This window comes from Cupressus sempervirens, chromosome 6, assembly GCF_028749045.1.
Source record: "Cupressus sempervirens isolate cs-2001-9-10 chromosome 6, ASM2874904v1, whole genome shotgun sequence".
NCBI lineage: Eukaryota > Viridiplantae > Streptophyta > Pinopsida > Cupressales > Cupressaceae > Cupressus > Cupressus sempervirens.
Window position 1 is genome coordinate 202,466,086 of NC_143123.1, and position 546,784 is coordinate 203,012,869.

The window sequence follows — 546,784 nt, forward strand, 5'->3', positions numbered from 1 at the left end:
TAACCATCAAAAAACCATGTACATAATTCATATCTATCCCTTAATTATATTCCAATCTCCAAGTAATTTGGATTCCAAGCATAAGGTCTATAAATCAAGGAATTCACATGTAGTCCAGGATCAATATGTTGAGTGTAATCGACAAGTGAATACAAAGAAAAATATGATCCAAAAAGAAAAACAAGTATGAAAAAGGCCTTAAAAGTTCATCAGTAAAAAATAAAATTCAAAAGAAAAATGTGTTCCCAAATCTCTTTTGTACAATATGCTATCAAAGGATCCACAAAAGAATGAAAGTCAAAATACATGTCAATTCCCAAGAAGCTTCTTGAAGCACAAATTCCTAAACAAAGATCAAAGTTGGCATCCAAAATTGCTATTCCTCCTTTAAAAAGTCTTCCACCTTCCAAATCCATTTTGGGTCCTTTTGTCCCAAAATCCTTATGCTTTCCTCTACCAAATGCAAAATCTTATTTTCCTCCATCATTCAATCACCTTTCAAAGTGTGTGCCAATGTTTTTCTTGCATCCTTTTCCATCCACTAAACATTAAGCCTTTTTTCATTCCCCCCATCCCCATATTTTCCTATCCTTTCATTGAGCCTATTCAATCTCTAGATAAATCCCTTTCATCCCCAATTTTCATACCCCTACCAACCTCTTGAGCATAATATCATAGTCATGGTCCATTATTGCATAAATTTCAAGAGAATTGTTCAAAGAATAATATGTGCAAGTCCTTCATCCATGTCATGTCATATATTTATTATCTTCTAAAGAGTGTTAAAAGTCCAAAAAGTCAAAAATAGATGGAGTAAAAAAATGGGTGCCTTGATGAAAACTTGGAAAATAGTCATCTTGGCAAAAAAAATAAAAATAAAGAGAAATAGTTTTTTCTAATAGTGAAAACTTGGCAAATAAACACTTTGGGAAAGTACCATGATGAAAACTTGGCACATATGCATCATGCGTAGTCTATGAACATCTTGCATTCTATACTTGGGGGAGAATTATACTCATTTTATCCCCTACCATGTGTACCAAAAGACCAATCTATCAATGTTTGATACAACCACTCATCTTATAGTACACAAGAGGCAGTTAAGCCCTTTTCATGAATAATAAGGGGAGTGTTGAACAAATTTCCAACAATCTCCCCCTCTGCGTTATCTGAGGATTTGAGGATTCAAACCTATAATCAAGCTTTCATACCAATTGTTAGAAAGGCTAGAGTGGACAGATCAATCTTTTGGTGTAATGACAACCCCACTCTAACAAGTGATATTAGAGCTTGGTCACAGGTTTGAATCTTGCAAGCCATGGCGAGTGACATTGGGAGGGTCATTGTTGGCAGTGGGGCATTGTCCCTCATAGGATTTGTGACATGGCTTAACCACCTCATATGGTTCTATAAGACTATCAGCTGTATCAAGCATTGATAGATAAATCTCTCGGTGCAATGAAAACTCTGGCCTTTGTAACATATTCCACATTATCTATTTTCCCAACTATAATATTGACAAGGATATAGATCCCCTAGAATCACCTCATGTCCTATTCACCTTCCATTATCCTAGTCCCTTTGGTTCATTTTTTCTATCCTATTGTAACCTCTAGGCCATACTCACTTTCCATTATTGATCTTTCTTATCCTATTCACATCATATCATTTTCCTATCACAATCCCTATCTTGGTATTAATAAAAATAAGGACATTAAATGCACAACGTATTTTCAAACACTTGGCATGCCCATCCCCATGCATCACATGTCATCCATTGCCCACACTTTTAATAGCCTAAAATTTTCATGTCTATTTCTTGAGCTTGCATAATCATGTCCTTCCATTCTGTGGATAGTATTTTATCCTTTGTCCTTTCCACTCATCCATCCATAGTTCCCTTGTCTTGCTAGACACTAGGGGAAATCTTACTTTCTACATAATCTAAAGACCTAAAAAAATACCTAAACACTCAAATACAATCTTGGAAAAACACCTACAACTCAAAAATGTCTTGAAAAAAAATCAATAAAAATCAAATACGAACCTGAGAAAAAAACCTTGAAATCAAAAAATGTCTTGAAAAACTACACCATAAAAAATCAAATATCTTTGGAAACTTTAAAAATTTGTAAAATTCACCAAAATTTTCCATAAGCCTTGTACATAATCACTGTAAATAATCACTTCTTTTGTTAAACACTAGCACATGCAGATGTAGACTTAAATGTTGCACTACAATAAAATCATGCTTTAACAGATAGACTATCCAATCACATCAATAATCAATTAGATCAAACTTGTCATATCAATTAAAAAAATATGAACATGTCCTTTATCAACATGTTGCGTTTCTTAAGATGGGATGTGTCCTTCTTGAAACCAGATACACTGATCATTATCAAAAACATAAACACAAACTATCAACTTTGACAATAAGATTAGAATGGTTGTGGGCTTACTTGGTTTAGTGAGTCTTACCTTTTATTGATTTATTTTTCTTTTGTCCTCTCCTTATGGAGTATTTTACAAAATATTATGGGGCACGTATATCATTTGCTTCAAGATGGATGAAAATATTCCTTGTTTGCAAAGTTTTTTTTTTATGCAAAGGGATTGCATTATTCCTCTAGCTCTTTATGCCATGATGCATTGCATCTATTTTCCATGTTATATAAAGCTCTCATGACATAAAGTGTACTTATGAAAGCAAGATTTGTCATTTACTAACTCTTCTTAGTCTCAGTTCCTCTTTCTACTAATGTATTTTCTATCATATCTTCCTCGTCATTTCCTCTCTTTTCAAAAAATTATCCTCAAGTCAATTTCTTGCTCAATTTTTTGAGGGGTATCCTACCTCCCTTCTATCGATTCACTGGGGCATGATCCTTTATCTTTTATTTTTCCTATGAAATAATGCTCATAATCACATTGTTTCAAGGAGGTGAAAAATGCAAACACTAAAAAATGGTTCATTTCTATGCCTCCCTTTTTAACATGTCTTCTATATTGCAATACTGTATCATTCTTTTATGTTATCAATCACTAAATTTTATTCCTAATTTACATTATTTTTCTAATCAATTTAACATTTTCATCATTGTCCAATCATGTCACTTTTCATCATTGATAATCACTCAACTCATCCTTTTAGGCGTGAATAACCATTAATTTATCCCCTATTCCTAAGTCCCAAGTTTTGATAAATAAATATTATTTATTTATCCCATTTGCCACACTTTTGCAATTAATAAATTGGCTAATTATCAATTTATGAAATTTTTATAATTCCTAAATTCTAATTTTCCATTTTGTGGGAATAAAAGAATTTCCAAATTCAAAAATTCCCTCATATTTCTAAATGAATTTTTCTTCCTTAATTTGTACTTCGCTTCCTTTTTTCTAGCCACCACTTCCTCTATTTTAGCCTTCACTTTCCCTTTCTTTGTCATAGTTTATTACAAATTTATTTTTCGCTTTTTTCATAATTTGTCATAGTTCATTGAAATTTCTTTTTTCCTTTTGTCATAATTGCCATAGTTCATGACAATTTTCCTCATTTTCTTTTTGACATATTTGTCATAGTTTATGACATATTTCCTTTTTTAACACTTTAATTTCCAATTGTGCATTATTTTATCATAGTTTATGACAAATTTCCTTTTTCAATTTTCTAAATATCCATACTTTAGTACATTTTCCTTTTTTGTGCGCTTAATTGCCAATTTGCAATTTCTCTAACAAATTCTAAAAATTGTGATCATTTCTCTCCTTTTTGATTAACCAAAAATTTTCAGATACTCTTGCTATCATTTTTCTTTCATGAATTAGGTGCATATTGTCACATAAGAGCAACATCTCAAATTAAAGAAGACATAAAAGCATTGGAGCATCTTGATGGAGTGTTTGTTGATTTATTTCATATTTTATGCACATTCCTTCATAGATTTAATGTTAGGATAGGAATCTATATTGTACACTTTTAGAATTAGTTGTTCGTCTAGAATGCATTTTTCTTATTTGTCCTCCCTACAAGACTCAATGCTTATCTTTATATATTGCTATTGTTTTGCGTGTTTGTTAATCTTTGGAAGTGTTTTGTTTTGGTTATCTCTTTGAATATCTTTATGGGTTAATTATGCAAAGGGTTATAGGTCCCTTCAAAATTATTATTTTTTAAATAATTTTTTTAATAAATAAATAAGAAATTATTTATTTATTTTTCTTTCATGTGTGCAAATAAATAACTTTTTTTTATTAAATCATTTTTATTCTTCCCAAGCTAAATTCATATTAACTTCTACTCTTTCATCAATTATAATTTCTATCCATTCAATCAACCTTGTAAATTCCTCCACCATACTTTTTTTAACTAATTATTCTAATCAATTATCCATTCTTTTAAAATATTTATCCTCTACTTAATCATATGCAATTAGTTCTAAATTTTACGCATTTAGTTAAGTCTCCAGTCAATTCTAGTTCACTCTATTAATATAATCTTCAACTTGGTTAACTTTGCTAGCAATATAGTCAATAAGATGTCTTGAGTGTTGTCATTTATGACAACATATATTCAACATTTCATTTATGTATTTAGAGTTAGAAAATTGTATGTGTTAGACAATTTGCAGTAGCACAGAGACATACATGATGTGTATGGATGACACACTTCAAATTAGCTTATGCACAATCGAGGATAGCTTTATAAAAATGTCATGATGATGTGGTTAAGTGCGTACATTTGTATAGATAGTATGAAACAAGTAACAATTGAAATACCAATATGATTATTTGACAGAGCAGAACATAAGATATCAGAGAATTGAGTTGTACCACTTAAGGAAATATTTTGGTAAGAAAATAATTACTAAGTAATGATGAGCTGACTTTGTAGACATTAATCCATGAGTTATTTATATTATATCAAGTGTGTGCAGACATGAAGGCCGACTAAGCAATTTTTTTACTAATGTGTGAGGTATAAGTAAAGATCTTATCTTGCGCAGATAACATATGTGATGTACGATATATGTGTGAGATATATGACATGCAAACTATTGTACATAAAGCTTGAAAGATATATGAGCCTAATGTGATGCAAGATCTCATGTATGATTAGAGAAAGTGCAAATTATAGTAGTGAGAAACTATTGTATGTATATCCATTCTTGTAAAGAACTTTATTGTATAATTGCATATTAGGGAAGTGGGCTCTTCTTGTATACATTGTATTTGATCTACCAATTCTTAACAGAGGTGAAGCAACTCCTAACAAGGTTGAAGTAACTCCTAACAGGGTTGAGGCTTCTAACAAGGCCTAGTCTTCTAACAAAGACTCAAGACACTATATGTACTTCATAGACTCCTAACTGGGTCAATATCCTTAATAAGATCTTTTTGTTTAGTGAATCATCTTGTGGGTATCAACCCCACCAGGGTTTTCTAGTGGCCATGATTTCCCCAGTTAACAAATAATGGTGTTATGAGCTCTCTGTGTATGGTTATATTTATTGTTCAACATTGTTGGTTTACTTTCATATGCAAGTTATAAAGTAATTAACAATATTCAGTTGTGGGCAAAAGTTTGTAGAATACTTATTCACCCCCCTCTTAGTATTATTTATTTCTAACAAACTCAAAAAAAACTCTTAGTTGAACTCTCACTCACTCTAATTTTAACTCTTCATTCACTACAAATTCACCCAAGTTAACTCTTCAATCACATAATCTTGATTGAAATCCTAAAATAATTATAAACAAAGAACTAGTTCTCTCATTTTGGTAACCACAATTGCTTTGGATTTTTATGTTCATACACTTTGAGATCAATATTGAGATCCAACATTTCATTGAGAAGGCAAACAATGAAGGAGGACTTTTAGGTTTTGCATATTCATGTGTTTTGGATTAATTTCATTTTTATGGATTGACTATGATTGTTGTTTTGTTTGCTTCTTCTTTCAATATTGCAAATATTTATTTCATTAACAACCTCTGTATGGTTGAGATAGTGATGTTATTGCATATTTATATAGAACTTATTACACTTGATTACACATAATTTATGCAAAAAGAGATTTTAGAGCTATATGAGCCTAACTTTAGACAAATAAAAAAAACGTTTAGAAATGTGAAAGAAATACAAAAAAATGTAACTTAACTACAATATACTAAATTAAACTCAACTAAAACTCATTCTAAAATATTAACTTCTCTAACTTAATGAGGATAACTACTCTTCTCTACCTAGGATACGTGAACAGTCACAAAGTTATTATTTTGTGGCTTAAGGATAAATCTTTCTAAAACTATCAAAAAACATAATATACATAACTAAAGATTAATCTATAGAAAGAAAATAGATAGAATCATCACTAAGGGGGAACCCTTGGATGAGCCTTCTTAATAGGTAACAAGAATCCTAGATAACAAACATTTAGAGTAGCATTATCCAGTCATGTTGGTAACAAAAAAAAGAGAGTTAAACTTAATCATGATTTATAAATGCTTGAACAATAACATGCAAATGCACTTTATCATCTTGACTAACCACTCTCTAGGAAAAGCTATGATAATTTAGAGAAGAATTTATTGAAAGTATGAAATCTAGGGATAAGAAGGTTGAAATGGATTAGGACTCTACTCCAAGATTTACTTCACATTAAAACTTTCCTATATTTTTTCTATCCCTGGAAATGAAAAAATAAAATAAAAGGATACATATTCTTCTAACCCATCCAAGGAATTATTATTTAGTTTCAATAACTAGTTTTCTATTCATTAATTTTTTGACAACTTTATTCTCTATTGTAGTTGAATTCTTCAAACTATCAAACACATATTAGTGATGTTATTTCTTCATCTCAATTTAACATCTTGATATAGCTTCATCCATTGAGCTTAACATAAAAATATCCTACATATTCATCATTATTTAAAATACATGATCAATAATTATTTATACATGAAACCTACATATAATGTATTCTTCTGGTTTCCATGGTTATTTTCAAAAATGACACAAGTAATAGAAAGATAATTCAACAATATGACCTAAAAATTAATATTCAACCACAAGGTTCATGAAATTAAAAGGTAAAATGTCTGCAAACATAAGTTTGAAGTAAAAGAACATAAATGGGGCTCATCATCTATTGCCAACTTAAGTTCTTGATGGTCCCCTTACGAGAACATTTTGATTATCCTTCCATACTAGCCATCTAAAGTTTCCCATATTAGTGTACTCCTTAGTCTTTGCAAATGCACTCACATAGAGTCCCTGATCATTCTTCAAGATCTCTCACTAGGGATATTCCTAGTTAACATCATAAAAAGTGTGGCCTTTCCAATGTGGTTTAAGCCACCATAATTGTGGTGTCTAGAAGATCAAAGCTATCCATTTTTTCCATTTCCCACCTAGTTGTGTGTATGTTACCAATGAAAAGTCTTGCATGGTATCTCTACAAATAATGAGGCTCAAATATTTTTAAATTATCTAGTAGCCTATTATAATTATGATCTAGATGTCTAAAACCTATTTTAATTGAAATGTCTATCATCTCCCAAGTTCTTTATGAAACACTTCCCTTAATGTCATATCTCTTGCCATCTAATAAAAATTGGAGGTCAACTTACTCCACTAATAGAAATTCATGTTATGACCATCTACTTTAGCACATTGGGGTTAAGGAACAATCTAGTCCATATCCTAGAATTCTTTATATTTTTCACCTCTTCTTTTTTCATTCCATACATATGACATATAGAAATGGATTCTATTATGAATAAATGAGAATGACATAATTATGTAGATAAAATTCACAAAGAAAATTATTGTGTTGATAAGTTTCTATTTGGTAAGAAAATATGAAATCCCCATGGCTAACAAGAGATAAGGATAGTCTGGAGATCTCCCTAGAGAGTTTGTAAGAAAGTAATAACTATTTTGACAATACAAAATATGCCCTAGGTGGTGGTCTATATTCAATAAGCTGTGGTACTAGGGTAACTACAATTTATATCCTTTCTTTCAATTTTTTGATTTCCTCATCCTTTTCCCTAAGCTCTTCTTATAATTGTTATTTTTGTCTCTTCCATTCTCTTTTTTTTTCTTACATCAACATCTACAATTCAAATGCAATTGAATCACATGAATATGGAGATGATGTGAGTATACTTACCCTAGCCACATTTTTTTTTTTTTAACTAATCTCCTCTTCCTTCTTTATTTTCTACTACACTCTCTCATGTTTTTACTACAAGGCTTTCTAAACCAATGAAAGTTTTATCTTCAACCAATGGCTATTCTTTATTTAAATTTGTCTTCCATTGATCAACTTTAGTATCAGGCTCTACATTTATTTCGACTTGTAAACTACCAAATTGTATTGAAACTTCTCCTATCTCCTTAGATGGGCTAGCCTCCTAAACTTAATTATTATTTGATTCATTTTAAGATTTTGAAGGGGTTCTTAATATTGGAGAATGTTGGATTTTTATTTTTTCTTCTACTTTCTCTTCTCCTTCACTAAATGAAGTACCAATAGGGATTGCAATATAGGTTTTCTTGGTTTTTTAATTTCTCATATTCTAGTGAAAATGGGTGATAATCATACAAAGCTTGCTAGGTATTACAGTAATGTGCTAGAAAAGTGTTTCTTTAACAAAAAACATCATGAACATATTGATAAGGTTGGAATGAAGGGAATGAACAACACCTTCATGGAATGGAGAATGATATGCCACGTTCCCACGATATTATGACATTTTTGAAATAATCTATAAGGTGGAAATCATAACCACCTATTAAACAAAACATCTCTTGCAATTTGTACTTGTCCACTAGAAACCAAATGATTTTAACTACCAAAATTTGCACCCACTACTTGATGCAGTACAAGGTAGGAGAAACCCCAAAGGAAATATCCCAACCCCCAAAAAATAACCACACAAACAAATATAAACAATAACATAGAGATTTAGATCCAAAATAAAACTAATTCTCATAATAGAATCATAACATTTTCATCCAACATGTCTGGTTGTAAGGCCTTCTGAGTTACTACTAAATACATAATAAATTACAATAATAGTTCTACAAGATCTCACAAGATCCATACTCCAACTAGCCCATCTCTACATTCTAGTAGAAAATCCCAAGAAGAATCTAAACTTGTGCCCACAAGCCACCAAGCAACCTTCTTATTTTCCAAGCCCACACTTAGCAACTAGCTCTGATGAAATTTTCTCCTCTAAGCTACTCTATGTTAAAATCCATGCTAAATAAATGACTCAAGACATCACAAGTCCCCCTACTTATACTAAACCAAGCCACAAGTTAACCTAGCAAGTTACATTTAATAAACCCTCAAGCCACAAGTTGGCTCCGCAATTGACATTAAATGCATGAAATAACTACATATTTAGGACAAGACCCAAGTTTACAATCATAACTAACTCATATGACAACATAAGAGTATGCACTCTTAGGCATAGGTCCACATGCCATCCAACTATCCAAATCCAAGAGTGCACATGCCAACTCCGTCAGATTAAAGAACACAAATACAATCTCCAAAGTTTATCCAAGAAATTAGGGACATGCTACCAACAACCACCAAAATGGCTCTAACTCCAACACGATTTATCCAATCATTGTGCTAACTTAGGAGAAGGATCCCCAATACATTTCAAACATATTCCTAACTACACAAAGCATAACTCCACAAATATGAGCTTGATGCTCCTACATATAGGATTGATGACTACCTTAGGGTGCTCCTGCATCAAACACCTTAGGTACAAAGAAAGATATTCTTAACAATTGTAATAACATCTTTTAGGGTTCACACATAAACCCCAAAATGGTTCTTCACATACATGTCCTCCAAAATAAAAATTTGTACACTCTTTCCTTTGTTCCACTTCTACAAATCTTTTCTAGAAAATGTCATCTTTACATTTGTCCTTGGTGTGCAAGAGGTCTATTTTCTATGCTGGTCTCTAACCCTTCAAGAATCCTTCAACTCAACTCACCTACCAAAAATCAAGCTCCTCCTTCCAAGTTCTACATTCTACAAGCGAATCAGGGAATTCTTCCTACCACCCTTCTCAATAGTAAAACCATTGTTGACGCAATCATGCATTGCCCTAAAATCATATTGTCAAGGTCTACCAAGTAATATGTGACAACTACTCATGTCCACAATATCACATAACACTTGATCCTTATAATGCCCAATCATAAAATTAACAAGGCATTGCTCCATTACTTCCAAAGCATTTTCATCTTGCAACCAACTAATCCTATAAGGAAAAGGATGTCTCATTCTCTTCAATCCAAGTTTCTGAACCATCTCTTTAGTAACTAGTTTATCAGTACTATCACCATCCACAATTATATTCCAACATTTACCTATAGACTTACAACGAGTCATGAACCAATTGCTTCTTTGACAAGATTCAAAAATCTTCTTACCAAGAAATACTTGCTGAACCAAAAACTTCTCCTCCACATCAGGTTCATTCACTAAATCCAAATTCTCATTCACCACATGAACTCTTTTATCACCAACCTTTCTATTAGTATAAGGACATGAAAAATCTCTATGTCCTTCTTCACCACATTTGAAACAAGTACCCTTAAATACACCTCTACCTATTCTCTTCCTTTGTTTAATGGGTTTTGGTTCATTCTCAATCAATGGCTTATACTTCGTAGAGTGTTCCTTCTTTTCCTTTCCTTGAGAAGTACCTTGATGTCTTCTCTTCAACTTATCTACTACTCTTAAAGCACACTAATAAGAATCCTCAATTGAATCAATCTTCAACATAAAAATCTCATACTAAATATTGAATCTCAAACCATTAATATATCTAGCCACATTTTCCTTGGGAATTTCTCTATGTCTAGACTAAATGGTTAACTTGAAGAATTGCTTGGTGTAATCCTTCACATCATATCCTTCTACTTAAAATTCTGCAATCTCTTTAACAAGTCAAGTTCATAATCAACATGAATGAACTTAGCCTTAAATTTTCTAACCAACAATCTCCACCTAGTGATCTTCATTTCACCTTCCTCTTCTCTATCTCTTTGCAATTATTTCCACCATAAAGCACCATGTCCTTTCAACTTAGCTTTTGCTAACCTTACTCTGAGAGGATCTCCAATATCCTCTAACTCAATGTAGTCTTCTAGCTCACCAATCTAATCAATTAAGCCTATAGGATTAAAAGTACCTAAGAAATTAGAAACATCCATCTTATGCTTCAATTCCAACTTAGCTCCACATATATCCAATTGACTAGTTTTTCCTTCCATAGGTCTCTCCATGCAATTAGTTATGTATTCACCACTAGATCCAACAACCTCAAAGTCTTCGATAACTTCCACAAAACCATCCTCTATACCCACATTCCTTGGTACACTAGTTGTAGCCCTCATGATCTTAGTGATCATATCATTCTATATCAACTCCATCTTAGATCTGAAATTTAATTTGATATTCTTTATAATCCTCGACTCCATAGCATCACAAAGATCTACAATTTTCCTAGAGTCCAATTTTCTAAGAGGTATGTTCCAAGAAATTTGCAAACCAAAAGAAAAAAATTCACAAGATGAACTTGATGTTAGGAGAATCCCACTCAAGATCAACAAGATCAATCAAATCCACAAGATCAACCTACTCTAATACCACTTGATGCAGTACAAGGTAGGAGAATTCCCAAAGGAGATGTCCTAGCCACTAGAAAATAGCCATGCAATGAAATATAAATAATAACACAAAGGTTTAGATCCAAAATAAAACCAATTCTCATAATAGAATCATAATATTTTCCATCCAACATGCCCGACTATAAGGCCTTCCAAGTTAGGGCCAAATACATAAGCTATTACAATAATAGTTCTGCAAGATCTCGCAAGATCCAACTCTAGCTAGCCTAGCTCCACAATTTTCCAAGAAAAATCTAAACTTTCACTCACAAGCCACCAAGAAACCTTCTTGTTTCCCAAGCCCACACTTAGCTACTAGCTTTGTTGAACTTTACTCCTCTTAGCTACTCCATGTTGAGCTCCATGCTAAATGAATGACACAAGACATCCCAAGACCCCCTAATTATACTAAACCAAGCCCTAGGTTGGCCTAGAAAGTTACATTAAATAGACACTCACATTAGATACACTATCAAGAAACAAATCGGCTTAGCAACAGACGTGAAATACATAAAATAACTAAATATTTATGACAAGCACCAAGTTTATAATGCATAACTAACTCATATGAAAACATAAGAGTTTGAGCTCTTAGGCATATGTCCACATGCCATCCGACTATCCAAATCTAAGAGCACACATGCCAACTACCTCAGATTGAAGCTCGTGAATACAATCTCTAAAGTTTGTCTAGGAAATCAAGAACACACTACTAGTAACCACCAAAATGACACTTACTCCAACACAATTGCTCCAATCATTATGAGCACTTAGGAAAAGGTTCCCCAATATGTCTCAAACACATCCACAACTGCGCAAAGCATAACTCTACAAATATGAGCTTTATGCTCTTGCATATAGGACTGTTGGCCACCCTAGAATGCTCATACACCAGTATTAAACTAAATAAGTTTAAAGAATTTTGGCATAACATGAGAATCACCTTGATGTGGGACATGCAACTGAAGTGAGATATTTGGTTTCTAGGGTGGTCTGTATAAGATTTTTCGTATAAATTTTTAGAGGGAAAGGGATATAAAGATGATGGAAAACAAATTTAAAACTATAGTGATGCACCTAAATTTTGAAGTACCTATGATCTTCAAAGAAACTTTCATGCTTGAAAACCATGAAACAATGTTTAAATGTGCACAACTTTCCTTTCACATGCATACACACAAGTATTTTGTAGAATGGTTGAAATGCTTATGTGCTCAGTAAAGGAAAATGAGTCTTTCACAATAGAGAACATATTACATCTTCTATACGCAACTTGCAACTTGTGCATTACTTTTATCACATAATAGGTACAAAAGTGAGACAAAGTTGAAAGGAAAATAAAGTTTTCACTAACACTTTGATCAAATCACACTAAAAAACTCTACAAATGGCAAGAAGATTATTAAAATTATGCCAAATAGTCTCCATGGTAGCTTTTGAATATATCATCAACTGAGTTATAGAATCATGCAGAAAATATGCCCAAAGGATTTTAAAAAGGTCACTGAGAGCCTAAATACATAAGAGAGAATTCCTAATTGAGTTGCAAGAGCTCATTAAGTAAAAACTCCATTCAATCAACTGGGTCAAATTCAAAAAAATAGCCTATAAAAAAGGGTTTAGAGCCTCCAAAAATGAAGTGCAACCACTCTCCAAGCTCTGCTACGTCATAAACACACCTATGCCTCATCAAAAATTGCCCACAAGATGCTCCAATTAGCAATGAAGACCACTCAACTACCAAGGAAAAGTCAAATTTGACCCACAAGCTCCTAAAAATACTCTTCATGTTCCCAAACTACTTCAAGAACTTGACTAAGAATAAGTACCTCTACACATTAATGCCCTTTTATCTCTCCACAAGGCTTGGTCCTATATGAAACCAAAGACTACACTAACTTCAAAATTAATTAATTTTACATTTAAAGTAAACATAATGAATAAAAATTTACAAGAACACTCTCATTCATTTTTTACCAATGAATAATATGCAAAAAGCAATCTCACCTGTCATTTAAAATATGTTAAAGAAATGATAAAAGAAAATAAACAAATAATATTAGTTTAATAAATATTAATAAACGTAATCTATTAATATTAACTATTAAATTAATACTATTTATCCTTAAAATCATACCACATTCTATTTACTAACCAACCTAAATAAAAATCCAATCCAAGGCAAATAATAAAATATCATAACATCTACATTTCTTTGACATTTTAAAATGAAAACAAAACACCTATGGCAAACTTCGATGTTTTTAGAAAATGTTCTAAAAGGGCATATTGAGCATGACAACCCTAAAATTATTTCATTTTGCATTTGACGTAGTTGGAGAAATACTAGAGAGATCTAAAAACCCTTTCATGCTGCCATTTGCTCAATGTTTTTGTGTTATGGGTATTTCTCTAGATGCCATGGAGGAAAAAAAAAGTTTTGCTTAAGCGTTTCTACATATGGGAACTTCCATGGATATCTTTTCTCAGGCCCACCATTATACATTTGCTTTGAATGTTTTTTTCTCCCTCTTAGCCTTGAGACACCATGGAAGAGAGAAAGGTTTGGAGAGAAGATGAACTTTGAATAGTTGCATTTTCCTTTTATTTGTATATGCACTTCATGAGCTCTTGCCTGGAGATCTTCAATGGCTGAAATATAGATTTTCATGTGCCTTTGTCTTGATATTTCCTTCAGATTTAGAGCTAGTAAGATCTCCTTGATATTTCATGTATTTATCCTATCACTTCACTTTGATTCTAGAAGAATTTTCATAGAATATTTATAAAAAAAATCAATCCATCAAGTTGTTTGTTGTGTTTTTAATTACAATAACATTTTCTTCATTTATTTCAAGTTTTGCCATTTCTCTCTTTCATGTCTATTGTTGCTATCTTTTCCATTTCTTGACAAAATATGAAGGTTTCAAATCATTATCTGTGTTAGTCCATACATTTTTTTTGCATTGATTGCATCATTTTATATATGCTCACTCATCCTACTTGCATTCTTTTGTCACAATGAATGGATCCAATACATATTCCCCTATCTAAATAGATCATATGCTTGAATTTATTTCTGACATTACACTTCTTTCTCTGGTATTTGCATTCACAGGAACTAATGGATAGATTTACATTTTCTAGTTCTTCAAAATAAAAACTTGCTTCATTAAAACTAGAATGTGTATACCAGTACTAGATCTTTTGGTAGTTATTTTTCAAAGAAAAGTTATGTCCTTTTGATACTTGACCAGTTGACATTATTTACATACTTCATTACTAATACATTTTTGTGTTCAGTGCAAGTACTTTATGAATGGAGTGTTTGAATGTGTGAGGTTAGGAGAACATCATTTCTTAGATCAATTTGATCTAACCTTTTTCCTCTTTCCATTGTAGGATTTTGACCATGAAAACCTAAAGCTCAAGACATCATGGAAGATTTGGACTCAAAAACAATTGACGAGGACAAGTATAGCAAACAATCTAGCTAGTCATTACCAGGCAATGACTGGTCCCTTTGACCCTAATGCATTTCATTTCATTATGTTTTTGTAGCTTCACTTGTACAGAATATAAAATGTTTTTGTAGTGAGGGCTACCCTAATAGAATTTTTCTATGAGAGGTGCCTTTGAAATTCAAATATTTCTTTTCTTCATTTCATCAATTGTAATTTTAATAATATTAAATAATAAATAAATGGTATTTTTTTGGTTCAATAGATGCTTCCATCTCAAGTCGCCTCCTCAAAAGCTAAGTGGTTGTCCCTAGTTGACCGAATCACAATGGTTAAAGTTAAGTACTTCATGCTGGATACCATAACATAGCAATCCCACTGGAGGTATTGGTGGTGGAAGAAAGAAGCAAGAAAGCATTTATCGAATCCATATAAGAAGACAATATAACATTAAGAGACAAAAATTGTCTAGTGTGTTGCTAAATTTGGAAATTATACGGTGAAAATTGGATATCAAGTTCAAAGCAGAACTAGGGAATCTTAACTGATTTGGGACGAGTAGTAAAAGATTATCAGACTTTCTTAATGTGCGATATTTGAGGATGGCCTTCACAATTATTGATTTAATCAACCACAAAATGCAACATCTATAATGACTATAAACTAGTTTAAGAACTTATAATGTGAAAAAGCTTGATTTATTTGAAATATCTATTGTTATACCTTGCATTAAAGTTCCCTTCCATTAGCCACACCACTAAAGAGTAAGGTGCAAGAATCAAAAGAGAGGAAATCAAGTTATTTAGACCTTGAGGTAATCTTATCACTTTTTCCAAGTACCGATTATGTAATGGCCATGACAGTTTCATCACATCTTTTTATAAAAGGATTAGTCAAGGTATATTTGAATGTTCATATAAGAATTCTAGTTATTGTGAGTTTTGCATTCGTTTTATACATGTTTTCTAAGATAATGTAAATGTTGAAGAGATAAAAATAATAATCGATCATCTTTCTTTTTCATATATTTTATTGCATTCTGATTATAGATCACAGGGAGTGATTTAAAACATTAATGGTAAAAAAATTAACACAATTGTACCCAGAAATTAATTTTCATTCATATAAATTGTGGAAATTTAATAGCATTGAGATAAAAATAGTTACTATATATGGATTTCGAGAGGATTCATGGATTCCAAAATAGATTGCATTGGCCAAACCAAAATGAAGAACATGTAATGAAGCTGAGTATTTAATCTTTGAGATTGAAATTAGGTTCTTTCTGACTAGTTTTGCCCATGGTTGTACCTTTTATTAAAAATAGTAGACAAGGGTGTCTTGTTTCATATTTGGTTTAAGTTTCCTTTCAAAACTTAGGTTTTCCAAAGTAAATCCTTAAAAATGATCATGGATGATTGTTGTGTTTGATTCCATTTCAATGTCATGATTAAATTGCTTGTTAAAAACCCACAATTCATAGATTTCCCTTTAAACCATGTATACTTAATGCATGTCTAGATTATGCATAAAGATTAGCATCAAATCAAGTTATTTTCTTTATAGTAAATTTTCCTTCATGATTTTATACATTGGATGTCTATAGAATGATCAAGTGGAAAATATTTGCTTCTTTTTTGAAGAGATGTTGAGTCCCATATTGAAAGGATAAAACAAATGATGCAACAAGATTAGGAGTCCTTATCATGTTACCCAACCTCATAATCTACACAACATACAACCAATGAAACATAATACAAAACTTAGGGAATATGTTTTATTTAAAAAAATTCCTTGTTTGATTTTAAAAAAAAATCTTTAGACATTACATTCTTCATGGTTACATTGCAAATTGGCCTCTTTATTTGGACCATATTATGTTCTCACCCTATTAATCATACTAGTCAATCACCTATTATATTCATCACCGCCTTAGACAACCTTCCTTTCACCCCTAAAACACCTCTCCCAATGTTATATATTCACAAAATCTCACAATCCTTTTCATTCTCAATATATACATCTATCTTCTTAATCAACCAAAGTCTCATTTTGAAAATTCTTAGCCTTCTTCAAAACTTATTTTAGAGAAAGTTGAATTGTCTATATATCAATTAGAAAATGCAACAAGCCATGTGGTGTCCTTAAATGGATCTCTAAATATTTTTCAAATGTCCCAATCTTGAAGAGGCTATTAATGCCCATTCAACAACGGTTTTGTTAGTTTACAGATTAATGCCTATATCTCTGCCAATACTAAATGAAAATGATTGCTTCAAATGTCAAAATGGTCTTGATTCATAGTCATAACATGCCTAATTAATGCGATTTCAAAATAATAGCATTCTGAGTATGAAATGTCGTTGGAAACAACTATCAAAAACTATCACGACAAGGAAACATGTAAGAAACTCATATTTTCATTGAAATGTCCCTCTTCAAAAAAATTAAATTTTCTTTTAATTGAAATATATTATTAACCAACATAATAAATAAAGAAAAATATTGTTATAACATATTAAACATTAAAAATTCTAATTACTTTATAAAAATATGCATAAATAGTAGTTGAATATGCTTCATGACTTAGATCTCTAACTAGCTATCATGTATTGCAATCATTAGACCTCTAATTAGCTATCATATATTGCAATCATCAATAAGTTAGAAAACGCTTCAAATGTAAATATTTGTGACAAATTTTTGACATAATATATGCTTTATTATGTCATGTGAAACTGTTTTATCTAAGGGCAATTCATTTTTTGCAAATGATCTTTGTTGGATAGGTGCAATTGTATAACATAAATTCCTTTGTTCATTTTTGAAATTTGAAATGATATAACAACTATTTAAGGTTGACATAGGTTTGTTCGATGTACTATCTCCACTAGGCGCCACTAGCACAACTCATTATATATTCTCTATTCTCTGAAACCATTTTGTTATTATTTAGATTGACATAGATGATACTGACATGTTCATCAGGGCCAAGACAAACTAATTTGCGCTATAACAATAGTAGAAGTTATACCAGTGATTTGTATTTTGCTTTGTTGGTTAACTTTTCATCATGTCATCTATGGGGCTCCATTTATTTCATTTCATCAATACGACTTTAGGCGATCACTTTCTTTATTCATATCAATACTAGATACACCACTAGTTCCATTGGGGGTTGGGAAGACTCTAAATCATATTTGTCAATAGTATAAGCTATGTTGATGAACTCCATATTGCCATAATACATTCCAATGAGCTTATCAGGTATCAGGATGTACCAAAATGAGTTTCACCAATAGTCTTAGCTATGTCAATGGATTCATCAATGTGACATTTCTCGATGCTTCATTTTGCCTTCTCAGTATATGCTTTCCAATCATTACTTTACAACAGCCTTAGGTACATCATATCACTATAAGCCTCTCTCATAATTTCATCTGATATCAAGAAGAACCAAAATAACGTTTGTCAATAGTTCAGTTGATGAATTACGTCAACACAGCTTTACATATAATCCATTCTTCATTGGATAGTGTCTTCTCGATAACCTCAGTGGAGATTGGTAAGACAATTTTTCACTTCCACTGATAGTGGAAGTCTTGTTGATGTTACTTTTTTTTAAAAATGCATTGTTCGTTGGAATGCCTACAACATGTATGTCGCAGTTTCGACGAACATTGCCATTTTTACGACGACAATATAGTTTCTTTGGGTCAATCATTTTCGATGTGTTCATTGAAACTTTAACATTTGCGTATTTGTCAAAACTTTCGATGAAAAAATAGCAATGTGGGTCTTGGCCCTAGCTCGTCGAAAGTTTGACAATTGTTTTGTCACAAATCCAATGAACTCTCATCGAAAATAGGCTTGTATTGTACTAGTATACGTATTGTGAAGGCTCTTACTATAAATTATACGTATTGGAAGACAAATCGAGCAATTGAAAAACTCACTTCATTAGTTCATACATATGGAGATACATTTCTTCATGGATTCTCTTCAATTAGAGCAAGAAAAAACCCTTTGTTAGATTGAAAATTGAAAGATACATGCATATCTAGGTTTGAAAATTACATTCCAGAAATAACAAAAGAAAGTTTATGCTAGCTTTTCATATCAAAATTCATTAAGAAACAAATATAACCGAACTACAACCACAAATCTAAAAACTACTTGTTGAAACCGTTCTAGAGAACCTAGGTTAGTTTTGTTACAATGCTCTGAGAACATGTCCATCATCCTATAAAGTGTCCATACACTTTTCCACCAAGTCGACTAAAGAAACCTGTAATATTGAGTAAAAATATATGGACCGTGATTTTTGAAACAAATAAGGGTAAAAAGTGTACAAGAACACATGTGAATTTTTAATGGTTGTCTAAATGGACAAACAAGAGAACGAGTTTTTGACAAAAAAGTTAGAGACCATTCGTGATGTAATGAGGCTTAAATTGTTGTGTAAGCAATCATATATTGAATAAGCTTGAATCCAAACTAGTCAATGAAAGGAAGTATTGGTATTGACATTTTATTCCTTCAATATTTAGAATCTATTGCTATGATAAGAAAAAGAAAAAGAAAAAGAAAACACTTGATTAAGTACTCGGACGCTAGATTGGTCAAATGTTTCAATTGTAAATTTAGTGTTGGAAACTTATTTCACTAGTCATAAAGTGTACAAGCCATTGACATAATAAGATGAATGCTATAAAACCCTCTCTTATGTTTTGCACTCCATATTAAAATATCAAATAGGAAGTTTAAAGCTATAACAATCTTTTGTTGTGAGAATCATTTATTTAAGAAACCATCTTTTTATATTTCCAAGAATCATTGAATTTAAGAGACCATCTCTTTATATTTCCACATTTGCAAAAGTTTATTTCAATTGTGTGATAATGATTCTTATTATGATGTAGATATTGTAAAATATTAAAAAAATGCCTAACTTGAGATAGAATTGTAAAAGTAAATCCCACATTAGTTTTATTTTAAAAAACTACAATTAAGGATCATTGAATATGTAGTGTAAACAAATTATTAATGTTTGTCTACACTACTTATAGCAACAATCAATAAGCAATATTGTTAATAATGAGAATAATATTAGGGAAGTAATGTATATTTCTATATTATTTAAATGTTGATTAAGGAAATTAGTCAAATTGTACATTGCCCTAGAAATATTAAGAAAAACATAATTAATTTCTTTATACAACACATGAGATGTAGTTAGCCTCATGCAAGACATCATATAATTAAATTGCATTCCCACATTACCTTAATAGGTCTTTATTTAGCTTTGATTTGTGTGTTTGTAAACAATATCTCAAATACAAAGTTTGAATGTTAAATTTTATTAATTTGAATGTTAAAATTTATTAGACAACTTTAAAATGATTAATATATACTATTATATTTACAAACATTCTACCACTAGGTTATGAAATTTGAATCTCAATTCTCTATTCAATGCATTAATAATAGACAATATCAACTTCGCATAAGGAGGGATTATTACAAAGAATCATTAAACTAATGAGCGATTGAAAAAATGCTATAATCCACAAATATACTAGTTTGTAGTTTTATTTAAAATTTGCAAGTTATGATTATTACCTTTCTATAAAGAACCAAACAAAACAAGAAAAGCAAAGTCAAGTGATAACGTATTAGACGCATCTTAAACAATCTATTAACAAATTTGAGTTTCATAACAAAATGTTTCTGCACATATGGAAATAAAGGAATAACAGGATATTCAAGGAGGAAAATAGGGCGGTTGAAGTGGTTTTTGGAGTGATGAACAAACTATTGAAGGAAAATCTAAGGGTAGCTAAATACAAGATGCTAAAGGAGGAACCTAGAAGACTTGAAGGCATTGTGGCTGAGAATTGGGGTTGTCAAGAGGATTTCTTCCTATTTGATAACTTTGCTAGGAGGAGGAGACAACAGACAATATGGAGACCACCCATCATCACACAATATAAATTGAATTTCGACGGAGCTACGAAAGGAGGACAAGGAGCGGCTGGAGGTGTGCTGAGAGACAATAATGGTGATGCGATATTGGTTTATGCAAGCCAGGTGGGGATTGGTAGCAATAATGTGGCAAAAGCTACAACATTATTATGGGGTCTTCAACTCTTTAGAGAAAGAAACATTTTAGAGTTAACAATAGAAGGGGACTCTAAACTAGTAATCAATTGGGTAAAGGGGGAGGCAAAATTGAGATGGAAGATTAGAAATATCATCCTAGATATTAAAAATATATTGGAGGAAATGAGAATGGTCCACCTGCAGCATATCTACCAGGAGGGTAATCAAGTGGCAGATGTTGCAGCTACCATGGGGTTTAACGCTAGGGCAATCACGTGCTGGGAAAACTTAGTTGATATGAACAAAAATCTAAGGATGTTGATATCCAAGGAAAAAGGTGGCAAAATTCAAAATGGTGATCACTAAATTTAAAAGTAAGGCCAAATTTGGCAAGATGGAGAACTTTGCCGCTAAATTAAACTTTAGCATTTTGGAAGTAAGAGACAGACGTGGCCATACAAATGACAAGTGGAGTGATTACGAATTAAGGGAATTGTTTTTTCGTAATTATGGAAACTCGTTGCAAGCTTTGAATCGCTCTCCAAAAGGAAGTACGATAGATATTATGAATTGGGATGTCAGAAATCGACAGGGAGAGAAAAGTAGGTTTTTTAATACCCACGAATCCCATAATAAGATGTTATGGAATTCTGGAGCACATCAAACACGGGTTTGTAATTTTGATCCCTATTCCCTCAAAGGATTTAAGCAAGAGAGTAGCCACAAAGAATTTGAAAGTGATAAAGATCTGATGCGTATTTCTGAGGAAGAGAGGCCGGATAGTGGAGGAATTGAAATGGGAGGTGATCTGAATAGGTTGGAACCAATAAGATTAGAGAACTTCAAGGACAAGATGGTGACCTAGTATCTTCTGAAAGAAGGAGGTTTTTTGCCCTATATAATGTCCATGGCTGGGTACGCTGAAAATTGTGCGTTACAATTTGTGAATAATTGGAGCGATAGGAAGGTTACAATCAACGACATTACATTTCAAGTCACGGAGGAGGTAATTGCCATGGCAACTGGACTCACAGTGAAGGGCAAAAAATGGAAGAAAGTCACTAAAGTCTCGGATGAGACTAGCATGAAAAATTTCTTTGCGGAGAATGAGGAGCCAATTCGCTACAAAGGAGGGTTTAAAAGGGATAAGTTACCTGAGCCCTGGGATAATGTGTGTCTGGTCTTGATGAAGTATCTCACACTGGAAGGCAGGTTTGGAGTGTGCTATTACTATCATTTTCCTTTGTTGAATCACTTTAGAAATAGGGATTTCATTTCCATTCCATTTTTCCTTCTGCATTCGCTTGAGGATATGATTAATGATATTAGGGAAAAGAAGAGTAAGGCTTAAACTTCACCATTATTCATCAGGGGTTAATTTTCCGTCTATATCATTTCCACTTAGCATTGTGTCCCCCCAGAGAGGTTGTAGTGGAAAACCCCAGCCATAGTCGAATTTCCCCCCCGAGCTCCAATACGGGGACAAAAATCCATACTCCTAGGCCATTTCCTAGTAAGGATACTAAGAAAAAGAAAAAACCTGACATAGCCCTAGAACAAAAGGGAAACAAGAAAATTAAAGTTGATAAGGTGGTTGAGTTTGTTGGAGAGGATTCTGGTGAGGATATTGGGGGAAATGCAAGAAGAAGGTCTGGTAGGTTAGCTCAGTCCCAAGCTAGGGTTAAGCAGAAGTTCATTAGATGCACTGTTGAGGAAGTTGAAGAAGATAGCTCAGGCAATAATAGTGACAGAAGGGAGGACGAAAATATTTCCAACTCTAAAAAGGATGAAGGTAATGAGGAGGGGGAAAAAAGTTTTAATTTTGGGAACATTTTGATGGATAATACTCAAACTCAAGTGTCGGACGACAAAGAAAGGAATACTGAGACAACCCATGTTTCAGCGAGCTTCTCACTTAAACCTATTACTTTTTGTGATGAGATAAGCAAAAAGGATAATTCCCCAATTACCATTTCTTCCCCTGTTAAGGAAAATTTGAAGATTTCCTCTAACCCACAGGTGTTGCAGGATAAACCACAGGGACAGAAAATGAAAGAGGTTGCTGCAAAGAAGGCCAAGGAGCATAAAGAGGAGACTGAGGCGATGGAGGAGCATTACATGAACCTGGAGGAAAGGGTCAAAGCTTTGGAGGAGGGGTTTTTCACCTTCTCCAAGTTTGGACTTAAAGTTACTCATGCTGTTGCAACTACCCTCCAATTGCTGGCGCAGGAGAAGGAGGAAGCTGGCTTGGACATGGAGGACAACAAATTACTCTTCAAGTTTCTTGCCGATGACTCGGCCCAGATTCTACTTCATGCAAGGGGAAAAGGGAAAAAAGAAATCTAAGTCTTTTTTAGTTCTGTTCAGTTATGGGGATCTAAGGATCCAAGGACTTTATATACTTTTATGGCAGTTATGGCTTTGCTGGTAATCAGCTGTATTTAGATTTTTATTAGGCCTGGGTGCCTTTTTGGACTTTGTGGTTAGTCGCTAGGTTGTTTCCTTTTTGGTTCTAGCTTTCTGGTTTGGTTTAAGTCTCTACTTGCTAGTACTCCTGTTCTATTTGGCTGTTTTTGTTACTGGCTGGTAATGTGCTGGTTACCAGCCTTTTGACTGTTAAGGGTCGACCCCCTTGTTTTTGGTCACTTTTAATTTCAAAAACAAAATGTTTCTTTACTAAAATCTGAAGTTCTTTCACTAATATAGAACGCAAACCAAAATTAATCTCTTGTTTATAGTAATCTATTCAAAATTTTGTAGATTTAGCATGTAGCTAACTTCTAGGTTTCAATTGCATCAAGTTCTTAATATTTTTTATGACTACATGTTTAAGAAGCATGCTTATAATTTTTAATTTATGATTGATTAGAAAAGTAGTTGTTGAATATACTAATGATTTTAACGTTGTATCAAATGATATTATTGATTCACAAACTAAAAAATTAATAAAATAACTATTGGTGAAAACTTAAATGGACATTTTGCGATATATATAGTGTTGCATGAGAGAGAAAATATACATTCAGTCAAATATCCATTTAAAAAAAATTAAATTTGTTGCCTATGAATCATGATGTAGACAATGAATGGTAAGCTCCTCATGGTAAGAGCAAACTTGTAAGTGATGAAATATTAAGATTACATAAATGATATTTATGTCAAGCAACACTATGTTGCCATCTAGTGGATAACTTGTAATAAACTAGAGAAATTGAATGGTTGTACAAGGAAAACCTAAAATTGTAAGGAAATCGAGTTATTTCAAATAGATTTATTTTGTTCTTATATGTGAATGCTACTTAAATGAATATTCTTAATAAGCATTAACACAAGTGACATGACTTGGAAAAAAACTAGTTGTCTTAGCTGATTTTATGTTTTTTTCGTGAAGGTGACAAGTGTCACTTATATTTGGTTCTTGTACAAAGGATAGATAGGGCCTACAAAGAGAATTGGATGCATATCAACTTAAAACGATGTTGTCGGGCTATTAACTATTATATGCAAGAGAAAAAAACTAGTTTTTCTAGTTGACTTTATGTTTTTTACATGAACGTGACAAGTGCCGCTCATCTTTGGTTTTTAATTAAAGGATAGAGAGGGTTTACAAAGAGGCCTACATACAATATTTGTTAATCATTGTTTCATTTGTGGGGGTAATGTATATGAACTTAAAAGGATGTTGACAGACTGCTAACTATTAAATGCAATAGTTTGGTAAACTTTGGAGAAACAAATAAAGGCACTGAATCTTTTGGAAATTGCTTTCAATAGTGTATATGATTGTATAAAATCTGTGTGTTGAAACACAAGGGTGGAACCAAGAGTTTGAAAAGAACAAGTTCATATTTTCAAAATCATACTAACCAAAAACAAGTGTTTTTAAAATAAGAGTTTGTTACAAGATATCTTGTAGTGGCTAACATTTGCCAATTAGCTAATTTTTAGAAAATTTTGGCTAATTATTTAGTTCTTAAGAAAATTTGCCACATTTTTATTAAAATTTAGTTTTAAAAATATTTAAATAACGTCAAATTCATCAATTAAATAATAGAAACTATTTTATTTTCCAAATAATGTAAGATTCGCCAATATTTTTATATCTTTTTCTAGAGAGGGTTGCTTGAAGTTTACCTTGGTTTGGTAAAACAAACCTCATATTTTGCATCTTAAAGTCATTATTTCTAATCATCAACCAAATAAAAGAGGAAAAAATGGTTCAAAAAATAAATAAGTTCAAAATATTGAAACATGCTCAGAGATTTCAAGTTTCCATAAGTCATAATCTAAAGGAAACAAAGTATTTATAGATCAAATCTATTTTTTAAAAATATTTCATTTATGTTCTCTTACTATAAAATGAAGGATTGATGCAATAAAATACTTCTTTAGTCCAAAGTCTTGGGAAGAAGGTTAGCAAATTTGCCAAATTAGTTTATCTATGTTACTCAAATTGGGTTTATCAAAGGTTGATCATTTAGGAGAGTCTTATTACCAGTTGCTAGGGCATGCATTGGGCTAAGGTTGATGGTCAAAATGTGGCAGTGGTGCTTCTGGATTTTGTGAAAGCATATGACAAAATAGAATGGTTGTTCATTATTGGAATGTTACAAGGTTTTGGGTTTCCTAAATATTTCTACAAATGGATTCAAATTCTTTTTAAAGATGCTTCAACTATCATAAATATTAATGATGATTTTACTAAGCCCATAGCTTTGCAAATTTATTAGACAAGGGTGTCCTATTGCCCTTGCTTTCTTTGTCATAGTTGTTGATGCCCTCATTTATATCCTTAGATTATTTGATGTGGGCCCCCCTCCAAAAGGCCTAAGTCTCCCTAATGGTGATGAACTCATTATTTCTCAATTTACTAATCATACTTCCCTGTTCTTAGATCTAACAAAGGCCAACTTTGCCAATGATCTTGAAAGGCTTCGCTTCTTTTGTCTTTCTTTTGGTGCAAAACCCCCCTGACACAAAATAATTGAAAAAAGTTTGATATAATCACAATACATCTAGCTAAACATCTCATATGCTTAATAAGTTATCTAAATTATCATTCTAATGTTCTCCACCAAACATAGTTTGGATCATACTATGACATTCATAAAGAATACCCTCCATGGAGTACAACTTGGATCAAACCATGCCATTCACAATGAATGCCCTCCACCAAGCATTCGGTTGGTTCAAACCATGACATTCACAATGAATGCCCTCCACCAAATATGCATTTGGATCAAACCATGACATTTGCAATGAATGCTCTCCACCAAGTATGCAGTTAGATCAAATCGTGACATTCACAATGAATGTCCTCTACCAATGTACACTTGGATAATACAATTAATGATTAAATCCATCTACCTTATCTTTATTTATAAGACTTTTATGATTTATAATCATAAATAATTTTTTATTGGATTATTATTAATTTCATCAAAATAAAAAAGAAGTAAAAGGATTCATACCTTTGCATATGACTTGTCACCTTCTTCTTGTATATCCCTTATTTTATATTTCCCACTCTTAATATATCATGCAACTTATCCCCTCTTCTTTTCCAAGGTAATAATTTTCAATTTAGTTCTTTTTCCTTATATAATATTAATAAACTACCTTATTTTGAGATGAGTGCACTTATTATTCTACACCTCTTCTTTGGGGCATGTTTTTTATAGTTTCCCTCCTTTATAAATATTTCAACCACTCCCACTTTTATATTTATTGCTTTTATTACTTTCTTATGCCTTTGTCTTTTTATAATATATCCTTCCTTATTCCCTATTTCTATTCGATGGTTTCCTATTCCATCAGTGACATGGATTATATACTACCTCATCGATCAAGTGGGTGGTAGCTTATGCCTTTCCATCATACCGATTCTTAGATAATTTATATTTGTTTAGGTATTAATTAGTATTACATATTTATTTATTATTATTTATTTGTTTGATATTGTTTGTTTATTTAGATACTAATAACTAATTTAATGTTTCATATTTATTTATATTCCTAATTATTCAATTAATTATCTAATCAAGATATGTTAATTATAAGATTTATTGTTTTGATTAGTTACATAATTTGATTAATTTATTGCAAAGAGGGATATCAAATCATTGTGATTTAATTACCAAATTTTATTTTTAGAGGGGTTATCACAAGTGATCTAAGATGGCCCCGAAATGGCTTCTATCCCATGGTTGGCAATGGTATGGTCCTAAAGTCATTGTCAGATATCTAAGTATATTGTTTGCTATTGACTCTTCTACTAAGGACATGTGGTTGTGGCTCTTTGAAAAAATTAAAAAGAAACATGTTAAATGGCAGACGCATCAGCAAACTTTAGATGGTAGAATCCAAGTGGTTCAAAAGGTCTTAGCTTCTCATCACATCTATTTTGCCTCAGCTTGGTTATTTGCTAATTATCAGATACTGAGAGACTTCCTATGGTCAGATGGGGTGGGTATAAAAGGAGGCATTGTGTTAACTGGAATTGGTATTGCAGGCCTAAACATCTTGGAGGCTTGGGGTTGAAAGATATTAAGATCCATGGCATTGCCCTTGCAGCTAAGTGGATTCTGAAAACTCTAGATGGGGAAGAGCCTTGGAAGGTGTTAGGAATAATATTGAGAGATCCACCATCTATAGGTGTAAGCAATTGAAAGGTATACCATTTTATGATTTATTGTTAGGTGATTTTAAAGTTAGGAATAATATTGAGAGATCCACCATCTATAGGTGTAAGCAATTGAAAGGTATACCATTTTATGATTTATTGTTAGGTGATTTTAAAGTAAGTGTTTGGTTCTGATGTATTTGCTACATTATGGAGAGCATGGTTTCATGCAAGAAGACTTATCTCAGATAGAGTTGCTATAGGATCCTCTCCCTCTTATGCAGTGACCGATAGATCTATATCGTGGGGATTATACCTAAATGAAAAACCCTTAGCATTGACTCAGTCGTTCAGAAAAATATTGGAATGTGTGATATCTCAGTGATTGGGGATTTGTTCAGTGATAATTGAATGAGGTCTTGGAAGAGATTAGATACAGATTTGGTATTCCACATTTCTGAACAAAGACTTACGCATTGATATCTAAGCAGTGGGCAAGTATAATTTGAATAACATGATAGACTCGGCTACCTATGTGATGCAGCTTAAAATGGTTGATGTATCTTCTTTGTAGGATATCATGATCAATAAGTTACATAATATGCTCATATCAAATTCAGCTATTGCTCAACGAGTGATCCAGGGGTGGGATTTCAAATGCCCTTTTTCTGATTGGTCTTTTCTTTTAATACTTCTTTTGGCAACCTCATATTGAACCCAAAATATTGTGATTTAAATGGATGTTACTGCTTAAAAACTTGCCTTGGGCTCTAATCTTGAATCCTTAGGTGTGGATAATGTCAAATGTGGATTTTGTTCTGCCTCTGAATCTTTTGAGATTTTTAAGAGTGAATTTGCCCATAGAGTTCGGTCCATATTTTTTGTTTATCCTATTGTGTGGAACAGGTTATCTGGTCTATCTTGGAGTGAAATTTAACTGGTTAGCTAAATGTTTTTTGTTCTAAACTTAATACATTTTTGTCTACTTTGACATGTGAAGTTTTCTGTGGTTTTTATGAAGGCAAGGAATGAGGAGGTGTTTCAAAAGAAGACTAGAAGGTTTACTAAGTTTAATCTTAAACTCATATTTTCTATTATGGCACAGGTGTCCTTATCTCTGGAGATTCCGATAAGTCAATTCGTGATGCTAGTTCAGGAAGGCTCTGTCCTTATTCACAAAGAGAATGTTAAAGCTGTGTAGTACTTGGAACAATGTAAATCCCTATTGGATCCTGAGGAGCTGAAATAATTAGAGACAATGATGAAAGAGTTTTCTATTTCTAAGGATGGTGGAGATAAACATGCCCATTCGAGTTATGACTGTCAGTATGTGGATCCATGTGAGACAATTAATGACTACAGAATATGAAGTTGTTGGCTGGAACAGTGAGCTTTATTCTGCTGACATGCTGAAGGCTCTTCAAGCTAATAATGGTTGGGGTACCTAGGCCTGTGACGTTATTCTAAGTTAATGAATGCCCTGCTGACTCTGTTGGTTAGTGTAATGGAGATGGCTATACAATGTCTTAGGATATGTTTTGAAGTGATATGTAATCAATCCTAAAAACAGCATGTTATGCCTCCATTTTGTTTTTTTGTATTAAATTGGGGGTAGTTCTAGTATTCATGTCGATACTCTTAAGGTCTGTTTCTAGTGTCTAGTGTTTTTAGTTTGCAATTGGACATGCTTCAATACTGAAGGTGATGTATTTAAATATTTAAACTATTCTAATATCCAAATATCTTCTTTAGACAAGTTTCATCTAAAACAAGAATTATTTTATTAATCTTGAAATGTTATTATAATATTTTTGAATTAAGAAATTCAATTATTTTGTGCCTTGAAACAAAATTGGTCCTATACATAAAGACCTATCAACATTTTCTGTCACTGAAGGCAACTCGGTTAATATGTAGCTTGATAACACATGCATGTCTGTTTCTTTATGCATCTCTCTTATTTCTGTGCACTGCCAAAAAAGTTATTAATTACACAGTATTTTTGGGCGCTACGAATTATCATATTAATTAAACAACATTTTGTGCCAGATAATTTCTATTGGATAATGCTTTAACAAGATAATGATCACCATAAACCATTTGCTTTAACATTATAGTTTAATAAATCCGTCATAAAGAGCCTAGAAGCGAATTTGGTATAACAAGGCCTCAAACGGAAGTGTTCACTCTGCTATATCTTGAGCACGTTTCCCAAAATATGTTTAGAGCTCGTAGTTTGCAATTTTTTATAACTATCAATAAAACTTGTGATCAAAAAGTAATTGCATATGTTAGCTCATCCTTTTCATAGTAACTCTTGTGAGTTACTGAATGTGAAGCATATGATACGACTCCCGTTCCTTAAGATATACATAGGCTATCTTTAGCCTCATGGACATTAAAATCTCTTTCTTTCTTACAATCTCAAGAGACAAAAACAAGACATCTCTACATCCCTGAATGATCAAATAAGGTAATCAAGACTCATAAAAGTACACATTAGAAAATAGGAGTGCAAAGGTGACTCCAAGAAGAAACGAAAAATAGATGTTCACTTTGAATCCTCAGTTAAAGAAGTGGAAACTGGTACTAATGAGGGTGGGTGAAAAGATTAGTCCTGGGTAAAAGAACACAAACAAAATGAAGAATAAACCTTACACAAATCAGTGTGTACACAGTCAGTACAAAGTAGAAGTAACCCCCTGCTGAAAAAGAATCATCAATAGACGCAAAGAAAGCAGGCTGATGATGAACAAGAATTTAATCCATATTTGAATTGGAACAAGAGCCAGCATCTACCTCAAATCATCACACATAGGGTCAACATGAAGAGAATAACCTGCAGTCAGAAATCAAATGATGCCAATTGTGAAATACAATACCTTCTAGCCATTCATTGTGCCACATTATTCATTTATGGAATGTTCAGTATGAATTATCTATCATTGTGCCACAGCATTCATTTATGGAATGTTCAGTATGACATATCTATGTACAAAATTATAAATGCTTATGTATTGTGCCCATTTTGACAGAAAACAGATCAAAGATCATAGTTGAGTAAATATGTTTTGTCACTCACTAAAAAGTGGGAACAATTCTGTAAATGGGAGAACAAGTTGCACACATAAGGATAGAGAAAATCCTAAGAAACCGAATCAGTCATTATGATACACCACAATTTATTCTTCAACAAATAACAACACTCTAATCAACAAAATGGCAGACCATTGTGCTCGCAAGAAAAATCCAAATAGAACACAATTTTATCAAAGAAGGTTTTTTTGACATAATGTGTTTCTATAGATAACTTGAAACGGAATCATATCAAACCAGGCAGAGCTTTTCTAATTTCTTTAGTAAAACACTTGATCAATGTGTTGGCATTTGTCAAAGATCTAGCCAGAATATGTTAGAACCACAGGAGAATTTCTCTAGTTAGCATCGCAAGAAAAGTACAAAGAAAGGCAAGTATTGTTCAATAGAGTTTGTAAAGAATAATAAAACAATAAATGTAATTAGAGATTGTTAGCAGTGGGCTTGTGTAGTTAGGTAATGAGGGGATGTGTTGGTTGGTCTCCCTAACCAACCATGCACTTATTTACAAACATTTGAACATGAATGATGTACTTGTTGTTTTGGGTAATAATTAAAGAATATTATTTTCGTACACACATATTTGGTATGATTGTCACTAGTAATAATTCCATATTTGATAATGGTAATATTGAATTCATGTTCTGGTATACGGAACTATAACCATTCTACATTTTTGGCTCCATTGACTAAGTTCGAATCTGGAGGTCTTATCACAAATGGGATGAGTAATGGACTGACTGTTCCTGCCACAAGTACAAGTCACAAACCATGATGGGGAATAATAAGAAATCACAAGGGAAGATCAAGTAACATGAGATTTTGTGGAGGTGTGGGAAGTTCCTATGGACCAGTATGTGCAAAAAGAAGCCTGAGAGAGAGCGGTTCTTGAAAGCACGGTAAGGGACAAACTTTCAGTTCCACCAGCAGTGTATGATCTCCTTGGGAAGATACCTCAGTTGTTGGCAAGGAACTTGGTACAAGTGGGAAGAATGAGCTGAAGTGCAATGGGATCAACGAAGGCAACGAGTACTCCAGCAGTTTGCAACAAGAAGCACATAGGAACTCTAGGAGAGGGAGAATTCAAGGACATCTAGACAACAAAAAAATTAATGCCCCTTACTCTAAACAAGGACCCAAGGCAAGTACAAGGAGAAGAAACTAAGGGGGAAGAAACAGTCATATGGAGGGCCTTAAGGATTATGGAGCAGGAGGAAATGCATTGTTGTTTCAAAGGGTTGGGAGATCTATCAAAGTTACCGAACCAAGTAGAAGAAAACTTGATAAGAGGAATAGCAAACTTAGTAATTTTAGAAGAACCTGAAATGAGGGGTGGGTGAACAGATCCAGAAACACCAACACACAAATTACCACCCAACCCAAGAAGGGAACTCTAGTCAAATAGAAGAAGCACAAGGAGGAGAAATAACGAGACCTGGGGCAAGCACTCAAGGAGTAATCCAATTAGGTGCAAATACTCAAGGGACGAGGGGGAGAGCCAAGATGGTTGGAACGACAGACAAACAAAAACTTCCAAGATTCACAAGAGAAGGATCAAATGATTCGACACGACATTGCAAAACTTGTATAACAATATGGAAAGCAGGTGGGGAGAATTATGAGGACAAGTGGTTAAAGGCATTTCCGGCTACCCTAAGGGGGATCACCACTGATTGGTATACCGAATTGGAGGCTGGAAAGAAAACAACATGGAAGGATCTCTGAGCAACTTTTGAAGGAGAGTTTAAACTCTTACGAGTTTAAGAAAATAAACTGGCAAACGAGTTAAAGAAAAGATGGTTCACCGAAGGGTTAACTCTGTCCCTATGTGGAAAGATAAAAGAGGTACCACCATCATCCTTTGTGGATGCCTGCACTCGTGCCATGGATATTAAAAGTGAAAGCAAAACCTCAACAAGGAGGAGGCATGGAAGCGAGAGCAAGAGTTCAAAGGAAATGAAGATGAATCTGAAAGGACATGATGAGGATGGTGAAACAAATGGCGCCCAAAAAGGAAGGACAAAAAGAGGGGAAGGAACTATGGTGTACTGACCGTGAGAAAGGACATAGCACAACCAGCTGCCCAAGGAGAGCATTATGTGATATATGTTCAATGATAGGATATTCTATTTAGGAATGTCCTTATAACTTAAAGGCATAGAACACAGGTATTTTTTACACAAGGTGAACAATCTACACCATCTTCCACACCCCCACGGACCACAAACATGGAAGCATCATCGTGTAGGTACCAGAATAACAGGAGGGGAAGTAATAACAATAGTAATAACAATACAGCTCAGAGTCAAATCCAATATGACGCTAGGAGTCATCCCATGATACAATGCATAAGATGCAATGAATGGGGACATTTTGCTCGCGATTGTTAAAGTGGACCTGGTAACCATGAGGATGCCATTATCTGAGACAAAAAAGTGTTTCAGAGCCATGAGGGGAAGTCTTAGCCATTACCACAATGTAAGCCATAAAACTCACATACCCGGATGCAGGTACAAAGAAAGAAAGATTTGAAGAGGCCAGGAGAGATATTCAAGATACCATGGCAAAGGAAGGAGAAGTGAGTACCTCTAATCCTTCCTCCATTAGGTCAGTATCTGAAACTAAAATCATGCAACAAGTACTAGAGGCCATTGTACCAGTGAAGGTTGTCAACCTATTGGAAACACTGCCTTAGCTAAATGTGGCGATAACACAAAGGGGAAGTTGGAAGGAAGAAAAACCAAAGGAAGGGAAGATGGAAGCAAATGTAGGGAAGGACACTAACACTTTACTTACCATAGGGGTGGGAAGGACACCCGTTGTGGTGGAAATGGAGATAATGGGATGAAAGTTGATAGATACCATTGTGGATGGCCGCTCAGGTGTTAATGTCCTCCCCAAACAAACTTGGAAGGTCCTTGGGAATCAAACTCTTTTAGCCACCTACATTCCAATTGGTAGATGTAATGTTCCCGTTATAAAATAAATAATAAATCAACTTTTGTAACAGGCCAATTGATTTAATATATCTCGGACCCATTTTATTTTTGTTTCCGTAATTTGTGTCGCCGTCGGCTATCTTTGTACACCCTCGAAAAGTTTCCCGATGGGTATTTAAGCACAGCTTTTAGATTGTAGTAGGCATGCTTTGGATTATATTTTCTCTGTACTGCGAATTCCTGTTGGAGTTCGGGATTGTTCGCCAATTCAGAAGTGAAAGATCTTCCCTATTTGGCTTAGGCGGTTTCGGTGGGATCCAACCCTCACCCTACTCCGTTGTTGCATGTATCTCTTCGCTCGGATCAGGCAAATTGGAGCACCATCTTTTGGCAATTATCACTCGCATTCAAATCTCTATTATTGTGTGGTTTTTTAATTAGGATCTATTGTGTTTGTGTATGAACAAGAGCGTATTTTGTTTGGATTCCGATACCTATCCGTGTGGCTTCTTGACATTTCTGTACTGCTCATACCTTGACTGTATGGCCCCATCCTTCCAAATCATTGTACGGCTTATGCCTTTCCTGCCACTATACGGCTTACTACCGTACAAACTCCAGTTCATCTGTACGGTCTTCAAACATCACCGTACGGTTGCTTACTTCCTTGTACGATCGGCATAGTCCTTTGACCTGACTTCTTGTTCCTGTACGGCATCTAATTCCACCGTACGACTACTCCTCTTCCACGTATAGCCTGGCAAATCTCCTCCATACATCAATCCCTCACCGTATGGCCTAGTTAATTTCATTGTTCGGGCCATCCAATTCCTATCGTACAGCTTAGTGATACTTACCATACAATCTTTGTGGTCTTTGTATGGACTCCTGTGCATCATTTCCTCACACCTGCACCATACAAGCTCCATACGACATCTCCCTGTTAGGCATACACACCATTATCCGATTGATTCGTTTACCAGAGGAGGTTGGAAACATTATAGTGGTATCAAAGCGCTTCGATTCTGCTAGCTTGTGAATAGTGAATGAGAGTTTATAGCCGAAAGAGAAGGATGCATTCCGTTGAACGAATGGCTGACAAACAGGAACTGACCATAGCCGAACTTGTGGCTCTACTGAGGGAACTTGCCAGGAATCAAGCACAGATCACTGATATGTAGCGACTCATGGAAGAAACTCTCAAGAAGTTGGAGGAGAACAAAATATCTGGGGAACAAAATGGTCACAGTGCGGACTCGATGTCGAGTAAATCAAACCCTCAACTAGCACGCTCTCAACCTTCCATGCCAACTTTTCCACCATGGATGGAGGCACAACACGAAGGAAGACAACCAACTGTCGAAGAGATGAGAGAAGACTAGAAGAATGCAAACCTTGAAGAAGAAATATCCTACAAAGATTATGCAGATTTGAGAATGAGATATTGGGGAGGCGGAAACAGAGGATATTTTAATGATGACCTTCGAAGATAGTTGAGTCAAGTAAATCTGTCTCCATTTGACGGATCCGGTTCCATATCTGCGCAAGTATGGGTCATGAAAGCCGATACCTACTTCCAGCTAAATCCTATGGCGGAGGAAGAAGCAATCATATTTGCCACGCTGCACTTGGAGGGAGTTGCCCATGAATGGTGGCACCATGGCACCATCACATCAGGGCATGATCAAATAAATACTTATGCAAAATTCACGGAGAAATTGATAGAATGATTTGATGGTAAAGATCCGGAGCTCAACTTCAAAGATTTGGCACAATTGACACAAACTGGATCGATCGATCAGTTCATTGCGGAATTTCAAAAACTCTTTGTTCTGGTCATGGACATTTCCAAAAAGAGGCGGGTAGTGCTCTTCATGGATGAACTGTCAGAACGTCTGAAAGGTTGGATAAAGGGGTTCAATCCTGCCACCCTATCAGAAGCAATCAATAAAGCACGGCGTATGACATCGTCATCGGCATCATCATCATCCTCTCAAAGTTACTCACATTCGAGACCGCCGACGTTTCCGAGGGACAAACCTCCGCCCAAGAAGCCATCGTTGGATGAAGCTACCAGACAAGAACTTTGAAGGAAGAAACTGTGTTTCAATTGCAAGGGACCTTGGGAGCCTAGCCACCAATGCCTCGGAAAGGGGAAGATCCATTACATTGAGGTCATGTCTGATGATGAGGATGATCAAGAAGAAATGCTGGCCGAAGATAACCAACCCCACAATGACACCAACATCAGTTTGAACTGTATGGAGAGAATTGCTGCTTTGGTACAACGCGAAGGAACCATTGCATTGGCTAGCAGCCCGAGGTGCACAATTTTTCGTGTACGAGGTATCCTTCAAGGACAAAGGGTTACGGTGATGTTGGATAGCGGAGCTACTCTAAATTTCATAAACTCATCCCTGGTAAAACAAAGAAGTCTACCTATGGAGGCACATGCAAGCTTTCAGGTCAAGGTCACCGGAGGGACTTTTCTGCCCTGCACACACTTTGTACCTCAACTGAGTATCACAATGACGAATCACACAGTGACTGAGGACTTCTTCATAGTGGACCTGGCTGACATGGAAGTTATTCTTGGAATACAGTGGATGGAGACCCTTGATGAATACACTCAGAGTTTGGACTTCACTTTTGTGGTTGACAGAAAGAAGGTTGTCCTCCGAGGAATGGCGAATGAAGGTCCAAAGGAAGTTTCTGTGCATCGGATGGAGACAATCTTTTGACACAATGACGTTGCGTGGGTTGTGCATTGTCTTATCTCGGCGGAACCTATAAAGTGGCGTCGAACACCTCCGCAAGATGATGAACTTCAGGATATTTTAAGTAGACATGATAAAGTTTTCATGGATATTCCTCCTAGCATACCACCTCAACAAGGGTTCAAACACACCATCGAATTGGAATTTGGGGCAAAGCCGATCATAACCACACCATACCGCCATCCCAAGAAATTCAAAGATGAAATCGAAAGGACGATTTAGGAATTGCTAGAGAAAGGATGGATCCATCCTAGTTCTAGCCCATTCGTGTCATCTGTGGTCTTGGTCAAAAAGGACGGGACGATGCACATGTGTGTGGACTACCGCGCGTTGAACAAAAAAAAGTAAAGAACAGATATCCCATTCCAAGGATAGATGAGTTGTTAGATGAACTGCATGGCGTAGTCTATTTTTCAAAAATAGATATCCATTGTGGATACCATCAGATCTGCATGAGGGAAGATGTGGAGAAAACGGCTTTCTGTTGTCACTATGGACATTATGAGTTTCGAGTCATGCTATTCGAATTGATCAATGCACCTACTACGTTTCAATCATGCATGAACCGCATCTTCAACAAATAGTTGTGTAAGTATTTATTGGTATTCTTTGATGATCTTCTTATTTATAGGACATAGGAGGAGCACCTTAAGCATCTAAATGAAGTTTTAAGTATCGTGGAGGAACAGTCCTTGTTCACCAAGCAATCCAAATATGAATTTGGTATGATAGAAATATTGTACTTGGGGCATGTTGTCAGTAAATACGGAGTTCAAGTGCATCAGGAGAAGATTCAGGCTATCCTCAACTGGCCTCCCCCAAAATCACTCATGGATTTGTGAGGATTCTTTGGACTGTGCTATTACTACAGGAGGTTCCTTCAAGGATTCTCCTAGCTCAGTGCACCTTTAACAGATCTAATGGAGAAGGGGTCATTCTAGTGGAAAAAAAAGGCACAACTCACCTTTGATAAGCTGAAAGAGGCCATGAGCACTTGTCCCGTGCTGGCACTACCTGACTTCACTCAACCGTTCATTTTGGAGTGTGACGCATCCAGGGAAGGCATTGGAGCGGTACCAATGCAAGATAGACATCCCATCGCTTATGGGAGCAGGAAGCTTACGCGAACAAAACGCCTATATTCCATCTATGACAAAGAAATGTTGGCCATATACATGCACTAACCAAGTTCTGGTAGTATCTGGTAGGTGTCAAGTTTGTCGTCCATACGGATCACAAGTCTGAGGTATTTTCTAGAGCAACGAGACTTGAACGAATGACAACAAAAATGGGTAAGCAAAGTTCAAGCTTTTGATTTTGACATTGAATATGTGAAAGGGAAAAACAATGTGGTTGCAGATGCATTGTCCTGGAAACCCACCATCTGCTCAATAGACCAGATTTCCGCTGACTAGAAGGCACATCTATTAGTGGAATATTCCAAAAATACATTTGCCTATGAAATAATGGATGGCCACACCCACGATGATCGGTACAAAGTGGTGGATGACATCATCTACTATAAAAAACGGATATATTTGGTGCCAAAATCCAAACTAAAGCAGAAAATCTTTAAGGAAGTACACAACTCACCCCTAGCTGGACACCCGAATTTTCTCAAAACTTATAGAAGTCTTCGGGAGAGGTTTTCATGGAAAGGACTTAAAGGGGACGTGTTGCAGTATGTAAGAGAGTGTACGATTTGCTAGCAGAACAAGTCCGAACACACTCTACCTGTCGAACTACTACAACCTTTGCCAATTCCCAAACATAAGTGGGAAAGTATATCGATGGATTTCATAACAAGGCTTTCCAAGGTGAACAGAAAGGATTGTAATTTCGTGGTGGTTGACAAATTGACAAAGTACGCACATTTCTTTGCCATTCCCTTTGACCTTCAGGCCGCACTAGGTGCCGATCTATTCTTTAGAGAAGTTATTCGCCTACACGAGTTACCCCGAAACATTGTCAGTGATCGGGATGGACGATTCGTTAGTATCTTTTGGACAAAACTATTTCGGATGGCAGGAACAAAGTTATCACCAAGTACAAGTTATCACCTGCAGACAGACAGACAAATAGAGATTGTGAACAAATGGCTCAAAGGCTACCTTTGGAACTATGTTTCGGCACAACGAGCGTGGGTAAAATGGATCCATTTGGGAGAATACTGCTACAATACCACGTACCACATGTCTATTGGAATGGCACCCTTCAAAGTTCTGTATGGGTACGAACCCCTTTCCTTCATCGACATAGTGTTGGGCGATAGTCGTGCTCCAAGGGCGAGGGATTGGCTTCAAGAGGGACAAGACATACTGAGATGCTTGAAAGAAAACCTACAGTGGGCACAAAATCAACAAAAGATGTACGACGACAGACAGAACAGAGAGGAGTTTCGAAGTAGGGGATTTGGTCTATCGTTGGCTCTAGCCATACCGACAATCTTCATTAAGGGAACAGGAAAGGAAAAATTGAAGCCACGATTTTATGGCCCCTATCACATGGCTCATCGCATTGGTGAAGTGGTGTACGAACTGGAACTTCCAGAGGGAAGCCGCATTCACAATGTCTTCCATGTTTCATGTCTGAAAGCCATAGGGAAAAACGTCACAATTGCTACCGACCTTTTGCCACTCAATGAAAAAGGAAAACTCATTTTGGAACCTGCTGAGATCCTCGAAGTACGTGAGAGAGCCCTACAAAACTGCATTGTGAAGGAATATTTGGTACATTGGTGACACCTACCGTTGGATGATGCAACGTGGGAGGGCAAACACATTCTCCAACACCCGGTGTTGCATTTTCTTCAGGACGAGCAAAATTTGGGATGGGAGGACTATAATGTTCCCGTTATAAAATAAATAATAAATCAACTTTTGTAACGAGCTGATTGATTTAATATATCTCGAACCCATTTTATTTTTGTTTCCGTAGTTTGTGTCACCGTCGGCTATCTTTGTACACCCTTGGTAAGTTTCCTGATGGGTATTTAAGCACAGCTTTTAGATTGTAGTAGGCATGCTTTGGATTATATTTTCTTTGTACTGCGAATTCTTGTTGGAGTTCGGGATTGTTTGCCATTTCGGAAGTGAAAGATCTTCCGTATTTGGCTCAGGCGGTTTTGGTGGGATCCAACCCTCACCCTATTCCGTTGTTGCATGTATCTCTTCGCTTGGATCGGGAAAATCAGAGCACCATCTTTTGGCAATTATCACTCACATTCAAATCTCTATTATTGTGTGGTTTTTTTTATCAAGATCTATTGTGTTTATGTATGAACAAGAGCATATTCTATTTGGATTCTTATACCTATCTGTGTGGCTTCCTGACATTTCTGTATTGCTCATACCTTGACTGTATGGCCCCCATCCTTCCAAATCATTGTACGGCTTATGCCCTTCTTGCCACTATACAGCTTACTACCGTACGGCCTCCAGTTCATCCGTACAGTCTTCAAACATCACTATAAGCCTACTTACTTCCTTGTACGGTTGGCATAGTCCTTTGACCTTTCTTCTTGTTCTCGTACAACATCTAATTCCACCATACAGTTGCTCCTCTTCCACATACAACCTGGCAAATCTCCTCCATACAGCAATCCCTCACCGTACGACCTAGTTAATTTCACTGTTCGGGCCATCCAATTCCTACCATGCGGCTTAGTGATACTTACCATACGATCTCTGTGGCCCTTGTACGGACTCCTATGCGTCATTTCCTCACACCTGCACTGTACACCATCCGTATGACATCTCCCTGTAGGGCATACACACCATTATCCGATTGATTCGTTTACCAGAGGAGGTTGGAAACATTACAGAAGACCAATACAAAATCGAGCCTTTAGGGACTGCTAGGACTCAAAAATCCATAAGAGTTTTGAGTACCATATTTGAAAACTTTGCAAGTAGAACCTCTATAAATGCTTTTCATGCACATGTACCCAGTGGTTGTTTTGAGGCCTATGATGTGTTTCAAGTGTTCCACACTTTTTTTTTAGTATATTCGTGCATCTCAAGTTGTTAGTTTTCAATTCCGAATCATTTCATGAGATGTCATTTGGAAGCCTACTTTGCATTTGAATATCTTGTACCCGGTTTAGCGTCACCACCCACCACTTTGGGAATGTTTAGTATGCATATCAAAGAGCCTATGTTTCATATTTCAATTCGTTTCAATATATTTGGATAGGGTTTTGAATTCCTCAAAGTCGGTTGTTCATCTTTGTCATGATTTTCCACTTTTGCATTAATTTCGGAAGCCATGTTTGACAGTGAATATTTAATTACACGTTGAGTGTTTTGAAGAAATGGTCATGTCACTACATTTTGAAGCCCTGATGAATCCATTTGATAAGTTTTCCAAGCCAATTCCATTTGCAAAAGTTAAAATTGCCCAGTTGTCTTTTATGACAATTACCCAATGGCCCACTTTGACTGATCATAACTTTGACCCAATTGACCCTATTAAAGAAATTCCTTTTTTGTTGCATTCCTGAGGTCAAAGATATGCTCCAAATTTGAGTTCTTGATAAATCTGTTTGATTAGTTTTCAAATGTGATTCCATTAGCAATTCCTAACATGTTGATGTAGACCAGATTTGCAGATTGATTGGAAGGTCTGTTTGTGAGATTATAACTTTGAATCCATGATAGATGAAGCTAAACCAACTGCACCCTTCTATTCTATACTGAAAATACTCCAAGCATGCCAGTTTGCAAGCTTTTATGAATCCATCTGCACACCTTCCTAAAGCCTTTTCATTTGCAAAAATCACTGTTTTAGCAGTATACCCAATTTTGCAAGTTTTGGAAGCCGACTTCAAACGCTTGCCAAATTCACCTAGTAATGTGTCATGTGCTGAAAATGCACCTGCATATTCTCCATATAGAAGTGTACTTTGCCCTAGATCTCAAGTTTACAAGTGGTCGTTTAACCGATTTTTGAAGTCAATTTCAGATGTACTTTCTTGTTTTTGACAAGTAGCTTGCATGACACATTTTAAAGGAGTAACTTTAACAATCAATATCTCTTGACCCGAATATCATAAGCTGAAATTCTGAAGGAAGGGTCTTTGTGGCACATAGGACACAAATTCAAAATGCCAATTACTAAGCAGTTTGAAATTGTTAGTATCTAAAGGCAACAAGGGGAGTACCTTACCACATTTTATCACAACTCAATGTTATTGGTTTGAAGTCAAAATGATAAACTCATTTTTGAGTTTGATCTATTTCGCAAGATTAACATGGGTACTAAGAACAAGAATTTAAGGAGAAGATATAAGAAGATTTCTTAAGTAGCAGGAGCTTGATGTGTGTGGTCTGGAGCCCATGGTGGTTAAAGAGGGGTATGATAATTTATTTCAGTATGCACATATCATCAATCCAGATCAAATGAGTATGTGGAAGTATAATACACAATGAACTATATACGATGGAATTGATCATACCAAGGAGGTCCCAAGGGTTAAACTTCTTGAGGTGTGGTTTAGTGATGGCCCTTTGTGTGAGACTGGTGTCTAAAATCTTCATCTTGAGATAATGTGTTATGAGCTCTTAATTGATGGAATGGAATTTGAAACTGCAAGGCATTTGTGCATCACCCTTATCAATAAGAGCTTCCATTACTCAATTATCTTCCCAATCTACTCACAAAAACACACGAGGCTCAGTTACATACACAAAGAATGATTAGAAGAGGGAGTTGAACTCTTGGGAGGTCCACCTCAATGTTAATATGTGAGCGTTTGATGCAAATCGTTTCAAGTTGTGCATTCAACACAGATAGGAGCCTCTCTAGCTCTAGCATAACGGAAATATGCACCTTGGCTCAAAACAGGTGCCAATAACAGCGGGAGATGCACATTGACTTCCAAATGGGTGCACAGAAAACATAGAGTGAAATCCTCCATCAAGCTACTGCCTAAAACAATTCGCATGAGATAATCTGTTATGAGCTCTTAACTGGTGAGACGGAGCCATGTAACGAAGACACTAACCGTGCCCAAAGTCAAGAACCATCATTATTGAATTCTCTTTCAAACCTATTTGCAAAGGCAAAAAGAAAAAAATGTCTACTATATTTGTGGCAGATGGAATACTAATCCCAATGCATATTGTCTGGGCACCATATTAAACACATGGAGTTAATTGAATTATCTTGGCAATGCATGTAAAAAAAAAACATTTGTAGGGGATCAATTAATGCAGAAGACACCTACAATTTGAGGAGGGTTCTATAGATTTTTCCTTATTTCCGGATGAGATGAATGGGGAGGGCCTATTTAAATGCACTTGGGATGGTTTTCTACAAAAATCAAAGGCTATCTCTTCAAGCGGGAATGAAGTCGTTTCGAGACAAGGCTGGCATGCGCAATTGGATGTCATTTTTCTCTGCCACCTAAGAACTTGGATGCAATTCTATTTTTTCCATGGGACACCATTTTGTATCAGCACACAGATGTGTACTTGTAAGGATCCACTTAATTTGCTGCATTGGCTAGAGTTTGGTGTGGAGCGATGAAAACATAAAAATGCCCTGTTTTAGCGCACATTTGGAGCGATGTATGCTGATGTTGCAAGTTGATTCCAGTTCATTGTTGTCATTTTCGTGCGGGGGAACTGCATTAAAATCAGAGGCAGATGTAATAATGTAAGGAAGGTGTCACAAGATTGCAGGCAACACTTGTTCAAGCATGTGTGTTGTTTTGAAATGTTGAAGGGATTAATCCCATATTGATTGGGCAATAGGTTTTAGATTTGTTTTCATAATGAACTGCACAAGCAATAATTGTCTTAAACGCTTGCTTAAGAACACAAGGCCCATCGTGTGTGGTGGCCCACCAGACTAGTGTCTGACGCTAGAGTAAATTTTGATGAAGCACGCGATTAGAGAGATGATTGGAGACGACATACTAGATGATGAATGAAAAGGTGCCACGTGGCATGCAGAACAAGGTCCACATCACATTGCAAGGAAGATGACAAGGCCCACAAGAGTGGCTGCAAAGCTACGATCAAGGCTAGCACGACTTCGCAAGGTTGGTGATGTGGTCAGTGAAATAAGTTGCGAAGCTGCAATGAGCGCAACATCATGAGGGTCTCCAACAATTCACAGTTAGAGGTTCCGAGGTTGCGACTAACTGGCAGGGTTAGTCGCAACTTCTCAGAGGTTAGTGGTGATCTAAGGCTGGAGGTTGCGAAGCAACGAGAAGTTAACATGTGGCACGTGGGTCCTGCTCGATGCTAAGGTGGTGAGAGTGACTAGGTGATGAAGTATCAAATTTGGCCAATCAAAGATTGCCATGTGGCACCCAGGTATAGTGAAACCAGATCTGACTACAATTGGAGGGAATTTAATTTTCAAAATAAATATTTTCAATTCTTCCTCATTTGAGCACTCATGCACGTGGAATATTAAAGGGAGTTTTAAAATGGAGTGGGACCATAAAAAAATCTGGCCAATCAGGTTCAAGATGCACTTGTATATGCATTTTTAAATGAACCTGCACTTTATTGTATAGTTTTGACTATATGATAAAATGAAATATTTTGCATATTTCAGGGTCCACAATGCAAGCCTGTAGATTCAAATGGATGCTTAAGGTATGTTTCTGATCCGAAGATACAAGTATTATATACCGTCGGAAAGGTCTTGCAATGAGGATTCCAATTTTACAGTCAAAATATGTACAGGTATTACTGTGTGCAAGATATTCTCAGTTTTGTAGAACAAGGGCATTCTTAACAAACTATTTGGTTTTTTCCATGAAGCTTCAGATTCAGTTTATGAGCAAACAGTTATTTGGGTACTACATTATATATAAAGAACAAAGTAAAGATTGAGACAACTGATGGTGTTTTTGATAAAAGTGGCTTTTGGCAATAGGTCAAGGAGGTTAGGCAGCTAAATTTTCTTTTTGTCATCATTTCTATTTCATTTCATCCTTTTTGTTTAGAATTGTTTATGTTCATAGCCTCATTGTTCATTTATAATAGTAAAACTTAAAACTCACAGCTTAATGTTTCAACTTTCACAGTGATTGCAGCTCATAGTCTCTTATTGTTCTCCTACAAGTTGTTGATGGAGAGAAGCCCACCATGGGACACATTTATGAGCACATGGACAAGGTGAAAGGGCCATTAGATCTTTCTATATAGGGAATCGGGCCAAATATGGTGCCATAAGGCATGTCATTGATTATGACACAACCTTCTTCGCAGACCTATACATGCAGCTACCCACTACCTTAAATTGGCATTCTAATTTAGCCCAACACTCAAGCCTAATGATGAGATGTGGAGCGGGCTCTATGATGTTGTAGAGGAAATGTTGTTATGGTAAATCGATGTTGTACTTGTATTAAACAAAGGAGATGAAAGCTCCATATATAGATTTACAAAGACAATGTTTCTAAAAGAAACAATCGTGAACTAAAAACAGAAATAGAAACTACCTAATAAACTAAAGACTAACAAAGATGACGATTAAAAAAAATACTAAGATTCTAATACCCTCCCTTAATGGTCATTGTCTAATTGTTGTCTTTTGGTCACAAATTCTACAAAACATTTTGCTGCTATTTAGACCCTCCTTGGATCTGCAAAATGTTAATGACCAAGAAGCCAAAATTTACCCATAAAAGAACAAAGAAGGGTGGCCCCTTCTTCAGAATGCTTTGCAACAAGAGACAAGAGCCTGTCATGGACTTTGCCACTAAGATGAGTCTGTCACTAACCCTCCAAAAATCCACTAAACATTTGACCAGAAATCATCATAAAATATCCAACCTGATGTTGGATAACAAGGCTGCTCTTCCTTGGAGACAGAGACAAACACTAGGAACAACTAGCACAATTTTGAGGAAAAATCGACAAACACTCCAAACTTTGTAGATAAGCATGATGCCCAAAAATAGTGTAAGGAGGCGCAATTTTTTAGGAAAAAATTGAAAAAACCGAACATGGTTTTTGAGGTAAAAAATGATCAAAACCCAACATGGTTTTTGAGGTGAAAAATCAACCAAAACTAGAGTATACAAAGCTCCAATTTTTTTGGAAACAGTAAAGCCCACCTAATAATTTTTAAGTAAAAAATTATAAACCACCAAGGAATCCCACACAACTGTGTGAATTATAGAATTAGAATTTTTTAAGGGAAAAATTTATGAAAACCCATAAAAAAAAAAAATTAGGGAAAAAATTATAAAAACCCACCAAAATTTTTGAGGCAAAACATGAGACTTTGCATGGTAAACCAGCACATGCAAGTACATACAACCCTAAAAGATCAGAGACTTTCTACAACCAACAAATTGCGTGATCAAAACCCTTAACCAAGCTTGCAATTTCCAGTAAAAATCCTCGAACATTAACCACAAAAGTTTCATAAAATACCACTAATAATTTTTATTTCTAAAAGTCGAAAAATAAATTTCTAGAAAAAATTCCAGTTTAGGAGGCTCGAAATTCCCTTAAAATATCAGCCAAATTTTATGAAATCCTGTTGACCTATTCTGATGCCATGTTATGGTAAATCAATGATGTTGTAATTGTATTAAACAAAGGATATGAAAGCTCCTTATATAGATTTACTAAGAAGATGTTTCTAAAAGAAACAATTGTGAACTAAAGTCAGAAATAGAAACTACCTAATAAACTAAAGACTAACTAAGATGACCATTAAAGAAACATAATAGTATTCTAATAAATGTCACCTAATAATATAATCGGAGTAAATATAGTCTATGAAATAGATATGTATAAAGAATTTAGGAGACTTTTTCTCACGAGACATGCAAGAAAAATCAAACCTTAATAAAACCAAATGAAACATATGATTTTAATTTCTAATTCTATTACCACTTTACATTGATAAAATCAAAGTTACAGAATTAATTTTTAATTTCTCTTGTTTCAGATGCATGGTGGGAGATGTTTGGTACTTTGGTGCAAAATCTATTGAGGATTGCAATCCATATTTTGAGCCAGCCATGTAATACTTCAAGATACAAATGCATCAAGAGCATGTTCGAGCATATACACTCGAAGAAGTGCAACAAGTTGGCTATGAAAAGGGTGATTGATCTTGTTTCTGTTCATTACAACTTTTGTTTTTTTTATAGACATATCTTGGGCAGTGACACATCTCCTATCATTTAAGAAGAGGTTGATCCAAGAGCAGAGTGGAACACTAAGATTGATGACCCTATCTTCATTGACGAAGACATGGAAAGGGTTGAACAGGTGGATCGAGAGGCAGAAGAGGAAGCTAAAGCAAGAAGAGGTCAAACCCCTGAGGTTGAGAGCGAGGGATCTAAGGATGCTGAGGAGACACAAGAAGAGAAGATGGTTACAAAAACTTTTCTGACCTATCTTACGCATAGACATAGGAAGGTTGCAGGGTCGCTTGATTAGTGATATAGCTACTTTGAGCCTTGCCTTCCAAGCTCTAGCTTTTATTTTTAAATATGTTTAGAACTTTTCATTCCTTGGATTTCATATTCCATGAACATTATAGGTACTTATATTTTTTAATGTGTTATTTGGTTTACTTTATTTCCTTTAGAAAGTAACCTTTATACTTAAGTAATCAATTTAAAATTGTCTATGTATGCAAAATAGCTTCTAGTAATCTAAATTATTTTGTTTAACTTTGACTAAAAGATGCATGAAAGAAGATTTAAATTCTTAAAAATCTTTGAATTTCTTGGAATCTTCAATTTGTCAAGTCATTGCCGAGTTTTTGCCAAGTCTGAATACAGGTAAAAAATTAGGAGTACGAGGCAACTCCAAACAGTGTTACACCAGTACTAGGGTACTTCGGGATGGCAGGACGTTGGGGTAAGTTTCTGGGCCACGAAGAAAATGGGCCTCATTTTCGGGACGGCAGGCGGACAGCCAAGGGATGGCGGCAAGGGGAGGATGGGCTAGAGAGGGTTGTTGTATAGTATACATATAGAACTTGAAATGCTAGTTATGAAATGATATTTCAGTAGTTCACTAGAACATACCAAATTAAAATACTTGAACATAGCAAAATTGCAACATGAATTAGAACCATTGACATTCAACATAGTAACTTATTACATTACCCAATAGTAACATTCAAAAATCAAAATTCAAATAGAAATTCAAGTACACATCCCAGCGGCGGCATGGTTGTGGAATGGCGGAGGTGGGGGTGCTTGGGTACTCAAGTACCCGGTGCGGGGACGTCTCAGGGATGGGTACTTCAAGGTTTGGGAGGGGGGTGCGAGTCTCCGGGTTACACTAACTCCAAGTCTTGTAACTATGGTCTAGACTCTAGAGGAATTAGAATTAGTTTATCATTATTTGATTTTTTTTTAGGTGATTTGAGTTGTCAAATTTTGTCCTTCCTATAGTTAATGGGGAAAAGGCTAGCAATGACATACATTTGCGAGAGAATGATTTAGCCAGAAAGCATATTAAATTTTTTTGTGATAGTGTGATGGACAAGTATGGGCCTATTTGGAATATTAGAGATGAACATTAGATAAGGGAACTGCATAAGACACTTTATACTTCAGCATAGTTCATCAAAACAACCTTGGAATTTCCTAAGTTTTGAGGTTAGAGGAGGTTATGAGAGGCCATTACACAGTCTTTGAGAATAAAAACCAAGTCCACAATTGAGAACAAAGATCATGTTCAAGATCAGATATGAAACAACGCACTAGTAATCCCTCTCCCTTGAGATATGAAATCAACCACATCAACTCAGAGTCTAAATAAAAGTTGCCTGCTTTGTTAAAACAGATTCAAATATGTGATATTGAATCTTGTCATTTTAGTTCGCAAATCTTAAAATGTCTTATTTTAATGTTATAGATGTATAGTGAAATTTTTTTCCTCTAAAATACTCAAGTTTCAAAGAGCTATCATTTGAGGGTTGAAATAACAATAAGACACTTCAGATTGTGATAACCATTAGAAAATGTTTGAGTGCATGCACTTGGAAAAATGCAGTAGGTTATCAATACAAACTTGCAAAAAGAAAATGACCTTGCATTTGGATATAACAATGTACGACTCTAGCAAAAGAAGATTATAAGAGAGTCCATGTTGGATTAGGGTATGGTCTTGCATTTAAGTGGGGATATCATCCATTTTACAAAAGAGGGACATTTATAGAACGGCTAGGCTGGTTACGAGGTGGGGCTTGTAGTGAAGAAATAGGCAAAACAAACTTGCACAACTACAGAAAAAAAAAAAAATGTATTGGATGATCTTGCTATCTTTTGTGCAAATAGAAAGGTTATGTTTATTTTTTTGACATGCACCTCACAACATCCAATAATATTTATCTAGTTCTTGGAGAAATGGCTCTTCCAACCTCGGGGTGATTTATCTATACTTCTGTTTTTGCTACTGCCATTTTGTGTACAAGAAACTAATTCTAAGCATATCATGATGACTTTTCTTTTGTATTACCTTTCGATTTTGAAATTCACAATTCAATATGGCATTGTTTTTAGTATGCATGTATAACATATCTGATTGATTTGTTTTTGTGAATATTTGAAGTTAAACTTGATATGAAAAGTTTTTAAATTTATTTTTGTGAATATTTCCCATTAGACCTAAGTCCATTGAGACAAATATCAGCTTTTCAATTTCAAGTCCTAATGCCATCAGATATTGCTGATTTCTAATGGGTGATAGCCCATACTCTAGAGAAGATCTAAAAGATCAGAAGTCAATCTACAAAATAAATCTATCTTTTATTGCATACTTACTAAAATGTGAGAACAATCTTGAAAGAAAATTGTGATGAGCAAAACTTCTCGAGTGGCATTTCTATCCACAAATGATCCTTCATCACCAATTGTTTGTATGTTTGTTGCTACCATTCATGCATGACCACTTAGCATATGAATCATCTTTTTAGTGCCTCCCTCATAATGTGTAGCTTAAGCCATATATATATATATATAAAGGTCGACCTACATTGTCATGTGAGGAACTCGATATCTAGTTTGGGGAGGAAAAGTGACTCATATCGATTCTCAAAAGCTTCCTCATTTCACAAAGGTGGTCTAGATGCCTCCATAGATCATCTTCTCATTAATATTGCACTGCCCATATCCATTGATTTTAATTAGTACATTCACCGCCATCAGTAATAATTGTGCTTTCAATTTGTTATTATTCCATGTAAGCTTATGGTAAGAAAATCCATACATTTATATATCCCCTTAAAGATAATGTACAGATTATTTGAACTGATCATTCAATACTTCTTGTCTCACTTGTCATTGTAATGTCCCCTCTTTAGTACGACATGGCATTGTTCGTGGATTTGCCTATTACAGACTCTCGTAGGTAGATGGGATTGATGAGAGAGTCATTTTGGCATTTATTTGGTGATTGGATGGCTCATTATGCTCTTGGAGATATTATTTTATTTATATTTTATCATCATTTTTATATGGGGCCTACATGTTATAATTCTAAGTTGAGTTGCACTTTTTTATAAATTTATTTATTATAAAAGTGCATTATAATGGGATTTTATAATGGATGTTTCTAGAAGTTCTTAGTAACTTCTTAGAAAAGGATGCTTCTAGAAGTTCTTAGTAACTTCTTAGAAAAGGATGCTTCTAGAAGTCCTTAGTAACTTCTTAGAAAAGTAAATAAATAGAGGGCTTGGCCTCTCATTTGGACAGACAAGAATTGATGATTCTACTACCATTCTCTTTGAGCATTTGTGGCACCATCCAGGTCTGCAAATATTCAGCATAATCCTTGAGAACGATACCTCTCAAGAGATTGCATAACTAAAGAAGTGAGAGACCTTCTGAAGGGTTGCACTTTGGAAGTGGTATTCAACCATTTCAAGTTGAGCTTAATTTGTATACTCAGACTACCTGAGGGTTTGAGTTTTTGGAAGTAGTCTGAAAAAGTAGATCTGAAAAAAAAGTCTGAAAAAGCAGATCCGAAAAAGCAGTTCGAAAAAGCAGATCCGAAAAAGCAGTCCGAAAAGCATATCCGAAAAAGTAGATCTGAAAAAGCAATCCATAAAAGCAGATCCGAAAAAGCAATTCGAAAAAGCAAAGCGAAAAAGAAGATCTCAAAAAAGCAAGTGAAAAAGAAAATCGGAAAAAGCAAAGTAGAAAGGCAGCATTGGAGAAAATTATTACAGCCATCTACAATCAGGTTCCTTGGATATTACATGCATTGTTCTTATCATTCTTCAGATGCATATTAGAAGGTAAGTGTAAAGTGCCTTGACAATTTTTGAAGTTTTATTCCTATTTTTCTGCCTTAGGAATTTTGTCAAACACTTCCCTTGCAACCTCAGTTTGCTGATGTTTGTTGTTTTGCTATGATTTTTGAATGCCAATGGTACTGATGAATACAAATGATTGCAAAATAACTAATTGGAAATCAAAGTGATATGCAACATCTTTTTATTATTTTCCAAATGCAAGTACATGAAATTCTAATGTAAAATGCACACCTACAGCCAAGAGGTATTTTCACAAACACTTGGCATGCATCCTATGAATGACTATGCAATGAGACGTTTTTACAAACATTTGGCATACAAACTGAACAACTGAATTAAGTTGATTTCCCTTCAATACTTCAATGTTTACAATGACTGAATACTTTGGTAACAAAAAGACATATTACTTGTCAAATGTATCCATCTACAATTGCCAAATGTAAATACCAAAAGAACCTGTAATAAGTAGTTGAGATGACATGCTTTTTGGCTTTTCTTTTTTTCGGATTTTCTTTTTCAGACTGCTTTTTCAGATTGCTTTTTCACTTTGCTTTTTCGGACTACTTTTTTGGATCTGCTTTTTTGGCTCTGCTTTTTCGCTTTGCTTTTTTGGATCCGCTACGAAAACTGAAACCTTTCTCCTTGCCAACTGATGTAAAAGTTTAGATGCACGGGCTGAACAAAAATCACTGAATATTATCTCCCAATTAGTCACAAATGAATTGGCTGAATACCAATTCCTCCACTCCCAACTACGGTTGATATCTCACAACCGAAATTGGCACCTTAGAGTCTTCAAACCCTAAGACAAGTATGCAAGCACTAAGGCTCTCAGCACAATAGATGAATATGCAACTCAAGATGTGTAAAATGACCCCCCAAAGGCTCGTTATAAAGATTTCACAAGCAACTCCAAGAAGCTTCTAGAGGAATCCAACACTTTATTCTTTTAAGTGACTTTTTGATATTTTATTATAGTAGTCGCTTTAATATTAAATCAATTAAATATAAAGTTACTTTTTAATATTTCATTGTTTAGTAACCTTATAAGTAATTAATTTAATATATCTTTTCCCCCTTATTTCTTCTTTTTTAGCCTCCGGGGAAAATAAAGGCTAAAATAAAATAAGCAGCTGGTGCCTGTCAAAAAGGGGACATTACAGGAACGTTGTAGGTGAAAGTTGTAATAGATTTAAGCATTATTCTTGCGGATGTAAGCCAAGAGTCTTGGCCATTTCATACTAGCATTGTAGTTAACATTTTATGTGCAATAAAGGAGACATAATTTGCTGGTATGATATAGTGTAATTGAATATGTATTTATCATTCATGATCAGCTTATTAGTTTGCATGCCAATCGTTTGACAAAATGTCAATTGGTTGTAAGTTCTCTTTTTGGCATAAATAATGTTATAATTCTGCATACCAAGTGTTTGTCAAAATTACTAGTTGCTGTAGCTGCATATTGCAAGTAGTTTCAGCCACATATATGCATTGAATATTGTCAAAATAAGTTGCACATTCATGTTAGGTCATTGTTTAGTCAACTCAGAGTCTTCTTGCAAGCATTTTTATTGATGCTAAGTGAAGGAAAGAGCCATAAAAGCAAACTGAAATTTTATCAGTCATATGAACTTTGTATGCAAAGTGTTTTCTTGAACCTTTATCAGCATTTTGGGATCAGATTTGAGCAGGGTCATTACAGTGATATCAGAGTGGTTTCTTGCCAGCCTAACTGGATTATTTCGGAATGAATTTAATCATCAGTATGGTGTTAACAGGAGATAGGGATTTGGAAGAAAGAATGCACAATGCAAAGAAGAAATTAGATTGCCCATTTCAGCGAATAGAGGACCTAAAAACTTTGGAGGAGTTGGAAAATTATTTAGGCAAGATTGATCAGTCAAAACCCAATGCTATGCAAACAGCTTTATCTCCAGCATTTGGTTCGTTGGTTAAGCCCCGCTTATTGAGACATCATGATGAGGTGATAAGACTTGCAGCTCTCTCTTGCATTAGTGAAATCATGAGGATAATAGCTGGCCTTAATTCTTATGACGATCAGATTATGAGAGAGATACTTCACGCCATGGTAAAAGGCTTCGAAAAGTTGGACAACATTCGGGACCCTTATTTCACAAAAAGGGCAAGATTACTTGAAGTATTTGCAAGGTGTAGATTTGAAAACATTATGTTGGTAATAGGTTGTATCAGTGACATTCGCAGGATGTTTAACACATTTTGGAATATTATGGATGAGTTTCATCCCAGCAGCGTATTAGCATCGATGCACTCCATCATGTTCACAATCTTGTTTGAGGAGGAGGATGAAATTTCTAAACTTTTCATAGAAGATTTGTGGTGGGTTTGGACAAAAAAAAGGAATGTGTCACCTATGGCATGTACGTGGTTAAAGAGCTTGATTGATAGGCCTAAGGATCGAAGTACTTTTCCTATTACGAGCAAAAACTTGTATGAGGAGTTTACCAGACATGCTGATTCGATACAGGGAGACATTAGCACATTTTCAGGTAATGGTTTATCTGCATCATCTTCACAGGCAGAAGTGGTTATAGATGTTGTGCAAGTTGAGCCAGTTGCATCAAAAGGTGATATCACAGGCACACTGGACTGCGTGATTGACACAGATAGTGATTCCAGTACAGTTGGGTTGGATGAAGTTATAGCAGTTGAGGATACCGTCATGTTTGAGGATAGTACGGTTGATCAGAAAGTGAGCATTCAGAACTTTGCAGAAAATGAGTATTAGGCACAGTTGAATGCTTCTTCGCATGAGATAGAGGCTAGTAGTTATTCACGTGTTTTGGCAAGCCAGCTGAAGACAAAGAAAAAGGATATTGTCGCGGCTTTATCTCATCATCACAGGATGCGTGAGTTGATCGAGAATCACATTTGGATAATTCAACTGCAGGAGAGACAGAAAGGAGTCACGGCAGGTTCTTCTTGTGACGACTTACAGCAAATCAAGGCATGGAAGCAATGAAGGTAAGTTACATACACCTACTTTCAGATCAGGATCATCTCCTTAATCTTGTGGGGATCTATTCAGATGCATTGAAGAAGAAGGAAGAGGAGGTCGACTGATTTTCTCATGAGCTGGAGGATACTCAGAATTCCTTGATGTAAACTCAGTTGGCTCTCCAGGATTCTGAGAGACATGTGGAAGAGCTTCGTCTCGAGGTGAGTTCAATTCAGGAGTTAGTGCATATGGCAGGGACTCAGTTTTCTTTTACAGTCAGGTCACATGTTGATGATGATATGAGTATGTCTAGCATTCACACTCTGGATTCAAAGATTGTAGTGGGTACAATAGACAAGTGCATGAAGTCAATTGGTATTGTTCACATTCCTCAGGTGAGAAGTTTACTTGAGTTGCCAGTTGATTTCCGTTCATGGATTAGTTGTTGGGATCCTTATCTTAGTACTTGGGAATGTTTTGATCGGAGATGTCTATCATTTGGTAATAGTATCTATTGCACCATCATGGACTTGATTAGTAGTTTACCAAGTGTAGTTCTCATCCATGCCAGCAGCTTGTCTGATGCTGGAATTAGTTTTTATACACCTGTGTTGGGCATTGTTCATGTCTCCAGTAGACCATTCTTGTTGGAATGGGTTGATCTCTCAGATATGATAGAGTTTACAGAAGAGTCCCAAGATCTGATTATTACAAATGACACCCAGGGGGATGTTGTGGACAGTGTCGAGGACTTAGTCTCTTCAGCGGGTTCCTTTGATACAGAGGTTTATGTTGATGCTTCAGTCACTCCGTTTGATGATACGAGTTCAGCAGTTAGACTACAGAATTTGGATGGTAGTATTACAGACGATAGCTATTTTGAGGTTACTCCCTTGGATAGTGTACCAGGGGTAGAGTATAAGAGTTTGACCAGCCAGCACAATCATGTGTCTAGTCAGCTGAGAGTTAGTGAGCGAGACATTGCTATCGTTTGCGAGCATTTCGATGCTGCTCGTCAGTTGTTAGCAGTTTATGGATGGGGTTCTCCTACTAGTGATGAGCGGGGAGGCAATTATCTTTCCTTGATAGAGATCCACTCTTTATGGGAGGCTATCTGAATTCTGAGACAGAATTATATGCAGTAGGTAGCCGACAAAGATTATCTTATGGAGTGGGGCAGTACAGCATATGACACATTATTGGTCAAGGAAAATGAGGTGAGTGAGCTTACTCAACAGCTCGAGGTGACTTCTGAGTTCCTTGAGAGTACACAGTTGGCTTTCGAAGAGTCACATTTTCATTTGGCTGAGGTGACCATGGAGTTAGAGCGACTTCAGTCTTTACCAGATTCTGTACAGCCCCAGACCACGGTGTTTGGTGATCCGAAGATGTCCATGGTCAAGGTTGATAGAGGCAGTGGAGATGAGGATATATCTGTCCTCGATACCAATATTGGCATGTTTGGTTCGTTTCCACTGGAGGCAAGTTCAGTTGAGTAGGGTGTTGTAGCTGAGCATGGTGGTATGTTTGACTTTGTGGTGGTCTCTACTACGGATGGCAAGGAGACTAGTGATGTATCAGAGATCATGTGTGATGTTGGTGAGCCGGCAGTTGGCATGGTTCCTGCTAGTGACACTACTCCCTTGGCAATATCTTCAAAAGTAGTAGTTAGTTCCGGCTTGGTTAGTGATCAGTTGCAGTGGGTTGCATCACCTGTGTATGGCGAACTGTCGACTGAGGCTGGTTCTTTTAACCAGCATTATATTGCAGGGTATGTTCATCAGTTTGCATTAGATCCAGGTGTTGAGGACTTGATGGCCGTCAGATTTGGTTTGTGTTCTAGTTCTTGCTATCTATCATGTGATGACTATTTGCCATCAGCGATGCATGGGAGTTATGGTTATGAGACAGTGGCCGGTGATTTGCAGAGTTGTGCTGATTGCAGTAGGTGTACAGTGTGTGGATTCTTTGTATTTGGTGCAGTTTCATGCAGAAGTGGTCACCATTGTAGTAGAGTTAGAGTGTGCATTCCGCATAACACGATGGGTTGTGTGGATGGTGTTGGCAGTTTGGGTTGCTCACTCTACTTGGGTTTGGATGTTTTGAGAGTTTGTGTGTCGTGGGTTTTTGACTATGGCAGTAGTGGATTTGGAGTTTAGTTGTGCAGTGGTTCAGGATCCATTCATGGATTCCTCTTGGTTATATTTCAGAGGTTGTCATTGGAGCCTATGTTGACTGACAATAATATGGTTCATGACTACATTTGGGATCCAAGTGGATTGACTGGGTTGTTGTTCGGCCATTGCTTGGGGACAATCAATTTCAGGAAGGGCGGACTGTAATGTCCCCTCTTTAATACGACATGGCATTGTTCGTGGATTTGCCTATTACAGACTCTCGTAGGCAGATGGGATTGATGAGAGTCATTTTGGCATTTATTTGGTGATTGGATGGCTCATTATGCTCTTGGAGATATTATTTAATTTATATTTTATCATCATTTTTATACGGGGCCTACATGTTATAATTCTAAGTCGAGTTGCACTTTTTTATAAAGTTATTTATTATAAAAGTGCATTATAATGGGATTTTATAATGGATGTTTCTAGAAGTTCTTAGTAACTTCTTAGAAAAGGATGCTTCTAGAAGTCCTTAGTAACTTCTTAGAAAAGTAAATAAATAGAGGGCTTGGCCTCTCATTTGGACAGACGGGAATTGATGATTCTATTACCATTCTCTTTGAGCATTTGTGGCACCATCCAGGTCTGCAAATATTCAGCATAATCCTTGAGAACGATACCTCTCAAGAGATTGCATAACTGAGGAAGTGAAAGACCTTCTGAAGGGTTGCACTTTGGAAGTGGTATTCAACCATTTCAAGTTGAGCTTAATTTGTATACTCAAACTACCTAAGGGTTTGAGTTTTTGGAAGCAGTCCGAAAAAGAAAATCCAAAAAAGCAATCCGAAAAAGCAGATCGGAAAAAGCAATCTAAAAAAGCAGATCCAAAAAATATCCAAAAAAGCAGTCCGAAAAAGCAAAGCGAAAAAGCAGATCCCAAAAAAGCAAGTGAAAAAGCAAATCGGAAAAAGCAAAGCAGAAAAGCAGCGTTGGAGAAAATTATTACAGCCATCTACAATCAGGTTCCTTGGATATTACATGCATTGTTCTTATCATTCAGATGCATATTAGAAGGTAAGGCTGTAGGTGAAAGTTGTAACAGATTTAAGCATTATTCTTGCGGATGTAAGCCAAGAGTCTTGGCCATTTCATACTAGCATTGTAGTTAACATTTTCTGTGCAATAAAGGAGACATAATTTGCTGGTCTGATATAGTGTAATTGAATATGTATTTATCATTCATGATCAACTTATTAGTTTGCATGCCAATCGATTGACAAAATGTCAATTGGCTGTAGGTTCTCTTTTTGGCATAAATAATGTTATAATTCTGCATACCAAGTGTTTGTCAAAATTACTAGTTGTTGTAGCTGCATATTGCAAGTAGTTTCAGCCACATATATGCACTGAATATTGTCAAAATAAGTTGCACATTCATGTTAGGTCATTGTTTAGTCAATTCAGAGTATTCTTGCAAGCATTCTTATTGACGCTAAGTGAAGGAAAGAGCCCTAAAAGCAAACTGAAATTTTATATCAGTGATATGATCCTTGTATGCAAAGTGTTTTCTTGAACCTTTATCAGCATTTTGGGATCAAATTTGAGCAGGGTCATTACACTCATGGATGACTAGAAAGTTGTAATGTATACGAGGATATGAAAAATCCAACAATGCATTTTTGCTACAATGAAATGGGTGCACAAGTAATCACCTCTTTTAGGATAGATCTATGTTTAAGGGATTTTTGTATTGTCCAGTTCACTTGAGGGACTATCCCAACCTCATCTCTTACGAGTTTTAAGACCTTTGCACTTGACAAGAACTGAACCCTGGTGGGCTCTTTGCAGGCCATTCAACTTGAGCAATAGGCAATAGACCAAGGGCCACTTCACAATTAAGTTTAGATTTGAAGAAGCCAATGGTTACTTAAAAATTAAGTTTAGATTTGAAGAAGCCAATGGTTCAAAGTAAACTGCTTAGTTATTTGTTGCCATTGATTGAAGAGGAATATAATCCAATTCAAATGCAACTACAAAGGGAGAATAAGGGAGTGGTGGATATAACAATGTCAACATGGAAGCAACACTAGCGAGAGCTCTCAATTGTTCCTTTGACATAATAAGTGACCATTAGAAGGTCAGGATTCATATTTTTGTGCTTAATAATCCTATCTACTAAACAATAACTTTCATTGAGAATCAAATCTTAGAGTTCAAATTTTCAATATTTAACTTGTCTTGCTACTCTAGAATTAATACAACTTTTAAAAGTTACTTATTGAGAGTACAACGCTCTTGCTGAAATCAAAATAATCTGCAAATTTCACATGCAGCTCGAAAAGCATTTTAGTCTACTTCACTCAAACAATGTGTTTTCAATTGTTTGAAAACTGAGTGTTACAAGCTTTTTAGCATTCATAATTTACACATTGAAAAATGGTACAACAATGCCAAAAGTATTCGAAACAAGCACACATATCAAATATAATATTTATTCAACCAAAATTTTCTCTTCCTAATTTGCATGTCAAAATGCGTCAAAATAAATGCAGAAAAAGAACATACCTGCAATGAATCCAGGATAGGTATGTGACAGCAAGTCAATATAAACATCTGAACTTTCTCTAACGTGGATGTAATCAATCTGTACTGGGCTTGTAAACTGTGTGAAACAGCCCTTCAATAACGAGAATGAACCGTCTCCTCCAATAAAACTATTTTGATACAAGAGCAGACCTGCGGCCATAAATGACAAGATAATATAATGTATTCAGAAGCTACAGTAGCTATTTTTGTGGAACTAACTCACAATACACATACCAGTTTGCAATGTCCCTTTTGGATATAAGAAATTAATTAAACAGTTAAAATTTAAATTGTCAAAAAATAATAAATTTATTGAGAGCTTATTTTCATTATCTCAGTTACTTCATGTTGAGTTAAGTGGAAAATTTATTAAAGTCGCAGCTTCATTGTTTCACCTAAGTTCAAAATAAAATTAAACGAGGGGAAATTAGAATACACAGGGAAAGGAATATCAAGAGGCAAGCAGAGGCATTGCAATGGGATAAAAAAGAACAATGAGAGGTTTATTCAGATATGCTTGCCTTGATATTTCTCTTGAAGACTGGAGAGCCTGTGGCTTTCAGTTCAGAAAGGTGAGGACAAAAACCCTTAGGATTTCTCAGGAATTCAACAGAGACCCAATTTCAGTTCTAAGTTAGACTTGGGAATCACACTCTGAATATTCAAAGATAAATTTACTGAATTTCTGAAGTCTCATTCTGAGACAAATTTGCAAATTAAAAAGATTTAATGGTATCTATAATTTATTCTGAATTTTTATTTTGGCTTACACCTGGGTCCCATTTATTTAGCTATGTGCTGAGTATTTGGTGCGATTTCCATTGAAAAGTTATATTTTAATTAAGGCTGTGACAATTGAATATTGACTTCCGAGCTGCATTAATATTTCATCTGCTCAAAAGCATTAGCCTGTGTCAAGTCAAATTATTCTCCTAGCTGTGGAAGAACCTTGGAGGAACCTTTTAAAATAAATAAATTTCTTTAACCGACATTCCTGACTGTGTAGCTTCATAGCATAAGAAATGAATACAACAATATGCTTCTATAAGCTGCCAGTGAGAAACTTGTTGTGTGTCTTTCCATCAGCAACTGTTATTTTTATCTCTGGGTCCAAGTTGGCATTAACATTTCTGCATTGAACCCTTGGTAGAAAAAACTAGATTCTTCCTTTTACCTAGCCGACACTTTCTCATGGATATCATGTAATGTCCTTGTTTTTGGCGAGCTCTTGCAGTTGATTGAGTCAGTTCATCATAGCAGCCCTGGTGAGCTGACAATGAGATTTGAGGGTCTCAGTTGTGGATTTACTATTTTTAGTAAGTCTAATTCAAGCAATTGTCATATTTGGCAGTGCAGATGGTGGCACTAGCAGTTGGTCATCACTTGTGTTGGATGGGGGTATTTATTGCGTGGGCTCATATTTATTAATTAAATATTAAGGTTTCATTATTATAATGACACTTTATTATTATTGTATGTTACAAAATACAAAGTGATGTTGTGTTGGTGAAGCTTCTTTAAGTGGAGTTATGTTTGGGAAACTGTCATTCCGGGATTATAAATACGAGCTCATTCTGAAGGAAAAAGCATTCGATTGTCTATTTTACTTTTGTTGTCTTTGTGAAGGTTTCTGAGGTTGATGATTTCTATGCCCCTGCTGAAGTAAAAAGGTTTGAGACTGAGAAGGGGTTTGTAATTCACAGCTGAGGTATTGTGAATCAGTTCTGAGAATTTGTTCCAATTGAATTCCCTTCTGTTTTTACTGTATTTGGGAAGAGTACTGGGGCTGGAGATTTGAAATTAAGTTGGTGTTTAGAAATCACTGATGAGGTATAGTGATTTATCATATTTTAAAATATTGGTTGAATCTCCTTTACTTTAAATGTTTGTGCCTGGGAGATGCTGTTGTTGCTGAGAAATTTAAAATCTGCATTTTCAAGAATTCTGAAGTGTTCTCCTATGTATTACTGTGCTTTAGAAGACAGTGTTTCTTGGAGTTAGCATTTAAATTTTAGCTGCCATTGAGAAGTTCAATCAATTGGAAATTCAATGTGACCTGCAATTTGCCTTTTCTTGTAGCAGCGTTTGGTCTTCCCTTACACCTATGAATTCTCTTTAAGGTCCCACGATCACCCTTTTAGGGCCTGTGTTTATCATTTACAGGCCTGCATATTACTGTTAGAGGCCTGCATTGGGAAATCTAAGGCCTGCTGTTAGTTTTCTAGGGGCTGCATTGCATTCTGGGAGCCCACGTTGTACTCAGGAAGAACTGTGATCAGACTTAAGGGTAGCTCATACACCGTTTCTGCCTATTGTGACTATCTATGACATTAACAGTGACTGCAGTCAAGAACTTTGGAGGTTAGAGCAACTGCCAGGCAGCCTGTGTGAGCAGTTGGGTATAAGCAGATACAGGTGCATTCTGAAGTAAGGTTTCATGCACTGAACTGTAGTCAATTCATCTTCTGTAGCAATTATATAGCCTATCATAGCTGCTAACGAACTCCAGGTTATCTCAGTGAACATCACACTCTATAGAAGTCTATGGTATTAAATCATTAGCTGAAAGATGCAATTGTTCCATAGTTCTCTTACTGGATTATACAAACATAGTTGAGTGCTTAAGGAAATAAATTAAATTAAAATGACTAGCTGATGGATTTATATATAATTTGGTGACCATTGACATGACTGACTATGAGCAGTACATGTATTTGTATGGTATTTGGAGTTCAGTATTGTAATATAAATTAGGTAGTATGAGATAGTCAGGCTCTCACATATTTGGCTGCTGGCATTCATCTATGCAAAATTCTTAGAACCAGTTGTAAGCACTTCATTGCATTCTCTAGTTGGTGTTGAAATTTCAAATATCATTTATACAGTGATAACAGTGAAGCCTGCCAAGTGTTTGATGAAATACCAAACCACTGTTTAGTAAGGAAATTAGTGATTGATTAGCCATAACCAGTTGAGGGTTATTTCAGTCGTATCAGAGCAGTTTCTTGCCAGCCTGCAGGAATTGGGCTCAGTTATCAGATTGATTCAGTGATATAGATGGTGACAAGAGATTCATTCTGGGTAGAGATTATACCAACAAAGGACGTACTTCACCACCTAAGGATGGAGAACTGGAGATACAGTTTGGTATTCTGAAACAGTTGAAAGTGTTAGTAAATGAGTTGAATCAAAATCACAAACGGATGACCAAACTGATTTCAAATCCAAAATTTGAGAAGAGCATGATGCTTCTTTTTCAAAGGGAGAAACATGATGGCATAGTGGCTATGGGGTGTGATTGGAATTCATGTTAGGTTGAGTTAGATGATGCAATTGCTGGCATGAGTTCCCAGGATTGTGCATCTAATGGCAATATTGTGATAATGGGAGTGAGAGTGTGTGATGATACTGTCATATCAGCAGGTACTTAGCAGCAATACCTTCATTGTTCAGGTGTGTGTTGCTGATAGTACACATGTTATTAATTATGAGGTGAGTGATGTAGAGACATCATCATGTTATAGTACATATCAGCACCGTGTTGAGGTTCACTTTGGGGACAATCTTATGTTCGACATGGATGTAGCATGGTCTTATGACAATCCACTTTTTGAGGTTGATCATTCACCTGAGTGGGGTTGGATACAGATTACACAATCTGCAGGCACAGTTCAATTTCCTATAGCACCAGTTGATGATGTTCCTGCAACAACAAATTATGATGAGGATGTGGCTACATCTATTGCAGTTACAGGTATTGATGGGATGAGTGCATTTGTTGAAAGTAGCAAAGAACCCTATGTTGCACCCGGTTCCCCTATAGCTACATCTTTTGTAGGGGTTGGCGGTGAAGTTCAGTTTAGTATTTGGGATCTTTCTAGTGCATTGGGATTTCAAATAGGGCTCGTAGCAGAGTTTTGGGATGTGTACATAAGATTTTTCTTTTGACTCTTATGTGCATGATTCTTTTCAAGGGCACAGTTCAATTGTGCATGTGTTAGATAGTACGTTTGGTAGCTCACTTTATGTAGCTTGAAAAAGCAAGCTTTGTCAACTTACCGAGTTGCTTCCCTATGAGATGTTCACTCTTGCAACATTTGCAGTCAGGTTTGATACAGTTTGGCATGTTCAATCAGTTGTATTGGTGATAATGTTACAAGAGCTAGTTAGTGATGATAGCGATGTCATGTGCTTCTTCATATGGGATCCCAATGGAGGTTTCAATGCATTGCCAGATTGCTCGAGGAGAAGCAATCTTGGGGAGGGAGGACTGTAATGCCCCCATTTTTAGTGAACTCCTGCATTTGATTGTCAGTTCATCATAGCAATCCTCATAAGCTACGGTGAGATTTGAGGGACTTAGTTGTGGATTTACTATTTTTAGTAAGTCTAATATGAGCAATTGCCATATTTGGTAGTGCAGATGGTGGTGCTAACAATTGGTCATTACTTGCGTTGGATGGGGGTATTTATTGCATGGGCTCATATTTATTAATTAAAAATTAAGGTTTTATTATTATAATGGCACTTTATTATTATTATATATTATAAAATGTTGTGTTGGTGAAGCTTCTTATGTGGAGTTACGTTTGGGAAACTATGTTCATTTGGGGATTATAAATATGAGCTCATCATGAAGGAAAAATCATTCTGATTGTCTATCATGCTTTTGTTGTCTTTGTGAGGGTTTTTGGGGTTGATGATTTCTATGCCCTTGCTGACGTAAAAAGGTTTGAGACTGAGAAGTGAATTGTAATTCACAGCTGAGGTATTGTGTATTAATTCTCATAATTTGTTCCAATTGAAATCCCTTCTATTTTAACTGTATTTGGGAAGATTATTGAGGCTGGAATTGAGATTGAGCTAGTGTTTAGATATCACTGCTGAGGTATAGTGATTTATTTGTATTTGGAATACTGGTTGTCTCCTTTACAGTGATTTTCTGTGGTTTGGAGGATATTGGGAGCTAGAAAAATTTGGTAATTGAGCTCTGATATTTGACTGAAAACCATAGCTGCAGTTAGTGGTACCTTGTCTTTGTCATTTTGAGCAGTTCTGTTTCCTGGTTATGAATGCCATTTACTGTCCAAGGCATTTGGGATAGTTGTGACTGAAATTATGAGTCTTCACATTCAAATGCCACCGTACCCTTGTTTGGAGTGTGAATGTATTTTGGCCCTTCAATCGACTATGTCAGGTCTTCAGACACCACTGTTTCTAGCTATGGCGATTACAATCTTCTGCTATTAGAATCTGCATTTTGGGTGACTGCTGGTGGCCAATTAGGCAGAGTGTGACTGAGAATTAGCCTGCGATCAAGCTTAAGGCCTGAGATTTAATTTGGAAGACCTACAAATCATTCTGGGAGACCTTCGATTATTTTTTAGAGCCTGCGATTGAATTCAGAGTTCCTACAAATTGGTCAGTGTACTGGCGTCAGACATATGGAGGCTGTGAGGGACACTACAGGTCCTTTGTCAGCTATATAGAGGCCCACATTGCTTTAATCTGCAAGACGCCAAAATACTGGGGGCTGCAAATACAAATCCCTGCTCATTCATTGGTGAATCTGGCAGCAGCAGTGAACATGTTGGACTGGGAATTGGAGCCAAGGCTAATTCTTGCAACTTTCGAGCTACAGAATTTGCAAATCAGCCAGGTTCTAACTGTTAATAAATTCAGTTCATTCCATTTCCTTTTAATTATTGTAATTCTGCAAACAGTTATAAATTACAATTATCAGTGGGTTATATTTGTTCAAAATCGTATATACTGAAAATTCCAAAACTTGCAAAGACAAGAAACAACAAATGTGAACTATCAAAGTATAACTGCCAAGTGTTCAACAAAATGCCAAACCATTGATCAATTCATCAATAGAGGAAACTGATGTTTGTTAATGCTATAACCAGTTAAGGGTTATTACCATAGTTACACTACCCGAGGGGACGGGGGCACAGGTGGACAAGTTTCCGAGAGGGGGAGACAAAGGGGCCTAAATTTGGGGACAGTGGGGTGGGGGGGGTGGTGTTGGGTGGTTGCATATACTATATACTATACATGTGGTACTTAAAATGCTAGTAACGAAAATATGTATAACAATATAAGACATTAAGCATTAAGATGCAAAATAATAATTTACTACAATTTTAACATGTGAGTCTTGAACGTTGCATTAAACATTCAACATGAAAGTGGAACATCAAACATTAAACAATAAATATTAAAATTTTAAATACTTGAATGGCGAATGAAAGAGTTCTAACTTCTATAATAATAGTCATAGATATCAAAAGTATAAGTATCTCATCACAGCGATGATTACATTGAGTAACATGATATGATATTCAATACACCCAATAAAATATTTTTTTAAAACAAACTATTTTTTTGGTTGGATAGGGTACACCCAGCCGTCCCCTATAAGGGTTAGGGGACTTGTTCTCGTCCCCCCATCTCCTCAAGGAACTTGTTCTCGTTCCCGTATCCCGATAGGGGACACAAGGACATCCTCCCATCCCCGGCGAGACCGCAGCCCAATGGTGGCGCCGCTTGAGACATAGGAACGTCGTCCTCCCGTCCCAGGTGCATCCCCATCTCGGGCGCATCATAGAAAAAGGGCGGGGACTCATCTCTATGTTACCAAGGTTATTACATATCAATACTCATTTCTATGCATTGAATTGTAGAAGAATGTCAATGGAATTAAGTAATTTTGTCCAATCCAAGGCTGCCATCAAGTTCTTGAATTGGATTCAATTTCTTGATGATACTGATTGAATTTGGTTAATCCAATGTCTATGGCAGGAAAAGACTACAAAGCAACATCTAGTGTTAGTTTTTAAAAGTTTTAAGTTAGTCTAGAAAACTTGAAGTTGATAGCTTAAATTGAGTTTTGATTTTTAGAAAGTAGAATAAATTATTGTTCTATTTTATTTATGATAATTAGTTATTTTTGTCGAATGTAAGATATTTTCTCAAATCTAAATTGTGTACTTTACATTAATTTTACTTCATACTTACAGGTTGCTCAACAATGTAGTTTCTAGGGCAAATCAGGTAGTGGAAGAAAAATATATATAATAGAAACAATGTGGCTGCACCATTCTTTTAGATGAACGGATGGATGGCAAAAAAGAATACCATGATTTTCTTTTGGTTTCTTGCAAGGTTGATGTGGTGTTTTTCAACTCCGTGGATGCCTCTGACAAGGTTTAGATTGTTGAAACATTGGATATTATAGCAAGGTGTAATCGAGGTGGGAATTGATAATGTGGTGCAAATCATAACCAATAATGCAGCAGCATGTGGCAGTGTCCTCTAAGACAAATATAGTACACATTTTTGGACTCCTTGTGTAGCGCATGTTCTTGAACTTATTTTCAAGAACATAGGAACTAGATTGGGTGAGACCGGTTGTAGAGGATGCAAGAACAATAAAATACATCTACAATCACCCTTGGGTTCTTCTCTTGATAAGAGAACACACCCAAGGGAAGGAGTTAGTAAGGGTGGGAGTCACAAGGTTTGCAACGATTTTCTCAATGTTGCAAAGTATTCTTACTTCTTTACAAGCAAATCAAACATAGATAGACTCAAGTTATTCAAAGAAGCCTAATGGAGATAGTGTTGCATTCATTGTCTTCAACAATCAATTTGCACAAAGAACTATAGAGATTGTGAAGGTAACTTGGAAACTTCAAAACTTCAATATTTAATTATTTTGTATTCAAGTCTTTTGTTATTAAATTGTAACTTTAATGATTAATATATTTGTATTTTTCAATTGTAAATGTTAGAGACCTTGGTTAGAGTTCTCCGCTTGGTAGAAGGTATCAAACCCCAATGGGGTATCTTTATGAGGCCATGGATAGGGTCAAGGAGGCTATCAATTACTACAAAAGAGGCAAACTCAAATTTGACCTCTTATGGAAAATTATTGATAGATGTAACAATCAGCTCCACCAACCCATTTATCCAACAAGATACCTCCTCAGCCCTTAGTTTTGCTTCTTGCCATCCTACTTGGATCCTAATGGAAAGGTCATGGAGGGCCTCACTAAATGCACGCAGAGCATGATACCCAAGGTTGAGGTGAGAGATCTCATATTTTGAATTGGACATATACACAAATGCAAGGGGCAAGCTATTCTCTTCTGACATAGCCAACAGATGAAGAAACACTCAAACCTCAGGTATAATATTTGGAATTTTGGAGTCTTTCACATCCATGATCAAGAGACAAATTAAACATGGTTTCATCTTGCTTTCTAACTCTTCAATATTTTATTTTGCAAATGCTTGGTGCGAAATGGCAATGCCCCAAACTTGCAAATACTTGCCCTCCAAATCTTATACCAGCCTTGTAGTTCATCTAGTTGTGAGCAAAATTGGAGCTTGTTTGAGGCTATCCATGCAAAGAAGAGGAACAAGTTAATGCAAAAATGCCTCAATAAACTTATCTTTGTACAATAAAAAATAAAACTTTAAGTCGTGCGCAAGGAAAATAGAGAAAACACCAGTTATCCCACTTAATTTGAATTGCATAGATCCTTACTGTGATTTGACATTACAGGAGCAACCTCCATTGTTTAGAGAGAATAAGATCTACGATTTGGAGAGGCGGCCTATGTAGGAGAGTTGGGGATTGGATGACATTGAGGAGGATGGGAGGTTGAGGATGATGACAAGTTGTCACTGTCAGTGCCAGCACCATCTACATCCAGGATGAAGGTTGACTCACAGCCAGTTGTGCAGAGGGAGAACTAGACCCTCTGCCCTCCCATAGTTTTTACTTGAGCTTCTAGGAATGGGAAGAGGGGCATATAGACTATTTTAACGTTGTACTTGTATTTACTTATAGTTTTACAACGACAATTTTCTATTTTAATTTTTCTTTAGACTATCATGTTACTAGCCATCAGCATTCCACACGAGGATATCATTTTGTAACCCCATTTGCATTTAAATATATCCAGAGTCACCTTGTTTCTTTTGTTTACTCATTTGCTAACTCATTAGATGCATCTTCTCATTGAATTTAGAAAAAAAATGCATCTCTTATTAAATTTAAGTGATTTTTAAGTCGCCAATTTTTTGCTGAGAAATTGCCATTTTTGGGGGGCCCTTGGCAATAAGTTGCCAAGTACGAGTTTTTGAACTATGGGCCAAAAGACTAAGAACCTATTCTTTGCCACTAGTATAGATATCTTAAATAAATCTATTTAAACAAATGCCGATAGATATCCATTATAAAATATTTAAAATTTAATTTATTACACCCAAAAATATTTCTATTTCATTGTATCTATATTTTTTTTTTGGGTCTAACCTAAGTTTTTTATCTTAAATTCTAAAAAAAGATTATTTATATCTTCCAAACTTATAATTTTAGAAAACCATATCTTTATTTTTTATGTGGCATTTATTAAATTATTTTTAAAAATATATTATGTTTATAATAAATATTTAAATTTTGACATGCAAATGGTTGTCAAATTTAAGTTCAAAAGGTAATTGTTAACATTAACACGCTCACACCATCATAATCCACCCTTTCTGCCATTGTAGAATGCCTATTGACATTAATTAGAGGGTGTTTCTGCAGCTATTAAGTTGTGGTCTTTAAAAGACCTGGGTGTTTCTGCAGCATTGTGACAATTAAACCTGGTACCAGAGCATGACAACTGATTCTGAACATTAAATTTACTGATTTCTGGTATTTTGGGAGTTTCTATGAACGGGAAGAGTTGTGAAAGTTATGATGTTCGGTCTCAGATCTGTGCTACCAAATAAGCAATAAAGGTCAGAACTCATTTGTAATCATTTACTCACACTGTTTATTTTTTATGAAGTTGTGAGTTATGAACTATTTCTGTTGATTAGATGCATAATACTCCAATGAGATATCTATGTTTAAATACTCCAGACCAGGCATCATCAGTAAACATGTAAACCTGCAAATGGAGAATTAATAACTTCCTATGAAAACTGTTTGTCATTATGCCTAGACACTAAACGTTTGAAAAGAGCAAGGGGAAGGGGAAAAATACATTGTCTAGAGAACAAGGCAGGTTATTACACAGCTAGCCTAATATGGGTTAAAACATAGTTGCTTACCAAACTTGATGGCACCGCACAGCTTCTTTGCGTATGGCTCTTTTCCTATCATCCAAGGCCTTTGACACTGCCTTCAAGACCTACAAATTTTCATTGGGTCCTTCAAATCTTCAAGGCATTGCAACCTTGCTGGAAACATGTTAAAATAGAAATAGTGTACTTCAGATATCTAAGTACAACATAGATCACCTGTGTTCTCATTGGGAAAATCCGGGCATAAGGCAATGCTACCATAGCTCCAAGGCACTCCAGTGTTGTCTCTCGAACCATCTGAGGAAAATACAGCTCATTCTCTTAGGAAGAAAATATATCAAAAACATCTGGAACTATCTTATATTTATTACTAGTAAACTAATTGCATCCAAAATTATCACCTTGAATATTGTAATTGGGCATTTAAAATTGAAGCTTTCACGATCATTAGTTTAATTTTACTTTAGTATTAGTCTCAACTCAGCCCAAAATGGGCAAAAGGAACATAAAATGTACTATGAGTGGGGCATACAATGGGATTGCCTAGTGAATCTCCCCCAAAATATACTTGTGTAAGTAGGATACAGTAATCCAAACAATGAAATATGATTACAAAAGCCATAAAATGCAAGTAAGAGGATGAGTATCAAAAAGTGCTACCAAGAAGGAAACCTATTACAATAAATGCCAAGTAAGACAATCTTTATGACACTTTCCTAGAATTTGAGACAAAGAAAACATTACTAAGTGAGAGCTATGCTGATATCACAAAGGCCTCTAAGATATGAAAATGTGAGGAACAAAATTGCAAAAATCCTAGGGCAGGTCGCTACACATCCCAAGGTCAAATCAGAGATAGCCTCTAAATTTGTCACCAATATCCTCAACATCAGACAGGACAAGGCATTAATGAGATATTTGGGCAGGCTTTCCATTTGGGAGAAGTTTCATTTAGGCCTGGTGGACACAATTAATAAGGAAAGTCCGAAAAAAACATTCTGCAATGTCATGCTCTTGGTTCAAAATCCTTGGCCTTGCTTCTATACTAATGGTGAGGGACATTGAAGCTCACATAGAAGTAGTTACTAAAGAGTTAGCTTTCATCTGATATTTGGTGAATGATGGGCAATGGCCGGAAGCGTACCAAATTATGGTGGAAATTATAAATCTTCTTCATGGGAAAAATTCATGGTCACCATGGTAGAGAAAGCATTAGATTCCTCATTCAGTGAGTTGCTTTGTTGAAATCAGATGACTATTTTGGCCTGGAAGAGTACACTAACATTAGTTGGCTCAGTCTTGCATATTGAAATATATGGTCATATATCCTGATTTTGTTTTTTTGTTGTAGATGTTTTCAATATGATCTGCTCTGTGTGGTCAGGTTTTTCTCTAGATCTTTGCTTTTGTTTAATACGCCTACAGCTGTCCATTATATTGAATCAATTGACAGATCTAATAGTCTGGAGATAGTCTTTTGTTGCCTACAGAATATTATTTAATAGATGGGTATGGCAAGATGTAGTCTACAGAGGTAGCCAGATAGTGAATTATTGTCTGAAGAAGATTATATAATAGATAAGTATGGCAAGATCTATGTTCTCTGTTTTGTCATGTTTGCTCATAGATAATATGTATCTTTTTATTTTGCAAGTTAATATTATGCAAGAGGATCCATATCCTTACTTTATCTATCAAAAAATAATAATGAAAATGATTTCAAACAATGCATGAGGGAAACAAATGGAACCAAGAAAGTAATAGTTATTAAAGATTTATATTGACATTCATTTCTTAGTGGCAAATTCAATCAATATACCAAATTACCATTGAGTGAGGATAGTTGACCAGTTTAATTAAACAACTTATAATCATTGATATATGCTCTTCAGCAAGCGTTCTTCCTGCGGAAAAGAAAACAGAGCTTGATTAGAATTCACATAATGCCCATAAGATGCAAAAGTCAAAATGAACATAAAAAAATATTACATGATTGATGCAAGCCAGAATCAAACATATACATAATGCAGTTAGATTAATGGCAGCAAAAAATATAATAAATGAGAATTACAGGCTTCAAAATCAAGCATTGCCTCACATGAAATTGGCTAAGAAAGGAAGGAATAGATTGGTACATTGTAACGTATGTTTTACACATTCAAATGTTAAGCCTGGAAAAAGTAAAATCATTTTGTTACAAAATAAGTTATAGTTCATATGTGTTTTGAAATTATTTACTCCACACTACACTAGGAGAATGTAAAATCCCTGGGTATCTCTTAAAAATCTTGGTCTTGGCTAGACAAAATGACTAACAGAATGAAATAATTCATTTGAATTGCAATCTGGTCAGATAGAATAGATTGATTTACTAACTGGAAACAATAGTCTGAATAGATACGATGCAAAATAGAATAACTGATTTATTAACTGGAAACAATAGTATGCCTGGAAACAATATTTCATATTCCTTCACAAATTTATACAATCAGTGAGAGATCAAAGATATACTCTAAGCACCTAGGAAGTTTTAAAAATATCTTTGGTCAATGCTCTGCTCTACACAATCTTGTACATTGAGATTTTCCCAATCAACAGTTCTACATCCCACCTATAAGATGGAAACATTTCCAGTTGAAGCCACGTTCAAACCTTTATGTAAATACAACTTGAGAAGTCACCCCGATGTCTATTCTGATGCCACACGATAATTATTAAAGTAATTTATAGTCTTCAATACCACTTCGAACACTTCTTTGCTCTTGACGGAAAATTGTCTCCTTCTGCAGTCCCTAATAGATGACACCCAAATACTTTTGTCTTCTTCAAGCCTGAAGACTTCTGGTCTCACCATAGATTGATTAATTCACAATTGTTTTTGTCTTACACCTGCCCAACGATTTCCTTAATGCTCTGTAGATAACCCTTCAACGGCTAGACAAGAATGGTATTCATTCATGAGATTTCACCGCCGTAAATTAATTCCTCCACTAGGCCAAGCACGCTCTGTACCGACGAAAGGAGATAAAATATATTTACCTTCAACAACTTATGAAAATATTTTCTCAAAATCAAGTCTGTATTTTTCCAAGCCCTGAGTTGGCAATTTATTTAGAATTCTCTTCTTTCTGTGGTAACTGAATACAGGACTTATTTAATCAATAATAGTTTTCTTAGAAACTATTTATTTAATAATAGTAACTTATTATTTTCATTTAATTTAGTATTTGATTAATATAAGCTTCTGAAAATAATAAGCGAATATTAAATAATTAACATTAAATTAATTTTCTATTGTCTTTAGAGAGACAATCCTAGAGGAGGATCACAAGTTGAAACATTACAAATCTCCCCTTCCCCGAGTTGTTTGCCTACAAGCAACACCTGTTCACCTTCCCAAATATTATCAACTATCGGCAGATTCTTCCACTAAATGGCCATTTCTATCTTTATTTCCAAACTTGATAGGTTATGCACCTTCTTCAAAGGTATGTTCAATCTTTTATCCAAGGGTACTCCTTGAAGTATACCACATGCAACATCACCATGACGAAAGATAGCTTCCATTTTGTTAGCAGTAACGATCTTGGGACCATCATTTGAGACTCTCAGAAACACCTTTAGCAAGTCAACTTTGAAAGAAAACTCCCTGCGTTTGAAACTTTGAGAATACTTATCCAAATTTTCCATCCATTAAATTCCCAAAATAATATTAGTATTAACCAAATCAGCCACATAAAAATCACATGTCATTGTTACCAAGAGCAATCCTTAATTGTGGAAATGTATGTGTGCTTACTAAATTAGTACCACCAGCAACTTGAAAATCAAATCCTTTGCGTTTCGCTGTATGTAAACCACGTTTCTTTACAAGTGCAGTATCAATGAAATTATGTGTAGATCCACTATCCAGCATAACAATAACCCCTTGATCCTGTAATAATCCTTTTGTTCTAAAAAATATTATAATGTGGAGTTCGTATCATAGATTCTATTACAACCTTTCCTTGTTTCTTTTCCTGAACCGGTTATGCAGCCTTTTGGATTCGGGTCTATATTTACCCCATCTTCATTATCGGATACTACCTCAATATAATGACATCTCCCTTTTCCCAAATATCTATGGCCCGAATCCCATGCTTCTTTACAACTGAAACATAATTTTTTCCTTCTAAGTTAGTCACACTCCTCTTTTTCCAACTTGATTCTAGGAGGTGTGTCTTCCACTAAAGGTCTTTTGTCATTATCCGGTTTTGTTTGTGTTCCTTTATTAACAGTTTTCCCTTTTGAAGAAGGTTCCAATTCTCTTGCCTTTTTTATAGCCGTCTGCAATGGAGGAGGATTTAAAGACTTAACCCATCCTTTGAGTGCATCAGATAACCCATCTATGAATATGACAATTTTTTGTCTCTCTGAAATCTCTGTTACCAAGACTGCTAATCTTTCAAATTCAGAAATATATTGTTCCACTGCTCTTGTTTATTTAAGTGAGTTAAATCCTAAAGATGAAGTTCAGGATCTTTAGAATCAAACTTGTCTATGAGGTTGTGACCCAAAGTTATTTGCCCATGGTGCCACCATTCATGTACCACCCTTCTAAATGTAAAGTTGCATATTTGATTGTTTCATCTTCCATCATAGGATTTAATTGGAAATATGTGTAAAGTTTTTGCACCCAAGCTCTGGCAGTTGTTTTCGCTAACACTTCAAAATAAGAAATAGACATCTTACCAATCTTTCTTTGTAATTCATTGTTGTAACCCCATTGTCCTTTAGACCTATGTTTCATTCTAACATCCAAGTATTCTCTAAAGGTCATTAATGACCTAAATTCATCCCCTGACTATAACCAATCCTGGTATATTTCTTCTTGTAATACTATAACAGTGAGCTCTTTTTCGGGTTGTGGATTCCTAAGGCTAAAAATAGGCATGGAAGGCCTTGAGGTTGTAGAACCCTCAGGCTGGTTATTGTTTACCGTACTGGATAAAGAAATTAATGCATACAGGCAGTAGATAAGAACAGCAGAACTCCTTGTATTATTCGCATATGCCAAAGACATTACATTATGCTCGATAAGATAATTACAATGATTACCCAGAGGGTGTATATATACATCCTGAGGAACCTTCTTGAAGGGGTCTATCGGCTACCTGACAATTACCGAAGGGCCCATCGGCTGCAAGAAGAACCTCCCCGAAGGAGCATACATTGACGGGATACATCCTAACACACACCCTATTGGCTACACCATATTTAGCGACGACATCATCTCCCCCAAAAGAAAAGTCGTCTTTGGACAACAACACAACAAAAATCAAAACAACTAATTACATTTATTCATAAAAACAACATAGACATCATGAGCCTAAAGGCTGTGTTTCAGATTGTGAAGACCAGCTGCATCGAAGCTGATACACTTGATCCGTCCGGACCTTCAAATCAGCTCTGATCTAAGAGTTTTCCTCCACTACTTCTTTCAACATCAAGGTGACCTCTTGGCACTCAACTTCTTTCTGATCATAAGCCTTCTTCGCTGAGTCCTTCTCCTGTAGTACTGCTATCAAATGTTGTTCCGCCGCTGCTAGTTGTTGTTCTGTCTGTTGCTTCCCTCATGTACTTTCCTCGAGTTGTACTAATAGGGCTGTCCGCTCTGCTTCCCATGCAATCTGCGAGGTGGCAAGTCGGTCGGCCATCTCCTCCAGAGCCTTCTCCACCGTCTCTCGAGCTTCCTGCCCAGCCTCTGCTCGTCTTCTCTCTGTAAGCACCAACTCTGCCAGGGACTTGCTTCGCTCTATGATGTCAGCAAGGCATGAACAAGCATCCTTATCCTTCTTTTCCGCTAGTGGTAGAGGGTCTGTCATCTGCACCCCTCCATCTACTTTCTCTACTGCTACTGCTGCACTCTGATCCTCCACCCCCGGTGATGCCAGTACCTCGACTACCTCGTTGTTCGACCAAATGGCCTCTAACTGTAGGTCCTCTCTCATGGGAGATAGGATGGAAGGACCTCTGGCAACCGGGGCAAGTAGTCGTCGCCTCAGGTACTCACTCGCCCAACTCGCTAAGCTCATCTGTTCCACTGCTGGCACCTAGGGTTCCATTTCCGAGATGCTCAACTCAACATCTTGATCCGTCGTCTCATCCAACAGAGTAACGGCTATCGTGACTACTGCATCTGTCCCAATCACCTCTAGATAGACCTGTTCCTTTATGCCTCCCTAACTGACTCTTCCCTTCGTGGCTGTTAGCTTCACTATAGGAAATGGCTAAGGCAAACTCGTGGCTACAAGTACGGGGACGGTTCCTGAACCGCTGACTGAGGCTATGATCCTGTAGGTTGCGTACTCGTAGGCATACCTGCTGGTGATGATGTCCTTCGGCTTACTGAAGGTTGGACAAGCATTGAATGTGGAACTAATCCTGCTACTGTTGTTCGTGATCTGGGATTAAGAGTGATTGGGGTCATCACCACTGGATGCCAAAACTGTTTGAACACTGGAATATGAACATCTGCCATGGTGTGCATATGCAGAGCTGAAAATGACGGAATGGATGGTGTGGCAGTTATTGGCGCAACTAGCAAATGTTGCAGAGAGCAAAGTGGGGTCGCTGAAATCACCCCAACTTCCTCATCATCTTCCTCCTCATCCTGCTCCACCTCCTCCATATCCTCTGACTCATCCTCCTCACAAGATGTATCTTGGCGGCCACTCTCTGTGTTGCTTGATTCCTCCATCTCCTGTCACACCCTCTTCTGACCAACGCCCTTCTGCCCTACAGGTGAGTCTAAATGCTTCCATTGCATTATCGGAGGCTCACCAGGTACTGTCGAACTTGGCTGTATTTCCAACTTGTCTTGGGGTATCGTCCTCACAGTTGCCTCCAGAAAGAGTCCGATGGCATAATGCGGCATATAAAATGTTTTATGCTGCAATGTCATGAACTCATCCATGCGTGTGGCCAAAAGAGAAGCCCAATCGTACACCTTCCTGTTCATGAGTCCGTTCATCATACTGACCAATGGAAAGGAAATGTTTGACGCCTTGCTTGATCCTGTCAGTCTACTCTTTACCACGTCCATGAGGCACTTCCAATGGCCTTCTCTAATGTCAAATTTCCGCAACCCTCTTCGCCTCGAAGTGCCAATAAGGGCATCTTTTTGCTATTGTACCTAGTCGTTGCACACTAATTGTACCAGTTGCAACTTCCTCTCCTTGTCCATCTTTTTGGGCTTACTGTCAATTTTCTTTCCTCCTTGTGCCGCTCTTGGTATGCCGAATACTCTGCTCAAGTCAGCTGGCCAGAATGAAATGACCACGTTGTACCCCAAATATGGAACTGAACTCTTCCGAGAGTGCCTGTCATAAGCCTCAATCATGGGACACAATACACCCTTGAAGTCTTAGATATAGAAAATTGGCATCTGGATTGCCCACTCCACTTGTGCCTTTCGGATGCTTGCTCTGACAAGGTGGGTATTTGAATTTTCAATCCAACATTTCCTGCAGTCCAACCCATTCAACCCTTCGAATGCTACGTTCTATGGCATTGTCTACACCTTCGACTGGTTCTGTACTTTGGCCCTTTGCTTGCCCTGGGTAAAGAAATTAATGCATACAGGCAGTGGATAAGAACAGTATAACTCCTTGTATTATTCGCATATGCCAAAGACATTACATTATGCTCAATAAGATGATTACAATGATTACCCAAAGGGTGTATATATACATCTCGAGGAACCTTCCCGAAGGGGTCCGTCGACTACTTGAGAATTACCAAAGGGCCCGTCGACTGCAACAAGAACCTTCCCGAAGGAGCATACACCGACGGGATACATCTTGACACACACCCTATCGGCTACACCATATTTACCAACAACAATTATTTACTGAATGATCCTCCCGACCACCATTTCTCCCTGCATTATTCTAAATTTGATTAAGATTGTGGGCCATAAACTGAGTCATCAAAGTAGTCATACGATTAACATTATTCTGCATATCTTGTTGGCTCCTAAAAAATGCTGCTATAACATCCCTAGTAGCATCTAGTCCCCATGTTATTATTTTGTTAAAAAATTATTTCTTCGTCTGGTTTTGTGTGGCTATCTTCGATATCAACCTGTATGAATGAATTACATGACTCTACTGGAGTGTTAGGGTCCCTATTTTGTCCAACTTGGGTTTTATAGATATTATAATGCCCTATTTGCATATATCTGATCTATTTAATTTTCCCAATGGGCTGACAGGAGCTAGGCTTTGATACCAATGTAAGATCCCTAGGTATGTCTCTTTAAAATCTTGGTCTTGGCTAGACAAAATGATTAACAGAATGAAATAATTCATTTGAATTGCAATCTAGTCAGAAAGAATAGATTGGTCTACTAACTAGAAACAAAAGTCGGAATATATATGATGCAAAATAGAATAATTTATTTATTAACTGGAAACGGCAGTATGCCTAGAAACAATATTTTATATCCCTTCACAAATTTATAGAAACAATGAGAGATCAAAGATATAGTCAAAGCATCTAGAAAGTTTTAAAAATATCTTTGGTCAATGCTCTGCTCTACGCACTCCTGTCCATTGAGATTTTCCAAGTCGACAACTCTTTGTCCCATGTATAAGATGGAAACATTTCCAGTTGAAGCCACGTTCAAACCTTTATGTAAATACAACTCGAGACGTCACCAGATGTCTATTCTGGTGCCACATGATAATTATTAAACTATTTTATATTCTTTAATACCACTTCAAACACTTCTTTGCTCTCAACAGAAGCTTGTCTCCTTCTGTAGTCCCTAACAGATGACACCCAAATATTTTTGTCTTCTTTTGGCCTGAAGACTTTTGTTCTCAGCATAGGCCAATTAATTCACAATTGTTTTCTTCTTACACCTGCCCAACAATTTCCTTAATGCTCTGTAGATAACCCTTTGATAGCTTGACAAGAACAATATTCATTCATGAGATTTCACCGTCGTAATCTAATATCTCCACTAGGCCAAGCACGCTCCATACTAACGAAAGGAGATAAAATATATTTACCTTCAACAACTTATGAAAATATTTTCTCAAAGCCAAGTTTGTCTTTTCCAAGCCCTGAGTTGGCAATTTATTATGAATTCTCTTGTTCCCGTGGTAATTGAATATGGGACTTACAAAATTAATAATAGTTTCGTGGAAAACATTGTTTAATAATAGTAACTTATAATTTTCAGTTAATTTAGTATTTATTTAATATAATCTTCTGAAAATAATAAGCAAATATTAAATAATTACCATTATATAATTTTATATTGTCTTTAGAAGGACAATCCTGGAGGAGGATCACAAGTCGGAACATTACATAGAATAATTTTTGTGTAATCTATCAGAATCAAGGCCATCTTGTATATTGCAAGCACGTACAAAAGGCATGACCTATATTAAAAATTAGAACGTAATCAAATTATATAAGTGTTCCATTACGAATTAGATTTTACCTTTCTGTGTTAAGTTAGTATTTATGGTGTCTAGCCAACATTATTCCAGTGAAAATTTGAGGGATTAGTCAATCTAGGAAAATAGCTATGAATAAGCTAGGAAATTACCAAAGAACATTATGAGCTATCTAGTATAAATAGGCATACATGACATGACTTTAACATTAATGAAAACTAATCGAACTTTTTTGTTGACAAAAGATAGGTAGAACACATAGTGCCTAGCAGATACGATGACATAACATGGATGATCAAAATCAAAATATTTTTGTAGTTTCATATGTTCCCCACAAAAAAGACCAAACTAGTTGCCCTAGCCCAAAAACAGTGTGATGGCCAAAATTTGAATTCTACACACTAAATCACATATTTGACCTTGTATTCCTTGGAATAATTGTCAATTGGAGGTTTGGGTTTTCCTTTCTTTTCCACTTGGTATGCCTCTAGGCACAACCCTATTCCTTGACCTTAAAGGGCTCCTTAGCATTGTTTGAGTGGTATATCTGATTCCTCGCAAAACTTTTTGGCTTGGGTTTAGTAGTATGCTCTACCATCAACCTCTCCCAACCCTTGGCATGTATCAAGCAATAGCTTTGAACTCTCCATAATGCACCAAGAAACAGCTCTGATCCTTGATCTCCAACATCTCTGTATCATGCGTCAGGCTACAACCTTGACCCTCAAACTTTGGCACCACTCTGAACAAGCGGCCTTTTAGGCACATTTCAAAAAGGAGCATGACAAGCCCTCCCTTTTCAAGATTGCTTGACCCAAGGAAATGCAAATTAGTGTTCTAGTCAATCTCAAGCCCTTACCATGAGGCGTCTTCAACTAGAAGGTTTTTCCACTTGCTAGATACTTTGTGATGCTCATATTCCACAAGCGTTTGATCTAGGTGTCTATCAATTCTTCTAGGATCAAAATCAATTTTCACCCATCATCTAAGTGTGAACTCTTTTGATGGCATATTGTGTTGACCAAGGGCTTTCTTCAAGCAAGACACATGAAAGATACTATGAATTGTGATGCTCCGTGGAAGCTCAAAATCATAGGCCACTTCAATGTTATGCTTCACAATTCTGTACAGCTCATAGCATCAAAGTTTTAGCTTTACAATTCTCTTCTTCCCAATAGAAATTCGATTATATGGTTACAATCTGAGTAGAAATATAATAACCCAGCTGGCTCCTTACTACCAAATTCACAAATTCACTAAGAAGATATGTAATCCAGTGCGTTCTAAATTTGCAACTTTGTAATTTGAAATTTAAGCTCAAATTTTTGCAGACTAAATTTGATCATTCCTACTACTGATATTGCCATCATCAAAAGAAAAACTTGCACTTTAATTTTGCCATTTATTGCATGCAAAACGAAATGTCACAATTCAACAAGGGATGAGACTGTGACACAAATCCTCCCTGACTCCTAATAATGTTCTATAATCAGAGAGTTACATTATGATCCGGCCATCAATATTAATCAAAATGTAAATGTTGCACAGTCCTAATGGTCTAAGATAGTACCTGGTAATTCATTGTTCAGGGACAATTCACAGCAGATAACTATACCAGTCCTGACGCCTGTATTCACACATGTAAACTTTCCCAACACCTAAGAGTCGAGCCTCCAACTAGCAATTTTAACGCTCAGACTGTAACTTGAATCTTATGCCAGACGCGATCAGAATGGCTGCCCCAAACCAGGTGTAAATGCTGCCAGGTCGGATCAATTCCCAATGCTCATATCCGCTGATTGTGCCATGCAAATTGCAGGAAACAGTGACGCTGCAACCACGAGATATAGGCCCAACTGGCAGGAGACATTCAACCCCAATCGCAGATCTTCCTGGTTGGAATGTATAAATTAACAGTCACTCCAATGCAGAAACATGGGTGCGAAATCATGCCAACAGCCTAACAGACCCAGCCATTTCATTCAAATAAACTAACATGCACTTCAAGTGCTTATTTCGCAGATATGGATAGCCCCAAAATAAGGATTGCTTAACATCTAGGGCACACAAATATCAACGCCCTTCGACACATGTAACATGAAATAAAAACAAAGATTAATCCATGAAATCGATCACCCTGAAGAAAATCTGGAAGAATGTCCACCAAATGCACAATAGAAGACACCCAAAATGCTGGAAGAATTTTCCCCAGCAATACTGTAAATTGCTCCAATTACCAGAATGATAATCATGCCCAGGAATCACTGGTTATACGTGTTTGAAGGCAGAATTGAAACACCCTATTTGCAACAGATTTGCAATAGACACTCTCCCAAATAAGTCTTCCAAGCAACAGTGATAACAGTAATGGAAGACAACAAACCAATTCGCAGAAAGTCACATAGACACTAAAGCAAATAATATTTTGATCGATGCTTTTTCCAATGAAATGAACTCATATTTATAATCCCTTGCTGGCAAAGTTTTGCAAAAGAATTCAGCTCCTGAAACTTTCCAACACAGCTCTTTTAGTAATATCGCTTAATGACATTATTATAATAAAATATTATTATTATTATAATATTGCGACTTTAATAATTAATTAATAAATAGGAGCTCATGCAATTAATAACTACATCCACTGCAGGTGACAACCAACTACCAGAGCCACCCACTGCACCGCCAAAAATGGCAACTGCCAAAAATAGACTTACTAGAAATAGTAAGTCCGCAACTAAGACCCCCTAATCACCTTGTCAGCTCACAAGGGTCACTATAATGAATCAACTCAACCATCCGCGAAAGCTCGCCAAAAAATGGGGGCATTACAAGAAAGAAGTATCCTACTTGAAAAGCCTCTTTCTTCTTTCCCAATCTGCATAAGCCATTTATTGGTTGTTTGCTCACTGCAAGTTATCCTTTAGTCCTTTGAATATCTCTTAATAGTGATCCATCAGGTTACCTACCACACGTATTGTACTTGTTATCTAAAAAAATAGATTAGTGAAAGGTAGTGTATCATACCCATATAAAGCCCTATAAGATGTCATCTGAATGGACACTTGCAAGGTATTGTAGCAATATTCACCCAAGTGCAACCACTTGACCTAGTCTGCTATGTACCCCTCAATCCACTTAATTTTACCCATGAAACATAGTTTCTTAAGTACCCCTCAATCCACTTAATTTTACCCATGAATTTGTGGATGGTAGACGGTAATAGTTGTGAGTTTTCTACCGATCAAGTGAAATAACTCTAGCCAAAAAGAGCTGAGAAATTTGTTGTCTCTACCACTAACAATGTCTTGGTCGAAGCCATGTAATCTAAAAATCTTGTTAAAGAATATGTCTTCTACATGAGGTGCTTTAACATTTGTAACAATGGCAAAACAAATTATCCAATCTTTAACAAACTATGCATTGAAACATAAATGTAATCCCCACCTTGTACTCTAGGTAAACCTGTGATGAGATCCATGGATAAGCTGTCCCAATTTATCTAGAAATTAGTAATGGTTAAAGCAGGCTTGGTGGAAAAAATTGCCCTCCTTTGTTCCATTGACAAGTCATATACTCAAATATGATTATGGACATCAACCTCAAACCATTCCATGATAACCTCTCACGGATCTACCAATATGTCTTATAATACCCTTGATGTCCTAGAATTGGAGTATCATGAAAGACTTTGAAGATCTTTAATCGGATCTTAGATCCATGCACCATAAGGATTTAGTCTTTGCACACCCTGCAACATGTGTGTCATCTTTCACAACTTAATTAAGGATGTCAGTAGAAAATCTATTCTTATGTGCTCAGCAATAATGGAAACCCTCTAATAAGAAAAAGAGTAGATAATGAGCATAGAGTAGGCCTCCTATAAAGTGAATTAGCTACCACATTCCTCTTGTATTTCATTACTGTAATCGAAAATCATATTCTCACAGCTTGACAATCCATTTTTGTTATCGATCATTCAAAAAAACTGATCCAACAACTTCAAATTATTATGATCAGGCTTCAAAACAAATTCTCCACAAACTAAATATTGTCTGAACTTCTCTAATGCATGCATGATGGCCAACATCTCTTAACATAAAAGGAATATCCGTTCTCTAATTTTTTATGTTTTTTGCTCTCAAAAGCTAATGGATGTCCTCTTTGACTTAGGACAGCAACAATATCTTCTACAAAAGCATCATGTTGAATCATAAATCTCCTATAACTAGCAATCAGACCTTGGTGTGCAATGGGTAAATGGAAGAGGTGTGCAAGGTTAATTACGGTTCTTTTTGGTCCTCTTTTTGTCAAAGCAATTTTAGATCTATTTACAAGGATCCGAATGTATATAATTAGAAAGAGCAAGAGATAGATATAACAAATAAAGTAGATAGGAAGATAGAGAGAAACATGGAGATGGAAACACAAATAGAGATGGTGTTGACAAAGGATAAACAATGATAAATACTATAAACTAACTTAAATTAGATAGTATTTAATTTCAGGCAAGTTGTATCTGACCCACCCAAGATGATCTACAATTAGTGGTAGCGAGTCCTAACAATATTATTGACAATAAATATTTAATTCGAGGTGAGGTGTATCTGTAACAAACACATAACAAGTATATATAGTGAGAAAGATAGAGAGAGACATGGAGATGGAAACACCAATACAAATGGGGTTGGAGAAGCAAAAACAATGATAAATGATAAAAACAAACTTAAATTAGACAGTGTTTAATTTGAGGTAAGTTGTCTTTGTAACAAACACTGCATTGACGATGGCTTTTACAACTATCCAGACCCACCCAAGATACTTGGTCTATAATTAGTGGTAGCAAGTCATAACAAAATTATTGAAAATAAATATTTAATTTTAAGCAGGAAAAATACTATATTCAGATTACTTAAATATATTAATACATAGTTTGTTATTAGTTCCAATTATTTAAAAATATATCTATATATATAATGCTACATTAAGATTGTTCAAAATTGTCCATTAGCTCTTTAATTCACCAAACTCTAAATAGCTGAATAGAAAAAGTATTATTTCTAGATGATATAAGAACCAAACCAATCAATCTATAATGTCAATTTACTCAAGATTCTATAATTGGCATCCGAAGGTTGATTTGTCATCATCTTTGTCTCTTGTTGATTTGTTGGTATCCTAATCTAAAATCAATCTTGAAGAAGTGCACAACTCCATGCAACACATCTATGAGCTCATATAACCTTGGAATAGGAAATATATTCTTGATGGCCTTCTTATTCAAGGTCTCGCAAAACAATACAAATTCTAATAGTTTCATCCTTCTTCAAAGGAAGCATTAAATATGCAAATAGACTGAAAAAGAGATGCTATGTCAAGAAGTCCTCTGCTATCCTTCTTGGTTTCCTCTTTGTACCCCCTTGAATGATGATACAATGTAGCGGTACGAGGCTTAGCCCCTTCTGAAAAGTTTCTGCAAATTTATGTGATCAGACTTTGATAGTAACTTCTATATTGTTTTCTGTTCTTGATCTTCCTTCTATCTGACTTGAAAAGAGATGTCAATATCAATTGTTATTCTGAAATGTATTTGTCTCAGAAAGTATTTGAGTATAGGCAGAATTGCTTAAAGAAGCAGACTTATTCTTCTTGTGTCTCCTTTAACTACAACCACACCTTGTATAAATATCTTAACCAAAGGGCATGTCCCTTGAAGGGACATGACCCTATCTAGGTCGGTCCAATCACTGCATTCTCATAATCAGCACCCAAGGAGATATTGTTTTTGCAAACAAGTATAACTAAAATTAGTTAAGGTAAATGCTAACACACAATCATCTGGGAAATCGCCAATCATAACTAGTCAAGGAGCAATGTATTTATAAGCCATCATAAGGTAATATATGAAAGATAAGGTCTATGCGATCTACACAGTCAGATCTATATGATGATTGAAGTTATAGCTTTAACACTCCCTCTTAACTTGATAATCATATTGAGAGATAACATATCTAGCATCATCAATTTCGATGAATAGGAATAGAATGATACTCAATATCTATCTAAATCTTCTTAGCTTGTGGTATCATTGAACACATGATATTATGTCATATTACTATACCTATGATATGACTTATCACCGATACTAGTGGTAACAGTATTGCATGGAATGCAACACCCAGGATAAAATCAGAAGAATGATTAATTCTTCATGTATCCAGGTTGTAACTCGTAGGTACTGGCAATCCTATATCACAACATGATCCAAAGTTAAGATCTACCAGAACACAGGATAAAGTTTGAAGAATAAATTCTTCCTTTATCCAAGTTGTGACTTATTGGAGAATCCTAAGCTGGTGAGATACTTATCAATTCTTTCATACCATGCCCTTGGAGTGTAATGTCCCCGCCATAAAATAAATGTATTTAATTAAACCTTGTTGATGGGCCAATTGATCTAATATATCTCGGACCCATTTTTATTTTGTTTCCATAGTTTGCATCGCCATCTACTATCTTTGTACACCCTCGAAAAGTTTCCCAACAGGTACTTAAGCGGCGTGTAGGCAGTCTTTAGGTATGTAATTTGGATTATTTTCTTTGTACTGCGTATTCCTGTTGGAGTTCTCTGTTGTTCACCATTTTGGAAGTGAAAGACCTTCCCTATTTGGTTAGCCGGTTTTGGTGGGATTCATCCCTCACCCTATTCCGTTACTATGATTCTTCGCTCGAATCTAACAAGTCAGACCTCATTATTGTTTGCAAAGCTGCATATTATCAAATATATTCTCTGTGCTCTAGTTACTTTCAATCTAGCATTGTCTATATATGAGTTTCGTGCGCGTCGATTTCATCTCCCTTGGATACCACTACCATCTTCGTACTCCATTGCCATACTCCCTTCTGCGTCAATTCCACATTGCTTTCACTTCACATCTCTAGCATCTTATCTCGCCATCATTAGCCCCATATACCATCCACGCACATTTTCGTACGGCTCTCTTAGCATTGGCACATTTCCTACATACGGACACCCAGTCGTACGACCATCACCCCCAATTCATCGTATGGACAACAATCCTCGACATACAGTTATCAGATATTCCCCCCCATATGGCCATGAGGCCCTCACCACCCCATACGGCCATCCAATTCTGTCTCCATACCACCCCTCCTTGCCTACCATACAGCCAAACTATACTTGAAGGAGAAGGCGAAATAACCCTATTGATAAAATGGTAGATCATCATGATACTAGGATAGAACTCATGAATCTTTTAAGAGAGCTAAACAGAAATCAAATACAAATCAATGAAACCCAAAAGCTTATGTAGGAAACTCTACAAAAATTGGCTAAGGAAAAGACAACAGGAGAACAAAATGGGCATAGCAATGATTCTGTTCCGGGAAGGACAAACTTTCGACCCTCTCGCTCTTGACCCTTGATACCCATCTTCCTTCCAAGGATGAAAGCACCACGCAAAAGAAGAGAGCCCAATTTTGAGGAAATGCAAGAAAAACTTCGGGAAAATTGGCAAAACGTGAATATGGAAGGTGATATATCTTAAAGAGATTATGTTGATCTAAGAATGAGATATTCTGGCAGGGGTAATCACGGTTATTTTAATGATGATCTCAGGAGAAAGATCGGAAAGGTAAACTTATCACCATCTGATGCATCTGGAGTCATTACCGCACAGTCATGAGTCCTAAAGGCAGATAACTATTTCCAACTCAATCCAATACCCGAAGAGGAAGCAATCAAGTTCGTAGCACTTCATCTGGAAGGAGTGGTGCATGAGAGGTAGCATCATGGATTGGTCACTCTCGGTCACGACCAAGTGACCTCTTATGTTGAGTTCACTAAGAGACTCATTGACCGTTTCAATGGGAAGGATCTTGAGCTAAACTTCAAAGATCTAGCTCAGCTAAAGCAAACGGGAACCGTAGACAACTACATCACTGAGTTCCTAAGGCTGTCAGTACTAGTCACAGACATCGTTGAAAGACGCTGAATTGTGTTATTTATGGTTGGGCTGAGAGAGCCTTTGAGAGGTTGGATCAAAGGGTTCAACCCGAGTGCACTCAACGAAGCTATTAAGAAAGTGCATGACATGGCCGCATCTTCCTCCAAAACTCACGCAACTACACCAACACCATCCCCACAAGAAGACAAGGACAAGGAGACAGTTCAAAAGAAACCTCAAATTGATGAAGATTATCAGCAAGAACTCTGGAGGGAAAAACTCTATTTCACATGCAAAGAACCATGGGGACTTGGTCATTGCTGCCTTGGGAAGGGAAAGATTCATTACATTGAGGTGATGCCTAATGACGATGAAGGACAAATACCTACAACAACTAATGAAGAAATTACCCAGCAGGAGAAAATAAATGCCTTGATACAAAAAGGGGGTTCCATTGCTACCCTCACTACATTGACTGGAAGTGGTATCTTTAGGGTTCGCAGCACACTTCACGGAAAACGAGTCCCAATCATGATTGATAGTGGCACCACACCCAATTTCGTCAATTCATCTTTGGTCACTAGTAAAGGCCTGTGCGCAGTTGAGCATGGAGGATTTGAGGCTAAGGTTGCAAGAGGAACCTTGTTACCTTGCACTCATGTGATCCCACAGCTACAAATTTCCATGGGAAACTATACCATGGCAGATGATTTCTTTTTCATAGATTTAGTTGATATTGATATCATTTTGGGCATTCAATGGTTGGAAACTCTTGACTAGTACACCCAAATTTTCAAAAGGATGGACTTTTCATTCAAGATAGATGGCAAGAAGGTGCTGCTTAGAGGAATGTCAAATAAAGGATCGAGGGAAGTCATAATCAAGATGATGGAAGCAATTTTTAAACAGGATTTGGTCCCAGATGCTGCAAGTAAAAACAAGTTAGTCAACAACTTGCCATATTCCTTGGATAATTGGCAGGCCCATCTATTGGTCGAGTATTCCAATAACACTTTTGCATGTGAGTTGATGGATGGCTATGTAAGATACAAAGTTATTGATGACATCATTTACTTCGGCGAGAAGATCTACTTAGTGCCTGACTCGGAACTAAAGGAGCTGATTACGGGAGGTTTCCTAGAACTAGATGTGCATTTGCTTGAGGACAAGCAAATTCTGAGATGAGAGGACTGTAATGTCCCTATCATTAAATAAATGTATTTAATTAAACCTTGTTAATGGGCCGATTGATTTAATATATCTCGGACCCATTTTTATTTTGTTTCCGTAGTTTGTGTCGCTGTCGACTATTTATGTACACCCTCAGAAAGTTTTCTGACAGGTATTTAAGCGATGTGTAGGCAGTCCTTAGGTATGCGATTTGGATTATTTTTTTTGTACTACGAATTCTTATTGGAGTTCTCTGTTGTTCGCCATTTCGAAAGTGAAAGACCTTCCCTATTTGGCTAGCCGGTTTCAGTGGGATTCATCCCTCACCCTATTCGGTTATTGTGATTCTTCGCTTGGATCTAACAAGTCGGAGCTCATTATTGTTTGCAAAGTTGCATATTATCTGATATATTCTCTGTGCTCTAGTTACTTTCAATCTAGCATTGTCTGTATGTGAGTTTCGTGTGTGTGTCAATTTCGTCTCCCTTGGATACCACGACCATCTTCGTACTCCATTGCCGTACTCCCTTCTGCCTAAATTCCGCACTGCTTTCACTTCACATCTCTAGCATCTTATCTCGCCATCATTAGCCCCATATACCATCCACGCACATTTCTGTACAGCCCTCTTACCATTGGCACACTTCCTACTTACGGACACCCAGCCATACGGCCATCACCCCCAGTTCATCATATGGACAACAATCCTCCCCATACAGTTATCAAACATTCCCCCCCGTACAGCCATTAGGCCCTCACCACCCTGTACATCCATTTTTGTCTCTGTACCACCCCTCCCTATCTACCGTACGGCCAAACTATTCTCCCCTACTGTGGACCGTACGGCCTCCTTAGCAAACAGTGACTGTACGGCCTGTCTAGGGCTTCTTGTCGCCTGAGGTATTTGAAGAGTCTTCAATCACCACACATACAAGATCTATTACTAGGGGTTAGAAGGGCATTGGAACATCACATGGAGCTTGTTTAAGCCCATAGAGAGCTTTCTTGAGTGCCCAAACAAATATTTTAGGGTTAAGAGTTTCAAATCCTTCAGGTTGCTCCAAATATACATCTTTTGTAATCTTTCTTTTCAAAAATGTTGTTTTTACATCGATGTGATGTACTTTCCATCCCTTCGATGCTACAATAGCTAGGATTGCTCTTACAGAGGTGTATCTGAAAACAAGAGCAAATGTCTCTCCATAATCAATCCCCCCTTTATGAGAGAATCCCCTAGCTATGAATCTGGCTTTATATTTTTCAATGCTACCAATAGCAGCATGCTTGATTTTAAATATCCACTTGGAAGAAACAACAGATTTTCCTTCAAATCTGGGAACAATTTCCCGAACATCATTCTTCATAATGGATTGGTATTCTTCCGTCATGGCATCCTTCCAAGCTGTATGTTTAATAGCATTTGAAACATTGGTTGGTTCTAATTTAGACAAATCATTCATGTTTGTTGCATAACTAGAAAGTCTTTTGGGTCTTTTGCTTTCTCTGAAGGTTCTAGATGGTGTAGAAAAGTCTTGTGCTTCCTCTACTGTCTTAATGGCCCAAAGTAGTCTTCTCTTAGAATTTTGAGTTTCTTCAAGATTGAGATTTTGAATTTCATCTTCAATTTCTTCAATGTTCTCCCTCTGAGACTCAGATTCAGTATTTCCTTTAGAACTAGGTAAGGGAGAGGGATCTCCAGAACTTAGGGCTCTTTTGAATGCTAAATCTTCTTCAAAAATTACATCCCTACTAAGTTCAATATTTTTATGACTAGGTATGAAAATCCTATATGGTTTAGATGTTTCACTATAACCTACGAAAATACCTTTCCTCCCGACGGGTTCTAACTTAGTTCTCTTTTCTTTTGGAACATGTATATATACTGAGCACCTAAGAATCCTAAGATGACTTATATTAGGTTTAACCTCAATAAAGACTTCTTTAGGAGTTTAATTTCTAAGGTAGGAGTGAGGACTTCTGTTTTGAATATAGACAGCAGTACAAGAGGCTTCTACCCAAAGATAATAATCTACATTTTGATCAAATATCATAGCTCTTGCATCTGCTATTATTGTCCTATTCTTCCTTTATGCTACCCTGTTTTGTTGTGGGTTATAAGGAACAGTATACTCCCTCTTAATTCATGTTTCTTTACAAAACTCTTTAAACAAATATGAGGTATATTCCAATCCATTATCAGTCCTAAGAGTTTTAATTTTATGTCCTAATAAGTTTTCAGTTAAGGTTTTAAATTATTTAAATCTCTTAAGGATTTCTTCTGATTCTTTACATTTTAAGAAGTAAATCCAAGTTTTTCTAGAGAAGTCATCTATAAAAAGTATATAATACCAAAATACTTCAATAGAAGGAATAGACATAGGTCCACATAAATCTGAGTGGATTAATTCCAAAACATTGTTAGTTTTTCTGGTGCTATCATGAAATGGATTTTTGGTGTTCTTACCCAGAGCGCATCCTTTGCATATGCTTGAGTGATCTTTATTCAGTTTAGGTAAACCAGTAACCATCTTCTCCATAGTTGATAAGGTTTTGAAATTTAGATGTCCTAACCTTCTGTGTCATATTTCATTTATATTAGCAGCTTCATGAATTAAGGCTTGAATAGGTCGACTAGGTTCTGAATTTAATACATACAAATACCCCTTTCTTTGACTAATCAATTTTTCTTTCTTAATTGAGGAGCTCTTAGCCCAGATTATTACTTTACCGTCCATGAATGCAGCATTATGTCCATCATCTTCAAGTGTTGTAACCGAGATTAGATTCCTTTTTATTCTTGGTACATAGAGTACTCCTTTGAGATGAAGAGAACTACCCAACTTTAGTTTCAAGGTGCAATTTCCAATTCTTTTGATGGATGACCCAAATTATCACCGATGGTGACTTCACCATTAACTTTGTCTAATATTGAGTCTAGTGCTTCTTTGTATCCTGTAATATGTCAAGATGATCCACTATCAATCATCCATCCCTTACTTGAGACTTCATTTGATAGTGTCGAATACAATACACGATTCTAAGGATCATGGTTATCTTCTTTCCTAGTTATGTTTGTACAATTTACTTGTTGTTTAGAATTCTCAAGGCAGTTAGATCTGTAGTGTCCAAACTTTTTGCATTTGAAGCATTTTATTTTGGATAGATCTTTCTTAGGTTTGTCATTCTTTTGATTACCCTTATTCTTCTTGAAGTGCTTCTTCTTACCTTTAGAAGAATTTGTAATGAGAACATGAAGTTCTTCATCTTCAGTTTTCAAGTTTCCCCCTTTCTTAAGTTTTCTAGATTCTTCCTAAAGACAATCTCCCTTAATTCTATTCAAGTCAGGAAGATTGTCTCTAGCACTTACTCCTTGTGCAAATGTTTCCCATGAATCCGCTAATCCATCTATAGCCATCAGCGTTAATTCTTCGTCATCAATTATGGTTCCTAAACTTGCAAGTTTAGAAGCTAATCCATCTATAGCCATCAGCATTAATTCTTTGTCATCAATTATGGTTCCTAAACTTGCAAATTCATCTCTTAGACTGGCAACCCTTAGGAAGTAAGAATTCATCAATTCTCCCTTCTTTCTCTGTATATGATTTAGTTGCCTTTTTAGTGCAAGGACTCTAGTTGCATTGTTAACCTCAGATGCATTCAATAATGCATCTATCATTTTAAATGTCATTTGATGTTTCATTAGCATGGGTACTATTTCATTTTTTACTCCATCTAATATAATCTAAATGGCTTTCCTGTTTCCTTTACTCGATATAGTTTTATTAGATTTAGTATCAGGTAGCTTGGATGCTTTATCAACAAACTGCTTCACATTATTTTCTTCGAGAATCATCATGATTCTGAATTTCCAAGCATCAAAGTGTTCTTTCCCATCAAACCTGTCCTCGAGTCTGATTGTGTATGCCATTGAAGATAGGAGAATGATGTTAGATATACTAAGTCTGATTATTTAATTTGCAGAGCCTAGATTCGACTACCAGACCTCTGATACCATGAAAAGTTTCTGCAAATTTATGTGATCAGACTTTGATATTAATTTCTATATTGTTTGCTGTTCTTGATCTTCCTTCTATCTGACTTGAAAAGAGATTTCAATATCAATTGTTATTCTGAAATGTATCTGTCTCAGCAAGTATTCGAGTATAGGCAAAATTGCTTAAAGAAGTAGACTTATTCTTCTTGTGTCTCCTTTAACTACAACCACACCTTGTATAAATATCTTAACCAAAGGGCATGTCACTTGAAGGGACATGACCCTATCTAGGTCAGCCCAATCACAACATTCTCATAATCGACGCCCAAGGAGATATTGTTTTAGCAAACAAGTATAACTAAAATTAGTTAAGGTAAATGCTAACACACAATCATCTAGGAAATCACCAAACATGTCTAGTCAAGGAGCAATGTATTTATTGGCCATCATAAGGTAATATATGAAAGATAAGGTTTGTGCAGTATCCACAGTCAGATTTGTATGATAATCGAAGTTATAGTTCTAACACCTTCTTCTCACACTATGGTATGTTGAAACCCTCATCTAATGATAGTCCTAGAAACATTGCACTAAAATCTACCGAATCTTGTCTAAAATTTTATGAATATCAACATGATTAGTACCTTTCTTACCTAATGGAGATTTTACCAGGCATATCAAGCAATTTCCTCCCCATACTACTTGGCTAATGGAGATGAGTTGCGATGGTGATGAGCTATGATGACGAGCTGCAACAATGAATCAATCATGACGGAGAGTGACAACCATTTACCACCGACCTTCAACCACCAATAGATTCTTCTTATGTTTGTTGTTTGCAACCTATGATCTTTAGTTGGCTTATCTTTGTTGGGGTATTGTCTTTGTCTACTCTATCTATCTGCTCTCTTCCCTTTTTTATAGCTTCAGTTTCAGCTTCAACTTCCATATTTGTTTGCGTCTTGACACTGGTCGAGCTCCATTTTCCATATTTGTTTGAATTGTGTGATGCTTGTTTCTACAACCTTCTCAAGGAGATTCTCTATCATCAATCTTGGCTGCCGTAGGATTGTGCCTTGTTTTTTATTTTGGTTGTTCATTTTTTTATTAGATCTTTGCTTCTTTTCTTGTCGGGTTTCTTCAATCTCTGATATCTACCACAACAAACTCATATTTGGTTTCGTTATTTTGGGTTTGACTTTGGTCATTTTTCCATCCATTCATATAGGTTATAAACTCTAGTTTTTGGCTTATGTAGAGTGATACATTGTTCTTGACATTTATACACTACCTCCATACTTTGCATGGTTTCCGTAGCTCTCAACTCGTGAGGTTTTTTGTGTTTTGTTACTGGCATAGCTTGAGCTAGTTGTTTTATGAGTTTCGATCTCCTCACTCTATTACACTATTTCCACCTACTGTGTTCTAGTCGGCTCAGCCTGGTTTTGTCACCTAACTGCCATGGATCATTTGAAAGCTCTTACTCCTCTACATACATATCAAAGTAAAACAACAACAAATACAATTCATACAGAACTTCTTAAATGGGTTAATAAGTTGTGGTAGAGATTCTATTGTTGAAATTGTGGTATGACATTAACAAAGTTGTTGGAGAGGAGCTACCATTTGGAGACAAAATAAACTACTAAAAGTTTTAGTGTACACGATGTCTCCAACAAGCTCTCCACTATCACAGCAGAAAATATTGAGCTTCATCACCTTCTCACAGAGCATTGGGTTGTTAAACCTATCATTATTGAGTTGTACGCCAAGAAATCCAAACTTGACAACAAGCAAGACTTAGTTAAATTGAAAACAAAGTAATAGCTATGATCGTGGGCACCAATCTATAATTGCAAGGATACTCCTCTTAGTGGGGTTGAGGCATTAGTTCACTCCAACCTAACAGAAGAAAGAGTACGGAGAACAAGGAGCTCAATTTGAAGGTTTATGGCCTTCAGCCGATCACTATAAACCCTGTGGATGTTGTATACACATTTATTTGTGACCAACTTGAGCTTTTGCACATTTCTCTTGATAGGGCCTAGGCTGGATATGATTCCACCCTATTCCAAAGATTCCACAATTCCTCGTACGCATTAGAGGTGCTCAAAGCACTGAGGAAACTCTTCCCTCTACCATCGAAGATTTTTCTCAATGAGGATCTTACTAAATCCCAAATCACAAACTTTAAATAGACTAGAGCTCTTATAGCTCTTCTAGTTGTTGCATGACAGGATCAAAAATTGCTCATGATCATGAATCTTAGGGCGATGATTTGATATTGTTTTCCCCTTGGCTAGGAGACCAGACCCACAAATGCAACCACTAAATGATGCTCTAAGCATCGAGATGCTAAGGGTGTTCGAGCAATTCAGACTTTACAAGTTGGTTGTTGGAATTGCAATGGTTTGCTTTGGTCCTCTAATCTTCTTGAAGATGCTTTGGATTCCTTAGATTTGTTATTCCTCACTAACACTCATAAGAGCCTAGTTCGACATATTCTGACATTTGTCGGTTTTTACTAGATGTTAGCTTTCAAGAATAAGACTAGGATTTTGGTGCAGCCCACGTCTTAGGGGAGGTTACTTGCCTTGTTAGTCATTGGCTTTGTAGCTTGGTTTCTATTATCCTATTGGATGCCTTTACCAAATTCTTGTGGGCTTGGTTATGTCGCTTTGTTGCACATGTTAAAGACATTATTTTTGGGGTTTGCTACTTTACTCCACTGTCATCCCTTAAAGCTATCCATAATGTCATGATAGAGACCCCTTCTCTGACCTTTATGATAGCATCATCTTGTTCTCTATGGCTGGGAAATTTCTCTTTGAGGACTTCAATGCCAGGACTTAGATTGCATATGCTCCAACTCACAACAAGGCAGTTGACTCTATGCATTAAGGATTTGGCTATGGCTTCTATGGGGCTCTACATGTTTTTTGAGGATGCGGATGAGTGTTTAGACTTGATGGTACTCAATGGGTTGTCTTGATTTCCTAAATAACACTTGTTAGCATGTAGGCCTCGTGATGGCAATTCTAGCAAGGTAGTTTACACTCTTTCTTGATAGTCATTGAACTTCTCTATTACCCCCTCCCTCGGTGCTTTGCTTCATCTCTCCATCTCTTGCACCCCTTCACTCACCACCCTCTCTCCCTAACCCCCACCTTGCCATGCGCCCCCGGAACTCCCTCCTAGCACCAATACTCATCATGATGATGGTGATTCCAACATCTATACCCACCATTTCAAACAACTTCCCCCTGATCCACTCTTCTCCACTTTGAGGTGCATTTCCACCAAGTTCTCATGTTTGTCCTCATCCATCTAAGAAGCTACCATGTCCTTCCCTCGTATCTCCACCCCCACTCCTCACTACCCAAGCCCAAGAACACATGCACTATGAACAAATCGTGTGATGAAGATCATAAGGCCTCTCATCAGACCCAACAGATGGCTTTCATGGTCCAGCACCGTTCTTACACCTCCTTTATGACCTACCACCATCTCCTTCACTATAAAAAGCATCTTTACATATTCTAGTGCAAACATAACCTTATTGCCTACCTCCACTATTCCCCCAAATCTTATTAGTGTACCCTTTTCCCCCTCCATATCCTCTTCCCCCAAAGCTTGACTATGATTTATTGGTTACATATACCTCTATGCTCTATGACATTCCCAATAAACACCCTTTCCAAGTTACACACCCCCCATTGTCACATTTTCTCCTATTCCACTATAGGAGAGCCAATCAAGACTATGAACTCTAGCACGGTTGTTAACGAGAAGAACTTTCTAGTCAAGTTCTTTAAACAAAGCCTTGCAGGTTAAGAGTTCTATTTAGTTCATAGCTTCAAACATGTTGTTTACATAGGTTTACCCCCTTCTTGGTTGCACCATATCATCCATCTTATCAACAAGAAGTGTCCTACCTTGGATCTCAATAATCACAAAATCATTATGGTAGGGCACACCTTCTCCAAGTTATGTGACACACCTTGTCATATTCTTCTGTCGAGAGAGATAGATCATTGTCACGTGCACATCAAGGGCCAAAACCGATTTCAAGCTAGATTATCAGACTATGAACCACATCTTGACTCTTTGAGGCATTATTAAGGAGGTGATCCATTGCGCCTCAAACATATACTGTTACTTTTTGGACTTTTGCAAAGCCTTCGACTATATCCCTAGAGTGATCCTTTTTTAGAGGCTTCGAGATATAAATGTTTGAGAGACTCATTTACTAGCTATCATGAGACTCTATGAGACAATTTTAGTTCGTCTCAAGACCACTTATGGGTTTTCAAGCTTGATCAAGAGCACAATTGGGATTAAGTAGCCCATTATTGTCTACTCTTTTCAGTATCTACATTGACACGCTTGAGAGATAACTTAAGGATCATACTCTCCATGGGGACAGTTGCCTTCTTCACTAGGTTTTGATCTCTATTATGCTCTTTGTGGATAATGATGTTCTGTTTGCCTCCTCTTGGGAGGATTTGTAGAGATAGTTGGACAATCTTGCATCCTTTTTTTGAGTCGCGACATTTGACAATTAATTTTGGGAAGACCAAGGTGGTGGTCTTTAATGCACTTAAGCCCTCTTAGTCTATTTCTTCTTTAAGGGTTTGGAGGTGGAGATCTCTTCCTTATACACATACTTGGATGTCAATTTCTTTGGGCCATGTTTTACCATGAGACCCATCATTCAACCACAAGTAAATAAGAGGCATGGTTTATTGGCTCTTGTGATGTCCCCATTTTGATATTTAATAAAAATCATCAAATTATAATGTTCATATATAAATAATAGTGGAATATAAAAATAGATTGTGACTGAGTGCCACTGATCGGTTTGGTTCCTTCTACTACTGGGTTGCCAAGCTCACCAGTCTTAGTTGCCATTTATGACCTCTCACATATTTGGCTTCATCAACCAATCAAACTTGTCTTGTTTATGTCAAATACCAACAATCTCCCTCTTTGGCAATGGCAAAACCTGTCATTAAAACCTTTCTTGATTTACTATTCCCCTCCTTTCTCTTTGCATTCTATAAAGATAGATTATTAAATAAAATATATGCTAGTAATATTTTAATAAATGAACAACATTATGAATAGATTATAGTATAAGATACTATTATATTCTCTATAATATTGATAATAAAATAATAATATAATTTAATATGGCTTGGAGGTATAGTCACAATTAAATTAAATTAAATTCAAATGAGATATTAATCGTTACAAATAATTAACACATCGACTATGAGGAATAGTCAATGGTCAAAAGGCTCGGCATATTGATGTGAAGAAGTTAAACAAAATTAATTGACAGTGAGAATTCCGAAGGGAGGAGTTAAATAAGGAAGAAGACACCATATACGACAACAGTATGGCTATAAATAATACAGCAATGTGTTCAGTCTCAGTAGGAATGGTTTATATTATTCACCAAGTAAGCATGTGCCATGTCATTTACTAAGAAATCATTCAAGTTATTACCCATTTGCCTAAGGTTAATATCAATGAAGAGGCATGCAAGAGATTAATGTGGCTAACAGATTATTATCCTCTAAAGTCATCACAAAGCACAGAAATAAGCACTAATAATAAATTTTCCAATAACAGCGATTAGGAAGTCAAATCAGTATACGAAGATGTAATTATCCACAAAGAGATGTTGATGAACAGTCATGTCATTGGAAGCCTAGCATACACATCTACATGCTGGCAGGATATCTATATTGGAAAGAAATAACCATCACAAGGGGAGAGGAAGGAACGGCATATGGAAGAGAAAGAAGACACTTTCAAATGCATCACACGTTTTCACATTATATGGAGCGACTATAATGCATAGAGATTATATTATTCAAACCATTACATTTGAGATGCACCTTATACCATCCAATCAGTAGTTAGGGAAAGATATCCATATACGTCTCTGAGTATTGAGCAGTGGGATTGAAATCAAGAGAATAGACAAGCAGGACGTCTATACCAATTATTTAGGAAGCAGTCAAATAGAGATTATAGGATGATTCATTGAAGTTAATAATGGAGGAATCATTGACATCGATATGGATTTCTAATTCAACGAATCTACTTAGCAGTTGAGCATCGATTTAAAACAAAGCTTATTAGTTAGAGAAGAGAAAGGAAAATCACATGGTGCTACTTTGGATTGCTGAGATCAAAAGGGACAGACCAAATACTATCTCAGTTTGTTGTTGGTGTCTTGTAATCAGAACAACATATATCCATATAATCAGTAAACAGACTTGATAATGGTAGGTCTAGGGAATTTCTAAAGAGTGTATCTCTCTCTTCAGACACACGCAAGCATCAGGAAATGTCACAATCAGATCATGTCCTATGAAAGAGAAGTTATAATAATGAATGTAATAGTAATACTGTTCGGGATTTTTGGAGTTTGTATACGTAATACTACTCCCCAAATATTTTACACGATGTCTTACAGTTAGGGAGGCATTCAAAACATAATATTTCAAACACAATATCATTTGATGTTGAGTGCCAAATAGTGTGGTGACAATAGCATTTATCAGTCTTTCTCATTGTAATCTTAGGAACGTGAAGAACAGTGCCATGAGGCATCAAGAGTTAAAAGGATAGGGAGAGTAAGCATATAAGAATCCATGAACATCAGAGATGTCTGATTAAATAAAAATGATCTCGAGTTGGTATCAAGGGACCCCCAAATGCTGATATTAACCCATTGAGAATTAAACAGAGCATGATTATTTGACCTGTTATTTGTACAACCTACAACAATACTTCAATGACTAAGCAATCGCTTTGATCATAATACATAATAATATTAAGAGAGTTTAAGTAATATTCTATTGGGATTATTGCAATAATAAGGTCAGATATGAAAGGATAAAAAGATTTATGCAGAAATATTAATGATTGAGTCCAAAATAGCAAGGGGATATTATCCATGATCTCCATTATATAGTCAATTGCAAAGATTAATCTAAGAAATAAGAATAATTGTATTGACATCAAAAGCTATTCTGAATGTGGACATTACAGTGGTATCAGAGCATGATCCTGCCATCTTGCACAGTAAAATATAAGCAGAGAATAAAACAAAAACGAAGACAATAAAAGCCTAGCGTTAATAACTTAATGTGACAGAAATGGAGGAAGACAGCGATAACAAATACAAAGGAACCATTAATAGTTAACACCAATCAAACTCAATAGATGGCAGAGACTCTACGTATTAAGGAAAACAGAATGTAAGGAGCAATCTAGATCTTCAGTGATAATATCACAAAGACAATAAGCACTGCAGCAGCAATAAGGATGAAAACATTGATGATAATTAATTAAAACAACAGAGATACAGAGAGTACAAAGACATATCAATCTACTGAGTTATCAAACCCCCACTAAATGCAAAGACAGTGAGAGATAACAAATTTAAAGACGAAAGGAATAATGATCAGTGAAGTTGATCCCAATTGTAGGAATTTCTTTTCCTTGCTGTAAAGTTTGTTTTTCAGGTAATCAGTTAGACTTTTTCTTAAGTCTGTACTCATGAGCTTTATGTCCATACTTTTGACAATTGTAGCAATGACCTTGAAATTTAAGTATCTTTCTAGTTGAGTTATTGTTCTTTGATCTACATTCATGCGCTTAATGTCCTTGTAGTCAGCAATTGGTTTGTAGTCGGTATTCGGTAATTTAAGTATTTAATACTTGTGTTAGTAGGTAGTTAGGAAGCGGGGAGTGCATTGGTTGCTTTCTAACCAACAGACCCCTTTATAAGCAGATTGATACTTGGACATTGTACATTCATGTTTTGGTGTTATTAATAAAATAAAACTGTTCCTCGCCTCTAATAGGATAATATTGTGGTATGGTATATTGGTGAATCGGACAGTAATAGTTGTATGATATTCTGTAACTTCTAGTAGTAATTGCTCTTTACATTTTTGGCGCCGTTACCTAAGTTCGGATATGGAGGTATTGTGCTAGACAAGATGGACTAATGGGAAGACCATTTATACCTTACATCCAAATTACTAATAGTGACGGAGATGAGGAGGAAATAACTAGAGAGGATCAGTTGACACGCGACCTGGTGATAGCGTGGGAGGTTGCAGTCAAGCACTACGTGCAAAGTGAAGCCTGTGAGAGGACGGTTCCTAAGAGCACGATACACGACGAACTCTCCATGCCACCGGCGGTGCATGATCTCCTAGGATCGTTTTCCTCGGCTTTTGGCAAGGAACCTCATACATATTGAGGACGAAAGAGCACAAATCGAGAGGGAAAGAAGGCAACAAGTTCTTCAACGGTTTACTGAGAGGGCGCAAAATCCCAAATGAGAGAAACCCAATAAGCCAAGATAGGTAGATAGGCACTGAATTACTTCATGCCCCTAATTCCAAATAAATACCGGAGGACAGCACCTGAGGAGGAAGTCGCCCTAAGAACCTTACATCTCTAGCAGCAAAAAGAGAGACGTCGTAACTGGAGAACACAAGGGGATTCCCATCAAAGTCAGGAAGGGTGGATTGAACATGCTATTGAGGAACTAGCCAATTTGGTTATTTCGGACACACCGGAAAGGCAGTTCAGGTGCCAAAAACCAAAAACCCCTGAATAGCAAGAACTCCCTCAAGAGGAGATATGGAGTCAAGAGTCTAGCCCATCAGGAAGTGGTGTTCCATCGGGAGGTAAACTTCCATCAAGAAGTGGTGTTCCATTGGGAGGTAAACTTCCATCAGGAAGTGGAGTTCCATAGGGAAGTGGTGTTCCCTCTAGAGGGGGTGTTCCAGCGGGAAGTAGGGTTCCATCTGGCGAGCGTGTTCCATTAGGAAGTAGTGTCTCATCTAGAAGTGGGGTTCCACCGAGTGGTGGTGTTCCCTCAAGAGGAGGGGTTCTATTGGGAAGGCAACAACAAGGAAAGAAAATGGCAGTCGATAAACAAAAATTGCCTAAATTTATGGGGGACGGATCAAAGGACCCTGCTCGCCATTGCAAAACCTATATAACTATATGGCAAGTGAACGGGGAGAATGATAGTAATAAATGGTTGAAGGCATTTCCTGCCACATTAGGAGGGATCGCCATACATTAGTATGCAGAACTGGATGCTGGCAAGAAGAACACTTGGGATAACTTGCATGGAGCATTTCAAGAGGAATTCAAATTGTTAAGAGATGATGATGAAATTGTCACAGAAATCTATAACACCAGGCAAGACAAGAAGGAACCGGTGAAGGCTTATACCAGGCGACTGAAGGAGCTCATCAACAAATTGGACAATAAGCCTGCGAACAAGTTAAAGAAAAGATGGTTTAATAAAGGCCTCACCCCGTTCTTAAGAAAAAAAATGAAGATAGTCCCACCATCCACTTTTGGAGATGCTTGTACATGTGCCATGGACATTGAAAGTGAAAATAAAACCTCCAAGAGGAGACAGCATGGAAGCTCTAGTGAGAGTTCGGAGGAGTGAGGAAGAGTCAAAAATGATCCAAGCCTTGAGAAAGGACCTCAAACGGAAAATGAAGGAAGTAGCCCGAACTAAGGATGAGAAGAAGGTAAAGACCTATGGTGTACAGACTGTAAAAAAGAGGGTCATACCAAAGGAGCATGCCGAGAAATATGTTTTTCGAGATTTGCCAGATAGGGGGTCATGCAATCAAAGACTGCCCTTATAACCTGAAAACAAGGAAAGCCCAAATACTGTTTACTGGAGAATAGTCTACACCACCAGCAACTCCCCCAAAGAACAATAATACAAAAGCTTCACCAGGGGGGTACAGGAATAATCGAAGAGGTAGTGCCAATAGTAGCAATAGCAATAGCAACACAAACACACCCCGATGGGCAATCCAATATGATTCTCGAGGACGGCCCATGATCCAATGCCGAAGAAGCAACGAATGGAGCCATTTTGCTCAAGAATGTCAAAACGGAGGGGTATAGAATGGAGGAATGCTCTACAAATGGTGTGGGTCGGGCAACCATGAGGATGCCAATTGCCCAAGGCAAAAAGGTGTGAACAAACTGGATATTAAAGGATCAGAAAAGGAGGTACTTGCAATAACAAGGATGCAAGCCAAGAAAGCCATATACCCGGAGGTGAGTGGATACCAAGACCCCTAGGAGCAAGTGGATACCTAACATCATAAGGAAAGTATTAGAAACTACCATTCCGGTCTCCATTGGGGAATTACTGGATACACTACCACAATTACAAGTCGCATTGACACAAGGAACACGGCCAACTGAGCAGCATCCCCAAGGAGAACCAGAAACAGTAGAACAAGTGGAACCAGAAGCAGTAGAGGGGTAGAAAAAGAAGAAACTTCAGGGGAAAAAGAAGAAAATACTTTATGTACAACAGGTCTAGGGAGAGCGCCAACAGTGGTAGAGATGGAAATTATGGGGTACAAACTCTCAAACACGATAATAGATGGAGGCTCCGGGGTGAATGTTCTATCGGAAGATACTTGGAAGGCAATCGAGAAACCTACCTTGTGGCTGCCCAAATTTCAACTCGTAGGAAGAGATCAGCATGGCATCAAACCTATTGGCACCTTGATAGGGCAAAAGGTAATAATAGGAACCCAACAATTTGTTTTAGATTTTGTGGTTATTACCTTGGTGAAGAAAGGATATGATGCTTTATTAGGGAGGGGACAACTAGTAGTAGCAAAGGCCAATCACAACTGGAAACGAAACACCCTCTCTATTGAATCGAAGGGTAGGAAGTACACTATAGACCTCAAAAACTAGTCAGTAAGTCTGGACTTGGCATCTGACTCCTAAGAAGAAGAATATGAAGGGATGGAACCTAATGAGGAAGTACTCAGGTTAGGAGAATACCTAGAGGATGACATAGACTCCCTTAAGGGTTTATTTCATTGGCAGATGAGTGATTATGAAGCAAATTGCAACATGTTACAAATACAAGAATCGGAGGAATGATACTCGGAAGGGTATACAGAGTACAAAGAAGGTGTAACTGCCTTGAACATGACCCCTGCCCCCATTTTTTACCACAAAGTGGAATACAAAGAGGCTAGTCTCCAAGCCTTAAACCTAGGAGAAGGACAAACCAAAGAAATATTTATAGGTGATGATTGGGATCCCGTGCTGGTGGTAGCCTTCAGAATCTTTATAGAATACAGAGACGTTTTTGCATGGACATACAAGCACTTGAAAGGAGTACCAACTGAGGTGTGTGTCCACCGGATTCCACTCATACCTGGAGCAAGACCGGTGCAGAAACTACCTAATAGAATGAAGAGAAACTATGCGGAGAGGGTAGGAGAGGAAATCACAAAGATGTTGGACGCAGGGATAATATTTAAAGTTCAGACAAGCGAATGGGTTTCTCCTATTGTAATATCACTCAAGAAGGATGGTACTCAAATTCGGATGTGTAGATTTCAGAAGTTTAAATACGATGACCATAAAAGACCCATTTCCCATTCCATTTACAGATAGCATTTTGGAAGAAGTAGCTGGCCATGAGATGTACTCTTTCATGGACGGATTTTCTAGGTATAACCAGATTAGCATTGTCAAGGACGATAAGCTGAAAACTACATTTGTAGTGGAAGATGGGGTATATGCTTATAATAGGATGCCCTTTGCAATATGCAATGCACCATCTACCTTCCAACGGATTATACTACACATTTTTCATGGTATGTCAGTAGGAAATTTTAAAGCATTCCTTCATGATTGGTCAGTTTACAGCGAAAAGGAACACCACCTTAAAATTATTGGAGAATGCCTGGAGAAATGTCGAAGAGCGAGACTGGTGCTCAATCCTAAGAAATGTCGGTTCATGTTCCCACGCGGCTGACTTCTGGGACATATAGTATGTAAAGAAGGCTTGAAGACAGATCCAGACAAAATAAAGGTAATTTTGGAAATGGAGGCCCCCGAGAATGTGACAGGTATCAAATCTTTTCTAGGGCATGTTGGGTATTATCGGCGATTCATCAAAGGATTCACTAAAGTATCACTTCTGCTTGAAAAGTTAACTAGGAAAGGGGAATAGTTTGAATGGAAGGAGAAACAAGAAGACGCCTTTCAAGAACTTAAAAAAAGACTTGTGGAAGCACCTATCCTTATTTATCCTAATTGGAACAAGGAATTTCAGGTTCATGTAGATGCATCCAACTATGCTATAGGTGCCACCTTGGCCCAAACAGGGAAGGAAGGGTTGGATCACCCTGTATATTTCGCTAGCAGGCTTTCGTCAAAAAGCGAAACGGAACAACAACACCACGAAGAGGGAAACACTTGGTATGGTCTATGCAGTTCAAAAATTCAGACACTATCTACTTGCTACACCTTTTACATTTTTTGTTGACCACCAAGCATTAATGTATTTAGTGAACAAACCAGTAATTCAAGGGAGAGTAAGTCGGTGGCTAATTTTGTTACAAGAATCTACATTCAAAATTATAGTACAGCCTAGAAAAAATCATGTAATTCCTGATCAATTGTCTCGCATCAAGTCAGGAGAAGCCACTGGTGGAGGGATAAATGAGGATTTTCCAGATACTCACCTTTTTCAAATTGCAGTGTTATCGGCATGGTACGAACAGATTGGCCAGTACTTGTCCACAACTACATTTCCTCATGACATGCCCCTAGCAAAACAAAGAAAAATTGCCTTAAAAAGCCTTACATTTCAGTTAATTGAAGGGTTGTTGTACAAACTTGGACCAGAAGGAATCCTCAGACGATGTGTAATGGAGGAAGAGATCCCAAGGGTTCTCAAAGAATCCCATGAAGGAGTGGTAAGAGGCCATATGGGACCAGATACCACTACACGAGAAGTACTCTTGGCAGGACTATGGTGGCCCACATTGTATGTTAATGCCAAGAAATGGGCAGTGAGTTGTGCCACATGCTAGCGAGCAGGCAAGCCGCTCAAATGGAACTTACACACCATTGTTTCCATCTCAACTACAAGAATTATTTGAAAGGTGGGGACTGGACATTGTGGGTCCTCTACCGACCAGTAAAACTCATCGGTGCAAATACATAGTGGTGGCCACGAAATACCTGACTAAATGGATAGAGGTACGTGCCTTACCAGACAATACCGCCCTTAGTACTACCAGATTCCTCTATGAACAGATAGTCACCCGATTCAGGATCCCGCCGCAGCTCACCAGGGATTGAGGATTGCATTTTGTGAATCACATTATCCGAATGATGACCATTGAATATAAAATATTTCATTCTTTCTCGAGTCCCTACTATCCAAGGGTGAATGGTCAAGCAGAAGCCATGAACAAAATATTGGTTGCTATTCTCTACAAAACTTGTGGTGTTGAAGGCCAGGATTAGGAAGAGCAAATTCCAGCAATAGTATGGACCTATAGGACAACTTATAAAGGTACTACGGGACATACCCCATTTCAACTCATGTACGGGCAAGAAGCAGTGATGCCAGTAGAGTATGTGGTTTCGAGCTTAAGGATAGCCATTCAGAACAGATTAAGTGATGAGGAAAGTCTCAAGGAGCGCCTATATCACTTAACTCCAGTTGGAAGAAAGAAGAATATTTGCCCAATGGTGTACAGAGGTGGCCCAGAAGTGACGGAAATTTTGGCAGGATAAACATCTGAAAATGATGAATTTTCACCTAGGGCAACTTATACTTTGGTGCAACGGGGAGAATGAAATTAAGCCGAGTAAGTTTAAAATTTGTTGGCTAGGGCCTTACAAAATAACGGAACTAAAAGCAAATGGAGCGATAAAGTTAGCTACTCTTGATAACCAGCCAATTAAAGATCTAGTGAATGGGTCCAAACTGAAAATATATAAAGAGTGAAAAGTTCCTGCCTACTTTATAAACCCCCAACACTTCAACCAAAGTCATTTCTTCTTGACCAGGCAAGCAGAGGAAGGTGAGTTGCCCGCCCGCGGCCCACTCAGCATGTGCCCGCGGGGCTTCTCCCGCGGAGAGTTGCCCGTGACCCGCTCAGCTTGCTTCTTTTTTTGTTTACCGTACTGGTAAAGAAATCAACACATACAGACAATGGAACAGAATAGCAGAATTATACTCGCATATGCCAGACATACATTATGCTTCATAATATCAGTAATAGTAGATGATTTACAATAATCCCAGACGGGATATAAATACTATCCGCCGAACCTTCTCGGAGGAGTCCGTCAGCTACAAAATACAAAACACCGACGACAATCATTTCGTCGGCTACAGAAACACCGCCGGGACCATCTAGTCGGCTAACACCATCCCCTCCAAAAAAAAGTCATCTCCAGACGACAATTACAAAATATCTGAAACAAATTAACAAACAAAATACATTAACAGAGTGACTACAACAAGAGAAATCCGCTTCTGTCACATCACTTCCACATTCATCCCGTGCCTACAGCCTCTGCTAATACAACACTGTCTCCTCAAGCTAACCTTGATAGCCACCTGTGCTGCTTTCTCTGCTTCCAACAGTGGGTCCACTAAGCTAAGTGTCCCTGTACTACCTTCTGGATGACCCACTCCTCCGGAGCTCTCTATGCATCCACCAAGACAGCCTCTCGGCCAACACCTACTCGCAGTGCCTCTGGTACACAGACACTCCATGCCTGCAGCAACTCTAAGTCTTTATCAACTGGTCAGACTCCCACGACTGATATCCGCAATGACTGGGGGTCCAGGGGGCAACGCCCCCGGCGGGTTTGAGGGGCAGCGCCCCTGCAGGGTCCTAGGGCAGCGCCCCAAGTGCGCTCCCTGTCACACTCCGGAACCCACACAAAACTGCATGGAATACACTGTTTCTGCCATTTTCTGCCAATTTTACACTCTTTCTGGCAACCATCGATGCGTCCCCTTACCTCTCGCATTATCTATCACTCATTCTGAACAACTTGAATCTGTCATTTTTTTTTTTTTCAGCAACCCCTCTGCTTCTGTTTGTCTGCTACCGTGCTTCTTACATCTGTTCCGACTCTCTACAAGTTCTCGATTGTCCGCAATGAACAATACCCAGATCCTCTCAATTGTTAATCGATGTTCCCAACTCGACTTCAAATGCCAAGCTTCGAAATCCCCAAACCGGTAGAAGACACACAACAATGCCCAAAAGAAGATTTACGATGCTCAAGAGATTTCTGCAATGACCGATTACGTCATAATCATCCAGGCAGAGAGTTGTAGAATCCTTTAGTTGCTGGTGACAGCAAAAAGCGCTCTGTTCCTCCCACGGCAACTCAGCTAGCAGGCAGATTGCATAATATGATGGCCCTTGATCCTTCTCTGTGCCCATTACTTCATCACAAATTGCCGGATACGCACCTTAGATCACGAATGCACGAAAGGTCTATGGGCGCTAAAAGAAATTGTGAAATTCGTGGTTTTAAAACAACCCCGCAGGTTGCTTCCGCAAACAAGACAGGCGGGAGGGAGTCGACCTTTGCCCCGTGGAGAAGTGCTCGCGGGCTATCTCCCGCCGAGAGTTGTCCGCCCACGAGACTCTCCCGCGGAGAGTCTCACGGAGAGTTGTCCGCCCACGGCCTACTCAGCTTGCCCACGGCACTCTCCCGCGAAGAGTTGCCCACCCGCGGCCCACTCAGCATGTGCCCGCGGAGCTTCTCCCACGGAGAGTTGCTCGCGCGGTCTCTCCCGCGGAGAGTTGCCCACGGCCCGCTCAACTTGCTTCTTTTTAATCTTTTTTTTTCTTTTTTTTTTTTCTTTTTTTTCTTTCTTTTTTCTCTTTTTTTTTTTCTTTTTTTCCTTTTTTTTTTTTTTTTTAGCCAAAAAATTAAAATTAAAATTAAAATTAAAAATTAAAAAAATAAACCGCACCTCAATTTTGCCTCCAGGCGTCGCCATTTTGCAACGACGACGAAGTCAGCTGGCCATTCTGTGACAGCGACGGAGCCTTCCTGGCACCATATATTTGCAATTTAAATCCGTTGACTACCGAAGGCACCTCTTGCTCGTCCAATGTCTCCAATTTTATCACCCGATTGTCGCCGACCTCCCGAGTCTGATATGGTCCAACCCATCTTGCCTTAAACCTTTCTTGTTTGATTTCATCCCAACCGTCATACTTGAGTACCAACTGCCCCGGCGAAAACTTGTTGAGTTTGAAATGTTTCTCATGCCAGGCCTTATGTCTGTTCTGTATCACCTCCGTTGCCCATTGTGCTTGCGCTCGTCGCACATCTAACTTATTTCCTTGCTGTCGGCACCCTTCAACCAATTTTATGATACGATGCATTCTTTTCTTCTTGTGCGGTCCGTTCACTGTGTACTGGACGATGGAATTTTTCTTTTTTTTTGGGTCTGTATTCTATGTCCCTCCCTTCTTCAGCCGTAACCTCCTTTGCGTCATCTACTTCTTTGTATTCCTCCGGACACTCATTTTCCTCCTTTTTCTCACCTTCGTCGACCCTTAGCATATTACAACTTGGAAAGAGTTCGTAATCTTCTATTTGCCAATGGTAAAGGCCATTCACCGACTCTAAGTTGTCGTCATTCGATCCTCCGTCTAGTCTCAATATTCCTTCTTCGTCCAGTTCCATTCTCCTCTTTCCTTCATTGTCGTTTCTTTCGTCGTCACTGTCGCCTTCACCTTCTGAGTCTGACGATGCTGCCTCCTCACCTACCATTTGTGTGTGCATGTCAATTATGAATCTTTTGGCTTCGCGCTCCATTGATAGGGTATTTCGTTTCCAATCATGTTTTACTTTTGCTTGCACCAACCAATCCCATCCCAAAATGGCATCATATCCTCTTCTTTTCAATGGAATGACTACGAAATCCAATAAAAATGGTTGTGTACCAATGGTTACCGGTTGCGCTTTCAAGATTCCCAATGGTTTGATTCCATGTTGGTCTATCGTGAGCAACTGAAATGTAGGTGGCCATAGCGTCGGCTTTCCCAACTTCTTCCAAGTATCCTCCGGCAACACATTCACGCCGGACCCTTCGTCGACAATTGTGTCTGTCAGAACATTTTCCAAAATCCCCATCTAGACAACCGCCAGATGCCGTTCGGAGGTGAGTGCCAGCAACATTGGGTCTGTTGTCATCACTTCCCTATTGTCCCTTCCTGTGTCCTCCGTTGCTTTCGAAAACGGTGTATGATTTAGAATGGTCGTCTGTAACTGGGGCATTGTGAGAAGGAGGTCACTAATCTTGACCGGTATCTCCGTTTGTAAGATCTGTTGTACAATGTTTTGTTCTGCGAAGTTCTTTGCCAAGGTGCCGGTGATGTCCTTCAACTGAGATGTCCGTGCCGACGATGCCTTTCCAATTTCCGCCTGCATTTCCCCCAATTTTCTTTTTTCCTCCGCTTGCCTCCATGTAATTGCCAGAACCTCCTCTACATCCGTGCCGACAGTGATCAAGTTTACTCCAAACTTTGGACACTTGGAATCTTCGTGATCGTCGGGTCCGCACCATCTGCATAATAATTTCGGTGTGTTTGCCGCTGTACAATCTCGCGCAAAATGACCCCACAAATTACATGATCGGCATTGAACAATCGGCCGTCCGTTTGCATCATACTGGGTTCGACTTCGGCTCCCATTATTATTGTTATTGTTCGCATTGTTGTTATTTTGCCCTCTGTTATTATTCCTGTACCCTCCGGATGTGGCACCTGCACTATTCGTATTTCCGCTACTGCCCGACGAGGAAGCCTCCTGTGTAAGAAGCACCTGTGGAGATCCTTTTGTCTTCATGTTAAAGGGGCACTCTTTTGTGGAATGGCCTATGATCTAACAAATGTCACAAAATTGGTTCTTTGGACACGATCCTTTAGTATGACCGTCGGTCTTACACTCCGTGCACCACAGTTCATTGCCTTTTGGCACCTTCTACATGTTTTTAAACTCCATCATGCGAACCATATCCTTCTGTAGGGCACGAACCTTCTTGCTGCTGCCTTCGTCATCACTGCTATCATCTTCGGCAGGCTCGTCGTCATCCAAATCAGAGGAGCTAGTTTTCTTCTTCTTTGTCTTCTGCTTACTTTCAAGGTCCAGTGCTCTGTTATATGCATCCGCATATGATGACGATGGCACAATTTTCATTTTCCTCCGCAACTTCGAGCATAGGCCATCCACGAACCATCTTTTCTGCAATCCGTCCACCAGCTTGCTTTCCATTTTGTTTATTAAGTCTTTTAATCTCTTGGCGTAGACGCGGTCAGTTTCGTGCTTCCCCTGTTTGGTATTGAAAATCTCTGCTATGATTTCATTATCATCCAGTAAGAGTTTAAATTCCGCCAGGAACTCCTTTTTAATGTTATCCCAGCTATTTAGCTTTGTGGATCTGTATCCAAAAACCAATCAATCGCCACACCCCGTAGGGTTGCCGAAAATTGCCTGACCCATTCGTTGGCACCTGTGATTTCATTTGCCCGCCAGATCGTCTCACATGTCTTACAATGTCAGATGGGGTTGGCTGTACCATCGCCTTCAAACTTCAGCAGCTTTTCTTTGGGTCCCGCCATCACAACTAAATTTGGTAGAGAGGCGTTACTGGGTCCTGCGACACTGGCGTTGTTTACTCCAACACCGGAGGTCTGCACTCCCGCACCGACGATCTGCACTCCCACCCCGGAGGTCTGAACTCCCACACCAGAGGTTTGCACTCCCACACCGGCGGTCTGCACTCCCACACCGGAGGTCTAAACTCCCACACCGGAGGTCTGCACTCCCACACCGGCAGTCTGAACTCCTACACCGGAGGTCTGCACTCCCACACCGGTGGTCTGAACTCCCACACTGGAGGTCTCAACAGCTGCGAACCTTGGTGAAGAAGAAGGATCTTCTGAAGTTGTCTCCCATGGAAGTGTATCCCGGACGAAGAGGTCACTCCACACTCGTGCTCCCTCGGCACTGCGAGTCGTGTGAGTTGATGCTCTTCCATCTAAATTCTCTTCCCTCGGCAAACACAATTTCAAGAACGCCTTCTGTGCTTCTTCCACCAACTCCACCCGCTGTCGAGTCTCCTCCAGCAATTCCTCCGCGCTTCGATTTCTGTCGGCAATCTTCTGGAATCTCCTCCGGCGCTCTGCCTGCTGTGCCAGAATTAAATTAGCTTGAGTTGCGCGAATCTGATCTTTATCCTTCACCATGTTCTTATTTTTATTCAACAGATTCGGCATTTAATTTCCATCCACCTGCCTGCGTACCAGGTCCATCGGGCAACGGCGCCAAATGTTTACCGTACTGGTAAAGAAATCAACACATACAGACAATGGAACAAAATAGCAGAATTATATTCACATATGCCAAACATACATTATGCTTCATAATATCAGTAATAGTAGATGATTTACAATGATCCCAGATGGGATATAAATACTATCTGTCGAACCTTCCCGCAGGAGTCCGTTGGCCACAAACATTATGTCTGCTACAAACTATTTACCCGTCGGCTACAAAATACAAAACACCGCCGACAATCATTCCGTCGGCTATAGAAACACCGTCGGGACCATCCAGTCGGCTGACATTCCTGCCTGCTTTATAAACCCCAAACACTTCAGCCAAAGTCATTTCTTCTTGACCAGGCAAGCAGAGGAAGGTGAGTGCAAGTACAGTGCAAAGGATTGTGGACATACGGCGTGTTTGGACAGTGGAGCAAGGCGATGTACGACCTATTAGATCGTACGGAAGAGGCAAGGTTATAGCCGTACAAGGGATCAGTCGTATGGAGGGCAGTGTACGGAATCCTCACTCAACTTATCCTCGTATGGACAAATTTCGGATATACCCGTACGAATCAAGGACAAGGTTTTGGCAACGTACAGCACCCAGCGTACGAAGGGAGGACTTGGTGGATTTGGTGTGCCGTACGGAACCCAGTATACGAAGGCTTGGCATCGAGGAAGGATTGGTCATACGAGGGGCAGTGTACGAGGGACAACATTGGATGGAGGAGTGGCTGTACAGGAGATTTCTGTACGAACTTGCACAGGGTTAAGCTATATACAGCTGTCGTACGACAACATATCAATGTATATCAAACATATTCCTTACAAATCAACATTCTATTTGAATTATATGGTTACTATTTCAGCACATGGCCAACAGTTCTTTTGGGTGGTCATTGGAGATATCACAACACACGCTGGCAGATTGTAGATTGGACATATTCCTCTGACATGGTGAAGTTAAGTATGGGGAATCTCGAGCGGGGCCACATTGTTGATTCCAAAGGTACTAAAGCTACTCCCTTACAGGCAAGAACTCAGAAGTCAGTCAAGGCATAGGGTAAAACTAAACTATCACAGAAGACCACTACTTCCAGTACTAGTTTTGAAAGTGTGCTCAGCAGTGAGTGTAGGGCATGGTGGGAAAAATCAGACACAAATCATCCCCTTGGGAAGGCATTGATCACAGCAAAGGTGGACAAGATTGTCTTTATGCCGATCTTTGATTTACATGAATTTGAACCTTTCCTCCGAGATTTGATTACGGGGTACGATGGAGCAAGTCATCAATCTGTCATACAATATGCTCAACACCAGGTGGTAGTTTCTTATTCTTCTGAAGTACTTAGTAGGGTTTTTGGAATCCCTAATCGGGGACAGCAGTTGAGCAAAGGCCCTATGACAGGAGAAGACAAGTTGAAATGGCTAAAACTCTTGTGCCGCCAGGATATTACCAATGAGGAATGGGAAGGTATTTTGAAGAATAGTCGAGGGCTGAGAAAGGTTTTCATTGCGAATGAGGAATGGCGTTGCGTGGTCGATTTGGTGAAAAGTAAGCTCAAGGCTAGCAATTGCACCTCTGATATTGCTCTTTGGCTGTTGCCAGTGGCGGATGGCCTATCCCAAGGACAAATTTATAACTGGGCTCAACTTCTTTCTGGTAGACTGCGAGAATTTTTGGAATTGCGGCATAAGGCTTTCTACATGCCCCATCATCCAGTGGCTTTGTTCTTGGAGGTAGTTCGGCTTCAAGTTAGTAGTGCACATCGTGGGACATTGGTACCAACAAGTAGAGTGGAATCGTACCAACCAGCGATGACTTATTGGCTACATCTAGACACCTTGGGTGTGGGCTCTCAGGGTTGTGGTGAACCTACCAAAAAAAAGCACGACAGGCCGTAGTGGTGGAAGAGGATGAGGACCAAGTCAGTTCTGAGGACACGGCGGGTGATACAGATTCCTAATCTTCTGATTCCCAAGTAGCCAAGATTCACCTAAGTCACTTATAGAGCACCCGAAGTGAAGTAGTGTTTCTACCACCTACAATAGGGCCCCTTCCTACGGGGGTCACTGAGGTTCCTCAACCGGCTTCTTCACCTAGTGATGTTCTGGTACCACCAATTTCTTCTATCGAAGACACTAGCTTAAAAGCAGCAAGTGGCTCAGGACACTTTCCGAATGGGGGGCTTCTAAGCTATCTACCCTAGGAATCAAACCCCTTCTCTCGCCAGACCAGCATACTCGCACCAAGGTGATTGATTTAAGAGGACAAGTTCACTATGGACACAAGGTACAACTACAGACACCTCTCGGGTCGGAAGTGGTCCAGCCTGTGGCTCTTGTTGTTAAGTTGGCTGTAGGGGAGCAATCGAAGGACCCTTCCTCTCCGAGTACTCAGCTGACAATGGTAGAAGCAGATACTGCTTTAGAAGAGGCTAACAAGTTGCTGGAAGAAGAAAGGTTGCTGTCATCCCCTATGCCCTCGTGGCTTGAGGAACTAGTGGAGATACAAAGTGGGTATGAGGAACCTTTGGTTCCAGCTTCTTTTGCAACTCAGGCAAAAGGATTTCTTACGGAGTTATGGGCTATGGAGCATTCTACCCGAGAACTCCTTCGGCATGCGCAGTCCTATAACTTGGAGGGTGTACTCGCTGCGGCTGCACCATTAGCCTAGTTCATGCGAGCTAACTGCTACACAGATTGGGGTCTCTTGGAATAGAGTAAATATAGTCAGGAAGATATTGCCAGTACTTGGACTAGCCGTTCTATCATTTCTCAAACCCAAGTTGCTTCCTCTCCTCTCATGGCCTCTCTATCTACTATAGAGACTGCTTTCCAGGGTGTTTTTTTTGGAAGCCCAGCGGGACAAACATCTTCATAAGAAAGTATAGGTAGGAAAGGCTACTCTGTTAGTAGGTTGGCAGTTGGAACAAGCTGAGTTGGAAGGCAAGGTGGCAACGGCCGAAGCTAAAAACATGGATACATTGCAGGTACTTCAGGGCATTCGTACTAAACAGAGGATGGTGGAGCAAGAGTTGCAATGCTTACGAGGCACTCTGAGTCCAACGATGTCCTCCAATCCTCCTTCTTGAAACATTTCTCAATTGTTTTAGTCATCATCTAGAAGACGACTCTTTTTTTTGTGGGGGATGTACGTAGTCGGCAATTGGTTTGTAGTCGGCATTCGGTAATTTAAGTATTTAATATTTGTGTTAGTAGGTAGTTAGGAAGCGGGGAGTGTGTTGGTTGGTTTCTAACCAATCGACCCCTTTATAAGCAGATTGATACTTGGACATTGTACATTCATGTTTTGGTGTTATTAATAAAATAAAACTATTCCTCGTCTCTAGTAGGATAATATTGTGGTATGGTATATTGGTGAGTCTAACAGTAATAGTAGTATGATATTCTGTAACTTCTGGTAGTAATTGCTCTCTACGGTCCTGCTTTCTTGCGATTAAACAATTTTCACTTGATTTAGGTTTAAGAATTTGCTTACCATTTATGCTCCTACAAATGTTGGTTGTGTGACCAATCTTTTCACAATAATGACATGTAGAGTTTCTTTTGGATTTTGCATTCCTTTGTTCTCCGCTTTTGGATGATTCTCCTTCTTCAGTAGATGAAGATTGCTTTTTGTATCCAAGTCTAGAGGTGTCCTTTGTTCTAGGTGACTTCATCATGTCTTCAAAGTGATTGATTGCTTCATTTGGTTTGTTCAATCTCTCCATGAGTTCCTTTTCATACTGTAACCTTAGATTTGTGATCTTCAAATCTTTTCTATATGCTTCCTGATTTGCAATTACTAATTGATTTATCATTTCTAGCTGGTTATTTTTAAGCTCCTATACCTCAACTGATATTTCTTCGAGTCTGATAACCATCTGTCTTTTGTCTTCTTTAGCTGTTATTACCACAAGGCTGTATAGCAGACTTACATTGCAGAACCATTCTTATTAACTTACATTGCAGATCCATTCCTATTAAGAAAAAGAAGAGAACAAAGAAAATTATTGAGAGAAGAGAATACAGTTCTAGATCAAAGGATACCAGAGATATATCTTTTTTGCTTATATTTCAGAAATAATAGTAAATTATACAGTAGAGAAAAATATCAATCTAGGATTGATAATCACATATGAGTTGAGAGATTTATAGTTCTCATAGTGACCAAGTAAGATCTTGGTAGAGAACAATTCATTAAGAATGTTGAGTTTTTCTTAGGAGAACTCATAGAGTTCAGAGCGCATTCTTGAATGTTGGCCACAATGGGTGTTCTTCGTTCGTGTCAGCCACCGAGGGCATTCATGTTAATGTCAGTCACAAAGGGCATTCTTGAATGTCAGTCACAGAGGGCATCCATGTGAATATCAACCACTGAGTTCATTCTTAGTGAATGTTGGCCATAGAGGGTGTTCTTAGTGAACATTGCCATACTTGATAGAGGGCGATCTTGGTGAGTGTCACCATTCTTGACAAAGAGTGTGTAATGTTCCCTTTAGGGACATTAGAAATGTTGAAGTCTTATTCTATATAATATTAAAATTGACTCTGACACATAAACTCAAAATATTAAAAAGGTCGATTTAATGTTATACAAAGGACAAAGGGTTAAGGAGGAACAAGACAAACTACCTTAGGAAAGTTAAAGAGCCACAGGGGAATATTACGAAAACCAGAGAGAAGCCGAAGAGTCTTGGTTTGCGTATTAAAAGAGGAAAGAGGCTCATTGTTGGCCATGCTTGATTTTATTATTCAGTTCAGTTTTCTCTCTTGTGAGAGTCTTAGAAAGCTTCAACCTTTTAGCTAGTTGGAGGACGCAGCCCCGCATGCTAGCAAACAGTGGTCACAAACCCATTGTTCCGGAAAACATCAGTTCAAGTGTTTTATTCGCGCTTACAGGTTCTTATTCTAGCATTACAATCTGACTGTTAAATTTGTATTTAGGATTGGGTTTTTGTACTAGTTATTGTATTGCTATTGTATGAAAGTTTCTAGTTTTAACATTATAAGTCTGTAATGCATTTCTATATGCCTGAAATCTTGAATATTATTCTAAAAGGAACTGGTTTTTAATTTGTGAAGAATCTTCTAGTGTAATCATCGTATTGTATTCCATTTGCCTATGTCTAAGTTTGAACATTATAATTAAGAAGAACTTGGCTAAACATCTGTCGGCTATTGTACTAGATTCGTTTGTGCTGGAATACATTTGCAAGGTTTTAGTTATGCTTATTTTGTTTCTAAGAGAAATAAGCAAATATCTAGTTAGGGATATTACAGTGGTATCAAAGCTTTGAGCCTATCATCCTGTCGAGTACAATCGGAATGTTAGTCAATAACAAGGTTTCAGATTTTCAAAGAGTATTTTTAAACAGGTTAGAAAAATCTTCAGGCACAAGCAATAGTTCATAGGATTGGCTAGAAACGTGATATTCTAGTAGTGTGTTGGAAACGGGTCAAACTGTAGAGGAAACTTTGTTATAGTGACTCTACACTCAGAAGTAAGACTATGGAGTATGAGTGGGCTTCTGTGATTTTTAATACAGTGGTACCCTCTTACTATTTGCACTTCAAAGTTGCGATTTCCATAACGGGTTCATTGCATATTTCAGTATTGTGAGTTTTGTAGCGGCAAGAAGAAATTGATATTGGATACTATCCAAGATAACAACTTATAGGTTATTGATGGGGATGGTCTACAAGCGGCTTCTTTTCTTAATGCAGTTGTGAAGGTTTATTGCACTCATTTTGAACATGACTATTCTCTTCCTTGGCAAAAGCAAAGGCAATATACAAGCACTAGCAATGCTTTCATGATAGGAGGACGAAGACTATTGACAAATCTGCATTGTGTTGAGCATCATACACAAGTCAAAGTGAAGTGGGAATCCAGGTCGCATCTTCTAGAGGGAAGATAGGGTAATGTAGATTGGAGAATACAGAGGCATAGTAAACACAGACGACACGATAAAGGTCAAAAATTCCATTATCGAGGGTTAATGTGTGAATGTTGTTACAGACGGATTGAACAAATAGTTCGAAATTTTATGGTATCACCAAACAAGTCCATAGTTGTTACTACCAAGGAACTATACATTAGCAAAGACAAAATATTTCCATCTCCGGGTCAACTTCACTACTGACGGTCCTCGAGAAACAAAGATATAAGTCAAAGTAACCTTATCTTAAGCATCAACTTAATGAAGACGGTAGGTACCAAGAATAGGGAGTTGCAAAAAGGTCATAAAGGTTCAAGCTCAGTTAATGACATTCACTTATAAAATCATAGCCGTGTTTTGAGGAATTGAGGATTAGGTGACGAGAGAGAAGGGTGGGATATTTCCTGCTTGGTGGGATTGAAACTCACAGTCGGGAGTTTTTGAGCAAGAATCATTAGCGCAATCATTCTGGGTGTTACCACCGTGTGCAGAGATGATTACAAAGCAAGCTACGTTGCAAGGCAAAGGTATACATTTTGAATTTTGGTCCAACGAAAGGTTATGCCTTTGTTAGAAGGGTATGAGAATGGACAACGTGAATGTTAACAAAAGCGTTACAACTCGAAAATCTACCATCGATGATACACATCACTTCTCTAGAGGATTTGTTATAGTAGGGAGTTATCTCAGTTGGATTTCATGCACAACTTGTAATGCCAAAATTAACTATAACCATCACCGTGGGATTTGCTAGCTGTTACAGGAGATGTAGATAACTGGAGTAACGATTTTCCAAAGGTATAACAATTCGCCTGACATTTGGGAGCATACTGGCAAAATCGTCAAAGCTGGAGCATAAAATTCTGAAAGCAGGGAAGATGGATGAACACTCAAAGATTCAAGCTCATTTAGGACCTTGCGGGAATAAAGGGAATCTATTGGAAGGTGCGGAAAATTTTGGAAGAGGCAACTAACAAGGTTGAAGGGAGTGATAGGTAGACGGCTTAATCTTGGACAAGAAATTAATAGAATCAGAAACATTTGTTGGGTTTAATCTTTTGAGAAAGTGGTTGTAAAAGGTTAAAACAGTTCTTCAAAAGGCCACATTAAATGATAGTTAGTGGCGACTACGAGTTGCAGACAACTTAATATTTCTGTCTGTATAAAATGGGGAGTATTTTCCGATAGGGCATGAGAAGTACGATTGGATAAAAATAAAAAATAAGGAAAGACGGATGATATAATGGTTCCATTCACCTATGCAGGCATCTTGAGTGGGTGATTATCACATGGTTTTCAAATGTCTTCACCACCGATTACTAAGATTAGACTACTTGTTTGACATATCTGGTTGGTGTCATGCATGGGACAAAAATTTTCTGTAATAAGTTCGTGATGTTACAGGGTTGGGAGATGGCTTCTGAATGGCTGAGAGTATGTTAGAAAAATGATAATTGACTCTTCCTTTTTTGCATAACTATTGTCAAGGACTTATAGTTTTGGATTCAAAAGGGCAAGGTTCATAGTTTTATGATTCTAGGAACTCTGACTTGGCCTTGCTTTTAAGTTGCACAAATTGCCCAAGTATCAACACTTATACGTTTTCAACCTACAACCAATTTGGGAGCTCTTCTTGACAAAGATCTTTTAAGCAAACTGAACCTACAAATCCTTGGAGAAGAAAGAATGAAACCGAGGCAAGGAATCTAAATTTGGCTTCCAAAATTCTATGAATTTGCAGGAGAGCATTCGGCTTTATGAGACTGGCAGCAAATTTCGGCAATGGGAAAAATCTTGGATAAAGTTAGAAGGGGGATTGTGAAGCCACAAGAGCAGTTCCCTCAGAATTTAAGCTCCGTTATAAGAGGAGAAATACTCGACATTTATGAAGAGTACAAAGGACTTCCTACCCAAATCCAGAATGATTTATCATTCAATGACTACTTGGATTTTTAACTAGGGCAGCGAAATATGACTGATATGGCAAAAGGAATGTATCTAGAGTTGGTCCAGGATCTCTTTGCAAACGAACAACACACAGTGGTGTACAAAGGAATTTCGATAGACAAGAATTATCATTTGGATGATCTTGAAATAGAAGAGCAGACAACTACCAAAGATGGGCAGCCTTCTTGCGATCACATAGAAGATGCTACATGAGGTACAGGTTTCTTCATTGGTGACTTAGAGGTGAGCTTCGTCAAGTAGAATAATGAAGTAGATTGCACACAAGGTAATTGTTGATGTGAGTTTTGGTACCACTACATAACATATTAGCAATTGAATATCTGATACAGAGTATCAAACACACAATTCCTCTCTTGAAAAGTTAATACTCATGGGACATGAGAATAACTCCAATGTTCCTTACACCTGTGCATACTAACACAGTATATCGATGTGATTTGTTGGTAATCACGTAGGCGGCCTTACGCTGTTCATTCAAGGATGACTTGGGTTTTTGGCGAGATGGTGATGATTTTGTATGAGTGTCAGATGATGTTGATGGTGACAATGATGGTGGAGGATGTAGCGCCAGATAATGTTGATTACGCGAGGAGGAAATAATGCTTCTAACGACTTCTACCTTCCTAACTTTCTTAGAGTGAAATTCAACTACTCAGCTACTCACTATTCTACTCCTACTCCTATGAATGGAAAGATTAGCAAGTGGACGGGGATCGAATCTAATGAAAGTTAACCAACGGCTCCACCTCCATAGATGCAACAATTCAAAGGAAAAGAGAACTAGTTTACCACACAAGGCTCCCTAACCAGGGGCTAAGATGCTACTGGCCTAATTGTAGATCCCTATCAAACATTCACTAACATCACCATACAATTAGCCATCTACTTCTACTCTAACAACATGAAATGAAATCCTACTTTAATTTGAGAGATGAGAAGAACCATGCAATACACCAAAATGATCATGTATATCCACCATGCAAGCCACAACAATGAATGGAGAACAATTTTGATAGTATTTTGGCAACAATTCTCCAACATAAATCCCTCACAATGAGAGCAAAATGGCCTTATATAGAGGCCAAAATTACAACCGACGGTAGAGATAAATAGGCAAAACCAACAATCCAGATTGAATCCTAGAAACCCTAATTAGGGTCGCCACCTCGTCAATGGACCAACGAAAAAAATGGATAAGTGGCAACCAATGAGAAGGCACCAAAATGGTGGCCAATCAGAATTAGACACTTGTCCTATTCTAGAAGAAAGAGAAATTGCCACTTGGGGTTTACATCAAATGATCTAATATAAAATCTCCCTTTTTCTCTCATTCTTTTAGCTAAGGCAATGAACCTAGCTAGCCTTTTGTTGTTAGCTCCATGGGAGAACAAGGTGTATGCTTTATCTTGAACTCAGCCGATTTCATCCTGCTGCTCACTACCTATAGTGTCTTCTCATAGTCCTTCTCATACTCTTTTGCAAATTCGATGAAGGCATTGAGGGACGAAAGGGTGCCCAAATGTTTCTTCTTGATAGTAACCTTTCCCAACTCATCCAATCTTGAACCAAGCATAGTCTCATTGATGTCCTCTTCTCTAATGTCTTCAAAATCAAGTGCCACCCCAACGTCGCTCATCATGGTTGAAATGGAAGTGTCGACGCTTGGTCTATGATGTGCAACCACCTTTTGTATCTTCTTTGCCAAAGGGGATTGTCCTTCCTTTAGTTTGTCCTTTATCTATAGCATATTTACTGTACCGACATTGGTATCGGTTATTCGCCTCATTTTCGAGAAGAAAGTTGTTTTGGGCATCATATCCTCTTTGTCTTTCTTAGTGTTTGTTCCCTTAGGGTTCTTGCTTGCACTAACATCTACCATCTTGTCAACCTATGATGGGATGGTGAAGTGGTGGATGATGAATGCAAGAAGAATCAAGGGAGACAATATCTAGACAAGAACGAAAGAGAGAAATCAGCTTAAGGACCCATTTCAACTCTAAATGATTTGAAGTTACCTTTACCAATAGCCAGATCTTCTTTTTGGAATTTAGGATCAGACTTCAAGAATTTCAAACCCCTTGCAAATCTTCGAAGCTCTAGCTGGAAAAATCAGAATTTAGTGCTCTCGAAATTGTCCACCATTTCCCCAAAAAATCAGACCTTTGATCACAATAATCTCCTCCAAATAAAATTAGCCAAATTACGGCAGAAATCGCAGTTTCAAAGCAAAAATCGGACCTTGCAAAAATCGCCTAGCAATAGATAGTTTTAGATCTGCCCTCCAAAAGCCACCTAGGGCATAAATTGCAGCTTTAATAGGAGAAAATCACCCAACAATGCAAAATCTGCCTCCACAAAAAAATCACCAAAGTCTGAAAATGTTTACAATTGCAAGCAAAATTGCCAAACAATGAAAATCTGCTTTCCCAGGAGAAATTGCCAAAGGATATAGAGTTGCTCCAAGTCAAACTCCCTAACATCATGAAGAGGAAGAGTGAGAAGTGAGGAGAAACGGGGAAAGAGCTTCCTCTTATACCCAACTTGCCTCTCCTCCCGAGCTGGCCGACTGGGACCCTGGGACCAAGAAAATATTAATTAGAACACCAAAACTGACCCCCAATTAAATGCTTAGCCAAATATTTACTTTGCCAAGATGAAATTTACTTTTTTTAAATTGCCAATTAAACTAAAATTGCAAAAATAAAGTAAATAATGCTTTGGAGATGCTAAATGTTTCTATTTAATGATGATTTAGCAATCAATATGCCATTAAAATCGGATTTTGGTTAGCCAAAAGCCATTTTTCAATATTAAATTACCAATTTCATTAAAGGCTTAAAAAATTTCAAGACAGTTTTTAATCCATTTAAAGCCAATTTTTTGCAATTCAATTCAAATCGATCTTGCCAAGTAATTTTAGTTTTTGACAAAAATAAAATCATTTCTAAAGTCTAAAATCGATTTTGCAATTTGATTTTATCGTCACAAAAGAAAAAATTTTCTCACCAAAAAAATTCAACATTTTTCAAAAAAACTCGAATCTAGCAAAATTATCACTTTTTGAAAATAATCCAAATTTACACGATTATATCCAAATTTTCAAAAGAAATCGTCTAAGTACAAATTTTACAATTTTATCCTGCCAAGTGTTGTTCTTTGAAAATTTGTCCGGCCTAAGGCTGAAATTGGTCATTCTAGAAAAATCAAGTTGAAATCGGGTGAAAACAAATCTAACCTTCTCCCCTATGGCCTGAAGGCGTCCAAGACTTAAAGTTTTCAAAAATATCAAATCAAAAAAATTTGGACAACTTCGAAAAATTTGCCAAGGTGACCCAAAAAGGGGGTCCCCAAAATTTTGGGGCGATGGTATGAGAACCACACAACAGTAATAACAGTTTGGGATCTGGGCATCATGAACCATATATTCATGATACTCAGAATGTGAACTTAAAGGAACAACCTAGGATGACACTGGAAGACAATGAACAACTTCAGCAAGGAGATAATGAAATACATGCCTTACAGTATCAACTGAAGGTTAGTAAAGACATGGTCACGGCATCCTTGGTGCAATATGATAGTACCCATGAGTTGGTTGAGGAGCTCTATAGGAAGATCCCAAGGGAAGGGGGAGGTGACTAGCATGTGACTGATTTACAAAAGGTTAAAACAACGCTCGAGACTATGAAATCAAATTACTTATATTTGTTGTCTGACAGGAATTATATTCTCAAGGTTGCTGAGATTTATGCAGCACAGTCAAACAGGGAAAAAGATGAGATTGAGGATCTCAATAGGATGCTTAAGTTCGTTCAAGAGGCACTGAGTGAAACTAAATTATCTCTACAAGGAGCAAAAAATCAAATCAAGCTCATGGAACACTCTCGGGCACATGAGAATAGAATAAGGCAAGAGCTCTTCCAGGAAGTCATTAACAAACTTGAGAGCAGTCAGCAGATGTATGACTTGGATAGCTGCCCCAAACGGTTAAGTAGCAAAACTTCAGAACACTTTCAGCTTGTTGACAACCCTTTGTTTGAAGTTGTTGTTGATTGGACGTCCAACAATCCTCCTTTTGTGTTAACTAAGGGATCATCTCTTATTTGCCACGAAGAGGAAGAGTTTGATTGCAGAGTTTGGGATCTTGGCTCAAATTCTAGCAATGAATCCAGATCTCAGCATGAGAATGATGAATCAACTTCTATTGCTTATCATTTGATCAGCCCCAACATATTTTCTGATTTCACCCCATTCAGGAGTTGGGTGAGTTTTCCTCATCAGCCTCTGAACAGTTCTTGGTGGAGTATTTATTTGAGGTTTGTGGTTAGATTCTCAGCATCTTTCATACTCATAGCACCTATGTGTTTGGGAATCCTCCAAGTCTATGCCAATAGTATGAATTTTGATGTCCATGGGAAGGTGGTTTCAGCTTTTGAGCAACTCATTTCTTACATCATCCATTTAGGTCAGGTCTTCACATTCTACTGGATTATACATGGACCCTGGATATATTTCTATCTCATCACAGCAGCGAGGCGGTGTAACAGAATTTGGGACCCAGGTGTTGGCAAATTGTATTTTCGATTGGACGAGGATTTTATTGTGGTCTTATTTAGTCTGAGGTTGAATATGGTGATGATTAGTGTTGATCAGTTTACAAGTGTTGAGTTTTTTCAAAAAAATATATGGGATCCAGGGATCCGGTTGATAGATGGATTGCAGAGAGTCATCTGGCTTCGCAGTGTGGTCGGACTTGTTTTCAGTTTGGACTACAGGGCTGCCCATAGACTCATATGGGATCCTAGTACTAATTACTTTGGGGCAAGCAATTTTAAGGAGGGGAGATTTATAATGTTCCCTTTGGGTGCATTAGAAATATTGAAGTCTTATTCTATATAATATTAAAATTGACTCTGAGACATAGACTCAAAATATTAAAAAGGTCGATTTAATGTTATACAAAGGACAAAGGGTTAAAAAGGAACAAGACGAAATGCCTTAGGGAAGTTGAAGAGTCATAGGGGAATAAGACGAAAACAAGATAGAAGCCGAAAAATCTTGGTTTGCGTATTAAAAGGGGAAAGAGGCTCATTGTTGGTAATGCTTGATTTTATTATTCAGTTCAATTTTCTCTCTTGTGAGAGTCTCAGAAAGCTTTAGCTTTCAGCTAGTTGGAGGACGTAGCCCCTCATGCTAGCAAATAGTGGCCGCAAACCCATTGTCCTAGGAAACATCAGTTCAGGTGTTCATTCACGCTTACAAGTTCTTATTCTAATATTCCAATCTGACTGTTAAATATGTATTTAGGATTGGGTTTTTGTACTGGTTTTTGTTTTGTTGTTCTATAATGTAATAACATATTTGCAGAGTTGTATGGAAGTTTCTAGTTTTAACATTACAAGTTTGTAATGCATTTCTATATGCCTGAAATCTTGAATATTATTCTGAAAGGAATTCATTATAAATTTGTGAAGAATCTTCTGGTTTAAACAACGTATTGCATTCCATTTGCCTATAACTGAGTTTGAACATTATAATTAAGAAGAAGCTGGTTAAACATCTGTCAGCTATTGTAACGGATTCGTTTGTTCTAGAATACATTTGCAAGGTTTTAGTTCTAATTAGTTTTCTTATAAGAGGAATCAACAAATATCCGGTTAGGGATATTACATAGTGTTCTTAGTGAGCGTTCCCATTCTTGGCGAAGGGCATTTTTAGTGTGCCCCGCCATGCTTGGAAGAGGATGGTTTTAGATGGGCAATGCCATTCTTGGCAGAAAGTGTTCTTAGTGAGTGTTGCCATTCTTAACAAAGGGTGTTCTTGGAGAATGATCAGCGGAAGGCATTCTTGGAGAATGTTGCAATTATTGGCAGAGAGCATTCTTGGAGATTGTCACCATTATTGGCAAAGGGCATTCGTGAGATTCTATATCTCAGAGGCTTACTTTTTTAAGAGTCGAGCATCACCAAGCAAGGGAGAAATGCTACAACAAATCACATAAGTTTATATTTTTCAATTATTTTTAAATTGAATTATTTGATGAAATATTTTCAAGATGATAGTTTTGTTTATCATATGGGGTAAATAGTTTAATGCATACAAACAATACACAAGAATATGTAGCACAGTAGTACTCCTTTTATTATTTACATATATGCCAAAGAGATTACATAGTGCTTCTAATGATGATTATTTTTAAATTGAATTATTTGATGAAATATTTTCAAGATGATAGTTTTGTTTATCATATGGGGTAAATAGTTTAATGCATACAAACAATACACAAGAATATGTAGCACAGTAGTACTCCTTTTATTATTTGCATATATGCCAAAGAGATTACATAGTGCTTCTAATGATGATTACAACAATGATCCAAAGTCCATTTCGGATGGTGTACATAAACCATTCCGAAGGGGTGACTCAACTGTCATGCCCATTCAGAAATAATTAATTCTACTTGTTGGCTACATAATAATTACCGACTACATGCTAATCTTCCTGTCGGCTATTTTATAACCTTACCGACAACATCATCCCCCCCAAAATGAAAAATAGTCTCCGGATGACAATTACAAAATATCCACCCATGCCGCTTTCTCTGCTTCAAACTCGGAGCCAAGTGTCGTTGTACTACTTTCAACTAGATGATCAACTCCTCCCGATCTCTCTATGCATCTACCAAGACAGCTTCACATCCAACACCTACTCCAACTGCCTCAAAGCATATCACCCCTCACGAAAGGCTTGCTCTGTTGTTCCCTTCACCTCTGGTACACAGACACTCCGTGCCTACAGCAGCTCCAGGTCTCATCAACTGGTCATACTTCCCTCGCCGCCAAGACCAAATTAGCACTCTCAAACCCACACAAAAGTCCATGGAACACACAAATTTTGTGATTTTCTTCTGATCCCATACTCTTTCAGCCAACCACTTGCGTTTTCTACTTGTTTATGTCTTTCCCTTCCCTTCGACATCATATGTTATTCATTCTGAACATTTTTATTTGTCGGTGGTTTTTTTTTTCTTTTTGCTCCTTCCTCTATTTCTTTCTGCTGTACGGCTACATCTTTCTCCTTTTCTCTTTGATCACTCAGAAAATGTCTGCAAAACCCAACCCAAAATCGACCTCTACCTCATGCTCATACAACGGCAATGTAGATGCGGTATGGCAAAATAAATCATAAACTTCCCCTTTCTTCTATATCATACGGTGTTTGAAGCAGTACTAAATTGTATAAACTCCTCTCTATTCTGCACCGTACCACTTGTATTGATGCTTGTACAATGTCTTATGTGTCCGTACAGTAGCAGTGTATATCATCCCTTGTGTTTTGCGTGATCATACAGTTGAGATCTCCAGCTATCTGATGCCCGTACGGTATAAATTCTCTACGCTCTTCTTAAAATTCCGTTCGTTGTCTTATTACTCCTGGCTTTTCAAATGCTTCATACAGTTTGCCTCAATGGTGACTGTCTCCTATCGTACAGTGCTTGGAAGGGACCGTACGAAGAGTACTTAAAGAGCCATATGGTTTCCACAAAAGGGTATGTTAAATTTCCGTACGATGATGGGGGCACTAACAGAACCGTACAGTGGCTGAAGATGTCATACAGTGTTGGGAAGAACCGTAAGGTGCCTTGAAAATGTCGTACGGTCACTGTACGGTGTTTTCATCACTTCTTTTTTTCCCCTTTTTTTTTCTTTTCTTTTTTTCAATTTTTTTCATCTTTTGTACTACTGCTCCTCATTGTTTGTCAACGGGGGAACAACTCTAGTATGGTATACTTTTTACTTGGAACAGTTCACTGTTTGTGGAATTTCCTACCCGTCCAATGTCCATAGCTTTATTGCTCCTTTATCGCCCACTTCCAGGATTTGGTATGGTCCGGCCATTTGACTTTAAACTTCCCCAATTTGATTTCGTTCCGTCCGCTATACTTCAATACCAACTGTCCTAGTTAGAACTTGTTCAGTATTAGGTGGTTATCATGCCATACTTTGTGCCTGTTTTGTGTCACCTTCGTGGCCCATTGTGACTGCAATCGTCACTCATCAAGTTTATTTAAGTTACATGATCTCTCCCTTAGGTTTTCCATATCACCCAGTTTGTTCTCGAAACTTGGTACCATGAATTTCGTCGGCTGTCACTCCTTGCTGTCAATACCTGTATTCTTGATTTTAGAACCTTCACTCTATACTACTAAAGCTTCTATTAAACCCTTCCTCGTTGTTTCCTATGCAGACCGTATTATGTGTTTTCCTTGCTGCCAACACCCTTCTACTATATCTGTGGTTTGATGTAACATTTTCTTTCTGTGCGGTCCGTTTATTGTGTACTGTACAATGGAATATTTCCTTTTTCTGGGTTCGTATTGTATGTTCTTCCCTTCAGCTTTTGTCGTAACTGCCTTCCCTTCTTTCGCTTCTCTATATTCCTTCAGACATTCATTTCTCTCTTCTTTTTCACCTTCGTTGACCCTTAACATATTACAGCTTGGAAAGAGCTTGTAATCCTTCATCTGCCAGTGGAAAAGGTCATTCACCGAATCCAAATCATCGTCCATCAATCCACCTTCCAACCGTAGGACTCCTTCCTCATTCGATTCTAATCGCTGCTTTCCTTCATCCTCTTCCTCGGAATCAGATGATACGGCTTCTTCGCCCACCATTTATGTGTAAATCAATAATGAATCATTGTCCCCTGCTTTCCATTGATAGTGTATTCTTCTTCTAGTCATGCTTAACCCTTGCTTGTACAAACCATCCTCAGCCCAAAATGGCATCATATCCTCTCCTCTTCAACAAGCTGACAACGAAGTCGAGTAGGAATGGTTGTGTTCCAATAGTCACTAGTTGTGCCATCAGAATCCTGAGAGGTTTAATACCGTGTTGGTTCATCATTAGTAATTGGAACGTAGGTGGCCACAACGTCGGCTGTCCCAACTTTTTCCAAGTATCTTCTGGTAGGACGTTTACCCCTGAACCTCCGTCCACAATTGTCTCTGAGAGGACCGTTCCTAATATACCCATCTCTACGACCGCTAGATGTCATCCGAATGTGAGGGCTAGCAGCATTGGGTCTGCTACACTTGCTCCACTTTCCTTGTCCCTTCCATGTTCTCCTGGTAATTTAGTAGTTGGAGCGATGTTTGTGAGTGCCGATTGAAGTTGAGGCATTGTGAGCAGCAGATCGTTTAACTTGACTGGTATTTCAGTTTGTAATATTTGCCTTATGATGTTTTGTTTTGCGCAGTTCCTCGTTGAGGTACCGGTAGTGTCCTTCAATTGTGATTTCTCTGCCTGCGTTGCTTTCTCAATTTCCACCCACGCTCCTTCCAATCTCTTATTTTCTTCTGTCGGGTCGAGGTACAATTTTGCTTGTTTACGGGTGATTGCCAAGACTTCTTCTTCATCTACGCCGATGCTAATCAAATTCACTCCCAATTTCAAGCACTTGGCATCTTCATGATCTCCAAGACGACACCATCTGCATAACAACTTTGGTGCGTTTTTTGATGTACAGTTCCGTGCAAAGTGGCTCTACAAATTGCATGCTCAACATTGGACCATCGGGCAGCGATTTGCATCGTACTGAATTCAATTGCGGCCACCATTATTATTATTGGTATTGTTGTTTTGCCCTCTTCTATTATTTTTGTACCCACCCGAAGTGGCACCATCATTGCTGGTGTTTCCGCTCCCTCCCGACGTGGAAGTCTCCTGTGTCAGGAGCACTTGTTGATGTCCTCTTGTTTTCATATTGAAGGGGCATTCTTTTGTGGAATGTCTCATAATTTGACAGATATCACAGAATTGGTTTTTTGGGCAAGATCCCTTCGTGTGACCTTCTGTCTTGCAATCTGTGCACCATAGCTCATTTCCCTTCGTCTCTTTCTGCATATTCTTAAATTCCTTCATCACTCTAATCATATCTTTCTGGAGAGCTTGGATCTTCTTACTGTCCTTTTCGTCACCTCTGCTATCTTCTTCCAAAGACGAGTCATCAGAGTCAGATGAGCTACTTTTCTTCTGTTTTTTCGTTTTCTGTTCACTCTCTAAGGCCATCACTCGATTGTACACTTCAATGTATGATGATGGCGGCACAATCTTCATTTTCTTCCTCAACTCCGGGTGTAGTCCTTCAATGAACCATTGCTTTTTCAGCCCACTGCCGGGTTACTTTCCATTTTATTTATTAATTTTTTTAGTTTTCTAGCATATACACGAACTATTTCATTTTTCCTGTGCTTTGTGGTGTAGATTTCTACTACGATCTCATTGTCGTCTCGTAGCAATTGAAACTCAGTGATAAACTCCTTTTTAACTATTGCCCAAGAAGTTAATTTTTGGGGATCCGTGTCAATAAACCAATCAATTGTTACACCCCTTAGGGTTGCTGGAAATTGTCGGACCCATTCATCTGTGTCAGTTACACCATTCACTATCCAAATTGTTTTGCATGTCTTACAGTATCTAATTGGATTGGTCGTTCCATCACCATCAAACTTTGGCAATTTTTCCTTTGGTCCAGCTATTACTATTCGAGTTGGAGGTACTTGTTGTGTACCCGCGATGTTTTGCACACTCGCACTGTTCTACACACCCGCGCTGTTTTGGATAGTCGTCTTATTTCCAACAGTCACGTTACTTGGTGAAAAACGGTTTTACTCAATCGAAGTCATCCGTTCCGGAAGTGTATCGCAGATGAAGAGTTCACTCCGCGCTCATGCTCCCTCGGCACTCTGAGTCGTGCGAGTTAATTCCCTTCCGTCTGGATTCTCTTCCCCCGGCATATACAAGTTAAGAAATTTCTCCCTTGAACCACTGTCAAGTCTCTTCCAACAATTCCTCGACGCTTCGATGTCTGTCGGCAATCTGTTGAAACCTCTATCTGTGTTCAGCGTGTTGTGCCAAAATTAAATTCCCTTGTGTGGTGCATATTTCGTCTTTTTCCTTTAGCTTATTCTTATTTTTGTTCAGCTGATTCGGCATTAATCTTCATTCCTCTGCCTTCGTTCCACGTCCATGGGGCAACGGCGCCAAATGTTTACCATATGGGGTAAATAGTTTAATGCATACAGACAATAGACAAGAACATGTAACACAACAGTACTCCTTTTATTATTCGCATATATGCCGAAGAGATTACATAGTGCTTCCAATGATGATTACAACAATGATCCAAAGTCCATTTTGGACGGTGTACATATATCATTCCAAAGGGGTGACTCAACCGTCGCACCCATTCGGAAATAATTAATTCTACTCGTTAGCTACATAATAATTACCAACTACATGCTAATCTACCCGTCGGCTATTTTATAACCTTATCGACAACAAGTTTATATTTATGAATGAATTGCAGTTCTAACCTCAAGTTGGCATAATCATTTCAGAATCGTCCAATTACATATCGACATTGCAAGTCAGCACTCGCATTGGAAGGTTTGAATTGCTTAAGGACAAGCAATTTTGGGAAAGACGAACTGTCATGTCCCATTTTGAAATAGGATTTAATAACAAATAATATAATCATAATATTAATAAATAACCACTAAGTTGGCAGTTCGGATTCTGGTACAGATGCGGGTTTGAGATTCGGGTTCGAAATTCATCAAAAAAAATTTGGGGTTGGGTTCAAATTCGTTTTGGGTTCGAATTTTTTGGGGATCCGTGTCAATAAACCAATCAATTCTTACACCCCTTAGGGTTGCTGGAAATTGTCGAACCCATTCATCTGTGTCAGTTACACCATTCATTGTCCAAATTGTTTTGCATGTCTTACAGTGTCTAATTGGATTGGTCGTTCCATCACCATCAAACTTTGGCAATTTTTCCTTTGGTCCAGCCATTACTATTCGAGTTGGAGGTACTTGTTGTGTACCCGCGATGTTTTGCACACTCACACTGTTCTACACACCCACGTTGCTTTGAACAGTCGTCTTATTTCCAACAATCATGTTACTTGGTGAAAAACGGTTTTACTCAAGCGAAGTTGTCTGTTCCGGAAGTGTATCGCGGACGAAGAGTTCACTCCACGCTTGTGCTCCCTCGGCACTCTGAGTCGTGCGAGTTAATTCCCTTCCGTCTGGATTCTCTTCCCTCGGCATATACAAGTTAAGAAATTTCTCCCTTGTTTCTTCAACCAAATTCAACCGCTGTAAAGTCTCTTCCAACAATTCCTCGGTGCTTCGGTGTCTGTCGGCAATCTGCTGAAACCTCTATCTGTGTTCAGCGTGTTGTGCCAAAATTAAATTCCCTTGTGTGGTGCATATTTCGTCTTTTCCTTTAGCTTATTCTTATTTTTGTTCAGCTAATTCGGCATTAATCTTCATTCCTCTGCCTTCGTTCCATGTCCATGGGGCAACGGCACCAAATGTTTACCATATGGGATAAATAGTTTAATGCATATAGACAATAGACAAGAACATGTAACACAGCAATACTCCTTTTATTATTCGCATATATGCCGAAGAGATTACATTGTGCTTCCAATGATGATTACAACAATGATCCAAAGTCCATTTTGGATGGTGTACATATATCATTCCAAAGGGGTGACTCAACCGTCGCGCCCATTCGGAAATAATTAATTCTACTCGTCGGCTACATAATAATTACCAACTACATGCTAATCTACCCGTCGGCTATTTTATAACCATACCAACAACAAGTTTATATTATGAATGAATTGCAATTCTAACCTCAAGTTGGCATAATCATTTCAGAATCGTCCAATTACATATCGACATTGCAAGTCACCACTCGCATTGGAAGGTTTGAATTGCTTAAGGACAAGCAATTTTGGGAAGGACGAACTGTCATGTCCCATTTTGAAATAGGATTTAATAACAAATAATATAATTATAATATTAATAAATAACCACTACGTTGGCAGTTCGGATTCTGGTACAGATGCGGGTTTGAGATTCGGGATAGAAATTCATCAGAAAAATTTGGGGTTGGGTTCGAATTCGTTTTGGGTTCATCTGCACAAAAACGTATGTTTATTTAAAATAAATGTGTGTATATAGATGCAAGAACAAGTAAGTCCATAAATCACTATGCTAATAGTAAAGCAACATAGCAAAATACACCACCATATCTATGTTTTAGTTGAATAGGATATTAATTGCATCATTTAGCCATACATACAACATTATACACTTGCTTGGTCACATGCATGGAACATATTTCCATATCAAGGGTACAGTTTGAGAATGAAAGGAATTGTCACAAGCTAAGTGCAGTTATCTAAATTTTTATTTTATATTACTTTGAGGATTTCTAGCCAGGCTAGATCAAAGTTGAGATTCAAACTTTAACCATGGGATTCGAAGATATCATATCGTTTTTAAAGAAACTCCTCTATGATAGTCAATTTGGATGTCACCTCTAGTCAATTTGGATTCCCTTTATAAGAAAGTTTTCATTTTCATTGATCGATGCATAAACGACATATAAACCATCTTTTTTGGTCTTCTTAGTGGTCACTTTAGGGTTGGAAGGATCAAATAGGCCAAATCATTCAAAAAAAACACATTAAAAGAGTCTAAAAAAATGTTTCGAGATCACATTCAGCCCCTAGGCAGAAAATTTTCAAACTTCCGTGCAAATCCAGGTTCCTCTGACAGAATTTGCAGCAAATTTGTCACTTTGCAGGTGAATTTCAAGATAATTTGACAAGGACCAGACTTTGTACAGAATTGAACAAGACATCAATGGTTGTTGGAGAGAATTTGGTAACGTAGAATAAATAATAATAATGAAATATAAAGATGGATTATAAATAAACTATATAGTTCTAACATTTTAATAAGATATTATTACATTACCTATAATATTGAAAATAAAATAATAATATAATGATAAATAATATAATCTAATATTGCTTTGAGCTATAGTCACAATTAAATTAAATTCAAATGAGATATTAATCATTACAAATAATTAACACATCTTTTACGAGGAATAGTCAGCAGTCAAAGGACTCAACAAATTGATGTGAAGAAGTAAAACAAAACTAAAAGTAATCGAGCATGATATTACCAAAGGGAGAAGTTAAATAAGGAGGAAGACACCAAGTACAACAACAATGTGGCTATGATTGTAACAGCAATGCATTGATTGTAACAGCAATGCATTCAGTGCCAATAGGAATGATTTATATTATTAATCTAAGTTACTGGTTCGACTTTGGTTCCAAGTTTGAAGTTCGAGAACTGGTTCACAAGTTCATCCAAATTTTGGAAAGGAGTTTGTATTCATTTGGGTTTGTTAGTACAAAAACATGTAAAAATTATATATATATATATATATATATGAAACATGAGTCAAAATTAGAATGTAGCATAGTAGCATAAACACATTTAAACAACAAAAACATGCCAACTGGAATACTCCAGAACCCTTTCTTCAGCTGCGAACAAGCAATACCAACTTAAAGATGTTTCAAATTTTGACAGCACAAATAGTTGCAGAAAAGAGAGAAAGCAAACAATGTGGCCTTCACCAGCGATTGGACTCTTAGAAACTCAAACTTGCCAACTGATATCCCAGAAATTAGCCTGTGTATCAAACCCCATTGACTTTGACAACTAAACCCTAACAAGCAGTATCTACAAATCGTGTCTGTATTTTCTTTTAAATGATTTTTTAAACTAGTTCGTATCAATCCCAAGGACTGTCAAGTAATACCCAGAGAAGGTCAAATATACTTTCCTGGTAGAGAAGCTATACTGCAATTATCTAAAACAATCCTTAATCCTAAACGTTACCATCCAAATGCATGCAACAACAAATATGGAACTTGTAACATAATTGCATACCTTTAAAATTTGTAAACGTTGCAACCAGAAATTACTTTCATTTGATAGAAGGAACAGAACTTATTCCAATCTTCATAATTCTTGTCACTGATTTTAACTTCCAGCTATACGGAAAATCAGACTTAAGATACCCTCTGAAATTTCTTCTTCATGGCCAGATTTTCTATTGCTTATGAAGTTGCTCAGCTTAAAAAACTCATTTCCACCATCCACAGGGCCCTACAAACAGGTGGGGTCGAACTTGATTTGATTTTACTGGCTTGGTCTGCCGGGGTTCAAACTTGTTTCAAACCCAATCAAACCCACACTCAAAAATAGCACCCTCCCTGAACCAGAACTCGAACCGGACCCAAACTTTGAACCAGTTAGAACTTCTGCTGGTCCAGGGGGAGGGATGAACCATGGTAACCTAGTTATTATCAAATAAGCACGTGTCATGTAATTAACTAAGAAATGATTGAAGTTACTACCCGTCTGCCCAAGGTTAATGTGGATGAAGAGGCAAGAAAGAGGTTAATGTAGCTAACAGATTATTATCCTCTAAAGTTGTCACAAAGCACTAGAATAAGCACTAATAATGGACATTCCAATAACAGCAATTAGGAAGTCAAATCAGTATAGGAAGTTACAATTAATGTATGAAGAGATGCTGATGAACAATCATGTCATTGGACGCCTAGGGGACACATCTGCATGCTCGCAAGACGTTTATATTGGAAAGAAATAACCATCGCAAGGGGAGAGGAAGGAACGGCGTATGGGACAGGAACAAGACACTTTCTAATGTATCGCACGTTTTTAAATTATATGCAGCAACTAAAATGCATACAGATTATATTACTCAAACCATTACATTTCAGATGCACCTGAAACTATCCAATCAGTAGTTAAGGAAAGATATCCATATATGTCTCTGAGTATTGAGCAGTGGGATTGCAATCAAGACAATAGATAAGAATCAGGCTAAACCAGTTATTTAGGAAGTGGTCACTTAGAGATTAATGGATGATTCATTGATGTTAATAAAGAAGGAATCGTTGACATCAATATAAATTTTTAATTGAACGAATCTATGTACCAGTTAAGCAATGATAGAAAACAGAGTTTATTAAGTAGATAAGAGAAGGGAACATCACATGGTGCTGTTTTGGATCGCTGAAGTTAACAGGGACAGACCAAATACTATCTCGACTTGTCATTGGTGTCTTGTAATCAGACCAATGTATAACCTTACAATCACTAAACAGTAGTCCTAGGGAATTTCTAATCAGTGTATATCTCCCTTCAGGTACACACAGACAGCAGGAAACGTCACAATAAAATCATATTCTATGAAAGAGAAGTTATAATAATGAATGTAATGGTAATACTGTTCGGGACTCTTGGAGTTTATATACATAATACTACTCTCCAAATATTTTACATTATGTCTTACAGTTTAGGCATACAAAACATAATATTGCAAACACAATATCATTTGATGTTGAGTGTCAAATAGTGTGGGAACACTAGTATTTATTATTCTTTCTCATTGGAAACTTAGAAGCGTGAAGAACAGTGCCATGAGGCATCAAGAATTAAAAGGATAGGGAGAAAAAGCATATAAGAATCCATGAACATCGGACATGACCCATTAAATAAATAAAATCTCGAGTTGGTATCAAGCGACCCCCAAATGCTGATATTAACCCATTGATAATTAAACAGAGCATGATTATTAGACCTGTTATTTCTACAACCTACAACAATACTTCAATAACTAAGCAATCGATTTGATCATAATACATAATAATATTAAGAGAGTTTGGGTAATGTTCTATTGGGATTATTACAATACTAAGGTCAGATATGAAAGGGTAAAAGATTTATGCAGAAATATGAATGATTGAATCCAAAGTTGTAAGGGAATATTGTTCTAATCTTCATTTTATAGTCAATTGCAAAGATTAATCTAAGGTATAGGAGTAATTGTCCTAACATCAAAGGCCATTCTGAAAGGGGGCATTACAGCTCTCATTCAGCAATAATGTTTTCTACACCATTTCCAACAGACTTTGTCCAAGATGATACTTACGGATACACTTATCAAACCTATTGTTACCATTGGTTTGGTGGTGTGGGGTTCCACTTTGCTGGATGCTGATTAGCCTCTACCTAACAGGTTCATATTCTCCCCCGGTTAGTACAAGAAATTCATCCTACACAACATCATTCTTGCAAAGTTTGGGGCTTGTCCGTTCAGGGTTGAGGCCATCTTTGATCTGGTCTTTTACCTTTACCTCCTTCATACCTTTGTTGACTCGGGTAAGGGGCGTCACAAAGACCCCTACCTTTCATATTGCTCTTCAGAGACTTTCACTGCTTCTATTGTCTCCTTCGGTCAGGCTTGTGGATGCTTTGTTGAGACTTTGATTCTTCTTGGATCTATCTTGATTAAGATGAATAGCCTCCCTCCCTTCTAGTATTCTATTGATGCACCACCCCGTCTTCTTCTTCCTTGCAAAGAGCTAAATAGGTGCATCAAAGATGACGTTAACAAGTAGTTGATTCACACTATTTGAGTTAACCCCCATGGGGTCTTTGTCCTAAGTTTACCTTTAATGTGGAGAAATTTATGGGGTTGAAGGACGGACTCACTGTCGTCCTTCCTACTTATCCCACCACTAGCCTTATTCCCTCAAGATCCCCCTTGGCTCCTTCAAAGTGAGTTCAGATAAGCTCCATTACGAGACCAAACATCATATTGATAGTGAGAACAAGATTTGTCAGCTTTGCAGCATTGGGCAGGTTGACTCTAAGGAGCACTTCATTTTCTCATTGTACTTTATACTACCAAGGCAAAAGGATGTTCTACTACCTTTTCAGCGTTGCATAGTCACTCTCTACCTTTTTTCTGATTTACAGACCAAAGGTTCCTTGCTCTTTATTTCGAAGAAGCCATTACACTTTGGGACCATACACTCCAACATTGACATCCTATGACACCTCCACTTTGTTAGCTCATTACATATTTTTAGGGCTTCACTCAATACAGAGTACCAAGCATCATCTTGGGCCCACCCCTTGTTCTAGATCTGTGAAGCCCAAGATGGGCTCCTGTCTGTAACAACCTCCTCTTGTAGGATTGTCATAAGCAACCCAAGGTTCTGACTGGTCTTATTGCTTATCCTTCAATTCAAAAGTTCTTCATGGTTGTTCAAAACCCTTAATTGCATTCCTTCAAGGGTTCAAGAGGGTTTTCTTTTCTTTTGGACCGCCCTCTTTCTTTTTATTTATGTTTTTTATTCTTAGGGCATCATTTGTTGTCCTTGTTGCAGGTTAGCCCCATATTGTTGTTCTTGACAATTCCTTTGACCCTTGGTCATCTTCTATTGGAAATTAATAAAGTTATCGTATACCTTCATCCTCTTGGTTGTAACTTGTGACCACTCGTGCAGCTCTAGTTGAGATCCCTCAAGGTGTTGTAATGTCTCCATTTTTGGCGAGCCTCTATGGTTGATTTAATCATTTCATCATAGCGACCCTTGTGAAGATTTGAGGGTCTTAGTTGTGAACCTACTTTTTTAGTAAGTCTAAATTGGGCAGCTGCCATATTTGGTAGTGCAGTGGGTGGCATTGATTGTTGGTCGTCGCCTACAGTGGATGGAGCTATTTATTGTGCAGGTTCATATTTATTGATTAATTATTAAGTTTACATTACTATATGGCACTTTAGTATATTTAAATGTTATAACTATAAAATGATGTTGTGTTGAGGTAGGTTCTTAAGTGGACTTACGTTTGGGAAACTTGTGCCATTTGGAGATTATAAATATGAGCCCACTTGATGAGAAAAGCATCCGATTACCCATTTGCCTTTTCTTTCTTGTGTGATTTATTTATCTAAGTCTGGCTTTCATTTTCCTTGCTGATGTATAAGGGTTTGAGTTTGAGTTGTTTAGTATTCCATTTTCTGTGCTACTGTGGCTTTGGAAGAAGTCTTATCCTAAGAGTTAATGTGAGGATTATAAACCTAACATTATTGTAGTCTCCCTATAGTTTGACCTGTTGCTGGGAGATATCAGGCGTAGAAGTTAATTACATTACCTGTCCACATCGAGGGATTAGTCTGGATATGTAACAACTGCAATAATCGTCTTCCATACAGTCATTACTGTTTCTTGCAAGACAACTATTCTGAGGATTAGGAGGATAGATCAAATTCTGCAAATTATCTGTGAGAAAAAATATATATATTTGCAGTTGCAAGCAGCTGTGACTACAAATAGAGAATCACCCTGCTCTTTTGAAGCTGCCATTTACTCAAAATTGGGTGAAGATTGGTGTCTCTAAGAATTTGCAATTACATCTGCTAATTGGCGTTCACATGCTGAGGCTGCGTGAGTTTCTACAGGCCCGTACTGAGAGGTTGGAGGCCCTAGATTGTCAAATCTGCGAGTGAGGATCAGACAGAACAACTGCCTTTGTGTTTCTGGCGCTCTGGTTCAATACTGGGCCTATGTTTTCAATAGCAGGGCCTGTGTTTGTTTAAACAGACTGGCAGCTGCTTGGGAGGGACCTGCATTTCATTTTCTCAGGCCTGCATTTGGAGCACTGGCAGCCACGTTCACTGTGGTGGCTTGGGCAACACATTTTGGTGACTGCAATCTGTTACATAGACCACGTTTTGAGAAGTTTGGAGGTTGGTGGACATTTCCAGCTACAATCAGAGACTGCTATCAACCATATAGAGCAATTGGGTCTGTGGCAAGCAAGCGAAATTCCAGGTTACTTGTGTTTGGAAATTGGAATTGTCAGTATATTAATTAGGTGAATTGCCAAATGGATTAATGCTGATGTCATTATACTGATAAATAAATAACTGCAAAGTCGTGTTTGTATTCTGTTTGGAGGTGGCATTGTCATGACATAACTCTTGGCTTGGTTTGGTTTGTTAAATAAAATTAAGTAAGTTTCATTTCCAAATCATCCAATATGTATTCCCTCAATTGGTTCACTGCAATCTGTTACATAGACCACGTTTTGAGAAGTTTGGAGGTTGGTGGACATTTCCAGCTACAATCAGAGACTGCTATCAACCATATAGAGCAATTGGGTCTGTGGCAAGCAAGCGAAATTCCAGGTTACTTGTGTTTGGAAATTGGAATTGTCAGTATATTAATTAGGTGAATTGCCAAATGGATTAATGCTGATGTCATTATACTGATAAATAAATAACTGCAAAGTGGTGTTTGTATTCTGTTTGGAGGTGGCATTGTTATGACATAACTCTTGGCTTGGTTTGGTTTGTTAAATAAAATTAAGCAAGTTTCATTTCCAAATCATCCAATATGTATTCCCTCAATTGGTTACCACTTCTTATCGATTCAAAGTTTCATTGTCAAACTGAAAATACCAAATGCATGCCAAGTGTGACAAAACGTCAAACAACTAATTAGTGAAGAAATCTGGAGCTTTTTGAGTTATAGCCAGCTGGGGTTATTACAGGAGCAATCTTCTTTCCATTTTCTATGACTTGAGTTCCATAATTTGGTAGTTTTACAAAGATTCTCCTAGTGAATGCAGCCATTGTATTCCAAATTTTTTATCAATATTTCCTAAACTAAGCACATAAAAGTCATTACATGCCTTATGCTCTCCATGAATGATATTGAGTTGATTACAAAGGTAAATAGAATGGTAAGTCCATCAACCCTTGCAACATTGGAACCTTTAGTTTCTTTTGCTTTCAATCCTCTCTTCACTATTGCACCTTCATCGATAAAGTTGTAGAATGCGTGTTCAACAAACTGATCGACACAATTTTCAAATACCTTTGGTTTATTCTTATTCTAAATCTTTTTGAGACCACTTCTATGCAATTTATTTGGCATTTACCCAAGCATCTATGTCTAGGAGTCTACAACTCTCTACAAGAGAACGATGGTTTCTTCCTCCTAAGTTCATTCTTCATCTCATTACTGTTTACCGTACGGGTAAATTAAAACAATGCATACAGACAATGAACACAAACACAAACAGCAGAATTATATTCGCATATGCCAGACATACATTATGCTTCATAAGATTAATGATAGAAGATGATGATTTACAATGATCCCAGACGGGATATAAATACTATCCGCCGAACCTTCCCGAAGGAGTCCGTCGGCCACAAACATTATGTCCGCTACAAACTATTTACCCATCGGCTACAAAATATAAAACACCGACGACAGTCATTCCGTCAGCTACAGAAACACCGCCGGCACCATCCAGTCGGCTGACAATTACTCTCATCCATTTCACTCAATTTTGGGGATAATGCCTTAGGTTGAGGGATGCTCTTATGAGCATACTTCTCTCGCAACATCGATGATGTACCCCAAGAGTAGCATTTTCTTTTGGCCATCGAGTTCTTCAAACTCAGATCTCTTCTCCTAGCATCTCGCAAGGAATTTGGGTCAAGCATCCTTACCAAACCCTTGAGAATTTCTAGAGGCCTTCTACAAAAATAACTGAGTCTCCTTTTTGTCACATGAAAAACCACCACGTAGTACTCAATCGTACCCTCTTCCCTCAATTGTGCTAGCTCATTGAAGTAATCTCCAAATTCTTCCTATCAAACCTATAATGACCCTGCTCAAATCTGACCTTAAAATGCTGATCGAAGGCTCAAAGAATTTCGTCAAACACTTCACATACAAGGGTCATATGACTGATATAACATTTCAGTTTGCTGTAATGACTATTTTCTTCAATTAGCATCAATGAGAATGTTTACAAATGATTCTAAATTGACTAAACAATGACCTATCATGAATATGCAACTTATTTTGACAATATTCAATGCATATATGTGACTGAAACTACTTGCAATATGCAGCTACAGCAACTAGTAATTATGACAAACACTTTGAATGCAACCCAAAATGACATTTATGCACTTACAGCCAAGTGGTATTTTAACAAACATTTGGTATGCATAATTATAACATTATTTATGCCAAAAAAAGAGAACCTACAGCCAATTGACATTTTGACAAACAATTGGCATGCAAACTAATAAGTTGATCATGAATGGCAATAACATATTCAATTACAATAGTAGTTGACCAACAACTTATATCTCCTTCTTTGCAATAAAATGTCTACTACAATGATGCTATGAATTGGTCAAGACTCTTAGCTTACAATTGTTTGACAATAGTGCCAAATTTGATTTTCTAAGTATTCAGTTATAGCAGCAATTAAAATGTCTATGATGACAATGCAAACTACTTAATGAATGCAAGAAGAACCTAGTAATGATGACGCCCAATGTTGTTGATGAAGAAACAATAAAAATCCAATGTGATAGGCACCTTCCAAGCTCAAATTGAAATACTCAAGCTGCTGCCCCTGTTCTTGCCTGGCAAAAGTTTAGATAATTAATTGCAGCACCAAACGCCTTCCAATTTGCCCCTAAAATGATTGTCTCGACGATAGGAATTGAATGCAACAATACCCAAAATGATTGGCCTCCTCAATCGAAAGGTATGAGCAAAAACATGAGACTCACATAGGCTGATCAACCTCCATGACAGCAGATTATGAAGGTCTGTAATGATCCTGCTCAATAACATAATCAATCTCAGCAATACATCAGCTACTGAAGTAACTTCTCCATCAAATGCAACAATACATCAGCTATTGCAAGTACAATACTACATCAACTATTTTACTCAAATAATCTCCACCGTGAAGCACAAGATTAGACTTCTGAAGTAAAGCCCACAATCAGCAATAATTCAGCTGGTATCTCACAGCCTCAAAATTGCGTAACCAATGAGAGTTTTCATCCTCAAAGGGTCCTCCAATGGCTGAAACCCTAGCTGGCTTCTCCACCACCAAAGAATCATCAATTCAAACAACAATTCTTGGATGGTGAGAATGAGGCCCATGATATCTATTTATACTTTTTCCTCAAGAGGTTGGCCCAAATCTAGAAGCTTCCAGAAATTATTTTATTTTTATTAAGTGACTTTATGATATATTATTTTATTTAAGTCACTTTATTAAATTAATTAAATATAAAGTTACCTTTTAATATTTATTTATTTGATAACTTTATAAATAATTAACTTAATACCACTTATTTATTTAATTAAAATAATTAATTAGTCATCCTCATAAAATATTCATTATTTTGGACAACTTAATTAATTAAATCAAATTACTTCCAAAATGGGGACATTACAAAACCTCTCCATCAATGTTCGATTAAACCCTTCAAGAATAGTGATTGAGCAATGTTCTTGGGTTACCATGACATGGTACACCACTCATGGACCACAGTCTCTACGTGTAAAGTCACAAATTTCATACTTTTTACTTCAAACATTGGATTCAAAGAAATATAAGTATTCAACATTTGCAACCAGGTCCTTTCTGATCAGCCTCCCAACCCATCATATGTGGGTATAATGATCTTTCCCAAGTGATGTTAAGAGTCCTTACAAGATTTCTCCTCATACCTTCTTCTTCTATGCCTTTTTTTCCTTTTCATCATTTCATAACACTCAACAAAAGACATGTATTGATGGATGATAAGATTCAAAGCATTATATTCAGCATGATACATCATTGCTCTGCTCGTCTTTAAAGCTGGCTTAGTTGAATTTTCAGAATTGCTTTCTTCTACCCAAATTGGAATATATTTCCCAAAAACCCGCTGCTGATTGATTTCCTTCGAAGTCCTTAGCATCTCGACCATATAATTCCTCATGATAGATTTCAATTATATAAACCTCTATTTTTAATCCTACTCACCTCCATGTAATGTGCTTCTCATTTCTGTCTCTTAATGCTGCCTCTTTGCTTATTTCCTTTCACAAGTACCTGATTTCCCTATCACTTTCTTGTATAAACCTCCATTATCACACTCACAGGCTGACTATAAAGGATATCTAATACCAATATAATGTCCCTTTCCAGATCCTCGAGAAAAGAAAATTTTGAAAATTGAAACACAAACAGAGCTATTCACCAAATAACATAAACACAATCTTTACCAAATAATATAACTGCAGTAACTAATTTAAACTCAACAACACAAATAAGCTTGCACAAATGATTCGAACTCCAGTAGTAACTATATTGATTATGACCTGATCTCTGCAACAAAGGAAGCATTATGATAGTCAATACAACAGCAATATCCAGCATTGACAAACAATCCTCACAATGACATGCTAAATTCTTGCAAATTTTTGAAGCTCCACATTCCTTGAGTGAGAATGATATCAAACCAAAGGATTTTCGTCTACTGATTATAGAAACCAATGTGTTTTCTTCCACTGATCACAGAATCCAATGGATTTCCACCCACAACAGATAGTTTGAGCACAGTGTCCAGAAAATATGATAAGATAAAATGAATGATGATGATCACAACTGAACTGTCTCTCTAGTTTAATGTGTTCTCCACAGGAAAGACCAAACTAATTGATCTAGACCCAAAATAGCACCCAATCCCAGATTTTGAATACTATACACTTCATCACAGGTCAGCCTTATAGGCCTTATAGTCTTTAAGACATCAACCCGTTAAAGGTTCAAGTTTTACCCTTCCTTCCAACATGGCATGTCTTAGGCTGTAACCCCAATCCTTGAACTCTGATGGTTCTTGGCTTGGGTCGGGCAATATCTCCAATCCCTAACACACAGCTTTCTAGCTGAAGTCAAGTGCTTAATGAATCTTAACCACTAATAGCTCTTGACATGCATCAGGCAGCAACTTCAAACTCTCTAGCATGCACCATGCAGCAACTTTGATCCCTGATCTCCAACAACACTCAACTTGCATCAAGCACCGAACTCGATCCCCAAACTCTGACATCACTCTAAGTGAGCAGTCTATTATCTAGATTTTGAAAAAGCGGCAGGACAAACATCCTCAAAATTGAGGCTATTCTACAGAAACATATTTACCACCTTCATAATCGAACCATCATAGATATTTTCATCTTGTGGCAACACTTGCAACTAGAAGACACTTGGGAACTTTTCCAGTAGCTTTGACATTAAATTCCATGAGTCTGGCCTTAAGGACAAAGTTTGCGAGAAGGGCATATTAGAACTTGAAAGTCCTAACCTTATAATATTATGATTATTTTCTAAGCCTTTAGTAATCATTGTTTAGTTATTCAGCTTAGGGAACTATTCTGTATGTGGGTCTGACCTTGAAATATTAGGGTCTTTAGAATGTGCTAATATTGCATTGTGTGGGATTTTCACACAAGCATCACATGAAGATGTAATCATGTAAGTAGCTCATATTAAGGGTGTACATTTAACCCAAGTGGCTTCTACCTCAGAGGTAAATTTCTGTGATGCTTAAATATTGGAGTTATAGTGAACAGAGGATTGTCTAGAATCATGGTTTGGAATAAATCTTTGTTGTTGAGGCGGTTGCCACTTCAAAGAGTACCATGACTCTTTGTATTTAATTCAAGAATATAAGCAAATTTGAAACAATTATCTTATCTATGATCATTGACTGTCCTAAGTTTTTTGCATATTTTTTCATCTCTTTTGAGATATTTTGCAAGATCATACCATGTTTTTAATCTTTTGTGTAGAACTGTACAAAAAGGAATATTAAAACCAAAAAACACTGAACAAATTCATCTCAATTGTCAACTAGAATGCAAGATGTGCATCAAGAATGACACAATCAAAATTATTATTCAGGCCAATAGCATAAATGAGATACGTCAAAACATTTATCTTTCTTTTATTGTTTCTAGCACAAGGGTTGTTTATAACAGAAAATAGCAAATGGGCTATTTAAACAGAAGCTACCACATGCCCAAACCAGAGAACCTACCATGAAAATGAAGTGAACATCTTAGTAGGTCATTAAGAATTGGTCTATATTTATAATGACAATAAACAAAGAAAACATTAAGGATATTTGAGCATACCTTTATTTTCATCAATGATAATTCCAGATAAAGACAAAAGAAGTGCTTGAAGATGAATTTTGTTCTCAACTCCGTTGCTTAAAACCAATATCCCATCCAAGATAAATGGAAGAAGCTGAAAAACATAATGTTACCAAAGTATCGAAGTCAGTGGCTTTATCAAGAAAATGAAAGTAAGAAACATTGAAATCCATTGCCAAATCTAATTAAAAATTTTACATCAGAATTATTTTATTATGTTCCCACTAATGTAATGAAACATATTTCACAACTTACTTTTTCAGATTCGGCCAGAAGTGCAATATGTGGAGCTTCAGAAATGACATGCCCCAACGCATGATACAACATAGTTCTACAAAGAAAATATCGAAGGATTAGCAACTTGTTTTGACAAACGAACAATGTAAAATTTATAAAAGAGTACATGAAGACATTTATTTAAGAGTTTATAACCCCATACTCACTACACACCATTATACAATTTTATACACCACCATAAGCATTGAATTTTATTCATATTATTGTTGCATCCGAACAAAACTTCGAAGGTCTAGTTGTTGTGTTTGGAGTTAGTTTCTTTTGCTCCTAAAATATATGAACTCCCTCTTGTGAAACAGAAATGTTCCTAGTCTCAAAATCATACCCAGGGCAAAAAGAAGGGCCCATACTTCAGTATGCAGGACCCACTTAAGAAATGTCATATGATGTTAATAACTATATATTTTTTATATAGCTCATTGTCTAGGATTCATTTATTATGTACGAGCTTCCGCCTAGAATTTGAAGACAGGATTTAACTAACATTATGTTCTAGTTTGATTTTTCTCAAAGGAGAAATAAGAACACTACCAGGACTCATTTTAAACCGACAAATGTGAACAATTATTTTCTGAGAACCATTAGAATCAGAAACATCAATGTATGTAATTAGAGTTTAAAAAATTTATGTTATCAGGGAAAGAAACACACAACCTCTGTGTTTTACATTATTCAAGACCAGTAATACAATGGTGGAGTTCGTTAATAGGAAATTGGTCATGGTGCAATAAATCATACTCATAGTAAATTTGATATGTAAAGAATGCACTCAAGATAATCAACAAACACAAAATCGGGTACAATGTACATGAAAATTCTTTATACACAGAAAGTTAATATGGTAGAGAATCTATACTACAGAATTAAAATTTATTGTACCATAAAATAAATCAATGTTCCAGATTTGTGATACAGAATCTATCAAATTTTGAATATTCTAGCATGTAATGAAGAAGAAGAACTAAATACCAGAGGATGGAAGTGAAAATAAAATGAAACTATCAAGGAAAATTTTAATTTTTTGTGTGTTTGAGCCGAGAGAGAAAAAATGTGACCAGAATAACATCAGGTGGAATAAAATGCATATGATAGAATTTAAAAGCTAAAGGGTCAAAGATTATGTGGCTCGACTAGCTAGAAGTAGCAACTAAGTGGTAAGTTAATAGCATGGAGTCAAAGAGAACAAAAAAGCCATGCTTTTTCATGGGTAATGGCATTTCAAAACAATGATTAAATATGCAGAATCTGAGTAAAGTTGTTACTCGTGACCAATCAAGTGGTAAGATGACGTGAGAATGATGATGCAGGGTAGGCTTAGAAAACATAACATGGCCAGTACAATTCAGTGCCAAATATGGTAAACACTTCTAAGACTCACATCAAACTTTTCAACACAATAAAATGGTTATTGTAAAAGGGCAAAAAAATTTCAAGAAATCACAACTACCAACAATGGAGGGTTAGAATATAAAGAATTCATGGTTTTCACTTAGTGGTAACATCCACATGTCACGACTCAGCCAGCATATTTGCAATAGAGCATACTCAATTAGCAAGTTTCAAGATAAAACGCGAGCAAAGAGTGAATTTTTATCTAGCAATGCCACCCTATAAGTGTAACAAAAAATAAGCCAACCGGAGAGTAAAGCCAAATATCTATCTTAAAGCTCTAATGCAAAAAGCATTCAAAGGGGGCAAGATATTATCGTGTCAAGTAATATTTTAAATAGGAAGTAAAAGTTATAGTGGAAAAGAGGCTCTTTTAGGCTATTTTGAGTTCTTCATTCCCCTTTTCCATGGATAAGGATTAAGGTTGTTTGAAAGCAGCATAAAAGGCATTATTTTATTATCATATTACCTTTGAAGGTTTCTCTATGATCTTATAAATAAAGGCTTAGAGCATATATTGTAAAGATGGAGAAGAGCCAACTGAAGCGACAAAAATAGTCCTTCAAAGATTAATTCAAGTCATGTATACACCTAGTGAAAGATAGTGAATGTAATGCTTATCCTACGAGAACCATATAACTAGTATTGGTATTCAATTATTGTTAAAGATATGTTTGTAAATTCATGAGTTAAATTGATTTCAGTAACCGTGTTAAGCTTTGAATTGATGCTCATTATTCATTATAGTGATAAGTTTGAATATTTCTCCTCCAAATTACCTTCTAGAACCATGTGATGATTAGCCCTCTAATAATATTTTGTTGAAATGGAATAGCAGTCTTTAATTTAGCCTTTATTCAACATATTTTGATGTTATTCAACTAATTCTTTTGTTTATAACTAAAATACTGGTCTCTATCTTAATCAATGGAAGGTTGTACTTGTTTGTGATTAAATAGGTCCTAAATCTGAAAATCTCATTCCAAACCTTCATTATTGATATGCCAATGCACATCTCAGGTGTTTACCGTATGGGGTAAATAGTTCATTAATGCGTACAGACAATAGACAAGAACAGCAGTACTCCTTTTATTATTCGCATATATACCGAAGAGATTACATAGTGCTTACAATGATTACACTAATGATTAAAGTCCATTTCGGACAGTGTACATATACCTCCCCGAAGGGCTCATCGGCTACATGTCAGCTACATAATAATTACCGATGACAACAACTCGTCGGCTACACAATAATTACAGACGACATCAACCCATCAGCTACACAATATTTACCGATGACATCAACCCGTCGACTACACAATATTTACCGACAACATCAACCCGTCGGCTACACAATATTTACCGACGACATCAAGAAAACATATAGTCAAATATTTTTATGTAATGCAAAACCCCAATTGCAATCTTGTAGAGCGCGCTTATTTGTAAGTTTTGTTCATTTGAAGTATAGTTAGATCCTGGTTACTTATCTTTATAATTTAAATAAAGTTCTACCATTAACAATTTCATTTAATATAGTCATGAAAATGAAAAATAAAAATACTAACATGAGGATATTCTATTTTAGAGTTGTGCTTTGCCTTTTAGATGCCATCTTCAGTGTTTGTACAAATTTGACAAGGGAACAATTTATAATTTGATTATGAAATAAAATGTGATTAATGTATTGAGTAATCACTTCATCCTAAATATTTAGGATGTTGAGGATATGATTGATTATTGTACTCCATTGAAGGACTTCGTTCTTTGAGCAATACCTATGTTCCCCTAAGTTTTTGGGGCGGGGATGGTAAGGAAAGCAGGATGGATTTTCAGGATGGCAAAAAAATTTGTCGATCCCAGGGACACGGGGGGATGGCAAATGAGGACGGCTATAAATATATATATATATATATATATATATATATATATATATATATATATATATAAGAATCCGAAAATATAAAATATATAAGGGATTTGCATATATACATTACATTCATATGAAGACATGGATAAACCATGTCATTCAAACATCATATAACCTCAACATAAAACATTTCAATAATCAAACTCGATGCTCAATATGGTATAATGCATTCATTATTTCGAATTATTGTCAATGTGCGTGTATATTAATATTAACATAAAATTTTGAAATACCCAAGAACATAATTTACAATTCATTTTTAATAGCAACAAGAAAAATAACCCACCTTTCAAATTGAAACACAATACTACCATTTAATTTTGAAACTACACTTCCAATTCATTGTAAGTGGACTGATATTAATATAGAAAGGTCTTCTAGACAGTTCTGATCATGATATAGATTTCTTACAATAATACGGTATCTTGATGCAACTTCCAATATTCACCGTATCTTCCACAAAAAACCCAGATCAACCCAAGACCAACCTAGCACTAATGTCCCTACAAAAATTTCCTGAAGTACCCAAGTTTTCGAGACATTTCTTGGGAATCTTCAAAAAAGGGGGCCAAGGGGGATGTCTCATACCTGTCCCCCTATCCTCGAGACGTCCCTGTTTCCGAAACATGGTCTTTTTGCGCATGGACGCGTCCCTAGGGAATGTTGAGCTCCAATACCCTTTAAAATGTTATAATTTAATTTACATGTATGAACATTTAAAACAACATGCATTGGTCTGATCTATTGCATCAACTATGATCTCCACTAAATATTTGATGTATTCATTAAGCGTGTTGGTTCCCAAAACCATAGATTGGAAATCCAAGAGCTTTGCCAATTCTCTAATAGGACTACTAAATCAGCAATGGCCAACAAATGGGAATAATCTTTTGATTAAATTATCCTGCACTTTAGGCTTCACAAAAACTAGGTGGGTAAACCTTCTGTAAACCCTGATTACTTCATTCAAGGCTTTTCTATAGCGAACTTTAACTTTGTGGGTTCTTAAGTTAGCAAAATTCTTAAACTCGATCAAAATAAATTTATATGAATAATTTAAGATATTTACTTGTGAAATGGATTTTATTTAAATAAAAGGAATAGTGTTTTATGAATTATGATACTTTGGAATAATGAACTTCAATACCTCAGATTTTAACCCACTTTTACAACATAAACTGCAGGCCAGTCCCTTATCCAACCTTGGGAAAATAGAGTCAAACTTTCTCCAGACCCTTATATACAACCCTGAGAGAGTGCTTATACCATCTACTACATTATAGACTGATGCTTCAACTAGCAACACAAACCTTAGTCTAGTTGATTTTAATTTCTTTGGGAAGCCAACTAGACAACACTTCATATGCAAATTCTGATAATCAAAGACTTGTATTGAAATCAATCTCTTCACTGTTAGTAGCAATTAATTTAATAAGTAATAACACAAGGGGTAAATCTGAACAAAATATCTGAACTACAATTTTCAACATGAATAGGGAAAACAGGGCTCTTCCATTAAATTTTAACAAAAAAGTACAAATAACTAGTGCTTAATTTACAATATTGCATATATCAAAACTGAAATAAAAACCATCTATTCGTCCTTCTTATTTCTCTTTGACTATTGTCTGTTTTTTTGTTATCTGCCCCTACGTAGACTTTGGCGTTAATATTTATAAGTGCGCGATGGGTTTATTTCAAGCCATCATACCTATTCACAATTAATGATCAAACATTGATAATATAAATTAATATGTTTATGATTTAAATAAGATGGTGATCAAATTGATAACATGCTCCAAACTCTTAGATGCAGTAAAGCATAGACTGAAAGCATCACTCGATCCTCTTTGAAGGCAATAAGCCCTTGAGGAAATAAGACCATTCCACTTGCTCATGCTAGTCATCGAGCAGAGCATAGCATATGTTTTTTGACATTATGGTTGAAGGAGACAAGAAACATTCTCGCCAATCTTATGGAGACCTTTGTTTCATCCCTAGAATGCCACAATCCTTTCTACAATGTCCCTACGCTTCGCAGAAATAATCATATTGCAATTCTTTTCAAATCCAAATTGTATGCAATCCATGCAAATGACAAAAGCCATCCAATAGCAATAATTGAGAACTCATTAACATTTTATCTCCTTGTCTCTGTCTGTGCATCTGGATTATTGATGTGAAAACTCCAAGCCTTCCAACAGCTCTCCATTATCAAGTTTCTAAAACAAGGCAACTAGCCCTAATCTATCTAGGCTGATTGTTCTGCAGTGACCAAGAAATCTACGGTGTCCTTCCACAGCTCTTGCCATGTTTCTCGAATAGGAAGGAATAAAAACATTAATTTCTACTGAAACTATATAATCTAAGGTTGTTGTTTGAGAGGCGTGAATAAAAAATGGTTTAAGTCCATTTGAAGTTACAAATGTCTCCTTGAAAACTAAATTTGGAAAATGATATTCAGGTTCTCTGAGATACTTGATACCACCATATTTATTGATAGTATTGTTCTACAACAGACCGAAATTTCTCAGTTCCGCATTCATTTATTAAGTATCACATGCGACTGTACTTCCTATCATGTCGTTTATCTTATTGATAACTTCCATAGAACATTATGAGTTGTGTTGCATCCTTACTAATATTTTTCTGTCTGTAATTCTTCATTCGAAGGATATCATAAATAATAACTATTTACTTTGATGATTGCAACCTTGCTATGCTTGGTTGGCTGGCTGTAGAAAAATCTTGCCAATATGTGACCCGACCAAGGCAGATATTCCAATAGATGATGAATTCAGTGCAGCCACTATATCAACATGTTCAGTCTGTCACATTGAAGCAAACGATCCTAGGCGTATTAATGTTGCAAAAGGCTATATGCTTGTGTAACCTTGAAAGGAAGACCACATTCTCTTTGAGCACTATGATTCCTCACAACATCTACATAAGCTGAAGCCATCTTTTCTAGAAAAGGTTTCTCAGTTGTAGGCACTATCTCCATTCTTTGTGCGCTCTATGAGAGATAAAGAATTGTTAAGATTCAGACACTTTGACCTATACCAAAAGAAGTCGTACCACCATTTTCTTTAGAATTGGTTGGAAGGTGACTCTAATTGAGCTAAAGATCAGGCTTTCCTTTTCCCAATTTTCCTCAAGAACTTGCAACATATAATCATCAAAATTCTGCAAATTGTCCCGTTGGGCTGCTTCCATTGCAAAAAGCATTTCCATTTCATGAACATTTGAAATGAGCATTTACAGACTCATAAATGAAGATTCTTGCTTTGGCATGACATTTAGGACTACATTTTGTAAAAGTTTAGGGTTCCATCAAAGCGTGCAAGACAAAATAAACTATTGGCCAATGGGAGGCATATTAAAGAAATTCATGGATCAGTGACCCATCCCACTTCACCGTGTTGCATAATGACACATACATATATGTGACATTGTAATGATTTCCACACTCCTTGGAATGATATGAAATTTTGAGTTAGTATGTTAAATCACTTTATTTGATATAAAGAATTTAAGTTACCTTTATTAATTATTCATTTCAACTTACTGGATATCAATATTCTATTTACTTTTATTAAATCCTTGGAACTTTATATTTAGCCCATGTGGATTTTAAATATTTATTGCACATTGGAGGTAAGCGTAATTGATGCTCATCTTGGTTAATATGTCTATGTTCAAATGGCTTGTACATCTCTTTTTTCTTAAGAAAAGTTTTTTAAAAAAAAAAATACAAAGACACGGAAACACTCAAAAAGGAGGATATTGAAAATTTAAGAAAACTAGCACAGCGCTGATCACACAAGGAGGGGCTAACACAAACAAGAAGTAGATACAAGAAATATCAAAGAAAAAGATGAAGAAAATATCCAAAAAAGACAAAAAGTGATGTAGTAGTATAATTAAATCAACAAAACTAATCAGAAACAAGCAAAAGAGAGAGAGTAACAAGCAGTATTCTTCAAAGAGTTGAAAAAACATACAAAGATTGAAAGAATTAACCAACTTGGTGTCAACCGACTGGATGGTTCTGGCGGTGTTTCTGTAGCCGACGAAATGATTGTCGTCGGTGTTTTGTGTTCTGTAGTCGACGGAATGATTGTCGTCGGTGTTTTGTATTTTGTAGCCGACGGGTAAATAGTTTGTAGCAGACATAATGTTTATGGCCGACAGACTCCTCCAAGAAGGTTCGGCGGATAGTATTTATATCCCGTCTGGGATCATTGTAAATTATCAATCATCTACTATTGCGAATCTTATCAAGCATAATGTATGTTTTGGGATATGCGAATATAATTCTGCCATTCTGTTCCATTGTCTGTATGCGTTGATTTCTTTACCTGTATGGTAAACATTTGGGGCCGTTGCCTTATGAATCTGGAAGGTGGGAGGAATGAAGATTAATGCCAAATCAGCTTAACAAGGATCAAAATAAGGCGAAGGGAAAAGATGGAATCCGTACTGCGCAAGAGAATTTAATTCTGGCACAGCAAGCCGAACGCCGACGGAAACCGAAGCGTGGAGGAATTGTTGGAGGAGACTCGGCAACGGGTGGAATTGGTGGAAGAAGCATGGGAGGAGTTCTTGAATTTTTGTTCGCTGAGGGAAGAAAATTCGGACGGAACAGCATCAACTCGCACGGTTCGCAGTGTCGAGGGAGCACGAGCGTGGAGTGACCTCTTCGTCCGGGATAGACTTTCGCGGGAAACAACTTCAGAAGATCCTTCCTCTTCACCAAGGTTCGTAGCTGTCAACACCTCCGGTGTGGGAGAACAGTCCGCCGGTGTGGGAGTGCAGACCGCTAGTGCGGGAGTGCAGACCTCCGGTGTGGGAGTGCAGACCGCTGGTGTGGGCGTGCAGACCTCCGATGTGACAATGCAGACCTCCAGTGTTGTGATGGCGGGACCCAAAGAAAAGCCGCCGAAGTTTGAGGGCGATGGTACAGCCGATCCCATCCGACATTGTAAGACATGTGAGACGATCTGGCGGGCAAACGGAATCACAGATGCCAACGAATGGGTTAGGCAATTTCCGGCAACCCTACGGGGTGTGGCGATTGATTGGTTTTCGGATACGGATCCACAAAAGCTGAATACCTCGGATAACATTAAAAAGGAGTTCCTGGCGGAATTTAAACTCTGGCGGGATGATAATGAAATCGTAGCAGAGATTTTCAATACCAAACAGGGGAAGCACGAAACTGTCTGTGTCTATGCCAAGAGATTAAAAGACTTAATAAACAAAATGGAAAGCAAGCCGGCCGATGGATTGCAGAAAAGATGGTTCCTGGATGGCCTACGATCGAAGTTGCGGAGGAAAATGAAAATTGTGCCACCGTCGTCATATGTGGACGCGTATAACAGAGCACTGGATCTTGAAAGTGAACAGAAGACAAAGAAGAAGAAAACTAGCTCCTCTGATTTGGATGACGACGAGTCTAACGGAGATGATAGTAGCGACGATGAAGGCAGCAAAAAGAAGGTTCATGCCCTACAGAAGGATATGGTTCGCATGATGAAGGAGTTTAAAAACATGCAGAAGCAGCCAAAAGGCAGTGAGCTGTGGTGCACGAAGTGTAAGACAGATGGGCATACTAAAGGATCGTGTCCAAAGAACCAATTCTGTGACATTTGTCAGATCATGGGCCATTCGACAAAAGAGTGCCCCTTTAATATGAAGACAAGAGGATCTCTGTAGGTGTTTCTCACACAGGAGGCTTCCCCGTCGGGTAGTAGCGAAAACACGAATACCGCCGGTGCTAAATTCGAAGGATACAGGAATAATAACAAAGGGAAAAATAACAACAATGCAAATAATAACAATAATAATGGGAGCCGCAGTCGAACTCGGTATGATGCAAACGGACGGCCGATTGTTCAATGCCGAGCATGTAATTTGTGGGGTCATTTTGCGCAGGATTGTACAATGGCAAACGCACCAAAATTATTATGCAGATGGTGCAGACCCGGCGATCACAAAGATTCCAAGTGTCCAAAGTCTGGAGTAAACTTGATCACTGTCGGCACGGATGTAGAGGAGGTTCTGGCAATTACACGGAGGCAAGCGGAGAAAAAAGAGAAAATTGGGGGAAGCGCAAGTGGAAATTGCAAAGGCATCGTCGGCGGGGACATCTCAGTTGAAGGACATCACCGGCACCTTAGCAAGGAACTTCGCAGAACAAAACATTGTATGACAGATCTTACAAACGGAGATACCAGTCAAGATAAGTGACCTCCTTCTCACAATGCCCCAATTACGAACGGCCATTCTGAATCATACACCATTTCAGCAAGCAACGGAGGACACAGGAAGCGACAGTAGTCCGACGACGACAACCGACCCAATGCTTCTGGCACTCACAACGGGAAGGCATCCGCTAGTCGTCGAGATGGGGATTTTGGGAAATGTTTTGACAGAGACAATTGTTGACAGAAGGTCCGGCGTGAATGTGTTATCGGAGGAAACCTGGAAGAAATTGGGAAAGCCGACTTATGGCCACCTGCATTCCAGTTGCTCACGACAAACCAACACAAAATCAAACAGTTGGGAATCTTGAAGGCACAACCGGTAACTATTGGAACACAACCATTTTTATTGGATTTTGTGGTTATTCCATTGAAAAGAAAAGGATATGATGCTATTCTGGGACGGGATTGGTTGGTGCAAGCCAAAGTAAAACATGATTGGAAACGAAATACCCTATCAATGGAGCGCAGAGGCAAAAGATTCACAATTGACCTGCATACACAAATGGTCGGTGAGGAGGCAGCATCGTCAGATTCAGAAAGTGACGGCGAAAGTGACAACAAAGGAAAGAGGAGAATGGAACTAGACGAAGGAATATTGAGACTTGACGGAGGATCGAATGACGACGACCTGGACTCGGTGAATGGCCTGTTCCACTGGCAAATAGAAGACTACGAACTGTTTCCGAGTTGCAATATGTTAACGGTCGACAAACGTGACAAAACACAGGAAAATGAATGTCCGAAGGAATGCAGGGAAGCGGAAGAAGGAAAAGCTGCCATGGCTGAAGCTGAGGGGAAGAACATAAAGTTTGAAGACAGAAAAACGAAAGATCCCACTGTCCGATACATGGTGAATGGACCGCGCGGAAAGAAAAGGTTACACCGCAGCAAAAAATTAGTCGAAGGGCACCCACAACAAAGAAATAATCCAGTTGCACGACGACCGCAGGCACAGTGGGCGACGGAGGTGGCACAGAACAAATGTAAGGCGTACAACGGTCGGAATGAAATCAAAGTGGAAAAGTTTAAGGCCAGATGGGTTGGACCATATCAGATTCGGAAGGTCAGCGACAATGGAGCGATCAGATTATCAACTTTGGAAGGGCAAAAGGTACCTCCGGCAGTCAACGGATCCAAATTCAAAATATATGGTACCAGGAAGACTCTGTCGTTGTCACAGAATGGCCAGCTGACTCTGTCATCATTGCAGAATGGCGACGCCTGGAGGCAAAATTGCAGTGTTGTCTTTCTATTTTACTTTATTTCTGTCACAAAAAAAAAAAAAAACAGAGCAAGTACAGGGCTGTCCGCGTGTAATAACCCCAACAGGTTATAACTTCTTCAAACACCAAAAAATTTTATACTTCAGTTGTTTGACATTTCATCAAACACTTTGCAACCAAGCTCTGATACCACTATAATGACCCTGCTCAAATCCGACCTTAAAATGCTGATTGAAGGCTCGAAGAATTTTGTCAAACACTTTGCATACAAGGGGTCAAATGACTAATATAACTTTTCAGATTGCTGCAGTGATTCCTGTTTGGATTTGCCTCAAAGAGAATGCTTACAAAAGACTCCAAATTGTCTAAACAATAACCTAACATAAATATGCAACTAAATTTGGCAATAGTGAATGCATATATGAGTTCTAATCATGAAAATGATCACCTACAGCCAACTGGTATTTTAACAAACAGTTGGTATGCAAGCTAACTGGCTGATAAGAAATGATATATTAACGCTCAAAGACAACTATTAATGACCAGCAATTGTATCTCCTTGATTGAGAATGACTATCCAATACAATATTCATACTAAGTTAGCCAAGACTCTTGGCATTTACAAAGATATCGAAATATGATGATTGCTGATAAAGTAATATGCACCTACAGCTGCCAATGAAAACTAATGCACTACTAAATATCTAACTTCAGTACTCCCCTACAGCAGTACGCTAATCACATGCATGATTAAATACAACTAAAGCCATGGATTGCTGATACCATTGTGAGAAATGTAAAAATGAATGATATATCTATTAATGAATGATAGGTCTGATACGAAATGACAGTTACAACAGCACTCTATAGTGAAAGGCAACTATGAAAATACACATCGAACCTGGCATATGAAGTCGCCTTAGAGAATCAATGTATTGCAATACCACTGAACAGAAAATAACGTCCTCAAGTGCCCAAGTTGTGCCTCTCTAGTTGCCGCCCCTCATTGTAGATGGTTGTAATAATTTTCTTTACTTTTTCGAATTTGCTTTTTCGGATTGCTTTTTTTAGACTGCTTTTTCGGAATGCTTTTTGCGCCTGCTTTTTTCGGGTCTATTTTTTCAGCCTACTTTTTCCTTTTTTCGGGTCTGCTTTTTCGGCCTGCTTTTTTTCGGACTGCTTTTTCAGCCTGCGGACCTGCTAAAAATGACCTTTTAATATTTATTTATTTGATAACTTTATAAATAATTAACTTAATACCACTTATTTATTTAATTAAAATAATTAATTAGTCATCCTCATAAAATATTCATTATTTTGGACAACCTAATTAATTAAATTAATTCAATCAAATTGCCTCCAAAATGGGGACATGACACCGCGGGCTCTCCCCGCGGACTGTGCTCTGTGGGCAGGATGTTCCGCGGACACCTGTTCCGCGGGCATTGTCTCAACGGACTGTGCTTCGCAGGCAGGATGTCCCGCGGACACCTGTCCCACAGGCATTGTCCCTACAAACTATGCTCCGCGGGCAGGATGTCCCACGGACACCTATCCCACGGGCATTGTCCCGCAGACTCCTGCGTGTCTTTTCCGCGGATCTTCTTTTTTCTCTCTCCCGCGGACTCTCTCTTCTCCGCGTGGTTCTAATTCTCTTCCGCGGGCTTGTTTCATTCCGCACGTGGTGCTCGTCTTTCGCAGAGTCTGCTGCTTGCTTCCCGCGAGTTGCTTCCATGGCTGTCTGTCCTACCCGCGGATGAAGAGGTGCAGGCAGAGTTTTTGGTGCAGCATATGCGGTTCACGTCACAACTTCGCAGCGTATATTCAAACAAAGTGCGCAAGTTTATGATCATCCGTGGTTGCCAGAAAGAGTGCAGAATCAGCAGATAATGACAGAAATGGTGTGTTCTGTGCATTTCTGTGTGGGTTGCGAAGTGCTAATTTGGTCTTGGCGGCGAGGGGCGCTGCCCCTCGACCCCGCCCTGTACTACGACAGGGAGCGCACCCGGGGCACTGCCCCGGGACCCTGCGGGGGCGCTGCCCCTTGACCCCGTCGGGGGCGTTGCCCCCTAGACCCCCAGTCATTGTGGATATCAGTCGTGGGAGTCTAACCAGTTGAGAAGAGTTGAAGTTGCTGCAGGCATGGACTTTCTGTGTACCAGAGGCACTGGGAGTAGGTGTTGGCCGTGAGGCTCTCTTGGTGGATGCGTACAGAGCTCGGGAGGAGCTGATCGTCTAGCTGGAGGCAGTGCAGCGACACTTGGCTTGGGGTACCCAGGAGTTGGAAACAGAGAAAGTAGCGTGGGTGGCTATCAAGGTCAGCTTGAGAAGACAGTATTGTGTTAGCAGAGGCTACAGATGCAACGGGATGAAGCTGAAAGTGATGTGACAGGAGCAGACAAATATTTTGTAATTGTTGTCCAGAGACGATTTTTTCTTTTTGGGGGGGATGGTGTCAGCCGATTGGATGGTTTTGTCGGTGTTTCTGTAGCCAACGGAATGATTGTCGTCGATGTTTTGTATTCTGTAGCCGACGGAATGATTTTCATCGGTGTTTTGTATTTTGTAGCCAACGGGTAAATAGTTTGTAGCGGACATAATGTTTGTGGCCGACGAACTCCTCTGGGAAGGTTCGGCGGATAGTATTTATATCCCGTCTGGGATCATTGTAAATTATCAATCATCTACTATTGCGAATCTTATCAAGCATAATGTATGTTCTGGGATATGTGAATATAATTCTGCCATTTTGTTCCATTGTCTGTATGCGTTGATTTCTTTACCTGTACGGTGAACACTTGGTAGAAGAAGATAAATTAGAATAATTTAGAAAAAAATTCAAGCGTTTGAATAAATTGATCTAGAGAGAAGTGAAAAATCTCAAGTTAGCAATAATATTAAAGTATCAATCAATAAAAATGCATTACTAGATTTGGCTATCATGACTAATATTAGATTTGAAGGCAATAGGTGAGCTGAAACTACATTAAACACATTATGACATTACAATGGCAAATGGGGCTCCCAAACGTCTCCTAGAAGCATATTTTATAAAGATTAAAACAAAAGTTTGATTTTAAGTCAATGAAATGCATAAGGGAACCCATAACCCATTTGTCATTCTCTTAAATTGGGAAATGTTTGTGGATAATAGAAGCATATAAGAAGCCCCAAAAAAGGAGCTAACACTACAATTGCTAGAAAAATGTGGGAATGAAGGCAGTATATAGAAAAGAAGTCCACACTACAAATGATAAGGACAAAGAAATAGTCAAAAGAATCTATGCGATTAGTAGAGACCCAAGAAATGAATAGGATGGTGAACCCACCCCAAAGGAAGAAATAATTGAGCATCACATTGAAATATCAGCCAACACTTAAGATGTAGTAAAAGCCTGGAAATTGGATTTAAGGAGTAATTGAACAAAATCCGACATATTAGGAGGGTATCTAGAAGGGTGTCAAAACTTGGTACATAGATGAGAAAAACATATTGTAATTAAGAAGAGGGTAGCACATAAAGAGTGGGATACAAAGTATGAGCAAGCTTATGAAAGCAAAAGAGAAAAATACCACAAAGATGTTTGTAGCTAAAATAGAGATAAAAGAGAGTACTGCAAATAAAGAACACCAACTATAGGAAGGATTGACAAATGAGAGTAGAAAGGGGAGAAATTAGCAAAAGTCACAATGAAGAAAGGCAAGCGATTTCAAAAGGTTGTCTCGAGGACGAGACAATATTATAGGCATTGAGAGCAAAGAACCAAAAATCAGAATCGGATCGGAATTGGCAAGGCCTACCAGAATCGTGAATCACCTATGAATTGCCTATAAATTGCCTACAAATCAGCAAGGTGAAAAAAGACTTGAAATCCAAATATTTTAAAATTGGTGATTTTTTGCGATTTTTTACCAACTTGCTGATTTTTCCAATTCGCCAATTCAGGCAATTTCTGGCACAAAAATCAGCAAGCCGATTCACCGACTCACCATGAATCGCACGCCTTAAGTCAGATCGCGAAATCGCATGAATCGCCTAAATCGCGGCAATTCACGTTACTCTGATTGAGAGAATGATGACACATACTATCAGTACTAGAAATGGCATAATAATACCATGTATGTAATCATGTTATCCTACAATAATTTACAATACTACACAACTTAGTTCAATAGTTGGCAAAGAAAAATAAGAAATTTGTTTGATACCGCACAAAATTAGAAACCACATTTTAATAGAGTCCGTATGGTACTACTCATCAGCATTAACCACTTAGTAGAGATATATGGGAGGTTGTGCAGCATGGTATATGTCATTTGAATTGATTCTACCCATATTGGGGTCATATACCACTTAAATAGCATTAAGTAGTTTGGCTCACACAAATGATGACAGACTTACAAGTTTAAGAGACAACCTACAATACCTTTCTACTAAGTTGTCGGTTCAGATTTTGGTATGGATGTGGGTTCGACATTCTGGTTTGAAATTCGTCCAAATATTTTTTGGGTTGGATTCGGATTCGCTTTGGATTCATCCATACCAATACATATCTTTAAAAATATATGTGTGTGTGTGTGTGTATGCAAGAACAAATAAGTCCATAAACCACTCTGCTAATAGTAAAGCAACATAGGAAAATACACCACCATATCTATGTTTCAATATAATAGGATACTAATTGCGTCATTTAGCCATACAACATCATACACCTGCTTGGTCACATGCATGGGACATATTTCTATATCAAGGGACAGTTTGAGAATGAAAGGAATCATCAAAAGCTAAGTGCAATTATCTAAAAAAAAATTATATTGGTTAGAGGATTTCTAACCAAGCTAGAGCAAAAGTTGAGATTCAGATTTGAAGCCCTGGATTCAAAGAATATATCATTGTTTTTTAAAGAAATTCCTCTATAATTGTCAATTTGAACTTCACCAATTGTCAATTTGGATTTTCTCTATAAGCAAGTTTTCATTTTCACCCACAACTGCATAAATGACATATAAACCATATTTTTTGGCCTTTTTAGTGGTCACTTTTAGGGTTGGGAGGATCAAGTGAAACAACTTAGAGAGAAAAACACTTTAAAAAAGTAAAATCAATTTTTTTTGACACCAAATTCAGCTCGGGTTCGGCTGCTGGGCAGAAATTCTTCAAAATTCGCTGTGAGTTCTGCCCAAATTCCTCTAACAGAATTTGCAGCGAATCTGTGGCTCTCTAGGAGAATTCGATGAGAATTTGACAAGGACTGGACTTTGGACAGAATTGAACCAGACTTTGAGGGTTGATGGAGAGAATCTGGTAGCTTAGCCTTTCTAGAATAGCCAAGGAATTCCCAATGTGGAAAAAGAATCTCCTATTTCATGACAGAGCAAAATAAGTTGATGTGCACTATGAGTTGAGCTGCAATATTGTCCAAACCAACATTAGACTACAATCAATCTCAACAATACTCTAGGCCTACGAAAAATTCGTCGAAACTAAAGATTGACTATTTTCTATTAAAATAATATTGTAATATTTCTCTAATGGTAATCTTCCTTGGTTTGGGATGTTTCTTGTTTTGCATTCTAATAAAAAGTGTTTTTTTTAGAGACATTGTCTTGCAATCTATTATAGATAGAGCCTTTCGTCTTTATTGCAACTATTGATTTGTAATAGCATGGCATCAGAGCATCAATAGGGTTTTGAGTTTTGGAAAAATTTTAATAAAAGAAAATTATGGCTTCCTCCCTGGAACCTTTTCCAGAAAATTCCAATCAATTTCTTTTATGAAATATATTCTTGGATTTTTTTGGTGAAATATTTATAACAAATTCCTGGGTGTTTTTATAATGAAAATTGTGCAAGGGCTTTTCAACCCATTTTCTATTTGCTTAAGGTTTGTGGGAGTCCAAAGGAATTTGAAAGAGATTTTGCAAGGTTGTGGGTTTTCTTAATAAAAATTTCCATGTAGAATTGTTATCGAATTGCACAAAATTTTTGCGACTTTTTCCTTAGCGAAAGGTTAAGCCATTTTTTAAGCGCCATTTTGTTCAACAACACATTCTAAGTTTTGTGTCCCTCATGAAGTCCGTGTGACCTACATTTTGCAACCTTAACTTATGTGTGGCCTCCATTCTGCATCATCGACTCGTGTACAACCTCCATTCTACGTCATCAACCTGCACACAACCCCATTTTCAATCTCTATGACTGCATCTAAGAGAAATCTTTGTTTAGCTCATCGTTCTCTTCAGACTTGTATCAAATCTTCCTCATAGACCACATTTCTCTGCATGTTTTTTTTAAAAGCTTTTGCTCTTTATTTTCTCTACAAACTTTTTGTTTTTCTTATAACTCCAAGCCAAGGGTTTCCTTATGTCTCAATTTTCTGCAAACAACTGTTTTCTTTGGACCACCTCTACATTTTCCATGATCACCTATCACTTAATGTTTTATAATTTTCCATTAAAATCCAAGGATTTTGGCAAGGACATCTGGGTTTTGTTAAATTTTTTCCCAAATATGTAATGTCTCCATTTTTGAGTCGAGGCAAATTTGATGGATTCATTCTATCATTGGGTCCTTGTAGGCTGATAATAGTGTTTAGAGGACCTTCTTGTAGAGTTATTAGGCTCTCCAGTGGCTTATGGTAACTTTTGGTTGTATGTTGAGGGAGTTACTATTTATAGTAAGTCAACAGTTGGTTCTGATGAGGTCACAACAGTTAGAGGACTTGAGTAATGCTCACATTTTTCATTTCAGGCTTGTGGTTTGGGTTCCAAGAATCTTGGAGGGAGCATATGTTTTTAGTAAGTCACCCCGTCAAGTTTATTCATTGTCTTTCTTAATTAGAAATCAGGATTACTCATATGTTGTCAGATTTCGAATCTAATGTTTTTTCAGTCATTTTTGCTAGATGGCTGAATTATAATTATTATTTAAATAAATATGCTAAGGTTGTTATTTTTGTTGGTATTGTATATTGTGTAATGTCTCGTTTCTGAGGTGTTCACGGAAGTATTTTCCCTGTGTGAAATGTACTATTAAAACACCATTCCTGTTAGTCCCTATGTCTGTATGGTGAGGGAGGAGAAGTGGTTGTACGGCTCAAGGAAGCAAGTCGTACGGTAGGATGGGCATGTGATGGTTGTAGAGTTATAAGGAGGGATGTCATATGGTGTGCTGTACGGTGAAGTTGAGGGATGGTGTACGGAGGTGGTGGAGTCAGTAACCATGCAAGAGGAATAAGGTCGTACAATAGGCAGGGCTAACTAGGTCGTACGGTGTTCAAAAGGTCGTACAGTATACTAATGATGACCGTATGTGGAGTGAAAGTCTAAGGCCGTACGGTATGTTTGGAAAGGAATCCCTGAAGAGAGGGGCCGTATGGGTGATGCACTAAGTTGAAGGCAAATGGAGAAGGGTGGACAGATGGTGTAACAGCAAAGAGTTTAAATGTAGATAAACAAAGAGATTGAATTACCCAATACATATATAATCTTCAAACAAGATTTGCCACTGGATGGTGCTCCAATTTGCCAGATCCGAGCAAAGTGTTACAGGCGATGGAATAGGGTGAGGGTTGAATCCCACCGAAACTGGACAAACCAAATATGGAAGGTCTTTCACTTCCAAAACGGCGAACAACAGAGAACTCCAACAGGAATTTGCAGTAGAAAGAAAATAATCCAAATTGCATACCTACGTCTACCTACAAGCCGTGCTCAAATACCTGTCAGGAAAACTTTCTGAGGGTGTACAAAGATAGTCGACGACTACACACAACTAAGGAAACAAAAAAAAAATGGGTCTGAGATATATTAAATCAATCGGCCCATTAACAAGAGTTTGATTAATAATTTATTTTATAACAGGAACATCACATATTGGCCACCTTAGTGTCATAGCTTGTTGGAACCCGGTTGGAATGTTTTAATTCTTGAGCATAGGAAACAATGACCTTCTTCTTAAAATATCATGATATTGATGAAAAGGTCATTTTCGGAGCCAAAGGGAGTTAATAAATTATATTATTCAAATATGCGCCTAAGTATAAAGCAAAGGAGATTTACGTGAAAAGTATATTCATAAAATCTTGGGCATTTGGTGTGTACATGAAGCCACACTTCATTTAATGTTATAAAAAGACTTCCTTATCAAAATTGATCATTCATTTGCCATTTGATTCTATCTCATTTTGTGAATTGCTGAGGGTTTCTATATTAGATTTTTGTGAGGACTGATTACTCCATCTGCTTTTACATTTTGAGCCATTGAAATACATGGTGAATTGTATCTGAAATTCTGAAGATCATTTCTAAATTTTGGTTTGGTATATTGGTGCTGAAGTTTTTGGTGTTTAATTGATGCAAATTCTATTAGAGGGGTTATTGATTCAAACCCCACACATTCAGCCTTCAAATTCTGTTACATACTGTTGCTATGAGGATGATTGGTAGATGCAAATGGGCGTTTATGGTCTGCAATTATTTATCTATCTTAGGTGGCCAGATTCAGGGAAGACAGTGTGGGTTTCTAGGAGCCGTGTCTACACATACAAAGCTGCGATTTGCCTCTACTAAGCAGCATTTTGCATAGGGCTGCTGCAAACAAGTTTGGCCTGGAGTTTTCTGAGACTTAGCTGAAATATATATTGGATAATTCATCCTGGCACTGTTAGCAGTTTCAATTTGTGTTATTTTTTATGAGTATTTATTTATACTGGAAATCAAAAGAGTATCATATCTCAAAACACAATAAAAAATAAAAACTTGTTAAGTAAAAGAACCATTAAAGAGGAGACATAAATAACCCATCAAACTATCGGACCATCATGATTAACCCCCTCTTGGGGAAGCTCTTTGGTAGCATGGTTGAACACAAAATCAGTAAATGGACAGAATCATAAGGTAAAAGAGCTAAGGGGAAAGTGAATTTCAGACCAAAGCACTCCACGGTTGATCATGGTACTACACTCAGACTCTTGGTTGGAAAAACATGGAACACACTAGGTGCGGGGCTTTTTTCTGCTTTGTTGACTTTAAAAAAGCTTTTGACATAGTGCCATGAGACAAAGTCTGGCTTAGAATGGAAGAGTTGAAAATTCCTATTGAACTTAGAGGTGCAACACATAGACATTATGAGCAGGTCATGGTGAAATTCAGAACTATGGAGGGGGTGTCTGAGAGCTTTGGCAGCCATATAGGAGTTAAACAAGGATGCCCCCTCTCACCTACTTTGTTTGGGCTATATATGGATAAGTTAGAAGAATGTCTAGACAAGAATAATGGCAATGGGGTTCAACTAGCTTACTATGTGATAAAGCTGCTCCTATACGCAGATGATCTCATTTTGATCGCTAAAACCATTGATGGACTGAGAGACTAGAAGCCGCTCGATGCTTTCTGTCATATGGTCAGGATGCAAGTGAACACTACCAAAACAAAAGTAATGATTCTTCCTTTCAAAAGAAACAAGAAGTAGCAAAACACCTTCCTTTTCGATGGTAGTCCTTTAAAGATTGTTCAAGAGTACAAGTATCTTGGAATCGATTTTCACAACAAGCTTAGTTGCGAAACATGTAGAGCAAAAAGAATTAGCAAAGGCTGGAAAGCATTATATTCTTTACAAAATAGCTGCAAGAATGCAGAATTATGGGACTACAAAACTAAAAAGATGCTCTTTCGTTTGTTGGTCACCCCGGTGACCCTTTATGGATGTGAGATTTGGGGCAGCAGCATGTCAGATCAGAAATCGAGAAAGGTAGAGAGAATCGTAAAGCACCTAATCACCACCAGTCACAAAATTAAAACAGCAGTTCCCTATGAGATCTTATTGGCGTAAACAGGTATGCTCCCTCTAGAGGCTTCAGCTATGGTCCGATTGTTATGCTATTTAAAGAAAACTCAAAGTATGGAAAAACATCATTAGCCTGAATTGATCATAGAGGAAAGACTTGACAGAAGAAAGAACACGTGGATGAAGCAAAATGTCAAATGGATGGAAAGATGGAGTGTTAGTATGCATGAATGCTCAGATAACATTGATGAAATAAAAAAATTTGTTAGAGAAAAATACAAGTCTCATATGCTCAAAACAAAATGAACCCAAACGAGACTATTATATCAAAGAATTTAATTCAAAGGGAGACCATACGGAGAAAGCATATATAAGAGCAAATATCCGCTGGAAAGCCAAAATGATTATAGCGCATCTTAGAAAGAGTTCACAACAACTGATGTGTGAAACTGGTAGATGGATGATACCAAAAGAGGAGTGGGAATAGAGAATATGTTTATTTCGTAATATAGGAGTGGTGGAGACGGAGCGACATTTCATCATGGAATGCCCAGCATACAATGGCATCTGCTTCAGCTATGCAGATATTCTAGAAACAGACAGCTTAGGTAATCTTTTTGAGAAAACACAGCTGGACAGGTTAGCAAACTTAGTGGTCAACATTCATTGTCAAAAAGCAGTATTAAAGAAGCAATTTCAAAAGGCCTCATGTTTTGCCCCTTTCCCAAGGGTTTGTTCTTTTTTGGGTGGTCCCATAGGCTGCTTTGGCCTCATGGAGGTTATTAAAATCTTTTATTGATTCATTCTTCAGCATAATTTGGGAGTGAAACAGCACGGTTGATTAAGTGGCATCAAAGCTTGCTTGCAAAGACACTGACAAAATGTCAAACAACAAAATAGTAAAGAAAAATGATTTTAATTAATGTTAGAACCATCAAGGGTTCTTACACTGGTATCAGAGATAGTATGATAAGTGCTCGACAAAATGTAAAACCACTAGAATTGGAATTAGAACCAGCAGGGGTCCTTTACCAAAGAATCATTATTTTTTTGATTGGGTTTATTTTTATTAAAAATATGTTTGGGTTTTTGAAAAAATTCCTTAAAAATTATGTCAGGATTTTTTTACAATTTCCTCCAAAATAAATTGTTCCTAGGTTTATTTATTTTTTGCCTCAAAAAACATGTCTAGTGTTTTTCAATTTTCTCCCATAAAAATTGTCTGGATTTTACATTTTTTTTCCAGAAAAAAATGTGATGCTACTATTCTCAAGGTTTTTTTAGTTTATATGTAAATATCATTAGAGGAATTGACAATTTTTTCCATAAAAATCATGGTTTCCAGTACTGAATTTTTAGCTCATAGTGCTCATCTGCTAAAAAAACTTCATGGTTTTTTAAAAAATATTGTGGTTTGGCAATTTTTCCAAAAAACCATCACTTCAACTTTTTGCTAATTTTTCATCAACAAAAATTCGTGCTTTTTGAAAACCTGATTTTGGAGGGATAGCTTTGTTTCCCAACATCAAGTTGGAAGGATTGCGGTTTATCTTGCTCATATCGAGAAGTGCGGTTTATCTTGCTCTCATCGAGAATTTTTATACAATTTAAAGCAGCCTCAATAGCAAGCACATGTGGCGGAGCATTCTTAAGTAGAGGGGCAGCTTTGGATTCATTTATAAGTTTATAACCAGAAGACCTGCAAATTATGTCTTTTGTAGGGTACGTAGCATGATGACTACTGAGGGTATTAAAATAACTTTGTAATGTCTCTATAATTGTCACTTGGTTGGTGTAGGAATTTTCCTTTTCTGCATTCTGTTCACAAGTGTTTTGTTTACAAACATCGCCTTGTATCTCTTATAAATGGAGCCTACCAACACTATTGTATATATCGATTTATAATAATATTTTTTAGATTAACCACAAATTGGAGGATGTTCGTGTTTGTAACATAATGGTAGAACCTAAGTTACCTGGCTTTCTGTGATGAAGGGATGGGTGGAACGGGGAAACAACTTCCAAGACTGATTTCCTTTTCTGCAACGATGGGATGGCAAGGGACAACAATGGAGATGACTTTATAAATCATTAGGGAAATTTTAAATATTCATATGAAAACATGGATAAAGCATTCTTATATATATTGTAGAACCTTAATATATAAGATTTTTGATGAATAATTTACATTGAGAGTTCACACGAGAATGGGAGTCATTTAATTGGTTCTCTCAAAGTGTGCACAAAACTAAATAAGAATTGACATGGGTGCATGTGAATCTCGCTATTATATTTTTCCACACTTCATGATGTACATGTAATCTCTAACATAAAAGTAAACAAATAATCAAAAGTCAAACATTATCTAAATTAATTTTATGGGACAGCCAATGGATGGGTTTCTGAATGTATACAAGTTTTTAGGGCGTTAAATTATGTCAAAAACATGTCCCCAAATAACATTGCAACTCATGAAACTATAACAGTCATACTAATCTCATTGACAGGCATGGTAATAAAGTAACTTTATGACATTGTTTTACTTTATCAAATAAGAATTATTTCTCACCTAGTTCAATGGATGTTTAAGTTGTTTTATTAAGTTACCATTGTTTATCAATATGTAAGAATTATCTCTCTCCTAGTTCGATCTTGCATTCTTGCATAGTCCTTCGGATGTAAGGTTTTCCATAATAGCTAAATCATTATCTTCCAGCCAAAAGCATCTTTGAGCAATTAGCAATATGAATGGCGATGGCTCGAGAGAAGAATGGAAGCTACCCAGCTAATTAACTGAGGCTATAGTAAACTAGCTATTGCAAATGGCATCTTTTTAGCTGAAGGCTAATAAATGGAAAACTAACTACCTAAAGGAGCAATGGGTATGTTTCTTTACACAATGGGAAAACCAATTAGTGCCAGAAAATCTCAGTAATATAGTGAGAAGACTAGCTATGTTAATAGGAATATTGAGCTGACAAAAGACAAGTAAATGAATGATCTGGTCACCTATTATACTAGGTAAACTAAAAATATATAGGCAGTGCAAAATATTAAAAAAGTAATGTGCAAATGACGGGCATTAAATAGGTATAGAATGGGAGAAATGAGCACATATGGAACAGCGTCTAACAAGTTGCCCTAAAGCTGATTATGAAACACTTCTGACTTAAAATTCATTTTCAAACCTCCCTAAGAGTGGAAGACGCAGGAGAGAAGTGGTAGAAATGGAATACAGATTCTGAGGGACAAGAAATTATAAATGACTTCCGACAAAAGCCTCTACAGTTGCAACTATCAAAATAGGACCTGCAGTTCAAATACGCCTAATGTTAATAGAACAAAAAATCAAACACCACCTCCAAAATCAAATTCTATTGGAAAACAATTAATGAGATCTACCAATTCTACAGGTAGACAAGCAATGGCCCAAAAGCTTCTTCATAGAAAATCAAAATGATGGCCTAATTCCAAATATAGAATATACATGTCAATACAAAACCATAGAGACTATTGAGTAAAAGTGTATTGCCAAAAAGTCAGAAATAAATCATATAAAGTGAATGAGCTAATGTGTGCAGATATCAAATAAGACTTGTTATCAAATAGGCTACAAGTATAAATAACACATAAGAAAAATGGATCAAAGTCTGTGGGAAGCATATTTTAAATAAAGAAGCTACAGTGCAAATAAGCTTACAACTGAGACAATTCTTGTTAATTAATAATGTTCATCATGGGGAGCTAGCTACAAGTACTAACCTAGTGTGTTATAATTCTAATCCTCTAGTTTAAATTTCAAATTGAATGATCTCTTCCCAGGTGCCTGTAATTTTCTAATGTGCACAAGTATACTTGAGAGAAAGCACTGCAATATCAGCAACTAACATTGGGATCATGTCATAAATGTTGTGTCTAATGTTTATATAATTAGGTCAGATGACATGGCACAGTGATACATAGGTATACTTCTTTTTTCCACCCCAGCACCTATGTTTAGTCAAAATGTTACTTGACCCGAAGAATTCCAAATACATATATACAATATATTAATATGTAACTTCAGTCAATAAAATCTTGAAAATAAAAAACCAAGCTTTAGACAATTGTTTCATGGATGCACCTTGAAGGAGAACTGACAGCATCTTTTATAGCCAACACCAACACTGGAATCATGCTTGTGAAAAAGCGCTGCTTATAAAGAGGCCGCATGATTGCATGACATTCTTTATTGAGAGAATTTCTGGAATCTTTCATGATGATGCCTAACCCATCGGCTGCTGCTTCTGCCAATTTAATTTGTTTACCCGTGCTCTTGCAAAACTCTGATTTATTAGTGTCATTTTGTGGAAATGGTATACAAATCCTACTATTTGTTCGCAAGACATTCAAAAGTAGCATTGCAACATCTGAAATCCGGTTGTGTCCTCGCATCGCTAAGCCTTTTCCTATCCATCCCAGTGCTACAACTGCTTGGATCTGCAATCCAATATTATCATCAGTATCAATATCTGTAAAATTCTGATTCTGTGTTATATTTTGAGCAGAAACCGATTCACTATCCAATGTGCTGTTTTGCACAATCCTCAGCAACCCCTCATCTAGAACATAGTAAATAGCCTCATCCAGAGTAAAAAGATCTGGGCTGCTGCCATTAGCTACAACTGGAAATTTGTTGATCATAGAACCTAGAGCCTGAGCTGCTACATCATTGACCATACTATTTCCCTTTCTAAGTACAGCATTCATGAACATTTTCAGTGTTTTCTTATGATTATGGAGGACAACTTTTGGGTCAAGTGCAACAACTACTGATGCAAAAAGAGCAATTTTCCATTCTTCTTGGTCAGGTTCATCAATTAAAATAAAGGCATCTTGCATGCCATCCCAATCTTTTAAAGGCGCAACTGTTGACACAGCGGCCACGCTTTGACGTCTTTGAGAGACTACGCCAAGAGACTTCAATAAAATCCCCTTCTGCATGTCCTCTCCACAGTACTGAACCGATACTCGTATAACTTCCATGGTTGCCACTAGAAGCTTCATACAAATTACAGTCATGTTTGTCAGTAGAAAACACTTATACATTAGCTGCATTCCCATTATCAAAATGATAAAACTAAATACATTAGTACTAGCTTAAGGCAAGATGATAATCTGCCATATCAAAACATAAGGAGGTCCCTGAAATATTTAATCCAAAATATACAGTTGATTACACATATCCAGTTTAATTTGTCCCTTTCAACTTTCAAACAAATTTGTCTAAAAGAAAGAAACAATGATATAATATTCAGGTTGCTAAAAACCTTACCTGCAAAGGTGGCAGAATGTTCTGTGCTGATATTTCTTCTATAGAATTCAGGATATCAAGAGCTAACTGCATTATATAATCCTCAGTGACACCCATCTTTTTGCACCTAATTTCATTACAAATATTAGCATTCATCAGGACCAAAATATACTGACTTCACATATTTTCCTGCTGCATGAAAACAGTTTTAAATTTGCAATGGCATGTTTTATTATTAAAAATGGTATAAACATCAAATTTAAATGCTAGTATATGATATTCCCATCCTTATAATAATAGAATAAAAACAATAAAGTACTTTTGTGGTCAAGGAGTGGCTGTTCTTGAGCATCTACATCTACTTAGTAGGAAGTTAGATGTAGATGTGCATAGCAAGTTGTTAGTTGAAGACTAAGATATTCGGAAAATCATAGACTTATGAATAAGACGGTTGTCCTAGTTACATTAAGAGGAATAAGGATTAGTCCAAAATGATTATTTTTCCCAAAAGAACGGTGAGAAACATGATGATCACACCAAGTATGGAGAGCGCCTCCATTGGATAAGACGATCAATATTAAATGTGAAAGCTACGAGGAACAACAATATCATTAGCACCTTCATGAAGATTACTCCATTCAAGGCATCTTCATGAATTCTGTTGATCACCATTGTGTAGGTCGATGAGACAACATTTGCAAAGACAATCATAGAGGAAGCATATATGGGGACAATCAAAATGGCCTCCCAGAATTAGTCATCAAAGAAGCGTTGACATTATAGTGTTGGCATTCACATCATGATAAGGATCAACTAAACCAATGGGATAATGATACTCAAGATTGTTTACCGTACGGGTAAAATAAATGAACGCATACAAAAAATGGAACACAAATAGCAAAACTCCTTAGATTATTCGCATATGCCAGAACATTACATTATGCTTCGTCAGATAAGATAATTTACAATGATCCCAAACGGGGTATAAATACTATCCGCTGAACCTTCCCGAAGGAGTCTGTCGGCCACAAACATTGTCTGCTACAAACTAGTTACCCGTCGGCTACAAAATCTTTACCGACGACGCCGGCTACAGAATACAAGAACACCGAAGACAATCAAGTCGGCTGACACAGTTTCTACCGACATCATCCCCCCCAAAAGAAAAAGTCGTCTCTAGACGACAATTACAAAATATCTAAGACAAAATATATTAACGGACTGATTACAACAAGATAAATCTGCTTCTGACACATCACTTTCACCTTCGTCCCGTGCCTGTAGCCTCTGCTAACCCAATACTGCCTCCTTAATGAAGTTGACCTTGATAGCCACCTGTGCTGCTTTTTCTGTTTTCAACTCCTCGGTAACCTGAGCCAAGTGTCGCTGCACTGCCTCCAACTGGATGATCAGCTCCTCCCGAGCTCTCTATGCATCCACCAAGACAACCTCTCGGCCAACACCTACCACCAGTGCCTCTAGTACACAAACACTCCATACCTACAAGAGCCCCAAGTTTTCTCACTGGTCAAACTCCCACGACTGATATCCACAACGACTGGGGGTCCTGGGGCAGTGCCAAATTAACACTTCGAAACCCACACAAAACTACATGGAATACATCATTTCTATCATTTTCTGCCGATTCCACACTCTTTCTGGCAATCACTGATACTTCCCCTTCCCTGTGACAACATCAAATACCCATTCCAAACTGCTCGAATCTCTCAACATTTTTTTTTTTAGTAAAACCCCTCACACCCATCCTCTACACGCTTTTCCGCCAGAAAAGAGATACAAAACTCAAACAATTTCTCCTCCGCCAATGAGAAACCGAACTCCAACAATCTTTCGCTGAAACATCTCCTCCGGTAATGAGAAACAATACACAACAAACAAGCCTTTTTCCACCGGAAATATCAAACCGAATTGAAACAATCAAAGAAATTTCTCCTATGGAAACGAGAACCACAGCTCCCAGAGTGATCAAAATAATCTCCTTCAATGGTGTCGTCCACAGGAATCTGCACACGCCAAGGAAATACGCTGAAATACTGCCTGGGTCCGTAGTAAGAACAAAAGCGGAGAAGAAATCCGGCTTGAAAAGCCACTGCCAAAACCACACTCGAAGAAGGACAGATGTTTTTCGTGCGGGAAGAGGGTCGGCTTGGTGGGGTTCAAGTGTCGCTGCAGCGATTTGTTTTGAGGCAAAGGATAAGCCTTCGCAATATGAAAAAACTCTGCGGGAATGGGTCTGGCGATGAAAGGATGCCAGTGGTCTTCCAAAAGTCTTCCACGAGGAAAAAATTTCAAAGGCTCCGCGGGAGACCTCCCACGGATAACTGTCCGCGAGACAGTTTACCCGCGGGACACAGTCTGCGGACAGATGCCCGCGAAACACAGTCCGCAAAACTTTTTCTCTTGTGTCTTCTTCTTCTTCTTTTTTCTTTTTTTTTTTCTTTTTTTTTCTTTTTTTTTTTCCTTTTCTATTTTTATTTTTTCTAACAATTAAAAAAAATGCAGCACCTTAATTTTGCCTTGAGGCGTTGCCGTTCTGCAACAACAACGACGAGGGAATCATCTGATCATTCTGCGACGGTGACGGCGACGGCATCTTCCTGGCACGGTAGGATCCATTGACTGTGTGAGGTACATCTTGCCCGTCCAACATCCCCAACTTTATCACTCGATTGTCGCCGACCTCCCGGATCTAATATGGTCCAACCCATCTTGCCTTAAACCTTTCCTGTTTGATTTCATTCCAACTGTCGTACTTGAGTACCAACTGCCCCGGCTGAACCTATTGAGTTTGCATGCCACGCCTTATGTCTGTTCGGTGTCACCTCTGTCGCCCACTGTGCTTGCAATCATCACGCATCTAGCTTATTTCCTTGCTGTCAGCACTCTTCAAGCAATTTTATGGTGCGATGCATTCTTTTCTTCTTGTGCGGTCCGTTCACTATGTACCGGATGGTGGGATTCCTTTTTCTAAGTTTGGACTGTATGTTTTTTCCCTCAGCTTCAGGCGTAACCGCCTTTCCTTCTTCGGCTGCTCTGTATTCCTTCAGACATTTATTTTCCTCTGTTTTCTCACCTTCATCAACCCTTAACATATTACAACTTGGAAACAATTCGTAGTTTTCTATTTGCTAGTGGTAAAGGCCATTCACCGAGTCTAGTTCGTCGTCATTCGATCCTCCTAGTGTCAATACTCCTTCGTTCGGTTCCATTCTCTTTCCTTCATCGTCACTTTCGCCTTCACCTTCTAAATCTGACGATACTCCCTCCTCACCTACCATTTGTGTGTGCAGGTTAATTATGAATTTTTTGCCTCCGCGCTCCATTGATAGGGTATTTTGTTTCCAATCATGTTTTACTTTTGCTTGCACCAACCAAGTCCGTCCCAGAATAGCATCATATCTTTTTCTTTTCAATGGAATGACCACGAAGTCCAATAAAAATAGTTGCGTTCCAATAGTTACCAGTTGCGCCCTCAAGGTTCCCAACGGCTTGATCCTATGCTGGTCTACCGTGAGCATCTGGAATGTAGGTGGTCACAACGTCAGTTTTCCCAACTTCTTCCAAGTATCCTCTGGTAACACATTCACACCGGACCCTCCGTCAACAATTGTGTCTGTCAGAACATGTCCCAAAATCCCCATCTCGACAACCGCCGGATGCCTGCCAGTTGTGAGTCCCAGCAGCATTGGGTCTGTTGTCATCACTTCCCTACTATCCCTTCCTATGTCCTCCGTTGCTTTCGAAAACGGTGTATGATTTAGAATGGTCGTCCGTAACTGGGGCATTGTGAAAAGGTCACTTATCTTGATAGGCACCTCCATTTGTAAGATCTGTCATACGATGTTTTGTTCCGCGGAGTTCCTTGCCAAGGTGTCAGTGATGTCTTTCAGCTACAAGGTCTCTGCCTGCGATGCCTTTACAATCTCTGCCCGTGCTTGCCCAATTTCCTCTTTTCTTCTGCCTGGTCGAGTACTCTTTTGCTTGCCTCCGCGTAATTGCCAGAACTTCTTCTTCATCCGTCCGGACAGTGATCAGATTCACTCCAGACTTCGAGCACTTGGCATCTTCATGATGGCCGGGTCCGCACCATCTACATAATAATTTGTGTGTTCGCCGTTGTACAATCCCGCGCAAAATGACCCCACAAATTACATGCTCGGCATTGAACAATCAGCCGTCCATTTGCATCATACTGGATTCGACTTCGGCTGCCATTATTATTGTTATTATTTGCATTGTTGTTATTTTGCCCTCTGCTATAATTCCTGTACCCACCAGGAGTGGCACCATCAATGTTTGCATTTTCGTTCCCTCTTGACGTGGAAGCTGCATGTGTAAGAAGCACCTGCAGAGATCCTCTTGTTTTCATGTTAGAGGGGCATTCCTTTGTCGAATGGCCCATGATCTGACAAATGTCGCAGAATTAGTTCTTTGGACAGGATCCTTTAGTATGACCGTCGGTTTTACACTCTGTGCACCACAGCTCACTGCTCTTTGTCTCCTTCTGCATATTTTTAAACTCCATCATGCGGATCATGTCCTTCTATAGGGCACGAACCTTCTTGCTACTGCCTTCATCGTCGCTGCTATCTTCTCCGGCAGTCTCGTCGTCATCAGAATCAGATGAGCTAGTGTTGTTCTTCTTTGTTTTCTGCTCACTTTCGAGGTCCAATGCTCTATTATAAGCTTTTGTGTATGACGACGACAGCACAATTTTCATTTTCTTTCACAACTTCGAGCTAGGCCTTCCACGAACCATCTTTTCTGAAGTCCGTCTGTTGGCTTACTTTCCATCTTATTTATCAAATCTTTTAATTTCCTGGCGTAAACGTGAACGGTTTCATTCTTCCCCTACTTAGTATTGAAGATCTCTGCTACAATTTCATTCTCATCCCGCAACAGTTTAAATTCTACCAAAAACTCCTTTTTAATGTTATCCCAACTGTTTAGCTTTTGTGGATCTGTATTAGTAAACCAATCAATTGTTACACCCCGCAAGGTGGCCGAAAATTGCCTCATCCAGTCGTCTTCATCAGTTATCCCATTTTCCTTCCAGATCGTTTCACATGTTTTGCAATGTCGAATGGGATCGGCTATACCATTGCCATTGAACTTGGCAGTTTCTCTTTTGGTCCCACCATCATGATTGGTTTTTGTAAACAGGTGTTGCTCGGTCCTGCAACACTGGCGTTGTTCACTCCCACACCGTGGCTTTGCACTCCCGCACCGGCGATTTGCACTCCCGCACCGGCGGACTAGTCTCCCACACCGACGGTCTGCACTCCCACACCGGCAGTTTGCAATCCCACACCGGCAGACTGTTCTCCCACATCGGCAGTCTGCACTCCCGCACCAACGGTCTACAATCCCCCACCAGCGGACTGTTCTCCCACACCGGCGGTCTGCACTCCCACACCGGCAGACTGTTCTCCCACACCGACGAACTGCACTCCCACAGCGACGGTCTACACTCCCACACTGGCGGTCTGCTCTCCCACGTCAGTGGACTGTTCTCCCGCGGTCTCAACAACTGCGAACCTTGGTGAAGAAGGATCTTCTGAGGTTGTCTCACACGGAAGTGTATCCCGGACAAAGAGTTCACTCCACGCTCGTGCTCCCTCGGCACTCCGATCCGTGCAAGTTGATGCTCTCCTGTCTGGATTCTCTTCCCTCAACGAACACAAATTCAAAAACTCCTCCCGTGCTTCTTCCACCAATTCCACCCGCTGCTGAGTTTCCTCCAACAATTCTTCTGTGCTCCAGTTTCCGTCGACAATTTTCTGGAATCTCCTTCGGCATTCAGCTTGCTGTACCAGAATTAAATGTTCTTGCGCAGTACGGATTCCATCTTTTCCCTTGGCCTTATTTCGATCCTTGTTAAACTAATTTGGCATTAATCTTCATTCCTCCCACCTTCCAGGTGCATAAGGCAACGATGCCAAATGTTTACCATACGGGTAAAATAAATGAACGCATACAGACAATGGAACACAAATGGCAAAACTCCTTAGATTATTCGCATATGCCAGAACATTATATTATGCTTCGTCAACTAAGATGATTTACAATGATCCTAGACAGGGTATAAATACTATCCGCCGAACCTTCCCGAAGGAGTCCATCGGCCACAAACATTGTCCGCTATAAACTATTTAACCGTCGGCTACAAAATCTTTACCGATGACGCCAGCTACAGAATACAAAAACACCGACGACAATCAAGTCGGCTGACACAGTTTCTACCAACGACAAAGATATCGCTTTGAAGTTAGCAAGTTGTAGGTTGATTTGTGGAGGTTCCTCATCTCTTGAGACACACACCTTATGAGATGGTTACCCTTCAAGTATAGGGGCACAATGACAACAGCAAGATCTGTTGTATTGCTGGTCCAGCAATACGTGGTAGACTCATGGGTCGAACTCCAAGCATTTTCACAGTTTGTGTTTTTGTTCAGTTGTTTGATCCAAGATGATAGGTTGTTTGAAATCCATTACTCCTCCCAGGATCGTGTTGATAGGATAGTTCGGGATCCAGGTGTTAAACTGGATGTATAAATGGCATTTTGAGGATTTGTCATAGTAATACTACACAATGTATACGTGGCATTTTGAGGATTTGTCGTAGTAATACTACCCAATTTGAAATCTGATGCAGTTGTGATCAGAGTCACGCAGCCTACAAACACAGAGGTGCTTCACTAATTGACATGGGATCCAGGGATCTGGTTGATGGATGAGTTCCATTTTGACACTTTTCTTCACGGTGTGGCGGGATGTGTTTACAAATTGGGCTATAGAGCTACTTCCAGATTTACATGGGATCCCGGAACTAATTGTTTGAGGACAAGCAATCTCAAGAAGGGAGGACTAAAATGTTCTGTTCTGGGGGACAATAAAAAATTACAAGTCAAACTTATAAAATAATTAAAAGTGACTTTGGGCTCATGGAGTAAAATTAAAACTATTTAAAATGTTTACTTCAAGTAAAAGGGGAAAGTGACAAAGGGAAGATAAGACGAAAGACGGAATTGGAATCTAAAGAGTCATTGTGGAATATTAAAAGTGGAAGTCTCATTCATTTTTCAGCATAATTGGACATTGATTTAGTTTGAGATTTCCCTTGGAGAAATTAGGGAAGCTTTCGCTTCTATTTAGGATCCGAGGACGTAAACCCTCAAGTCTTATTTGGTGGATTGGATGTAGCCCCAATTCATCAACTATGGTGAATTTGCGACGGAGCTCACAATTGCAGTTCAAGTTCTCTTCTAATTATCCAATCTAGCTGTTACCATTGTTTTTACGATTGGACTGTTTATAGTATTGTTGTTTATGCAATAATGAATTCTAGAGTATTTGTCAGTTATTTACTAGTTAATGTTGTTGGTCTTCATTGCATAATTTATCTATTTATATTCTGAAAAACTATTGTGGTAAACTTTGGGGAGAATATCCTACTGGGATATTACATTACACATCTTCAATGGGTGCAAAGAGTTGCAAGCTACTTATATAACATTTTCCAAGAAGTATGTTCATTAAAAAATAAACAGCTCTCTGTACAATGAAAAAGTAATAAGCATTTGACAACTTCAAAAGCAGGATTGTTATGAGTGCAACGGATCCCATTCACATTGGCAATGTTTGTGAATCGCCTTTGATCAAGAAGAAGAAGATGAAGATGAAGATTTAGATAATCCATTAATTGATTGACACTTAGTATAAGGTTCTAGTTGTTGAAAGTCAAAACAATGATACTTGAACTCAATATTATTTTAATATTTTCATGTTGATAATAGATATGATGCTATGATTACAAGTTTATAGTACTTTTGTTGTTTTATGATACTATGTGGCATTCTAATCTTAATTCATTCTTCTAGGCTACATACATATGTACATACATACATATACAAATACGATTTTGTACCAACAAACCCAAACAAATCCAGACCCCAATTCAAAATTTTGCCTTACCAACGAATCAGTTCTTCGAACCCAAACTCAAATCGGTAAGAAAGGTAATTCCTTTAAATGGAGCTTTCCTTCTGCATCTTTAAATCAATCAATGATCATTTCACTGTATCAAAGCCATTAAACCTTTTTAGGCAGATTTTTTTGCTCCATTAAAACAATTCTGGAAATCTGTGAAATTCTTTCATAATATTTTATGCTTTTGTTAATTGTTTTTTAACAAATAAAGTAAAATACACAATTTAGTTTCTTTGTGATTTAAAGAATCCAGGGTTGTTCTTAAAGAATCGTGTTTTTTATTTAAACATAGAATTGAACATTTATTTTGCCAAAATCGCAATCTTTATCAATCCCGTACAAGTTCATGGGCTTCAGAATTGTGGATTTCTTGCTAATCATGCGTATCTACAACCTGTGCAATCTCTGTTTGGGTATTTTTCACATCCACCTTTTTCTGCCATTCTTTGAAGGGCAGTATCATTTATACTTGCAGATACAGATCAGATTTTCAGTTTTTTTTTCCACAGATACGATTTTTCCAACCAGTTCAAAGTTGTTTATTACCAAAAATCTAGGCATTTCAACAGTGGCTAGGGTTTACTCAAAAAAAAAAAGAATTTCTGCAAAAATAATCAGCTAGGGTTTTGCTGCAATTATTTTATAAAGTTTTGACAAAGTCATACAGTATTTTGCATTAGGTTTTCCCTGAAGGTTTTTTGGTGAAGATGATGGGAACTTTCTGTTCTACTCCAAGATTTCCCTCAGGATAATCTGGACCAGCATCCAAGATGAATCCATTCCCCGCAGCCCAACTCATGATCATACTAATTTGGAAGATGATGGTTCTACTCTCCAGCCTAAATGATAAGAAAAGCTTATTGATGATGTTCCATATGATGAACTTGTTGAGGGTAGATCATCCAAATGCAAGAGCAAGAAGAACATAGTCAATTTTGTTCTTATGGCCAATATTTAAACTGTCCATGAGCACCAATCTTATTCAGATGAAAAAGGGATACCTGGAAAAGGAAAAGGTTATGGAAGTTGAGAGTCATAGTCCTCAGAAGAACAAAACTTGGAATTTGCTAGATCCTCCACTAAGGACGAAACCTATTGGCTGCAAGTGGATCTACAAAGTGAAACACAAAGCTGATGGAACTCTTGATAAGTACAAAGCTCAGTTGGCAGCTAAAGGCTTCTCACAAAAAGAAGGCATTAACTATGAGGAAACCTGGGCTCATACAACAAAGATCAGCACCATCAAATTGATTATAGTCATTGAAGCACAATGTGATTGGAATGTTCATCAAATGGATGTTTAGAGTACCTTCCTCAATGGTGATTTGGAGGAAGAAGTCTACATGTTCCAGCCTCCTTGTTAGTGGTAGTTTTGCCAATCTGAATAAATTATGTTTTGTTGCATATAAGGCAATGTAATAAATAAATAAGTTCTCAGTTAGTTGTACAGAACTGAACGTTGGCACCCTTAACCAACCGTCAGGTGATTTATATTGTGAGTTGGCACCAAGAGCAGAGCTAGAATTGTATAGACAATACATGGAATGAAAAGTTATATCTCTCTACCAATTTACTGTGTTATATGCTCTATCTGAATCATTATGTTCTCTGTATTTTATTTATATAATCGTTTGCTCTACATATTAAATACATACCACGCATGGTTTCAAACTTGCAGGCATAAAACATTTTATCATTCTGTTTTAACATTTTGGTATCTGGGCATTTCAGTGTAATTAAGGTGATTTGAATTTGCAGAACGGTTTGTTCTCTTCTTAGCGCCTGTGATTCTGCAATAGAATGACATGATGGAAGAGTCAATATCACCAAACCAGTGGATGACGTAGCAATTATGGCTGTAGAAATTTGTTGAATCAGATCAGGTTGGAAGGTATGTAAAGGAAGAGCACATTTTGATCCTGCAGACAAGTTCTTTGCTTTTCACTAAGCTGGCATTTCTATTTATGTTTACTGTATTCAATATCACCAAACTGATGGATGACGTATCTATCATGGCCGTAGATACCCATTGAATCAGAACAGGTCGGAAGGTATGTAAAGGAAGAGCACATTTCGATCCCGTAGACAAGTTCTTTGCTTTTCACTAGTCTGTACGATCGAAATGTATTTATGTTTACTCTATTTCATCCCATCTCTTTGATTGCATCTCTGATTCATTCAGACAACGAACTTGTAATCTTAGATAGAAAAATCAATACACGTGTCGAAGTGATAGTTAGTGTTGGGTGGATATTTTGCAGCTGACAATCTATGCAGATTCAGTTGTAAAATAGGGTTACCAGCCACAGCGTGTGAGAAAGGATCTCTCCTGCCTTAAAGAGAAGGCTCCCCCTTCTCATCATTCCTTGGATCAACTCAAGGAAAGCAAGAAGTTAAGAGATATTTATAGGAGTCTTACCATATTATTTTCTCTTGTTTCAGCAAAGAAAACCACTTACTCGCGGAGTGGGTAATGGGCAAGCCTGACCTCTCTAACTACACTTCTATCTAACAATTAGAAACAATGATACCGATACCAAACACCAACTCAAAGGCTGATTGAAAGCATACCGGCTTAGATCTATGCCTAGTTTTTCTAATGTATAAGAATGGCTATGAAGCTCACAAATCTCTATGCAATTCTTTTAAAGGTAAATCTCTACCATTGGGGTGAACAAACTTCTAGAAGTACATCATTTCTAGGCTATAATTCTAATAAACTACATGAATATAAGACACTGATGCAAACTACAGTCACAGATTCTAATTTGTGTCACAACAATTGCTTCCCATCACATCTTCGAATTCAATTGTTTCTCGTACTCACATTGTTCTAATACACATACAAGATTATCGGCAAACGCATTGTGCTTGGTGATGCTATTGTGGATGATTGCGAGATCGGGAGTTCATGTATTTCATGCCATTACATTCACATTCATAACCATGGCACTGCATCTTTCAATAGCCTCTGATTCTCTTTGATGAATTGCCAGTTGTCATTCGAAAACTTGATGTGATCAAGATTTTCTAATTTCATAATTATTGTGAATTCTCCTTTTTCAAGTTTGCAAATTCTGAGATTTCCGGGACTTTGAAGACCTTCTCAATGATATCCAGATGTAAATTTAGAACTTTCCCATGAACATCTTGTTGGCTAAAAATTGTGTAACTCCCTAGAACTAAAAGTTACAAAATGGGAACTTTAGGCAACAGTGTAATGAGATAATTATCTCCTCTCAGCAATAGTTGAGGATGTGGAAGCCAATGTAGGCTTACTAGAGTTTCCGCCTTTAGTGTTTCAATTTGGTTCTTTCGAAGAGCAGTTCATTGAGGAGTTGACAAAGTTGGTACAGTATTTGATTGCTCTTCCTTCAGGGGGTTTTCAGGAGGTTACTTGTTTGGGTGCAGTGCAGGACAATGTTTCTAGAAGATGGAACTACAAACCTTCCAGGATGGCTTGGGACCCTGGGATCATTCTTGGTCATGGTATGGACTTGCCTGATGTTTGTGGAGTTGGATTGACATTGCTTGAGGACAAGCAATCTTTGGGAAGGGAGGACTGTCATGTCCCCAATTTCTGCCCTTCCTTAGTGACAACATTTCTAGCAGGGTTGGTCTATTATCTGGTTCCCATAGGCCAGCAGAGCATAGAGGGAACCAACCCAAGGAATTTGAGAGTCATGCATGAGCTTCCCAAGTAGTTTGGAGCAGTAGACAACAGTTTCCTACAATTTAGGAGGGATTCCTAATTTGTAGGGATTGACTAGCAGTGGTCTAGGAGGCGTTTGGAGACCTCGGTGAACGTTTTGGAGACTTAGAGTGCATCTCCTATTTTTTAGGAGGCATTCCTATTTTTTAGGAGGAACTCCCAGTTCAATGACAATTCTCTTAGAGGTGCACACAGCAGGGGAGTCATTGGGACTCAATTTTTGTTGATTAGGGCAGTCTCCTACTTTTTAGGAGCATCCCTAGATTTTAGGGATGGACTACCAGTTGACACATCTTGTCCGGCATCAGTCACAGACAGGTGACAAGGTCAGATTCATGTTTGATTGGTCATTTTGGGCCTTTTGGGACCATTTGGAAAATATTTTAATATATTTAAATATTTCCTAAGTTGATGATTAAATAAATTAAAATAAGGTTAATAATATAACCATTTTGGAGTAATAAGGGGATTTTGGCTTCAGTTGATCAGGTAGACCTATGCGTTATAGCTCGTTGGAAAGGTCTCGAATTATTATACATGATTTTTACTCTCTGTAGACTTTTTGGTGCTTTCAGCTATGGAATTTTAATAAAGTAATGTTTTTCCTATAGCATGGACGACTTTAATTGGGAAAATGTTATTTTATTATATTTTATTTAAAGAGCAAAGTGTAATTTCCCTTTAGGGTTCGATTTACAGTTGGAAAGGGATATAAAGAGATGGAGACCTAATTTCTTATTATCTTTTGCATATTGAAAAACTTGTTTTTGTGAATTGGCTCTAAGAGAGCAATTCTTCATCTGGGACGCAAACCCCAGGTTCTAGATTGGCTGGGATGTAGCCCTCAGCAGTTATTGGCATTGGATTCTTCAGACAGTGTGTGTTGCTATCAAGGATAGAGTACGCCATTCTTTATTATGGATTCAGGTTGCAAATTTATGGTTTCTGCGTTGCAGATTGATTCTTTCAGCTGAGACGTGATTCCTTGCAATCTTAGGGCCGCCATTTGCAGCAGTTTGGCATCATTGTTGGATGTAAGCTCCTTGGAATTGCATTGGATTTATTATCTGGCTTTATAAATCAGAAATCTGCTTGGTACGATTTATAGCAATTCTAATTTGGCTCTATGCTCTTATTTATTTTCAGTCTCCTCTCATATTTATTGTTCATTATTCATTACTATTGTGAAAACTATCAAAAAACACAAAACAAAAACAAAACCTTCTGCAACTTCTGTCTATTCTCAAAAACCATCAAAGAAATCACAGGAAAATATAGTTTATTAATTTAAAAACTACAGCAGATCAGCAAGGGCATCCATCAGGGATCTTTCAAACTTCCTTTCCTTTCCTCAAGCATATCTCGAATGACTTAAACACCATGTGATTCAATACTGGCAGCCACTCATCTATAATTTTTATTTTTCTTGTAATTCTTTTTGTACACTCAAAGGAAGCATGTTCAACACCTGAAGAAGATTTCTTTATCTCTTTAATTGTTTTCAAAAGATGTGCATTCTCTCTTTACAGCATATTTTTCTTTTCCCACAACTTGTCATTTTTCAGAACTAATGAGTCAAGTGTATCTTGAACATCTTGTTTGTAGCCCAAACGTGTTTTCTTACCAAGTTCAATTGTAGAAAATTTGTAATCAGTGGGTTGCATTTCTTCTATTGGTTTTTCACCAAGAGGCTCAGCAACTTCGGCATACTTTATGTTGTTATCATCCACCACAACCTAGGAAACTGTCTTAGACTTTTTATTCTTTGAGACCTCTGGCCTGGTAACTTGTCTGTCAAACTCTTCAAGTGGGATTTGTTCTTTCTTTCTCTTCTGCATGATGGTGCTCAACAATGGAGAAAGGTTGAAAAATGTGTCAACTACAGTAGTAGTCACTATGGTCCATATTGGATTGTCTTTGTAATGTCCCCACTATTAGGGTTAGTTTGGGATAAGTAATTCCTTCAAAATAATGGTTAGAATCACAACAATAACAAAACTAACTATATTAATCTACCCTCTAATTTAACCCGAATCTTAAGGACGTCTCCAAGTCAGGCTTCCTAACTCATAGCTACTTCGTCGTCTTCTCAGGAGCGCACCCCTTAAGATTCTTCATGGACGGGCATCCTCTATCCAAGGCTACTCACATATGCATATGTTGACAACGTTAGAATATTTTGGCACATCGATTATCAGCCATGACAGAGAATGGAGATCTTAATATCTCCATGATCCATGCTTCTATATCGATTCTCAGCAATGGTAGACAATGGAGATCTTAATATCTCACATGCTCCATGCTTCGAGTTCACATTGATTTTAGGCCATGGCAGACAATAGAGATCTTAATATCTCACATGCTCCATGCTTCGAGTCTCATTAATATCCATGGTGCTAACCCCATAGGTTAACACAATATTATCCACAAGTATGATTCATTAATATAAATAAACTCACAAACATTATTAAATAAATATAATCCATAAACATACCTTTCTTACCTTCTTCTTTTCTTGGTCCATGGGGCTCTATCCTTAGTCGGCCCTTCAATGAATTATTCCTTCTAGATTATCTCAACTCTATATTTACTTTCCATAACTCTTTGTTTTTTAATTATAAGTAAAGGAAAAGATATACTTTTTCATTTCTTCTTTTCCAATCGTCACAATCTTTCATAATACAAATCTTTTCAAAAGTCGCAACACTTCATAGTTACAATCCTTTCAAAAAGTCACAACACTTCATAACTAAAATCCTTTGGAAAAGTCCCAATACTTTATAATCAAAATATTTTTGAAGAGTCACAACTGTTCATAATTATGACACTTTCAAAGGTTCACATCCTTTCAACATCATTGATACCTTTTCCGAAAGTCACTTCCTTATTTCTTCATATTACTTTCCTCTTCCATTTTTCCTTTTTGAACTCGTCTCCTTTTCTCTTCCTTTTCTCTCCTCTTTAAAATAAACCCTCCTCCCGTTTATATCTTAATTTTAAAGAGTCCTGTCTATTTGTTAAACATCTCTTGACTTTTCATTAGATTTATTTAATTTATATTATTCTATGTTATATTATTTATTTACTTACTTATTTGTGTTTATTTTATTTATTATTAAATTCTCTTTAGAAAGTTAACATACTTTCTACAATATTGTCTCTTGTATTTAATTTCATTTCTTTCTTTACTCATTGAAATTTTATTATTTTTTAATTATTTAAAATATCATAATAAACATTATTTTAGTAATAATATGGATTAAATAATTATTATTTCCTTGTTTTATATTTTAGCATTAGTTTTAATATAACTTTATTATTTATTTAATAACATTGTATTATCTATTTATTATTAAAATTCTATCTTAAAATGAGGATGTGACAATCTTGCATAACTGTAGTGGCTATGGAGGGCGCCTCAGTCTGAATGGCTATAGGGTAGGACTACTATGTGTAACCTCAGTCATGAATTGCTCAAATTGAGTTGAAGTCACATCAAGTAGAGCCAAAGACTGAGGTGGAATAGAAGCTATGGACAAAATGTGTCAAACACATTCTCATAGTCTTCCATTTCCAATGCAAGTGCAGTTGAAGATACAAGCAAGGCTTGTGTTATCACCATGGGATCTTCAATCAGTGAATCTTTGGAAAATGCATCAATAGCTATGTTCAAGGGTAAATCTAAAGATTCGTTGGATACAGGTATTGAGTCTAGAAGAGAGGTTGTTGCAAGAACCTCAAGAGGACACAGAATCTGTGGTGACGGCTCCTTTGATTTCCTAGCATCATCATTGCATGAGTCAATTAGGATTGCTTAAGTTTTAATCTCTTTGACCTCAAGTACTCTCGAGTCCTTCCCTCCTTTGATGGATAGTTTGGGCAAACTTTGAAAAGGAGGCTAAAATGTTGATGATGATGTCTCATCTTTATCTTTTCCCTTTATCTCGGATCTCATCCCAATTGGACCAATAGCATCAAAGTCTTTACCGAGCTTTATCTTGATGCACTTGAGACCACTTTTGTTCAGCTAGGTATTGGTATTGGGAAGAATGGATTGAAAACGATACAAAATTGAGGTGTTTTCTTTGCATGACCATGTACGAGAAAGAATGGGCAATTTCTCCATGTTATGTTGAATATAGTCGAGGTCCAATATTTGATCATCCTCAAACCTAGCAGGGATTGTTGCTAAGTTGAAATCCACAATTTGTTTCATAGTTAACTGAGTGTAGTACATGCCACATATCCACTTCGGTGCGTACATCAATCTAGAGATCTTCTAGACGATGTATGTTTAGGAATTGTTTCCTTATCTTATCATGCAATCCTCTCCAGTCAAAGCACCTTCTGGTTGCGAACTTCTTCATGTGATTCTTTGAAGTTCAAACTCCATGTTCTTTGCTTTAGGCACAGTATCCAAAGAGTACCCACCAATCTTCAAGGGGTTGCGTGACGAAATCCCCACTGTTAACCAGTACAAACTGGATTGATAACTTTGTACCTCCATAATTTGTCTTGCCAATTCCATGAGTACAATCTTGTCTATAGGATACCTTGGCAAAGTATATGGCTCTCCCTTAAACATCAAACTCACAAATATGTGAAGTTGGTAAATTGTAGAAACAAGCAATGATACTCATTCACTTTGTTCCATGCCTCATCAAAAAATCTCTTGTTTGGGAGTTCTTTGTCAAACAAGCACATGTAATGCCAAAAGAAGGCATCATGAACCCTTCGGAAGTGTGTTTGGCTTTGCCTCAGAGGCAACTGAGCATAGTATTCCCCCATGTGTACTTCGGAAGTGTGTTTGGCTTTGCCTCAGAGGCAACTAAGCATAGTATTCCCCCATGTGTACCACAGACCTATCATTTTTGGCTGATAGACCTGAGAATGAACATAGGGCAGCAGCACTATACACCAAGTAGGAGTTCATGTTAAACAGGCCTATAATTAGTACATTCACCAACTATTCACATATTGCATCACTCACTAGTTCAACCCAAAATATATTCTTCTTTGACCCTATAATGAGAGAAATGTACTTGTACATCCAAGTTTCAAATATGTTTGAATCCTTGAGCCCTACTAAGCAACTAAGCAATGTGATGAGATCATTAATCTCCTCTTTGAAATCACAACGGTACACGCCATTTGGCCAACTAACAAGATTCGGCCTCTTAGTGATCAACCAAATTATCATTGACAAACTTGCTACAAAAAGAGATATCTTTGTTCCACCGCTCCAAAGCCTTTTATCTTGTGATATTTGTGACAACTGGAGTATGAGGAACATAGAAAATATGATCGATAGTCTTAGGATCAAGACTAATGATAGTATTACCATCTTGAACTTTGATGGTCTGAGAAGATGCATCGAAATGTCGTACACATGCAAGAATGAATTCTGGCTCTTGGGCTGGCAAGGGGAAAGTGGACAGCAGATGAATATGGCTTCGCTCGATCCATGTAATATTCTCGGTAGCCTCGGCATTAGCTCTCACAAGAAACTTTTCAATGTTCATATGAGATATGACAGTATCCTGCACTTCATCACATTAGGAAGTTACTTGTGATGGTGGAATGGAGTTATGATACTGATCATACTGGTAATCCATTTTCTTCCTATCTTTGCCTTTTGTTGGAGTAGGTTCTCTTGACATTAGAGAATGGCACACCTGCACAACTATTACATGAAAATCCTATAGTGTAAGAACATTTTCTGCGAGGAATCCATGGTAGGTTTTTTTCTTAATGTAAAAACACAAATTTAGGACAGGGCATATATAGGGAGAATGAACGAAATGACTAAGGACGGTGAATGAACAAATGGGTCATGCTCAGAACGGCTCAAATGTGAGTAAAATGACCAAGAACGGGTTTTTTGGAGTGGATTGCATATGCGAACAGCAAACTTTAAAATATGCAAATGAGGAATAAAGTGTAATGAAATGGAAAAATGACATGCTTAATTAGGTGTAAGTCATACTATGTATCTAGCAAACATGTGGGAAATTCCTCTTCAACCATAAGGCAGCCATATGGAAGTTCATGGAATGCATATTGGTGGGACTTGCACTTCCATTCTCATGCGGGAAAAGAGGGACTTGCCTTCATATAAGAACGAGAGTTTACCCCGACTGCAGATGCAAGTAAACGACACCTTGCATATGCAACTTGAAGAAGAAAATGGAAGAAAAAGAAGAGAACATTTATACAAAAATATGCAGATCTAAAAAATGGAAATTGAAAGACTTGCAATAAGAAACTCAACAAGAAAAAGATGTGATGTAGGGAGCTCCCCTCAATACCATAAACTCATAACAAAAACATAGAAACAACAGAAAATGTGAGAACAAAATATGGACTTCTTATTTGCATCAAAAATGCGGAATCACAAAATTCATAAGTACAATATGCTAACACACATGGGTACCTTCAGTACAATAATTTGCAAGACAGGCTGTGAACTATCACCCAGAGCTGTCCTAGACAATGTTCGGGCCTTTATTAAATAGGAAGTTTTATGTTGTCCGAGAAGGTTCTACATGCACAAACTTAATACCTAGGGCCGACAGACCGTAACAGTACACAGGGTCGGCCAAATACATCTTTGACAAATTATTTTAGAAGTTTCGGTAGCCCAACTTCCGAAGGCCATAACTCACGAACTGTTGGTCCGATTGGCTATTATAACCACTTTTCGAAAATGTCAACGCTTGACCTACAGGCTCGAAACCACACTAGCACCCTTTCGTCAAGTTTTCAGACCTCATCTGGGCACTCTAAGGCCTCCAACGCTGAGCCTGAAGATTTTTCAGCAAATTTTTCCACCAAAAATCTGCAATAACTTCTCTAATACTTATGCTTGAGCAATGAGATTTTTATAGTAGGCTTACAACTCTAAAATGAACCTTCCTATAAAAAATGAGAACATTCCGAGCTCATATGACAAACTTACTAAAAATAATAAGTTTCCATAAATAGTAACCACCCTGTCTACTAGCCCTTATTAAAATAGAAAAGACTGAAAACAAAATATTTTTGGGGTGGTGCAATATTGGTCTTACACCCAGGATGCTCCTACATCAAAATGCCTTAAGGAAAATAGGGGAAAAACATACCTCTCTTCACCAACCACAAAATGACAAGTCTTTCTCAAATCTTTGGACAAATCTGAAAATTAATCCAATAGATTTCGGAATAAGATTTGTTTAATATCATAACTTATATAGATTTCAAAATTCAAACATTGAGGATAATCAAGGTTCGAATTTGGACACTGAGGATAGTCAAGGTTCGAATTTGGACATGTGGAGATAGTTAGAGAGATTGGATGCCTAAAACATGAAACAAATTTTGACCAAATCAAAGCCATGTGCAAATGCATTCAAAAATGGCATCTAGGGCATCATTTTAAGCTTGGAAATTATTAAGAACAAGCTGGAAATTGAAATACATGCCCTAAACCTCTTACTGAAGTGATTGGAAGGCATGATCAATGAAGAAATGTGGAAGTTTTGACCAAAACATGACCTAGATGGGCTGTTTTCTACCAAACGCATGTATTGGAGAACATGCTTTTACTCCAAAAATCGCGACTCTCAAAAGCCTCCAAAAATGCGTCATGCTAATGGCAAAAACGGACTTTTCTTCAACAAATGCATATGCCAAAAGTATATGGATGTAAAACAGGACTTTTGGGGGCCAAAAACATGTGAAAATATGCCCAAAACTTCCTCAAACTAGCGCTGCAGTTAAAATGCAGTTTTAAAAGCAAATGGCATTCACTCAACAAAGTGTTTCTCTCCAAGAAATTGCCACTCTTGTGTTGTTTGATGAAAAACGTACTATTTTAGGGCAAATGCATGTTTTTCAAAACATGTAATACCATCAAAAATCGCCACCATAAGTAATGGATTAATAACTTAGAGGAGAATGTGTTTGAAGAGGGCATATGCATATTCCAAATTCATGTTCTCACTAAGAAAATCGCCACTCTTAGCCTTATAGAGAAAAATGCAACATTTGAAGGCAAATGCATGTTTTTCAAACATGTGTAATGTCAAGCAAAATCGTCACTATTAACCTTTATAATAATGCCTTCATTAGATGCATTTTAGGAAGTCATTGACATGTTTTTAAAACACACACAATAGGGTAAGAAATCGCCACCCTTGAATCTTTAGCCTATGACTTAATACATAATGCACTTTTGGGATCCATTGACATGTTTTAAATGACATGTTATTGAGCAAAAAATCACCACTATGACTTAGTGAAAATACAAGTCATTAAAAACGCACTTTTCATAGCCATTTACATGTATTTTAAACATATGCAATTGGGCTAAAAATCACCACTTTGACTTAGGCTAGGTGGAGATGAGTTTTAAAACATCATATACACATGCAGTTGGGTCCAAAATCGCCGCTTATGTCTTTGAAGAACATTTGCCTATTATAAAAACATGCAAGTTAATTTCAAAAGTCCACTAACTGGTTATTTTTAAAAATGTAGATGCAATTGGTCTTAAAAACACCATTTCAATGCATTAATATAACTAAAATAAAATATACATATAACATACATAAATGATTTAGATTTTCTCACTTACATTAATTAAATAAGCTTAAAATATGTAAATAAGCATTAAAAACCCACTTAACACATTAAAACGTGTTATTTGCATATAAAAAGTCTATTTAATTTAATGTTAGCACTTATAATTTATTGGAAGTGGGTTTTTACATAATGATTTGCATGTTGATGCATGCATTGTGTAATAAAAAACCCACTATTAAGCATTTAAGTTGTCTTAAGTAATCAAATTTGATATTTAACTATATCTTTTGATAATGTAACATGAAAAATAATCTTGAAGTAGGCTATTTTCATAAAACATAAAAAAACTATAGTCAAATCAACTCAGAATGAGTTGAAATTTCAAAATGGACCACAAAGTCTACTTTAGCTATCAAATATAATTTTATATCATGCTTTCACTGATAAAAAGATCACTTTTATGAGGTTTCCTAATCGAGATATGCAATTGTACTAAAAAACCCCACTTCTTCCCCTATAACTTGAGCTAGACAACTCCGATTTTCACCAAAGTTAGCTTGAAACGAGCAGAATTCCAAGGGTCATTCACCTAAGGCAAAAAAAAGACTAAAAACTATTTACAACACAAAGAAAAATGAAGAAAGTACGTAAAGGATTGCCAAAAATCGGGTGTTTGCAGTTGGAGAAGAAAATCTCTTACTATCAAACAATTGGGGATTCAACTCAATGGAAAAAGAAATGCAACATAGAGTAACACTAAGTTCAATTTAGGGATAATAAATTGACTTTATGCTTCTTTATCAATACATTTAAAACTTAGAGGGTGCACCTATGAATCCATAAGAAAATTGCTTGGAGTTGCCTCAATTTCGTGAAACCAAAATTGAGGACAGCACATCTTTAACTAAATTTTTTTTTTTGTTTTCTTTTAATCAAACTGTTTGGCTCATTCCCACACAAACTCAACTTGTAATGCAGCCATTGGTAAACTGAAGACCAAATGTGCTAATTTCTCAAATCGCTACAAATGTAATAGCACTGCCATAATATTTGGTGTACATTTTTCAAATGCATTGAACTCTTTGAATTTGTATGAAAAATAAAGGGAGAAGAGACATGTCCTTCTTGGGACATGTCTATTCATTAATTATATTAATATAATGGAAAACTTAATTTTATATATATATATATATATATATATATATATGAATCTTTGTAATTATATTAACTTCTCTTTGATCTCATAGGTTCATCCTACTAAAGCTACTAAAAGATCAACAATCCCTCTTAGCTAGGGAGGATAGACATAGAACACTTATTACACCATTGGTAATATTAGGTATGAGAACTTTTAAAGATATCTTTCATTAGAAGATATCCACCATTTTGATATCATGAGCATTGGTCCTCTGAAATATCAATACATGGTATTCACCAAATACTCAAATAAGGTTTGATATTACATCTGATATCATGAGTATTGGTCTCCCAGAATATCGACACGTGATATTCACCAAGTACTCAAAAAAATTTATATCACATCTGATATCATGAGTATTGGTCTCGCAAGATATTAGTTATATTCACCAAGTACTCACAAGGTTTTGATATTGCATCTGATATCATGAGTATTGGTCTCCTAGAATATCAATAATATTTACTAGATATTCTTTGATTAATGGCCTCCCAAAATGTTGAGATGCAAGATATTCACCAAGTACTGTGAATAATGGCCTTCCAAAACATAAAGTCAAATGTATTCACCAAGTACTCTGTGTAATGGCCCTCTAGAACATCAATTTGCATAACATTCACCAAGTACTCAAAAAAAAGTGTTTATAAGGTATGTGCACACGCATTCTTATAATGCTTACAATATAAACATCTACCATGCAAAGTATAATCATCATGATCTACAAAGACATCGTAAGATATCCATCATAATAGAAAAATAAGTTATTGTAAGATCGTCATCTTTCAATAACTTCTGTAATACAAGTGACATCATTTGGAAGTCTTCACTTCCTCATGATGTACACAAGGGGTAGCCCCATTAAAATCACATAGTCACGTGGGATATTCATGAATCACAGTCCTCTTGACTTCTACAATTTATTGATCACTAGAGATTCAATCTCAACATGGCTTACTCCCTCTGAATCAATATGAACGAGATCATCAAAGGTTAACTGAACCATATCCTCTATTTGCTCCCTCTATTTCAAGGTTTCTCATAATGAAATGTCCCGCTTCCCCTAAATCTCAATCTCCCTCTACCAGCAATAACATGCTTAGAGGAAATGATCAAGGCACATAGCTCTTATAGTACATACTAAAATACAAATAAGAAAGAAACTCGTATAATTCTCAAATTAAGATCTTCCCAATAAAACATAGATAAAATCTATACTTTGAACATATATACATATATTACATTTGAATAGATTATTAAAATCATCTTTTCAATAATAATTATAAATTATCCTTTGATTACACTAATTATCCTACAAAAACATGTAACCATAATAAGAAATAATCTTATTAATTATTCATTGATGACTTTAAATTAACCATATCTCAAATATATATAAATATACATCTATATATATGCAACTATACGACAATATCTTCAACATAATTAATAATCGAAACAAGAATTTTAAATATATATCAAACATTGTTTACCTTACCAATCTCATTGCCCAAGATTCTAATCACTCTTAAATTAGTGGTTTTGTGCAATGTCTAATGGAGCCCAGCCAAGTTGTTGATACTTACCCGTCATCAATATTCCCTTCCTTGGCACATAGGGCACCTTTACTCGTTACTCTTGTTCAATTTAATAATCATGCCATCTTTGTATGAATTATCCCAGTTTAATCACCCTTGGCTTAAAGCACATTGCACGAAGGTGGAAAGTATGTAATTTTTCATTTCCTTTTATTATCTTGTTCATATCTTCCTTATGTGATTATTATTGTAGGGCTCGTTTATGTCTTCACTTGCTGACATGGTACGCATTAAATATACCCTAGCCTTCATAAGTCTATGGGAAACTGATCAAGCATTGGGAATCCACGTACTTACACCTTGTACTTCCTCTTCCTTATTTATTTAGTTTTTATGGTGAATGGTTCCACATTCCTTGGGTACCACTCAGTCCAATGTTAAGTCAAACCATTTCATTATATTTTTTTAAATTTGCCCATGCCTTTGGACTTCTACTCACCTTCTCTATGCAATTTAACTACTTATCATTTGTGCAATTGACTATGACAACTATCTACTACGCTAACCTTGCTATATCCAAGTAGAGACCACATTTGGGGTCATGTACACCTCCCTGGGTTCATGTACTAAGAATGGACATGTGCCCATTGTCTGGGAAGCACACCAAACACCTATGACCAGTGTCACCATCAACGCAACACTACCTCTGCTCACTGCTACAGTCCATCACCATTAAAAAATGAAATCAACACAATTTATTAAAATTTTGTCTCTCATCGTGTATCATTCTATTTTTATTTTGTATGGATTTATCGGTGCTTGGAATCATGAAGCGAACTTGTGGAAAAGTTTATGCACTAGGTTTGATTTTCGAGACATCCATGAGTTTGAAATATACTAATAATGACAGCCTATTTTTTTATTCTCCTAAAATTAGCGGATCTCAAACATTTTACATGGGTTTTGTTTTCCCAGAGTGTTCTCTACTACATTTCAAACCTACAGTGACATGGATCACGTATGTCTAATCGCTCTTCATAGGAACATCGTTAATAATATTGGCAATCATTGTGTAATCCCTGAGAACCATCCTGAGCCACCGTGATATCTACTTGTATATCACCTGTAGTCTCTTATAGAAAAACTGTGATCTAAGGCAGATGGCCATTTAGGGAAGATACATTTTATTATCCTAGTTTTCACTCAAGTAGCTACATTGAGCAGATAAAAGGGATTCAAATTTACGCAGTCCTAGTCGACAATGTTAATAAGAATGCTTAGCTTTCTTACATTCCCAACCTACTCTAATACCATGTTAAATTTCTTGTATCACTACAAAAGTAATAGCACTACCATTATATTTGGTGTGTGTTTTTCAAATGCAATGATTGTTGTTGGTAAAATAATAAAACAGCCAACGGGTAGATTAGCATGCAGTCGGTAATTGTTATGTAGCCGACATGTTACCGACGGGCCCCTTCGGGAAGGTTCTTCGGAATGGTATATGTACAACTTTGGATCATTGTTGTAATCATCAAGGGAAGCACTATGTAATCTCTTCGGCATATATGCGAATAATAAAAGGAGTACTGTTGTGTTATATGTTCTTGTCTATTGTCTGTATGCATTAAACTATTTATCCCATACAGTAAACATTCGGCGTTGTTGCCCCATGGACCTAGAACGAAGGCAGAGGAATAAAGACTAATGCCAAATCAGCTGAACAAAAATAAGAATATGCTAAAGGAAAAAGATGAAATATAGACTGCACAAGGGAATTTAATTTTGGCACAACAGGCCGAACGCAGACAAAGGTCTTAGAAGATTGCCGACGGACACTGAAACACCAAGGAATTGTTGGAAGAGACTCGACAGTAGTTGGATTTGGTGGAAGAAACAAGGGAGTAATTTCTTAAGCTATATACGCCAAGGGAAGAGAATCTAGACGGAAGGGAATTAACTGGCACAGCTCAAAGTGCCGAGGGAGCACGAGCGTGGAGTGAACTCTTCGTCCACGATGCACTTCCGAAACGGACAACCTCGCTTGAGGAAAACCCTTTTTCACCAAGTAGCGCGACTGTTGGAAATAAGAGGACTGTCTGAAACAGCAGGGGTGTTCAGAATAGTGTGGGTATGCAAAACAGCACGGGTGTGCAGAACAGTGCGAGTGTGCAAAACAGCATGCGTACACAACAAGTACCTCCAACTCGAATAGTAATGGCTGGACCAAAGGAAAAATTGCCAAATTTTGATGGTGATGGAATGGCCGATCCAATCAGACACTGTAAAACATGCAAAACAAACTGGCAGGACCTCTCGGAAAAGCACATTTCCATACCTAGGAAAAGACCTGGTAGTTTCATTCAAAGGAGCAGATTTCACGCGTGTATTTGGCATACCAGGGCCACAAGGAAAAAAGGTACAGCCCAAGAAGATTACCAAGGAGGTAAAAATGTTTTTGATCAGGCTGGTATGCGGAGACATGGCTGAAGCAGAACAGGAAGTATTCGCTAAAATATCAAAAGGTAGGGAACTGAAAAAAAAGACATCCAGGTGAGACCGTGGCAATGCCTAATGGATTTAGTCAAGAGCAGATGAACGGCATAATGAATGGAAAGGTGTATGATTGGGCATCTGTGTTGGTTGAACGCATGCGTGAATTTATGACACTCCAACATAAGACATTTTATATGCCACATTATGCCATAGGCCTCTTTTTCAATGCTTCAGCGCGGATGATTCCAGAAGACAGGTTGGAGGTGAGACCCAAACCATTAGCCGCCGAGGAACCTCCTATCATGCAATGGAAACACTTAGACTCAGTCAGTGGGCAAAAGGGCATTGCAAGGCAGAAGAGACCTCGATTAGATGCAGGAGGCGATAAGGACATAGGTATCCATGATGAACGGCATAATGAATGGAAAGGTGTATGATTGGGCATCTGTGTTGGTTGAACGCATGCATGAATTTATGACACTCCAACATAAGACATTTTATATGCCACATTATGCCATAGGCCTCTTTTTCGATGCTTCAGCGCGGATGATTCCAGAAGACAGGTTGGAGGTGAGACCCAAACCATTAGCCCCCGAGGAACCTCCTATCATGCAATGGAAACACTTAGACTCAGTCAGTGGGCAAAAGGGCATTGCAAGGCAGAAGAGACCTCGATTAGATGCAGGAGGCGATAAGGACATAGGTATCCATGATGAACGGCATAATGAATGGAAAGGTGTATGATTGGGCATCTGTGTTGGTTGAACGCATGCATGAATTTATGACACTCCAACATAAGACATTTTATATGCCACATTATGCCATAGGCCTCTTTTTCGATGCTTCAGCGCGGATGATTCCAGAAGACAGGTTGGAGGTGAGACCCAAACCATTAGCCCCCGAGGAACCTCCTATCATGCAATGGAAACACTTAGACTCAGTCAGTGGGCAAAAGGGCATTGCAAGGCAGAAGAGACCTCGATTAGATGCAGGAGGCGATAAGGACAGCAGTCGGCAGGAGACATCTTCCGAGGAGAATAGCACGGGAGAGGAGGAAGGGGAAGATGATGATGAAGAGGTTGAGATTGTCACAGCCAACCCCTTGTTATTTTCGTGCCCTACATTGTCTGCCACTCCCTGCCTAGTCCCAGCAAGTGTGCTCATGGCTCATATACCACGGTTTGGACAAACACGGTAGCCGATAGTGATGACTGCAACACCACAGCAGGCGGTTACAGTAGCTGCACCCTGGCAGCACGAGGTAAGGCCTCCCCCAGTCCGACCTATCGGACCAATAGTTGGGTTTGCCATGGGATTTGCACGGGTGGCAGAACCCGTCAGCTGAGAGAGTATACCAGCTCCTGTCGAAGCACAACCAGTAGCAAAAACCATGGCACCTACAGCAGAGAGCGTACTGAAGGAGAGAGTAGACTACCATGGAGGTACCCGAACTACTCGTACCAGAGATAGTGTAATGTCCCCTTTTTCTGGGACTTTATTATTATGTGTGGTTAGCTCACTTCACCTAGGCTTCGGGGGCGAAAAGGTTCTTTACAGGGTTCAGTTTGAGATTTGGCCTAGACATTTCCAGTTCCAGACCCATCAGAGCAGTTCTGGCAGGTTGACCAGATGCTTACTATTTTTAGTAAGTAGTCAGAGCTTAGTATTTTCAGTACCTCAGTGTCCGGTTGGAAGCGTCTCGTGAGAGCTTTCCAACGAGCTATTACACATGCTTATCAGAGTTCATTTGGTCAGTTATTTTAATGCTTGATGACTATAAGGTTTACTGACTAAGTGACTATTAAAGTTCATTTAACTTGTCACTTTATTTAAAAAGGTACTATGTTCACTTAAGTGACTAAGGACAAAAAAGGTGCTTTATCCCACATTGCTTGAATGAGCATGCATCACATTTGGGAAAAGTAATAAAAGTACAACAAGCTCCACACGTGAGGATATGTGAAGAATATAATATTTAAAACAAATATTAATCTGGGAGCTGGAAACAATTGCTGGTTATTTTTTCTAGGACGCAAACCCTTGAAGAATCTTTGAATGTTGACGCAAACCTAGCCTTCTTACATGTTTATTTATATTTCCAATCTAACTGTTATTTCTATGTATAAGATTGGATTACTTGGATTGTTGCACGTTATTATATTGCTATTGTATAATACAATAACATTACTTGCCAACTATTTGTGTTAATTCCTGATTTATGTATGTATTTATGAATATTGAAGGAAATAAACAAACTTTTCTGAGTTTTCTTGTATTCAAATCTGCTGGTTATAAATCTATTAAAGTTCTAGAAATTGTATCAAGTATTGGTTTTTTGTTCACTTTTGAAAACTGCACATTTTTATCAAGGGTTATTGGAAAATATCCCAAAGGGATATTACAGTGGTATCAAAGCCGTGTATCCTGCCAGCCTATAAAGTCAAGAAACTGAAGTGTTATACAGTCCTGAAATATTTTATCTAATCTGTTAGATATTAAATTTTTTGGACATCTAAACCTAGGAAGACAAATCCGTGGCTTGTTCAAGAATTCAACAAAATTTGAAACTTATTCAGGTACTAGTAACACTGCAAACCATTGTATTGGAAGAGGGATTTTTATGCTCTCAGAATAGTCTATGGAGTTTCTCATTGTTGTGTGCTAGCAAATTGATGGTATTGGGCAAGGAAAATTGGCAAGGTCATGAAGACACAGTTCAAAGGATGAAGTAAGTACAGTTTGTTCTGTGCAAGTGGTATAGTTAAATACAATTTATTAAATAGCAGATGCCTGGATAGAAAATATTTTCAGCTACAAATTTTCTATCAGGTTGTGGCAATAGCTTAAGGAATAACGCCTGTAATAGTTCCTACGTAGTGAGATTTACTCCCAAGCGTTCATTCATCATGTGAGAAGATCGGACGGGTTTAAGAGTTGGAATAACATACTCGACTACTATATATAAAACACTGGCATACATTCACACGGGGGTTTTACTTCCATATCCGGCATGTTGATGCTAGTGAAGGGTTAAGAAGAACTAGTGCACAGTTGACCATACTCCAAAGAAGAACTATACACAATCGGATTGGTAGCCGTTTTAACAACCTGCATGAGAAGGCATATACAGGTATCAGAAGGCGGATATTGGCAGTGTAACTCTATATGGAAGTCAGGCTGCAAACACAAGCGTATTTTGTTGGGTATATCGTTAGCAGGGTGTGTGTAGACTTCGACTAATAACTTGATTCACCTTCGGATTCCAGTCATAGCGTTTAGCAAGGCTTTACACCATTTCATCCATACAAGCCATGGCCAACAAACTCACAAGACGAGATAACACTCAGTAAGCACGGTGCGGGTGCAAAGTTTTAAGGTGAAAACCTTCCGAATGAAGGCATTTTAACCTAACGCGAGTTACAGGAACCTTTCTACTCATGCGTATGTGTTAATATTAGTGGTTTATCATTGTCATTGCGGGTGCCAATCATCTTCACAGAGATTCGAACCTCAACTTCCATCATCTTTGGAAAACGTGGCCAGTGACTAACTCCTATTCACAGGTTGGAGTTCGTGGCCCTTGCTCATTGCTCATGGTCTAGAAAAATCACAGAGGGAGGTCGGCTAATTGAACGGATTATTAGAGGATTCGGCTGAATGTGAAGAAGCACTCATCATTGGAAGGTGTTGGATTTCTTCAGTTGTTTCTGCCAACAAATCCAGTCAACTGTGATTTTTATAATAGCAACTGGATAAAGGATGCCTTGGATCTATGGGCTGGAATGCCCAAATGTTAGTTTTGGGATTTTTAGTGGGCTCCCATCATGTCTCGTGTCATAAAAAAATTGCCGCACAATTGACTGGGAATGTTTCCTTCCAATCCTTTTCACACAGTACTTGAATATCTTTGAGGTACCAATGGCAAATAGTAGTGGATCATATCCTTTTCCAAGAGCTAATGTTCCAGGAAGCACCATATCAGTGTTTTGTTCAAGGAAGCTAGGAACAGTCACAAGAGAAATTGCAAAATCAATTGTTTTGCTGCTAAAACCTAGGGGTTTAGCTCAAGTTTACTTTGAAAATATGGTTAGCCTTTTAGAAGAATATTATTCATCCTACCATGGCTGTAACGTCTGCTGTTAGAACTTAATTCCACATTTGCGCAAGGCACGAATTGTTTATGAATTTAATAACAATATAAGACTGTGATTGAGTTTTCTTTACCAGTTATTACCCCATGCTGACATCTCAGTAAATCGCTGTATGAAGAATACGAATGTATGATGTTGGTGACTGCTAGCCCATATCTACTAATTTGCTATCATACTGTAAAAGCATGCTCTTGAAGTTTTAATGCTTTGTATTGGCAGAACCTTCGTACAGTAATAATATAGATGTTACAGGTGGCCTGAGAACTGTTTGATAAAATTACATTCCAGCTGCGTATAGGTTGTGGTGAAACCAATCACTATTTACGTTATTGGATTATCCCTTCTTGCTATAGAGTGCAGCTTCCAAAGCATCTGAAAAACCATTGATCTCATGATATTATTTTACTTTGTGTTGACTACCATGAAATTGCTCATTCTGCAGCTGAAAGGTACAAGAGATGGATTTCTATAGACCTTGGAATTCTTTTGTTTGCCAGGGAAGTAGTAGGCTGCGGGATATAAATTTTTACAGTCACAAGCTCTCCGCAGAACACCTCTGCAAGACACGGTTATTATAGGCACGTTTGGGGAAGAAGCAAATGCAGAACCCAGTGTTATGTTTACTGACATAGAGGAGAATACTCAGCAAACCATAGCAAGGAAGGTTTTCCATAATGGACAAAGGTTGCCTGAGTATTGTTTGACAAAATTCCCCTTGGCTGTACATTCAACATTTTGATGATAAAAATTTAAGGGCAGATTATTACAGGCTCTCGAGTTTTCACATCAACTGTTTGACCAAATACTTCAAGATTAGTTTGGAATTTGTTGTTCAGAAATCGTAAAGATTATTATTTTCCAGACTTTGGGCATTTGTTCATGACAGTAGGTGCACCAGCGATACGAGTCTTTTCTATTGTTCTATTATTGTTTTTGTTCCAACGGAGAATATTGCAATATCAATCAAAAACATCGCACACTACAAAAAATACAATAACATATCAGTATAGTGCGTTCAAGACTTGGTTTTCATGATAACTGTTTGCCAAAATACCTCAGCTCCAAAATCAAAACTCAGGGGTCAGATCTAGTAAGCTACATGGCAGAAGAAGTGGGACAAGATTTCCAACTTGAAATTAAAACCGAAGGAGACTGTACGATGATTATAACAAATTTCCGTCAAAGCTTCAAAAATAATTTCCTTTCATTAACTATGTGGACTTTCAGCTAGAGCTGCAAAACAAGACGGACATGATGAGAAACAAATACCATCCATTTGCTCAAGATCTCCTTACAAAGGATAGTTACAGAAATTTGCATAGGGCTAATATCAATCAACCTGACAGTAGTACTAATAATGGCACAAGTATACTAACAGGTACTTGGGAGAAAGATGTATCTTATGGAGTTGTTTACACTAGTCCTTCTAATGAGCAGGTTAATGGCCCAAGCAGTAGAGTTGACCAAACCACCAACGTTGGCAACTCCAACATCCTTTTTGGTGACATGGAAATCAACTTGGATGAATTTTATGATAATACCAGGCTGGAAATTATGTCAAATCTTGAGGAGGGGAATATGGACCGCAATGTTGGCAGGATAGATGCTCTAGCACACGACAAGTTAGCGGATATATCTGAAAATGTTGTTCTTCCAAGTGATGAAAAATCAAAAAACTCTATGGAGAACAGCCCATTTGTGTTTGAAGGAGATGGTCAAAAACCACTATCACTCTTTGACTTATTGGTTATGCTTTTGGTCTAAGAGGACAAGATTGTCCAAGTGTTGAGGAGATTGGATGATTCTTCCAATTTGATTGAGGATCTCACGCGGAAGATTGTGATAGAAGAGAGGCATGGGAATGTTACCAGTATCACAAGTCCTCTTTTACAGACTATCTTTGAAACGTTGAAAATGATAAAATTTGAGTACTTGCAGCTATTAATGGACAGAGATATAGCAATAAAATTTGGAAGGGACAAGGAGAGTGAGGTAGATGAGCTATGTCTTCAATTGAGCTTAACACATTATTCCATCCACGTAGCTGAATATCAAACAAATGGGGCAGCCACTTATGAAGAAGATGACAGTATTTCAAGAGCACAAGAAATCACGCAAATCATTGAAGGAATTCATGGAGTGGGTAGATGTGAAGGCAAGATATGTGATTCAATCATGTATTTCCCTTTTGAGACTATCTATGGTGAGAAAAAATTTATGGATCAGCAAGTTGATAAGACTGAAAATCTGATTTTTATGACAGAAGTTGTACATTTTCACAGGAGGGCATGGTTAGTGATACAACAAGTGAGGATAATTCAGAGTTTTCAGCTAATGGTGAACCATCCTTTAATAAAGACTTTGACATAAGCGAGAGTACTTATGGTGGAATAGGAAGTTCAGATTTATCCCTAGCATGCTCCGAGGGAATCCTCAGCTTGCCCGGAGTTTTATCACCTAGCTCTCATGAGATGGCCACGACCTACATGTTGATTTGTGATTTTTCTTGTTGGTATATTTTCCCTATTAGTGATTTGCCTGTGTATGTTGGTAATATATTCGCTGATTCTATTTGGCCTTCTAGGGTCAACGAGTTATTTGCAGGTGAGTACGGAGATCACACATTACCCTACGTTCCACATGAAGTGTACGTTCTTTATTCAGCAAGGTATTGAAGACAGTGTTAGCACTCATGGTGTTGGTGATTCACCAACCACCCTTTCATTTACCCAGGATCATGTTGATTGGGTAGTCGAGAATCCAAGTGTTAATAGTATCTTACATCTGGCAGATTATATTGTGTTGCTACACAGCCACATGATTATGATCTGTGTGTTCCAACCTTCTGACACATCAGAGTTCCTAAGATTAGGATTACTTCTTTTCCACCAGAGCGATATGGTGGTAGAGTTGGATTGGTCAGATCTATCATTGTCATCGGTACAGTTATTGCAGGAGTGGTATAGTAGTACAATGGTATAGATATCACAGGAGCTGGTCAGTGATATCTCAGTCAACACACGAGTTCTCATTTGGGATCCTAGCATTCAGTTATCTAGAACATTGATTCCTATTGTTGTAATAACCCCAATAGGTTATAACTTCTTCAAACACCAAAAATCTTTATACTTCAGTTGTTTGACATTTCGTCAAACACTTTGCAAGCAAGCTCTGATACCACTGTAATGACCCTGCTCAAATCCGACCTTAAAATGCTGATTGAAGGCTCGAAGAATTTTGTCAAACACTTTGCATACAAGGAGTCAAATGACTGATATAACTTTTCAGATTGCTGCAGTGATTCCTGTTTGGATTTGCCTCAAAGAGAAAGCTTACAAAAGACTCCAAATTGTCTAAACAATAACCTAAGATAAATATGCAACTAATTTTGGCAATAGTGAATGCATATATGAGTTCTAATTATGAAAATGATCACCTACAACCAACTGGTATTTTAACAAACAGTTGGTATGCAAGCTAACTGGCTGATAAAAAATGATATATTAACACTCAAAGACAACTATTAATGACCAGCAATTGTATCTCCTTGATTGAGAATGAATATCCAATACAATATTCATACTAAGTTAGCCAAGACTCTTGGCTTTTACAAAGATATCAAAATATGATGATTGCTAATAAAGTAATATGCACCTACAGCTGCCAATGAAAACCAATGCAATACTAAATATCTAACTTCAGTACTCCCCTACAGCAGTACGCTAATCACATGCATGATTAAATACAACTAAAGCCATGGATTGCTGATACCATTGTGAGAAATGTAAAAATGAATGATATATCTATTAATGAATGATAGGTCTGATACGAAATGACAGTTACAACAGCACTCTATAGTGAAAGGCAACTATGAAAATACACATCGAACCTGGCATATGAAGTCGCCTTAGAGAATAAATGTATTGCAATACCACTGAACAGAAAATAACCTCCTCAAGTGCCCAAGTTGTGCCTCTCTAGCTGCCGCCCCTCATTGTAGATGGCTGTAATAATTTTCTTTGCTTTTTCGAATTTTCTTTTTCGGATTGCTTTTTCGGACTACTTTTTTCAGACTGCTTTTTCGGAATGATTTTTGCGCCCGCTTTTTTCGGGTCTACTCTTTCGGCTTGCTTTTTGCTTTTTCCGGGTCTGCTTTTTCGGCCTACTTTTTCAGCCTGCGGACCTACAAGAAATGACCTCCAATAATTTCGGCCCTGCTAAAATTGCCTCCTGAAATGCTGAAATGCTAAAAATGGCCTTAGGCCCAATGATGCCCTAGCTAAAGTGACTGAAGTATCACTTTCAATTGTACAACCCTTCAGAAGATATTTCACTTCCTCAGTTATGCTAATCCAAGAGAGTTTTCGTTCCCAAAGATCAACTAACTATCTGAAACCACTTGGCTCCACGATAGACTATGTGACTGAATCACAATTTGATGTCAGGAGAGAAATAAACAACTGGATGATTAGAATGAAGCCCAGGGTGCCTATTTATTCTTTTTCTCCACTTTCTCCAGAAACTTCTAGAACATTATTTTATTTTATCTATTAAGTGACTTTATAAAAAATATTTTATAATTCAAGTCACTTTATTAAATTAATTAAATATAAAGTTACCTTTTAATATTTATTTATTTGATAACTTTATAAATAATTAAACTTAATATCAATTATTTATTTAATTAAAATAATTAATTAGACATCCTCATAAAATATTCATTATTTTGGACAACCTAATTAATTAAATTAATTAAATCAAATTGCCTCCAAAATGGGGACATGACAATTGTACTATTTCACTATTCTGAGTCTGGGAAGATGCATGCTGGGGTACATCAGCTGAAGAGTAAAACCGCATTCTCAAGGCAAGTATAGGATCCTGGCATTTGGTTTCTGCAGGTATGAGCGGATTGCTTGAGGGCAAGCAATCTTTGAGAGGGGAGGCTTTGTAATGTCCTCTTTTTTTGGGACATTATAATTCTGTGTGGTCAGCTCACTTCGTCTAGGCTTAAGGGGCGAAAAGGTTCTTTACAGGGTTCAATTTGAGATTTGGCCTAGACATTTCCAGTTCCAGACCCATCAGAGCAATTTTGGCAGGTTGACCAAATGGTTACTATTTTTAGTAAGTAGTCAGAGCTTAGTACTTTTGGTACCTCAGTGTTGGGTTGGAAGCGTCTCGTTGAGATCTTTCCAACGAGCTATTGCACACACTTATCAGAGTTCATTTTACTGTCTGATGACTATAAGGTTTACTGACTAAGTGACTATTAAAGTTCATTTAACTTGTCACATTATTTAAAAAGGTACTATTTTCACTTAAGTGACTAAAGGACAAACAAGGTGCTTTATCCCACATTGTTTGAATGAGCGTGCATCACATTTGGGAAAAGTAATAAAGGTACAACAAGCTCCACACATGAGGATATATGAAGAATATAATATTCAAAACAAATATTAATCTGGGAGTTGGAAACAGTTGCTGGTTATTTCTTCTAGGACGCAAACCCTTGAAGAATCTTTGAAGGTTGGATGCAAACCTAGCCTTCTTACAGGTTTATTTATATTTCCAATCTGATTACTTGGATTGTTGCACATTATTGTATTGTTGTTGTATAATGCAGTAACATTACTTGCCAACTATTTGTGTTAATTCCTGATTTATGTATGTATTTCTGAATATTGGAGGAAATAAACGAACTTTTCTAAGTTTTCTTGTATTCAAATCTGTTGGTTATAAATCTATTAATGTTCTGGAAATTGTATCAAGTATTGGTTTTCTATTTTCTTTTGAAAACTGCACATTTTTATCAAGGGTTATTGGAAAATATCCGAAAGGGATATTACAGATAGCAAAATGCCAGAATACGCCTGGTGTACACTTGGATGTAGTGGGTTTGGATGCAGTAATTATAGTGGAGTCAGCACTCTTAGCATCACCTGAGCGAGATAGGGAGACCCGAGCTCAGAGGCTGAGTACCTACTTAAGTACGCGGTTCCACCATACTCCAGTACCTCGGATGGCCTACATATAGACACCTACGCAGGACAAAATTCCAAAGGAGAACACTCAGCAGGCGCAGGTAGTGGAGCTGGTACAAGATGTGGGCAGTCACATAGCGATATTGAGCATATGTCGGAAGTAGTAGAAAAGGCTATGGGGGTACAACAAGAACGCCCAGTGGTGTCAAAAGCAGTAGAAACATTCCTTGCTAATATAGCCGCTCTAGCGACTCAGGCTCAACAGGTGGTGGCATCTACGAAGGCACAGGCTTTAGACTCAGTGGTGAAGGAGCTAGAGCGAGCAGTATCTTTTATGAGATCAGGATGCCCGTCTACCTTTATAGTTTTCTTTGAGGATAGAGGTTGGCCAAGCGTGGAAACTATAGAAATGCGTCAGGATTGGGCCGCCACGGGGAGTCCGAGTTTAGGGAGCTGGATAGAGACATTGACTCTGAAGATTGAGAAGATATACACGGAGGCATATTACACCCTTTGGAGGAGCCAAGCGGATCAGCCAGTAGTTGAGAGGGCTCGGGAGGAGTCAGTTGCCAAGTTAGCCGCGGAAAGGGCGGCTTGGGAATCCGAGAGGGCAGCCTTGATAGAAAAACAAAGTCAGTTATAGCAAGTGGCAGCAGAGAAAGAGAAGCTAGCTGATGAGAAAGAAAAGGAATTAGGAGAGATCACCGAGATGATGCAGTCAGCTCTGGAGCTTCAAATGGAAGCAGAAGCCGAATTGAAGGTTCGAAAGGAGCAGGTCTACGAGCTACGGGCTAAGCTGAGTGAACTGAGCGCACGGACACCTACCACGCCAGGGACCCATCCCCCTGCCTAGTATCTATGTTTTGATGTAATTAGTTGTGCAATTATGAGTTTTGTTACATTGTCGTCCGGAAACATCTTTTCTTTTTGGAGGGGATGATGTCGGTAAAATTATAAAACAGCCGACGGGTAGATTAGCATGTAGTCAATAATTGTTATGTAGCCAACATGTGGCTGACGGGCCCCTTTGGGAAGGTTCTTCGGAATGGTATATGTACAACTTTGGATCATTGTTGTAATCATCAGGGGAAGCACTATGTAATCTCTTCGGCATATATGCGAATAATAAAAGGAGTATTGTTGTGTTACATGTTCTTGACTATTGTTTGTAGGCATTAAACTATTTACCCCATATAGTAAACAATGATCTCTTTGAATTTGTATGAAGAATAAACCAAGAAGAGACACGTCCCTTCATGGGACATGTCTATTCATTAATATAATTAATATAATGAACAACTTAATTGTATGTGTGTGTGTGTGTGAATATCTTTGTAATTATATTAACTTCTCTTTGATCTCACAAGTTTATCCTACTAAAGCTACTAAAACGTCATCAAAATAAATATTGCTTCTTTTATTCGAAGCGTATTTTCTTGACAAGGTGTCTCTTTTCTTTGAAGAAATTCCGACATATCTTAGCTTGAAGAGTTCGCTGAAACATGAGAATTCGGAAGCGTGAAAATATCTTTCAATGGGATTGAAATTTTAAATAATGAGGGTTTCAAGATTCATACAATTGATGGCAGATCTGTGGAGGATAAGTGTTCTAGGTATGATTTAGATACTTTTTGAACACTTAGGAAGCCTAGAAATTGTTCGAACAACTTGTATTTTGGGCAATCATGGCCATAACTCAAATTTCACAAGGTGGATTGCGCGTAGGCAAAATAGGGCTATTGTTTTGAATGACTAAGAATGCAAGTTAGGAGAAAATGGATATACATAGATGTGAGTTTTGTGCTTAAAAATATGAGCCTTTTCCTTAAATTGGGTTTTGAAAATGGATTTACATGTGGTTAAAACTTATTATTCTTACCTTGTGTAAATATGCAATCGGGTTTTAGAAGTCCCATTACATGTTTGGGAATGTGGAGTTGGGAAAATTTGGAGATGGAATGAATATGAAGGCTGGAAATGTGAATGAATACTTGCATTCTTTGGGAGAACTACCATCTTTTTTTTCACAAACAAACCAAAAATATAACAAAAACAAGCACATAGAGTATCTACAAAAACAAAAAATATGAAATGAAAAACATATCTCTTGCTTTGACACAAATTGATAACTTGGAATAAAAAGCTAGGGCTGCATTCAAACAAATTGAAGACAGGGAGCAAAAGAATGCAAGTAAGCAATATGATCAAGAAATGCTGAAAAAATACAAATTTGATGCTTACTTGGAGAGCAAAGAGCAAAACTTGGACCAAGAAGAGGTTGGAATGCAACTATCTTCTCCAAAATCGGGTTTTGGAAGCGTATTTGCGTTTAAGGATCAAATGCCTTTGAAAAGTTCAAATCTTAGCTCCAAATTGTGGTTTGTAGATGCAAATGAATGTGCAATATGATGCAAATGATATTGCAAATGCTTTCCTAAGTGCAGATCGCACTTCTTGGAGTGACTTGCATGTTTGAAACTATCTTCTCAAGGCAAATCGTGGTTTGAAACTTACATTACATGTGCATGAAATGGTGCAAATGCCCATTGCAAATGTCTTTCCCTTCAAACGACTAGGAAAAACATGGTTCTTAGATTGCTTTGAATTCAAAATGATGAAGCTTTCTGCAAATTGTGGTTTGAATGTCCTATTACATGCAACGTTTTTGCATAGAAATTCCAAATTGTGGTTTGCAAGTCCAAAGGCCTGTACAAAAAATGCATTCCAAGTCTAAGCCAAAATCGAGGTTCTTGATGTGCATTACATGTGACGCTTTCTCGCAAAGCTGAAAATGTGGTTTGAAAAAGGCATTGCATGTAATGCAAATGCATGTATTTGAATGCCTAGAGCAAATTTGAGGTTTGAAGGAGTCATTACATGTTTAAAATAAGGTTTAATTGCACAACCAAGCAATCTTTTGGCGAATCGGGGTTTGGAAACACAAACGTATATTTAAAATATGTAATGCAAATGCCTAAGTCCCAATGTTCAAGCATAAATCCGGGTTTGGAGAGCTCATTACATATTTAAAATAACCTTTCTAAGGCAAAACATAGTTTGAAAATGCATTTACATGTAACACGTGCATGCATTTTGCTCAAGAATTGATCCCTTTGGCAAATCGTGGTTTGATGAAGGCATTGCATGTAATGCAAATGCATGCATTTGGACACCTAGAGCAAAATCGAGGTCTAAAGAATGCATTGCATATTTAAAAACACATGTACTCCATCTCTTTGGCAAATCATGGTTCTTGGATGCCATTACATGTTTGCATTTTGCATGCAAAGACCAAAATTGTGGTTTGCAATATGTATTATATGTTTTAAATTGCATGTAAATCCACCTGGCAAGTTTTTCATTGAGAAACTAGTAGTTGCAAGCCAAATTCGTGGTTTGGAAGGGCAATTACCTGTTTTTTCATTCAAAAATAACATGTAATGGACTTGCATCACTTAAGTTATCTATTTAGCACATGTGTATTGACTTAAGTGAATCTCACTTTAAAGGGTCCATTACATATTTAGACTAACATATTTTACATATTATGTGTAAATATGTTCAAAATGTGAAATTTCACTTAAATGTTTTAAATTAAAACATTAAAAGAATGAATAAATGAATCATTTTTAATGACGTCCACAAGGCCATACACCAAAGGGAGCCACATAAAACTCCTTGTCAATCTAATGTGATTTCTCCAACCTATCTCTTTGTTGTGAATCTGCATAAGTAAAATGGCCCCCTTGAAGAGCCTTGGTCTTTCAAAAAAGTCTTTTAAGTTGTTCACTTTTAATGTTTCTTTGTGTTGGCTGCGAATATCTTCATATGTTGTACAATCCTTCAAATGGTGCCACTCTGTTTCCACCACACCCTTGTTGCAAAATCTACAAATTATGTCCTCCCACTCTTCCTTGGGGACCTTCCATCTACCAGTTTCACATCTCAAACGGTGGGAACCAGATCTCAATTGAGCGATAGGGATTTTTGCCTTTCCTTTGATCTCGGCTCCTAAATATTCTTTGCCGTCATGTTCGCATGTAGGATTAAATTCTTTGACATAATAAGCTTTTTTTCTACCTAACTAGTTTGCCCACATGACAGATCTGATTTTTCCTACCACCAATTTTTTTATTTCAGAATTGTTTTCCAGACATTCTAGGTAGTCAGTGTTCCACTTATTGAACCATTTATTGTTTTGTTTCTTCCATGTCTTCTTTCGACAAGCCAGTTCTCCGTCAACCACCCTACTAGGCCAGCAATGTGCATCTCAACATTAAAATAGACTATAAAGTACTTAAGTCACTTAAGTGATTAATTTAAAAAGCATCTTAACATCAAAATATAACAAGAAGTACACTATAAAGACTTAAATCACGTAAGTTATTTTAATGTCAAAAAGTAACTTAAAAACATAACATAAAGTGATTTTAAGTCATATTTTTCAAAAAGCACAACTCAACATTAAAGTATACGATCAATATTTTAAATATGCAATGGAAGTTGTAAACCCCACTTTTTAGGCACTTAGTATCTTTTGACTAACAATTTTGACTAAGCCTCGAGATATCTCAAATCATAAGTATGATCGAAACCAAGAGATTGAAGGAAATAAAAAGACAAAAACAATCCCAACAAACATTTAAAAATGCGAAAGAGACTTTGAATGTCTCAGAAATCAAGTATAGGCTAACAAACTAAAAAAATGTAAAGGACTTGATTAGAAACTTCGCTAAAACATTTATTATAGAGATTGGTGACAATTGTTTGATCAATTTTTGCCAATCAAATAATGAATTATCTCAGAGAAATCTGAAACTCAATTGCAAAAGTTTTGTATTGTTACCTCCATTTTGTGATGACAAAATGTAGGAAAACAATTAGTATATGACTCGCTCCAAGCTTCCATTCGTTTCGGTTTTAGAGCTTCTAACACCTCTAGAAGATGTCAATGCATTACATTATAATAACTAACAGTGGAAACCGGGATATGAAGAGTGTTGATTAGACCATCATCTAGTATCTAACACAAAGAGTTGTGAAAGCCACACTTCTTTGGAAGTACTTAAGAAGTCTTGTGCAATCACATCGTTTTATTGAGAGAATTCCTTTGTTGAGGTACATTTTGCTTATGAATGTCATGTACATTTTTCTTGATGCTGCAGTCTCAGCAAGCACATTGAAATAAGGACTCTTACAATTTGATTACTTCGTAATAATTTTGTTTTCAAGCATGGACAAGTCAGTGTCTTTTTGTATTGATGGGCCAGGTTTACATGAAGAGTTGACGGCTTTGGTGTGAGGTATAATTTAGTAGAAATTGTAGAAGTTGTAGTCGAGCTTCTTGGGATGCAACCATTAAGCAAGGCTTCTTTGAAATATATGTTATTTGATGAACAAGACATTCTTCGATCAATGATAAGATTGAGGGGTTTGATATCCACCAGATCTAGGAGGTGAATGGCATCGACTGCATGTGCTACATAGTAAAGCACGTCCTTGGTGAGGTAGTGTTAATGGTTGGCATTGTAGCGGTGCGTGTATTGTATATTGGGGATTACTCCCATGAGGAAGATTATCACATTTATCCTTCTGAGTTTTTCATTGATGTTTGCATACTTGAGTTGACATATTATGTGCAACTTCATAGGCCAAGATATGTTCATGGGAAAAGATTTATTGTTGTACAATGTGTTGTGTCTCATGGTGGAATTGTACTCACTCTTCAATTTAAATTGAATCATGCTCAAGAGCTTTTATTGATTGTTAATGACTATTGGGTAGCAAATCCAGAGCTCCATGATATTCCTATCTATTATGTTTCTTATCTTGAAATGGTGCTGCTAATTTTGCCTTAGTAATTTGAGCCTTCATTTTTGGAAGTTGGCGGCATTGGAGGATGGAGGCACTTCTATCATCTCAAGTTAGCTTCTCACTTCGAAATGGTATTTTGCATGAGAAGTGTTTTTGCCAATTTTGGTTTTCAATTTTGTTTAGCTTTCTAATGCTGACAAGAGAATGTATAACTTTTGAAGATTTATTTTGGAGACAAGTTTAAGACTTGATCTTGTGCTCAATATCGATTGTTGTTGAGCGAGCTTCAGAGTATATGATCGAGAATTATACCTTTTGCGGTCACTAAAAAATGATAGAGATCTCTCGCATCTCTTACGAATCATTGTTGAATAATTCAAGACTTTGGATTTAAGAACACAGCTTGAAGCTAAAACTTTTCCAAGGTCACAGGGCAGCTTGATGGAGCCTTGCTTGGTTTAGGATTTGTTACTTCAGAAGAACATTTTCTCAAAATATGTATTCAAATTATGTAATCAGCATGTTTTGTTATGTGAGCCTTAAGGGGGGATAGTAAGGTGTTTTTGATGTCTTTAGGATCAATGTATTAAGGGAGCGAATGTTGGCATAATAGCATTGATATAGTAACTGTCTATCAGTTACAAAATAGTTTATATCAGTTATAGAGATGCAGTTACCAAACTGCATATAGCCTTTTATATAAAATGATGTAAGCCCATTGAATAAGACATAGAACATTTTACCATAATGTTCTCACACTTTTATGTGACATGATACTTCTCCTTTCCTAGGGGCTAGGTGCAATGAAGATGCAATATAAATTCTAATGACATTCACCTAGAGGTGGAATTGACATAGGAAATAGACTAATGTTGCAAAGAGATAACCAGGCGAGGGTGTCCTCTGGTTTGGAGAGTACCACCTGAGGATCTTGTCCCAGGTAGTCCCAAATGTGCTCAAGCCAATTGCTTATATTTCGTGATGATTCGAATTGATATTGCCTTCTTCCTTTATAAGTGACAGCCAAACTGGTCAGCAGTTGATCTCAACACAAAATAACAATATTTACTATTTATTAAGCATAACACTATTTTTGTTAAATTATTTAGAGTTATTTAATTAATAATACATTTATTAATTAATAGTGTCAAAAGGACGGTTTTTTTTCCAACACATCAAACCAGACCTTTCAATTGGGAACATGATAAGGGGAACTCAATAAATTCAGCTAGTGCTGGTGGAAACATGCAATTCTGTTCAGGTTAGTCGGGTAGCAGGCTGTCTCTTCAAGAAGTTGACTATAAATGCCTTGCATTGGTTATATATCATTTTCAACTTGCAATATCATGGCAGTTGCCAAGGAAAGTTAATTCTGAGAAATTTCAATAATGCATTGAATCTTACAAAAGTACAATAGATCTCTCCCAAATTTACATCTTTCCCAGAATATATTGTGTTATCTATTGCATTATCTGTTTTTACAACATGATGTTCCTTAATTTCTGGTATACTTGTGAAATATAAGGTTACTTTTTAAAACGGTTATATGAAATTAGGTGCACTGCAGTTATTTAATGGGCTAAACCCACTTTTCGACCAGATCTTTCCTAGTGAAATCACACATAAGAGACATGGTGGCAATGCTGGAACATTACCAGATTAGAAACTTAACACAGCTAGCAAAATATTAATAATAGATGTGTTGTAACATGGTGCACATGTAAAGCTTAATGAGGATGAATATTCTCTTCCATTGATTACAGTAATAGAAGCGGGACAGATATCTACAAGCATTATCAAAAATAAATAAAGCTAAAAATGGTATACAGTTTCGACACTGGTGGACATCTAAAAAGAAACCATATCAACTAGCGACTCAAAAGTTTGCTCTCATTCTTACAGAAAAATAAATCATCTTTGTTGCAGATCCCGAAAATCAACAGAGTTCTAATTTATTTTAAAAACTACAAATATGTGTTCCCTTAAAATATAGCTAATATATATTTATGTTAGGAAACAAAAATGATTCCACAGTTATGTCCAGATTTTATATTAAAATATGGCAATCTCAATTCTTTGATATATATTGCCATTGCTAGCTGTCAATGTTGATCTTTAGGAAATTGAACTAATTAATTAAAACTAGAATACAACTTTAAGTGTCATCAAACTTAAGATCATAAGTTTATGACACTGAAAACATAAGAATATTAAGGAAGCATACCAAGAAAGCAATTCCTTTGAAAGGCAATCGAAAATATTAATCACAACTTCCATGGATTTTTCACCTCCCTCCCCTTCTCCACAATTGACCTTACATAAAAGAAATAAGAAAAGTCAAGGCCTGAAAAATAATACCACGTAAAAACCTTATATTAGATCAGTGACACAACACAGAAAACATATTTTAACTGTTGATCTGTCATTTCTTTTATATAGAATATTCTGGCATTTGAGAAAAAAACATACAGCTGCTAACAAGAGGTATGTAGATATCACTTCCCGAAACCCTTGGAGAACTCGTTTTATTGCTGAAGTGGTTGACTTGCTTATAGCTGTGATTGCTTTCAAATTCAGTAATATAGGTATTGATAAGTTGTCAATAGACAGTTGAGAAAGTAGTTCCACAATTACAACATCCAAGAAACAATATATCTTTGTCAGGTCATTGAACTTCTCCTGTGACATGCCAATCCTAACAAGTGCCCCAAGCACTTGTTCCCATAAGAGCATCTGTTCATGTTGTTTCAACAGGATAGACACCAAAAACGACAATATGTTTCTGTACTGGTCCTCAGTCAGAGGTGAAAAATGTCCTGGAAATGTAGCCAATGCCTGTAGCCCAGCGACTGCCAATTTTAAACAGGATATGTTTTAGTATCTCATTTTTATAAATAATAAAACCCATCTGGTAATGAGTGTAAATTTTTAAATATAGAAAATCAAGTTAACACAGTAAACCAAAAAATAAGTTCCCAAAATATCTTTTGTGCTAGGGTAAAGAATTTAAAAGAATGACGAAACTTGTCGACAAAACAAAAGTTTAACAGAGTTCTACATTCAATTAAAACATGGGATAAAAAGTAATGACTTGGATTATTCTGCATATATAGAACAAGGCATAAACATGTTAAGCTTTTAAAAAATGTATAAACATGCAAACTTTACAAGACCAAACAAGAATGTCAATACCAAACATAAGATTAGACAACAAATAAACATCTTACCATACATATTGAGAAGAAAGGTTTACTTACTAACAGTTGCTAGCCTTGGACTTAGACCCATTGTGGAGAGTTTGAACTGACCTATAAACATGATCATATAACCATCTTTCATAAAGAACTGCCCGCACATGTGGCCAACAGTATCATGGTCGAAATATTTACAGTTTTTACTGATGCTTTTTAATTTTTTTTATCTGTAATACACTAATTACAGATTTCAGCATACAAGAAGTGCAGAAGCTTGCTTGAACATTCAGACACGCCATGAAACCAAAGATACCATATTCTTCAAAATAAGCTCAGAATCTGGTTCTGGTGTTGTCCTGCTCCTGGTTCCTTCCAGGAGCTGGCTGGGTTCCGTCCGGGTTTTCCCAGTCGACAAGGCTCCTTGTGGATCCTGCCCACAAGGAACCCAGCTACCCAAGAGAGACCTGGGCTGAATCCAGCCAAAACCCAAAGGCACCCAAGGCCCTGGGCACCCAAAACAGGCCCCATGTGCCATTTTTTACTTTCTTAAATCTAAAAACCTCTCTGAAACCCTAATTTTGACCTTAAAGCACGCATTTGATCATTTTATGTTATTTCATTCATCTGTCAAGCATTTATCACCATTTTACTTTGTTCTTCAGTTGTAGCATTTTTCTTCGAAGGTGAGTGCTACAGAGGACTAAGACACACATCAAAGGCTTAGGAATCATTGGGGAAAGCAGATTTAGTGGTCAAAAGTGACTGAATTTTCATCTTGTTTAATGAAATTTTCAAAATTAATAATTTAAAAAATTAAGATTTTTTATATTTTTTTAATAAGTTTTGAGTACATTTTTCTACTTTGTATGCATATTAAGCGGTTATAATGTTGATTTGTTTCAATTAACTTTTTTGCAAAATGTAGTGAGTTTTCTTTTCCATTTCAGACTCATTATTCAAAGTCACACACAATGGCTGGAAGTGGAAGTGGAGGATCTAGTTCAATTGCCTGAGGGAACCCTTTTAAAATTGATGCAAATTTACCACTTTAGCATTAAACAATAGTGATTAGAGCAATGCTTGGTGATATAAGATTTCTTTGGTGGTGTAAACACTACAATGCAAAATATTCAAGCTCATACTTTCGAGCAAAAGCTCACTTCATTCCCACCACTAGAAGAGGATAGAAACCTTGTGAAGGGAAAGATGGGGACAGACTCCAAATCATCTAATTCTGCAATATGCTCGAGAACAAGGGGAAATGGACAAGACAAGCATATCCTTTCTTGCCAACGCCACCACCTTTTGAACCACAAATTATTACACAAGAAATAGGCCCGTTGGATGCAACCTTCAAAAATGAAATTAGAGAGGTTATTGATCAAAGTGTTGCTCATTGAAATAATACCAATGGGCTTCCATTCAACCTTGTTATATTACCTCATTGGCGGGAGTCGATGACTACCTCCAATACAACTCCTAATTATGTCAGTCCCAGATATGAAAAACTGCAAACCACCTCATTGGCGAAGGAGAAAGCCTTTGTAGAGACACAATTGCAAGTTATAAAGGATACATGGACAAAAATAGGTGCATCCATCACTTCTGATGGATGGAAAGATTGCAAGAATAGGCAATTGACCAATGTAATTGCAATTTCCTCTAAAGGAGCGACATTGTTGAAAGCAGCGGGTGGTGAGGAGCAAGTGAAAGATGCAATTTCATTTCCAATATCCTCATGAAATCAATTGGGATGGTGAGGCTACAAATGTAGTCCAAGTCATGAAAGACAATGCTAATGCTCAAGATATCCCCAATGGATATTTTCTCGATTTTATCTCAAGATAGTTCTCAAAACATGAACATATGAAGATGCATTATAAATCAACAATATAAAACCGTAGATTCTCATAAAATACCTTGAAATATGTTTATTGCATTATACATCAGCAATACAATAACCAGCATTCAAAAAGTTCTATCTTAAACACAGTTTTACAGTCAGAATAGATACTAAGAAAAGAACCTGTAAGCACACGCGAGACACTTGATGTGACCACAGATAATGGATTTGTGTCCACTATCTACTAGCATGAGGTTTACGTCCTCACGCTGGATGAAAGCTGAAACATTCCGAATAACTCTTGCAAGAGAGAAACTGAAATCTGAATCATAAACCAAGCATAATCCAAATGAATAAGTCTCTCTCCTTTTAATCCTCAAAGTTGTGACTCTTTGACTCTTTTCCTGTCTTTTCGTCTTATCCCTTCTTGTCACTTTTAATCCACTTTATACTATTAAATTGACCTTTTATAATTCTAATTCATGCTCTCATAGTCAATTTTAGTATTATATGAATGTATTTAAATTTCCTAATATCCCAAAAAGGGGACATTACAAATCTTCCCTCCCCGAGATTGCTTGTCATCAAGCAATCAGTACCAAGATCCCATATGAATTTGTAGGTAGCTCTTTTGCCCAATTTGAAAACAAATGCTGCCACACTACTAAGCAAGGTGTCAAAATGCAATCCTTCTGTCAACCAGATCCCTGGATCCCATGTTAATCTATGAAATGTCGCTGCATCTATAGGTCGCACAACTTTGATCATCATTGCATCCAATCTAAAATTGTGTATAACTACAAATGCCATATATACATACGGTCAACACCTGGATCCCAACCATCCTATGTGCATATTCAACCAGAACAAAATAATGTGTGCTACCATCGTATACAAGAAGATCCCCAATCTGACTGAGAAACTTACTCCAATTGAGATCACAAGCACCACTGTGGTCAAATAATTGTGGGAACTCAATTGTGTGCCAACCAACTCCTGGAAACATTACGAACCATGGGAATGTTCCTCATGCATCCCACAAACAAAAGGGTTATCCATCTTCCCAACTATTTGTACTATTGTTATCTCTAAAAGTTGCACCCTGACTAAATCCTAAAATTCAATCTCTTTGAGAAACTTGGAAACACTCCTGAGTAGTGGTTGTACCAGAAATAGGAGTGAATCTTCGGGTTCTAGCTTGATTCCTTAAGGATAATCACCTATTTGCTCTTAAAACACAAACTTGAAACTTGAGAGGAAAAGAGATAGAAGAAAAATGAAACGAACTTATAAATTGAAAAGGTGATACACCAAAAATGATGACATAACAAGTAACTGGTCTCAATCTTGCAAGGTTGTATCATGTAGGTGAAAAAATTCTCTTCTATATAGGTTTGCATGAGTATTTAACAATCAGGCCCTGAAAATAATAGTTAAGAAATATAGACTTTTTACTTAACAGTATTGTGGACACAAACTACGACCTGCAAACAACATGCACTTCTGTAAAAAGGCACTAGCTAATACAAAACAATAAGAAATGCTAAATTCACAGATTAACTTCATCAATCATGCATTGAACACAAAGATACAGAAAGAAAAGAAGGTTAAAACTACAAAAAGACTTACTCCAAAAAATTTAGTCACTATGTAGTTAATTTCCAAGCTAAGTTACAAAATTCTGCAAAGAGTATACCAAGGACAGATATGTCACAAAAGTTCACTTGCATAATCAAATCCCCTTACAAATGAGCCCAAAGCTCATACTTATGCATTTTACAGCCAACTGCATCATAAATACAAGACACCAACCTCTTGGTCGAATTCAGTCTCAAAGGCCAAAATTGAGCCCCTCAAAAGTCTTCAAAAAGGGGCAGAAGTGACCCAAAAGTCATGGCTTGATAATATCATCATAAAGACCCCTTATAAATGCAATATTATCTCCAAAAAGACCTCCAAAAGTCTCTGAAATATAATAACTTTACAGTTAATTACTAATTCATTTATCTAGTAAATATTAAAATATTAATTAAATAAATGAATCATAAAAGCTTTTGATACTTATATCAAATTAATAATAATAATACATAATCCATAATTCTTTATTCGTTTATTTAGTTATAATATATATAATATATATAATTATTGTATTAATAATATTATTAAGTGATAAGTTAAATCACTCAATAACATTATTAATACAACTGATAACATATATTAAAAATAATTATAGACTATGTAATATTATTAATAAGTGACATAAGTACAAAAGATGAAAATATTTATTATACTATTTATTATTATTATTATTTAAAATATTGATTAGATTGATGACATTATTAAAGTGACTCTAAAAACATCACTTAATAATCTCATTAATATAATCAATACATAAAAAAATAATAAATAGTATACTAAATATTTGAAAGTGATAGAATTAAAACATTCATTTTACCTTTGACAGGTCTAGGCAAGAATATTTGGCATTCCATATACCTTATAGAAGGTAAAGTTTTGAAAGACCACGTTTGGCATTCGTAAGGGACATCCACGAGATAGGAACAATAGACTTTAGGAAATATTAAACCAAAACATTTCTCACAAATGCTGAACGAAAGAAGAAGCTTCTAAGAGCATATGAAACCTAAAATGACATTAAAGCATTTCATCTTCACACTTTCATTATTTGGAGAAGGCTCTACTGCCCCCATGAGAAAAAATGAGGGTTTGCTAGAGCCTGTGTGATGACATTTTGTAGCTCGAATCTGGACTTTTTGGGCAATTTTTCGTGTGATCTCACTGCTGCTGGAAGCAAAGACCATTCGTTTTTCATTGTCTTTACTTGCTGGGCTGCTATAATAGAAGAAAATGAAGGTTTTTCCATGAAAGAAAGGTGATCTTTTGTGCGATTTCTACTCCTTTTTTCTGCATTTTCCTTCAAATCTGTTCTTTTTCCATTCGTTGGCTGCCATAGAAGGAAAAGAAAACAAGTCACTGAAGCTTTTTGGAGCTTTTGGGGTTCAAATCCAAGCATTTTCTAGGCATTTTTTCCGTGTGATCTCACTACTGCTGGAGAGCATTTTCCTGTTTGAGAAAACTAGAGATTTTAAAAGCTTTTATCACAGCCTTTTCTGAAAATTGTATCGGGGTTTTTACTGTCAAAAATTCTGCATCATGTATGAAAGAAATGACAACATTTTTCTTTCCTATTTATGAACAGTTACTATTTCTCTTAGACATTCTGGAAATGATTGGTCTTTTCAATTTTGAAGTTGGAAAGAAACTAGAAGTTTAATAATTGAATCTCTTCAAATATCTGTATAAAAGCTCACCATGACAGCCTTTGCTGAAAATTGTAAAAAAAAAAAAAAACTGGACTTAGCTCTTCTGTGCTGCTCAAATTTTGAAGATTGAAACCCCTCTGCTTTGGACGTGACCATGACACCTTGAAAATGAGAGTTTGCAAATAAAAGTTGACCCTATTATGAAAGCCACTTACATTTAGTATTTATTTGGGTACTAATGAGATATCGCGAGGGTTTGAGCTCTGTAACTTCTTATATGGATCATTGATCTTGGTACCATGTTAAATATTTGTTGCTCATCGCTTGGAAACTCCTTGTTGCTATCCATTTGTATCGCTGCTCCTTTCATTGCACTTTAAGAGATCTCCAACTGTACTTAGCATCCTCTTGAAAGATAGTTGTTCAATGATGAGTGCATGCATTCTTTTCTTATGTGAAACTGTCATTCTGTTTCGAAAGCATTTTATTACTCTATGATATAACTGAATAGTATCTTCCTATAGCAACTAATGTACAAGTTCACTACTAATGCATTGTGTCATTTTCACTTTGCCTTGTTCTTATTACTGTGACACACACCTTTGTGATTTGCAACAATCATGATATCCCCTCACTACTCACATATTTATACTCTTTAATTGTTGATTATTAATGACACCTGCACGCATTTCGCTTTGTATCTATCTTTCTTTGTAGGATCATATGATTTGATAGCTCTATGAATATTTATATGTTTCTCTGCCTCTAGATGCACTATTCATATGACCAGAACTCTATTGTTATGATCATTTGGACTCATTACTTGTCTGTATTTGATGATTATAGTCATGACCATTTTGTTTCAGATTGTGGCTCCTAGTGGATTGAGGCTGTCACATTCTCTCGTAATATGTCCTTGACTTATGACTATACATCGCTGCAATCTCCTTTATTTGTAGATCTGAAAGATATCTAACACATTATCAGATATAAATTACCCAAGCATAGAAACCAAAATGCATTTTTGAACTGTTCCATCTCCCTGTTGATAACTTCGCATTTTCATGAGTACATTGCTGGTCACTTTTTGAATGTGTTCCTCACTTACTTGTTTACCTATCATTGTATCTTTGGACGTATAAAACAATTCCTGTATGCATCTCCGATATCCTCCTTTGACTCTGCGTTTACTTTGCCCTTTCTTGTCCTTGTTCTTAGATGGTCCTGAAGCTGTACTCATCACATTTCTTTGTCACTTTTGAATGCCATCCTCTCTGTTGTATATATGTTGAGGCCAAAAATTGAGCAGCTTCATATATCCTATTTGTAATGAGTACGCTGGGCTCAAAAACCCTTGTGGGAGCCTACTGTTATATCCGCATACTTATTAGAAACAGGACACTGCACAGTGAACAAACACCTTAGTAATAAAGAGTTTTGATATGATTGTTTGCTTCTTTTATTGTTGGTATGTGTTCCTATTTCATGAAAATGTGTAGCATCTTAGGAATACGGAAGAGATGGAAAGGTGAGATACTAGTATTGCTTAGATCCATTGGATCTAACATTTTCCCTCTTATCATGCAGGATTTGGAAGCTTGGAGGAAATGTGATGCAAGACAACAATCAAGCGAGAAAGAGAAGACACAAATCAACCAGTCATTACAGGCAATGACTAGTGCCCATGACCCTTTCCTTGCTCTTTAATTCTATTATGTTATTTATTTTCAAAAAGTAGGAACTCATAGCAGCAGTCTAGGGGCTACTCTCACAATCAATTGTGTGAGAAACATTTTACTTTCAGCTTTTAAATCATTTCATTGTTCAATGATAGTAAATATCAATTGTATTGTTATGATGAATAATACAAGGACATTATCTATTCTTTTGGCACATAATGAACATGATCTCAATATGCACGAACTGAATTAAGATGTAAAATGTTTATGTAATTGTATGAAACCTTTGTAATCAGAACTAAATTTCAGCGTGTGTAGAAATTTAGTAACAACTATATTGCTGCTTTCTGCCCATTGTAGGTGGAATACTCCAACTACTCAACTACCACAACGCTGCCCCTCTCACTATATGCACTCTAGCTATACTGCTCGCTACATCTATATCCTAGGCTGATTTGTAATCAGCGTTATGTCCCTCTGTCAAGGCAGCAGCCTCTTGGTTGCAACAATTGTCAATCCAGAACTCCTGACCAAAATCAATGAGTGTGTCATCATCGGACTCAAACAGCGGGTTCTCCATTATCCAATCAGCATCTACTTCAAACAAAGGGTTGTCTACAAGCTGAATGTGATCTGAAGTTTTGGTACTTGGCCTTTTGGGACAACTATCCAAGTCATAAGTCTGCTGAATGCTATCAAGTTCATTAATTACTTCTTGGAAAATCTCTTGCCTCTTTTTACTCTCATGCTCTCAAGAATGATTTGTAATCCTAACCTGATTTTCTGCTTTCTAACAAGAAATTTGCGTATCATCCAATGCCTTATGAGCATACTTAAGTTCTATGTTGAGCTCCATAACCTCATTCTTTCCTCTACTCAAGTGCAAATCAGCAACAAGCCAATCTCCTTCCACTCCCTTTTGAGCCTTCCTATATAGATTCTTAAATTTTTCTCTAAGTATTGTCATAATGTACCAAAGATGTCACAACCATGTCTTCACTAACTTTCAGCTGATTCTTTAAAGCATGCATCTCATTATTGTCATGTTGAAGCAGCTCATCGTCTTACAGTGTCATCTTGGACGGTTCCTCTCAATTTATATCATGTGTATAAGAAACATATCAGGGGTGCTCCCAACTTGCAATACAACTTGTTCAATGTTGCACACACTCCAAATATGGTTTAGGATGATGATAGTTTATTTCAATTCCATTGTCTTTGCCCTATAGAGCCCCCGAAAGTTTCATCTCACCCTTGCCAACATTTGTAATTTATTTATTCATTAATGAGTGTACACCCAAATTTCAGGCGCACATTCACGAAACTCTATCTAACAAAAGTCTCGTCCAAATATCTAGTCTTTAATTATTCCCCTGTATTATACAAACCATTTGTCAAATATTTTTTACCCAAACTTTAAATGACGAGTGATTAAAATAGCCTTCAACTGCATAACTGCTCCTGTCAATAACAATTATTCTCTCCAATATTTTCGCTGCGCCACTTACAGTTTAAGTAATGCATCAAAATACAAAAAACCACAACACTGGTTATTGCCGTTACATCAACGAGTCGACTATAGATCATAAACAGTCTCTTCTCTTCAAAGCTTCAAACCCAAACTAACAAATGCTCTGCTAATTACGGCATACAACTAACTGTGCCAAACTCTTATATGGTCATAGGAATCACAAAGTACAACATACAACCACCAAGGACATAGACACAATATTAAATTTGCCCAACTTTGAATGGATGTCGTCGATAAACATTATGTAGCCAACAGGGTGTGTCGTCGGTAAATGCCCCTTCGAGAAGGTTCTTGTTATGTAACCAACATGTTGTATGTAGCCGACAGACCCCTTCGGGAAGGTTCTTTGGGAAGTATATATACACCCTTCGACATCACTATAATCATCATTCAAGCATAATGTAATGTCTTGGCCTATGCGAATAATACAAGGAGTTCTGTTGTTCTTATCTGTTGTCTGTGTGCATTGATTCATTCATTTACCCCAATACGGTAAACATTTGGTGCCGTTTCCCGATGGACCTAGAAAGGCAGAGGAATGAAGACTAATGCTGAATCAGCTGAACAAGAATAAGAATAAGCTTAAAGAAAAGGATGAAATACGAACAGCACAAGGAAATCTAATTTTGGCACAGCAAGCCGAACGCAGAACGAGGTTCCGGAAGATTGTCGACGGACACAGAAGCACTGAGGAATTGTTGGAGGAGACTCAATAGCAAGTGGAGTTGGTGGAAGAAGCAAGGGAGGAGTTTTTGAACCGATATTCGCCAAGAGAAGAGAATCCAGACGGAAGGGAACTAACTCGCACGGCTCGGAGTGCCGAGGGAGCACGAGCGTGGAGTGAACTCTTCGTCCGCGATACACTTCCAGAACGGATAAATTCGCTTAACGAAGACCCTTCTTCACCAAAAAGCACAGCTGTCGGAATACAAAGCGTTGGTGTCGGGATACAAAGCGTTGGTGCTGGAGTGCAAAGCGTTGGTGTCAGAATACAAAGCGTTGGTGTCGGAATACAAAGCGTTGGTGCCGGAGTGCAAAGCGTTGGTGTCGGAATACAAAGCATTGCTGTCAGGATACAAAGCGTTGGTACCGGAGAGGAAAGCGTTGGTGCCAGAATCCAAAGCGTTGGTGCCAGAATCCAAAGCGTTGGTACCGGAGAGCAAAGCGTTGGTGTCGGAATACAAAGCATTGGTGTCGGGATACAAAGCGTTGGTACCAGAGAGCAAAGCGTTGGTGCCGAAATACAAAGGGTTGGCACCAGAGAGCAAAGCGTTGGTGTCGGAATACAAAGCATTGGTGTCGGGATACAAAGGGTTGGCACTGGAATACAAAGCATCGGTGCCGGAGTACAGAATGTCGGTGTCGTAGTACCAAACAACGCCCCTACACAACATCCAATAATAATGGCAAGACCAAAAGAAAAATTGCCAAAATTTGATGGTGATGGAGCAGTTGATCCAATCCAACATTGTAAAACATGCGAAACGATTTGGAGGACAAATGGCATCACAAATACAAACAAATGGGTCCGGCAGTTTCCAACCACCCTATGAGGTGTTGCAATTGATTGGTTTGTTGATATTGTTCCCCAAAAGTTAAACAATTGGGACAACATTAAAAAGGAGTTTATTATGGAATTTCAACTATTGCACGACGACAACGAGATCGTAGCGGAGATATACAACACAAAACAGGGGAAGAATGAAACAGTCCGAGTATACGCCAGGAAATTAAAAGACTTGATAAATAAAATGGAAAATAAGTCGGCTGATGGGTTGCAAAAGAGATGGTTCGTTGAAGGACTACGTCCGAAGTTACGAAAGAAAATGAAGATTGTACTACCATCATCATACACTGAAGCATACAATCGGGCGATGAACTTAGAAAGTGAGCAGAAAACAAAAAAGAAGAAGAGTAGCTCATCCGAGTCAAATGACGAAGCATCTTCGGAAGAAGAGAGCAGCGATGATGAAAAGGGCAACAAGAAGGTCCGAGCCATCCAAAAAGATATGATCCGAATAATGAAAGAATTTAAGAACATGCATAAGGAGACCAAGGGAAATGAGCTATGGTGCACAGACTGCAAGACAGAAGGCCATACGAAGGGATCCTGTCCGAAGAACCAGTTCTGCGAGATCTACCAGATCATGGGACATTCCACAAAAGAATTCCCCTTCAATATGAAAACAAGAGGATCTCAACAAGTGTTTCTGACACAGGAGGCTTTCGTGTCAGGAGGGAGCAGAAACACCAATACGGAGGGTGCCACCTCGAGAGGGTATAGAAATAATAGACGAGGCAAAAACAACAACAATGTCAATAATAATAATGGAAGCCGCAGTCGAATTCAGTACAATGCGAATGAACGGCTGATGGTTCAATGCCAAGCATGCAATTTGTGGGGCCACTTTGCTCGAGACTATACAACGGCAAGTGCACCAAAGTTGTTATGCAAATGGTGCGGTCCGGGAGATCATGAAGATGCCAAGTGCCTGAAATCAGGAGTAAATTTGATCACCATCGGGACGGACGAAGAGGAGGTTCTGGCAATCACACAGAAGCAAGCAAAATTGTACCCCCACCTAACCGAGGAAAAGAAGAGATCAGAGGAAGCATGGCCGAAAATTGAGAAGGCGACGCGGGCGGAGAAAGCACACTTGAAGGACACTACTGGTACCTTAGCAAGAAACTGCGCGGAACAGAACATCGATGTTCGACAAATATTATAAATCGAAGTGTCAGTCAAGATAAATGATTTGCTGCTCACAATGCCTCAACTCTGATTGGCACTCACGAACATTGCTCCCGCTGCTAAATTATCAAAAGAACAAGGAAGGGAGAAGAAAACTAGAGCACGTGCGGAGGACCCAATGCTACTAGCCCTCACATCTAGACGACATCCAGCGGTAGTCGAGATGGGAATTCAGGGAACTATTCTGACAGACACAATTGTGGACGAAGGGTCCAATGTGAATGTGTTACCGAAGGACACTTGGAAGAGGTTGGGACAGCCGACGTTGTGGCCACCTACATTCCAATTGCTAACAGCAGACCAGCATGGGATCAAACCATTGGGAATCCTGATGGCACAACCAGTGACTATTGGAACACAGTCGTTCCTACTCGATTTCGTCGTCATCCCACTAAAGAGGAGAGGATATGACGCCATTCTGAACCAAGGATGGTTGGTAAAAGCAAAGGTGAAGCATGACTAAAAGAAGAATACACTATCAATGGAAAGTAGGGGAGGACGATTCACTATTGATTTACACACACAAATAGTAGGTGAGGAGGCAGTGTCGTCAGATTTCGAAGGCGAAGGTGGGGCGGATGACGAGGGGAAGAAGAGAATGGAACCTAATGAAGAGGGAGTATTGAGACTGGAAGGAGGGTCGAATGAGGACAACCTAGACTCCTTGAACGGCCTTTTCCACTAGTAGATGGAGGATTACGAGCTCTCTCCGAGCTGTAATATGTTAAGGGTTGACGAAGGTGAGAAAAAAGAGAAAAATAAATGTCTGAAAGAATACAGAGAAGCGGAAGAAGGAAAGGCAGTTAGAACTGAAGCTGAAGGGAAGAACATACAGTCCGAACCCAAAAAAAGGAAAGATTCCACCCTACGATCGCGCAGAAAGAAAATGTTATGTCGAAACAGGAATATGGTAGAAAGGTGTCGGCAGCAAGGAAAACACATCATACGGTCTACACAGGAAACAAAGAGGAAGGGTTTAATAAAAGCTTCAGCAGTATGGAGTGAAGGTTCTAAAATCAAGACTACAGTTATTGACGGCAAGGAGTGGCAGCCGACGGAATTCATGGTACCGAGTGTCGAGAACACACTGGGCAATATGGAAAACTTGAGGGAGAGATCGTGCAACGTAAATAAACTTGATGAACGACAATTGCAGGCACAATGGGCCATGAAGGTGACATAGACCAAGCACAAAGCGTGGCATGATAAACACCTGAAACTAAACGAGTTCCAACCCGGACAGTGTTCCTAGAGGCATCATTCCTAGAGGCATCATTCCTGGAGGAAACATTCCTGGAGGCACCATACTTTTTGGAGGCACCGTACTTCCTGGAGGCATCAATAAAGTTTGTCGTATGGCGATATAAAATAATGCTGCAAGCATGGAGTGGTTGCATACCAAAGGTGGGGAGAGCACTGGAGCAAGCCTTTCGAGAGGGATGTAACGCTTTGAGGCGCTCGGAGTAGGTGTTTGGACGTGAAGCTGTCTTGGTGGATGTATAGAGAGCTCGGGAGGAGCTAATCATCCAGTTGAAGGCAGTTCAACGACACTTGGCTCAGGGTACCCAGAGTTGGAAGTAGAGAAAGCGGCACAGGTGGCTATCCAGGTCAACTTGACTAGGGAGACAGTATTATGTTAGCAAAGGCTACAAATGCAACGTGGGTTGGAAACCAATTTGGCCCAGGCACGGGATGAATATGAAAGTGATGAGGCAGATCTATCTTGTTGTAGTTAGTCAGTTAATGTATTTCGTTTGTTAATTTGTCTCAGATATTTTGTAATTGTTTTGAGTTTTGTTGTGTTGTCGTCCGGAGATGACTTTTATTTTTGGGGGGCTTGATGTCATCGGTAAACATTGTGTAGCCGACAAGGTGTATGTCGTCGGTAAATGCCCCTTCAAGAAGGTTCTTGTTATGTAGCCAACATGTTGTATGTAGCCGACAGACCCCTTTAGGAAGGTTCTTCGGGAAGTATATATACACCCTCTAGGATCATTGCAATCATCATTCAAGCATAATGTAATGTCTTGGCATATGTGAATAATACAAGGAGTTCTGCTATTCTTATCTGTTGTCTGTGTGCATTGATTCATTCATTTACCCCAATACGGTAAACAATGGAGACTAAGGACAATAGTTACAAATTTGTCTTTAACTCTCCACTGACACACTTCAATAATTCCCTTCAGGCCCGACTTTGAAGGTAGTTTGAATAAGCAATATTCATAGCCCGTTGGAAGAACCGAATCAATTAATAAATAATTTGGATTTCCTCTTCGAGTATAGGCTCCTGTTGTATATCATTTACTCCAATACTTGGATCTCTACCTGCGTGTATTTTGGGGCCCACTACAATTCATAATACATAGTAGCGATATTGGGTGATAAGAACCACTCTTTCAAAACTACAACTCAAATTTCCTCTTCCGACTGTGAGTTTGAAACCTTCAACTCGCCTTATCTTTGTCGTCTACACTACTGGAGTCTCCTACGGAAAACATTCCTCTATATCCTCAATGCTTCAAATATTTTAGGGAAAATTTATTTCTCAATTCAAACGGCCCAAAAACGGCTATGAAAGATCATTGCTAATTATGCCAATATGCCCTACCTAGAAACATCTAAAAAAATGGACCACCTCTCAATTATTACAACTGAATATTACTCTCACTGATGGAGGTTGTGTCAAGACATGGCTCTGTTGTCTCTAATATGATATCCAATATTAGTCTTCTTGCAATCTTTGACACCAACCAAAGCAAAACTCACAGCAAGTGATAATTGGAACATTTGATTCTTTCACTTTGTTTCACTGCACAAGTAAGATGTGAGCTCATGCGGCAAGGAGTAAGTCTTGTATCACCTAGACTACAACTTCAACAGAGGTGGAACAAAATTTCAAGTCTTTCACCATCAACATTACTAGGTTTAAGTCTTTGATGACCCATTTATATAACATTTCTCAAACTTGTTATATGTTGCCTAAACCAAAGTAACAATAAGTTCAAATGATTACATCTTTATAAATTATTGCAATTGTGCCTCCCTTATAAGTTCTCTCCATAATAGATATGGAACCCCGCAATAATATGTGTCGCTAATCTTAGAGTATGGCTTAAATAATGGAATATATTAGTCATTAGAGAGCGACACAAATTCATAGCCAAGTTCGATTCTTTCTCAAAACTTTCCAAAAGCCGCCAATACTGAGAATATTAATCCCCCAAAGTTTGTTTAAAACTCAACCCCAAAACCCCTTTTCCAATCCAGAATCGTGAATAACACATTCATAGAGTTGTTCTGAAAATTTGACCATTAATATCATCTGATGAAAACTTCAGGACTACTACTATACTGGATTTTCTAAAAAAGCTCCACAGGCTAGCAAGATTTTTATCTCTGATACCACTAAAATATTCCCAATGGATATTTTTCCGATTTTATCTCAAGATAATTCTCAGAACATAAACATATGAAGATGCATTATAAATCAACAATATAAAAATGTAGACATTGTTAGGGATGGTTGAAGTTTTGGGCGGGAATCTGGTTGTACGGATTGTCAATGGTTTTGCAAGGAATGTGGCTGCAGATTCTAGTAATGGATCAAGTGGGAATAGTTCTCTGGTTGAAAATCAGGAGCAGGAAGAAGACAAACTTTTGTTGGGCTATGGTTCAAGAAAGCATGGGGATTATGACTTTCCTCAATTTGATTCTCTGACTGCTATCCTTGCCCCTATAAGGAACCCACTCAACTCAAAGGGGGCCCCTTCCTCTGTGGCTTGTAAGGATATCGAGGGACCATGTGATGGGGAGCCAAAGAAGGAAAAGGTTGAAGTTGGACAAAGAATGTGGTTGTCTCTCTTTGGGAAAAAACTAGGAGGTAAGTCAACCTTTCCTTCTATTACTTCAAATCTTGATGCGAAAAAGGTGAGTTCCAAATTTTTGTCCTAGACCGGATAGTTGACTTTTCTATTTCTCCTATGGAGTTAACCATAGTTGGGAAATTTCTTGGGGTCCGTCCAGATATAGAATCCTTAAGGAATATGATTAAAAGGAAATGGGCCCTCAAAGGTCAAGTTGACATTGCTTTAATGTCCAAAGGTTTTTTCTCCTTTGTATTTACTTGTAAGGAGGATCTAAATATGATTTTATGTGGTGGACCATGGTTATTTGGTAATAGCTCGTTACTAATCAAAAAATGGGAACCAAATATGGACTATTCAAATGCGTTCTTTCTCACTACTCCTGTGTGGGTAAGACTCCTGGGACTCCCTCTGGAGCTTTGGCATGAAGATATTTTTAAAGGAATAGCTGGTTCCTTTGGAAAGCTTATTGTTATTGATAATATGGCTGCTTCTAGATCTGAACTATTGTGTGCTAGGACCTATGTTAAAGTAGTGCACCTAAAGGATCTTCCTCAAAAGGTGGAGATTAACTCAAAACTGGGGAAATGGGCACACAAGCTTATTTTTGAAGATCTCCCTAATGCTTGTTTTGTTTGTAAGAAAACGGGTCATTGGGCTAAAAATTGTTTGCTGAAACTAAAATCCAAGAAAAAGGTGGTGATGATGGAAAAAAAGCCTCCAAAAAGAGTATGGAAACCTAAAGTAGTAACTAGAGAATCTTTACCAAAAGGACAACAAACTGAAAAAAGCCTCAGCTCTCAGACTAAACATAATCAGAAGATGCAAGATGAGGCAAGAAATAAGACAATGAATGAGATGATTCTTTTATCATCTCCTTAGGAAAATTAGGAATCGGGAAGGATACAAAACCAAATGGTCATTTACCATAATTATGATGAGGAACTAGGTAATGTGGATGGTCTAGGGGAGTTTGAGGAAGGAGAAATCCTAAAGGAAAGGAAAGGATAGTTAGAAGATATTTTGAATAACTTTGTGGAGGATTCTCTGGATGGAGAAAATTTCCCTCCTTGGTTGTACTTGAGCCTGGTTGTCCTAACCAACTAGAACAAAAAGTAGACAAGGAAGAATTAAAACAAAAAACTGGACAAAAAAAAGGCTGAAAAGAAAACAACAGCTCGTACCATGTTGACAAGAGTAGCTACTCAAAGAAGAAAAGTGAAAACAGGATCTCTAATATTAAAGTCAGATGTTGGAACCCCAAAAAAATCAGGTAGAAAGACATCCAAAAATAAGAGAGAAATAGAAAGTTTGCAGAATATCGCTGATGGAAAGCAAGCAACTATTTTGGACTATACCCCTAAAAAACAATGAAGATTATATCATGGAATGTAAGGGGGATGAATAGCATCCATAAATTAGATGTAGTTAAAATTTGTTCGGGATCACAAACATGATATTATGGTGATCCAGGAAACGAAGATGGAGAAAGGTAAAGCTCAAAGTTTGAAATCTTCTAATAACTATGGTCCTATAGCTAGTAGTTCTGAAGAAGCCTCAGGAGGCACCCTGGTCATGTGGAAGAAATCTATGTTCTCTGAAACCTTGATGGATGCCAATAAGCACTTTGTTGCGTTCAAGATCCAAAATTTATCTCAGGGAAACTACTAGTATGTAGTTAATATATACGCTCCAAATAACAAAATTGAAAGAAAAAAGTTTTGGGACTCTATATCTAAGATTAAGAGTTTAGATCATAGTTCCAAGAATCACGGCGATTCATGCGATTCACGCGATTCGGCGATTCGATTCAAGCCAAACGATTTTTTGTGAATCGGTGAATCAAATCAGCGATAAAAGGGTTTATGAAATAAGTTACTCACTAAATTTCAAGGGTTTTTTAAATTTTCCGATTCATGGCCGATTCGATTCCGATTCATGGCCGATTCACGATTTGATTCGGCCTTGCCGATTTCGATCCGATTCCGATTCTTGTTACTTTGGTTTAGATTACAATGGTAAGTGGATTATGTTGGGGGATTTTAACGTTCCTCTCTATGAACATGAAAAAAAAGGAGGAAATACTAGCCAATTGGAAGGAAGATTGGATTTCATGGATTTCATTAATAGAGAAGGATTAATGGATATGGACCTCAGGGGAATTGATTTTACCTGGAGTAACATAAGAGTTGGAGATGATTGCATTCAAGTCTGCCTGGACAGAGTCCTCATCTCTCCGGACTAGACTAATGATTGTATTTGTTCCCTCTCAACTATTCAAAAGATTGCCTCTGACTACTTTCCGCTCCTATTTAAGGCTGAGCCTTTTCAAGCCAAGAAGAATTTCACGTTTAGGTTTGAGAAATTGTGGATGCAGCATCCAAACTTGAATTCTTTATTGAAAAAGTGGTGGAATATCAAGATTTAAGGTACTAATCTGTTCCACGTTGCTAATAAACTCAAGAACGTTAAAAAAAGGGTTAGAGAATGGAATAAGAATTCTTTTGTTAATATCTTTGAGAGTAAATCTAATCTGAGAATTGAGCTTCAAACTATCCAAGACAAAATTTAGGCAGATGGTTATTCGAAGGAACTAGTTAAGGAAAAAAATGAAAAGTTGGCAAAGTACCATGATATTATATCTAAACAAGAAACCTTTTGGAGGAAAAGATCAAGGTCCATTTGGCTTGAATAAGGTGATCAAAATACTAAATTCTTTCATCTAACTACTTTGAAACATAGGCTAAGAATTGTATTTCCAGCCTATCCAGGGGAAGGGATAAAATTACTAATGATAATGAAATTTCTAGAGAAATGGTGTCTTAATTTCTCATCCCTTCTTTCTATTAACCCAAATGTTGATGGCACTACACAGATGGAGCTCCTTGAAGCCATTCCTCAAGTTATTACTAATGAGCAGAACAAAATGATGATAGTTATTCCTTCTAGGGATGAAATTTATAGAGTTTTTTGTTCCTTTGAAGGAGATAAATCTCCAAGCCCGGATGGTTTTCCAATGTTCTTCCTGAAACATTGGGAAGTGGTGGATAAAGATATTTGTGATGCAGTGAAAGAAAATTTTAGAGCTAAGAGAATGCTTAAGGAGATCAATTCTACTTTCCTTTGTCTAATCCCAAAGAAGAGTGGAGATGATTCTCCTGAATATTTTCAACCTATTGGCCTTTGTAATTCTATTTACAAAATTATCTCTAAAGTCCTAACTCTGTGTTTATTTATTATCCTTCCTAATATCACATCTAATCAACAAAACGGGTTCATCCCAGGAAGGCAAATTCTGAACTCTATAATTGTAGTACACAAAAAATATTCATTCTTTATCTCTCTCTAACTCTCAGGGTTTTGTGATGAAGGTGGACATAGCTAAAGCTTATGATAGAGTTGATTGGAGTTTTCTTCAAAAGGTGTTATTGGCATTTGGTTTTAGTGATCAAAGTCTTAAGATTATAATGCAGCTTGTTACTACTTCTTCTCTAGTTGTCTTAGTTAATGGGAGTTCATTTGAATTTTTTAAACCCTTAAGTGGTTTGAGACAAGGTGATCCTATATCCCCTATTCTTTTTACTATTATGGCTGATAGTCCTGGGATGTATATTGGGAGTCTAGTTTTGAAAGGGGAAATTCAAGGTATTAGGCCTACTTCTCAATCACTTGTCTGTTCTCATAAACAATTTGTGGATGATATTATTTTTATGGAAAAAGTTGATGTGAGGGAGGCAAGGAGTCTCAAAAAGGTTTTCAATCTTTATTATATAGTGTCAGGGCAATTGATTAATTGGGATAAGAGCTCTCTCTTTTTTATTAATACTCTTGTTCTTAGGCAAAGGAAAATTGCTAACATTTTGGGGTGTTCTATAGGCTCCTTTCCAAGCACTTACCTTGGTCTTCCCTTGGAGTTTAATCCTTTTGAATCCTTTTGGGAGGATTTCATGGAGAAATTCAACAAGAAATTAGCCGGTTGGAAAGGAAATATGTTGCGTCAAGCAAGAAAGTTACTTTACTAAAGGCCTATCTTCAAAGTCTCCCTACTTATGCTCTTAGCCTCTTCAAAATTCCAGCTAAATTTGCAGACGCTATTGAGAAAATTCAAAGAATTTTTTTGTGGTCTAGTACTGAAGAAAAAAAAAAGAATGGCCTTGATAGCTTGGGGAAAGGTTTGTAAACCTAAGATTGAAGGAGGATTTGGTATTAGATCAATTAGAAGTATGAATAGAGCCCTATTGGCTAAACAAAGATGGAGAGTGTACCATGATGACGAAGTATAGAGTTCAATTTAGAAACATAATTTCCTTTATAATGCTCCATCTATTTCTGACTTTCTGTCTTACCCTTTTATTTCTAATTCCTTTGCTATTTGGGGAGTAGTTCAAGTATCTAAACATATTATGAATAAAGGTTGTAAGTGGAAAGTTGGGAATGGAAGAAAAGTTAGATTTTGGGAAGATGAGTGGCTTTTGGATCATCCATTGTTGGATGACTTTGATGATATCACTCCTATACTAAGATGTAAATAGGTTTTTGAAGATTATGCGGTGAACTACTGGACTATCAATGGGTGGGTAAATATTGCTGAGTTTTGCCACAGTTTTTACAGTATTTAAAACCCCCCCAATTCTTGTAACCTTTATCATAATGTGGAGGATACTATAGTGTGGGGGATAGAACCTAGTGGTTTCTTCAAGGTTTCATCTATGTTTAGATCTGAGGAAAAGACCAATCCTCCCCTATAGGCTAGAGCTTGGATTATAGGTCTTCCCAAAATTAATCTCTTCTTTTGGACTATGCTTCAAAATAATATTTTAACTCTAGATAATCTTCAAAAGAGAGGTATTTATATAGTGAACAGATGTTCCCTATGTAAAATGGAAATTGAAGACATTACCCATTTATTCATGAATTGTAGCTACAACCAGAAGGTGTGGGGATCACTCCTAAATATTGGAATATTTTGTGGGTTCAGCCTAGTAATATTGCTGAGTGTTTTTAGAATTGGAAATGTCCTGTGACAAGACCTGACACTTGTTTCCTGTGGAATATATCTCTCCCCCATCTATGTTGGGGCATCTGGAAAGAAAGGAACAACAGAATCTTCAAAAAAAAAGAACCTCCTGATTGGGTGGTGGGACAAAATATTATCAGGGCAATCAAAGAGAACTTTATATCTCAGAATAGAAATAATGATGATGTGTATATTAACAATCAATTGAAAATGACAGGATCTAGTACTAAACAAAATGAACACAGAGAGGGTGTTGTATGTAGTTCAACTCCTCTAGGTTGAGTGAAAGCTAATTTTGATGGCTCTGCTAACGGGAATCTTGGAAGAGCAAGGTGTGGTGGAGGCCTAAGGGACCATTATGGCAAAGTGGTGGATGTTGTGGCTATACCTATCGGTCACTTGACTAGCCATAAAGCAGAAGCTATTGTTGCTCTTTACACAGTCAGAATGGCAATGGAAACTGGTTATAGGAATTTATGGCTGGAAGGAGATTCATTAAATATAATTAATATGTTGAATAATAAGAATATGGTGATGTGGAATATTGATGGTAGTATTATGGAAATTAAAAATTTGATTAACAAATTTGAGAAAGTATTCATATCTCATAATTTCCAAGAAGGCAATAAAGTGGCTAATTGGATAGCTAATAAAGCAGTGTACACAGGCGAAAAGTTGACACGGAGTGATAACCTCAACAAGGAAAGTGAGCTTATGGCGATCATTAATTATGATATGACTAATGCAATTGAAGGAAAGATTATGTAAGATTTAATGGGTTATTATGGCAAGTGGTGGCTTTATAATGGACTATTATCGTATTTCGAGGAAGTAACTTTTCATTATTATCAAGAAAACTTGGCACGTTTTCTGGGTGAATAGATTTCTTGAGGTAAATCATATTTTCTCTTACGTGAAAGTTACTATTTTTTATAGAATTTACAAAGCTAGGTGCATTATGGCTGAAGAGCCAAGGAATCAGGAGCCCTCTGGCTGCAAAGAATGGAAAGCTACACGTGTTTTTTTGCAGCATGGGAGATTCTCCAAAAGGGAAAAGTGACAGCGTATATGGTGCTCATCCTTTTAGTCTTGCAGCCATATTTGATCTGATTTGGTTCCTTCATCGCCTACATGGTTTTGCGGATTTAGTTGGTGAACATGATAGATACTCCTATCTAGCATATTGCTCTTTTGTTGCTACTGCGAGTTCTGATACTAGCTCTCGGGCTTGTTGCTCGTATGCTCAGGCATCTTCTCTACTGAGCTCGATTGGGATTGATATTGATCATCTTCCTCCTTATCAGTTCTCATTGAATGCTCCTACTCATCTCCTCCCATCTCAGCAGGAGTTGAATGAGCATGTTAGACTTGATATTTACAGACAATATATTACCACAACCTGGACTATCCCTCATGGTGGTTTACGTCCAAGGATGTCCTTCTATGCGAAACATTTTCTGGAGATTAGTGATGGGATTATCGTTCGTCTTAGTTATCTTTCTCGACAATGGTGTCAGGTCCTGCGTATCTCTTTGGGGTCATTCAAAGTTGATTCTCACCTTCTTCATGCTCAAACCGATCATCATATTGACAGAGGTGAACATATCTGTAAGTTGTGTACTCTTGATGAGATCGAGACCAAGAGTCACTTTATCTTCTGATGTCCTATCTTTTATGAGATTAGAGGGAGATTTTATTGTCTGTTACAAGATTGTTGTTCTCTCTCAGCCTTCTTCCATTATTGTCACCAACAATGTCTTGTTCTTTATCTTCAAGAGGCCACTTTGCTCCGTGCTAGTACTTTACAGTCACTACTTCTTCACCAACATACCTCTGATCAGCTTATTACTGCCTTTTTCACACCCTTATCTCCTTTACGGGGTGTGAAAAGGCCATCGAGTTTTACCAATTCTATTGGCTATTCTAGATCTGTCAGGCCCCACAGCGGTTATTTACGTCAGCAACATTCTTCCACGAGTTCACAACGATAGTCCAGTCTAGGGCTCCTATCTACTCACAGTCTTATCCTTTGTGACTGATTTCTTTTTGCCAAGGAAGGACTCCTAGTCTTTGGCTTGGCCTCTCTCTTTTCTTATTTCTTGTTTCTTGTTGATTCGCTTTTATCTAGACACCATTTGGTGCTCTTGATGCTGTCAACTTCATGGTTGTAACTCTCAATCCCATAGACCCTTTGTGGTCTTTTGTTGGACATTAATAATCTTATCTTATCTTCAAGAATTGGTCTGAGGAGAGGGTTACTCTTCATGGGCCAACAGTGGATTTAACAAAGGAGTTTATAGCAGAGATTACTAGTCTTGCTATGGAGGGCTTGAAATTCAAAAATGAAGAGGAAAAGAAGCTTGTGAAGAATGGGGACTTCTACGACCATGAGCTGATTAAGGTAATATGGCAAGATGTTTTATCTTGTGTCCGTGAGTATTTTATTTTGGATGGGAGATCGAAAAGGGTTCATAAATTCCATTTTGTACTTTTGAACCATTTTCGATATAAGGATAGGTTGTCCTTTCCCTCCTATTTGAGATTTTCTTTGTTGAATAGTCTCCAAGCCCATAGAAAGAAACTAGGCACGTCCTCCATGAAGGGCTTATTTTGTTGATTGAAAATTACTGTCGAAAAAATGCGGAGAACCTTTCACCTATAGTGGAAAAGAAGAGGATATCGGTTGGGAATCAGCCTCTTCATAAGATGAGTGCTAGAAAATTAGAAGCAACATTGTCCAAACTAAGGAGGGTTGTAGCGACAATAAGGGTAAAAAGGAGAGTAAGATTGAGAAAACTAAAAAGGCTAATGAGGAAGCTATGGAGTCTGAGAAAAGTGAAGATGCAAAGCATGAAACGAAGACTGGGGATCTCAGTTCAAATCTGGATGGGTATTCTAGTAGTCGAGGTATCTCTTTGGTTAAACAATGGGGAAAGCAGCAAAGAGGGGAATATGGAGTCAAAGTCGATTTCAGAACCTTAGGGCTAGAATGAGAAAATTTTGACTCTAAGTGAAAGGCCTATACCTAATAAAACGAAGATAATGGATGTCAAGCTTATGGAGGACACTAACAAGGAGAAGAATGTAGAGGGTAAAGCCCTTGTGATTAAAGAGCAGAATTTGAATAAGGAGAACCAGAAGGAGATAATGGCTCAAGAGGTTTTAAACAATGAAAATCAGTTACATTTGAAGGGCACCCAAGAAGTGACTACCAATTTGGAGAAAAGGTCTGATGATGAGGCCAAAGTTGATAATGCGGTGAAGCTGTCTTTTCTACATAAGGCTAAGCTGAAAGCAGACGCTTCTATCCAAGTCAATTCGTAGCTCTATAATGAAATTATTGTACTTAAGGAAAAAATGGGAGAGCTCTAGAGAGAACTGGATGAAGAGAAAATAAAGAGAGTCGAGTTGGCGAATCAAGTAGGAAACATCCCTGAGAGGTTAAAGGCCAATGAAATGGAATTACACCAACTGGTAAAGGATAGTGGGCAACGTATGGAAATGGTTACTTCCAATTGCAAGTATAGGTAAAAGAAGCAATGAGGAGATTATTTAAGCTGTTGTTGTCAAGATCTCGGGTGGCCCTAGTAAAAGAACTAGACAAAGCACTAAATGTTGCGATTGCTGGTCCTAGTGTTGCTGTAGAAGAAACCCTTCAGGGTACTGTGGAGGCTAGTAAGGAATCGACGAAGGTTATCAAAGAGTTAGTTTAATTGTTGGTTCTGAAATCTAGTTGGGTTGCTCGTCCTAGTTTTCCTGGTGTTGTTTCGTTTCCAGGTTTTGTTAAACTATTTATTTTAGGTTCCAGATCCTTGTAAACCCTGGTTTTGAACATTGAATTTCTTTTTGGTAGGTTCTAGGTCCTTATAAAACCTAGCTTTTTGATGTTTTGAGATCTTTAGGTTCCAGGTCCTTGTAAAACCTGGGCTACTTTATTCGTATATCTTTCTGCTAGCTGTAAGGGGTTTTGGGTCCCCTAAAAACTCGTTTTACCTTATTCTAAAACAATATTAAACTATAGATTCTCATAAAATACCTTGAAATATGTTATTGCATTATACATCAGCAATACAATAATCAACATTCAAAAAGTCCAATCTTAAACACAATTTTACAGTCAAAATAGCTACTAAGAAAAGAACCAGTAAGCACACACAAGACACCTTATGTGACGTCTCCATAGACAATGGGTTTGCGTCCACTGTCTACCAGCACGAGGGTTTACATCCTCACACTAGATGAAAGTTGAAGCTTTCTGAATAGCTCTCGCAAGAGAGAAACGAAAATCTGAATCATAAACCAACCATAATCCAAATGAATGAGTGTCTCTCCTTTTAATCCTCAAAGCTATGACTCTTAGACTCCCTTCCTCTCTTTTCGTCTTATCCCTCCTTGTTACTTTTAGTCCACTTTATAAAATTAAACTGACCTTTTAATTCTAATTCACACTCTCATAATCAATTTTAATATTATATGAATATGTCTTTCAATTTCCTAATGTCCCAAAAAGGGGACATTACATAGTGAGTTTTCATTTCCATTTTAGGTTCATTATTCAAAGTCGCACACAATGATTGGAACTGGATGTGGAAGCTCTAGTTCAATTGCCCAAGGAAACCCTTTTAAAATTGATGCAAGTTGACCACTTTAGCATTAAACAATAGTGATTAGAGCATTGCTTGGTGGTATAAGTTTTCTTTGGTGGTGTAACCACTGCAATGCAAAATATTCAAGCTCATACTTTCGAGTAAAAGCTCACTTCATTCCCACCACTAGAAGAGGATAGAAACCTTGTGAGGGGAAAGATGGAGACGAACTACAAATCATCTAATTCTACAATATCCTAGAGAACAAGGGGAAATGGACAAGACAAGCATATCCTTTCTTGCCAATGCCACCACCTTTTGAACCATAAATTATTACACAAAAAAAAGGCCCGTTGGATGCAACCTTCAATAATGAAATTAGAGAGATTGCTGATCAAAGTGTTGCTCATTGCAATAATGCTAGTGAGCTTCCATTCAACCTTGTTATATCACCTCATTGGTGGGAGTTGGTGACTACCTGCAATACAACTCCTAATTATGTTAGTCCCAGATATGAAAAACTACAAATCACCTCATTGGCGAAGGAGAAAGCCTTGGTAGACACACAATAGCGAGTTATCAAGGATACATGGACAAAAATAGGTATGTCCATCACTTCTGATGGATGGGAAGATTGCAAGAATAGGCCATTGATCAATGTAATAGCAATTTCCTCTAAAGGACCGACATTGTTGAAAGAAGCGGGTGGTAAGGAGCAAGTGAAAGATGCAATTTCATTGCCAATATCCTCATAGAATCAATTGGGATGGTGGGGCTACAAATGTAGTCCAAGTCATTAAAGACAATGCTAAAAATTGTAGGACAGCTAGGGCTATAGTGGAGGCCACATATAATCAATTTTTTCTAATGCCATTACAATCTACTCACTCAATTTAATTATGCAAAAGATTGTAACTCAAATTGAATGGATCAAAAAAAATTACAGAAAAGCCAAGGAGATACAAATGTTTGCGTCTAATCATTACATGAGACAACCAATATTCAAGTCCTTCTTTTGCTTGAAGTTATTAAATGTAATTTAACTTTGTTTTTATATTTAAGTTTTTATTTTAAACTTTTAATTTTAACAAATTTCGCAGTCGAACTTGAGATATGACAGAAATATAAAGAACAGATGCAAGTAAATGAACTCTACTTGAGCTACATAAATTTTTAAAAAAACCAAATTCATCGAATATAACGAAAAGAAAACAGACTTCCTTCATTGTTGTAATCAAAGCTGGCTTTGATACCATGTTAAGGTTTGCCAAAATAAAAAGATAAACAGCAATAAGGAAGAGCAAAATAGATACAAGAGACACGTGAGATTATCCCGGGAAAGCCCTTCCATCTAAAGGGGAAAACCCAGCCACACAACAAAAAGAGCCCAGAAAGTAAAAGCATTGATCCTTGACGATGTATGGTGTGATCATGCAAAATATGTTTCAGAATTCACCAAGCCCATCATGAGCATGATCCGGAACGTTGATATTGATCGCCCAGCTTGGGTGAAATTTATGATGGCATGGACACCAAGGTGGAGAAAACAAAAATAATAATAGTGGACAAGGAACACAAATACATTTTTCAAAATTGTGTTAAAAATTATTGATGATTATTGAAACAAGATGACCACCCCCTTACATGTCTTGACATATGCTTTGTCACCAAGGTTTTATAGCCAACAAATGGTTTCCCAACCAAGGACGATGGGCACAATATAGAGATGCAGAAGTTGTTGTTGGCCACAAGGTTGGATTGACAAAGATATATAATGCTGGTGAAACTCAAAATATTGTCATGATCGAGTTTCAATTAATCATGACCATAAAGTCCCTTTTCAAGCCAGAATCAATGGTTGAGTTGTTAGCCCATCATTTGGACCCTTGTGGGCTACAATCTTGGTTTGAGAGCCCTTGGCTTGAGTTGTTACTAAGCAATGGGGACATTACTTCTCTTCAATGTTATTTGGGATCAAGTCCCTTCCTTTGCATTTATTGTTTGACTCATTTTGAGGGACTTACTATTTATAGTAAGTCACTTTTACTCAGTCACCACTTTTGGTAGGGCACTTGGGTATTTGGCTTTGGTAGTAAATATCTAGATTAACTTCTTGGAGGAATTTATTCGACCGAATTCACGATTATTAATTATTAATGAAGTTTCACTTTATTAAAAATACTTTATAATGGTTCACTATAGGGTTTTAAAGTTGGCATCAAATCTTTATTCAATGACTAGTTAATGTGATTGGAATATGAGTGCCTAGTCTTGAAGGGAATTAATTATTAATTATGAAAGTCAACCTTCATCAAAAGCAGATGCACTTAAGTTATGAAAAACGTGAATGAGAAGCTACCTGGTCAACTTGTTTTGAGAAGAATTATATAAAGTCAAAGCTGAAAATCCAATTCCTTGTGCATTTGAAAGTTGGACATCATGAATGAGAAGTTTTTTGGAGTGCATGGATTTCAGTAAGTACAACTTGAAACAATGCAATTCTTCCTGCATTTTAGCACTCAGAGAAGGCGAGAGCTCCATAGATTTTTGCAAACATCTATAACTTTGTCCAAGAGTCATGATTGTGATTAAATGTATATAATTCAGAGGAGTTCAACTAATTTTTTCAGAGAATAACTTGCAGCATTGTCATAGGCAACCAAACAGAAAAAATTGCAGCATATAGACAGAGTGTGGGTTCTATAAGGAAGCAGTTCCCAATCTACAGACCACGTGAACCTTAGGAATACAACACCTGTGATCTAAGACCCAACATGCCAAAATTGGGTTCATTTTTGCCACAGGGATAGGCGACCAGATGAATTTCAGTATTGTGTGATGATCTGAAGCAATAATTAATGATTTCCAAAAGCTGTGTTAGCATCCAGGTTCATTTAGTGATGTACAAATTTCATTTCTTAAATTCCATAAAACATCTATTATTGAGAAAATTAAAATACTTCTGCATTGATTTGCAAGAGAGTTTATTTTCCTACATTATTTTTTATGTCATCAAAAAACACAAAGAAAAAGCAAAAAATCTCAAAAGTCAATAACAAAACAAATTTTGCAAAAGAATTGTTCCTGCAATTGCCAGCAGAACAAGGGTAGAGCCACCAGGGCTTTTACGAGGAGACTACTGCTCTTCATTCTCACTATAGGATGATGATGATGAATGGTGGTATGTACAGGGTCAAAGCTCCATCTTCTTGCAGCCTCTTGTGATTTAAGATCTCTCCCAAGTATGTAGCTTTTTAATTTTTTAATTGTTTTACATCTAAATATGATTCTATCATATGGAAATTAAATACTAAATATGCAAACTCAACAGGTTGCAAGTTCTTCTTCAGCTAAGGGGAATTGGAGTACATACTCCTTCATCCACGCACTCAAGCACAATTGTTTGGGTGCAAAAAAGAAAAGGATTTGATCTAATGCACTTCAACCTTCGCCAATTGTCACATAAGAGTCTGGACTTCCGTGAGGGTGTGAAAAGGAATTGAAGTCTAGCCCCTGTGTCTGCTTATTTAGATGCAACAGTTGCACAACTTACCCAACTCTCCATAGATGAACAAGAGGCAGCTCTTCCACACGACACAGACATAGTGAGTGGCACAGCTTGTGCTTCGAATGTAGTTGAACCAAATGTTGACCTTGATTCCTATGATGATGATGAAGATGAATTTGAATATTAAATATGAAATCTGGCTTGTAATTTGAAAGTTCATTCTGTAAAGGTGTTTTGAGACTTTTGCAAATTATAGATATAAATATATGAGGTATTTTATTTATAACTTTACTGGCAGTTATGGATTTAAGAGCATCACACTTACTATTATAACATGTCACATGTATGAATGAACATTGAACATGTCACATGTATGAATCTATGATATATATATATGAAAGTATTCATATATATACCAACAGAATCAGAACTTTCCCAAAAAAATTATGCGAACCCAAACCTGAACTGGAACCTGTATCAGAACCATAACCTAACTTGATACATTTACCAAACAAGGTTCTGAAAGACAAAGAAATAAATAATCAAGGAAACTTCCAGAGTGAATGTCCCTCATGATTAACTTCTTGAGAAAAAAAAATTGAAGCAACCATACATTATTGAAGAAATGTACACAGAAATATAAATTTTACCACTGAAAAATATCTTCTGTAAACAAACCAGTCTTAGTCACAGTTAAATAATAACAAAGCAACAAACCAGTACAACCTAACTCTCATTAGTCAGCATCCATAGCCTCTGCATTTATAAGTAACCAATTGTATGTATGTTACACATAAATGCTTTAACACACCTAACCAAAAATCCAAAGCATTTGAAATAAATACCTCCTAAATGAATGATCTGATTTTCCATTGTAAGTACATGTTTTTGATATGCGCTGCTGCTCTGGGTCAGTATACCAGAAACAAAAATTCTTTTTAATGGATCTGATAAATGTTGAAGCAAGGCTAGCCAAGAGCCTTCTACGTCGCTATCCAATGGATGATGTTGTTGCAAAGCCATATGCTCTGCCAAAATTTGATTTGCTTCTAGAATCTGATGGCAAATAGAAAGAGCACCAGCTGTTGCAGAATATTTTACAGCATTGTTTCCATTTGAATTCAATGATAAGTCAATGGTATTGACAAGCCGTGGCAAGAACTGTTGAGACACAACATGACAAGAAGATAGAGAAGATTTTGCAGCAGCAGATAGCACCTTCCCAAGCAGATGCTGCAATTGTGATAGCTTGTCTTCTGAAGGAACAACCATTCCACTCAGATTGGTTAATGCAGTATTAAATATTTCCTCTACTTGTTCATCTTGAACCACTAGCTGAAGTAGCACTCCAGTGTCATTTCCTTTATGAAATGCAAAAATACATTGTGTCAAACAAGCTAAAGCCTCCTCCACCACCTCATTCTCCACAAACCCAGATTTACCAGCTACCAGAGACACAGGAAGTGCGGATGATAAAACTTCACTCTTCAAAGATGCCCATATTTGTGTAGCATGGCTTGACATGGCATCAACTCCATAAGCAGCAGCACATTTTCCAAGGTATTTAAGTGAATCAACCTGTACATGTTTGTAAATTTCTTCAATGTACAACCACAATCCAATATTCTAAGTAGTACTCTACCATCTTGTACACCATCCAAGTACAAAATGAACCTACTGATCAGTATTCTAACTTGATTTGGTAATTCTACCCACCTTGGCCGTGTTCAGACTTGAAGAAAGTTTGTCTAACAGCAAAGCGACGCAAAATGGAGCAAAGTGAGATGTTGACATGAAAGCTCCCTGTAAGAATAGCTTTCATGATCAATACTAATCCAATAAAAGAAAGTAAACTTGATAATTTGAAGAAATATTTAACGCAAGGTTCTAATGGCCAAGATAGTTTTATGAAAAAATCGTTCACAGACTACACTAGTATTTTTTTTTCTTTTTCTTTTTTTTTCTTGGAGAGGAGGAGATGGTGGGTAGCAAACTGTTACAATAAATACAAATAACAAAAATAATGTTAAGTGACCAAAACAAAACATATCTAACTTTATAATGAAGATATGAAAAATTTTGAACTGCAATCAACAAAAAATTCAACAGACATAAGATCAGTCTTGTACTTATGTTTAAAACATTTTTTTTTGTTCAATTTTTTCTCAAAAATGTCAACAAAAGGTTGCTCAGACCCCAGAATCCACAAATATCAGAGTATGTTCATTACTGTGGTAATAGTAAAGCACAAGTAACAATGAATAATTAACCATTGAACTAAATGACTGATGCACATGATAAAGAGATAGGTTGATAGGTAAATATCTAGTAAAGAATTGTAGATACATGAGAGGGCAAGTATTTTCATGAGAAGGGGTTGATACCCAATCTAAATTCAAAATGGACACATCTAACAGAAACTCAAACTGTAACTAATATCCAACAAGCATTATCAATCAGCTTAATGAGTTTGACCCATAAACTACACAGTTGAATCCTGAGAGTAATATCACAAAATGAACATCTGTTTTCCAGATTATAGAATGGCATAGATGACCACATAATGGTAATCACCCCTCAACCTACAAATAGTATGTACACATGGCTACTTGGCACCTGAATATGCTCGCTGTGGTCACCTTACAGATCAAATAGATGTGTACAGATTTTAGGGTTGCACTGTTCGAAGTCATGATTGGAAGAAATGTTCTCAACACATCTACAGTTGTCAACATTTACAGATTCCCTATCTGATTATCTTATCATCAATTGAGCAAGCAAGCCAGGGCAAGCAAAATGATTCAAGTCGTAGACAATAAAATCTGTAATAGTGAGCCTACAATACAATCAAAACATTCCTTTTAGTGGGTATTTCAGCTGCACATGTTATGGTGGGTTTCAAACTGAGCATGATGGAGGCTTCAAAAGTGTAAGAGGGAGAGACGGACATTCTAGACATTCTGTAGCATGTTGCCCTGGTCGCTACTAATATTTTTTTGCATTTTTACCTTAAAAAAAATTCATCACACAGTTATTATAAAGTTATTGACAAAAAGTATTAACTTGCTGATCTATGAAACTGACAATGAAAATAAATACTGAAATCATCCAACATTAACATCAAATACTGAAGCTAATGCATCCTCATAACAATTTGCAATCCTCAAACTGGATGCATTAGCTGGTATTTTAGTATTACAGTTCTGGACTGATCCATGAAACTGACGATGCAAATAAATACTGAAATCATCTAACATTACCATTAATAAATACTGAAGCTGGTACATGTCTTTAGAAGGGCAAGATTAACATCATCTAAAACTGAAATACATGAACCATATAAATTGCTCTTCACAAAATCAGGATGTTTTGACATTCAACTTGGATATTGCAATCAATGCACGAATACATGAACCATATAAATTGCTCTTCACAAAATCAGGATGTTCTGGACTGATCCATGAAACTGACGATGCAAATAAATACTGAAATCATCTAACATTACCATTAATAAATACTGAAGCTGGTACATGTCTTTAGAAGGGCAAGATTAACATCATCTAAAACTGAAATACATGAACCATATAAATTGCTCTTCACAAAATCGGGATGTTTTGACATTCAACTTGGATATTGCAATCAATGCACTTAGTAAATAGACTAAGCATAAGTACCTTCAGATATTTGTGTATTTTTTATGCTAAAGGTCTGAAATGTCTACAAATTCACAACCGAAAACTCATAAAAAGATTAATACAGGTCTTCTCTGATAGTTTCAATCATACCAAAATGCACAGGCCAACAGAACAAGCCTCTAATACTTGGAAAATGTAAGTCAGAAGCCTGCTTGAAAAACCAAATACAAGGAAAAGCACAGGGGCAATTCACAAAAGAAATTTCAGTGACTTCTTTACCCTCCAAACTGATCCAATTTTTTTTGGAACCCTTAGATGCCTCCAAAAGAAGATTTTGAGACCTTCAAACACAGGAAAATACCTCACAAATTCCCACACACCAATACTCAAGTTGGAGTGTAAACATGGGGCAACTCGAGATAGTAAAATAAATACCAAATCATCATCACCTAGCCATTGAAAAACCTTTAAAACAATACCCAAAATAGTATGTCTCATTTTCAAAGATATAAGCAAAAATGTGAATCTCAGGGTAGCTGGAATGGTATGGCCAGCACTGCCAAATGTGTCCAATAACTCTTAAAACTCACACAGCGCTCTGAAAAATAAATATAAATGCATTGTGAAATACCTGTAAGTAATCTCCAATAAATAACAGCTAGAGTATATCTTACACTACCTTTACTGGACTTCTTCAAGAGGTATTTCGTGCTTAGGAAGGCTGAGATGGACCAAATCCAAATCTCCAAACTCAGAGAAATATCAAAAATTAGAAAACTTTGCATTCTCAGTGAGCTCTCAATTCCCCTTTTTAGAAGCATTTTATGGAGCTTTCCAAAAACTTTCTTTCGAAATCACTCTATTAATTTATTAAGCCTTTTACCTCTAAAAGGTGGTTTGATTTACTTCCTAAACATTTCTGGCACTTGAACTCACTTTTAAGCATCCATTATTTGAATTTTCCATTCTCTTTCCAAACAGAAATACCTTTGTTACTGATTCGGATACAGATGCGGAAGCAGATGAGGGATTTTTTTCAGGGGATGTGGATCTGTATGGATGCATGTGTGTGTGTGTGTATACATATACATACACATACATATACATATAGATACATATATAAATATATATATATATATATATATATATATATATATATATATATATAGAGAGAGAGAGAGAGAGAGAGACACACACACACACAGTTATACAATGTATATGCAAAGAAAAGAAAAAAATATAGAAAATTAAAACATTTTGATACCTTGTAACTTCACCAATACATATTCAAAAACACAATAAGATTATAAAATATAATCATATCAATGATATGAATATCATATGCGTCTATGTTCATTCCAAATCCAAATCAGCAAATCATCACAGCTACAAATTCAAAAAATAGTTTATCGTCCAATATCACAACTACAAAATCAAAATAGAGTTCATCATTCAATGTTTACCAATCCTAATCCAAATCATATGGATTCGCAAAAAACTCATCATCTCCATCTTCTTCAACTGTTGAAAGTTCAAGATCATTTGAACCAAAAACAGTTCCACGCTAGATACACCATGTCTCATGATATGATGTTATCGGAATCATCATTTGTGATTGTGGTCATCCAACTTTGCACACTCGGGTTCTTCATCCCAAAGCTTGGCTGCCCCTTCTTGGTAGTGATCCTCCTTACGTGACAAAAGACACAAGTTGGTATGAATGAAAACCAAGGGCTCATCTTTATTAGAGCCCACCCGGTTATGCTTTATTAAATGGATAAAGGAGTATGTACTCCAATTCATTTCAGCAGCAGAACTTTCAACCTAGACAATGTTCGCAATTACAAAATTACTTATTAAGCTAAAACATAAAAATGAAAACCAATTTAAACAATTGTAGAATACACGTGGTAAAAAAAAAGTTAAAAACAAATAAAACTTAATTGAGAGAGGATTTTGAATGCAAGAGGCTGTAGATACTTGAAAGGTTGACCATAGAGGTAGCACCGTGTGATAGCTCCAATGTCACATCGTTCCTTTATCACAAGAGGTCTAAGTTTGGTTCTCGAAGCAAATAATCCAAACTCAGTCTAACTTTTTTATGAGTGTCCTCATCTACTAAGAGTCTTGCAAAAGCTCTGTAGTACCCACTAGCAACTTCTTCATCCACATAAACTGCTACTCTATCAGGTATACAAAGTACTTCCTTGCTATAGTACATTGGAGATAAGGCATATGCAAGGAGGTGCAATGGGGTAGTCATCTTTTCCCAACGATGATGAATGATTGCAAAAGCTTCACATTTTGTGGGGTCAGGCTCATCTTCTTCTATTGAAAGTTTTACCTTCTCAACCATTGCCCATACCATCATATACATCCCCCAAACAAGGCTGACCTGAATCAGAAAAGTGAAGTATAGTCATGATATGGTTTGTGAAATCTGACATAAATTGCACACGATCCCACCAACTGGCATCCAAGATCAATGCCTTGACCTTTTGTTCCCTCTTTGAATTTGAAGCCTTCCATATGCTCCATTGGGCTGAAATAAGCACTTGGCTTAATGCCTTTTGCACCTTGACAAGTCGTCTCATAACAATAGAGAGAGATGCGAACAAGGTCTCAACCACCCAAGTAAATCATAACAATATGTGAATAAATATTGAACATGACATAAAATATATTCAAATAATTTAATTACACAAATAAAACTTGAAACTTTGTATTTAATAAATACAAATTTGCAATTTGAATTTACCTTTAGCAACTCCAAATTAGAGAATGATCTAAATATGAATTGTGATATATGGTGGTTCGTCACAAACATTTGTATCTCCTCTCCCTCTTGGTAAATTTGCTTCACCTAATTTATTTGGGTGCCAATTTGTTGCATTGCCAAGTTTAGGGAGGGTACAGTGCATGGTGTCCAAAAAATATGGTCATACCGGCCCTCAACCAAAGCACTTGCACCCCTACAATTTTTTGCATTATCTGCAATCACTTGAACTACATTCTCACTACCCACTATTTCTATGGCCTCAATGAGAATTTTGAAAATGAATTGTGAATCTTTCACTTTACCTTCACAATCAACTATCTTCAAGAACACTGCCCCTTTGGGTGAACTACAATCACATTAATCAAATGCGCTAGTATCTTTCCATCCATTTGAAACAATAGAAACACCCAAAATTCTCCATGAATTTCTAGTTGGTCAGAGAGCTCTATCTACCACAACCCTCTCTTTTGTCAACATAGTAGTACGCACCTTTTCATATCCAGGACTTGTGTAATCATCCAGTGCTTTAAGTATGGTTGCCACCATTTCTTTCCAATATGGTGATCTCACCAAATTGAGAGGAAGACCATTGGCATGTATGCATCGTGCAATGGCTTGATTAGCAAGCTCTCTTGCCTCCATTTTAAATACTTTGTCCAATAAACCTCTTTTTTAGGAAATAGTTTCTACTTCTTCCTCTTCCATTTCCGGTATAGGTACTTGCAAGAATGGGTGTTTGGAGGATACAATTGGCTCCTTGGGTAATCACATTGTTTTCTTTGAGGATGGAGGTTGATAAAAACTTTGTTTTGACCTTTTTACCAATTTATCAGTAGTTTCTTGTTCTTATACAAATGAAGCTATTTGGGCATTAGATAACCCCTTCCGATCCATGCCTTTGCACATTGAAAACCCTTTACCAGCAAGGCCCATAAAATGAAGTTTTATCTGAGAGTAAGAGCCATTGAATTGTTCGCCTTTGTTACTTTGACAATAATTACATTTCCAAATATAGGAACCACCTCCGGAAACTTGTGATATTCTTGTAGTATATCTCCATAAAGGAGATGCCATGTCAACTTTAAAACTATCAGCCAATGAAACGAGAATCGTTGCAATTTGTCTGATTCAAGCGATTCAACAATTCGGCTTGAACTAGTCAATTTTTTGACTCACTAAATTGGCTCGGCGATTTTTTGCCAGAAATTGCCATGAATCGCCCAATTAGGTGATTCTAGGCGATTTTTGCCTAAATTGTCGAGTTATGTGCCTCATGACTTGGCAAAAAAAAATTTATTTTATTATATTTTTTTGCTTGTTTGTTGCATCTCAATTATGACTTATGATTATTTTTAAAAAGTATTGTTTGATTAGTAGATGTTGATGTTTAGAAAACACATAAGATATACAATTACAAATAACATCAAGAATGCCTTCCTTGATCGAACATACCATGAACTCCAACATTCTCAGAAGATTAATTAGATCCTCCTTAAACCTCTTTTAGTCATGTGTGACATTTAAAACCTTTCATTACATTAGATATATCATATATCATATTATCAAAGCAATAAAAATTACAGTCATTAATTTTCAATGAATTCTTGCTCTAGGACTCACCATTTCTCCTCAAATACAAAGCCACTTAACATGAGATCGAAACCAATGGAAAGATAATTCAATGCACTAACAAAATCAAAAGAATTAAAATTTTCCAATGATTAGAAGTAAAGATATCAACCTACTCTTATTCAAAGTTACAGTGCATTTTACACTAAACTGTTACATATACGTGTTTCATGGAACATTTGATGTCACTGATTGCATGGATTTTACATACATTTATGATTTGACAACATTTATAATTCTATATATCTATGTCAAATGATTATGTTTCCTATTTCCTTCAACCACAATTTACATTTTACGTATGTGATGGATTTATCATTTATGTTTCTTGTTTATGTATGTTAGCTTGTATTTGATGATGTTATCGTGTGTTTAAGTTATATTTAATAAAGAGTGCATGAAATAAGTTTCAAATCGTTAAAATCTCTAAATTTCAAGGGTTTTATTTACTTTGTCAAGTAACAAGTCGATTAGGCCTTGTTGATTCTGAATTGATTATGAGTTTTAGTTCTTTGCTATAAACTACTTGGCACACTAAACTTTGACTACCAGTGGTGACCATCTATAAGAGATTAATAAATTTAAATTTAAAAAACTATGACCATCAAGAAAATAAGTGCAAAAATATGATAGAAACTATTTAAATCGATTGCTAAACTTCTAGCTTTATTTTGCTTCTAAAAATATCAAAAAAACTTGAAAAAAATCTTCACAAACTTGAAAAAATTCATCCAAATCTCAAAACAAATCATGAAAGAACACAAGAATGGGATTAAATGCTGACCTTAGTTGCTTAAAACTTGTTTGTGGAAGCTATCCCTTGCTCTATGAACAATCCTCTTAGAAAATAATCAACTTTCCCCCAAAATACAAAAATGCAAAGCAAATGAGAAAAGAGAGGACCTGCAAACAAAAAGGAGTTAATAGTGGTCAAATGGCCTCTTTTAGGGCCATTTTAGGGTTTGCAAGGAAAAAATAGACTAAAACATCTATTTCCCCATGTGGCATAATGGTGTTTAAAATGAAAAAAAAAAACATTTGAAATGCATAAAACAATGTTTCTAGGTGACTAGCTTTTTGGAAGCCCATGGATGCTCCCAGATGCGTTTGAGCTTGCTTTCGGTCGCCTCCGCTCCTGCAACGGCTTCTAGTCGAATCATCTCCCACCTCCACGAGGTCGCATCAGCTTCTAAGAGAAATACCATTGAGGTGCCTAATTTCTCTTTAATCTAAAAAGGCAACCTTAGTGAAAATATTAAATATCACTCAATATTACACCCAAATAGCAAAAATGGACAAGCAGCATAAAAATTGAAATCAAATTGCAAAGGAGTTATTTTGCTGAAAAAGGATGCTAAGCTAACCTAGTAGGGTGACTTACTGAAAATATATTGATCCCTTTACGAATCTTGGATTCCAAACCAAAAACTGAAAATAAAATTTAAGAGCAGCATACAACTTCCTAACTATCAAAGTTGACTGGTAATGGCCTTCCATACTCGTTATGGTCATTACGAGTTTATAGTCTTACCTTTTGGACTCACAAATGCCCCAGCAGCTTTCATGAATTTAACAGTGTACTCTGGGTGTGCATACCCGGGTCAAAAACCCGACACACCAGGTGCACGTACGCCCCTAGTGCGAGTACTTCATCCACCCGAGTACCCCCACCGCGGCCAAAACGCTGCCACACTGGTTGGAGCACCTGGGTGGGACGAGAGTGCGTCCTTGGTGCGGGGGTGCACACACGGGTGTGTGCGAGGTGCGCGAGGGGTGCGGCCGACATGTTGCATGAAAAGTAATAAATCAAAACTTTTTTCCTTTTTTTATTGTTTTTCTAAGCATGGGAATGTTTTTTATTCATATTTGAGCAATGAATTTTGAATATTTCATCTTTGTCATTTGATAATTTAATAGTCAATGGTTGAGTTACACGGTACACCGTACTATGTATGGTTTATATTTTTTATTTATCATTATCATTATTATGTTTAAAAGTTTTAGTATTTATAATTTTACTAAAGTTCAATGGTCATTGGTAATGGTTGTGAAGTTTCAAGTTTCAAGTTTGAACTTATGGTTCATGAATCGCATTTCAATTTTCTATATTCAACTATATTTTGAATCATATATGTATACTATGCAACCTCCCCCCCTCCCCCCTCCTTTGCACCCCATAGCCGCACCCCCGCCATCTCCAAATTGAGGCCTTTTTTTTTTCCTGCACCCAAAACTCATCTCGACGTCCCTTCGCACCCCCGCGCCAGTGTAACACTAGAATTTAATGAACAATATATTTTATGATCGTCTCCACAAGTTTGTTCTCGTATTCCTAGATGACATACTAATCTACTCCAAAACTGAAAAGGAGAATCTGCAAAACTTGCACTTCATACTTCAGCAACTTTGAGAGTATCAGTTGCATGGGAGGGTTTCTAACTATGTAATATCCCCTCTACTATAAAATTTAATTTGAGATCACAATAGTGTGAATATAAATAAATAAACACATCGTCAATTTATTCCTAAATGTATTGTATAGTAGAAATTGCACGAAGCAATATTTACATCTAATTGATTAATTAGGGGACTATAATAACCCTAAATATAATAAATGAAGAAATCAATTAAAAGAATTGAATATTAGAAAGACCTTAAATATTAGATAACCCAAACCTAAGAAGAATTGTCTAGTAATGAAACACAATAAACATATAATTATAATTTAATATATATATTGGTAATATCTAATATATGTTAAATGCATTAATAATTATTTAGAAATTCAATTAATTATATATTTTTATTAGAATATAAATAATAATTCAATTTATATGCCTAACATCAAATTAGTCTAACCTATCATTATAATATTATAATAATAAACAAATTGGTACCACATCAGTTGACTTTCTAAAGTCAAAAGACACAACCCCTTGAGTGGTAGGATCACTATAAAAATGTTAACCCAAAATACAAAAGGATGAGAAAAAACAATAATATGGAGATCACATTTAATATAGAAGGATTCAAAATTTAAAAGGGAATGTCATTCTCCATTTCGGCTGCTAAAACCAAAAATCAATGGAATATCCATCGAATTACACAAACATTTTTTCCAGCAAATGAAATGAAGTGTAAATATGAAGGAATAAAAAGGGAAGAATTAAGGAAGGAATTCCCTTATGTTTCCTACGTGGAGAATATAATAAGCCAAGGAAAGGGAGTAAAATAAGTCAAAGGTAATATATATAAGGTATTCCTTAATTTTAGTTTTATTTAGCTTTCTAGTTTCTTCATATATAAGATGAATTTTATAATTATAATATATATATATAGATAGGATATTGTAAATTTTTCAAGATAGATAATAGTTTGATATGTTATGTGACATTTAAGAAGAAATCAATAGAGCTTCTTATGGGGGAAGAGATTGATCTAAATTTTCATAGTGTCGGTATGAGAGATTGATAATCTCCATCTGACTGACACGACCATATTGCTATAATCTCTATAATGTGGGTATGTGAGATTGATGGTCTCCATCTGACCTACATGCCTTAGAATTAAGGAATCTGTATAGTGTTGATAGGTGAGATTAATAATCTCCATCTGACCAACATGCTTGAAATTGTCATCATCTCTATATTATTGATATCTGAGATTGATATAATCTTCATTTGACCAAAATACCTGAGATTGATGTGCCAGAGTATTTTGATGATGTCAACATATGCATATGCGACTGGCCTTGGATAGAAGGTCTCCCATCCAAGAAGAACCTTAAGGGGTACACTCCAGAGAAGATGATGGAAAAATTGAGTGTTAAGAAACCCAATTTGGAGACATCTTTAAGGTTGGGGTTAGGATACAATGTAGAATAATATATATTTAATCTTGTTATTATTGTGTTCTAACATTTATTTTGCAAGAAGTAACTTCACTGCAATAGAAAGGCAAGCGATTTGAAAGGACCAGTAAGTGTCAATGGGCCCTTGAGTTACTCAAAGACAAACTAACCTAATTGCCTATTCTAAAAGGGTCAAATCTAGAGGGGCAGTTTTTGGTAGTATCTAACGCTTCATAGGAAGGTCTAGGTGTTGTAACATTGGCTTAGTTGTCCTTTTGTTTCAGCTCTGCTATTTTGTCTTGTTCCCTTACCTCAAAGGATTCTACATCATCAACCTTATTTGAATCATCCATAATTTCTTCAATCTTCTGATTAACTTGAGACTTTTGGTGTTCTCCATCAGAAGGAGCATGAGTATTTTCATGTCCATGTCCTCTGATGTCTGCCTGCCTTCATCCTATAGCCACTTATCAATCTACTGCTTCAGGTCAATGTTGAAGAGTATATTGTGCTAAGATGATGAATACTTCATTCGCAATTCTATATAATCCTCCAAAGCTATGTCTCTCTCCCATCCACCAATCACCCAATCCTTCTTGCTTTGCTTCAATGACTCAGCCAAAGTGGGTGTTTGTGATTCTCGATGCTCTTCACGAGGTCATGTGCACACCACGAGGTTGAGTATTTCCTTCATCCGTAGGTGAATCTTCTCTCGACTAATTCTTAGCTCTCTCAGTGTATCACTCAAACTATCGTTGGGTGCCATGATTCAATCACAATGCCCTACAAGCTGGCAAGATCATCAGCTCTAATACCATTGTATTGTTCTAATCTAGTTGTAGAAGACATAGGTTCTCTGTATACATTATTCCACAACTATAAGGCAGCTGAAAGGTGTCGTATGGACGTGAGGGAGAAACTTGAGATGATGTACAATCTGAGGGGAATGGGCACAGTGTCAAATCTTAGCCGTACGGTGGTAGTCTAGGTCCATATGGTGGTCTATGAGGTCATACAGTGAGAAGCTGATTATTACCATACAATCGGCAGAGTACGTCATATGATGGGAAGTTGGAGGTGATCGTACGACAAGCTATTGCCCAGTGAGGAGCGAGATTGAATGGAGCACCAAGTGTAGTTGGGTGTCTGTACGGACTATGAGCCATAAGGTAGGAAAATGTAGTTTGTACATAGGTCATACATGACTGTGTGCGGGAGGGATGTTGAATGCAGGTATATATATATTCACAACCATATTGATTCCACCAATAATAAAATATATCAATCACAAAGAATGTTTGTAAAGATATACGCAAGAATGGAACAGAATTTTCTATAGATAGTGCTTGAACTTACCACATCCAAGTGAAGTAATGCAGGAGTGAAATAGGGTGAGGGTTGAATCCCACCGAAACTAGAAGAGCCAAGTACGGAAGATCTTTCACTTCCAAAATGGCAAACAATATTGAACTCCAACAGGAATTCACAGTACAAAGAAACAATCCAAATTGCATGGCTAAACAACTCGACCTCACAAACATAAATACCCTGTCAAGGGAGAAACTAAGTACTGACAAAAGACACGGCAAACTCCTAAGGAAACAACTAAAATAAAAATAGGTTCAAGTTATGCTAAATCAATCGTCCCATAAACAAAGATTTTAATAATTTACTTATTTTATGACGGGAACATTACAGTCCTCTCGTCCCAAGTTTGCTTGTCCTCAAGCAAATACAACGTTGGATGCTAAAGAATGTGTTCACCTTCCCAAGTGGTGTTGTAAAGTGGCAAGTGCTTCTAGCGTACCAAGTATTCCTTGACGGTACAGTTCCACATCTTCTCCTCCCATACATCAATCATTTCAACCGATGGAAACACAAGTTTACCTTCTTCATTGAGAGGTGGAAGATTTGTGGTTACTATGATGTTGTGTCTCATGGCTTTCTTCAAGCAAGATACATTAATGGAGTTTATCTATTAATCATAAGCCGATTAATATTGAAGAGACAATTTGGCTTGGAATTGGGAGAAATATATATATATATATATAACTTATGAGGAAGATATATGTGCAAATCAAATAGGAGAGAATATAAAATATCGCTAACTTTAAGATATTCGACACTCTCTATAAGGAAGATATAAGAAAGGAGTTGCAACATACATACTATTAATATCAATTACTATAATAGGATATATATGTATGAAGCAAATCATGTTGCATATATGTTGATTGCATCAAACATAGAAAGGAAATATTGGGCATAATCTCCACCACCTAATTCAATTGCAAATAATTGAGTAGTGCAAATACAAGAAATTGAAGAATTTTAAGATATCCCTACCAAGGGACATTACAAACAACACCAATCATTTGTCCATTAAAATGGCTTCATTTAAAGCATTGTATGGAAAGAGGTGCAGAACCCCTATCAGCTAGGATAAGCTGGAAGATAGGGTGGTCCTCAATCCAGAAATATCATCAAAATTTGAGGGGTCGGTTAAATTAATCCAATTGAGGTTTGCATAACCTAAAAATTAGAAGAAGAGCTATGCAAACATAAAGAAAATGCCGAGACACTTTAAAGTGGGAGAGAAGGTACTCCTACGAGTCCAACCTCAAAAAAGTGCCATCTCTTTTGGGAAATCTTCCAAATTGGCCCCAAATACGTAGCACCCTTTGAGCATCTAGAAGTTATCAAGCCGGTTACATATAGAATTGCTCTACCTCTAACACTAACCCAAATGCACGATGTGTTTCATGTTTCTTATTTAAAGAAATATATATCATATTTTTCTCATATGATAGATTGGAACTCCTTGCAGGTGTTGGACCCAGGGCCGATCATGGTTGAGCCCATCAAGGTGCTCAAAGTATGTAACCTCCACTCACGAAACAAGGAAGTTAAACAACACAAGGTCTAGTGGGACCAATACACAGAAGACGGTGCCGCCTAGAAAGACTACAACGAAATTCATCAACAATTTCTCTATTTGTTAAGTGCATATAATCAATTTTGATTAATTAAACTATGTTTCATTGGTTTTATTTTGTATGTTGTGTTAACGTTTTTACACAATCATCGAGGACAATGATTAAAAAAGGGGAGGATATGTCACAACCCTCTGGAATGATTTAATTTTAAATAGTGGTTTCGTAAATCATAGTTTCTAGATTTAGTTTAAATGGTGATTTTGTAAAGTGTGCCCTAAATGGTTTTTGGAGTTGAAAAAAACGATAATAATTTGGTTTAGGTTTAAGATGCAATGGAATTGTATTGGTTAATATTATTCCATATGATCAAGCAAGTTTGACATAAATGTAATTGTGTTTTGCATTATCTATTTTGATGAGATTACTATGACAAACTCACTACTATTGTTTGGCAAGTGGGTGCAAGATCAATGCAGCCTCCAAGAGAAAGGGGTATCATCGGGAAAGAAGGAAAAGATATGGTAAAGGACACTGATGGACTGGAATTGCATAAAAAGGGTGAGTACAACTGGAATGATAGGGTCACCTTGTCAGATCTGAGTCTTGATAAGATTGTGAAATGGTTGTGTTCACTTTATCTTCGATTAATCAACATAACCATGGAGTCTTATCGATACCACCGACTTTCACCATCTAGGTTGTGTCAGCCTTGTCTGACTTATTGAGGTTCCTAACTTAGTTTATTTTTATTAGCTTAATGTAAAATTAGTAAGTGATGATTTATAAGATGTATGTATGTCTATTCGTGATATATAGATGTATTTATGTGTGAATCATCAATGGTTTGAACACCATAGTAGAACTACCCACACACATGTAAATATAGGATACGTATATATTTTGACTATAGGTACATGCATGTTTTATACTATCACTTGCTAGCATTTAGATACCCAAACTCTTATAGATTTATTTAATGCTAAATATATTAATGTGGAACATTTGATTGTGATACAAAGCAGACACTCAATAATAAAGTTGGTTATGTGGAGAGTTGCCATTATTTATTAACACCCAACTAAAACTAGTTCGACCACCTCAAACCGCCACCCCTTTGCTAATCGCAATTGAAATAATTCATATGGCTATTATGTATTGTCAGAGAAGCGTGGTTCTATGAATTTAAATATTTGAGGAACATTAGAACAAGGGAGTTTCTTGGATATGAACGGGAAGCATATCTCTTCATACATGATGGGTAATGGCAGCAAGATACTGTCGTATCACCAATGTAGAGATGCCTTTTCCTGCACCGGTATAAGTTTGATTGAGGATAGAGATGCCTTTTCTTGCACCGGTATAAGTTTGATTGAGGATAGAGATGCCTTTTCCTGCATGGGTATAAGTTTCACTGAGGAGAGAGTTCATTCATTCTTGGAAGCCAGAATTGATAATGCTAGAGGAAGAATTACATACAGGAAAGTCTGAGACAGTCGTATCCTGCACATAACTAGGTGTTGGTGACGGTATCAACTGCAACTCCTCTATTCATTACAAGCATATCCCTTTCTACTTCTCCATTCTAAGTTGCACGAGTACCTCCCCCCCCCCTCCGGACCACGTACCGGTTCGAACCGGTTCGTGGTTCTGGTCCGGTTCGACCTGGGTTCATTTTTTGAGGCTTGGTTCGATCTGGTTCGAACCAGGGTTCGAACCCAAGAGAACCACATATAAAATTTTGGACCAGGGTTCGAACCCAGGAGAACCACATATAAATTTTCCACATTACAGCATGTTTTAATTTAATTTATGTTGATACATCTTGGGTCTGGGTTGGTAGGCATTACAATGCCACAGTTTTTTAGTGTTGAGTAATCCCTAGCTGTAAAACACTTTCTATTTGAATCAAAATGCTACTAAATTTGAGACACCCACAAGAGAAGATGCTCAACATGTGGCGACCACCATGACCAATTTCGAGGAATTTCAGGGCCTATTTGAGTAGCAATATGAATTTTTCAAACACTAAACAATAAACAACGTTTTATTGAGAAATGTTGCCCTGCAGAAGAAAGTTACGGTCACATGAATATGGTCAGGTGGGGTAGCTACTTACCACATTGTCTATCACTGTTTGGCTGATTATTTCTCCTCTAGGTATATTAAAAATTGTATTAAAGAATATTGAATCTGGGACGTCAGACTGTGTTATCCAGAGGCCTCCATGAATGGTCTTTTTCCAGTTTACTGTTGTTGATCAGTGCTTGGGAGATTGTGGCCAAAGAGATTGAAGAATATTCAGCTGGTCAAAGGGATTTACCTTTTGCAAGCTAGATCTAATTAGTTTTTAACCACGTTCAATCGATTATGTTAATCATAATAAGAGTTTGGTAAATAAATTTATGAAAAGAAGAAATTTTTATTAAAACTTACTGTTGATCTGCATAAACTAATCAGATACAGTTATGAATTTTTTAAATGAAAGGGAAGAAATCTAGTCGCTAGGGGTTCCAATGATCACTGTGGTTTGCTACTATATTGTTTATGCTGTTTTAAAGTTTTTTGTTGTTCAAATGTGTTTATGCTACTATGCTACATTCTAATTCTAACTCATGCTTCGTAAAGATGTATATATATATATATATATATATATATATATATATATATATATATATATATATTTTTTTTTTTTTTTTTTTTTTTTTTTTTTTTTTTAAATATATTTTTTTTTACAAAAACATCCCTTTTCAAAATTTTGTCGAACCAGCGAACCGGTTCTCGAACCCGAACCCGGAACCGAACCGCGAACCGGCAACTTAGTCTCCATTGCATAAGATTGAAGGAACAAGAAAAACCTGTAGCACCCCATTCCTTAAAATAGAATGAGTTTGTTCAGCAGTAAAGATTCTATGCAGCAACTAATACTACTGTGCAATGTATAAAAGTAGTAAGCTTGTCTTGCACGTTAACTTCTTTCTTTCACAATTGTGTTAAGAAGGATTTATGAACTTCAGTATCGTAGGGATTTATGAACTTCACCATTGTAGCCGTAAATATTGCTAGCATCTCGCAATAGAGAATTAAATTAAATAAAGTTTTTATTAGTGATATAAATGATAAAGAATGGCACGTCTTGAGTTGCTCACATTTCATAGCAGGAAGAATCGATTATTTAAATGCGAGTGTAAAGAATATAAGTATCTTTGTGCATTGATAAATCTGGACGGCAAGAAACTTCTATTTTGCACTTATAATTTATTAATTACTATGAGAGTGTGAGGAATGCATCCTCTTCAGAAGAAGCAAGGTCTGCGGCACAGTTGGATACAATAGATTGCACCAGTTATTCTTCTTAAAGCTATAAGGAAACTTAGTTAATGTTCTTGGATAACACTTGGTTAAAAGAAATGTAAAACTGCATCGCTTCCTAGCACTTAATTGACACTAAGTTCAAATTAAAAGGAAAAAACAAACATTTAGTGCGAACATAGAATACCAGTGACGAACTTGCTGTTGTAAGAGATGATTTTTGCCAATACTACTGCTTCATTCCAAATGATAGTACACCTGCAAGGCTAGCAACTTAATCTTTTACAATAAGTAGACACTTAATTACTGTTGTCTAATATCACCAAGAATAGGTTCCTTCTCAAACAGATAATAATGCAGAGATATTCTACTGTTAACTCCAGCTGGTTTGAATCGGGAAGACGGGTTAGAAACTTGATATCATGTTGTAACCATGAGTGTCTCTGCATGACAAGAATGGTCCCACACTGTCAAGACTTTCCAGAATTACCATCAAGCATAAAAGATGATCTAAAAATACAACTGAACCTCACAGACCAGGAAAGTGGAAAAATAACATATCCTAAATATGATTCAATGATTCAACGAAACTAATGAGGACTACTGCAGTCCATCTTGCCCTATTTTGACAAATGTAAATGCAGTGTAAGACATTAGCAGAGCATACTATTAAATGAAAGGCTTTGGTAACCTTATCCTCGAAAGCTATCCTTCCTCATATAACTGCATAACTTAAATTGCCTAAATTGATAGCTTTCTTTGGCCCAAAGTTTACCTAAAACTCCACTTCAGAAATTGTGGAAGTTTCCAAAAAAACTCAAAACTAGAAACTTTCCAACTTGCTTTTTAAGAAATATCTCTTAAAGTCATTATTACAATAATATAAACATTATTATAATAATGCAACTCAAAGATTAAAAAACAAATAAGAACTCATGCAATTTATTACTTTATTAACTGCAGATGACAACCAACTACTGAAGCCACCCACTACACTGCCAAAAATAGCAACTGCCGAAAATAGACTTACTAAAAATAGTAAGTCCACAACTGAGAACCCCAAAACACCTTGTCAACTCACGAGGGTCGCTATGATGAGCTAACTCCATCCACTGTGTTGACCTGCCAAAATCGAGGACATTACATTGGGCCTTGGAACAATTTCCCAAACATCATTCTTAATAATGGATTCGTATTCTTCTGTCATGGCATCCTTCCAAGATGTATGTTTGATAGCATCTGAAACATTTGTTGGTTCTAAGTTAGATAAGTCACTCATGTTTGTTGCATAGCTAGAAAATCTTTTGGGACTTTTGTTCTCTCCGAAGGTTCTAGATGGTGCAGCGAAGTGTTGTGCTTCCTCTACAGTCTTAATAGCCCAATGTCGTCTTTTCTTAGGATTTTGAGTTTACTCAAGATTAAGGTTTTGAATCTAACCTTCAATTTCTTCAATGTTATGCCTTTGAAACTCAGGATCATGATTTTCTTCAGAACTAAGCATATGAGAGGGGTCTTCAAAACTTAGGGCTCTATTGAATGCAAGCTCTTCTTCAAAGATAACATCTCTACTAAGTTCAATGTTCTTCTAACCAGGTATATAAATTCTATATGCTTTAGAGGTTTCACTATACCTGATAAAAATCCCTTTCCTTTCGGAGGGTTCTAACTTAATTCTCTTTCCTTTTGGAACATGTATGTATACAGGGCACCCAAATATCCTAAGATGACTTATATTTGGTTTAACCTTAGAAAAGACTTGTTAAGGAGTTTTATCTAAGGTGAGAGTGAGGACTTCTATTTTGAATAGAGACAGCAGTACATGAGGCTTCTGCCCAAAGATAAAATTCTAAGTTTTAATCAAGTATCATATCTCTTCCCACTTCTATAATTGTCTTATTCTTCCTTCCTGCTACCCCATTTTGATGTGGATTATAAGGAACAGTATACTCCCTCTTAATTCCTACTTCTTTCCAAAAATCTTTAAACAAATTTGAAGTACATTCCCCTCCATTATTAGACCTAAGAGTTTTAATTTGTCCTGATAGGTTTTCATTTAATTTTAATTTTATGTCCTGATAGGTTTTCAGTTAAGGCTTTGAATTCATTAAACCTCTTAAGGTTTTGAATTCATTAAATCCATATTTTCCCAGAGAAATCATCTATAAAAAGTATATAGTAAAAAAATCCTCCAAGAGAAGGAACATACATAGGTCCACATAAATCTAAGTGGACTAACTCTAAAACATTGTTAGATTTTCTAGTACTAATTTGAAATGGACTTTTGGTGTTCTTACCTACTGCACATCCTTTGCATATGCTAGAATGATCTTTATTTAATTTAGGTAAACTAATAATCATCTTCTCCATAATCGATAAGGCTTTGAAGTTTAGATGTCCTAACCTTCTATGCCACACTTCATTTATATCAGCAGTTTCATGGATTAAGGCTTGAATAGGTTCTATATTTAATTCACACAAGTATCCCTTTCTTTGACCAATCAACTTTGATTTCTTAAATGAAGAGTTCTTAGACCAGGTCAATACTTTACCGTCCATGAATGCAACCTTATGTCCATCTTCAATTGTTGTAACAGAGATTAGATTTCTCGTGATTCCTAGTACATAGAGTACTCTTTTCAGATGAAGAGAAATACCCGACTTCAGTTTCAAGTTGTTGTTCCCAATTCCTTTGACAAGATGAGTGGATTTATCACCTATGGTAACTTCGTAATTAACTTCTTCTGATATTGAGTCTAGTACTTATTTGTATCCTGTAATGGGTTGAGATGATTCATTATCAATTACTCATGCTTTGCTTGATACTTCATTTGATAGTGCTGAATACAATACACATTTCTCTCTTTCTTAGTAACATTTGTACAACTTACTTGTTGCTTTGTATTCTCTAGGCAATTTGCTTTATAGTGTCCAAATTTCTCACATTTAAATCATTTTACTTTGGATAAATCTCTCTTAGGTTTGTCATTTCTTTGATAAGCCTTCTTCTTCTTGAAGTTCTTCTTCTTACCTTTGTAGGAATTTGTGTTGAGAACATCAAGTTCTTCATCTTCAATTTTCAATTTCCTTCCATTCTTGAGCTGCCTAGATTCTTCTTGAATTCAATCTCCTTTAAGTCTATTGAAGTATGGAAGTTTGTCTCTAGCACTTACTCCTTGTGACAATATTTTCCATCAATCTGGTAATCCATCTATGGCCATTAATGTAAGTTCTTTGTCATCAATTATGTACCCAATGCTTGTAAGTTCATCTCTTAGACTAGCCACCCTTAGGAAGTATGAATTCATAGATTATCCCTTCCTTATTTTTATATGATTTAGTTACCTTTTTAGTGAAAGGATTCTAGTTGCATTATTAACTTCATATGCATTTATTAATGCACTCATCTTATTGAATGTTGTCTGATGTTTCATTAGCATAGGTACTATTTCATTTTTTACTCCATCTAATATGATTCTCATGGCTTTCTTGTTTCCTTTGATCCAGTTAGTTTTATAAGGATCAGCATCAGGGTGCTTGGATTCCTTATCAACAAACAGTGTTACATCATTTTCTTCAAGAGCCATCATAACTCTGAATTTCCATGCAATGAAGTGGTCTTTTCCATCAAACTTGTGTTCAGGTCGGATTGCATTGGCCATTGTAGGTAGAAGGATGTTGCTAGATATGTTTTAGATCTGATTATCCATTTGCAGAGCCAAGGTTTGACTACCAGAGCTCCGATACCATGTAAAGATTCTGCAAATTTTGATAATTAGAGTGCTGATGAAGTACTTATAATTTACTGAGACTAACCTTCAAATATTATGGTCTAGATATAATCGATCCTAAAAGTAAGTTCTGAATTTGTTATAAATCTGAAAGTAGATCACCTAGGGCTGAATGCTAGAAGGGGTAGACTTGTGTAATAATTGTGTGCCCTCTATCTACAAACACACCCCTATCTTATAAATAACCCAAGGGACTTGACCTTTCAACAAGCACACCCATTCCTAGGTCGGCCTTTTCCAAATCATGTCCCTTTCTCAAAATCGGAGCCCATTCTATTTTGACTAATGGTTAGTGGTTAACTAACCACATTTGTCAATAATAGGTCTAATAAGACCCATAGAAAATTGCTGATTATTCCTAGAGGAAGTATAATGATTCTAGGCCCATATTATAAGGTTTTTTATGCATCTGGTTCAGAACGATCTGGCAAATCAGAATATTTATATTGTCAGGTTATCAGGAATTAACAAATAATGTGTGTATTATGTGTGTGTCTTTATGCATCAATGTGTACACTTTGTGTCTTCATGCATCAATGTCTATATTTTGTATCCTCATGCATCAATGTGTATACTTTGTGTATGCTCTATGTCTTCATGCATTAGTGTGTATGCTTTGTATATACTCCATGTCTTCACATATTCATGCATATGTTTTCAAGTTTACACTTTATGATTATCCTACTTGGTTTATCTATAACAAGAGAATAATTTTAAAAAGATGAATTTGAGGCATATTATCATACAATCGTGGTTTCTGAAAATTCAATTAACACCATTATGAGATGAACTAAAATCATTTCTCTAGAAGATAAGAGAAAATGAGTTCAGTTGTCAATTTCTACTATTAGTTACTTGGGCACAAGCAAATCTGGGAGGGGCAGATTGTCAAGAACCACAATTGATGTATGTAAAAATATTTTGTATTACATATTTTGTTCAATTATTATTAATCCATAATTAACTATTTAATTAGAAGTAACAATAATTAATATAATACTAATTACTAGTTTATTGATAATTTATACTACTCGTGAATTAATAATTAATCAATATATTATTATCATACAATATTGGTGTACCAGAAAGATTCAATATTGTTAGCTGGAGATTGGTTTCATGTGTTAGAAAAAATTTAATCAACTTTGATATATTAGATGATAATGAAACCTGATTAATAATTCTAGCGCAAAAGTCTCAGAATTATTTTCCTATTGTTATTCACAGGAAATATTTGACAAAGATTGACATCTACAAGAGGAAGTACAGTTGTAGAATTGAACTCTAAAGTATTACAAAGTGAACTGTTTTTCACATGTTTTGATAAGGATGATGGTATAAATAGAAGGGAGCCTGTGAATGTAATGGATCTCTGATAGAGAGCAGTTGTAATAGATCTTTACACAATTTTGTTGCTTCAAACTAATTGAATAGGTCTGAATACGTTTCAGACTGAGTATCAAATACAACTGATAATATATATATTCAGACTGAAAATATTCTAATGATATTAGAAATGTATAGCAGTATAATACTGTTTTGCTTTAACTTGTATATTGATCTGCCGTTGAGAGAGAGAACATTGCCGTTGATTGATATCCTTCAACTCACAGCAGCATCAATATAAATACGTGGTGAAGAGTACATGTCCTATAGGGACATGAATCTATGTGGCCAATGGCCATAGCCACTTAGGGTCATGTCCCTACGTGGACATGTACTCACCATCGGCTGTATAAGAGAAGGCCTGAACAAACCTTAATTTGGCCCGATACAAACTATGATTTGCCAAACACATTAATATGAATATCGGGTGAGATGAGGAATTTGTGTGTGTGTGTGTGTGTGTGAGGATACGAACATATATATTGATATAACATATATGATTGACTTCGCTAATATATATATATATATATATATATATATATATATAGATAGAGAGAGAGAGAGAATCGTATACAAAACACAGTATCAATAACACTTCTACTGAATCTATACTTTAACAGAACCTACATAACAAGAATACAAATCTAATTTCCTAGTTGCATGAGAGACAAGAGACAAGTAAATTAGGATTTACAAAAGCTTGAGTATAAGGAATAATAACAGTCAGTTCTAAAACTTGCCAAGTTCTCGCCAGACTTGCATGTTTTTTGGCAGATGAGTGCCTTATCTGCAACTAATATATTTTAGGTAAGTAAGCTAGTAAAAACAAAGTCAGACATAGCAAGTTTTCTCTGCAAACTTAGCTGAAAGAAATCAAAAACCCTTGTTAAAGCCCTGCTCCTTCGTGTTTTTTGTCATTTTCATTTTCACCAATTAACTCAGTGGTGCATATTGATTGTCCATTGCTAAGGAGTATAACTTGTAAAGTTAATCAAGACTTAGACCATATCTGTACAAGTATTTGTTTTGGTTTCTTTTCTTTTTTTCGTTCTTGTTTCAAATTTTAAATCCCAAAGAATGAAACTCCTGTTCAAATGCTGCTAAGTTTTTTTCATTGTCAGAAATCTACAATGTTCAATGCAAGTGGCTCGTCAAAATGACCCCTATGGAAAGCATACTACACAAGAGTGATCAAGGACACCGTGACCTGCATTTATTACGGACTTAATATGAGAAGAGGTATCAATTGATTGAAATGCCAAAATGCCCAAAATGCTGGTCAATATACCAGTACCCCAGTAAATAAAGAAGTGCAAAGAAGAAATGTAATCCCAACTTCCAAGCTATGTGAAGAAAAATGTTGGAAGGAAGAGGATAAGAGAAGAAGTTACATCAACAATGAAGTTGATGACCACCTCTAATCCATATGGAGATTATTTTCTTGACCCGTGTGCTCTGCATTGCTCCACTAATACTGAGTAGAACTCAGGGCATTTTAATACCTCACCTAATTTTTTAATTCTTCACATTATTCCAGGTGCACAACTTTCACTTGAAGTAATCCTTGAAACTAGGAGAAGCACCATGACAATAGTATGGTGTACCATTTAATGTGGAGAGCAGTGCATATTAGGATTGGTAAATGCATTAAACCTTTACTGATGTTGAGACTAACTCCACATGGTTTTATTAGCCCATTGTTGGAGGAAGTCTACAAAACTACGGAGATTATAATAAATGATCAAAACATAAGATGGCAGAAAAAGGGATGATGCACTCTATATAATGGATGAACAAACGACATAAAAAGGACCCCGATCAACTTTTAACAGCTTCAAGTGGTAAAATTGGCGATCTCTAAGCTCATAGATACCTTGCACAAAATCATGAATCCAAATACTCTATGCAATCCATTGGACGAGGTGATCCTAGAGGTTCAGAGGAGAACATCATCCAAATAGCCATGGACAATGCACCCACATATGTAGCTACAAGGAGACTCATTTGAAAGAGGCATCTGACCATTTTTTAGAGACTAAGTGTTGATTGTTGCCTTGATTTAATGTTCAAGTACATTGGGAAGAGAGAATGCATCAAAAGTGTGGTTGAAGATGCTATGAACACTACAAACAGTACTTGTACTTAGCTTGATGAGTGAACACAACAAAGTTATAAGCTTGTGTGATTGATGGTGATTGATATTTGACAAAGCTTTATCACATCATAAAGCACTAGAAAGTCTTCTTTTTCTCAAGCAAACATTTGTTACAAATGTATAACTGTGCTATCCATACCCCAAAGGAACAAAACGAGAGGAGGTCATTGACGGACAGTGCTTGATGAAATGTTCACCAAAAATGCATAGGAGATACTTAAGGAAAGTAACAAACTTTAAGAGGGAATTCTTTTTTTTCTCTCTTTTTTCAAAAACCTATTTCAATCTCTTAAAACTTACTCCAAAGCATATCCAGAGTGATAAGATACAAAATCAGTGCATCAAAATCAGCTAAGTCAGCCAGAGACAAAACAACATATATGCACTGTGGAGCAAACGAACATAAGATATCCGAACTGGAACACTACAAAGATGTTAGAAACATGTCCACCAAATAGCACAACCTGAGAGAGCAATACAAAGCATTCTCCAAACCAGTCCTGACTAATCCTAACAACCAACCTTCCTATCAGCAAACAAGAAAACACAACCTTTTCCTGTAAAATATATTCGTACAACATTCACAGACTGTATATTACAGCACCAACACTGCAAGCCATCAACTTCTTATGTGGGGAAACACGGGGCATCTTCTTTAACGACTTCAAATTCTGTTTCCCACACATACCAACTTCCCATACTTCATTCCTGATACACCTCAATTGACTTGTTATTATCAACCAACATAAGAACAATCATGTGAGTTTATAATACAGCACTTCAAATGCCCTTTCCTGCATATCAAACTTCAAATACTCTTTCTTGCATATCAAACTTCATATACTCTTTTCTGCATAACAACCATTAGATACAATTCCCATACTTCTTTGCATCAAGTATATTAATGCACATGGCATGTTGACAACAATGACAAACTAAACACATAATGCTGACAAGTATCACAAATTTACATTTAATACATATGATTTTATATTGTTTTATTTTACATTTGTGGAGGTAGGCTTATGTTGGTCTTACAACATATCTTCAAATTCTAGCCATAGATGTTTTGTGCCATTCCCGCAATGCTTCTAGGAATGAACATAATTAGAGAGTTTTTAAGAGCATTTGGATGAATGAATGATTTTTAATGACGTCCACAAGACCAGAGCAGTCTAAGGGACCAAAGAACAGCCGCACTAAATAATTTCCGAATTCCTTTCCATTTCTAATCTTTTGATATGAATCCTAACCAAAAAACCAGCAGTCTGCTTTATCCCGTCCCCTTCAAATAAGCTATGCATGTTCTCTGCCTTCAAGATGACATCATAGAGAGATTGGATATTGTCGTATGCCACGCATTCTAAGAGAAAATGTCATTCCATTTCAGCTACTCTAGACCGATAAAATATGCAAATTCTCTCCTCCCAAGCCTCTTTGGGCCTCTTCCATCTTCCCGTCTCGGACCTGAGGTGATGAGATCCTGTTCTCATTTGTGCCACTAATAACCTTGCCTTTCCTTTAATAGCAGCCCCAAGGTGCGCTTTTTCGTCAAGTTCCCCTGTTGGATTAAATTCTTTAATATAACAGGCTTTTTTTCTACTCATTATTGTTCCACATGGCATTGTGAAACTTCCCTCTAACAAACTTTCTTATGTCCGCATTTGTGTTCAGGCAATCTTGTAACTTGATGTTCCATTTAGCCAACCATTTCATGTTTTGCTTCATCCATTTTTTTTTTTCCTTCGGTTAAGAGCCTCTTCTTTCACAATTTCCGGCCACCGATGATCTTACATGTTTTCAATCTTCTTTAAGTAACTAAGTAACCGGACTATTGTTGAAGCCTCTAATGGAAAAGCCCTAGCCTCAACCAAAAGAATTTCACAAGGCATAGAGCTCTTGACTTTGAGATTACTTGTGATTAATTGTTTTTGAATTCTCTCTATTTGTCTCCACCCCCAATTTGACATGCAACCCCCCCACACCTCGCAGCCATAAAGAACCACCAGTGTGACCAACAAACCAAAAAGAGTCTTCTGAGTTTTCCAATCCCATCGTTTACTCTGTCCTGCATCTATTATGGAGTAAAAATGAAGCTTTCTAGCCCCCTTAATCCTTTTCACTCTACAAGTCTCCCAACTGAGCTTATAGTGGAAGTCAATCCCAGGATATTTGTATTCTTTCACAATTTCCAACGATTTGCCTTCAAACAGGAATGTGATATGCTTTTCTTTTCTCCTTAAAGAAAAAACCAGGACTTTGGTTTTAGTAATATTCACCTTCATCCCAACTTCCTGATAGAATTGCACTAAGTCCCCTAAATGATCTCTTAGACCCTGCGTCATTTTTTATATCAAAATAAGATCGTCAGCATACAAAAGAACCTTCAAGACGTACCCTGCCAGATGAACACCCTCCTCCTTGGTTTTATCTAACCAAGCTTCTAGATTATCGATGCACAACCCAAACAAGGTAGGAGATAAAGGGCATCCTTGTTTAACGCCAATGTCACTCCCAAAACATTCCGACATTCTGTGACTAGTTCTGATTTTGGCTCTAACTTTTTCATATAATCTATGTACTGTTGTTCTACACTCATCTGGAATCCCCAAATCTTTCATTCTATTCCATAACTTGTCTCTAGGCACTGTGTCAAAAGCTTTCTTGAAGTCTACAAAACAGCAATAGGCTTCTTCTCCCTGTTTGTCCCACACTTTCTCTATAATGTGCCGAAGAGTGATAAAATGATCAATTGTGGAGTGTCTGGATCTAAAACCGGCTTGCCCTCTTGCTCTCTTACCTTCATTTTTTGCCCATTTGTTGATTCAACATTCTACCATGCTCCCAAAAAGTTTGCCCAAAAGTGGGTTAACCATAATAGTGTGGTAGATTGATGGATTGTTGATATCTCCACTCTTAAAGAGGGGGATAATCACACTAGTTGTCCAGTCTAATGGGAAAACCTCACAAGCAACACGATTGAAGATATCCTTTATATTAGGTGCAAAGATTTCCACTCCCCATTTTAAAAAATTCAGCTTGCCTCATCAATATCCCTAGCTTTATCATTTGCCAGATTCTTTATCCCTATTTTGATATCCTCGACTGTGAAGATTTCCTTCATTGTATTCACAAAAGGAGGGGTGTTCTCCTCTTGTGCGCGCTCATTAAGTAGCTTAGCATACTCAAGCCATTGAGCATCCGTAATGCTGTTATTTATTTGTTTTTTCTCCTGCTGCAACTCTCTCCAAAACTTCTTGGGGTCATGTTTTCCAAGGGATATTAAATTTTGCCTTCTAGCTGTGACATACTCATCTTTCTTTGTGTGAATCAATTTTTTATACCATTTCATGAGTTCTGTGTTTGTTTCATTCCCTTTCATAAGTCTCTTTGTTGCATTACATAATCATTCCTCATCGTACCATGGGTTAGCCGGAAAAGTATTAGTAGCCCTCTTTTTGTCGTTTGATCTTTTACATGCGTCTAGAGCCTTACGTATACTGAAGGTCAGCACACTGCTATGAATCAGTTCACATTTCTCATCGAAATTGCCATCCACCAAAAGATTATTACTTTCACAGAGTTGCTGCTCCAGCACCGCCTTGAAAATGACTTTGTTCTGTTGATTTAAAATGATATTGCCTTTGCCTTTGCTAGTTGTTGTCTTTTGTGCATGAGAGTCATGTTTATATTGTGGGTTGTTTGAGGCAAAGTCCATCTTAAAAAAAAAAGAGGCATGTCATCGGAGTTCAACTCTAAAGGGCAAACACCAATTTTAAACTCAAGCACTTTAGCTCTAAGATTTTGCGAACAGATTTCATAGTCAACTACACTTTGGCCATTATACGTTTTACACGTGATACATCCAAATTTTGGTCAACTCTTCAACCCATTGCAAATCACCATATCAAATACGCTACACAACCCCAGTAATTCAGCTCCAAAGTGTGAGACACCTCGCTCGCCATCCTTGGCCCAATAAATGTCTCAACAACCTTGTCTCCACTAAATACAACCTCAACGTTCAAACCAAAGACATAAAGAGGAAGGAGCTTCACAATGCCCTCAATTCGGATCACATCAATCAATATTCAAAATGAGTTGTCGAGAGACACATCAAAACTGGAAGCTTTAGAAAACGATATACTTGAGGTATCAGTAACCCCTCAAGGTAATTCACATTTACCTTCTAGTTCAAGGCTGAATATTAGCAGTAGTGGGAGGGAGAAGTAGTAGACTGTAGTTGGCTTTTGTACAGCTATACAATATTTGAAATTCTAAATTTTCCGTATTTAAGAATCATATGAAATATCAGATTAGTGATCATTGATTCATGTAAAAGAGGTATTTATCAGATTTGAGTCAAGCTCAAAATTTTGGGCAGTTGACTTTTCTTCTGGCTCTAAGTTTTCTAACTATGACAAGTAAATTGCAAAAAAGTGTAGCGGAGAAAAATATAATTTGCTATGACAAGCTCAATATACTTCATTCTTATCAAACAATCAGATTACAGCTCAACTTACCAAGAACCCACTGCAGTTTGCCTTCTGTTGGTGTATTGTCTAACAGAAAGCCAACATCCTTACTACATTATTGGGCAGGAACACATTCAAGAAATTCTGACGACTTCTTGAAGTAAAGGAGCAGCATTGCAAGATTACAGGATAATCTTAGATAGCAAAAATAATAATTGGAAACATTAGAAAAGTGTTGCCATCACTTGTTTGTTGATGAAAAGAAAAATTGTTTACTGGCCTCTTCAAATGCAAAGAAATGGGAAAAGTACAAGGTTGCAAGAGTACGCATACCCACACCCCTAGGACACGAACCCACATACCCAAGTACTGGCTACTCAGTGGAGAGCATCATTGCTAAGGACATTGATTAAGATTTCTGAATTTTGTTTCGATTTTTCATTAGCATATCAGTTTTTTGTTTATCAAGCTTAAATCAATATGTAATCAGTTTGAAATTTTGATACAATATAGATTAACAGTAAACTTTATCACTGTTCAAGTCAAAACTTTATCATTTGCAATATGTCATTGTTACATGATTTATGATTTTTTTGTTCACGACTAAAGTCTGCCTTCTCTGTTATGCAGCTAAACAGTTAGCATATATTATTATTACAAACATATTGCAAATCTGAAACTGAAAACAATACATTACATCTACAAACTTTATCATTGTTGTTGTTTTGAAAAACCAATTATTATGACTCAAGCTTTCAGATTGTCTATAAAAATTAAATTGAGGTACCCAAATACCCCTATTGCCTATTTAGAAAAAGAGCCATACCCATACCTGTTCCTATACACCTATTGAGAACAATAGCCATACCCATAACTGTCCCTGTACCCTAAGTACCCAAGTACCTGTTGTGAAGTTTTCACATCATTGCCCCAAAATTTTGGGGACCCTCTTTTTTTTGGATCACCTAAGCGAAATTTTTCGGAGTTGTCCAAAAGTTTTTGATTTGACAATTTTACACTTTGGATGCCTTCGAGCTAGGAGGGATGTGGTTGGATTTCTTTCTTCACCCGGTTTTAACTTGATCTTCCAGAACTTGCAATTTTACCATTAGGCCAAGCAAATTTCAAAGACAACATTTTTCTTTTCGATGGTTAGAACCATATTCGGCAAGACAAAATGACAAATTTTGGACTTAGACGGATTTTGAAAATTGGAAACAATTGTATAGACTTGAACATTTTCAAAATGAAATTTTTTAGATTTAATTGTTTTGGAAAATCTTGAATTTTTCGGTGAAAGAGAAATCATCCACCTCTTCATCATTTCATTGATAGGTTGAAGTTTGGAGAGATCAGTGTAAATTCCATGATAAGACACTTGGCAAGGCAGAAATAAGCTAGACCACCCTAGGTTGAAGTTGGGAGATATAAGTGTACTCCATCTTAAGGCAACGAAGAGGCAGAAATAAGTGGTAGTCCCACCCTTAGGTTGAAGGTTGGAGATTAATAAGTGTAGAGATAGGACTTGGCGAGGCAGAAATAAGCTAGATTTCATCGATAGAAAGAAGGTTGGAGATCGATAAGAGTAGTCCATATCACTTAAAACGAAGGGGCAGAAATAAGTGTTTAGGATGGTAGATGATAGTGTAAGCGAGAACTCAAAGGGAACGAACACCAAAAAAGACAAAGAAGACATGATGCCTAAGACCACCTTCTTCTCGAAAGTGAGGCGAATAAGTGATACTAATATCGGCACAGTGAACATGATCTAGTTAAAAGACAGATTGAAGGAAGGACAATCCCCCATGGTAAAGAAAATATTGTACATGCGGCAGCCTTCCCTCCTACCTTGCCTTGTTCAGATTTGGTAATGGGGTGTGCATCCCGGTTCAATATTGCTACCAAGTCCATCATTTTTTATGAAGGGAAGAGAGTGTTGGCCAACATCGGCAGACAAATGGTCGAAGAAGCATTTAATATTCCCCAGTATAAAAGCATGACAGTCGTAATGATGGATCAGGCAGCCGAGTCATTTCAGGATAATCAAGAGGCTTTCTTCATTCACCTAAAGCAAAATTGGTTACACGAAGGCAAGAAAGGAGTTACCAGATCATCAAGGCTCACCGTGTCAAATTTCAAATCAAAGTATGGCAATCTCATTGTGCTTCTCAGTCGGATCATAAGCTTAGCTCAAGGTATGCAATTCGAGAACTAGATGTATTATTTTATTGATGAAATTGAAAAGGGAAGAAGAAGATTTGATTGGGCTAGGATTATAAGCGAAAATTTAGAATTGCAACTTAGGATTATACAAAATCAAAAGCAATTCTATATGGGGTCCTATCTTTTCTACCTGATTACAAGATTATATGAAAATCCTGGACTTAAGGCCTTAGGAGTAATTGGCAATGGGCCGGGGGCAATGTTTGGTGCATGAGTGCTATCCACAGCTTCATTTGCACAACACCAAAGATTATAAGATGTTTTGTGTTGCTTTTGCCATGAAAACGGTAAGGATATTACAAGGGACACCTGCTAAGAGACTCTCATTAGAAGCAGAAGCAAATGTCAAGAAGTATAGGAGTTGGTTCATCCAATTTCTGCAATTCACATATATTAGAGTAATAGGAAGCACAGTATGTCCCAAGAGACTTCCAAGGTACCCAACCGAGAAGGTAGTTTTGATGGAATTGGTTAGGCAACTTGAGCATTATGAGAAAATGAGGAAACTTAAAGGTGAGACAGAGATTACCTTCTCATTTGGAATTGGCAATGTTGCCCCAATCCTATCGCCTTTGCAGCTACAAAGAAAGAATTAGAATGGTATCATCTGGCATGGTATAGAGCAAGGCAAGGATTTGATCCTAATGGTCTTATTAAGGCATCTCATGGAAATACATTCAAACATGTTCTTACTATAGAGGATTTCTAGGCCAATATACGGGATGACTTTCACGTGAGAAAGCTAGCTTTCTCAAGATTGTCAGTGAACATGATGAGAGCAATCAGATGGAGAGGCCTTGATATTCCCAATCAACTAGAAGATGATAAAAATGTGTTGAGAGAAGATTATGATATAGTGGATGGAACGGAGTTGAGCCCAATGGATTGGGATGATCACCAAGATCCTTCCTTGGAAGCAGTTACAAGAACAGTTGATTTGCACACTGAGTCGTGGTACAACATGAAGTTAAGAAAATTTCAAAGTCAGAGGGTACACCTTACTTATGAGAAGATGAAACCAAAGGAACGTCCAGCAAAATCAGTCAGACAGAGAGGTGAGGGCAGTAGCTAGCAGTAAAGAACAGTTAAGAACAAGAAGAGAGGTTTGGAGGTCAAGAAAAGAAAAGAACATCAAGAACCTCAACCAAAGAGACAGAATGCAGCGCCGTCAAGAAAGAGCATTATCGAGGCTAGAAGCCAAGAAGATAATACAAGTGGACAAGAGGTTGTGGTAGAGGTGAGCTCTGATTTAGAATCAAGTGGTTACAGCGATAGCACCGAGTACTCTCCTCTCTCGGAGAACCAACATGGAGAAGATATGACAGTCACTAGTGAAGAAGAAAATAGGCCAATTGATATTGAGGAAATAAGCCAGGCACCCAAGGCCGTTGGTGATGCTTTGCTAGTCGAACCGAATCCAGATTTAGGGAAATGCACTGCACCACTATGGTTGAGGCAAATACTTATGCCAAGAGGCAAGATAGTGACTGACGAACAGTTAAAGACATCCAAGGATTAGTGGAAAAGGGTGATAGCGAGAAATAGAAACAAATTGCAAAAACGGTGGCAAAGGTAATCAAGAGCGACAATGATGGTCACCGAAAGGTTTAGATTGCTATACCAACGGTTAACAAGGCATTGGATGAGATTGTGGCTCAGGAATATGAGATAGTAGAGCATAACTTGGGAAGAATCACGGATGACATGGAATGTGAGGAGCTCTAGGAAGGCATCGTTTCAATCCGAAAAAGGTTGAGGAAGGCAAACAAAAGGATTGTAAAGTTGGAGGCCGAGAACAAGTATTGGAGAGATTGCCAACCTATCCAATAGTTGCACCAGGCAGCCCTTACTCAAGACAGCGAGAGCAACATAGAAGAGATATTGGCCCAGCTACATGAAGTCAAGGATTGGATCCATGATACAATCCAAGATGGGCAAAATTTATTGCCCTCCTTTGTCTCGACATTCAGGTCATTAATGGCTATTAGAGAAAAATTCAGAACATTTGAAGGTGAATGGAAGGATTTCCTCCCAGTCAAGGACTTAACCATTCCCAGGCTACAAGCATTCATTGAGCTACCGGAGAAATATTTGGAAAGAGCCAAATTGATAGATGAAGGAGGATTGAGTATGGTGGAGTCTTGGTTTGTTGCCTTGAATATCAGATTGAGAATACTTGAAGAGGTACAAAACAAGATTGCACAGCACAGCTCAGGCGTTGATACTTCCATTTCAACCATGATGAGCAATGTTGGGGCTGCGCTTGATATTGAAGATATCAAAGAGGAGAACATCAATGAGATAGAATTTGGATCGAGATTGGATGAGTTGGGGAAGGTTGCCATTAAGAAGAAACATTTGGGCACCCTTGCCTCCCTCAATGCCTTTATCAAATACACGAAAGAATATGAGAAGGATCATGAGAAAACACTACAAGCAACAAGCAACATGATGAATTCCACTGAGCTCAAGATGAAACGTACACCTTGCGCTCCCATGAAGGAAGTCAACGACAAGCTAGCCAAGTTCATCACTTTGGCTAAAAAGATGAAAGAAAAGGGTAGAACTATATTAGAAGATCATTTGATGTAAGCCCAAGTGGAAAATTCTCCTTTTTCTTGGGTAGGATAAATGTCTGATTCTGATTGGCTACCATTTTGGTGCCTTCTCATTGGTTGCCACTTTTTCTTTTTTTTCATTGGTCCATTGATGAGGCGGTGTCTTCTCATTGGCCGATGGTGTGGCAACCCTAATTAGGGTTTCTAGGATCCAATCTAGATCATTGGTTTTGCTTCTTTATCTATACCGTCGATTGTAATTTTGGCCTCTATATAAGGCCATTTCCTCTCATTTGTAACGGGTCAAAGAAAATTGTTGCTAAGATAATACCAAAATCGCTTCTCTTTATCATTGTTGTGACTTGCATGGTGTTTAAGAACATTTGGTGTTATCGCATGGTTTCTACTTCCAAATAGTTAAAATTAGATTTCCTTTGAAGTTGTTAAAAGTAGATTTCATCTTGAGAAAGTTGCTAAGTAAGAGTAAGAGTAGATGGATAGCTACATGGTGATATTAGTGGATTTTTGATAGGGATCTATAAACTAGGCCACTAGCATCCTAGCGGCTTGTTAGGAAGCCTTGCATGGTAATCTAGTCATTTTCCCTTGAATCATTGCATCTATGGAGGTAGAGCTGCTGGTTAGCTTTCATTAGATTTGATCCTCATCCATTTGCTAATCTTTCCATTCATAGGAGTAGTAGAGCAGTGAGTAGTTTAGTATTTGGAGTTTTGAGGAAAGAAGTTAGGAGAAGCCTCATTGTTAAACATACACCCATTATCACCACTATTAACATCATTTGGCACTCATACAAAATCATCACCATCATCCAAAAACCCAAGTCATCCTTGAATGAACAACGTAAGGCCGCCTACGTGATTACCAACAAATCACATCGATATAACTGAGTTAGTATCCACAGGTGTAAGTAACATTGGATTTTTTTCTCATGTCTTCATGAGTATTAACTTTTCAAGAGAGGAATTGAGTGTTTGATATCTCATATCAAGTGTTCAATTGCTATATGTTATGTAGTGGTACATAACTGACATCAACAGTACCCCCATCCTATGCAACCATGGAAAATTATATTATTGTTTACCATGCACAATAGCTTTTATTTTATATGTGATGAAGAGGGATGGCATATTAATTTTTCAATAGTCTAAATGGACAATTCACAAAGCATTGGAAAAGAACTTTTAATGGATTTGGGAAAGAAAATTAACAAAAACAATAACTTCGTAATATGCTAGAGCTCGGTTATTTTCCATATCTCCTTTCCTAAACGTTTTCATCTTTATTTCTTCCTTGACCATTTTAAGAGTTGGATTTATCCTTTCACCTGCCATGCAAACTATAACTATCTAATAATGCTAATATAGATATTTGATAGCAAATTCTACATCACTTCATCTTTTATTTTCTAATTTGCAAAATGAAGCATGCATATGTGTTAAATTGGTAAGAAATTGTGTAAGTATAATATAACTATACTGGATTTCATAAACTAAATATCGACTTATTCAAACTTGAGAAATTGTATCCATACAAGTTGACATCACATACCAAGAGTGCTCTTGAGAGATCTTCTCGTGTTATTCCTGATGAATCATTTGGAGGCTGCTAGCACACAAAGAACTCAGTTAGACTCCCTTGCCCTGAGATCACTTCTTTCCAAGTACTCAATTTATGTCCAACAATACAATTTTAAATTTGTAAAATTAAGCCTCCCTGAACATCATAATAGTTTTCGTGAATACTTGGTTTTAATTCTGTACACAACACAGAAATTGAAAATTTAATGTCATTTTTAAGAACCTTCAACCTCAACATGATCAAGAAAGCTTTTAGTAAAAATAATACCGTTAAGAACATATAGCCTACTTATCAATTTCTAGTATAGATAATTATTCAATACAAGTATCAACCTATATCTCAATTGAATGTATTTCCTCAGTCTTTTATTGTTGCATATACTACTAATGCATTTCCATTTCCTTTGAAAACCTCAATTAATATAAAATTGTTATAAACAACTCAACTCATACAATAATGTCTGTCGTACTATTTTTAATTTTACACGTGTGTGATGTTCCTATTTCTACAAGTTAATAATAAATAATAGAAACAAATAAATGAGAAAATAAAAAATAATAATATAACATAATCTTATTACTATAATAATTCTATGTATAATAATAATATATTATTAAAAAATTATAAAAAAATAACATTATTAATATATTATTTATTAATATAATAATTATCAACAATATATAAAAATAATATATTATTATTGTTGTTATTATTAATAAAATAATTATTAACAATATGTAAATGAATGAAAATATAAATTAATTAATAAATCAAAGAATAAATATTCAGCTAATTTATGAAAACAGAGAGATAGTCAATAGTTTGAACCATGCTTTAAAAGTCACAACCGTGGAACTGGAGATGAGACGCGAATCTCCCTTGGTCACTTTCAGAGAATGTTTCAGAATGGGAGGAATTATATATGGTCAGCGTTAAATGCAATGGCATCACCAATATAGAAGGAGGCATTAAAATGAAAAGGAAATAACAAACAGAACCTAAGGATCGATTCAACCAAGGAATACATAAATCTATGTGCAACACCAAATGGGAAACATTGCACTATCATCTTGGCTTATTATTAAGGGACTGTAAGAAACCATTATTTCACAAATCTTTAAGGAGGAGAAAGATGAAAAGCTATGTCTCATCGCTGATGTAAGGGTGACATTAAGGGACAAGTCTATCCCAATTAGTGGATCCAATATCCATGAGATCTATAATGAGAATCAATCTCATTCCAAAGGGGGGCATTGAATCATTGTGCAATAAACTCTTCCGATTCAACGGAAGATTATGGATCAGATCACATACAGACAGATAATAAATAAATCAGAGACTAACCAGAAGAGCAGATCAACCATTGTTGGGAAATATTGTTATTTAATAAAATATATATCTGACAAGCGGACTAACTGATCAATAGTAGATCATTTTGGGAGATATTATAAACAGTAAAATTAATCAATACACTGATAATCTTGTATAATCCATCCCTTGGCTTGCAAAATCTTAGTTTCATAAAAGCATACTATCATTATCATATTCAGGTTCACTTGTCAAATCAGAAATTCATTGTTATAAAATTACATTTGATTCCTAGATAGTCTTCAACAAATCTGAAATCTGACTTTTTGATATACAAGAGAGATTCCTATACATTGCTCCAAGGGTTTATACAATTAACATTAGTCCATCAAAGAGAATCACCAACATTTTGTACTTAACGCAATTTTTGTTGAGCAATTTAACTTTTGCATAGTAAAAAGATAGTTTAATTGCAGAATCGATTTCTCGAATAGAGGATACTATAATCTCCATAACCTAGATCAATTGCAAAAATCAGCATTAAAAAAAAGGTGGATCTCAAGGAAGGACATTACAGTGGTATTAGAGCATAATCTTGTCATCCTGTCGGAATAATTAATGCAAACCTATGAAAGAAGAAGTAGAGCCAGTATGAATGAGCAAATAGGCAATGAAATGAGAACTTTCATGGAACAAACCAATCAAACCCTTATCAGCCAAATCAGAAAATCAAACAAAGCACTTCTCTAGGATTTGCAAAATATGGGGAATTAAATTAATAACCTTAAAAATAATTTTTCAAATGGGAAAGCATTAGCTCCAACCACTTGGAGAACATAATGGATCATCAGCATCTAGCATACCCAATCCACCCTTCCTACCTAGGGAATATATACTGAGGGAGGAAATAGGGGTTGATAAACCTACAAATAGCACCATAGACAACGATAAAGCCTATGCTAGTCTTGAGCCATAAATCATAGCGATTGTAACATTTATAGTTTTATGAAGCCCAAAAACATGAGACACTGAAAACTGGAAGATTACAATCAAATGAGGATTTAAAACATAAAGTAAATAAAGTAACACCTCCATATTTTGAAGGATTAACAAAAGTTACAGCTTGTTCTTGGCTGTGAAATTGAACACTTATCTCCCTTTAGCCCAATGACTGAAGAGGATGCATTCCGATTCACTACTCTCTATTTAGAAGGAATGGCACATGAATAAAGGTACAGTGGGATCCACACCCAAGGCCATCAAAATATCACCTCCTATGAAGAGTTTGCGGAAACTTATTAGCAGGTTAGATAGAAAGCACCCCCAAGAAGACTTCAGACTACCAACTCAAATAAAGCAGCATGGAACATCGAAGGCTATATTGTTGAATTCAGAAAAATCTGGTACAAGTTTCATAAGTAGAAGATGAAAAACTTACCTGTTCGTGGAAGGGTTAAGAGACTCACTTAAGGGGATGTAAGTGCTCTCAAACCCACAATTCTCAAAGATGCCATTAAAAAGGCTTTGAGGCTAGAAGTTTCATCAACGAGTACCAAACCCTTAGGCAACCATACAAAATAATTCCGCAATCAGGATGAAAAGCATAAGAAGAAATTCCCATAAAGAAAATGTTTCCATTATAATGACAACTTTGAATGCGAAAATGTAGGACAAGATGAGAAAGCCAAAAGACAGTGAAAAGACCTAAGAAGGAAGAATTTATGTTTCAGATGCAAAACTCCATTGGGAAACAAGGCATAAGTGTGGAAAACAAAGTCAAGTCCATAGAATAGAAGCAATGCTTGACACAAAAACAAGAGGAACACCGCATAAGAAAATGGAATGCAATCAAGGGAATATCAACAACATCAAATCAAGGAATAAAGGAATGGAAAGCCAACGGAGCTTCGAGGAGGTCCAGCCATGATTGTGACAACAACCTAGAGGCTTTTTTTTGTCGATAATAGTGAATATATATTTATATCCTCCATAATCTGATTTTGATTATTATTCACAAACATTTAAGCTATGATTTAATTAGGAGGGCAAAGAGCTACAATTAAGGGAGAGTCGCAAAGGGTACCCTATTGCAGTAGCAGTAAGGGAGAACCTCTGTAAGGATACCCTACTGCACTGTAATTAGGGGAGAACTGCTAAGGGCACCCCTATTGCTAGTACATTACCAAGGCTGTAATCAAGGGTAAATTGCGAAGGGCACCCTATTGTAGTGACAATTAAGGGAAAACTACTATAGCAACACCCTACTGTGCTGTGATTAAGGGAGGACCGCTAAGGGCACTCTGATGCAGAAGTACTTAAAGGAGTACCTATAAGATACCCCATTGATCTGATCAATTTTTTTGTTGTCTTCTCCTCAATGCAATTTTGTCAAACAATTGGCTTGCAAGCTAACTATTGGTTTCATATTTGTTCTCAATGCGCAGTTTTGATTTATGTTTGTTTGAATATGTAAATGTCTCAGAGCAATGAAAAACAAATAACCAATCACAATCGTACATAACAATGTAGTTTGCAATGCAAACATTTACTTATTTCATAACTAGCATCTGAAGTAATAAGAACTGACTGAAATCTCTGATATTAAGACAGCAAAATAATATTTGTTTACAATAATAGTGTTATAATCCAAAGTTAACTTACCAATTTGCAGAGATTACATGAGGTTACTCTCTACACACTTGCAGTGATTTAATCCTTTCAAACCCCGATTGCAGCTCTCCCAAAACTGATCTGAGTTATAATTAGCACACACGACATTGATACAATACCAAAATGGTGTTACTTATGGTTGAACAGCACCCTAGAATGAGTTGCAATCCAAGTACAGCATCTGGATTTCTCCTTTCACTGCAGCTTAAACTTAATTGTGTTTCCAAATTTGTTTAGCAACAAGTAAATGCAGATCATTTGATACGATTGTTGTCCAGACTACTTCAGTCCTGTATGGCACTCTTAAAACCCTTCAAACTGAAACACGTTCACAACAGACCAAACAATGGCAGCACCCTAAATCCTCCAATTCGAACTCCCCCTAGCAACTCTAATCTCAATAACTATAAGAAATAGCGATAGATTTTACCTTGATTTTACCTTGAAATTCGAACTCCAATCCTCCAGACTATGTCTTGCAACAGCAAAAAGAATGTCAGCATAGAGGGATTTCATCCTCGAAACCCACAAGAACAAATCTCCACAATTTCACCAAATTTCATATATCATGCAACCATGTTGAAAAAGAACTCTTCAATCCTTCTTATACTGTTCTGACAAGAGCTCCCACACTTTGCAATGTGGGATAAATAATATAACCACCCCTTTATGTCTCAGATGTGTTATTAAATAAAGGGAACCATTTAATATAAGTATTTCCCACAAACTATAGACTATGCATTAATAAAGTTAAATAATTAAATTTTACTTTATAAAATAACATCATTAATGCACGATAAATCATATCAATGATAAATAAATCTTCCTATTGATTTTAACAGTTACCATCAACATGTCATTGCCACCGGATGTTGAGTCATGCCTAGAATGACTTTAGTATAAATAGTAAGTATACCTCAAAACCCCTTCAAATGACCTGCAATTGAAACTACTTAGGCCAAATGGCCTCTAAGTCCCTCTTTGGTCTTGGTTAGCTTATGGGACCATGTGGAAATTGGCTTACGACACATCATGCAATGAACACTAGAAAGGGGACATTATAAAACAGCTAAGGGTGCCTATTGTAGTGACAATTAAGGCAGAACTACTATGTGGGCACCTTGTTGTGTTGTGATTAAGGGAGAACCACTAAGGGCACTCTAATGTGGGGACAATAAAGAGACAACCACTATAAAGGCACCCTATTGCGTTGTAATTAAGGGAGAATTGCTACGAGCGTCGTACTACAAAGGTAGTTAAGGGAGAACTGCTAAGGGTTAAGGGCAGCCTATTCCAATAGCAGTTAGGGAACAATCGCTATCAGGGCACCCTATTGCACTGTGATTAAGAGAGAACTACTAAAAGGCACCCTACTACGAAGAAAAGATTACATATCTCTTGAGGACATTCTTGATGAGTGTAAAAACTTGATCAAGGACATTCTGAGTGAACGTTGAAAATGTAGAACAGCTTGGGGGCAAGCGATTTGGTGAAGGGCAGATTACGATGTTCCCATTTTTAGTGTAGAATTTAATAAATATTAAAAATAAATTAGTGAACAAAGAAAATTATAATATAATATAATCTATTATTTATCTAATAATAATTATTAACAATGTATAATACTAATATATAATTAACAATATATAAATATAATATCATTTACATATTATTGATTAATATAATAATTAGAAATGTGTAGTAATGAAAATATACATAAATTAATATTTAGGAAAAAAATTGCAATGGCAAAATAATATTCGCTAAAAGCATAAAGAAATTTGCTAGAGACAAAACTCAAATCAAATAGGCATGATTTTTCAAAGTATGATAGCTGATCCTTCATACCTGCAAAATAGGGCAAGAACCCTCAAAATCGGTGTATAGATACAACAACCAAAGCGACAAGCAAACAGTGCATAAGAACGAAGCCTATCCCAATAATCTGTAATGATAGTTTCGATGTCCTTGCAAGACTTCAAGACAAAAAAGGAAAGCAGTTATCCCTGACTTGGTCTAAACAAGCAAAGTGCAACAAATTCCTACAATCCATTCACGGTAGCAGTAACATTAGAAAAGGTGATAGCAACAAAGATCCACCCAAAATCCTTGGCAAAAAATAGTCAAAACTAAACAGAGTGAGGAATGGAAGGTTGTGCAAAGGAAAAAATGATTAGGACACAAAAATCTTCTAACCCTAGGTATCCCCCAACCACAAGGCCAAATTCGGTGCCATTGGGCGATCTTGCTTATAGATGCAAAGCCCTTATGTCAAGCAACAAGCTAAAAAATCCAACTGACAGATTGCCCAATATTAGTGAAAGAAGTAAAAAACCCTAACATCATCACCCATTACAAAGGGTCTGCAAGCGAATATCTACAATAACAATAGCAAGAATGAAAACACAATAATTATAAGTAACAGCCATATTGAAGAGTGCTAGCATAACAACATTACTCATGCTCTCTTTGCCTATTGGAATGGCCCCAAAGAAAAGAATCTGAAACTTACCAACCAGTTTCAATCTGAGTCAAGATGAGTCAACAAAAATCAAGAAAAATGGGTTCATCTCTAAAGACGAAACCAATATTCATGATAGTATCAATATATATATGACAGCATAGACAAGATTAAGCAGTGTAGTTTGTGCCAACAACAGAATAATTAAATTGAAGAAGTGAGAGAAAATATGAGAACACTCAAGAAATTGATGAGTGACATCATTTCATTTCGTAATGATCTATGTGAGAGGCAAGAGGAACACGAGGACCACCAAATTTCAACAGCTCCTACACTAAACAGAAGCCCAATCAAAGAATATATATTATCAAATGAAGAAGATGCAGCCAACAAAGGCACAAATTCACTATTAAAAAAAGAATCAGCAAAAATTATAGAAGATTACGGACAAGTCCTTGTCAATCAAGTGCAAAGCAACCCCAATTCGGATACCATTAATAGAACATTAGGATATGAAGCACATCTTAACGACTCAAAGGAAGCATTAGGAACACAAATGACGAATTCTAACGGTTACATAGAGATAGAGGATACAAATCTTCCAAAACAAGAACCTCAACAGGGGAGGGCTCAGGAGGTTAAGGATGTAGAAGATCCAGATAAATCAGAGGAAGATATAATAAACTTTAGTAAGATAATGGAGAAAGCTCTTAGGGACGAAGTGGAAGAAGAGCACAATTCGGTGGAAGAAGTGTTAGCTAATACACAGAAAGATAATACAGAGAGTCATCTTGGTTTGGCAGCAACAAAGAATGGTCTGGTATCACCAAGGATTTTAAAAAGATAGAAAAAGAGAGGTAGAAAGTCACTTATGGAGCTTAGGTGCAAAGCTGGAGAGGAAGAATATCAAGCCAAACTTACAAAATTATTTCATGCTGGGAAGGGGCAGTACCTTCCCAAGGGTCAATGAAGATCACAACATGGAATGTTAGGGGCATTAACGCCCCTAACAAACAAAGACTAATTAAAAGACATTTATAATTATTTAAATCAAACATAATACTAATCCAAGAAACTAAATTTAGTATAGAAGAGGCAAACACAATAAATCAAAAAATAGGTATATGGCAGACAAATTGGATTGAATCTATGGGAGCATCGGGGGGCTTAGCAATAGTATAGGACCCTAGGAAAATCTCTTATGAGCTTCTAATCAAAAACAATAACTGGATTTTGGGTAGAGTTATAAGTATTAACTCTAATTTTAAATATATAAGAACTAACATTCATGATCCAACACAAAACAGTCATAAGTTAGCTTTATTGACAGAATTAAACAACCATTTAAATTCATATAATATAGAGAATCACATTCTAGGAGGAGATTTTAATGCAATCATAAATACAAAAGAAAAATTTGCGGGTTCCACTTTCATCTCACAATCACAAAAAAATCTTAGCCAATGGATAAACAACAATAACCTTCTGGATATTAAGAATATTAATGGCAACTTCACTTGGAACAACAAAAGGGTAGGCTATAGTCAAATAGCAGAAAAATTAGACAGATTTTTCTTCAAGGGAGATCTAGGGGAGTTTAACTATTCACTAGAATCTGAAACTTTATAATTTTCTGGATCTGACCACTTTCCCATTAGAAAAGATATCACCGAACCAAACAAACCAACGAGGAAACCATTCAGGTTTGAAAATATGTGGCTACAAAATAAAGAAGTGGCAGGATTTATAGATAAATGGTGGAATGAAGAAAAATTTGAAGGCTCCAAGATGTTTTGTTTTGTGCCTAAATAAAAAACTTCTAATATTGAAGAAAGAACACTTTAATAATATATTTGAAGAGAAACATAACATAGAACAGGCATTAGAAAAATATAAAGCCAAATTCATAACCAAGGGATTCTCTCAAAAAGAGGGAATTGATCATAAAGAAAGCTTTGCTCCTATTGCCAAATACACCTCTGTAGGAGTAGTCCTAGCTATTGCTGCATCGAAGGGATGAAAAGTACATCTAATGGATGTAAAAAAAGCATTTCTGAATGGAGAGATTACAGAAGGGGTATATTTGGAACAACCTAAAGGAATTGAAACTCATAACCCTAAAGTTTTTGTTTGCAAGCTCAAGAAAGCTCTCTATGGGCCTAAATAGACTCCAAGGGCATCGTATGAAAGAATTGATAAGTATCTCACCAGTTTAGGATTCTCAAAAAATGAAGCTGATCCAAATCTCTATTATAAAAAGCATAAAGATGATATCATAATTTTGATGCTATATGTTGATGATTTACTAATAACAAGTGATGATCATCTTATAGATCAATGCAAGAAAGATCTAATCATAGAATTTGAAATGAAAGATTCAGGACTCCTTCATTACTTCCTAAGACTGGAAGTATGGCAGAACTTTGACAGCATCATACTTAATCAAGGAAAGTATATAGTAGACATCATGAAGAGATTTGGAATGTGGAACTGTAGACCTATGTCTTCTCCTATAGAGACTAATCTACACAAACTTAAGGAAGTAGCAGCAAAATCACCCTCCATAGATTTTACTCTTTACAGTCAGATGATTGGGTCCCTTATGTACTTGGTAAATACGAGACCTGATATTTGCTATGTTGTTAATACCGAATTCAATTTATCTGTGAGCCAAAAGAGATTCACCTAGCTACAATCAAACACATTATGAGATACTTACAAGGCACTCTTAACCTAGGGCTGAAATATGAGAAAATTGACTTGGACTTACACGGATTCACAGACTCAGATTGGGTGAGTGTTAATGATAGAAAAATCACTTCAGGATGTTGTTTCAGACTTTCAGTTTAGGCTCAGCAATGATATCATGGATATGCAGAAAGCAATCATCAGTAGCACAAAGTTCCACAGAAGTTGAATACATTGCAGCAGCAATGGCCTCTCGGGAAGCAATTTTCCTTAGAAAGTTAATTGTGGGATTATTTGGTCAACCCATGAATCCTACTATTATTCATTGTGATAATCAGAGTTCCATCAAGCTTTTTGTGAATCCAGTTTTTCATGACAGGTCCAAGCATATTGAAATTCCTTTCCATTATGTAAGAGATATGGTAGACAGGAATACTGAAAAATTAGAATACATTTGCACTGCAGATCAGACCACAGATATTCTTACCAAACCTCTCTCATGATTGAAGTCACTTCAAGAAATGACTTGGTATGGTTGAATTATAAGATATTTGTATTCTTTAAATTAATAATAGAATAATTTTTATTGTTAGGCTATTAACTATTATGGGCTTTGTTTACCGTACAAGGTAAAAGGATACTTATCGCATGTAGTATAGCAAGATATAACACAGAACAGATACTTTATTCATATACGCAATATTCACTTCACTGCTTACAATATTATTAAGATGATTACAATGATTCCCATGATGATCCAAAGTCTCTTCCGGACGATGTACATATACTTTCCCGAAGGGGTGACTCAACTATCACACGCCCATTCGGATACTACTCTACCCGTCGGCTACAATATAGAATCTATCAACATCATCCCCCCCAAAAAGTAAAGTTGTCTCCGGACGACAATACAACAAAACTCAAAAGCAAACAACTAATTACATCAATGTATAGATACTAAGCAGAGAGATGCGTCCCTGGCATAGTGGCCACCCGCGCCCTCAGTTCATTCAGCTCCGCCCGTAGTTTGTAGACTTGCTCCTTCCGAACTTTCAATTCTACTTCTACCTCCATCTCAAGCTCTAAAGCTAACTGCATCATCCCAACAATCTCTCCCAGCTCTTTCTCCTTCTCTGCTGCTAACTATTCCTTCTCCGTTTCCAATTTCTGTAGCTGACTCTGTCTGGCTAACAAAGCTGCCCTCTCGGATTCCCAGGCTGCCCTCAATGTGGCTAGCCTGGCAGCTAACTCCTCCTAAGTCCTCTCAATTGCTACCTGGTCTGCCTAGCTCCTCCAAAGGGTGTAATACACATCTATAACAAGATAGATCTTTTTCCGTCACATCACATTCACATTCCTCCCCTACCTGTACCAAACTGGTCTCCAAAAACACATTCCATTTGTAACCTCTACTAACACAATACTGTCTCTTTAGCCAATCTGACCTTGATGGCCACCTGTGTCGCCTTCTTTGCTTCCAACACCTAGGTACACCGAGCCAAGTGTCGCTCTCACTGCCTCCAACTGGATGGTCAGCTCCTCTCGAGCTCTCTATGCATCCACCAAGACAACCTCAAGTCCAACACTTAATCCAAGTGCCTCAAAGTGTAGCACCCCTCTCGAAAGGCTTGCTCCAATGCTTTCTCCACCTCTAACACGCAGACACTCCATGCCTGCAACAGCTCCAGGGCTCATCAACTGGTCACACTTCCCACGACTGATAACTGAACTGACTAGGGGTCTACGGGGCAATGCCCCTAGCAGGGTCGAGGGGCAGTGCCCCCACACAAAAGTCCATGGAACACACTATTTTGGTGATATTCTTCCTATCCCATACTCTTTTGGCCAACCGCTTATGTTTTCTTCACTACCTGTTTCTATCTTTCCCTTTGACATCATACGTTATTTATTGTGAACTATTTTGATTTGTCGTTTTTTTTTTAGAACCTCTCCTATCACCCTTCTTCTATGTTTGTATGGTGGTCATCTTACGATGTTTCAAATGTTCCATTTCTTGTGTGAGTCGTACTGCAATCCTTCCTTCAAGTTCATACAATAGTCCTCCCAATCCATATGGTATTTTAGTGTACTAGCCTTATGATTTCTACTCATCTGTTCGCTGTACAGTGGATCACCTATGATCTACTGCCCTATACAAGACTGTACAGTCCACTATATTCCCTTTGTGCTCCTTAAGTCCCATATTTTTGTGTTCCATTTGTCTATACAGTCATACAGCTATATTTATACCTCACACTTCTTGTGTGGCCATATGGTGTTCCTGATTTACTCCTGCCTGGCCGTACGGTGACATATTTGCCTTAATTGTGCTTCCTCATTGTCATACGATACTTCCCTCTAATTTCTAGTGGTCGTACGATGTCTGTTACTCTTATTGTATTCTCCAAGTCCGTATGGTATCCCTTGCACTAGACGGTCGTACGGTATGCCTTTCCTTTTGCTACCTTCTGAGTGCCATACAGTGTCTTTGCACTGTCTCCCTTATTATGTGTTTCGTACGGGCCATACAACCTTTTTTTCCTCTGCTCTCAAGTGGCTGTATGGTCCTCTTCTTTGTTGTGCAATGATTGCTTTCGTACTCTTTTAGCAATTTATCCTCTCCTTGGTCGTACGGCTCTATTTGATGGTAACCGTGCTTCCTTTTACTGTATAGTCGTACGGCTAAGTCTCTTCTCTACACATGGTCGTGTAGTCAGAGTTCTTTGTAGACTTGTCCGTGACTTTATTTATGTCCGTATGGTCACTTTCCTACTCCTGGAATCGTACGATGGTTACTTTTTTGTATATAGCCCCCTTTTGCACTTCCATGAGCCGTATGGTAGACCACCAATCGTCGTACGATTCAATTTTCTTCTCTTTATGTTACTGTACGAGTCTTCCAATTTATCACTGTTCTCCAAATTACTCTATGTTCTCCACCCGAATGTTTACCCCAAATGAATGTTATCTTTCTACGATATCTATCATAATCTCCTCCTTTTCTAATGGTCGTATGATATCTACCATACGGTGGAATGATTCTCTTTGCTAATGTTTTCCTGTTTCCTGACTATGACCGTACTCTTTGAATCCATATTTCCTTATTCCATCTATTAGTATTTATCAACTTAAAAAAATAAAAAGATTTTATTTTACACTTCTTTTACATATATACATTAATATTCATTATTTATTCTTAGTTGTTCGTCTGTGGGGGTGCATTATTTCTTTCATGATAGATTTTCAACTTCGACCCATTCACTACGTCGGGTATTTCCTTTCCGTCTAGCGTCCATAATTTGATTGCCCCGTTATCGCCCACTTCTCATATCTTGTATGGTCCAACCCATTTAACTTTGATTTTTCTTGGCCTAATCTCATTCCACCCATTATACTTCAAAACTAACTGGCCTGATTGAAATTTATTTGACTTTAAATGTTTACCATGCCATGCCTTCTGCCTGTTTTGTGTAACTTTTGCAACCTATTGTGCCTGCAGTCGTCGCTCATCCAATTTATTCAAGTTACATAATCTTTCCCTTAGGCTTTTCATATCTCCCAATTTGTTCTCGATTGCAATCCTTAAACTTGGTAACATGAATTCTGTCGATTGCCACTCCTTGCCGTCAATAACTGTATTCTTGATTCTAGAACCTTCACTCCGTATTGCTGCAGTTTTTATTAAGCCCTTCCTCTTTGTTTCCTATGCAGACCATACAATGTGTTTTCCTTTCCGCCGATACCTTTTTACTAAATCCGTGGTGCAGTCTAACCTTTTCTTTCTACGCAATTCGTTCACCGTGTACCGTACAGTGGAATCTTTCCTTTTTCTAGGTTCGTACAGTATGTTCTTCCTCTTGTACTGGCCATACGGTATGTTCTTTCCTTCAGCTTTAGCCGTAACCGCTTTTCCTTCTTTCGCTTTTCTGTATTCTTGCAAACATTCATTTTCCCCTCCTTTATTACCTTCGTCAACCCTCAACATATTACAATTGGGAAAGAGTTCGTAGTCCTCCATCTGCCAATGGAGTAGGTCGTTCACTGAGTCTAGGTCGTCATCATTCGACCCTCCTAATCTCAATATTCCTTCGTCCAGTTTCATTCTCTTCTTTCCTTCATCGTCACCATTGCCTTCACCTTTGGAATCTGACGACGTTGCCTCCTCACCTACCATTTGTGTGTGCAAATCAATTATAAATCTTCAACCTCCACGTTCCATGGATAGGGTATTTCATTTTCAATCATGTTTCACTTTTGTTTGCACCAACCAACCCCATCCAAGGATAGCATCATACCCTTTTCTTTTTAGCGGAATGACCATGAAATCTAACAAAAATGGTTGCATTCCGATGGTTACCGGTTACGCCATCAAGGTTCCCAACGGCTTGATTTCATGTTGATCCACCGTGAGCATCTGGAATGTAGGTGGCCATAATGTAGGTTGTCCCAACCTTTTCCATATATCCTCTAATAACACGTTCACGCCTGACCCGCCGTCCACAATTGTGTCTGTAAGTACTGTCCCTAGGATACCCATCTCAACTACTGTCGGATGCCTTCCCGTCATGAGTGCCAGTAGCATTGGGTCTACTGCAGTCATTCCACTACTATCCTTTCCTTTTTCCTCCGTTACTTTTGGAAGTGGTGTCATATTCAAAATCGTCATCTGCAACTGAGGCATTATAAGGTCATTTAATTTTATAGGAACTTCTATCTGCATTACCTGCCTTATCATGTTTTGTTCTGCCAAGTTCCTCTTCAAGGTGTCAACAATGTCTTTTGCTTGCAACTTTCCTATTTCCATTTGTTTCTCCAACTCCGTTCGTGCTTGCTGCAACCTCTTCTTTTCTTCCTCTGCATCAAGGTACTTTGTCTTCTTAGCTTTCTCACGTGTAATGGCTAGTGTTTCCTCATCACATGTTTCAATGCTTAACAAATTCACCCCCTGTTTTGGGCATTTCGAATCTTCATGGTCTCCCGGACCACACCATCTGCATAATAGCTGGGACGTCTCCTTCGTGGTACAATCTCTAGCAAAGTACCCCCAGAGGTTGCATGGATGACACTGTATCATCGGCCATCCACTCACGTCTTATTGTATCTAACTCCGGCCTCCATTGTTATTATTGTTATTATTATTACCACCCATTCCGCGCTTGTTATTGTTGCGATATCCTCCTGAGGTTGCATCATTGTCCGTGTTTGTTCCAGTGGACACTTCCTGCATCAGAAACACTTGCTAGTGTCCTTTTGACTTCATATTAAACGGGCATTCCTTCATGGAATGTCCCACAAACTGGCAGATATCACAGAATTGTTTTCTCAGGCATGAGTCCTTTGTGTGGCCTTCCTCATCCGTAGCGTATCCTTCTGTAACGCTCGAACTTTCTTGCTTGATTCTTCATCGTTGCTACTACTTTCGGACGATGAATCGTCTGAGTCTGATGATTTGTGCTTCTTCTTCTTGCTTGTTTCTTGTTCATTCTCTAGATCCATTGCTCGATTATACGTTTTGCATATGATGTTGGAGGTACAATCTTCATTTTCTTCTTCAAGTCGGTCGTAGCCCCTCAAGAAACCATCATTTGTTTAATCCGTCAACCAGTGGGCTCTCCATCTTCCCCACCAACTCTTTTAGCCTTCTTGCATAGACACAAATCGTTTCGTTCTTTCCCTGCTTTGTGTTGTATATTTCCACTACAATTTCATTATTGTCCCTTAACAGTCAAAACTCTGCTATGAACTCCTTCCTAACTTCTGCCCATATAGTTAGCTTCTAAGGATCTGTGTCTGCAAACCAATCAATTGTTACGCCCCGTAGGGTCGCTGAAAACTGCCAAACCCAATCATCCTTGTTCGTTACACCATTTGTTGTCCATATTATTTCTCACATCTTACAGTGTCTAATTGGATTTGTCGTCCCGTCACCATTAAACTTCGGCAACTTCTCCTTTAGTTCTATCATTACTACTTTCTTTTGATTTTGAGGTACCTTCTGTGTACCCGCGTTGTTCTAAGCACCCGCGTTGTTCTGCACAACCGTGCTGCTTCGGATAACTGTCCTACTTCCAACAATCAAGTTACCTGGTGAGAAAAGATCTTCCTCAAGCGAAGTTGTTCGATTCTCTGCCTGCATCCGTTCGTCAAGTGTATCGGGAATGAAGAGTTCACTCCACGCTCATGCTCCTTAGGCACTTTGAGCCATGTGAGTTACTTCTCTTCTGTTCGGATTCTCTACCCTCAGCATATACAGGTTAAGGAACTCCTACCTTGTCTCTTCCACCAAATTTAATCATTGTCGAGTCTCTTCTAGAAATTCCTCGGCACTCCTCACTCTGCTAGGTGAATGCACTCGCTCCATATGTGCCCCTTCACCCCCTCGGTGTCCATCGGCAATCTGCTGAAACTTTTGTCTGCGCGCCGCCTATTGTGCTAAAATTAAAACTTCTTGTCTTGTGCGTATTTCATACTTATCTTTTATCTTATTCCTATCCTTATTGAGCAAATTAAGCATTAATCTTCATAATACTTCATTCCAGGTTCGACTGGCAACGGCACCAAATGTTTACCGTATAGAGTAAAAGGATACTTATCACATGTAGTATAGCAAGATATAACACAGAACAAATACTTTATTCATATACGCAATATGCACTTCACTGCTTACAATATTATCAAAATGATTACAATGATTCCCATGATGATCCAAAGTCCCTTTCGGACGGTGTACATATACTTTCCCAAAGGGGTGACTCAACCGTCACACACCCGTTCGGATACTATTCTACCTATTAGCCACAATACAAAATCTACCGACAACAGGCTTCACCATTTGTATTCATTATCTAAAAGGTGATGATCTCTGAGATAATGAACACTTGTATAAAAGACATTATGAGAGATGACAATCTCTTAGATAATGTATTGAACGGTAGAGATCTACTGGCAGATCTAGATGAGTTCAAAATCACATTGTGATGTAGATATTTCTATGCCTATGAGTGACAACTTGGATAAAGGAAGAATTTAATCATTCTCCAGAGTTTATCCCATGAACTTGTAGATCTTAACTCAAGATCATATTGTGATATAGGCCTACTAGTACCTATGAGTCACAACTTCGATAAAGGAAGAATTTAATCATTCTCCAAATTTTATCCTGTATATTGCATTCCATGCAATACTGTTTTGACAACTATAAGTGATAAGTCATATGACAGGTATAGTAATATGACATAGTATCATGTGTTCAATAATACCACATGCTTAGAAGATTCAGATAGATGTAGAGTATCATTTTATGCTTATTCATCTTAATTGATGTTGCTAGATATGCTATCTCTCAGTATGATTATCAAGTTAAAAGGGAGTGTTAAATCTCTAACTCTGACATATCGTACTGGTCTGATTACAGATCATATGGATTTGTTCTTGCATGTAATTCCTTCTATATAAGCCTATAAAGAATTGTCTTGTCTTAACTGTGATCGGCGTCTCCCTTGGATAATATTGTTTAAGTCTAAACGTCATCAAATTAATTAGGTTAAACACTAACTAAAGGTTTTCTCCTTTGGACGCCGATTTCAAGGAAAGAAATTATGGGCCAACCTAGGTAGAGTCGTGTCCTTTGTAAGGACATGCCTCTTGGTTACAACATAAGGATGAGGTAAGTATAAGGATAGAGAACACACAAAATACATTTTAAGTCTGCTTCTCTACATTACTGCCTTATGTGATTTAATGTAGAGATCAAACATTTGCAAAATAGTTATCATAATTCAAGTTATACTTCATACACAGGTCAGTATATTAAGGACCAAATTCAGCAACAAATAAAGGCATTATTTCAGTCTGATTTATAACAGATTTGCAGAAACTTTACAATTTGTACCAAATAGATCCATTCTACAAGGCATCATTATAGCCCAGGAAATCATTCATATAGCACAAATTAATAAGGAACCATGTATGCTGATTTAATTGGACATTCAAAAAGCGTATGATAAGGTAGACTGGAGTTTTCTATGCAAATGCATGGATGCCTTTGGTTTCTCCGAAAAATGGATCAATTTGATCTTCAGTTGTATTTCTACACCCAAGTTGTCTGTTCTGGCAAATGGCGATTCAAAAGGCTTCTTCCAAATTTCAAGGGGAATTAGACATGGTGACCCGTTGCCCCTTTCCTATTTGTGATCATGGCAGGAGCTCTAGGTATAGGAATCCACAAGTCCCATCAAGAAGGGAAAAAATCGAAGGCATCAATGTTTCAGAAAATACAGAGAATATCACACACCAGCAATTTGCTGATGACACTAGATTACCAGGAGTCAGTACCAAAAGAGAGCTTATCACTTTAAAAAATACTTAAGAAATACATGCTAGCAGTAGTTAGTACCAAAAGAGAGGCTTAGCACATCAAAAAAATACTTAAGAAATGCATGTTAGCATCAGTACAGGTGGTTAATGCCCATAAATCAGAAATATTTTTCCTTATCTCTGAATTGGAAACAAATATCTGTAGAATAATGAAATTTAGAACAGGTAGTTTCCCATGCAATTATTTAGGTATCCAAATTGATAAAGGGAGAAAGAGTAATAATCTATGGGAACCACTTATAACTAAGATCCATAACAAAATCGAGAGTTTGAAATGAAAATGGCTATCTGATGCGGGTAGAACCACAATGATCAAATCGATGCTAGCTTCAAAATCTATTTATCAAATGTCCATTCTACACATGCCCACAACTATCTCCAAGAAAATCAAATCTGAAATTAGGAACTTTTTTTGGCAAGGGACTTCAGAAAATAATAAGATACCAATGATAAAATGGGAAAGCATCATTAGAGCAAGGGGGGTTGGACATCAAAAATTTAGCCTCTCAAAACTAAGCATTAGGAGCAAAACTTCGTTGGAATATGCTTCTAAAATCCCATAGGAAATGGGCTGCTATTCTTATAAACAAATATGTTCTAGATGCATATCCCATAAACATTTTCAGATGTAGGAACCACCCTAGTGGATCCAAGATTTCGAATTTTATTTTATCATGCAAATAAATTGATATGCTGCAAGATCCCAAAAGGATTCTTTCACTTAACTTCTGCAAATTTTAATTAAAACAATTGATTTCCCTATGCTTTCCTTGTGGTCTTAGAGAATTAGACAGAAGTTGCAAAAAAATTGTTTCTTCTTTTTTGTATTTTTCAGATATAAGTAAAACAATAATTAAAAACAGCAGCAAATAATATAATATCCAATTAACCAGAATAGCTACAATCATACCAGGCAAGATATGTAATCAGTATGCCATCAAAAGTGTTTACAAACAAAGAATGATGATGCCAGCTGCAAGAATGAACCAGCCACGCACCAAAAGGGCAGAGATGGCTGACATAATCCAGCCAACAAACCACGTGCCAGCTGAAAGGCAGTCGTACGGCTGCTATAGTCACGCCAAGGCAGCAAGAAGATCCCAATGTGCCAAACAAGACCCCCAACGTGCAATGCACAAGGACACTCAATGCTGAACTTAAGAATCTTTGTCAACTGCTAAAGCAATACTGTAGAATGTTGTTGAAACCACCTATTGGGGTTTGTGTCCTAATAGCCAAGCTCTAGGGTTTGCGTGCCAGACCTCTAGAATCGCTCCTCAAAGCAAAATTGCATATACCAAGAATGAAGATGTAAAAGATAATGAAAGAATGAGCCAACATCTCCTTTTATCTCCCTCTCAAAGCCAATCAAACCCTAAAGGGAGAATATGCCTTTCCCTTTATTATAAAATGGCATCTTCTCAATTAAAAGGTCTTTATGTATGGGAAAAACACCCCTTTCCTCAAATAACATAACTCTAGGTGCCCGAAGGTCTCCAAATGATGAAAATGAGTTATAATAATTCAAGACCTTTCCAACGAGCTATAACACATATGCATGCTTGACCAGATGAAGCCAAAATCCCTTTAATACTCCAATTAGCTAAATAAATAGCTTTATTTTATTTTATTTAAACGCAAACTTAGGAAATATTAAAACTTTTATTCAATTGGAAAGCCAAATTCAACTAGAAAGCCAAACCAACCAAATAATCAATAAACGGCTCCTGTCACCTACCTGTGACTGATGTCGGGCAATGTGGGCCAACTGGCAGTCCCATCCCTAAAAACTAGGGATGCTCCTAGAAACTAGGGAATATACCCTGTCACCCTGAAACTGAAACTTTATACTGGCCCCGAGGAGCCTCAAATCTGATCACTGCCACAACCTCCTAACTTTTACGAAAATCCCTAAAATTAAGGAATTGCCCCAACTGGCTCTCAAACTTACTGTAGAACCAACTCTGGCCACTAAGTATCCAATATGAGTCTCTATCCACCACTGCTAGCCTACAAGACTCCAATAATAGGCCAACTCTCATGACTCTACCAATCAGACTAGAGAGGGGACATGACATATAGGATATTGGAGATGTGAGGGATGCCCTTTTCCACAAAGACTTGTGGGCAAGATGCGCACCTCTGTATTCAATTCAAATGGACCCCAGTATCCAAAACACATTAAAACAAGAATGAGGAGATCAATTGCACCATTACATCAAAGTTGATGACAACTCACCAACAATGGGATGGAAATGGAGAACTTTGGATGGCACAAACCTTTTGGAAGAACAAAAAAAGATTTATTATAAATGTCTAAAAAAAAAAATTTTACTTTAAAAGAAAGAGATGACAAAATCATTTGGTGTGGATCCAATGATGGTAAATATAAGGTTAAAGAAGGATACAAACAAGCTATCAATTTTCTTGATCAACAAAACTTCGAGTACCCGCTACAGCTATACTAACATAAAGCATGCTTGCCAAAAGTGGGTAACTTTTTATGGGCAGCTATGCAGAAACGTACTCTAACAACAAAAAGGTTTCGAAAAGTTGGCGATGAGGGACCCTCAAGATGTGCTCTTTGTATACAGAAATCAAAAACGGTTGACCACATTCTCCTTAACAGCCCCTAGGCATCCACTTGTTGGAAAAATAATTGTCACAAATTGAATTGGTCAACAACATTCTCTAACAAGTTAAAAGATTTCTTAGGGCATATGGATAATTGCCACTTCAATAATATTATGGGAATTGTGAAAAGAAAGAAACAGAATGTTATTCCAAGACAAAACTATGTCAATGGAATCCCTTGGGAACAAGATAGAAGCAAGCATAGTTGATACCTTGAATAGTAGACTAAGAAACACCAATCGTTCTGAAGGAACCTTCTCTCTATGGGATCGCCTAACCCGCAAAAATTGGATAGGTTTCATAGTTCGCCCCCAATATGGCAAAGGGGGGCAAACTAGGAAAGGAAAAACTGCACATGGGAACCCTAAAGAGCAGACTGATATAAAATGAACTTTGATGGGGCATCAAGAAGCAACACAAGAGCAGCAGGCATTGGCTATATAATACATGATAGTAAAGGTCAAGTTGTAGCCAAGCTAGCAAAGCCTCCAAGCAATACCACCAATAATATGGCAGATATAGTGGGCACTTTAGGAAGGATTAAAGCTTAGTAAGAAACTTGGCATCAAACAATTAATAGTGGGGGACTCTAAAATATTATTCAATGCAACACGAACAAGTAACACCCCAAACTGGAAATTGAACTCAATGTTAGAATGAAGCATACAACTCATAAATCACTTTACAGAAATTGAATTTAAACCAAAGTAACGTGAATCGCCACAATTCAGGTGATTCAGCAATCCAACTAAGGCCGAGCGATTCATGGTAAGTCGGTGAATCGGCTCGGACTAAAATCGCCAAAATCGCAATTCATGGTGATTCACTAAAAATCGCCCAAAATAGCCTGAAATCGGCTCGAAAAATCGGCAAATATTTCATTGTCGAGATTTCATTACTTGACAAATATTTCCCAAATCTAAACAATCTCTTCAACGAATTTGCATCAAATACTTATTATGGATGCACGATTGAATCTCGTCCTATATCATGTTTGAATTCATAAAAGAATTGAGTTAAAATGACAAGCATAATTTCCCATCAGATTTATGTAATATTATGAAGGCACCAGATTTAGCTAAAGAAGCTATGTTGATTCATGAAGAATATCATAATGCAATTTCCTTTCAAGATAAACCAATCCTGCATTTTCTTATGGTAGCATCGACACATTCATCCACAGGAGCTTCATTTTTTTCTCAAAAAACACTAATTTTTAACTTAAAATCGCAACATTAGGAAGCCTAATATTGAGAGCTTGCGAATATGGGAAATCGCAAGGATAAGATTGGAGGATGCCAAAAATTGCGAAATGGTGAGTAAAAGTGGTGAGTAATGTTTTAATATATATTATTTTATTCTTTATCATTTTATTTGTTTATTTCTTTATGAGATAAAAAATGATGAAAAACATTCTTGTTCCTCATTTATACTTTCATATATGTTTTGGAAAAAGCTTTGGAAAAAGCTGTTCGCCAAGAGCATAAGGTCAAAAAAGATGATTCTATTAGGGACAGCAAGAGAAGACCAATTGGAATTCAGAAGGTGCTGAATCTGGACCACCAAGGAAATAACTTAGGGACTTTAAGAACAAAAAGCCTGAAAACAAAAGCAGTGGAACCAAAGATAATCAAGGAAATTTTCATATAAACAAAAATGACAGAAGTAATAAGAAAAGAGAACCATCGAGAGGTTGTTTCATTTGCAAAGGGAACCACTTTACAAGACAGTGCCCCACCCTCAATCAGCAACAATGCCCAACCTTGCCGCAGCAACAACAAGTTTTTCAACAAAGAATTCATGCAGCCTTGGATAATAGACAGGCAGAACAGCAATTGGGTCCAATCGAAACACCAGGTAAGATTTATGGTAACCTCGTAACTATTCTTATTGATACTGGAGCAACAGAATGTTTTATCTCACCTAAATTATTAAGTAAATTTCCAAAAAGATCTAGGTTTATGGCAAAACCATGGACAGTCGAATATACAAACCAGACAAGGGCCAGGGTAGAGCAATGCCTGTTTGAAGCCCAAATTGATTTTCCAAACTTCTCCACAGAACTGAATTTATATGTAGCACCATTAGGATCTTATGACATTATCATAGGAATAAATTGGCTCAGCGAACACAAAGCTAAGGTAGATTGTCTTGCCAAAATAGTAAGTTGTAAGGATGACCAAGGCAGGCCTACAAGTATTACAGGGGTCAAGCATGAAATAAGAGTCCAGCAGATTTCAGCTATGCAGCTTAAAGAGGTATGGAAGAAAAGGCTGTGAAATATTCACAATAAAAGTTGAAGATTTAAGGGAAACCACATACGAAGATGATTATATTTATGAAGATGGGGAAATTAAGCAAAAATTAAAAGAATCATTTGAAGAAAAATATCCCTATCTGAAGAACTACCAAGATGTATTCCCTGAGGAACTTCCTGGATTACCTCCTTCCCGAGTATTTGATTTTTCCATAAATTTAGTACCAGGAGCAGAACCTATATCTAGAGCCCCATACAGGATGACCACCACGAAACTTATTGAATTGCATATTCAATTGCAAGATATATTGGATAAGAAAATGATTCGACCCAGTGTATCACCGTGGGGAGCCCCTGTATTATTCGTAAGAAGAAAAGACGGAACTATGAGGTTATGTATAGACTACCGGATGCTTAATAAGGTCACCATCAAAAATCGATATCCGTTACCCAGGATAGATGATTTTTTGATTAAATGAAAGGTGTGACTGTGTTCTCAAAAATTGATCTAAGATTAGGATATCATCAGCTACGAATTAAGGAAGAAGACATACACAAAACTAATTTCAGGACTAGATATGGACATTATGAGTTTACAGTACTACCGTTTGGATTAACTCATGCCCCTGCAACCTTCATGAATTTAATGAGCAGTATATTTCACGATTGCCTGAACAAATTTGTGTTGGTATTTATAGATGATATTCTTATTTATTCTAGAAATGAGGAAGAACATCAGAGACATTTAGAGATAGTATTACAAAGACTTAGAGAACATAAATTATATGGAAAATTATCAAAGTATGCTTTCTACCAGAAAGAAATTCAGTACCGAGGGCATATAATCTCAGCACAAGCCATAGCAGTAGATCCATCTAAGATTAAAGCGATCAAGGAATGGCCCATACTTAGAAACGTATCTGAAGTCAGGAGTTTCATTGGGTTAGCTGGATTTTACAGGAAATTTGTTAGAAACTTCTCAAGAATAGCTTATCCAATCACATCACTTCAGAGAAAAGGAAAGACATTTGTTTGGACAAAAAAATGTCAATCAGCTTTTGAGTTTCTGAAGGAGAAACTGACCACTGCACCTATTTTAAGGGTACCCAACCCGCAGAAATCATTTGTGGTAATCACTGATGCTTCAGGTGAAGGGTTAGGGGGTGTGTTAATGCAAGAAGGTCAAGTCATTGCCTATGAGTCTAGGAAGTTGAAGAATTATGAACAAAATTATGCACCTCACAATCTGGAATCAGCAGCCATAGTTCATGCTTTGCAAATGTGGAAACATTACTTAATTGGAAAACCCTTTGAGCTTCGATCTAATCATCAAAGTCTAAAATATATTTTCACTCAACAAAATCTGAATGCTAGACAAAGAAGATGGTTAGAGTTCTTAGCAGATTATGAATTTGACATAAGTTACATTAAGGGAAAAGAAAATAAGGTTGCCAATGCCTTAAGTCGAAGAAGACATATTTCAGCAATGACTAAGGTAAAATTTCAATTAAGGGATCAAATTTTACAGCATTTGGAGCATGATGATTTTTATGCAGAAATTAGTTTAGCACTTATTACAGACCCACAGGACCTCAAGTATTCAGATTTTAACTTAGAAGAAGATGGATTGTTGAGATATCGCCATAGAATTTATGTACCCAATCATCCTGAGTTACAAAGATTAATTCTAGGGGAATATCATTCAGCTCCATATTCAGGACACCCAGGAGTAACGAAAATGTTATCTGAAATAAAACCCTTATATTTTTGGAAGGGAATGAAAAGAGATATAATTGATTATGCAGCAAGCTGTTTAGAATGTCAGAGGGTGAAAGCGGAACATCGATACCCAGCAAGACTTTTGCATCCAAATGAGGTATCTGAATGGAAATGGCAAGTAATATCCATGGATTTTGTGCAAGGGTTGCCTATGACCCGGAATAGACATAACACTATTTTGGTCGTGCTTGATAGATTGACTAAGGTTGCACATTTTATTGCACGTCACCCAATGCAAGATCTAGTGGGACCAATATGCTGAAGAGAATGTTAGCTGGGAAGACTATAATGAGATCTTTCAGAAGTTTCCCCACCCTTTTCCAAGAACATAAACTAAAGTTTGCTATTATTATTTTATAATTTTGAAACATTGTGACATTATGCTATTTGCGACTGTCTGACAACTATTTCTTTCATTATGGATGTTTCTTGTATATTTAATTGTGATCTTCATCAAGGATGATGAAACATGGGGGGGGGGGGGGGAGGAGGTATGTTACATCCCCTATTTTGATGATTTTAGAAACTTCATTTAATCGTTGATATTTCAAGTGGTTAGTTAAATCAGTTACTCATTTTTTAAGTTCATATGAATGGAAGCATTTGTTGATCATTGTGTTTCATGTAAAGAGGCAGATGTTAGTTAAATTACTTTCTATTACAGTTTAATTGGTTATTAGTTATGATAACTAATTTCAATTGAACGATGTAGAAGTATGCTTTCACCATGCTAATTCTTCTTGCAGGTAGCGCAACGATGGGAGGAAGCATTGGTTGAGAGGGAATTGGGTATGAGAGCACCATCCTTCTACCAAAGCTAATAGGTATTAATCTAAACCACCATGGTCAGGCAATGCAGGCTAGGACAAACTAGACATATGTCAACTGTCCACTATGAGCTAACTAGGTCAACAAGCTTAATAATATATATAAATATTCACTTGAGCATTAAAGCCAATAAAAATTAATTGTTACCTTTGAGAACTGAGTCGATCTCAAATCTTTCTTGTAATGTTAGACATGTTCTAGTATAATGGTACCCTGTGATGTCCCCAGAGTGGGCCCCTAACGGAAGGTGACGTAGGTCTGTCCGTGCGGTTTGTCGCTACCACGTGTCTGGGGTCCTCGCTAGCGAGGCTATCCTGGGGTTGCCCCCTTAATGCGGGGAGGTGTTGTTTACTAACAGTCCGGGCTTTTGGTACAACGGTTACTAACTTGGTATCAGAGCCGGAGGTCTCGAGGTCGAGACCCGCGGAGCGCGGTGGGCTGTGATGTCCCCAGAGTGGGCCCCTAACAGAAGGTGACGTAGGTCTGTCCGTGCGGTTTGTCGCTACCACGTGTCCGGGGTCCTCGCTAGCGAGGCTATCCTGGGGTTGCCCCCTTAACGCGGGGAGGTGCCGTTTACTAACAGTCCGGGCTTTTGGTACAACGGTTACTAACTTGGTATTAGAGCCGAAGGTCTCGAGGTCGAGACCCGCGGAGCGTGGTGGGCTGTGATATCCCCAGAGTGGGCCCCTAACGGAAGGTGACGTAGGTCTGTCCGTGCGGTTTGTCGCTACCACGTGTCCGGGGTCCTCGCTAGCGAGGCTATCCTGGGGTTGCCCCCTTAACGCGGGGAGGTGCCGTTTACTAACAATCTGGGCTTTTGGTACAACGATTACTAACTTGGTATCAGAGTCGGAGGTCTCGAGGTCGAGACCCGCAGAGCGTGGTGGGCTGTGATGTCCCCAGAGTGGGCCCCTAACGAAAGGTGACGTAGGTCTGTCCGTGCGGTTTGTCGCTACCACGTGTCCGGGGTCCTCGCTAGCAAGGCTATCCTGGGGTTGCCCCCTTAACGCGGGGAGGTGTCGTTTACTAACAGTCCGGACTTTTGGTACAACGGTTACTAACTTGGTATCAGAGCCGGAGGTCTCAAGGTCGAGACCCGCGGAGCGTGGTGGGCTGTGATGTCCCTAGAGTGGGCCCCTAACGGAAGGTGACGTAGGTCTGTCCGTGCGGTTTGTCGCTACCACGTGTTCGGGGTCCTCGCTAGCGAGGCTATCCTGGGGTTGCCCCCTTAACGCGGGGAGGTGTCGTTTACTAACAGTCCGGGCTTTTGGTACAACGGTTACTAACTTGGTATCAGAGTCGGAGGTCTCGAGGTCGAGACCCGCGGAGCGTGGTGGGCTGTGATGTCCCCAGAGTGGGCCCCTAATGGAAGGTGACGTAGGTCTGTCCGTGCGGTTTGTCGCTACCACGTGTCCGAGGTCCTCGCTAGCGAGGCTATCTTGGGGTTGCCCCCTTAACGCGGGGAGGTGCCGTTTACTAACAGTCCGGGCTTTTGGTACAACGGTTACTAACTTGGTATCAGAGCCGGAGGTCTCGAGGTCGAGACCCGCGGAGCGTGGTGGGCTGTGATGTCCCCAGAGTGGGCCCCTAACGGAAGGTGACGTAGGTCTATCCGTGCAGTTTGTCGCTACCACGTGTCCGAGGTCCTCGCTAGCGAGGCTATCCTGGGGTTGCCCCCTTAACGCGGGGAGGTGTCGTTTACTAACAGTTCGGGCTTTTGGTACAACGGTTACTAACTAAAAATTGGTAATGGGTTAAAGCTTAGATTAATTATTATTATTTTTTAAGCGCTCGAGTAGATTCGAACCCAAGAGCTCTCAAATAAGAGGCTCACAATTTACCGTTGTGTTGTGATATGATGCGAATAGGGCTCTGATACCAAAGTTAGTAACCGTTGTACCAAAAGCTCGGACTGTTAGTAAACGGCACCTCCTCGCGTTAAGGGGGCAACCCCAAGATAGCCTCACTAGCGAGGACCCCATACACGTGGTAGTGACAAACCGCACAGACAGACCTACGTCACCTTCCGTTAGGGGCCCACTCTAGGGACATCACAGCCCACCACGCTCCGCGGGTCTCGACCTCGAGACCTCCGGCTCTGATACCAAGTTAGTAACCGTTGTACCAAAAGCTCGGACTGTTAGTAAACGGCACCTCCCCGCGTTAAGGGGGCAACCCCAGGATAGCCTCGCTAGCGAGGACCCCAGACACGTGGTAGTGACAAACCGCACGGACAGACCTACGTCACCTTCCGTTAGGGGCCCACTCTGGGGACATCACAGAACTTAACCTTCGATCCTGGGACTAGGTAAATCCTGTTCTTGTAAATGATTAAATCATCTACAAGTGTGTATCTGGTATCAATCACTGTTCCCTCCACTATATCGGAGGCCCATGTATCCCTGGCATACTCTGCTATAATCAAGTGTCGCCAATCCTCTGATATCTGAACCATAAGAGTGACGTGTGGCCTTCGAGAAAGAGCATCTGCAACAACATTCTGAGTTCCCTTGACATACGAGATGTCAAAATCATATGCCTGCAACTTACTTACCCACTTTTGCTGGCGATCATTTAGGTCCCGCTGTCCCAAGAAATGCCTCAAACTGTTATGATCAGTTTTAATACAAAACTTGCTACCCACAAGATATTGTCTGAATTTGGCCAAAGCATGCATGATGGCCAACATCTCCTTATCATATATACTGAATGAACGCTCGGGACCTCTGAGCTTCCTGCTCTCATAAGCTATGGGGTGCTTATTCTGCATAAGTACAGCACCTACTCTCTCTCCAGATGCATCACATTGAAGTTCAAATGGCTTCGTGAAATCAGGTAATGCTAGAACTGGGCACGTAGTCATTATCTCCTTAAATCTCATAAAACAGTCCTGTGCCTTCTGAGTCCACACAAATTCCCCTTTTTTCAGTAGATCTGTCATGGGAGCTGCATGTCATGAGTAGCCACTGACAAACCTGCGATAGAAACCACATAAACCAAGGAACCCCCTCAACTGTGTAAGGTTCTCTGGTGGAGGCCAATCAACAATAGCGCGAATCTTTTCAGGATCCATCCGCACTCCATCTGCACTAATAATGTGTCCCAAATATAACAGCTCGGTCATCCCTAAGTCACATTTGGACTCTTTTGCATACAAGGACTCCTTCTGTAAAATGCTCAACACTGTCTCCAAATGCTCTAGATGCTCCTGCCATGATCGGCTATAGATCAAAATGTCATCAAAAAACACCAGCACGAATTTCCTCAACTGATGGTGGAAAACTCTGTTCATAGTGGACTGGAAAGTGGCAGGTGCATTGGTTAGACCGAAAGGCATGACTACAAACTCAAAGTGCCCACAATGACATCTGAAAGCAGTTTTCTCAATATCCTGGTCACGGACTCTAATCTGGCGATATCCTGTTCTCAAATCAATTTTCGTGAAATAACAAGCCCCATGCAATTCATCTATCAACTCATCAATGCGAGGAATGGGATACCTGTTCTTAATGGTTCTCTTATTTAATTCCCTGTAATCAACACACATTCGAAGAGTTCCATCCTTCTTTTTTACCAAAACAACAGAAGATGCAAAAGGTGACTTACTTGGTCGGATGTGCCCCATAGCTAGCAACTCCTCGATGGTCCTTTCGATCTCATCCTTGAGTCGCTTTGGGTGTCGATATGGTGTGATCATGATAGGCTTAGCACCTTCCTCCAGCTCAATAATATGCTCAATGCCTCTGTTCGGTGGCCTGCCTGGTGGAATCTCACTGAATACCTTTTCGTGCTTAATCCTCAATTTCTGAATATCAGGATGATATTCCGTCTTATGTTGCTCCTCCTGTGTAGGTGTCAAAGTACAAACTGCTGCCCACTCTATATCATTATGCCTAGTTAATCTCTCCAGCCGCCTAAATGAGATAGTCCTGATGTCTCCATTACGGATAGCCTTAAGCACATGAGTCCTACCATTCACTTCGAATTGTATCTCCATATCCTCTAGTCTCAGGGTAACCACCTTCAATGAATGTAGCCACTGCATTCCAAGTACTATATCCATGTCACCCATGTTGACCACATGATAGTCCGCCTTAAACTCATAGTTGTTCAGGCGCAAAGGTAGGTCTCGCACCATCCTGTCACAAAGAAGAGTGTATCCATCAGCTACCTTGACTCTTAGTCCCACGAACTCCTCAGTAATGAGTCCACGCTGCTCCACAAATCGTGCATCAATGAAATTATGTGTGGCACCTGTGTCCAATAATGTAATAACCTTCTGCCCAGCCAAAACTCCCCGAAGTCTGAAAGATCCCTCTCTCTGGATACTAGACAGTCATGCTTCCTGTAAATGTAGCTCTGTTCCCTGCTGTTGCCGTGCACTGTCTATCTCCTGCTCTCCCTCTGCTTCATCAGGATCCTCATCATGATGTTCTGAACTATCTAAATCTGAGCCTTCGTAATAAGCCCACATTGCTCGGTTGGCCTTCCCTTTTGGCCTCATAGGACAGTCATGGCCATACTCATACGGGCCTTTGCAATAGAAGCATAGCTTCTTCCTACGCAAGTCATTAAGTGTCTCCTTGTCCAACCTCTTACTTTCCTCCTTAGGTAGCTGTGCCTCTCTATTAAAGGGTTTCCTGTCCCTATCTTTTCCTGAAGGGAAACTCTTTGCCTGGAATTTATTTTTAGAAGCTGAAGAGGAATCCATGTCACGAGCTTTCTTAATGGCTTCCTGCAAAGTGGGAGGGTTGAGAGCTTTAATCCACCCTCTCAACGGATCAACTAGCTCATCCATAAATAAAACCAATAGCCTCCGTTCAGATACATCTGTTACTAACACTGCAAGTTTCTGAAATTCTAAAATGTATGTTTCCAATGATCCCCATTGTTTAAGCTGAGCTAACTCCTTGAAATGGAGTTCTGGATCCTTCTTATCAAAAAGTTCAATCAGTCTCTCCGTAAACTCCACATATGAGGTAATGTGTGCATGACCCATAGTGATCATACCATGATGCCACCACTCGTGTGCTAACCCATCCAGGTGAATTGTTGCATACTTAATAGCTTCTTCCTCAGACATAGGGTTCAATTGAAAGTATGTGTCAAGTTTTTGAACCCACGCTCTTGCTGTAGACTTCCCCGAGCCATCATAATATGGTAACTGAAGTTTCCCTACTTTCTTTCGTAGCTCATAGCTCTGAGGCCTGTCATGTCCACAAGGCATATGCTTCATCCGCACATCCATATACTCTCTAAAGGTGATTGCAGCTGTAAAATCTGGACCTCCTGCTTCCCAATCTCTCCTCAGCTGATCCTGTATGTCAGTGATCTGGGGTTCTGGTACTGGCTGCTCTGGAGCTCTAGGAAGGAACGTGGGAATCATAGGTCTCGAACTCACTGTCCTAGCTTGCTGGGGTGCATGACCGAAATTGTTCCCAATTTGTTCGCCTCCATTATGTATCCCATCCTGATTATTCCCATTCTGATTGTTACCATTCTGATTATTTCCTCCACCTATGTTAGCATTCAACCCCATTTGACGAGCCATCATCTGCATCATAAGCTCCATTCTCTGATTCTGTTCCTGTGCTCTTTGTTCGGCTAATCGCTGTCCCTGTGCCAAGGTGTCTAATAACTGTAAAAATCTTTCCTCTTGCTGATCTGGACCGGCATTCCCGCCTCTATCCATATTGTAGTCGTAGTCTTGATCAAAGAATACTTCCCCTGTGTCTGTATGACTGGATTCTATGTCCACCTGTACAGATGAGCTAGACTGTTCGCTCTGCAGGTCTGAAATCCTATCTTGTCTTGCTTTGGTATTGCGAAAATTATAAAGCCTTTGTCGCATGCTCATAAATGTTCTGATTTTTAGTGTTTTGACATTTCGTCAAACACTTTCCCTTCTATCCAGCTGTTCCAAATTTCCTATAAAACCTCCACAGGATGGCAGGACTTATAGCTCTGATACCACTGTAATGACCCTTACTATTAAGGCCACTAAAACCCTCAAACTGAACTGAGACAATTTGTCAAACACTTGGCATGTAACTGAATAGAGCTGCGAAAAGGGCTAATTGTTGTGCAACGAAACCACAAAGTACAATGCCAATATCAAAATGTAATGTAATGAACAATAACAGTACCAATAACAATATTCAGAATATGGAAACTCTCAGATTTGATACTTTCAGAATATAAGGACTGTGGTGTCTAATACATATGCATATGAATATAGATTGATGACAACATATAAACCTTCATATTCAATCCTATCAATGCATGCAAATCTGATTACAACTGATTATAATGGACTGAGCTGTGCATCTACATTAATGACTGATTTTACAATATCAGATTTAGGGGACTGTCACAACTATGCACTTCTAATACATTAAACCCTTGACAATGCAATGCTCTGACATGACAATAACCCAATTCAGATTATATGATAGATGACTGGTTTACAACAGCAACTAATAACTGGAGATAACCAACAATGCAATGACAGTGCTGACTGTTCAACTATTTGTATGCAACACCTTTGACAATCAAAAACCTCAATATGTGCACCTGGTATTGCTGCTGGAGATGTCTGATGTAAACCGCTGCCAAAGACACTAAATCCTCCACAAACTGCCTCCAAACGAACCCCCAAATTGCTGCTGCTGATTCTACTGGCAAGGCCGTACCCAGGCCAGCATGTACGGCCCCTATATAAAAATAATGCTGGGGTTTTGGGACCCCCAAATGCAAGGAATATGGGCGCCTAGGGTTAGGTAGTAACCCTACCAAACCATAAAAAATAACTCCAAGGGGTTGAGAAGATATGAGCAATTATGTGGTTCCAAACCCTGATTTGACAATTCTGAAAATGCACAAATTTTGTCTTCAAACCCCTGCCAAACGCTTCACCAATGCTAGGGTAAATCTGAAACCCTTATTCCAACCAAAATAAACCCTTCAAACAATTTCTCAATGAAGTTCCAATGAGATGGCTGAATACCAACTCCAATTATGCAACCCTTCAGTAGATATTTCACTACCTCAGTTATGCCAATCTAGGGGAGTGATTCGTTCCCAAAGATCGAATAGTATTTGCAGACCCAAGAGACTACAAATTGCTCCACAATGGAAGAAGTAGAAGAAATCTCAAATCCAAGCATGTCCAAAATAGAGGCCCAGCCCTCTATTTATTCACTTTTCTAAGAAGTTTCTAGAACTTCTAGAAACATCCTTTATAAAATCTCATTATAATGCACTTTTTATAATAAAGTAATTTTATAAAATAAAAAGTGCAACTCAACTTAAAATTATAACATGTAGGCCCCAATAACACATAATAATAAAATATAACCTCTTAACACTTCTTCAAGAGCAAGATATGACCATCTGATCCGCAGAATTGACTCTCTCTCCACACCATTTGCCTACGAGAGTCTGGAATAGGCAAAATCCATGATCAATGTCATGTCGAACTAAAGAGGGGACATTACAGCCCATAAGTTCATAAAAGGAATTTTCAGGTTACACGGGGTTCCACAGAAAATTATTTCGGATTGAGATGCAAGAATAACATCCAGATTTTGGCAGACTCTATTTTCAGCTTTGGGTACTAAATTAAATATAAGTTCAGCTTATCATCCTGAAAAAGATGGTCAGACAAAGAGAGTGAATCAGGTATTAGAGGATCTTCTAAGGGTTTATTGCATGGATCAACAATATCAGTGGGAAACGTATTTGACTTTGGTTGAATTTGCATACAATAACTCATATCAGTCTTCGATTAAAATGGCACCTTTTGAAGCCTTGTATGGCCGTAAATGCAAAACCCCAGTAAGTTGGAATCGATTAGAGGACAAGGTCATTGTTGGACTGGAAATGCTTCAAGAGATGGAAGAAAAAGTATTGCAAATCTGCCAGAGGTTGAAGGAAGCTAATGACAGACAAAAAAATTATGCAGATACGAAAAGAACACCCAGAGAATTTGCAGTAGGGGACAAGGTGTTATTAAGAGTTAAGCCACAGAAAAGTACTATTAAATTCGGCAAAAATGCTAAATTGGCCCCCAAATATGTTGGACCTTTTGAAGTTTTGGAGGTTGTTAACCCAGTAGCCTACAGGATTGCTTTATCTCCAGCCCTTGCCAGGATGCATAACGTCTTCCACGTGTCTTATCTTAAGAAGTTTGTTAGTCACCATGAGCACATAATTGATTGGAAATTGTTGCAAGTGCGAGAACCAGGGGCAGTAGAGGTAAAGCCGCTTAGAATACTCGAGGTGTGTAAGCTGGGCTTCCGAAATCGAGAAGTAACTCAGTGCAAGGTCCAATGGGACCAGTATACAAAGGGCAATGCTACGTGGGAAGACTATCATGATATCTTTCAAAAATACCCTCATCTATTTTCAGAAATTGGAAACTGAATATTTCCTTTTCTTTTATTTTAAACCTTTAAAAAAAAATGATATTATCTCATCATGGACGATGAAAAACCTAAGGGGGTGGGTATGTTACATCCCAATTTTTGCCCTAAAATTTTTTAGGCCGAATAGAGCCGTTGAACCAAAATATTTTTTCATGTTCAAGTGAAATTCACTGTTCTTTTATTATGGTAGCTATAGCCATTGTTTTATTTATTTATGTTCGTGTGAAATTGAAGCAATTATCTTAAGCCGTTGCATCAATCTAATTACCATATGAAATTGAGTCAGTTAAATTTAGCCGTTGTGTTCATGTGAAGTGAAGATAGTTTTAGCCGTTGTACATTTATGATGAATCAGTTAGTATTTTATGATGAAATTTCCTAACGATATTATCTAACAAATTATGGATCATGAAATTGATGTTTTTAGCGAGAATGTTGTTTTAAAAGGTTGCAGGATGAAGACTGGAGCAAAAGGGGAAGCATTACGAAACGAGGTCATCAGAATGGGACGTTCAACAAGATCCAGTCATCAGGAATGACAGGTTTGCCCTAAAAATCGCCTTGGCAACTTTATTTGGACTTGACAACAAATATCTTGGTGGAATTGCATAAGCTAAAAATTTAAAAACTAAAAATAACATAAACAATAAATATAAATAAAAAAATTCTTACCTTAATTAAACTTATCAAATATAATATCATTTAATATCATCTTATTCTCTTAATTAAAATCACAAATATATAAATACAAATAGCACTTTTACATTAAGAATTATAATATCAATAATGCCACCTTGTACGTACATATTTGTAATCTTAACAAAGACAATAAAACAATATGAAATAATATTATTTAAATGACCCTTCATTTTTCCTCAATTCTTTTTCTTTTCCTATTCCCGTATTCTCCTTTCTTTTTAGAAGTCGAAATAAGTCTTGTAACGGCAGGAAGCCATAAAGACATTTGAATTATTATATATATTAGCTTTGTCCTCTATCGGGCATATAGGAATTCCAATCCAATTTAATCTGTATCGCGTCTAATACTTTGCAATATATGTCCAACACCTTGCAATACGTGTATCCTCTCTGAAAAACGTAATCATCCTTGCTCAACCACGGTGCAATATTTCCTAATTTTCCACATTCTTTGCATATCACTAGTTTTTGTACCAGCGGAAGTCTGAAAAGGCAACTGTGCAAGAGATCCAAAATCCGATCAAGGAAAAGCCTTAAGTCACGTAAGGATGCGACTATCATGTATTTTGAGTTCTTTTTGTTTTATCTTCCAATAGTCAATGCATGTAATGTCTTAACTGAGTCGTTTGGTCCAACTTTTATATAAAATCCACTGCATAAGTTATGAAGATTATCTATAGTTTTGAATGAATGAGACACCTTAGAAAACTATAAGCATGACCACTGATGAAGTAGTTGGGGAATTTGCAAAAAAGAAAAACCGACTGTGGAAGTATCAAAGCTCATATGTTTTCTTTTCTTTGACCAGAATTCCGAATGCCATGTCATGAAATTTATTAAATATAGATTATGTCTTTAAGCAAACCATGGATGATTTAGACTACAATTATTATTTAGAAGTGCTCTATCTTCTTTTCAGATAAGTAATAAATAAAAATGATCAATTCTGAATACCAAGGAAATATTTCAAAATGTAAAAGTCATAATCATATAAATAGATACATGATGTAATGGTTCAAGCACCCAAGAAACACTGGTTTGTTGACCTGTTGATTGTGTGAGGTGTAGATGAACCTAGTAAAATAAAAACAAGAATGATATCAAAAGTTTATCAAACATAATTATAACCAATACAATTAGCTCATGCAATCCTACTTTGATAATTAATTGTCAAGCCGAGTGGTGGAAATCGGGTTGTAAAACTGACCTCTGAAAAATCCCTGGCCAGGGCGGTAAAAGGCAGACTTGCTACAACAAATGATCGCGTTGTTGTCCTGATGCTTCAGTTATTTAACCGAATAGCTGTTGGGACCTCAACCCACCTGAATACTCCGATGGCTGGACCAATGAAAGTCCCAAGCCCGAACTCGGGGTAGGGAGGGCCGTTCTATTAATTTAGATGTTGTGGGGATAAGTAAAAAGGTCCGTGGTTGGGAGGTTAAGCCTATGATAATGCTTCTCCTCTCACCAAAGTTAGAGCTTGGGCAATTAATTGGAAAAGTCTGTCAAGTAAATCAGTATGTATCTTTTACTTTTTAAGCTGGTTTCTTTATTTTTCAATTGAAAAATTTCTCTTGAGATAAACGTTATCAAAGATATTTAATTAAATTCCAGCATCTTCTCATTTTTCGATATATATAGATTAGTTTAAAATTTCAAAACTCAGATAGATTTAAATTTAGCAATTAAAATAGATTCAAGTTTAGTTAACTTTAGTATTTACTTTGTTTTGATCACATCAATTAGTCAAGATTCAAATTCAGCTGATTATGTACAAGATTATGAAACAATGTAAACTAAGTGAATGGTTTTCTTATTTATAATGTAATATAAAATCGAATTAGATAAATGAAGAAAGTAGTTGTAGGAAAATCCAGCTGTTACATCTATGTCATGACTCAATATGGTCCTATGATTTTTATTTACCTAAGCTACAATTTACATTTTACGTATGTGATGGATTTATCAATTAGGTTTCTTGTTTATGTATGTTAACTTCTATTTGATGATGTTACAGTATTTTTTAGTTATATTCAATAAAGGGTGCATAAAACAAGTTTTAAATCGTTAAAAACTTTAAATTTCAAGGGTTTTTTCACTTCGCTGATTCATAGCAGCGATTCAGGCAATTCATGGGCGATTCACGATTCAAGTAAGCCTTGTCGATTCTGATCCAATTCCGATTTTTGGTTCTTTGATTTAAATGTATATATAAGGAAGGTAACAGTCAGGCTAATGAATTAACCAACCAATGAGCTGACAGCTTAGTCATTAGAGTATGTCCACACTATAGCCAACACGTCTTAGCATACAAATATCAACCAATCGGACAAGAGTATGGAGGATCAAACCCCCCCTACAAATATATTTGAACGGCTAGCACAACCTTGGTACACCTCAAATACTACTTAATATCTATATCTATCAAATTCCTCAAAGAGTAATAGCAAAGGAATCATAAAAACTAGAAATCAAGATCTTATATCTACGTAGGGCCAGTGAATCTTTATTGATTACCCTACATTTGCACCTTACTCATTACATAAGCAAAACATCATAATTATGAATAAATAAACCCTAAACCTTACAATGGAAGATCATTTAAAAGAGAACGACGTATCACTTTTAAAATATATATCTATAGGTACCTTCACTTCGATCATACGTATAAAGTTTACCCCAAGCTAGTCTCCCTACCATATAAACTGCCATATCTATTGATTGACTAATGATTGTCTAATTTTAAGTATAGTATTAGACCCGACGTATTAATCTCAGCTTTTGGATGACCCTTTAACCTTTATTCCTTAGTTCCAAATTTGTTTTACTAATTGTCAATTATGAGACGGAATGAGACCTTATAGTTAATCTATTGCATTCGTCCTTCTAAGTATCAATATCATCATTTTCGCAAGCACATTCTTTCTTCTAGTTGTATCTAGAATCTTCTGGCCCTCTCTAGATTCATTACTATAATTTAGTTACCCATCAAGGATGTCTAGAATCAACAATGTTAAGATGGAGTCGGCTATAATCCTTTTCCACTTGGCCAAAGTGAGAACCATGTCTTTCCTAGGATCCATTAAACCTAAAAGGTGGAACAGGATATTGAAAGATGTTGATGATATGAGCAAACTTGTTGAGCGTCGAGTGATAGGGGAGCAGCACTTTCATTATGATTATACCCGGCAATCCAATAGCAATGTCATTGGTTCCTTTATTGCTTGTCCTCTTAGAGCCAAAGTTAGCCATTGGGATACTGTTCCCCTTTATGGAAACATTTTTTACGGTATTTGGCTTAAGGGGTTGTATAATGCAGTTCTTTATATTAGCTGAAGGTTAGCAATCCCCTTTCTAGAAGATTGCATGCCCACTCCTATAGGGAGTTTTCTATTTGCTAAGATCAGTCATTGCCCTTCTATGTGGATAAAGTGTCCTGCTCATTTTGAACATGTTTGGCCCTATTGGAAAGTAGTGTTCACTTCGTTATGCAGTGGCATGACATTCTTAGTGAGGAGAATCATGGTTGGCTCGAAAACTACCTCATTTCATCTGGTTTTCATATTCTCCCTAATTTCAATCTTTGGGAGCACGCCAACTTCTAGTTTATGCTGCCTAATATGAGAAAGTCAAGTAGGAAAAAGGTATTTGTTATACCTTTGCCTGGCCATGAGCACCTAGGGGTGATAGATATGCCAGAAGACTCTGATGAAGATGTTTTTATTGTTTGTCGCTTGTAATGTTCCCATTATAAAATAAATTGTTTATTAAAATGTTGTAAAGGGTCAACTGATTTAATGTATCTCGCACCCATTTTTATTTTTGTTTCCATAATTTGTGTCGCCATCGGCTATCTTTGTACACCATCGGAAAGTTGTTCCCGACGGGTATTTAAGCACAGCATGTAGGTTGTCTTCAGGCATGCTTTGGATCATCTTCTATGTATTGCGAATTCCTATTGGAGTTTTGGATCGTTCGCCATTTCGGAAGTGAAAGATCTTCCCTATTTGGCTTGTGTAGTTTTGATGGGATTCAACCCTCACCCTATTTCGTTGTTGCATGTAATATTTCGCTCGGATTTGGCAAATCGAAGCATCATCTTTCGGCACATATATTTTCTTGAAGTAATTATCTGTATTAGAGTCTTTATTTTTGCATTTGGTTTCCATAAAAATCTTGGTGTTTGTGTTCGAACAAGAGTGTTGTAACCGTGGGCTCAAATATATGTCTGTACCACTTCCTTTCGCTCCCAAGCTGCTCCTTTCTTGGTTGTACGGCCTTCCCCTCCACCTACATTCCCGCATAACCATTCTTGTTCTCCACCCTCACTTCGTATGGCCCTCACAACCCCTCCACCATACACCCACAAAAAAGCTACTGTATAAACGCTTTTAGCCACCGTACGGCCTAGAACTAAGTCACCGTATGGCCATTTTGGAGACACCGTACAGACCTCACTGTGCATTGTCTCAACTCCGTATGGACATCTTGGATGCTTAAATCTGTACTTCCTATCCTTCCCTACCATACAAATCCCTCCTTTTGCACAGTAAGAGTCTTTCTTCCCCATACTTTCAGCCCCTCCGTACTTGGAACATCACAGTGGTATTAGAACTGATGATCTTACCAGCCTGTGAACAGTGAATGAGAGTTTATAGCCGAAAGAGGACACTTTCCGTTGATTGAATGGCTGTCGAATCGGAACCAACAGTTGCCGAACTCATGGCACTACTAAAGGAACTTGCCAGGAATCAAGCACAGATCACTGATACTCAACGAGTCATGGAAGAAACTCAAGAAGTTGGCGGACAATAAAATATCCGGAGAACAAAATGGTCACAGCAAGGACTCGGTCTCGAGTAAATCGAACCCTCATCCAGCACGCTCTCAACTTTCCATGTCGACTTTTCCCCCATGAACAGAGGCGCAACATGTAGGCAAACAACCAACCTTTGAAAAGATGCAAGAACAACTGAAAGAAGACTAGAAGAGTGCAAAACTTGAGGAAGATATATCCTACAAAGATTACGCGGATCTGAGAATGAGATATTCGGGAGGCGGAAACAGGGGACATTTTAATGATGATCTCAGAAGAAAGTTGAGTAAAGTCAATCTATCTCGATTTGACAGATCCGGTTCCATATCTGCGCAAGCGTGAGTAATGAAGGTCGATACTTACTTCCAGCCGAATCCTATGCTTGAAGAAGAAGCAATCAAATTTGTGGCGCTACACTTGGAGGGAGTTGCGCATGAGTGGTGGCATCACGACACCATCACATTAGGACATGATTAAATAAATACTTATGCAAAATTTACGGAGAGATTGATAGAGCGATTCGATGGTAAAGATCTGGAACTCAATTTCAAAGATTTGGCACAATTGAGACAAACTAGATCGGTCGATCAATTCATTGCAGAATTTCAGAAACTCTGTTTTGGTCATAGACATTTTCGAAAGAAGACGAGTAATGCTCTTCATGGATGGACTGACAAAACCTCTGAAAGGTTGGGTCAAGGGGTTCGATCCTGCCACCCTGTCGGAGGCAATCAATAAAGCACAAAGTATGACATCATCATTGGTGTCATCCTCTCGAAGTTACTCACATTCCAAACCGCCAATGTTTCTGAGGGACAAACCTCCGCCTAGGAAGCCGTCGTTAGACGAAGCTACCAGATAGGAACTCCGAAGGAAGAAACTGTGTTTCAATTGCAAAGGACTGTGGGAGCCTGGCCACAGATGCCTCGGAAAAGGGAAGATCCATTACATTGAGGTTGTGTCCGATGATGAGGACAAACAGGAAGAAATGCCTATCGAAGAGAACCAACTTCATGACAACACCAACATGGTTAGCTCAAACCGTACGGAAAGCATTGCAGCTTTGTTATAGCGTGGAGGAACCATTGCCCTAGCCGGTAGCCCAAGGTGCACAGTTTTTCGTGTACAAGGAACCCTCCAAGGACAACGGCTTACGGTGATGCTGGATAGCAGAGCTACTCTAAATTTCATAAACTCATCCTTTGTAAAGCGAAGAAATCTACCTACGGAGACGCACGCAGGCTTTCAAGTCAAGGTTGCCAGAGGGGCTCTTCTACCCTGTACACACCTTGTTCCTTAGCTAAGTATCACAATGGCGAATCACACGGTGACTGAGGATTTCTTCATAGTAGACCTGGATGACATGGAAGTTATTCTAGGCATACAGTGGATGGAGACACTAGATGAATACACTCAGAGTTTCAAACGGATGGACTTCACTTTTGTTGTCAATGGAAAGAAGGTTGTCCTCCGTGGAATGGCAAATGAAGGTCTGAACGAAGTTTCTGCACATCGAATGGAGGCAATTTTTCAGCACGATGACGTTGCGTGGGCTGCGCATTGTTTTATCTCGGCGGAACCTATAAAAAGGCGTCAGATACCTCCACAGGATGATGAGCTCCAGAATATTTTGAGTAAACATGATAAAGTTTTCATTGACATTCCTCCTAGCATATCGACTCATCGAGAGTTTGAGCATACTATCGAGTTGGAAGCAGGAGCCAAACCAGTCATAACCACACCGTACCGCCATCTGAAGAAATTCAAAGATGAGATCGAAAAACAATTCAGGAACTGCTAGAGAAAAGATGGATCCGACCCAGTTCCAGCCTTTTCGCATCATCTGTGGTTTTGGTCAAAAAGAAGGATGGGACGATGCGCATGTGTGTGGACTACCGTGCATTGAAAAAAAAAACAATAAAGAATAGATATCCCATTCTAAGGATAGACGAGTTGTTGGATGAGTTGCATGGCGCAGTCTATTTTTCAAAAATAGATCTCCGTTCCGAATACCATCAGATCTGCACGAGGGAGGAAGACATAGAAAAGACGGCCTTCCGTTGCCACTACGGACATTACAAGTTTCTAGTCATGCCGTTTGGATTCACAAATGCACCTGCTACATTCCAATCATGCATGAATCGCATTTTCAACAAACAACTGGGTAAGTACTTATTGGTATTTTTTGATGATCTTATTTATAGCAGGACATGGGAGGAGCACTTGAAGCCTCTGAATGAAGTCCTAAGTATCATGGAGGAACAGTCTTTGTTCGCTAAGCAATCCAAGTGTGAATTTGGTATGATAGAAATATTGTACCTGGGGCATTTTGTCAGTAAATATAGAGTTCAAGTGCATCAGGAAAAGATTCAGGCTATCCTTGATTGGCCTCCCCCAAAATCACTCATGGATTTGCGAGGATTTTTTGGACTATGCAGTTATTACTGAAGGTTCGTCAAAGGATTCTCTCAGCTCAGCGCACCTTTGACGGATCTGACAAAGAAGGGGTCTTTCCAGTGGAACAAAAAGGCTCAACTCACTTTCGATAAACTAAAAGAGGCAATGAGCACTTGTCCCGTACTGGCATTACCTAACTTCACTTGACCATTCATTTTGGAGTGCGACACGTCCGGAGAAGGCATTGGCACGGTACTGATGCAGGATAGACACCCCATAGCTTATGAGAGCAAGAAGCTTACGCAAACAGAACGCCTCTATTCTATCTATGACAAGGAGATGTTGGCCATCGTACATGCGCTAACCAAGTTCCGACAGTATCTGGTAGGTGCCAAGTTTGTCGTCCGCATGGATCACAATAGCTTGAGATACTTTTTAGAGCAACGAGATTTGAACGAGAGACAGCAAAAATGGGTAAGCAAAGTTCAGGCCTTCGATTTTGATATTGAATATGTAAAAGGAAGAAACAATGTGGTTGCAAATGCTTTGTTCAGAAAGCCCACCGTTTGCTTACTAACCCAGATTTCAGCCAATTGGAAAGCACAGTTGTTGGTAGAATATTCCTAAAACACATTTGCCTATGAGCTAATGGATGGCATCACCAAGGATGATAGGTACAAAGTAGTAGATGACATCATTTACTATAAGAGTCGGATATTCCTAGTGCCTAAACCTAAATTGAAGTAGAAAATCCTAACAGAAGTACACGACACCCTTGGCAAGACATCCGGGCTTCCTCTAAACGTATAGAAGTCTACGAAAGAGGTTTTCATGGAAAAGATTAAAAGGGGACGTGTTGCAATATGTAAGAGAGTGTGCAGTTCGCCAGCAGAACAAATCTGAACATACCCTACCTACCAGGTTACTGCAAGCGCTGCCAATTCCAAAACATAAGTGGGAAAGTATCTCGATAGATTTCATAACGGGGCTTCCCAAGTTGAACGGAAAGGATTGTATTTTCGTGGTGGTCGACAAGTTGACAAAGTACGCACATTTCTTCGCCATCCACTCAGAATTTCAAGCCGCACAAGTTGCCAAGCTGTTTTTTAGAGAAGTCTTTCGTCTGCACGGGTTACCCCGAAACATTGTCAGTGATCGAGATAGGCAATTCATCAGTATCTTTTGGACAGAACTGTTCTAGATGGCAGGGACAGAATTGTCACCAAGTACTCGTTACCACCCGCAGACTGACGAACAAACAGAGATTGTGAACAAATGGCTCAAAGGTTACCTTCAAAACCATATTTTGGCACAACAACGGGCATGGGTCAAATGGATACATCTAGGGGAATATTGCTACAATACCACGTACCACATGTCCATCAAAATGGCACCCTTCAAAGCTCTGTATGGGTATGAACCCCTTTCCTTCATCGACACGGTTCTGGGTGACAGTCGTGCACCAAGGGCGAGGGACTGGCTTCAAGAGGGACAGGACATACTGAGATGCTTGAAGGAAAACTTACAGCAAGCAAAAAATCAACAGAAGATGTACGCCGACAAACACAGACTGGAGAGGAGTTTCGAAGTAGGGGACTTGGTTTATCTCAGGCTCCAACTGTATCGGCAATCCTCATTGAAGGAAAAGAGAAAAGAAAAATTGAAACCCCGATTCTATGGCCCCTATCATATAACTTGCCACATTGGTGAAGTTGCCTACTAGCTGGAACTTCCGAAGGGTAGTCGTATTCATAATGTCTTCCATGTTTCTTGTCTGAAGAAAGTCATAGGGAAGAACGTCACAGTTGCTGCCAAGCTTTCGCCACTCAATGAAAAAGGAAAGCTCATTTTGGAACCGGCCGAGATCCTCAAAGTACGTGAAAAGATCCTACGAAACCGCACTATGAAGGAATATTTGGTATGCTGGCGAGACCTACCATTGGACAACGCAACGTGGGAGGGTGAGCACATTCTCCAGCACTCAACATTGCATTTGCTTGAGGACAAGCAAAATTTGGGCCGGGAGGACTGTAATGTTCCCATTATAAAATTAATTGTTTATCAAAATGTTGTAACGGGCCGATTGATTTAATGTATCTCGGACCCACTTTTATTTTTGTTTCCGTAATTTGTGTCGTCGTCGGCTATCTTTGTACACCCTCGGAAAGTTGTTCCCAACAAATATTTAAGCACGGCATATAGGTTGTCTTTACGCATGCTTTGGATCATCTTCTATGTATTGCGAATTCCTGTTGGAGTTCTGGATCGTTCATCATTTTGGAAGTGAAAGATCTTCCCTATTTGGCTTGTGCGATATCGGTGGGATTCAACCCTCACCCTATTCCGTTGTTGCATGTAATACTTCCCTCAGATCTGGCAAATCAAAGCATCATCTTTCGGCACATATATTTTCTTGAAGTAATTATCTGTATTCGAGCCTTTATTTTCGCATTTGGCTTCCATAAAAATCTTGGTGTTTGTCTTCGAACAAGAGTGTTGTGACCATGGGCTCAAATATCTATCCGTACTTCCTATCGCTCCCAAGTTGCTCCTTTCTTGGTCGTATGGCCTCCCCCGTCAGCTATCTTTATACACCCTCGGAAAGTTGTTCTTAACAGATATTTAAGCATGGCATGTAGGTTGTCTTTAGGCATGCTTTGGATCATCTTCTATGTATTGCGAATTCCTGTTGGAGTTCTAGATCGTTTTCCATTTTGGAAGTGAAAGATCTTCCCTATTTGGCTTGTGCGGTTTCGGTGGGATTCAACCCACCCTATTTCATTGTTGCATGTAATACTTCGCTCAGATCTGGCAAATCGGAGCATCATCTTTCAGCACATATATTTTCTTGAAGTAATTATCTGTATTCGAGCCTTTATTTTCGCATTTGGCTTCCATAAAAATCTTGGTGTTTGTGTTCGAACAAGAGTGTTGTGACTGTGGGCTCAAATATCTATCCATACCACTTCCTTTCGCTCCCAAGTTGCTCCTTTCTTGGCCGTACGGCATTCCCTGTCGGCTACCTTTGTACACCATCGGAAAGTTGTTCCCGACAGATATTTAAGCACGGCATGTAGGTTGTCTTTAGGCATGCTTTGGATCATCTTTTATGTATTGCGAATTCCTGTTGGAGTTCTGGATTGTTCGCCATTTTGGAAGTGAAAGATCTTCCCTATTTGGCTTGTGCGGTTTCGGTGGGATTCAACCCTCACCCTATTCCGTTGTTGCATGTAATACTTCGCTCGGATCTGGCAAATCGGAGCATCATCTTTCGGCACATATATTTTCTTGAAGTAATTATCTATATTCGAGTCTTTATTTTCGCATTTGGCTTCCATAAAAATCTTGGTGTTTGTGTTCGAACAAGAGTGTTGTGACCGTGGGCTCAAATATCTATCCATACCACTTCCTTTCGCTCCCAAGTTGCTCCTTTCTTGGCTATATGGCCTTCCCCTCGACCTACATTCCCACATAACCATTCTTGTTCTCCACCCTCACTTTGTACAGCCTACCGTATGGCCCTCACAACCCCTCCACCACACACCCACAAAAAAGCTACCGTACGGAGGCTTTTAGCCACCGTACAACTTGGAACTAAGTCACCGTATGGCCCTTTTGGAGACACCATACGGACCTCACTGTGCATTGTCTCAACTCTGTACGGACATCTTGGACGCTTAAATCTGTACTTTCCCTCCTTCCCTGTCATACAGATCCCTCCTTTTGCATAGTAAGGGTCTTTCTTCCCCATACTTTCAGCCCTTCCATACTTGAAACATCACATCGCCCCTAATACCTGTGACTAGCCCCTTTTTGTTTGGTTTCAGTATTATAATATCGACTGTATCATATCTTTTGTAATTTGGAATAGCTTGCATAAGTTTGTAAATTCTAGTTTGGTATGTTATCTTTGTGTTTCGTATGGTACATATCCTCAAATATTTTGTCTAGGTTGCTCTGTGTTGTTCTAGTATGGGTATATTACGATACATTAAGGGGATTGTCTATTATAACATTACATGTATATCAGTAAAACGCTAGTTCAACTTCAAAGTTGTACTAGTTTTCGGACAACTCAATATAAACTTACTTCTTGTCAGCTTGAGCAATTTATAACATTCATTATTTGAATATTGTTATATTTTAACTTCCATAACATTGACAAGGAAACATAATTGAATCTAAATTTCTTACAAGAATTGGAAGATGATTAATACTAACAAACAGTGGAATTTAAGTAGTAATCAAGCTTCTGTAAAATCTTGGGCTCTAAATATCAATACAATTATAGTGGCAGATGCAATTTCTCTTTGAGGTTGGATCTCATGTATATCCTTGTTATTTCTACCACCCCTTTTCTGTGGTCAAGTGTATGGTTGATGCCTGGTCTATGGTCGCATCTGGAACTTGATACTGCTTCCTCGCTTATGTTATTCCCTTGCTTCATCCCTCTCGTGGCTTGCTCCTTACTCACTTCCTTCTCCCCTAACGATTTTTTCACATCGGTTTGGTTGTAGGATCCTTTTCCTATATAAAAGCGATGTGCTTTTAACTCTATGCTTATTATGCATTTTTCATTTGCTCCTTCTTTAAGAATGTGTACCCTATGTATGTTAAGCTGGTAATAACTACTTAAAGGTGTTTAATACACTTGTTATGCTGGATTAAATTATCCAACATTTTATAGATTCTCATAAGCAAATTCATCACTTAAGTACGCACTAGAGTGAACTAAAATATTCTAACCTGATTAAACTGTTTTAGGTTAGCCAACCATTTGTTTGCTTGGGCTTAACATTATATTTCTAGGATGGATAATTATGATTGAAGGCGAATAGTTTTTCTAGTACTGCATAATCCCTGTTTAAATTTGGTTTACAAGGTATACAATCCTGTACCATAGTCGACTGGTTTGCATTACACCACATTTTGAAGTATAGTACAACACATATTGTAATTAAACCTTTACAAATACATAAGCTTGTATATGATTATAATTAAATGTATCTACAAGCTATTTTGGTTTAATGGTTTTAAATGAAAAAGCTCTTGTTGTATTTGTAATTAATGGATACATTATTTAATGTGACATCTATAGACGGAAAGATGCTTGGATTAAGGTTTGGCAGAGATTATTCTTTCATGATCAAGTTAATTTTGTACTCTAATGATCAACTTAGTAGATAATATTATGGCTGTATCTTTATCACTTAATATGACATCTTTGGATCAAAGATAGTTTTCTTTGGTGAATCCCCTCTTTACTATCTTTGGTGGTCCTGCATTCAGTAATTGGGTGAACTCTCCCCCACATTGCAGATTGACTTCTCGTTACCTTGGTTTGACATTTGCACCCCTGTTTCCCCTTTGTCCTTCATGCTCTTTTACCTGGCAGGATTGGAAACGTCTTTGTTTGGCTTTTTGGTCCTCATTTATTGACCAAAGCTCTTTACTTTTGCTTGTGCCATTATTAAAAAGGAGGCATTAAACTGATTTATATTTGGGTTAAACTTTATTGTTCACATATTTAAGCTAAGAGGCTCTTAACAGATTTATAAATATTTTCATAAGCTAGCTGAATGGATCACAGATAAAGTTTGAAATAAAGACTGACCAACCGTTTCCAATAACCTCTCTGGTCACTTAAGCATTTTTATAGCCTAACATTTATACTAGATGTTTTGGTAAAGCAGAATGCTATATTTAGCCCAATGCCTTTCTGAGCAAATAACCAGACCAGACTGACTAAGGAAATGAGAAGTATTATCAGAGTGCTAAGTATGGCTAAAAAGGTTATAGTAAGATAAATTTTATCCTCTTCAATTTCTCAAATGAAGTTCATTAATGTCTCTTCATCTTTTCAACTACTTGAACTAACAATGATCTTAGCCAAAAGGAAGAATGCAGTGAGAAAAATCAGCATCAAAAGTAGATTGAAGCAGTTAATAGCGTTCTGAAAATCACAGCAGATACCACTATGAGAATTGAAGCACCTTCTCAAAATCCTCACAAATTTGGGGCATTGTTTGTAATTCTGATGTAATAAATGATTTAATGTAAATAAATAAGTGCAATCCAAAAGAATTCTAGAGAAATATAAAGGCAAAGTTATAAGTTATGATATAGTAAAAAATTTAAATATAAGAGAAGGAAGCCTTCTCAAAGCCCTCTCGTATTAATAAGAGACAATTTAAATCACAAGTAGACAGGACGCTTGTGTCAGAGGCTAGACTGGGGGTTTTCTTCCCCGAACTTTTCCCCCCAGTGCCTGCACTTTGAACGGGGAAAAGACAAGATTGTAATATTTTTTTTAAAATCAATAAAATATTGGCAAAAGCCTTCTTTTGCTCAAAAAAAGGAATATATAAATAAATTAATAGATCAAAGAATATATATTCAACTAATCGATGATAACATAGGGATTGTCAATAGTCTAAAACATGTTTAAATAGTCATAGCCCTGGAAATGGAGATAAGACACAAGTCTTCCTTGGTCACTTTTGGGGTATGTTTCCGGATGAGAGGAATCATATATGATCAACGTTAAATGCAATGACATCACCAATATGGAAGGAGGCGTTAAAAAGAAAAGCAAATAACGAATAGAACCTAAGCTTCGATTCAACTAAGGAATACATACATCTTTATGCAACACTAGACGGGATACATTACACTAATGTCAGCAATGATATATTAAGAGCCAGTAAGAAACCCTTATAAACTAATCACAATTCTTTATGAAGGAGAACGATGAAAAAGATGTCTTATAAGGGTTAGATTAACATGTCTATCCCAATTAATGAATCCAATATCCATGACATATATAACGAGAATCAATGTAATTCCAAAGGTGGGGCAATGAGTCCTTGTGATTAATTCTTCAGATTTAAGGGAAGAATACGGATCAGATTGTATACATACCGACAGACAATAAACTTTATATCAGGGACCAACCATACAAGAAGATCAAACTTTATATCATTTTGGAATATTAGAGGCAGTAAATTAATCAATGCACTGATATACCGGTATAATCCATTCCTTGGCTTGCAAAATATAAGTTTCATAAAATCATACTATCATTCTCATATTCAGGTCCAATTGTCAATTTCGAAATTCATTGTCACAAAAATATATTTGATCTGTAGATAGTCGATACATCTACAATCTTACTTTATGATATACAAGAGAGATTCCTATACATTGCTCTATGAGTTCATATAATCGACATTGGTTCCTCAAAGGAGATCATCAACATTCTTTACTTATGCACTAATTGTTGAACAATCTAACTCTTACATAATTAAAAGATAGTTACATTGCAAACTCAACTCTTCAATAGAGGATACTATAATCTGCATAACCCAGTTCAATTGCAAAGATCAGGATTAAATAAAGGCAGATCCCAAGGAGGGCCATTACAGTGTTCCTCACACTGACCAAATGTCATGTTCCTCAAACATATATTGTTACGAGATCCAGTCATTTTCTATTCAACAGATAGCATTTGAATAAAATCAAGCACAAGATGCATACCTAATTATAGATCAATTTTAGATTTCATCATCAAGTCTCACTTAATAACTTGCATTCTAGTTCATGTACCAAAACATCAAGAAAGAGAGCAACATACATGAACTAAATTATGCATCTAGCAGACGTAATTGTACAACCAAAGCTTACAGGGTTGAATGAAAGAGGAAAATAACGGCTTATAATATCAAAGAGATCCTCTGCACAGCTTGCCACAGGCCCCTTTGCATCAGGAAATAAACGTACTAACAACTCCACAATATGGAATGCAAGCAAAAGGCAGCGAGGTTTTGTTTCAGAGTCAATAGCAGCACAAACTCCATAAACAAGATCATCACCCTGCAATTCATGTTATCTGCTAATTAAACAATGTTTCAATTTATTCAAATCCACTACAAAAAATGTATATCATAATTCTTTGAAATAAAAAATTAAATACCAAGAACTAAAATGGAAATAGAAGCAAATTTAAAAAAAACACAAAAGACCTTACTAAGGGCAATACTAATCATCCAATATTTTAGTAAATAGAATAATCAAGCATCAACATTTTACAGATTTTATATAATTTCTAAACAAGAAACTAGGACTGTAATATGAAGCAGTTGAAAACAATTGAAAACTTGGCATCCACCTGTCTGTGGGATGATGCAAACATACCAGGGGAGAAACTGCAGCTGCATAATCATCGAGGAGGCACTCCAAAAGCTCAAGGCACAACTGCAATTCCAAACATTCACTCATAATGAACACAATGTTGATAATTATCTAATAGAGATATTACAAAACCAGCTATGCTAGCACAGAAAATTCAACAGAATGCTCATAAACTGTACCTGAAGAACATATTCAGAAGAAATTATTTATTTTTTATTAGCAATCCTATTTAAACTTCAAAAATTATAACACAAGAAACTATTTAATCAGGTGTCGCAACTATAACTCACCATACGATCCTCTAATTTTAAAAGCTGAACTTGCAGGTTTTGCAGGTAGGATTGAGCAAGCTTTTTTGCATCAGCTGTTGAGACAGATCCTACATTGTCTGTTCTTTTGAGAAGAGCCAAACATCCGATGACTGCTCCTCGTAAAGCATGCCAATCTGCCTGATGCAAAGAACTTTTCAATTAAATTAATAGCAATTAATGAAATAGAGACATGTTTACATTCAGCTTACTTTCTTGAGTACAAGATGAAATGTTACCATTTTGAATTTAATTCAAAACAAATAAAGTAAAACAAAGTAAATTTCAGGTAAAGAAGAAATAGTGTGTTGCATGCACTTCATCCCCATTATATTAGTACACAGTATTTCCATATAATAATTGATGTTAGAGCTAAGACTACACGCAAACAAATGAATTAGGTGGCAAGATCAGGTTGAAAAGTGTAGAATCATAAACAATATTGTAACAAGCCTTCCGGCAGGCATATCATTGAGGCTATATGATCATTATAACAGCTAGGTTGCGGATGTGATTATTCTGAAACCCATACCTAAAACAATTTACATAGATATTAAAAACACCTTTAAATTCCAATTCATTTTCATTTAACATAGATAATTTGATTATCACCTTAAATGCAAATTTTCTGGGGTTTCGTGACATCTGGTACACAACAATATCAATGTTCATATTTTAATATTTACAAACATATATTCCAGTAATAGCTGTTGAGAATGTTTGCTTCATAGTGAATTGAAGTATTACAATGTATAATATCGGTTGATAAATTCAAGCTTGATATATTGATGTGTGTGTGTGTGTGTGCACGCGTGTGTGTATGTGTGTGTGAAAGCTTGATATAAACATATTAAATATAATCAACACATATTAAAGTACTCATTTGGAATTATAAGCAAATCGATTACTTAAGAATCGAACTATTCAAGTATCGATCATCCCATTGTTGACAATGCCAACGTAGGGTCATGACCCTACATGTCATAAGCCACGTAGAGTCATGCCCCTATGAGGGATGACTTCATACATATATTTATATCTATCAAATGACTGATGGAAATCATCAATTCATGGCATGCATAAACACAGGCATCGATTCAGTCTGCAATCTCCTATTCATTCCTATTAATCAGTAAGGTTGTGCTTATATATCTGCATTATTCATATCATTCAGTACTATTCTGTAATAAATTTAAACGAATATAAATTGATATATACACATCTAAAGTTGATCTGATCAGAGAGAAGTTTAATCTTTATCAAGCTCAAATCAAGTAAAGAAATATTTAATTCAGAACTGTATCTTCAACCTACAATAGTTAGTTTTCTATCTCCACCATATGATCTTATAAAACTTAACATGGTATCAGAGCCAATTTGGTAGAGAGATTGCAACACTAAATTATTAAAACATCATGGCATACAATTTTAGAGCCGAAGATAGGCTTGAAGGAGCAACAAATTTCTTCTCATGGAAAATCTGAATTACAACAATCCTCAAAGAATTGGAATTAGAATCATTCATTGAATCAGACAATTCAATCCTTGAAGATGAGGCAGAAAAGGCCACTTGGAAAAGGCGAAATAATAAAGATAGGAAAATCATTGTTGATTCAGTAAATGATCATATCCTTCCTTCCGTATCAAATCTCAAGAAAGCATTCAAGGTATTCAAAACAATTAAGGATACATTTGAGATCAACAACTCAAGTAGATTGCTTACATTAAAAAATCAACTTATGAATATAAAAATGAATAAAGGAGAGTCAATCTCATCCTACTTTGGAAGAATTTCTGAAATAAAGAATCAATTTTCTTCTATTGGAAACAAAGTAGAAGATCAAGAATTATCAATAATAGCACTTAGAGGATTACCTATCTCTTGAGAAGCATTCATCCAAGTTGTCAGCAGACCATCTATACCAACTTTTGATCAACTTAAAATTGATTGCACCTCAGAAGAATCAAGACTAATCTCTAGAGGGATCATTTCAAATAAAGAGGGGGAAAATCAAGCTATCTTCTCAGTCTCTAATAATAGAGGGAAGAAGAGGAAATTCAAGGAGAAGAAAAATGATAAAAGGAAAGGAAATAATAATTACAAAAGAAATTATTTCTCCAAAGTTCAATGTTACAAGTGTGAAAAATTGGGACATACCTTCAAAAATTGTCCAAAAAAGGAAAAAATCCTAGCTTCCTTCGCCGAAACAAAAAGAGATGAAAATTTGTTATTTTGCTCAGCTCTATCAAGAGAGATAAAATCCAACGAAAATGTATGGATAATAGATAGTGGTGCTTCCCGCCACATAACAGGATTCAGAGATAAGTTTGAAACCTTTGGAAATTATCTCACTGAAGGAGTCACCATAGGAGACCACCTATCCCGTAAAAGGAATTGGGACATTTTCTATACAACTAAGAACTGCGGTTACTCTAATATTAAAAGATGTTCTTTTCGTACCTGGCATTCAAAGGAATCTAGTATCCAACTCTGGGCTTGTTGATGAAGGGTACCAAGTCACCTTTAATGAAGACAAAGTGTTGTACTAGCCTAAAAATACTAATCTCAAGAATACTATCACAATAGGGACTAGAGATGGAACCCTATATAAATTATGTAACATTCAAAAGCAAGCTCTAAGTCATGAAGTGACAAATCCTAATGAAATATGGCATAGAAGGCTCAAACATATTGGATTCAATACACTACCAAATGTAGAAAAAATCACCAATGGAACACCTAACTTAGATTCAAAATCATAAAGACATTTGTAAAGGATGAGCTCTAGGAAAGAATATAAAAAGACCTTTTCCTCCTAGCAAACACAAGTCTAAATCAGTTCTGGAACTAGTTCACTCTAATTTATGTGGACCTATGCCAACACTTTCTCTAGAGGGATTCTCATACTACATAATATTTATTGATGATTTCTCTAGGAAAACCTGGATCTATTTCCTAAAAGTCAAAGAATCAAATGAAGTCCTATCAAAATTTAAAGAGTTCAAAGAAATTGTGAAAAATCAAAAACCAAAAAGAATAAAAACTCTAAGATCAAACAGTGGAGGAGAATATACCTCTGAAAATTTCAAAGACTTATCCACCTCTATTGGGATTAAGAGGGAGTATATTGTACCTTATAATCCTCAACAGAATAGGGTAGCAGAAAGGAAAAATAGAACCATTGTTGAAGATGCAAAAGCCATGCTTCATGATCAAAATTTACACTTCTGATTCTGGGTGGAGGCCACTAATAATGTTGTATTTATTCAAAGCAGATGCCCACACTCAATTCTAGAAAACATAACTCCTGAAGAAGTCTTTACAGAAGTTAAACCTGATTTAAGTCATCTCAGAATATTTGGTTGCCCTATTTACATTCACATACCTAAAGAAAAGAGAACCAAGCTAGAACCATCCAGGAAGAAAGGAATATTTGTTGGGTACAGTGAGAACTCCATAGGGTATAGAGTCCATGTTCCCGAGCAGAGATTAGTTGAAATCAGCAGAGATGTCATATTTGAAGAAAACACTGCTTTAAAACTATCAACAAGTACAGAAAATGAGCCCATCACAAACTTAGATGGAAATCTATAAACTGAAAATCGAAGGGAGAACATATCAGAAGAGAATGTATCATTACCAGATATAGAAAATAGAGACGTCTCTAATATCAAGAAAAGGCCATTATGGGCAAGGAAAATGATTGAAGAAAATAATGTTGAGCTTGATGAAATTTCTAGGGAGAGCAAGAAAACCAAAAATAAATCTTGTTATATTGCACTAGTAATTGAGCTTACTAAAACTGAACCATCAACTTCGACGAAGCACTAACTTGCAAGCTTGGAAAGATGCCATGGTTGAAGAATATCAATCCATATTACAAAATGATGTTTGGGATATTGTACCTAGGCCTAACAAAAAATCAGTTGTTTCATCAAAGTGGTTATACAAAATCAAATATGCTTCAAATGCCAATATTGAAAAACATAAGGCAAGATTTATTGCTCGAGATTTTTCCCAGAAGACAGGTATTGATTATGAAGAAACCTTTGCTCCAGTTGCTCGATAACTTCAATAAGAACCATTATTACAATTACGGCATCCAGAGGATGGAAGATACATCAAATGGATGTCAAGACCGCATTTTTGAATGGTGTCATAAATGAATTAGTATATATTGAATAACCTAAAGGTTTTGTTATAAAAGATAAGAATCTATATGTATGTAAACTAAAGAAAGCTCTTTATAGCCTCAAACAAGCACCACGAACTTGGTATGAAAGGATAGATAGCTACCTCTCCAAATTAGGATATTCCAGAAATGAAGCTGATGCTAACATATATTTCAAAATATCTAATGGTGACATGTTAATACTTGTTTTATATGTTGATGACCTATTGATAACAAGTTAAGATCACTTAATTGAAAGATGCAAACAAGATCTTATAGCTGAATTTGAAATGAAGAATATAGGTCTACTACACTATTTTTTGGCTCTAGAAGTATGTCAAAAGAAAGATCATATTTTTCTAAATCAAAGAAAGTACACCCATGACATCTTGACTAGATTTGGGATGATGGATAGAAAACCTCTAGCAACTTCAATGGAAACAAATCTACACAAGCTAAAAGAAGCTGCAAATTCAGAGTCTACTGACCCCACTCTGTACAGAAATATCATGGGATCACTTATGTATCTGGTAATTACTAGGCCTGATATCTATTATGCCACAAATGTTTTAAGTCATTTCATGTGTGAACCAAAGAAGATTCATTTGATGGTTGCTAAACATATATTAAGATATATACGTGGCACTATTGGTCTTGGTTTGAAGTACGAAAATGTTGAGATCAAACTTGAAGGATATACTAATTCTAATTGGGCTAGTTGTTCCATAAACCGTAAGAGTACTATTGGGTGTTGCTTTAGTCTTGGATCAGCAATGATATCTTGGTTTAATAGAAAACAACCAACAGTTGCCTTAAGTTCCACCTAAGTCGAATATACAATAGCCTCCATGAGAGCTTGCGAAGCAGTGTGGTTGAGAAAGCTATTATTTGGACTCTTTGGAAAGCAACTAAGTACTACAGTGATTCATTGTGATAATCATAGCTACATCAAACTTTCTGCTAATTCTGTCTTCCACAATCGATCAAAGCACATCGAGACTCCTTACCATTACATAAGAGACATGGTCAACAGAAATGTTATCAAGCTGATTTACATCAGCATTAATGAGCAAAATGCTGACATTTTCACCAAGCCTCTTGCAGGGTTGAAAATATAGTACTTCAAAGGTAAACTTGGTATGACAATTTGTAAATACATTTGTAAGTTACATAAATTCATGCATAATTGAAAGTTATATTGTTTGCAAACTTGTGTTATGAAAGGTGACAGCGTTATCAATAGTCAATCTATCTCCGAACACTAAAATGTTTGGAGCAAGTAGTATCATGGTTCTTCAAGCCGGATTTTGCCGGACACCATAACTTAACAGATAACACTTAAGTAGTGTTTAAACATGTATTATATTTTTTAATTCCCTCCTTGCTAAAGAGGAAGTGTTGAGAATATTAGCTTCATAGTGAATTGAAGTATTACAATATAATATGGGTTGATAAATTCAAGCTTGATATGTGTGTGTGTGTGAAAGCTTGATATAAACATATTAAATATAATCAACATTTATTAAAGTACTCATTTGGAATTATAATCAAATCAATTACTTAAGAATCAAACTATTCAAGTATCGGTCATCCCATTGTTGACAATGCCAACGTAGGGTCATGACCAACGTAGCATAAGCCACGTAGAGTCATGCCCCTACGTGGGCTGACTTCATATCTATATTTATATCTATCGAATGACTGATGGAAATCATCAATTCATGGCATGCATTAACACAGACATTGATTCGGTCAGCAATCTACTATTCGTTCCTATTAATCAGTAAGGCTGTGCTTATATATATATATATATGCATTATTCATATCATTCAGTGCTATTCTGTAATACATTTAAAGGAATATAAATTGATATATACACATCTGAAGTTGATCTGATCAAAGAGAAGTTTAATCTTCATCAAGCTCAAATCAAGTAAAGAAACATTTAATTCAGAACTGTATTTTCAACCTACAATAGCTAGTTTTCTATCTCCACCAAATCGATCTTATAAAACTTTACAATAGTTGTAGTATAAAATTGGAATAATGAATTCCAAAGTAGTCAACATTAACAATGCATAAATAGAAGAATGTTTAAATAGCGCATCTTGACCATAACCAACTCCATGAAGATCCACAAACATGAGTTTCAAATGCCCGACATAGATCACTTTGATAATATACATGACTTCCAACCTCACAAATCTGCAAAACTAAGTTAACTCACGCAACCTTCATTGCAGTCCCAAAATGACCAAATCTCTAAATCCAGAGAAGGCTTCAATCTTCACAAGCTAAGCTTTGTGTACGTCTGCAGAATCAACAGGCCCATGTACTTCCCAAAGATCTTTCTCTATAAGGCTAAATCCATCCTAGACAAGAAGGTGAAGCAACTCAACTCACTATGACAATTGGTATTGTTGAACCTACATCTATCAGGAGATGCATAACGGGAAAAACTTTGAGGAGAAAGCTGCATGTTTAATGTTTCATGAAGCTGAGAGATATCATTGAAATCGTTTGCTTCACAACACAACACATAAAACTGCTGTTCTTCCATTTTGACTCGAATTCTTTTTTAGATTCTTCCTATTTTCTATGTTTTTTGAATTTTTTAATATATGGGGAGAGGTCAAGCAAACACAGTAGTTCCATAAATGAATCAGAACAGACCTCCTAGTGCCAATTCTGTTCATGAGGGAGTTGTACGTCAGCAACACATAATAAAATACACTTGACTATATTTTATCCTCTTTTGAAGCAAGGAAATCACAGGTGCTATTGCATATGATCAGATGGAACAGCCCCAAGGTTCCTAATGTCAAGTCTCGACTTCACTTGGATAGACACAGTAGATATGATGTGATTTGTTGGTTTCCCTAGGGAACTTACACAACTGATCCTGAACTGCAAATGTAATTCTCTCTCTCTCACTCTCGAAATAAATAGCAAAAAGATTAGGATGTAGAGAGACTAAGCTGAGAACTCCCAAGGGCAATGACAATAATAAATGATGATTTAGACAGACAGAACTCATAAACTGATTTTTGCTCTAATCAGACTACTCAGAACACCACAAAAATAGTGCAATCTTCAAAGGAAATGAAAGATTTTCAGATTGTAAACATACATTCAAGTACTCGATAATGTTACAACTCAAACATGCATTCACAATCGAACTAGTGATGCAAATTAGGTTCGGACAAACCATGCATTGAAACTTACATCAGAAAGATACAAATGGCATAAACCAGAAATGGACATCAAATGTCTTCACATTTCACCAATTAAATCACTAAACTAAAACTAACACGAAGATGGAAACCACGCATACATCAAAGCAATGCAAGAAAGACACCATAACTTCAAAGTTTTACTTGCATGAACTCCAAATGCTCTTTATAATAATTTTTGTTCATCCATTCCTACTTCTATAGCAATTACCAACTTATAAACTACTAACTACCAACTTTACAAAGGAGAATAACAGTCACTTATAGAGAAACCATACAAGATCAAAAGTGAAGATTAGCTCAACACCAAGGTCTCAAAGTTGTCTTCTTGAAACATCACATCAGGATACTTAAATAGTATATTTTAGATACTTCCACCGACCAGTACCTTCTTCCTTCATTACTAACTATTCAACGCAAATGACAACATGAATGTTCATAGGAGTAACATTCTCACCCTTTGGCATTAGTGGCAAAAACATTATGCGTAATAGTTCAAAAATATCTTAGTGAAAATTGTAGAACTCCCCCTACATACGTACATGATGTAGTGCAAGACCAGATGTACCCCCAATGGCGGTGATCTAGTCCCCAACACACAACAGAAACACAACACAAGAAACAAGATCTGATACAAAACTCAATTTCTTTAATCATAAAACAACTGATTACATGCAATGTGCAGGGCTGTAAAGCCTTCTTGGTTACGACCAAACACAAAGAAACTAATAGTTCTACGAGACCATGTGAGGTCCAATAAACCCTAGCTAGCCCAAATTTAAAACAACACAGTAATCTAATAGAAACCCCAAGCAAGATCTAAACTTGTAATTGCAAGCCACCAAGTAATCTTCTTGTTTCCTAAGCCCACACTCAGCTACTAGCTCTGCCACAAATTTGCAACTCCAAATTCCTTCATGAACCTCTACTACTCCATGACCTAAAACACTACCCAAACCCTCCTTATATACTTGCACGGCCCCAAGTAGTCCTATTGCAAATAGAGTCATCTAGAACCCAAATAAACCCAATATACCTTATTTGGCTTATAACAATCATCGAATACACGCAAGATAAATAACCAAGACATAGAGTTATCCCCCGGAATCACGGTATCAGCACCATTGAAGGGGAATTTTATGCATTAGTGATACAGTTATACCTAGCTCCACTACAAGACAAAAATGTCACACTTCCCAAACTGGCATAGAAGAATAAGATAAAAGAGTAGGTAAAGAAAATATAATTTTGACTTTTCACAATACATCTAATTTCACTTCGAATATTTCCCAATCCTTTGGGAAAACAGCACATTTTGAATATTTCTCCTTAAAATATTTTTTCCATGACTCTCCAAGTGGATCCATTTCTAATTTTAGAATTATGAAATTGTTTCATAATCATTTATAACATCCTCTCATGAGTAGAAATGTTGAAATGCCCTTGTACTCGTACTTCAGTTGAATGATCTTGTAACTTTCCCCAATATTGATAGCTCTCGATGAATCCCCACTCTTGATCACTTTGAAGACATCTTACCCATTTGCATGTAGACATCTAGATGAAAACGCTAAAAAAATATTTATAACATTATTGGCGTAGTCAAGAACATCGAAGTTCATTCATTGTAATCATCATCATTATAATCATTCATTTTAGATTCTCCCAATCAAAGAACCATCGCAGTGCAATGTATCAGCATCAATAGATAGAAAGATATGTTGGGTGGATATTTTGCAACCGACAGTTTTGAGTAAAATCTAATCGTAAAATAGGATAACCAGCCATAGCGTGTGAGACAAAGCCTCTCCTACCTTAAAGGGAAGGCTCTCCTTTCTCACCGTTCCTTGGATCAACTCAAGGTAAGCAAGAAGTTGAAAGATTTTGTAACGGGTGTTACCAATATTCCTTCTTCTTAACTTCCAGGAAAGAATCCACTTACCCGCGGAGCAAGTAATGGTCAAGATGAAATCTCTAACTACACTTCTATCTAGTAGTTAGAAACGGTGATACCGATAAACTAACACTAATTCAAAGGCTAGTTGAAAGCATACCAGTTTGGCTCTAGGTCCTATTTTCATCTAGTTTATAAGAAAAATCACTACCACTAGGGCACAAAGACTTCTTGAAGTAGGGAATTTTAACTATTTTTCGTGAATTTGAGATGGTAATACAAGCTATAGTCAAAGCGCCAAGTATTGCCACAACTGCTCCCAATCAAAGCTTCGGCCTTAATTGCTTCTTAAATCACTATGCTCTATTATTGAACACACAATAATAACATGGATCAAAGACAATAGGCACAAATTACAGTGAAAGCTTCTAATTTGTTCTATCACAATTGCTTCCAGTCAAAGCTTTGAATCCAATTGCTTCTTTTATTCACTTTTCTCCCAAATTCATACTACACAATCAAAGTTATGCTTGCACAAATGTGGTAGAGCTTTCTTGCAACAACAAAAGATGATTTTTACAATGAGGGGGCACTCCTTTATATAGGCAAAGGAGTTGAAAAAAAGATGGAAGAAAACGTGGGAGCAACTCAATAACTTTGACCTAGTCTAACTAATGAGAAAAAATTATAACTGCACATGCAACTCACATTACATGTAATTACACATTTTCATGTAATATATCCTCTTCAATTACAAACATGAAATAAGAAGAAGAAAGACGGAAGAGAAATGAAACAATCCTAGGGACTGTTCTGAAGGGCCTTGTACTTGGCGATGCTATCCCAAACGATAACAGGATTGGAAGTTCTTGTATTTTGTACCACTGCATTCACCTTGATAATCATGGTGTTACGTCTTTTGATAACCTCTAACTCTCTTTGATAAATTGTCCATTGTCAATTGAAACTTGATGTGATCAAGCTTTTCTCGCTCAAGTTCTCATAAATTCTCCTTTGTAGATTGACACATTCTGGAGTCTCTGATACTTTGGAAACCTTCTTGACGGTGTTCGAATGTAAACTCAAAATAACTTCCCATCTACACCTTGAACCTTTTTTTTCTTTTTTTTTGAAACAAAGTGCTTGGCGCATTCCATCACAAACTCGAGTTCTCAAACAACCATTGGAAAAAATGGAGACCAAAAGAATTCTCGCTTCTTTGATTTGAAACACACCATCTTTACTGGATTTTTTCATTCTTTATAGAAAACCTGGCATATCTTGACATGCTACAACATGAAAGTTTCAATGGGATTGAATCCATCATTGGAATGAGATCTGAGTTACAATGACGAATCCATGAGGAGTGGGAATTCGAAGTATGGATTGAATACTTATGAAACACATGTGATGGTTGTAAATAAACCGGAAAGCATATGTATTTGGTGTAATGACCCTGCTCAAATTTGACCCCAAAATGATGATAAAGGTTCAAGAAAATGCTTTGCATACAAGGGTCATATGACTGATATAAAATTTCAGTTTGCTTTTATGGCTCTTTCCTTCACTTAGCATCAATAAAAATGCTTGCAAGAAAACTCTGAATTGACTAAACAATGACCTAACACATGAATGTGCAACTAATTTTGGCACTATAAAATGCATATATATGATCTAAACATGAGAAATAAACACCTACAGACAACTGGCATTTTTACAAACAGTTGGTATGCAAACTAACTAGCTGATAAATAATGATATTGAATTGCTCAAATGACACCAGCAACTATTATCTCCTTAATTGCAATGAAATTTCTAATACAATTCTCATGAAATATGGCCAAGACTTTTGGCATTTATATGGATTACAAAAATGATAATGTTGGTATAATGCACACCTACAGCTGAAACTTGTAACACCTAAAATGCAATGCTAACAAAGGAACCTGGTTGTAGATGGTTGTAATAATTTTCTCCAATGTTATCTTTCTGCTTTGCTTTTTTCTGTTCTGCTTTTTTATTTGCTTTTTTCATATCTACTTTTTCGAACTGCTTTTTTCGGATCTACTTTTTCGGACTGCTTTTTCGAATCTGCTTTTTCGGGCTGCTTATTCAGACTGCTTTTTCGGATCTGCTTTTTCGGACTGCTTTTTCGGATCTACTTTTTAAAACTCAAACCCTCAGGTAGTCTGAATATACAAATTTAGCTCAACTTGAAATGGCTGAATACCACTTCTAAAGTGCAACCCTTCAAAAGGTCTTTCACTTCCTCAGGTATGCAATCTCTTAAGAGGTATCGTTCTCAAGGATTATGCTGAATATTTGCAAACCTGGATAGTGCCACAAATGCTCAAAGAGAATGGTAGTAGAATCATCAATTCCCGTCCATCCAAATGAAAGCCAAGCCCTCAATTTATTTACTTTTCTAAGAAGTTACTAAGGACTTCTACAAGCATCCTTTTCTAAGAAATTACCAAGAACTTCTAGAAACATCCATTATAAAATCTCATTATAATGCACTTTTATAATAAAATAACTTTATAAAATAAAAGTGCAACTCAACTTAGAATTATAACATGTAGGCCCAATATAAGAAGTAATGATAAAATATAAATAATATCTCCAAGAGCATAATAAACCATCCAATCCCCAAATAAACGTCAGAATGACTCTCTCACCACAACCACTCGTCTACGAGAGTCTGTGATAGACTGATCTGGCACGCAAAACGATGCCAGCCAAAACAAGGACATTACATTTGGATGGAAAAGGCCAATGTCAAACTTGGAAGAATGGATATGCTTTGAAACATGAAAGTGGAGCACATGGGAATGCATGTGAATGAAGACTCTTGACTTTAAAAAGTGACTTGGGCTTTCAAGATGTCATTGCGTGGAAAGTGGATTACATGTGATGAAGAATGGAAAGTGAGATGACATGCGAATGCGGATGGAGAATGAGCTTACATGTAAGTGCATGTGAAGGATGAGATGAAATGTTTTATGACATGGAATGATGAAATTACATGTATTTTTCTCATGAAGTGTAAATGCATATGGAAGGAAGGAATGCAATGTGCCTTGAGGCGAAGTGAGCTTTTATAGACATCTTTAGGAAAGGATAAGTCTAAGTACATGGGAATACATGCACATGACATTTTTTGACATTTTAAAAAGTGTCTTTAAGTCAAAAACGGGATTTAGAGATGCAATTACATGTAAAAGTTTTCATGTAATCATGACGTGTGATTGCATGCAAAAAGTGAGATGAGTGGAAATGGAAATGGAAACGAAAATAGAAAATGAGATTACATGTACATGCAGATGATGAATGAAAATACATGTAATTGCATGTAAAGAATGAGATGGGAAGTGTTATGACATGGAAAGATGGAAATGGAATGTGATGATGCTTTTGCATGAAATGGAAGATGGAGTCAAGTGAAACATGACCAAGTTTTTGGGAAAGAACTCGCACCTTCTCCAAAATGAAGAAAACCAAAAAGCAAACACACAAAACACAAAATCAAACTTTAAAAGAAAAACGTACATTTGGCAAAAGACAAACATGTTAACAAGCAAGCTACTTCAACATGCAATTTCGAATTTAGAGTTTGGGAAAAAACCAATAAACATGAAAATGAACCATTTCATCATTTTTAAAGGAAAAATACACTTTCCATGACAACAAAACCAACAAGTGTAAATTATCAAGCTAAAACATGCACAAAATAAGAAAGATAAACACAAATTAATTAGCAAGAAGGAAATGTCCACTTAGATGATGATTGTGTGTCAAAAATGAAGGAGGAAAAAGCTCCAATGTTGAAAAATTTTCAAAAAAACTTGGATCTTTTCAAACTGTGCAAGAGGAATTCATAATGGGCAGCAAATGAGGCGTTTTCAATGCACAATGACAAAAGCATGCCTTAAAATCCCTCAAACTTCCAACGTTTTTAGCAAAAGATGAAAGAAAAACCTGTTTTTGATAAAAATGTGATTCCAAAAGGGCATTACATGAGTCGTTTTTGACCTTTGAATGCAAAAACATGCCCCCCAATGTCATCTATAATGAAGAAAACTCCAAAACAACCCCTCGTTTGGCAAAAATGTGAGTTTTAAAGGCCCAAATTAATGGGTTTTTTTGTCCAAAACGTGGCTCCAAATGAGGCTGAAACAAAACGTTTTTCGCCTGAATGAAGTTGCCAAATGCATGGGAATGCATGGGAATGCATGAGGATGCAAAAACGCCTCTTGAGGGAAAGATTTCAAGTCATTCCATGGAGAAGTCTAGGAGAAATCACCAAAAAACGGGTTCTTGGAGGCCAAAGTCATGAAATTCTTCAAACACGGGTTTTGGAAGGGCAAATGCATGAAGTTGAGAGCAAAACAGACCTTTTTTGTGTGATTACATGTTTTAAATATGCACAAGACCCAAACACACCTTTTAGAGGCCATTACATGTTCTTAAAAAACATGCAACAGGCTCTCCCAAGGCAAAAACGTACCTTTTGGTGCATATGCATGTTTTAAAAACATGTTTTTTGGGTTTTGGAAATGCAATTACATGTCTTTGGTGCAAAATGCACCTTTTGGTGTAAAGACGTGTTTAAGTTGCATATCCAACCCAAGGCAAAAAATCACCTTTTTGGTGCATATGCATATAACATATGTAGCTCAACTTTTTGATGTCATTGCACATTTAAGTTGAGTTTACATGCAATTGCATCAAAAAGGTCCACTTTTAAGATGTCATTGCACATTTAAGTGATCAATTTAAGCACATGTCAATTTAATTTTGATAAAATATTACTTAAGTGGAACATAAATTATATTTACAATATCATATTAACAATATAAAGTGTAAATATCATTTAATAAGTAATATTTACTAGAGCATTTGATTTAAATATCAAAAATTAAATTGAACTATATAGTTAATATAGTTACTTAAGTGAAAAATCAAAAAGTAAACTCAACTTGAAAATATAACATAAAGTGCACTATAGTTACTTCAAGTGAAAATTTAAATGATAAAGTAACTTAAAAACATAACATAAAGTGAATTTAAGTTATATTTTTCAAAAAGTGAATGTCAAATTAAAAATATAACATGATATTTTTAATTCGTTCAGTTGCATCAAAAAGGTCCACTTTTTGGGCACTAAATTGGTCATATCTTTTGATTGCCAACTCGGATTAAGCCCTAAGATAGATCAAATCGAAGGGAAAACCGAACGCAATGACTTGAGCAAAACCAAAGGACTAAAAACCAAGAAACACACACTCAAAAACAAAACAAAAGGCGATGAAGGCCTCAAAAATCAAGCATAGGCTCGAGAAGAAGAAAAAATGCAAAAGACTTGACGAAAGCCTTCAGTATGATGATTCATTATATCAATCAATGTTGTTTGATTGATCAATACAAACCAATTAAATAATGAAAAAAGCTTAGAGAAATGCGAAACTAGTTTGAAAAAAAATTGTACTGTTACCTACATTTTTTGGTGACAAAATGTAGAACAACAAGATTAACACTATTTCACACATTAGGATAGGCCATAACTCACAATGTCAGAAGATTGGATCAGACCAAGATAAAAACGGATCGGGATCTTTTAATCAAGTATTGGATTAGCATTATCCATTCATTACATTTTAAATTGCAATTTCCACCTTGAAATAGAATGGCATCATTTTCAGCACTCCTTGGACTAGCATTCTCAAATTTCATGTCTTGAAATGGGTTCATAGAATGGAAATATGATCGTCAATCATGGATTGGAGTTTTCATCTTCCATTATATTGGCATTTTCTTATTCTTATGGATTGGAAATAGTATTTGGACTTGGAAGAGAAATAGGATTCATGTTTGGAATCTTAGATTTGGACTTTGAAATACCAAGAAATGGAAATTGGAAATTGGCCTTGGACATTAGATTTGGAAATTGGAAATGGAAATTGGATTATTTGATTGAATGATCACAGCAGGCATGTAAAAGAATACTAGATTTGCATTCTAAAATTAGGATTCTTGGGAGAGGAATGGCAGGTATGAAGTGAGGTTTTGGATTGGAATCTTCATCAAAAAGATCAAATTTCAGAATTGTGGGCATGGAATCATATATTGTATATTGGATTTTTTGGGATGATGAAGAAGCATGGCAGGTACAAAGGGAGTTTACAAATTAAGATTTTAGGATTTTCCATTAAATAGCATGATCCCCACCTCCTCTAAATGGGTGCCTAGCAGCATAGCAGGTGTGGAAAGGAAATGAAGATTAGAGATTTGTCTTTGGAGAAAAATGAGATGACTGGAAACCATGGCAGAATCAGATGTGCATGGAATGGCAAGTGGACAATAGGGTTTTAGGATTGTCCATGTTATCACCTTATCCATGCCACGATCTCTTATATGCCTTTTTTTTGTTTTTTGTTTTTGTGTTCTATTCATTTTGGGCATATAAGGAAGGTGCAAGGATTGGCAAGCCTTGGAGGAGCTTTGGATTTTACTCAAAACATAATACGATCCCCGCCAAGTCCATCTGTCCACCACTACTTCCTTTTGCTTTGTGTTTTTTCCTTTAAGAAATAGGCAGATGTGAGGGGTTTTCTTGAATTTAGCTGATCTTGATTGTATCTTAGGGGACATAGGATTCCCCACCTTGTTCGTTTCTCACTTCTTATTGTCTCTTGGCTTATTTCTTACTTATCCTAAGTAAATATTTAGGATTTTCCATGAGATTATGATATTGTCGTGACAATCAAAATTCCAGCTTCCTTAAACTTCCATATTTCTCCTTTGTTTTACTCAATTCCCTCATGATTTGATTGATTATCATTCATTCCAAGTCCAAATAGTACATTTCATACTTGTTTTCTCAATTCCTTGATTGATTCTTGATGCATTTCCAAGTGTAATATTATCAAAATCTTTGCCCAAAGCCTATTCCATCATTGCTTCCTCAATTCTAAGGATATCCTAATGACTCTTTACCTCTACTATTCCTTTCTAAACCAGTCCTAGGCAAGCTCCGAAGTTGCATCTGACCTAGTTTGTTCTCTACTATGTAAGATGCTTTCCAATTTCTATGTGCAAATATGGAATGCAAAATTAACAAAAGCACTCCAAACATATAGTGGCAGACTTAAGCTAACCTAAGGATGCAAAAGAGAAATGGGGGTCCCTATCCATGACAGGGCGTGTCTGCCAAGCACAACAAATTGCTCCTCCTTGTTTCATCTTTCGCTTCAAGTCTTTTGTATTTCATTGACCAGCTAAAAAGCCCTATTCATCATGAAAAATTAAGTACATTATTTTTATTTTCGAGCTTCGGCGATGCTTGATTCATTATCCATGTCAAATGGCACTAACAACTTTTAGTGATGACCCAGGCTTGGTGCTAGTATATGTGCGTCAAGTCTTAGGTCATTTCTAAAAGAAGATAAGATGAAATTTGATATACCCTTGTGAAATACCATAGACCCACAAACCTACCTACATACAAGTTTCCAAATTGTAATTTCCCCATTTTAGCAAGTTTCTGTAGTTGGGATTAGTCAATTCATCATTGCGACCCTCATGAGATGACAGAATGATTTGAGGGTCTCTGTTGATAGACTTGCTATTTATAGTAAGTCAATTTTGGGTGATTGCTATTTTTAGTAGTGCAGTGGAGACACGGGATGTTGGGCATCATCAACATTTGATTGGGCAAATAAATGGAGTTCATATTATAAGTTGTTTAATAAGTCATTTTTAAATGAATATGAATGACTCTATCTTCAATTGTGTTATAATTTGACAGTGTGTGTAAGATGCATCTTAAGTGAAAGGTGTTTTGGAGAAGCCAAGATGCAATTTGTGTTATAAATATGGCTTCAAGGAGAAAATTAATCACCTCTTTTGTCCTGTGTTTTTTATTCATTTTCATTGCTGATGAGGGTGTTGGCATTGGAAAATTGAGTGGACAGATTCCTCTTTGCTGAAGCACTTTGAACCATTGCAATGTATGGTGAATTGTGCCCGTCTCCTGTGATTGAATTTCACAATCAAGTCCAAAAATCTTTTTGTTGTATACCAGGATTGTGTCTTCTTTGCAGCAACTTACTTCAAGGAATTTCTACTGAATTGGGTGCTTGATTATACAGCCTTCCATACTGTGGCAACTATGATTGGAAGGCGATTGTAAGGCTGCAAACTGGTGTTGATATTATTTGCTATGCACATATTGGCTGAACGGCATCTTGGTTTGCATTTAGCACTTTGATTTGGCATGGGATTCCCAATCGGACCACTGCATTCTAACGCCACTGAGGGCATTATCATTTGCTGCAAATTCCCATGCCCTTAGCGTGAGGTACTACTGCTGCCATGGGTCTATCCCACAGCCCGCGTTCTGTCTGGAAAGGAGTTGGCATTTGGTTTGAGCAGCGTCCATTCCTTGTTAGCTGCATTCACATTGGAGCTGGAGTAGCACGTAAGTTCCATACTATCTGCTACAAGTTGTTTCCTACAGCAGTCATCTACAGATTCATTACTTTCAATTGTAGTTTCCTGAGAATTGTCACAATAAATTGTAACATCATAATTGCAAGTCAATTGTTGGTTATTGGCATTGTTGTAGATGCACTCTTTGGTTGTTCATTTCAGTATTTGTTTATATGTGTGTGTGTGTGTCTGTGCGCACGCACATGTGTGTATGTATGTATATATATGTGTGTGCGTGTGTGTGTGCGCGCATGTGTATATGTTTGAGAATACCCAAAAAATCATATACTCAAAAAACAAAAAAATATATCCTTCAGCATTCCTAGTGTAAGCCAACACAGCTCTTACACAAATTCCCTTCTTGGGAGGATAACTAGAAGTTTGCCTAAAGAAACACACTAGCAGACTCAAAAGACTAGAAGTTGAGAATTTACCACAATTAAATCCAAGAAAAATCCAAAAAATAACTTGCCTAACTTGCTAAGCAGATTTACCCCTCTCGAACTTTAACCAAAGCTATCAACCCTTACAATGCACAAGCTCTACTTAGAGGGGTAGCTCATTACATCAAGAACTCCCACAGTTTACTATCTCTCTGCCCTCCAGCTCTTGCAAATTTCTCTCAAATTGTCTTCTTCACAATATTGCATGAGTTGGTTATTCTTTTATTGCCATGCATATTGAATTGTATTTACCTTATAACTTAGTTACATGATGCACACCTTGGGCTTGCATACCAGATCCAGATGCATACCCATTCAAATGCACTCTGGATGCATCCAGGATGTGCAACCTGGACTATGGAGGCAGTACATCTAGACAAATCCACAGTCCAAGATGTGCATCCTGAACACATCTGGAGGAGCATCTAAACACATACGTCAGACCAAAAGACTCTGTCCATGACAAAACATTAAAAAAAAGTGTTTGCCTAATTTATTTATATTTTGCTACAAACCTTAAAACAACCCTTCAGTATTTATCTTTGGCATTTGGCATTGATCAATGGTGAACTATCATGCAATCAAATAATTTAGTTTTAAAAAAATCCTTAATAATTCTTTAATTTTTTTGTATATAATATATTCACATATAAACACACACATACCCAAATGCATCCAACCTCCACCCCCAAAAACAATTCCACACATCCATGTACCGCGTTCTCATACTTGCACCCAAACTGGTAACTAAGCTTTACACATATAATCTAATTGGTACCCACTTTTTTTGATTGAGCATATACTACAAGAAGCCTTCAACCTTTCTTTATTTGAAGGCTGACTTAGTAAAAGGCAATATCCTAGCTCACAAGCAAATTTAATGATATAACATGGTATACAAATAAAACTCATTAAGGGAAATGTAAAACAATTTGGGAGCTTCCCTAAACTTGACAATCCTACATATAGCCTGGTTAACTATGAGTTGAGCTAGCTAGACTACCACCTCCAAGGTACTAACAGTATTAAGATGCCAACTAAAAATTAATTAAATACTCATGTTGACACGTATAATCACAACAAAATAATTGTTGACTACACTTGCACATTATATAACATAACAACTGATCATGATTAATCTAATTACAAGTTGCAGGAAAAACTACGGTGCTTTGCTCCTCGTTGATTTCTCAATTTTTCTTAAACTCAAGATCACTTAACTTGAATCTTAAAACAAACCCAAAGACTAGAATACAATAACGGAACATGTCAAAAGTAAAGTTTCAAATCACATGGTTAACTGAAATCAAAACTGCATCTCTAGACAGACAATCAAGCAGCACAAATCATCCACCTGGGGTCATCGCATTGTATGATTGATTCTACATGTGTCATACAGAAGAAGAAAAAAAACTGTATCAACTTACAAGTCTTGATGTAAAAAAAGCTGCAAGGCTATGAATAGAAGTGTCTTCCAAACGTTTTGTCTTGAGGCGACAAAGAATCTCGGCTAAAAGAAGGATTCCTGCACACATAAGACATCACTATCTTCAGTTTAAAAAATGTAGAATGAGTTCATAATGGAAAAACAAATGAGACAATTACGAGCAACGTAAATTTCTAATAATAGCAAAGATATGCATTCTGTGACCTATGATTTCATGGGCTAAAAAGAGAAAATTTAAGACACAATTCAAGTTATGCGTATATGGCCCTAATTATGTAGGATAGAACTCAAGGTCCCTAAGATCATAAAGTTTTAACATCGTTACTAGTGCAACATACATATTGTCTATAATTTTTCATATCAAAATCTATCAGTTCATTATCAATTATACTCACAGTTGACAAGTAGGGTTGCACAAAACTAAAGGAGGTGAAATACTTACATTATTTACAATTTTACTGTCATTTACAATTATCTACAAAATAAATAAATAAGGGAAAGAAGAAAACTATGGTAATGTCCATGTAGGACAAGGAATTAGTCAAGAGGACAGGCATGTAAAGCAGGGACAACAGCGAAGAACTAGGGCAAAAGGAAACTTGATGCAAATACAATGAAACCAGAGAAGCCAAAGATTAAAAAAATTACTCAAACACAATGTCAAGCAAGAGATAGAACCATGACCATTAGAATGAGTCAGGTTGTTAGGAGCCTGAGTCATGATAGACTGAGAGGATAAATAAGCCCTCCAGAATGTATAACAGATTAAAATAACTAATGAATCTAGTAAATTTGAAATCGCCACGAATCATAGCTCATGAAAAAGGCATCAAAGAACTGTAAATTTGATATTTAAAACTCAGATCGTAGGTGCTCTAAGAGCCTACAAACAGTCAGGTAAGGGTGGAATGCGATCCACCTATTACAAGGATGCACAAGCTCATAGACAATATTCAGACAAGGTGACAAGAAACTACTGCAAGAGTATAAAGGTTTTGTTCAGAAACAGTGATCAGAAAGAGGCATTGTCTCTTGCATATACAAACACATGATTATAAGGATCTATTCAGGAACAGCAATTTAATATTCTTGGCAAAGTTTCATTCTCAAACCAATAATCAATTCAGACCAAAGTAACGAGACTCAGACCTGGCCCTGACTCGGCTAGGGTAACTCGACTTGTGACCTGGCTCAGACTTGCCCGTGACTCGGCAATGACTCAGCAAAGTGACAAAACCCTTGAAATTTAGAGATTTTCTAGGATTTAAAGAACATTCCATGCACCCATTATTGAATAAAGCTTAAAGACACAATAACATCATGAAATAGAAGGTAATTTGATCACATACATTAACATACATTGATTACATAAGTACAAAGATAAATTACTAAATAGTAGCTGAAGGAAATAGCAAACATGATTGGAGTAATTTATTAATTTTGTAACTATCTAGGAGGCATAACTCTCTAAACTTGATAAACACTGTCTGCAGTATAATTTCCTACTTGTAAACTAAATTTCATAATTTCGAATTTGTGTTAATGTGGGATCCAATTGTAAACAAAGAAGCATACATGAATGTAATAAACATAATGTGCACAGCCTTGGCATTAATTGTATATTCCAAAAATAGCTTCACTTGTTCTAGGGCAAACTTTTCCAACCGGTGATGGCAATGGTCTAAAATGTTGGATGTTCATTAGGCCATATATACAAAAATTTATTTTAGTCTATGTTCTTGAGCAATACCATTTGATAAAAGATTGAGAACCAATTAAAGGTTGCAACCCATGCTATCCAAATTCCAACCAATAAAAGACATAAAAAGAGGTCCTTATGACTGCATTCAATTGAGTAGTCCAAGCTTGAAACTGAAAATAAGATTCTTATACTAGGTGCTACCACAATAAATGAGACCCATTGAATGTATCCAATTTAAATGACCCTAATATGATATAAACCCTGCTGGATTCGTACAAATCCCAATCACAGGCTTGGTCTACATTTTATACTTATCCACATTGGTGTGTAATTTGTTATTTATTGGTATAATTATTGATACCTTAAAAGAAAATAGCGCATGCAAGTTTTGAGAAAACAGTCCATGAAATCAGAAGTACCCCAGTATTGATTTCAATCAGTTTAATGAACTTTCTGCTAAAGGCAAAGGCAGTTTAATGCAATTTTAATATCTTTGGATGACAATAACTCCTCTGATTCAATCTCTCAAATGAAGGAGAACAGAGAAAACATGGAGTGGTTTCTGCTGATTTTGTTCCTATAGTGTGTTTGATCCACGACGATCATGTTTCAGAGGTCTAAAAAAGTTTGAAGCTATATGATAAGTTTACATCAAAATTGTGGCATCTAAAATTATTACTCACTAAGTTATTAGTTTTATTAACATGCTATCAATTATTCAGATATTATTCCTATCTTTATCTCATTTAGAGTTCTTTGCTTTCCTCCAAATCAATATGAGAAACTTCTCGCAATAGTTTATTTTGTACCTTGGGCGCAGGATTGGCCCATACATCCTCAGGAATCCAAGTGTTGTTATCTTATGTATTGGCCAGAGTACACTGAGGATTTCTATTTTCTAAATTTAGTGACGTTAAATATCATACAAAATCTGGTTTGAGAAACTCAAATTCTATCCAGTTTCAGCTTTGGCTTTCAGTTAGAAACATAACAGAAGCATCAGAATTTTGGAGCATTCCAAACTGCCAGCAATCTTTATTACTAAGTGTTTCCATGTAAGAAAACTCCAAATAAAAACTTCTTCAAAAACCAGGTTGTTTTCCATCAAACCAGCAAGTAAATAACAGAAAATTAGAAGCAGTGATTTCATTTACTTGCAAATGACATATAGCTGAGAAAAATATATTTTATTACAGCCAAACAAACTACATATTAAATATTATGCAAAAGAGAGATACCTCTGCCCCTCAGTGCATTATCTGTCGTTGTCAAGTACACCTCCATATCTGAAACCTGCATCCAGCAGACTTGTTTACTTTAATTGCTTAAACACAAACATAACATATCAATTCATGAATTGCAATCTCTCTAGTCACCATCACTTACCACTACATGTATGGTTAGCTTCCCTCCAAGTACAAGTGAAGAAATCGCATCAAGACTTGCTGCCTGTCAACAATAAGTTTAAACATAACCCAGAAGGCTTATGGATAGGACAATAAATAAATTACAGATGGATAGACAGTTATGGATCCCAATATTCAATCAGAAAGAAAACAGAGATCACTAAGCTAGGCTCTTTCCTCAATTTCAAAAGCATGTTGCAAAATAACAGATCAGTTTTGGAGACAATGTATTGCAACATAGTGCCTTATGCACTTTTGATATTTCTAAAATGGCTATGCTGATTGTATTTTGTTATCAAAACCGCCATCACAAAACAATATACTGTCCGATTATCAAAACCGGCATCACAAAATAACATACTGTCCACTTATGAAGAAAAGCGCACTAGGTGACAACACTCAGACCACACAATAATGACAGCAAAGCGAAGATTAGGATTAAAAAAGGATTTCGACAAGAAGTAAAAGAATATAACATAAGATCAAGTAAGAATGTGTAACGATCCTTTCCATATGTTTTTGAACAAACATGAATTTTTTGCAATTTTGATACATAGACATTTTATCAAACAGTTGGCATTTACTGCTGCTGCTGCTAGTGCTGCTGAATGTGGTGGCACTTCTGCTGGTGGCGATAGCCCTGCTTCCTTTGGTAGTACTGCTGCCAGTGGCTGTAGTTCCATTGCCAGTTACATTACTACCTTCAGCTGAAGCAACTATGGTGACTAAAGAAGCCAGAAAGATTGATGACTAGCTTGGCATGTTGGGGGGACCAATGGATGTCCCTCCACCTGGTTTGCCAGGGCATTTGACCAAGGCTCTAGAGGTACAAGCGACAGAGGTCACCACCCTAGAAGTTTGCAATCAATCAAGCCTTTTAGAGCCCTCACAACCAGTTAAGCTGACAATAAAGGTTGTCATGGAGACAAGAACAATACTCCCCCCCAGAAACCCCACAGTTTCCTACAACTGAGCCATCAAGAGAGATCTTGTGAGGTTGACTCAACAGGGATTTTTATTGATATTGGTCAACCAGATGCATACAAAACTCTTGTACAGTACAACATTGTCTCCAAGAGCTCCAGTCTAAGGCCAAAGTTATGCATCAGGTCGGGGATATTTCTCAACAGCATGACATCAGCCATTCTCTGTTGGTAACTTGGTAGTAAAGAAGATCAAGAGAATCATTGCATTCAATCGTCCAACTTGTTTAAGTGGTGTCATCTCTCCCGCGGGCTTTCCATATCCCCCAATCTGTTTTCAATGGCTATCCGAAGGTTGAGAACCATAAACTCCACTGGGACGACAACTTATTGTCCATACGTCAACTGGAATGGAGTGTCGCATTGTTAATTTTCATGTCATGCAGACACCCAAGGTGTTGATGGTAACTTCTCCTCCTAGTTAGCTTACTCTATCCCAAATGATTTGTATATCACTGACACTAAAATGTTGTTTGTAGCCTCTGCTTGGTCATTGGCTTGTGGGCAATATGGACTTGATAGCGAATGAAAAATCTTGAACTTTGATCTGAGCAATAGGATGACATGGTTTACGAAGTGGCCTCTATCGCAGGTCAATTGAATGGGTATGCCATATCGAGTAATGATCTACTCATAAATAAACTTCACTATCCTCAAGGTTGAGTTATTCAGCAAGGCCTGTGCCTCCACCCACCATGATGTACCGACACTTTTGAGCCCTATTTGCCTCCAAAGATTCAACGAAATTCAAGCCTTAGCACTCAAATAGTTCTTGTACCTACAAAGGATTGAGAGGCATAAAATCTCTCTTCAAGGGTTTCCCCGCATGCTAACAAGTATCACAACTCACGACCCACTCCCTGGCATTGTTGTACAGGGTAGGCCACCATAACCCTACAAGGAGTACCTTTCGTGTCGTGGTATCTAGTCCCATATACCCTCCGGTTGGACCTTCATGTGCTTCCCTCAAGACACTTTGTACTTCCTCCTCTATGACACACCTCCTTAGTCCTTGGTCAAGTCCCATTTTATACAAAAGTTCATTGATCAACTGATAATTTTTGCTCCTAAGTACCAACTTTTGTTGCTCACCCGACAGCATTTCCCTTAGAAATTGTGAGGTTGACAAATATTATCCAATGCTCTTATACCACTTTGGCAAGACGGCAATGTGAAATAGGTATGTGTCAGGAAACTCATCGTTAACTCCTTGCGGCTCTCCCAACTTGATCCAAGAAAGTTGATATGCAATGATGTGACTCTTCCCAATCCGCATGACTATAGTGAAGGTGACAGCAGCAACAACCATCTGCTCACCTTCCCCTGCATAATTGGTTTGTTCACCATGTCCTCAACGCCTAGTGGTCCACGTAGAATGTGAACGTCACCAATAGCTAATGCCTAAACTTTTGTATGGCATGAACCATTTTGAGGGTCTTTTGCTCCGTCGTATTGTAGTTCTTTTCCATCCCCGACAACAGTCTATTGGCAAAGTAAATGGGGTGGTCCAAACCGTGAACACCCACCTATGCCAGAGTTGCACCAATTGCAAAGTTTGAGCATTCCACATGTACATGAACTCCTTGTCCCAGTTGGGATATGCCAAGATTGGTGCCCCGACTTGTATTGTCTTTAATTCTGCAAATGAGGTATCCTGCTCTATCCCCCACACATAGGGTTCCCCTTTCTGAATCATCTTGTCAAGAGGATGGGATACTTGGGAAAAGTTCTTAATAAATCGCCTATTATAGCCAATGTGCCCCAAAAATGACTTCACCCCCATCACATCCATGGGAGCATCGATCTCGACGATTACGCGGACCTTGTCAGGATCGGTCTTTAATCCAATCTTACAAACAATATGGCCCAAGTGCTTCCCTTTGGAACCATAAACCTACACTTCTTCAGGTTCAGTGCCAACCTCGCTTGTCAACACCTATGCATGCACTCCCAAGGCACTACCACGTGCATGTTATGCTAACTGAAGATAGACCAATTATTTAGGAAAGCTCTGAAATTAACCACCGACATCTTGTTGAAGGTGTGGAGGATTATTCTTTGAAACATAGTTGATGCATTGCATAGACCGAAGGGCACTCGCATATATGCATACACTCTATCCTCCACCATGAATGTCGTTTCAACTTATCCTCATCTGAGAATCCATCTATGAACAAGTATATCTTGTGTCCATCAACCTCCTCGAGGATCATATCTATAAACGGGATAGGGAAGGTGTAATGTCCCCGTTTTTGGCAGGTCTACACAATTGATGGAGTTAGCTCATCATTGCGACCCTCATGAGCTGATAGGGTGTTTTGGGGGGTCCCAACTGTAGATTTACTATTTTTGGTAGGTCCATTTTTGGCAATGCAGTGGGTGGCTTTGGCAATTGGTCATCACTTGCAATAAATAAAGTTAATAAATGTTTGAGCTCTTATTTATTCATTAATTATTAATTTTGCATTATTATAATAATGTTTATATTATTATAATAATGACATTAAGTGATATTTCTAAAAAGTGTGTTGGAAAGTTTCTAGTGTTGAGTTCTTTTGGGAAACTTCCACAATTTCTGAAGTGGAGTTTTTTAGGAAACTTTGGCCAACGAAGGATTATAAATAAGAGCTCATTTCATGGGGAAAAGCATGCTTGGATATATATTTGCTTTTTGTGTCTTGTGGTGTTTTCCTAATTTCTGACTTGTGAGCCCTTGCTGAAGTATAAGGGTCTCGTCTGAAAAGTTCTTGGCAATTGTGCTGCAGTATACAATTGGCCAACATTCTCCTACTGTATTCTTGTAGCTAAGGAGAATAATCTTGAAAACATATTTCTTATTGATTATCCGGTTGAGGGTTAATTCTGAGAAGTGACAATTCACAGCTGAGGTATTGTGAATCGGATTTCTCAGAATTATTATCTTCCATTTCTGTGTTACTGTTGCTTTGGAAGAAGTCTTTGTGCTGAGAGTTTCTAGTGGATGGAATTTCGGAAATTGTGTTGGAGTCTTTCTTTACTGTTACTGATGTTGCCTGAAAGACTTATTGAAGTAGAAGCTGGTAGAATTACATTCTGGTATTGGGTGTCTCTATTCTCTGATTCCTAGGCATTCATTCCTCTTGTATGTGGCCAGGGTTTCTATTTCAATGCCCAAACATCCTGTGTTTGGCGAGGTTTTTGCTGTGCATGTCGTGGCTGGAGAAATTAATGTTGTATGACTGTTGGACACCATTCTGTTTGCTGTTGGGATGTGATGTTAATTGGAAGGTATTGTGGTGAATTTGAGCAGCTAAGATCCTCTAACTACTGTCGTGAGAAGCCAGCTATTTGATATATTTATATGCTGAAGTTTGGGCATCTACATACTGAATTCTTAGTGGCTAGGGAAGCTGGCATTGGGTGTATGTCAATTCTGTTCCAGAATCACCTGTTGCATCAACTTTTTGTTGGGCAACCAGACTTGTCGATTAGGCTGCTGTTGGGAAACCTTTTTCTACACTACGTCACCCATGTTTTGGAGAGTAGAGCTGATTCTTGGGGCTGTCGCTAAGATGCATCTTCAGGTACTTCCTATGGGTAAAATCGAGTACATATTTTACAGCATAGTCTGCCAATAGATATATTACAGAATTTCAGAATTGTCATTGGATAGTTTGAATTCAGAATTCCTCATTATCTCTGTTGAGAGCATATCTTAAATTCAGGAGTTTGAATAATCAATTGCAAGTTGATGTTTATCAAATTGGACTGCCTATATGAATTTCAGAATTTGGTCATTTACATTAGCTATATCAAAGTAAAATCCAAGTTAATATATTGAAAGATTGTAAAGTGAGATATTAACATCCAATTGAGCTGTGAGAGCCAGTTCAATTCATTCCAGTAGTAACAATCTCCTTGCCAAGTGTTTGACTAAATGTAAAACTACTGACTTAGTAAAAGAAATTGATGTATGATTAGTCATAACTAGACAAGGTTTTTCAGAAGGGATCCTTTATGGTGACAACGTTGAGGCATCAAAAGTCGACGCAAATCCTGATTTGCTTGGCATCTTTCTTTAGTGATAACACAATTGAGGATACCCATTCACTTTCCAGTGCCTTAAATATAATCCCTGCCTCCAGCATACATTGGATTTCTTCATTCACCTTTGTTGCATAGTTTTTGTTCATCCTCTACGGTCTTTTCCATATAGGTATGGCTCTAGGTAACAAGGGGATGCAATGTACGCACAACTCCAATTGTACACCCTTGAGTTCTTTGTAGGTCCATGCAAATATGTCCTTGTATTCCATAAAGATTTGAAATGTCACAGCCTTTAGCATTGGATCCCAATCATCCCCTACTAGTATATTGCGTGCATTTTCCTCATCCCCGAGGTTGGTGATCTGCAAGGATGGTTTCTCATGCTTGATCAATTTTGCGGCATCAAATTTGTGGGCTGGATTGTCATTTATGTGGGCCTCCCCTTCCTTGTATTCCCTGTACTCCGGCGGGAACATGTCCTCCAACATTTGTTTCATTTCCTCCACCCCTAACAAGTACTTATGAAAGAGCTCATAGTCTTCCACCTGCCAGTGGAAGAATCCATTCAATTGAGCTTGTGTCGTCCTCCAAACATTTCCCCAACTCTAGAAAACCTTCATCATTAGGCTTCATGCAATTCCTTCCTTCACCCAGTTGACCTTGTTCTCCATTAGACTTCGACTCCAAAGAAGAAGCGATCTCTTCACAAACCATCTAGGTACAGAGGTCAATGACAAACTTTCACCCGTTGCTTTCCATGGAGAGGGCATTTTTCTTCCAATTATGATTGGCCTTTGTCGTCACTAACCATCCCCTACCTAGAATCACATCATACCCTTTCTTTTTAAGCGGAATCACAACAAAGCCCAACATGAATGGTTGTGTTCCTATGGTAGCCAGTTGGATCCTTAAAGTTCAGAGGGGTTTAATTCCCTCTTGGTTGGCACCCAATAAATTGAAGGTCAAGGGCCATATGGTAGGTTTCTTGAATTTCTTCCACGTCTCCCCTGAAAGGACATTTACCCTAGACCTACCATCCACAATGGTGTCCATCAGAATTGTTCCGAAGATACCAATTTCCATGGCCACAGGGTGTACGTCACCATTTGCTGCTAGTAACATAGGATCTATTGCCGACCCACAAGGAACATGCATTGGTTCTAGAGTGTCTTGTGCGGTGGTGATAGGTTGTAGGGAGAAGGTACTCAATAATGTTGTCCTCAACTGAGTCATAATAAATTATTTACTTCTGATTGTCCAGAAGTGTTTGCCTTGTCGTGTGCATCCTTCTGAATCTCCATTTCTTTCCCAATCCCCTCTCGAGCTTCGCGTACCCTCTACTTCTCTTTACGGGGATCGTGGTATGTGACTTGTTTAGCTTGGTTCTGAGTGACGACAAGCACTTTTTCTTCCTTGATGCTAAGAAGGTTCTTGCCATATTTCGGACAGTTAGCGTCCTTGTGATCTCCAAGGCCACACCATTGACACAATTTTTTTGGTGTGTAGCCCTTTTTTCAGTCACGAGTGAAGTGATCCCACCAATTTCATGCTCGATACTGAATCATTGATTGTCCCTTAGAATCATATTGTATCCGGCTCCTATTGTTATTGTCATTATTTCCTTTCCCTTCACACTGGTTATTTCGGAGCCCACTAAATGATGCATTATTATTTGTTTGGTGTTGCCCTAGAGTAGACGATTGTTCTTGTATAAAGAGCACTTGTTGGCTCCTTGTCTTCATCTGGTGGGGGCATTCCTTAGTGGAATGGCCCATAACCTGGCAAATGCTGCAAAATGATTCTCATGGGCATGAAACCTTCATGCGCCCATTCTCCTTACACTTTGTGCACCACAGTTCTCTGTCATCACTTCATCCGGCATTCCCCTTCATTACTCTAAATTCTTTCATCATTTGTTCCATATCTTTTTGAAAATCCTGCACTTTCTTGTTTGACTCCTCATCATTGTTACTCTCTCCAGATGATTCATCACTCTCTAATGAGGACTTACTCCTCTTCATCTTTGAAGTTTTGTATTCACTTTCAAGTTTCATTGCTCTGTCATAGGCGTCTATACGACGTGGGCGGTACTATCTTCATTTTCTTCCTAAGGGCAGGTTTTAATCCCTCCACAAACCATCTCTTTTCCATTTCATCGGTTGGCTAGGTCTCCATCTTCTAGAACAGCTCTTTAAGCCTTTGATTGTATGCTCATACAGTTTCCTTTTTTCCATGTTTGACACTTCATATTTCAGCGATTATTTCTTTGTCATCCCAAAGCAATTGAAACTCAACTTGAAAATTCCTTCCTGATGTTATTCCATGTGTTTATTTTACCTTTATCCACATCGAAGAACCAATCAATGGCAACGAGTCATAGGGTAATTGGAAACTGTTGGGACCCAATCATCTTTATTTGACTCCATTTGTTGTCTAAATGGTTTCACATGCCCGGCAGTGCCTTACAGGATCTTCCTTCCTATGGCCATTAAATTTTGGTAGTTTCTGCTTTTACGACATGTTTTTGTTTTTGTTGCCTCCAATGGGTTAGACTCCTGAATTGGTTGGGTTGGATCCTAAGGGGTTGTGTTAACCACCGTGTAGTCGAGTCGGGTGGTGTAGATACCAGAATTGCTCGGCAGATGATAGATGTTCCAAGTCCAAATTCCAGGTAGGAAGGACCTTTTTCGTTAGAGATTGTGTCGGGAATAAGTTAAGGTCCAAGGTTGGGTGATTAAGCCCCTGACAATGTTTCACCTCTCCCTAAGTTGTCAAACATACAACAGACAAAGATAAGCTATACATTCAATTGTTGTCGAAAACAAGTATTGATACTTTTATAACGTACATGCATGATGAAGGTAAGAATAATTGAGTTTTATCATCATTACAGTTACTTTACACTTAGTTACGAGAAATAGATTTATCTAATGGATTATTATCTCAGTCTTTTATTTATATGAATATTGAATATGAGCATATCTTTTAATCTTGAGTTGTTGCCATAGTAAAGCAAATGGAAGGAAAGGAACAATACAATGATATTTGGAGCCTAAATGATACCGTGGTATCTGAAACCCTAATTGATTCGGTGGTATCTGAAGCCCTAATTGATACAGTGGTATCTGATGCCCTAAATGATCCAGTGGCAATTGAAGCCCTAAGTGATACAGTGGTATCTAAAGCCCTAAATGATCCAATGGTAATCGATGCCCTAATTAATATAATGGTATGCGATGCCCTAATTTTATATAGTGGTTTTAATGGTAATCAACATTTGATTTTGATAGAGTGGTATTTGATGGAAGTCGTTATATGATATTGTTATTGTAGTCTTTGTGGACTAATCTAGGTGATTGCAGAAACACCCCTACAATGATTTATCGATTCAAATTCCATAGTACATGGATTTTAATTTCTATAGTAAAGAAATTTTGTGTAACTGCTTTTAACGGTAAATCTCTTTCACATGAACATGACTGTTATAACTGTCTTCCTATAAAATTGAAGTAATAACTGAATTTCTCAAGTATGTTAATTGTTATTTAAGACCCGGGAAATCTGGTTGTTACATTGGGTTTCAGATATGAAAATAAAGTATTTATACCTGATTATGATGATTTCGTAACAGAAGTTGTGAGATCAAATGAGGAAGTATCCACCATCGAGTAACCTATAGAAAAGAATGATATGGACTCTTTCAATAAAAACTTTACTTGAGACTATGTTTGAGGATTTTACATGTTAAAGCCATTTTTGCAGTTAGTGCAGTTGCAGATCATCTCCATTTTTTTCTATTTTCTCAGGCCTAGTACTCAGTTTGCAGGTGACAGTACAGAGCTGCTTTGCAGCATTTGTTCCAGAAAGTGCAATGATGGTATCTGTATTCTTGCAGTTAATATAGTGCCAGATTTTGCTATTATGACTGTATCCTCAGCGCTTGGTCTTTGAGCATCTGAGGGTTCCTTTTACTCCTGGGCTTGGACTGTATTGTACTGCAGATATTGTGTTTTCAGCTCCTGGTCTTGGTTTCTAATGTAATATGCTACTAATCATCCGTATGTCATGGTAAGAGTCTATAGGAATGTAATTTGATTTTCCAATCATATTGATATATAATTATGATATGTGACAGCAATCTTGGTACTCTACCCTCTATGCTGCGATTGAATGTACTCTTAGGATTGCTTTTTGATAATATATTATCAATTCAAGAGGAAAAAAAATTGCAGTTTTCCATACAAATATATTGGTACTTCTTAAATTTTAAAAGATAGTAATGTTCTTAAAATCATGAAATTTATTGTAAGAGAAAGCATGCCTTCTCAAAGACCTCTTTGGTTTAAGGAAGCAATTGTACATAATAAACAGGATGTTTTCATCCCAGTCTATACTAGGAGTATTCTTTCTCATTCTTTTCTCCCCCGTGCTTGCACTTGAACGGAGAATAAAGATTGATATAAAATTCATATATAATTAATAAAAAACGGAGAATAGAGATTGATATAAAATTCATAATTAATTAATAAAAAACGGACGATTGCCTTTTACCGACAACAAAAAAATTCACAACAATTATTGTTGAATTATTCCCACTTTTAAAGTTGTTTATGGCACCTTGCTTCCTCCTATAAACAAAATCCAATAATGACGAAATCTCGAGAATTATAACGTTTTTCAAATCATTTGCCAGCAAAGGGCTGAAACAGCAAGGATACACACCAACTCAGAATTTCTCACAGAAATTATCTGTAGAATTCTGCAACAAATCAAATTTCAAAATTCCATGTGCGTGGGTTGTGTTCTGGTGGTAAGTTGGACCACTTTCCACCACAATCACCCACTTTCAAATCATTGCAGGCATACTCCCATTAATTAACGCGGCATAGTCTTCAGATTAAAGTGATATGGCTGTCCGTTTTAGGGAGAATTAAACGTAGCGGCCGGTGTTCAAATGAGTTCAACTATTGGACGAAGGAAACGAAAAGAAATTTCTGACATTTTATCAATGTTTAGTCTGTTATCACAATTTTCACCAAAGCTCGCTAGCAACATCAATGGAGGATAATGCAGGGAGCTTTGTGCCAACCTCGTGGTCCTGGCCCATACTCGTATCATTTATGTATTCAAATATCATTCCTAGAAACTTTGAGGCACTTCTAAGCCGTCATTTTCTGTATCCGTAACTCCCCTGTCACATCGAAGACATGGAATTCATGCGGAATAGCTTAAAAAACCACAAGTTCTCAGCTGAGCGTCATTAAGAACAGGCTCCAATGATACTATATTCATGCGGTAAAGGCATTTCCAACATTTCGTGCCAAACGCACTTCTTAAGCACATTAGTTCCACTTAAAACCATAAACCCTAGTTCCTCTGTAGCTCCGTCCCTCATTTTCCCTTGTACCGTTGATACAATTAACTGATAAAAGATGCTACAAACAACGTGCGATTAAATAAACATCAAAGAAGTAATTGTGAAAATCATGATAATGTTTAGGAAAACAGTATAATGTAGATTGTACTATACCTGCTGAGTTGGTGAATTATCAGGATTAACGAAAGCTTCCACAAGGGGAATCCAGGACGAGAGCGCCATTCAGCCTGCTTTACTACTACAACTCCAAATTTCCGGATAGAAAATCCTCAAGATTCAAACGCAAACAAGGAAATTTTTTAAGATGATAGACTGATTCGGAATAGATACGATACAGAAGTCTGTCTTGAACTCACATTAGTTCAGAAGCGAAAGATAACTCCGAAATTGGAGGCAACTTTTGAGAATTTATTTTATTACTCGAGAATTAGGGGCTTGCGCCACCTCCTAACTTCGCTTGAGGCCGTCAATCAATTTCAATTGTTCTCAATTATCCGTTTTTAACAAGAGATGCAATGGGTCAAAAGTTCAAAATAGAGATTTATAGATAGCAAGGAAGGAGAGAAACCATCATCAATTTCAATTGTTCTCAATTTTCCATTTTTAACAAGAGACTCAATAGGTCACAGTTTCTTTTAATAATTGGAAAAGAATGAAAATAGAGATACGTAGATAGAAAGAAAGGATAGAAAGAGAGAATTAAAAGAAAAAATAATATATTATTATAAGAAAAGTAAAAAGAGAATGAGAGAATGATAGAAAGAGTTGAAAGTTATTTAGAAAATATTAATAATTATATTATTATAATAAATAATAATAGAAATTATATTATATGAATGAACTATTCATTTTTATCAGTTCAATTATAAGTTAAAATATTTAATTTTAAAAAATAAATTATTGATTATTTAATTCAAACTATCAAAATATCTAGTAAATTTGAGAGGTTGTATTAGTTTTACAATTTGTAAAATGGTAAAAAAATTTAGAACAAGATTGTAAGATAGTAGCTAGTAAAACATAGTGTAAACTTGAAGAAATAGCATTTTACAATTGGCAAAAATAAACATCAATCTAAAACTAATAAATATATTAAAAATAAGAAATATAAAATATTTAACTATATATTTGAATTTGGTAAGAAAAATAAATTGCGATAATTAATATTGATTAGACATTCATTTTTGTCCAAAGTGGTGTGAGGTGGAAGATAAAAATTACTTTTTTGAAAATCTAATCAACTTGTCAAAGATGTGGAAAAGATAAAGTTGTAGTTAATGCATTCATTAATGTATGATAGAGTTGTTACAAAACATTTGTATTTTTGTTGAAGAAAATTGAATTTTCTCCTTATCAAAAATAGTATGGTCCAATAGAGCGAATGAAAAAAAGCAATTTATAAAATAATGAAAAATTAGAAAAAGATATAAACACTTGAAGTTTCTTTTAGTCTTTTAAATCTTATGAGTTGATTGGTCAATTTAATTGAAATTTTGAATTGAATGAAAGCAATAGTATCTTGCCTTTGGTAGGAACTAATAATACTAAGCACTTATATCTAAAAGAGGTGCTATGTTTATGTTGATAGTGAGAAATATCTTATTTAATATAATAAAAGAGTAAAGGTTTCTAGAGAATGAATTCAATGCATTTTCATTTTATTTCTTTGTATTCTATTTCATCGTCTTCTCCATTTTCTATTTTTTTGTTTTTTTGTTTTTGTTTTTTTCATTCTCCTCCTCCTATGCATTCTGCTTCTTGCCCTTTCCCTTCTTCTTTGTCTTCTCCTCCTCTTCTCCTTCCTCCCCACTCTCGACTCCCCCCTTCCCCCTCTCCTCCTTTGCCTTCACCTTCCCCTTCTCCTTGTTCTCTTTCATATGGAGGAAAAAATAGAATTCAAATGTGTTTTAATTTTTTAACATTTATTTAAAATATATTCCTTAAATTTAAATGTTGTTATTATGAATACTTCTTAATGAGCAAATACTCCTAATTCTCTAGTTTGTTCTTTCATGTTTGTAATTGAAGAGGATGTATTACATAAAGATGTGTATTACATATAATACAAGTTTCATGTACATGAAAATATGTAATGTGAGTTGCACATGCAGTTGCATGTAACCCTATATTTTCTCTTTTAGTTAGACTAGGTCAAAGTTGGTTGAGTTGCTCCCACTTTTTCCTCCACCTTTTTCTCAACTCCTATGTCTATATAAAGGAGTGCCCCCTCATTGTAAAAATCATCTTTTGTTGTATGCAAGAAAGTTCTGTCATATTTGTGCAAGCATAACTTTGATTGTGTAGTATGAATTTGGGAGAAAAGTGAATCAAAGAAGCAATTGAATTTGAAGCTTTTTTTTGGAAGCAATTGTAATAGAGAAAATTAGAAGCTTTGACTATAATTTATCCCTATTATCTTTGATTCATGTTATTATTATGTGTTTAATAATAGAGCATAGTGATTTAAGAAGCAATCGGAGCTAAAGCTTTGACTAAGAGAGATTGTGGAAATATATAGTTAGAAGCTTTGTCTGTAGCTTATACTTCTTTCTTCATTCATAAAATAGTTAAGTTATTTTTACTTTTTTTACTTTTAGGAGTCTTTGTGCCCTAATTGTAAAGTTTTTCCATATAGAAGTATGACCAGACTTAGAGCCAAATCAATACATTTTCAGCTAGCCTTTGAGTTAGTGAAGGTTTATCAGTATCACTATTTCCATCTCTTGATAGAAGTATAGTTAGATATTCACCCTACCGTTTACTCGCTCCACGAGTAAGTGGATTCTTTCTTGAAAGATAAGAAGAAAGGAAGTTGGTAATGCCCATTTTATAGAATTTCTCGACTTCTTGCTTACCTTAAGTTGATCCAAGGAATGGTGAGAAGGGGGAGCCTTCCCTTTAAGGTAGGAGAGACTTTGTCTCACACGCTATGGTTGGTCATCCTATTTTACAACTGAATTTTTATCCAAAACTGTCAGTTGCAAAATACCCACCCAACAGATAATAGCAATTTCTTTTTTGCACATAAAAAATGTCTCATCTGTGGATTTTGGAATTTGACCTCCATAGCTTTTGCTTCTCTCTTTCTATGATAGGTGTTTGCATGCAGGTCATCCTTAGGAGTTGTGGGATTACTCTTTCATCAAATTCAACATGGTATCAAAGCTCCAGATCTCCATGCCCCTGTTTAATTTATGAAAGGTTTGGCTTGGCTTTCAGATTTGTGTTTTTTCTTTCAAATATTTTCATTTTTTTTTTTAAAAATTGTATTTGATTTGGGGGGTCACCTTTTTCGGTGCACTTTGAGCCCAAACAGACCTCACCGTTGAGCTCAGAGCACCCAAAAACCCCTATTTTCATATAAAATTTGTCTAATTTGGACACAATTGGAATTTAAGGCAAAAAAATATTGCTTCTACATTGAGTAGGGTTCTCAAGACAATGATTTGATGATTTTTGCACAAAAATTGAGATATTTTGCATGAAAATTGGGATTTTTGGCACAAATTTTCATTTTTTTGGCACACAACTCGAGATTTGTTGGCATGCAAATTGAGTTTTTTGGCACTTAGTTTTTTGTATAAGAATCAATGTCATTTGGCATGAAAACCAAGGTAATTTCTAGTACTAGTGGGCACACTTTCTAAGGCATTTTGGCATGGATCCCAAGGCGGTAATTTTATTCTTTTGCCCTTCCAACTTTTTTTAACCTACATATGGTTTTTTGGTCATAACTTGCTCGTCCAAACTCTATTTTTCACAAACAAGATACCATTGGAAAGCTAGTTCTGAGCTCATTCCGACGGTGCAGTTTATTTAGACTTTTGATTCTATTTGGTTTTTAATTAATGTAGTTAAATTCAAAGGTTCTATTTTGCACTCTAGGAGACATATCTTGAAACATTCTATTTTCTAGATTTTGCTCCAGGCACATCCCATTCAGTTTTTTGTCTTTTTTTTCCATTCTGATGGATATATTGGTTAATTTAGGTCTAGAGATCAATTTTGTTGTTTCAGATGATTTTTTATGGGTTGTACCATCTCTTGTATCAGCCTTATGTCTCTTTTGATCTTTATTGACATCCTTTTGTAGTATTTTTGCAAATGCACTGAGATAAAGTGCCACTCTATTGCATTTCAGGATCTTGCACATCTTTACTTTTTGTTGTACTTGCACTAAATTATAAAGTGCTTTGGAGGGTTTCATGTTGGCCATATTCACCATCTTCCTTTGTCAAGTGAGTTTTTTTGCCATGACATTATCCTCATGTTGTGTCAATAACACATGCCATTCTAGGTGTTTGTACTTCTTTTGCACTCTTGATGTTCTTGGTTCTTCTTTTTGTAAGAGATATTACATTCAGTTTCAATGTTCATGTCTTACCTCTCAACATTATAGAGGGATTATGTTGGTTATATTTCTTTTTTGGTTCGATGGAGTGAGTTGTGTATTCAGTATTTGATTCTATGTACTAGGCGATTGCAGTGCTTGGATACCTATGCATTTCGGTAAGATGGATCATTTACCATAGACATTCTTTCATTCCTAATTTTGGAGGCCATGAAGATACGTTTGATCCTCCATTGATCAATTCTTCAGACTTGGTCTTCTCTACTTGGTCATGTTTTATATAGTGGAGGTTCTTCAGATTAGTAGTTTGACATTATTTGCAGCTTCATGCTTCAATGGTGTTCTTCATGATCATCTTTTGTTCCTATATTTTGGGACACTCCAAAGTTTGAGGGCTTCTTTAGTCCTTTACTAGATCTTTCAACATTATTTCCATCTCTTTTTTTAGCAGGATTTTTCCCATGTGGTTTTCTCTATTTCTCCTCTTTTCAAAGATTTGATTGTGCTTGGGTACCTTATCAGGCCTTGTTGTCAAGACCCAAATTTACTTTTAGTAGTAGTTTCTAGGTTTTTAGCTACTCCCTAAGTTTATCTTAGGGGGGTGTTAGAGTAATAAAGTATTTTCTTATTAATTAAATCATATTAATTTAATTAATAAGTCACTTGTTATCTCTAGTTTACTTAAGCTAAACTTTGGTCATATAACAATTAATTATTTTATTAATTATTATCATGCAACCTAGGTTTTATTTGTTAGGGCTTTCATCTCCTTTTGTAAGGATTGATCTCTTTGTAATTTATTCATTCACTTTTGATAATAGCAATTTTTTTTTTGCACATCAAGAATGTCTCATCTATGGATTTGGGAATTTTAGTCTCCATAGCTTTTGCTTCTCTCTTTTTGTGATAGGTGTTTGCATACAGGTGATTCTTGGGAGCTATGGGGTTGATCTTTCATCAAATTCAGCATATTTAATTGTGTTGTTTCATGTGCAATATATATCATTAACCTAAAAATGCACACAGTGAAAAGAATTATTCATCAAACAATTAATGGGCATCAAAGCATTTAATAAGTGGAAATCTTTGAGAATAAAGCCAAATGAAACTGAAGAAATATTATCAAAATATCTATTGCAAACCAAAGGACATGACTACTGAAGATCCTTAGGCTTTTGGATTAATTATTTTAGTCTTATAATTATTTTATGTTCAATTGCATTTAGGTTTTTGTTAGGAAGCATCACAATGATCCGAAGCTTGTATTCATCCTTTGTATCTCTATAAAGGATACCCAGTTCATTCATAATATAGTGAACAATAATTATTATAGCATTTTTCAAATTCAATATGGAGTAAACACTCTTTCTATGCTATTTCTTGATGGCTCTTGAGTCCAAACTCCTCTCATGTACTTCCTTATAAAGAAATAGAAATAATGATAGTTCCTTTACATCTCTTTTGGCTTATGGTTTATTAAAATGCTCATGTTCTTCATTGTCTTACTTTGGATTAATACTACTATATTTATGGATGGAAATAATGCATGAACTTGATCTACATTGGTCTCCTTTAGTTGGGGTTAAATTCATTTAGGCTTGGGGTTGCATTTATTGTCTTGATGTCTGGTGGTTGATGGGGTCCGCACTGTCTCTAAAGATTTGATAATAAGAATATGTGAGGGTTGACTCTATTTTCCCAAAAGGACTAAGGATTGGTTGTTGTATGTTTCTTGTAAGTGCATATGTACAAATGTAGGTTAGTGAGGTTCAATCCACAAGTACTACATAGTTCATTTCTCAATATATTGTGATCTTTAAAATTATTCATACACTTTGATTTCTCCTTGAGAGTCATTGCCAAATCAAGAGTATCACTAAGTCTACAATCACAATCCTTGTTCCATTGAAAGTTAGGGTACAAACACCTAGGTCCTATATAGCCTAAAGTGTGGAGATTGAACAAGTAAAGATTCAACCTTCTTTGTTAACCAAAATTGCGTTGATTTTCCTAGCATTGAGTAGGCAAGCTCTTAGGAAGTCAACCAACAATTTTATGCACCAACAATCTCCTTATATAGATAGAGTTTTGTTGCTTCATCACATTTATCAGGGTTTCACTGTAACACCCCAAAATTGGCACATTGCCATGTTAACCAATTTTGGTCTGTTTGATCAATCCTAAGTCCTATTTTACTAGGCAATTCTCATTCTGATTCTAGCTACTTGACTTAATTGTCAAATGCAGAAAAACCCTAATCTGCATTAATTACACTTTATTTAATTCGTAAAGTATCAACTCGAATTAGCTACATTAAACCTATTGATTAGATTTAATTTAATTTAAAGTGTTTATACTTTAATTAAATTAAATTATCTCGTAAAGCTAATGTACTAAGGAATTAAATATATTTAATTTAATAATGCCCTCACTTCGATTATTACGTTTAATTACTCAATTAATTAAAATATGCATTTATGAGGTCATATCTCATTTTATTAAATTAAATAACCTTCTAAATTCTTCTCTTCAGTTCAGGAATGGAAATTCTAAGTGATTTATCTCTCAAATTGGAATTCACTTAATCCACTTATTCTCACAGTCAGGTGAATTTCAGTTAACTCTCCATCATACTCAAGATCTGAGTTAGTTAACCTCACCTACACTAGGAATTTTCCATCCTAACTGGATCTCATCTTCAATCATGGCCATTGATCTGAGTTGATCTCAACTGTTGATTGATTTTGAGAATTCTATTTAAGAGGCTTCTAATTCCTCATTACAAAAAGTGGGAATTTGAATTGCATTGAATTACTGTCGAATTGTATACACACTTGCTTAATATTCTCATAGTTTTCATTTCTTAGCTCTAATACCATATAGATTAAAATGCAATCATATAGTTTAATTTGTTTTATCTGTTGTTAGATTAATTGCATCTCTCATCTAGATTAATTGCATTATCATTTAGCTACATAAATCCTTTGTACTAAAAGGTCTAGTTGCTTGCTTCTTAGTTTGAGAGTAAAGGCAAAATCCTTCTAGTTAGAAGATAATAGGTCGCACTAATTAGATTACTCAGATGAATAATTCAATGTTCATGCTAGGATGATCTCTCAGGTAAAGACCATTTTGAAGTGTGTGTGAGAATTTGGGGCCCGCAATTCACGCATACATTTTTCGCACCCACTGTGGGCCGAGAAATCAATTTTTCTGGCCTTATCTACTTTGTTTTCTGTTATTTTAATATTTTTTTTGCACACACCCATACAAATTTCTAGATTTTTGTGTGAGAAATCTCATTTTTGTATGAAGATTTGAATATTTTGTGTCTTTCTTCGCACTTCCTCGTGTGAAAAAGTGCATAATTGCAAGGTTTCTCGCATAGTGCACAACATTTTCTCGTGCAGGCTTGTGTAGGATTTCGCGCGAAATTTTGCAACAACACATGTAAAATACAGTTTTTCAACAATTTTGTTTATCATTTCATTTGACTGACAATTTTCCTTGGAGCATTTTCCTTTTGATTTATGGTTTTCTGTAGCATAACAGTGGTTTGCAGGACACTTGACGAAGACACCTTTATATAAACACTTCAAACATGTACTGACTATGTGATTGTAGGATGATTGCCAAAGAAACACATGTTGAAGACCAATTTTAAACCCACTTTAAATGTCATGTCTTCTTTTTTCTTTCCACACATAGTATAATTAGGGCTTGTGAACTTTGTAGGGTAGAAGATAGGGGAATAGAGGAGTATGCTCTTTACCACTTGGAGGTCATGACCAAAGGTAAATCATAAACCTAGAAGCCTCTGAAAGATGGTATTCAAGGGAGGTAATCAAGTTAGTGGTTCTTTAGTATGAGTCCTCTTCTATGAAGGTACGATGATTTCCTTTTAGGGAATCAAAATCTTGAGAAAGGACAAGTCTGGAGTATGCTCTTTCCCCTTGAGGGAAATCAGAAACTTGAACCCTTAGATCTGAACCACCAATCCGAGGCAACCCTTAGGGGGCCTGCTGGAGTGATCCAACCTTCAGGAATGACCCAAGTGAGCACACTCCTTTCACCGAAGATTCCAACTCACTATAATAAAGAAGCTTTGTAGAGTGAAAGACTCCAAAGCCATATTAATTTATTCCTCTTTATTCTTGATATCGCATATCAAGAGGAGGCTCTGTCTATTGCACTAGTCAATGCCAGCCCTAGTCTTGCTAGTCAAGTGTGTGCACTTTTAGATGCTAGTGTGGGCTGCTGGTCTCAACTCCACTTGTGGAGCCACCGAGGATTAATATGAATGGAAGCCAAGTAAAAACTTCTTAGTTAGTTGTTCGAAAGGGGGCATAATCTCTGTGTAGGGAGGGGGAAGAATCTCTCCTGTAGAAATCACCATAGGCATGTACTTGGGTGTTGGAAGGTGGTATACACGCTTGACCCCTGCCACAAGGGTGTTCATTCAGTGTATATGTTATTGAGCCCTTGGAATACACCAAAAATAAGGGCGCCATCTAGTGACACAACTATGTGAGGTGAACGCATGCACATAAGTTGTGGGACAAAGGTTTTGCTTCCTCTATCATTTTTGGTTATAGGGATAAAGCGTGTTTGTTATTAAGTCTTAAACTTGTCCAAATCTGTTGAAACAAACTGAAAGTCAAGACTCCCTCATCCCTCTAAGTTGCCTTGTCCTCGGTTGGATTGTATGCGACTACTGCTTGCTTCTCGTGTCTTTTTTAAAACAAAATTGTCTTGTTCAAAACCAAATACTGTCTAACAACTTGAAAACCAATATTGCTATCTATCTAAAATCTATCAAAACAACCAACAATTTGTCTAGAACAACCTAAAACCTTCAAAATCTCTTCAAAATTTAGTCTTAGTTGTCAATCTGGTCCCTGTTTTTGCAACCAATTTTTCACAATTTCATGCAAGAACCTTTTTCTCGACACTTCTTCACATGGCCCTGCATGTGGTCTTGTGCAAATCTCTGCATGAGATCTTGCAACCTTGTCCTTTTTGTCAGAATCTTATTTCTTGTTAGTTTAGCACATCCTCACATAGCTTTAAACAAGTCCTCGTGTGAGAAACCTTTGCAAAAAAATTTGTTCTAAGTCTTTGCCTGGTTCTTTGTACTTTCTCGCACGGTTCCTTGGGAATTTTCACATGGGACCTTGCCTTAAAATTGCCAAAACTGTCTATTAGAGCTATCTGTGCTCTAAGTCTGGTTTGTACCTGCAACTTGTTACCTCTTTTCTATCTGCAAATAGTCTCAAACAATGACATCTTACTTAGCTAATGACTTGTGACCTACACCTCAACTAGTCTTGTCTCTTAGTTATCTTGTTCTTGTCCTTTAGTGCTTGTCATACACACTGTCATAATAGTCATAATCTTTGGCTATTCTAGCCATTACTCAGACAACTTGTACCTTGGTATACAACACCCTTATCTTGCTTTTTTGAGACTACATTCTAGTGTGGTCCTTGTCTAGGTTTTGATTTTTGTCCTTGTCTATGACTATATCAACAAGAAGTAGAAACATGTTTTATCCCCTTAGACTTAGACAAGGTAGAGTTAGGGGTCGTAATCGAGGCATAGGTCACTTTCCAATCCATACACATTTTATGTTCAATTCATCTAGTGAGGAATCTTCATGATCTCCTTCACTTATCAGGTCACCTCATGTTCAGAGAACATTCTCTATCAACTTACAACAAACTAGGAACCCCTTGTATCAAGAGGATCCCAAAACTAGCAAAGGTCCTACTTCTCCAAACAAAACAACTAAATTCTTATTCGGAGGACCTTTCCAATCAAAACATACTAAAACTGTTCACATTCCTACAATGGCTTATCATGAACCTGAACATGGTAAACATAGTAGAGACCAAGATCAACATAGAACTGAACGGCACAAGGAAACTCTCTTTACTGATGAGAATGAGGAAGAGGTAGAAATACTCCCTAAACACATCAAAAAGTGTCATAAAGACAAAAACTTCCAAAAGGTCATGGAAGCCCTGCTTAACAAAGAGAAAGAGAAATACTTTCTCAAACTTTCCCAAGAGGGAGCTAAGCTACCTCATCACTTTAACATGGAAACTATCATCACACCTAAAGAGGAAATTGAAACTTCCAAATTGCAAAAACAGCTCAAGATCATGCCAGACCAATTAACCCAAATGATGTGTGATAAAGACAAACCTACAAAAATATACACCTTAGACTCTTTTTGTCCATTCCCATTTGACAAGAGTATAGACATGCCTCCTTTTCCAAGAGGAGTTGAGTTACCTAAGTACGACAAATACTTTGGAACTACTGATCCCCAAGATCATTTGCAAGAATTTGGTGCATTGTCTATGGAATTTATGCATAATTCGACATATGTCATGCATCTATTCCCAAGAAGTCTAGGTCTCTAGGCTATGGAGTGGTTTTCACACTTGTCTCCTAGTATCAAAACATTTGATGAGATTGCTAACTTGTTTGTCCAGCAGTACTCTCACAACATCCAACACCCAGTTAATATTTGAGACTTGTGTAACCTTAAACAAAAAGTTAGGGAACCTTTCCTCACATTCCTTCAGAGGTGGAGACAACTTTACACCAAATATTCATGAAAGATTCTTGAAATGAAAAAGCTTGATATCTTCACTGATAATCTCCTACTTGATTTTGGGCATAGACTTCAACTTCAGGGTCTACGCACCTTCAAAGACATGGTCACACAAGCTATCTGTATAGAGGAATTCATGGTCAAAAGGAGTGAATTAACCCTTCAAAAGGACATAAAACGAGGATCCACCTCTACCAAGGACAAAACTAAGTACGTGAACAAAAACTAAGAGGTTGTACATGATGGGGTTGTTGACAACATCAATCCTCAAGCTACTAAGGAAACCTTTAATCTTACAAACAATCTCAAAGCATCCAAGAATATTGAGAAACCTCCTTTTGACAATAAGATGTCTAGAAACAAACTGAAGAACACCTCTTGGGTCTTATGCTTAAAATGAGAGTATAAACCTCTTGGTGAACCTTTGGATGTGGTCTATAAGACCTTGCTACAAAAAAAGCTCATTTCTCCATTAGACAACTCTCGTCCGTACGATCCACAACCACGACCACCATGGTGGAATGAAATGACATTTTGCGAATATTACCAAAAAAAAGGGCCACAAAACTAGCAACTACATAAACTTGCATCACAAAGTCCAAGACTTGATTGACAATGATGACATTGTTATGGATGAACATAACAAGAACTTGGATCACAAGGCTTTCAAAGATCCATTCCCATCTTATGAAAAAGGGGAAACTTCAAAACATAAATCTCATAACAAGATCAACTATACGTACTCTAATGATGATGATGAGATAGCCCACACGATTGAACCCATGGATGTTGAGTATTTTAATGTCATCACCATTAAGGGCAAACAAGACAAAACTAAACCTAATACACCATTTGTCTTAAGGGGCCCTTCCTCCAATACATCTGACAACAAATCATCACAATCTTGTGCCAATGATGTTACACATTCTCGTGCCAAGTTGGTACTCAAAGGCCCTGCACCTTCTGCTCCTGATCTTGAACAACACAAAGACAAACCTCTTGTTGGTTCTTCTAGCAAAGGAACAAAACTTGCAACAACCTCTGCAGCTACTAGCTATAGTATCCTTGATTAGTTACAGTGAACTAATGCTCGAATCACAATCTTTGAGCTACCCAAAATCTTGCCTGCTCATAGGTAGATTCTTGACAAAGCCCTCACTGAGGAAAAAGTATCTCAAGATCTTGATCTTGAGAGGTTCCAATCTATGGTAGGTCATCTAACCTCACGTTACTATATGCCCTTCTTTGACGAGGATGACAATTCACCGAGTCATCCACATAATCAACCTCTACACATTGAGGTTATGATACACCAGAAATGTGTTCATCATGTGCTCATCGATAATGGAGTTGGTTTAAACATTGTCTCTACTGCTCTGCTCAGACAACTGGACTATTCTGAAGTGTCCATCGATCCTCGTTGCAAGATCACTATCAAAGCATATGATAAAGTCAAGCAAAAATCTTTAGGTTTGGTGGTGTTGCCTCTCCGTGTTGGTCCTATAGAAAGGGATGTCACTTGTTAGGTCCTCAACATTCCCTTGGCTTACAATATTCTGCTATGAAGACAGAAGATACATGAGATGCGAGTTGTACCTTCTACTTATTATTAATTCATAAGGTTACCATTTCATGGCTCTGAAGTCACTATACTTGCAAGTACTAGCTATACCTGTAACATGTTGAAATCTGCTGCAAACTTTGTACCTGCTAATAGAGAGTCTACAGATCATCGTGATAACAAGCTAAAGCAAATTGAGCAATCACTAAAGCTGAAAGACACTGGAATGGGTGAATATCACGTAGAACTCGTTCTATCTATGACATCTCTTCTTGAATCTCCCTGTCATTATGGGAGACCATCTGAAGTGAAGAGACCTTTTGTGTTGACACCTCAAACCAAGTATAATGGTACATTTGTCAAAGCTACTGTCCCTCTTGAGGAGGAAAGTGAAAACAAAGCTATTGTTGCATGGATCTACAAAGAGGAAACTCCAGTTGACCTCATAGAGCATTCTCGTGAAATTACTCCTGAGAAGTATGGTCCAAGTCTTAAGCTCATGAAACGCTTTGGCTGCAAGAGAATTGGTCCTATTAGGTGCAATAAAAATGGTCTAATTGACCCTATCAAAGCGATAGCTAGGAGGAACCAAGATACATCTGGTCTAGGCTTAAAGAAGATTCCCTTTCATCTAGGGATCAACAAAATTGTACCAAAACCTAAAAACTCATCTGAAAATGAGTCACAAGCTGAGTCTGATGACCTTGAAGACAATGATGATGATGAGGATCCTTATCCTTATCCCATTCGTGATGATCTTGCTAAATTCTTTGTTGAAGCTGATGATTTTGTACCACATGTCAGCACCATGGATGGTGATAGTGTTTCTTCTAATGATACTACTAATTCACACCATACCCAACAAGAACAAGGAGAGTCTAGTCATGCTTTACACATTAAGTATGTTTGTAAAAATCTAGATGATGAAGGAGAGTTTGTCCCTATCACTATTGGGGAATTTTATAGTCTGTCACCATGTAGCACAGATTCTCAGGAATATGAATTCAACTCTCTCTCAGAAGATACTACAAACAAAGATATAGATCAAGTTCATGTCTCTTAAAACCTCCTTGAAGTAGGTGAAGCATCTAGGGTTAGGTCAGATGAGTCTTATCCAACTAGTGTCATCAAGTCTTTGATTAATGACATTAGAACTCATAGATATTTGAACACACTTACGAATGAAGCCGCTCTAGGTCTCAAATTGCTTGTCCAAGCATTTAATGATTATATTGTAAATGTAATCAAACTCGTCACATCTCTTTCACTCACCTATGTTGAGCTCATAGAATGGAATTCCAATGCATCTAGTGAAGTCCCTACATTCTAGAATGACTATGCTCTTGCCTACTACTTAAACATTGTCGAACTAGTAACATCTTCCACCAGTGAACAAAGTGTCAACATGACTGAAGCTGACATCAAATATCTCAGTCATGCAATCAAAAAGAAAAGAAATAAAAGGTTTGATGGTGAAAACTACATTGTGGTAGTATCAAAACCTAAAATAACAAAAAGAAAAGATGTATCCAAGGGCGAAACCTCTTTGAGGTGCCTGTGGATGAAATATTTGATGCACTTCTTAGTTATTTTCAGGAAAGATCATCGGTGCTGATAGAACCAACACAACCTATCAACTTGGGAACAGAGAAACAACCTCACATGATACATCTTGCACAATCACTATCTCTAAAGGAAAAAGAGGAATTCATTGCCTTCTTCCAAGAGAAAAAGATAAATTTTGCTAGGACATAATCAGACATGCCAAGATTAGATCCTAATCTCATAATGCATCACTTTTCTATTGCACTAGGAATTAAACCAGTCAAACAAAGACTTAGGAAAATGCATCCTCATGTTGCATTACTGGTTAAAGCTGAACTAGAAAAGCTTCTAAAAGCTAGTTTCATACGTGCTATTGATTATGCTGAATGGATATCAAACATTGTTCTAGTCTTCAAGAATGACAAATCTATCAGAGTCTATCTGAATTTCTAAGATCTAAACTTAGCATGTCTGAAGGATGACTTTCCACTACCTAACATTGATATGATAGTGGACATGACAGCAAGATATGAAATGTACTCACTCATGGACAATTTTTCTTGGTTATAATCAGATCAAAATTGAGCTAGAAGATCAGGAAAAGACTACTTTCACGTGTGCATGGGGAACCTTTTGTTGGAATGTGATGCCATTTGGCTTGAAAAATGCTGGTGCTACATATTAGAGGGCAGTTACTACAAATTTTCATGACATGATGTATAAAACACTAGAGGACTATGTTGATGAGTTAGGAGCACAAAATGCAATACTCACCTTCAAGATTTAGGACCTATCCTGGATCGCGTGGAAAAATTCAATCTAAGACTTAACCCTAAGAAATGTGCATTTAGGGTAACATCCGAGAAATTGCTTGGTTGCATTGTGTATGCAAAAGGAATAGAGGTTGATCTAGAGAAAGTTCAAGCGATGATGGATATGCCTCCAACTCGTAATATCAATCAGATGAGGGGCTTACAAGAAAGACTTCAATCCATTCATAGCTTCATCTCACAACTGGTGGATAGGTCACAACCTTTTACCAAAGCTCTACATAAAGGTATGAAATATAATTGGAGCCAAGATTGCGAACATAGTTTAACATAGATAAAGAAATAACTTGCTCATCCACCGATCTTGATGTCTCCTATTCATGGGAAGCCTCTTATTTTGTACATTTCAACAACAGAATCATCTTTGGGTATTTTGCTTGCTTGGCAGTTGTCTTTGCTTCTCAAAAATTAAGACACTACATGCTCGCTCATACTACATGACTAGTTGCTAAAATTGATCCACTGAAGTACTTACCTAGCAAAGCAACACTGATAGGGAGGCTGGCTAAGTGGGTCATGATCTTAAGCGAGTTTGATATTCAGTATGTTGAATAGAAGGCTATTAAAGGACAATGAATTGTTGATCAATTAGTAGAGGCACCAATGTAGAGTCTTCTTCCACTACACATTAACTTTCCTAATAAATCAATTAGAATGCTTACACACCAAACTTGGGCGATGTTCTTTGACGGTTCTTTCACACAATAGGGATCCAGTGCTGGGCTACTATTCATAACACGTTACAAGTATTCACTACCTAAAGCATACAAGATTTTGCTTCCTTGAACAAACAACATCACATAATATGAAGCTCTCATCAATGGCATGAAAATGGCAATTGAATGGAGAGTAGATCAATTGAACATCTTTAGTGATTCACAACTCATAATCAATCAGGTCAATGACATATACCAGATAAAGAATGAGAAGTTGATCCTATATAAATGCATGGTAGATGACATGAAGAAATACTTTGCTCATATCACTTTTCAACAAATTCCTCGGGTAACAACAAAGCAAATGATGCCATGGCTACTCTTACTTCCTTGTTACAAATGCTAGTGAATGATCTTCGCCATGAGTTCCTAGTGGAAACGTTACTCTACCCTACCTATGATACCCTTGAATCTGGGATGATCTATTCTATTATAGGACACAACTCATCCTACTAGCACCACATATACTCTTACTTACGTGACCAAACCATTCTGGACAATCTAACCTAGAATGAAAGATGTCACCTTATTTGTAATGCTTCATGTTATGTTATTATTGCTGACGACTTATTTATGAGAGGCCTCAACAGAACACTCCTTAGTTGTCTAGAATCTGATGAGTCGAAACGTATATTGATCAACATCCATGAGGGTATTTATGGATCTCACTCGAACAGCTTGACACTAGCTCTTTAACTTATTAGAGTTGGTTACTATTGGCTGAATATGTAGCAAGAAGCAATCAAATACGCCAAGTCCTGTAAACAATGCTAGCTCTGTGGGAATTTGATTCATGCTCCAGCCAGGGAGCTACTTCCATTTATCACACTATGGCCATTCCAACAATGGGCCTTTGATCTCGTGGGTCAGATTCACCTATCTTCTTCAAATGGACACAAGTTCATTATTACAGCTACAAACTACTTCACTAAGTGGGTAGAGGTAGTACCACTCTCTATAACAAATGGAAAAATTGTAGCTCTGTTCATCATGAATTACATCATATGCAGGTATGGTGTACCTTCCTCCATTATTACTGACAATGGAGGATAGTTTAAAAACAAGAATCTTAAGGAGTTATACAAAAGGTTCAGAATTATGCAACACTGGTCTTCTATCTATTACCCCCAGGGTAATGGTCAAGCAGAGGCCTCCAACAAGGCGATCCTTAAGATCTTGCATTGCACAGTCAGCAAATCTAGAAGGGACTGGCACCTTCAGATTAATCTAGCTTTATGGAATTATAGAACAAGTATCTGAACTCCAACGGGTACAACACCCTTTGTTTTAATCTATGGAGCGAATACTATGCTACCAATTGAGGTTGAGATCCCTACTTTAAGAATCTCCAAGAAGGGCCTCATTATTGATGATGACTATAGAATATCTCAACTTCAAGAGCTAGTATTGTTAGATAAACATCGGCAAGTGGCACCTTGGTTATACTAAAAAAATTGAAAAACTCAAAAATACAAAAAAAGAGAAAAAGAGAAAAATACAAAAAATTGCAAAAAGAAAGAAGTGCCATTGATGAAAACCTAGCAAACAGGTATCATGGTAGCAAAAACAGAAATCTCTGCCAAGAAGGTGAAAACCTAGTAAACGGATGCCTCTTGTTTCCAATGCTATTTCTCACAACACATCTTCTGGCTCATGTACAGTTTCTTTCCTACTTTAGTTTGTTGTTTTGCTCATGTATCCATGGATTGAATCTTGTCATAACTTGGGGGCCACACCTTATAGTGTCATAGGAGTCTCTTTCACAATAGTCACTAGTTGTTCTAACTGCGTCCACCTACTATTGCTAGTGTCACTTTTCAAGATTCCTCTCATGGAAAATCTCCCGTGATAGTCACCAATTGTTCTAACTACATCTGCCTACTATCGCTGGTGTCACTTTTTGGGATTCTTCTCATGGACAATCTCTCACGAAAGTCACAAGTTTTTCTAACTATATCTACCTATTGTCGCTCATGTCACTTTTGAGATTCCTCTCATGGAAGATCTCTCTCGTGTCAGTCACCAGTTATTCTAACTGTGTCTGCCTACTGTCACTTTTTGAGATTCCTCCATGGAAGATCTCTCTTGCATCAATTACCAATTGTTCTAACTACATTTGCCTACTGTCACTTGTGTCACTTCTTGAGATTCCTCTCATGGAAGATCTCTCTCATGTCAATCGCCAGTTGTTCTAACCATGTCTGTCTATTGTTGCTTAGTTCCTACCAAGGTTCTTCTTACTGAAGATTCCTCTTTGACTTCAATCACCAGTTGTTTTAACCATGTCTATCTACTGTTGTCACCCTACTAAAGAGATTTCTTTCAAACATGTTCTAAACATTGACACTTGACATCAATCCTATAACACAGAAATTGAACTCAAAATAATGAATTTATTTGGAATATGTTGAGCTTTTCTTTGTTTGTTTTGCTTTTTGCTTTATCATTTCTCTTTGATTCCTTTTATATGGATAAATTAGTGAGGTTGGTTCTTCTCCTTGCTTGTTTGAGTAAATTCTCTATGCTACAGTGAATACTCATACTCGCCCTACTAAGTGAACGTACAGATCACTGGGAGTATACTTAGCACACTTTTGTCTCAGGTTACAAAAGTAAGGGTCATTGCGGATAGAATACTTACTAATTACTTAGCATAAGAAGGATCTCTTGTGTGTCTAGTGTGTATGCATGAAAGAAACATTCTATTCATCCTAGCATTTATGCTTTGATACTTATGTTAACTTGCTACATTAAAAGGGTTAGATGGTCTGGTTGTTCTAGCTTCTTATGCCTCAAATGCTTACATTTAATCTTGACAAAACTAGAATAGATGGCCTATTCACAATCCTATGATTGCAATGTCAGTGGGGATTGTACGACATCTGGGATTTGCTACATGCTCAATGATGATAATTATCGAATCTTGGTAACCAGACCTAGGCTTGCATCTAGTTTAAGGTTGCATCTAGCATAGGATTACATTACATAAGCACATGGTTCGATTGTAGATCTACTTGCATCATTCATGATGAGGAATTGTTGACTTCTTCAAAGTATCACATTTCTTCATGACTACACAAATGATCGATTCATCACCCCCTGGCTAATTTAGTTGCTCTAAATCCATTTTTAGGATCAAATTCGAAATTTGACACACTTAAACAACTCAAATTCATAGTTTAAATTTTTGGGACCGACACGATTAAACACTCGTGTAGTCCAATTTTGCTGATACTTTCTGAATCTTGGAATCTTTTCAAATCACATTTTTCTTCAAAATTTCCAACATTTCTAGAAAAGTCAACTCTAGTCAATTTTGGTCAAACTTGGTCTTTTGGACTCACAATCACTTCGAATTGACTCCAAAATTTCTTCTGATAGTTCTAATCCCTTCTATGCTATTCAAAATCTCATATTTCTTATGTATCTCTTGATATACTACTCTACATCATATTTTTGGTATGTCATCTTTTGATTTCACTCTCGAGGGGGTAGGATGATTACATCATTGAATCTGAATTTCAACTCAATATGAATCTTATGTCCTCATCACTCACAACATCTCATCACTCAGGGCATCTTGTCCCCTCTACCCAACATCATTTTCCATCTATCTTATCTTTTGATCAACTAATCAATCTTATAACAATTCTTGTCAAAGTTTGATGGACAGGTATCGGGATAGTCTAAACCTCGACTCCTGAGGATCAAGCCTCATTCTGGGGATGATTCTATGACTCATGATAGGTATTGCTATCTCTTTTTATCAATCTAGGTATCTAGGTGCTCTATCTGGATTTCTTAAGGTTAAGCTTCGTTCTGGAGATAATCTTTAAAAGCTTATCAATCTAGGTATCGAGGTGTTCTATCTAGATTCCTTAAGATTAAGCTCTGTTTTGGAGATAATCTTTAAAAGCTTATTAATCTAGATATCTAGGTGTTCTATCTGGATTCCTTAAGATTAAGCTCCATTCTGGAGATAACCTTTAAAATCTTATCAATTGGTCTCCATATCATCAATTTTGGAACCAATCTCATTTCTTGATCTTTGCATCGTACTTCTGATTTCTTTGAATTGAACGTGCTACTCGCACATTCATTCAAAGAGGGGCAAAATGTAACACCCCAAAATTGGCACATTGCCATATTAACCAATTTTGGTTTATTTAATCATTCCTAATCCCTATTTTACTAGGCAATTCTAATTCTGATAATTGCTACTTGACCTAGGTGTCAAATGTAGAAAATCCTAATCTGCATTAATCACACTATTTATTTAATTCCTAAATATCAACTCAAATTAGCTATAATAAACCTATTGATTTAATTTAATTATAAGTGTCCATACTTTAATTAAATTAAAATGACCTCTTTAGCTGATGTACAAAGGCATTAAATACATTTGATTTGATAAGATGTCTCCTCTTTTTAATTATTGAATTTAATTATTCAATTAATTAAAGTTTATCCATTTATGAGGTCATATTCCATTTTATTAAATTAAATATTCTTTCCAAAATCTTCTCTTCAATTCAGAAATGGAAACTTTGGGTGAACTAAAATCAGAAAAGGAATTAAATCAGTTAACTCCTTTTATCACTCAAATTAAATTAGTTAACTTCTTTTATCACTCAAATTAAATTAGTTAACTCCTTTTATCACTCAAATTAAATAATTAACTCCTTTTATCACTCAAAGGCAACTGCTTAACTCCCTTTTCATGAGGAAGTTTCCATTATGACTGAGTCTCCTCTTCAATCTTGATCGTCCATTCTGATTAATCTCGACTGTCGATCACCTCTTGGATTCTATTTACGAAGCTCTTCATTCCTCATTACAGAGGTTGAGTTGAATATACATCGAACTTATGCTGGAATATCTACTCATTTTCTCTTTCATTCCTAGCTTAATATTTTCTTATATCAATCTCATATAGTTTAATAATGCATCCATTTAGATTAATTGTTCTTTCTTATTCTTAGGGTAATCTTGCATACATTTAGATTAATCTGCATTCTCATTTAGCTATAGAATCTTTCATTCTAGAGGTCTAGTTGCCTACTTCTCATTCTGAGAGCAAAGGAAAAATCTTTCTAGTCAGAAGGCAATAGGTCAAACTATTGGATTACTTAGATGAATAATCTCATATTCATTCCAGGATGATCTTTCAAATAATGACCATGTCAAAGTGTGTGTGAGGATCTGAGGCCCATGTCACATATACATTTCATTACTTGGTCGCTAGTGTCACTTTTTGAAATTCCTCTCATGGAAAATCTCTCGCGATAATCACCAGTTGTTCTAATTGCATCTGCTTATTGTCGCTAGTATAAATTTTCAAGATTCCTCTCACAGAAGATCTCTCTCGTGTTAGTCACTAGTTGTCCTATGTCTGTCTACTGTCATTTAGTTTCCTACTAAGGTTCTTCTTACTGAAGATTCCTCTTTGACTTCAGTTACCAGTTGTTCTAACTGCATCTATCTACTTATGTCACCCTATTGAAGAGATTTCTTTCGTCCATGTTCTGGACATTGACACTTGACATCAATCCTATAACACAATTAATGAACTCAAAACGATAAACTTGTTTTGATATGTCAAAATTTTCTTTGCTTGGTTTGCTTTTGCTTTATCATGTCTATTTAAGCAACTTGATGATGTCACTTTTGACTAGAGAAGTGAGGACTGAGGGCATGATCTTTTCTTTTCTTTTTGTTTGTGGTTTAGTTCCAATGATTTGGAGCATCCATATGAGAGGGGTGTCTACTATTAGAGCCTCCATCTCGTATTGGATGGCCATGTGTACCTTGACTCCTTTTATATGGACTCTTGTTTGAGGTTGGTTCTTTTCCTTACTTGTTTGAGTAAATTCTCTATGCTACAGTAACTATTCATACTCGTCTTGCTAAGTGAACGTATGGGTCATTGCGAGTATATCTAGCACATTTCTGTCTCAAGTTAAGAATGCAAGGCTCATTACGGACAAAAAACTTATTAATTACTTGAATAAGAAGGATCTCGCTTGTGTCTGGTGTGTCTACACACAAGAAACATTTTGGTCATCCTAGCATTTATGCTTCGATGCTTATGTTAACTTGCTACATTAAAGGGGACAAATGTTTTTGTCATTCTGGCTTCTTGTGCCTCGAATGCTTACATTTAATCCTGAAAAAATTAGAACATGTGTCATATTCATATTTCTATGATTGCAATGTCAGTGGGATTTGTACAACACATGGGATTTATCTAAATGCTTAGTGATGATAATTGTTGAAGCTTGGTAACAAGACCTAGGGTTGTATCTAGCCTAGGGATTGCATCTAATATCAACTTGCATTGCATAAGTACATGGTTTGATGACTAATTCACTTACATCCTTTATGATGAGGGATTGTTGGCCTCTTCAAAGTATCATGTTTCTTCATGACTGCACAAGCATTTGGTTCTTTGGTTCGTCATCTTAATCCTCAACAAATACCTATCACTATCAACAAAAATATGGTACACTACATGAGATGTCAGTCCATTCAATTTTTCATTTCATACATAATTTCATAATCTATCTCATCTACACTACATTTATACATCAAATGAAATTTGCATTCATACATCACATCATATTTGCATTTCAGAATCACAACATAAACATCTCATGTACATCAAATTAAAAGATAGAAAGTGACACATGCAAATAGTACTTGGCTCAAAATCTTGTGTGTGTGTGTGTATCAAAAAGAGTACATTGGTGCAAAACTATATGCTACTTGAGCACCGTCAATAAAAAATAGTGCAAAATGATGTTGGTACACCAATGGATATAGAGCTAGATCAAAATTAGAGTTAAAAAGAATCTAACTCTCTCCTTCCCCCTCACCTCTTGGTGGCGAAGGAGGAGGAGGAGGAGGAGGCAGAGGCATATCTGATCTCACTGTGGAGCGTGCACCTCCTAACTCTTGTGCATATCGTAAAAATCTAGGCACTTTCTCTGCCTCGTCTGGCACAACTATTGAATAAGCTACAAAATAGTAGGCCACTCAAGCTGACTACAACCATATCTCATCTTGCTACTACTTTGATCTTTGTGTCGCTCGCTCTAGTTGCTCTCACAACTCTCGGATCTCATGCTCCCAGTCCTCAATCTAGGAGTCTCTAATAGCTACCTAGATCTATAGCTCTCTAAGTTGTCACTGTGTGGCCTGTATCCTCTCTCTCAATCTCCTCAGGGCCTCCTAGGTCTATGCCAGGATATCTCCACCCTATGGTCCAGCAGGATGATCTTGCATCTCCTCATCACCCTGCTCAGTTGGCTGCTACTCCTCTGTATGAGGTCTTTATTATTGCCTCTCACCTATCCCACTCCCACTAACATGTGGGTCTAATCCCATCTGTCTCAGCAGAATCTGAACCTGTCTGGTATGATGTCTCACTTGCAGGGCTGCTCTAGCTGCTGTGGTGGTGCCTGGGGAGCTTGCATTGGCTGTTTGGGAGCTATCATCCCCATTGGATTTGTAAAGCATGGGAAGGGATGACTTGTGAAATATGCTTGGTAAGTTGGCGTCATCCCTCTGTCCACTACGATTGGCAAATAGTCCCACTGTGTCACAACCAAGTTGCGCACATCTATCATAGACCTCCCAGGATCTAATCTCTGCGACCATCCGTGCTCTATATCTCTAGCTAATCGCGCATAGGAGCAGTACTCCTATGAAATATCCTGTGGCCTCCCATACTGCTACCACACATGAGTAAGTTGAGATCTCTCCACCGTCTACATAGATCGACCTATCAATGGTTGCGATATGAACATATAACTCAACTCTCGGGGTGTATCATCCCAGTCCTTAGTCTCTCTCTAGGGCCGCCATACTACAAATACCAAGTCATCGAGATGGGCCCTCCATTGCTTAGTCTTCCCCAGAGCTGTCTAGGTAAGTTGGCCTCTATATCTACAAATATAAGGCTCCATAGGCTGCCTCTCATCCTCAGAAATGGGCCTTGCAATTGGCAGATGCTCCCATGCCTGGATCTGAAGAACATAGACCCTAGTAGCCATGCTCTTTCTCTCATGATACACTATCTAATGCATCTCGTGATACATATGTGCGAGCATGCATTGACCCCACCCATATCTCTCTAGGATCTCTAACATTATTTGGAGCATCTTGCCCCATCTGCACTCTAGCATGTGCTATCCTCTATTAGGCATCAAGAAAAAACTAATGAAAATCCCCAAAAATGATGCCAACTTATGAGTGGGACCATAGGTATGCACAAGCTTGTCCCATGTGATCGCTCTGCCAATAATCAAATCCTGTTGAAAGATGACTTGCAGTGCCTCTTTACCTACTCACAAAATTGTGTCCTAGACCACTCTCGGCCCATGGAAAGGGATCCTTAGTATTTGGTAGATGTCCTCTAGTGTGATAGTCATATCCCCTTGTGGGAGGTGAAACGTGTTCATCTTTCAATGGAAATGCTCCACCAGTGCAGTCAATAGGTCATGATTCACCAACACCGGTGGAATCTGACATAGATATGACAAACCCAATATGTCTATATGCGCTATATCCATTTCATCGATCTATCACAACAAAGCTCCATATGATGGGTAACAATGATAACTTTAAGAAACCCCTTTCAAAAAAAATGCCTAAAATGCTAGCCAATCCAACATTTTGTCGGTAGGAAATTTTAATGTCGAGAGTGATTTTTTTGTTCCATAGAGGAAAATAAAATATTATATGTTGGTGATTTTTTTCTTGCCCTAGCAAAAATCATTTTAAATGTGGAGAATTAATGTTTTTTCTTGCTGACATATAAATAAATGATGGCTATTTTTTCCCTTGCCAAAAATGAATTAATAATGTCACAGGCAAATTACTTGTTTTGTAGGAAAATGAATAATAATGGTCTTGGCTGATCTTTAGTGGTAAACTGAAAAATTGTTTAATTTGAAAGCGAATTAGTAATCACTTCAAGTTTCAATTTGTGTACTATCTTAGGTCTATTATTAATAATGTCGTAACGTTATTACATCAGTGTCACTATTACCAAGTCGACTACTGTCACTTTCAAGTTTTGTATTATTAATACAATAGTTTTATCGATTGTTGATTAATTAGAGATTAATGATAGAAGATGCATTTTGGAGCCACTCACTTGAAAAGACTTGGACTCACATGAAATTCTTTGGAATGGAGACAAGTGGAAATAGAAACCATTAAGGCATTAACTAGAATGTACTCAATGTTAGAAACTTTTGACAATTAGGCATTAATGCGAGTACATTTCGATGTTTCGCACACTTGAAAATTAATATGAATACGAAAAAAAATATAAAAGATTGCGAATACCAAACAATTTAATGCAACTGCCATTAAATAGCCTCTTCAATTCTTCTTTCATTATCATTTCTCAAATTCTTCAATCTGAATTTAGTTTGTAGAGTTTCTTGAATTTTAGTCATGGATACGCCAATTCGCCTGAAATGCACTATAATGGCTCTGCAAAAGCCCTTTTTGGGCAAGATTCCTAGCAATGTCCTTGCCATAGTTTGCAAGTGAGATGCCCAAAGTCCTTTTATTTTCCATGCTCTATTCATGGTCCTTGGCCATGAATTCTTAAGAAACGATAAGAGGTATCATGTGTCCACAAATATTAACTCCTACTTCCTCGCATCTCTTCTCAACCTTGGAAGCAGTCAAATAGACATTTTGATGCTTCTACATAATGTTTTTAAGGAAATACTTTTAGAAGATGATGTCAAAATTCTTGTATTGGTCGAGTAGGTACTGGGGCTGAGCATTAGCATCCCTTTTGCAGACGTAGCAAACAAGTGTTGGGAGCAAGGCATGGGGGGCATTATGCAGAAGTATCCCTTCTTGCTCGACATGAATGAACGACAATTGACTCGCCATCAAAAGTGGGCGCGGCTCAGAAGGGATTTTTTACAAAAGTGGCTGTTGTTGGACGATGTTAGCAAGATTGATTTTACATGTTTGGACGAGTTCAGAGACATTGTGTTCTCCAAAAAATTCCTCGTGGAGGGACTTAAAGACCTTTCTAATTGAAGGCTTCAAGCCCTCAACCCCTCAACCTGCTGATGCTTCCAGCCTCCCTGTTCCCTATTTCTTGAATCCTGTTTCCTTAACCCTTTCCCTTTGGGCAAAAAAATGTTTTGAAGATATCTGTTTTTTCTTTAGATTGGGCCTTGCCCTTTAATGTACATTGTAAATTATGAAATAATAAAACCATGCTGATTTAATCAACTTTTTTGAATATCTATGCTATGAATCAGTATTATGTACATTGTACACTCTAAAATATTATCAATGAAAACAATAGTTTTTGGCTTCTCAAATCATTGTTCCTATTAGTCTACGACTTTGTTTTTGGAATCTCAATGCACTGTTGAAATGTTAGTCTGCGACTTTGTTATAAAAAATTAACTGTTAATAGTTATAAAGTTAGAACTTAGAAACAAAAAAAGGGTTTCAACAATCCCTTTATGATTTCATATTTGATTAATGATTTATAGTAAAAAATTATTCAATTAAATTTTTTACAATTTCTAAAACTATTTTTCTTTAATCTAATTGGTTAAAACAAATGGAATGATAAGAGTGGATTTCAAGGAAAACTAAATATTATAACTTTAACAAAGTTAAATAAAATTTTGATAATTTATGTGTCAATTTTTATTTCATACCTATCTTGTCACCTTATTTTTTTCAGTATGAAATATTTTAAATGATGAAGAATAGTTTATAAACATTTATCACAATTTTTAATATATATTAATAATTTATAGATAATTAAACTATATTACATTTTAATTTTGAAACTAAATAATAAATATGAATAAAAATATAACATTTGTAATTATATTTTTAAATTTTAATTATTTTGTTTAAATTAAACTATTGTCATTATTTCATATCTTGCACCAATTTTATTTTATAAAATTTAATATATCTTCATCGAATTTTTCATATCATCTTTACAATAAAAAGGTTATGATAGAAAAAAAAATCATTTCTATAATAGAAAAAAAATCCTTTATTTATATTATATTATAACTATAATAATAATAATTATAAATTATATTATATATATATTTTTTATATAAATAATTAAATTAACATCATGATTTTGACATGTTTAAACTTAAAAATAAAATAATAATAATTGATAACAATTTCTTTAACAATATTTATTTCAATATTTTTCTCTATATTAATTAATATGCTATTTAAATTCTTTTCATGTTAATATTTTTTAAAATCATTTTTTTACTAATTCTATCAATTTTTTTGCCATGAACTTAGTTGCTATGGAATCTTGTTTAAATAATTAATATTAGTTATTTGAAAGGTTTAAGTTTTAACGACTGCGACTCTATTTCAGGCCAAATTTTAAAAGATTGAAGTTAAATTTTATTTCTACCCGAAATCGTGACACGTGTACTTGAAGATTCTACCAAAAATCTTGACCGTTGACTAAAAGAAAGATCGACGGCCGAAGATGAATTTGGGGCCAATTTGGGAAATGGTTTCCCATGTGCCTAGATTAATCTGGAATCATGACACGTGTCTGATCATTGCAAAGCTCAATTAAGTGTTAGGACTCATTTAATATCAATAATTATTATGTTTATAAACAATTATCACAATTTTTAATATATGTTAATAATTTATAGATAATTAAACTATATTACATTTTAATTTTGAAAATAAATAATAAATATGAATAAAAATATAACATTTGTAATTATATTTTTAAATTTTAATTATTTTATTTAAATTAAACTATTGTCATTATTACTTCATATCTTGCATCAATTTTATTTTATAAAATTTAATATATCTTCATTGAATTTTTCATATCATCTTCACAATAAAAAATTTATGATAGAAAAGAAAATCATTTCTACAATAGAAAAGAAAATCTTTTATTTATATTATATTATAACTATTAAAATTATTATTATAAATTATATATATATATATATATAAAATAATTAAATTAACATCATGATTTTGAAATGCTCAAACTTAAAAATAAAATAATAATAATTAATAACAATTTCTTTAACAATATTTATTTCAATAATTTTCTCTATATTAATTAATATGCTATTTAAATTCATTTCATGCTAATATTTTTTTTAAATCAATTTTTAACTAATTCTATCATTTTTTTGGCCAAAAACTTAGTTGCTATGGAACCTTGTTTAAATAATTAATATTAGTTATTCGAAAGGTTTAAGTTTTAACGATTTAGGATTTGATCGAGACCATTCAATAATATAGATCAACAACTGTGGCTCTATTTCGAGCCAAATTTTAAAAAATTGCAATTAAATTCTATTTCTACTTGAAATTGGGACATGTATACTCGAAGATTCTACCTGAAATCCTCACAGTTGACTAAAAGAAAGATCAATGGCCCGAGATGAATTTTGGGCCAATTTCCTATGTGCCTAGATTCATCTGGAATGGTGACATGTGTCCAACTCAAGTGTCAGGACTTAGTTAATATTAATAATTATTATATTTAGTCTTAAAAAAAAAAATTACTTAATCTTGACTAGGCGATGTCGCGATTGTTAAGTAAAAAGCAGATCAATGCCAATGACAACGACTTGGGATGAATTTCGGGTAAATTTTGGGTTTGTTATCATTGTTGTCAAGAAAGATCCAGAATCATGACATGTATCCTTGACAAGTGTCATGATTCTGAATGACTCTTGACAACAGTGATAGCATTCCACAAATTGACCCAAAAATCATATTGATAATTGAGTTTGATTTTTATTAATTAATTTATTTTAAAATGAACAAATTTCAAAATTCAAATGTATATTAATGTAATAATTTTTTTCTTTTTATTATTATAGTTATGTACATTACTACATTATTGAGTCTTTATGTTGTTTACATGTACATTGTACATATTATTAATAAAGTACCTAAAACCATTAATTACTTAATACTTTCATTTTAACTTTTAACTATTTACCTTCTATGTTTTTAGAGTATGAAGTTGAAAGTTCTCCAAGTTGAGAGTCTGATATGATAGGGTTTTCAAATTTCAACTTTTCAAAGACTGACTAAATTCCATTTTGTGTTCTGAAGACTGAAGGTGTGAAACTTGAGTGTCACAGGACAACACCAATTATCAAATCTCAATTTCGAGTATTTAAATTTTTAATTTTTTCTTGATTATAATTTGCAGCAATAGAAATCTTGATTTTTATTGTCTGAGGTTTACACTTTACAATTTTTTTTAATAGGGCTTGAAGAAGAATTTTGTGTAATAACCAGTAGCAGGTATGAGCAAAACAAAGTGAAAAACCTCCAGTACGAGTGCAATCATAAAGGGAAAGAAAGACATTATAGAACTCAGGCAAGTGCTACAAACCCTAGGTTTCATTGATGAATGTCATGATATTTTTGATCCTGTTATCTATGGAGATTTTGGAATCATGAAAATTAGACATTCATTGTTTAATAAGTGGAAAGATACACAAAAGGGGATAAATTATTACAAATATAACAATAGTATTCGTGCACATACAAATAAAGTAGCTACTTTGATTACTGGATTAACAAACCTCGTTGTATTAGAAGTATCACCTTGCCCTAAGATTGTAATGCTATGCACTCAAAATTATGATGAAAATAGAAAGACAATTGTAAACCAAAACACTTAGGAGAAAATTTTATCCATAACTAAGAGTGAATTTTTCACTCTGTTAGACAGAGTGCTAGGGTTTAAACTAGAAAGCTTTAACGAGCGCATTGACTTGGATAAACTAGCACAAGCTTATGACAAATTGGAAAGAGTTTTTCAAGATTCATATATTAAGGGTTTAATAAACTCAGAGTCATCTATGATATTTTTATGCCATGAGTTCAAAATACTATTTTTTTGTTATCATTTTGTCTAGGATTGGATAGTAACAAGGAAGTGGGGGCCAATATTCTTAAAATGATTTATAATATACATTGCCGAGGTTAGTCAGTTGAGAAGGTAGATGTAAGATATAATTTTGTTCAACACATTGTTGAATCTATGCAACAACAATTACTAATGATTAAACAAAGTACAACTACAGGCAAGATGAAGACATTTAGGTTCACAAGTTACTTGTGCTACTTTCTTTTAGCAAAGCATCGCCCAATATTTGAGATAGAAAACAACAAACTTGATATTGAGGTCTATAAGTTTCATGAGAAAACCTAGAAGAAATCAAAGACTCCAAGTCCATTATATGAGTGGACACATAAGATGAGGATGACTGCTAACAATAATAACTACAACAATTTTGTAGACTTTTTTTGGCACCTATTTACCAAAAAATCATAGGCACTTCGATGCCTAGATTGCTTGTGTCTTGTAAAGATTGCATTCAATTGAGAAGTCAAATTCAATTGGTTGACTAGTTTGTCATGGAAGAATACACCATCTTAATGTTTTACGGTTCAATAATTGAACCATGCAAACTTCCAATGCATGTTATAGAAAGCATTTTTGCACTGGAATATGTACGATAGATGGAGAGCACAAATGAACTTTTCAGTGGACAACAAAAGAAAACAATATTTTCATCCTTGCCTTTGGCAATTGGAGGCCTCACATTTGAGAGAAAAGCTTTCAAAGTGGCAAATGAATTGGTAACTTTTTTTGGCTTGGATTTTATCAGTCACTAGAATTATGATCCACTTAATATAATAAAAATAATACTTATTTCCAATGGGAACTCTACAAGAAAATATCAACATCAGAAGATGTCATTGATACAAATGTTAAAAAATAAAGATTCATGGGATGAGGTTAAGAAAGAGATGGAGAAACATGCAACAAAGAATAATATTTCAATGTAAGAATTGTCATCCCAAATTGCGACATTGCACATATCAAAGTCACACAAATCAAAGCTTCTGACATACTTAAATTTCTACAAGAAAGCATCTCAACCTTCTAAGAGGTCTATGCCAAAAGCAATTAAAGAGGCATGCATAGCTGAATTGTGGTGTCAAACCAAGATGATTTATTTTTGGAAAATGAGGCAAAATTTGGGTGAACCAAAGACATCAGAAAGTTTTGAAGAAATTGACAAGGATGAACTTTTCAGCTATTATTGAAATAAAGAGCATCCAACTGTACTATATGATTTTGGCAGTTGCAGTGACAATGATATTCAAAGACAAAAGGACCTCAAGTCTGATGCCAACATTCAAGGTATTCAGGGTTTCAGATCAACCGGGGGCAGACATATTGTTAATCTTGAAATGAGTGATTCTACTAAACAAATGTATAGTAAATGGGTAACTATGATACAAAAAATGGGTTATGCAGGTATAGGGCCCATTGGTGCAAGTGGTGAAGGGATTTGGAATCTAATTCTGGTACCAGACCCACCAAAAAGAGGAAGTAAACCAATCATTGGTCTCTCCGATGAGATTGAAGATGATTCATCTAGAAAGGGCAAAAAAAATTATACTTCTACTTTTGAAAGTCATCCCAACACATTATTTGTTAAATCTTCAAATCCATTTGTACTTGATCCCACTGCCACTAGCATGGATGAACCTTATGTGAAAAAGTGCAAAGTTATGACAATTACACCACAAGCAATGTCAACGGTTACTTCACCAATGTATACACTAGTAGCTTCTATATAAAACCCTAAAAATAGTCCTAAAATACCATGATTTGGAATGAGCCATCTTTAGTATGTTGGCAATCCTCAAAATAAAATTGTAGGTGGAGTAAGTTTAACTGGAGTTGGAAGAGCATACAACAATACAACTGATAATTCACCTTTTAAACACTCAATTGTGTCAGCAAACCCAAATTTTAGTTTGAACGAGTTTGCATCAATGTTTGATCAAATAAGCGAAAGAAATAGGCAAATTATGATGACTTTGAAAAGTGATGCAGTTGTTGACTGTTAGGGATCTACTGATAGAATATTTCCAACATATGATCCAAACAATGAAATGATGAACTTCATGTCTGTTATGCCCCTAGCTAGAGATAATAATCCACTAGAAAATGTAAGAAATTGTAATGATGTACAAGTTACCAGTCTTCAAATGAATTTGTTAAATGTGAAAAATATTGACAAAATCAATATATCAAAAGAGAGCAACAAAATGGTCTACTCTACACTTTTGAAGGCAGAGAAGGAAAACAAAAGGCTTACAAAGCAAATGAAAAAGTTATAGGCAAACCTTGATAATGTGAAGGCCAAGGAGAAAGCAGTAGACAATAGGTTCAAAAAATTGCAAAATAGGATAAAGAATTATTCTCCTGTAGAGGCAATTGTCCAACAAGAAAAGCTGAATGAGCAAGTGCAAAATTTGACTAAAGAATTGGATGAGTGCAAAGAAAAAATTCAGCATGAAAAAGGCTCTACTACATAGTTGTTCAAGTCTATAGAGAGTAGTGCACAGGTCAACAATAGATTGAAAATTGACTTGGACTCTGATGTTAAGGAAAATAATAATTTGAAGATTGAATTGGAGAATGAAAAGAAAAAAGAGGAGTATAAGGCAAGGATAATTGATAATTTGCAAAAGGAATTGGGGAATGAGAAGAAAAAAAAGGAGTCTAGTGCAAACACAATCCACAATTTGAAGAAGAAATTGAAGAATATGAAGAAAAAAGAGGAGTCAACTGCAAAAAAAATCTTTGATTTGAAGAAGGAATTGGAGAATGTGAAGAAAATAGAGTCTAGTGCTACTGCAAATAGTAACACAATCCACCATATGAAGAAGGAATTGGAGAATACAAAGAAAAAAGAGGAGTCAATTGCAAAGAAAATCCTAGATTTGAAGAAGGAACTGGAGAACGTGAAGAAAGAGGAGTCTACTCAAACACTCCATGATTTGAAGAAGGAATTGGATAATACAAAGAAAAAGGAGGAGTCCATTGCAAAGACAATCCATGATTTGAAAAGGGAACTCGAGAATGAGAAGAAAAAAGAGGTAACTACTGCAAAGACAATCCAAGATTTGAAGAAGAAATTGGAGGATGAGAGGAAGAGATAAACTAATTGGCAAGGGCAACTAGAGGAAATACAGAAAAGGAGTGAAATAGAGATGTCTGAAATAAAGAAAAAGATGGAGAACATAATTGCACAAAATAGAACAACATCTTTTGAAGACCATCATGTCAAGGATACTATAATAAACACGATTAAGCTTATCAAACAAGAAAATTGGGAGAAAACAATGAAGAATAGTGATAGTTTGTTTGAATGGCTTGATTTAAATAGCAATCTCAGACTTGTATTTGAAAATGTACAAAAAGATGTTGTGGTTAAAAGATGAATCTTCACTAATTCCTTAAAAAATCTTGCCAACTTTTTTTTGAATAAAGTATAGAGATCCAGTGACAGGGATTTGGCAAACCATGGAATAAACAACCACTTGGATGCCTCTGTATTGACCCTTGCTGCCTATCACAATTGTGAACAAGTAATGGAAATAGATGAAGCTCTCAAATCTACTTCCAAAGACTTGATGAAGATGAATCATAGCATACTGAAATTTCTAAATGTTGGATTACCAAATCCAACTTACTTAGACGATGAATTCATTGGAAAATAAGATTATATAAAAAAGTTGCAGAACACCATGAATTCTAATTTAGGCAACTTGCCTGAGGAAACCACTACAGAAAGAATTGCAAGTTGCATAAATCCACTATAAACCATGAATGCAGTTATAGATAAATTCCTCGATTCATATAAAACTATCTCTGTGAAGTATTCATTGTTGACGAGGTTACAACTATTTAGCTAGCTACAACCTCAAACAACTGGAGCTTCCAAATGATGTAGAATGGAGTGCCCTAAAGAACTTCATTGGATCTGGGTCATCTTCTCAAATTGTTAATGTTGCTGTTAGTGGCAGTCATAGCTGATAGTACTAAAAAGTAACAGCTTGGTAAGTGATAGTACTATAATTGTTTTGTTACTTGTTGTTCTTTAATTTCAAATTTTGGATTTAATTTTAACTTTGCTTAATGTTAATTTTTATAGGAATCAAGAGCCAACATATCAGGATAGTTGGATAGCTAGGCACTGGCATACTATTACCACACAGAGCAGATGGAAAAAAATTTCTCTACTCCTACTTGAAAAAAATTGTACAATTGGCAATGTGATTGTACACACAATGTATTATGTGGTAATAATCTGATTATATGTAGAATTACAAACTGACCTACAACTATTGTTTCTCCCTTGTATTTGCAAAAGGGAATTCAAGTTCATTTCAATTTGACATTGAGTTATTTGTAAAGGGTCGTAATTATTTGTAATAGTTAAATGTATTATGTCATAGGCTCACTTATAATTATAAATTATAATACAATTTTTTTGAAATAGAGTTTATTTTGTTAAATGCATTGTCACAATTTATTAAAGAAACTAGAATCAATAAAAATCTAAAAGTAAAAAATGTCTAAAAACTAGAATGAATGAAAATCTCAAGTTCAACATGTACTATTGTATTAAAACTAGAATCAATAAAAATCTCAACATTCTTAAAAAACACAATAAATGAAAATCTCAACATGTGTAGACTCCAAAAGTAAAAACTAGTTTCAATGAAAATCTCAACATGTAAGTTTATAAAATCAGCATGTTTAAAAAAAAAATTGAGCATCTATAAAAGGATAGTGAATGAAGGCTATATATTAACTTCTAAAAACATAATTAATTAGTAGATAGAGTCTTAGATTAGATCTAATAGCCTACTATTTGACTCACATAGAAGTTAGAACTTGAAGTTGAGAATTAGATGCTACAGTTGCCACTCTGCGTGGACTAGCTCAACATCACTATCATTAGAATCCTCCTCATTTATTGCATATAACATTTCATTGTTCATTGTGTTTTCTTTAGATTCATTGTCAGTGTCAGTATGCATGCCAAAGTCAACATCATCTTCATTGCTTCCAATATCAAGACTTGAACCACTGTCATTGCCACCACCATTGCCACTACCACTTGGGTTTGAAATGTTGGCCATCCCTTTTTTTTGACATTGGTTTCTCCAAATGTTGAGAACCCTATCATAAGGGAAACTATCTACCTCATACCTAGAATTATAGAGCCTCAAACAATTATCCAAATTTTTGTCTAATTTGTTTCCAACCTTTGACTTTAGGAAGCCCAAAGTACTGAAAGCTCTCTCATCCTCTACTGAATCCAATATCATTGTCAAATATAAATCAGTAAGCTTGAAATATTTTTGTATTGACTCTCTCAGTTGATTTCTCTCACTAAGGTTTTTCCAAAGCTTTATTATCGCTCCCTCTTTATTTGGATTCTCCATAAGAACATATTGTTCCCTTGTTATGTTTGCAAAAGAATATGATTGATCTCTCAGTCAAGATTCATCAAAAATTTTATTTATAGTTACTTCATTGATTACTTTAGGTTTGCAAAAATGTTGAATCAAAGTTGTCATCCTTCTTCAAAAATCAGCTGAATAGTTTAGAGACCGATATTGAGGAAAAAAAATTGACATTGCTTCAAGAAGTTCCTCTAGAGGGAATCTGAATCTAATTTCTGATGAAATATTGTAGAAAACTTGCTTGACAGAGTCAAGCATAGAGTCTTTGATCTTCTTGAAGTCTTCACTTGTAACACATGAAAGTACCTTCTCTGGTTCTAATTCTACTTCACTTCCTACTTTGTTGGGGTTGGAGTTGGGGTTGACGTGAGCATAGTACTAAAATGGTATGTTGACTCCATGTACCCTAGCACATACCTCATCATTTGCACCAATATGTAAAAAGTTCCCAAGATTGTTCAAATTTGTGATTTCTATTCACTTTGCAAACTTTGATTCATCTAATGGTAGTAATTGATATAGAGTATCCACTATTACATGTCATTTTATGTAGCTTATTATATTTTTCAATGTACATAGCTCTTTGTTGAACCTTTTTTATAATATTTCTCATGTCTTGTAGCATGGGGAGAATAGCTATTATAACATTAGTTAGACTTGAATATAGCTAAGGGAATTTGTCTCGCACAGGGTGGATTAGTCTAAGCAATGACACATATTCAGAGAATACTCGATGCGCTAGTCCATCCAAAGAGATCCATCTAGTATCATTGTCTTTAAGAAGCTTCCTCCCATTAGTAAGTCCTTGAGCAAAGTGTTAAAATTCTCGGACTTGTTTTGGACTTTGACAAAAGTATTGGTAAATCTCTTTGATTAGAGATTCCACTTTGCTTACACAACTAAAATTGCTGACAATTCCAAAAGCTAGATTCTTTCGATGGGCCATGCAATGAATGAGAATAGCATAAGGTGCCAAATCATTCTTGATCTTTTTGCAAAGACCGCCTTTATGACCTTGCATAATCGAAACTCCATCCACTCCAACACATACCATCTTTTTGGCAATCTCCATGTTATCCAAACCACCACATTCAATTAGAGTACTCTTTAATAAATCATATAAATTTTTAGTTGTCACACTACAATTCAATTTAGCAATAGATAGTAGAAAGGGTTGACGACAAAGATCATTTACAGTATAAACATGCATGCACACCCAGGAAGTATTATCAATTGCTATAACTTCATCTAGAGACAATGCAATAAAATTTGAGTGTTTTATTTTTTTCCTTCATATCTTCTTTTTCAACCTGTGCAAAACATCTAGCCCATTCCCACTCGTTGTTTACTGACCAATGATTGTTCAGATAGTTTCAAATTTTGAAAAAGTGTAATAAGGTAGTAATTGAAGGGTAATCCATCATAGGACATCCTCTACTCAAAATATAAAAGACCACATTTAATTGAACTACTATTCCCATATTTTGCACTTCCATTGCTTTTCCAATGAAGTCTTCAATGAAACCTTTTACTGCAGAATGCTACTCCTGTAATTGCTGGTGTAATTCATAGATTTTGGCATTTCTGATACACAGATAGTTGTCCTTGGTTTTCCAAGTTAGCACAAAAATTTCAATTCCATCTATAGTTTCCTTTTTGTAAAATTTACCAACATGATTTTCTATGGTATCAAGTTTAAGCTACAACCTCTTCTCCTTCTTTGTTATCTCTGTGAAAATCTTACATCTGCATTCTACAGGAGGCTCACCATCAATTGGATTGGCCACTAGTTCAATGAACCAGTACTTTTCCACCCATTCTAATTGAAAATTCCTTTTGGACAGATCCTAGCGAGATCGATCTTTCTTTGATTTCAATTTTCTTTTCCCCTTTTGTGCATGAACATGATTTATGGAATCACTTTTGGTTTTCTCACCCAACTTGTCTGGAATTGACACCAACTCAATAGTATCAGTTTGTGACTCCCTACTCAGGGGAAGTGCCTCCAAATCATGTTTAAGTTTGTCCTTATTTGAGATATCAAGTTCACCAACTTGAACTTCTTCAATACGGTCCGAGTCTCCAGCTTGTGATGAATATCCCTTTTCAATAAGCACTAGAGATCTAACTTGTGAATCTTGTAGGTTGCCAACATTTCCACCACCAAAATATGTTGATATGGTTCTATGTTTTGGTAATGGTGGCCTCTCTTGACTTTCAGGGATCCTACCAGAACCCCTGTTACCTCTCTTGTTTGACATTGCAAGCTGATAAAGGCTGCAAAAAATAAATCAACTTAGTTATTGAACAAAAGACTCAAATAGTGACGAGTCAAAGACTATGAACGGTGATAGTAGACTACTTAGACTATATATAATAACAATAATATGGTTCATTCTCAAAAAAAGAGTACTATTTCTATGGTACTACAATCTATGGTACTACTTAATATAATTCGCAAACCTATAGGCTATCTTAGCATGTGAGATGTTTAGTCACGGTGTCACCAGTGGATAGTGGATAGTAGAACTAAAAAAATAAATAGTATCATTGCACCCGTACCATTGTTGACATAAAAAATAAATTAAAAATCACTTTCCTTTTATGAAAACCACAATCCACGAATCAATGGACAATGCACTCAACACTCTGAAACTTCGGCAGTAATAAGAAATGCCAGTCTCCAGACAAAAAAAGAGTGAATTGTGTAGAATAATAATATCTTATAGTCCAATCTAGGTTGGTGAATAATGTGGGATTAACAAGCGAGAATATCAAATGTAGGCGAAACACACCTTCCTATGCAAGCCCACAATAGGAAACAACTAGCTAAATGGGGCTGGTGGTTGACACACGTTAGGAAAATGATAGGCGATGCCCAACCCAAGGGAAAATTATTTGGTTGTAGTAATAGTGAAAGAACATGGGCCAATAAGAAACAACATGCAAAGGATGGTGAAATGTTTAAAAATAAATGTATCCAAATTGTATATTGGATTGGCAATTGGACTGATATTTTTGACCAACCATGTGATAACTAATGGGCGACTACCATGGCCATTGGACCCAAATCTAATAAATATCTGGTGATGTGGTTGACATACGTTGCATGCACTATTCACCAAATGGCGATCAACCCATGAGATGGGATCGCTAAATGGCAAAGATTCATCACTAAAGTAATCTCTAGCGAGTAATGGGATTGAAATCCGATATCATCAAAGGTAACCTGCACACACGAACAAATACAACATGCAAATGATCAGTCTTTGCTCAAAAAATGAATATGACAAAAATAAACATAAAAATTGGAATGAAAAATGAAAATTACAACTTTAAAATTTGCAATTACCACCAAGATTTTGTGCGAGATCTTAGGACCTTGCGCAAGATTTTACATCTTCATGTGAGGAAACAACTATTTGTGAAAAGAGTGATCAAGTACTCAACAAATAATGCTCAATATCTAGGGTTCCTCATGCGACATGTGGGCATCTCCCATGTGAGAAAACCCACCAAACTGGGCGAAGAAGTACAAGATTATTACTTCTTCGTGTGAGGAGAGACATCCTCGTGCGAAATCTGACAAAGCAAATTCTAAAACTCCTAAAAACATGTTAAAATACCTCGTAAAGCATGAAAAACTTAATGCAAGGCCAGACTATCGACCACTCACTGGATGCCCATAGTCCGCCAGCTGGCTATGTCATCAAAAGTGCTTGAATTGATGTGTAGGCAACGAGATCACCATCTTCGCCTTAGAGCTCTCTTCTTCACTAAAGACAAAAGTGCAAATGATTTGAAAATGACCTTGTGGGCCCTTATATAGGGTTTGACCTAATTTTTTCAAAGTACTCTAATTGGTGTGAAAATCACCACTAGCTAACTTGATCGTTCTAAATCCATTTTTGAGATTGAATTTGAATTCTGACACACTTTAAAATCTCAAAATTGCATTTTAAAATTTTGGGACCAACGTGATCGAACACTTGTGCAACCTAATTTTTTTGATATTTTGTGAATCTTAGAATCTTTTCAAATCAGAATTTCTTCAAATTTTCTAAAAATTCTGGAAAAAGTTAACTATAGTCAACTATGGTCAACTTTGGTCAACCTTTGGTCAAACTTGGACTTTTGGAGCTTGAAATCACTCCAGATTGACTTCAAATTTTTTGCTGATCATTCTGATCTCTACTATCTTCTTTTCAATCTCTAATTTCTTTTGTATTTCTGTATATACTACTCTACATCATATTTCTAGTGTGTCATCTTTTGATTTTGCTCCTGAGGGGGCAGGATGATTACATCATTGAATTTGAATTTCAACTCAATCTGAAACTCATGTCCTCATCACTCAAGGAATCTCATTACTTGGGGCATCTTGTTTTCCCCTATCTGACATCTACATCATCTATCTCATCTTTTGATTAGCTAATCACATCTTATAGCAGTCTTTATCAGAGTTTGATGGACAAGTATCAGGATAGTCTAAACCCCGATCCCTGAGGGTCAAGCCTCATTCTAGGGATGATTCTATCACTCATGATGAGATCTTGCTATCTTTTATGGCCAGGTATCTAGGTGTTCTATCTGGATTCCTTAAGATTAAGCTCTGTTCTAGAGATAATCTTTAAAAGCTTATCGATCTAGGTATCTAGGTGTTCTATCTGGATTCCTTAAGATTAAGCTCTGTTCCAGAGATAATCTTTAAAAGCTTATTGATCTAGGTATCTAGATGTTCTATCTAGATTCCTTAAGATTAAGCTCTGTTCTGGAGATAATCTTTAAAAGCTTATTGATCTAGGTATCTAGGTGTTCTATTTGGATTCCTTAACATTAAGCTCCATTCTGAAAATAATCTTTAAAAGCTTATCAATCTCAATATCTAGGTGTTCTATCTGGATCCCCTAAGGTTAATCTCTATTCTGGAGATAATCTTTGAAAGCTTATCAATCTTGGTATCTAGGTGTTCTATTTGGATCCCCTAAGATTAAGCTCTATTCGTGAGATAACTTTTAAAAAGCTTATCAATTGGTCTCTGTAGCATCAGTTTCAGAACCAATCTTCATTTATTAATCTTTGCATCATACTTCTAATTTCTTTGAATTGAACGTGCTGCTCACACATTCATTCAAAGAGGGGCAAATGTAATACCCCGAAATTGGCACAATGCCATGTTAACTAGTTCTGGTCTATTTGATCAATCCTAAGTCCTATTTTACTAGGCAATTCTCATTTTGATTCTCACTACTTCACTTAATTTTCAAATGCAGAAAAACCCTAATTTTCTTTAATTACACTATTTATTTAATTCCTAAAGTATCAACTTGAATTAGCTACATTAAACCTATTGATTAGATTTAATTTAATTTAAAGTTTTTATACTTTAATTAAATTAAATTATCTCCTAAAGATAATGTACTAAGGAATTAAATATATTTAATTTAATAATACCCTCACTTTGATTATTGGGTTTAATTACTCAATTAATTAAAATATGCATTTATGAGGTCATATCTCATTTTAGTAAATTAAATAACCTTCTAAATTCTTCTCTTCAATTCAAGAATGGGAATTCTAAGTGATCTATCTCTTGAATTGGAATTCACTTAATCCACTTATTCTCACACTTAGGTGAATTTCAATTAACTCTCCATCACACTCAAGATCTGAGTTAGTTAAGCTCACCTATACTGGGAATTTTTCATCCTGACTGGATCTCATCTTCAATCCTAGCCATTGATCTAAGTTGATCTCAACTATTGATTGATTTAGGGAATTCTATTTAAGAGGCTTCTAATTCCTCATTACAAAAGGTGAGAATTTGAACTACATCGAATTACTGTTGAATTGTATATTCACTTGCTTAATATTCTCATAGCTTTCATTGCTTAGCTCTAATACCATATGGATTAAAATGCAATCATATAGTTTAAGTTGCTTTATCTATTATTAGATTGATTGCATCTCTCATATAGATTAATTGCATTATCATTTAGCTGCATAAACATCGTTCATACTAAAAGGTCTAGTTGCCTGCTTCCTAGTCTGAGAGCAAAGGCAAAATACTTCTAGTTAAAAGGCAATAGGTTGCGCTAATTAGATTACTTGGATGAACAATTCAATGTTCATTTCGGGATAATCTCTTTGGTAAAGACCATGTTGAAGTGTGTGTGAGAATCTGAGGCCCACAATTCATGTATACATTCACCACTTAATCACAATCGTTCAATCACCTTCCATCTTAGATACATTGAATCTAGACACTTGAGAAAATGTTTTAGCTTTTAACTTTGAGCTTTTTCTTAGATTAGAAAAAATGCCTCAAATCTTAACCATTAGATTTTACCTTGTCAATATCCTTTGTTGATCTTGTTAACTGACTTTAAACTTATCCTATAATCTTCTAGAATTGTTTAGATCTTCACTTGATGTCATTCTTTACTCAATCTTTCATAAAATATTCTACTTCATCAAACTGTGTTCTTGCTTCACCTAACAACCCCATCACTTAGTTAACACTACACTCAAAAACCAACCTTTCTCAACAACACCTTCTGATTAGTTAATATTCACCCCTTTACTTGTCCTTCCAACTTCTTCTTTTACTGACCACCATTTCTAGCTTGGTGTAACTTACCAACTTCTTATCTTTTTACTTTACAACTTCATTCCTTTCTTACTATCCAAAATAACTTACTTGTATATCATCTTAAATATTCATCAAATCATGTAAAAAATCAAACTAATATTATCTTGTCATAGACTAATTCATTAGAATTTCCTAATTAACATTAGATACTCAACATCACTTCTTCATTCCATCGTCTAACTTTACCATTAATTTCTCCATTCAACGTACACCACATCCTTTAGATTATTTGCAACTTATATGAATCAATATTATCATTTAGCTTGAAATTGATGAAATCATAACAACTGATCTAACTATCTACATACCATTCATAGCTTAGTTATTTGACCTTGTTTCTCATCAATATTACTTATGTCCAACATTCTCTCCTCTCTTTTATCAGTATTAGTTGTGTCTAACAACATCATTTTAAACAAGAAATTTTTTTTATAGTCCTAACATGAGTAACAAATAATTTTGTAAATTTTGGTTTTTCACCATACATTATTATGCCCCAAATCAAAACTAGTGCCTAATCCAATTAGGAAATAAAGTCACTTTAAAGATCAATATATTTGATAGCTAATTTTTTTCCACACATAATATAGAAACTTAAAGAGAAGCTACCTTACATACAAGTTCCTTAATTATACAAATAACTACCATCAAATTTGGAACAAATTAAAACCCTAATAATTAGTATCCTTTCAAACTTAATTATAAAATTGAAAGACAACAATACATAATTTTCTAGGGCTGGGGGGGGGGGAATGGAAGCACTCAAAAGATGTGCTCATCACTTGAGATCTTAACCTTGACACTCAATACAAGAGATAGAGTGCCTTCCATGCATAACTCTCAATATAATGTTAGAAATAGGAAATATTGGGGGTTGGGGGGGGAGTGAATTAGCATTTCACAAACTTCTTCTAACTATGTTGATGAGGAAGAGGGGATGGACATGATAAGGAAGGCAATGCAAGATAGGAGGGAACTATTAAGGCACAGGTAAGTAGGAAGGTGGATAGCTCGGTAAAAAGGAAAAGAGGAGGGGAGAAGGAAGCTGAGAGGGATCACAGAAAGGGTAGGGAGAGCTCTTCTAAGGCACTAGAAAAGAGGAAAGGGGAAGAGGGCATGGTTAATACTATTGTGTCTCTGGATACAAAGGGAAAGAAAACTGTGTGGAGGAATTTTCATGCAAGCATTGGGAAAATGGGTCTAGTTAGAGAACATATCAACTCAGAGGTTCTAGAGGGAAGTGATGGAAAAATTTAGTTGGAAGAGCTAATTGACCCAACTTTGGTGATTCTTAGCAATAACACTTGGGAAATGAGCATGAACCTCCTTAACAACGCCTACAACAATCTAGTGTACAATTTTCAGTCCATTAAATGGATCTTCCATGAAATTGAAGAGATTAAGTTTAGGATGTAGGGGTAGGAAAGGCCAAAAGGGGGGGATGAGAATAATAGAATTGGTAAGCTGGATGCTAGGGTTTCTAAGATTGAAAAAAAGGTGGAAACGATGGAGACCATGCTCCATAACTTGGCTAACTAGAGCCTCAACATTATTCAAGGTCTTAATGATAACATCATTCAGCTGCATGGGACGATGGAGGAAATTAAAAGGAGGAGGAAAAGGATGAAGAGGAGACCAGGGCGACTAATGAGGAAACATCTTTGTAGGGCAAGAGCCCAAGTAGAAAAAGAAGAGTGGAAAAAAGGAAGAGGGATGAAGACACTTCCCAGGATGATAGCCAATCAAAGACTGACAAGGCTAAGGCCAAGGAAGAGCTAGTGCTCAAGAAAGTGAAGCTAGCTAGAGAATTAGTGCCTTGATCATTTGTCCTAGTTTTTCTTGTTCCCTGGCTTTTGGCCTTTTTTTTTTTGCTTTTGTTTGTTGGCCAGGTAAGGCCTATTGTTTTTTATGTTGCTTGGTTGCTAGACTTGAACTTTAAGTAGTCTTTATGTTGTTAACTGGTGGATTTCAGGAACCATTGTTAAAAACTTGTTTTACTTAATTGAAAACTATGTTGAATAGTAAACATAACCATAAAGCAAAGTAACTCATGAAATAATTTTTTGTTAAATAGGGAACCCCTAGCCAAGGGAAAACCCTGATGGGGATGATACCCACAAAATGATCCACTAAACAAAAGTATATGGTTAAAGATATTAACCCTATTAGGATTCTATTACATTCGTATAGTGTCTCGGTCCTCGTTAGACAACTTAGGATTTGTTAGAATCCTTAAACCTATTAGGAGTTCTTATATACAATTTAAAAATGCATGCAAGATGAGCCCACTTCCCAAACATGAAATGTACAATAAAGTTCTTGATTACAAAAGATAGATACAAAACCCTTTGCATTGTTGTTGTTATCTTCAATATTTGATATTGCGTTTGCTACTCTTCATAAAACTTTATCACAAATTGTATTGCTCTTATCATGAATCAAAATTTGCATCACATACACATCACACTCACTTCATTAGAAGCACACTTGACATAGCTTTTAAAATTTCCTTTATACCTTGTTATTTCATAATTATTTGCTCTATTGGCCTTCATACCTTTACACACTTGCCAAAATGTAAAATAAAATCTTGCTAGCTTAGGGTTAACATCTAGGATGTCATCCCTAATTAGCCAAGTAATTATTTTGGTTAAAAAAAATCCTTAATCCAAAATACTCATTTCCTTATCTTTCTCTATTCAGCTTGTACAATACTACAACTGGAAAAATAATTATAAATTTTTATGTACTGACCATATTGCCCCATGTTCCTGCACACACGATCCTTATAGTATCTACTAATTGTACCTAACTCCACATGTGTCAATATTGTTTCTAAGAATCGTACTGATCAAAACTCTAATTATTCTGACAGATGATCTATGTAATACCTAGATAATTTTCTAAGTATGTTAACCAATTCTTCATCCTTATGATCTTCTCACATCACATGACTTATATTTTTCCATAACTAACAACATCATGATGACCAACCTAGCCAAATTGGCAACATATAACTCAAGCTAGATTAGAAAGACCCAAGTAAGATTAAACGGTGCTAATAAAAAACTCAAATTATACTAAGGAAGTACACAAGAAAGTCTCTTTCATGCAATGTTAATTTTCATTAGATTTTTTATGTGAAGGTAAATTGAGTTGATTCTTAGATTTATTCATTTCCCGAGTGTTAAATGATTTAAATGCAAGAGACACAAGTAAAATCCTAATTATACACAAAATCAGAACTAGAACAAAAATAGACAAATGAGAATGTGAATTAACTTAATGATGTGAAGAGGAATACACTTTTAAGACTAGAAAATAATATATTGGAAATAACAGTAACACAGGAGAGGCGAGGGTCAAAATTAGGAAGCTGACAGAGACAAAACCTAAAAATTGATCTATCCTTGGTATAGGTCAACCTGTGATGATATATACATTTAAATGGAGGATAACATCATCTGAATCATTAGAGAAAAAAATTGAGGAACCCAAGAGGAAATAAGATTAAAATCTAATTGGTCCTAGTATAAGTAGAATTGGAATTGGTCCTATGTATAGGTAGAATTGGGTTGACCTATACCTAAGAAAATTTCAAGGTTTATAATTCTAAGGTCTCTAGGGTTGTGGAAAAGGAATCAAGAAAATAAGAATTAGATCACAAATATAGTAGTTCAAGCATAAATATATCCATAGACCATAAAATCACTTGTATGGGAGATAAAGTCTCAAATAATGCATGCTTCCATTTTAAGATGGTACATTTGGTCCCCACTTTAGAGAGAGTATGAGCCTAATGCATGCTCATAGTAAATTAGAACAAAAGAAAAAATCATAATAAGAGAGATGTCATTGATGGATAGAGGGAGGAAGGGTGGGGGAGGGAGAGAGAGATTAACTTTCCCAATAACTACTATGTTCCTTAATGTGAAAAATTAAAATATTTAAGGATCAATCATCTTAGACTATTTGGTAGTCCAAAGAGGGATAAAAAATTTTATGAGAGAGATCATCATAGCGTGTCTGTGTGCACGTGTGTGCGCACTATGTGAGGAAAGTGTATGACCTACATTAAAGTGATTGTAAGCACCTCAAAGAGAGAAATATATTTAAAAAAAATAATACAATCATATACTACAAACATTCAACTAGAAAATGCCCCTAAAAAAGAACACTTCAAGGGAAATAAACACATGACAAAAGAGAGAGCACACAAGGGCTCTACTAACTTTGGGACCAACATGACAATACAATACTATGTATAGTACTATATCAAATATGAAATGTCATCATTCCTGAAAGGAAGTAGAACTACAACATAATTGAGGAAAATAACATAAGAGTTTCAAAAAAGATTTTTTTTAGGTTTACATCATAGAGACCAAAAATAATTGGTGCTACCATGTTGCAAACATCCAAGTAGACTAAACAAGGGCACATTTATGAATAGTGGTCATGTACACCACAACTTGTAATGGATATAGAAAACAATAAATACAAATAGGAATGATTATAACATGTTTGATCACTTTATCATTTTGTGTGAATGGAACAACAAGGATTATTTAAAGAAATCTAGACGTAGCATATACAAAGAAACACATTACAAAGGAAAAACATTAGAACAAGAAAACTAATAAAGACCACTACACAAGAAGAGCTAGTGAAGAAAATTGCCTCCCCCAAACTCGGCCTGTAACATGTAGGAAAGGTGGAAAAATCATAAGACGAGAAATATCCAACATTGTAGAAAAAATTACTATTTCCAAAAAAGGACCTTGTTATGAGTTACTATGCTTATTATTAGGAGTTGTTATCAACTAGTACAAAACAATATTAGGAAAAATAATATCAATATTAATAGTTTCATATTCACCATTAATAGAATTCATATCATTCTCAACATTAATGACATTATGAAAAGTATCTTTTTCATGTAAATTAATCATAATACAATTCAAGCCACAAATTTTATCACAATCGATTTCAATCACAGGTTAATAAAAACTAAGCAAAGTACAAGATATATATATATATATATATATATGAGTATGAAGCATGTTGAGAATCATGATTGCAAGATTTTTCTCTAGCTTGGTATTTTTTATAATTTTCATAGGCACATCAATTATGTTTAGCTTTGGAAGATACTTGAGAAGGATTAGGATCAAACACCATTAGGTCCCTATCTCCTTGTGGAGAGAAATAAAAGGAATTATAGTAGTCTATAGGGTTGGAAAAATAGTATGTGATTGCTATGTTGAAAGAGAAAGAGTCAGTGGGAAGCCCAATCTTAGGAAATATAAGATTACTTATCTTGTTGACCATAAAATCTTGATAAGAGTAAAAGCAATGATCATGAGCAATAGTTTTGAGCTATTGACAGAAGGCCAAAGGAAATAAACATTAGAAAAATTGTGAGGCTTACAAGGATGATAAATTATATGGTTAATAGTTTTGATATATCCATCATGAATAAATTAAGGAATTTATGCAAATTTGAATCTATAGCTTGCATGGAAGAAAGCCAAGGAATATCAAACTTAACTTGAAATTGATCAAAAGTACTTTACCACTAAGTGTGACTGGAAGATTCATATTACCAAGAGGATAATAAATAATACCATTACATGTTTGAATCCATACATTACATGAATCATAAAAATCCTTAAGCAATCATTTACTAATAAGATGTTGTTTAGTTTTAACTTCTACAATATAAGAAGGGTCAACTAAAAAATCATAGAAACATATATGAGCTACCCTAGTAATGATCTAAAGAGAACCATTAGGTGCATTAATTTTCACAAAATGATCAAAAGTAATTATTTTTTGGTTCAAGTTGATATTGAGTTCTGGGTGGAGGATGAGGTTCAGGTTCGGGTTAGACATGTTCAACATGGTTCAAAACATGATCAACTTCTTCAACATTGGCATCATAAATATTGTGTTCTTTAGGTGAAGAAGGTTTGGAAATAGTGTTAGTTGAATGAGATGGTAAAGGGTTGGTGTAACTCTATAGATTATGATTAAGAGGTGCTACAAATTTATTCTCTTCAGTACTCATTGCATCAATTGATATATATTTAGAACCAATGAGGTCTTTGATATCATTCTGTTAGAATATATAGTCCACCAATATAATTGAGAGAAGGGGGGGGGGGGTGAATTAGTTATCCAACTATTATGACAATTATCAACCTTAACCATATGAGAAATATAATCAGAAAGCATAACAAGATACTCATGCACAATAACACTAGATATGTTAATTAGGGAAACCCTTGATCAGAGGGAAAACCTTGGTGGGGATGATACCCACAAGATGATGTACTAATATAAATACTCCTTGTTAGAGGATGGACCCTATTAGGAGTCTATGAAAACATTTAGTACATATCAATCCTTGTTAGGAGACTTTGAATCCCTATTAAGATATTCCAACCCTGTTAGGAGTTGTGCCAACCCTGTTAAGAGTTGTAGAAGGTAGATGGACCCACTATCCAAATAGCTTCAGAGGCAAGACTAATGAAATCATTGTCCAAATGATCTTTTTATTATTCCTAGCAAAATAATAGAATAGACCTGTACTTCTCCTTCCTCTTTCTCTGTCCTATCAACCAAACTTCTGCTCCTTCTGATCTTGATACCAGATCACAAACTTCACATCCAATAATCCCTTGGATGACTTACTTGAATTTAACAAATACTCTACTTTTGTTCACACTTCCTTGATCACTTCTCATCTCCCATATATTGTATAATCAAGGAAAATACTTTCCTTTATACCAAGTCCTCAAAAAAATTCCTTGAGTTGTACTTGTGGCTTTCCCAATTATAGGACCACAATAAGATAATTAATTATTTTGTAATTGCAATAGCGTGTTGTCATCTCATAGTCTACATAACTTGTCATAGGTAGGACTTCAAAATGTGCACACTTACTAACATCATCATCAGACTATCCTTTTCCACTGTATAACTTCGCATATCTTAATTATATCTTTATAAAGAGATAAATCATAATCATCATAAATTTCTTTACAGGTACTCTATTTGTGTACTACTCTCTGTAAATCACATATAACTTCTGTATCTCTTCAATTTAGGTTACACATAATTAACCTCATCATTTGGATATAATGTCAAACATACCCTTAACTTTGTGTCACCTGATCATCAAGACGATGTCCATATGATCACCATCTCTATCTACTACTCTTCCAGTCTTCACAAAATTATTGCTATGTTGACATTAACAACAAACATAGTTATGAATACAACATGTTAATACTACCACATTATCCTGCTTAGGATATTCTCCCAAAGGAATACCATCAACATTCAGGCTAATGATCTCCCCCTTTGGCATTGATGACAACATAGATGAAAAACATCTAGGTTCCAATAATACCAAACAAAACTCATCTATTGTTGCTGCTCATCTTGTTAGGATTGGCATCAATTGTTCACACGCTAAACAACTCTCAACTTCTCCCCCATACATTATAACTTTTCATGCTTCATATCTCCCCCATAGAGATATTCCTTCTTCTTACTTAAATAAATATTTCTAAATCTCCCTTATAATAAATTCAAATGTATCTCCCTCATTCATTTAGATGATGTTTTTCATGTATATTTCTCCCCCATTGACATTAATGTGAAAGGCCTCATTACATCAATCAATTGCTTCAAGTCTTCAACCATCCCAAGTGTCCAAAGACATTGTTCAAGACCAATTACCAAGAGTCCTTAATGAATTTGCTCATCATAGATCTTGTTAGGATTGGCATCAATTGTTCACATGCTAAACAACTCTCAACTTCTCCCCCATACATTATAACTCTTCATGCTTCATATCTCCCCCATAGAGATATTCCTTCTTCTTACTTAAATAAATATTTCTAAATCTCCCTTATAATAAATTCAAATGTCTCTCCCTCATTCATTTAGATGATGTTTTTCATGTATATTTCTCCCCCATTGACATTAATGTGAAAGGCCTCATTACATCAATCAATTGCTTCAAGTCTTCAACCATCCCAAGTGTCCAAAGACATTGTTCAAGACCAATTACCAAGAGTCCTTAATGACTTTGCTCGTCATAGATACTCCCCCATACAAGAAGAACCAACATTCAGTCCAGTCAAATAATAGTGCTCTATACCACTGGATTGATGCACTCTCTAAATCATCTACTATGAAGTAGGTAGGGGCATAACCCCAAGCATACCTCTCAAGTACTCAAATATATCTCTAGGTATGGGTTTTGTAAAGATATTTGCAATATGATCTTTAGTACTAACATACTCCAATATGATCTCTTTCTTTGCCACCTTCTCTCTCAAAACATGATATTTAATAGATATACACTTAGTCTTAGAATGAAATACAAGATTCTTAGAAAAACTTACTATACTTATGTTATCACAATATATGATAATAGGTCATGAAAATTCTATCCCAATATCCTTCAGCATCTGCTTCATCCACATGACTTGATTACAATTATTTGTTGCTGCTACATACTCTACCTCAGTTGTAATCTGAAAAATACAATCTTGTTTCTTACTTAGCTAAGAGGCCAATCTACTTCCAAGAAAGAATTCTCCACAATTGCTGCTCTTTCTATCATCTATATTGCCTTCCTAATTTGCATCAGTATAAGCACATAGAGTGAAATCATTTGATCTATCATGCCATATTCCATAGTCAGATGTTCCCTTCAAATATCTAAATATCCATTTTACTGCTACATAATGATGCTCCTTACAATCATCTTGAAATCTAGCTACAATCCCAACTGCATTTGCTATATCTAGTTTGCTATGAGTTAGATATTGCAAACCTCCAATCATGGATTTGTACTTCTTCTACTCAATTTTAGGTGTCTCATCTTTGCTAGATAACTTGTGACTAGTTATTATTGGTGTACCAATAGGCTTACAACTTTCCAAGCTAAATTTATTCGACATGTCTTTCAAATACTTCACTTGTGAAATGAAAATTCCATCACTATTTTGCACAATCTGTAAACCTAGAAAGAACTTCATCTCTCCTATCATACTCATTTCAAACTAATTCTTCACTTTTTTTTGGAAAAATTATCACTTGCTTCATCATTTCCTCCAAATATTATGTCATCAACAAATATTACTATTATCAGTAAACCACCATTCTCAATTTCTTTCAAGTACAAGTTACTTTCTTTCGAACCTTTAGCAAATCCAAGCTTTGCCAAGTACTTGTTGAGCCTTGCATACTAGGTTCTAGGTGCTTGCTCTAGACAATACAAAGATTTCTTCAATATGCATACCATATAGTTCTCTTCTATCAGAGGGAAACCTTTAGGCTGCTCAATATGTACCTCTTCTTCAAGTTCTCCATTTAGGAAAGATAATTTAACATCCATCTGATACACTTTGAACTTCTTATTTTCTGCATAAGCGAGGAACATTCTCATTACTTCCATTCTAGTTACAAGGGAATATGTCTCCTCATAATCTATTCTTTCTTGCTGTAAATATCCTTTACATACAAGTCTAGCCTTGTTTCTCACAACTTCACCTTGTTCATTCATCTTATTTCTGAATACCCATTTAGTTTCTATAACATTCTTGTCTTTAGGTCTAGGGACTAATTTCCATGTGTCATTCTTCACAATTTGATCTAATTCTTTCTTCATGCTTCATCTATACTCTTAGGTTCAACTTGAGAAATAAAACATAATTCCTCATTAACTTTGTTTCTTCTCATCAATCCTTTATCTTTGCTTCCATTTATCTACTCTATAGGGTGATTCTTTATTAGATTCCTATTAGAGGTAGAAGTTGCAAACTCAACTCTTATCTCATCTCTTGGTTCATATCTTTGTTCTCCTCTTTGCTCAACAATTTCCACATCATTATGCAGATCATTGTTACTCTCAGAGAAAACTTCTATATTTTCATGGTTAGCCTTTGGATCAACAATAGTTACCAAAGCTATCTCTTCTATTACTTCCTCTTTCTTAACCAATTTAAGCTCATTATCTTTATCATCATAGTCATTCAAGAATCTTTCCATACGTGCTTTAAATTATTCATCTTTATCAGGCAACAAATTCTTTCTAGTTTTTCTTACTCTCTGGGGATGTCTGGATGAAAAACGACCAAACTCTTTATATGTCCAACAAATGATTTTTTTTATACCTTTTGGCTCTCTTTTCATGAGCAGATCAATACCTTCCTTGATCTTCTTGTATTCTTTGGATCAAGATCTATCTTTACTTATGCTTCTATTCTTTTGAATGCAATAAAAGGACTATGGATCTGGAAACTCAATGCTCTATTCTTTACACAAATCTAATAACTCACCAAGAATCTCCATCTTCTGGGTGTCAAAATTTCCTCTATCTAACTTGGTAGAAGGTAGAAGGTAGAAGGTAGATGGACCCACTATTTAAACATCTTTAGGGGGGAGACCAATGAACTCACTATCCAAATGATCTTCGTATTATTCCTAGCAGAATAATAGAATAGAACTATACTGCTCCTTCCTCTTTCTCTGTCTTGTCAACCATATTTCTACTCCTTCTAATCTTGATACCAGATCAAAAACTTCATATCCAATAATCCCTTGCATCACTCACTTGCATTTACCAAATATTTTTCTCTTGTTTACACTTCCTTGATCACTTCGCATCTCCCATACATTTGACAAAGGAAAATACTTTCCTTTTTACCAACTCCTCAAAACAATTACTTGAGTTCGCCTTGAGTTTTTTCCCAATTAATTATAATAGGACCACAATAAGATAATTAATTATTTCACAATTGCAATGGCATTGTCAGCTCATAGTCTACACAACTTCTCACACATGCAACTTCAGGACTTGCACACTTACTAACATCATCATCAAACTTTACTCTGCCACTGTATAACTTCACATATCTTGATTATCTCTCTGTAAAGAGATAAATCATAATCATCAAAAACTACTTTACAAGTACTCTATTTTTGCACTACTCTTTGTAAATCACATATAAATTTTGTATCTCTTCAACTTAGGTTACGTGCACTTAACCTCATTATCATGATATAATGTCAAACATGCCCTTAACATTGCATCACCTAATCATCAAGACGATATTCGTACAATCATGATCTTTGTCTGCTACTATGCCAATCTTCACAGAATTACTGTTATGCGACATCAATGACAAACATAGTCATGAGTGCAACATGTCAATACTGCCACATGCTATCCAATTATTAGGATACTCCCCAAAAGGAATACCATCATCATTCATGCTAACACATTCTTCAAATAAAACTACTATTTAGTATGATGATTGGGTTGTTCGTGATAGTGATAATAAGCATTAGTATCATGGGACTTAAGAAGTGTCCAATGGTCTAATGGTGGGAAGAATAATAATATTATCATTGATTAATGTTATGATCACATTAAAAAAAAATCAAATAAGGGATAATAAGAATGATTAGGTCTAAACACAGAGAATAAGGGAGATGCACCTTTAGACATGGCTTCCACTTAATCATTTGTCACATAGATAATTTGTTGATCCTAATGTAATTCTTAGGTCTATATAGCTTATTAGGATGAAATGAAACTAAATTGTTATCAATTCTGAAAGGATCCATTGGATTGGTTCTCTCAAAATGGATCACTCATAGTTGATAATTATGAAGCACTACTAATAATTGTGAAAAACATGTATATTTAGTAAGATATGTTGTATATCTACATAAGGCACAATATCAAAAATTTGAGAATGAAAGTGTTTGAATTTACCAATGATAAATAATCCCCTCTTCAAATCCTTGTTAACAATTAATTAAGTCACTCAAACTGATTTGAGGATCAATATTATTTTTACATTATTGGATGAAAGAATTGGTAGGTTTTTGAAAGGAATCAATGGAATAAGGAGGAAAATAACAATACCATTGCAAGGATTTACATCAAAAGATTCTATTGGATAACTTATCCAAGAACCCATAATCATAAGAGTTACAAAAAATGGTTAGAAATGTTTTCACATGAGTGACATGATCACTGTTATCATTATAAGTATCAAGATGGGAATGCGAATATTAGAAGGTATAATAACACGAATTAAATGTCACATGTAGGAATGTTATGATTAAATTGTGTGAAAGAATCAAGTTTTTGTTGCAAGAAAAAAACCATTTCGACAAGGATAATAGGGTTTATAGCAATAGAGGAAGTGGTAGGAAGATATACATTGGATGTGTTAGGGAAACTATGGGACATGGAGAGAATAATAGATGAGGAATGAGTCATGGTTGAATTGGTTAGGAGAGGATTGGAATATGTAAAGGGAAATATGTTGTAAGATGGGATAAATAAAGGTACTTAAACACTCATGACACTTGTAGGGAGAGTGGGATTAGGAAGACTTATGGATGTAGGATTGGAATTTTGGAGAAAAGTGACAATAATAGGTGGTGCAAGAGCACCTAGGGTTTTGTGAAATAAACCCTAAAATTTTATCTTAAAAGCTCTTGAATGGGTTCTTAGATGTAATAAGGGAAAATGTTATGCTCAGTAGGTTGTTTGGGTCAATTTTGATGTCATTTGATCAATATTAACAAAATGTTGTCAAGTTGTGAATATTGTCAAAGTTGCAATATACGGTGCCAGTTGTGCAAATTAGTGTAATAGGGGTATAGAGTCAAGAGTGGATCATGAGAATGTCTAAGTATTCATAATACTCTATTATGAACTAGTAGGAAGTGACAAACGATAGTTTTTAGCAAATTTTCATGTAATGTGCAAAATTTACATTGCATCTTTGCAGCATTGCAAATGTTGCTAATGCAAACTTTTGCAATTTTGGGCATTTCAAGAAAATTCAGTTATAAAAACCTAGAATTAGTTGGAAAATGACAAGGAGGTTTACATATGGATCCTAGATCACTTGGAAGTAGGTTGGAAGAAAATTTTCATCATTTGCAATACTAAACAAAGTGACTATTTTGGCATTTTCTTGCACAATGAGATTGCAACACGAGAAACTACTACTATTTGGATTAGATAGAGTTTGTTTTCAATGTAGATAGATAGATTTAAATTATTCCTCTAGTTTTTTATAGTTTTTTAAAATTCTTAGTGGTTTTTCGTGTCAAATAAAATTCAAACTTTAATTTGTCATTCTCTTGGCCAACTTTAGGGTTTGAAGACTAAATAGCCTCTATCTTTCAATTCCATCATGGAGAATTAATAGAACTTGGAGGAATGTTATTAGAGGAATTGTACTATATGTTCCAACTAGATTTTTTCCAAAAAAGTATCATTTATGAATTTTGCAGTTAAGCCCTAGGGGGGCAGACAACATGCCCAACTAAGTTCTTGGAATATAAAACAAAATAAGTTGCAGGAGTGGACTAATTTGAACTAAACTTAGCTCTCAAAGAATGTTGGTTTAGGTTAGGAGAAGCTATGTTTCTAGTTGATAGTTTCTAATGAATCCATTTTCCCATCTTAGGGGAAGAACTTTCAATTCTTTACTTGCATAAGTAAAATACACCCAAAACTAGCATAGAGTTTTTTACGGAGGTTGTAACCCTAAGTCATAGAAAATACTTTAGGTCCTCGAAATGGGTATCTAAGAAGGTGATTTGTTTTAGATCTCAAATGGTAAAGTTCTGAATAAAGCGTAAAAAATTGAAAATAGATACCTAACTGGGGCTCTGTCTTACTAGGTCTATTTTTCTTAACTTTGCAATAAAAGAACTTTGAGTTCAAGAAACTTATAGTTAGAGTTGGATTAGGTGTGAGATGAGTTTTTTAGAATCAATCCACTCTTGATTGAGTCATTTCTACAATTATAGAGGTGTGGAGAAAATAGAAGGATAAAATCTTGTGTAAGAAGGTGATTTTTGTAGATTTTTCTTAGGAAGCTCTAGGAGAAGAGTTTGTAGAGCATAAAGGATCTCACATGAGAAATCCCAACTTAATAGTACCATCCCTCCCATATTGATTATTTTTCTTTTGTAAATATCAAAAGAAGCAAACTCTTAGGGCCTCTCTATCATAGTGGCATTAGAGCCTAAAGATTTGGGGAAAACTTAAGTTAATGTTAAGTGGTGAATTAGTAGGTATAACTAATATGGTGACTAATGAAAAATTAGCTAAGAAATTGCAAGAGAAAGAAGAAGAGAATAGACTACTAAGAGAAATATTAGAGAAATAAGAGAACAAGTTGGGGGAGGTAGACGCCAAGACTAAAGAGGTGAGAATAAAGGTTACTAAGAAAGAGGAGAAAGAAAAAGGAAGTTGCTAAGGAGAATGAGGTTCCATAACCTAATTATATCTTAACCAAAGAGCCATTTATTAAAGCCTTAAAGACTTGGGTGGAAAAGACTTGGAAGGGACGTTGGTATTCAATGGGAAAATGTAACTTGACTTAGTGATGGAATTAATTGAGGCATTAGAGAATTTTGAATGTGAAGGTATCCGTGAAGCACATAAGTTGAAGGTGGCTGAATCTAGGTTGAGGGGGGCTGCCCTAACTTGGTGAAAATTTGTGTAGACAAAGAGGAAAAAAGAAGGAAAGAATATGATTGCCACTTGGAAGGGAATGGTTTCCAAAATTAGGGAAACTTATGTGCTAGAGGATTATAAGATCCAATTTTTTAAAAAGAGACAAAACTTGAAGCAAAGAGACCTTGATGTAAGTTCCTATACATAGGATATCCAAAAGCTATGTTTGAGGTCTAGTGTGGAAGAAGATGAAAGTGTCAAAGTGGCTAGATACATGAACAGGTTAAAGAGACATATTGAAGAGAAGATCAATATCCTAATCCACACCATAGTGCAAAGATTCCATTAGTTAACACTTAATGTGGAGAAAAAAGGTAAGAAAGGGTAGTAGAAAACCCATAGAGGTTATGGAGAGAGAAGTTCAGGCTAGAGGTCCCACGGGGAGTCTAACCATCCGAGTAGAGTGGGGACTCCAATATTAGGGGAAGCTATAAAGGAAGGGGACCCAATAGAAAAGGAAGGGCTAGAGAATTAGGAAGAGGGTCCTACATCTCAACTATGAGATGTCACAACTACAACCAAATAGGACATCCTACCTTTAGATGCTCTGATAAAACTTCTGCTTCCCAAGGAGGGGAAATAAGAGTGAATTATGTTCAAGAGCATGTGATCACTATCAAATCACCAAAGGTTCAACTAGATTCAGAGGGTGGAGAAAACCTCATGATGAGAAGAATATTTCCTAAAGAACCAATTGAGGAGGCCAATTGGAGGAGGGCCTTATTAAGGATCAAGTGTAAAATAGCTATAAAGACATATAAGGTAGTTATTCACTTTGGTTCTATTAACAATATAATATCTAAAGAGGTAGTTAAGAAGTCAAATATAAGTAGAATCACTCATAGTAATCCATCCAAGTTAACTTAGTTAGACATAGGCCAACATGTGTTAGTTAATGAACAAGCATGGGTTGCATTTACTATAGAGGCATATAAGGAAAAGTTTCTTTACGATGTGTTTCCCAAGGATTATTTCCACTTCATTCTAGGTAGGATATGATAATTTGATAGAAAGGCATTCCATATTGTGGAAAAGAATTATTACTCTTTTCAAAAAGATGGTGTTACATATAAGATACAATAATTAGTAGATGGAGAGGAAGTGAGACCTATTGGTCCTAGTATATTAATAGTAGGAGAGAAATATTTCTTGAATATATAAAAGGAAGGGGATGGGATATGATTTTCCCTAGTTTTGAAATCCAATGAAGAGAAGAGAAATGAGAAGAAAATAGAGATTCTTGCAAAGATGAGAACTTTGTTAGATAAGTTTAATGACATAGAAAGTGATGAGACACTAGCTACTTTTCCACCATCGAGAGCTACTAGAGCCATAAGATTCACTTCATACCACATGGTTCCTTTCCAAATAAAGAAGCTTACAAGATGATTGTTGTCAATTAGGATTATGCCTTTAGAAAGATGAAATATCTAGCTATCATGTTGAAACATGGAAACTCTCTTGGGTGGTGGGTTGTCCTAAAATGAGAGATGAATCTTTGGGAGCTAGGTTGGTTCCTATATAGTGATCACCTGAAAAACTTAATTGTATGCAAGAAAAGGGATGCAAAGTGAATGAGAATAATGAATACTAAACCTAAATGAGGTGATATACCAATTATTTTTATGTAACTTCAATTTAATCAACATAAATTACCCACAATATAGATGATTCACAATACCCAGACAAGCATGCAATTACAAAAGTATTTCTATGTAAGGACCCAAAATCTTTTGCTTTGAAAGGAAAACCTAGGCTTTACCAATTTTTTGCAAAAGAATAAGGACACAAACAAAGACCTGCAATTACAAGTATCAAGATTCTAACATGCAATAAGGAATATAACTTGAATGAAGGATGAATACAACATAGAAGCAAAAAACCCAAAATATTGTAAACAAGAATCAATGAGAAGGAACTGTTAAATATGCATAATTAATGTTGAAAAAAATCTTTGCTACAAAGTGCTCCTACAATCAACTCAAAAATTTGCAATTATGCAAAAAAATATGAGCGAGAAAGAAGAGTCACTCATAATGAGGTGAAAGTAGAATAAATAGGGCTTAAAACCCTAATTCAGATATGAGAAAGATGCATGAAAAATAAGGCTCAAAACTACTCCAATATGTGAAGAAACCAATCCAATATACTCTCAAACACTTGTCCAACTAATAGCCAATTGAAAAACTGCCTCTATCTCCTAAAAAATATAACATTTGAAATTGTTCAAAAATATGCAAAATATGCATAAAAGGGGCTCCCCAAGTGATCTGTAATTGAAACTAGCCTCAACTACCCCATTATTGACTAAAAATAGAACCTTAGTGCTTCATGAGTGCATGAGAAAAGAAAACATCCCCTCAACTAAAAATGAACTCTATGTAACATCAAGTTGGCTGAAAAGTCTTCTTTGGTTGTAAAATAAACTCTAAGGTTGAACTAGAAGATACTTTGAGTCTCAAAAATATAATTGTCCCTTCACTTTTATTTGACTCGCGTTTAGAATAATTAGTATATTATGTATTTTATAACTTAAATACTTAATATACTCGTTTTACAATATTTTTATGCAAGTCAAATTAGACTTCTCACTCTTTGCATTTTAAAATAATTAATAAATATCAAGCATTTTATAAATTCAACATTTGATATTATTAATTTTTTCAATCTTTTTATTTTTAATTTTTTTTTTATGCAAGAATCTTTATTTATAAATACTGTATATATATATATATAATATTGATGCGTAAGAGGCTAAAGCCAAGATTAATTATTATTATTATATTATGTGTTGTGATTAATTATTATTATTATTATGTATTAATCTTGATTAGATTTGAACCCAAGCCCTCCCACATAACAGGCTCACAATTTACCATTGTGTTGTAGGCTATTGCCTAATACTAAATATATTAAATAATCAATATTATTATTTAATAAATATTTAGATATATTTAATATAGAATACATTTTGGATAAATAAAATAATAAGCACAACTTATTACTATTTACACATATTAAATGGAAAAATGAATAACTTCACTTAATATAAGTAAATAATATAAAATCATTTGCATCATTTAAAAAGATGAGCGACCACCTTATGCGGACCTGAAATGTAATTATAAGCTGGATTTAAAAAAATGAAGGCTTGGCTATTAAATTTGGAAAAAATCCCTAGATTCACGTTCATTTATTTTTGGATATTTTGGAAGTTTTCATCTCTTCGGCTGCCATTTGAAGATTATTGTTTGAACTAGATGTTGAGCTTTATTGACAATACTTTGAATCTTATGCAGTTCTACCTCATTCTCCATTAAATTAGCTTATTTTCTCTGAGAAACACAAAGAAAATAGAGATCAAGGTTTTGCATCATATAAGAATATCATGGAAGAGAGATCTATAATGTGAATCTCCACAACTAGTAAGCCTTCAATTTTCACTGTTGATATATTTGTGAAGGGATTATATTTGGCGTATGTCACTTTACTGCTTTACAACTATGAATCTATGGAGTTGATATTGGAATTATTCTTTTTTAATTGTCATGCTTACTGGGCATTTTCTTTTTCCTTTATTACTGTTCAAACTTCATGATATTCCATTGTGTCAACTCTCTTATGTCATGTCTCCTTTGTAAGGGATTTAGAACTACATCATGATCATTTTGTGGGTTTTCTTGCATATCATAGGTTTCTTTCTAAAATAACTTTGTGGAAAAATGCTGCTACAAATAATGGGATTCGATTTTAAATATAACACCCAGCTTCAATTTTGGTTCCTCCTACACTCTCTATCTTGTCCCACAACATTCATTTTGATATGTCTCATTTCTCCTAAAGATTTTGTCCATGAAAAGCCTATTTTGGCCCATTCTACACAAATCCCAGAAAGCATTTTTTCTAAATCTTTCTTATTTGCTCACAAATATGAATGCAAGGTGACTGTTATATATATATATATATATATATATATATATATATATATATATATATATATATATATGTATATATGTATATATATATATATATATGTATATATGTATATATATATATATATATATGTATATATATATATATATATGTATATATGTATATATATATATATATGTATATATGTATATACATATATGTATACATATATGTATATACATATATACATATGTATGTATATATGTATATACATACATATGTATGTATATATATACATATATGTATATATGTATATATGTATATGCATATATGTATACATATATGCATATACATATATACATATGTATGTATATATGTATGTATGTATATACATATATACATATATACATACATATGTAGATATGTATATGCATATATGTATACATATATGCATATACATATCTACATATGTATGTATATATGTATATATGTATATACATACATACATATATACATACATATGTATATATGTATATGCATATATGTATACATATATGCATATACATATATACATATATACATATATATATGTATACATACATATATATATGTATATGCATATATGTATACATATATGCATATACATATATACATATGTATGTATATATGTATGTATGTACATATATACATACATATGTATATATGTATATACATATATACATATGTATGTATATATGTATGTATGTACATATATACATACATATGTATATATGTATATACATATATGTATATATACATATATACATATATACATATATGTATATATGCATATATGTATATATACATATATGTATATACATATATACATATGTATGTATATATGTATATATGTATATACATACATACATATATACATACATATGTATATATGTATATACATATATATGTGTATATACATATATATGTATATGTATATATATGTATATACATATATATGTATATACATATATATGTATATACATATATAAATATATATATACATATATATATATATGTATGTATATATATATGTGTGTATATATATATATATATGTATATATATATATGTATATGTATATGTATATGAATATGTATATGTATATGTATGTATGTATGTATGCATGCATGTATGTATGTATGTATGCTTTGTTGTTTGGCATAATAGATGATCATGTTGTTGCTATAGCAAGCCATGGAAATGTATGTTTTGTTGGAGCTTTTTTTTGACTTCTTTTCTCTGTTATTGGTTGCTACCTATTCAAATTGATATGGAGTTTGGATAGAAGTTTGTTTGGCTGCAATCACCACCATCTTCTATGTCACATGAACTAGAATTTAATAGTTGTTGTAGATGAACATTTGCTAGAGCTTATAGTTTAAAAGCTCATGATATAACTGTGGCTTCTATTCATTCTTTATACATAATAAAAACACGAGCCCCTACAGGTAATTACCTTGTATATGATGGTTCTTTTCTATGTAAATATGGGCATATTCTTTTGTTGGAAATAGAAATGAGGGTTCATGAGATCTCTGCTATTTTTGGCCATCATTGAAATTGGGATTAGATTTTTGGCACATCCTGTGTATACTCCATTTCACTTGCTGGGTACAACATCTTAGAAAATTAATAGCATGGTTGAATTTTCCCATTTTAAAATTTATGTCATTCCATTATTTGCAGTATACTTCAATGAGGTATTTTGTCGATCAATTCATGTGCTAGGTCTTTTTTTTATGTATATATATTGTTGGTACATGATACAATATTAGATAGCATGAAAAGATTCATGGTGATGATCATATATTTCTCACAACTAATACTTAAATTGTAAAATTTATGAAGTGTTTTAACTCTAGGTTGTCTTAAAAATCTTATGTAATATCATTATTCTTGACATACATTTTTTCTTATAATAATAGTTGCCCTCCTTTATTTAATGACCTATAAATGCATTTCTCCTTTCCAATCCTTGAGATACTAGTTGGAATTATATATAGCCAACTTTTGACCATTTGACTGACTATTTCAGATGAAGTCTCTTTCTTGAGGTATTTTGATATGCATCTTTACATTTTGAAAACTAACTCTGCCATGTCGTGCTAGAAATACTTTAAATACTCTGCCATCTATTCTATAAAATCCTTTGACAACATCTCTATGAAAAATCTTCATCTCTCCACACTTGTACCTTTTGCATGTCCCTTCTATGATCTCCTTAATGTCTTCAATCAGTTACTTTGGCTCAACTGAAAAGTACCATACATGTAATTTATGTATGTACTCTTAAAAGCCTCCCCAAAATCTTCAGTCTTCACCCCTACTTGATTGAGTTGAAAGACTTCATGTTTGTAATCAATGCATGATCCTTCAATAGCCTCAAGTCTTCATACCTGTACCTGCACATGAAACAAACTTATAAGCATAAAACCTGCTTTTCTTTCATATATTTCTCTTTCTTTTACACCTTTTAATGCATTTATTTGAATGATCATGTTGTAAGAACACTAAGTAGTGTAGAGATATTTGGAATGGTTTCCATTACCAGTTTGTATGAACTGACCTGCCTCTTTACATTTTGTAGGTCTATTCAAAGATGGAGATGCAGGCTCAAATCTTCTTCAAAATTCAAATTGACAACCCTTCCATTTTGACAATGGAGGATTTTCCCCTTATCTCTCTCATACTTTTACATTTATGCAATGTATTTATTTAGATAGTGTATTAGGAGCTGCCATGATTTGTGTTGTATCTAAATGCATTGTATCAAGTACTGTCTAAATTCAAACATTTTGTACCGTATAAAATAGTTCTAAAACATATTTCCATAAAAGTGTATAATTTTGGTACTTGTATGTAATTTGAATAAAAATGATCAATTTCTCTTGTTTATTGATTTTTGTACTTCACATTTTGTATCCAAACCATTCTATAATAAGTATGAATAGCAACTTAAAAGACAACACAATATATAAGCAAGTTTAACATAGCAATTTAGGAGGTAGGATAAACTGATAACAATGACACCTCAACAAATTGAATAAATGGCTATGAAATTTTAGGTATTTTTGGATAGTGGTCTAATTAGGAAAAACACAAGTCCTTATGTAGTGCCCATAATTTTAGCACCTAAGAAGGGGGGTATATGGAGATTGTGTAGTGATTCAAGAGAAGTCAATAGGATTACTATCAAATACAAGTTCCCTATACCAAGGATTGAAGACCTTACAGACTTTTTAGGAGGTGCACAACACTTTACCAAGATATATCTCAAAATTGGCTACCATTAAATTAGGATCAAGGAGGGAGATGAGTGGAAGACAACATTCAAAACTACATATGGACTTTATGAGTGACTTGTTATGCCATTTGGGTTGACGATTTCCCTTAGTACATTTATAAGGCTTATGAATGAGGATTGTTGGCTATTTTTGCCCCCATTTAGACCATCATAGGTAATTGATCTTTGAAATTTTTAATGTGTTGGCAAATGTCACAAGTGGGTTAACATGACAACTTTGCGGTTAACATTTTGTGTTAACCCTTCCCACATTTTTGCCACACGTCACCATTCTAGTGAAGTGATGGTAATTCCACTCTCCTCCATGCTCAAATTCTCATGCTATTATCATGTGTCCAAGTTTTTATGACATGCATCTTTGAGGTGGTTAGCAAGTTGACCCACATGGCGAGCGTTAACTTTGTGTGTTCTCGTATTTTCCCTACCACATGTCTCCATTCCATTCATTCGGTGGTGTTGCAACATTTTCTTTGGCTTAAAGGCCCAAATTGTGCCATCTAGTGGTGGGTAAACTTTTCATGTTATCCCTTCTCCCACTCTATTTTGTTAACCTTTTATGGGGAGCTATGCAATATCCGATTTTTTTAATTTTTATTTTTGTGGTGGGGGGGGGGGGTTTCTATGCCAAAGGGTGTTGTGGGCCCATGCCGATGGCATGTTTCTCAAGGTTAATGGTGTGCATATTTTTTAATGATCAATGACCATTTTTCTTTTCCATTTCACAAACACATTTTTGCTTGCAGATTGGCGAAGGTCAATGGGTCAACTCTACAGGTGCACGTGGGTGGGTTAAACTTTGTGTTATCCCATCTCGATATTTTGATAGTCACTTGATTTGATTTATTGTGGCATGAAATGTTACAAGGAGTATTTCTTTAATGTTTAGAGACTTCTTGGGACTTATTTGCAAGATGCCAATGCATCTCCATGCCTCTTTAATGCTTGTAATGATCAAATCTTTTGGATTTATCCCCTTGCGGCTGGGTGCATTCATTTTTCAATTTCCTATCACATCCAACAACAAGTTGCATACAAATATCAGATTTTATTTTGATATACATTATATGCTCTGCAACTTTAACTCCACCGTGGTTGCAGTTTGAACTTAAAAAATGTAAAAATTTGAGTTATGCCCAAACTCTTTGAAAGGAAATCTTTTTAAAATATTTTGGTTTCTTCTATGTTTAACTTGCAGCAGCCTTATGCTCTACAAATTGTTTCCTTTTACCTCTCATTAATGAAATATCTCATTTTTACCTCTTATTTCCATCCTATTGTCTTGTGCATGTTATTTGCCTTATAGTGAATGTTTCTTTTCTATTTTCTCATATTTGTGTGTCATATTTAACCTATTGGTAGTTGTTGTATAGTGAAATCTCTTTCCTTTCAGCACTTTAATCAATTCTAACGTGCATGCAAGTTTGTGGAAGATAGATTGGAGTTTAGGATTGAGTATTTCATTGATGTGGAGTGCATCGATAAGAAAAGGTAGTAACCAAGTTTCAATCTAGTGCATCACCCCCTTTCCCTTTTAGGAATTTAATTTTATGCATTTCATTCTCCCTTTTCCTCTTAAGTTTTAGCTTATAATCATGGTTGTAAGGAAGTTGACCTTCTCTAGAGGTTCAATCTTAGAGTGCATGTCCCACACTTGGAGGTTGTTTCCATGTCGCTCGAAGATAGCGCGTTAGGAAGAGGTGTAGAATTTCATGTCAACACTTTTTGGCATGCCTGATGGGAAAAAATTTAAAGATTCAAATTAGTGTTTAGAACCTCTGTTGGTCATACCATAGTTTTTGGCATGCCCCTGGGACAAGATTTTAGTTCACAAGTCTACTGGTTAGCCAGTTGATCTCTATTCATTGAGAAAATGGGTTTTTTCTAAGTCATATCAACCTTTGGAGGCATTCTATCTAACACCATGGTGACTCTATGCATCTACTAGTTTCAACAGACCAAGTGCTGGTATGAGTAAATGATTTTTGTTTTTTTATGTTTCTTCAAGATTTCTATATAGTTGTTTTCTTAAATGCTTTATTATGGACCCACTTTATAAAGATACCTCCCACTTCCCCATATATCGTGAAGGGGTTGATTTTACTTTGACCCATCATGTCATCTATGGCCATGAATATGTGAAAATTTCCCCCTCCAAGTTCATCATAGTCTAGAAGTTCTAGGAGTAGCAAGAGAGTAAGATCAAATCAGACCTCAGTTCAAGCTAAGAAAACTCTAAGATTGTTCAAAGAGTTTGGGACTTGGGTTTTACGGCCTTGGAAAGGTTTTAATCTTTGTTGAAAACCCATACCTAGGTACAAATTATGGGGATTTTTCTTATGTTATGCTCCTTATGACTTCTTAGCTTAAGGAGTTGTAGGATGACAAGGAGATGTAGGAGAATGACCCTTATGTTTGCAACATGGTGTTTGAGATATTTGACATTTTTAATGAAGCCCATGAAGCCCTCCTTAGGTTGTATCGAGAGGAAGAAATAAGATAGAGTAGTCCTCAAATTGCCATTTTAGGCTGCCCTGAACCTCAACCTACACTTCAAATGCCTTCCCATGTTGATGACTGGGAGCCCCCAAATGATTATTGTCCCTTCTTTGTTTTTGATGAAGAAGTGGATATATCTTTTCCCATATCAAAGACAACAAAAGAGATGCCACCAATCAAAGAGCATGTGCTACAATAGGAGGTCAAGGAGGAAGAATACGACAAGGACATATATGCCCTTGAGGAGGAACACATTAATGTGCACAAGTCTTTTCCTTAACCCACATACAATGTCACAATAGAGCATACAATCCAAGAAGAAGAGTTTCTTTCTTATTTAAGCCATTATAGGGGCTATTGTAACATGGGGACATCATAGTGGATGGGGAAGATTGATTTATATGAGCTTGAGGACTCATGTCTATCTAACAAGTCATCTTCCCCATATGAAGAACATGAACAACTACAACAATTAGAAAGAGCACTACCAACTACACCTTTAGAGTCTTCTCTTTTGGACTAGTAGAAAAAAAGGTTGTAGAGCAAAACAACATGGTCAAGGATGACTTCCTAGACCCAACTCCATCAAGAGGCTGCCCCATAAGGCATCTAGATTTAGAACAAATCAGCATGTTGCCCCTAGTTATGTTCATTTTAGAGCATAAGGAAGAGTGTTAGATGAAGGAGCAGGTTTGTCTTGCTCAAAATCATAATGCCCCAATGTTGGAGATTTTATTTTTTCTCAACATTGGGAAGGTATTCCATGAAACCATATGCTTGTCATACTTGCTGATCTATTTGACTATCCATATGCATGAAAGAAAAAATCAATTGGTTAGAAAGGACAGCTATTTCAACAAGCCAGGCAATGGATTTGTTTAATTTTTTTTTTGTGAATACTTGTACATAGTAGAGTAGGTGTTTTAAGCTTTCCAAGAAGTGCATGTGCACAACTATTTCCTCCTAGAGAGAGCAAGTTTTGTGAGTTTTGTTAGTTGCAGAGGTTACAAGCTTTTGTGAAGTTGTAGGTAGGCTACCACATCATTCTCTACTGGTGACTCTATGCCCAATGGATTTCTTAAGGCCATTGATCTTATGCTTAGCAAGAAAGCATCCCCTTTGAGTCACCAAAAATGTTGGCTATTTTTGCCCCCATTCAGATCATCATAGATAACTAATCTGAGAAATTTTCAATGGGAATGTATATGTCATAGGTGGGTTAACATGAAAACTTTGTAGTTAAAATTTCATAATGCTCAAATGCATGTGTTGTTGCCACATGTCCCAATTTTCATGACATGCATATTTGAGATGGTTAGCAAGTTGGACTCACATGTCAGGCATTAACTTTGCATGTTCCCATGTTTTCCCTGCCATGTGTCTCCGTTCCATTTATTGACTGGTGTTGCAGTATTTTCCCTAGCTTAAAGGCCTTAAATTGTGCCACTTTATGGTGGTGGGTAAATTTTTTGTGTTATCCCTTCATGTGCTCTATTTTTTTACCTTCTTATGGGGAGGTGTGCCATATCTAATTTTTTTGGGGGGTTTTCTATGCCAAAGGGTGTTGTGGGTCCATGCCAATGTCACAATTCTCTAGGTTAATGGTGTGCATATTTTTAAATTATCAATGGACATATTTCTTTCCCATTTAACAAACACCTTTTTTCTTGCAGATCGGTGGAGGTGTGCATAGGTGGGTTGAACTTTGTGTTATCCCAACCCAATATTTTGATAGCAGCTTGATTTGATTTCTTGTGGCCACGACATGTAACAAGGACTATTTCTTTAATGCTAGGTGACTTCTTGGGCCTTATTTGTATGACACCAATGCATCTCTATGCCTCTTTAATAATTGTAATTATCAAATCTTTTGGATTTATCCCCTTACAACTGGGTGCATTCATTTTTGGCTTTCCTAGTATTGCCAACAAGTTGCATACAAAGATTAGATTTTATTATGATATTCATTATATGCTCTACAACTTTAACTCCATCATGATTGGGGTTTGAACTTAAAAAAAGTAAAAATATGAGTAATTTCTGGACTTCTTAAAAGACAATCTTTTGTAAATATTCAAGGTTCTTATCTATTTCACTTGCAGCAGTTTTATGCTCTGCAAATTGTTTCCTTTTGCCTCCTATTAATGAAATATCTTATTTTTATCTCTTCTTTCCATTAAAAAGTCTTGTGCATGTTATTTTCCTTACAGTGAATGTTTCTTTTCTTTTTTCTTCAATTCATGTGTCATGTTTAACCTGTTGGTAGTTGTTGTATAGTGAAATCTCTTTCCTTTTAGCACTTTAATTAGGTCTAACCTACATGCAAGTTTGTGGAACATAGATTGGAGTTTATGATTGTGCATTTGACTATTTCATTGATGTGTAGTGCATCAATAGACATAGGTAGTAACCAATTTTTTTAATCTGTTGCATCTCCCTTTCAGAAATTTAATTTTATGCATTTCATTCTCCCTTTTCCCCTCAAATTTTAGCTTAGATGCATCCTGATTGTAAGGAAGTTGGCCTTCTCTAGAGACTCAACCTTATAGTGCAAGTCCCACACTTTGAGGTTGCTTCCATGTTACACAAGGTCACTTGGGGATAACATGTCGGGCATGGGTGCATATTTTTGTGTCAACAAGGACTTAAAGGATTACATTGGTAAATTTGTGGTAGTGTACTTAGATGATATATTGGTTTTTATCTAGACTAATGAAGATCATCCTAGGAACCTATAAATTGTGTTAAAGAAGTTGCATGACGAAAAATATAACCATAAATTTGGACAAGTGTGAGTTTACAAAGGAGTTGGTGTACTTTGTCTTTATGGTCTCTAAAGGTAGCTTGAAGATGGATACCTTTGAAGTAGAGGAAATCTTGAACTGCCCCCTCCTCATTCTTCAAGTGAGGAAAGAATGTTCCATGGATTGGCTAAATTCTAAAGAAAGTTCATAACAAACTTTAGGAAGATATGCTCACCTATTTTGTATAAAATCAAAGAGGGTATGAAGACAAAATTTTAGTGGAAAAATCTAGCTAACAAAGGGTTTCAAATGTTACAACAAAAGGTAGCTACTAAATGAGTGTTGGTGTTACCTAGCTTTGATAAGTTATTCAAATTCAATGCGATGTAAGTAAGGTTGTAGTACAAATAACCTAAGCCAAGAAGGTAGACTAGTAGCTTGCTTTAGTGAAAAGCTCAATGATGCAAAGAGAAGGTATTTCTCATATCATTTAGCATTGTCTTATCTGGTGCAAGCATTAAAGTACTAGAGGAAATACTTGTTTCCCAATGAATTTGTGGTCTATACTAATAATCAAGCCCTTAACTTCTTGAATTCCCAATCCATGCTTAACCACATACATATAAAATGGGTGGAGTATTTGTAGGCCTATACCTTTACCATAAAGTACAAAAGAGACAAAACCATAAGGTTATTCTCTAAGTAAAAGGGTATTAACTATCCAAGATATTCAATTGAAAACTATTGGGATTGACAACTTCAAGGAACTATATAAATAAGATGAAGACTTCTTTGAGGCATAGAAGTTATGTGAAGCTTTTGAGAATCATTTTCATAGTGATTATTCAGAGTATACATTGCAAAATGCTTTTCTATTTAAAGGTGGACACTAATGTATACCTAGAGGGTCTATGAGAGAGAATTTAATCCAAGAAAAAAATAATGAAATTTTAGGAGGACATTTTGATCTCAACAAGATGTTATAATCAGTGCACATATTCTATTATTGGCCTAGAATGCAAAGGAACATTAAGAGGTATGTTGAAAGTTGCACCATCTTCCAAAGAGAAAAAGGGAAATCCAAAAATGCAAGGATTTACCAACCCTCACCCATTCCTAATAGGCCATGGGGATGTGCCAACATGGGTTTTATAGTTGACTTGCCTAAAAATTGAGAATGTGTGTGACAATGTTCATGTTGTGGTTGATAGGTTCAGTAAAATTCCTCACTTCATTCTATGCAAGGTATAAAATTGTTCTCAAATTCCTAATTTATTCTTCAAGGAGGTCATAATGATTCATGGTTTATCTCTTAGCACGGTGTTAGACAAAGACTCCAAATGTTTAGGGTATTTTTGGAAAACCTTGTGGAAAATGTTAGGAACTAATCTATCTTTTGGGTCTACATACCATCCTAAAATAGATGGCTAGAATGAGGTAGTTAAAAAGACCCTATTAATTTTATAAGATTCCTAATAAAAGCATATGGTAAATCATGGGATCAAGTGATACATCAAGTAGAGTTTTCCTATAATGATATAGTTACAGGATTACAAGCAAGAACCCATTTGAAGTAGTATATGGAATGTGTCCTAGGGGAGTAATGTAACTAAGAGAGATAATAGGTATAGATAACAAGAGTGGATATGTTGAGGAATTTTCACAATCAATGAAAGAGGTCCATGAACAAGTCAAACGGTCACTAGTGGAGAACACACAAAAGAGCAAGGAGAGGGTTGACATGAAGAAGAGGGATTTACAATACTAGGTTAGTGATCTTATGATGGTGCATTTGAAAAATTAAATACTACCTAAATGAACTTCTAAAAATTTTCAAATGAGAAGGATTGGAACATGCACAATATGGACAAGTATGGAGCCAATGCAGACAAGATTGATTTGCCAGAAGATATAGTGCTATCTCCCATATTTAATATATAAGTTTTGATACCCTATAAGGGTACTATTCCATATGATAAATTAGGGATCTCTATAGTTAAAAAAATTGTTTCTAAACTCCAAAAATTACCTAATCAAATTCAACCACAGGCTTGTATGCACCCTAAAATGGTCACCTAGACTATGGGCCCCAATTCTTCAATTTATCAAATTATGGAATCAATTTATCAATTTCCTTAATCAATGCCTTACAATATTTTCAATTCAAATCAATTTTCTTGATCAAATAGTAATTAATTCAATTATTTCAATATTTCATAAGGTTTGATCATTTCATCAATAATCTTATTTAATTAAAAGAAAACATTCCTTTTAAATAAGTACAATAATCTTATTTAATTAAAAGAAAATTTCTCTTTTAATTAAATAGTTTTATCTGATTTAATTAAAATCTCTCTTTTACCTAAATAATCTTATCTTATTTAAAAAAAAAAAATCCCTCTTTTAATTAAATAAATAAATCCCCACTTAAATCTCTCTTTTTGATGAAAAAAATAAATGAATTAAATAAATCAAATAAAAATAAATAAAGATTCCTTTTTTGCACATATTTCTAAGTGGTGGGCTTTTTTCCTCTCACTTGCTTTTTTAGGGATTTATCCCACATTGCTCTTAAGGATGCATTCCTTTCCACACTTTCCTTTATAAGGAGCCCCCTCCTTCTCATTTTCATAGATCAAGATTTTATTGTTATGTTGCAAGTTTCAAGAGCAATTTTGGAGGAGAGCTTGAGTACTTGAGCTTGGACATTGCAACTTCTCTTTTCTTGTCTTCTTCTCTCATGCATCCATGGCAATCCATTTAGATTAATCTTGCACTTGCATGTTAGATTAGATTTATATTTCCTTTCATAGAATAATCTTGCCATTGCATTTCCTTTCATAGATTAGTTTTCTTTCATGTGTTATCATATATAATATCTTCCATTTTCGTTTGCATGCATATTTGATGATCATGGAGACTAGAACTCTTGTTTTTCCTCTTTGAGTCTCTTGTTTTATAGTGTACTTGTATGGACACAAACTAGGTCTAAATTGAGGACCTCCATTATAAAACCTTGCACTCCATGAATAGAGACCTACAAGTCACCATTTGAGACCTCATTCTTGAGCAATTTTGGATATAATGATTCATAGAAGTGTGCCAACATTTTAGCACATATTTTTGACGCCTACCCTTTACATGCTGGTTTTGGTTATTTTTGGAGCTAATCCCCTTGTGCATATTTGTTTGGAAATGAAAACCCTAGATCTTCAAAGATTTGATCATATCTACCAAATAGCTTGGAGGTTCAATCTTAATGTTTTTTTGTAGGCTAGTGACATATCAGAGAAGCTTCAGTAAACAATTCATAATTTGTCGAGGTATTGTGAATCTTTTATTATTTTCTTTATTTTCATAAAAAAATTAATTTTCAATGAAAATCAACATTTTTTTTTTTTTTTTTAACGTTTTTGGAAAGATCCTTAAATTCTACAAGGGGTTCATTCTTTGTGTTTTAAATTTGGATACAATATCATAGGTCATTTGGTCGATTTATGAGAACTAGTCTATTTTGGGAAAATAACTCCCTAGGGCACAAATGAAAGGATCTTTTTAAAATTCTAACATTTTTGGAAAGCTCTCTATTTTTTAATAGGGGTCTCTTTTCTGCATTTATGGTTTGGAATCCAAATTCATGTCATATAGGTCCAATCTTGTTAACTAGGTCAAAAAAGAAAAAAAGAAAAAAAGGCATTTAATGACTAGTTTTCACTTATTTTTCACATAGTTCAATGCATGATATGAGTTGTAATTTGGATTATTTTCTAGTTATTATTTCTCCTAACAATTGATTTTCAGATCTAACCCAAGGGTTTGCATAAGTTGAGTATACATACATATCTTTTTTGCTTGTTTGCTTGAGAGTTCGTGGCTTGCTTGTGTGGAAAGGCTCGACAAAAATAAAAATGAGGTAAAATCTACTAAGCATGTTGCATGGATTACTAGGTATTCTATTTAAAGCTCTATTAAATTTTGTTTCCTTTCCTTAAAATGAACTTCTTGCGTGTCTTACTTGAGTGATTTCCTACCTTCATAGCTTACATTTCAGTTTTTGCTCTATAAGAATGAACATAGATTTATTTTCTTGCATATCTGTTACACACTGTAATTAGGCCCTATGAACACTATTTTTGGATCTCGAGAGAGTGGGCTTCAATCTCTTCTTGACAATGAAATTACTTGTAGGTAGGGAAGGTGATGATCAACTCTAGGTTCGAACATTGTCGAGTCTTTGGCAACTACTAGTATGCTATCTCTAGAGAGAAAAAAATCATTTTTAGTAGAAAAAATTTGTTGAGTTGGTATCAAAAATTTAGTAGGTCAATTAATCTATTTTTTGTGTTTTGATGAGGTGAAGAGGTTAGACAATTATGCTTTATTCCCTTTGGGAGTGGCAGAAACTTGGAACCCTTGAATCTGAACCAAGTCCCCATGTGGTCCATGTTGCAAGTCTTCCTTGTTAGAGAGGATTAACTGTATTGGACACTCCCTTTATTTGGTAAAGCATGTGGAAAAAACCTCAAGTAGTATTAGCCATTCTTGTCATGGAGCAACAACCACTATATAATTGTCCTTGTGGAAGAAATCTCCATAGGTGTAGTCTCTTGTTGGGCTATCAGATCTCCTCAACAACTCTTGATTGATTAAATTCTCAGATTGTGTCAAAACCTTGGTGCACTAGGATTGGATTTCATGCACTTGAGATTGCAAGAGTTGCAAAGTTGACCATTACTACAAACTATGGTGTAACCAACTTTTTCTTTTCTAGGACTATGTTCGTAACTAGATTTTTTTTGGAGAACATACACAAGTAGAGTCCTTAGGGACTAGAATACTTCGTCACTATTCTTGTTCATGTGTAAGGTTTCTTTGTACCTTTCTCATTGTTTGAAGAAAATTGTTTGCTTAAACTCCCTAATTGTTGTCTTGCATGCCTGGTTAATGCAAAAAACATGTTAATGCATCTAGTTGATCAATTAAAAAGAACAAAAATTGAGTTCCTGAGTCGAAAACCAACTTTTTAACTTTCTCAATTTGCTATCTTGTTAGTTTCAGCCTTCCTTGGTTGTTTTGGGTTAGATTAGGTCACTTACCCCATTGTTAGAAGCATGTTTACACTTTGGATTCTTGCATTTTTACCTCTTGAACTAGTAATCTTTGACTTCATGAGTGACCTTTCTTGGATTTGGTGAGCTAGAAACCATCCGTGTTGAGAAAATAAACCTTTGGATTGTTTAATAATATGCTTGGAAAGTCTTAGTAATCTCTTGTCCATTAACTTCCATACAAATTCAAATTCAATCAATATAACTTGGGTAAATCATCCTCCCAATCCATATATGTTAGGGTATTCACCCGTTTAGTGGGCATCTCTGTGGCAGTGTTGGTTTACACCTCTTGCAAAATTTTATCTTGTCACCTCACTTTTGGACAAGTGAATGCTTTTACTATCTTGGTTTGGTACCAACATTTTTTAGGGTCATCCTATCACATAGTACCTTTTCTTTCATGCCAATTACAACAAGATATCATGTAGATCAAGGAAAGTGATCTCGAGTAGTCTTTAACCAATTACCCTTAGTTCACAATTGCCAAAATATAAAGGAAAAGAACCTGTATTTGATCAATCAACAAGGAACAACTCAAAAGTTTGGTTTGATCCCAAGAGTAACCTTAGTGATTTGAGTACACCCTTAGCATCTTATCACTCAGATATGGATATGAGTTATAGAATCAATCAACGAGAGAGAGAACAAATGGATAAAGGCCTTGATGACATATTTGAAAAACATACAAATATTATTTTGTTTGGCAGCCCCTCCCGTGAAAATCAATCGGTCTCACACCTTGTGATGCCCTGCCTGGAGATCCTTGGAAACTGTTGTCAATCAGGATTGCGCCTATAGCAAGATAAGAATCTAGCTATCCTATTGGAACATGGAAACCTCTCTTGGATGGTAGGGTTAAGAATGAGAGAAGAATCTCTAGATTCTAGGCCGGTTCCTATATGATATCACCTATGAAACTAACTTTGAACTCGAGAAAAGGGTTAAGAATGTATGTGAATAACTGGATAATAAAACTAAAAATAGGTGATACACCAATGGTTTTGAATTTAACTTTTATCAAATTAGCACAAATTACAAAAAAAATAAAATTGATTTACAATACTCAGACAAACACGTAACCACAAAAGTGTTTCTATGCAAGGACTGGGATCTTCTGCTTTGAAAGGGATACTTAGGTTTCACCAATTTTTTGCAAAAAGACAATAATCACAAACATAGACCTATAATCACATGTATCATGATTCAAAGAAGCAATAAGGAACGTAACTAAAATGAAGGTGAACACAACATTAAAGTAAAAAATCCACAATATTGCACAAGAACCAATGAGAAGGAACTGCTGAATCTCTATAATCAATGCTAAAAAAACAATCTTTGCTACAAATGCCCTCATAATCAACTCAAAATCTGCAATGTGCAAAAATCTAAATCCGAAAGAAGGTCCCTCTTAATGAGGTGAAAGTACAATATATAGAAAATAACCCTAACTCAGATTCCAAAATCATGCCTAGAAAAAATCACCCAAAAATGATGAAAACTATGAAGAAGCCTCTGAAAATTGCTCTCAACCATCTGCCCAACCGATGGATAACTCAAAAATTGCCTCTAGCTCCTCAAAATCATGCACAAAAGCCCAAACTCAGATGCATCAAGTAACCCAAAAATACAGCATGTAAAATTGCTCCTAATTATGCAATATATGCATAAAATGGGCTCTCAATGTGAATTGTATGCATAACTGATCTCAACTGCCCCAAAAACTGCTAAAAATAGCACTCTTCAACCCCATCAATGTATGAGAAACTAAAATTGTCCCTGGCCTCCAAAAATAGCTCCTTACTTAAGTGTTAACTGAATGTCCTTTCTTGAAGTTCAAAATTAGCCTTCCTACTCCGTCTCCTTGCATTTAGGCATTAAAACATTTAATTCTTATAATTTCCTTTAATTAATTAATAAAATCAATGGTCTTATAATTATGACCACTTGACATATTAATTTTACAATTAAAGCTCTCTCTCTTTTTTATTATATTAATTTAATATAAATGTGTTTATCATTATTCTTATCATTTTCTATAAACACGTTGAATATTAAATAAATATTTATTTAGGAAATTATTTATTTTTAATTCTTTTATTTATATTGATATTAATATATTTATAATTAATGTGTTATTTGTTAATTTCAAAACATATTAGTATAAATATAAATAAAAGAAGATCATAAAATATAATTTTTACTAGTTAAATATGTATAAAAATGATTTTTATAAAATATCATCCATTATACATTTAACTAATAAAAATAGAGTTTTGTTTTTTTTAACTCCTAACTCCTACCTCCAATATCATGGACCCAAAATTTTCTTAAATGGAGTTTAAGGGCGGCTTAGGAAAATGCCTAAGGCAAAAAAGAAAAGGTAAGTCGATTCATTTTGTTTTGTCTTTGCCTTTTTACTCATGTATTGAGAGAAAGATGAAGGGTTTCCAAAATGCTAGCCACAGTCATGGATGGAAAGTGCTGCAATTTGGATCTTTCTATGATTATCTTGCTGCAATTTGGATGCCATATTGTTGCCATGAGATGCCATGTTTTGGATGTGGCGATTTTCCTTTCCTTCCTGCAATTTTTCTTGCTTTGCTGGGCTAATTTCTGGGCATTTTTTGGACTCCATACATGAGTATTTTCTTGCAGATTTTTTACATTCTTGCTGTAGACTAGATGTTCTTGCATTTGGCCATGGATTGGCTTTGAGAGTTCATGGGTTTCACCTTTCTTGATATGTGCTGGATGCCATTCTTATTGTGTTCTCCATATGCGAGTTCTGTGTTCTTACTGTGGGTTTGATTTGGGCATTTACCTATGAGACTTATTTTCTGGAGAAAATCTGAACGTTTGGACACCATGTTCTTATATTTTCTTCAATACTGTAGCTATATAAGGTATGGGTTTACATTTTCAGTTATGTAAAGCACCATATTTTCTTTAAATGAAATCAAGACCCATGCTATAGTGTATTTGAGTTTGGCCTCTCCTTCATGTACTGTTCAGTAAACATGATACTTTGTAAGATATTGCTGGTTATAGGAAAGGAATAAACTTATTTCTTGCTATGGTTGTTTGTAGAAATTGTAAAAAAGAAACAAGGATTCCTCCTTTGCATTCATCATACTATATCTTTCATTATGATATCTGATTCTGATATCTCTTTTCATTCATGGCTTTATTGTTGTAAACTCCTTTAATTCATGGCTTTGCTATTGTAAACATTTGTCTCTTTCTCTCATACACTGTTGTAGCTGAATATTCCTTATTTGCTATTTAAATTGGAGTTGTAAGTTATAAATAACTGGAAAGGCTCTTTTGGAGATTCTCGCTATTTCTTGGCTACTTGAAAGCCCTTTTAACTTCTATATGTGATATATCATATCAACTGGAATTTTAGCTTGCTTTTGCCATTGTACATGAAGGAGCATATGTAAAATCTATTTTCTTGGCATGATTTAAAGGCACAGATTTTTTTACTTACTGTTATCCTCTAAAGATGGGGCAGAAACATCTAATCTTTTCCATTCCATTATTCTCTATCTTGAGTGTATGTTCACCATCAGCAACAATGTATTTAGAATATTTTATTCCCACTAGTAGATGCAAGTTTTCTACTTGTCCAAATATCAGTATCAACTTACTTGCTTCCAAAATTTTTATGGCAAATATCATGATTGATTATATGACTAACATCTAAGAATTCACTTAAAAAAATTTCAATTTTTTTTAATTTTTAAAGAAAACATTTGATATTTGCACCTCCTTCTTAAGGGATCCTGAACCAATTACACATTTTGCAAAACCTTTTGCTCCTGTATCTACAAGGTGATCTTCATTCTGTTTAAATTGACTATTATTGTTGCCCTTGCATGTTTTACACAACCCATTCTTCCATATGATTAGTTCTTCCCCAACCTTTCCAACCACATTCCTATTTCCCGTAGCTGTAATCACTTTACCTATTTGTTCAACAGTATACATTAATGATTTTCTTGATGTTGATGCCCCTGTTTATGCACATTATATTTTTTGTAGTAGATTTCTCCCTTTTTCTCATAATTCATTAATCTGATCCTGTGACTGATTGCATCTTTAATTCTTTCTATATACTGAAGTATACTTGCAAAGATCCCTAAAATTCCTTTAGCCTAAGACTCAAACTTTATGTGTCCTCCATGATTTGACTGGAAGGTCCCATACCTGTATTTTATGTATGCCCCCTTGACAGTCTCCTCTCATCCTTTGCCTTTGCCGCTACATGATTCAACCAGAAGGTTTCATGCTTTTAGTGTATGCATGTCCCTTCAATGATCTCCTCAAATCTTTGGTCTTCACCTCTCTTTGATTTGACTAGAAAGTTTCACGCTTGTAGTGTACGTGTGTCCCTTCAATGATCTCCTCAAATCTTTGGTCTTCGCCTCTCCTTGATTTGACCAAAAAGTTTCATGCTTTTAACTTATGCACATCCTTTCAATGATCTCCTCAATGTCTTCAAACTTGTATCTACACATGAAACAAACATGATTAGTATTAAAAATCTTGTGTTCTGTTTCTCTTTTTCTCCTTCTTCTAGCACTTTCTTGGATGTTGATTTTTGAATTTTTGAATTTGCATGTTATGACTGAATGATATGAAGTAAAGATACATAGGAATGTTTTCATTGCTCAATTCATATGAACTGATTCCTTTCTTCATCATTTTTTGCAGGTTATTCTCGAGCTAGATGCTGGCCCGGGTCTTCTTCAGCTTCAATTGTCAACCTCTTGCTCAAGCAATGAAGGCTTCCCTTCTATCTTTCCTTCATGTTATTTATTTGTAGCATGTTTTTATTCAGCATTGTAATTTTATTGCCTCCACAGACTGTGTGGATTCCTGAATGCTCTGTAAATTACTATATATAAAATTTGAACACTTGTACATTAGCTAAACATTTCATATTCCTTTTATATCTATATATCAGCTTTGAAATGAAAGTGATCAAGTTTTCATTACATCAATATTTCGTAATTTCTTTTCAGCATTTAGTTTACTTTGAAACATATGATATCTGCAATGTAAACATAGAGTTTTAAATCCAACAACAACTTGATAGTTAACCATTTAGGTGGTAGGCTAAATAGGCAACAGAAACAAGGATGAAATACAAGCAGGATTTTTATTTATTTTACAAGTGTAAGTGCATATAACAACAACATACACATATCACAAAGATCGCAATGGAAGACGAACAATCATCCAAACACCAACGGGTCTCCAAATGCCACTACTAACCAAAACACAAGAAGAAAAAAAAACAAATCAACCAAGCTGAAAGACAAAAGATAACTCTTAAAAATTGGCTAAGTCTAAAATTCTAAAGCCCTGAAATTTCCTAGAATCTTTAACTTAGCTCGTAGAGGTCTGGAACCTATCTCAAAAGACTTGTCGCATATATTAAAATATATCTTTAGTATAATTTCAACTTATACTTAAATGATATATTTTAAACCCCTTAGAAAATCTATTTTTAACTAAGGTGTAAAACCAAAAAGGTTATCCAAAACCAACTTCCAAACTTTTCTCTGACAAGCCTAGATAGCCCCTATTTTCATGTGAGGCCTATAGACTACTAGTTTTTGTGCAAAGATGTGCAACATGCCCTGCAAGGAGGTGCCTTTTGTGTGAGGATGTGCATCATGTCGTGTGAGAAAGCACCTTTTTTTATGGCATAGACTAGTGTTGGGTTTTGTGCGAAGAAGTGCAAAGCTGCACAGAGAAATCCAACACGCCACGTGAGGACTTGCTTTCTCACGCGAGAAACTTCAATTTCATGCAAGAATCCAGAACAACAAGCTATAAAACAATAAAGAAAGAAAACTAGAAAAAGAATTCCTCCACATTTGGGAGTACCAGATCCACTTTTCGAGGCAAGAACACTCGAACCATATCTAAAAGATGGAAAGCTGGAAATAACATCTAACCATTTAATCATATAGCAAAGGAAAAGAATAGAAGGGAAACATCACAAAGTATTGAAAGCAATATCATAGTAAACATAAATAACATCGCAATGAGCAATATAAACAAACTAAGTGCATGGCTCCTCCCAACCGTCAATAGCATCATAAGACCATTGTGGGCCCTAGCAATCCCTTGCGCATAACATCCCAAGCCACTAATCAGATCATCGGTACTATTGTAATAGGGACATCACTATTAACACATGCTACAACAAGCATAAGGAAATCTAACATGCTAGAAGTAAAACATAAGATAATCCTTTAAGTAGATAACATCACCTATCACATGCTAATCATCATAATAAGGAAATGTGTCAAATATAACATCATCTAAACATGATATACAAGCATCCCAATGAAAGCATAAATCAAAGAAAGCATACTTTGGAACCTGAAGTACCAAGTGAAAAAATCCAACAACAATCACATTAGAACAATAGACCATCTTTGTACATCGGTCCCTAACAATGGTGTGGGTAGCTATACCTCCTAACCTTATGGCACCCGTAGGTCCACTCCCACTGTGCTAATGGAGATAATGATCCAACCACAAACACACGCAAAGAAAATATCCATGACTAACACACACGCCAAATAGTATGATGACTAAAACCAAGACATAAACAATGCATAACTATAGGTCTTGGTCAGACACTTAATGGGCTACTAAGTAGGGTTGACATCATGGAGAGTCGCATGGAATTGACAAGCCCAAGCTCAGATCGTGCATTTCAACTCCTCAATGAAGGGCCTCACACACACATTTTATTATCTTAAGTTTTATTACCACCCAATGTTTTATTTAATTATCACTTAAAACTTCTTCACGCCAACCCTATGGGACAAGGTCACTAGGTTGCGAGATAGAAGCCCCCTCCATATGCTACCCTACCCTACCAATGCTTATTCAATGATGAGTGCCCATAGGAATGCAAATTCCTAACCCAACCCCAATGATCATAACTTTCAGAAGTACCATAGAAGATCAGGACTCGTAAGTCACCCAACAAGTGTATGCACATGTACTTGTGTATGGTGCACCACCATCATGAAGATCATAACACAAGGATTAGATGAGAACACAATACAAAAAATCACTCAATCAAAAACATAATCGGGAGGATGGTTGTGACACTCATCCCAATAAAACATAAAAGTGCAATAGTGGTCTGACTAACATCCAAATGGATCATCCAGGTCCATGACCCACATTGTGCTGAGAAAACCCTAGAAAATAGGGTGACATGCAAAACAAGGTAAAAACCCCAAAAACTGGAAAAATTCCAAAATTAAAACCCATTTGGCCTTTGGGCGTAAAAACCTTGAAAATCCAATAATAAATGAGTTCGAACATCATATCCAAAAATTGCCAGCATAATGGCTCAAAACCCCAAACCCTCATCCCAAAAATAGGGAAAACGTTCATGCTCGACTAACTAGGAAAAAACAACAAATAGAAATAGAGAGGAATACTAGTTCTTAGCCTCCTAACATACTGCTACAAGAAACAAAAGTTGAAACAGAGCAAAAGCAATAAAATAGGAAGGCCCTACTTAACAACAAAAGGGTAGAAACTGAAACTCGTAGAATAAAATAAATATCTCGCCAAAACTGCTAAAAGTGATAGACCTCATGAAAAACCCACTCACATCAAAAAAATCAACAACATCACATCTCATTCCTTCCCAAAAGTACAACTATTTGAGATTAGCATGCTGTACAAAATCAACAACATCACATATCACAAGACTGACCTCATGAAAAACCCATGCTCACAACTCCCAGAATGAACAAAATTTGAATCCTTCAGAAGAGGATTCTCAAAAAGCTCTCAAATTTTCTAAATCAAAAAGTGAGAAGTGAATAATAAAATCATTTTTTCAATACTTATTCACTTTTCGAGTGAATAGTCGATTAGGCAAATAGCCAACTAGAGTAGCTAGACTTCGAATCGATCCAAATGAAAATAGGTTATTCTCCATAATGGGAATTCACCTAAGGCAAAGCTGCTAGAAATTAAATCTGAAAAGATTTAAAACCTAAAAACCCAAAATCATAGAAATCACTTACAACTTTCGTGATAGAGTGAAGCTCTAAATGCACAGACACACTCATTGGTCTAATCACATAATGCAGATGAGTTTAGATTTACTAATCACCAAAAGGTTTTAATTCAAAATAATTAAAATAAGGATACGTTGACCATATATGGATGACATTGGTAAAATATGAATAGCTGAAGCACTAACTCCATGTTGCCACTGCTAGGGATGTAAATCCTACACACTAGAACACACGATCAAGTGCAATTGCATATAATATAATAGCCAAAGCAATTAATGCATTAAATAACTAATTAATCCATTTACATCACTCACATCCATAGAGAGCGTAAAGATACATGAATGAAGTAAATAACCATAGCATAAAATCCAACTCATAACATAATCAACAAATATGTCCAATAAACCATATATCCAGATATCATCATAGATATACTGTCATCTCAAAATAGCATCAACATGAAAATATGATAAATTGAATAGTATAGTAGTAAAGCATCTATGGTACTAAATCAAAGTATAACATCTGACCCTCAGGTCAACTCAAAGTACAAATAACAATAAGAGTATCGAGTATCTCTTGAATCAAAATAGACAAGGTACATACTGCAAACACAAGAGGCACTACATCCTCCCCTACTAGCATAGGCTTACTCTTGGAAGCTAGTAAAAAGATAGGGGAACAATCCCCTTAGTCATGTAGCATCCTCCCAAGTCACAGAGGTCCCATCGCTAAGGTCCCATTGGACCCTTACCTGCTCTATGTATCAACCTTGTAAGGTCAGCCTCTGGTGTTGTAGGATATGAATGGGCTCCAAAGTAAGTTGCTCGTCCGCTACCTGCAAAGCATCCTAGTCAAGAACATGGGTCACATCTAGAATATACTGCCTCAAAAAAAAACATGAAAAACATCATGGATGCATAGTAGACTAGGTGGCAATGCTAGTCGATAAGCAATAGGACCAATCCTCTTAAGAATCTCAAAAGGTTTGACAAAACATGGTGCCAACTTAGAGCCTTTCCCTTAATGGCTGGGGCTCTTCCCCGGACACACTCACAAAAACACCCTATCAACAACAAAAAAGTCACAATCCAACCTATGGGCATTTGCATACTTCTTCTGCCAGTGTTGAGAAGTAACCAAATGCTCCCTAATGTGAACAACCTGCTGCTCCATATCTTGAAGAATCTCTAGACCCAAAAGGACTTGGTCCTCTAAGTGATCCCAACTTAAAGGAGTACAACACGATCTACCATACAAAGCCTGATAAGGTGACATGCCAAGAGAGCTATGATACCCGTTGTTGTATGCAAACTCAACAAGGTACAAATCATCCTCCCACTTCACCTGCCTATCCATAACATACATACAAAGCATATCCTCCAGAACCTAATTCACTCTCTTAGTTTGACCATCAATCTCTGGGTGATAAGCCAAACTAGAATTGAGTTGAGCACCCAACACATGTTGGAGAGATGTCCACAGTGTAGAAGTAAACAATGGATCTCTATCTGAAATGATCCGACAAGGAATCCCATGCAAATGAATAATTTCTTCCAAGAAAACATGTGCTATAGAAGAAGCTATGTAGGATGTTCTCATGGGTGAAAAATGTGCTACCTTGGACAATTTTTCCATTGTCACCATGATACAATCATGTCTTTGTGATGACATAGGCAACCTTGTGATAAAATCAATAGATATCGTATCCGACTTCCACTCTAGAATGGTATGCAATTGCAAAAGACCCACTAGATGTTGATGCTCTGCCTTCACTCTCTAGCACTCAAGACATCTAGCAAAAAAATCAACAACATCACATCTCATTCCTTCCCAAAAGTACAGCTGTTTGAGATTAGCATGTATCTTCTTGACTCAGGGATGTGTGAAATACAGTGCACAATGCACTTCTAATGAAACCAAGGTATGAAGATCACCCAACATAGGTACATAGATATGCCCCATGTGATGTAGTAGGCCATTGGACTCAAACACATAACCTAAAAATCTCCCCTTAAGAATACGTCCGGACTTAGTCTCTGCCCTCACCTTCTGATACCAAGTGTCACTAGGAAAAGCCTCCAAGATATGGCCTCACAAATCCACTCCCAGTGACATCACTGATATCTCATGTCACCTTCTGTTCAAAACATCCACGATAACATTCTCCTTCCCTTTAATGTAATTAACATCAAAGTCATATTTGCACAAGAACTCCATCCAATGACATTGTCGTGTATTCAAGTTTGGCTAAGTAAAGATATACTACAAGCTCCTATGATCGCTATGCAACTCAAACCTATGTACCGAAAGAAAATGCCTCCAATAAACAAGGGCATGCACCACGGGCACAAATTCCAAATCATGAGTGGGGTAGTTAAGCTCATGGTCCTTGAGTTTCTTGGACTCATATGCAATTATGCAACCATCTTACATCAACACCACACCCATGCCTTCCAATGAAGCATATGTGCAAACCATGAAATCACCTACAAGATTAGGCATTGCAAGGAATGGTGTACTAGTCAAACACTCCTTAAGAGCATTAAATGCTACTTCGCACTATCTTGACCAAACATACCTCTTCCCTTTCCTCTAAAGAGAAGTGATGGAATGAGCTACCCATGAGAAATCCTTCATGAAGCAACATAGTAACCTGCCAATCCCATGAAACTACGAACTTCTAAGACATTAGTGGGTATCGACCAATCTAGGATAGCACGAATCTTCTCTAGATCCACTGCAATTCCATCACCTGTACTGATGTTTCCCAAATACTTCACCTTGGATTGGAAGAACCCACATTTACTCAAGTTTCCATACTTTTAATGGTCTCTCAAGCACTGCAATACTTGATGCAAATGAACTTCGTGCTCATCCACAGTCTTTGAATAAATCAATATGTCATCCAAAAATATAGTGACACACTAATCGAGGTAAGTGAGAAATACACCATTCATCAAACTCATAAATACTGATGGCACATTGGTTAACCCAAAGGGTATAACCATGAACTCATAATGCCTATACCATGTACGAAAAGCTGTTCGTTGAATATCAACCTCCTAGATATGAAGCTGATGGTATCCCGACTTCAGATCAATCTTTGAGAAGACTTGTGCTCCCTTCATCTGATTGAACAATTCATCTATCCTTGACAAAGGATAATGACTCTTCTTTGTCACCTTATTCAACTGCTAGTAGTCAATGCACAAATGCAAAGATTTATCCTTCTTCTTCACAAAGATGACTGGTGCACCCCACGGGGATACACTAGGATGAATATGGCCCTTGGCCAACAATTCCTCCAACTGTAATCTGAGCTCACTCAAGTCTTGAGTAGTCATGTGGTAAGGAGCTTGTGAAATTGGCTCTGCTCCTGGTACAAGATCAATTCGAAAATCAATATCACACTATGGTGGCATACCTAAAATCTCATTAGGAAACACATCTACATACTCACGAAGGAGTGGGTGATCATCAAGAGTCACCATATGCCTCTCGGCTTCCTTGAGATCACTGACATAAATAAGAAACAATTGACAACCCTTCCACACTCAAATTTAGCTAATTAGTTGAGATCATACAAAGTGAGACTCGTCTCTAAACTCCTAAAAGTTCTACCTGCCCACCCGTGTCATCCACACACTATACCAGCTTGCGATGGCAATCGATATTCACTTGATGGGTGACTAACCAATCCATGCCCAACATAATGTCATACGATCCTAGAGGTAGAATGCTTAGATCCACTATGGTGGTGAAGGTTCCCAAATTCAAAATACAACTCCTAACCAGAGAGTCAACAACCACTTTGGAACCTATGGCTAACTCGACCTGCCACCTATCAACTTGATGCACTACCACTAGCCCACATTGTTAAATAAGAGATGGTGAAATGAAGGAATCTGAAGCACTAGAGTCAAACAAAAATGAAGCTGAAATACCATGCAATGTACCTATAGCCTTGACTATTGTACCTTGATGATCTACTCGATAGTTGTCAACCACCACAAAGACCCTGTGATTTTGACCTACATCTCCTATAGTAGGCTCAAATATCGATGTGCCCTTATTAGGCCTTGAAGATGGTTTAATTGAATAATCAAAATATTTATGGCCAAGCTGACCATAAGAGTAATAGTTCCCTAAAAAGTTGGAACTTGTTTTGCATCCACCTTGGGTAGCACTAGGATAAGGTGCAACACTACTGCTAGAACGCTGCTAAGCACTCTGAGAAGGATGGTCCTATTGAGGTTTCTGCCCTTGATTTTGGCTATCTCCTTTCTTCCCTAAGGCACCAGAAGATTGACCACCCTTGGTCCAATAACCCTTTTGTTGGTTACAACATAAACCACCCTCTCAGGTAAAAACCCCAAAAACTGGAAAAATTTCAAAATTAAAACCCAATTGGCCTTTGGGTGCAAAAATCCTAAAAATCCAATAATAAATGAGTTCAGACATTGTATGCAAAAATGGTTACCATAATGGCTCAAAACCCCAAACCCTCATCCCAAAAATAGGGAAAACATTCATACTTAACCAACCAGGCAGAACCAACAAACAAAAATAGAGGGGAACACTAGTTCTCAGCCTCCTTACATACTACTACAAGAAAAAAAAGCTGAAACAGAGTGAAAACAATAAAACCAGAAGGCCCTACCTAACAACAAAAGGGTAGAAATCGAAACCCATAGAATAAAATAAATATTCCATCAAAATTACTGAAAGTGATGGAAAAGAAAGAACTCCCCAAGCTAGATCTAACAAGATTGACCTTGCGAAAAGCTCACACTCATAGCTCCTAGAATGAACATAATTTGAATCCTTCAGAAGAGGATTCTCAAAAGGCTCTCAAATTTTCTATTTCAAAAAGTGAGAAGTGATTAATAAAATCACTTTTTCAATACTTATTCACTTTTTGAGTGAATAGTTGATTAGGGCAAATAGCCAACTAGAGTAGCTAGATTCTGAATTGGCCTAATGAAAATAGGTTATTCTCCATAATGAGAATTCACCTAAGGAAAAGCTACCAAAATTAAATTAAAAAAGATTTAAAACCCAAAATCATAGAAAATCACTTAATACTTTCATGATAGAGTGAACCTCTAAATGCATAGACACGCTCATTGGTCTAAACACATAATGTAGATGTGTTTGGATGTACTAATCACCGAAAGGTCTTAATTTAAAACAATTAAAATAAAGATACATCAACCATACAGGGATGACATTGGTAAAATATGAATAGCTAAATCACTAACTCCATGTGCTACTGTTAGGGATGTAAATCTTGCACACTAAAACACATGATAAAATGCAATTGCATATAATATAATAGCCAAAGCAATTAATGTATTGAATAACTAATTAATACATTTATACCACTCACGTCCATAGAAAGTGTAAAGATACATGAATGAAGTAAATAAACATAGCATAAAATCCATCTCATAACATAATCAACAAATATGTCCAATAAACCATATAACCAGATATCATCATAGATCTACTGTCATCTCAAAATAGCATCAACATGCAAATATGATAAACTGAACAGTATAGTAGTAAAGCATCTATGGTACTAAATCAAAGTATAAAATCCGACCCTTAGGTCAACTCAAAATACAAATAACAATAAGAGTATCAAGTATCTCTCGAATCAAAATAGACAAGGTACAAACTACAAACATGAGAGGCAGTACAAACCTTATCTCAACTAGATATCTGGATGCACACAAAAGGCAAAAAGAAATAAGCAACAAGCCTATAAAGAAGACAATCACAACATGAAGACCAAGATGATGAACCTTATGACACTCATGTGAATGCAACATATACCAATGACTTGTTTAGACATTCAAGACCAAGTTCACCGCTCAAAAAAATTCAAGATACACGAGTGAAAGACTTAAGAAAATTGAGCGTGAAAAGAAAGCCTTCCTAGATGAACAAGCTGAAAAGGAAGAGAAATTTAAACTCCTAAAGTTGGAGAGAAATTTTTTTTTGGAGATAGAAAGGAAAGCCTACCAGGAGGAGAAAAATAGATTGTTGGCTCAACAACTTAATGATCAATTTAATAACATCTATATTGGTGGTGGAAATAACTCTTCTCCACTCACCCCTCCTAAGACTCCACATAGTTAAAGGCATTCAAGAACACCTTCATGATCTCCTAGTCCTAGAGGAAGGAGAGCTTCAAGACATGATCATTATAGGAGATGAACACCTCTTAGGAATTCAAGACAACCTTCACAACATGCTCAACATGATTCACAATATGGGGGTAGTAACTTAGGTTTTGATCTCAACTTCCAAGACTTCATGAAGATACAACAAGAATCACTATTCCAATAGTATGCGGAGAGATACTTAGAGAAAAACAAAGACAAGTTACTAGAAATTTTAATCAACAAGGGTTCTAGAGTCCCCTACAACTTTGATGTGGACAAGAAGATTAAGAAGCAAGGTCCATCTCAAGAAGAGGAGATCAAACAAATTAAGAGTATGATGGAAAGGATCTTGGCACCCAAGAGTTCATTATTATTTGATTCAATTTGTCCTAATCCTTTTGAAAAGAGTGTTATCTTGAAAAACTTCCCTAGAAAGGTCGATATCCTTCAATATGACAAGTATGATGGGAATGAAGATCCACATGATCATGTGCGTCAATTCTATATCATGAGTTTTGAGCTCCATAAAGATTATTTTTACCTCATGAGATTTTTCCCAAGGAGTCTTAAAGGTCAAGCAATGGAATGGTTCACCAACATAACTTCCCTCATTAAGAATTTCAAAGAGCTCATCCATAGATTTTTCCAACACTTTGCATACAACCTTTTGAGATCTATCACCATGTTGGACTTATGCAACTTAAAGAAAAATCAAGGGGAATACTTTGTCACTTTCTTGCAAAGGTGGAGATGAAAATGCTCTCACTTCTCTAGGACCATCCCTAAAAATGAGAATATTGACATCCTTATTAGCAACTTGGTTCCTGAAATGTGGTAAGAAGTTAGGAAGATGATTTTTGATTCCTTTGACACCATGGTTGAAACCAAATGTAGGATTGAGGATGTTTTGAAAGAACAAGGAATTTTGACCAAAAATGGAAACAATAAAAACAAAACTGGTCAAAATAACAACCCTAACAAGGATAAACAACATAACTCACATTGGAATAGGAACAAACAAGTGGTTAATTATGGAGTTGTCGATTCCTCTAAACCCAATTATCAAGTTGTTCTCCACTTGTCTAGTGTTATTCAAGCCATGGAACTCAATGCATCTAATCAACAAGAGAATGGGCCAAGATACCAAGATAGGCCTAAGAAACAGAGACACCAATTTTTAAAACTTGGTGATTCATATGAGGATGTCTTGAAAAAACTCATTTCTAACAATGTTGCACATCCTCAAGATCCTGCAAAGCATTATATACCTCCCGTTAAGCCACATTGGTGGGATGAGAAAATATTTTGTAAGTTTCATAATGGCATTGGACATGATATAAGGAACTATTGCAAACTCAAACATATAATCCAAGATCTCATTAAGAATAGAAAAATCAAGGTAGATTGATTGAACACCAATGCCAATGATAAGGCATTCAAAGAACCTTTTCCCAAGTATGAGAAAGAGAAGGGGGAAACCCTAAATCTAAGAATGACAAGGTTGAGGTCAATTACACTTACATAGATGCAGAGAATACTACCAAAATGCTTGAAGTCATAGAAGAAAAAATCAACATGATGAGGGGTACAGATCCCTATGGTTATGATTTAGACATAGACTCTTCTCTTATCTTTGATGAAGAATCCATTGTGATCCTAAGGGGTCCTAACTCTAGAATTTCATCTCAAACTCTCAATTTTGTCACGCAAAGTCAAGGTCCCATTGCCATCCGAGGACCCAGTTTAGGTCAACCAAGTAAATCAAAGCAAGTGGCATCCAAGAATGTCACCTCAAAACCAACAGTCAATCCTAGGTCAAGCTATACTATTGTCAATCAATTACAAGAACCCTAACTTAGATTTTGATCTTTGAGCTCTTAGAGTTATCCTTGAGATACAAGCAAGTCCTAGAGGATAATTTCCATGTAGTCAACATCCCCAACAACTTAGGCATTTATCAATTCCAAGATATGGTTAACCATATTGCTAGCCCTCATTACCTTACCTTTTAAGCGGATAATGATAAAGCTTTGAGCCACCCACACAATATCTCTCTTCATATTGAGGTCATCATCCACAAAGATTTTATTAGGTGCATGTTGATAGATGGGGGTGTTGGGATTAATATTTTTTGCTTGAGTCTTTTTAAGGAGTTGGCTTATTCTAAAAAGTCATCGATACTAGAAAAAAGATCACTATCAAACTCTACGATGAGGTAGAAAGAAGTTCCAAAGGGTTGGTCATCCTTCCAATTAGGATTGGCCTTGTTGAAAAAGATATTTTATTCCAAGTGGTTGACATTAGTCCCCTTGCTTACAATATCTTACTCGATAGATCAGGGATTCATGATATGCAAGCAATGTTGTCTACCTATCATCAGTGTGTTAAGTTCCCTTACAATGGAATAGAGATTTGTATGTTGGAAATATAAGAGGAGTAACTAAGATGGGAGGGGTGAATCATTTACTATAAAATAAATCCTAGATCCCTTGGATGTCAAATAAAATTTAGACTAATAAAATTGATTGCTGCTAATACTTGACAAGCATACAGAAATTGTTGAAACTTGGTAAATGCAGAATGTGATTAACTTAGCAGATCTTTAAGATATTGTTAGTAATTAACTTGCAAGCATGAAAAAAATAACATGAACACATATGACACCTAGATTTAACATGGAAACCCAATTTGGGAAAAACCACCAAATGTAACTAGTTATTGTTTTTCACTCTTTTGAAGTGAGCTTTTTAGGAGCCAACCCTATTAAAGGTTACAAAAACACACTATTAGGTGTGACCCTATTAAAGGATTTAATCATTCTGTTAGAAGTGGCCTTGCAAAAGGTGTTGAAACAATTCAATGGAATTTCCACCTTGTTAGAAGATTTACAAATGGCTATTAAACCAACTCTATTAAGACATTTTAGATCACTGCTACAATGGTTAGAGAGTAATAATGAAATGACCTAATTGTGATGCAACTGAATTGCTGATTACAGATCACTATTCTGGCTTATACTTGATCCTTCCTAATCAAATAACACTTTTCTGCTCCACAAGGATACTTGCTTATCCTTCAAGTTTGCTTCCTCTCTTCTTATCTCTTTCAACTCATTCAACTTGCATCCTTTGAAATCATGAATTGACCTTTTACTTATACCTTCCAAATTGTCAAGTTGGCTCAAATACAAATTAAAATAACCAATATTCATTACCATAGTTAGCTAGAATCAATAGGTAAAATAATTAAGCTTTACATGCCAAAATAAGAAAATCCTTTGGTAGCTAACCCAGCTTGGTAGAAACTGATTCTGAAGTGATTTCCTGTGTTAACCAACAGAAGCTTGGTTAACATTACAAACTTACAAAATTCCTTTGGTAATTGAGTGAACTCGGTTAATACTAGCTCAAACTTACAAAAGTCCCTTTATTAACCGAGTGAACTCAGTTCACACTCTTTTCTGCATAAATTCCTTTGTCGCCCGAGTGAGCTCGTAGATACTGCCTTCTATATAGAGCAGACTCAGGAATGCTCAATAAACTAGAAAAATTGTCTTCACTGACCAAGTGAGCTCAGCATGCACTGACTGTCGACTGATATGACATTTGTGTAACATCAAAGATGACACACAATTAATCAATTTTATCCAACAATCTCCCTCTTTGGCATTGATGACAACACAACATGTCATAGCGCAATGAAATTTTGAGAACAAGACTCCCTCTATAAAAAAAGTTTCTCCCTCTTTGATTTTATACAGAAAACTTCTCCTATAGTATTCTCCCTTTGTGAATTGGAACTACTTAACTTCTCCTTCTTGGAATTACAAAATTTTAGATATGGTAGTAAACTTCTCCCTCTTTGACAACACATGCCAAAGACAATTCTAATTATTGTCAATGTACCTTGAGTACAAATTCATCTACAATATGTCCTTGTCAATACTGCATCAATTGATTGATCTTCAACATGTTCTGGTTGATGCATTCACTAAACTTCTTTTAGTGAAATTTAGATAGGAGAATGACCCCTAGCTTACCTCTCATATACAAAAATGCATCCTTAGGTAATGTCTTGGTGAATATATTTGCAATTTGTTTTTTTGTATGCACATATTCCAATCTAATTTCTTTGTCATGTACTAATTCTCTTACAAAGTGATATTTTATAGTAATGTGTTTTGTTTTGGAATGCATCACTGGATTCTTTGATATGTTGATTGCACTGGTGTTATCACAATACATGACTATTGGCTCTTTGATTTCAACCTTCATTCCTTCTAACAATTGTTTGAACCAAATAATGTTAGAGCAATTTACTACTGAAACCACATATTTTGCTTCTGCTATGGATTGAGATTTGTAGTTTTGCTTCTTGCTTGTCCAGGATACCAAACTTTTACCAAGAAAGAATGCTCTACCACTAGTGCTTTTTCTGTCATCAAGATTTCGGCCTGCCCAATCAACATTAGTAAATATTTTTAAGTCAAGATTGCCTCCAAGTACCATAAGCCATAGTCTTTAGTACCTTTCAGATATATCAAGATTTATTTTAGTGACATCATGTGGTTTTCTTTGGTTTTTGCTGAGAATCTTGCTACTATCCCAACTGCTATGGCAATATCAGGCCTTGCATGTACTACATACTATAATTTCCCAATCATTGATCTGTATAAGGTTTGATCTACTTCTTTGGAGTCATCATCTTTGGTAAGCTTAAGTCTAGTAAACATGGGAGTTCCAACTAGTTTTGAATATTCCATTCCAAATTTCTTGAGTATCTCTTTGATATACTTAGATTGAGTGATATAGATACCATTTTTGTTCTACTATATCTACAATCCAACAAAGAATTTTATTTCACCAAACATGAACATCTCAAATTCTTTATTCATTTGTTCTAAGAATGCTTTGCAAAAGTCATCATTTCCTATAAATAGAGTATCATCCAAAAATATTTCTGCCAACACAATCTTCTTATCTAGTCCTTCTTTGATATACAAACTACTACTATCATTTTTTCTTTGAAAACCAATCTGTATCAAATAGTTATGTAATCTTTCATACTAGGCTCTAGAAGCTTGTTTTAGACCATATAGGGCTTTGTGTAATTTGTAGACCATGTCTCTTTTGTCTGGATCAACAAAACCTTCTGGCTATTCAATGTAGGCTTCCTCATCAAGAATTTCATTCAAGAATGCAGATTTAACATCCATTTGATATACTTTGAATCCTCTATGAGTTACATATGCTAGTAAAGTCCTAACACCTTCTAATCTTGCAATAGAGGAAAAAGTTTCACCATAATCAATACCTTCTTCTTGAGAATAGCCTTTACAGACCAATCTTGCTTTGTTTCTCGACACTTTTCCATCTTCATTCAACTTATTTCTGAATACCCATTTTGTACCAATCACATTTTTATCTTTAGGCCTAGGAACAAGAATCCAAGTTTTATTCTTTTCTACTTGTTCTATTTCTTCATTCATAGCCTCAATCCAACTTTCATTTTTTAGTGCATCCTTAACACTTCTAGGTTCAAATTAAACAAGTAAACATGTACCTTTTAGTTTTCTTCTTGTCATTATTCCATTTGATTTGTCTCCAATGATATGATCAGGTGCATGCTGCCTTTTGACATATTTAGCCAATATAGGTTCTTTGAATTTTGAATGAATTGCACTGTCTTCATTTTAAATCTCAACTTCAAGCTCGAGTCCTTCTATCTGTGGCTTGGGTCCTTCAGACTTGGTATGCACTAACTTGGTAGCCTTTGAATGTGACTCGGGTCCCTATGACTTGGTTTGCACTTCTTGCAACTTGGCAACTATTGGAGACTTGGAGAGCTCGAGAGATGAAGTCTCCTTTTTGTCAAATATGTTTGGCAATATATCAGATTCATAGTAAATAAAACTTCTATAATCTTCTTGTTCCTTTTTTCTTTCTTCTTCACTCTTTTCTGTAAACTCATCAATTCTTACATGTGCACTTTCTATGATTTTGTGAGTGGACAAATTCAGACATTTGTATGCTTTACTTCTGTAGGAATATCCTAGAAATATACCTTCATCACCTTTTACATCAAATTTGTCTTTTCTAGATTCTTTCAAGATATAACATTTTCTACCAAATACTTTCAAGTAACTTACATTAGGTTTGTAGCCATACCATAGTTCATAGGGAGTTTTGTTTGAGTCCTTCAACTGAACTCAGTTCAAAGTATGAACTGCAGTGCTGATATCTTCCTTCCAGTATTTGATAGCAACAATCTTATCAATCATTAGTGTTCTTGTACAATCCATAATACATCTATTTCTTCTTTCAGCTATTCCATTTTTCTCAAGAGTACCAGGGGATGATACTTGTCTTTTGATTCCTCTTTCAATGTAGAAGTTCTTGAATTCATTTGAGATGAATTCACCACCTCTATCTGATCTTAAGAATTTCAATCTTTTTCTAATTTCTTTTTCTACTCTAGCCAAATGCCAAAGCTTCTAATTTTTCTTTCAGATACATCACAATCATCATTCTAGAATAATCATCAACAAACAAAATGAATTTTTTTTCTCCACTATAACTTTCTATTCCAATGGGTCCACATAAATCAGTATGCACAATTTCCAAGACATCTTTTGACTGATAGTTTTTGCTCTTAAAACTAGTCTTTCCCATTTTACGAATTTGTCAATTTTTGCATAATCCAACATCAAGTTTCTTCAAACTAGGGATACCTCTTACTCTTTTGAGTTTTCTTATCTTGACCATATTATCAAAGTTTACATGACATTGTCTTCTGTGCCATAACCAAATTTTCTTCTACTTGAGCAATAAAACATGAGCAACCACCAAGATCAAGATAAAATAGGTTACCTATTATTTTCTTGCCCGATCCAATCAGATTTCCTTTGTTATCTAGCAGTCTTGCCTTGCCATTCATGAACTCTACCTTGAATCCAATGTTGTTCAACTGTGCCACACTTAGTAAATTATGTTTTAGTCCTTCAACCCAATAGGCATTTTCACGTACAAGTTTGTTGGTTAATGAGATACAACCTTTTTCTTTTATGCAACAAGGTTCATTGTTTCCAAATCTTACACTACCTCTATCATAGTGTTCAAAATGTTCAAACTTAGTTTTATCTCTAGTCATATGGTGTGAACATCCACTATCTATGATCCATGTGTCATTTTTACTAACATGAGAGACAAGTACCATCTTATCTCCTTCATCATCAGATTCATCCTTTACAACAATATACACTATTTCATCTTCACTATTATTATAATCTTTAACCATAAAACAATTTTTCTTACCTTTTTCTTTGTAGGATTTGTGACCTTTGAATTCCTTCTTGCCTTTGTACTTGTGGCTTTTCTTCTCTTCATTGCCTTCTTTGTTTGGACACCTAGTAGCAATATGACCAATTTCTTCACAAGAGAAATAGATTAAAGGAATTTTACCTTTGTACTTTCCTCTGCTCCTGGAATATTTCTTTGGAAGTAAGGCTTTAACAATTTCAAGATCACTATCAAAAATTTCTTCAGTTTCTTTCTCACTTTCTGATTGATTTTCTTTTATTTTCTTGCCCTTTTCCTTGAGTGAGAGTATAGATTCAAATGTAGATTCAATATTCTTGAAAGCAGGAACATAGTTGTCAAAGTTGTCTAGTTCAAAAGCTGTCAATCTTCCTACTAGGGCATCCAAGCCTATCTTGTTATTTGGATCACATCTCTTTTCTTGAATAGCAGATAATCTGATTGCATAGATGGGAAGCAAAGTTTAGAGTATTTTTCTTACAACAGTTTTTTCTTTGATTTCTCCTCCAGATGCTTCGATTGCATTGATATTGGCCTTAATTCTTTCCACATATTTTGCAACATTTTCATCTTCTCTCATTCTTATTTGATCAAACTATCCTCTAATGCTTTCTACTTTGGCTCTTCTTACATTGTCATCTCCTCCATAGATTTCTTTCAGTTTTATAGTCTTTGACCTCATCAAATTTAGCATAACTAAGAGCAAATGCAATATCAATCATCATGATGTTATGGTTCTTTTTCTCAGCAATATCTTCAACTGATAATGTTCTATAGGAGTTTGTATTCTTCATCAAGATATTTACAACCTGAATCACTGATGGTAGCCAGATGAAGCCTCATAAGTCATTTCCATGTTGCAAAGTTGTCTCTGTTCAGCTTTGGAATCTCTCTTTTGTAAGACATCCTGATCTTTAGCTTAGGTCCTTGAAACCTTCTCTGCAAGCACCAAAAATTCTGATACCAATTGTTGGAAATACAAGAGGAGTAACTAAGAGGGGAGGGGTGAATTAGTTACTACTAAAATAAATCTTAGATCCCTTGGATGTTAAATAAAATTCAGATTGATAAAATTGATTATTGATGATACTCGACAAGCATACTGAAATTGCTAAAACTCAGTAAATGTAGAATGTGATTAACTTAGTAGATCTTTAAGATATTGTCAATAATTAACTTGCAAGCATGAAAGAAATAACATGAACACATATGACACCAGGATTTAACATGGAAACCCAATTTGAGAAAACCACCAAATGTAACTAGTTACTATTTTTCACTCTTTTGAAGTGAGCCCTATTAGGAGCCAACCCTATTAAAGGTTACAAAACACACTATTAGTTGTGACCTTGTTAAAGGATTTAATCACCCTATTAGGAGTGGCCTTGCAAGAGGTCTTGAAACAATTCAATGGAATTTCCACCTTGTTAGAGGATTTACAAATGGCTGTTAAACCAACTCTGTTAAGAGATTTTAGATTACTGCTACAATGGTTAGAGAGTAATAATGAAATGACTTGATTGTGATGCAACTAAATTATTGATTACAAATCACTATTCTGGCTTATATTTGATCCTTCCTGATCAAATAACACTTTTCTACTCCACAAGGATACCTTCTTATCCTTCAAGTTCACTTCCTTTCTTCTTATCTCTTTCAACTCATTCAACTTGCATTGTTTGAAATCACGAATTGACCTTTTACTTATACCATCCAAATTGTCAAGTCAGCTCAAATACAAATTAGAATAACCAATATTCATTACCATAGTCAGCTAGAATCAATAGGTCAAATAATTAAGCTTTACATGCCAAAATAAGAAAATCCTTTGGTAGCCAACCCAACTCGGTAGAAACTGATTTTGAAGCAATTTCTTGTGTTAACCAACATAAGCTCGGTTAACACTGCAAACTTAAAAAAATCCTTTGGTAACCAAGTGAACTCAGTTAATACTAGCTCAAACTTACAAAATTCCATTTGTTAATTGAGTGAACTTGGTTAACACTCTTTTTTGCATAAATTCCTTCATCACCTGAGTGAGCTCGGTAGATACTACGTTCTATATAGAGCAAACTCAAGAATGCTCGGTAGACTAGGAAAATTGTCTTCACTGACCAAGTGAGCTTGGTATGCCTTGACTGTCGACTAATATGACATTTTTCTAACATCAAAGACAACACACAATTAATTAATTGTATCCAAAATTGTATACTTAGAGATAACACTTTATCTATTAATTCAATTTTAGTGAGTGCTTATTCTCCCCTAAATAGAGAAGCAAAAGACTTTGATGCAACCTTAGCTGAATGTAAAGAAAATTTCAAGTTAGCAGACCTTGGCATGGGGGGGTATCAACTCAAGTCCCTCATAGCACTACTAGTTTCACCTAGGTCTTATGGAAAGCCTTCACAAGAAATGAGACCTTCCTCTTCAACTATGACTTTATTTGGCACGTTTGTAGAGTCTTCAGTTCCTATTCAAGATGAGAAAGAAGAGACAATTGTTAGAGACTAGATTTTTAGAGAAGAGAAATACATGCACAATGAGAACTTTTCTCCCTCTCATAAGGCTTATGGAAGAGGGTATACTTCTGTAAAATAGATGAGCTATCCTAGCATTTCCCTCTTAGTCATAGATCAGATGCTAGAGCTGAACCCCTTGATCATGCTCTTTTTGGATGCAAATATAAGGAGACAGTTGGCCTATTATTTGTGAATCACAACAAGAACACTATTCCTATTCTTGATGAGTTTGATAATAAAGATGAACTAGAATACATACCTAATATGAAAAATCAAGAAGATATGTGTAAAGATTGGGTCCCTTCCACTAATATCCTTTGGGGAGATTCAGATAGTCCAGTCACTCATGAGATTGTTGCAACCTTAGAGCAAGATGAATCATATGTAGTAGATCCTATCAGAGAATGTCAACAAAAGAATCTTGTTTGTTTGATGAAAAGAGAAGGTGTTACCCTTGATGACATTAGAACTTCCACATCGAGACATCCCAAACCTTCATGGTGTAAACATCCTAGTTAAAGTTTAGAAACAAGTTCATATGAGTATGAGACTCCTTCTTAGAACCTTCCACAGTTGACATGGATGTTAATGCCATCCACACTTATAGTTCTCAACTTGAGGTAGCTGATAAGTCAGGTGTAGGATTAGAATATTTGAACCCACATGTTGCCTTAGTGGATGATTCTTCCCTTTTTAGGACAAATCCCAACTTGGATAACTTAGAGGGATACTTGATAGACTCTAACTCTTTGGTCACCAAAGATGATATCATTCACATTTACAACCTTGAACCAGTCATTGACTTACCTCTTGTTCATCCTAACCTCATTGATTGGTCCTAATGCTTTCAAGAACTTGAGCCTTTAACATTATTAAATAATTATGAGATAGGCTATTACTTGATCGTCATTGAACTTTTAGTCTCTTCCACCAATGAACCTTCTACCAGCATGATGGAGCCAAACATCGAGTACCTTAGTCATAAAATCAAAAGAAAAGAAAAGAAAAAGAATAGGAGTTCTGATGGCAAAAACCACTGTGTGGCGGTGTCAGAACCAAAATAAGTAAAAAGAAATGGTGTATCCAAGGGTGAAAACCTCTCTAAGGCACCTGAGGTACTTGATTGTCTCCCTAGCTACTTAAAAGATAGATCTTTAGTGCTTATTGAACCAATAGAAGCAGTCAATTTTGGCATAGATGAGGCTCCATAAATAGTACACTTGGCTCAATCCTTGTCACCACAAGAAAAATAAGCTTACACTAAGTTCTTATAGAAAAAGAAGATCAACTTTGCATGGACTTATTCAAATATGCTAGGGTTGGACATTAATCTTATCATGCATCATTTGTCCATAACTCTAGGTGTCAAAGTAGTTAAACATAAATTAAGAAAGATGCATCCTCACATAGCTCTCCTAGTCAAAGCATAATTAAAAAAACTATTGAGTGCTAGATTTATATGAGCTATAACTTATACGAAATGGATCTCAGATATAATACCCATATCTAAACATGAAAAATCCATTCGTGTATGCACATATTTCCAAGATATTAACAAAGATTTCCCAAAAGATGATTTTCCACTTCCAAACATAGACATGATAGTGCATATGACATCGGGTTATGAGATTATTCCTTGATGGATGGTTTTTTTTGGATACAATCAAATTAAGATAGCTCCTGAAGATCAAGAAAAGACTACATTCACTTGTACATGGGGTAACTATTATTGGAACATTATGCCTTTTGGATTAAAAAATGTAGGAGCCACCTATCAATGGGCTATGACTAGCACTTTTCATCACATGATGCATAAAAAGATGGAAGATTATGTGGATGACACCTTGGCCAAGTCTAAGAAAAGAGACACACACTTAGATGATTCAAGAGTCATTCTAGATTACAAACAATTTCAATTAAGGTTAAATCCTAAAAAGTGTACATTTGGAATCACCTCTAGAAAACTATTGGGATTCATCATTTCAACAAGAGGAATAGAGGTAGAACCTACAAAAGTCCAAGCAATCATAGACATGTGACCTCCTAGAAACATTAGTCAAATGATGAGTCTTGAAGGACATCTTCAATCCATAAGGATATTCATTTCATAGTTGGTAGATAGAGCTCAACCTTTCAACAAGAACTTACAAAAAGAGTCAAATGTGTTTGAAATGAGGATTGTCAAAGGATCATAGATCAAATTAAGAAATACTTGGCAAATCCTCCTATTTTAATGCCTCCTATCCTAGGGAAACCACTTAGTCTATACATTTCAGCAATAGAATCTTCCTTGGGGGCATGACTAGCTCAACTTGATGAACATGGGAAAGAAAGAGCAATATACTACATTAGCCACACTCTTGTTTCATATGAGGTTAACTACACCAACATTGAGAAAGATTGCCTTGCAGTTGTGTTTGCTTCCCAAAATTTATGACATTACATGCTTGCGCACAACATACATCTCATACCAAAATAGACCCACTCAAGTATTTACTAGGTAAGGCTGCCCTCACGAGTAGACTTGCTAAATGGGATGATGATCCTTTTAGAGTTTGACATAGAGTACATTGAGCATGAAGAAATCAAAGGACAAGCCATAGTAGATCAATTGGTTGATTTCACAATACAAGATAATGCACCTATTCATATACTTCATGTATATGACTAAAATAATATGGAAGATGTTCTTTAATGGATCCTTTATGTAAAATGGTTCAAAAGCTGGTGTGTTGTTTGTTTCTCCTTGTGAGTACATGATTACTAAGCCTTACAAGTTATTGTTCTCATGTACAAACAACATTGCTGAGTATGAAGATTTAATAAATGGACTTAAGATGGCCATAGAATGGAGAATCATAGAGTTACACATCTATGGGGATTCACAACTGATAATCAACCAAGTCAATGATGAATATCAAACCAAAAATGACAAAATGGCACCTTACGAGAAAATGGTTGATTCCTTGAAATGATACTTCACATTTTTCACATTTCAACAAATCCATAGAGAAAAAAAAAATTAGCTGATGCTATGGCTACACTTTCTTCAATCCTTCAGTTAGACCAACATGAATCTAGATTTGAATTCTTGGTGGAAGAGCTACATCACCCTATCTATGACTCCCAAGAAAGTCATGTCATTTGTACCCTTGTTGGTTGTGAGTGATCCTATTATGGTGTCATTTACTCATACCTTCTTGATGGCATTATATCTAAAACCTTTAACTGATCTGAACATAGAAACCTTACCTAAAATGCATCTTGCCATTCCCTTATCTCTAGTGATTTGTATAGGAAGGGTCTAGATGGAACACTTCTTAGATGCTTAGAAAAGGAAGAATCTAACTAAGTGTTAGTTGACATCCACGAGGGCATCTATGGGGGATATTCCAATGGTCTTGCCATGGCCCAAAGGTTTCTTAGGGCAGGGCACTATTGGCCTACAATGTAGATTGATGTAGTAGCTTTTGCAAAGTCATGTGAAAAGTGTCAAAAACATGGTAACCTGATACATGCTCCAAACAAGGTGCTCATTCCTTCTATATCTCAATGGTCATTTCAACATTGGGCCTTTGATCTTGTTGGGTAGATTCATCCCAACTCATCAAGTGGGCACAAGTTTATTATCACCACTACTAATTACTTAACTAAATGGGTAGAAGCTATCCCACTTTTTGTTGCCTCTGGCAAGCCAATCTCTCTATTAATTTTGAACCATATCATTTCTTGATATGGAGTGCCTTCTGAGATCATCACTGAAAAAAAAGGCCAGTTCAAAAAAAAAGACCTTAAACAACTCTGCAATAAATTCAAGATTAAATAAAATTGGTCCTTCATTTACTTCCTACAAGGAAATCGTCAAGTAGAGGCATCAAACAAAACCATTCTTAAAATCCTACATAGAACAATTTGTAAGAGTGGTAGAGATTGACACTTATAGATAAATTTGACTTTGTGGGCCTATAGAACAAGTATTCGTACTCCTATTGGGGCTACTCCTTTTTCCCTTACATATGGCGTTGAAGTAGTGTTACCTTTAGAGGTTGAGATTCCTTCACTTAGAGTTTCCCTCAAAGGTCTAGTTACAGATGAAGACTGCCATGCCATGAAACTTCAAGAATTAGAACTTCTAGATGAGAAACATCAAGCATTATTTGACCATATGAGGGTTTATCAAAAGTGCATGTCCAAAGCTTTCAACAAAAGGGTTCACCCTAGAGAATTCCAAGTGGGAGATCTTTTCCTACATGAAAATCCTAAGAATCAACAATATAGAGATCAAAAGGGAAAATTTGAACCTAATTGGCTTGGACCTTACATAATTACAACAACTTTTGGGTTAGGTGTTTATTTACTATATATAACAGTGGGATAGTAGCTCCCTAATCCTATCAATGTCTTGCACTTGAAGAAGTTCTATCCATGATGCCCATTCTATTTGGAGCATCCTTTCTACATATTTATTGATCCAAAAAAAATCCAAAAAAATGATATATTGTCAAAAATTCTAAAAATTAGAAAATGTCCTAAAATAATTATTAGTAATACGTGCTTTGATTATCTCCAAAAAAATTATATATTCCAAAAAAAAAGTTGAAAAAAAACAAAAAAATCCAAGTGGTGAAAACTTGGAAATGGGCGCTACTTGAGACCTTTGCACCCTTGTTTCTTAATGTGTGTCCTCGATACTTAGCTTTTCTCCATCATGCCTTGTCCTTGTTGCTTTGGTTTGGAATTGGTATTTATCTTTGTCTAGGGATCATAACTATGTTAGCTTTGGTCTCTTGGACGTGTTAGTCTTTATGACACCTCACAAATGGTGTTCTTTTAACACCACCCCAACTACATTTTTCAATACAACCCCTAACATCAAGTGTTTTTCAACACTTATCGGTTTGGTCTTACCTAGTTTTGTCACATGATCTTACCTACTTGCAAGCATTCAATCCTTATCCTTAGAATTTAGTATTAGTTAACACAGTTAATTTTTTAAACACAACACTTAATGCTTGAGCTTTGTCATGATCTTTTCTTTGTGTGGTGACTGTTATTGATTTCCATTGAGTGTCCTTGTCTAATAATTCTCTTTGCTATGCATAGCTAGAGGACTTGGGACATGGGGCATGTTTTTATTTTCTTTTCTACTTGTGGATGTGGTCTTGAAACTCTAGAGTGTCCCTTGTTGTCCCCTTGAAACACTTAGGATATTTAAGGCATCATCTTTGACTATTTTTGCACAACCATTCTTATGGTCATCTTGATATCTATACCCTGATGCAAGTGTGGTTTTGCTACATTAAATTTGGTAAGCTAACATCAAAGTCATCTTGACCTTTATGTCTTTGATGCTTATATTAGAATCTTTCCACATTCCAATCCAATATAAATCACATTCATATCTTCATAGTGTTGGAAATTTGATTGAAAGGATCATTGTTGAAGAACAAAGAAGGAGATTGATTGCAAAGAGGTAGATTGTTGATGAAGAATGTTTTTAATCATTGTTTTGTCACTAATGTCAAACCTACTATTTGTTGGAATGAAAATTTCTTATAAGATCCAAGTACTATCACTTAGTTGATTGATGAAGAGGATTTAATCAATAAGATGTAACAAAAGTACCTAAAGGAAAGGTTGAGTTATTATTTTGTAATGAAGTACAAGGATCAGTTAAGACAATGGTAAAAAATGATGTATTGATAGTATACTTGAAGATACAGATGTTGGCCACACTTGGAAACTCTAGAAGTATAAGTTGTAACAAGGTTGTCTACAAGGCTTAACTAAGTTCATTAGTGAGTGCCAAGCAAGCTAGTTCATGCCAAGAATATTTTCAATTAGTGCCGAGCATATGCAAAATCTAGTGTGTGTCGAGTGATACAGAAGGAGCCAAGCAAGTTAGGGTGCCAAACAAAGTAATAGGTGTCTAGCATTAGAAAATTTAGTGGATGTCGAGTGAATCCATAGTAGGTGTCGAGTATCAGTAAAATGTAGTTGGTGCTGAGTAACACAGTATGTGTCGAGCACCAAAATTTCAATAGTGCTGAGTTGCTGCATTATTTGAAAAGTCAAAGATTTTCCAGATCTGAGCTGACAAGTTTGTTACCTAGAATTTTGTGAACCAGATGGAGGATAAGGATGATGAGCTGGAGGCACACAATTTTAGATAAAACATTTTTAGGTGAATTCAGAAGGATTCTTCATGATGTTTCTAGATGGAACAAGATATGGCTTAGATTCATTGAATCCGACCTAATCCATTCAAACTAAAATTAAAGGAGGGAAGAATCAAGCAGGAAAAGAAATTTTAGACTTCTAGTTAAGGAGTCACTGGCCAAGAAGCAAGAGTTGCTAGTGTGCTAAATTGCAAAGTGGTTGAAGGGTGTCAAGAAGAAGGCATCAAGAAGAAGGAAGAATAGAGCACAGAGACTTTGCTTTGATAAGTGATCATATAGGAGATTGCATTGGTACATTGAGCATGGAGGCTTAAGGAGACAAAGCTTGAACAAAGGACAAGCTGTCAGTGCTGCAGAGACTGAAAGCCAAGAAATGTTATGAGATGAATAGAGATCTAAAATCTACAAGTTAAGTTGTGAGTTGTATCAAGTCAAAAGCCCTTTGTTGTTACTCTCTAACAATTATGTCAACTAGGGTAAAATCCTATGGAATTAGGCTAGTTTAATAGGCATTTGTAAATCCTTTAACATGGTGGCATTCCAAGTGAATGTTCTAAAGTCCTCTAACCAGGCCCACTTCTAATAGGGTGGTTAAATCCTTTAACTAGGTCACATTTAATAGTATGTTGTAGCCTTTAACAGGGCAGGCCTTTCATAGGGCATCACTTTAGAAGAGTGAGAATTGAGTAGCATGTTACTAATGGTTTTTTCCAAATTGGGTTTCCACATAAATCACTATGTTATGTGTTGATCTTTCATGTGTTATGCTTGCATGTTGATTTATAGTAACTTGTTAAGTAGGAAAGTTTAAGCTTGGATGCATAAACAGTTTAATGAGTTCACTATAGTTGGTGAAAAAGTTTTATTGGGACATTTGAACCTTGAATAAATGATTCACCCCCCCTCCCCTCTCAATTATTCTAAAGCATTTCTAACAATTGGTATTAGTGCCATCTGCTGATTTAGTTTAAAGGTACTAGAAGTAGGAAGATCAAGATGTCTAAGAGAGAAGTTCCCAAGCTTAATAGAGATAAATTCATTGCATGGAAAAAGTTGATGAAGCTACACCTTGGATTGATAAGTGACCATGCACAAACCTTAATTGAAGTAGAAGATGTTGATCCAACTATATCCACTATAGAAGATATGAAGAAAAAGAGGGAGCACAATCAAGCAATGCTGGAGATTGCCTCTGCCCTCAACTATGCTAAATTTGATGACATCAAGGGATGTGACTCTACATTCAAGATGTGGGAAGCCCTAACTGATATCTATGGAGGAGATTAGAATGTTCAAAGGGAAAAAAGAGAAAGCCTCAGAGGAAAGTTTGACGACATGAAAATGGAGGAAGGTGAGAATGCTGCTCAATATGTCTCTAGAATGAAAGAAGTGGTAAGTGCAATAAGAAGTTTGGGTGGTCATTTGGAAGATGACACTGTCAATAGAAAATACTTAAGAACCTTACTCCCTATCTATGCTATTAGAGTTTTAGCCATCCAATAATTAATATGTGTGCTAGGAAACACACTAAATTTTGAAGGAATAGTGGGAAGACTCACTACATTTGAGTTGTCCAACTTTGATAACTATAGACTTGAGAATCTTGAATCTACTTTCAAGGCTAGGCTAACATTGAAAGATACTAAGGATGTGAAATCAAAGAAAAAGAAAAAGAAAAAATATGCATCTAGTGATAGTAGCAGAGATGAAGATGTGGAACAATTGGAAGCACGACTGGCGAGAAGATTTCATAGAGGCAAAGGTAAATTCAAAGGTAAGCTTCCTATCATTTTCTTTAATTGAAATGAAGTAGGACATATTGTAGCAAGATGCACATAGAAGAAGAATTAACGAGAAGGCAACAAGTACAAGAACAAAAGAGAAGATGATAGCAGAGATTACAAAGATAAAGGAAAGAAGTGCTACATTGTCAAAGAAGATTCTGATGAGAATGATGATGAGGTAGTATATGTAGCCATGAAGGATGAATTAGATGGGGATGATGCAACAACACTGGTAACCTATGTGAACAAAAATGACAAATGAATCATAGACAATGGATGTTCACATCACATGACAGGAGATAAGAGTAATTTTATTACCTTTACTTAGTACAATGGAAATAGTGTTAGATTTGGAAATGATGCTCCATGTCAAATCAAAGGAAAAGGTTCTATTAAAATTACAAAGAAAATTACATGTGATAATGCATACTATGTTGAAGGATTGAATTATAATCTACTAAGTGTGTCACAACTAGGCAATATAGGTTGCAAAGTAGAATTTGGAAACAAAACTACCAAAATCTATGATATTGATGGAAATCTGATAGGAAAAGGTGAACAAACTAGGAGTAATCTGTTTTATCTAGATATGGAAGATGCAACCTATCTCATTGTAAAACTTGATGATGTGTGGTTATGGCATAAAAGGCTATGTCATTTTAACTTTGATAATCTAATTACCATTAAAAAAAAGAAGAAAGTTAGAGGTTTGCCTAAGCCAAAAAAGCCTGAAAATACCATGTGCAAACAATGTCAACTAGGAAAGATGACCAAGTCAAGTTTCAAAAGAAAAGTTTACACTTCCAAAGAAGTATTAGAGTTAGTCCATATAGACTTAAGTGGCCCAATAGAAGTCCAAAGCTACCAAGGAGACATATACATAATGTTGTTTGTCGATGACTACTCCAGGATGATGACTACCATGTTCTTAAAGAAAAAATCTAATGCATTTCAAATGTTTAAGTGGTATTTGGCTAGGGTTGAGAAGGAAATAGGAAAGAGTCTAAAGTGCCTAAGATTAGACAAAGGAGGAGAGTTCACATCAAAAGAATTTGAGACATTTTGTAATGACACAGGTATTAAAAGGCAAACATCAGCAGCAAGAACTCCCCCACAAAATGGTATTGCAGAAAGGAGGAATATATCAGTAATAGACTATGCCAAAATATTAATGATGGAGAAAATTATTGATCTAAAGTACTAAAGATAAACTATTAGTACTACAATCTATACCCTAAAATGAGTTCAAGTCAAGAAAGGTACAAATGCAACACCTTTTGAATTATGGTATGGTCACTCACCTAATGTAAAACATTTCAAAGTGTTTGGTTGTAAATGCTATATTCTTAAAGATTCTAGAAATGGTAAGTTTTATGCAAACAGTGATGAAGGCATATTCCTTGGATACTCCACTAGAAGCAAAGCATATAAGTGTTTGAATACTAACACTAACAAGATTGTGGAGAGTGCAAATATAAATTTTGATGAGCATGCAAAAGACCAAGTTGATGAATCCAAGAAACTTGAAGATTATAGATCTTTTGTATACTTCTATGAAGGAATGCCTACTAAAGATGAAGCTTCCAATCAAGTTGGGAATCAACAACAAATTTCAGTATCAGTCGAGTCACAGCCAGTGAATGTCGAGCTGAATTTAGAGGCCGAGTTGCAAAATGAAGAAAATGCACACTTTGATTATGAAATCAGTACACATGGAAGAGATGGTGAAATACTAGAAGGTGATGGCATAAGGATTCTGAAGCTGAAGGACCAAGCATGGAAAGAAGGATAGAACCAAGACTATCTAGGTATGTGAGAAGACATCACCCTGCAGAAAAAATCATTGGTGACAAGAATGCTAGACTAATGACAAGGAACAAACTAAGAAATGAATCATGTCTGCTAAGCAAGATTGAGCCCAAAATAGTGAAGGATGCATTGCAAGATGATAATTGGCATAAAGCTATGGAAGAAGAGATAGATCAAATTGAGAAGACCAAAACTTGGACTCTAGTTCCTAGACCACCTGATAAAAATGTGATTGATACCAAATGGGTGTTTAGGAACAAGCTTGATGAGAATGGTGAGATCACAAGAAATAAGGCTAGACTAGTCTGCAAAGGTTATGCACAAGAAGAAGGACTGGATTATGGGGAAACATTTGCCCCTATTGCAAGAATGGAAGGAGTAAGAACTCTACTTGCATATGCTGCTTATAAAGGTTTTAAAGTCTACCAAATAGATGTAAAGTCTACTTTTCTGAATGGTATACTGGAAGAGGAAGTCTACATAGAAAAACCAAAGGGTTTTGTTGTTAGATATGTATGATCTTTGTTGATGACATAATATTTGGAGGAAAAGATGCCCTGTGCAAAGATTTTGCTAATCAGATGAAACATGAGTTTGAGATGTCAATGTTTGGAGAAATCAAATTTTTTATTGGATTGCAAGTACATCAACTAAAGCATGGTATATTTGTGACCTAATCAAAATATATCAAGGAGATACTCAAGACATTTGGGTTAGAAGATTCAAAACCAATCAGTACACCAATAGTAATAAGACATAAGTTATCCAAGAATGATGAGTTAGCTAAAGTGAATCAGACAATGTATAGATCAATGATTGGAAAGCTACATTATGTTGTGCATAGTAGACTAGACATTGCATTAGCTATTGGAATAGTGGCAAGATTTTCTGCTAACCCAAGAGGAAATCATCTGATGGCAGTAAAAATAATACTGAGGTACTTAAAAGGAACTGATGACTTTGGCTTATAATACAAGAGGAGTGAAAATTTTGAGTTGAAAGCCTACACTGATGCAGATTGGGGAGGTAATATTGATGACAGAAAGAGCACCAACGGAGGAGCACTTTTCTTAGGGAAAATATTTTTATCACAAGGGGGTAGTACTTATCAAACTTCAATCCTTGATTTAGCTTTATCAATCCCATCAATTACTCCGGTTGCGGCAACCTTGCTTGTGAATCTTATCTTAGACATGTCAATTACCTATTGATAGGGGTGTTGACCTTGGCTTTTTCAATAAGCTTATCTTTGTCTTGATGTGTTCCCATAAATCGATCTCAAATCGATATCACACTTCAACTACATTCTTTGACTCCACGTGTTCCCATAAAGATTACACATTAGTCAAAGAGGGGCAAATGTATGCACCTTAAAATGGTTGCCTAGACTATGGGTCCCCATTTTTCAATTTATCAATTTCTTAAATCAATGCCTTACAATATTTTCAGTTCAAATCAATTTTCTTAATCAAATCATAATTAATTCAATTATTTAAATATTTCCTAAGGTTTGATAATTTCATAAATAATCTTATTTAATTAGAAGAAAATATCCCTTTTAAATAATTAAAATAATCTTATTTAATTAAAATCTGTCTTTTAATTAAATAATCTTATCTTATTTAATAAAAATATTTTAAAAAAAAAAATTAGAATGTAGGAATCAGGTGCAACACGACCCCCCCTATAAATTGCAATGTGCCGGGTAAACTTTTTAACATGATCGGTAGTGCTGGTGTGACACGCCCACTGGTACCACGGGGACGGGGGAGACTAGAACCCATGACCAATCCCTTGCAATAGGGAAGATTTAGCCAATTGAGCTAGGGCCCCCGCCCATTAAAATCTCTCTTTTAATTAAATAATTTTATCTTATTTAATTAACATCTCTCTTTTAATTAAATCATCTTATCTTATTTAACTAAAAGAAAATCCCCCTTTGATTAAATAAATAAATCCCTACTTAAATCTCTATTTTTGATGAAAAAGAAAAGAAATTAAATAAATCAAATAAAAATAAATAAAGATTCCTTTTTGGCACATATTTCTAAGTGGTGGACTTTTTACCTCTCACTTTCTTTTTTAGGGATCTATCCCACATTTTTCTTGAGGATACATTCCTCTCCACACTATCGTTTATAAGGATCCCTCTCCTTCTCATTTTCATAGGTCAAGATTTTATTGTTATGTTGTAGGTTTGGAGAGCGATTTTGGGGGAGATCTTGAGCACTTGAGCTTGGACATTGCAATTTCTCTTTTCTTGTCTTCTTCTATCATGCATCCATGACAATCCATTTAGATTACTCTTGCACTTGCATGTTAGATTAGATTTATATTTCCTTTCATAGAATAATATTGTATTTTCATTTCCTTTCATAGATTAGTTTGCTCTCATGAGTTGATATCATATTTAATAGCTTCCATTTTTTTTTTTCATGCATATTTGATTATCATGGAGACTAGCACTCTTTCTTTTCCTCATTGAATCTCTCATTTTATGGTGTACTTGCATGGGAACAAACTAGATCTAAACTGAGGGACTCCATTATAAATTCTTGCACTCCATGAATAGATAGCTATCGGTCACCATTTTAGACCCCATTCTTGAGAAAACTTGGATATAATGATTTATAGAAGTGTGTCAAAATTTTAGCACACAAGGCTAAGAAGATCTTAGGTTCCAAAGTTGCAAAGAAGGATAGAAAGAAAATTTATATTGAACATATGCTCAAATGGAAGGAATTACTAGATGTTGAGGATACATGGGTTGAAAAGTATTAATTTAAAAAATATATGTATTGAAATAGAAATCTTGTTACCTTATGTCAAGTGAGTTATTTTCACCTTGGGATAATGGTGTAGGAGCACCTATGATTTTGTGAACTAAACCATCAACTTTTGGCTTGAAATCCATTGAATGGGTTCTTGGATGTAATAAGGGAAAGTGTGTGGCCTTTTAGGTTTTTTGGTTCAATTTTAATGTCATTTGATTCTAGTTTGGTCAATAATGACAAAATGTTGTCAAGTTGTCAATATTGTCAAAGTTGCAATGCAGGGTGTTAGTTGTGCAAATTGGTGTAACAAGGGTGTAGAGTCAAAAAAATAATGAGAATGTCTATGGATTCATAATGCTCTATTTTTCGCTAGTACAAAGTGAAAATTAAAAGTTTGAAGCAAAGTTGCATGCAATGAGAAAAAGTTGTATTGCAACATTGCAAATGTTTCTCATGCAACTTTTTGCAATTTTTAACATTTCAACAAAATTCTGTTATGAACACCTAGAATTAGTTGGAAAATTCCTAGGAGGTATATATGGCTCTTAGATCAATTGGAAGAAGGTTGGAAGACATTATTCATCATTTTAAATACTAAACAAAGTGATTATTTTGGCATTTTCTTGCATAGTAGGATTGTAACATGAGAAACTACTACTTTTTGGATTAGATAGCATTTATTTTCAATGTAGATAGGTAGATTTCAATTATGCCTCCATTTTTGTATAGTCTTTTTCAATTTCTTAATGGTTTGGTGTGTCAAATAAAACTAAAGTATAACATGCCCTTCTTTGATAAACTTAGGGTTTAAAGACTATACAACCTCTATCTTTCAATTCCACCATGGAAAATTAATCACCCTTGGAGAAATATTAGCAGAGGGATTGTCTTGTATGTTCCGATTATATTTTTTTTTCCAAAATTCCATGTTTGTGAATGTTGCACTCAAGCCCTAAGCAAGAAAATAATATGCCTAGAAGATAAAATAAGTTGTAGGAGTGAATTGATTTGAACTAAGTAATGTTGAATAATGTTGGTTGGGATTAGGAGAACCTACATTTCTAGTTGATACCTTCTAATGAATCCATTTTTCCATCTTAGTGCAAGAACTTTTAGTTCTTTACCTTGTACAAGAAAAATAGGCTCAAACTGGACTAAGGCATTATACAAAGGTTGTAACCCTAAGACATAGAAAATCATTTAGGTCCTCTAAATGGGTATTTGAGATGATGATTTTTTTTAGGGTTCAAGTGGAAAACTTATGATGAAAACCTCTAAATTTGAAAATAGAGACCTAGTTAGGACTCAATCTTACTAGGTCTATTTTTATTAACTTTTTAATCAGTTAACTTTGAGTTCAAGAAACTTCTATTTAGAGTTGAATTAGGTGTAAAATGAGTTGTTTGGATCCAATCCAATTTATATTGATTCATGTCTACAATTGTGGAGGTGTGAAGAAAATACAAGAAGCGAACCTTGGGTAAGAAGATAGTTTTTTAAGATTTTCTTGGGAAGCTCTAGGAAAAGAGTTTGTAGAGAATGGAGAATCTCACATGAGGAATCCAAATTTAATATTAGTATCCATCCCTCTATTGATTAGCATTCTTGTATAAAGATAAAAAGAAGAAAACTCCTACGACCTCCCAATAAATAAGTGGTGCATAAGTAGGAACACTAAGAATGGAAATGGGAATTGGGAGGGAAGGCACAACACTTGTAGAAGGGAGAACTATATGATGTATTAAGCACTATTTGTTAAGGATTTAACATTGGTATTAACAAGGTAAGAAATACAACACAAAAGGTTAATTTTATGTTCATAATTTTGAATAATTTTCCTTAGGGATTCTATAGTACAAACAACCTTGATATTATGGTTCTTTTGCACTAGATAATTTTACATTTTGTCCAATTCATTGGTAAGATTTTAGACTTGAACATGAAGAAAATGAAAGGTCTCATTATTTTCATAGGAGGAACAAGATGAATTATGTTCCACACAAAGATTAGGGTCATTAGGAAGCATGGTGGTCTCACCAAGGGTCCTAGGAATGAAGGAATATTTAGGATCAAAAGAATACACAAGCCTACAACTTCTTCTAATGAGAACATTATAGATTGGATTTTGTAAAAAATATAATGAAAGAGGAGATCACACAAGAAGAATATAATGAGATCTAACCATAAGAATGCAAAATAATATCTAAATAAAATTAATGCAAGAAATATAACACAAAAATAGATCTAGATGCACAAAGAAGACACAAAGCAGTGTAACTCCACAAAAAATAAAAATAAAAAGGAGAGACACATTGGGATCACCAAAATATTTAGGTGGGAAATGGAAGAACTCAATAATATGAGTTCATCAATTGATATCTTCACCCTAACACTCAATATAAGGGAAAGAGGGGCTTCTAGGCATAAATATCAATAGAACTCAAGTTAGATTAACAAGACCCAAGTAAGATAAAGGGATGTTAATACAAAACTGAAATTATACTAAGGAAGTATGAAAGAAAGTCTCTTTCATGAAATGTTAATTCAGCTTAGGTTTGGTATGTGAAGGTACTGGGGGGTGAATTAGTTATAACCAGTTATCCTACAAACCTTTAAATCACTTTTCAAGTCATTAGCTTGTTAAATATGTCCTTCATCATAATCTAAACTAATCTAAACTTTTTATTAAACCAACTACATATTCTTCATCTATCGAATATCGAATTAAACTTTTGTGTGTACGTTGAGTTGCAATAATAAACAATAAACATGAAATAACATGCAACACAATAAGAATCCACACAATTTTGACACAAGTATTTAACATGGAAACCTTGTTAAGGGAAAAACCACCTACGAATCATAAGCCCAAAAGTCTTAGTCTTCAGAAGTGACCTATGTTAGGAGCATACCTTGTTAAAGATTACATACACATCATTACATGTGACCTTGTTAGAGGGTTTTCACCAAAGATCATCTAGACCTTATCACTCCATGAAACATCTATAGAGTGGCCTACTCTAAAGGACTTATAAAACACCCAACTGAATGTTATGATATAGGATTTCAATAAGAATGTTAGGTCCACTCGGTTAAGAGATTTTTTGATACAAATAGTAATAGTGAAATGATCTATTAGGTTTAGCACTACCTTTCTTTTTTAGATCTTTATTTTTCTCTATGTCTATCTTCTTTTCTTCCTTCTAATCTCTCCTAGCTGATCCACTCAACTACCCATCTAGTTAACACTTCTCTTGTTTGATCTTCACAATGTAGTCCAACTCGATTATCCTCTGAATGTCAACTTCTTCTTCAAATTGATCACCAAAAATGAACATCATGTTCATTCATTAAATAGTAATTTTTTTACTTCTTCATTCCATAAGATCCATCTATTTTTTCATTTAATTAAAATTGTCGAATCTTCATTCAAATAAGGTTCATTGAATCTAGACACTTAGTTAATACACATTTACCTTGAAGTTCATGCTTCACTTCAAATCATTAAATCTACCTCATCAAATCTCCTTTGAACTTATCCAGTTATTGATTGCATAACTGAGTTCCTCTTTATCCTTGAAACATCTCAAACAATCTTTTATTTTCATCAAATGCCTACCTTGGATTCCATCTCTTTTATATTATTCTTACTTTCCATTAATTCTTCATCTTTCTTAGTCAATACTAGACTTGGTTAACACTAAAATATCTTGGTTAATAGTGCACTTCCTTCACACTTCATTAGGTACATGGTGAACATTATAGTAGCTCAAATAATACTAAGATTCTTCATTCACCTACTAAACTAACATGCTTATACATAATCTTAACACTTAATCAAATCATGTAAAACAATCAAGCCAACACTATATTTCCATAGTCTAACTCATTTAAGTGCTCATTGAATACCATACTCTTTCACATATATTAACAATATTATCAGTTGGGGATAACAATCTTGTCCTTTGGCATTGATGAAAACACACTCTAGACATAAGATATTATATTACATAAAATTATATTAGGGAACAAATAAACCATCAAACCATAAATCTATTCAACTCTTAGACTTCATTTAAGTTCTCTATAGTCTTCATGATCTCCGCATCGAGTTTTCAATATTAGGTTCTTTGCTCTATCTGTAAGATTCTCCCCCTTTGGATATAGTTCTCCTAGCTTAAACATCTCCTTTTAGGTTATTATCTCCATAAATTTTCTCTCCCCCTTTGATTATGTAATGCTAGATTGTTTCTTTCATTCATTCCTTCTTACTTATTTCATCCTTCTTGACTTATACTCATACATCCACTCCTCTCTGGTTTATCTCTTTTAGTTCATTTTTATTTGACAACAATAAATCTTCATTTGTTTTATAGTCATATTCTTCTCCTTACTAATCTTCTCCCCTTTATGGTTATTCTCTCCACCTTTGACAACAATGCCAAAGGTAAATATAAGTTTCAAATAGAAGCCTATAAAATGTTATAGTTATGCATTGTACCTTGCATGTATTGAACACATCTTCTTCATTATAATCACTCTTTCACAACTCTAGAAATAGTTTCCTAAAGTGTGAACTCATGCATCGACTCCACAAAGATATTCTAATTAATCCATGAATTGATGCAGTCATGCATCCTCTTCTAGTGAATCTTGGATAGGGGAAGGACCCATAAATTTACCTCTTAGATATTCAAAAACATCCTTATGAAATGGCTTTCTAAATATATTTAAAATTTTCTCCTTAGATTTCACATACTCCAATCTAACTTTTTTTTTTTTTACTTGCTCCCTCAAGTAATGATACTTGATAGATATGTGCTTTATTTTTTCATTCATTACAAGATTCTTTGATATATTTATAGCACTTGTATTGTCACAAAAGATAGTTATAGGTCCAGTGACTTCCTCTTGTGTTCCTTTCAATAATTGTTTGATCCATACAAGATTTGAATAGTTAATAGCAGCAACAACATACTCAACTTCAACAGTAGACCAAGAAATAGAACTTTGTTTCTTTCTCAACCATGTAAATATTCTTTCTCCTAAAAAGAAAGCTCCACCACTAGTTCTCTTCCTATCATCAACATTTCTAGCACAATCAACATCAATATAAACTCTTAGCTCACAATCACCTTCTTTGTTGTACCATAGTCCATAGTCTTTTGTTCCTTTTAGATATCTAAATATCCTCTTTACTATAGTCATGTGTTATTTTAGTCATGTGTGTCTCCTTAGGCTTAGATGAAAATATTGCAACTATTCTAACTGCATGTGTAATATTAGGTCTATTGTGCACAACATATTGTAACTTTCCAATCGTTGATATGTATTATGTCTCATTCACTTCAGCAATATTGTCTTCCTTAGATAATTTGCATCCAGTGACCATTGGTGTACCAATTGGTTTTGACTCATACATACCAAAGGTTTTTAGTATCTCTTTGATGTACATATATTCCACCTTTTGTTTAATGAACTTGTAAACCAGTGAAAAACATAAACTCACCAAACATAGAAATCTCTGATTCTTTACTCATCTGACAATAATGATTTGCACAAAAAATCATTCCCACCAAATATTATATCATTAACAAATATTTTTAAAAATCAAGAACTTATTTTCATTTGCACTTTTAAAATATAAGTTACTATTCTAACTTGTTCTAACAAATCTAATTCTGATCAAATATTAATGCAATCTTTCATACCATTCTCTTGGTACTCTCTTCAAATTATTCAATGATTTGTTCATTTTACATGCCAAGTTCTTTTGATTTGGCTCCACAAATGCTTCAAGTTTCTTAATGTAGACCTCTTCTTCTAGTGTCCCATTTAGAAAAGAAAACTTAACATCTATTTGATATATTTTAAATCTCTTATAAGAAGCATAAGATAGTAAAATTTTGACTCCTTCCAATTTATGAACATGTGCAAAGGTCTCTCCATAGTCAATTCCTTCTTCTTGGGTATAACCTTTACAAACTAATTTGACCTTGTTCCTCACTACTTCACCTTTCTCATTCAATTTTTTTTGAATATTCGCTTGGTTCTAATCACATTCTTTTGTCTCTAGCCAGTACCAGTGTCAATATATTGTTCTTTTCAATTTTATCTATCTCCTCATCCATATAATTAATCCAATCATCATCATCAAGTGCATCTCTTAAAGTTTTAGGCTAAAAATTAGAAATCAAACATGTATTTTCCTTCAACTTCTTTTCATGACTCCAACACTCTTATCTCCAATTATTTGGTTTCATGAATGGTGTCTTATTACATACTTTTCTAAAACATGCTCAATTCTACATTCAACAACATTATCATTACTCAATTGGGGCTCAACATTTTGCTCGACTTGTTATGTCTATGACTTGGGTAATGTAGGAAATCACTCGATGTCCTTTTTTAGTCACTCGGTTTACCATTGTAATGACTTAGTTTGGTGCTTGGGTACTATGTCAGATGTCTTGTCTTGAATTTATACAAATATATTCTAATCCTCAAGTTCTTTCTTTCTCTCCTCATCATTGTTTTCAAAAAACTCATCAATTCTAACATTTTCACTTTCAACCATTGTGTTAGTCACCTTATTCAAACATTTGTAAGCCTTGCTCCTAGTAGAGTAACCTAGGATATACCTTTCACCTTTTGAATCAAACTTTCCATTTCTTGCATCTTCATGAATATAACACCTACTTCCAAAGATTTTGAAATAATTTACATTCAGTGTATGACCATACTAGAGTTCATATGATGTATTGTTCCTTTCTTCACCTGAACTTGATTAAGAGTATAGACATTAGTGCTTATAGATTCTCTCTAGAATATTTATTCAATTCCTTTATTAATTAATAATGTTCTAGCACAATAAAAAATAGATATGGTCCTTCTCTTTGAAATTTCATTCTATTCCAGTATTCAAGGGGAAGATAATTGTCTCTTAATTTCATGCTCAATGCAATAGTTAGTAAATTCATCAGACATGAACTCACCACCTTTATCAAATCTTAGGAATTTCAACTATTTACTAATTTCCTTTACAACTCTAGCTTTATACCTCTTGAACGTATCAAATTCATATGATTTACATTTCATAAACATTACTGTCATCATTCTAGAATAGCCATCAACAAATAGTATGAAATATCTATCCCCATAGTAGCTCTCAACTATCATAGGACCACACAAACCAATATAAAATAAATCTACAATATCATTAGATGTATGTGACTAACTTGAAAAAATATACTTAGTCATCTTACTTAGTTGACATTGTTTGCATAGAACACCATCATGTTTATGCAAGTTCGCTAAGCCTCTCACTTTCTTCCTTTTACTCACTTTAGCAATATTATCAAAGTTTACATGAAATAGTCTCTTATGTCATAACCATGCATCTTCAAATTTATCAAATAGACATGTACTCATAGTAGGATCTAGGTAAAATAGGTCACCTCTTGTTTTCTCTCTAGTTCCAATTAGTTATCCATCACCATCATAGATCTTAACCTTTCTGTTCTAAAACTCCAATCTAAAACTTGTGTTATTTAGTTGTGAAACACTCAAATTATTATATTTTAGACCTTGAACATAATTAGAATCATCACATCTGATCTTATCATTCAACATTAATTATCCTATACCTTTCACTTGATATAGAACAACATTTCCAAGTTTAACAGTTCCACCATCATATTTTTCCAACTTATCAAATCTATCTATATCACCAATCATGTGATGTGAACACACACAATCAGTAATTCATGTATCATTCTTATTAATATGATAAATAAGTTTTTTTTCATTCTCACACCTTTTCTCATATGATTCTTCTTTAACAACAACATATACAAATTTCTCATCTAAATTCATGATCAAAATTTGACTCGATGTTCTCTTCCTCAACATAATAGCATGACTTCTTCCCTTTTTCTTTATTGTCCTTATAGTCATTTTTTCTTCTATATTTTTTCTCCTTATTGTCTTTCTTGTCACTCATGTTATTTTTAGGATATCTAGTAGCAAAATGACCAACTTCATTGCATTTAAAACATATCATGGGTAGTTTACCTTTATACCTTCATTTACCTCTTGGTAGCCTTCTTGCTAGCAATGCTTCAATCTCTTCATCTTCTTTTTCATCTAAAGTAGAATCACTCACATCCTTGCTACACTTATCTTTATTTGAAATTCCAATAGTTAGTGATGTCTTACAAGAATTCTCAACTTTATGTACATTATCGTGAAAGTTACTCAACTCAAATGTAGTTAATATACCAAAAAAATCATCAAGAGTAAGAGCATTACCATGCATAGCTCTAAATTCATGAATAGCATATACTCTAATAGCATAAATAGGCAATAAGGTTCTTATTAATTTTCTTACAACTTCTTCATCACTAATGAATCCTCCAGTAGCTTTGATAGCACTCACATCTTCTTTGATTTGGTTACTATATTGAACAATATTTTCTCCTTTAATCCTTATCTAATCATACTTTCCTCCTAGGATTTCAGCTTTGACTCTTAATACATTATGATCTCTCCCATATACAAGTATCAACTTATCACACATCTCTTTATTAGTAGCATAATATTTGACATTATTGAATTCAACATCATTTAGGGAAGAAGCAATCTCAATCATCACACCATTGTGTTCTCTCTTCTCGTTCATCTCATTAATTGTAATAGATTCTTTTGGAGGTGTGTATTGGTTTTCAAGATAGTTCAATGCACTATGTCCAATACCAAATAGGCACAATCTCATTTTTCTCTACCATGATGAAAATTTATCCTTGTTCATCTTAGGTGCCTCTCTCTCTTATACATCTTTAGATCTTTAGCTCACGTCCATTTAAACTTGTCCCTTCAAGAACTTAGCTCCGTTTGGTCCATGGAATTGTAGAAATCAAGATTTCTGCACATATTAATTCAGCCAAATCAAGGCTTTGCAAATCTTGATTCTTATTTTTGGGATTTTACTTGAACCATTTTTTCACTTAGAAGATGAGTGCGGAGACACATTTTTATACATTTGGTTTTTCAAATTAGAATTAGAATTTGAAAAAACCAAGAAAGATTGGATTGAAATAGTAGGGGAAACTGCATTGGACTTGACTTGCAAAGGGGATCTCTCTACAATCTCTTCTTGCCATACATGTCATGGCAACCAACAAGTCGTTCAAAGGAAACTATTGAGCTTGATCAGAGGGATTAAAGAGGAAATAAGCACCCAATGTTATTATTTCCATGTTTTCATCTTTCAATTTTTGGTTCTATATTTCCATCCTCCCTATGCCTCCTCTTCATTATTTCCCCTCCTTCCTTTTCATATGTACTTAGAAGAGTTGAGGAACAGACAAAAGACAAAAACTGGCAAAAGAATTTGAAGGTTTGAAAACCCAACCAAAGCCTTTGATTCCCTGCCCCTTGCTGCATACCAAGGCTTTGGTTATAATAAGTAACACATATGACTTGGAATTAGGTTTAGATCAATGTTTTTTTGACTGATTTTGGTGCAAAAATAGCTTTGATTCAGGTAGGATAGACTTTTTTTGTCACTTGTAAGGCATTCAAGATTTTACAAGTAGGACAAAGATTTTTCATAATCCACATTATGGAGAAAAAAGCAATATATTTACGAACGTGGATGCCAAAAAAAAATTCCATTTTCATTTTCATCTACTCCCCAAAAAGTGTAATTGAGTTTGAATTTCAATTCCTGATCCGGAGAGGGAAGCATGATAACCTAGTTTTGAGGCAAAATTAGAAGTAAGGTATTCTAATTTAATTTTTCCAATTTTGAAACAAAAGTAAAAAAATTTCAAATTCGGATTATGAAAAAGCCAATTCCTTCCATCTTCCATGAACCAAATAGACCCTAAGAGTTGGGGCGGGGTGGGGGGGTTTGTGGATCATTTATAACTTGTTATCCTCGAGGCCTTTAAATCAATTTTTACAATCTTAAACTCTTTCTTCTTTTAAATAATTAGCTCAGTAAACATGTTCTTCATCATAATCTAAATTGATATAAACTTTGCATTAAAATGGCAATTTTGTATTCTTTGTCTACCAACTAACAGATTAAACTTTATGTGTATATACCAAGTTTCAACAATAAAAAATAAAAATAAAATAATATGCAGCACAATATGCATCCACACGATTTTGACACAAGTATTTAATGTGGAAACCTTGTTAGGAAAAAAACCACCTAGGAACTGACAACCCAAAAAATTCACTCTTCAAAAGTGAGCTCTATTAGGAGCATACCTTGTTAATTGTTACATACACATTGTTAGAGGGTTTTTTCCAGATATCATTTAGACCTTATCACTTCATGAAACATCTATAGAGTGGTCTTCTCTAAAGGACTTATAAAACACTCAACTAAATTTTACCATATAGGATTTTAATAAGATTGTTAGGTCCACTCAATTAAGAGATGTTCTAGTATAATAGATAAATAGTAACAATGAAATGATCTATTAGGTTTATCACTACCTTTCTTATTCAAATCGTTGTTTCACTCTATCTCTATCTTCTTTTATTCCTTCTAATGTCTCCTGGATGATCCACTCAACTACTCATCCACTTATCACTTCTCTTGCTTGATCTTCACAATGCAATCCATCTCAGTCATTCTCTAGCTATCAACTTATTCTTCAACTTGATCAACATCAAAGAACATTGTATTCATTCCTTAAATATAAATATTTTACTTTATTGTTGACTTGAAATTTGTCCTTAACTTCAAATTATTAAATCTCCCTCATCATATCTCCTTTGAATTTTTTCAGTTCTTGATCTCATAACTAACTTTGTCTTTATCCTCAAATCTTCTTGAATAATATTTTATTTTCATCAAATGTTGACTTTTGATTCCATTCTTGTATACTATTCTTTCCATGTTCAGTTAACACTATGTCTTTCTCGGTCAATACTAGGCTCAGTTAATACTAACTTCATTCGATTAAAACTACACTTCCTTCACACTTCATTAGGTCCATAATGACAACTATAGTAGCTTTATTAATACTAATATTCTTCATTCACTAACCAAAATGGCATACTTATACATGATCTCAACACTCAATCAAATCATGTAAAACATTGAAACCAATATTATACTATCATAGTCCAACTCATTTAAGTGGCCATTAAATACCATACTCTTATCATCACTTACATCATTATAATTTCTTTAAATCATCTTCATCAATCAAATGATACCAAATAAGGCTTGACTTCAACGACAACATAACAACTGATATGACTCTTTCACATATATTAACAACATTATTAGTTGGGAGTAACATAACTTACCTAGTGTTAATTGATTTAAATGCAAGAAATGCAAGTACAATCCTAGTTATGCAAGAATTTAAATCTAGAACATAAATGGAGGAATGATAATGTTAATTACCTTAAGAACATAAAGTGGAAGAAACTTTTAAGGATTAAAAATAAAAGACTAGAAACAACAATAACAAAATAGAGACTAGATCTAGAATCAGGAAGCCAATATAAAAAAAACCCAAAAAAGATTGAATTGTGATGATTTATATATCAAAATTGAGGTTATACAATGACCTATAGGTCTAGGTCATGTTAGAGTGGGTTTTTTGTTGCACCAAAATATCGATCTTTTAGTGCCCAATATAACCACTCAACTTATAGTACATAGGAGATCATTACACTCTTTTCATGAATTTTAAGGAGAGCATTGAACATTTTGTCAATAATCTCCCCCTTAGTGTTACTCGAGGGTGTGATGATTCAAACTTGTGACCAAGCTCTAATACCACTTGTTAGAGTACAATTATTGTTGCACCAAAAGAATGATTTGTTAGTACTTGGTACAACCACTCAACTTATAGTATACATGAGGTAATTAAACCCTTGTCATGAACCATATGGGGATAACTCAACATTTTGTCAATAACTTAGCCTACACTAGAGTGTGTACTTATATGGATCTTGAAATTTCTATGAAAATGTTACTCAGATTTGTATCCAAAACTTTGATCCCATAACTTGTACATAAGGGAAAAAATGGTTTTGTTTATTTGGGGAGGTCTTTCTTTGGTTACACCCTAGATGAGGAATTCACCTTAAAATGAAATAACATATAAATTGTGCATATAAGAAAGATAAACTATAAATAAGCCACCTCGCTCATGAAACCCTTGTTAGGAAGGAGTTTGTAATGTATTATGTTGTTGATGCCAAGTATTCAATGTGAATATAGAAAATCTAAACAAACATAATGAATTAAATCAATACCAAATCATAGAGCCATGGATGTATATCTTCTTGAAGGAAGAAGAAAAAAATGAATAAATACAATGTATATCTACTCTCTTGATGAAAAATAATGGATGCAAGATCTTGAAGAGGAATGAGTACTTGGAGATACCAATGTGCTTGATCATAGATTTATCATGTGTGAATATACATCCTATAAATAATTATTTATGATGAAGATGTCTTCCTATGTGTGCATGATGTGAAAATGAAATGCTCGATCTCCCTTAAATACTATTTTTTAGCATTGGAAACAAAGTGACATGAGAAAAGCATTGGAGGGAGAAATTGAGGAACTTGAGAGAAAACAAGATTCAAATATAATTGGTACTAGGTATAGGTTAATTAGTCTACCTATGTCAAGAATACATCCAGTTGGGTTGAACTATAATCGAGGGAATCCCGAGGTCCATAATTCTAAGGTCTCTGGGGTTGTGCAAAAAGAATCAAGAAAAATAAATCATAACAAGAAGTATATCTATTCAAGCACAAATATATCCATGGACCATAAATTCACTAAAGGATGGGAGCTAAAGTCTTAAATAATAGGTCTTCCCATTTTAAAGTGATACAATAATGAACTCATTGCTGATTTAAAGAGAAATAAGTTTAAATAAACCCTTGATTCATATTCAAGTCATAAAGGAGTTTAAATTTCGTATAAATACATAGTATAAACTCCAAATTCTCATTAACTATAAAAAAAATCCATACGCGCTTTTCAAAAACATCTCCAATGTATTTGACTATGTTAATTTGATTAGCAGAATACAAAAATATGGGATCCTTCCTAAAGTGGTCTTAGAATTCCTTTAATTTGACAAGGGAAACAACAAGCTTTAGATCAATTTAAAAGAAAAATTTAAATTAAAAAAATTAAATAGTAATGACCAACAAAAGATCTTCAACTTCATCATTAGGGGACAGTTGCAACAAAAAATTGGAATTGGAACACATGAATAACCAACTTCAAATATTTAGATGAATTTTTCTTTGAACAATATAGGTAATCCATAGTTTTAACAAAAAATTCAAGATGCCTATGTATTAAATTTTATCTCTGACTATTCTTTGACTATTACTACAACAAATGGAACTTTGTTCTCTGACTGTTCTCGCGGCCAAGGAGAAACATAGTAACTTCATTTTTGTTTCCTAAGAATTACATTTCTATTATTTGCTTCAGGTCTATTTAGTTGTTGATTCATGTTTACTACTCAATACATTTCTTTTCTTGAGCATTTTCCTCTAGTACTATTACTCAAAGAAAACTTATTAACAAATTTTACATTCATGAAATTATCATGAGGAAAAATTTGGCTATTCTAAACAAATAAACTTATGTACAAAAAAAGAAAATGGAGCAGGAGACAATTTTAAAATTATATTTTCAATTAATTTCTTCAAAATTATTCATGCATTTCATTTCTTCATAAGTATTCATACCTCTTTGAGAATCACCTAGATGATATGTATTCTAAATGTTCCATTCATTCTCATGAGAGATGGGTTTATGTGAACAACAACTCATGAAACATGGGTCAATGAGTTTGACTCAAAAAATACATAGTTCAATCCTAAGAGTTGTATCACAATTTGATTTTATGTGGAGAATATCTTGTACTTATCATTCTCATTTTTTTCAAAATCACCTATTACATAATTTTTTCTACTTGTCACTATACAAATAATTTTTAGAGTCATAAGATAGGTTGAGATTGAACCACAAGGGAATATTTTCTAGAAAGAGGATAATTTTTAGATAAAAAACTATAACATTCCATCAATCATAAAATCACTTCTCAGAGATTCTTCCTACTACCACCTCTTTCTTTAATATATTGTCAAATAGTTTTAACCCTCATAAAAGGTCATAAGATTATGAATTACCCAACCTATGTCATAGAATTCATTTCATCTTAAGTTCACAACTAATTTCTATAATCTCAATTTAGGCCTACAAAAACATAACAACTTAACCCATTTATAAATGCACGTGCATAGTTCACTATGGGTCTTGCATGATGTGGTACATTATAAAGTTTCTCTTGTCTTCCCTTATTACCAAGTTGAATCATGTCATTTTAATTGGCATGTAGTAGTGTATTGGAATATTCTTTTGGTCTTAGGATGTTACATGGCATTGTGTAATGTAAGGAGTTCATAGGGACATGACACATAATGGTGCGATGTAATATTTCTTTTGTTTCCTTGTGCTACCAAGTTATATTATTTATTGATTAATTAATATGGGTTATCAAATTATTTCATCACAAGGTCACAACCATCTTCCTTCACTACTATTTAGGCCTACAAGGATGCAACAACTTAACCCATTTATAAATGCATGTACATAGTTTGTTATAGGTATCACATGATGACACGATTTAAAGTTTATGTTGTCTTACTATGTTACTAATATTGTTCATGTCATCTGAATCGATATGTGGTTGCACGTTGGGATATTCTTTTAGTATCAGTATTTTGCATTACATGGTATAATATAAGGATTTATTGTGATGAGGCACACAAAAGTGTTTGTAATATTTCTCTCATCTCTTCGCATTAGTGAGCTATTTTATTCCTTGATTAATTAATATAATTTATCAAATTCATTCCATCAAAAACTTTCAACCATTTTCCTTAACAATAATTTAAGCCTATGAGGATGCAAGGCTAGAGGTCTTCAACATCACTCACTACCTCTCTTAATCACAACATGAACCATACCAATTTTTTAACCCCACAATGACATAAAAAAAATCATGTGCCTGCAAATCAATTCTTTGACATAGCACCTAATCTTGCACCTTTTCATTCAAGTGTTAATTTAGGCACCAATGTAGGTGTCAATACTGGTGCTAATATAGATGTTGCATTACACCCAAACTTCTTTGAGTCTTTTCATTTCAATACAAAGGATGTCATGAGTTGCATCGACCTGATCAATAATGTCATATTTAAAAATTAAAAAAAAGATGAGAAATACATTAAAAGAGTGTGTGGAAGGAAGATTTTGAGCCAAAAAGGGAGATAATGATAGGGAATAATTGTATTGCATGGTCACTTTGAATCACTTTTTGACAGCTTATTGGTGTCTCCTTATTATTTGAAGTATCTTGGTTGTCTGCAAAGGTGGAAACATCAAAACAAGGATCTAATTTGGAAGACCTCGTAACAAATAACCAACAAATTTATTAGCTTCTCATAGCTTACTTTGGATGGTAAAATGGTGTATCTTCTTGAGATTATTCTACCAGTAGGGTGTGATAATTCCTTTTCTATTTCTTCATCTCTAAAAAATTGTCTCATACTACACTTTTCAATACATAATAAATCTAGATTTCATTTTGTCCATTTTATTTTCTCTTGTGTACCTTTCTAGTATGTGTCCCTATATGTTATCCTTATATAATACATGTGGATTATTTTGGAATTTTAAACATATGCTTTGTTCCTAGACTCAAACTGACATCCAAGATAGTGAGTCAATATAGCTCATTAGTTGGTCTTCACTATTTTCTCTACTTTTTCGAGTAATATAAATATTTTAATATTTTACTAGTATAAATTTATTTCAATTTTAGTTATTTTGAATTCACAATTAAGGAAAATCCCACTTTAATTTTTAAATCTTCCTAGCTCACTGGAGTACTATAAGAAGTGAGGTGGTGTTGTAGCATTTTATTCCTTGAGGTGTTATCAATCTCAAGGATGGTGAATTCTCGTCTCCATGTAACATATTCTAGGTCTTTAGGAAGCTAATCCTATGGCCATTGTATTTTTACTATCCCCCATAAATGTGGTTTACTTATAATATTGATTTTAGTCTTATAATGAGCATGTTTTCTACTTAAGTGATATTTTCAAACATAAAGGTTATTCTGCTTGGCTTATATTATTAAGGGATAAATCTTGATCTATGTCTTTTGTCACTTAGATACCTAATAAAAATATCATTACTATTTGATAGATGAGAAATCATGTTAGACTAGTTTTCCTTACATGTGGTGGACGACTATAAGTTTGATAATGCATCTATTACATATAAATATATATTTCATGTCATCATGAAATTAATAGTCTTGTTTGATGATGTTAAATGTTTTGATTTGCTCCATTTTTTATTATTTTATGTGTTGCATATTGTAATCACTTAAAATTGGTCTAGTCTTATCAAAATGCTTAATTTCTCTAAATATTCATCAAGTTACTTAATCCTAATAAAAGTTGTCAAATTGTATAAACTCCTAAGCTTAATTGTGTAATTGGGCAAGATCAATTGAATAACACAATTCATCAATAATCAAGAATTAAAGATCCATCATCAAAGAAGCATTATTTTATTGATTAACCCTGGCATATTTAATTAAATCAAGAACAAAAATACATATGACTAGAGTTATTAATTAATCTAAATTAATAATTTTCCTAATTCCATAAAAGGAAAAAAGACTTAAATCAAACCAATGGGATAACATCACATGGATAACTGTACTTGCAATCTTCATTGTCCATCATAGATTGATCCTGACTCTCCAAATCAAATTCAAATCTATAAATGCAACATCAATCAAGTACATTTTGACATCTAGGAGTTTTGTAATGAGATCATGCCAAATTGAATCCAACATTTCCATTGTATTTTGAGAGAATTCCTAGTGGATATTTGTCATTCTAGGGTAGAATTGATAGTTAATTCATCATGTAGCTTGTCAATTTACATAAATCTTAGCTTGCATCTTTCTTAATGGAACTCAAATTAAGATCAATTTTGTGTGTGTGTGTATACATATACATATACATATACATACAAACATATATACATATACATATACATACATATATACATATACATATAGACATCACACATGAATGTAGCCTTGTATTTTCCTAGCATTGCACAACTCATTAACTTTATCAAGTAAGAGTTTTTTGTTAATAGTGAAACCTATCTTTTTAACCTTAGGATGTGTGCACCAAGTTGTGGTGCCAAAAACATGACACCCTATTTTAAAAAAAAAGTTTTCTAGAGTGCATACACACTTTGAAAACCTAAACTTTTTTATAAATGGGTTGCAAACTTACAACCCATTTCATTTTCATTTCATATTGCAAAATTTCCTCCTCATAGCGCGTAAGCGAGTTGAAGGAATTGGACTTTCACCACCCACCTCCTCAAAATGCCTCCCCGTCGTCGAAGTTTGAGATCGAGATCATATCGTATGTTTTCTACTCTTTTTTTTGCATTGTTTTATATGTTTTTGCATTGTTTTGTAGCTTTTTTTCAAATTTTCTTTAAATTTGTTTTTTTTTATTTAGATTGCAATTGGTTTCTTATCAGAAAATGTGGATAATGAACCACCAAATCCCCAACAAGATCAAAACCAAAACCCTCCACAAAATCCAACGAAAACTCTCCACAAGATGAGAATCAAAACCCTCCACAACAAGAGCAAGAAATTCCACAACTCACATTGATTGGAAGATCTCCTCCTAGCACAAAAGAAAACATAATAAATGAAAGAAAAAGAGAGAAAAATGAATTAGAAGCACTCATTGGTAGGTTGAAATCTTGTAGAAAAACCAATCCAATGAGAGCACAATTGGCATCCTCCCTCGAGTCCATTATGACCCATGTAGCTTCTGTTAGTGGTCAGTTGGATATTTGACATGTTAAGAGGGATGAATAAAGAAGATATTATGCAAACAAATTATGATATTAAGATGTAAAAAAAAAAAAAAACCAAAAGGTAGCATTTGTGCATTGTTTAAAAAGCCTGGTGAACAAAATACTGTTAGAGAGACAACTAAAAGGTTCTCCATACATTGGTGCATACATGATGGTATTAGAAATAATTTTTGGGATAGATGGTGGATGGCCTTTGATGCCCCTCCCTGCAATAATCATGAGGTTCCCATGTATTTCTTAAAGAAATTGTATTGTGAATTTGTCCTTGGGGAGATCTCCAATTATTTTGATATATTATAATCTCAGGGTAGAGGTGAGGGGTCATCATTTGAGAGGTCAGGGGAGCGTTGTGACCCTAATGTAGTTAGGGCACCTGTTGTCAAGCCACAGGGTGAGCATGTGATTATTCCTTCAGTTGTGAAGGAACATGTAGAGGCCAACATTCTAGGGACTATTAATGCTTTGACACAAACCCTCATTCATTGCACGAGTCCATTAGTTGAGGAGGAGCCTTCTGTGCATTGCGGTCACATGTGCACATCATGTGGATCCTTATGCACATTTGGCAATCATGTTAGAGATAGTATGGATGATGGGCTAGTCACTGATCAGTTCTTGAATGAGACATTTGGCATTGACACACAAGTAAATTACAATTATAATAAACTAATTTGATCACATTTCATATGTCTAGTGAATGACTAATTAATTAGCATGTATTGACATTGTTCAAAATTTAGGGTCAGAGTGTTGGCGGCCCTAGTAGAGATCCCCTGGCCCCATTTTTTGTCTCGTCGATGAGTCTAGAGGTATGTATCGATTTAATAATTTAAATTAATACATATATTTATTAAGTAATCATATGAAGTATTGACAAAAAAATTTATGCATGTGTATTAGTTCTCTACTGGACCATCGACATTCACTAGGGACTCCGAGCCTAGGCATGATACAAGCTTCATAGAGGTACATTTGTTTCATGTTAATTTAATTCATTTGATTATATTTCTTTCATGTTTTGCGTTACATGTAACTTGTATTGTATGACATGCAACTCTTGACATCTGAGACTCCTCCTCATCTTCAATAATCCATTGATCGTGGAGTTGCTGCAGCGATAGCTACTTCAGAGCCATTGACTAAGGTATGAAAGAATTTTCTTGGTTTTGGTTGTTGTTTATAATAGTTAGTATCAGAATTTATAATGTTATTTATAAGTGATTATATTGATTGAATTGTTGTAGGGCCTTGTTACAGCCGATCGTTCACTAGCCTTTGAGGTGGACGTATAGAGTGACTTTTTGATGGCGGTAAGAAAATAATTAATTTTGTGTATATATATATTTGATTTCAATGTATAATAATTATTGATTCATATCTACTTTGTTTGTATCAGCTCAAGTTAGAGAAGAGCCTAAACAAGGAGACGAGCAAGTGTGTGAGGAAGACCTCATCATCTCCATCCACACAACGATCGAAGACCTCTAGGGATTTGTTTTCTTCCCCTCATGGGAAGGAGAAGATATAGTTGATAGACACACATGTATAGGCATCAGTGGACATATATGTTGGATTTTATGTCAGTAGACATATTTGATATACATTTGATGTATATATGACATTTTATATTTGATGTATGACATCATTAGACTTATGACATTATTGGTTAATATATGATATGTTTGTTCATGTATGACATTATTGGTTATCATAATATATTATGTGTTTGTTAATGTATGACATTATTGGTTATCATTTTATATTATATGTTTGTTCATGTATGACATTATTGGTTATCATAATATATTATATGTTCGTTCATGTATAAAATTATTGGTTATCATAATATATTATATGTTCATTCATGTATGACATTAATGGTTATCATAATATATTATCAAGGTTGCATGGGTACTTGTACCCACACCCCTGGTACTCGTACCCACGTACCCAAGTACTAGGTACTCGATGGAGAGCATCATAGCTAAGGATCTTGTTTGAGATTTCTGATTTTATTTTTTTCAATTTTTTGTTTGTGTATCAACTCATTGTTTATCAAGCTTAATTCAATACCTAATTAGTTTGAAACTTTGATAGAATATTGATTAGCAATAAACTTTATCACTGTTCAAGCATAAGTTTATCATTTCCAATATGTAATCGTCATATGATTTATGATCTTGTTCATGTTTAAAGTTTTCCTTCTCTGTTACTTGTTTATCAAGCTTAATTCAATACCTAATCAGTTTGAAACTTTGATACAATATTGATCAACAATAAACTTTATCACTGTTAAAGCCATAAATTTATCATTTGCAATATGTCATTGTCATATGATTTATGATCTTCTTGTTCATGTTTAAAGTTTTCCTTCTATGTTATGCATCTAAACATTTATCATAAATTATTATTATAAACATATAACAAATTTGAAACTGAAAACAATACATTACATTTGCAAACTTTATCACTGTTCTTGATTTGAAAAATCATTGTCATGACTCATAAATTCAAGTTTTCTATAAATATAAAAGAATAATTAAAAATAAATTTTGACATACCCAAGTACCCCCATCCCCTATTATAAAAAATAGCTATACCTGTACTTGTATTGGTACCCTAAGTACCCCAAGTACCTCCGTCCCCATGCAACCTTGTATATTATATGTTTGTTCATGCATGCCATTATTGATTATCATAATATATATCTTGTTTTTATTGTGTACATTTTAAGTACATTTCAGGTATTTCATTTTAATGTAAATTACATCTAAAATGATGCAGAGTGCTCACATGAAAAGCTAGTGGATTCCCAACAAGAACACTTTTAAGGAAAACTACCTTTCCCAACATCGTAACTGTCTTCAAAGACTCTTTCCAACTTGGTTACAATATTGAACGAACTTCTACCCAACATCACAAAACTACTTGATCACTTTCCCTATTCAAGACTTGGGAAACAATAAGGGAAGAATGAGCAAATTTGAGAAATGGATCGTAATCAACTTCTTGCTTCAAACTAACATCTTAGCCACTTCAAAGAACACCTAATAACTATTTCACAAAATTTAGTCTATCATCTATTCCATCCTTCCAAGAGATTCTTCAACATCCTATGAGTGAAAAAAATATTCCAACATCCTATGACTGTATTTTCTTTGCAACGACATGTAATTTGTTGATTTTCGGAAAACTCTTCATAGAGGGAAGTGGTTATGTTTCAAGCCCATGAAATGACTATTAAGACAACTAAGAAGATCATTAACATCTTCCACTAACTCCATTCAGTGATAACATGCAACTATATAAGGTGTAATGACTCTCAAAACACTTATTGAGTTAACTTATTAACAAAAACAACAAAAAAAGGAAAATCATTAGGACTATGGCAATTTGGGTTTATAGGTGACCTCAAGTTCCTTGACCTTACAAAAAAGGATTACCTTATTACCATAAAAAATTTCATGTTCAAAATGATGTGTATGATCACCCCTTTACCTTCTATCATGAGTCTCCATTGGATGAGATGACATATCCAGTTGCCACAATCAAAGATCACTGCCCTATGACATTTAGTGACTCTTAGGGATGATTCGGTTCAGCGTGCCCAAGAATGTTTGAGTGCTCAATGAGACAGGACAAGCTTGGGGCTAGTGTTTACCTAGCCACCCAGAGCTAACGAAACAGACAGTTTGGTCCCACGATGAAAGGTGAGAGAGATTTGGCAATTGGCAACTTTGTACTGGCCAACACTACAAGTTTCAACATCACCCAAGATGGCATCACAAAATCAAAATGGAGTAAGATCTCCAAAAAATAAGAGAGGTTATTGTAGGTCTCTGCAACATGGTCCTATAGAACCTAGAATGGAATCAATACCTCACACGAGCTTCGAGATATACCCCATGAAAGATCTCTTCCCTATGGTATTTAGTGACTCTTAGGGATGTTTCAGTTTGGCATGCTTGAGAATGTTTGAGCGCTCAATGGGACAAGATGATCTTGGAGCTAGGATTTACTTGGCCACTCAGAGCTAACGGAATAGACAGTTCAATCCCACAATGAACGATGAGGGAGATTTGGCAGTTAGCAAATTTGTACTAGCCAATACTACGAGTTTTAGCATCACCCGAGATGGCATCGCAAAATCAAAATGGATTAAGATCTCTAAAAAGTGAGAGAAGTTATTGTAGGTATCTACAACACGATCCTATATTGCCCAGAATATCCCTCGTCAAAGATCACTACCCTATGGCATTTAGTGACTCTTAGGGATGTTTCAGTTTGGCGTGCCAAAGAATGTTTGAGTGCTCAATGGGATGAGACGAGCTTGGGGCTAGGGTTTACTCGGCCACCTAGAGTTAATGGAATAGACTGTTTGATCTCACGATGAATGGTGAGAGATATTTGGCAATTGGCAATTTTGTACTAGCCAACACTACGAGTTTCAACATCACTTGAGATGGCATTGCAAAATCAAAATGGAGTAAGATCTCCAAAAAGTGAGAGAGGTTATTGTAGGTCTCTACAAAATGGTCCTATAGCACCTAGAATTGCATCCATACCTTGTATGAGCTCTGAGATATACCCCGTCAAAGATCCCTACCCTATGGCATTTAGTGATTCTTAGGGACTTTTCAGTTTGGCATGCCCAAGAATTTTCGAGTGCTCAATGGGATAGGAAAAGCTTGGGACTAGGGTTTACTTAGCCACTTGGAGCTAACAGAATAGATAGTTCAATCCCATAACAAACGATGAGGAAGATTTCATAGTTGGCAACTTTGTACTAGCCAACACTACGAGTTTCAGCATCACCCAAGATGGTGTCACAAAATCAAAATGGAGTAAGACCTCCAAAAAGTGAGAGAGGTTATTATAGGTCTCTACAACATGGTTTATAGCACCTAGAATCATATCCATATCTCACACGGGCTTCAAGATATGCCTTGTCAAAGATCCCTGCCCTATAGCATTTAGTGACCCTTAGGGACATTTCGGTTATCATGCCTAAGAACATTTGAGTGCTCAATGGGATGGGATGAGCTTGGGGCTAGGGTTCATCTGGCCACTTGAAGCTAAAAAAATAGATAGTTTGATTCCATCACGAATGGTGAGGGAGATTTAGCAGTTGGCAACTTTGTACTGGCCAACACTACGAGTTTCAACATCACCCGAGATGGCATCGTAAAATCAAAATGGAGTAAGATCTCCAAAAAGAAAGAGAGGTTATTGTAGGTATCTACAACATAGTCCTATAGTACCTGGAATCACATCCATACCTTGCATGAACTCTGCGATATGCTCCATCAAAGATCACTACCCTATGGCATTTAGTGACTCTTAGGGACATTTCAGTTCTTCGTGCTCGAGAATGTTTGAGTGCTCAACAGGATGGGACAAGCTTGGGGCTAGGGTTTACTTGGCCACTCAGAGCTAACAGAATAGACAGTTTGATCTCACGATGAATGGTGAGGGAGATTTGGCAGTTGGCAAATTTGTACTGGCCAACACTATGAGTTTCAACATCACCCGAGATGGCATCACAAAATCAAAATGGAGTAATATCTCCAAAAAGTGAGAGAGGTTATCATAGGTCTTCACAATACAGTCTTATAGAACTTAGAATCACATCCATACCTTGTACGAGATCTGAGATATGCCCCGTCAAAGATCGCTGCCCTATGGCATTTAGTGACCCTTAAGGATGTTTTGGTTCGGTGTGCCCAAGAACGTTCAAGCACTCAATGGGACAGAATGAGCTTGGGGCTAAGTTTTACCCAACCACCCAAAGCTAACAAATAGATAGTTCAATTGTAAGGTCCCTCCTCGCATGTACTTATTAAATATGAATTTCTTTTTTAAATTTGTTGTAGGAGATTAGAACGGATATGAAGTAATGTTTTATGTTGAGAAGGTCCTAATGAAAACTAAGATCAGTTGTTACATTTGTGTTTTAATACTCAACAATTCAAGAACTACTACATTATCTCGACTATTTAAACATTAAAATTTCACTAACAATGATACGAGACATTTTCACCTAATGATAAGAGTGTTGATTTTGGTACCTCGATGTTTAAGTTTTATGCTTTCATATAGTTCAGTATTTCTTAACTGGTGATGTTTATGATGTTAGGTATATGCATGCCTAATGATGATTATTCTAGTATTTTAATCTAAATTAATGAATAAGTTATGTTATAATGATTATGTGATTTTTGATGATTAAATGTGAGTAGAAATGAATTAAACAATTAATTATATGAAAGATTCATGTTTTAATTTATGTAATTATCCAGATAGGTCTTGAATATATGCATGTGATTTTCTCGAGCTACTGATGTGTGCAGGATATTTTAGCAAAAAAATCTAACAGAGAAATGAAACTGAACCCTATGTACCAATTATGGAAACTAGGGTTGAGTCTAACAAAAGACCCAAACCCTGTTGTTCGTATTTTATTTGTATTCTGAGTTGAATGAATGTATCATTTTGTAATCAATAAGTGTTAATGTTTGTAACAGTGAATTTTCAATGTCGCTTGACACTTGTAAATTGTATATGCATTCCAGCATGATGGTTAGGGTTAGCCGAGTAACTTAAAGATCTAAGTCAGACTAGGTTAGTGACCTTTTTGCTAATCAATTAGTAATCAAGGTAATTACCTTAATCAGGATTAGTGAGTAATCTACATTTTTGAAGGTTGTTAGAAAGTCCAAATTTTTTTCTAGCTTTTGATAAGTCCCTAATTAATCCTAAAGGCTTAAAATCATGAAATCTAAGTACCCAAGGGGTATGGGTATGGGTTGGGGGCATTTTCTACCCCCCTAGCCCCTTTTATTGACTTTTATTTGTCACTCAAAATCTCCATTTTTGCTTTATTGCAAAAATTGAATGATTTCATCATGGGTTGGATAACTTTAACTCCATTTTAAGGTTAGCCTATGTCTAGTTGAGTTAGAAGACTCTAGAACTTTTAGGCAAGTGGGAGAGTTATTGCTTTTTGGGGTGGTTGAGTTTAGGATCTTATTTAGAGACAATTTTGAGAGGGTTTGAGTGTTCACCCAACCTCTAATTTTAGAGTGAAAATCAGGATTAAAGGAGAAGGAGAAGGGAGGGAATGCTCATCTCAAACTTCTTCAATTGCCATAACCCAATTTTGAAGGTAGGAATACTTCACCCCATTTTGTTTAGGTTGTGCTCCATATTTCAGTTTTATTGTTTATGTATGTTCGTGTGTGTGTGTTGAGTATGTTGGGAGGGATTGATGCAGGAGCATCTTGCATTGGAAAATTATTGGGGAAAAAAAAAAAAAAAAAAAAAATTGAAAAAGAAAAAAGGCAAAAAAAAAAAAAATTCTGGAGGAGAGAGAAAAGTGACGAAAATTAGAGGAGAAATAATAAAAAATAAAAAGGAGAAAAGAAAGGAAAACAGGATTTTTATTTTCGAGGTGCATAGGTGGCATAAATAGAAAAATAAAAAAAAATAGTTGTCATTACATTAATCAAGGTGTGTAGGTGGCATCTTAGAAGCTTGTGGAAAGTTTCTTAAATCTTGCATTTAATATTTGTTGTGATCCATAAAGGAAATGTAATTTTCTAATTGGGCCACATGGTGGTGCTTAGTTGTAATTCTAGAAGGTTATGGAAGTTTTAGAAGGTTGTGGATATTGTGTAGGAGGAATTCTAGAAGGTTGTGGATAAGTCATGCATAGGGTGGTAAGTGCCTATTTAAGCAAGGCATATGAGCATTTCTAATCAAGCTCAAGGGGGAAGCTTGAGGAGTAGAAGCTCAAGGAGAAGCTCGAGGAGTGGAAGCTCAAGGAGAAGCTTGATATCATCTTGTGGGTGTTGTAAGGATCTTCAAGTATAATAAAATTATTTGTGAAGCATTTTTTTTGGTCTCTATATTGTTGCTTTCTTGATTGTGAGTGGGTAAGGGTGGTGTGGCCCTCTATCAAGTGGTATCAGAGCGGGAGATCCTGAGTGTACAAGAAGATCGCTGAAGTGTGAGGCAGTTTGTACCAGTTGCTTGGTTGGGTGAATTTTATCAAAGCTGATGGATTGCAAATCCGTTGTCCTAGACTTGTGATGTGGTTCCTGATTGCTCGTGCGAGGTGGAAGGTTGCGATCTGACTTGCAAACAATTTGGTTGTCACAAGGAGCGTGGGAAGGATTTGTTGCAGAGGGTTTACAAAGATCTTGGGAGATGGCTCCAAGAGGATTGGACCCTAAGATGATTGCGAAAATCCATGATATAGTGGAAAGGAATTTTTCTAAGATGTTTGCTCGGTTGGATGCTAAAGCTAAGAAGGTCAAGGTGGAAGAGGATGGTTTTGCTGATCAGTTTGTGGAGCCTGATGCAAAACCTGCAGAGCAACTAGAGGTTGTTGCTGAAGATATTCCTAATGTTATTGATGTTGGGATCGAGGTTGGTTTTCATGATCAATTGGTTGAATCTGACATGGAGATTATGGATCACTTGGAGGTGGATGATCCAGTTGTTGGAGGTGAGTTATGTATTGCAGAGCATCTTGTTGTGAGCAATGAGGTTGTTGGTGTTGAGAGTTTGGCATGTATTGATGGAGATCTACATGTTGGTGCTGATATGGAGTTTGTTGTTGCTAATGCGGGGTTTGTTGCTGCTGGTGTGGATTCACTAGTTGTTGATGTGAATGGGAGTTTGCTAATGAAGTATTATGTTCAGTTTGTTCCTGGGAATGAGCATGTTGATTGGATGGTTGAGATTCTAGTGTTTGATAGAGTAATGCAGATGTGGAGGATTTGCATGGTGGTTTTGTTGTCCCTATTGAGGTGGAAGCCTTTGGTGAAGATGAAGATGGTTGTAGATTTTCTTTTTGGCGTCAAAGTGTGGGACACACTTTTCTATCTACCGGGGGAGTCTGATGTAGGAGCATCTTGCATTGGAAAATTATTTGAAAAAAAAAAAAAAAAAAAAATTGAAAAAGAAAAAAGGCAAAAAAAAAAAAAAATTCTTGAGGAGAGAGAAAAGTGACGAAAATTAGAGGAGAAATAATAAAAAATAAAAAGGAGAAAAGAAAGGAAAAGAGGATTTTTATTTTCGAGGTGCATAGGTGGCATAAATTGAAAAAAAAAAGAAAAAAGTTGTCATTACATTAATCAAGGTGTGTAGGTGGCATCTTAGAAGCTTGCGGAAAGTTTCTTAAATCTTGCATTTAATATTTGTTGTGATCCATAAAGGAAATGTAATTTTCTAATTGGGCCACATGGTGGTGCTTAGTTGTAATTCTAGAAGGTTATGGAAGTCTTAGAAGGTTGTGGATATTGTGTAGGAGGAATTCTAGAAGGTTGTGGATAAGTCATGCATAGGGTGGTAAGTGCCTATTTAAGCAAGGCATATGAGCATTTCTAATCAAGCTCAAGGGGGAAGCTTGAGGAGTAGAAGCTCAAGGAGAAGCTCGAGGAGTGGAAGCTCAAGGAGAAGCTTGATATCATCTTGTGGGTGTTGTAAGGATCTTCAAGTATAATAAAATTATTTGTGAAGCATTTTTTTTTGTCTCTATATTGTTGCTTTCTTGATTGTGAGTGGGTAAGGGTGGTGTGGCCCTCTATCAGGGATTGAAACAAATTTTCTTAAATAATTTCCTTTGTATTTTTGCTTTGAATTTCAAAAGGATTGTATGGGTGTATTAGCATTACTCACCCTCGGATAGGGTAGAAGTGGCCATGTATGGGGGAAGGTCTTTAGTTGGACTCTAACAGTGTAGAGTCTCTTCTCAAGACGAGAAGAGGGAGAGAGGGTAGGGTATTATGGGCCCCTACTCATCGGCACAAACCATGTATGAGTTTTAGAATGTAAAAATGGAAGAATGGAAGTTCTTGAGTTTTAGCCCCGAAAGGGCACCTATTATGGTGTTGTGTCTGACATCTCCTATTGGAAAAATCCACCTTCTCCCTAGTTTGGTTCAGTGTTGAACCTGTTGTGCAAACCTGAAATGGGAGTGAATGTTTGATTATGTCTTCATGTTATGATTGGTTGTCTCCTGGTCAGTTTTCGTTCTCTCCATGATTGCCGTGATGTATTGCAGAATTCGAAATGGATCCCTTGTTAAGGGCCAAGAAGGAAATTCATATTGTTTTGAATTTCAGTTATGTTGGGAGATTTCTCCTTGGGATTGAAATCCTGTGTAAAAAAATTATTGTAACTTATTATGGAAATGACAACGATGTCGGGTTTTCTTCTTGGTTCTTTCTTGACGAAGCCTTTGAATCAGGTGGTTCAATAAAAAAAAATGTTTGAGTAATATACTTGCTTATGATATTTTAGTTTATTTTCAGTTTTTGTATATGTGCTTATAAATCAATTGTGATGATGTTTACCTTACTTCGACATTCTTATGTTTTGTAATCATATTCATTCGAATTAGTTTAATTTGATAAAATGATGAAATATAATCTTGCAATTCTAAGTTCAAACTATGTTAAGAGAATTTGATGACATGTCTGGTATTTCACTTTGTAAATTAAGAGAGTAGTAGGTAGCATAGTGCTCATTTTCAAATGTTCTAGCTTACATTTAACATCTACGATATAAATCAACTTAGGAAAAAAAATACCCCTTTGACTAATAAATAAACTTGAAATTCCATACTTAGTAAAAAAAACTGACCTTCAAAAAAATAAAAAATAAAATGTGTTCCCTTAAGGTAAATAGTTCTGAATTTTGTATGGGAACAAAATTAATTGTTTTCTCTACAACAGAGTATCTAAAAGATTTTTTTATTATTCCTTTTGAGCATAATTAATATTAAGAAAATAAGAATTATATATATATAATTCTAAATATCCTATCCTATTCTAAAACAAAAAAAACCAACTACTAAACTTTATGTAATTAAAGATAGATAGATAGATAAATAAAATTTTAACGTCCACGAGGCTAAAAATAGCCTATGGGACATAAAATTGACCAAAAGTATATTAAAGGAGGATGACATCATCCTTGCATCCTCATAAATTTGGCAGCCCTAAAAGTCCACGTGACTTGGGAAAAAGTGGCAAAGTTTATTTTGAAAAAACAAAATTTCATTGAATGCTATTATGATTAAAATTAAAAGTGGGGGTCTTGTCTTTAAAAAAAAGGGGCTGACGTTGACTTGGGACTAAATCCCACTTTATTCCCCCATGCCTGCGGTTTTTTTTTTGCCAGCCTTAATTGTGTTGGCCTTGGGACCACGTGCCATGCCAAATGAAGAAAGGGTCGATTTTTTTTTTGCCAGCCTTAATTGTGTTGGCCTTGGGACCATGTGCCATGCCAAATGAAGAAAGGGTCAAATTTTAAATTTGGTGCAGACTTGTTTAAGTTTTAAATTCTTCTTTCCACCTTTATTTTGCCTTGGCTAGGCGTACTTGGTTTCTGCATTTTCTGCTTTGGTCAGCTGGGTTGTCTTTGAGAGACGTGGGTACTCTTGGAAAGTGTGGGAAGAAGGGGTTAAGGGTTAAGGGAGTGTAGGTTAGGTAGGTTGGTAGTTTTAAATTAAAGTTTTTAAGTTTTAGTTAGTATTTTCTTTGTTTGATTTATAATGGGGTAGTTTAAAGATAGTTAGTGTATAGGTTTGTTTGGATTTTGTTTTAGTTAGAAAATTAGTATTAATAAAGTGGTGTTAGTATTTGTTAATTTAAGATTAGTTCTATTAAAGTTGTAGTAGAGTTATTTAATTAGTGTATTTTAAATGTTTAGATTAGTTTAAATTTTAAGTATTAAATATGTTTTAGTTTAGTTTAGTTTTATTTTAAGTATTTTTAAATTAGTATTTTTGAATGTTAGATTTTTAAATAAAGTTTTAGTTAAAAGCTATTTATTATAACTTAGCTTTAGTTTTAGGATATTAATTAGATTTAATTTCAAATGTATTTAAATTAAAATCTATTATTGTTAGTGTTTATATTAAATGGTTTTAGTAATAAAGTTTTTTTTTTTTAGTATGTAATAAAATGTTGGTTTAAATAGTATTGGTTAGTAAGTTAATATTTAGCTTAGTTTATATTTTAAATAAAGTTTTTAAAATGTTAGATTGTTACGTTATGTGATTTAATTTAAATGTTTTAAATATTAGTAAAGTTGATTAATAGAATTTGTATGTTTTAATTAATAGTATATGTTGTTAAAGTTTTAGTTAGTATTATTTTATGAGTAGTTTTTAATTATTATGCTTTTAAATATTAGTTTTTAGTATATGTCAGTTAGAATGTTTTATGTTAGATTATATTTAGAAAAGTTAGTATTATTATTGGTTTAAAAGGTTGTCTAAGATAAGTTAGTTATTTTATTTAACCGTTTTCAAATATATTTAGATTTATTATGTTAGTGATTTTATTGTATTTTGAAATTAATGTAATACGAAGCAAATGTCAAGGACAATTTTATAATAAACATTTTAAAATTTTATGAGTAGACCTCACAGTTGGTTTTAAACCTAAATGGAGAGTCAAGTTATTAATAGGAGAACCTGTTGTGTCTTGCTATGTACCTATGCCTTAACTTCCGGAAACAAACATATCAAACTTAGTAGTGTGTTTAACCCTTAAAAAAATAAAATTTACGTGTGTTTTTTCCCTCGTATTTTGGGCATGACATCAATCCCACGACGAATGGTGAGAGAGATATGAGCAAGATATGTATGCCTAGGCCACTTTGTGCAAGATATGAGCAAAAGTTGCTAATAAGTGGCTAATTAGGCCAAATTGGGTCATTTTGAGTTTTTGGTCAAGATAGCCTAGGATTAGGTGTTTTTAGTTGTTTTTTAATAGTTTGGAACCTTTTCCAAGTCCTAGAAGTGAAATCTAGTCAACTTTGCATTAGTTGCACTTTTTGTGCAAAATTGCAAAAGTTGTAAAAGTTGCTTAAAAATGCAAATTTGACTAGAAACCTTCTAACCTTCAAAAAAATGTTTCCCATGCTCATATACCTAAGCATGGATAGTTACAACTTCCCAAACTTCCATTTGCAACTTTTATGTAAAGATTGCAAAAGTTGCTCAAGCAACTTTTTGAGCAACATTGCAACTTTGCATTTTCAGGACTTGAGAAGCCAAGATACTCAAGTTGGGCATGATCCCTCAATGTTCTCATCAAAATATATTAATGATCTCAAAAGAACAACAAAAATATCATTGCCACCTTTAAATGGAGACTTCAATTTAAATGGAGATTGTCAGTTCCCAAACATGTCCGAGTCAAGTAGATGACTAGTTTACAAAGCAACCAGTAGGAAACGAGGTCGTGAAAATGAACTCAATGCTTAGAAAAGTTTAGAAACACTAAAATAACTTATTTCCAAATGTTCAGCCCTTCACCAATTCCCAAACTCCTACCATTCACAAATCAACACGCTATAAGAAGTCAAATCCTTCATGGTACTTGACCTAGGGCTTGATTGGAAAAATCACAAAACACATCCTCCAGTCTTAAAACCTTGGGATCTTAAAAAGGACCCTACTAAATAACATTTTCCAAGTGGCCATGAAATTTCAATCAAGAAAATTGCAGTTAGAGGCCCATTTTTTTTGTGTGCACCAAAATGTTGTCCTAAAAACCTAGTTTCACTAAAAATGCAATAACTTGAGTTAGAAAACACGTAGAACGATGAGACCAGAAGCAAAAGAAATTTGATTCAAAGATTTATCTCAAAAATCCATCACATCTGGTCTAAAAGTTTGTACATTTCATGTAACATGCAAATAATAGTAAAAATGACTTGAAAACTGTTAGAAATGGAAAAAGAAATATGTAAATAAGCAATACCAGGAAAGAATCTAAGCGAGTTAATGCATGAAAAGATATTACCATAAGATAGGAGAGAGAAAGCTTCAAGATCCAACACCATGAGACAAGATATTTGAAAAAGGGAAAGCAAAGAAAACCCCTTGTGACATTATGAATGAGGCATGAAAAGCCTGAGAGAGAGAGAGAGAGAGAGAGAGAGAGAGAGAGAGAGAGAGAGAGAGAGAGAGAGAGAGAGAGAGAGAGAGAGAGAGAGAAATTGCTCATACAATAATTGCAGAGGAAGAAACCTCATTAAGAAATGAGAGAGAAGGGTCATCTCTTAAATAGAGATGAGAGAGAGGAGTTAGAATGTAACTCCCATGTCTATGAATGCCACCATTCATACGTGTGTGAGGCCAAGTGTGAGATTCCTCTTAAGGAGGAATAATCTAAATTACAAATTACAATATATATTTGTCCTCACATATTCCACTAGATGACAAAATAAGATGTAGTGGAAAAAGGACAAAAAAGAAATATATTAGGATACCTTGGCTTATATCCTAATATATTATAACAATAAGAAAGGAGGTCAAACCTTGGTTTATAAACACACCAAGGAAAGATTACAACTTCTAACACCCCCCTTTAATCTTTACTTGGGGAAATTACATCAAAGGGTATTAAACCCATAATTTACAATGAAATGCTAAATAGTAGCAACTTGATCTTTGAGAATGTCTTCAATTATGCAAAAGGTTTCTTGTGAGTGTAGGTAGATCTTCATAGAGCCAAGTGGATAGGTCATTAAAGTACACCAAATCTTGTATGTGCCTGGATGGATTACCTGAAAAATATAAGAAACAAGACACGAGACGACTATCCACAAGAAGCATTTCATCTTATATTCAAATTAGAAATCCTTTTGAATAAGGATAATAAAACTCTCATAGAGAAACAATGAGAAAAATAAAACATGTTACCACAAAACAATGGAGATAACCTGATATCAAGATAAAGTATATGCTCAAATATTATCAATAAGTACAAAAAAGTTTGATCAATGATCTCATGAAAAGTATATTATACTAATGTATTAATGACCACAGACAAGGCCAACTAATGATACTTGCATCAACATTGCATCAATCACGTGGATATAGACAGTCCACTTAATGAATCATCTCACTGCAAGTTAATGGGCTGCAACACCATAACTTACATGACTCATGATCTAAGCAATAAAGTATGTAGAACATTATCACATTGTATATTTATCAAAGAAATATAAGAGAGAATAATAAATAAGTAGAACATGTGCCTCAAGCACCAAATAATTCAAGTTATAGTTTTTCCAAGAATTATAGCTGAAGTGGATCAAAGGAAGGGTTTATGAGGAGTAACAACATATTGCCTTCAAATAAGAAATCCATCATGGACAAGCAACATCATTTCCATGAGGAAAAAGATCAACATGGGTCAAAAAAACTTTCTCAAATAGAGTCTCCAATATTGGAGTGCTCCAAGATATGGTAGCCTCGTCACCTATACACTAAAAAATGAGCAAGGTGTAGGAAGTCATACAATGAATAAATCACAACTAGGAGCATACACCAAGAAGACAAGGAGCTTGGAATGAGAAATCCCCATAAAATATCATCATTGCATTGAGGAACAAAGTGGAACAAATGGAGGGAAACTCCATTGAAGTAAGTGCACACCAATTATAGGTTGTAGGGATACTCCACGGGCTAGATAAGGCAACTACAAGTCAGTTAAAAACTGTCGGGTCCACCATAGTTAACCTTGATAAATTGGCTCCCGATGCAACTTACAAAAAAAAATATAATAAAAGAATGGTATTAAACCATGAAATGCTACTATGAGCATAAAGAGATGCTATAAAAGCATAAAACTGCAACCATGTGCAGATAGATCAATTAAGTCAAATCATTAAATAATGAAGGCAATAGTGTAAGATAACTCATAAACTTGAATAATTTGAGATAAATAAGAAGAATTTGGAAGAGCAATTAGCATAAATTATTAGATATCAGGTAGAAAACTCCATTAAGGGTAAGCATGAGTACTTAAGAGATTTTATGCAGTGGAGTTTTGAGCATATGTATTTTAGAGAAGAAAAAAAACATTCTAAATTAATAAAATCACAATAGCTTGTATATTTATCTGGGTATATATGTGGGCCCCCATATATATTTGAATAAATATACTTAAAATATGAAATCCTACAATGAAACAAGGTCATATCTAGCTCACATAGAAGCCAAATTATTGATGGAACATAAATACGTGTTCTAAAAGAAATAGACTTGAGGTACTTACCTTGATGCTTGATCAAAAATTAAAATGAAAAAAATATATAAATACCTATATTCACAAAAAAATGATAAAAAATCTATCGTTTTCTCTCCAAATTCAAATTTATTAAATTGCATTATAAGATTTTAAGAACGAGGACTTGTCAAATAAGATAAAAAACTTTAGTAGGTCTCTATTTGAACACTGAGTCCAAAGTTGAAAAGAAGAGTATAATTCTTGCTGAAACCATACTTAGCAACGATTGATGGCAAACTATTGTCATATAGGTAAGGTTGACAATTTTGACAAATCCATCAATCAGCGTATCATAAGTTACTAAATCTAGTTTACATCGTTGATCTAACATCTGTTGCAACAACTTCTCCATCTTCATATACATGCCTTGCTTGAAATATGCATCAAAAAGAGTATTGTATACCTTGTCTTCATATACATGCCTTTTACTAAAGAATAGTTCACTCTGTCTTCACCACGTGGCTCCGTGGCCTGGACCATTGCCCCACCCTTCACAAAACCCTTAATCGTAGCCGCATATGTGGGTGGATCAGCCCCATAGCACTTTTCAAGCATTTCCATGAAAATTTGCATGACTTCCTCATATTTTCCTAGTCTAAAATGAGCAGCCATCAAGTGCTTAAAGGTCACGTTACTGGGTCTCATATTAGCGTCATAGATCATCTGCAACATACCAAAACACTTTTCCATGTCGAACAGCTCAAGGTAGCTGCCAAGAACGATGTTGTAGGTAACGAAATTGGGTATGACTTTCGATTGGTGCATGAATGCAAAGAGATTGAAGACATTCTCGTACGTTCTAGCGCGATGGCAATGACCAAGGAAACCTTTCGCATATACTCCTAAACATATAAAGTTTTTAAATATTACAAATAACCCTCCATTAATCTAAAACATGCACTACTTATGCATACCTCTGCAAAATAGTGAAGAGGGTATATGGATATTATAATCACGCTCTCAACCATAAAAGTGAATCATAGAGTCCCAATTCCCAACCTAATAAGATCGAGGCTTCAGAAGAGAGTTGACATTCTATTAACCTTTAAAGAAAATGTTATACAAAGCCGCGTCCAAATGCTCGCAACTCTCAATGAACAGCTTAATCCTCGTCTCTAACATCATTTCAAAGGATGCTTTGACTTTGCATAAATTTTCACGCTATTTTTGAGAGCTTATTTTTGACTGAACTAACTATTTTTGAAATGCATCGACCTCCTCTAATGAAATTTTGCTACTTTTTTAATATCCCCCATTCTTTGCTATTGGTATTGCTTGTTGTTTTTCTTGTTCTGTAACCTTCCATATCCCTTTGTCAACCATTGAGGATACAATGAAATTGGCAAGCAACTTGTATGCCCGACTTCCTTCTTCAGTACCATGATTGGATTTTTGGACTCCGTTTAACCTATCTTTTCTTCCAGATTTTGCAATTTTTAAGAGCATTTGTAGTTCTTTGTTTTCTTGCTCCAACTGTTCAACGGGCTGGTTTACACGAGCATCATCTCCACACCTTTTCAGTGAGTTTAGATGATCATTCTGCAAGCTGTGGTTCGCAGACTCGAGTTCTGTGATTCTCTCTACGACACAAGCCTTCCTCCGAATGACTTTATAGGCCAGTTTTCCATCTAGAGTTCGAAGACAAAGGAGCTCTGAACCACACCAAATTGGGGGGACCCGATCTACTATCTGATCCGGGAGATAGTAGATGATTATCCTTATGTTTTGAAGGTGAAAATTGTGGGGCGGATACGAGAGTACTGTGCCTGACGAGCAGTGACTAGAGCTTCGTCAAGTTTTCCAGAGCGGCTAAGCGATTGAAGACGGTTGTAGAGGCTGAGGCGATCCCCACTAAGACATTGATGGGCTTAGGCAGGTTGGGGTCGTGAGGTTTTGCATTGGGTCCAGAATTTGTCGCAGAGGCATCAAATTCTAAATAGAGGTGTTAGTAACGGTTCTGAGAAAAAAAATGGCAGGCTGCTATGATTAAATAAAACTTAAACCAATTATTGCAAAACGTCCCAAAAAAAGAGAAAAGCGTTATAAAAAAGCGTATACACTGATTGTCCATTGCCTCTGCTTCACTGTCTCTGCAGCGCAACAGATAAATATACAATTAGAAGAAGCCGCACAGATTTAGGCCCAGAATAGTTGCCCTTCGAGAGATCCACAAGTATCAAAAAAGCATAGAGTTTCTTATTAGGAAGCTGTCGTTTCAGTGCCTAGTCAGGGAAATTGCTTAGAATTACAAGATGGATCAAAGGTTCCAGAGATTCGGCCCGTAAAGAAGGGAAATATATATATATTAGCAAGAATATAAATATTTTTAAAAAAATGGAAAATTAATCACAATTTTTTTCACTAATCTATTGAGAGTTCTAAGTTTATTTTTAACAATCACACTTAGAATAATTTTTTTAATATAATTGAAGAAGATTATTTTAATTAAATGATAAGTAGAATCAATATATAAAATATTTAAAATTAAACAAATTGCACAATTTAATATAAGTGCTATCTAATAAATGCTTATTGTTTTGGCAGCATGCCGTCCAAAACAAGAGTGAAAAATAAATTGATATCTAGATATGAAAACTCTTTGGCGGAAAGCCTTCCAAAGGGGGTTAGATGAAAACTAATAGAAAATAAGAAGTAACCTGCAAAAATTAGAGCAAACCGAAGTTAATCAGGTTTGGCGATAAACCAGCCAAACCCAAAAAAAAAATCATTTTCTTCCAACTTAAGAAGATTAAAAAATTAGTGAAATCTCTCTCAAGAGTCTCCTTCGAATCATACCTTCATGCAAACACTCAAAAACAAAGATTAAACTAGGCTCTGATACCATGTTAGAAATGGAAAAAGAGATATGTAAATAAGCAATACCAGGAAAGAATCTAAGCGAGTTAATGCATGAAAAGATATTACCATAAGATAGGAGAGAGAAAGCTTCAAGATCCAACACCATGAGACAAGATATTTGAAAATGGGAAAGCAAAGAAAACCCCTTGTGACATTATGAATGAGGCATGAAAAGCCTAAGAAGAGAGAGAGAGAGAGAGAGAGAGAGAGAGAGAGAGAGAGAGAGAGAGAGAGCAATTGCTCATACAATAATTGCAGAGGAAGAAACCTCATTAAGAAATGAGAGAGAAGGGTCATCTCTTAAATAGAGATGAGAGAGAGGAGTTAGAATGTAACTCCCATGTCTATGAATTCCACCATTCATACGCGTGTGAGGCCAAGTGTGAGATTCCTCTTAAGGAGGAATAATCTAAATTACAAATTACAATATATATTTGTTCTCACATATTCCACTAAATGACAAAATAAGATGTAGTGGAAAAAGGACAAAAAAGAAATATATTAGGATACCTTGGCTTATATCCTAATATATTATAACAATAAGAAAGGAGGTCTAACCTTGGTTTATAAACACACCAAGGAAAGATTACAACTTCTAACAAAAACTAAATTTCTTTCTTTGCAACTTCTTCCAATCCGTGTATTAATGCCCTCTAGACCTCACAAATGAGGTATATATATATCCTATGTATATTTTAATGGTTAGAACCAACATTTTAATAGTTATAACCCTTTTCCCACAAAGTTGAAAATTTGAGCAACTTTTACAACTTTCAACAATGCAACTTTGCACAAAAAGTGCAATTTTTACATTTTTCACTCGATTCCACTTCTACGACTTGGAAAAGGTTCCAACATACCTAAAACCAACTAAAAAAAACTCATTCCTATTATTTATTGAACAAAAACATTAAAAATCTTGAATTTTCCTAATGAGCAACTTTTGCTTTTAAATTGCATAAAGTGCCTTAACCATACAAAATGGTGTCTTTCTTTGACAACCATGGACTTCTCATCCAAGGGTTGTTTATTATAGCCTAAGTAGGTGAAAGAAAATATGAAAGCCAAAATATAAACCAAGTGACTTGGTGCTCTACACTAGGAACATACCCCCAAACATGAATGAAAAGAGAACAATGACCATGGACATAGTGAGAATGGTGAAATGCAACAATAAAACTCTTCGTGTTTGCAAGTTTGCAATAAATGACATCCAATACCCATGCTACCACACTTAGGTCCAATGATGCTTATTCTACTTAAAAGGCTCACTTGGAGCATAACACAACAAAAATGAAAAGGTGAGGGGCCTATGATTGGTGCAGGAGCACCCCTCTTATGAAATCATGTAATCAAGTTGTTTGGGTCATTTATGACCTCTTTCTAGTTTTCTTTCCATTTTTTCAATAAGGTCATGATTTTAGACTCCTAGATTTTCCATTAACCCTTTTGTGTAGTCCATTAGCAATATTGGGTGTTTTATAAGCTTGTTGCTCAATGAGGTCACAAGGGCACAATTTTTGTATTTTGAATGCATATGCTTGTCATCTAGGGTCTAATAGTTGTATTGAGTCAATTAGGACTCATTTACATAGTTAAAATGCCTTTTACGCACAAAAATGCAAAAATAAAATAAAAGTTACAAAAGTTGCAATGCAACTTTGCAAATTTTTGCATAACTAAGAAAATTGTTTGTAATCATGTTAGTGGATATGCAAAGACTTGGCATGTAATCGGGTCTCAAAGACCCAATTGCAAGTGGATATGCAATGTTAGTATGTAATTGGGTCTCACTAACTCAATTACAAGAATGATTTATAGATAATATGTAGTCGAGTCTTCAAGACTTTGCCTACAATGGTCTATAAAGAAGATATGTAATCATACCCTAAAGACTTGATTGTAAGTGTAGAAGAGATACAATATGTAATTGGGTCCTAGAGCTACATTATAAGTTGTAAGTTCAATACATGTTGATATGTAGTCAAGTCTCAAATACTTAACTATGATTGTGTTAAGAGGGTGATATGCAATTAGGTCTTCAAGACTAGATTGTAGGGATGCAAGACTTAACTTGATGACATATGAAAATGCTTAAAGAGCTTGCAATCAATTCCTAGAGACTTGATTGCAATATGTGCTTATCAACATAGAAGGATGACTTATTGGTTGGGTCTTAAGGCCTGCCAACCACTTAGGCATGAGAAAACTTGCAATCAAGTTTGTGAGACCCAAATGCATTTTATTTATGCATGTTTATGACTTGTAATTGATGTCAAGGACCTTGACTACATATGAGAACTAAGACAAACTATTCACATGTTGATATTCAAATATCGACCTATACACTAGTAACTATGAGGATAATGCAAGGGCATTCAAAGACATAAAAAAAGGGCCTAAGCGACATGAGCTACAATGCAAATGGATTTTTGTGTAGATTTATATTTAATTATTACCAAGAAAAAATCAAGAGCAACATATTGAAAGGTTATGTTAAACAAAAATAATGTTGACGATGACCTTCAATCTACCTTTAAACCCTTTTAAAGAAAGTCACATCTCAATATAGTTCATTATTTAAGATGAAACAATATGTGCATTGTTCAATTCACTTGCTTCATATGTTCTTTACTCTTTTCTATCCCAGCCTATATAATTCAAACTTCTACTACATGCAAAATACTTTCTAGTCTCCCATTATGTTTGGTATCATAAAAGGTGTTAAAAGATTGAAACTGCATGAATTATTCTTCATAACTACTTTATCTATTTGTTAAATAGAATCATTTAACCATAGTTGAAAATTTGGTTGGATCATAACTACTTTATCTATTTTTGTGGTTTTACTTGCAGAAATGCAAGTACAAGGGAGAAAGATGATGCCCTAGGTGCATGTAGCATATATGCACCAACTCACTATTTTGATACAATCAACTCTTGAGACCTTAAAACTCATTTCCAAAGCCTCAAAATTGGGATTTACGTTATTCAAAACATTCCTCAACATGTCCAATTGGTTTGGTGATAGGGAGAAGTAGGGATGAACCAATCACTAATTCATGCTTCTTGTCTACCTCTGAGACTCAGGGTGTCTTGCAAGATCACCATATAGATTTATAGGACCTTTTCCAAGCTAAGATCCCCCAATCTAAAACCCTACTCCACTATCTCGATAAATTTTCACTTCTTTCTGTCTGCGAGGATATCATTCTAGAATGAGGAGCATTCAAAGTCTTCAAGAAAACTAAGTCTTTTTTACCATTCTTCTCAATTGCTTGCAAGATCATGGAAGGAGTCTCAACACCTTGCAATTTACTCCTTTGGCATCTTAAAACATCTTTCTATGGTTAAGTTTCAACCTAATTTCACCCTTTTTCTCCAAAATAGGGCTATAAGGAAGAGCCCCAATTAGCCCTATTTCACCTACAAAATAGGGATTTTCTCCTTTGTCTTCAACTAACCAGTCAAAATGGCCGTCATGTAACTCTATTTAATTTGTGAGAGGTTTAAGAATTTCTAGGTTTTAGACCCTAGAATGGCCGTATAACACCCTTGTTGATTTAGAGGGTTTTCGAGGGTTTGTACGAAAAAAATTGTTGTTTGGCCTTGTTTGATGGCTAAATGGATTCATGGAAGCTTTTCCTTCAACCAAAGGAACCTCCTCTCACTCCTCTTGCAACCTCCAAAAGAATTCTGCAAAAAATCTCTACAATCTTACAAGAAACAGGCTCTGCAACAACACTATTCCCTAGTCGGGCATGCTTTAGCTCACCTAGGGCAAGAGCTTAAAAATGCTTGCCAGCATTTTGAAGGACCCTGATTTTGCCAAAATATAGTACATTGAATGTACTCACTATCCCCAAGAGGCCATACAATTCCAACAGTGGGATAGTGAGTTACACCATTATTTCTACAAGTTGCTAAAAACACGACAGCAAACTATCTAAAATGGAAAGATTTTTATAACTATGAAACAAACAACTTTCAAAGAATTTTTTTTTTAATTAACCCTATTTATGATTCCATTAGGTACAAAAACCAAGGAAAATGCCAAAAATGTCTTAAAACTCAAAAAATCAGTAATTTTGCCTTCAAAATGTCACGCTACAACACTCGTCCATACAAATGACAATTCCTTATGCCTATTTTAGGGTTAAGAAGGTATTTATGTGTCTTCTTAGTGTTTCCCTTCCATATTAGGGCTTGTGTTGACCTTCTTCAAATTTTAAAAGGAAAAATCCACCATTTCTTGCAAAATCAGCATTTTTGCAAAAATTGCAAAAATTGCAATATAGCAACTTTTGCAATTTTTTCTTGCTTGCTCTTTCTAACACTTCCAACTTGTTAAATGGGCTATCCCTTAGCAATTCCATGCTAGGGACCCTTCCCTAAGCTAGAGACTTATCCCTTAAGTTTCTCATTGTCCTATGGTAAGGTATGCCTTGACTTTTAGGCCAATTAGTGACTCTTCCAAAGACATTGTGACTTCCTACACCCTAGCTATTACACCTAGGTCTAATGACTCTTATTGATGTAGTGCACACAACCTACTTTTGCCACTTGGTTCTTAAACCTCTAAGGGTACCTAAACCCACTTCAGGATGATGTCTTGGTTACCAGCCTTTTCCAAATGATGACCTTTACTTATCCAATTGGACTCCACTCTCCTAAGGTCCTTCCCTTTTCCTAGGGCTCTTGGCAAACTTGGATCAAAATATGGCTTTAGGGACATTTGCCCTCAACTAGGCCAATTAAGAAAAACAAGTAAAAATGTTTCAAGACTTCAAAATTAGACTTGATTTAAAATTTCTAGGACTAAAACACTAGGATTCATGCACTTTCAAGGCCCCAACACCTTCAAAGGATCAATATCCCTAACTTAGGCCTAGAAATCCTAATAGGTCAAAATTTAGTTTTCCTTGGAAAACTTCCAAACTTTCCAAATGATAAGCCAAAATTATCACCTTTTTAAATACCCTTTACCTAGTTCTTGAAGACTCCAAAGGATCAAGGGCTAACTCTATTCCAACATACCCAAACTCCACTTTAGTCTACAAACCTAATAGGCTTAATTAGGCTGGGTTTCCAAAGTAAGTGCTTGAAGATGTGTTTGTAGAATAAAATCAACCCCATGTAACTCTTCCTCTCCTTCCTAAAACTCCATTTCACCCTTCACTTGGGTTAAGACAATCAGTTTGGAAGCCTAAATGCCACTTCTTCGTCAATTCCTGGCTGAACACATAGGGATGTTCAGCCTTGGGTCGGCTGGTAAAAACACCAAACCAATTCCTCCAGGTCTGAAACTCTGCCATATCAAAGTACACTCCCCTAACTTGCACCCCCCAAGAGGCATTAAATTCCAATGGTGGGTTTGCAAGTTAGAGGTACATGTTTGCCAAAACCCTTGAATTCAGGCCCAAATAAGCAACCTTCACAAAAACTACAATAACTTAAGAAAATGAAAAGATATAATATTCAAACCAAATGAAAATGAGACCTGGCTCATCAGGCTATCCAATCATGATAGTTGATCTCCTTCACCAATCTGTACACATCCGTACAACTTAGGAAAATAGAGAAAAAGGCAAAAAAGAGAGTTTTATTCATGTAAATCTTCACCAGTCCGTACAACTATGTTGTCCTCTCCATGTACAACATTTTTAAACATGTATTTCTTGCCTCCTACAGTCATAACCATCATTCAAATGGTTATGCCAACGTTCAACTACCTTTTCAATTATTTAGCAAGAAAAGTTGTCATTTTGCATTTTTTTTGCATGACAACATTGACATTGTTGCTTTACTAACCTCCTAGACACCTAAATCTTTTCTCAAAGACCCCAAGGCATTTAAATCTATCTAAATACCTACAAACTCCTTATTGCATATAAAATAACTCAAATTCCTCAAATTTGACCTTTGGTTCAATTTGGTATCCTGGCTTATAGTGACACCAAGGATCCAATTGACCTTACATATGGTCTTGTTACAAAAACCTTATTCAAAGGACCGATCCATGGACCTATTGCACTTCTTTTCCTTGGTACCCTACACCACTTATTACTACTCACAAAAGCTCTGTAGGAGCACAACACAACAAAATTGGAAAGGCGAGGGCCCTATGTTTCAAGGTGCCCCTGCACCATTTGGTGGTTCTAGCACGTGTCTAAATAGTACTTCGTTTGCAATAGTGGCCTAATTAGCCCTTTAGCCTTAATTGCTGTCCCCAGGGGTTAATGCAACATTTTTATGTATGCAATGTTAGCACTTTGGAATCTGATAGTATATCAAGAGTAGGAGGTGTCTTGGCACTTAGTTTTTGCTTCCATTCAACATTTACTAAGTTGCAGGCCATAACCTTGCTTCTTGGGCTACTAGGAATTGAAGAGGTTAATGAAGGAACTATGAATTTTTCTCAATTTGAGGCCTTCAAATTCAGTCCATATGCCCTTGTTGATGTAAAAACAACATGCCTTAATTCTATGTTCATGGTTCCGTGTTTGGAGTAGGTTTCATATGTTAAGCCTTTATTGTTGTCAAGGTGCAAGTGCGGGGTTTTGGGCCTTTTTTGGGCTTTCAAATTTTTTTTAGGTGTCCTTGTGGGTTATACTCTCCCAACCTTCATTGTTAGTACCCTTCCTAATGCAGAGCTTACAACCTACTCCCACTAAATGCTTCCTAAATGCCTAGCAACACCCAATGCACTGCAAGATGCTAATCAGGTGTACCAACCTTTACCCAATATTGATGTTTATATCTCCAAGTGGACTACACTTTTCCAAGGTCTTTCCCCCTCTCTAGGGCTCTTAGCAAACTTGGGTCAAATCTAGGCTTTAGGGACACTAGTCCTTAGATAGGCCAAATAAGGCAAAATATGCAACTAGGGTTCACAACTCCAAACTTAAGCTAAGATCAGCATCACTAGGCTTATACCACTAAGACCATGCACTTTTAGGGATCTAACACCCCCAAAGGACCAATTTCCCAAAATCAAGCCTAGAAATCCTAGTAGGTCAGTTTTCAATTTTCTTCAAATAACTCCCAAACTTCTCAAACAATGTGACCAACTCATCACCTTTCCAAATACTCTTTACTAGGTTCTTGAAGATTGCAAAATATCTTGGGCTGACCCTTCTCCAACATATCCTAACTCCTACTTGGTTCACAGACCTAATAGGCTTAATTAGGCTGGCTTTCCAAAGCAAGTGTTAGGAAATGGGTTCATAGAACCAACACAACTACATGTAAATATTCATCTCCATGCCACATCACCATTTCACCCTTTACCTGGGTCAGATCAATTAGTTTGGGAGTCTAATCACCACTTCTCCTACAAATCTAGGTTGAACACATAGAGATGTTCAGCCTAGGGCCTGCTAGAAATAATAGCAAACCTTCTCCTCTGGGCTTGAAACTCTACCATATGAAAGAGCATACCCCTAACTTTCTTTCCTCCAAAATGAATCAAGGTTCCACCATTGGGTTGCAAGTTAGAGGCACATGTTTGCCAATAGCTCAAAATTCAGGCTTAAACAGGTAACCCCCACCAAAAATGTAATAACTTACACAAATGAAATGGTAAAACCTTCAAACCAAATGCAAATGAAAGCTACTTCACATATCTTTCCAACCATGTCAATTGGTCACATGTGCCAGTCTGTAGACATCTGTACAACACAAAAACATAGTCAAATTGGCAAAAAATCAAGTTTGTCTATTGCTGCAACTTCTCAAATCTGTACATCCACCACGACACTGATCATGTACAATCATTACATGCTTATATTCATTTTTTCCAATGTTTATAACCATATTTCAAATGGTTATGCCATTGTACAACCATTTTTCAACCATATTGCAAAGTTGTCATCATTTTGCAATTTTGCTTGACAACTTTTGCAAATTTTGACAATTTTTGACAACTAACTTCCTAGACACCTAGGACTTGACCAAATGACCCTTAGGACCATTCAAACCTTCTAAGGATCACAAAAATCCTATCTGCATTTAAAAATCACCAAAATTGCTCATTTTTGACCCATTGGTACAATTTGGCATTCTGGCTTATAATGGCATCTAGAGCCCAATTGACCTTACATTTTGGTCTTATTAAAACATTCTCATTAATGTTCCAAATATAGAACTAGGACCACTATCCATTTTCCTTGGTCCCCTACACCACTACCACTTGCATCAGTGATTCAAGGTGACCCTACACCACTCTTTCTCCCTCTCCCTCTCTCTCTATTCAATCTAATGAACCAATTGGATCTGCTCTACATTTTAATGTCTCAAGTATTGCCTCGTGGTCTGACTCGCAAAATTTCCAAAGAGTCTTATTATGTGGATTTCCACCATATTTTATCAAGTGGACATTTGATGCAACAACAAGGTTTGAATAATGAAGAATCTTCCTCTTTGTTTGCCAATCCTCAAATAAACACAAGTTAGGGTTCTTCATAGAATATCGTCTAAGCCATGTGCCGATTACAACCACCTCATCGATATGGTACTCTAACATTCACCATCTATAACTGAGTGATCCAATTTTTGTTTGGCTTGGACACAATGACAGAAATAATAATTTGTCCCTTCTTTATTTTCTTCAGGTGCAATAACAACAAAAACATGGCCTGAAGTGATAAATGTACAAAATGCGGTCATTAATTCAAAAAATACTTAGGTAAAAGTTATAAAATTACATATTGAAATTAAAAAGATATATATATATATATATATATATATATATATATATATATATATATTACCAGGTTGCACTAGATCAGAGAAGTGGTCAAAGTCAATAGACGAATCCATCTCTACCATTTCCAATGCTTGTGGGGGACGATAGATGTCAATTGGGTCCAAAAATTGTATATCCCATTTGTCCACCCATTTAGTCGACTCACAGTCATCCCAACTTTTCTCTGCACATGATGGACAATAGCATTCCATTTTTGTGTGTGTGGATACTCCATGAACCTACATCAAAGCTTCTAAAAGAGTGCAACTTACTTGATCTTGTTAGTGTGCAACAATCCTCATATGGTGCAATGTTAGTATTATGTATCAACCAAAAAAATCTACAAACCGTAGACTCACCTTTCTTACATGGACCCATTGTAGCATTACACCACTGGACGATGGATTTTGCATTTGTCAATATTGCTCCATCTTTGTACTTTAGTTCTTCACGAGCTAAGGCTCTTTTGATGCATGTGCCTACACCATCATGCTCTCCCTTTTCATGACCAGCCTCTGTGAAATTCCACATATATTGAATTCTACACAACATGTGCACTCTAATAACCAATAGAACATCCGTGCATTTTGAATTGAGATGTGCAATTGTCTGGCCAAATAATGTGCTGACGATATGATATGCCCCTTTTAGCCAAATCTCCATAAAATAGTTGAAAACAACCATGTACAAACTTCGTAGAATGTGATCGATCATTGCTGATGTAAAAATGATACTCCCTCAAAAATTTTCCTGTCATCCTCTATACTTGTAGGTGAAGCATGAATGTTATGTGAACAAATATGGAAACCTATTGAGAAGTATAATACTTTGCTTGCACCTCATTTTGTGATTGTAGTGTGTAGTTCTCTACGAAGTCTACAACTGAAACAATGGTATTTAGTGGAAATGTATCCTTGCACAACTTGAATTGCAAATCTAGCCATTGAACTCTATGTGTATGCCTTGCATACTCGTAAATAATTTTTTCACGATAAATATTCATGAAATCATACATTGGAATCTTTTCAATGACTAAATCATATTTTTTACCCTATTTCCCACCTTTTAGAGCATACGTCACTGTCTTATTTTTTTCGTAATGTACTATTTCATTTCCAATTGCATGTGTACTATCCATATGTTCACAAGTTGATAAAAGTTGCAAAGAACCACAAAATAAGCATGTACCATCCAAGCATGATGTCTTCTAAAATTGTTGGTCATCCCCTATTTCACATAAAATATTGGATATGAATTCCCTTGAAGATCTTGGTGGCTCATTCATGCCACAATCCTGCAAAACAAACTTAGAATGCAAAAACACACATATATGCCTAAAAACATCAAAATGATTAGAAAATTCAATATGTATCCTACAACAACAAGTTGTGCGTGTGTGATTTATGTTCACATAAAAAAGTTTACCCATCTCAAAAAATCTTTCACTTATTCAAATTTGAAGACACATACCAATAAATTTTGCAAAAAATTGTGTTTGAGTTGAGTCCAAAAAATGTTTCGCATGTGGGTTGCGATTTTGGCAACCAATCCTCCTTCTTACAACATCTCTTTGATTAGGGGAAACATGTGTGTTATTTTTTCAAAAATCTTCAATCAATGATTTCAAAGCTTCACTAATTTCTTTATCCTTTCGCAGTAGTCTACCACTAAATGTCCATAACTCATTTTTTGTTGGATCTTCCAATCTCTCATGCCTTAGCATGGCTCTCCTTAGAGTACCTCTACCAATTTTCAATGTTTTGCTTGTCTTTCTTATGATTCGATATTTCTTCATTTGGGTACTTACTATTGTTAATGTAAGTACTCATCTTGTGATATTACTATATTTGGTGCATGATTTAGAACCTACTTTGTCATAAGCACTAATTAGATTCTTTACAATGCTTTTTTCATTTGAATCGTCCATCATTATTAGCCCAAGAATCTTCATGATAGGCCTAAATTTTAAATTTTTTATCATTTCAACAAATAATTGGCATTGACCTATAATATTTAATTCTTCAAAGAATAATCTCCACATACGATTAACTTTTCTTTGACAAGTATGCATGCTAATCTTGTCAAGCATTGATTTCAAAATGTTAGTATCAATATCAATCAAATATTTTGGTCTTCTAAAACGAATTTTAGGTGTTATAAAATCTTTCATTCTCTCAATATTTTGAACATCAACATAAGGTTGATTATTTTGCATACCTCGAACCAAAGATGATGTGCCTTGGCAATAAGATGTGAAAGATGGAATGCCACCTACTTGATATGATGATGTTGTGCCTTCAACATGACATGATGGAGTGTGTACATCATCGGATCTACAAATGATCATCTGTTCAACATGAGAGGATGATATGATTCCAACATTGGAAGATGATGTAGCTTCACAATTCAATTGTCTTCTTGAGTGTAACAGTCTCATTCGTTCTCTTTGTCTTTCAAATTCTTCCTCTTTGTTTCTTTGTATTAGTGGTTCTTGTTCCTCTTCAAAAGTCAATTCTTCATTATTGCTTTGCAATTTTCTTTGTTCATGTAGTAGTTTCATTTGATCTCTTTTAATTTCCAAATCTTTCTCCCTCTCTTCATTTGTTTGAGTTTTTGGTTTCTTCCTTGGCATGATGATGATTTTTATTTGTCAAATTATTCAAACATTTGAATTACTTACAATTTGTAAATTACAAATCATTCAAATACATATAAAAATTCCAATTATTTCAATGAATACACAATATATATTAAAAAATTTGCCAAATTTCTAACCATGTCCAAATAACAATTCATTCAAACATACAAATTTTAATGAATTCACTATATATTAAACAACATGTCAAATTATATTCGAATTTGTTTCTATATAACAACAAAGAATATTTAAAAAGGACTGCACTAACCTTTTCTATAGAAAGAATATTAAAAAAGCCTTCAAATAACATATCCAATGATTGAAATTGGTGTTTGCTAGCTTCAAATAGAATGAAAGAATCTTCAAAAAGCCTTCAAATAGTGTTTGTTAACTTCCAAGAGCTTGAAACCCGTGTTTTTTGTTGGAAAAACATAATACACAACAGACAAAAAGCAAAATATGCATCAGCAGGGACCCAAACTTGCTTTATGACTATTTTTTGGTATTTTCATATAGTGTGTATGCACTATATCGTGTACACACTATAGTGCATATGCACTATGTGAAAAATAATCTCTCCCTATCTTTCCATCCCCCATACCCTACTCTCTCTCCTCTCCCATCCCCTACTCTCTCTCTCTCCTCTCCCATCCCCTACTCTCTCTCTCTCTCTCTCTCTCTCTCTCTCTCTCTCTCCCTCTCCTACTCCCTCTCCCACCGCCTACTCTCTCACTCTCTCTCCCATCCCCTATTCTCTCTCTCTCTCCTCTCCCATCCCCTACTCTCTCTCGCTCTCTCCCCTCTCCCATCCCTTACTCTCTCTCACTCTCTCTCTCTCCCCTCTCCCATCCCCTACTCTCTCTTGCTCTCCCATCGCCTACTCTCTCTCTCATCCCCTACTCTCTCTCACCCTCTCTCCTCTCCCATCCCCTACTCTCTCTCTCACACACTCCCATCCCCCTCTCTCTCCCCCTCTCCCACTTCCTACTCTCTCTCTACTATCCCCTACTCTCTCTCTCCCCTCTCCCCTCTCCCATCCCCTACTCTCTCTCTCCTCTCCCATCCCCTACTCTCTCTCTCACTCTTGCTCTCCCTCTCCCACTGCCTACTCACTCTCTTCCATCCCCTACTCTCTCTCACCCTCTCTCCTCTCCCATCCCCTACTCTCTCTCACACACTCTCGTCCCCCCTCTCTCTCTCCCTCTCCCACTATGTACTCTCTCTCTCCCCTCTCACATCCCCTACTCTCTCTTGCTCTCTCTCCTCTCCCATCCCCTACTCTCTCTCACTTTCTCTCCTCTCCCATCCCCTACTCTCTCTCACTCTCCCTCTCCTACTCCCCCACCGCCTACTCTCTCTCACACTCTCTCTCCCATCCCTTACTCTCTCTCACTCTCTCCTCTCCTATCCCCTAGTCTCTCTTGCTCACTCTCTCCTCTCCTATCCCCTACTCTCTCACACTTTCTCTCCTCTCCCATCCCATACTCTCTCTCCCACTCTCCCTCTCCTGCTCTCTCATCGCCTACTCTATCTCACTCTCTCTCTCCCATCCCTTACTCTCTCTCACTCTCTCCTCTCCCATCCCCTAGTCTCTCTTGCTCACTCTCTCCTCTCCCATCCCCTACTCTCTCTCTTGATCTCTCTCTCTCCTCTCCCATCCCCTAATCTCTCTTGCTCTCCCTCTCCTACTCCCTCTCCCACCGCCTACTATCTCTCTCATCCCCTACTCTCTCTCACCCTCTCTCCTCTCCCATCCCCTACTCTCTCTCTCTCTCTCTTACACACACTCCCATACCCCCCTCTCTCTTCCTCTCCCACCACCTACTCTCTCTCTCCCACCCCCTACTCTCTCTCTCTCTCTCTCTCTCTCACTCACACACTCTCATCCTACTCTCTCTCTCCGACTCCCTCTCCCACCGCCTACTCTCTCTCTCTCCCCCATCCCCTACTCTCACTCTCTCTTTGCCACCCCTTACTCTCTCTCACACTCTCACACTCTCTCCCATCCCCTACTCTCTCTCTTACACACACTCCCATCCCCCCCTCTCTCTCCCCCTCTCCCACTCCCTCTCCCACCACCTACTCTCTCTCTCCCATCTGCTACTCTCTCTCCCCTCTCCCACCCCCTACTCTCTCTCTTTCACACACACACACACACACACTCTCTCTCTCTCTCTCTCTCACATCCCCCCCTCTCTCTCTCCTCTCCTATCCCCTACTCTCTAGATCTCTCACACACACTCCCATCCCCCCCACTCTCTCCCTCTTCCACTCCCTCTCCCACCGCCTACTCTCTCTCTCTCTCTCTCTCTCTCTCTCTGTCTCCCATCCCATACTCTCTCTCTATACCACCCCTAATCTCTCTCACACTCTAACACTCTCTCCCATCCCCTACTCTCTCTCTTACACACACTCTCATCCCCCCTCTCTCTCCCCCTCTCCCACTCCCTCTCCCACTTCCTACTCTCTCTCTCCCATCCCCTACTCTCTCTTTCTCTCTCCCCTCTCTCATCCCCTACTCTCTCTTTCTCACACACACACCCATCCCCCCTTCTCTGTCTCTCTATCCCCTACTCTCTCTCACTTGCTCTCCCTCTCCCACTCCCTCTCCCACCGCCTACTCTCTCTCTCTCTCTCTCATTCTCACTCTCTCCCTCTCTACTCTCTCTCTACCACCCCCTACTCTCTCTCACACTCCCACACTCTCTCCCATCCCCTACTCTCTCTGTCTTACACATATTCCCATCCCCCCTCTCTCTCTCTCCCTCTTACACCACCTACTCTCTCTCTCTCATCCCCTACTCTCTCTATCGGGCTACTCTCTCTCTCTCTCCCTCTCTCCCATCCCCTACTCTCTCTTTCACACACACACACACACACACACACACACACACACACACTCCCATCCCCCCTCACTCTCCTCTCCCATCCCCTACTCTCTCTCTCACTCGCACACTCTCATCCTCCTCTCTCCCTCTCGCTCTCGCTCTCCCACTCCCTCTCCCACTGCCTACTCTCTCTCTCCCATCCCTTACTCTCTCTTTGCCACTCCTACTCTCTCTCACTCTCACACTCTCTCCTATACCCTACTCTCACTCTCTCTCCCATCCCCTACTCTCTTACACACACTCCCATCCCCCCTCTCTCTCTTTCCCTCTCCCACTCCCTCTCCCACCACCTTCTCTCTCTCTCTCTCTCACTCTCTCTCTCATCCCCTTCTCTCTCTCTCCCTCCCCCTCTCTCCCATCCCCTACTCTCTCTCTTTCACACACACACACTCCCATCCCCCCTCTCTCTCTCTCCTCTCCCATCCCCTACTCTCTAGATCTCACACACACACTCCAATCCCCCCTCTCTCTCCCTCTCCCACTCCCTCTCCCACCACCTACTCTCTCTCTCACTCTCTCTCACTCTCCCTCTCTACTCTCTCTCTTCCCATCCCCTACTCTCACTCTCTCTCTCTCTCCCATCCCCTATTCTCTCTTTGTCACCCCTACTCTCTCTCTTACACACACTCCAATACCCCCTCTCTCCCTCCCTCTCCCTCTCCCACTCCCTCTCCCACCACCTACTCTCTCTCTCCCCTCTCCCATCCCCTACTCTCTCTTTCACACACACACATACACACACTCCCATTCCCCCTCTCTCTCCTCTCCCATCCCCTACTCGCTCACACACACACACTCCCATCCTCCTCCTCCTCCTCCTCCTCTCTCTCTCTCTCTCTCTCTCTCTCTCTCTCTCTCTCTCTCTCTCTCTCTCTCCCTTCCTCCCCCATCCCCTACTCTCAATCTCTCTCTCCCATCACATACTCTCTCTGCCACCCCTACTCTCTCCCTCTCCCCTCTCCCATCCCCTACTTTCTCTCTTTTCCACCCCTACTCTCTCATACTCTCACACTCTCTCCCATGCCCTAATCTCTCTCTCTCACACACACACACTCCCATCCTCCTCTCTCTCTCTCTCTCACACACACACACACACACACACTCTCTCTCTCTCCCTTTCCCACTTCCTCTCCCACTGCCTACTCTCTCTCATCCCGTACTCTCTCTCTCACACTTCCTCTCTCTCCCATCTTGTACTCTCTCTTTGCCACCCCTACTCTCGCCCATCCCTTACTCTCGATCTCTCTCTCCCATCCCGCACTCTCTCTCACACTTCCTCTCTCTCCCCTCTCTCATTCCCTACTCTCTCTCTCTCTCTCTCTCTCTCGCACACACACACACCCATCCCCCCTCTCCTCTCTCTCTCACTCTCGCTCTGCCTCTCTCCTTCCCTCTCTATGCACTATTTAATTCTTAATAATGTGTGCACACTAAAGTGCATATGCACTAAAGTGTGCACGCACTATTAAGACTCAAATTTTAAAAAGCTTTGAATAACGTGTGTCCGCTATCATGCATGTGCTATTAAGGCTCAAATTTTAAAAAGCTTTGAATAGCGCGTGTGCGCTATATTGCGCATGCGCTATTTAAAGCTTTGTATTCTACCAAGCCTAAGGCTTGGTTTTGCCTTGGGGATCCAACCCAAAAGTTTGGAGTCTGTAAATTAGTCTGAGACGTGTTTTGCTGCAAACATACAAAAAATGATTGATTTTTGTTGTGTGCTCTCCTTCAAGTTTTCTCGTGGTTGAACATCGATAAAATCAAGTTACATGACATTGTAGGTCTCTGTGTTAGCTATATAACCATATACTTTATTTTTTATTTGAACTATTTCAAGCCTTTCAACTGTAATTTCTTTTGAATGTATGTCCATTTTTTGTCAAAAACCAACATGTACTAATTGGGCTATAGATTTTAGCTCGTTTATCGAATTTCGCAACAACTTAGTTTTTTAGAAACTAGACTCCATTCTACACACTTTGAAAAAAATAAGTTTTGATTTTAGATTAGTTTTCAATCATTTCTAGGGGGAGCACACAGATATTTCACATTTTTGAGATGTGTCTAATTAAAAAATTCATTAAAAAAAAATACACATTATAAAATTACCCAAAAGATCTAGGATAAACTACATAGTGTTAGGTAACATTTGACCAAAGCAACTAAAAAATTTCAAAGAAAAGTTAAAATTTTAGGGGGGGCACACTTTGTACTGTGTTATGTTTTTTTGGAATAAACAGTACCACTTTCTATGGCCCACTTTTTTGAGGGCCTAAAACTAAACCATTTTGAAAAAAAATTAGTAGTTTAGAAACTAGATTCAAAGGACTACTACTTTTATTTTTGTCATAGTTTAAAATTTTGAGCTTAACTATCTTCAAATTCTTGTTGAAGTTCAGAAATTACTGATTTTAGGAAAAAGGTGTCCACTTATACCCCCCTTTTGGCACCACAACTTGGTGCACTTACCCCTTAACAATTATAGCTTTCATTCATTCTTCATTATTTTATGTATTATTTTTGCATGACAAAGTGATAAGGAACGAGTTTAGAAGAAAATTTTTAATTACCTCCCCAACACTTTTTCTACATCATTATTGATTTTAGGGGAATAATTGTTTTGCATGTGTACCCATGAGTTCTTATGTTGCCTCGTTAAATACAACAACCATATTATATGTATGAAACTCTACTTTTAGTTGTAAGTATGTACTCATAAATATAATCTACAAATGGAGCCTCAAACTTTGGATGCTATCACTTTTTTGTTGATTCTTTATGATCCTTGCAAATGTACTCGACATTGCCGGTGCAGTTTTTATTTTCCAAAGGCAGTGATCTCTTATATTTATATGTTGAAAATAATCCAAGAAGAGACATGTCCCTCCATGGGACATGTCTATTTGTTAAATATATAATAATAAGTTTAAATTATTATTTTGAGTGTATGTGTATATGTATATGTATATATATGTATACACACACACACACATACATATACATATACACATATATACATATAAATATATACACACACATATATACATACATACATATATGTATGTATGTATGTATGTATACATGTGTGTGTGTGTCTACAATAGTATTGACTCATGTTTATTCAATTGAAACTACAAAATATTAACACTTCCTCTTAGCTAGGGAGAATAAACACTAGAGAGATACTACACCATTGGTAATATTAGGAATAGAAAGTTTTAAGGATATTTTTTATTATTAGATCTTTGCCATTTTGATATCATGACTATTGACCTTTCAAAATATCAACACATGATATTCACCAAATACTCTAAGATGATATCTTCACCTTCCAATAACTTCTGAAAATAAAAGTGATAATAATTTGGAAGTAGTGAGATATACACAAGGGGCGGGCCCATATGCACATGAAATCAAAAGTTTATATGAAGTCACCACAGATATTGTGATGTGGTATTGTCATGACATCCACCATGAACCATATCAAGAATAAGGTTTTGACCTCAAACTTATCTCTCATAGAGAAGAAAGTATTAAGAGGGATTGCATTTGGAACTTCTTCTTAAAAAAGAAATAGTGACATTTTGACCTCTTTGTCAAGGTTACTTCTAATAAAATGTCAAAACTCCCTCTAAATCTGATGTTAATTTCCATTTTCTTGAAAGAACATAATTGAAGGATCAAGGAAAATAAATCTTATATTTACCTTTTGTACTCCTACAATAGATCCCTTTATATTTAACATACACTTTATTAAATATCATTTAAATGTAAATAATTCAAATAAATACATGTGTATGTTTGTATGTATGTATGTATATAGATATACATATATATATATATATATGTATGTATGTGTATCATTTTCTTATTATCGTCATTTAATAATTTGAACAAAGAGAACTTAATATACCTCCTTTACTTACTTTAATGAGATCTCAGTAGAATCAGTGTATTTATCACCTTAGTACTGCCAAGAGGTGAGTAATTTAACCTTCTTAGAGTATGTGTCTTATTTTTTAATCTTACTCGATAATCGATACTCCATTCTATTATGCTGGTATTTTTTTTCAATTAATGTAGAAAACTTATCTTGACCTGCATTATTATGTGTCGATTATTATTCATTACCTTTGACTAGTCACAATATTCAACTCGGTCACCTTTCCACACATGGATTTGAATTCATATCATGTTAGGATTGATGGGGCGTTGTTCTTCATTTTCTCTGTTCAACACTTGCACGATTACTTTATAATACAAGGGAATTAATGTCTTGTTTGTCGTTGTTTTCTGCCATGACTTAGTTGTTCCAACACCTTTGGTATATAAGGGAATATAATCTATCCTTCTCCATACAAAACCTACATTATGGAATCCACGTAGAATGCAGGTTTGACTTATCTCTGCTATCTTGTAATAAACATGGGCGTATCAAAAAAACTTTCTCGAAGAAAATAGAATATTAACCTTATTCTTCTAAAACCATTATTTTAGCTATTTAGTTTCTTCTATTAATATTGGGTCCAAAGATATGTGTGAAGTGACTAATGTGCATTTCACCTTTCCATTCCCAAAAGGAAGAACAATGGATTATTGCAAGTGCTACATGTACTTATGTTGTGCACTTCATTTTGAGTAAAGTTACATCTTAGTTGGTATAGACATATCTAATAATTTGATGCTCTACCTTAGAACCTTTGTCAAATTGGTTCCCATTGCAAAGCTTGGATCTACATAAATGACAATTATAATCACATAAACAAGTGAATTGCCATTGTTACTTATAATTTCACTGATAGGTGTGACAAAGAATTGGTTTTTTTAAATGAAGAGGTCTTCTTCATATCTAAGAGACATTTTTTATTTTACCTGTAAATATTTCTTTTGAATTCATTTTTTATCTTGTTGTAAAGCTTATTATCAGCCTTTGTGGTCTAGCCAAATAATGTAATTTATAGCTCCAAAATGAATATCTGTGTAAATATATACAATTTCATAGAATTAAGTGACGGGTGTTTTAGTGTGATCACTATCTATAATAGATAAATCAAAGCCTTTTCCTCTTATCTCTTTATGTCATATTGGTGAATTTTTTTGTCCATAGTTACAAACCCTTCCTTCAATCTCGTTTGGAATGGGTCCAAGATTTTGATAGGAGTTGTTGTAATAAACACTTCCTATATGACATGTATTTATGTGAGAGAAAAAAAATCTTTTAGAAGTTTGCCTTGTGGGAGTGTTAATTGCATTTGAACATATGGGTAAATTATATGAATTTATAGCATCTTATTTTATAAGTTTCGGGCCTCATTATGCAAAGAGGAAGAAAGGCTCACCAATGATATCATAATTTGTACATGCAACTTCTAGTTGGAAAATTGTAATCCACCTATATAATTGTACAAAGGGCAATGCTATTATTAATATAGTGTACAAATTGTTCAAAGATAATAATATCATTTATGAAAAATATTGAACTTTGTTACTCATATTATAGACCCCTCTTGAAAAATCTTAGAAATTTAATAGTGATTGTATTTATTTTTTTGAAATGACGTTTTTAGCTTATGCATTTCAACACGCACGTGCGCACGCGCGCACACACACACATCTTAGAAATTTAATAGTGATTGTATTTTTTTTTTGAAATGATATTTTTAACTTATGCATTTCAACACACACACACACACACACACACACACACACATGCACTACTAAAGAACGAGGTACCAAATACTTGGAGATGAAAATACAAGACTAGTTTGATCATGCTAAACCTCATTATATTTGTAGTCAACAAAAAAAACCATAGTTTGGAGAGCTAAAATATTCTTATAAAATTGCATTGGATGAATAGTATTGTGTGATTAAATATGTGAATTATATTATATATTTCTTTTGACTAAGATAACGTAAATAATAAAAGTGAACTTTTAACTATATCATTATGTTATTTCAACATGTGTATACTTTAAAGAGTACATGCAATATTTTCTTTTTTGAGAGTTGTTGCTTATAGTAATTATCTAAAAAGAGTTATCTTCAAGAAAAATAAGCTAGAACAAAAGGCTGGACAAATAATCTAAACAAGGAACTTAAATAGAAAAGTGTAATGTGTTCAATATATAAGTAAGACCATAAAATAATTTAAAATCGTACCTTCATGACTCCACTTAGTATACATGCAATTTTGTGAAGGAAGATATTTAAGCCACATGAAATATTATTTTTAGAAAAGGAGGGAAGACTGAAGGATATAAGATTTAATACCTTTAATTAAAACTCAAATGTGATAGTTAAATCAAAATATATAGAGATTGTCTATTTTATTGGAGTGTTTGAATAACTTATATAAAGAAACAGAGGGACACACTTTTTTTTAATATAATAATGATCATGAAACTGAATGTAAAATTTAGTATACATACAATTAATTTAGTGGATGGTGTTTAAGACATGTGAAATATTATTTTTAAAAGAATGGAGAAGGAGTAAGAGGTATTAGATTGAACAATTTTATATATTTTTGTGGATGTAATAGATTTTAAAAATTAATTTTTATACAAAATTATAAATTAGGCTCCAAACAAGACATGTAAATCACCTTGTAAAATAATATAAGAAATAATTCTTGTAATTACAATGCAACAAATAATTCAGACAATATAGGTATAGTGTATATTAAGTTATAAAATATATATTTAATATAAGAAGTGTTCTCTAGCTCTCCATAATCTTCACCATAACTCAAGTATTGTCAAACATTACAAAAAAATAAGCTAGCTTATAACATGCTTTGTGGAGTTGGGCTATCAAACTTATTTAGAACAAAATCCATTGCTATAACAACTTACAGGCATCATAAATTATGATAGAAATACAAATTACATATCATTCAAAATGTTATCGAATTCACATTCAATACAAGAAGCACACATTCCATAATGTTGATTGTAGCTCAATTCTTATAAGAAACTGCAAAAAGTAGCTAACTTGTCACATGTTGTATAAAATCAATCTACAATTGCTTGCATAAATTGCACCTCAAACTCTTGTAAATGGTATATATCTTGGCCCATTTCCTGTATTAAGTGATATCATAATAAATTATTAAAAGATATTTGCAAAACATTTGATATTTCTCTCACGAATTCAATTCCAATTCATAGATGTGGATGACTCGATAGTGAAGCAATATGTACTATATATAATGGGGTTATGTTTTCTTTAAAAGGATTGCTTGAATGTTAATAATATTTTGAGATGGTTTAAGGTTTGACATAGTCTATAGGAAAGGTATAATTACAAACACTAAAAAATATTAGATTTCACATCCTAAAAAGAATTAAGGATAGTTATTTATTTATAATTTTTTAATAGAAACTTTTGAAAATAAACTAACAAAAAAAATATATTTAAAATTAAATTTTATTTCTCATGTTAGAAAGATTAACAAGCAATAAATATTTCGTAAGAAATCTCCATTTCGTATTGTGCTCAAAATCAGAAAACTTCAAGATCTAGGTAAGTCCTCTAGTTTTAGTTCAATATCATTGTCTTATAGATCCATAATTTCCTACACCTATCTAATTAATTTATGTGTAGGATATTTGTAAGGTTTGAACGCTTAATCATTTACAACTTGTTGTAGGATGAATCAAATCTAGATTATTTTTAAAGAGAACATGAAAAAGATGAAATTATAACATTACCCAAATTTGAATGAAAATTTAAAATAAACAAATGTACTTACTCAACCCTATAAAAAAAAAAGAGATACAAGAACACCTTGGGAGCTTCTCTTAGGAGAATTCATTAGGCTAAGTCAAAGTGCCTTCTCTTATTGATCTTTCTATGTAAAAAAATGCTAGAGAACATGAGAGGTGTGAATTGGTTTGGTGTAAATTATATATATTGCTTAATCATATTTTATAATATATTTCTCATATAATTATATGGTCTTCTAAGTATATAAATTATATATTTAAAGTTTGATTGTATATTTGAACCTATTAAATTAACATTTAAAGAATATAATAACTATAAAAATTATTAATATTTGTCAAGAACCTTATGAGTGAAATTCAATATATTTCTTCACAGGGACTTTGTATATTCTTAGACAAATATTATGGTGTAGTAGCACACATAAATAAAAGGCACAATAAGAGGATCCATGAGTATAGAAGAAATTTAATTACTTATAAATATCTTTCAAATGTATTTTAATCTATTTGAGTCAGTGTGTAAGGCTAAATAAAGCCATTGGTAATAGATTGTCAAAGTTGTTTAGTATGGTCAAATCATGTAAATAAACCCATGGAATGGTAAAATGTCATAAAATGTCATGTATAGTCTATTTTGATATGTTAGTAAGGGTTTTATAAAGTTAAAAGGTCAAATATAAAAAAATGCAAAAGTTTTCAAATATGTAATAAAATATTGTCACAAAAAGTTGACAATATGTAAAGTTGATGTAAAGAGGAAGGTCAAGAGTCATAGGAGGTAGACAATATGTGAAAGAAAGTGAAAAGACATTAAAATATCATGTATTGGTCATTATTCTCAGAATGTAAGGGCTAGAGAAACTGAAAAAATAAGTGGAATAAAGAGAAGTTTGTATTTGTGAGTTTTATGATAAATTTATGAGTTACTTTTCCATAAATTCGACTGTTATTTGTGTTGGTACGAGAAAATATGAATAGATACAGATCACAAACTTATATTTTTGAAAATATATTTCAATTATCTTTCTTTTAGTTTTGGTTTGGTTGAATTTCATTAAGATTTGAAGACATTATGACCATTTTAGTGCAGACTAGTCTAAATCTGATTTTCACGATAGTAGTTTTAGAAAAAGTCTAATAACTATTATTCTACTCATTGGATTGAGCTATAAATTGGAGAAAATGTGTTTAACTCATTCCAAATAAATATCATAAAATGAATTTTTGATATCATGTCATTTGTAAAAGTTATAATTAAATATGTGAAGCATTTTGATGTTTTCCAGCTCATTAATTTGGTTTAAAATGTCTATTATTGAAGTCTCTTGAGTATTAATCCTCAAAAAAATTTAAAAAAATTGTACCTTTGCATCATTTTTGGTATCAAAGCTTACCAAAAGGTCTTGAAAAAAGTGAACTGTGAGTTGTGCGAGTTGTGACAAGTTGAAGAGAGAACCTGTAGAGTGGCCAAAAGACTAGGTTCAGTGGAAAGAACCTTGATAGGAGAAAATGGTCACACGAGGAGATTTACCTCATGATAAGAGGATACAATTAGATGCATGAATTTCATATTGGGATTTTTAGAAAAAGAAGAAGGAAGAGGCAAAGAAAAGAGAGGAAGAGAAAAAAATTAAAAGAGAAGAAGCTAAAATCAAACAAGATATAGAAGAGAAAATAAGATTCCTAATGAAAGAACTCAAAAAAGGGGAAGAAAATTTAAAGAGACTAAAAGAGGAATTGAAGAAAAATATGGACAAGGAAAATGGTGATTTGGAGTAGCCATTCATTGAGGGTACAAAGGCATGTGAAGATGGAATAGAGAACTTGGCTACCAATGAAGAGAATAGTTGTCCATTGGAAGGACAAAGTGAACAAATTGATGCTGATATATAAAATTTGTGGCAAATAGTTGTTGAAACCTCATGATAAAAAGGTTCTTGAAGATACGAAAGAGATTGAAGTGGTAGTTGTTGATGAGCCTTATGATGAAAAGGTTCATAAAGACGGAAAAGAGATGGATATGATGGTTTTTGATGGAACCAAAAGATGACATTTGAAGTAAAGTAAGAAAGTATTATGGCCTATTAAAACGCTAATAGTTGCAGCAAGGAAGAAGACTTGTGATGAAGCCAAGAGGATAGATAAGGCTCAAATAGTGATGAATTTGTCTCCAAGGATGGAGATATTCTAGCATAAGGACATTGAAAAAAAGGATGCAAAGGTTCCTAAAGTGAACCAAATTGATGAGTTGATATATGATGAGGTCCGATTTATTTTTTCTAATCCATTTATTTTAGGTTTGCAAGAGTTTTACTTGAATTATTATGTGGAAGAGTTTTATGAAGATATGAAAATTGACTTGGGTACTTGGCAAGAGTACAACCGACAAATATCAAAGAATTGGAAGACAAGAAAGAGGAAGGAGAATCCAAGGGACTTGGATTCTTTTATCCCCGGGAGGATGGTGCAGTAGCACACATAAAGAAAGGCACAACAAGAGGATCCATGAGTATAGAAGACATTTAATTACTTATAATTATCTTTCAAATGTATTTTAAATTGATTTGAGTCAATGTATAAGGCCAAATAAAGCTATTTGCAATAGATTGTCAAAGTTGTCTAGTATGGTCACATCATGTAAATAGAGCCATGAAACGGTAAAATGTCATAAAATGTCACGTATAGTATATTTTGATATGTTAGTAGGGGTTTTATAAAGTTAAAAAGTCAAATATTGAAAAATACAAAAGTTTTCAAATATGTAATAAAATATTGTCACAAAAATTTGACAATATGTAAAGTTGATGTAAAGAGGAAGGTCAAGAGTCATAGGAGGTATACAATAGGTTAAAGTAAGTGAAAAGGCATTAAAATATCATGTATTGGTCATTATTTTCAGAATGTAAGCGTTGGAGAAACTAAAAGAAGAAGTGGAATAAAGAGAAGTTTGTATTTGTGAGTTCTATGATAAAATTCTGAGTTAATTTTTCTAGTAATCCGACTATTGTTTGTGTTGGTACAGAATTATCTTTCATTTAGTTTTGGTTTGGTCGAATATTATTAAGATTTGAAGACATTATGACCATTATAGTGCAAACTAGTTTGAATCTGATTTTTATGTAACTAGTTTTAGGAGAAGAGTAGTAACTTTCGTTCCAGTTATCATTTTGAGCTATAACTTCAAAGAAAAAAAAATTAATTGGATATATATATTCATTCATAAAAGGAATTAGTTTTATCTCTTCATTTGTGAGAGTTATTAATGGTTCTTTGGAGAGTTTATATTTCTGTCCTAGATGATTAAGTTGGTAAAACTTTCTTAATTGATGTGTAAGAACACATTGTTGAAGCCTCTTCAATGGAAATCCCAAAATAGATGTTTGAAAGGTGTACCTCTACATCATATTAGAACCCTATGAAACCATAAAATCTAAGGATATATATCTTTAAAAATTCTAAATCTAATTTCCCATTCTAACATTGAATTGTTTTGACATTTCATTTAAATAGAAGTAAAACTAGAACTGAAAAAATATCATGACAAGGATTAACAAATATGTGGATGAATTAAGGGCAAAGACATCTTTGTAGGCTTCTATATTGTTTGAATTTAATGCTCTATTTTCTATAAACTTAACCCAAACATTTATTGTGGTTGACTTTGACTCCTAAGAAAATAAAGATTAAATTATTCATAGAGGCCCATCGAAGTGTATACACAACAATGTGTGTTGAATTTCAGTTGTAGAAAAATATAACTCTAATTAGTTATCTAGCATGATTGAAACTACATAATTGTATTGTTGAAATATTGATTTGAAGTTTGTCTTGATCAGATCGAGAATGATAATAGAGAAACTCTTTAGGAATACTCAAGTTTAATGTCTCAGTCAAGATAAATGAATAAATTATAAAAGTAGCATTTAGAATTTTAAACTAGCTCTTACCCAATTTCCATCAATCATATAAACTATGTCAAATCAATTAATTGAACAAGCCATTGAAAAGGAAACAACTTCACGTGCGAGATAGTGCTAGATTTCATACAATTGAAGCAAGAGAATAAACAATATTTAATGTTGCAATATGTCTCATTATAGAAATTAGGTTCGTGTATACTATTATTTCAAAATTCTAGAAACAACTAGTGCTTGCAAGCATTCTCAACCTACTCTATTTGAACTAAATATACCAAATACAAGCCTAAACAAAAATATTGACTTAAAAAGTCTAATATGTTAAAATTAAAAAATTAGATACAAGTACTGTTATCACCAACAAACAAAACTTTAAAAATCATAAAGTGTGCACTGAAAACTTTTGCAATACGCTGTCAAACTGCCAAGGAAAAACATTGTAAATGGAAAGCCTCCAATCCACTAGTAGACTCTAAGTGATCTTTCTCTTGCAAGCCCCTAGAACCACTACTCTTGAGCCTCTAGCCTCTAGTATCCATGGTTTATCAAACCTAAAGACTAGTCTTTATGAGTTTAGTAGCCTGACCTAATGGATTTGAAGTATGTAAGTGGATTGATCAAACAACAAGACATTCTTCCCATGACACTTTGGATGCCACAAGCTAAAAAAATGATTTCTATTGGAAGATGATATATGCCATGCAATCTTCCATTGGCATATAATTAAAATTATTCGAATTTATGTATAAAGTGTTAGTAGAAAAAATACCATCAACACAATCCATCATGAAGGAAATACTTTGATCTCTATGGAATCTAAGGAAATGACAAGAAAAATTCATAGTAAAGGTATTGTTTTGATGGTGGTGGATAGACCCTTTTGGTTGAATACTAGGATCTACCCTTCTCATGTAGATGATGTTTTGTTGCTTAGGTTTTGTTTGCTCGCTCTCAACACAAGGGTGTGTGTTGTAGAGGAATTCCCACAATAATTACTTCACTATCAATTCTTGTAACTCTATAGATAACAGTTCATCATAAGATGATAACACTTCTTTAGATATTGAGTATTGTAAAGATGTATGGTCTTCTCTTCCCATCTCTTTAGTGGCATATCACATTTCCAAAGGAGTTTCTCATATGGTTTCCACAATTTTGGAGTGTTTCCCTATTACAACTTCATTGCATCCTACTAGTGGCTCTTAAGCCAACTCTTGATTTAGTTTTCTAATTACTCATCTACATTGTTGTTGTTGTTGGACAAAGGCTTTTATTGATCTCCAAGACATTGGTTATCTCTATTATTTATGTCAAGGTATTAATAAGTATGCAAAGTATCCAAAGAAAGTGTAGTTATTGTCATATCTATATTTGAGGATTGAGTTCTAGTAGCACAATGACAAGTTATTTTGGTTAGATAAGTTGAGGTATACTTGTAATAACATCTTGCATCTAGTCTTATTGTTGAAGATGATCCAAAAGTGTGTATGATATATTTCTTTGACATTGTGCTTGCTTTGACAATTTGTTCTATTCTACATTGCATCATAGCTGCGAGTGGTGCTATCTAGATTTGAAGGAGTATGTCTACAAATATTTTTTTCATTTCTAGAGTTCTAGTAGACAAGCTTTAATAGACATAGAGTTAAAACTTATAGAATGGTCACAAATAGACACGTTTGATATCCTAACCAGGACAACAAAGGATTGTAATGTATCATCTTTGGAGATAGCGTGCATATGACTATTGGGACTAGATGAATCTACATTGGGTAACATATAGCATGTCCCTTTTTCTAGAAGAAGGTGCGGGCATTTGTACTTGGCTTGTTACATGTAAGACTTAAGGGCTATTCTTGTGGCTAACTTGCAAATGTGTTAATGTTATTTAGATCAACATGTGAATATACTTGCCATTGTAATTTATATATATAGTTGGTTTAGGTTCATTCCTAGTCTCTGTATAGTGTAACTATTTGATATGTGTTACTATTGATGTTAAAGTGATGCAACATATGTTGCATCTCAATCATTGTATGGTTTCATCAGAAGATCTTATGCACCGTATGAGGTGGATTTGAAGGTTGTTCATAAGATAAGATAAGATAAGATAAGATAATATTATTAATGTCCAACAAAAGACTACAACGAGGATTTATGGGACTAGAAGCTTACATCAAGAAAATAGCAGACAAACGGAGCACCAAACGGTGACCACAAAAGAATAAGTACAACAAAAGAAGAAGAAGAAGAAAGTAGGAGACATCACGAAAAAGATTAGGTATCCGTCCTTGCAGGGAAAAAGTCCAACAACGACTGATCAATGCGGCTACTAGAGGTCTTGTAATGAAGTTGAGTGCTACGAGAGGAGTGTCATTGGCGAAGAGGTCCCTTGCGGGGTCTCACAGATCTGGAATGGCCTATATTAGGGAGACTGTATGGATACTTCACACTTGAACCAGAGTTAAGAGCGAGAAGAAGGTCATAATAAGTCGTGTCTGGGCTTGACTCCTAGGAAATGAAAGCTACAAAGTATGATCATGGAGCTGCAAGGACTCACGGAGATAGAGCGCAATGCAACGCTGATCGGTGTACCTGAAAAAATCTCAGAGGGATCTACAATCTCTAAATAGACAATAAAATCTCCCTCTAATCTCGTAGTATATGGGGCATCTGAAAAGAAAATGAGTCTCAGATTTTGCCTCAACTAAGGTACAAAGTGTGCACACCCAATCCTCTCTAGCAATATGGTGATCGACCTGGATCCACAATCTGTGCGAGCCCACCTTGAAGGAGCCAAGGGAGATATGCAAGGTGTACATCAAGTATCTGTGTAAGTACACAGGGCGAACAATAATCCTATCTCAAATTTCTACGAAGTGCTTGGCATAGAAAGCAATCCTCGAACGTAGTCCCCCTAGAGGATCCTCCCAGGTCCATATGATATACTACTAGTAGATGTCAAGTCTAACATGCATGTTCAACTCCTGCCGAGAGGGGAGTAGATGAGCAGGAGTGTCTAATGAGAATTGGTATGGAGGGAGACAGTCGATGTCGATCCCAACTGAACTCAACAGGATAGTAGCCTGAGCATACCAACATCAGGCTCTAGTAGTTGGATCAGAGTCTGCAATAGCAACTGAGGAGCAGTAGGCTAAGTAAGGGTATCTATGTTGGCCTTCAGCCGAGTTTGCAAAACCATGAAGACGGTGAAGAAACCAAATCAAGTCAAAAATGGCTGCAAGCTTAAATGGATGAGCTCCAAACTCAGCCAAAATAATACTGTGGAGGGTAGATCTGTGACATCTAATAATCCAACAAAGGAGCAGAGTCTAGGTATGCTCGATCATGGCCCAATCTGAGTCTAAAAGGGAAGGATTCCAAACCATCGCACCATAGAGCACTGTGGGTCTTACTAAGGAATCCAGGAGGGATAGCTTAGATGTTGTGTCCTGAAAGTGGTGTCTAAAGCACTGTCTCTCGAGCATGGCAAGGGATCCCAACCCTTTATTGATCTGAGGTTAAATGGCTGATCTCAAGCTGAAACGAGATCCAAAAAAATTAACCCCAAGGTATGTGTAAGATGATGTAATCTCAACTTCCTGACCCTAGAAGTGAAAATGGAGATGTGAGGTCTTCAAACCGTTGAAGACCATATCACAAGTCTTCTCAAGGTTCACAACTAGCTGTCTCATCTCACAAAAAGATGCAAGTCTATACAAAATCCTCTAAAGCCCCTCGGGAGAAGAAGCAAGAAGAACCACATCGTCAACAAAGAGAAGGATGGAGATCAATACTTGGTGTAGATGACAACCATCACCTGGAAGCGAGGAGTCACTGAGAAAAGCCTCGAGCTCATCAATGTAGATCCTGAACAAGGTGAGCGAGAGAGGGCAGCCCCGCTTCACCCCATTGGTGCTCTGGATAGGGTCGGAGAAGCCCTCTATGGTCCTGAGTCTACCAATCACTGTCTCATATAACCTCATGATAGTCATCAATAAGATCTTAGAAATACCAATATCTCTCAGTCTTTGAGAAAGGGTTGCCCTTGGGATGGAATCAAAAGTCTTACAAAAATCCACAAAACAACAACAGACTTTCTTTGAGTGGTGTCAAGCCTCCTGAATAATAGCTCGTAGTGTAAAGATATGATCCATGGTCTAGTAGTCTGCCCTGAATCGTGCTTGACCCTTAACCTTGCAATTCCTCGTGTCGAGCTCACTGGATAAAATAGTATTCAATTTTGTAGCCTAAAGTTTGGCAAATGTATGCCCAATCATGATGGTCCTATAGTTTCCAGGATCAGAGGTTAGCCTAGACTTATGGATCGTGTGAATAACATGTCTTGACCAAGAGTTTGGAAAACCAAAACAAACCACTCTATTAAAGAGTGTAGAGAGATAAGGGCCCAGGATCGTGGTGCCGAGCTTGAAGAACTCAGCCTAAATCATTCCTCATTAGTCGCCTTGTTGCATCTCATAAGTCTAATGGTCTCATAAATGCTGGAGGTGGAGAATAAGTGACAATGGGAGAGCAAGTTGGGAAGGGCATACAACGTGGAGACATGAGAGGCAAGGAGGCGAAGGTCGGGGGTGGACTGGGGTTGGCTACGCCGGGGGAACATGATGCGCCAAAACAACTTGGGATACTAAATAAGCATGTCACAGAGGGATCTGCCTTGTGAAGCAATAAATATTCACTTTTTATGGTGAAGAAAGTGTTTGTAGGAGAGTCGTAAATTGGTGAAAGCAGGGGAATAAGTATCAAAAGCCAAGCGTAAATAGCAGTGGAAGGTTTTACAGGCTTCATAAAACTACTAGTTCATGGGACAAGTATTTTGTCGAATGGATCTGGGAGTGCTGAGAATGGAGTGGTGAGGGATAGAGAGGAGAGCCGACTCCCAAATCATGGTAGCTAGTGAGTGAAACATGGTAGACACCTGACTGTGATCCATGAAGCTAGCAGGGCGAAGGAATCTTATCAAATGAAAAATGAAGAGGTCTTAATCACTATCCTCGAAACAGAAATGGGTAAGTGGATGGTTCTAGGTAGGATGACTAGAGATGGGTGATAGAGGATGGGAAGAAATGCGAACCGAAAGGCTAAGGAGGGCATGATCTGCCAAGGGAAGACGAGAGATAGTAAAGTTTTGGATGGAGGGGAGAAAAGAAGCAACAATGAGGATATAATCAACCATGCTTGCACCCCCACTATGAGGCCAACATGTAAAAAGCTCAGAACCCAGGAAGCAAGAGAGGCCATTTAGAATCACCAGATCGAAGGATTCATAGAGCTAGAGAAGGTGGCGACCATAGCAAGTTAGAGTTCCATTGTGATCCTCGGACAAACACCGAAGCCGCATACTAGTAGGATCCCTCTCAGTAGTACAAATCAAGTCGGGCCCATGGTCATACTGGGGGTTTGGAGATCTTTAGTCCATGCATTAAAGTCTCCTAAGATGGTAATGTCATGACCCATAACCCCAAACTTGGAGATGCTCTTGAATAGGTCTATAAAAGGGTTCTCGTCCTCAACACTATGAATGGCATAAGGTAAGGAAGTCGGCGAAAAGTAACAAATGAGAATGAAGATATCTCTCTAACAATAACTGGTGCCACCAACCCGGATCCACAAAAATCTGGCCTAAGAGTCATAAAGAACCAATGTGGTAGTATTGAACAGATCATCTCTAATCAAACAAGCAACCCCACCGGAACCACACTCCCCACCTAAAGCGCAGACCTCCTCTCTGCAAGTTGAGAGCCACTGATATCCTGTGTAACCTGGAAGGGGCAGAACAGGAATCTCATGAGTCTCGATAAGAACCAACAAATCAACATACCCAATTGCATCATGAAGTAAGCATGGAAAAGACCACGAGGAGCCATTGCCATTCCAACAGTTGACAAGTAGAGAGCCAATGGAGGGCTTAGACTTGCCCAACTATTGGTGCTCAAACTGTCATTTGGCTTGGGTATGTCTCGCATCCCAACCCTTGGGAGGTCAGTCATGAATAGTTTCTTTTAGATTCCTTATTACTGCCCATTTCCCGTTACTCCTTGCTTCTACTGTGAGGCTCCTAGAGTGCTTTAGTTTAGCTACATGTGATTTTGTGAGGTCCTCATCAAGAAATATCTTTGTGGGAAGAAGGAAGATCTTCTTTGCCCTGAGTGCTTGTAGTCGATCAGCCACTAAGAGAAACCTATTCTGTCTAATGTAATATCGAAAATACTCAATTGCTCACTGAGAAATGAGTAGCCTGTGGGGAGAGGACCGATGTAGGACGAAGGAAGACCTCTAACCCAAAGGTTGAGTTCCCTAAAGTGCCTAACCTGATCCTCTACCAACGTCTCTTGGACAATTTTTCGACCTCGGGCAAAGGCGTAGTGCTGGAGTTTTTGCAAGTGGAGGCCCAAGCTTTAATTTGCTGCTCTGTTTTAGTCAAAAGAGATGTTTGTTTATTAACAAAATCGGTCTGCTTGTTCTTGAGGTTTCCCATATCCCTGAAGTCTTCAATAATGGAGCTGATATCTTTTGTAATGCCTGTTGTTTGTGTGGTAAAATCTTCAGAGAGGTCTTGGATGCGTGAAGAATTAGCCACAACCTGTTGGTTCAAATCATTCAATGATTGAGATAGGGAGTGAATAGTGTCCTAGAGAGTTTGATTCACTGATTTGTACTTCTGCAACTACACTAAGAGACCTTGGGAAAATGTTGAGAGAGAAAGAGTTGTGACTTTCAGAGCTGCATTATCCTTCTCCAATCATGTCAAGCGATCAACTATTTATTGTAGTGTTGCAGGATAGGGTGGAGGTTTCATGATTCAAAACAATACTACGCAGTAAATGAATAAACAAAACTAATCTGTATATTAATAAACCAAAGCAGATACTATACCCGACATTCTGTCAAATAGTTCAGATACAATCTTGTCTTGCGGTGGGTAATCTACTTGCAGAGGTATTTTGTTAAACACTTGGGACTCAATAAAAGAAAGCACCAACAACCTGCGTACCGACCAATCTTGTCCTACAGAGGATCAGAAGGACAATTTCACCGTGTCTCCTCCTATTTGTTTAATTAGCAACATGTTTACTTCCTGGGTTCACAGATCCGATGCTAAATTTGGGCTTGGAGAAGACAATGCAACGCAAATTCGTCGAGTCTTGTGAATCCTTGCCAAGAAAATCTGAAAGAGAAATTTCTTCTATCAGCATAAAATCAGCAGCACCAGCACGTGCCTATGAAATCAGCTGCCTCAATTGAAAATCATGCATATGACGAAGCACAAATTCTACAGTTAAGTCACAGCTTCTTTGTAGCTACTTTAGAGCTTCCTCAATTTCTATTTGGAAGCGCTAAATTTGGGCTTGGAGAATAGAGCTCATCCTCGTCAATACTCTACAGGCACCTCATGTCATTGAGCATGACGTAAACAACCTCCACGACCTCACTGGTTTGAATCCCCTCAATCCTTACTAGAGTCACACCTTCTGCAACTACAACACTAGGAGCCAAACAAGGAGCATAAACTACAACAAAAGAAAAGCTCATATCAAAAGCAAGTTGTTTATTCAAGTTGAACATCCACAATATATATCTTTTGTATCCTTGATGAAATTGGTGTCTCACATATTGACTTGGTGCATAGATCTTTGGGTGGGAGATTAGTGTCCCTCGTAGGTTGGTGCCTACAAATGCAATTGGGATTGGTGTCTTTCATAGTTTATGTTCAATATTATTTTGTGAGGATAGATTTGGATAGCAGATCTAAGCAACCAAACTCTCTTGTTTTTTCCTTTCTAGGTTTCTACATACATCTTGTGTTTTGTGTTGATATGTGATTGTGCTTACTACCTGCTGAACTCCACCAATGATATACATTTGGTAACTATTATAATGATTTGCATGTGAGATTGGTCATGATGCTAGAAGAAGTTTTTAATGGTATTTTATGTTAAAATAAGTGAAATTTGGAATAATATTGATTCACTCCCACCCTTCTTTCTATATCTATGTGTATAATAATCGATATCAGAGCCAAGACCTTTGGAAGAAACTTAAGCCCTTGAGGTAGATAGATCCAATATGACACACTCAAATTCTCAAGAAGACCTATCTTTACATTAGGCACCACATTCCAATGGATCCAACTATGCACTTTGGAGAGTAAGGATAACACTATAGTTTGAAGTTTGGCAATACGTTGAAGGCAAGAGATCAAGTCAAGAAGAGACATGTGAAACTAATGCAAGGGAAAGAAATGTTATTTTATGTGAAACTAATGCAAGGGAAAGAGACTATTGTTGCTTATTTATACCATCAAAGGACTTGGTGAAGATATGAAAGATTCAATGCTTATCAAAAAGGTACTTAGATCTATTCCTTCCATGTTTGATTCAAGTGTCTTTGCTATATCATAAGCCGAATATCTAAATAGTTTGACTATCCATAAGTCAAATGGTACATCAACAACACATGCAATGAGAATTGTAAATGATATATGTTTTAGAAGAGAGTCTAGATCTCAATGAAGATTTAGATCTAGAAGTAAAATTTGTGAGGAAATGAAAAGAGGCTCTAACAAGTATAAAGATAAGTTACCATTAAAGTGATCTAACCATGGAAAGATTGTAGACAGTAAGAAGAAAAATGGATTCTATGTTGTGGAAGAATCCTACTTACTTAAGGAGTATGACAAGGACACATCTAAAAGTAAGAATGGGTAAAGATGCAATCAATATGTACTCTTGAAAGAGAGAAGATGTTGCAATGGATTTTGAAGAGTTTCATCATGCTTAGGAGGGGATCAAGAACCTGGAGAAAAGAGTTGTGGAATAAGGACTGCAGATCTTATTAGATTTCAAAATCAAAGAAAACTTAGAAATGCATATTATAGAGTTAAAAGTTCAATTGGAAGAAATTAGGAGGCAAAATGATTAACAACATGAAGTCTAAAGTTCAAGCAAAAGGAGTGTGAAAGAACAGGAGCCTAAGTAGTATAATTAAGAAAGGACTTGCAAAAAGAAAATAGTTAATTGAGGAAGAATATAAAGCTTGGAAAGAGTACTAAGATTTTGGTTGAGATCGCTTGCAAGCAAAGGATGCAATATATTAAGACATGCATTGGATTTGACGTAAAACAAAATGGTACGACTACTAAGGATGTAATGAAGTAAATAAAACCAAGATAAACATGACTTCAAAAATTCAAGATTTATTTACTTCAAGGCAAGTGAGGGCATGAAGAAACAAGATGAAAGGTTAATCCACGTTCAAAAATAGAAGAGAAGGTCCACAAGAAAAAATATAGGAAGATTAATACATAGTTCAAGTTTTAATCATTCTTTTTTCTGAAAACTATTTTAAGTATAGTAATTGTGGACACATAATGACTTGTAGAAGGTTCCCTATAGTAAAGAACAACTTTGTGAGTAAAGTTGTGTTTGCTCCTACTAGTGATTTCAATATCATGTATAAGAGTGAAAAATTTGGACATATTGAAAGACATTGTAAAAGTAATTTTGTGAGAAATTCAGGCTTACATAGAAAGGATAACATCCTATGTTGACCAAAAGAATGTGTTCAAGGTGTGGAACCAAAACAAGGAGGATCAGAATCTGGAAAGGTTAAAAAATCTTCATATTGTACTCAATGATCAATCTAAGTTATGTGTTTGTAGACAAAGGTTGTAGCAGTACATTTAGCATAGAGTAATGTGAAACCATAGAAGGAATTTTAGGCGAGTATGTTGTAAACAATTGTGTCACTAATGGTGATTACCTCATTGAGACCAAAGGAGATCAATGTATGTTGGTAAAGAAGGTTGAAAATTGGCCTTGGTACAAACAAGATGCACATAAAAATACTTTGTGAGTTCTTCAGGCAAAAGATAAGAGACAGAGCTCTCTCATATAGTATGCTAAATAAAGCATTTTTTCTAAGGTTAGTCTTGACTCCCTACCACTAGAACCCTTGGTGATCTTGTGGTGAAGAATAGTTTAATTCAATGCATGGAGTATCTTTGATCAAAGAAGAGAAAGCTTCAAACGAAGAATTAAAGTTGCCCTTTGTCATTGATGTTAGAAGAGGAGAAATAAAGCCAAAATGCTTGGATGCCAAAACTTGTTCAAGAGCATCATTCTTAGGGGGGATTCTATTGTTGGTTTGTCATCAACAACAAAGAAGGTGATTCTAGGACAAAGGTTGTCACAGATGGTCATTTCTATCATCTATGTTAAGGTATTCAAAAGAGTGCAAGGCATTCTGGAAAAGTGCAGTTATTGCCATGTCTAAATCTAAGCATTTGAGTTCCAAAAGCACATTTCCGAGTATGTTGGTAAGATCAATTTAAGTGTTTTTGTAATATCATCTTACATTCATTCTTATCATTGAGGGTGATCTAGAGTGTTTGTTGCATGTTACGTATAGAATCAAGTGCACCGGTTCCCATAGCAATAATCTACCCATAAAATTATAGGGTAGGGGCATGTAGGGCACCAGTGGCCTAGCCCCCCCCCGGCCCGCATATAATAGCAGGGCATATTAGCTGGGGGGGTCAATGCATGGGGTGGGGGTATGGTTCAGTTGGTTCAATGCCTACTATATTGGAAAGAATCATACTCAAAAAACAAGTTTGATCCTGGCTCAGAATGAACACTAGCTAAATGCTCAACACGAGCAAGTTGAACATTGCAAGAGAATGTGAATCAATTCCAAAATCCATTTTGTCGTCCAATAGCTACAACAATATTCTCATCTTACATTCATTCTTATTAGTGAGGATGATCTAGAGTGTTTGTTTTATGTTAATCAAACAGTGTGGTTGTTCTAGCGATTTGTTTTGTTCTGCAATCTACATTAGTTGAGTGTTATGAACCATGAATTGGAAGGAGAGTATGTCTAAACATTCTTTTTAGATTTCGAAGTTTCAATG

At 36.2% G+C, this 546,784-nt stretch overlaps 1 protein-coding gene and 1 long non-coding RNA gene across 3 annotated transcripts; one reads left to right on the forward strand and one right to left on the reverse strand.

The window, feature by feature from the left end:
* Window positions 1–29,990: 29,990 nt before the first annotated feature.
* MET18 (ARM repeat superfamily protein) lies at window positions 29,991–362,867 on the reverse strand. 2 transcript variants are annotated; one of them, XM_089787438.1, is made up of 21 exons: window positions 362,655–362,867; window positions 352,096–352,158; window positions 351,948–352,002; window positions 348,988–349,085; window positions 329,311–329,469; window positions 329,024–329,083; window positions 328,514–328,702; window positions 279,462–279,515; window positions 244,886–244,972; window positions 244,015–244,747; window positions 214,379–214,758; window positions 214,134–214,222; window positions 170,475–170,580; window positions 169,284–170,200; window positions 144,519–144,594; window positions 144,243–144,357; window positions 70,581–70,657; window positions 68,970–69,050; window positions 68,781–68,851; window positions 58,641–58,811; window positions 29,991–30,746 (listed from the first exon to the last, which is right to left on the reverse strand). In XM_089787438.1, exons 1-20 carry the CDS (start codon window positions 362,721–362,723, stop codon window positions 58,790–58,792), a joined length of 3,501 nt encoding a protein of 1,166 aa, XP_089643564.1. In that variant the 5' UTR covers window positions 362,724–362,867; the 3' UTR covers window positions 29,991–30,746; window positions 58,641–58,789. The 2 variants fall into 2 exon arrangements, with proteins under 2 accessions (XP_089643564.1, XP_089643563.1); XM_089787437.1 differs by having other exon boundaries at window positions 68,781–68,860.
* A 75,842-nt stretch (window positions 362,868–438,709) lies between these two features.
* Window positions 438,710–441,274, forward strand: LOC149551941 (uncharacterized). The gene is made up of 2 exons (XR_016353339.1): window positions 438,710–439,240; window positions 441,054–441,274. It is a non-coding gene; the product is annotated as an uncharacterized LOC149551941 (long non-coding RNA).
* Window positions 441,275–546,784: the final 105,510 nt, after the last annotated feature.

Coding starts and splice junctions, on each gene's coding strand:
- MET18 (XM_089787437.1), bottom strand. CDS start 362,723: ATGGCGCTCTCGTCCTGGATTCCCCTTGTGGAAGCTTTCGTTAATCCT. Junction 352,159..362,654: donor ATAATTCACCAACTCAGCAG/GTATAGTACAAT, acceptor TATTGTTGACAG/GCAGCAAGTCTTGATGCGAT. Junction 214,759..244,014: donor TCAGATCATTCATTTAGGAG/GTATTTATTTCA, acceptor TAAAATTGGCAG/TCGCTGGGCTACAGGCATTG.